This window comes from Dermacentor variabilis, chromosome 7, assembly GCF_050947875.1.
Source record: "Dermacentor variabilis isolate Ectoservices chromosome 7, ASM5094787v1, whole genome shotgun sequence".
Lineage (NCBI taxonomy): Eukaryota > Metazoa > Arthropoda > Arachnida > Ixodida > Ixodidae > Dermacentor > Dermacentor variabilis.
In genome coordinates, this window is record NC_134574.1 from 174325723 (window position 1) to 174785521 (window position 459799).

At 48.4% G+C, this 459799-nt stretch overlaps 3 protein-coding genes across 4 annotated transcripts; 2 read left to right on the forward strand and 1 right to left on the reverse strand.

Annotated features, from left to right (window-relative positions):
* Positions 1-2592: 2592 nt before the first annotated feature.
* LOC142588936 (uncharacterized) lies at positions 2593-37855 on the forward strand. The gene is made up of 7 exons (XM_075700748.1): positions 2593-2722; positions 11929-11996; positions 12093-12188; positions 13789-13839; positions 26973-27035; positions 30157-30218; positions 37730-37855. The coding sequence occupies exons 1-7, from the start codon at positions 2593-2595 to the stop codon at positions 37788-37790; spliced, it is 531 nt and encodes a 176-aa protein (XP_075556863.1). The 3' UTR covers positions 37791-37855.
* A 107546-nt stretch (positions 37856-145401) lies between these two features.
* Positions 145402-205611, forward strand: LOC142588515 (bone morphogenetic protein 2-like). The gene is made up of 2 exons (XM_075700332.1): positions 145402-145425; positions 204359-205611. The coding sequence occupies exons 1-2, from the start codon at positions 145419-145421 to the stop codon at positions 205477-205479; spliced, it is 1128 nt and encodes a 375-aa protein (XP_075556447.1). The 5' UTR covers positions 145402-145418; the 3' UTR covers positions 205480-205611.
* A 2000-nt stretch (positions 205612-207611) lies between these two features.
* On the reverse strand, positions 207612-418189 carry LOC142588514 (uncharacterized). 2 transcript variants are annotated; one of them, XM_075700330.1, is made up of 17 exons: positions 417861-418189; positions 416885-416961; positions 306582-306710; positions 255029-255091; positions 251411-251534; positions 249320-249454; positions 249136-249212; positions 247555-248892; positions 247021-247092; positions 246787-246908; positions 245962-246104; positions 229525-229628; positions 227672-227771; positions 226038-226119; positions 223441-223555; positions 222757-222873; positions 207612-207992 (listed from the first exon to the last, which is right to left on the reverse strand). In XM_075700330.1, the coding sequence occupies exons 1-17, from the start codon at positions 417952-417954 to the stop codon at positions 207720-207722; spliced, it is 3165 nt and encodes a 1054-aa protein (XP_075556445.1). In that variant the 5' UTR covers positions 417955-418189; the 3' UTR covers positions 207612-207719. The 2 variants fall into 2 exon arrangements, with proteins under 2 accessions (XP_075556445.1, XP_075556446.1); XM_075700331.1 differs by having other exon boundaries at positions 247555-248888; positions 249132-249212.
* Between the last annotated feature and the right edge of the window lie 41610 nt (positions 418190-459799).

The following is a 459799-nucleotide window of genomic DNA, read 5'->3' on the forward strand; positions in this document are numbered from 1 at the left end:
GCGTAGCGTCCGCCGCGGGCTCTGCGGGCTTTGCGGGACATTCTCGCGTGTTCTCCCGGGTCTACGAGAGCGCATTTTCTCGATATGGCTCTTGCCGAAGTTACGACTCCGGCTTTTGGTTTGACTTCGTGGCGGCTGATATTTGCTACACAGTAGCTGGCATATGGCGGCGCCGAGTAGCACACTACCTGCTTCTGCGCGTGGGAGTCGGCGATCCCTTTCGCAGCCTTTCGCGTCCGGCCAACCATTGCCGTTCTGTGCGCGCGCGCTTCGCTGCGTACGTGGGTGGTTGCGGACGCCCAACTAAGGCTCCCTAATTACCTTGCTCCTTTTGTGGACGTCATGCAGCGTGTTTCACTTAACTTGGGCCGAACTTTGATAATCTGTAGCTGAACAGAATGTTGTTTGCCGTCGCTTGGAGATCATAATATTCGTCATCAGCCTAATTTTATGTCCACTGCAGGACGAAGGCCTCCTTCCTGCGATCTCCAATTTCTCCTGTCCTGCGCCAGCTCGGTTTCAACTTGCGCCTGCGAATTTCCTAATTTCATAGCCCCACCTAGCTTTCTGCGGTCCTCGACTGCGCTTCCCTTCTCTTGGCACCCATTCTATCACTCAAATGGTCCAGCCGTTATCTATCCTACGCATTATATGCACTGCCCAGCTCTATTTTTTTACTCATAACGTCAATTAGAATATCGGCTATCACCGTTTGCTCTCTGATCCACACCGCTTTCTTCCTGTCTTTTAACGTTAATCCTAAAAGTTTTCCTTCCAGAGCTCTTCGCGCTGTCCTTAACTTGTTCTCGAGGTTCTTCGTTAACCTCCAAATTTCTGACCCATAAGTTAGCACCAGTAGTACGCAACGATTGTGCACATTCTTTTTCAACGACAGCCATAAACTCCCAGCCAAGGTTTGGTAATGCCTGCTTCATGCACTCCAAACCATTTTTATTCTTTTGTAAATTTCCTTCACATGATCAGGGTCTCCTGTGAGTAATTGACCTAGATAAACGTACTCCTTCATAAACTCTAGAGGCTGACTGGCGATCTTGAGCTCTTGTTCCGTTGCCAGGCTATTGAACATTATCTTTGTCTTTTGCATATTAATTTTCCACCCCACTCTTACACTTTCTCTGTTAAGGTCCTCAATTATTTGTTGCAATTCGTCCACACTGTTGCTGAATAGGATAATATCATCTGCAAACAGAAGGTTGTCGAGACATTCGCCGTTGATCCTCCTTCCTAATCCTTCCTAGTTTAATAGCTTGAGTGATTCTTCCAAGTGTACAATTTAGAGAAATTGTGTCTCCTTGCCGGACCATTTTCTATAGAGGTATGTTTCTACTTTTCTAGTGGACAATGAAGCTGGTTGTGGAATCTTTGCAGATATTTTCCAAGATATTCACGTATGCCTCTTCAACTCCTTGATTGCGCAATGCCTCAATGACTGCTGGTATCTCTACTTGGAGTATCTGTACTCTACTCGCTTGGAGATACTAAGATTATTATTCTTTCATTCCACCTAATTAGACCATTATAGTTATTTAATTACTCAATTTATTATTTATTATATTTAGATGAAAACTGTTGATGAGAAAGTTGCAGACCAACATGAGAAACTCCCGATTCAGCTTTATGTTCCTCAACGCGTGCTGCATAAAACTGTTTTTCTGAGCGCGAAAGACGCCCACACGCAAAATCACCGCGTGACTGGCCACTCGAGGCTTCTTTCATGCTCGGAAAAAGTCGCAACTTCGCACTTTCTCTTTTAGATGCAATACGCTTAATTAAATTCGGCGAGGTGGTTGCCGAGAGAAATGTTTTAGCTCAGGAGCCCCGACCTAAACACATGGGAATGGCGAATATGTGTGCAGTTGCCAAAATATAACTCTTTTTTATACGCAACAAACTCTATTTTGAATCAATTGCACGATGTTAAAGTGAGGATTGTTTAAATGCATTGATGACGTCTGTCACTACGCTTGAGCAATCATAAACAAGGCTGCACCTCAGTGCTCGGCAAAGTGAGACATATCTCAAGCTCGCGATACGCTTAAATGGGGAGACTAAATAATAAAGACACCGCATAAACACGGAGCAATTCGTCTTATGCTCACGTCTATAGACACAACCGAGCACAGCTGTGGAGTCAAATAAAATACTGCAGGCTACACGAGTGAAATCGGGAAATGAATGCCTTGTTTCTATAGGAAACCCAGACATAGCTGAAGCCTAATTCTACTTAGCATATGATTTACAAAAGCTTGCTTGAAGCAGCAACTCGCAGTATTTTGAAAGTGTACGAGCAAGCTGTGCTCGATTCATCTGAGAATTCGAGTTATTCATGACACTTGCCGAACCAGACGGCTGTCTTGAGGATTTGCTCCGCACGCTGACGGTACATATACTGGCTGCGCGGAGGTTAACAAGAAAGCTGAGGCGCTATAGATTATATTTTCTGTATAATTGTGCGCCTGACTTTCTTCCCGACGTTGTCGCTTGTTACGGCGCACCTGTAAAGAAATCCTTAGTGCAGCAACATCGCGCGCAGGGTCGGGACCGGTGCCGACACGGCTCCGAATAGGAATAATGCGTTCCAGCCGCAAGCAGGCGATAATCTGGAATTTAAGGGTTGCGCTACGCCTAGCGGCATGGGTGTTTTGTGCAGTTGTGCTGGCACGGAAGGAAGAGGCCCCAGCCTGTTTCGACGAACTCATCAGTAAGTATGGCATATTATATACGGAGGAATGAAAAAAGAAGAGGGGGGGGGAACCGAAGCCAAGTTTGAAACTTACATAGGCTAGACGAAGGCGACAGGTGGTGCCACCACTGGTCGATGACGTCAATTTAGCCTTGCTTGCAAAAAGTATGCCATTTCCTCTCTTTTTTCGTCTGTTTTTTTTTTTCGGAAAGCTCAGGCATGTGCTACCACCATAAAGCTTTAAACACACCCGCGTCAAAATCATCTGATCAGTTGGGCGACGCGTCGATAAGCTAGCTGCACGGACTGTTCGATCATGCTGCAAACCTGTCGAATACTTGTTGGAAAATGCTGGAATCTTGTTGAACCAGGCTGCTGATACAACACGACACACGAAGTTTCAACTGGTTTTCAAAGCGAAGCTTTCTTTGCCTCCCGACTTTCCGGACGCTTCTGCGGTCTGCTTCGGGCGCGCCGCTGGGTTTCACCACCAGGCGGTGCTCGCCACCGTGCAGCGTAACCACATAAAACTATTAGGCAGGAAGTCTGGAACACTACAACAGCATATCTTACACGAAGATGGAAACAAACTGGAAGGGTACGCGGGATTAGATTACAAACGAAAAATAACAGCCGAATCTTTCCAAAGCAATGACGAGGTTGTATTCGATGAAAAAAAGAGCACGAAGGAGAACCAGGTGGAAAGGGAGCCGGTGCTGACGAATTTCAGCTGGAAGAAAGCCCAAGAGAAAATTCAGAAGCGCACAGTCACAGGGCAAGACGAGCTTTCCGTCAGGCCGAACTAGGACCGAAAAGTAAGGAAGCTCTGGTGAAAGCAGTAGAAAAAAGTCTAGACGAGTACCAGACAGTTGGCGAAAAAGTAGAATGAATTTAATTTATAAAGGTGAGGGGAAGAAAGATCGAATTCACTCATATAGACTGTTGACCATTGCATACAGGTTAGCAATGCAGGCAATTAAATTAAAGCTGCAAGTATATATGGGCAGAGAAAAATGGAATTCTGTGAGAACTTCAGAATGGCTTCAGAATAGGTAGGCGTATGGATGATAACTTATTTGTTCTTACTCAGTGTATTGAAATATCAAGAGTAGAAAGGACACCGTTATATGTGGCCTTAGGCATTACAGGAGCGTATGACAACGTACACCGCAACATTTTGTGGTATATTCTGCAAAGGGAAGGCTTAGGCAGCGACTTTTTGAAAGAGGTTTACCTAGAAAATACCATTCGCGTTGAATAGGAAGGGATGAGGAGAGAGGAGAAAGTTGATATCAACAAGGGACTGAGGCAGGGGTGCCCTTTGTCCCCGCTGCTGTTTGTGATGTGCACAGTGAGGATGGAGAGGGCGCTAGCAGGAAGCTATACCGGCTTTAATCTTACATAAAAACAGGCGGGCACAGTAGTAGAGCAGCAGCTTCCAGGTTTATTTTATGCGGACGACATTGTGTTGCTAGCTAACAAGCAAAGTGATTTGCAGCGTCTGGTTAATATCTGTGGACAGGAAGACGATATGTTAGGTGTGAAATTTAGCGTTAAGGAATCAGGTGTTTTGGTATTAATGAAAACAGTGAACAGACAGTATACAGGGCCAGAAAATACCTCGGGTAAAACAAATATGAATATCTTGGTATATGGATAAACGAAGGCAATAGATATATGGAAGCACAGGAAAAAAACATTAACAGTAAAGGGGAAGAGAAATGCACCCATAATGAAACACAAAGCGCTATGGGGACACAATAGGTACGAGGTGCTCGGGGTATGTGGAAAGGTGCAATGGTTCCAGGACTTATGTTTGGAAATGCGGTTGCTTGCCTGAAATCAGGGGTACTGGCGATCGGCGATCAGCTCGGGTTGTGCCGGTGGCGAAGCGACGTAATAACGAACTATCGACCGATTTCCCTTACTTCATCTTGCTGCAAACTATTGGAACATATTATAGCTAACCAGATAAAAGAATTCTTAAGTGACAACTGCATTTTCACACCGGTACAGCATGGCTTTAGGAAGGGGTTTTGCGCCGTCACTCAGTTAGCTTTAGTCATCCACAGCTTTGCTAGCATTCTTGATAAACCTGGTCAGATTGGTGTTGTATTCTTGGATTACAGAAAAGCATTTGATCTTGTTTGTCACCATAAACTAATCGAGAAGCTCGAAATCATAAAACTGCCACCATACTTAATTAGCTGGATCCCTGCATACTTAACTAAGCGCACACAATTCGTCAGCATAAGCGACTGCCCTTCAGGTGAAGTGCCAGTTACTTCCGGTGTTACTCAAGGAAGCGTGCTTGGCCCCTTGTTATTTTTAATATATATTAATGATATTGTAGAAGTAATCGTTCACTCCGTTCAATTAAGAATGTTTGCTGATGATTGTGTTTTATTTATTGAAATTAAATGCCACAAAAATCAAGTCCTCTTAAATTCTACCCTTCATTCCTGCTGCCAGCAGTGGAACATGGAGCTCAACATTAATAAAACATTTTCTATGAGAATTACTAAAAAAAAGCACCTTTACCGTTTACTTATGACCTTGCATCTCAACCCTTATCCGAAGTCGAGGAATATAGGTACCTGGGGGATATCATAACGCATGATCTTTCCTGGAATAAACATATCTCTGCTACATGTGCTTCAGCTTTAAGAAAACTTGGTCTGCTCAGGCATAAATTAAAAATGGCACCTCCGGAAACCAAGCTGTTGGCTTACAACTCTATAAGGCCTACACTAGAATATGCGGCAATTGTTTGGGACCGGTACACGAAACGCAACATCGATGCATTAGAAAAAAATTCAGCGAGAAGCTGTGCGCTTTATATTTTCTAAATACCGTCCAACTGACTCGCCCTCAAACTTAATGAAAATGAATGATAAACAAACACTAAAATTGCGAAGGACAATTGAAAGGATTAAGTTCCTCTATCTGCTTCAGAATAATCGGCTATCTCTTAATCCGCAGCAATACATACAACCACTAACAGGGCGATTAACAAGGCACCGGCACGCCAAGTCATTAACTCCGTATTTTGCCAGGACTAACTCCTTTAAATATTCCTTCTTTCCTCGCACAATAACCGAATGGAATAACTTGCCCATATCGCTTCTTATTAACACTGACAGCATTGAATGCGTTGACAGCTGAACATGCGACAGTTGAAAAGTGTTGTTTGCTTCTTTTTATCTTGTTTTGTTGCAGTGTTTCTGAAATTGTTTATTTTTTATTTTCCTGCAATCATTCCAATGCAATTAATTATTGTTATTTCTGTTTTGCTACTGATGTATTCTTACACTTCCTTGTTGTTGTTTTCTGTACTTCTGCCCCTCCTGCAAGGGCCCCTACAAGGCCTGCAGTATTTTCTAAATAAATAAATAAATACAATCAGGGCTCAGTGGGAACCAAAGGTCAGCGGGACGCCTCGCATTGGGTGCGCACGGGAACAGTATGCAAATGGATGCTGCGCAGGGTGGTATATGGGCTGGACAAGTTTTGAAGCGAGGGAAGCTCGCAGTAAAATTGATTATGAAGGACGACCGAGGAATGTGGAGGAAAGTGAATGGGCTGGGAGAGTGCTCCAGGTATCTGTATAGGAAAAACATTGATTCACAGTGGAGGAAGAGAAGTAGGAAGCTTACCAGCAACTATGCGGCCTGTAGGGTGGGCAACACAGCAACAAAGAACATTAAGTGGAAACTCAGAGAGGCTGAAATAATCTCATGGGCCGCGGTAATGGAAAAGAAACCAGCCATGAATAACTACTTAAGAAGAAAAGACGAAATCAGGAAAGAAACAATTTGTGATAACTCAAAGGGAAGCTCATTACTTTTCGAAGCGAGATCGGGATGCCTTAGAACACGCACTTACAAATCGAGATATAAGAAGGAAAAAGAAGCGTGTGCTTGTTGCGGTAAAGCTAGGGAAACGATGGAGCATGCTTTATTGGAATGTGAAGATATCTGCCCAGCGGTCGATTTAGGCTCCTCTGGCCTCCTTGAAGCCCTTGGGTTCGGTGAGAGCAAGGAAAAAGTATACATGTCCGCAATAGAGATTAGTAAGCGGCGATTGGAGGATTGGTGGAAGTAGGGAAACAACAAACGGAGGCGTGCTAAAGTTCACAATAGGGGTTCAGAAAGTTTGGTTATGGGAATTCATCGTGAGTTTTCTTTCTGCTTTTTTTTTTCCTTTTTTTAAACATAGGTAGGACATTAGGCAATATAATAAAGAGAGCTCGGGGGACGCTCACAGCATCCATCCCTCCACCCGGCCGGCGGAGCCGCGTCAGCGATTCAAATTTTGTGCGTATGGCACGTGCTGTGCTCGTTGTCCTATGCGACAATAATGCAGGTGCTGGGCTGTGCAGCTCGCGCGTTGTGCTGTGTGACAGCGTAAGCGTTGCGATCGCCCGCGGCCCGAACAGAGCGCCGTGCAGAAGGGGCGCGTGAGCACGGCTCCCAAGCGTGGCGCACCCGGCGTCGCGCGGACCCCCAGTGCCGAGACTCGCGCTCTTCCTGTCGGCGTGTAGGACTGCCTTTCAGCACGTCCAACTTCCCTGCTGCCCACACGTCGATTGTCAAGCGGGCACTTTCAGTACTGATTGACTTTTGTGAAACCACGAACTTGAAAGCGCGGCTCTGAGCCCCGCATTCGCTTCTGCTACTTTACTTATTTTTTTTTATAACCTGCCACCTTCTTCCGGCCTCTTTCTCCTTCATATTTTTCTCCTCCCCTCCCCGTGCAGTGCTGTTGAGGTGTGCTCCTCTGGGAGACAGTTCCGGCCCGCTGCACTTCCCCCTCACTTTCAAAGTCACTACACACACACAGGAGCGTCTTCGCTACGCTGCGAAACTTAATGCAAATCGCTGCTGCCACGATGCAATGTGTCACGTGAGGTAATGATAATGCTCAACGCTCTCAGAGATTGTGAACAGCAACAACGCCTCAAGCAAACACGTCTCGCTGTACGCACTGTGGATCACGCACACAAACAGCAGCGGTGCAGGCATGGAAACGGTTGAAAGTAACTCACCACTCTCGTATCGGACTAAACGCTGAAGAAGTTACACATTCGCGGCCGATTATCACCGTTAATTATCTTCAGTGAAAGCAAACAGCACAGAAAGCTTCGCTAACATAGATTTCCACAGTGCGTGGCATCCGCAGATTTTTACGCTCATAAGGTTTACCCTACAAACTACACGAGCCTGCCTGTTACCGTAGTAACTGGCCGGGTAGAGTAGCGTAGCCAAGAGCTGTACGGTAGCTTGTGTCGTTTTCTTCTCAATTTTGAGACAAACACCGTCCGAGTCTTATTCTTGACTCATTGTCGAGGCAATGCGGTCCACGCGAGTTTCTCCCTTTCTTTTTGTCATGTCTTATCGTAGATTGATAAGTTCTTCGCATTAAGTGGCGCGCTGCCTTCAACAAAACTGGTATGGTTGAAAGTCAGCCGTTTGTCTTGTTTTTATGCGGAGTACCACTGCCACAAACAATGCCTCGCGTACCATCCCGCCAGCAGACATTACTGGCTATTGAAGCTGTACGAGTCTCCAAAAAAAGAAGAGAAAAGCTGCGCCTATAGCTATAGCAGCATGACTTGCGTTCGCATGCGCCGCGGTACATCAACAATTAGTGAGCAAACTACAGGAAATATTCATCCATAGGAAGATGGTATGTGTTTTAAAGAAAAATTTAGACCTGGAAAGCTGGCCGCGTGTGCTACCTGTAAAGTAGCACACGGGCAGCCTCTTGTATTTTCACCGACTATGATCACGTGTGCTACCTGCTAGCACACGTGATCATAGTCGGCGTCATAGTTGGTGAAAATATTATTCGATCCACGAGCTCCGCCCTCAAAACCAGGCCGCACACGCTCTCCGGGTTCCGAAACACAGTTCCAGATCGACACCGATATTATTTATTTATTTACTTACTTACTTAAAGAACCCTCAAGGTCAAAAGACATTGTGTGAAGAAGTGGTTATATACAAGATAGCGATAACAAAGTGCATTAAATATATAACAAAATGTCGCCATTTATTTATTTGTATTTATTTTTTATTTAGTTATATATCTATAACAATACTACAGCCTTGAAAAGTGCGCTTGCAGGAGGGGCATCAAGTAGAAGAAATGTCAATAACAATAAAAATAGACAGTCAGAATGGAAGTTCTACAAATGTAAACATGTTAACAAATACGTTATGAAAACCATAAACAAGTACTGAAATTTTATTAACACTCTATATGTTAAGAGAACAGCATCGTGGCCCGATACAAAAACGGACATTATTAATATCAATTGGCATCATTTTAGAGACAATTATTGAAGTTCACCATGACGCCACGAAAATGAAGCAACGTAATTAACAGGCTCACCTCTGGTGCCACACGAGACAGATTTGTCGGAGGCACTCGCTGTAATGCGTGAAGGGCCCCGTGTCGCGCAAGAGCTCCGGCACCAGCGGCGTTGACCGTGAGCAAAAACTTGCATTTAGGCATATGCATATGCTACGCCTTGCTATACGACATGCGGTATATGGGGGGTTATGTTGCCACACCATTCTATCCCTACAGTTGCTCATACCTTGTCTTACATTGTTGACAAAGCTATTCCTAGGAATTTCGAGAATGACAGCCCACAAACAAATGTCATAAAACACCGACAGCGCATGCCTTTGATGTTAAATGTTTTCAGACTTACATTAAAAATGCGAAACGATAAGAAAACCCCTAAATATGTATTGTTGTCGTTGTTTTGTTATGCGGCTGTGAACAATCTTCGGGGACGGCCCACGTAGGAGCCCGCGTTTCTACCATAATGTTCGCCAATCTCGCATAGCGTTCGCCGCCACCGTTTTCCGGCAAACATTACGGTTACATAAGCTGCAGTTGCCGGCTTTTTGTTGGTTGCCGAGAAGCGTGAGGAGCACTCAGGGATCTTTGAGCGCTATCGCATTCCACTCTTACAGGGACCCTGAAACGATTTTGACAATTTTCTACAAACGTACTGAGTCGTTTGAGTAGGCCCTTCTGATCATTAATTGATGCACCTAAGTGCTCCGCGCAAAGCGTGTGATTTATTATCGAGTTTTAAAAATGTACATCGCTGCCGATCGCAGCACATCGCTCAGCTGAATTTTAAGCACCCCTAATCATTTGACGTAATTTGCCTTAATGGCGCTAGTAGGGCGAGCTATCCGTTTGGCTGCCCAGGGCGCGTCATCGATCATCTCTCCAACTTTATGGTGAACAAATGTTGTTCGTAATAGTTCGAATGTTAGTTAATTTGTTTCTATAAAAAGAAAGTAACAGAAAGAGAATGCACAAGAACAATTTCTCACTACACTTGAGCCCTTCCGGCACACAGCAAGCGTCGTCTGCTAGTGCTCCGTTTTGACGAAAGTTCAGCTGCAAGTGTCGGTCTCCATCTTTCCGCTAGCACCATGATTCGCCTTTGTTGCGTAGTGGGCTGCAAACGTAGCGACTGGCAATATGTCAAGCTGCGACATCGTGTTCCTCAGCAAGGCAGCAGACGAGCGGAGTAGCATCAGCGCATCGGATTGTCGCTATCCGATCGGCGCCAGGATTTGCGCTTTTGCGGCCGTCACTTTACACCAAAAGAATACTAACGCAATAGCGTTTCGCGAGTGCGATATTCGGGTAAACGCAAGCGCAAGAGGACAGGGCCTGGCAGTTTGGCCGTGCCGTTTCACGGGATGAGCAGAAGTGCAAACGTGAATGGTCTACACGGTGCAGCCGCCTGGTGGCACAGAGCCCAACCAAACACAGTAGCAGTAACGAAGTGTATTCTTTGCTGCTGGTGTAAATTCCCCACAGGAGCGTAATCGTTCACACGTTGTTTTTGTGAATATTTAAAATGTTGTACACTTGTTTAGAGCAATATTAGCTTTTTGTTTAGCTGGTTAAGCTCTGCGCCAACAGTTGGCTGGACCGTGCAGACCGATCAGGCAGCTCACGTACATCTACGCTTAAGTTCCTTGATCAGCCTGAGTTTATGCCTCCACCAATCCGTCGAAACGACCAGCTCGCCAGCGGTTACCGGAATACCAGACACGTTCGGCGCTGCGACAGAATGCTCGCAACGAATGCTGTTTCGATAGCTGTCGCTTGGGGTCGACTGCCAAGCAGCTGGCGGAGAGTTTGGAGAGGCTTCGGAAGTAGACGATACGACGTGCCATCATGATGCAGAGCCAGTGAAGGCGGAGCTCAGCCCCGATCACTCGGCGGACGAGTTGAGGAGAAAATGCATGGCAATGGAGGAGGGTAACTTGTAATCGTCCGTAGCTCTCTTAATATGAGACGCTTCACACAAGTTGTGGTGCGAATTATTAACTTTCGCTGTACCCTGCGCGTCTACAAAATTTGTCCGAACCGTTTCAGGGGCCTTTTAAGCGTCCTCCAATGTTTTACTGAGGAAAATTGAGCTGGAGTGGCCGTCTCTGTTCTTTCGCTACGCCACTGTCTTGTCGCAGTCGCATCGCCACCTCAGTTTCAACCCCAACGCAGCCAGGCTTCGCAAGCCAACCCTCCGTGAGGCGATCCCGTTTGCCTTTTCTCGCTCAAAATGTCGCATTGACAGCGATTGCATAGTACTAGACAGCTATATACGAAATAAGGTTCACGGCCGCATCAATTGCAGTAAACATTCGCTTACTAATTAAATTAGCGAGCACGGTGTCGCGTGGGCACATGAAAACATGGACAGATCTCACTCGATGATCACGAACACTCGCCCTCAATGCGCTGGCTTGATGAACAGCGTTGCACCTCGGGGAGCCTCTCGCTTGAGCGGACATTCGAGAACACGCGACCTCCAACGCTAGGCGCGCGAGGAGACAGCGCACGTGAAGCAACCAGCCATCTAGGCTAGCCAAGCTTTGCACTTGAAGCGGATTACCTCCATACTGCTGCGGGTGGCCCTGAAGGCGCTCAGTCGCGCGGACAGCCACGGCCCTGGCAGAGGACGAGACGCGCACTCACCTACCCATCCTTGTGGCCGTTCACCTCAGCCACCCGCGTGTTTGATCGCGTGATCATGCTTCTAGGCTCAACCCAGTGTGCTTGGATTCCGGTAGGTTCTAATAGGAGTGCTGAGTTGAAGTTCGAAATGGCGAGAACCCTTTAAAACACCTCCCGTGTCAAATCGAGAAGCTCGAACTAACGTGGTGCTTTCTGCGACGCAGATGACGACGGTGTGAAGTGCTTCAACCGCATTTTGAGAGTTGGTAACCTTCGAGAAGATGCGGAATTCGTGAGTATCTGACGAAGCTTGGCCTACTTGTTCCACGTATTCACTAGTAAGATCGATCTCTTTCACTTACTGTTTTGTCATTCTTCTCTCTTTTAGAACTCGACGCTTTCGCAAGAAGGTAGCGAGCGTGTCCGGGAGTGCTTTCAGATTGCATACGGCAACTCGACCTCACACTGCCTAAATGCCAACTTCGTAAGTCTCGCATATCCGCTAGCCACCTAATTTGCGCAATTAAATCATGGGCACTGTCTGCGAGCGCATAAAGAAAACACCGTTTCCGGGGATCTCGTTAATCTGTGCACGGGCACAGTGGTCTTCCGAATGCCCGACCACTTATTCTTCGTGTAGCTGAGCTCGTTGACCTTCTACGGGAGGCCCAAAACCCCTCGCACTGAGCTGTCCGTGAGCGATGCAATGGGCAGGAAGCAAGCAACAAGAACGAACGAGTCATGTCAACAGAGATTTTTATACCGCACGCCTCTGACTTTGCAGTCACCCAGCTTTGCGCTGCTAAGCGCGAGGGATGAAATCACGGCCGCATTTCGGTGGCGCGCGGAGAAACACGCCCCGTGCGTACACCGTGCAGTGGGCGCACATTGGTGGCCGAAGTCGATCCGGAGCCGACGTGCATCGCGATATCGTATAGTTTTAGCACGTAATTGTTAACTGCATTTTAGACTTCACAATTACATTCAGGGGTTGAACGATCCAGAACCCCGATGTAATTACTAGGAACGCCGCAGTATGCGAATAATTTCGGCCAGCTGGTCTTCTTCAACGTGCACCTAAATCGAAGGGTGTTTCAGCCCGACTGAAATGCGGCCGGGGTCCAACTCACGACCTCGAGCCCAGCAGCGCAACACCACACATACAAACACTAAGCCATCACGGCGGGCAGCAATTTAGACTTGCCTAAGCAGCCTGACTCTTTCAGCACTAATTAAGAACGTGCAAATAGCCATTCTTAAAACCAAATCGAATAGTGACGACGCTGAATCGAACACGCATCCAATACTTTTCCAACAGCTTTCGAACACTACGACAACGTTTAGCTATACAGTCATAAAGTTCCGCAAAATTTTACTTCAATCATAAATAAATTTCGACCAATCACAAAACAAAGGCCAGAGCGCTATGTACTGAAACAAGTTCCTACACAGCAGAGGTTGTAGTATCCTAACCATGTCCAATAAAGATCAGGCAATAAAATTAAGGAAAACGTTATGCATCAAAATGGCAGCCTCACGAGCGAAATGAAAGTACCAGCAGCATGGTCAAGAGAACGCTCAGCGCGAATGGAAGCAATAGCCCATAGCCATGGACGGCGGGAGATCGAAATTCAAGACGATGAGCAAAACGAGAGTAAGGTGAAAGCAGGAGCCAACGTTTCGACAGGTGGACTTGTCTTCAAGGCCCCTAGCCATTTATGATACCAATGTGTCATTGGTGGGACATAAGCATGGGTGTCACGGGAACGTTAGGCATAGCTCCGACATCAATACTTTTTACACAGTGGTGTAAAAGTTGGCTACGTGTTAAATTCGGGTAGTACAAGAATGAAGCTCTCATTTTTTTTTGTTTCGAGTGGCTGAACATCGGTGCTGATTATTCGAAAAGTATTGGATAAATATTTGGTTTTACGAATACTGACTATTTGAGTCAAGCACCGAATCGGATAACAATATATTCAAATCGCTATTCGAAATTTTGCGAATATTCGCTCACACTTATAATGATGAAGATGTCTCGTTTTCTCTCCTTTTAATTTGTTATCTCTCTTTTCTTCTTGCAGTTCACATTACTGTTGTTATGCTGGTACGACAGGACGCCCGAAATGAGAGAGGTGCTGTACCCACCAAGTTCCTCCTTTTATTTTGTATCACGAAGCTTTATACAAGTTTCGTGATACACTGGTTATTACGATATTGTCATCGTACACTCGTCGTCATCCCATTGTTCTTATGCCGCTGTCATGCCATCGTCATCATTGCGTCGTCGTCATACAGTCATCACGCGCTCGTTGAGATGCAGTCGCGGTCCTTACATCGTCGTCATTGAAACTTCGACATCCGACTCTCGCCATGCCGCCGCCGTCACGCCATGGCCATCACACACGCTTCAGCTGCGGAACGCGCGAGTACCTCGTCCAGAGCCGGTGAAGGCGGCTCCCGTGCATGCAGCGCGAGGCGAGGCTAGCGCGGCCGCGGTAGCCACCACTCCCGAGATCTCTCATGGCTGGCCGGCCTAAATAAACCGTGGCCAATGCGGCTACATCTTCGCGCTGCCACCCGCGAATCGGTGAGAGCGGACGACCGAACACAGCCATGCCAGCGCTAACACACCGGCTCTACCAAGGCGAGGGTTACATGGCCTCACGAGGTCCGGCAGACGTCCCGCGGTTGTAGGGTGTCGGGGAATTCTACATGGACATGCCGGACGCCTGGTTCGTCCGGCTGGACAGCCACTTCCAGGCTCCGGATGCCAACCCCCTGAACCCAACTTCTACGAGGACTTGCGGGCAGTCGTCCGTGCTCACTACGCCTCCTCGAGAGCTCAGTCACAACCGCTTCGGTCATTTGAACCGTGGCATCATTGCACGTCTTGTCGTCCCATTTCGCCCTGCGTCCACCCGTGCCGATCGCGAGCCAGTCCCGGCATCAAAAATTTGCGGGAGGCAACAGGTAGCCGCCGTAGCCACGGTTTATCTAGGCCGGCCAGCCATGGTCCCGCGGGATCTCTGGAGCGGCCGCTCAGGTAGAGCGCACCAGCCTGTTCTATTCTCGCGCTACACGCACGTGAACCGTCTTCTTCACTGGAGGCGATAGTCGCTCCGCTACACAGCCATCACTACGCCGTTGCCGTTATACACTTGTCGCCCTCCCATTGCCCTTATGCCGCTGTCACGTCGTCGTCGTCATACAGTCATCGTCACGCGCACATTGTCATAGCGTCATCGTGATACAGTCGCGGTCGCTACATCGTCGTCATTGTAACTTCGACGCCAGGCTCGTGTCATGCCGCAGTCGTGACCTCTATCTTCGTAATGCCGCTGTCATTATGTCATCATCGTCACGGTGTCATACTTCAGCATCTTCGTCACTTCAGTAACGTCATCTCATTGTAATGCGGTCGTCGTCACACAATCTTCGTCGTTCTTTCCACGTCACTGCTTGTTCGTCTTTCTATCGTAATCGTGATGCGGTGATTCAGTTGTGATTATGACGCCGTTGTCACGCTATCGTCGTGAGACAGACGCTATATGCATCCGTTGTCAAACCGTCGCCGTCATGGTCATGCAGCCGTGGTCGTTCCGCGTCCCGCCACCTCATTCGGTTGTCGTCATACCGTCGTCGTCACGCCATGGCATGCCCATACAGTCATCTCATTGGCCTCATGTCGTCGTCGTCACGTTGTCGTCCTTATACCACCTTCATAATTTAAAGGGCTCCTGAAACGGTTCGAACCAACTTTGTAGACGCGTAGGGTACAGCTAATCATTCGCACCACAATTTCAGTGAAGCTTTTCATATTAATAGAGCTACGGGCGATTTACCCTCCTCCATAGCCATGCATTTTCTCCTCAACTCGTTCGCCGAGTGATCGGGGCCAAGCTCCGCCTTCACTGGCTCTGTGTCATGATGGCACGTCGTGTCATCGACTTCCGGTTCTATAGGAGCGAGCGCGCGAAGCCACTCCAAACTCTCCGGCAGCTGCTGGGCAGTCAACCTCAAAGTGCAGTTATCGAAGCAGCGTGCGTAGCGAGCATTCTGTCGCAGTGCAGAATGTGTCTGGTATTCCAGTAACCACAGGCGAGCTGGGCGTTTCGACGGGTGGGCGGAGGCACAAACTGAAGCTGGTAAAGCAACTTTAGCGTAGACGCACGTGAGCGGCCTGGTCGATCTGCGGTCCAGCCACCTGTTGACACAGAGCTTAATCAGCCAAACAAAGAGCCAGTATTGCTCTAAACAAGCGTAAAATATTTTAAACGTTTACAAGAACAGCATGTTAACAATTGCGTTCCTGCGAGAAATTTACACCAGCAGCAAAGAAGAATACATTTCGTTAGTGCTACTGTGTTTGGTTGAGCTCTGTGCTATCAGGTGGCCCCACCGTGCCGATCATTCATGTTTGCGCTTCTGCTCTTCTGCTCATACCGTGAAACGGTACTTTTAAGCGCCCAGGCCCTGTCCCCTCGCTTGTATTTATTTATTTATTTATTTATTTATTTATTTATTTACACAATACTGCAGGCCAGTAATTTGGCCCTAGCAGGAGGGGCTACAAAGGATACATTCAATGTAACGAAGATCAACAACAAAAGTCAACAGAACACGAAGACCGTAGCAATGTTCATCCATCGGAGTTTACAATATGAGACTCGAGTACCTTCATAAAGTCGGCGAGTACCTTCATAAAGTCGGCGGATTCGAAAATCTGTTGGGGCAAGTAATTCCATTCGGACACTGTTCGAGGGAAAAAGTGTACTGGTGTGCGTTGGTTCTAGCGAAAATTGGCGATAAAGAGTATTCACGGCTGTGTCTACTTGTCCTTGTAGTTAAAGGTTTTACGCAATTGGGAAGTATTAATTTAGTTTTCCCTGCAAGATAATTGTGAAGAAAGCCAAGACGACTAATTTTCCGGCGAACCTCGAGAGTCGGCACATTGTACTTCTGCACCAATAAGGATGGCGAATCGCGCTTTCTGTATTTATCAAAAATAAAACTTATTGCCTTTCTTTGGACTATTTCGAGTTGGATAACATCCTTTTTATAATGGGGATCCAAAACTTCAGTAGCATACTCTAGTTTTGACCGAATACATGTATTGTAAGCTAACATCTTGGTACTAATTGGAGCGCGTTTAAGTTTTCTTTTAACACAGCTTCCGCAGGGCTGATGAAGAAATGTTCAATATATGCTCCGACCAAGCAAGCTTATTAGTTAGAGTCACGCCTAAGTACTTATATTGGGAAACTTCTAATACAGGCTGGTTATGCAGCTGATAAGAAAAAGAACTAGGTCATGTTTTTCTTTATGACACGCAAAAGTAGTTTTCTCCGAATTCAGCACCATACCCCAACGCATACACCAATCATCGACTGCCGAAAGAGTGTTTTGCAACAGGAAATGATCATTTGTGGATGATATTTTCTTAAAAACAGCACAATCATCAGCAAAGATCCTTAAGGATACATCATGAGGCACTACGTCCATCAAATCATTAACATAAAGAAGAAACAGTAGCGGACCTAAAACACTCCCCTGTCGAACGCCCGAGGTAACAGACAGCGCACTAGACGGACAATGATCAATTTCCACAAACTGCTATCAACTAGGTACGAGGCAATCCACTGAATAATGTACAAAGGTAACCCTATACACTCTAATTTATACAATAATTTTCCATGAGGCACCCAATCGAAGGCTTTCGATAAGTCTAAAAACAGAATGTAAATTTGACCCGAATACCCGAATACCGGTCTCGCGAAACGCTATCGTGCTAGTAATCCTCCGGCGTAAAGTGGCGGCCGCACACGCGCAAATCATGGCGCCGATCGGATACCGATAGTCCGATGCGCTGCAGCCACTCTGCTCGTCTGCTGCCTTGCTGAGGAACACGATGGAGCAGCTTGACATATTGCTACTCGCTACGTTTGCAGCCCACACGCAACGAAGGTAAATCATGGTGCTCGAAAAAAGACTGAGACCGACACTTACCGCGGAGCTCTCGTCAAGACCGAGCACGTTGTAACACAAGCAGACGATACTTGCTGTGTGCCGGAAGTGCTTAAAGGGACACTAAAGTGAAAAATGATTTCTTCTGCATCAGTAAATTACCGTTGTATAACACCAAAAACACCACTCTTACAACGACAAGACGTTTGGAAAGCCAGAAAAAACGCAAGAACGAAATACAGGTGGCGACGCCTACTTAAGCTCCCGCGCCTGGGGGCTGTGACGTCTTGGATTTTGATGGCATCTATTAGGGCCTACTAAGTGTATATAGCAGTACAGATTGATTACATTGTGTTCTAAAGGAACCAAATAATAAACATGGCAAGTTTCGGGAACCTTTATTCAGCCAACGCGGCCCAAATGCGACAACATACTTTGGAATCCCTGACGTCACGATGACGTACCGGCGCTGAGGTTTCCGCGCGAAATTCAAATCCTGATACTTGTACCTTCATTTTCTCATCTAATAATCAAAAAAATTTTTTGAAATGACTGTCTACAGGGTTGTCAAACAATGCTTCATTAGTTTAAACTGATTTATTGTTTCGCTTTAGTGTCCCTTTAAGTGTACTGAAAAATTGCTCTTGTGCGTTCTCTTTCTGTTACCTCCGTTTTATAGAAACAAATTAAACAACATTCGAACTATTATGAAAAACATTTGTTCACCACAAAGAAAAATTATCGATGACGCGCCCTGGGCTGCCGATCGGATAGCTCGCCCTGATGTCAGTATACTGACATCAACTCCCTACAACCCCAACTCTACAACCCCAACCCTACAACTCCCCATGAGGTTCTTGATGTCATTCGCAAGCTGAAAGTAACCAGTGCCGGTCTTGATAATATTCATCCTAGTAACATAAAACTAATTGCTCATCTCATATGTGATGTTTTATGTTTTATTATCAATTTAATATTCAGGACCGGCATTTTTCCATCTGGCCTGAAACGAGCAAAGGTAATTCCAGTTTTTAAGAGAGGCGATCGTTCTTTACTAACAAATTACCGCCCAATATGTATACTTCCATTCTTTAGTAAAGTGATTGAAAAGTTGACTGTTACTCGATTAACCAATTACCTGTCTAAATTTAATATTCTTTCCAATTCTCAGTATGGTTTTCGTCCTGGCTATTCAACCGACCTTGCACTTATCTTCCTAACGGATCGCTTAAAAGAAGCTATTGATAAAGGGTTTTTTGCTGGTTCAGTTCTTATTGATTTTACGGAAGCTTTTGACACTATTAACCATCACATTTTGTTTTTAAAGTTGGAAGCTCTAGGCATAACTGGGCCAGCGCTAATGTTACTACGAGCCTACCTGCAGGATAGACATAACATAGTTAAAATTTCTAATGTTTTTTCAGAAGCCAAGGTTACTAACCCAGGGGTACCGCAGGGTTCTATTCTGGGACCTTTATTATTTTTATTTTACATTAACGATCTGCCTGACTGTCTAACATCCTCACAATGTGTGTTGTACGCCGACGACACAACCATAATTAACTACGATAAAAATATTTCGTCCTTAGTTACTAAACTAAATAATCACTTGGCTAAGGTTACAAACTGGTGTATAGATAATAATCTTGTTATTAATCCCTCGAAAACCAAGTTTATTCTATTTAATTCCCCCCAGAAACCATTTTGTTCAGTTCCATTGCTGATTCTTGGTTCCCATTTAATCCCTTCTAGCACTCATTGCTCATTCTTAGGGGTAGAACTAGATTCTAACCTCAAGTTTCATCATCATATCTCGAATATCAAAAAGAAAGTTGCTTACGGCATTCGGTTATTAATTAGAGCCCGCCAAATTTTTAACTGTTCTACACTTGTGTCACTATATTACGCTTTTATACACTCACACATTAACTACTCGTTAATATGTTGGGGAAATACATACAATACTCACCTCAGTTCACTTCAAACTTTGCAAAACCAAGCAATTAGAATAGTCACCTCTAGTCCCTATAATACTAGCGCTCTCCCATTGCTACAGCGTAATAACATTCTGTCTGTCAAAAAAACTGTGATGTATAATCTGGGTATATTTATTTTTAAGTTATTGAATAATGAAGTTCCTGCATGTATAATTCCTAAAACCTGCCTGATCAACACTAATGTCACTAGATTTGCTTTGCACAATAATCTAATTTTACCTCAAGTGCGCACCAACTATGGCAAACAATCAGTTCATTTTTCTGCCATTTCATTTTGGAATTCCATACCACTTTGTGTCAAAACTTCGCGTTCAACATCCGTATTTAAAAAACACCTCAAGAACTTTCTTCTAACAGAAAATATTTAACGTTAACTTCTTTTTTTCTTCTTTTTTTCTCTTTTTCTTCACCCTTATTACTTCAAATATTCTGCTATTCTGATACCTTTCTTTTTTATTAATAGTCATGTGTATTTCAAAGTTGTTTTGTTGTTGTTTCTACTGTTGCATTTATGGTCATGTATATTTGAAATTCTTTTTTTTTTTTGTGTGTGTCTTGCACGTTTGGGTAAAATTACCTTTACTGTTCAATTCGTTTAGCTCATTTGGTTTTACTGCATTTGCTCCTTGCTATTGTATAATTTCCTTCGTTAGATTTCTTGTAACTAACTCGTAATCTTGTTTTGCATTCTCCAGTACTTACTTTCTTCCATGTTTGCTTATATATGATTTTAATGTAGTTCAATTCGTTGCTTTAGAAAGCGCATTTTTATAAATAACAGGAGGTCCCGATACAGTCATTGACTATGGGACCTCCTTCTGTATATTATTTGTTTTTACAACCTGTAATCTATAATGAATAAAATCAATTTCAATTTCAATTTCAATCATTCGGACAATTTACGTCAAATCGGTAGGAACAGCTGAAAATTCAGCCGAGCAGTGTACTGCGATCGGCAGCGATGTATATCTTTAAAACTTTATAATAAATTACATGCTTTACGCGGAGCACTTATAGTCGCGGATACAACTCAAGTCTGCAGTGAAGCCCTGCCTACGTCCTCACAACCGCCAGCCACTGTTCCTCCGCGAGGCTGCAAACAGTTCGGACTTCAAACTTTCCCTGTTACCTAAATAACTCGGTAACCACAAGAATAAAATTATAAGCACGTAATTTTGCACGTTTTCACTTGTCTATTATAATGGAACGGTAGAATCTTAATTCTTTATTGAACTGAAATAAAACACATACTTCGCTGTAAATATTTATTGTCAAGTTCCACTTCAGTTTGCAGTGAGGTTCATGAGTAAAACGGGGTCAGCTGTAAAATTAACTGTACCGCCGACTTTTGAAAAGCGAAAAGCTCAGACTTGATACACTTCCTCCGTCTCTTGCACACCTCATCGCTTCTGCCGATGAAAAGACTCTTAAAGAACAGCAAACGCTCCCGAGGTATCAAGTACGACGCCATTTTGAAATGGTCGCATGACGACGATCTTGTTTGCTTCTGTGATTGGCTGGCGAAGTAACAATCCGGCGCGGTCCGTGTGCCTTGGTTGCGAACTGCTGTTTTTTTTAAAGTTGCATCCTACTATGGATGCGTCAATTAGTGATCAGAAGGACCTACTCTAACGACTCAGTACGTTTTCACAAAATCGTTTCAGGGTCCCTTTAAGAATCGACACCTCATTTTCATCATGCCGTCGTCGTTATACGCCTTTGTCGTTCGATCGATGTGATTCCTTCTTCATTGCATCGTCACTGCGTCAGCATCACACAGTCATCGTCATATGCCGCCATGATCATAGGCAACTTTGGCAAGCGAGTGCCATAGCAAGTTCGACGATATAGATTATATGTTCCATATAGCTGAAGCAACGAAAATCTCATATTTAACACTACACGTGTTGAATAAACGCGACCGGCGAATAGGGTGCGTCGCAAGAGTGCTATTCGCATTAGCGTCGACAGCCATCGTGAGATGAGTTTTACCTCTCGAAGCGTGACAAAACCAGCATGCATGCGGCAAAACGCTCCAACGTGTTTAAACGCTGCGTTGGACTATCGCGGTGACTGTCGTCCCCTGAGAGTGGCCTGCAAACCTTAACGCTGTCATCAGCGCGCTCAAAAGAGACAGTGGCATGCACCGCCGCTGCACTCCACGAGTGGGGCCCTGATCACTCGAAGCGGAGTGCTTTCGTGCACAAACTAAACGACCTTTTCTTTCACAGCAATGTAAGGTTCTTTTGCCTGGTCTTTTCGGTGCGTTCGTATTAAGCAATACGTCCACGTTCCGATGCCGAACTAAAGGGAATCGACTACACCAGCTCCCTCTGATTTCTCCAACTTGGAAGCATTCTTTGCGTTGAAGTAGTGCAGGTATCCTTTAACTTCGCGCTACATTCAGGTGTACGCCAACTTTCCCTTACGTCAGCCTACATCCGCATTGCATTCGTACAACTCATTTTACTCAACAGGCGGAGCATAGCGTCCGATATCCTCGCACACAACTACGTGCTACTCGATCTCGTAGCTCGGGGCGAAACAAGTGAGGCAACCCTTTTGTATCGGATAACCCCGCCCACACAGTGTGCAGTGAATGTCCAGAGTTACTCCACGAGTCCGCAATTACTGTAACAGACGGAGCCCAAGTCCACACGCCAGTGACGGTTTTCTCTGAGAAACAGACAAATGTCGAAGGCTATGCTGCTGCGGAGTGCATGCACTGGAAAGGACTGCAGAGGAGGAAACACGCATTCGCGCCACGTTTTGGACACCACCGATTGATCGGTCGTCAATTGATCAATTGAAGTGGCGAAACAAAACGTCCCAGTTTAACATGATATGATGATGATTATGATGAAGAAGATGACAGCGCGGTAGCAGCGTCCGCACTTTTATCCCGATGATTAAATCCGTTCTGCACACTATTATTTCGCGGAGCATCTTGAAGTTTCGAACATTTCATTCTGTTTACTGCGTCTACTTTATTGTTGCTGATGTGTTTTCTTATCAGCTTGCATCACTTACACTAAGCCTAACGGTTATTTATCTGTCTTTCTGTTTGCAGCTGTGAAATGCTTCTCGAGCTTTCGTATACTATCCCTGAGCAACTGTATTAGCGTAGTTGTAGCTTTTCTTTTTTTATTTCTATTCATGTTGTACAGATAGGCGCTCTCCGAGCCGAGACTTTTCTGTCACGCGCACAAGCCACAAGGCTTATGGGGCCAAAAATTTAATTTGGTATATCTTATTTGTGCCAAAATAAACCTCTTTTATTCTGTTCCATTCTATTATCTCCATCGCGCAGAGTGTAGTGGAAAAAATGCAGCCACATCAAGCGCGACATCGCATGTGACAACTCGAAACCGCGCCACTGGGCGTCGTCCCAACCACTGCTGCGCTCGCGCTGCCGACGCCTGCTTGCGGCCTGCGACACCGGCCCGGTGCACCGCTCGCGAACCTCCGTGTGCCTACTTTCGCCGCTTCTGTTGCACTCCGCAGGTTCTGGGGGTTTGGCGCAGAAACTTAAGTTATGGGCTTTTCCGTACCAAAACCACTTTCTGGTCATGAGGCACGCCGTACTGGAGGGCTCCGGAAGTTTCGACCATCTGAGGTTCTTTAACGTGCACCTAAATCTAAGTACACAGCTGTTTTCGCATTTCACCCCCATTGAAATGCGGCAGCCGTGGACGGTATTCGATACCTCGTGCTCAGCAGCCTAACACCATAGCCACTGAGCAACCACGACGGGTGGTGCAGAAGCTAAGTATATAGCATCATCAGCCTATTTTATGTCCACTAGAGGACGAAGGCCTCTCCATGCGAACGCCAATTACCCCTGTCCTGCGCCAACTGATTCCAACTAGCACCTACAAATTCCTAATTTCATCACCCCGCCTAGTCTTCTGCCGTCCTCGACTGCGCTTCCCTTTTCTTGGCACCCATTATGTAAACCTAATGGTCCACCGGTTATATAACCTACGCATTAAATGACCTACCCAGCGCCATTTCTTCCTCTTAATGTCTATTAGAATGTCGTCTATAGCCGTTTTCTCTCTCATCAAAACCGCTCTCTTTCTGTCTCCTAAAGTTATACCTAGCATTCTTAGTTCCATCACTTTTTGAGCGGTACTTAACATGTTTTCAAGCTTCTTTGTCAGTCTCCAACTCTCTGCCCCATATGTCAGCACTGGTAAAATGCACTGATCGTACACCTTCCTTTTCAATGCTTAGGGTAAGCTTCCAGTCAGGAGCTGACAATGCCTGCCCTATGCACTTCAACCCCTTTTTATTCTTCTGTGAATTTCCTTCTCATGGTCAGGGTTCCTTGTGATTAATTGACCTAGGTAAACATACTCCCTCACCGACTCTAGAGGCTGGCTGGCAATTCTGAACTCTTGTTCCCTGCCAGGCTATTCATGATTATCTTTGTCCTCTGCATATTATCTTCAACCCCACTCTTACACTTTCTCTGTTAAGGTCCTCAATCATTTGTTGTGACAACTCCAGTGCTGCTGAACAGAACAACGTCATCTGCAAACCGAAGGCTGTTGAGATATTTTCCGTCGAACCTTACTCCTAAGCCTTCCCAGTTTAATAGCTTGAATACTTCTTCCAAGCAAGCAGTGAATGGCATTGGAGAGATTGTGTCTTCTTGTCTGACCCCTTTCTTTATAGGCATCTTCCTATTTTTCTTGCGTAGAATTAAGGTAGCTGTGAAATCTCTGTAGATTTTTCGAAGATAGTTACGCAATCCTCCTGTACTCCTTGATTACGTAGTGCCTCTACGACTGGTGGTATCTCTACTGAATCAAATGCATTTTCGTAATCTATGAAAGCCATATAGAAAGTCTGATTTTATTCTGCGGATTTCTCGATTACATGATTGATGACATAGATGTGATCCATTGTGCAGTATCCCTTCCTGAAGCCAGCCTGTTCTCTTGGTTGGCTGAAGTCAAGTGTTGCCTTTTCTTTTGGAAATAATCTTGGTAAATATTTTATGCAATACTGGAAGTCAGCTAAGGGGCCTATAATTTTTCAATTCTTTAATGTCTCCCTTTATTGTGGATTAGAAAAAGGTTCGCATTCTTCCAGTTCTCTGGGACCCTTGAAGTCGATGGACAGTTCGTATAGTTAATTTTTAAGCATTATGTCTCCACCATCTTTGATTCCATCGACTGGTAGTCCATCTCCTGCTGTTCATTTTTCGCGTTTCATGTCTTTCAAGGCCCTTCTTACTCCATCACTTGTTATAGAAGGAGCCTCTGTAACCTGTTCATTACTACGTCGAATGGAGGTATCGAGGCTGCTTTGGGTACTGTATAGGTCAGTATAGAATTCTTCCGCTGATTTTACTATATCTTCGAGATAGCTGATATTACCCTACCTATCTTTCAGGGCATATATCTTGGTTTGTCCGATGCCTAGTTTCTTTCTAACTGTTTTCAGGCTGCGTCTATTTTTTACTGCTTCCTCAGTCTTTCTCACGTTATAATTTCGAATATCCCTTATTTTCTCCTTGTTGATCAGTTTTTACAATTCCGCGAATTCTATCTGATCTCTTGAGTCGGACGCTTTCATTCTTGGTCGTTCCTTTATTAGGTCCTTCGTTGCTTGGGAGAGCTTACCTATTGGTTGCCTTGGTGCGTTACCTCCCACTTCAATTTCTGCTTCTGAAGCAGTTATGGTTTCATTCATTACATATATGTCATCTTCATCTCGCTGTTCTAAGGCTGCATGTTTGTTTGCAAGTACCAGCCTAAATTGGTCTGCTTTTATCCTTACTGCGTCTAGGTTGGCCTGTTTCTTCTTGACCAATTTTACTCTTTCTCTCTTCAGACTAAAGTGAATCCTAAACCTCACTAACCTATGATCACCGCACTTTTACCTAACTTAACACTTCTACATCGTGCACGATGCTGGGATCGGCAGAAAGTATAAAACCATTTTAATTTCTTGTTTCACCATTAGGACTTCTCCTGGTCCACTCTTTGTTGCTAGGCTTCCTGAAGAAGGCGTTCATTACTCGCAGCTTATTCCTTACCGCGAATTCTACCTACATCTCTCCTCTAGTGTTTCTAGAATTGACACCGTAGTTGCCAATTGCTTGTTCACCGGCCTGCTTTTTCCCCAATTTTGCATTGAAGTCGCCCATTACTACAGTATACTGAGTCACTTCGCTCATAGCTAATTCTACATCTTCATAAGACTGATTTACTTCATCATCATGACTGGAGGTTGGAGTGTAGCCTTGTACTGCCTTTAATCTACTCCTCTTACTAAGTTTTATTGCGACTACTGCTGCTACCCTCTCATTAATGCTGTAGAATTCGTCAATGTTGTCCGCTATGTCCTCATGGATTAGGAATCTTACTCCGTACTGCTTCTTATCTGGAAGTCCTCTATAGTAGAGGACCTGGACAATATTCAGCACTGTATAAACCTCACCAGTTCTTCTAACCTCACTAAGGCCTATAATATCCCAAACAATGCCTGATAGGCTAGCATCACTAGATAGAGTTCGGGTGTTAAATGTTGCCAGGGTTAGTTTCCACTGGCGGCCTGTCCGGGTCCAGAGATTCTTAGCACCCTCTGCTGCGTTACAGGTCTGACCGCCGCCTTGGTCAGGTGCTCCGCAGCAGCTGGGGACTGAGGGCCATTGGTTGACCGAATGAGTCATTTGGGAGGGAGTGGCCGAATACTGCACCAGGGAAGCCAATTCCTGTTCTAGTGAGGGGGTGTCTTCTGTTGAAGCTTAGTGGGTCTTTCTAATTGGATTAGTAAAGCCCCACTGGCTCTCGGCATTTTTGCCGGTGTCAGGCGCCTCTCCAAGCCTGGAGACGTAGTGTACTGGAGCAGGTGAATGCGAGCAACTTCAGATTTAAAAGAAACAAAAAAAGAACCTGGAAACTTCTGGCTGTGGCAACCGAGCATCCAAGCTGGCTCAGTCAGATAACTCTGCAGGCTGTGAGGCCACCTTATGGCGGAAAATGTCAGGATCTGACACGCTTGAAAACTCGCTCGCGTACGCAGACGACCGTGAAAACGCGGCTAGGTAAACGAGAAGTCTCGACGACCTCGAACAGCGCTCAAAATGAGCGAAAGAATGGCGGCCCCTTCTCTCACCCCAAAAGCCACGAGACACGGGGTATATCCATCTTCTGCTACGTCGAAGGCCGAGCTGCCGAGCTGCCGAGAGTGGATAAGGTTATATCCAGTTTATTTCTATTTATCTGTATTATAATTATTTAGATTTTTTTACTTGTCTGTCACACCTAGCCTTGTTTTTTTTCTTTCAGGCATTCCATTCTGCTGGTGTCAACACGAGACAGAAGCTAGTGCAGATTGGCGGCCAATACAGGGTAATTGTTAATTCTTGCACTCGCACTCTTCAATGAAACGCGCCTCCTTAAACAGCGTAGGATACACCGGGTGATCATAAAGTTTTGCAGAATACTTAAAGATCGCCTGTGGCAGATGGCGTAATTCTAGTGGTTGAGTTGGATTATTCAAGTACGCGGGCACTGCTTGCTCGATAAATCGAAACACACATTCAACTAACTGACGGAAATTCACTTCTTAACTACTTTACGGCCCATATTGCAATTTACGAATTGTAGTCGGTTAGTTTGCAAGGCATAACTACTTAGAACGAATTTTGAGGACCGCATCAGTTCTTCAATCCGGCGTTGAACCGGAACTGAACCGTTTTCAGTGAATCGGAGCATTTCGGTTCGGCACTGAGTACCGGCTCTTTGGGCACGTATACCCACAGGCGGCTACATCCAGCGCGGTAATTATAAACAACGGCTTGTTGCACACAAGGTGTACATCTGAAGATACCGTTTCCGCGTCAAAAATCAGGAACTCTTAGCTGTCAATAAGAATTTGGCAACAGCATGCTCTGTTTGCACAGATGGAGGCCATAAACGACATCGCAAATGGTTGCGCCCTACGCGGGTCAACGGTGATCTGTTACGCGCGCAATGTCTGTTTTTTTTTTTTTTTGTCCCAACAGGCGAGTATCCAGAAGGCGCAATATCAGGCGTTCTAAGAGGTGTGCTCTAGTATGTGGTGAATGTGCCATAAATGTGAGACAAAAAAGATCATTCAGCGAAACATATTCATGTGTTTTTATGTTAGTCATCAAAGTGGCAGAATAATAGCACTTATGTACGCGAACAAAAAGTATGCAACAATATTTGTAACGTTGGTAATACTGCAAAAAATGCTTTCGCTACTAGGCCCACAAGGGAATGTAGTAGAGAATTATACAGAAAGTATCTAATTTACTGGAATTGGAAAAGTGGAATGGATCAGCTCAGCCTCCCCTATAGGAGGAGGAGGAGGAGGAGGAATAAACTTTATTTGTGCACAGCAGGTTTGAGACCTAGGCCTCTACCTAAATGACGGCCTCGAGCCCTTGGGCCCTGGCGGCATCTTCGGCCTGCTGGATTGCCTTGAGTTGGTCTTCCGGTGCACAGCTGAGCAACGCGGTCTCCCACTGCTCTCTGGTCTTAATTATATTATTCTGTATGGGTGTACGAGGACAAGCCCAAACCATATGTTGTAGGTCCGCCCTTTCTTCACAGAATATACATCTATCCGTGTAAAGGTCCGGGTAGTAGCGGTGGTAGGCCACCGGGTTCGGATATGTATCTGTTTGTAAGAGGCGCCATGCCGTCGCTTGCCGTCTATTTAACGAGGAGTGTGCCGGGGGGAAATGGGCCCTTCCCAATTTATAGTGTTTGGTGATCTCGTTAAAGCTGGTCATCCGGTCTCTCTCCGTTCCCAGTATTTGTTGCGTGTCACTTGCTCGGCCTGTCAGTTCTCGAGCCAGGCTGTGCGCTATTTCGTTCCCGGGAAGGGAGGAGTGTGCGGGTGCCCATATAATGTGAATGTCGCGATCTTCACAAAAGTTGTTTAAGATTCTCAGTGCTTCCGGCGAGATTCTTCCTTTTGCATAGTTCTTGACGGCTGTCTTGCAGTCGCTTACTACGATGTTAGCTTCCGTGGAGGCTATTGCCAGTGCTAAGGCAGCTTCCTCCGCCACCTCTGCCTTCCATGTTTTTACAGTCCCACTAACTCTGCAGTGACCCTCTATACTCGTAGCAACTATCGACATACTCTGTCCATTTGCGTACTCCGCCGCGTCCACATAGACCACGTCCCTGGCACTACGGAATCTTGTGGAGAGCTCTCGCTCGTGCGTTTCTTCGATCTTGGCGAAACTCCGGGTGCATGTTTCTGGGGATTGGGGGTATTGATAGATGTTCCCTCATTTTCCTTGGGATGTCTCTCCGCACTCCGTGCTGTGCTTCGTAGGTTATTCCGATGTCATCTAAGATGTGTCTCCCCGTCAAACTCTGTGTAAGCCTTTCATACTGCGCTACTCTCTGGGCCTCAATAAGTTCGTCTAATGTGTTGTGCACGCCGAGCGCCAAGAATTTCTCGTTTGACGTATTTGCCGGAAGTCCCAAGGCTTGCTTATACGCCCTTCTAATACTGCAGTCTATCTTGGCTTTCTCCGCAGCGTAGAGCTTGAGGTAAGGAACCACATATACAATACGACTGATTACGAATGTTTCTGTTAATCGGATGAGATTGTGCTCTTTCATACCATAGTGCCTGTTGGATATCCGCTTTATTAGTCTGATTGTTTGTTGAACACTATTGTCAAGTAGTCTAATGGTTTCTCCGTTATGGCCGTTTTCGGATATGCGGAGTCCCAGTATTCTCAGGCTCTCCACTATCGGTATCGTGGTGCCTTCTACTGTGACCACAATGCCCGGCCTTTCCCTAATGCTTTTTCGGCCCCGGCATGTGGGCCTATAGAGCAGAAGTTCTGATTTTTGCGAGGAGCATCTCAGTCCCTAGTCTTTGATGTAGTCTTGCACCGTGTTTACTGCTGTTTGAAGGATCTCTTCCACATGCCCATCGCTTCTACCCGCCACCCAAAGGGTGATGTCGTCCGCGTAGAGGCTGTGTCCGAGTCCTTCTATCTTTTCGAGCCTCGCAGGAAGATCGATCATTGCCACGTTGAATAGAAAGGGAGATAGGACTGAACCCTGCGGGGTACCCCTATTACCTAGCTTCAGCGCGTCCGATTTGGATTCTCCAATTGAAATCTTTGCGGTACGATCTGTCAAGAAGTCTTTGATATGTACGCGTATGTTTTACGTCCTACATCCAGCTTTTGGAGATTTTGTAGTATGGCCTTGTGCGTGACGGTGTCAAAGGCCTTAGTTAGATCGAGACCTAGTATTGCCTTAGTGTCTAGACTTTTCTCACCCGCATCTATGATCTGATGTTTCAGGAGTGAGAAATAATGTCCCAACTGTTATGATTCCGAGGAGTTAAAAGGAGTGGAATTACGGGTATCTCTATATAGCTCCACGGAATGGAATGAGAATGCCCCACTCCGTAACACTGTTCGGAATTAATATCTATAAAGTGTGAGTCATGGAATGCCGGTTCTTGCAGGACTGTCTAGCGGAAAAACCGCCCTACTATGAAAGCACGGCCAAAGAGAGCACCGGAAAAAGGTAGGACTGCCAAAAGAGTCGGAATCTCACTTTGTGGACAAAAGAAAGTTCGTACTGTAGGAGCAGTCTAGACGCTGTATATATTCATGCATTTCTTATTTGCAGTGAACTTTACTACAACGCTGTTCGAAGCACGCTGTGGGTGCAGACGTGTCCGTAAGGGATGGACTACAGGGAGCGAACTTTCACGGCGAACTTTGCGCGGCAGAAATAGACGATGCGCGCTGGCTACGCGGAGCGACAAAGGCCGCCTCGCTATCAGTGTCGCCAGAGTCGAGGAGCGTGTTTTTTTAAGACAACAGCAACAAAGAAAATGCAGGAAGAGTCTTCATTCCGTTAACTATTGTTAATGACTAAGCAATTGAAAAAAACTTTGATAGATGAGTTCACAAATGACTGAGCTGTGAGCATTTTATAGCGGGCTGGCATTGCGTCGTCAGGCTACGTTGTGCTCTCGCACGAGCTTGGTGCATGTGCAGCCTGTATAGTGCGTCTTGCTATCTGCTTCGCGTGCAAGCGACTACGTGGCATCGGTCACGGCGAATGAGAGGCCCAGCGTCGCGCAGACGTTGCAGAAGGTCTCCAACAGCGACGCCAGTTTTTCACTTTTTGCGTAAAAATACGCTGTCGTCATTCGCGCTTACATTGGTTTCAGTGCCTGAAAGCGTCCTCCGACAACAGGCGTCTGTTATATTGCAGCCGGAGAGAATAGGATTACCGAAATTTGGCGTGAGACGATGATACCGAGGTGTTCGTTGACTGTGTGCCACTTGGCTGTGTTGCCCAACCCATTTGACTATAGCAAAGTCCGGGTAAGTCTCACGCGTAACGCTGTTGCCAACTCGGGTTGGTTGTGTGCAAGGTTGTGTGCAACTCGGGGGATGTGCAAGGACAGTGCAACGGCCGTTGGGATCCCACACTTGTTCCCCTTGAGCATGGCCCTTGGGTAGTGCTAGGTGACATGAGGGCCTTGAAATCTCCATATACGAGGTGCTGCGAGCCTAGTTTGCTGAATTCGGTGAGAAGGCACTTGAAAGCGCTGTGGCGGGACCACGGTGAGCTGTATAGGTTAAGGATAAGAAATGTAGCTCCTGTGGTCGTTTGGGTGAAGGTAGAAGCTGTTGGGTGCCCCGCGGTCCAACTTACCTACCGAGGCCCGGCGGGTACCTTGCTTGGGGATTTCAGGTTTGCCGTGTCCGGTGGCGCTGGCGGGCCCGTGATCGGGACCGCCAGAGCTCCTTAGGGGTGGGCGGTGGGGCCCACCTGATGATGTGGTATTCTCAGCTTGTTCGGTTGCTGAATTGCGCGGAGCACCCAGTCCTTGTTTAGCAGGGGCTTGACGCGGGACGGGCAGTTGGCGTCCGTGATTTTTTTTTTTTTGTGTGTGTGCAAGTGCAAGTGCTTTATTTTTCTTCACATAATCATGGTTATACAGATATCTGGACCGATAGCCAGGGAAGGCTAGTTTGCGGTCCAGTGACAAATGAAAAAAAACAGGTCAGGCGCAGATTTTAACAGCACAGTATTCCGGAACACGCCATGAGTTATACAGGCAAGAAGCATTTTGAAAATACTCGCACATAATGAATTCAAGTAAGAGATTCCGGTTATCAAGAAAAAAGAATTTGCTACACTGCTTGAAATTACGTGCGGTTTTAACTTCTAGGGGTAAAATATTCCAGATTTTTGTGCCACTGAGTTCAATTAACCTTTCGCCGTATACATTGTAACACTTTGGTAAGCTGAGGTTACCTTTTAAAGCGTGTCTAGTAATGCGAGTTGGAAATGAAGACGTTTCGAGGAATAGGAAAGTTAGTGCATAAAATATTATTAACTGAAATTGAGGTCTTCTGATTACATAGTGCGTTAACGGATAACTGTTTGGAAAACATCATTAAATGTATCACTGGTATAATTTGAAGCGCTAATTATTTTCAGGGCCATTTCCTGTAGTTCTTGCAAAGGTTGTAAGTATGGCCATGTAAGTCACGCCCCATGATTCTAAACAATAACTAATATGGCTATGGCAAAACGGACAATAAAGGGATTTGAGTACTTCGCGAGGGAAATATTGCTTTGCTTTAATTAGGGAGTAACAACCATATGCGACCTTCTTGAATACATTATGAATATGTGCTTCCCAATGTATATGCTGGTCAAATATGACGCCCAGATATTTAAACTAATCAACTTCTTGGATGGGGCTTTTATTTAACGTGATATGTATTTAACTGGTGTCAACATTGTTTCTCCTCGATCGAAAAACTACATATTTTGTCTTATTGATATTTAAAATCAGCTTGTTTTCTAAGAACCACGAGGAAATTTTTAATAACTCGGACGCCAAATGCGTTTGCAGTGCAGAAAGTGTGTCTCCTGTGAATAATAAAGCTGTGTCATCTGCGTGCATTAGAACGATTGGATGGTCTCTACCATAGGATTGACACTCTGGTTTGCCAACGTGTTTCGGTGTTTGGTTGCCAGCGGCACAGGTCTCATATAGAGACGGGTTTACGGATCGGCTCGACGGCCCAGTCGTAGGGAAAGCGTGCGCTGTCGAGGTGTTCCGCTCCATAGTATCGGATGAAGTGCGAGACCCGGCAAAGGGGTTCCTGCTCGCCGTCATTAGCGCCTGAAGGATTGTGTGGCCGCAGGCGATGCCCCGACCCGGCCCGTGCAGGATTTATCGGCCGCGGTAGTGTACGCTGAGGCAGGGAAATCTTTCGGTCCAAGGATGTTCCGGATGGAGAGGGTGCACTAACCATCCCGATATTTTGGCCCGAACGGAGAGGGTGTGTTGGTCCGTCTCGGTCGGTGGCGCTCCGGCGGCTTGGCATATAGCCCCGACGAGGTAATACCCCGGCCATTTGTCTTGGCGGACACCGGATTAGGGTCGGACCTTCTAGTCATCTATGGGAAGCGGCCGCGAAAGCGCAGCGCTCCGTGGCGTCTCGCGTGGGATCGGTTGCGCGCGAGGATTGGTCGAGCAGAAAGCACCTTGTTCGGAAAGAGTCGAATCCTGTGGGCGCCGTCGATACCGTATGGTAACCCACGAGCTGTCTTCCGGATGAGACAGACAACCCGGGGTCGTGTCTTCACTTGCCGGCGGCGTTGTCACGTTGGGTGAGTGCGGTGGTGCAGCTAGTGAGCCGCTCACTATCGCTGTCGTCTCTAAAGCGGAGAGCGGAGCACGGGGAAGGAGGGGGTCTGGAATTTCGTTGCTTGGAGATCTCAGCAGCGCAAGGTATCAATGACGTCAAGCCCCGCAATCCTATATACCGCGCCTAGGCTTAGCGTGTAGGCCCAGCTCCCTTGGCGGGGGCGGTTAGGCCCTCGGTCTTCGCCATGGAGATTCGGTGCTTCATAGGTTCCACTCACGCAGTCCGGAGTAGTCTCGATCTGTGCAGTGAAACTTGCCGAGTCGGGAAAGATCGTTGATTGAGACGTGCCATGTATGGGACCACCTAATACGTGTGGATAGTGGGAGCCCATATGAAGCACGTCCGCCTGCCTCAGCGGCCGGTGGTCACATCTTTGCACGCAGATGGCCGGCCCGCTTTGACGCCGCTTTTTCGCTCCGTGTAGTCCGACCTGTGATAGAGCAGCACGCTAAACCTCACTGAAAAAGAAAATTAAGACCATCTGATTTCTGAGTCAAAGCATCGAGGTAGCCGGAAAAGCTGCGGTCACTGAGCGTCATAGGAACAGTGAAAGTAGTCCTAAAAATAGATGACATTAGAATGCGTGGTTCTGCATAGTTTGAACCCCCGCGGTCTCTGCTCCGTTTCCCGTAATAATCGCTCCTGACATTCAAGTTTGTCACGCACGCCAGTGAAGCATAAAGTGAAGTTTACCATAAGAAGCTCGCGCATGCGCTAAGGAGTCTTAATTGTAATTGGACGGGGCAAACAGCACGTAAGACGAGGACACGTGAAAGAACAACAACACATGCACTTGTGTTATTCTTTCATGTATCCTCGTCTTACGCGCAGCTTACCCCTTCCAAATATGCAACACCAACACCAAAACCCTCATGCACTTATAAAACCGAGTCCACCCGTTCGCGCGTAGCGTATGCTGTCCGAGTCAAAAGCCAATCCAAAGCAAGTACATGTCGACACGGCTTCAATTTCTTTGCAACCAAAAGGTGGCCAATGCTGCAATACGGGCTTGTTAGCATTGGCAACTCCAGAATTATCTACCTGAGCTGGCAACACTGTCCAAATAAACAAAGATAACTACGACATCCAGGCTCACTGCAGCTCTTTCGCTTGGTGCTGCGGTCATGTGCACGTTTCTCTTTTGTGGCGTCGAACCGAGGTGTTTGGGGGAAGCCGAAAGGTTCCTTACTGACGATCACCTTGTTTAGATAGGTCTCAATTAAGAATTTCAGCAACGAAATCGCAGAAATAGTTGCGCTGTGCATGAAAACTTCCGGCCTGCTAAGCGAGCCGCATCAGATTTCTTTCTCCGGCTCGCCTTTCAAGCCAGCCGGAGGTTAAAAAAGTCGCAGTTTCGCTGGAAAAACGAAAAATCGATTGCGATAGCAAATTGGCAGGCAGCCATACGAAGCAAGCATAACAATTTTATCGGCCTTATCAACTTGTAAACATTCGCTTGCCAACTAACTTAACAAGCATGGTGTCAGCGCGCACAGCAAGCCTGAACACATCACACGCTCAATGACTGCGGACACTCGCTGGCGTGAGCAAGCGTGGCAGCAGCCGGGACCGAAGCGACCTGCGTGCCGTGTATCGCCTCAACGCAAACTCAGCGCGAGAGCGCACAGCAGGCACAAAGCTACGAGCCGTCGACGCAGCTAGACTAGCTGCCCCCCCAACGCAGGTCGCTCTCAAGATACGGCCGCACGACCGCGCTCAGCCGCCACATGCGGAGTTGCAGCAGGAGTAGAACGTCGCCTCCTCCCTCTCCTCCCCCCGGTGCCTCGCAACGTTGGGTGCCTCGCGTGCGACGGAAGACGGCGCGCTTCCTCCCCGCTCTCGTCCCTTTCGCGCGGCCGACATTGAGCTGCGATCGTCGGCTCTCCCCACAAATTTTCACACGCACATACAGCGTAGGACGTTCAGCGACGGTGTTGTAGCACTTAGACTTTATGCGGAATACCACGGCGACGCCGACGGCAGCAATGCACCTGGAGTGTCCATATAATTTCAATCGCAATAAAAAAAAAGGTTTCTGGGCGTAGTGGGCCTACGAAAGGTGCCAGCACTTGTTCGCAGGGTTGCCAAACTGCTAAACGACACTCGACTGTTTTCGACCTTCGACTCCACACTGCGACTCGTGTTGCAGAATATCACATGTAGCATCTCGCAATGCATAGGCAGTAACGTCTATCGTGCTTTCAGTAGCTACACAAGGATATTATGCCCTGTTATAGTAATATATACCAGCGCATAATATTACATAATATTATATGTTGCATAATGATATATAACGAGGGTATAATAATTTTAATTTAGTTCCTAATTGACATCGATATTCCAAAATTTACCTGCTTGTTGTCTATAGCAATCCCCACATTTCCTGAAATTGTGGACTTGGGGAGCGCTTTATTTCTTTTCACAAAACTTAAACTGGTATATAACATTTTCGAGCGCTTCTCAGTAGCATTATCATAAAAAACCAACAAAGACACCAAGGGCAGCATATTGGAAATGACATGCACGTATCCAATTGAAACAAAGAAATGATAAATTAATGGAAATGAAAGTGGTTGAAAAAAAAAAAAGAAACTGGCTGCAGGTGGGGCACGAACCCACGTCTTCGCATTACGCTTCTGATGCTCTTACCAACCGAGCTACCCCGGCGCCGTTTTCCCGCCTACTTTCTGGGGTATTTATGTTTATATACTAGAAATAAACCTGGGAGTGTTAAGCCAGCGCCACCATTCACAAACCTTGGCGGCGGATGTGAAACATCCTTTCTGTCGCAGGTGCCGCGTGTACGTGATCTTTTTGGGTGAAGACGACTGGTCAATAAACCCACACATGCTATCTGAAGGCATGAATGCTGGCGGATTCGAGGCCTTGCTATGTAATGAACGAGAAGAAAGGAAACCGAGGGCCCGATTTTCATTGCTCATATCACAAGAGGCCAAGAAACGGAAAACAGCGGTGCGGTAGCTCAAGTGGTCAGAGCATCGGACGCGTAATGCGAAGTCGTGGGTTCGTGCCCCGCTTGCGGCCAGTTGTTTCTTTTTATTTACATTAAGTTACCATTTCTTTAATTAAATTAATAAGTACATGTAATTTCCCCTATGCTTTCCTTGGTGTCTGTTTATGGGCTTTTATGATACGACTAATAAAAACCGGGCCCTCGGTTTTCTTTCTTCTCGTTCTTAGTAGAATTAACGGTTCTGCTGTGAAACTTCTTAGGATGTGCTCAAAAGCTTTACATGACTCTTTACGCTATGTTTCACAGTGTCCCACTGGAACTGTTTGTATGTTACACAAAGTTTATATTTGGCAAACGTAAGACACATGGCATGGGTTATGTGTAGTCAAAACTGAAACTGTTCCGGGTGCGGCCCGTGCAATAAATTACGCATTCAAGAGCGCATACGTTTGAGTTTCAACCGCCCCCCCCCCCCCCCCCCCCAAGCAGCGCGACATTCAACACGCAGTTTCAAAACGAACCACTCACTGAGAGCAGCATTCCGGTCAAGTTGGTAATCCATTACTTAAATGATATTGCGCGACAAAAAACGACACGGACGTGAGAGAAGACGACACACCAAGCGCAAACTTTCAACTAAGTTGGGTCACTCACACACGGGCAACGGGTATATGTGATGGAAACGGGTACCAGTTGGATTATCCCGCACCGCTGGGAACCAATATAGTTCACCGCGGGGGCGCGAGACATGAGGGTGCAGCTCCATTTGAGCGCTGCGTATGCAGGAACCACGCAACACTCGAGACGAACGCCGAAGTGTCCGACTAATATATGCGCGGTGTGCGTAAGTTTGCGAGGTTCCGAACCGCAGACCCGACCGACTTGAATGATCGCGCTTGTACACGCGCCCGAGGGGTTTCACTAACGGCGCCCGTGTCTCGCACCAAGTCGGCATCGACAGTGGGGAGGGTGCAGAAAGATCGTCACCTTTTCAGAGCGCGCCATTGCTGCACAGCTGAAACGAATGGCACGGCGCAGCAACTGGTTAAGGTGGTGCCGGCGAATCGAACGGTCCATATCATTACGTTGCCCAGTAAAACGCCTTTGTTGGCCGACTTTGTTCGTGGATGAGAAAAAACAAGTAGCAGCTCAAAAAGGAATGAGACGCGAGTCCCGTCCTGTGCTCGTCTGGCCAGCTTCTCGTCTCGCCCTCGTTCCTCCTTGAGCTGCTATTTTTTTTTCCCCAGCTATAATTACACGTAACAGAAGTTATTCTTACAACTGCTCGAACGAAATAGCGTCGCTGGAAATTGGGTTGTGATTCCGTAATTTCGCACAAGTCTGCTGTCATTAAAAAAAATAATTTCTACTTTCAGTGGTCACGGTTACAGCATCAACACATTCTACGGAGGCTATCACAGCGCAGAGGCTTGGTAACGTGGATAACACTCCTCGCTAAAGTACAGGTGAAAAGAACAACGAATAAAAAATCAGCGGAACCTATCTCACCATGACTGTCGACGGTAATGCGTTTATTATTGAGTCAATATAGCTCAACGTATTGCCACCGCCGAAACGAGTTTTGTATGATGCGTATACTGCATCAGGATTCGCCTTTCGCGTTTCTATGATGGTGCAGGTGGTGATTTATTACATCCCTTTGAAACGTACACGTCTCCTTAATCTTTTCTCTCTTTCTCAAAACTTCTCTATCTACCTTGTATGCCAGTAATAGATCCGCTCGTATGAATTCCTTCCCTGCTTTTATTCCTCCAATACTCCAAATATGTCTTATCTCGAGTGCTGACGGGTTGATGTTTCCGTCCACTTCGAACCCAAGCGCTTCTGGAAGGTGTGCGCTACCTACGGGTCTCACTGGGCGAATCCCTTCGCATGCCATTGGCACGGGGTGAGCGGTTTTTGGCTGCCGCATACACATGCCTCATCTTGTTGTGAATATTTCCTCCGGTACGTTCTTGTCCGCAGGCAACTAGCTCAAGCCTCAAATAGCAAGGCACTGGCCTTCATGTTATCGTACATATTTTCCCTTCTAATTTCTTTCTTCCCATTTTTTGTAAATCTCCATAGTCTTCCTTGGTTTCGTTCTTTGCATCCAATTCACTGTCTCTGTTTCTCTCACTTTCTTTCTGATGAATTCTGGTTGTCTGTTTTCAATTACCTTGTATGGTTGTCAACATTCTCGACCTCTTCATGCATTCTGTATCTGCGCTTTTCAGGTACAGACACTTGTGCACTTCAGTCGCCCATTTACTCTGATCCATGCTTCTGAGTCTTTCTTCAAAACCAATCTTGCTCTGGGCCTCTCCGAATTCCAAAGTGGCCCAACTTATGTCACCCTGCACTGCCCATTTGTGCTTTTACCGTGGGTTCCCAAAGCCAACCGGCCTACCGATTTTTGGTTACCTTCCAATCCAGACAAGATATGCCATGTTAAGCACAGCATCGCATTTGCGAACGTCATGCGCTGGCACCGTAACTACCTTCCAGATTCCGCGCACCACCTCATATTTATTTTGGTACAGAAGCGCCCTCAGTTCCATTATTGCTGCATTCCGCTTCCCCTTTGTTTTCAGGTTATCTTCTTGGGTGTTTGAGCAAATCTTTTCTTCGTTTACGCATGCGTCGAGGTATTATATTGCTTGAATATCGGCATGACTTGCTGTTGAATTGACACCACGTAATTACTCGTCTCTTCATTAAATATCACAATTTCCTATTCCTCTGTGCTGAACTTAAGGCCTAGACTTGTCGTTGCATTGCCACACATATTGGCAAGTATCTGTAGATATTACAGATCAACAAGTTTAAGGCGTCGTCCGCGATCCTTATGAGGACGTGGGCTACTTTGTCAACCTCGGCCATTTTCTCGTCGACTTTCCGACAAAGAGTAAGCACGTCTTGTGTGTACGATACGTACGATTGAGTGGAACAATGCCCTCCGATAGCAAGCTCATTTCTTGCAGCCAGTTGGCGACTGGTCGGCTTTCCAAAGAGGTGGCGGAGCTTGTCCTTGAAGGCATCCCAGCTAGACAGCTCGTCCTTGTGAGTCCGGAAACAGACACGCGGTGTTCCGTCCAAGTAGAATATCACATTTGCGAACATTATGGTAGGGTCCCAGCCGTTGTTCTCGCTAACACGCTCATACATGCTGAGCAGGTCCTCAGTTTCAACATTATCTTGTCTGGAGAATATGCCAGAGTCGCGGGCATTGGTAACCGTGACGTACGTTGTTGGTGAAGCGGTAGGTGTAGACGAGCTGTCCTCAGCCATGGTGGAAAGCTGGACGGTGCGGCCGCTGCGGCCGCTGCGGAACTCCGTGGCAAGGGCGGCCATCAAAATGTGACACGAATAACGCTTATCAAGAAAAAGACCACATCTGGGATCTGCCGCTTCACCAAGATGACTTCCTGCGTTACATTGACCCAGAAATGAGGCCGAAAATTGCACGACCACTTCCTCGACACTTGGAGACATCGTCTTCGACTGAACGTGGCATACACGAATCTGTACCACATAGGGCTTACCACTAACCCATCCTGTGATAACTGTCGCAACATAGAGACAATGGAGCACATATTACTAGAATGCCCCGCGTACTGCGACGAGAGAAAATTTTTTGAGCAACAAAAGGACATGATTTGCCATGAACCGTTAACGTTACCGAGCATCTTAGGTCTAATGCCCCGGCCCTTCAAAACAGCGACGGGTTTTGGATTTATTGTTCAAATACCTGTCGGAAATTGGTCTAATAGGAAAGCCTTAAAGATTGCACACTTCATATACAAAAGCCTAAATTTACCCGCCATGTCACCTGTAAATATTAGTATCAGGTCCACTCGGACATTTCATATTTATTTTTATTCTCTTTTTTTCCCATTCTCTTCTGGAATCTTTTAATCCCATGGTTATAAACGCGCCGACAAAATTCTCTGTTTTTCTAAGAAAGAGCCCCCCCCCTCTCTCTCTCCCTTACACGAACGATGGATTGAATACTAAAGACTATTTCCGAAGTATATTTACTAAAACGGCTGCAGCGCTGGCCAGCTCAGCCACAGCTCGCTTGCTTGCTTGTTCCGCCCAATTCTTGACCGATCCCCACGGAGGGCACGTGCCATTTGTACAGAGAATCATCACCATCATCTTGCATTGTCTGCTAGTAGCACTATGTCTTCCGCGTACGTCGCTTCGGGGACCTTCTGTCGCTCAATCTGTCTATTTAATAATAATAATAATAATAATAATAATAATAATAATAATAATAATAATAATCCTTTATTTCACTCATGAAGTGAGGGAGTGCGGGAAGAAAAGCTAACAAGTCAGCTTGACTAGTTCCCAGCGCCCTGGAGTACAAAATGCAAGAGACAGAATACTTCTGGAATAGCAACAAAAAACCACAAACAAATAGTAATAGTAATGTACGCTAAATGTAGGATAAATAAGACCCATGTAGGTTAAATATAACCCTAATTGACTGTTTTCCAGTCGTCTTTCTATCCCCTGAACACAAAGCGTGAATATCAATGGCGACAGAGGACATCCTTGCTTCAGTCCTTGGTGAATTTCCACTACTTGATTACATTTTCGGCCTTAATTTACAATTTGTACCCGGTTGTATCTGTATACCTCCCTCAGCAGCTCCACAAGATTGCCATCGACGCCTTCGTCCCTGAGAATATCCCAAAACAATTCCCTGTCTACGTTGTCGTAGGCTCCGTTAATATCCAAGAACGCTGTCCATAAAGGTCTGCTCGGAGCTACTGAAATATCTATGCACTGAGTTAGTACAAGCATGTTATCCTCTAAGCTTCTGCCTGATCTGAAGTCATTTTGTTTGCCCCAGTACACCATTTTCTCCACCCACTTCGATAGTTCCAATATTATGGCTTGCATACAATTCTGCATATCACCGACGTTACTGCAACTGGCCTGTACGAGCTTCTCTTAACCTTCTCACATTCGCCTTTGTAGGAGAGGCTCATCTTGCGTTCGCGCCATCCAACCGAATTTTTTTTCGTTCCAATCAACTGTTCAATGGCATTAGTCAGCAGTGCCTTGGTGTTTGTGCCGAGTATTTTTATTAGAGGTATTGGTATTACATCAGGCCCTGGAGCCGTATTATTAGGGGCATTTATTCCTGCCATTTTCCAGTAAAAGCTGCATAGGCGCCGACTACGGAGGGGGGGGGGGGGGGAGGTGCCTCCAGGGCCCGAGCCCCCTCCGGAGTTTTCCATGGGGGGGCTGAGACCCCCGGGCAATGCCGAAGCCCCCTCCCTCCCCCACACACACACCTAAAGTGCCATTACCAGAGCTTTGTCACTTTGTCCTTATCTGCTGCGCCCCGGCCGAAATAGCATGTCGCGTTTGGTGCTAGTTAGAAACAAGCTGTGATAGCTGTTGTCTCAAGGTAGATAAAATTGCACGGATCTTATCTTTTCTTTTTTTTTGCCACAAAAGCGAATTGACAACGTAAATGCAAAGGCTTAAAGGTGCGTTTTGTTTCGGCCAAGTCGCCATGTCTTTCTCTAATGAGTAGAAGCTAAGCATAATCCTTGCCTTGGGATCTGCAAATGGCAACAAGAGGAAGAACGCAAATATATATATAAATATATATATATATATATATATATATATATATATATATATATATATATATATATATCAGTTACGGAAGTGTAGTGGTAGACCAAACGCATCGACTATCATCAGAAATTATGAAAACCTGAGACAAATCGCCAGCTTCAAGAAACAGCGCCGTAGGACTCCATCTTTGAGTCCTAGCCTACGCACGGATGTCCTAGCATTTATGGCCTCAAACCCTCATGCTAGCGTGCGGGACGTGGTACCAATTTCCAAGTCATCTGTTTGGAGGATTCTAAATGACGGCCTTTTACCCACACCAACTGAAAGGGAAGCTGAAACGGTTTTCAATTTCCATGAATTGCTGGGATTGGGAAGAACAGACCTAATAATTTACGGTTCCGAAATTTTTTTCTTCGTTTTGTTAATATAAGAGGCGGAAATCGCTTTCTAAATCACCCCCGCGGACACGCCCCCATCGCTTCCCGGAGCGCCGGGTGAGGTGGTTGCCAGAGGAGAGAACCGGCGAGAGTGACGTCACGTGCGGGGACCGAGCTGCCGGACCGGCGTGCTGGCACGTGTTGAGATGCCTCTTTCCGTCCTGCGCTTTACTGAACAACGCTACGAGAGATTTGCCGCCGCCGCCGCCGCCGCCGCCGCCGCTCACGTTTGTTTTCTTTTGCGCTTTTCGTAAACTGTTCTTTCCTTCGGTGCTGCGTGAGTGCCTACAGCCAAGGGCGCCCAACATGCCCTCGTTCTGTGCAGCATTCGGCTGCGCGAACACAGGCGGGCGATACGATGTGGTGTTTCACAGGTTCCCGAAGGACAAGAAGCATGCAGCGCAGTGCGGTGAGGAGAGATAAGTTCGTGCCGACGAAATCAACTGTGCTGTGCTCGGACCACTTCCGCGATAGCCGGATAGCCTTACGACAAATGCGGAAACGCGTTTCATGCATCAGGTGCAACGCTGTGGAGGCTTGAGATACTTCTTGCAGTGCCTGCGTTCGCACTTAGAAAAAGTTCGGTGTTTCTTGACCCGATATTTGAGAAAATTTTTCATATATAAGCTCAGTTCTGAATGAAAAAAAAAAAGAATTTACCCATAGAAACAATACGGCTGCTAACACGTTCTTTTAAATCAATTTTCTTTTCGGCATTTTTCAATTGCAGCCAGTCGCGGCAGCTTCACGTGCATGCTCGCGCGAGCAAACGCCGCTGGCACGCTGCGAAGCATAGACGGAAACGCGCGCAGTAATAAATTTTGGTGACCGGACTTCGTGCGTAGCTTCCACAGCGTTGCACCTGAGGTATGAAATGGAGTATCATCATCAGCAGCAGCAGCAGCAGCAGCCTGGTTACGCCCACTGCAGGGCAAAGGCCTCTCCCATACTTCTCCAACAACCCTGGTCATGTACTAATTGTGGCCATGACATGCCTGCAAACTTCTTAATCTCATCCGCCCACCTAACTTTCTGCCGCCCCCTGCTACGCTTCCCTTCCCTTGGGATCCAGTCCGTAACCCTTAATGACCATCGGTTATCTTCCCTCCTCATTACATGTCCTGCCCATGTCCATTTCTTTTTCTTGATTTCAACTAAGATGTTATTAACTCGCGTTTGTTCCCTCGCCCAATCTGCTTTCTTCTTATCCCTTAACGTTACACCAATCATTATTGTTTCCATAGCTTGTTGCGTTTTCCTCAATTTAAGTAGAACCCTTTTCGTAAGCCTCCAGGTTTCTGCCCCGTAGGTGAGTACTGGTAAGACACAGCTGCTACACACCTTTCCCTTGAGGGATAATGGCAACCTGTTGTTCATGATCTGAGAATGCCTGCCAAACGCACCCCAGCCCATTCTTATTATTCTGATTATTTCAGTCGCATGATCCGGATCCGCGGTCACCACCTGCCCTAAGTAGATGTATTCCCTTACCACTTCCAGTGCCTCGCTACCTATCGTAAACTGATGTTCTCTTCCGAGACTGTTGAACATTACTTTAGTGTCTTGCAGATTAATTTTCAGACCCACCCTTCTGCTTTGCCTATCCAGGTCAGTGAGCATGCATTGCAATTGGTCTCCTGAGTTACTAAGCAAGGCAATATCATCAGCGAATCTCAAGTTGCTAAGGTATTCTCCATCAACTTTTATCCCCAATTCTTCCCAATCCAGGTCTCTGAATATCTCCTGCAAACACGCTGTGAATAGCATTGGAGACATCGTATCTCCCTGCCCGACGCCTTTCTTTGTTGGGATTCTGTTGCTTGCTTTATGGAGGACTACGGTGGCTGCGGAGCCGCTATAGATATCTTTCAGTATTTTTACATACGGCTCGTCTACACCCTGATTCCGCAATGCCCCATGACTCCTGAGGTTTCGAGAGAATCAAATGCTTTCTCGTAATCAATGAAAGCTATATATAAGGGTTGGTTATATTTCGCACATTTCTCTATCACCTGATTGATAGTGTGAATATGATCTATTGTTGTGTAGCCTTTACGGAATCCTGCCTGGTCCTTCGCTTGACAGATGTCTAAGGTGCTCCTGATTCTATTTGCGATTACCTTAGAAATGGTAGAAATGGAGTATAGGCTTGCCTAGTGACATTCGACGTACGCTTGCAGTTATGTTTACAACACGGCGGTGCTAAAACTGCCTAATATCTTTATGTCAACACTAGCATGGAGCACGCATACCGATTCTTGATTGAGCCACGATCGCAAAGTCGTCGAACCATAGTATGAATATTGCACATATAATACCTCTGGCCATCTCTGGATGTGTATGATAAGCAACTTCCATGACTGCACCTCGCAGCACTGCATGTGCGCGCTTTGAAACGCGGCACTCATGTTCACGATCGTGAATCAACACTCAAAAAACCACCGGACTTTAGAGAAGCAGCGGCAAGGTGCTTGACATCGCGGAATTGCACCCGTGTTTACAATCTAATGAGAAGTTAGTGCTTCGGCATTCTTCCAGCAGCAAGTTCCCAGTAACACATTAGCGCATTTTTCTCCCGTCATTGGAACGTGCAGCTACATGAAAAAAAAAAAAACATACGTACCAGCTAAGATTTCCAACGCGCGACAAGGTGCACACATCGCTCTCGTTTTTGGCACACTCAACATCGTCGTTGCCGCCGTTGCCGCCATCGTTTTCCGTATCGGCTGTCGGTTCGAACATGTACGGCGAAAATACAAGCTGTCCGAGACAGCGAGAACGTTCCATAATGCTTACAACTCAGCTATGAAGCCAGAACAGAACAGCGTGCTTACGCTCTGAAACGGCGGCGCCGACCGGCAACTGCCGCGAGTGACGTCACAGCGGCCCCGACCAATCACGGGCAACAGCGGCGTTCGCGCGATACCCTGAGGCGCTGGTGCGCGTTTTCATGAAAAAACAGCCGCTTGCGCTTGTTTCCGCCCTTTTTGGACCAGATATTCGTGTTCAGGGGACTCAAAACTGTAGAATGCCGTAGAGAACTCATTTTTTTTCGAAAAGTGTTTCAGCTTCCCTTTAACAAACACCAATGCTTAGAAGACAGGGACTTGTAGAATCGTACATATTTCTCGAATTGTGTCCTCGCAAAAGTCGATGAATCACCAGACTTTTTGAGCAACATCATGTGCACAGATCAAGCCAGTTTTCGCAGAAACACCCAGGTAAATTTGCATAATGCACACTATTGTATGGACTGCAATCTACACTGGGTAAAGTGGTCGCTCACTGTGTGGCTCGGAATTTACGCCGGTGCCAAAATCGGTCCATCTTCTTCGATCACACACTGACTGGACAGCGTTACGTGAACGAAATCCTTGAAGGAGTGGTTGATCAGTTTCTTAGCGAAGTCCCGCTGTCACGTCTTTCACTTCTGTGGCATCAGCAAAATGGGGCACCAGCACACAGCAGTAGCCGAGCACGAAACTGGCTTGATGCCACTTTTCATGTGCAATAGATTGTAAGGCACGGGCCTGTAAGTTGGCCGTATAGGTCACTGAAATCGAGTAGAGAGAGGTCATGACCTCTCTCCACTCGATTTGTTTCTTTCAGGTTATGTGAAATATCGTGCTTACATGGTCGAGACTGACGTCAGATTAGTCCAAGGCAAGGATAACGAATGTCTGCCGTAGAATTCCGGTATCGGTCATCAAGAAAGCCACAGAAGATGTGATAAAACGGACACAGCACTGCGTAGCTGCAGAAAAGAAGACCTATTCGGACACGTCCCCTAGGCTGGTGTTCAACGTAGCTTCAGAATTCATAGATTTTAAGGGCCCACTGAAAGCTGACGTGTTTTTTTTTTCTTTTTTGTCCAGACATCCTGCTTGCCAATTCGGGCCATTTAGAAGTGTTATATTTACTTTCTTGAACCCATCGCTTTTGCATTTTCTCACACGTTAGCCGCTTCCCGGTCTGTTTATTTCGGTTTTATTTTTTGACACGAACAGTCTTTGCAGTACGTATACACTTTCACGAAAAATAAAACGGTCACTTTAATTTGGTTTTGGCCCGAAGCAAGTTTCTGGCGCGAAATATAGCTTCGCGCGCATTCTTTCGATGCGGTGCGAGCAAAGCCGCGATTTTTAAACATTTTATGCCTATTATATAGCTTTTCGCGTATCGTGCGTGGTCAGAGCGGCGCTTCGGCCGCGCTGTCAAGGGGCTTTCGTTATCAGTGTGATCAATCGGCCTTCAGAGACGGAGAATAAGTGTGACGTAGAAATGAGAGGAAGGAAAAGCTGCGAAGCCGCGGAACCTGCTCTTGGTGCTCCTTCCGTACCATTATCGAGGTGATGTGCTCTCTTCAGTTTCGCGAATGGCAATGCAGTTGCTTTCAATCAGCTTATCTTAGGGCGCTGCTTTATGGATGCGGGTGGGAGCGCACTCACATAGTATTTTTCACACTTCGTGAGTTTTTTTTTTTTTTTTTTTTTTTTTGCCAGTCGGAAAAAGTGTACGTAATTAGTACGTCGCTGAAAACACCGCAGTTAGATGTCATTTTGGGGTGCCTACAAATGCCTCATTGATGAAAATTAGGACAGTACTTCTTGAGTTAGATATTTAATTCCAGTTACCTAATTAAATCTCAGTAACAAAAGAATTACTGGCGGCTACTCCACTGTACTCGAAACAATATGCACTAGGTTTCCTTCGAGTAACGCAACTGCTCTTTCTTTAAGTCTTGGTTCATGAAAGTTGGGGAGCAGTGTGTAATTAGCTCAGTAACCGAAATGAGGCCAAGGTGGATTCACTCAAAATCAGAATCAACAGCAGTCATGCGCAGAAGCGCTTATAATCGGACTCACAGAACAAGAAAAAAAGAGAGACAGAGGCTGCAGTTTCGCAGGAAAGGCGCGAAGCAGTATTAGTGATAGGCAAGTACGCGATAATTACACGAAGGAAGGTTACACCAGCGAGTTTCAACGTTGTGCTGAACGCGGTACCGTTCAGTTGCATTTTCTTGTCCGTTTTCGAGCGTGAATTTCCCGATGCATTTTGAAAGGTTATCTTACCTCACTTATTAAATTTGACAGAGCAAGAGTGTAGGCTATCGTAATGAATTTGCTACGATAGCAAATTGAATAACAGCGTCGTTAATTTGTTTTCGAATATTACACGCACGTTAAGTTGCACTAGAAGGACACTAGAATTTAATTTTCTCTCTCAAATGCAACAAATTTACTTAAGAGCGATCCAATGTTACCACTGAAAAGCGTTTCTGCGTTTTACATGTATTTGAATAGGCCGCGTCGGAGTTGGGCGCGAGCTAAAGCTTCCTCTTAAAGGGGCCCTGAAACACCCTTCGGGCTTGGTGAAATAACATAGTCCGCAAGTAGCATACGCTGTTGTGAACATCTCAGACAAGTTCTGGTGTCGCGCGCGGTCCGTGGAGCTCGCAAGCGGAGCGCGAGGTCACCTTTTTCTCAAACGCTCTCGTTTCAAAAACCCCATGATCCTCGCTCTTTTCTGTGTGCTTTATTTCGCCATAAAGCACACTCCAATACGCGGCTGCTATTGGTCGCTGCACTCGGCTACACCGCGGAAGCCGCGAGATGCCGCCACGATTCCAGTGGTTAAGCGCACTACGGCTCTCTGAGGACAGCCGGGTTTGGCTTACGTTTAGAATGGCATAGGCACCAAATCGGAAATTTGAACTGCGCGCCACGGTGACCTCTCCGCCGTAGCTTTCGCAGTGCAAGGCATTGGAGGAGGAAGGGGAGCACAGCTGAGGCCGCGTTTGGTTGCCGATAACTCCGCTTCTGCTGAACGCATTGAAGTACTTTTTGCGGCAAAGTGGTTCTGAAATAGCCTATCTTCACTTCAAATGTCTTTCTCCACTTCGCTAAAAACTGGTTCTGGGCCCCTTTAAACAATTTGTCTGGGAATCAAATACATGAATAATAACTGCATTGTCTTTGCTAAAGATGCTGCAAACGAATTCTTGAACGCTACGCACTGTCAAAACAAGTAAAATTCATAAAAGAATATACTTGTATGTGCCAAAAATTGTGCCCAAAATAACCGATATCAATGCTTCCATGTTTTTTCTCTATTTAAACGTAAATAAAATATCACGCGAACTTTAGAACTATATCAGTTCGAAACCAGCAAGGCAGTGCACGCCGCTGATATGAAAAATGTAAAGGTATGAAATTAACAAGCTGAGGAGAAATATTGTAATGAAACTTTGTCATTCAAGAACCTTGTTTAGATTCTTGTACATATGCAACGGTCAGTGAAAAATCTCTATGACGCTGTCATTTGTTCCAATGTATTATGCAGGAGCAGCTGTCACCGGTCATGTATCGTGAGTAATTGCACCGAAATTATAGCCGCAACAAAGAGCACGTATAAAAAACAGGAGTTCTGCAAAATAAACGAGGGCGAGTCAAATGAAAGTAAGCCAATGCGAATATATAACAAACGGGGTACCTTGTTTAAAAGTAGTCTCCATGATCATTTAGACATTTGTCCCGTTGTCTAACGAGTCGCGTGATTCCCGTCTCATTAAGTTCCTTGGGTTGCTGCTTCAAAATGTCTGCAACTGACTCTTTGACGTCATCGTCCGACACGAATCTGGTTCTCTTGAGCTGTTTTTTTTTTGTTTTTTTTTTCAAATGCTACAAAAAGTGGAAATTGCAACGTGACAGGTTTGGGTTGTTTGGTTGATGTTGCAGCGTTTCCCACTTGAACATTGCCAGTTTTGTATTAACTACATCACCGACGTGGGGATGGCATTGTCGTGGAACAAGATGACCCCATTCGTCAATTTTCCACGTAGTTTGTTCTTGATTGTGACACGCAGCCGATCTGGCGTTTTACAATAACGAAACAAATTGATAGTCTCTCAAGATTTAGCAAATTCTATCAGTAATGGCCCCTGACGAAATGACGGCCTTTCCTTTCTTGGGGGTGGTGAATTTGAATGTTTCCAGTGTAAGTTTTGCTGTCGTTTTTTAGGCTCGTAGAAGTGGCACCATGGTTTGTCCCCGATCACAATAGGGGACAGGAAGTCGTCACCCTTATTATGATAAGGGATCAGATGAGTCAAGGCAGCGCTGAACTTCTCCGTCTTCTGGCGGTAGTTCAAAATCTTGGGCAACCATTTGCGCACACAAGAGCGGATAACCGAGATGCTCATGAATTATGCCGTGAACCGAACCGTGACTAATGTTCACACGCTCTGCCAGTTCATCGATGCTTATCCTCCGTTCTTGTCTCATCAGCTCATCAATCTTTGCAATTACGTTAGGGTTGATTGTACGATGGCTTTGACCCTGCCTTGGATTGTCTTTGCAATTTCCCCGTCCTTCTTTGAACCGTTTGCTCGAGTGCTTCACAGTGGCCAATGAAATGCAATGTTCAACGTACACGGCAGCCATACGGCGACTAATTTCTTTTTGGGAAATACTTTCAGCTGTCAAAAACCTCAGGGCACCACGCTGCTCAACTTCTAGAGCGTCCATTATGTTGAGCAAACCATGTTCAACCCAGTGTATGAGAGCATTAAACAACCTCGATACTCACACCTGCGCGTCACTTTTGTAATAGAGAGATGCCTCTGTGTCACGTGCATGCCTCGCAGATAATGGACCGAACAATTATTGCGTGGGGTGGATTGGCTCACTTTCATTTTACTCGCCTTCGTACATCAGAAATGCGAAGATACAATGGAATATACAAATGCGAAGATACAGCTTGATAAAAGGCAAAAAAGTGTCACTGGAAACAAATTTCACTGCACGTATACACAAAACACCGCAACAAAATATTTAAATATACGTTTAAGTCTCCAATAAATCTACGTATCTTAAGAAAGTCACTGTATACAATGCGTCAAACAAGGCAAATAAACATGTTGCGCAATCAGAGATTCACAGAATCCTAGATCCCATTCCACCCGTTGTATCACGCGTGACGGAAGGCGGCGCGCTTGCTCGCCGCTTTTCTCCTTTGCGCACACAAGACTGAGCCACTATCGTCGCCTCACCCATTCCAGCCCCCCATACCCCTCCCCTACGCTTTCCCTTGCACATAAAGCATGCGGCGCGCGGTCACGATATTATCGCCCTTAGACTTTATACGAAACATGAAGCCGACGGCGACGGCAGGAATGCGCCTGGAGTGTCCATATAATCGCTATCGCAATACTATATTGTCATGTGGAGTGACGTATAATAAGACTATACGGCAACTGAAGCGTCCCGTGACCCATTACTGTCCGCAAAAGAGGAAGTAATAAAATCGAACTTTCACCATACGACAATTCCCTGCGCCACAACAATGTCTTCTTTTTTTCTTTTGTGGGGCCGGGGCACCGAAATGAAAAAGCGCAAACTATGTTGGCCGCTATGGAATGCCTACTTAGGGCACCTAATGTAGCTACCGAAAGAATAGCGAAGAAAACGTGAGACGCTTGGTCCACCGAGAACCATACGCATGCTGCTCGGTATCGTATACACTGGCGAGACAAGACTTCCCGGTGAGGTTGCGCTCAAGCGAACGCGGTGCAATTCGTCGAGTCCCCACAGTGATGGCGGCGAGCGACGATAGTTTCTTTTTCTCGTTTTTCTAGCCAGAAAGTTCCCAAAACTCTGCCAGGCGAAAATCCACTCGGCCAGAGAAAAGCGAACGCGCACCGAAGTGCGCCGCGCGGTGGTCGGAGCAATACGAGAAAAACGCATGCGCTCTGGCTGCGTCTGGGAGCCCGCGGGTAGCGAGGACAAAAAAAGTGAAGAGGCTCCATCATTCCTGGCGAATAAAAGTCAAAGTAGAAGTAATAATTAAGAACGTGGTTACCTTCACTGGCTTTAGTGTCTGGACATGGATGTTTTGGCGTAGGGGAAAAAAATGTTGATATTTTTTTATGTGACATGACGGCACAAATGAACCACCACAACGCTTCGTCTGATCGGACCTCGCTGCGTGCTTTGTCAACTTGTCTGCTAGCGTGTTGATTTGGCTTCTCTCGTTGTATGTTCCCATGAAAGACTTTAGAAAAGTGAGTAGACCTTTGGCGTCAAATGTTTAAAACAACATTAAACTCACAAAGTTGCGCAATTGAAAATCTAAAGCACAACTTTGTAAATGTCAATGCACCTTTCACATCAAGAGTTTATGAGATTTATACCCATAAAATTTCGGAATTTACATTCATGTGCCCCATAGATTCCGCGGCCTCCCCGCGATGCCACGACAAGCCCGTTCGCCATCAAAACGCCCATGAAACTTTGTGCTCGGATGTGGCTGCTTGCGTTATGTGAATCCCAGTGCATGGGCGCTGCCGCGAAATCCAGCCCGAGTGCGCAAGGTTCGCGCTGAATTTCTTTTCGAGCGTGAAAAATACATTCTAGAGAAAATTCAGAATAATTTCCAGCAACGCGGATTGCTTGGGTGGGCGGTACATGAACAGCACGAAAAAATTGCGAAGGGGGGAGGGCTGAAAACCCTTAACCCCCCCCCCTGGCTACGCCCCTGCCTGCTATTTTTAGAGCCTATGCCATATTCGCCCCTGACTTGTCTCCAGCCTGCTTCTTGCCTACCCTGGCATTGAAGTCACCCAACAGTATAGTGTATTTTGTATTGACTTTACCCATCGCCGATTCCACGTCTTCATAGAAGCTTTGGACTTCCTGGTCATCATGACTGGATGTAGGGGCGTAGACCAGTACTACCTTCAATTTGTACCTCTTATTAAGTTTCACAACAAGACCTGCCACCCTCTCGTTAATGCTATATAAATCCTGTATGCTACCAGTTATATCCTTATTAATCAGGAATGCGACTCCTAGTTCTCGTATCTCCGCTAAGCCCCGGTAGCACAGGACATGCCCGTTATTTAGCACTGTATATGCTTTTGTCCTCCTAACTTCACTGAGCCCTATTATGTCCCATTTACTGCCCTCTAATAGCACTGCTAGACTCGCTTCACTAGATAAAGTTCTAACGTTAAACGTTGCCAGGTTCAGATTCCAATAGCGGCCTGTCCGGAGCCAGGTATTCTTAGCACCCTCTGCTGCGTCACAGATCTGACGACCGCCGTGGTCAGTTGCTTCACAGCTGCTGGGGACTGAGGGTCGGGGTTTGATTGTTGTATTCATATAGCAGGTTGTGGCCAAGTACTGCACCAGGGTGGCCAATCCTGCTCTGGTGAGGGAGTGCGTTGCCGGTTCTGGTCACCGGGATCAGGCCGCACTCCAGGCCTGTTTATGCAATTTTATCAACACGCGCATTTTTTTTAATCCGGTATAAGATTGCGCGGCACCGGAGTTCGAACCACGGTCCTTGTGCACGCGAGGCGGATAGGCCACCGCTGCCACCCTTACGCTTGCTTATGTAAAATCTAACACAAATCGAAAGCAGAGGGCACAATTGTAAGACAACCATATTTTGTGATAATTCGAGTGTGTAAAGATTCATTAAATCAATATGTATTGTTCAACAGCACTGCACAAATAAGCATATTCAGGTATAGCAAGTACTCTGTCAGGAAGCTAGTTCTACAGATGTATAAATGTAAAGACATGAAAGCTCATACTACGTCGCACACATAGCACAAAGAAAACCTTTTTCAAGAGTTGTCCTTTCTGGAGAGAAGTGTGGGCCATAAGCAGCAGAAACATTATTGCAGGACATTGTGTAATGCCGCCTATGAAAGAATTGAGAGAGTGAAGAGGCTTTTAACAGCAGTACCTCATGCTATTCTCATATGAGGAACTATAAGCAAAAAAAAAATTCTGGTAGAGCCCTTAAGTTAAACAGTAACTTTTGAAAGACAGAAAATTCCAGGTGAGAGTTCGAGGTGCAATCCTCAGCTAGTTTAAGACCATGACGGCAGAGCCAGCACGTGGGTGAAACAATTATGCCATGCCTGGACGCAAATTCTATGCCTGGTGAAAAGAATAATCTTGAAATCATGGGGGTGGACGAGTGGATACTATGGAAAATCGCAGATGCTGCGCTTGAGTCCAAGGTATTCTACGGTATGAATTACCAGCAGCGCACAAAAAAGACAACTCATCGAATACAGGCATCAGTTAATAACTGGTCTTTCCGACTTTATCATGCTTGGAGACCTCAATGAGAAAGAGCAAACGAACAAGCACCCAGACAGAGTAGGGTTGCAGCCTGCAGCACAAATTCCTTGCCTCAAGATCTCAGAACCTGGTTCCAAGATACTATGCCAGCTAGTATATGAGACGCAAAGACGACTAATCCTCCCTTCAAAAACAACTTCGGGAGCAGCTGAACTTGAAACACAACAAGCCCGTGCCGTGCGATATGGGGGCAAACAATTAGGCCAGTAGACTATATGCATCTGCCAAACACACAGAGGAGGTTGCTAATCATGAAGATGCAAACAAACATCGGCTACATATAGTACACTGATGTGGCAATAGCAGTGTAACAGTAGTATGACACTATATTAAACTAAACCCCATATAAGTGAGTACCATTGCAGGTCATCCTACACCTACAAAAGCTGAACTAAAAGCAATCAAAGCAATCAAAGCAGCACTTGTAGCGCAAATTACACCCTGCACAACACCTTGGACACCTACGTGAATTCACCATAAATTGCCTGGGCCTTGTTAAGGACGGCCAGTTGCAGTGCAAGTTTGCCACCCAGTTGCGACTGTGGAAGCAACATCTCGGGAGCATCGCCGCCAACCTCTAGCCACAGCGTGACTAAATCGACTTTGTGTCGGGGAGCAAGACGCGCATCCCCCACTCTCCGTCGCTTCAGCTAGGATGCGCTCGATGAAGCAGGCTTTGTGATGAAACCGCCGCCAACCTCTAGCCTCATCGCCGTTGTGACGGAATGAGTTAGGCGGGCCAACTATTGTTCCCAAACTCCCCAACGCGGACCTGATCTGCTACGGGTGAGCGAGTTGCCGCGGGAACGCCGTTTTGCGCTGCTTCCCACGCACCGGCCAAGACGCAAGACAACGCGCTACCCGGAACGGCTCCGAGTTCTACGGGGCCCCTCTGACGTCGGCTCCGGACCTTCGCACCTGTGTGTATGCGTGTGTGCTCGTGTGTGTGTAAACCGCGCCGCAGAAAGGCGGCTAGTTTGCGATGACTAAACGAACGTCCGGATCGCCTTGTATCGGGAGAGGACCGAGTGTTTAAAAACCGCTGTTGTGCAGCTGCTCAAGGCACACACTCTCCCATGCAGTCATGTTAGACTGATGTACTTTCTCAAACAGTCATGTTAGACTGATATAAATACTGTAAATAAACCCATATTCCTCGTTCTCGATGAGAAGCAGTCCTTCCCTTCATCAACGTCCACAGCGTGGATAAGTTGGACGACGGCATGGGCCAGCTACCTTCTAATTCATGTCCGACTCCAATCTTGACAACGGATCACGAGCGATGGGATTGAACCCCCAATGATAACAACTGGTGGCAGCGGTGGAATGGACTTTGCGACGTGGTGCTGTGACTGCGGTGAGTGCTTGGTTCTTGCTTTAACTCTCTAGGCTTCATTTTGTGGTTGTTCTGTTTAGAACAGTAGGGAAGCTAGATTGTTGAGTGTTAGCTAGGTTGTGTTTTCCTAACTAGGTTTAGAGAGCAGGATCAAGGCAGTAAAGCAGCAATCATGCAGTTAAGGAGACTGCAGAGAGATGAATTGTTGATTGTTGGTGAGGGACTGGGCCGAGGTGTACGCAAGAAAATCGGAATTATTGCAGCTAATTTCCGAACAGGCCAGTGAGGAAGAAATTGAAATGGGGTTGGAACTTCTGAAAAAAAGAGAAGAACGGGACAAAGAGAGAGAGGAACATGAGTTAAGAAAAATGCAACTTGAAGTTGAAAGCAAACGTTTGGAGTTGTCTCAAGGAAATGAAGGGGCTCTGGGACGATCAAGTGAGGCAGAATCATACTGCATGGACAGGCTATTAAAGCCATTTGATGTCGGGACCGACATAGGCTTGTTCCTAAGCAATTTTGAAAGGACTTGCGAGAAGATGAACTTCGGCCCGAGTACATGGCCACAGCGGTTGCTGTCTATGTTGCCGTGTGAGGCGGCGGAAGTAACCGCCAGACTGAGTGCCCAGGATGCATATGATTATGCGAAAGTTAAGGCTAGTCTCCTGAAGAAATACTGCCTTTCAGCCGAAGCTTTTCGGCAAAGGTTTAGAAGCACAGGCAAGAAAGATAGCGAGGGGTACCCGGAGTTTGCATATAGCTTAAAGGCCAACCTAGTCAAGTGGCTGAAAAGCGCGGAAGCGTACGACAGCACAGACATGATCATAGAATGCATTTGACTAGAGCAGTTTTACAAAACCATCCCCCAAGCTGTGAAACTGTGGGTGCAAGACAGAGGGAATGCAAACACTGTGGAAAGGGCGGCTGAATTAGCCGAAGAGTACGCAACCCGTAGAAAGCTGAACGCCGAGGACGGAAATTGGGACGGTCGAAATGGACCGCGGAAACCATTTCCGTTCAAAAGGGGTTCGCAGACTAGACGATCGGAGACTGTAGAGGTGGAGGAAAAGCCCGCAGAAAAGGGCGAGGAGAAACTTAACGGAGAAACTACATAAAAAGAACAGAAAAGAAAATTCGAATCTTTTAGACCAATTCGCTGTTATAAATGCCACAAACTGGGACATATAGCGGTAAACTGCGGGAAGCCTAGCGTAGTTTTTTGCTACGTAGAGGAAAAAGACGACAATATGGAACTTTTAAGCCCCTATCTTCACGACCTGCAAGTTAACGGCAAACCATGCCGAGTGCTAAGAGACAGTGCCGCCACGATGGACATTGTCCATCCGTCTTACGTGACGGTAGATGACTTCACCGGAGAAGTAGCATGGATAAAACAGGTTGTAGAAGAACACAGCGTGTGTCTGCCCATGGCCAAAGTCAAAATCAGTGGACCGTTCGGGGAGCTAGAGACTGAGGCTGCAGTTTCCAAATTTTTGTCACTGCAGTGCCCTTACATCTTTTCGAATCGTTCGAATCCGTTACTGCGTGACAAAGGGCTCAAACTGGGAGAGGGCATAGTACAGGCATTGACCCGAGGCCAAGCTCGTAAGATCGCGTCGCTTTCGGCTGAAAATGCACAAGCTCCTCCAGCGGAAGCAGAAAAGGGGATAACTTCAATACCCGAATCCGAGCTAGGCCCGAGGGAAAAAAAGAACAGTTGAGGAGAGCCTGCCAGCTGACGAGCTCAATGAGAGCGTAGCACTAGAGTGTCAAAGTTCTAGCCTGCAGGAAGAGCAAGCTGACGCACTCACAAGCGAGACAGGGTCGTTATTATCACCGGCCTCAAAGAACTTTGATCAGCTCTTACGTGTGGATAGAGAGTCATTGGCAGCCGAACAAAATAATGATTAGAGCTTAGCTAAATTACATGACACAGCTAAAGAAGGCATTGCTAGGCGCAGCGTGACGATACATGAGAGAGGAGGATTGTTGTATCGGCACTACAGAGATCGAAAGGGTAGGATTTTAGATCCTACCCTATTTTTAGTGTAGAGAGGTGGCATTCGGTGCTTAAGCGAGTTTTGCGTGCGCTCTGTTACGAGCACAAGGAGGACTGGGAGAACTGTCTGCCGGCAACTTTGTTTGCTTTGCGAATGGTTCCACATGAAGCGACAGGGTTCTCGCCAGCAGAACTAGTGTATGGGAGGACACTCCGTTCTACACTAAGAATGTTGAGAGAGATGTGGGAGGAAAGAGGGGAGAGTCCAACAGTGGTTGAATACGTGCTAAATTTGCTGGAACGGCTAAGCGCAACCCAAGAACAAGTCGGAAAGAACATGGGAGTAGCTCAAAAGAACGCCAAATTCTATTACGACAAGAATGCGAGGCTTCGTACGTTTAACGCCGGAGACCAGGTAATGATCCTCAAACCTTCAAGAAAGAATAAGCTTGAAGTTCACTGGGACGGGCCCGTTAAAGTGTTGCACAAACTTTCAGATACTAACTATGCTCTGAAAATGCCCGGTCGCAGGAAGGAAGTGAAAATATATCACTGTAATTTGATGAAGCCGTATGTAGAGCGGAGCGGAGTCGTTAACTATACCATCAAAGAGCAGGATGGCACTAGTACCAAGTTTAAGGAGTATAGGGCGACCTCCAACTCTGAAATCGGCCTAGAAGAAGTAGTAGAACACTCGGTAAGCTCGCACGCTCTACGACCCGAGCAGCTAGATGAGCTAAAAGAGGTGTTAGGGGAATATCTCGACAGATTCAGCGATCGGCGGGTAGAACCGAACTAATAACGCATGAAATTGAGCTGACATCAACCGAACCAGTAAGATCAAAGCTTTACAGGGTGTCTCCAAGACAGAGAGAGATTATGGAGGCAGAGATACAGCGCATGCTAGAGTTGGGAGTTATTGAGCCCGCTGAGAGTGACTACACGTCACCGCTAATACTGGTAGAAACCCCTAACAAGGACCCTCGTCCGTGTGTTGATTGCAGGAAGTTAAATTCCATCACTAGGGATCAGTTGTACCCGATACCCAACATTAAGGAACGAATTCAAAAGGTTAGCGCTGCTAAATACATTTCAACTATAGATCTCGAGCGGGGGTACTGGCAAGTTCCCCTTTCAGAAAGTGCCAGCCGCTAAACTATATAATTTACGCCGATGATACTAGCATATTCCTGATAAGAAAGTCGGCGGATGAATTAGTTGAGGAAGTAAACTTAATTCTTCAAAAATTGCATGAATGGACACGTAAAAATTGTCTTAAAATAAACACAAACAAAACAAAAGGAATAATTTTTCGAAGCAAAAATAAAAGCGTAATAATTAATACGCCTATATTGCTAAATTCGACGCCTATCGATATAGTTCCATGCTTTAAAACTTTAGGTGTTATCTTTCAAGAAAACTTATCTTGGGATATGCACGTAAATTCCTTGGCGACAAAATTATCTCAAATAATCGGGCTTGTTTACCGTAACCGTCATATACTGCCAACAAAAATAATGATGCTGATTTTCAACACACTGTTTGTTTCTAGTCTAAACTACTGTCACTTAGTGTGGGCTACTACCACACAGGGAAATTTGGAAAAACACTATGTACTGCAAAAAAAATTCCTACGAGTCGTAGAAAATGTTCCAATATATGTTCATACACGTGAATTTTTTTATAAAATACAATGTAATGCCAATTACCAGTATGTACGATTATCGACTCTGTAGAGCGTACAAACAAGAAATCAAAAATAGAGCCAGCTTTCTAAGAACACTAGCGCATTTAAAAATCAACATTACAGCATATGCAACAAGGTCCAGAGAGTTTTGGAAAGTAGAAACCGTCAGAACGACATACGGACAACAAACTATTCGTAACAACCTGCCAAGGTTACTGAATAAATTACACAACAAAACTACTGGATTGGAAAATAACTCTTTTTAAAGCTCTGTATAGTTATTTCTGCCTGCACTAGATTGTTTCCCTGGCGTTCGCAAACTTTTCCTTATCGAAAACAACTAGTCCCATTGTATAGCTTATATTCTTGGTTTTTCATTTGTTTAGTTTGTATGAGAAATGTTATTGTTACACCTTGCGTTATAATTATATCTTTCTCACCCTCGTGTTTCTTTTTTTTTTTGAACAGTTGCGATACCGTTGTGTCTATCATTGTTTTTTATCCTTATTGGTTAGAAATGATTTTACTATGACCTGTTAGAGCACATCTTTTTTTTCTTCATTTGCTTGGCATGGTTCGCGATGCTCAATATTGTGTAAAGGACATTTCTAAACAATGGTGTACTACCTTTGTGCTCGCTAACGCCGCGCAAACGCCTATGCGGGGGCCGGCGGCTTCGTCAAGCTCTCCATGTGGCAGCTTTTTCTGCATGCTCCTCGTGTCATGTACTGATGCAAATAAACATCATTGTCATCATCATCTATGCCGCATTCATCTCACCTGTAGGCACTTTTCGCCCTCTCGCACTCAGCTTCGTGCTGAAGAACGCGCCGTTTACCTTCTCTAAGTTAATGGATATTGTCCTAAAAGACTTGCAGGGGTTTGCCTTGCCCTATCTTGATGATGTAGCAATTTTTTCGGACAGCTGGGAACAACACGTATCGCACCTCAAACAGATGTTCTCACGGTTGAGGGAAGCCGGCTTAACGATGAAAGCGGAAAAGTGTAGCTGTGGTTGTTCGCAGGTTACTTATCTGGGCCATGTTGTCGGCCAAGGCACGAGACGGCCGGCCGAGCTGAAAATAGCTACGATTGGAGAATTTTCTCAGCCGCGCACGAAAACAGACCTTCGTTCATTTTTGGGACTTGTGGGGTACTATCAACGGTACATTCCGAATTACTCGCAAATGGCAAGTCCATTAACGGACACTCTCCGAAAGGGAGCACCGAGTAGCGTACACAGGCATAAAGACAAAGAGAACGCTTTCCAAAGTTTGAAAACGCTATTGGTTTCTCGTCCTGTGCTTCGCGCGCCAGACTACACAAAGGAAGTCATAGTTCAATGCGACGCAAGCGACAGAGGTATTGGCGTGGTACTTAGTCAGGTCAGTGACGATAACGAGGAGCATCCTATCCTCTATGCCAGCCGTAAACTAAATGTAAGAGAGGAAGCCTACAGCGCTTCAGAGAAGGAATGCGCTTGTTTAGTTTGGGCCACCCAGAAGTTGTCGTGTTACTTGTACGGAGCGAAGTTCATCTTCTAGACCGACCACTGTCCTCTGACGTGGCTCAATAAAATGTCACACAAAAATGGCCGCTTGCTCCGATGGAGCCTCACTCTCCAAGAGTACAACTTCTCCGTTAGATATAAGAAGGTAAAGTTGCATAGCGATGCGGATGGTTTGAGCAGGCTAATTTCAATTCTGCGTTTGAGGGTCCCGCCTAAATTTTAGGGTTACTAGTGTTAATGTTGTTAAGCCCAGAAGATGCCCTCATTTAGCGGGATTCCCTCCATGATTGGTGAATTTGTCAGCACGAAATTGCTTCAGAAATTGGCATAGCGAAATGCAGTATTTTTTTGTTTCTGCACTTATGTTTTCTTTTTTTTTTAAGCCTAACGGGTCTAAAGTGAGAGCCAAGGTACGTCATCTCGGCGCAGAGTCGTGTTGTGGGGTTCATTTTGCAGTTGCCTGTCCTTGTTGGATGTTTTGGGGCGGTGACATCATTGCACAAGTGGTTACTGCGAACCAAGACATCACCCCTGGCCACCAGCCGTTCTCTTCCTGCCCAGCGGTTATCTGCGCTAGACAGTCGAGATTTTCCGGGCCATGGAGGCGCTGCGCTGTTAAGAACGGCCAGCTGCAGTGCAAGTTTGCCACCCAGTTGCGACTGTGGAAGCAACATCTCGGGAGCATCGCCGCCAACCTCTAGCCACAGCGTGACTAAATCGACTTTGTGTCGGGGAACAAGACATGCATCCTCCACTCTCCGTCGCTTCAGCTAGGATGCGTTCGATGAAGCAGGCTTTGTGCTGAAACCGCCGCCAACCTCTAGCCTCATCGCCGTTGTGACGGAATGAGTTCGGCGGGCCAACTGTTGTTCCCAAACTCCCCAACGCGGACCTGATCTGCTACGGGTGCGCGAGTTGCCGCGGGAACGCCGTTTTGCGCTGCTTCCCACGCACCGGCCAAGACGCAAGACAACGCGCTACCCGGAACGGCTCCGAGTTCTACGGGGCCCCTCTGACGTCGGCTCCGGACCTTCGCACCTGTGTGTATGCGTGTGTGCTCGTGTGTGTGTAAACCGCGCCGCAGAAAGGCGGCTAGTTTGCGATGACTAAACGAACGTCCGGATCGCCTTGTATCGGGAGAGGACCGAGTGTTTAAAAACCGCTGTTGTGCGGCTGCTCAAGGCACACACTCTCCCATGCAGTCATGTTAGACTGAAGTACTTTCTCAAACAGTCATGTTAGACTGATATAAATACTGTAAATAAACCCATATTCCTCGTTCTCGATGAGAAGCAGTCCTTCCCTTCATCAACGTCCACAGCGTGGATAAGTTGGACGACGGCAAGGGCCAGCTACCTTCGAATTCATGCCGGACTCCAATCTTGACAACGGATCACGAGCGATGGGATTGAACCCCCAATCATAACAGCCTGCACATCACACAAGATTATCGGGAAAATCAGGAGGTTGACACGTGACTAGCAAGCACATGGCCAAAACTTAAATTACAGGATACATAGCCATGCAATTATTCCAGGACACAAGCGGGCTTATAAGCCCGACATAAGAACTGAAAACTTGACGAGTTGGTGTGTATTCATTATTAACTAAAGCGCAACAGATAGACAACGGACAAGAACGAAGCGCTCAGTGTGTTCATTTCGTTTTTGTCCATCGCATTTCTGTTGCACTATAGTAAATGAATTCATGAGGCTGCACAGGAGAATAATGATGCCTCCGCCCAAGGGCCCGATTTCAGATCCAAATCCATGTGTGCACACGCACACACACACAAATGTTGCAAGGGTGAATAGCATGAAGCAGTATCAACAGGATGACACTAGAGATGGCTGATGACTACCTTTTAACTAAGGTTCATTGTAAAAATGTGGCGAGTTATACAAATTATTAGAAAAAAGGAGATCTTTGAAGGCTAGATAGAAATTGCTGCTTGATGCAGCCAAACAAATAAGAATGCTACAGAAAGAAAATATAGAAAATTCTAAGTGCTGCAAAGAAATCACTACAATTGCCAATCCTGCATGACAGCACCTTTTAAGAAACGCTGTTCTTATTCCAATAGACAGACTGACAGCTTGCTTATGCAAGCACACTGTTCCAGCTCCATGCCATTGGGAAAAAAAAACGAGTTTCTTGGAAGGTAGCCACATGCGCACGTGGTGATCACAATGTTTTTTTTCCCTGGACTTGTATATTTATATGCATTTTCTCCCTTTCCAGTTTTTATTTTTGGCTTCATCATGCTCTAGTTTTTATCAGATTTTATTGCTGTACTACTTTTTGGTAACCTTTATAAATCACTGCATTTTCACAATGCACTTTTTGATTAGAAGTTAGCGTACCCTGTTCTTACTGCATCACACTATACATTATTACTACATTGGCCAAATAAAAGATTTTATAAGGTACACAGAAGCATCATAAGGGCCATTAAAGTGACTTGTTGCAGTCTAAAAAAAGTAAAGAATAGCCTGGCTGCAAACGGCACCAGAGAACACATAGGACGAACAAGAAAACCGAGATGATCTAACAACCAAAAGTTTAATGTACACACCGAGTAAATGCTGGCTGACAAGCAATAAACCGAACATACACAAAAAGGAGAAGCAAACATTAATGTGTGTTTCCTGACAGCAAATGCATCCATTTATAACGGAGGCCATGCTGACAAGATTCTCCCAGCGTTATTTAGATCTACAGCTTCCATAATTTCTCTAGGCAGCCGAGTTGCACAGAATGCTAGCTTCTTCCTCTACGATGCACGCTCATATGTCGACAGTGCATTGTAGAGGAAGAAGCTAACATTCTGTGGAGATCTTCATCCTGGAGAAATTATGAAACCTGTAGATGCAAAGACACTGGGAGAATCTTGTGTCACCATGGGCTCTGTTACATTTTCAGAGATGGATGCATTTCCTGTTGGGATCTGTATAGAAACATCAGTTTTTGCTTCTGCTTTTTGTGTAACTTCGATTTATTGTTTGTCAACCAGCATTTACTTGGCATGTTCAATAAACTTTTATTTGTTAGTACGCCTCATGATCGTCTTCGTCTCTAGCAGAAAGGTGTTCATTCTTTTTACAGCGAAGCTGTATGTGCCTAGGCGAAACACCCGTGGTCCGATCACAAAAACCCTAGTGTGAAGGTGTGAGCCATTGCATTCATCTTACATTACGGAAGCAGAAATTTCTTGTTGAGTAGACATAGAAATGCTTATGCATTTAAAACGTATACATTTATCTACGTATTATTACAGGGAAGCTTGGGATGCAGAGGGGGACGGGGTTAAGACAAGATCATGATATAATTATCTCGCAGCAAAGGTTAGGCTACACCGGTAGTGACGTCGAATTCTCTCTTGCAGCAGAGCGCCGCGTGCAGCAGTCTCTCTTAGACTTCCCAACAGGTTCAAAAATGTGTCCCTCTATTTCAATAAATGAAATGTGCAGTCCCGGCGTGTCACTTGGTACTTGGTAACTACAGTTCATAAACAAGTCATAAGTAATATGATTAACGCGTTACAAAACACAAATGCGTAATTCAGAAAGACTGATGGACCCGCTGGATTGACACAATGAACCACTCATTGCACTTTCCATGATGGTGATCTTGCGAAGCGCGATGTGTGGCATTCCAAATAAGCAATGTGATAAACCCAAGCCAAACGTGTGCGTAACCTCATTAAGAAACATACATAACCAATAATATCGAAAGACTTTAATAAACCGTTGGAATTAACCCAGCGATAAACAGCGGGGCCGCATATTTCAGCTTCGCTGGTTTACCATCTGTACAGGGTGAATGGGCATTAATTTTTTTCTGTTATTGTCTAAGTATTTTATAATGTTGTGCCAGTAAAACACGTTGGGCTAGTTGGTGCATTGTATTGGTGCTGCTTTTTTCTTAATGTTGTGCCCTTCTTCCTTTTGTAACTACTTCTTTATTCCCCTTCACCTAATACACCAACCTTGCAGCCTGCGAGTCATATAAATAAATAAGTACATAAGCACATGTCATTCATTCATCTGCATACGCCTCGCGCCATTCCTTGCTCAACAAACGTCACTGTGTTGATGTCTTGCAGTCTCCATCTATATTAACTGCCGTTTGAATTTCGGTATAATTTGTGAACAGTGTAGTGCATAAAGATTACGTGACATTAAAGTTGTGACCTATGCAGTGCATAAGCAAACCCTGCAAAAAATGACATGTTGGATTGTTGAAATTGTATATATCGCAGTTACTTTAACAGCATTTAATTGACCACTTGACAAAAACTTCACTTCGCATAGATTCCAACACGTACAGTGAATCTGCAGTTTCTTTTTTTGCTTGTTAATGTGGTCGTTACTGCATGGCCACATTGCAGACTTGAAAACAAAGCTCAATAACTTCGTTTGTTTCAATATAAGAACATGCGTAGATCACTGCGATTGCAACACCAGAAATTCATACAAACATGCACACTATAGGATGCGGACAAACGCTCAGGACAAACTCCAGAATGTTTGCATCCTGATACTTATGAAAGTGAACAGTTTCATTCCATGGCTGTCAATGAGAGGGAGAAAGAAAACTTAATTGTGTTCGTGGAACAAAAACGCATTGATAAGCTTAGACATATAGTCATTGCTTAACACTGAATAAGCTTGCTATCGACATTGAAGCAGCTTTTCGACAGCAAGAAAAGGAATCGGTTTTCCCAGCTCTGATCATGGAATTGCAGGCATAAAATTCTGTCAATATAATCTGTTTAGGAATACCAAACTGGAATAAACATTGAGACTTTCATTTGTACTTTCTCTGGCTGAGCAATCTAGTTTTATATGACTCCCATAAGCATGCCGTAACAATGTTGATCTAATACAGGTTAAATGCATGACTAGCTTAAGAAATCTGGATGATTGCTATAAATTGCAGTGAAGAAACTATAATATCTAGTAACATTAATAATATAATAATAATATTTATTTACACGAAACAGGCTAACCGTGAGCGGCGTGCGAGGCTGAGCAGAAAGCTGAAAAACCCTACGGCAAGTGCGCCTGCCCTGGGCCTACGATCCTGCATTATGGATAGCGCGTATTGATATGGTCTCCTTGTTAGAAGTTCCGAGTATACTACCAGCGCGAGACGCGGGACAAAAAAGTGGACGAGAAGCGTGTCTTTTAGAATGCTGTGTTGCAACGTACAGGTTTCTACAAAAGTGACGGTAACTGCTCAAAACATTTGATGCGCCGGCTTTTGAGCCTTTAGAAATATTTAGAGAGGACTCCCATATATATATCCACAGCACACGCACGGCGATGGGTGAACCAGGCTAACGCTAAGGTTGAATTTCACAACACAATTTTCATTCTACGTCCAGTAATCACACAGATCATTTGCGGCTTCGTTCAGGGGCACACGTTGGCTTCGGATTGATGCTTGTTGTTGTGTGTGGCGCAAGTATATGGCCAGGAGCAGGCACCGCATATGCGCAATACACGCATCATTTCTCCAGAAGCTGACGCCGAGCACGGGTAGCGCGAGGATCTTGTTGGGCTGACACGACGACTTCGTGGCAGCCGAATTCCGAATACTGCGTATGCGGCGAGGGTAGCTACATGAACTTGTAGATAGGTCATCTTGTAGATTGTAGCGCAGGCAGAACGAAACGGGCATAGAAGGCAGATGTGACAGCACACAGCGCTGAACCACCTGCGAACAGCTGTTTACGTGCGCCCTGTCGCACTGAACTTCAGAAACCGCCGTTGCGCTCTCCAAAACAAATCTTAACTAATACGTTCTTAAATTACTAAACGTGCATATTATTTGCTCCTAATCAATAAAAGTAAATAATATTACAATGTAAACGTTTTATTCATTACAATAAAAGAATTATGCAGCGTATGCAACGTAACCTGGCATGGAGCAACCCTGGGCGTCGCACCAGTCGCATTGTTGAAATCGCAATCATGTGAAATGGGTGCTATAAATATCGCATTGCGACGCGTGCGACTGCACCGATTCACGTCGTTCCAGTCGCAGCATGTGAAACAGCCTTAACGCCGTAGCAGACGCCGCGATTGTCTCCACTCGGTAGGGAGCGGCGGGCGAGGAGGAGGCACCCTAGCAGCCGTCGGAGAAGAACGCTTTCCCCCGCGCGCAACGGGGAGAGGCCACGCATCCGGGCCGCGTTCCTCGTCCGCGAGACCGAATCGCGTTCGCCGGCTGACACACTTTGACTCGTACGGAGCCGACGGAAGAAATGCGCCTCGAGTGTCCATATAATTGCTATCGCAGTAAGAATCCTTCCTGCAATCTCTTATTGATACATCGATGTTTCTACCCAATGTAACACGATTCGGATAACATATAAATTTGGCAAGCATGGTCACCGCACGGCACTAATATTTACCTGTGTCCGTTCTTGAAAGCACTGCACACTACTGAACTTACGGCCTCTGCGCGTGATTACACAGCCTGGCAAACACTGAACAATTCTCTCAGACATGAAAAGACGGCCACAACGCTGGAACTGTTCGCCACAGTGCAGCAGTGATCGTCTAATCCTTTACTTACTGTCCTGTATGTTTTGTTCACCATGTAGGTAAACATGCGAAAGCTGTAGTCGCCACTTGTAGCTAGAGTGCTTGTAAAGTGCAAGCCGAACATACGAGTGTTCCCTTTAAGGGTGGACTGCACTTTACATTAGGCAATACTCATTATTACTTTGCTTGGCCAAGGTTCAACAAATACAATAGAGAGGATTTCAGTCTACAATTAACGTTTTCAAACATACTGTGAATTAGCGCTTAACCGCGTAATAACATACAGATACCTGTACATTCTGTTGAACATTCCACTGGCGTGTCTTCAGTCGCCGTAGAGATGTCAGTCCCTCCCAGGCAGACAGGTGCTCCCTGGGTACCTTTAGTCCCTTCTGGAGACTTTAGGTACTCCCTGTTACTGGTTGTGCCTCAACTGCATCTCCCCCGTTATCAGCTGGCGACAGCCTGGTTGCGAGGCGGTGCTTGCTTGCAGTCAGTACTGCAGTCTATGAAACGGTGGCTTTCTTGAATTTCTCTGCCGCCGATGCGCAAAAATGCTGGGTACTGCCTTCCACTTGAACTTTTTTCACCATCGACTCTTGGTTTCTCAAGTTCATCAGGAATGAAATGGTCCTATATTTTGTCCATGGAGAAAACAAAGAAAGAATTAGGATGTTAATAAAGTGCCCTGGGGCACCGCATAAAATATCTAAACTGTAAACAGTCACAAGGAACCGGGCCAGAAAATTTATGGAAAACATGCTGAAGCAACATCTGTACATCCCTGGGGCTCAGTTAAAGCACCATTAATAGGAAACCAACTCCTTTTTCTCTGTGGCTGTTTGATGAGCTTGAATGAGATGACTATGTGAATGAAATGAAAACACCCGCGCCGTTTCGTTCACGTCATGTTTTTTTTTTTTTTTTTTGTCCAGTATGCAGCTATGCCAAGCAGGACTGTACTGCTGACGCGTGCATTGCTTATCGTTTCCAGGTGACCGTTTCTCACCGACTAACTATGTTGTTGCAACTAGAGTGGTTGCTTGGGCTAGTTGGTAATTCATGATCAAAAATAACGTACAGCGCGAAGGACAAGGACAGCGACAGACGACATACACAGCGCTGTTGTTGCAAGGCTATCGCTTGCGCACTACAAGGTGGAAGAAGAAGAAGCTCGAAGCGCGCAGACGTGCTTTGCATCGGCTCCGTGATTTCAAATTTTCCAAGCGCCCAAAATCTCCTGGTACCACCGGTATCAGCGGAATATCTGTAAACATGAAGGGGATTTAACGGAGCAGCCGAACTTCAGTGAGCCGCAGTTTTAAGACCAACGAGAGCCCTATCCGTTCGGCCACGCAGACGGTAGGGTTAGCCCTAACGCCGAACGCTGGCGCGCGGGAGCTCGGAGACCCGCAAGCAGCCACCGTGTCTACGGTGAGCTGTGGGGGCTACCCAGCCCGGAACGCCACGATCGTGGGAAACCCCGGCACCATTGCCCACCAACCCACCGACACCGAAACCATGGAAGTTGTATCCGAGAGTCACCCGAGACCCCTGCCTGACGAGGCCTTGCCCGGGCCGTCTCCCGTCCTCTCGGAGCAGCTCCACAATCAAGAATCCCAGTGGCAAACGGTCGTTTCCCTCCATCGGAAACGCCGTCTGCAAAAACAACAATCCACTGGTGAGCAAGACCCAGTCGGGCAAACCCCGCCATCGAAAACCACACCGTTAGGGCTAGCTCTAACCCAGGCGCCAGCTGCCGCCGCGAAAGCCACGTCGCAAGCTACCTGCGAAGAGCGCGGAGCCGGAACACCTATTTCTGAAGACGCGGCTGCAAGGAGCAGGCCTCGCCGACGCGCGCCTCCACTACCGCGCACTGACATGAAAATCATTATCCGACCGACCCCGGGCCTCATCGTTCGAAAACTACAGACCCACCAAGTGGCCAAGGCGATCGTACAAGCCACCGGAGGTGCGCCGACCTGCAAGGGGGATGACTTCATCGTCCGCCTGCGACACGGCTCGAACATCATCATCGTGAGCACCCCTCACGAGGCTACGGCGGCCACCCTCATGAAAATTATAAGCCTCACCTTTCACGGACGATCACATCGTGTGAAGGTGTATCTATAAACACCCGAGGGCCTGCTTAAAGGTGTCGTACACGGCATCGACGCAGGCACCGGCGAAGAAGAGCTTATGGCGAATCTTCGAGTCCGCACACACGGAGTCCGCATCGTGCGGGCCCGTATGCTCGGACAATCCCAGACAGCCCTACTCCACTTCGAGGGACCTCAGGTGCCTAGATTTGTATACTATTACGGAGGGGAGATGCCTTGCCGAGACTACCAGCCGACAAGGCAGTTCTGCTCCATCTGTAGAATCACCGGACACCGACCAGACGTCTGCCCCAACCCAACGGTTCGTGCGTGCAACGTGCAACTTGTGTTCCGAAGTGCGCCCTGTGCGTAGGGGCCCATCTCACGGCCGCAACAGGGTGCAACACAAGCTCAAGCGCATTCCACCCAGATGGAAGCCTGCCTCCACCACCACACCCAAAACCCAACGACAGCCCCGCCCGGTCACTCAGTCGACCAAGGCGGCTGACCTTCGCCCGCGATGGTTCAGCTCCGAGCGGGAAGACTCCGACTTCGACTACTCGGAGTCTCTGAGCATCTACGGATCCCGGTCCGGTTCCAACCCGAGGTCCAGGTCCCGCTCCTGCTTTCGCCCCCGGTCTCACTTTCGGTCGCCCAGACGGCGATCCCGGTCGACGTCCAAACAAGGACAGCAGGCAGCACCAGCGACCGCGGCACTCAAAGGCAAGGGGCCCCAGCAACACAACCGAAAGACCAAGGAGGCCTCGCTCAAGAGGACTACCACCAAAGAACACGAGGTAAGCTGGGCAGCAGTAGCCTCCCCTTCGTATGAAGAACCACAGACGCCACCATCTGTAAACTTGAAACAGGAACTCGCGGCCATGCGCGCACAGATACAAACACTCACACAAGAAAACAGACGACTCAAACAACAAGTGTTACAGCTCACACAAATACCACAAGCGATGGCTCCACACAAGGACATCATTGACCTACAAACCCATGTCGACGCCATCCGCACCCAGATGCAAACCTTCATGGACGCTACACGCACCCAATTGGAACAAATCACACAGACTGTAATACAACGCACAGATGCAGCAATAAAGCACATGGAAGCCACTGTAGACAGCAAGCTTAAGAACCAGCTTCACTCCACAAAACTACGTAAGACGCTACGACAGAACCTTTACAAGGCCACAGCTGTAGCAGCACAGAACCAAATTGTAACATCACCGACCACAACGTCCAACAATGCCTAGACCATACAGGCAAGTCAAAGAAAACTTAGAAATTTGGCAATGGAACGGCCGTGGGTACCGGAGGAAGAAAGGGCTGCTGACACAATTTATCGCTCATTCCTCGAAGCCACCTGGGGTCATAGCCCTACAAGAGCCCGGTAGCCGGCCAACACTACATGGCTAGGAAGAATACCACACAAGTCAAGACGACAAGTGGAAGGTAGCCACACTAGTAGACAGAAACATCACAACCATACAACACAAACCCATAGACGACGTGGACGTACTACATGTACTTCTCGAAATAATATACAAAGGCAACCAGAAACAGAGCGCCTTCGTTCTCAACATATATTGCCCCCCCCCCTCTAGCCAAAGGCGGGCAAACATAGGTAAACTCTTTGGGGACACCCTCCGCCTCGCTAAAGACAGTCCCCTGGTATCCATAGACGACTTCAACGCTCAGAACACGCTGTGGGGATACCAGAGGCAGGATTGGAAAGGTTTACAGCTACAAACACTAATTGAACAGTGTCACCTCACACTCATCACAGACCCGAACATACCGACGAGGGAAGGGAACAGCGTAACACGCGACACCACTCCCGACCTCGCCTTCATCACTCAGACCACGCGAGCCGAATGGCTCAACATACTCGAAAACCTAGGCAGCGATCACTACATATTAAACATAACACTACAGACTGGACGCCTACGCAGGCAGGTCGGCACAGCTAAACTCACTGACTGGCGAAAAATCAGGGAAGCCCAAGAACAGGACGCCGACACAATCACGAACCTGGAAGACTGGTGCGACAACCTCCGTCGACATAAACAACGCCACACAAAGGAAATCGCCAGAACGGAAGAGACCCCAGAGGTGGATCCCCACTTACTACACCTGTGGGATGCCAAACGGGGACTTACCCGCCGCTGGAAAAAACAGAAATATAACAGGAAACTGAAGACGCGCATAGCACAAATAACAGCGGAAGCAGAAGAATATGCCATGCAACTCGCCTCCGCGAACTGGTATAGATTCTGTGACTCCTTCGGTGGCACGCTGGACACAGCCAAGACGTGGCACATCCTCAAAGCCATCCTGGATCCCACCAAAACCAAAGGAGAAGGACACAGGGCTCTGGAACGGTTACTACACACCTACCCAGGTAGCCAACAAGACCTCATCGATGCCATCAAGACCAAGTGCTATGGAGATCCCACTCCCACACAAGCATGTGGAACACCCTACACAGGACAACCCAACCCGCTAATGGACGAACCTATCACCGAAAACGAAATGAGAGCGTTCATCGCAGCCACCACCCGTAACACAACGGCGGGCACGGACCAGATCACGAATTCGATGATCAGAAACCTGAGCGACAAGTCTATCTCCGCGCTCACGGCCTTTGTCAACCAACACTGGGAACAAGGTACGGTGCCGGCGATGTGGAAACACGCACGAATAATCATGATCCCCAAACCGGGCAAGAAATTAGCAATTGAAAACCTTAGGCCCATATTGCTCACGTCCTGCCTTGGCAAGGTGTACGAAAAAGTTATAAACGCGAGACTACAGAGACACTTGGAAGATAACAAACACCTGCCGGACACCATGTTTGGTTTCCGCGCAGGCCTGTCCACACAAGATGTGCTACTCCAAATCAAGGAAGAAGTCCTCAGTAACGTTTCCCGCAGCGGCGAACACGTCCTCCTAGCAATCGACATCAAAGGGGCTTTCGACAACGTCAGCCACCAAGGAATCCTAGAAGGGCTGGCCAACACCAACTGCGGCGAGCGAACGTACAAGTATGTTCAGAGCTTCCTGAGCCACCGCACGGCGGAGCTGAAGATGGGAGAGATCCAGACTCCAGTGTACCACCCTCCCAACAAGGGCACACCACAAGGTGCGGTCATCTCTCCCACGCTGTTCAACGTCGCCATGATCGGTCTCGCAAGCAAACTGCAGGACGTAGCAGGTCTTCGGCACGCAATCTACGCAGATAATATAACACTCTGGACCAGAACAGGGTCCCTCGTTGAAAAAGAAGAACGGCTGCAAACTGCAGCAAATCTCATCCAGGAATACGTCAGCCAACGGGGACTACAATGCTACCCCGAGAAATCTGAGCTCCTACGAGTCTGGGGAGGCCGGGGTAACCACACAGTCCCCACAGACCCAACAAGAAGACTCGAGGTACGCCTCAACGGGGGCCTCATACCAGAGAAGCCATTGCTGAGGGTGCTGGGCATGTGGCTGCAGTCCAACCAGCGGGCCACACACACCCTTACATTCCTCAAAACCAGTGTCAAGGCGATATCACGCATGATCTCCCGCGTAACATCCAAGAACAGAGGCATGAAGGAAAGCGACACGCTGCGACTGGTCAGTAGCCTGGTGGTGAGCAGAATCACATACAGCCTGCCTTACTACCACCTCACAGTCCGAGACGAAGCAGGCCGACACACTTTTAAGGATGGCTTTGAAGACCGCTCTCCGCCTGCCGATGAGTACATCGACTGAAAAATTATTGGCGCTAGGGTTGCACAACACCCTCAGCGAACTGGCAGAAGTCGATTACGTCTCGCAACAACAGAGACTTGCGCGGACTCGCACGGGCCGGCAGGTCCTACAAACCTTGGGGTTCCCAGCAATAACAACACGAACCCAAGAAACCTGTTCCATACCTCGTCACGTCCAGGACAGGTTTCACGTTGCCCCGATACCACGCAACATGGACCCTAACCTACACTCCGGCAGGAGGAGAGCAAGGGCCCAGTACATGGAGAAAGCGTTCAGATTCAATACCACGGCCCGTTTTACGGACGCTGCCATGTATGGCACGAACAACAAGGGCGCAGTTGCAGTGGCATGCGACTACCGAGGCCACGTTACCTCCGCTGCATCGACCCGCCCCTGCACGATTACGGAAGCCGAGGAGCTGGCCATCGCGTTAGCCATCCGCGAGGGCCTACACGCAAACCAACCACTGACGATCCTCACGGATTCCCAGCAGGCCTGCCGCAACTTCCTACAGGGAAGAATTGGAAGACCTGCTGCACAAGTCCTAGCCGGAATACTCAAGGAGGACCCTGAGGACTTCACCACCCAAACCATCATCTGGATACCGGGCCACACTGGCATCACGGGCAACCTGCAGGCCGACAGAGCAGCTCGAGGATTCGTACATAACCGAGCACTCAACACGCCGGCTGCAGAAGACCTGGACCCTGTCGACCTCGAGTATTCAGCCATCGTGAACTACCACAGAGGGCGTCGCTTGCAATATCCACCACCCCATTGAAATCTAAACACAGAAGATGCCGCTGCCTGGCGTAGGCTCCAGACAGGCACTTACACGAACTTACACATGTTACATAGGATACACCCCGCAGCCGACAGGGACGAATGCCCATGGTGTGGGGCCACACCAACCCTATACCACATTACGTGGGAGTGCGCACTACACAACATAGAACACCCAGACACGAACACCACGAGGGAGCAATGGGAGGCACTGCTGTCCAGCTCGGCCCTCGACGACCACCTCAAGCTGATAAAGAGAGCTGAGAAGATGGCAAGAGCCAGCCTGGCCCTGGACTAAGGGCCCCGACCATTAGCTGTTTTTTTTCATTATTATTTTAATAAAGTTTATCTATCTATCTATCTATCTATCTATCTATCTATCTATCTATCTATCTATCTATCTATCTATCTATCTATCTATCTATCTATCTATCTATCTATCTATGCGCACTACAACGTGGCAGTCTTTTTACTCGATAAAAAGTGCACATGCTAACGTCGCGATCAGTATATTATGTGCAATCTAAGCCGTATTTCAGTTACGAATATTTGGCAGATATTACCGTATCCGCCATTAAGACATCTGATGGCTAAACACTTGGTAATCCATTAAACCCTTCAACAATTTCGCTCCCACTGTGAGCATGGCACGCTCACTTATAATGTATGTACGCTATCTTCAATAGCACTAATTAAAGCGATACGCGCAATCAAGCGCTGCAGCATACTTGACAGGTGTGTACTACGTATTTTTCAACCGCGCTGCCCAGACCGAATGAAACGGTAGCTGTATAACAGAGCGAGCAGAAGGTCTCAGTCGAAACCACGTGTACTAACTCTATCGCTTTCAAAAGCTCTAAACAGAGCAAGGTGCGCGAACCAGACCTGTAAAGTTTAGTGGTCACACGCAGGTACAGGCGCTTGAAAGCAATAACTGTGCAGCAAAATGCGCGTAAAAGAACTTACCTCTTCGAGGGCGCGAAGTTACTGCGGTCAATTCTGTGCAGCCACGCAGAACGTCGATCCCGGTCGTCCTTTACGCGCGGAATGCAGAAAAAATGTGTTTCCGGGTTCCGTTTGGTTGCTACACGCGAAGGCGCAGCCACCAGGCGTAATATTACGGTAACATCCGGCGCGTGTGTTCGCCAGAGACAAAGTGCTCTCGCCAGCTACTAAGTGCACGCACTCCGTCCGCGTTGCGTCTGCTTCGTGTCCGACGTGCCTAGTGAAAGCGCTTGGAAGGGATATGGCGGCTAGAGGCCACGTGACACGAGTGGCAAAAATCACCGGCGGCCGCGTCAGGTGGCGGCGCGCGGGAAACAAATGCGATACTGTGAATTTCTTTTTCCAGTGGCTCTAGGCGCCCCCGCTGCCGAGGAGGCGAGCGCCATCTGATGATGAGGTGTCTTGCTTTGGTTTCCTCCTCGCGCTCTCTTCACTCTCGCCGTCTTTCATCCCCCGCTGCGCTCCGCGTTCGCTCTTTCATCCTTCGTTGTGCTCGTTCGCTCGGTTACGCCAAGGGACGTCGTCGCTCAAAGTAGGAACGGGCGCCTCAGAGCTATGCTCTAAAACAAGCGCGCGAATGCCTGCGCGCAGCCGACCTTTTGTTTTCTTGATTCTGTGTATTTAACTGCGTCGGTGCCATGACACTTGCTCGTAGCCACCATACTGTGCTGCGTACGCCAATGCTTGCGGCATCTCTCGCGCGCATTCTGATGCCGCTATAGTGTCGTTATCGAAGTTTCCTTTGCGTGGTGCTTTGTTACGAAGTCCGAAGAATGCAAGAATGCAGTTGTTTGCAGTTGTTTGCGTCTAGTGGCTTTCACTCACCAGCAATTTGAAGGATCTCGTGGATGTAAGTTTGAATGTTGTGAATCAAATCGTGGATAACGCTGTTTCCGGGAGACTTGTGCATAAGGCGGCTATTTTGTTTACGTGATTGTTGCACGCAAGTGCCAAAATAATTTTCTTCAACACGAAAGTGTTTTATGCCGGGGTCCACCATCAACTTCCTGTAACGGACTTAATATCGGCGCGAACGCGTAAAATACGATCTTCCTTGACAAGGATGGTGCCGCCATTTAGGAGCGGTGAAGCGAAGTAATGCACAATGACATCAACGAGCGCCGACAGTGGGCGCTTCGGTAGCCTCAGCGCAGCGGAGGCTCTAGGCTCCAACGTGTTGTAGCTTAGCGTAAGCGGTGTAGGCCGTCTGCTGAGGTGACGACGCAGTTTCTGCACATGCTTTGTCTTTCGCATCGGATTAGCGTGTGACGCCTCGTCCCCTATGGAGCGCTGCTTCAACGTGCATCATCAGTGCTTACACGCCGCCTACTACTTCGCTTGCGATGGCAGCTACTAAGAAAACTGATGCGATAAGCGGCGCAGAAAGTCAAAGACGTCGACGGGCGAATCTCGCTTTGGTACGGCCAGAGACCCCAGCGAGGAGCAGAACCCCTTTGCGCGTTCGAGGCGCACGCTGCGTACTCTGCCACTCGCTTTCCTGAAGCTGAGCGCGTCGCGTTTCAACTAGCTGCCCAAGACACTACAGGGCCGGGCCAAAATGCTCGTACTTTGGCCGAAGCGACTCGGCAATCCTGCAACACGGTCGCCGACCCGCAAATCGAGCGCATTTCGCTTTAGCGGACTGTGGGTTCACGAACCAACCATGCATGCAACAGCTTCTGTGAAGAGACGTTTCACTTTCGTGCTCTACCAAAATTCCTACGAAAGAGGGATCAACCATAGCTTTTGGACTACGCTACATGAAACGTTTTTGGGTTGCACAAGTTTTCTCGCGGAAGAAAAATCGTAAAAGGCTTGCACGTTAATAAATAGGTCGCTAACGAACGATTTACGCAAGCAGACAAGTAGAGTATGGAAGGTCACTGCAGCTTTATGTGCTCTCTGTATACACGATGCGCCACAAAAAAGAAAAATGTCGCTACCAGCGTTGTTGCTGATGTACGCCTGTCTGGTGACTCGGTATTGTGTGAACAGTTACGTTTACGGACAAACTCCACAGCGGTATTTGCGTGCAGGGGCGTCTTATTGACGTTCTCGTGATTAAGTGGCGACCCGCTGCCTGGTCGGCCAGCGACTCCCATCAGTTACAAAAGCAATAAGCGAAAACCGCTGACAGCGCAGCGTATAGAGAGATTTCGTGTTACGCAGCGGAAGCAACCCGAATAAATTGTTCCGGAGTGAAAAAACTGCACTTTGAACTAGAAATACAAAAATTTTGATGTACTATAACAGACATACATTCAAATTGAACAAGGTTGGTCGGAGTTAAGAAAACTCCAAGCAAAAATTTTTGTACATACCCGTTTGCTGCTACAGATCTATAATAAAAAAAAATTATCGAAGTACCTTAAGATATGAATGGAAAGTATCGCATCGGATACAATAATTGCGGTAGTATCTTGTATCTGCATCTCAAATACTTGTTGCCCGAGTATCTTGTATCATGATACAATTGCAAGGTATCTTTGCCCAGCCCTGGATCAGTTCACTTGTTGCTCGGCTGGCACAGTGTGCATAAAAAGAGGTCGTTTGTGTCGCGGACAAGCAAGAACCTATTCCCTAACTGACGCAAGAAAAGCTGTACGGGGGCCCCGCTTCCATCCTTCGGTTTTCTGAAAAAGTTTGTGAACCTGCACCTTTCCAACTGGGACGCCCACACAAAAACAGCCAAAACATCGCGCATCTTTCGAACGTTCATCCGCGAGCAGTATAGCAATTGCATCTGTATAACAGCTCAATAATTTAAAAAAGAATTGCAAATCGTCGCTATGCTGAAAACAGTCAAAGTGGCTCCTCTCCATCTATCCACTTTGTCACATGTTTCATGAATTTTCTGTTTCCAAAGCTTCTCCATTATTTTTATAACCGTGTCCCAGGATACATCCAAGGTGCTGTCATCCACCTATAGCTTGGGCGTCTGGGTCCAATGGTGTTGCGTTTCGCCTGCGACACGTGGTTTTGCCGGCGCGACTGCGGCGGGGCGGCGGACATTTTGGCCCGATCGTCGTCGCCGCAACACTCATCGCCAGGTGTTTCCAGGCGCGACTGCGGCGATGCGACCGCCTAGGGATCATCCTCGCATTCCAGTCATTGTGCCCGAAACAGGCGATGCCAAAGCAGGGATCTCATTCCAGTCATTGTGCCCGAAACAGGCGATGCCAAAGCAGGGATCTCGTTCCAGTCATTATGCCCGAAACAGGCGATGCCAAAGCAGGGACCATCCTCTCATTACAGTCATTGTGTCCGACCGGCAGCGCCACGACAGGGTGCTACGAGATCGTGCTCGACATGGTGCTACGGCATCGCTACGACAGTGTGCGTCACCATTAGCCCATTGTACATTCACGTGCTCGTCTTTTGAGGGGTTCCTTCTTGCCCTCAACTGCGAGAGTATAAAAACAGCTGCCCCCGGACGCCAAAAGGAGGGCTCCGATTTCTTCTGTTGAGTGAAGTGCTCTCCCGTCTCTCTACTTCGGTCAACCTGACCGCCAACTCTTTGCGATGTTAAAATAAACAAGTTGTTTTGTTGTTACCAGTCGACTCATGCTTTGCCGGGACCTTCGGATGCTTCCAGTTGTACCCCAGGCCGCCAGGCCAACGCTACCCTTGGGGCTTGCGACCCACGTACAACCACGGGCGTCAGCGCCGAGTTCCCAACAGATCGTACCAGCAGGTCGGATCAAAACATCTGGTTGGCAGCGGTGAGATCGCCTACGACTTCAAACAACTGTCTGCCAGCGGCGAGATCGCGACAACGGAGGCCAGCAGCAAAGAGATGCAGTTGACAGTATGCTGAGCAGCTCAACGACGATCCGGGAGCAGTGCAACGAGCCCTGTGTGACGACTGGTTGCCTGCAGCGGAACGACTGCGCGGAATTCCTGCCTGCGAGGTTTGGTGAGTGCGGGACTTTCTTCTTCTGAGCTTTGCCAGGCTTTTGTTAGTGTTAGAAACAGAGCTGGTAATTGTGGTTGTCGTTGCTGCCGGGTTAGTTGCGGCAAGACAATAGTAAGCAGTAGAGAAAGCAGCATTCAGAGCAGCCATGGATTTGAAGTCGTTGCGCAAACCGAAATTGTTGGAGCTTGCAAGAGAGTTGGGTCTGGATGTCTCAGACAAACTAAGAAAACCTGAACTGCTAAAGGCTATTCTTGAGTTAGAGGCTGAGGATGACGAGCTGTCGGAATGCCTTGAGACCATTGAAGAGAGAGAGACTGCAAAAAGACAGGAGCGCGAACTTAAAGAGCAAAAAGAAAAAGAAGAGCGTGAACGTAAAGAACAGAAAGAGCGAGAGCAAGAAGAGCGTGACCGTCAACACGCTTTGGAAATGAAGCGTCTTGAGGTAGAGATGGAACGCGCTCGTAATGGAAGTCAGGCACACGGTGCAGGAGAACGCGTATTGTTCAAAATGACTGACCTGATGCGGCCGTTTAAGCTTGGAGAGGACATTGGTTTGTTCCTGGTTAACTTTGAGCGAACGTGCGAGAAGCAGGGGTTCTCTCGGGAAACGTGGCCACAGCGCTTGCTCACTTTGTTACCCGGCGAGGCGGCCGACGTAGTCGCTCGCTTGGATAGAGAGGAAGCAGAGGATTTCGACAAAGTAAAATCGAGTCTGCTAAAAAAGTACCGGCTGTCTGCGGAGGCGTTCCGTCGGAAGTTTCGGGAAAATGAGAAAGGCAGAAGTGAGTCATATACAGAGTTTGCGTATAGGCTTATGTCGAACATGCAGGAGTGGCTCAAAGAAGAGAAAGCGTTTGGTGACCACGATAAAGTTCTGCAGTGCTTCGGGCTAGAACAGTTTTATAGTCGGTTACCGGAGAACGTGCGATACTGGGTCTTGGATAGGCCAGACGTTTGTACGGTGGCTAAAGCCGCTGAGCTAGCCGAGGAGTTTGTGACGCGTCGAGCTCGCGGAGCTAAGGACGGTCAAAAGGGTGAATTTGGCTCGAAGTTTGAGAGGCCGAAGTTCACACCCATGAGAGCAAAGGGGGACACGCGTAGTGCGGATGCGAGCGAAAGCAGTCCGACCAAACGTAAAGAGACGGCGGCAGCCAAACGCAGAAAGCGGTTCGAGATGAGGCGAGCGCGCTTGTGTTATACGTGCCAGAAGCCGGGTCACTTTTCGGCGCAGTGTCCGGAAACAACACCAAAAGTTGTGTTTTTTTCAATAGGCAGCACTGACGAGAACATGAAGCTTCTCGAGCCTTACATGCGAGACCTCCTCGTAAACGGGAAAGAGTGCCGAGTGCTTCGCGATTCCGCAGCTACGATGGATGTAGTTCACCCGTCTTACGTAGAACCCCATATGTTCACGGGCGAGTGCGCGTGGATCAAGCAAGCCGTGGAAGCTCATAGCGTGTGTCTGCCAGTAGCAAAGGTGCTTATTGAAGGACCTTTCGGAGCGCTTGAGACTGAGGCGGCAGTGTCATCTATGCTGCCACCCCAGTACCCGTACCTATTTTCAAACAGGTCCGATCACCTCCTGCGCGAGAAGGGGCTTTTGTTTGGTGAAGCTAGTGTTCAGGCCTTAACCAGATCGAAGGTTCGGGAGCTCGCTGCAAAGGCGGTAGTTGCGGGGCCGACGTTATCAAACAACGAAAAAGGGTCAGAGGCGCAGCAAGCTGATATTCAGAGCACGCCCGAACTGAATAAACTTGAGTCTGTAACGTTAAAGGCGCCAGATACTGGAGAGGAAACGCCCGACGCGGGAAAGTTAGAAGAGCTATCTACTGATTTGCTCATCGCGCCTACGTCAGACGGACTTGATAGGTTGCTAAAAGTCAGCCGGACGGCTTTGATAGCCGAGCAAAAAAAGGATGGCAGCCTGGAAAACGTGCGCTGCAATGTCAAAGAAGGTATCGCCAGGAAAACTGCGCGTTTTGTGGAAAGAGGTGGAGTCCTGTACCGGAAGTATCTAGACCGAAGAGGAGTGGAGTTCGATCAGCTGGTCGTGCCTCAATGCTATCGTCAGGATCTGTTGCGCTTGTCACACGGGGGTTCGTGGTCCGGACACCTAGGAGTTAAGAAAACTAAGGACCGTCTCTTGCAAGAGTACTATTGGCCAGGGTGTTTTCGGGACGCAGACCATTTCGTGAGGACATGTGACACTTGTCAGCGGGTGGGCAAACCAGGGGACAAATCGAGGGCGCCGTTGAAATTGGTACCTATCATTACGGAGCCTTTTAGACGGCTCGTTATTGATACTGTGGGACCTCTGCCGGTAACAGCCACGGGGTACAGACACATTTTGACTGTGATCTGCCCAGCGACAAAGTTCCCTGAAGCAGTGCCGCTTAAAGAACTCAGCTCAGTTGAGATAGTTAATGCACTACTGTCCATATTTGCGCGAGTTGGTTTCCCTGCGGAAATCCAATCAGATCAGGGCACAGTGTTTACTAGCGCTTTGACGACAACTTTTCTCGAAAGGTGTGGGGTAAAGCTGTTACACAGCTCAGTGTACCACCCACAGTCGAATTCCGTTGAGAAGCTCCACTCCGTCATGAAGCGCGTGTTGAGAGCGTTGTGTTTTGAACATCGAACTGACTGGGAGCTGTGTCTGCCTGGGGTGATGTTTGCTTTAAGGACCGCGCCGCATGCGGCTACGGGGTTTTCGCCAGCTGAACTGGTGTACGGTCGCTCGCTTCGATCTCCGCTTCGCATGCTTCGAGAATCGTGGGAAGGTAGGGGCGACGACCCAGTCGTGGTGGAGTACGTACTTAAGCTCCTCGAACGCTTAAGAAGGGCACAGGAGTTGTCAGGTGAAGCAATGACAAAGGCCCAGCAGAGGGCCAAGGTTTATTATGATCGGACAGCCAGGGCCCGTCGTTTTGAGGTTGGCGATGAGGTCATGATATTGCGCACATCGCTAAACAACAAACTAGACGTGCAGTGGGAGGGCCCAGCACGAATTGTTCAGAAACTGTCGGACGTTAACTACGTGGTAAGTCTGCCAGGAAAGCGGAAAGCACAGCAAGTTTACCACTGTAATCTGCTCAAACCTTATAGACAAAGGGAAGCAGTGGTGTGCATGATGGTAAACGTTCCTGAAGAGCTTCCAGTCGAGCTTCCAGGACTAGGCTCAGTGACGAACAGGGAAGACACCGGTCAAGTCATTAGTGACCTTATCAGTAAAGCACCGCTGTCGCCCGAGCAGAAAACCGAACTACACCAGCTATTACAAGAGTTTCAAGGTCTGTTCTCTGAGAGGCCTGGTAGGACTTCTGTACTTACTCATGATATAGAACTTACCTCCACAGAGCCAGTACGATCCAAGGCGTATCGGGTGTCACCCCGCCAGAGCGATATTATGGAGGCGGAGGTAAAGAAAATGCTACAGCTCGGTGTTATTGAGGCAGGTGAGAGTGATTATACCTCCCCTTTGATTTTAGTTGAGGTACCGGGCAAGGAACCTCGTCCTTGCGTCGACTACCGCAGGCTTAATTCCATCACTAAGGATCAAATTTATCCGATCCCTAACATCGAGGAGCGCCTTGAGAAAGTTAGTAGCGCTCAGTTTATTTCCACCCTAGATCTTGTCAGGGGTTATTGGCAGGTTCCACTTACAGAAGAGGCTAGTAGGTATGCGGCGTTCATTTCACCAATGGGAACATTCCGTCCTAAAGTGTTGAGTTTTGGTTTGAAGAACGCGCCATACTGTTTTTCAAGCCTCATGGATAAAGTGTTGCGGGGACAGCAAGAATTCGCTTTACCGTATCTAGACGACGTAGCGATATTCTCCGCATCCTGGTCTGAGCATATGACACACTTGCGGGCAGTGCTAACCCGCCTGCGCGAAGCGGGCTTGACAGTCAAGGCTCCTAAGTGCCAGTTAGCACAGGCCGAGGTTGTCTACCTCGGTCACGTGATTGGTCAGGGTCGTCGCCGCCCCTCAGAGATAAAAGTGGCCGCTGTGCGAGACTTTCCGCAACCGCGCACCAAGACCGATATTCGGTCGTTCTTAGGTGTCGCCGGCTACTATCAGAGGTACATCCCTAGGTACTCTGATATCGCGGCTCCCCTGACGGATGCTCTAAGAAAGACAGAGCCTCAAACAGTCGTCTGGGACGAGACCAAGGAAAAGAGCTTTTAGCGCCCTAAAGAGTGCCCTAACAAGCCAGCCTGTGCTACGATCGCCAGACTATACAAAAGGGTTCGTTGTTCAATGCGATGCTAGTGAGCGAGGCATGGGCGTTGTACTGTGCCAACGGGAAAATGGAGAAGTAGAACACCCCGTCCTGTATGCTAGTCGTAAGCTGACCAGTCGTGAGCAGGCGTATAGCGCCACCGAGAAAGAGTGTGCGTGTCTCGTGTGGGCCGTTCAGAAATTGTCATGCTATCTAGCCGGCTCGAGGTTTATCATTGAGACGGATCACTGCCCTCTCCAATGGCTGCAGACCATCTCTCCCAAAAATGGCCGCCTCCTGCGCTGGAGCCTCGCTTTACAACAATATTCCTTTGAGGTGCGTTACAAAAAGGGGAGTCTCAACGGTAACGCCGATGGCTTAAGTCGAAGCCCCTAACGTAGGAATCAGCCTCAAAATTGTTTGTTACTGATGTTTTTCTTCCTGAGGCAGGATTTTTTTTAACATATTGCTTTTGTTTAGTGTTTCAAAGTGATGATATGCTTTCTAGTGCAATTTTTCAATTTGTGGACGCGTTCTGAGTGATGCTAGACTACTGTATACAAGGAACTAGGCAGTGGTATAAAAAGGGGAAAGAGCCTGGCAGGGCTTAGTGAGGGTTGTGCCGTGCTTGCTGACTGAGCGGTTGAGTTTCAGCGTAGTTCTAACGCTTGCCGGGAACGAGAACAAAAATGTGAACTCTCCCGAAGTCACTTTGCAGTGTCCCGTGCGAACCTGAACGAGAGAACGAGGCCTTCTCTGTGCGCTGCGCTCAAGAAACGTCGAGGGACGCCCGACTTCGGTTATGAGCATCATCGAGCGACATCCCTCCGGACAGCGGATGCAGTCCCCTGTCCATCGGGATCTCCTTCCCCCGGCGGGGCGGTCTGTTGCGTTTCGCCTGCGACACGTGGTTTTGCCGGCGCGACTGCGGCGGGGCGGCGGACATTTTGGCCCGATCGTCGTCGCCGCAACACTCATCGCCAGGTGTTTCCAGGCGCGACTGCGGCGATGCGACCGCCTAGGGATCATCCTCGCATTCCAGTCATTGTGCCCGAAACAGGCGATGCCAAAGCAGGGATCTCATTCCAGTCATTGTGCCCGAAACAGGCGATGCCAAAGCAGGGATCTCGTTCCAGTCATTATGCCCGAAACAGGCGATGCCAAAGCAGGGACCATCCTCTCATTACAGTCATTGTGTCCGACCGGCAGCGCCACGACAGGGTGCTACGAGATCGTGCTCGACATGGTGCTACGGCATCGCTACGACAGTGTGCGTCACCATTAGCCCATTGTACATTCACGTGCTCGTCTTTTGAGGGGTTCCTTCTTGCCCTCAACTGCGAGAGTATAAAAACAGCTGCCCCCGGACGCCAAAAGGAGGGCTCCGATTTCTTCTGTTGAGTGAAGTGCTCTCCCGTCTCTCTACTTCGGTCAACCTGACCGCCAACTCTTTGCGATGTTAAAATAAACAAGTTGTTTTGTTGTTACCAGTCGACTCATGCTTTGCCGGGACCTTCGGATGCTTCCAGTTGTACCCCAGGCCGCCAGGCCAACGCTACCCTTGGGGCTTGCGACCCACGTACAACCACGGGCGTCAGCGCCGAGTTCCCAACAGATCGTACCAGCAGGTCGGATCCAAACAATGGCCATTCTCCACGCCAGAACACCAGATATCTTCCCCAGCTTACAGGACTGTCTGTGACTTCACCAAAACGTTTGACGATATCAACTGCCTAATTAACTCTGTGCAACACGAGGCGACATCATATGCCAACAGCTTTGCCGCTCAAGAATTTGAGTTAAAGCTAGAACAGGTTTATTTTCAATTATCTGACAGGCGCGCATACAAAACAACAAGCCCTTACGCACAGAACGTTGGACTTTAATGTTTTATGAACAATTATTTGTGTTGTGCAATTCTGGTACGCCAAGGCCGCCTCCGATATCAATGTAATCGAGAATGGCGAAAAAAACACATGGGACACAGGGACATAGTGAAATTCGCACCAAAGGACCCGATTGGGTTGCAGCACTCAAGCACGCGATGCACTTCGCAGAGGGCTTGTTGCGACGGCTGAGCTCTCTTATATCACGCGTTTGGTGGGAGGGGCAACAATGTCTCATACAACAGGCTGAACTCTTCTTGCAAGGCCATTCGTTGAAATTTTGTAGTCAACATTAGCCAGTGATATAGGCCTGTATGATATCACCTGTCTGGGTTTTGCTACGCCATGTGTCTTCGGTACGAGTGCGAGGTTCTTTAAATGTCAATGGATTATACGCCACGGACGCATGCGCCGACAGACGGAATCGAACACCCTGAAAAATTTCCTACGTGCATTCCAGCGCGTTGAGATAGTTGGCACGTTTCGATTTTGTGGTGCCTACGACAGCCTCAAGTGAATTTTGATATTCCTGGAATTACAATAAAGTCCAATCATCCATCGCCGGCTCTGAAGCAACTTACGCTCCTATTACTACACCAGACGTATCATGACCGCATACATATATATACCGATGGTTCGACCTCACGTGCCAGCTCAACTGCCGCATTCGTCGTTCCAGCCAAGAAGGTTACAGTTAAATTCGAATTGTCGCCCACGACTACATCGACATCGGCAGAAGTTGCAGCTCTCCATGCCGCTGTGATGTACGTCACCGAAGAGCCAACAGAGAAATGGGTCGTATTTTGTGACTCTAAGGCAGCCCTTCACAGCATCAAGTCTGCATTATGTCACAGAACATACGAGCAGATGTTATATCTGACATCAGGGAAGTGCACCACCATGCTCTGGAAAGAGAGCACACCATTACATTTCAATGGATTCCTGCTCACTGTGGCATTGTCGGCAACAACCTAGCAGACAAGGCTGCCCGGTCTGCCCACGAAGATACCCAGACGCGTTCAATACCTTTGGTGAGGTCGGACGCTGCCTGGGAACTGCGCCCACATGCACGCAAAAAGTCGCAAGATCTCTGGAGTTCAGGTGCCTTCAACTGCCGATTATATAAACTGGACCCCACGCTACGGCTACAAGTGCCATCTAGCCTTTCCCGCGGCGAAGCAACCTTGCTGTACCGCTTGTGGCTGGGAGTAGCGTTCACAAACTCATATTCCTTTCGTTTGGGAATGTCCGAGAGCCCGATGTGCGATTCCTGTGGGTGCGAGGAGACCATCGAGCACCTATTGTGTACCTGCCCCCGCTACGATGTACAACGCCTCTCTCTGCAGGAAACTTTGCACCGACTAGACTTACGACCTTTCACCGAGTCAAAGATACTCGGACCGTGGCCACACCCGCCACTGGCACGAAAAGCGAATCGTGCATTACTGCAATACTTGAGGTACACCGGTTTAAGAGACCGTTTATAGTGTCCCTGTGCATAGTGTCCCGCCCACACGTACTCAGTGCTCACTCTGTCCCTTTCTATTCCCCTTTCCCCCACCCCCAGTGTAGGGTAGCAAACCGGATACTCTTCTGGCTGACCTCCCTGCCTTTCCTGTCCTTGCTTTCTCTCTCTCTCTCTCTCTTTCGATTTGGCCACGAACGCATGGCTCGACAGGGGGTTAATAATTTCCCTCGTGGAAGCCACCGCGTTGGGACGCTCGTAACTCTTCCCATCACGCATACACAGCTGAGGCGCTCTCAAGAATCGATCACTCAACCAGCACAGCAGCGCACATACGCATGTGCCTGTACGTGGCAGGCACTCGACAGCTGTCGCGCACAGAGGAAGAAGCCGCGCAGATAGCAATCAATGCCTGTCGATCGGAAGATAGCGATGTGCCAAGGGTCCACCAGGTTGACCCACTGGACCTCCGCCAGCGAGGCCCCTTGTCGAAGCCGCGCACAGAGCGAAGAGATGTACAATAGGCTGAGCAGACCTGACGCGTGGGAACCAACAACACTTGTTCGCCACTTCCCAGTTTACCCGGGGTGTAAAGCTTACACGCCATTGGAGAAGGTCGGCGGTCGACGAGATCGAGTCGCAGTCAACCCGACCTTTGGGGCAGTGTGTCGACTGTGCCGGTGCCTCCCAGAGGGCCACTGCGACGACTTTGAGACGCAGCAACACGCATGAATGAGCTCCATGCACACACCTATGGAAGAAGGATACGCCCCGAGTGGCGTCACACGTTCCCGACTGACGCCGGTTGTTAAACGGCGACGACAGGTTCGTACATAGACACCCGCATACCACCGCCGGCAAGCAAAACAAGCCCAAGAAAGGTCCATCTTTATCCGGCTAACCATCTGTCTCACGATGGGGGTGTGACAAGTGCCGCCGACGAAGCGGGCGCCGCATTGTTGTGTTTGGGAGCCAAGAAAAGAGCGAGCAGACGGCGAAGAAGACGCGGCGATGCCTATCTGAAGAAGCAGGGGCTCGAGCGTCCGTCGCTGCTTGACTGCACACGTTGTTGAGAAAGGAAACGGGACCGCTTCCCCCCGTCGACGTGGCGTCGTCGATCGGTCGCCGTCTGGATCTCGCCAACGCAGACGGCACCGGAAGGCGTTCGAAAGAGAACTCCCTTTCCTTCCTGGAAAACGGCCGCGCTGCCGCTCGAAAACCGCCCAGCGGGCAGGGTCGTCGGGCTCGTGCGTCTTCGAGAGGGCCGCCGCCGCATCGCCGGTCTCTTGGCGCCGGGGCGGATGCCGAGCGAGCGAGCGGAGGAGTCCGTCGCTGCTTTTTATCTCGTCCGCCGGCGCTCTCCTTGCGAGGCGGGAAACCTGTTTGTGCAGAAGCGGCGGAGGAGAAGAGATGTGCGTGCGCGCATGCGTAGCCCCCCCCCCCACCTCATCGCGTCCTCGTCACTTTTATGTGCGTGCGTGTGGACCAAGTGGCCGCCGAGCAAGCCGCAAACCAAGCTTCGCTTCAAACGGCGAGCCCCGGGAAAAGGTGAAGGAGGTGGACTTCTCCTTCAGCGACGACCGCGAGGGACTTGCCCCGAGAAAAAGAGACCGGCCCCGAAGGACGATGATGCGCCTCCTTCGGAATGAACGCGGCTGACGACCGCGCGCCAACCGCCGCCGCGACGTTGCGACGCAACAGACGACGTTGAGAGCGGACGACGCAGGGAGCAGACGACACGTCACGGGCGGAAAGAAGAGCACAGCAGGTAACGGTCGCTTGTCTGTCTGTCGTCTGTCACACGGGAGAGCGGCTGCGGAGACGATGAGCGTCATCGCACCGAGCAGTGGTTTGTGAGTTGGCGCGAAGGCAGAGAGGAGAGGAGAGAGCACTCCGCTTTTTTTCTTTTCTTTCTACACGTAGCTTTCGGGTGGTTGCAAAGCGCCCCGCCTGGAGGATGCCGAAGACACTCATCCCTCTCTCTCTCTTCCATCTCTTTGCTGCTGCTGCTGCTCCAGTTGTGTAACGTCTTTTCTGGGAGTCGAGGCCATCAGCCGCACACGGCCCGTACGTTCGCGTGGTGCTTGTTCAACGGTGGCGTGGCTCAACCACCTACAGAAGCGAAAATGTCGAGTGTTCTTTATGGACCCATTTTGCGTCGTTTCCTGGCGGAAATTCTTTAAGTGTGCGTAAAAAGTAGGTCATCGCCATTTTTTTTTTTTCATCTTGGAGAAAGCTCGCGCGCACTTTGTGCTGCGCTGTGAAGTGCGCGCGCGAACGACGGATTGGATTACTACACTGCGCACAAGACGCCGTATTCGTCTGCCTCGCCAAGAAGAGCCTGCGACGGAGACGTTTTCGGTGCATCGCTGCGTCGTCCATAGCTGCTAAGGGCAGCGGTAAGCAAGGCTCCGATTTTTGTTTTTATTTTCCTTATTCGTTCCGGTTCTCTTTGAGGACTCTCGGCTAAGTGTTCACGTGATGAGCTTTTCGAGTTGCCCCGTGCTTGCACTGAAAGTTCAGTGACTTGGCCCACTCTTACGAAAGAGCGAGAAACCGATCCGAAGCAGCTCGGCAAAAAAGCGACGTAGGCCGCGCGATGATGCCACTCCCACAAGAACCTTGGACGGCCTGTGCTTTCTTGCGCGAAGCGGTTCGCAGCTGCGAAAAGGACGCCCGTCCAGGGTCCGTGCGAGGTTGAAGTCATCGGCGAGGTCCGCTTGCCAGGCGATATGACGCCGTAGCAACAACGGTCAGGCTGCGACACGCTAGGCCACATTGATGATGTGGCCACACGCTTATATATACACAATGTCATGCCTGCCAACTGTTGATTTATCGTACAGCTCGTTTACACCAGTGTCTTAGCGGCACCAATATTACCGATATTTTTTTTTTGTTTCCGTGCTGTTTATATGGAGGAAATGATTCCAAGATACTAATACAGACGGCCACGGAATTCGCAGCGCCTTATATCACGTACCAGTGGTGTCCGCCGCCCTTTATATACTGTGCATAATGGCAGCAGACATTTTTGCATGGACACTTGATTAAGACTACCTTCATAAATGTTTCAATTTTTGTTTGTGCCGCAGACGGCTGTTTCTCTAGAGCAGAATGCCTGTTCGCAGTGGTCCTATATGCAATGAGAATGCACATTAACAGTGAACATCTTAAGTATTCTTAAGTAATATTTAAGTGTGTCCGTGTACTCACGTGGAAGATCACGAGGCACTTAATTACAAGGCTTCGTCAGTATCACGAATCCCACAGGGCCTTTGCTTTCGTTTTTTTTACCCCTTCCCCAAAGCAGGCTAAGAAGCCATCCCTCTCTAAATAAATATATTCTATTTTTCTAGTGATGAATCTCGTTCGCGGGCTTTGTGTGAAACGATAAGTTAAACCGCGATCGCTTTGTGCAACTGAGGCCACAGTTATTTGTTCGTATTTTTTTTTTCTGCGTCTTCAGTGAGTTTGTGCGCGATGTGTGCCAACGCGCCTGTGACTTGCCATCAAGTTTAATAACTTCTAAGCACGGAGGCGTCTCGACAGGGAAGAGCTTATTTAGGCGACAAAGAAAGTCACCTGTTAAAAGACAGCTTGACGGTGGACGCGACACTTGCTCCGCATAAGCGTCACTCGCCAAGAGTCTTCGTAAAAGCAGTGAGGCTCGCTGTGCATGTGTCCGCCGTGAACTGTTCCTTTCGCGGCAAGTGTGACGGTATCTCTAGCTTATTTTCTACTGCCTCCTCGTTTATTTTCCAAATTGCCCCCGTATATCTGCACTCAGAAGTGGCGTGCTCACCGTCATGGAAGCCTATACCGGACGCGCACAGGAAAGCGACCGCACAAGCCGAGTCGCCACCGCAGTTGGCAAAATGCTGGCACGCAGAAGGCATTCGTCGCGGCTGAGGGAAATTGCGAGTTATTACGCAAAGTGAGTGTTGATGCAAAACAAGCTTGCTTGTCTCGCAAAAAGAATACGATGAAAATTGCACAGCACAAAAGGTAACGCGAAACCAGGGAGTCCCCTCTACGGAGGCAGCAGCGCGGTCTGACGATGGAAATATACGATTCGCTGTCATTTTATCTTGCTTCCATAAACCTACAGGGAATATAGGTGGCTGCCGCAGCCTGCCAGGCCATGCAATGCTCTGGTAGGCGGAAGAAAATGAAATGCGACAAGTTTTGTGTTACAATTGTGCTGGAGGAAAACAGTTGGTGTCACTGCACGCACGCTACTAAACAACAAAGAGCCAAGTTAATAATAAGCAGGAGATAGAAAATAAGGAACTTAGCGGACAAAAGAGAGAGCCAAGATTAGGCGCAAAACTCCGCTATATTTGCATGCGAAATTGCGTTAAAAAGCTGATAAAATCCACTACAAGTACACGATATGCAAAACCGGCAAGTGCGCTTCGCCACACACCTCCTTTGACGTAACCAATATGGCGGACCTTGGTCTAGAATCATTGCCGGCGTCACCCTTTCCCCGCACCGTCCAAGCTTTCAAAACGCGTGCCTCAACTTTACCGGCGCTAGTATAGGGAATGCGGCCATATTGGTTAGGGCAAGATAGCGGCTGGCATGCTTATGGACTTTCGCATATGTCCATTGCAGGAACAATGACCATCAATTAAATTAGTGATAGCGCAAGTATCATCATCGAAATTTTTGAATTACTTGCCTTTAGCAACATTGGAAGAGTGTAACAATACGATAAACAAATACCATTAATAAAATATGATGACGGGCACCTCTTCTCGCTTTGGATACAGCAAAATATGTTTTAGTTATAATAATAAACTAAGACTAGTCAGTTAAGAACGAAGCCACAGGGCCACAGGATGCCCAAGAGTAAAACAGAATAGCGGTATCCAGATGTACAAAGAGTGAGCGAATCTTTCAAATACGAACTACACAGTCATTGCCACTGGATTCCTATTAATTCCGCTCTAGAATTCGATCTTTAGATAGTCGTTAAGGCCGAATGATACCGCATCACTACTACGCACAGGAGTTACTTCGGAAGAAAATCCATTTGAGCGACAATAAAGTAATGAATAAAGCCAATAAAGCGATAATCCGCGAATAAATCTGCTACTGTTCGCCGAGACCACACGAGGTTTACAACGATTAGTGCAACCGAGAATGTTGTCAGCGTATATGAGCGCGCACACACACAGAAAGAAACGACGCCTTTTAGTTTACGCACGGCTGACGACACAGCTGCGCATGCCTCCTGCAGCGCCTCCGTTGCCCCTCGTGTACGCAGTGCGCACGTCCCGGGAGTACCGAGCTGCACGGCGCGTGTGTGGCAGCACATGGGATCGTGCTCGCGCTCCCGTTTGGCTTTTGTCGTAGCCTTTAGTCTTTTTGTTTAGTAGTGTTTCATGCTACTGTTGATGTGCATAAACCATTTCACGGCGCTGGAGTAATGCATTCACACAGTTTACTGTTTCCTTATTCGTGTATTTGGGGCTGCAGAAGTAAGGCCCCTCCATAGCGTGCATTGACCAAGTGCAGCTCGTCTTCAATACTGATACGCACCACTAGCTCCAATGAGTGTCGCCTCTATTGGCCAATAATATCAATCAATCAATCAATCGTTTATTAAGCGTCGAGAAACGGCTAGGGAGCCTGCACATAAGAAGTAACACGCTAAACAAAATGTACAATGAAGACATATGTGGTAGACAAAACAATGCGAAATGGAGAAATAAATAGGGAAACATAAAACTAAGAGGCGGGTTTAAAAGAGAGTTAATCATACAACATGATTATCTAAAATTTACACAAAACACATAATACGAATTCCGAAATACTCGCATGTCGATACAGGCAGAATACTTCTTGCATGTCTTTGGAATCGAGCCGTAGAACAGTCTTTAATGCAACAAGGTCGGCCAGAAAATGCAGAATGCTGCCTGGTATACTTTTGCGGCACGGAAAAGTGCGCGTGATGAAGAAGCTTTGGGCAATGTGTGACACCACACGGACCACCCTGAAGAGCAACAACAAAAGGTCTGACTGATTTCAGAGCGGCGAGTTGAGGCTGCACTGTGTGTGCGAGTCGCCAGAAAAAGCGGCGCTTGATAAAGCGTGGAACGTCCGTTCGCTTCGGACGCGTTCGACGAATCGGATTTGCACTTTCCGCCCAAAACTATACGGAGGCATGCAGCGCACAGCAGAATACAGTTTCAGAAAGGCAACAGCGGAGCGAAAGTCATGCAGCGCGCAAGGAGGGCGCGTCGCTTCGCGCGGCGTGTGAGCGCGCGAGGCGTTGGCCGCACTTCGCCACATCTCGGCATGCGCGTGCCGTTCTCTGCGCTCGCTTGTTTCATCGCGCACCGGTGACCCTGGGCAATGTGGAGCATGCCGAAATATGTATGGAAATTGCACATGGCGGTGTTTTACGGGTATAAGTTAATACCATTGTTTTGGAAGCGGTTAAGGGTAGCTTATTGTTTCCGCACAAGTTTGAGAGTGAAAAAAAAACGCCTCTTTGTCTATGTAGGCGCGAACACTGTATATAGAAGTCGTCGGCATATAGACGGAGTGAAGAGAGTCGAAGACGAAACATCACTTACGAACAGCGGGAGGAGATCCGCAACAGGCCGTCGGACCAAAACTAGCGTTCCAAACAACGTGCTTTATGACGGTACTGAATTAACCATTTCAATCTTCATTAACGCCCTTCTTCCTTCTCCCTCCTCGCAGTAACTTCGAGAACAACAAATGCTAGTGTTATTACCGATAGCATTCACTTCCAGCCTACCGACAAATATGAAGTGTGTGCCACATTTATTTCCTTAAAAAACAGTAAGGCTTTAGACATCAATACCCTACAATTAGGACCAGTTAAGCATTGCACAACTTTTTTCCCCTGCTCTTGCTCATGTATTCAACTTAACGCGTCAATCGGGCGTCTTCGCCCAAGCAATCAAGTATACACTTCGGCAATCTTCAAAGGCGGCACTCCTATGATGGCCCAAACAACTGTAGGCAGGAGTTGACTGTGTTTTCGAAGGGCCTCGAAAAAGTCACACACTGTCCTGCGGTCAATTTCTTTGATAATTTTGGCGCTCTAACTTACGCGCAACGTGGATTTAGGAAACATAGACCGACAGAAACAGACAGAAAAGAAAAGCATAATAAAAAGCATAGAAAGGAATATCTATACGCTTGCACTATTTATAGACTTTAGTAAGGCATCCGACTGCCTCAGCATAACATCTTATTAGATAAACTGGAGTGTTACGGAATACGTGGTAGATGTTCATATCGGTTAAATCCTACCTAAGTGACAGATTTCAGATCGTGTACGCGAACGGTCTCACGTCGTCTTTCTTAATGAACAGACTTGGCGTAGCACAAGGAAGCGTACTAGGACCGCTTTTATTTAATGTCTACAGCAATAATATTGCAACAATTCTTAGTAAAGCTGAATTCATTATATATTCTGATGACAGCACTGTCATGATGTCTGGAAATGATGTGCACAACATAACGAGAGAACTTAATGGACTGCTATAAAGGTTATCTACCTGGTCTCGACTAAACTAAATTGAAATTTAATGCGACTAAAACTAAAACAATTATTTTTTGCAACAAAAAACAGTTACTCTAGTTAAACAATACCATGACATCTGAAGTTAAAAAATAGAAATAGTTGACAGTCATAAAATTCTTGGCGTGTATTCCTCTTCACACCTGTCTTGGGACATGCACGTAAATTATCTCGGTAAGAAGCTTTCTTCCGCGACAGAGGTTGTATCACGATGTCGTTATGTGATTCCTATAATAGCCAAAGTGCAGATTTACAATGCATTATTATATTATTATATTATTGCACTTTAGTATGGTGTACAACCACCAAAACTAACATACGTATAGTTCTTATGTTACAGAAGATAATTCGCTATGTTGGAAGCATAGATTATTATTGGAGCCTCAAAGAAGCGATGCATAAGTGTAACGTTATTCCAATTGATAACCTATACACTTTTTGTTTATTACATACTGTACATCCTTTACAATGCGCTGGGAACTACATAAAACAATTAGCCTCCTTAGAGCATCGTCGTGTCAATGTAAACGCAAGAAATCCTGTGATATGGTCGGTTTCGTACCTCAGAACACTCTGTAAACATTAGTCGTTAATGCATAACCTACCATTCTTGAACAAATACAAAAATATTGAGAATTTCAGCAGGAAAGAACTCCGCTCATACTTTGATCACTTGTATCTGATGGGATTATTATTCTGCCTTTGTATATCGTTATGAGTTTATACTGAACAATCTGTTTCGTTTTCTTAGCAAATGTTAATTGTCTAAATTTCAGTCTGATGCTGCGTTGTATAGCTGGCGTTAGATTATTTTATATAGCTGGTATTGCTATAATAGTGTAGAATAAAAGAAATTGTGTTAAAACTTGTTCAAATGCTGCTAAGTCTTCGTGATGAAATAATCTTTCAGTCTTTCCGCTCGAAGTTATTCCGTTCCTGAGTAATTCCAGCTTATATGAGAACTATTGTAACAATGCACGCATTGTTTGCTGTGCCGCCTTGTCTGGCCTTTTGAGTCACGTCAAGCTACGTACGTAGCTTTTAGCCCAAGGTGACCATCCAGCATGTAAACTGGAGAATAATATTGATTACATTTGATCCTTGAGAAACTCCGCTCTCATAGTTAATAAACCTCTGTCCGTCAATGCCAACGAAGTACAATGTACTGCTTAGGTAATTAGATATTAGGGCAGTGATGAAAGAAGGTACGTCCACTTGCGTGATCTTTGCAACGAGGAGCAGTCAAACTACATCAAATGCTCGACCCGGGTCCGACGGGATCCACGCCGCGGGAAGCGCGGCTCGCATGCTTTCGGCTCGCAGCCACGCTCGTCGTTGTGGAGGAGCGCTCCGTGCAAAGCCCTGCTGCTAAATTAATAAAATTATGCTTTGGGCTTCCACGTGCCAAAAACCACGATCTGATTACGAGGCACGCCGCAGTGAGGGACTCCGGATTAACTTCGACCGCCTGGAGTTGTTTGACTTGCGCCAAATGCCCGGCACATGTCTCTCGCACCGAAATGCGGCCGCCGATACCCGCGCCCTTGGCCACTCCGCGGTTGCTAGCCCCGCTGTCGATCTGTTCCCAATGTTCTTAGCAGAAAGCAGGGAATGCCGATTCACACTTTTGGCGGGTACAGGCCGCCAGTTGGTAAATGCACTTGTAGCACCCTGTTTGTGTACGGCTCACCTTGTGCGGCAGCGCGTGGAACAAGTGCCGAACGCACTGGACACGGCGCGCCCAACCGTCACGCTCGTCGACAGATTTGTCCGTCGGGTGACGCGGTTGTTCGCGGAGTGTGCACGACGGCGCTCGACCCATCTGCGCCGAGGTCCCGTGCGGGTTGAACCGCGGCGTGTCCCGGAGAATGCCCGGATGGAAGCCACGTGCGGGCTTCCCTGCCGTTGCGTGCACGCTGTTCCTATATTTTCCTTGGAGCGCACTGCTCATCCGCAACGACGGTCTAAACTGCTGTAATTTGTCATGGTCTCGTCTTCCCTGCCTCTCCGATGGTCAACCTGGTTCGAGCTCCAAGCAGACGCCGTTGAAGGTTCACAAAAACCCCTTAACAACGGGCACTAGCCGTGCTGCTTACCGAGCGACCAGGTACGTGCCAGACTTCACGGTTGCCGAAGGCGCTCGTGAAAACGCGGGATTAAACAGTGCTGGAGCGACACCACTGGCGCCACTGAGGTCGGAGCGACTCGGAGGCAAGGTGTTCGCTGAGCGATACCGTGTGCACCGTGCCAGACTGCACGAAGGAAGGTTGCTAGAGGTAGAAGCAGCACTTACACCAAACACACTGCAAAGGCATCAGCAGTGTTCGAGACAACATCACCATTTTCATCAAGTACACATCAAGTACACTTCGGCGCTCTTTCTGGGAGAATGAGAGCGCGCGTAGCTCCAGAAATATTTTCAATTACCCGTATTGCTAAATTCAACACGTTCAGTGTGATTGTAGTGATCACCGTTATAAGAAAATTTGCAAAGACAACGACAGTGTCTGAATTCAAGTTTCCGTTTATCTACACTTTTAGGCAAAAGTACACCCTTTAGGGTGTACATCTGCCACACAACGGTAATCGTCATCTGCCTTGCTTGCGTTTCCTTTCTTGAAAACGCCGCGCCCGCTACTTTCCTGTCGGGAATGCTATGTCATGCTGACAGCGCGCATGCCGTTCGTTACTGGGAAGTGCCGGGCTCGCCGCGTTAAAGAAAGGAAATGCGGACAAGACAGACGACGTTTATCGTTGTGCGGCAAGATACAACGCAAATGGTGTAACATTGCATAGGCCTGCTCGCCCCGCTTATGCAGAAAACAATGAAGGAACATTGACTTTTTGAGCGATTTTGTAGGTATGAATATGTGCATGGCCATCTTAAATGATTTTGGTAAACAAATTAACCTGTTCATCAACATCGACTGTCCCGTCTGAGTCAGCGTTTTCAAGATAATGGTACCAGCCAACGTAGTGAAAAGTTGGGCTTTGTGTTGTTATTGTAACGGTCGCTGCATTTCTGTGCTCCCAGAGTTGAGAAACAATTAAAGGAGCGTGAAACTTATCTGGCGCAATCAGATGAACGTTGCTATAGCATGATGCAAGCAGCTAGTATCAAGACACGTAAGGCAGAGATCCATAACGTTGTCACAGCAGTCCGCAGTGAAGTTTAGCTGCTGCATGGAATTAAATGTGGCAAAGTCAAGCAAGGAGTGACATTTTTGTGAAATGTAAAACAATTTCTGGCAGAGAGTATTATCACTCTCCAGGTACATTAGAGTCACCAATAGTTAACACCTTGTGGTTATTATGCGAAATTATAGCGGCTTCTATTGATACCGGGATAAAGCCAAACGCTGCCGCAATTACGTCATGCGTTACACAGAATGCACCAAGCCGTGCACCACCCGAACACCACCAAACAGCCCCGTTGATCGACAATCCGAGCGACACATTCTACTGCGCTACAAACAGTGCCACCGCTTTTCTTCCGCATCCTGGGATGCGGAAGAAAAGCGGTGGCACTGTTTGTAGCGCAGTAGAATGTGTCGCTCGGATTGTCGATCAACGGGGCTGTTTGGTCCTGGGATGCGGAAGAAAAGACGTTAAACACGCAGTGGATGCTATTTCAGGTAAAAGCCGGGTTTCGCTTAAAACTATTACACAATATTTAAAAAGAAAATTGTTCACTTTGGTGCGTACGCCTCGAACATTTTGAAAGGGGGTGCGCATACGTCTGCTGCTCCTAGCAGAATAATAACAATAATCAATGAATCAATTATTTATTTGCCGTGCCCGGGAACAACTGTATTGCCCGAGTGCTGGCGCATACACACATTAAAAACAAGCAAGAAACTGCAGGGAAATATCAGCAAAAAAATGAACAAAAAGAAGTTTTGAAAATATGAGTGAATTCATACAACAAATTGCAAGGTGGATGTAAAAGAAGAAGGATGGGAAGTGCAATCGAATAATGCGTGAAACTATGGCGGCGCAAGTTCGGAAAACAACAATGACAGCGATTATGAAAAATATCGAGATCATGGAAATAAGCTTTATAAAGACTATTCTGCGGACGGTTGAGTGTTGGTAATGATAGGCAGGAACATGTAAAGGTCTACGTTCTCTAATGACCTTGCGCAGAATACGGGAGACGATACAATTGAGGAGTTCGGGGCAGATGAAGATACCCTGAAGGAGTTTGACAGAAAAAAAATCACCGACGCTCACGATACTCCCTGATGCGAAGCTTGAGCGCAGTTCTATACGAGTTTTCATTTCGCCATAGATTGGCTGAGAGGTAGCTTGTGGTCGACGCGTGGGCGCGATTCACAGCAGCCGCTGCAGACAGACCTCCGCTCATGCAGCGCTTTGTTTCCATATATGGTATCGTCACCTGTCTATACTCGCAGACTTTTATTGGCAATGAGTGGAAGTCTACAGGGGCGGAACTTCTGCACAGGTACTCCTACGCGAACTAGTCCGGTTTTGAGTGCATATTTATTTAAGTTTCGGTTTGTCAACCTTCCATAGCTCCTGTACATGCTTTAATGGAAAGCTGAAACGGTTTTCAAATTCCATGAATTGCTGGGGTTGGGAAGAACAGACCTATTAGTTTACGGCTCTGAAATTTGTTTATTCGCTTTGTTAATATAAGGGGCGGAAATTGCTTTCTAAATCCCCCCCGCGGACAGTACGCCCCCGTCCCTTCCCGGAGTGCCCGGTGACGAGGCAGCCGGAGGAGAGAACCGGCGAGAGTGACGTCATTCCCGGGGAGCATGCCGGCGGACCGGCGTGCTGGCATGTGCTGGCGTGTTTCTTTTCGTCCTGCGCTTTACTAAACGACGCTACGAGAGATCTGCCGCTGCTGGCGTTTGCTTTCTTTTGCGATTTTCGTGAACTGTGCTTCCTTTCTGTGCTGCGTGAGTGCCTACAGCCAAGGGTGCCCAACATGCCGTCGTTCTGTGCAGCATTCGGCTGTGCGAACACAGGTGGGCGAGACGATGTGGTGTTTCACATGTTCCCGAAGGACAAGAAGCTTGCGGCGCAGTGGGTCCGTGTGGTGAGGAGAGAGAATTTCGTGCCGACGAAATCAACTGTGCTGTGCTCGGACCATTTCCGCGACAGTGATATCATCGGAGTTTGAGCTTTAGCGTAGCCGGATGGCCTTACGACCAATGCGGAAACGCGTTGTTGCTAGCGTTGCTAAATCTAGGCTTGCCTAGCGACATTCGACGTACGGTTGCAGTTACCGTAATGTTACCATGTTTACCACACGCCAGTGCTAAAACTGCCTAATATCTGTATGTTGTTAGATACGGGACTATTTCCTGAGCCTACTTCGAGTTCCCCAGACGACATCGAATCGCACCACAGCTAATTAAGGAGCGCAGAAACACGGATGCCACATTCTTGAGGCACGGCACGTGCAAACACTTCGTGTGCAGCCGGTGGAGCTATTCACTGCCTGGCTCTTCCCGAAAGTGAAGCGAGAGCCTGGCACTGTGGCGGGTAAAGTGGGTTCCGAAGAAAGACGGCTGCAATGCGCCGTGACGACCTGACGGCGTCGCCCCCATCCCTCTATGGTGACGGCGCATTGCAAGTCAGCAAGGCAAGACCGCAGGGAGAAGAAAGCCCTCGGACAAACACCCGAGCAGCGACTCTCTTCGCCGGGTGTGACTCCATCGCACGGGCGCCTACCATTGGCCGAAAATGGCGTCACCTGAGCGGGCTCTCCCATTGGCCGAACGTGACGTGTCTGATCGGCACCGAAGGGCTTAAAAGACGCAGACCGGGAACAGCAGGAGAGCATTCCTAGAGCATTCCTAGAGCATTCCTTGATTCTTCTCTTTCGAGCTTCTTGCCACGGGCCGCAGCGTCCGAGTTGCTGCCGGCCCGTAATGACTGTACGACTGTTAATTGACCCTCACTGTAAATAATGTAAATAAACCTCCAAAGTTTTCATCACGACGTCCTCCTCAACTCCTACAATGTTAACACTAGCATGCAGCACGCATACCGATTCTTGATCGAGCCACAATCGGAAAGTAGTCGAACCATAGTCTGAATATTGCACATATAATCCCCCTGGCCATCTCGAACTGGATGTGTATGATAAGCAACTTCCTTGACTGTACCTCGCAGCGCTGTATGTGCGCGCTTTGAAACGCGGTACTTATGTTCGCGATCGTGTATCAACCAGCAAAAAACCAACCAACTTTAGACAAGCAGCGGCAAGGTGCTTGACATCGCGACATTGCACCCGTGTTTACAATCTAATGAGAAGTTATTGCTTCGGCATTCTTCCAGCAGCAAGTTCCCAGTGACACTTTAGCGTTTTTTCTCCTGTCATTGCAACGTGCAGCTACCTGAAGAAACATACGTAACAGCTAATATTTCTAATGCACGAGAAGGTACACGCATGATGATAATTATGAAGCCTCACTCAATGGCACAAACCCACTACGGGGGATAGGCCACGAATCGGGTGGTGATATGATTGAATAAATAAAAGAATTTGGTTAATAAATAACTCACACAAAAAGTAAAATAAATATATAATCCAAGATGAAAAATAAACTGTGAATACATGAGTAAAACTAGTGATCAATACTATAGTAAACCTTGCGTTGATAGGAATAGTAAAAAAAAGAAAAAGAAAGAATAATAATAAAAAAACATACTTAAACTTGGGTAAGCTAAATTTTTGAATAATAATACTAGAAGGATTTAAACTGTGCATTCGTCCTTTTACTTTTTCAATTTTCTAGACTGGAAGTAGAAGTAAATCAATTGTGGAGACTAAGAACGATTAACAAGGCATTCTTTTTGTGCCACGTAGAAAATTATAAATGGCTAGGCAAACGTTCCTGTGGCTGTATCCCAGTACTGTTGCTCCAAGGGAGAGAATAGCAGTGCTGTTTAAAGGCAATCCTAAATTTTGAAGTGGGATTTCTAGACATAGTTTTCGATGAACGGAAAATCGCCGACAGGATAATAAAAAATGATCTATAGATTCCGGTTCATTGCAGAGGTAGCACAGAGGGAATACCGTCAGACCACACCTGTGCAAGTAAAGATTAAGTGTTGGAACACGGCAACGCAGCCTAGTAAATGAAACTTGGAATTTCCGGTTAGGACACCGGTTCCAAGAATAACTTAGGTGCAAAAAACGTGTACATTTTGCTAATGACAGGGCTTTTTTGTCTTCGCTCAAAAAAAATTGCCTATACCTGGCTGCAGTGACGTGCGCCGCTGCCGGCTGCACAGGACCTGCTGAAGGAGGCCGCGCCGAGGAATCGGCTGCTTCATTCATGTCAATGTCTCGGTGGCCCGTACCACATGAACTGACCTTAAGTGAGGCGGAGCTAGTGAATAGAACGTGTTCAATGTTGTCGACTTTGTAGACGCAGTAAGAGCGCTGCATCTGTGACGATAATAACTCTTGTAGTACGAAGGGGTAATTTCCTCCAAGGCAAGAACTATTTCCAGAAGTTCGGCATGAAAAACTGATGTGTAATCTGGTAGGCGAAGTGAAAAAGACCAATCGAGGGATGGTGAGTAGATACCCACGCCTGCCTTCTCTTCACACGAAGAAGCATCAGTCGCTATTACATTTATTTTGAAACGGGCCAAATATCCTTGTAAACGGTCATTCAAATATGTTGTGGGCAGAAATTTTGCATTGTTAGGAAAAATGTCTGCAAATTCATTTTTGAGCGATCCTGTAGACCTATGAAGCGGAATTATTTCTCTAAGGCTAACATTTAAAGGTGTTAATTGTGCTTGCACAAATACAACTTGTGGGGCATGCAACCGTGACCACGTGTTCTCAAAGAATGGATTTGGTTCACTAATAAATGCATATTGTCCACGTCATAGCGAAGATTCATAAGCTCTTAAGTAGGTTTGAACCGTAAGCACGCGGAATCGCCTGTGAAGAGTAGGTAGGCGCGCTTCCTGGTATAATACATTATTAGCAAGGAATTTAGGGAGACCTAAACATAGTCGAAGAACTTCTCTTTCTAACAGAACAGGGGGTCTTAATTTATATTTTGCACTTCCGGAGTATAAAACAAAGCCAAATTCTAGAATCGGTCGTACACACATACGATAAATCATAATTAGTGTGTAACTTCGCATACAAGAACGTCGATTACTGATTCTACGTAGTAAACCTACGGCTCGTGTCGCCTTCGTTCCAATATTCTCTATGTGAGAACGCCAGTTAAGTTTTCCGTCATATATGATACCCAAGTATTTAAGTGACTCTACCTGAGGAATGATTCTTTGTTCATATACTAAGGATAACTGTAACGGCCCGGAAAGCGGAAAAACAAGGACTGCACTTTTGTTTACGTTTAGTGATAGATGCAAATTGTGATACCATGTCTGTAGCGTACAGAGGCACGTTTGCAAAAACAGGTGAAGAGATTTGATGTCTCTAGCAGTCGCGAAAAATGCAATGTCATGTGCATAGACATACATATTCACATCCTGGTGCAGCGGTACTGAACTCATCAATAGGGTAAATAGCACAGGAGACACCTTGGGGCACCCCTCTTGTCTGATCGAACTTTCTTGAAGAAAAGCCGTTTTGAAAAACAATGAAATTTTCTGTTTCTTAGAAATTCAAAAATCCGTGCCGTTATATATCTCCGAAAATTGTAGGACTGTAATCTGTCCAGCAGTAGAGAGTACTCAACGCTGTCATAAGCTTTTGCGATGTCAAGAGTCACTAAAGCACTAACTTCTCTGCTATGTTGAGCAAGTTGGATGCGGCTTTCCAAATCTACATGCGCACACCAAATGGACAGACCGGGCCGGAAACCTATTTGGCATGGGCTCAGTAACGAATTTTGATATATATTGCCACCTGGTGTTTTGAGCCAGCGCTGCGTGCCCAGCAAAAACAGTGATTGAAGACGACGAAGTCAAGGATATTGCGCCAGCTGGTGAACCGTCCTCCTTGTGTCTGACATTTTCGTGTCTGGCTGCTGATCCTGCTGCTTATTCTTGCCTTAGCGCGTGACAAACTGGTGGAGGTGCTGGGTAATCTAATCTATGCACCAAACCCCTCCGGGCAGCAGGAGCTCCAGCCCCGTACCGGTGGTTACGCCTGTACACCGCGCCAGCAGAAGGATCCGTGGACAAGCCCCTGAGTTTGGACTCCTCCCAGAGAAAATGGCAGCTCCGACCACCCCAACCGGTATGGAAGGCACAACGCCGATTCATTGTATGCTACTCAATCCGCGAACGCCGAATCCCTTCCACGGCGCCATACATGAGGACGTTGAAGATTGGCTGTTGCACTATGAACGTGTTGCCGCGTTCAACAAGTGGGATGACGCAGACAAGCTGAAAAATGTCTATTTCAGCCTTAACGATGGCGCACGTGTATGGTACGAGAACCGTGCAGATGCCTTAACTTCATGGGCAGAATTCAAAAGGCGGATTCTTGATACATATGCGAGCCCTGATCGCCGAGAGCGAGCTGAGCGTGATCTCCAGTCCCGTATCCAAATGCCGAACGAGAGTGTCGCAATGTACGTCGAGGACATGACGCGTCTCTTTCGACGAGCCGACCCCAGCATGTCGGAAGAAAAGAAGGTGCGGTACCTGATGCGCGGAGTGAAAGAGCAGCTGTTCGGCGGTCTCGTGCGCAGTCCTCCCAAGACTGTGTCAGAATTTCTTTCCGAGGCCATCACCATGGAGCAGACTCTTCGCCAGCGGACACCATCATACGAACGACAAGTGAACACTGCCTCACCTACGGACTTCTTCGGAGCTCTCGGGGGTCACGTCGATTTCTTTCGAGAGCTCATTCGTTCCGTGATCCGCGAAGAACTCCAGAAACTGTCGGTACCTTCACAGCCGACGCTCAGCTCCTTGTCCAGCGTTCTCCGTGACGAAGTTCAGCATGCGCTAAAAGAACCACCCTTCAATACAGCAGCTCGACCGCTAAGACATGACAGCCCACATATGTCATATTCGCAAGCTTTGAGGCAACCTGCCCCACCTCCCTCCCCGCTTCGCGCCGTGCACCCGGCCATGCTAGAGCCCGTCCAAGCTGCCTCGTATTACCAGGACCACCGACAGGCCCCGAGGAAATCCGACGTGTGGCGGGCACCTGATCGCCGTCCCCTTTGCTTTCACTGTGGCGAAGCTGGGCATGTCTACCGACAGTGCTCCTATCGAGAGCTCGGACTACGCGGATTCTCAGCGAACTCGCCGCGACCTAGGTTCGGCCAGCGTCCTCCTGAAATTGAAGAATACGTTGCCCAGCAGCGCGGATCTCCATCAGCTCGACACCAGTCACGCTCCCCTTCGCCGCGGCGGCTTTCTCCGACTCGCCGTACGTATGCAAGCGTGGTGCAGGGTCGGTCGCCCAGCCCACGACGGGAAAACTAACCACAGCGACCTTTGGGGGCGAGGCCGCTCAGTCTGGACGTGCTCAAGGACCCCCACTGAGGCGTATGCGGACCGACGATACATCGACGACGACAGTACCTGCTGATTCCAGAAAAAGAATTTCCTTGGACATTCCTGTACTGCTTGACGGTCGTGAATTGACTGCTTTAGTGGACACTGGAGCGGATTATTCTATCATCAGCGAAAAACTGGCCACCCTTCTGAAGAAAGTGACCACGCCTTGGAATCAAACGCCTGTTCGTACAGCTGGCGGGCACATCGTCACACCACTCGGCATGTGCACGGCACGAATACAGATTCGCGGCTCTACGTTTGTTGCCAGTTTGAGCATTCTCCCTCAGTGTTCTCGAGACCTAATCATCGGCATGGACTTTCTCAGGGAGCACGGCGCTATAATCAACATTCGACAACGCCTCGTCACTTTCTCGACAAAAAGCGCCACAGCGACGACCAACACCATCCACCCTCGAGCATCTCTTCGTGTCATCGATGACGCTGTCACGTTACCACCGCGTGCAAGTGTCGTGGTTCAAGTGGCATGTGACAAGCTCATACACGGTGAAGCAGTCGTAGAAAGCAATCGGTCTCTCCTGCTTTCTCATGGTGTTTGCGTAGCCAGAAGCCTTGTCGATCTCCACGATGGCCACTGTGAGGTTCTTGTCACCAACTTCAGCTACGAACACCGGCACCTTTTCCCCGGTACTGTCATCGCCTACGCCGACCCGATCGCCGATGTCACTGAGTGTTTTGTTTCCGAGGCAATCGGCACTGCTGAAGCACCTCTACGCAACGTCGACATTAGTCCAACGCTTCCTGAAGAGAACAGACAACCCCTGCGCGAGCTGTTGCTTGAGTTCCACTCTTGCTTTGCACGGTCGTCGAAGGTACGTCAAACGTCGATTACGAAACACCGTATCATCACCTATGACGACGTGCCCCCCATACGGCAACAGCCTTATCGTGTTTCCCCGACCGAACGACATGCTATTCAAACGCAGGTGAAGGAAATGCTTCAAGACGGCGTAATCCAGCCTTCATGCAGTCCCTGGTCATCGCCAGTCGTCCTTGTTAAAAAGAAAGATGGCACGCTTCGATTTTGTGTAGACTACCGGAAGCTAAACAACGTCACAAAGAAAGACGTGTACCCGTTGCCTCGTGTCGACGATTCTCTGGACAGGCTGAGGCACGCGAAGTATTTCTCCTCTATCGATCTGAAAAGCGGCTACTGGCAAATTGAAGTAGATGAGCGTGACCGCGAGAAAACTGCTTTCGTAACTCCGGACGGCCTTTACGAATTTAGAGTACTCCCTTTCGGGCTCTGTTCCGCTCCAGCCACATTTCAGCGAATGATGGATACCGTTCTCGCTGACCTCAAATGGAAAAGCTGCCTCGTCTATCTCGATGATGTCGTTGTCTTTTCGGAAACTTTTGACGAGCACCTTCGACGCCTTCGGAATGTACTCGAAGCCATTCGATCGGCTGACCTTACACTCAAGCCAGAGAAATGCCATTTCGGTTACGAGGAACTGAAGTTCCTTGGTCACGTCGTAAGCGCGGCAGGTGTTCGGCCTGATCCTGAGAAGACTGCTGCCGTAGCAGCTTTTCCCGCTCCAACCGATAAGAAAAGTGTGAGACGATTTTTGGGCTTGTGTGCATATTATCGACGCTTCATTGAAAATTTTTCGAAGATTGCAGATCCGCTATTTCGCCTTACGCGTGACGACACGCCATTCCTCTGGACTGATGCACAACAGACCGCCTTTGCGGAGCTACAACGTTGCTTGTCTTCTCCTCCCGTGCTCGGTCATTTTGATGAGGATGCCGACACAGAAGTACGCACTGACGCCAGCAATATCGGTCTCGGAGCTATCCTGGTACAACGACTAGACGGCACTGAACGAGTTATAGCCTACGCGAGCCGCACTCTGTCACGCGCAGAGTCCAATTATTCCACCACAGAGAAGGAGTGCCTCGCGGTTATTTGGGCTACCACAAAGTTTAGGCCGTATCTATACGGGCGGCCATTTAAAGTTGTGACCGACCATCACGCTTTGTGCTGGTTGACCAACCTCCGAGACCCTTCTGGACGATTGGCACGTTGGAGTCTGCGACTCCAGGAATTCAACATCACCATCGTGTACAAGTCAGGCAGGAAACATGAAGATGCTGACACGTTATCACGGGCACCTATTAAATCTCAGAATCCTGACGAGGAAGACGACAGCGCCTTTCTGGGAGCCCTCAGCGGGCCGGATCTGCTCGCTAAACAGCGATCGGACGCTGAGTTAAGACCCGTCATCGATCACTTAGAAGGCGGCATCGCGTCCATTCCTCGCCCACTTTCGCGACGGTTGTCCTCATTTTGCCTACGAGGGGGCATCTTATACAAAAGAAACACAGGTGCCGGCGACAAACCACATCTGCTAGTAGTACCTCAAGCCCTTCGCGACGACATCCTCTTAGCCTGCCACGACGAGCCGACATCTGGTCACTTGGGCTACTCAAGGACTCTGGACAGGGTACGGCAACTGTACTACTGGCCTAGACTGACTGCTTGCGTCAAACGCTACGTGAAAGGATGCCGTGAATGCCAGCGCCGCAAGTCACCACCCTGCAAGCCTGCAGGCCTTCTACAACCCATCGACCCTCCGCGTACGCCGTTTGATCAAGTTGGAATGGACCTTCTTGGACCATTTCCCTTGTCTTCCTCCGGCAATAAGTGGATCATTGTCGCAACTGACTACTTGACGCGTTACGCTGAGACGAAGGCACTACCACGCGGGACTGCATCTGAAGTTGCCCAGTTTTTTATGCATCACATTGTGCTTCGGCACGGCGCACCGTCATTCATCATCACTGACCGAGGGACGGCATTTACGGCGAAGCTTCTGGATGACATCTTCAAGCTGAGCTACACGAGTCATCGAAAGGCCACTGCATACCACCCTCAGACTAACGGCTTGACAGAAAGACTAAACAAAACACTGGCAGACATGCTCGCTATGTACGTGGATGTGCAGCACAAGACGTGGGACGAAATCCTCCCGTACGTAACGTTTGCGTACAACACTGCCACGCAGGAAACTACACGCTTCCCGCCATTCCGCCTCGTTTATGGTCGAGATGTCCAAACTATGCTAGACGCCATGATGCCATATGAAGATACCGACCAGCTCGACCAGTTAGCTCCTGACGTCGAGGAGTACATTCAGCGCGCCGAGGAAGCGCGTCAACTGGCCCGCGTGCACATAAGACAGCAGCAGTGTACCGATGCAATAAGGTACAATCTCCACCATAGACAAGTGACCTATGAGCCTGGTGACCAAGTTTGGGTTTGGACACCCATTAGACGGCGAGGCCTCAGCGAGAAACTCCTCAGCAAGTACTTCGGACCATACACAGTACTAAGGCGTGTAAGCGACGTGAACTATGAAGTGATCCCAGATGGAGACCTGCCATCGTCCAAGCGCCGTTTACCACGCGCAGAGACTGTACATGTGGTCCGCCTCAAGCCGTATTTTACACGGTGAAGTGTACTCGTGAAACAACCTTTTTTTTTCGCTGTCCTCGCGTCTTCCTCCAAAGAACTGTGAAGCGTTTTTTTTTTGTTCCCGACAACAGAACACATTTTTCCGTGTGCATTTCCGTATGTGTGCTAGCGCGTCCTCCCCCCCCCCCCCCCGCACTTTTTTTGTCTTACCTAATTTGCGTAGTTTCCATGTACGTTTTGTGTTTGAGCATCGAGTCGATGCTCCGTTGGGAGGGGGAATAATGCCACCTGGTGTTTTGAGCCAGCGCTGCGTGCCCAGCAAAAACAGTGATTGAAGACGACGAAGTCAAGGATATTGCGCCAGCTGGTGAACCGTCCTCCTTGTGTCTGACATTTTCGTGTCTGGCTGCTGATCCTGCTGCTTATTCTTGCCTTAGCGCGTGACAATATGATCCATCATACGATCATATAAAACTCTTTCAATTAGTTTTACCATATTTGACGTAAGAGAGATAGGCTTAATGTTGTCAAGATTGTAGCCGGCTCCTTGTTTTTTAACCAACTGAATAATTTTGGCTGTCCTCCAATTCTTGTGGAATCCAAGCATCTTGTAGAGAATAATTTACTGTGTTCAGAATGTCATCAGGAGACATTTCAAACAATAATTTTACCATGGCATTGGAAATGCCGTCAGGACCTGGAGCTGACGCAGGCAGAGATCTAAGGACATTAGACAGTTCTGACACTGTGACTTCCACAATGTCATCGGCGATGGGAGGCCTTAGTGGCCCATTCGGCAAACGTGATGTTAAGCGTTGCGCTAAGCCCTTTCCTATGAATTCTAATGAAGCAGATATCTCGCGTGGTGAAAGAATTATCGATTCAGTATTCGCTGGTTCCGGTATGAATTTTCTATATCGAAGGAATCTGAACAGAGCTTTTTTGTTGCTGGGCTTAGAGAGGAAGTCACGATGTTTTTCGTCATATTCGCATTTGGCATTCGATACTGTTCTCCTGAAAGCAGCAGCTGCGAATTTATAATCACTCCAGTTACTCGGACACTGATTGTAAAGTAATTTCTTCCACGCGGCTTTTCTTCTTCTAGGATCCCGCGTGCAATCTGAATTCCACCAAGGAGAGGTAGTACTTTTTCTTATGTTAACATTAAATTGGGACTTTTCAAAGGAACATTGTAATACAGCGCAAAGCCTCATGGCTTTGATGTCATTGGGTACCGTTTTCAAGACACTCTGAAACTTCTGGTAGTTGACAAAAGTCCGCGTCGGAGACTCCAGCGGAATAACAGGGCAGATAATATCAAACCTAATAGGTAGATGGTCACTATTTGAGGCTGCGTCGACAGTAGAGCAGGAAGTTACAGAAATTCCTGAACTGAGAAATGTAAGATCCAATGCTGATTTAGAAAGGCCCTGAATAAAGGTAGCTGAATTCGTGTTTAAGCAACAAAAATTTTGACTAATTGGCCAGTCCGACAATCGCTTTACACATGAGTCCGTTTTGAAACCCCAAGACACATAATGCGAATTAAAGTCTCCGGCTACCACAATTTCTTTCCTACAAGATTTGACAACGGTATCGAGGAAACGAGTATCATGCACGCCTGTGGAAAAATATGTATTAACTAAGGAAAATGGGGAACAACCAGGAATAGTTACATCTATTACTAGTATCTCACACTCCGTAGACATATACTGATAGTAAATTTTCACTTTGTGGCATATTTTAGTTGTTATCAAGAAAGCAAGTCCTCCGCCTCTCGATGGACGGTCCAATCGAAATAAACGATAATTTTATATGAAAATCTTGGCCATTGGAAAGCCAAGTTTCCTGCAAAAGAATAAAGTCGGGAGAAAGTTGTGAACAAAAATATATTAAATCGGTAGCTGCTGAAATAAGGGAACGGCAGTTCCACTGTAATACCTTTAAGTAACCTATGATTAATTAATGCCTACTTTAAAGACCGCGTGCTCTAAAATACTGTCTTTTAGAAAATCTTTCTTCGAGATACTGTCTTTACCGTACTTTGTGGGTTTTGATTCTGGGACAGAGCTGGAAGAGTTAGAATCTGACTTGGAAAGACTATCTTTCACAAACTTTTTGTTTTTTGAGTGCGGCACAGAGACCGACGAGTTATCGTCAGGTGATCTTGTGCGTTTGAGCGTCGGGAGGTCCATTTCTACATCCTGGTTGTTTTCCGACACTGATCCAGACAAGCAGCCGTTGTCGGTCTGCTGAGTTGAAGTTGATGGCCTCGCATTGTTTGTGTCTGCTACAGTAACTGATAAGGGATCCATTAGCTGTTGAGCATTCGATGTTAGGGTCTGTGAAAGAATCTGCGAGCTAGCATTAGAACTCGCTAAAGGACTGAACAGCTGAATCATTTGTGAAGTGAGCACTTGAGCTAGCGTCTCTGACAAGGTTAATGTTAATTGTTCCATTGCTTTTGACAACGCTTTTTCGACCGTTGTCGCAATAGAATCGGAAAGGGCTGAGTCTGCAACCATTTGCTGACGGGCTATCACTCCTGCATATCCCCTAGGTCTCCCCTGAACCTCAACAACAGCATCACGGCGTGAGCAACGTCTCCTTTCAATTACATCTATAATATGCATTTCCGGTGATCTTGCAGGGCAGTTCGAGTAGTTGGCGGGGTGACCACCACCACAGAGACAACATTTCTCTTCTGTTGACGAACAATCACTAAAATTGTGGTTGTCTCTGTTGGTATATTTTTATTGTCAATTACTCGACTACACCGGTAAATGGACATGACTCCAGCCACCGAGAACATGTCTAAAATCTCGCCAGGGGTTAAAGTGACCTCTACCCCTCGCACAATGCCTCTAGAGCATGCGAGATGTGGCGGTACGAAACAGCTCACCGGATGTAAAGCGAAGGTGGTACAACTGAGTAGTTCTTTCACACAGGTCTGGTCTGGTGAGCAACATAGTATACCCCCTTTGCCGAATTGGCGGACCTCTGTGATCTGGCGGAAGTGCGGTGTGGCCTTCTGCAATTCGCCCTGAAGCGTCTTTGGATTTTTCATATTGATCGTTCCGCCGTCGGTGGGCACCATGGCCACAGGAACATTGCCGGCTCCACTGCAAAGAAAAAACTCAGCTCCTGAGGAGCTACCGAGGCTGACCACGGGGAAGGCCCGTGGCCTGGTGATGATACAGACATCAAGCAAGGCTAACACAAAAACACGTGAAAAAGAGTAACGGAAAATTACCAAGCTGAGCAAAAAAAAAAAAAATACCACCCGATACTTGACCTAAGCCCCCAAAGCAGGAGAAGCCAGTATCGAGGAACTCGTTTCCTAATCGCAGAGCTAGATCGAACGCCGTGCCGAAACACCACGCTCGTTCTCGCTGTTGGCACACAACATCGTCGTTGTCGCCATCGTTTTCTGTATCGGCTGTCGGTTCGAACATGTAAGGCGAAAATACAAGCTGTCCGAGACAGCGAGAACGTTCCATAATGCTTACAACTCGTGTGCGAAGTCAGACCAGAACAGTGTGCTCCGCTCTGAAGCGGCGGCACCGACCGGTGATCCCCGTGAATGACGTCACAGCGGTCCTGACCAATCACAGGCCACAGCGGCGTTCACGCGATGCCCTGAGGCCCTGGTGCGCGTTTTATTGAAAAAAAAAAACAGCCGCTTGCGTTTGTTTCCGCCCTTCTTAAACTAGATATTCGTGTTCAATGGTCTAAAAACTGTAGAATGCCGCAGGGAACTCATTTTTTTCGAATAGTGTTTCAGCTTCCCTTTAAGGCAAGCAAAGATAATTTAGTAAGGATTTCTAATAGCGAATCGACGATGTTAGACTTTTTAGTTGTTTCGACCTCAGGTATATAAACTAACTTACGATGACCATTTCAGCGCTAGAAATAGTCATGTGGTAGTGAGGTTCACGATTATGTGGCGCTTGCGACAGCTTCATATTTCGTTTCCTTTCAGTAAGGATATGTCAGTTTTGTCGGAGATGAAGCTGATATACTCACGCTCTTTGAATGAAGAATTTATCAGCGGAATAATGTTTGCGAAGCTTCAATGCGCTTTTTCTTGACGCCGCCAGTCAGCAGCAGACATTTTTACGAGACACAAATGAGAACATGAATATGAACTGTAACACAAAGTTCGACAAGATAACAAATACCGACAAAATCGAGAGCTCCCCCCCCCCCTCCCCGAAGAGAGCCACCGTGAAATTCAGAAGAAAGTTCAGTTTGTAAGCGCGCTTTGCCAAATAGAACACAAGAAGACAAACAAAATATTTCTTCCCAGGCACTTGTCTCACTCACTTCCACTATAGTGGAGCGGGCGGTGAAAAATCTTTGCCGATTCGCGATGAATAAGTTCTTCACAGAAATAGACAATATGTTGTGAGCAGCGAGCTCAAAAATCTTAGACGTGGCATGGAGAAGAGAAAGTAAACGATAGTTCGAGACACCGGTTTTACAGCCAGGCTTAAATACAGGAAAAACACGAGCAGTTTTCCACAGGCGAGGGAAAGCAGAAGTATTCAAAGAGTTATTAAATATAGATCTCAATACTGGGGCAAGTACATTGCCGTAAGCAGTAGATGTAGGAACCGTTCGTGTGCTGCTGACTGACAGCAGCGTTGAAACCTGAAGCTTTATACAAGCACGAGGAATGGGCAGGAAAACGCAGCGCGACTTCTTGGACTCCGAGTCGAGCAGCAGGCGAAAACAACCTCTGCGCGTTTACCAGAGCGCGGATCCGAATTCCACCGGCCGGTCGGAGGCGCTCTTTTAAGGCACACACTTGCGGTGCGCGCGATCTGTACACTTCACGGCAGTTCAGACCAGCGGGGATATGTAGAGCGTTTAGGACTATGCTGGGGAATGTATTTGCGTGCACTGCTAAAAACAAGCTTCGTAAACTGATCTACTTGGTTATCAACGTTGGTTTTGTGTGTGACCAGACAATAATAGCCTGTATTACGAGTTGTTAGACACATATATTCCATGCCAGGTCTGCCGAAGCGAGGCACAAAACAAGTCAAGAATTTCGCATACAGACAGCGTCAGGTATCGAGGATCAGCATCAATCGTGGCACTAGTCTGCGACAGCGGAAAATAAATGAGCTAGCTCTATAGGGAAGAAAATATCACCTGTTTAGACGAGAATAGTTCTGAGAAGTGCCCAGCGCGACTTCGCCGTCGACTGCGAAGCGCTTGTGTCTTTTATTCTTGAACGGACGATACCAAGCGCTCCGCTCCGCTAGACGGCGGTGAATTCGCTGAATTTGCTAACTGGGGCAGTTTTCGCGCATCGCCGGTGGATCCTGAATACGTCGTTCGACCCAGCAGTCGCAGATTCCTCTTCTCGTCTGATCGGTGGCGACAGAGTGTTGCACCTGTTTAGACGACAGTGGTTCTGGTAAGTGTCCAGCAACACTTTGCCACCGCCTGACAATAGTCTATCTACAAATCAACCAATCAATAATTTATTTACCGTGCCCAGGAATAACCCCAAGGTCTAATAACGATGACGATGAACACGAGTCATTCGTTATCTTTAATGAGCGTTTAGATAACTTCATCCCTTAAGCTACAACCCTTTTTCGCTCTCACCAACCTGCAACGTCATTCACCACTTTTCGGGCAGTATATCGCTGGAACAGGCTATCACTTCAATCAATCAGACTTTATTTATTTATTCGTAGACAAATACAAGCACAGGTGCAGTTATTCAGAAGGAGGTCTTCCTGTTAGAAATTAAGTAGAGATAAGTACAACAAATGGCAACAAAACAACATTAACTAATTAGTTGCAACAACAGAAACACAGCATATATACGTGAATAATATACACCATATTATATACACCACCACTGTATTTTGTGCTATGTATTTTTGTTCTTTTGTTGACCTTTGTATGCGCGAGCCGAAGTAGGCTTTCATGCTGCGTTGTGCTGCGGAAACTGCGCAAGGAAATGTGCCGACCGAGCGATCTGCGATGCGCCGAAAGCGCTGCGGCCTTTCTCTTCTCTCGGTTGCCGTTGTGTGATTGCCGTCTGTTAAGAAAAAATTGTGGGGTTTTACGTGCCGAAACCACTTTCTGAGGCACGCCGTAGAGGAGGACTCCGGAAATTTTGACCACCTGGGGTTCTTTAACGTGCACCTAAATCTAAGTACACGGGTGTTTTCGCCCCCATCGAAATGCGGCCGCCGTAGCCGGGATTCGATCCCGCGACCTCGTGCTCAGCAGCTCAACACCATAGCCACTGAGCAACCACGGCGGGTTTGCCTTCTGTTGTTGTGGACTAAAACCTGCTGTATTTTTATCTTAGTTTTGTGGTTTGTAACCCCCCCCCCCCCCCTCAGTGCAATGCCTTTGTGGCGCTGTGGGTATCGAATAAATAAATAAATACGAATATACACAGTGAACGTGTGAAAAAAAAGAGAAAAAAGCTAGTATATCTTATTGATCAAGACGTTTTTGTTCGCCAGCGGAAAGTTTTTCAAAAAGCGTAACCATTTCTCTATTCCGTGAACTTTCGTTCATATTTTGTCTCTTATAGATAAGTCCATCACTACATCTTCCCCTTAATTGTTTTTTTATTATTTCAACTCACTCTTCACTCACACACCGCTATTATAGCCCAAAAGTCTTCTAGGGTACACGAAAAAAAAGAATCTAGCTATCTGTTCGCTGATGTACCAGCGAACAGTAACAAGTGATTACCGAAATTTCGCGGCTTGTTTTACGTGAAATTAATGTTTTCGCTTAAACCTTCAATGTAGACAGAGAGGAAGTGCCACGAGACGGGCTTCCTTAACAGGAAAGAAAAAAAGCACCGGTGGTGATTTTCGGACTCGTACTTGGAAGGAAAGCGTTGGAAGAATGTTAATTACGCGTTTCCCGTCTCGGTAGAATGCGATACGCAATGAATTCACGCGCGTGCGCTTCGATCCCTTGTCGTATTCAAGGGCGAACGTGACCGAGTGCTAATACAGCGGACTGACTTGAGGGGGGGGGGGGATGGAAGGAGTCGATTTCCCTGTGTTCGTGCATTCATCGATATATCGCTAAGTTCACAGCGCGTAATTGAAATGTGATCAACATTCATCCGCTTTGGCACGCACAGAAAATTTACAATCTTAAATGCCTGAAGAATAAATAGATATACATATCGCACATTTTCGTCATTTTGAAGGCGAGGATTTGTCCAAAGTATAAACACAATAGATCGACAGCACTGTGCTTGATTTATCCCCAGCTTATGCCTCGGCATCTCGCAGTCATCTGGTGGCATCGGCGCCGGCTACGCATGCTTTCGTTGGCCACTGTCTGTTCCAAGAAAAATTTCTAGAAACGTTACAACGCTTTCAGGCCACAAAATTTGCTAGTATAAACGTCTATGTGTCAACACAACACGGCTGCGTTATTAAGAAAGCCGTGTGGTTCGTAAAAAGCCGCGATAGGGTCCACCGCGACGCGCACTCTCGCCATCTACCAGAAAGCTACCAGATCTGGTCGGCGGCACGCGGAAGTGCGCAGCGAGAGAAAATTCGCCGATGCGCGCGCGCGGCATCAGGGCATTGCACGCGATTGCTTCTCAGATGAAACATTTTTTTCTCTCCAAATATTGGGCTGCCAAGTCGGGGGTGCGGCCCTTATACGAGTCTATACGGTACTTGGCGCTGCCTTGTTATTGCTAAAATTTCGCATCAAGAGCTTATTTTCTTTTTAAAATCTTCTCGTTCAGTGAAGCCTACGAAGCATTTTTGTCTATCCGGCACGTAGAGCAAAAAATAAAGAAATGGTCTTGTGCGCACATACACTACATTTCTAACGCTTTCGCCACGTCCCCATCCTCCTCCGCTCTCCTCACGCTCCCTTCGCCGTCTTTCAGCTCCAGCTGCTCTCCGCGTTCGCTTTCATCCTTCGCAGAACGCCGTCTTGGTGCCTAATCTGAGTGCACGCAGAGCAGCGGTAAACGCCAGAATATCTTGAAATTGTTAGAACGAACACGCGCGTCTGCACGCTCAACGAGCGTCCTTGCGAGACGCGCGTTCTTGCTTTTATCCCTCTTTTTTTCTTTAAATTGCAGTCCGCTGTGTGTGTGTAACTAAATAATTTCGTTTGCACTTGCCTATAGAATGATGATGATGACAAAATGTATTTATTAAAGGATGGCGCGAAGGCCTATAATGGGGAATAGGAAGAGGAGGGGGGAGGCGTATTCAGAGCCGTCCTAGGAGCTGCGCGTCCTTGGCGAAAGCCAAGAGCGAGTCCAGAATGGCCCTGTCAGAATCCATCGATCCAGTTGCCGGTCTAATCCACTCCTCGTAGGACGACACTCGCACCGCCCTCAGGTGGTGGTCCCGCTGTTGAGCGTGTCGCTGGCACTCCCAAAACAGATGGGCTGCGGATGGCCGCGTAGCCATGTCGCAGTCAGGGCACCTGTGTGGCGTATGGACCGCTTCTTGGTCCGCGGAGGCTGTGGGATGGCCGGGTTCCTGCGATGGAAGGGAGTTGGGAGACGGAGATGGAGGGCGTCTTTCCCGGCGTGGCCGGTACTGTCGCCACCGTTCCAGCACATCCGGTGTGAGGACGAAGCCGGAACGGAGCCTATGCAACAGCACCTGCCCCGACCTGGGAAGACCCGCTGGAAGTGGGTCTGGGTCTGAGGGCACACTCGCACGGAGTTCCCTCTTGCGTCGGTTGGCTGCTGCTCTCAGAGCTCTGTCGGGGTCATACGGGGCTCCATTTGTCGTGTTGCCTGTGCTGGTTGTGAGGGCTTCTGAAGGATCCCGGGAGACGACGCGGTTGGAAAGAAGGGCGCGCGCCGCCTCGTGGGCTCTCTCATTTCCCTCGATGCCCTGGTGACCAGGGATCCAATGAAGTGTTGCAGTGACCCCGTGGGCTTCCGCGCGCCTGCTTGACGAGGAGTACTTCCGATGATGATGTGTGGCGCGACTTGCAGGCATGCAGCGCATACTGAGAGTCGGTGTATATATCGATGTGTTTTGCTTGCGTGGTGCTTGAAACTCTATCTAATGCCCAGACTATTGCGCGGAGTTCAAGTTCCGTTGGGTCGTCAGCATCAGCAGTTGTAAAGGTAGAATGTGTCTCACAAGAACCCACTACGTGGTAGGCGACTGCTCCCTCGTTGGTGCGTGGGTCGAAAGCTGCGTCAGTGTACACTTGTTCATGGCTTGGCGGTGCGTCTGCCAATGTCTGCACATGACGCGCAGCGAATGCTGCCCGGCGGTGCGCATGTTGGGCACCCATGTTTCGGGGCGTTGGTGTAGTGTCGACGACAGCAATGTCATCCCACGGTGAGATGTCGGATGGCAGTTGTGGCAAAGTTGATATATCCTTTCCCATGTAGGCCAGTAGAGTCCTGCCTTGTCTGGTGTGCTTCAGGCGTTCCTCGTGTCCTGCCTTCGATGCTTCGATGGTTGCACGGAGGGTAGGCAACTTCGCATAGCGATGTAGCTCCTCGACACGTGTGTGTTTCGGGAGCCCTGTGATAACACGGAGAGCTGATCTGTGGAGTACCTCTAGCTGTGTCCAGTACCGAGCAAGCAGGTCATAACAGCGCGCTCCGTATATCGCTCGGGATGTCAGCAAAGCACTAACAAGCTTTCGGCATACGTCGGTACCAGCACCGCCCATGCGGAAACAGATTCGTTTTATGAGGTGCAGAGTGTTGTGCCATGTCCGACGAAGGTCTGCGAGCCACGCATCCGCTGTGCCTGTGCGGTCAATAGGTATCCCGAGAACGCGCACTGATTTTTCTGCTCGCTGCAGCGTTTTGCCTGCGAGAGTGGTGTAGAATCGAGCAAGAAGAGCGCGTGCCTTACACGGCCCCCGGATCCAATCGTCCCGCTGTTCTTCCTCTGTTGTAAAGTTGTTAAATCTGACGCCTTTAATTATGCCTCTTGCAATCGTTAACGTGTTATAACGCATTATTCCCCGCCTGTTTGAGGTACCGGATCCATGACTTAAACCGAATTCGTTCACCACCTTGCAATGTTGTTCAAGAGCTCACTCGACACATGAGTTAACTCGTTTTTACCAAATATCTTGTGTTTGGTAAATTAAAGACACTACCTTGGAGATTTCGCCAAATCAGCGAAATCACCAAGTTATGAGTTATAAGTACGTGAAAAATCCTACGTGAAGAATCCCCAGTGGCGAGTTTCTCCCCAATTTTTTTTCTTTGCGTCCTAACTTTTCCGTAAGGGATCTGTTGTAAAACGGAAGCTTGGGCGAGTTGGCGAGTTCAATAGCGACATTGTCGTAGTACTCTCGCATAATTTGCCCGCCGACGCTCCCGCGCGTCTTCTTCATAAGCTTCTCTGTGTTGTTGTAGGCCTGCGTTGCAAGTGAGCCTCCCAATGGCACAGTTACAGAATCGTCAAAATCGGAGTAACGTACATGCAACGGATTCAACCAGAAATTGTTATTTGCTGGCTATAAGATGCGACGCAGGCTTTGGGCGGATGTTTTTCGGCATCTGGCGGCTTTTTGATAAAATATCGCGTCGTGGGTTCGTGCGCCCACAAGTAGGCGGAGGTAAGCGTGCACAAGTTTGTGTATTCACCGAAATTCACCTACTCTAGCCTAGACGGATCTTTTGGGACGCGAAACGTAACCACCGACGGAATGGAGCCGGACATGACCTCGCGCACAGAACCACACGCATTAAAATGTCCAGCTTAAATATGACGCCAACGAGGGCTGCTGCAGGCGCAATGCACTGCGCGGGGTAGCCACAGCGGTGGCGTAATGAAACTGCTTGCGATGGGTACATCGAATATGCACTCTCAAATATTGACATTAACGTGTAGATTATTTAGTTGAGTCTTTCAATTTAAGAGAGGCATTGTAAGTGTACCGTGGTGTTCCCTTTCGTGTACCGGTTGCGCGAGGTTTTAGAGCGCAGCTCTTAGGCGCTGGTTCCCGTGTTGAGCGTCGGCGTGCCTCGGCGGCGTAACCGAGCGGACGCGCACAGCGAAAGATGGCAGAGCGAACGCGGAGCGCAGCAGGGGATGAAATACGGCGAGCGCGAGGAAGAAAACGTCCGCGCTTCCGTGGCGTGACATTTTGTGGCCGTGCTTTTCAGGGCTCCGCGGCTTCCAGCTTGCTTCTGCTTTTGATTTGCTGATTTTTTTAGCCTTTGCATATGGATTGGGTAGTTCTATTTTTTTTTCTGTCTCTTTTTTTCGTGTGCGCGGGTGTGTTTCGTGTACATTTGGTTTTGCAGGATAGTCAGAGCGTCCTTTCGTGCCACGTGCTTCAACACGTGCAACCGGGTGGAACGTTAAGTCTTTACGGCATTTAAATAGTAGCTTGGAAGTGACCACACTAATAGTTAATAGTGCTTTGGTATCGGCAATATTGCCTTTGGTAGAAAAGTGAGAGCGTGGCCACGTAGTTGAACACGTGCGAAAACGTGTCATACCTGAAATCTGTGCGGCATTGATTGCTTTTAATACATTGGTGAGAATTACTTTGCGACATTTTAATGATTTAGATCCTGTGCGTATCGGTTTTTGCTAGAAGGCACCTGCTCTCCATTACGATAGTATTATAGTACTATAGTATTTGCATTGGAAAAGAGCCGTGCAATACATGGCAAGAAAGCGGGGAAAGCCTGCAGTGTGCGGGGCGGGGGGGGGGGGGGGGGGGGTTCCTCAAGGCAGATGAGGGGACGGATGAGAATGGAGAGGGAATCGAGTCAATCGGCACACACTGTGATGTCGATGCTAGGCTGATTAAAATGGAGGCTTTCCAAGAAGTGCTTCTCAAAAAGGCTGAAGTGCTCAAAAATGAACTAAACAGGGAGCGTGATGCGCGGAAGGTGGTGGAAGGAAGACTCCAAGGAACCGAGGAAAAGCTGAACAGGGCCGCCTTTGTGAACGAGAATGGTCGTGACAATGGAACGCAGTCCTCCGACGTCACAGCAGAGGGAGTGTCAACAAAGCACGTGGAATGCGTGCAACGTTGGGAGCAGGTAGCTGAAAAGAGCGGCACGTACCTTGAGGCCACCACACACAAAAAGCAGGAGCGCGGGGGTCAGTGCCCCTTGTCGAGTCCGAATCAGGCGGAAAAAGACAAAGGGAAGCAGGGAGAGGTAGGAGAGAGTGAAATGGTGATTATCCCCGGCGACTCAAACCTGGCTAGGTGCTCACAAGCAATTATGGAGAGGGCGAAAGGCGATAAAAAAGTGGCGGTAGGGACATTTCCGCGGCGGACGCTGGGTTCTGTCATGGAGCGGGCAAAAGCAAAGCTCGCGGAAAATGCCCACGTGCGCAACCTTGTCATAGTAGCAGCTGGGCTAAATGACGTCCTAAACAGGAAAGGGACAGGGCTAGCACAGCGCTTGGCGAAGGGAGTGGATGACTTGCGCGAACTATCCCCTCAGGTGCAGACCGTGGTGTGCACGGTGCCTGTACGTGACAGTCCCGTAAAAGAGCAGTAGTAGCTGCTCATGAGGCGATATGGAAAATGAGTCGAGAGAAAGGTTTCAAGGTTCCCGAAGTGAACAGGGAGGTGAGACGATGTGGTGGTTTTGAACGAGACGGTATCCACTTCAATCACAGGCTTGCACGAGAAGTTGGCTGGCGACTTGCTGGTCGCCAGTGCTGAAATTAAGGGTTACGGGAGTGATGCCGAAATTATCCCATTAAGAGACATGAATGCCCACATACAGGATTTAGATGGCTATACCGACAAAGGCAAGTCAATGCTAGACATTTTTGAGCAACATAACCTTGTTATCGTAAATACAGGGTCTAAGTGGGAAGGGCAGATCACGTGGGAAGTGGGAAACCGACAATCGACAATTGATTACTCTCTGATGTCAGAAGGAATTCGTGATAAGTTGAGAGGAATGGTCATTGACGAGGAAGGGTATAGCACCTCAGGGAGTGACCATGACCACAAACGCATCATTTTGAAAACGGGATATGTAGTTGGGAAAGAGAGCAAGGAGTGCAAAATGGATAGTCCAAATTTGAACGATGAACAAATAACAGATATAGTCACTGGAGTCGAGGAAGAACTTGGCAAATGACCAAGTAAAGAGTGGGAATATAGTGAGCTTCTAAGTGTAATAACGACAGAAATACGGAAAGAGAAACAACATGTTCGTTGGAAAGGAAAAAAAGAAACCGAAGAGCTGGTGGAACACGGAGGTACGAGAAGCGATCGGCGAACGACAGAGAGCATCCCGAGAGCACAGGCAGGCAAAGAAGGCGGAGTTGCCGCAGGATGAAGTAGCCAGTAAATGGCAAATATACCGGGAGAAAAAGTATCTGGTTCAAATACTGTTTCAAGCCGAGATAAAAGGTGGACGTGAACGTTGGTTGTCGGAAATACGTGAGAAAAAGAAGGCCGCACTTAGAATATTTTGGGACTACATAAAATTATTAGGCAGGAAGTCAACCACAACAACATATCCTAGACGAAGATGGAAACAAAGTGGAAGGGTAAGCGGCTTTAATTTACATCCGAAAAATAACAGCCGAATCTTTCCAAGGCAATAACGAGGTTGTATTCGAAGAAAAAAAAGAGCATGAAAGATAACCAGATGGAAACGGAGCTGGTGCTGACAAATTTCAACTGGAAGAACGCCGAAGAGAAAATTCCTAAGCGCACAGCCACAGGGCTAGACGAGGTTCCCTTTAGGCTGATTAATGAACTAGGACCAGAAAGTAAGGGAGATATGGTGAAAACAGTGGCAAAAACTTTAAAGGATAGAAGAATGCCAGATAGTTGGCGACAAAGTAAAATGAATTTAATTTATAAAGGTGAGGGGGAGAAAGACAGAATTCACTCGTATAGACCGTTGACCATTACATCGGTAACCTACAGGCTAGCAATGCAGGCAATCATATTAAAGCTGCAATCATGGGCAGAGAATAATGGCATTTTGGGAGAACTTCAGAATGGCTTCAGAATAGGTAGGCGTATGGATGATAACTTATTTGTTCTTACTCAGTTTATTGAAATATCAAGAGTAGAAAGCAGACCGTTATATGTGGGCTTTTTAGATATTGCAGGAGCGTATGACAACGTAGTTCCGCAATATTTTGTGGGATATATTAGAAGGGGAAGGCCTAGGTGACGATTGTCGCGCAGCTTTTAAAAGAGATTTACTTAGAAGATACTATTCGCGTTGAATGGGAAGGGATGAGGAGAGAGGAGACAGTTGAAATCAACAAGGGACTGAGGCAGGGCTGCCCTCTATCCCCACTGCTGTTTATGATGTACTTGATGAGGATGGAAAGGGCGCTAGATGGAAGTAATATCGGGTTTAATCTCCCATACAAACAGGCGGGTACAGTAGTAGAGCAGCAGCTTCCAGGTTTATTTTATGCGGACGACATTGTGTTGCTAGCTAAGAAGCAAAGTGATTTGCAACGTCTGGCTAATATCCGTTGACAGGAAGGCGAGAATTTAGGTGTGAAATTTAGAGTTAGAAAATCAGGTGTACTGGTATTCAATAAAAACAGTGAACAGACAGTGGTAATATAGCGCCAGGAAATACCTCGCGTAGAGAAATAGATACCTTGTATATTGATAAACGAAGGCAATAGATATATGTAAACACAGGAAAAAAACAATAACGGGAAAGGGGAAGAGAAATGCAGCCATAATGAAGCACAGAACGCTATGGGAATACAATAGGTACGAGGTGCTCCGGGGTATGTGGAAAGGCGTAATGGTTCCTGGACTTACTCTCGGAAATACGGTTGTTTGCTTGAAATCAGGGATACAGTCAGGACTCGATGGCAACCAAAGCTCAGTGGGACGCCTCGCATTGGGGCTCACGAGAAGACTACAAATGAAGCTGTGCAGGGTGGTATGGGCTGGACAAGTTTTGAAGTGAGGGAAGCTCGCAGTAAAATTGATTATGGAGAACGACTGAGGAATATGGAAGAAAGTAAATGGGCTGGGAGAGTGTTGAGGTATCTGTACAGGTAAATCATTGATTCACAGTGGAGGAAAAGAACTGGGGAGCTTACCAGCAAGTATGGGACCTGTAGGGTGTGCAACACAGCAACAAAGAACGGCAAGCGGAAAGTCAGAGAAGCTGAAATAATCTCATGGGTGGCGGTAATGGAAGATAAACCTGTTATGAGTAACCGCTTGAGAGGAAAAAACGAAATCAGGAAAGAAACAATTTATGATAACTCAAAGGGAAGCTCATTACTTTTCGAAGCGAGATCAGGATGCCTTAGAACACGCACCTATAAAGCGAGATAAAGAAGGAAGAAGAAGCATGTGCTTGCTGCGGTAAAGCTAGGGAAACGATGGAGCATGTTTTATTAGAATGTGAAGACATTTTCCCAGCGGTCGATTTAGGCACCACTGTCCTCCTGAAGCCCTTGGGTTCAGCGAGAGCAGGGAAAAAATAAACATGGCCGCAATAGAGGTTAGTAATAGGCGATTGGAAGATTGCTGGAAGAAAAGTAGGGAAACGACAGAAGAACGGAGACTTGCAAAAGCAAAGTTCACAATAGGGGGTCAGAAAATTTGGTTGTGGGAGTTCATCGTGTTCTTTTTCTTCTTTTTTAAATTCTAGGTAGGACATTAGGCAGTACAATAGCAAGAGCTTGGTGGCGCAACCCACCGCCCCGTTCCAAAGGGGACGCTCATAACATCCATCCATCCATGCCGACCTAAAGTCCCTTGGTAATTTGAAAGTACCGCCAGTCTTTGAACTCTGCCGCCGCCCGGTCCCTTTCGCGGGAACCACCTTTGCCCCCGCATTTCTGCACGACGATTGGTCTCCTTGCCGTTGCCCTTGGAAACGCGCGGGTCTTGCCTTTTGCTTGTGTTTTTCGTTTGCGCCATGTTTCTCCTTACCTCGGCTGGCTCGGTGCAGCGAACGTTGGGCGCTGTTTCCTGCGGTGTTGTGCTAGCGCTATGCCGTGCTGTAGCTCATATAACCGCAGCACGAAGCCGCACGATGGTCGTGCAGTCCTTATGCTACCACAAGGAAAGGGCTCGCGCAAGAAGCTGCACAACATAGGCCGGAAGAGCTTTGTTCCGACAAACAACAGTGTTCTTTGCGAGGTAAAGCGCCTTTCCTGTTGTTCGCATCAAAGCGAGCCCTGCGTTTTTAATGCGTACGCATTCGAGCACCCCAGCGCTTCACGCGAAACGTGTAGTGCCTTGCATCTGCACCAGAATGCGTAATTTGCCAAGTTACGATATTTAGTGGTTGTAACAGTGTAAATGTAGTTTATCGGAAGCTTAATATGCGATACGGAACAACCGAAACCAAATAAAAGATAAGATTGATCAGAGAGAATTCTCATAGGGATACATAGTGCTCCATAAAAAATATAGGGGGAAGCCTACAGTACGGGTGGGCCAACTGAAATTTGGGGTTGAGCGAACTGAAATTTGGGTGTCAACTTAAATTTCGGCGTGGGCCAACTTGGTGTTTGGGGTGGTCCAACTTGAAATTTAGGGGTGGCCCAACTAATATTTGGAGGTCGGCTAACTTAAATTTAGTGATGAACCGAGTGAGATGGGAGGGTATGCTTGCGCATACTTAGACAACTCAAGTAGAGTTTCTGCGTATATTTTTTATTCTTCCCGCCTGCTCATCACCGTTTTTGCTGCACAAGTTGTACGTTGTATAGAAATGGAGCTGTCCTCAATATGCCGAATATTCTGCTGGGACGCCATCAACTCCCATGTCGTCTCCTGTTATTCAGGAGGCGATCCTGTTATCCTGTTATACGACAGTGCATGAGCGCAGTCACGCGGCTGTTTCATATTTCGGGGGCTTTCATTAAACGCCGAAGAAAAATCACCACGCAGCATGTACGTTGCCGCAAAAAAGAAAAATACATCGATCGTTTCTGAATCCCCTCTGCAACGCAGCGAAACGCACTTGGCCCTAGAGTGAGTATTAAAAATGTTGCATAAGGAGGAGGAGGAATAAACTTTTATTTTGGAAACAGTATTCCGGGGTAAGCCCGGTTGTACTCTCGGTGGGAGGTCTCCTCATTCCAGGAACCCTCTGGCCTTCGCTGCTTCCTTGGCCCTGGCGACGAGATGTCGTTGTTGTTCCAGGTCCTCGGAGACGAGCTTGGCCTCCCACGTTTCTATGAGGTCTTCGCTTTGTCTGGCGTTGCAACAGTCTCTGTCTTTGTGTAGATGCATAGGTCATCTAAATAAGCGGAATGTAAGAAATACTCTGAGGAGCGCCACATTACAGTAAACCATATGCCGTTGGCTTCATGCAGCTGCGGCTAACGACTTTTTCTGAATCCTCGGTTCCAGTTACGTTAAACACCGTGTATGTTTTAAGTAAGCGACGCCGCAAAGCGCATGATGTTGTTGCTTATCTTAACTTAAACTGACAAAACGTTAAAATAACGGTGTGTCTAGTCAAATTGCGCCACCGCTAACTTGATTAGCTCAAGCAGGCTAGGTTGCTATTTGTCGCCGTCCCGTTTCGAAGAGAATGCCAATAAATAATAATCATCATCATCGCGCCACCTCTCGTACTACCACTGCGCGACTACCGAAACCGCACATGCTACACGGGGAAGCCGGATTCCAGGACATGCGAGAGCCATGCAGGGGGCAACATCAGGGGACGCGAGAGAGTCGAGCGTCCCCCCCCCCGCAAACACACACACACACACACACACACACACACACACACACACACACACACACACACACACACACACACACACACACACACACACACACACACACGCACGCACGCACACACACACACACACACACACACACACACACACACACACACACACACGCACGCACGCGCACACACACACACACACACACACACATTCGATTTCTAACCACGACGGCCTCATTTGACAGGGCACAATGCAGAAAAGTTGTTCACTTCAAGTTAGACGCATGATAAAAAACCCCAAGCGCTTAAAGGGACACTAAAGGTTAATATTAAGTCAACGTGGACTGTTGAACTACCATCCCAAAAAGCTCGAAACGCTTGTTTCGTGCGCAGATCTCAAGAGAAAATGCGTTCTGAAGCGTCCGCGTACCTCTAGCGCAGTTCAAATCGCCCGCCCTCCGATCGAGTTGTGACGTGATGGTCTCATGGTGACGTTGGCCGTCGGTGAGTAAAACGGCGCCCGCAGACGGCGCTGCGGCTTTTCTGCGCAAAACGCAAACGCGCGGCCAGAAACAGAGCCAAGACAGAGCCGACATCAGCGCGAAAGCGGAACTATGGTGGCTATCGGAAGGGAAAGCGCGCGACGATAAGCTGGTTCTTTATTTTATGACGCCAACTTCAACGCTCGTTGCAATGGACGACCCTGACAACGACACATTGGCTCGCGATGCTAGGCTCGACTTCAGCGATTGAAGCACTGGTGAACGTGACCTGCTGCCGAGGGCTCGCGCTGCCGGCGTCGTTGCGTACTACTACGACGACGGCCTGCTTTGAAAGGCACTTCACGCGACTTCACTAAGTCGGCGTTGAACTCGTAATCCTCTGGACGAAAGTGCAGCGAGCACACTACGTGATTTTTCGGCTCTTTGCCAGCGCGCTGTGGCAGAGGTACGGCACTTAACCACTTCGAACGGAGAGGTTCGCTCGTACGTTGGCACACAGTGATAAGTAACGTTGGATTCGCCGCTGCAACTGCCCTTGGCCAAGTTCCGCGGACCGTTCGCGCATCCCACAACATCACATGGACGTGACATTCTCGCTGCTTGTTCCAAATGCAAGTTTCGCAAGTTAGCAGGACCACCACAGCACGACGCGATAACGAAACAACTGAAACTCCAAAGCGCGTGCGGCGCAAAGTCGAGCGCGCAGAAAACACGCAGCGAAAACGAAACCTTTCGATCACCCATACTACTCAAGGGCAACGTCAAAATGTCATTTTTTCTTAGAATCGAATAGAAGTAGAGAAGTAGCATTTTCTTATAGTCTTATAATCTAATTAAATGATCTTTTTAATACGAGTAGCTGAGCACTAGTGACATAAATTATGATGAGTGCCTTCGTCATCTGGCTATAGTACCGGAGTGTCGCTGGGGAGTCTCAAATCGTGCCATGCACTTACCTCAATTTCTCGGTTATAAAGCTCTGTTCGCGATTATATATATTGACGCCCTAGACGTTGTAGAGCATTGCTTTATCACTTTCACTTCACACTAACCTTTAGTGTCCCTTTAAAGTTCTTGTGGAAGCCCTTGCTTCGGCGTCTGTCATAGCCCACCGTGCAGCTCTAGCATGCTAAACACAATCATACACCAAGCTGGTTGGTTAGGCTTCATATTTCAAGGCAAATAGGCTTCATAGGTTAGGTTAGGCTTAATGGTCCACCAACTCTAATTATTCACCAGTTACCTAACCTGTGCATTACACTCAAAACAGTTGCACCCTTTGGGGTGTATATTTGCCACACAACGATAATCGTCATCCGTCTTGTCCGCATTTCCTTTCTTTAACGCGGCGAGCCAGGTACTCTCCAGTAACGAACGGCATGCGCGTTATCAGCATGACATAGCATTCCCGACAGGAAAGTAACGAGCGCAGCGTTTTCAAGAAAGGAAATGCGGGCAAGACAGATGACGATTATCGTTGTGTGGCAAATATGCACTCCAAAGGGTGTAAACTTTTCTTACACTCTAAGAAAAGTTGAAAAACGCTGCGCTCGTTACTTCGGGAATGCTATGTCATTCTGATAACGCGCATCCCGTTCGTGAAGCGTCCCGAAGCAAAACACCGATGGCGCATGCCTCTTATGTTCCTCTGCCACGTACCGACCACGTTGGCCGCAGCGGAAGGCACGCCGCGTCGCCGTTCGCGCGGCCTCCTCGGCTGTTTTCACCGCGCCACGCGTCGACGCAACCTCGCTCGAACGAAGCGGCGCACCGCCTGCTTTTTGCGGTGGCGTTGCGCGAACGCATCGACGCAATTCTTACCGGCGCCCGAGCGGGAAACTGCCGATTTCCCGATGGCGTGTCCGACAGCGGTCGGGTGAAGCAACAGCGACAGCACCCGAGCGATGGCGATCGCGTGCACACGCTGGCACAGCCGCAATTGTTCTCGCGGCAACTTTTGTAGCCCGGTGAGCGACCGGTTGAACGTGCCGCGAGTGTCTTGGAAATTGCTCGACGTGTTCGACAACGGGCGCGCACACGACTTGGCGTACAATTCACACATCGCGTAATTTGGACGCTTTGTCATACAGTTGGTTGTATTACATTATGGTGCCGTTCACTGTGTTTACTAGTAAATTGCATTTTCCCACCAAGTGATAGAAACGTGGTTAGGAGGGGTCAATCTAAATTGCCATTACTCGTCATCCCAGCGATGTCAGAATGGGCGAGCCTGCAAGTTTCGTCACTCCTTCCCCTCGGCTTATATGGTGAACGACCCGACATACTCGATGCACTTCTTCCTGTTACTCTTAACATCCACACCGCCCGCAGCTGACCTGCTCTGCCCAGCTATTGGGCGGCACTGAGCCACGTGATCGTCATATGCGGAATTTGATCCATATCCAGCGTTATCCTTACGTCTATCATTTGCGTTTTTCACGGCTCGTGGCGAGGTCCGTAGCCTCGGTCCCCATAGATGATCAGCACTGGCGGAACGACATGACTGTACACTTTTCAAGGACGTCGCTAAGTTCGTGACTCGAGAATGCCAGCCACACCCGCTTGAACAAGTTCGTCCGGAAGCTCGCGGTCCGGACACCAGTTGGGGCAGGTGCACTCGCGTTCGGTACGAGCTGCAACACCGATGCTCGCGGTCAAAGGAGAGGGCGCGGCGGCTCTCAAAAAAGAAGATGGTGTAATAAATGCCAGCAGTTATAGAACTGCGCTTAGTTCTGTAAGTTTCCGTATGCCGAGTACTGGAGTCACTTCAACCACGGGCACAGGCGTTGCAGCTCATATTGAACGCGGCTGTACTCCTGCCTCAAGAAGGACAGGGAGCTGTGAGATCCACGGTGCGGGGACTGTACAAAATGCGGAAGAAGGACGCTCTTCTTGTGTCGGTGCTCGTATAATGATAAGGGCTGTCCTTCCTCGTGACCCCCGTGTCTTGTACACACCACAATTCGAGCTCCTCGGCTCCTGACGATGCATCGACTTGCGCGTCCTCCGTCTCTCCCACCACAAGGCGCGACGCGACGAAGCGCCCTGCCACGAGTGCCTGCCCCCCCGACGAGGGAGGCTCGCTCTGGGCATCGTCTGTTGCGTGTCTGCGCGGTTCCCCTCTGAAGCCCCGACTTCCCTTCTCCTTCCTTTCTTTTACATCTTACCCTGGGAGATTAGAAATACTCAATTATGAGGTCCCCCCTTGCGCTTCTCGTGGAAACATTGAAGCCACGCTTACGAAAAAATAAAGCGCTCCGTAAGCCGGCTTCGAAAACGCAGAAACTAGGCTTCTACGCACGGCTGGAACGCCGCCAGGGGCTCGGCGCTGCGTGTACTGAAAAACGTCTTCAAGCGTGCATACGCACGAGTGCGACTTTTCCTTTGCACTTCAGAGCCGTGTAAAGAAGCCTGCCTTCGGGGTTTCGAACGCAAGTTTTAGGAGCAGGAGAGAAAAGTGGGTTGGAGCTGTAAAATCCGGTTTCATGTAACACCGACGTCACACTTGCGGCATGTCATTCAATTTTTCGCATCCTTCAATCCCCTTTCCCCATCAACGTAATTATCATCATCGATCATCATAATCATCATCGTATCATTATCGAGGTGATGTGCTCTCTTCAGGTTCGCGACAGGCAATGCAGTTGCTTTCAATCAGCTTATCTGAGGGCGCTGCTTTATGGATGCGGGTGGGAGCGCACTCACGTAGTATTTTTCACACTTCGTGAGGCTTTTCTTTTTTTGCCAGTGGGAAAAAAACGTACGCAATTAATACGTCGCTGAAAACACCGCAGTTAGATGTACTTATGGGGTTCCTACAAATGCCTCATTGGTGAAAATTAGGACAGTACTTCTTGAGTTAGATATTTCATTGCAGTTACCGAATTAAATCTCAGTAACAAAATAATTACTGGCGGCCACTCCACTCTACTGGAAACAATATGCACTAGGTTTTCTTCGAGTAACGCCACTGCTCTTTCTTTAAGTCTTGGTTCATGACAGTTGGGAAACACTGTAATTTACTCAATAACCGAAATGAGACCAAGGTGGATTCACTCAAAATCAGAATCAACAGCAGTCATGCGCAGCAGTGTTTATCCTCGGACTCGCAGAAGAAGAGAGGGGCTGCAGTTTAGACGGAAAGGCGAAGCAGTATTAGTGATAATCAAGTATGCGACAATTACGCGAACGAAGATTACACCACCGAGAGGACTGTCTCCTTGAACTGTCTTCAACTTTGAGGTCTCGTATGTGCTCATATAACACCGTCACTTGAGCGCTCAATTCTTCGAGGTCGCACTACGTTTCAAGTGCAAGAAATTATATATATATATATATATTATATATATATATATATATATATATATACCAATTACCGTAAAATTAACGAAAATTGAGCTCTCGAAAATCACTTTATCGCTGTAAACTGAGTAATTGTTTAGTGTCCATCCCGCCTCGCGGCGCACTTCGTCTTGTTCGCCCCTCTGGCGCAGCGCTATGAACCCGCCCGACGACACACACCTACATGGCTTCTCCGTTTCTTAATCTTGAGGCGCTCGGGTGAAGCAATCGCCGGCACTTATAGCAGGGCTGCATTGTTGTGGCTGCCTCAACACGAGGCTCATCACGAAGGATTGGCCGCACCAGGGGTCGTGGAGAGCAGACGCAACAAAAAGCGAGAAGAAAGAAACAAACAATAAAAAAAGGATACGTTCCACCTAAAACAACAACCTCCTCTTCCTCCTCATTTAAGCTGCCCTATACCTGAGCGAAACAGTTGCGGTGTCCCTACCGCAGCAAGTGGTCTCCTGAAAACAACCAATGTCATTATTATTATCGGCGCTCGTATTAGTGCATTTTCTTGTCTTCTGCGCGTGATTGTATCGAATGCTATGCACTTTATGATAGGTAAGAAGTGCTCGGTATTTTATGGCAGGAGAAGGAAGAAAATAAAGGAAACTTGTCAAGCTCCGAACGTTCCATGCATCTAAGTGAAATTAGTGTAAATGTATTTAGCCTCTCTTTTTGCCAGTGTTGTTGAATAAAACTAGCTCTTCGTTTTCACGGAAATAAATGCCCATTTACACTTCTTTCTGAAGTTCTGCTCTTCCGGTCTAATTTTTCTTTATTATGTGGTGGCCAGTAGACGTTGCCACCCACGTAAGCGAAGCATTCCGGGCGGATCGTCGGTCGGCCGGGCCGCACAGCGGGACGGACGAGCGCGTGCGAGCGTCGACGCGACTCGCGGCCTCCGAGATTCGCGTCCCGCGGCGCAGTGAATCTCGGGCGCCACAGCTGATGGTCGCGCTTAGTGACCGCAGCCGAAGCAAAAGTTTCAAGAAGTACGGACATTGGCCCCGAGCCAAAGGAAAGAAAAGGTCAGCTTCGCCAGAAAGGTGGAGCATTGATGGCGACAGCAAAGAGACTGCACGAAGTCAGGTTCGCAGTTTTATCGGTGTGACGCACGCTCAGGAAAAAAGAGTGTTAGAATAGGGGCCCCAAAGAAATAGCGTCGAAGCCACTGCGCAAACGCCAGACGCAAACTGTGTTTAAGTTTTGCGTCAGGCACGCTATTTCACTGATTTAACGGGAGCTCCAAAAGCTGCCCCAAAAGCTTTGCGCCAACAAACATGGCGGCACCCATCGAAGCGACGCCTCTGACGTAGCACGAAACTGCGCTCGATTCGTGGTAACGCGTCAAGTTCTTAAGCTAGGAGAAGTGACTGCGGTTAACGCTTTCTCTCAACTAACATGTGTTATGAAGATTGATTCATTAGACGACTCTGATTCTGAATTGGATTTTCCATTTCATGGCTAGTAGGCCTAACACGGCTTAACTTGCCCGTGATGGAACTTAAAGTTGGTTACTCAAAAACTGAGCGCAACACATTGCTTGCTGCAAGAGGATAGAAAGTTGGGCGAGTTGGTACGGTAACATGATCTTGGATTGATGTTGTCCTGTCTGTTTCTAGTCTGTGTCCGTGTCACTTCGCGCTACAATCCAAGATCACATTGCTTGCTGCTAATAGAATGACCTCTAAGTTGTAATTGAAGGCGAAAATAGGAAAATCATGCGAAGTTACGCTTCTCATGTTAGAAATAGCGTATTTTATTTTAACATCTATAATAGCTTTTCTTTGGCGCCGGAGTGGCGCTGCAAACGCGCCATCCGCAAACGCAAAGCCCTGTCCTCTCTCTCGACGACCACGAACAACGCGAGCAACTCGAGGAGGCCCCGCACGGCGTCGGCTGCAGCGGAATGAGTGCCGCTACTTGGTGCGCAAATAAATGCGTAAAACGACGTTTCGTCAAGAGGCTCGGGACCAACTCAGACGCGACCTATTCAAGTACATGTAAAACGCGAAAACGCTTTTCTAAATGACCCCTGGACCGATTTCAATGAAATTGGTTGCATTTGAGAGGGAAAGTTAAATTCTAGTGACTGTTGGAAGCGAAATTTTTATTAAGGGCCTAAATTTTATGAAAAAGATTTTAAAGGTTTCGCAAGTTCGAGAAAAATAGACGTACGAAGTTTATAAATTAATATAGCTCCACATCAAGAACAGATATCGCGGTTCTGTGAACGGTATCCATTAGATCATTAAAAGCTGACAAATTCGATATGTCAATTTGTTACATTGTGTACATTGGTTCTGCAAAAGTTGTAATTCCACATTACTGATTTTTTTTTTTCAGATTCGTGCGTAACACATCAATTTTGTCTGCTTTAGATGTACTATTAGATACAATTCACAGAATTGTGCTATCATTTTTTCTTGCTGAGTCACAGAGTTGTAGACTTGATAGTCCCGTTTTCTGAAAATTTTCTATTTTTGCCAATCTTCAATAAAAAATTTACGACCTAAATAAAAAATTCGAAACCAACAATCACGAGATTTAAAGTTTTCCTTTTAAATGCAACAAACCTCGTCAAATTTGGTTATCGAGAAAAACGAATTCTCCCTTCACATGCATTTAGACGGAAGCACTCGGGCTTCCTCTTGACAAAGTAGCAGTGCATTTCTCCGCAAAGTTCGGGAATTCTCTCGAAAATCTTGAAAATGTGTTGCAAGCGAGATCCCGTTGCGAACTCCATGGCTAGAATTTGTAAATTGCAGTTTGGGTCATAAGGTAATTCGTTAAAAAGTCAATTAGTGAATGTTTGTTAACTAATCAATTCCGCACTTTAATTTTTTGTGCAAGTAGTGTCGCCGCTTCGAGTAGACCACCTCATGAACTAGAAATGAGCTATCTTGCCACAGGCAACATTTAAAAAAAAAATTAAAGTGTTCGCTGAAACACCCTGCATATATCATAAACATCAGTAGACATGCGTAGTCATAAGGCATCCTCATATACAAACCCATAGGACCCTATGCATCGCGTCACGTATTACAGACAGATGCGGAAAGATTTCCGAGGTAGGCGTTAACATTCAGCATGTGCGCCGATTATTGCGCGCACTGAATAACGTAGCCTTGAGGCACGGAGTGCACAGTGTATGCTCGGCCCCGGAAAAACACGCAAAAGGAGCGAAACTGCCTCTTGCGAAGTCGAGCCAAGCACACACGTTCCTTATGACGCGGTCGTCGTGTAGCGGCTACCCTTGTCGCGCCGAAAATCTTACGCGTGGCAAGGCACGTCAACACACGCCTCCGAGAACGCCGACTGTCCCTGAAAAAACGCAGCTCCGTCGCACTGGCCGTGAGTGCACTCCAACATCTTGGAGAGCACGGACCCTCAAGAGCACGAGAGAAGCTGCGAGGTGGTGGAAACGTTTTGGACTAGAAAACTTAAAAATCCGAGGACACCTAGGCGCTTCTTATCAGTTGTGAATGCGAAAGCATTAGTGTCCAGTTATGTCCATTTATTATGCCCTCAAGGCCGGCTTTACAGAGGGGAGTGGGTTACAGGAAAATTCAAACAATAAGTCTTACAAGCGAAAAATATACAACACAAAAATACAATTTGACAAATAATTCAGTAGGAATACAACGAGCAATTACAAGAGCTATTACAAGAAATGGACAAGATATACAAGTACATTAAACAGCATTCTAGCAAGTAATGTTGGTTAAGGCATCACGAAACAAGAAATTATCGATGATGGGTACAATGTATGCGGGAAGGCGATTCCACTCGAGTGACGTCCGTGGTACGAATGACTGGGAAAATGTATTTGTGCTGCAAGTAGGGACGTGAACCTTGTAAGAATGATCGATGCGACGAGCTACGTAGTGTGGAGTATGGATGAATACGTCACGCAGTGTTATGTGGTGAAAAATTTTGTGAAATAGTGATAAACGGAAAACTTTACGTCGAACTGCAAGAGATGGAAGAGAAAGGCGAGTTTTCATAGCTGTTACGCTGGCAGTTCTGTTCTAATTCGAAAGAATAAAACGAGCAGCAATATACTGAACTAATTCTAATGCGTTAATTAAGTTTAGGTTATTACAGTCCCAGACTGATGTAGCGTATTCTAATTTCGGTCTTATTAATGTTTTATAAAGCAATAATTTCAAAGAGTGTAGAGCCTTAAAAAAGTTTCGCCTTGGTTACTTAAGTAGTGAAAACTTTATTTTCAATAAAGTTTTCACTACTTAAGTAACCAAGAGCGGTGTTAGCATTGTAGGTTGCCCAGGTAAGGTCGTATGTGATATGAATTCCTAAGCACTTGTACGAAGTTACCTGTTCTAAAGGAAGGTGATTTAAATATTATTTGAGAGACGTTAGGTGTCCTAGATACATGCATAGCTTTACACTTGTTAACATTCAATTCGATTAGCCATAAACTGCACCAGTTAGATATTATATCAAGGTCCGATTGAAGACGGTAGTATCACACTCTGTAGTTATTTCTCTAAAGATAACACAATCATCAGCGAAGAGATGAACGTTAGGAGTTACTTGTGAAGGAAGGTCGTTAATATATATTAAGAACAACAAAGGACCGAGAACCGATCCGTGGGGCACTCCGGAATAAGCAACAGAGCGCACCGGTGAATCGCAGCCGTTAGCATTGTGAGCGATGAACGAGAAAACATTCGATCCATTTTAAAATATTAGCATCAATATTCAAATGGGTTAGTTTGTGAACCAGTTGTGGAATTGAACGGCGCTGAGCGTTCCTTTGAGTTTTGCGCTGCGAATAATGCTCCAAAGTTGGTCCTCTATGAAAGGGAACACGCGAGCGCGTGGCCCGTGCTCTGCGGAGTTAAGGTAGCGACATTAAAATCCCTCAATAATTTCAAGGTATCGACAGGCTTGGATCCAGCCGACGACGCCAGCGATAGGCTGAACGCTAACATGTGACATTGCTTCGCCCCTTTGCCGCCATGAAGATTCCTGCGCGCCGGGCGAAGTGCGCGCGTTTCGCCTGTTGTGCTATGCACATTGCTGCGATAATTTCGTTCCGGGAGGGTCGAAATGCCTTGTTGCTGTGGGGCTGGGTGCCGAAACCGGACGAAGGGTGGCAAGAAGTTATTTTGCATCCCGCGCTGCAACCAGAACCTAACCAGAAGAAAAGTATGGTTGCACAGAATTTAACGGAAGGACTTTGAACCGTCGCAAGCTGCACGACTATGCGAGGCAAGTAACGTAGAGCGATACGATGGTGCGATAGAAAGTGTGTCGAGCTGTGATAGTATTTCACTCGCGTGCACGAATGTTGATGGCCGAAGTTTGTGGCGAATATTTATTTTAGTTCGTTATGAGCCCGCTGAATAGCTCAGTATGACCTAGGATGCGAAGGAGCGAAATGCCTTGTTGCTGTGCGGGTGGGTGCCGAGATCAGACGGAGGACGGCAAGAAGTTATTTTGCATCCCGCGCGGCAAACAAAGCCTAACCAGAAGATAAATGTGGTCGCACAGAATTGGACGGAAAGACTGAACCGTCGGTAACTGCACGACTATGGTAGGAAAGTAACTTACAGCGATACGAAGGTGCGAGAGAAACTATACACGTGTGTTTGCAGAGCTGCGATAGTATTTTATTCGCGCGCATGAATGTTGACGGCCTAAGTTTGTGGAGATTACTGATTTTAGTGCATTATGAGCCCGTTGACTTAGCAAGTGCAGCATGACCTAGCATGCAAGTAAATAGTGTGGCAGAAGCGCATTAACTCGCCGACAACATTGCGTTATGTGCGCAATTTCAGCAAATTTAAGCAGCGAATCCTACTTTTATACTTTCCCGTGTTTGTGCGCGCGTTATTAACTGCGCTTCACAATATGTCCAAAAAGTCATCCAACTCTGCATATCCTAATCGTATTTGGTGCATTGCATATGTGAATAAATATATTCCTAAGTGCCTGCATTACTCAGCTTTTAAAAATAAATACTGCGTAGCTACGGCTACTGGGCATCAAATAATAAGGTATAATACAATATATTAAAGTAGATTACATACAGCTGCGTGCTCGTTCCTTCCAAGCTTCCCTTACACTCGAAGATGTTTCAATAATCGGCGAAGCCATTTTACTGATGAAAAACACACAACTGCAAATTAACACAAGAAAAAACGCCAGAAGCGATACACGGATTGCCAGCAAAAAAAAGTTCAGTAATAGCTAGGCCAATCCACGTGCGTTTCGTATAACGGCCCTCTAATTCTTACGGGGCTTTAGCGGTGCACGGAGGCGAAAAGGCATAAACACAACAATGCGCGTCATGATTCGAGTTTACGCGGCGACGTCGCACGGTTCACGAGAACAGTCAACCGCATTCACACACGCGCACACACTACGCTCGATGTTGGTGTGCCGCGAGATTAGATCGCTCTGGCAGCCCGAACACGATCGGGAGACTCGCTGGCACGATACCACCGCTTCAGAATGTCACGACAGTTGCACTGCCTCATAGCATTGAACCGCAAGACACAACAGTCGTCGTGTAATCGCTACACGACAGACACACTCAGCGTCAAGAAGACTGTTGGCGCACTCGTTTCCACACACACACACAGACAGGACGTCGTTCAGTTGCCGTGAGGGTCGCACGTTTCAACGACGTTATGTCGAAAGTTTTTCGGACCAAGCGGCTGTCAGCCTTCTTTTTTACACGAATTCTTCGTTCAACGTAACCGCTATGTGTACGCAGCACACTTACAAGCAAAAGAATTCACAAAGCAAACGGGATTAAGCTCAAGCAGTAACAAAGGTTCGCGCGGTGATTCAGCGCAAACGAACGAAATGTAAACATGCAGAATCGAGGCGATCAAGCCACGGGCGTAGTCAGGATTTTATATCGAGGGATCGAGGGGGTCCTATACTTTATATGTACATTCGTGCGTGCGTTTGTATATGTGCGTGTATATATGTACACACAAACTAAACATTTCGGGGGGTTGGTACCTCTACGGCTACGTCAATCGTTCGAGCTTGGCCTGCATTAAAAAGTGTCATCTTGCTCAGCGCTTGCGTACAGTTGCCGCATGTAGCTCGCGACCAGCAGACAAAAAATTACCGACGATTACGTTACTTCCTAATGCGAAATTTGAGCGCAGCAAATAAGCTGTTTCACCTTTTCGATAGATTGAGGCAAAGAAATCGAGCAACACATGTATGCGCTATCACAGAATTTTTTTTTTTATTTTTCACACGTATTCCTTTAACAAAGACTCCACTAACAGTTCTTGACAGTCATGAAGGAAGCTTTGTGGTCGGAGAAATAGACTGATATATGTTCGACTTGGTACACCAATGCTTGATTCTCAAAGACGAGATCTATACAAGTGCCTCGCGAGGTTGTCACAGCCGTGGGACGCGTTACGAGCGAGAGGAACGGGATGTTCTCCCGCATAAGTGTTAGGAAATTGCTGTTTGTCTTTATGTCAAGCCGCCACCGATCTGGCTCTCTGATTGCCACCGCACAGGGCGAACGGCAGCGGCAATTTCGGCTCGGGCGGTGCACATATACAGATCCGCCGCCACCGATCTGGCTCTCTGATTGCCACCGCACAGGGGTTGCATTGGAGGAGGAGCGAAGAAAGGAATTAAGTTCGAGCCGGCGCTTTGACAACCGGAGACTCGCAGGAAGAGGGGGGAGGGGGGCGGCGTGTACACCCAGCGGCAAACGATGGGGGCAGAAGCGCGCGCAGCAAGCGGACAACACGATAAAGGGAGGAGGGAAGAGATAGCAGCGACTGACTGATGCCGCTGACGCCGATAGTGAGTCAACCCCAGCTGCGGAGTTGGTTTCAGGGACAACGCCGCCGATGCCGACACAAACAATATGATACCCTCGCTTCCGCAGCGCTAAGAACCAGGTGTAGCCGTGGGAAGGTGGTCACGTATTCGTCGACGTGCCGGGGCCTACGTGAAATAACCGGCGCGTCGGCAACTGAAGAGCACCCTATCCGCCACACAAGAACAGGGGGGGGGGGACCCTTTCCTCCTCTTTCTGCATGGCGGCGACGGTGTTCTATGCAGTCACGTTATCTTGACTCTCTAGCGGCGTCAGCGGCATCCAGCGGTATCAGTCGGTCGCTGCTAGCGCTGGGGGGATGAAAGGGGGGCGGAGCTGGTTACGAGGCCGACGACAACGCCGACGACGACGCGAAACCCAGGAACGGACGCCAAAGAGCTGCGCTCTAAAAAAAGCAAATGGAACACCGCGCGGCATTTGCCTCCTGCGCGCGCGAGGAGTAGCTCCACTGCAGAGCTGGATCATAAGCCGGACCTATGCGCAACTCTGCTCCCTGCGGGAGCATATGCAGGAGCACTAAACGACATTTGCCGCGCGCGCCACCTAGGAAGTTCCTGTAGCAGACGGCGCCCAGCGAAACCGCGGCGCCGCGGTATTCGTGAGGTGAAAAAATATCTGCACACGCGCGGGAATAAAACGCTACTGGTGCCTGAATGTGGTGAAAAACGAAAGAAGGGCCCGAACTGCTAAATCTAGTCCTTTAATTTCAGATAAGCGCTGAAAGAAAAACGCTCAAGAGAGCGGAATGAGGGCTTGATCGCCTCGATTCTGCATGTTTACATTTCGTTCGTTTACGCTGAATCACCGCGCGAACTTTTGTTACTGCTTGAGCTTAATCCCGTTTGCTCTGTGAATTCTTTTGCTTGTAAGTGTGCTGCGTACACATAGCGGTTACTTTGAACGAAGAATGTAAAAAAGAAGGCTGACAGTCGCTTGGTCTGAAAAACTTTCGACATAACGTCGCTGAAACGTGCGACCCTCACGGCAACTGAACGACGTCCTGTCTGTGTGTGTGTAAACGAGTGCGCAAACAATCTCCTTGACGCTGAGTGTGTCTGTCGTGTAGCGATTACACGACGACTGTTGTGTCTTGCGGTTCAATGCTATGAGGCAGTGCAACTGTCGTGACATTCTGAAGCGGTGGTATCGTGCCAGCGAGTCTCCCGATCGTGTTCGGGCTGCCAGAGCGATCTAATCTCGCGGCACACCAACATCGAGCGTAGTGTGTGCGCGTGTGTGAATGCGGTTGACTGTTCTCGTGAACCGTGCGACGTCGCCGCGTAAACTCGAATCATGACGCGCATTGTTGTGTTTATGCCTTTTCGCCTCCGTGCACCGCTAAAGCCCCGTAAGAATTAGAGGGCCGTTATACGAAACGCACGTGGATTGGCCTAGCTATTACTGAACTTTTTTTTGCTGGCAATCCGTGTATCGCTTCTGGCGTTTTTTCTTATGTTAATTTGCAGTTGTGTGTTTTTCATCAGTAAAATGGCTTCGCCGATTATTGAAACATCTTCGAGTGTAAGGGAAGCTTGGAAGGAACGAGCTCGCAGCTGTATGTAATCTACTTTAATATATTGTATTATACCTTATTATTTGATGCCCAGTAGCAGTGGCTATGCAGTATTTGTTTTTAAAAGCAGAGTAATGCACGCACTTAGCAATATATTTATTCACATATGCAATGCACAAAATACGATTAGGATATTGGAAATGGCTTTTTGGACATTTGTAAAGCGCAGTTAACAACGCGCGCACAAACACAGGAAAGTGTAAAAGTAGAATTCGCTGCTGAAATCTGGTATTTTTTATCGCATGTAACGCAATGCGGATCTTTGTCAGCGAGTTAATGCGCTTCTACCCCACCATTTACTTACATGCTAGGTCATACAGCACGTGCTAAGTCAACGGGCTCATAATGCACTAAAATCAGTAATCTCCACAAACTTCGGCCGTCAACATTCATGCGCGCGAATGAAATAGTATCGCAGCTCTGCACACACACGTGTATACTTTCACTCGCACCTTCATATCGCTTCATATCGTTACTTTCCTCGCACAGTTGTGCAGTTACTGACGGTTCAAAGTCCGTACGTCCAATTCAGTGCAACCATACTTTTCTTATGGTTAGAGTCTGGTTGCCGCGTGGGATGCAAAATAACTTCTTGACATCCTTCGTCCGGTTTCGGCACCCAACCGCACAGCAACAAGGCATTTCGGCCCTCCCTGAACGAAATTATCGCAGCAGTGTGCATAGCACAACAAGCGAAACGCGCGCACTTCGCCCGGCGCCATGGCCCGGCGCGCAGGAACTTTCATGGCGGCGGAGGGGCGGAGCAAGGTCACATGTCACCGATCAGCCTATCGCTGGCGTCGGCGGCTGGATTAAAGGGACCCTGAAACGATTTTGACGATTTTCTACAAACGTACTGAGTCGTTAGAGTAGGTCCTTCTGATCATTAATTGACACATCTAAGTGCTCCGCGTAAAGCGTGTAATTTATTATAAGGTTTTAAAGATGCACAGCGCTGCCGATCGCAGCACACTGCTCGGCGGAAATTTAAGCCGCCCTTACCCATATGATGGCAAACACCCATATGACGTCAGTGGGGTGAGCTATCCGATTGGCTGACCAGGGCGCGTGATCGATAATTTTTTCAACTTTATGGTAAACAAATTATCTTCGTAATAGTTGGAATGTTAGTTAATTTGTTTTTATAAAAAGAAAGTAACATAAACAGAATGCACGAGAACAATATTTCAGTACGCGTCTGCTTGTGTTACAACGTACTCCTTTTTGACGAGAGCTGCGCGGTCAGAGTCGGTCTCAGTTCTTTCGCGAGCACTATGATTCGACTTTGTTGCCTTGTGTACTGCAAACGTAGCGACTAGCAATAGGTCAAGCTGCGACATCGTGTCCATCTGCAAGGCAGCATACGAGCGAACTGGCTGCTGCGCATCGGACTGCCGCTATCCGATCGGCGCCAGGATTTGCGCGTTTGTGGCCGTCACTTTACACCGGAAGATTACTAAGACAATGGCGTTTCACGAGTCCGGTATAAGGGCAAATGCAAGCGCAAAGGGACAGGGTCTGGCGGCTTGACTGTGCCGTAACGGGATGAGCCATGCGATGAGCAGAAGCGCAAATGTGAATGGTCTGCACGGTGCAGCCACCTGGTGGCAGAGTTCAACCATAGACAGTAGCAGTAACGAAGTTTAGTCTTTGCTGCTGGTGTGTATTTTTCGCAGGACTGTAATCATCAACACGTTGTTTTTGTACATGTTTAAAATGCTTTACGCTTGGTTAGAGCAATATTAGCGCTTTGTTTGGCTGGTTAAGCGCTGCGCCAACAAGTGGCTGGACCGTGCATGCCGATCAGACCGCTCACGTACGTCTACGCTAACGTTCCTTCTTCAGCTTGAGTTTATGCCTCCAGTCATTTGCCGAAATGAACAGCTTGCCTGTGGTTACCGGAATACCAGACACGTTCGGCGCTACAACAGAATGCTCGCAACGCACGCTGCTTTGATAGCTCTCGCTTGGGGTCGACAGCCAAGTGGCTAGCGGAGAGGTTCCGCGCTGGCGGGGGCGGGCTCCAAAACAACCGGAAGTGGACGATGTGACGTCGCATCGTGATGCAGAACCAGTGAAGGCGGAGCTTAGCCGCGATCGCTCGGCGAACGAGTTGAGGAGGAAAAGCATGGCTAGGGAGGAGGGTAACTTGTAATCGCTTGTAGCTCCATTAATACGTAACGCTTCACTTAAATTGTGGCGCGAATGTTCTACTTAAGCTTTACCCTACGCGTCTACAAAGTTTGTCCGAACCGTTTCAGGGGCCCTTTAAAGCCTTTCGGTACTTTAAAATTATTGAGGCACTTTATGCGGAGGCTGCTTGGAGTGCCAGCAAGGGGGAGCAAGGAGAAGCACGTTAAAACCCCTTAAACTTCGTAAAGTAGTGACGCTCTCCTCCTCCGCCTTCTCTCCTCGTTTCTCCTCTCTTTCACGCTCCCTCCTCGACCGTGGCTCCACCTACACTGCTCGAACATAGCAACGGCGCCAACATGCGCTCCTCGCCACTCCCTAGACCATGGAGGAAGGAAACTGAGGAGAGGCCCTACCCCTCCGCGCGCTAGGAGAAAAATGTGGAGGAAATGACGTAGTAGGTTCTCTTCTTTTTTGCTGATTTTTTATTTCTTTGCCGTAGCGGCCACGCCTTTCGGGCCACAATGGCGGCTTTGTTTTGGTTCTGTGCGCTCAAACGTGTTGCTCCGTAGTTTTCGTAGGCGCCGTGCGGGCAGGTTTGCGTTGGTCTCCATGTTTTGTTGCGCTGCGTTATCTGGACCGTGCTCTACCGGATGTTGCTGTGGCCAGGTAGGACAGGAGGAACTAAAGTTCGTGAAATGAACGCGCATGCAACGCTGTACGCAATGTACCGCGCCACGGCAATGGCAACGGACGAAGGAATATCGGCGGGAGATTTTACCCTCTTTGGCGGAATCATGCTATTGTGTTAACGATTGTTTAGTAGTGCTGCGGAGCGCGCGCGTCTGAGCTGCCCGGTTGCGCGCAGCGCGGCGTGGTTTCGCGAGAAATGTAAACAAGAGAGAAGAACTGGCCCGATAGGCGGAGCAACGCCATGAGCAACGCCAACTTCCGGCTTCACTTTAGCTTCACAAGGAGTGACGTCAGGGCCTCTCCTGAGTTTCCTTCCTCCGTGCTAGATGCTTCTCGAGCAAAAATGGCGCTGATGCACGGCGCGGGGGTCTACGTGATACTATTAGGCCAATAGCGACGCGGACTCGGCCAGAGCGCGCGAGGGAGAGGCGGCATTCTTCAAAGCGTGAAACTACTTTACGAAGTTTAATGGGCTTTAAAAAAGCACGTCTGCTCGTGGCGTCATCTGTTGGCGACCAGAATAACCAGGCATGGCCGATAGGCAAGCGCCTGCTAGAATTAGCCGGAATTCCTCCCTTCTCGCATGACTGTTGCACAAGGAGCGGGCCTGCAGCGCAACGCCTGCTGCTAGCAAACCGTGTTGGATACGCAAGCGCACTGGAAACGTGGAAGCGCCAACATACGCCCGGTAGTTATTAGGTGCTCCTGGCGTACCTATATCAATGGGTAAGCATACTAGGGCTTCTTCTCTCGGAACACTGTCCGTCCGTCCGTCCGTCCGTCCGTCCGTTTTTCTGTCTAAAGCTTGACACGATGCACTACATGCATAGGCGTACATGAGGTCCTACGGAGGTGTATATGAGAATGCCTTATGACTAAGTATGACTAATGAGATTTTTGATTTTGACTATACACAGTGATTACTGAGAGGTATAAGTGTAAGTAAGATTAATAAAGACTGATAAGATTAGTTACGATAAGATTAGTTAAGTAAAACGGTGATTAATTGAGGATAACTAGGAATATTGAGGCTAATTAAAATCAATGTATGTTAATTTATTAGACTAATCAAAAGTTACTAAGGTTCAATTAACAGAGCCTAATCAAGAATTAAGGGTACTTTATATTAGTTAGACCTAATTAAGTAATCTTAATTAATAATACAGATATAAACGTCTTCATTATAACCTTAAATGAGGTTAACTAATTAAGTGAGTAAGCAAACGTCATCATTATATAAATAACTAAGCCTGAGTAATAAATGACGAAATTAAGTTTATTTACCTAAGCTAAAGTTTCACCTCAGTGCACTTTTCGCCTAAACCGCTCCGAATCAGGTGAGGTTTATTCATGCTATGTTGGGAGTAGGTAGGCAGGACTCCGTACTGCAAAAAAGTACGCAGAAACTGTACTGGAGTTATCAAAGTTTGCATAAGCCTACCCCCAAGTTTAAGTTGGCCCACCCCCAAGTTTCAACTTGAGCCGCTACCAAATTTGAGTCGGCCCTCGCTCATACTTCAAGTTGGCCCACCTCCAAGTTTCTCCAAATTCCAAGTTGGCCCACCCCCAAAATTTCAAGTTGTACCATCCCCAACTTTAAGCTGGCCCACCCCGAAATTTAAATTGGCCAGCCCCCAAATTTATGTTGGCCTACACCCAAATTTATGCTGGCCCACGCCCAAATTTCAACATATCCCACTACCAGATTTTAGTTGGCCCACCCTCATATTTCAAGTTGGCCCACCTCAAAATTTCACGTTTGTCCATGGCGCATCCCGAAATTTAAATTGGCCCACTCCTAGATTTATGCTGGCCTACATCCAAATTTCAAGTTGGCCCGCCCCTACTATAGGCTTCCACATGCATTATCTGAAGACACTATGTATCTATTGTTATTCTCTCTAATGAATTTTATTTTTCAATTATTGCTCATCGCTTATAAAGCTACCAATCTACATTGATACCATTATAATGATTGAATGTTGTAACGTCGCAGACTACGCATTTTTGGGCAGAGACAAGACATTACACTTCTCGCGTGGCGGACAGATCTTGCGGTACTCGCGAAAGAATGCTTTTTTTTTGCGCATTAAAATACGCTGAGTGCCTATTAACTACCGGGCATATGTTGGTCCTTCCACGTTTCTAATGTGCTAGCGTACCGAGCGCGGTTTGTAGCAGCAAACGCTGCATTGCAGACCCAGCCTGTTGCGCATCCATCTGGCGTAGGAGGCAGTGCACAGGCGCTTGCCTATCAGCCGTGTCTGGTTATTCTGACCGCCTATGAGATAGCGTTACAAGCGGACGTGCTTCCCCTTGCTTCCTGTTACTGGCGTCCTAAGCAGCCTCCACATAAAGCCCCCTACCTCCACAGAGCACAGGCCACGCGCTCGCGTCTTCCCTTTCCTAAAGAGCGAGGGTGGCATGGCGTCTCGGCGATGCCCTCACGCAACATCTGGCGCGCTATCGAAGCAGGTGTTCCCTTTCGCCCGCTCTGCCGCTATGCTCCGTCGAGGAGCGATCGTGCTACCAGCGAGGGTGACATGGCGTCTCGGCGACGCCCTCACGCAACATCAGGCGCGCTGCCGCAGCAGGTGTTCCCTTTCGCCCAGTCTGCCGCTATGCTCCGTCGAGGAGTACTCGTGCCGATAGCCAGGGTGACATGGCGTCTCGGCGATGCCCCCACACATCTGGCGCGCTATCGGGGCAGGTGTTCCCTTTCGCCCGCTCTGCCTCCATGCTCCGTCGAGGAGCTCTCGTGCCCAGAGCGAGGGTGGCATGGCGTCTCGGCGATGCCCTCCCGCAACATCTGCCGCGCTATCACAGCAGGTGTTCACTTTCGCCCGCTCAGCCGCTGCTCCCTCAGGGAGCGCTCGTACCAAGAGCGAGGGTGACATATGGCGTCTCCGCGATGCCCTCACGCAACATCTGGCGCGCTATCGCGGCCGGTGTTTCCTTTCACCCGTTATGCCGCCATGTTCCTTCGAGGAGCGCTCGTGCCCAGAGCGACGGTGACATGACGTCTCGGCGATACCCTCACGCAACATCTCGTGCGCTATCGCAGCAGGTGTTCCTTTTCGCCCGCTCTGCCGATATGCTCCTCGATGGAGCGCTCGAGCCCAGAGCGAGGGTGACATGGTTTCTCGGCGATGCCCTCACGCAGCATCTGGCGCGCTATCGCAGCAGGTATTCCCTTTCGACCGCTCAGCCGCTATGCTCCGTCAGGGAGCGCTCGTGTCGAGAACGAAGGTGACAAGGCGTCTCGGGGGTGCCCTCACGCAACATCTGGCGCGCTATTGGGGCAGGTGTTCCCTTTCAGCCGCTCTGCCGCTATGCGCCTCGTAGGAGCGCTCGTGCCTAGAGCGAGGGTAACATGACGTCTCGGCGATGCCCTCGGATGGATGGAAGGTAGGAGCATCCCCTTTGAAACGGTGTGATGGCAGTTGCCACCATGCTCAGCTTTTTATTTTGCCTTTTATTTTTATTTACCTGTGCTGTGTATTATTAAAATTCTCGATTTTCTTTAAAGACGTCTTCCTACCCTTTTAACCTTATGTCACCTCTCTGTTTTGAGCCACCAATCCTCCAATCGCCTTTTGCTAATTTCCACCGCATACTTATTTGCATGACTATTATTATCTCTGAACCCTAGGGCCTCAGTAAGCGTACTGTGGCCGCATCGACATCAGGATTGATACCATCACATTTTAGTATGAGATGTTCTACTGCTTCTACAGATTTACCGCACACAGTACATGAGTCTTCGTTAAATTTCCTTTTATAGCTCCTCGTTCTAAGACATCCTGACCTAGCTTCAAAGAGAAGAGTACTGCTTCTTGAGTTATCATAAAACGCTTCCTTCCTGATCTGCTGTTTCCAGTCTCGATATAGTTAAACACTATGCTTCTTTACCATTGAATTTATCAAATTTTTACCTTTCGCGTTTTTAACCTGCCGTTTAATGCTCTGTGTTCCTTCGTCCTCGTGTCTCGCATACTGGTTAGCTTCTTAGTTCTTTTCCGCCATTGCGAGTCAACGCTCTTTCTGTATAGATATTTAAATGCCTTAGCTGCCCACCTGTTATCGTTCAATTGCCTCAGACATTTTTCATATAGGATTTTACTCTGAGCTTCCCGTGCTTCGAACGATGCCCAGTCCATATCCCCCTGTGCTGCTTCGTTTGTGGTTCTCCCGTGGGCACCTAGTGCTAATCTTCCCACAGCTCTCTGATTTACTTCTAGTCTCGACTGAACCTCTGCCCTTAAACACAGGACCGGATTCCCGAAAGTAAGCCCCGACACCATTACTCCCTTCCAAATACCTCTCAGTACCTCATACCTGTTGTACCCCCACAATGCCCTATGCTTCTTTATCCCGGCATCTCTTCGCCACTTTGCTATGAGAGTGTTCGTGCTTTTCCATGTACAGTCGACCAAAAAAGTTTACGGACCAAGAGATCTGACGAAAAGCTGAATATCTCCTTAGTCTCAAAACACAGCCTGTTATTTCCATTTCCAGCCTTTTCTGGCATATGCGAACAACATTGTGATGCACAATTTTACTGGCTGTTTTTAAAGGCTGCTCGTATATTTTGAATTTTCTGAGATCCCGTGGTCCGTAAACTTTTTTGGTCGACTGTACATCTGCCCTTTGTTTATCCATACCTCGAGATACTTGTATTCAGCCACTCGGGGTATTTCATGGCCTTATATTGTAAGCTCCTTATCAGTTCAGACTAGGATACATAGCGCAAAAATTTTGACACAGGGACAAGCAGAACACAGGACGAGCGCTAACTTTCAACAATTGATTTATTGCAGCTGGTGAGTACATATATACTCACTGGGACGCCACTGCAATAGAACACACTGAAGGGAAGGAGGAAAAGACAGTCATGTGACCATTATGCCCAAAAATTCAAGCTATTTCCTTGATAAAAATATAGACGGCGTGCTGACGCACTCGTCACCTGCTCTGGCTATCTCGGCTGCTTCCACAATTTCCCTCGTAATCTTATTCCTGTGGCGATAGACAAGAACAGTTTGTTTTAATAGCGGGAAGCACGGTTCCTTCGCGTCACATTTTCTACAATGGGCAGCCAGATGCCCATCTATTGCGATTCTCTCCACTTTGTTACTATGCTCCGCCAGACGCACGTTTAAACATCTGCCCGTCTGGCCCACGTAGTACTTCCCACACGAGAGTGGGATCTTATACACAACATTGCGAGTGCATGTACCAAAAGGATCTTTGTGCGCGGTAGCGCAACTAGGCTTTCGTTTCCTCATGGGACAGCTCATCACACTCAACCTCAAGAGTTTGTTAGGTGCTGTAAACACAACGTTTACACCAGAACGTTGCCCAACCTTTTTTAGGTTGTGGTAAACCTTATGAAAGTAGCGAATTACCGCCACTTTTCGTTTGTCCCTTTCTTCTTTCCTTTCTCTTTCGTCATCCGCTCTCTGCTCATCGCTCATGCGTGAAGTTAGTTTCCTTTGACGATGCAGGCCTTCAGCAACCGAGATAATGATATGTCTCGGATAGTTCGCTGCTTCCAGACGAGCCACTTGCTTACTAAGGCCTTCATCTAGCAAGTGAGCACATGACTTAGATAGAGCGCATGACAGGAAAGAACGTACGACACTTCTTTTTATGAGTTTAGAGTGTGCAGAACTGTACCTCAAGGGCGGTTTATTAGCTCTGGGCTCATATACCCAACACACGTGTTCAGCTTTGAAATGCAAACGCAATTCTAAAAACCTGATATTGCCCTGCGCTGGGAATTCAGTAGTGAACGTAAGTGGCCTATAATGCTCATTGAATGAGGCAAGAATACAGCTAACAGCAGGGTTTGAACAGTCAAAACGGCAATCTACATGAGAACTGGCAGCCGGATCAAGTAGTGATCTATCTAAAAATACCAAAAAATCATCTACATATCTAAAAACCTTCACAACGCCCAAATCACCCAACCGCGCAGCAAAAGCTTTGTCACATCGAGCTAAAAACAGGTCACTTAATATGGGCGCTATGCAAGAGCCTATGCAAACACCCTGCTTTTGCAGGTAAATGTTATTGTCAAATTGAACAAAAGTGGACCTCAAATAAAATGATAAAAGCTCTAAAAACCTTGCCACACTAACACCACAAGCGTTAGAAAAAAGGGCAGCGCCGTGCTCATGTATTGCCGCCTCAACACTGCACAGCAAATCCTCATGTGGCAAAGAATAAAACAAATCTTTTATGTCCACAGAAAATGCAGTTATACACTCGCCGTCAGCTCCATTTAAAAAGTTGATCACAGCTGAAGAATCTTTGGTAAGGAACGGATCCGCCACGTTGAGGAGCCTCAGGCTATTTTGCAGGAATTCTGCGACGCACTTCTGCCACGTCCCGGATTCAGAAACAATGACACGAAAAGGACAATCATCCTTATGGGCCTTGGCGGTGAAAAACATTTCTAGGCAGTCACCGTCCGTGCCATTGATTTTCTTTGCAACGTTTGCCAAATTAAGATCTTTACACATCTGCTTAGCTCGCAACTTTACTTTCTTCAGCGAAACACGTCGAATAGGATCAAAGACAGCACATACCGCAGCACAGGCTTTATCACGGTAAACACCCTGGGAAAGCACCACGAAACACCCTTCCTTGTCCGCAGGCAGGACACATAGCCTGCGTTCCCGAAGTGAAGCCGCCACAAGAGAGCACCTTGACTCCCTGAGAAACACAGGCCTCACGTTCCTCCACTGGCGCCATCTTAGCCACATCACGGACGCAAGTCAGAAGCTCAGCGGGATCCTTCCGAGGCTGAACGGCGAATTTTAGACCGAGGCACAGAATCCGTTGAACTTCCTCAGGAACGTCGGCGTCACCTATAGTGTGGAGCCTGTCCTCATTATGCCCGACCTTGCGGGAAGCCAAGGGACGAAGGGCGTCCAGAACGCCGTGCCAGAAGGTTTCAGTGGAATATGTCAACAGCCTTGAGTGTTCCCACCATCTTTGGCGTGCTCGCCTCACGTCGTCGTCACAAAGGATGCTTGCGTACAACCAGTCACGGTAGAAACCAGCCTGTCGGCGCCACTCAGCACGGAAAATCTTGCACAACCTTCTGCCATGGTTAAAAGACGGAGGGAACCCCCCAAGCATAGCCAGAATTGCAGGAGGTAAAATCCTGGACCGAACGCAAAACGAGAGGGCACGAGCTTGAACCTCGGCATAGGCCGCACGAGTAACCAAAGAACAAAGATCAGGAGGAACAGCATAGGGAAGGCCCAAGGTACTAGAAATGCACTTTAGCAGGGAAGAAGTTTGGGCGTGTTGGTGGGATACATTCAGACTGGGATACATAGCGCAAAAATTTTGACACAGGGACAAGCAGAACACAGGACGAGCGCTAACTTTCAGCAATTGATTTATTCCAGCTGGTGAGTACATATATACTCACTGGGACGCCACTGCAATAGAACACACTGAAGGGAAGGAGGAAAAAGACAGTCATGTGACCATTATGTCCAAAAATTCAAGCTCTTGATAAAAAATATAGACGGCGTGCTAACGCACTCGTCACCTGCTCTGGCTATCTCGGCTGCTTCCACAATTTCCCTCGTAATCTTATTCCTGTGGCGATAGACAACAGTTATCAGTTGTATCAGTTGTATCGTTGAAACACATCCCACCGGACCTAGCTGTACTAAAACTGAAACCTAAACTGTCTCCTTCGTCTCCACAGTAATTAACCAGGGTTTGCAAATCTTCCTGGCTCTCTGCTAACATTACAATATCGTCCGCATACATTAAACCCGGTAGTCGTTGCTCAACAACCTTTCCGCCTAATCTGTACGACAGATTATACCCTAGATTGCTTCGTTGTAACCTTCTTTCCATACTTGTCACATAAAGCACGAACAGCAGCGGTGATACAGGACAACCTTGCCTTAATCCTTTGTGTACCTCGACAGTTGCCGTACTCTTAATTCCTTCCCATGTTATTTCAACATTATTTTCTCGATATAGTTCCTGTAGAAAATCAATTACCTCATGACCGATACCTTCATCGTTTATTATGTTCCACAGGAGTTCCCTGTTCACGTTGTCCTATGCACCGCTTATGTCCAGGAAGGCTAAATACAGAGGTCTGTTTTCCGCCTTAGCTAGTTATATGCACTGGGTAAGCACGAACAGGCTATCATCTAAGCGCCTACCACTTCTGAACCCGCTCTGAAGTGCTCCGAGTATACTATTACATTCTACCCATGACTGCATTTTTAGTTTGACCGCCTGCATCGCCAGCCTATATATAACTGATGTTATCGTAATTGGTCGGAAGGATTTTATGTTCTTCTTATCACCTTTCCCTTTATAAATCAAATTCATTTTACTCTGTTTCCAGCTGTGCGGAATTCGCTTATGACTGCCTCCAATGCTTTTATCAGCGTTTCCTTGCTTCTTGGGCCAAGTTCATTAATTAACTTCATTGCAATTTCGTCTATCCCCGCGGACGTGCATTTTGGAACATTTGCTTCCGCCTTTGTCCAGTTAAGATTGGTCAGTTCTAAACTGTTTTCTATTATGCTATCCTGTGTTGCTCCCTCATTTGGGGCGATTACCCTATCGTCTTTCCTAAGTGACTCTACTATAACTGAACCGATGTAGTTCACAGCGTCATCTCCCTCTAAACAATTTCCTTCGGCATCGTGAATCTGTTCCTGCTTTCTGTGATTCGCTTTACCCAGCCAGCTTATTTGGTTCCAGAATTTTCTTGACCCCCCTTAATTAGTTGCATCGCAAACTTCAGCCAGCCAGCGATCAGAGAACTGCTTTATTTTAGCCTAGACGAGCACCTGCACTTGTTGTTTCTTTTGTTCATAAGATTCCCATTTTTGGCCTATTTCGTCTTCAGATAACTGCGCCCTCTTTGCTTCTCTGTGTTCCCGAGATGCCAACCGTCGTTGTTCAAAGGCCTCCCTAATTTCCTTATTTCACCAACTTCGTGGCTTCCTCTTTCCTCTCCAGCGGTTTACTCATTTTACTTTTATTTTTGTACTAATGAGTAGTTCTAACTGATTATCATCATCACCATCATCATCATCAGCCTGGTTACGCCCACTGCAGGGCAAAGGCCTCTCCCATACTTCAACAACTCCGGTCATGTACTAATTCTGGCCATGCCGTGCCTGCAAACTTCTTAATCTCATCCGCCCACCTAACTTTCTGCCGCCCCCTGCTACGCTTCCCTTCCCTTGGGATCCAGTCCGTAACCCTTAATGACCATCGGTTATCTTCCCTCCTCATTACATATGTCCTGCCTATGCCCATTTCTTTTTCTTGATTTCAACTAAGATGTCATTAACTCGCATTTGTTCCCTCACCCAATCTGCTCTTTTCTTATCCCTTAACGTTACACCTATCATTCTTTCCATAGCTCGTTGCGTCGTCCTCAATTTGAGTAGAACCCTTTTCGTAAGCCTCCAGGTTTCTGCCCCGTACGAGAGTACTGGTAAGACACAGCTATTATATACTTTTCTCTTCAGGGATAATGGCAACCTGCTGTTCATGATCCGGGAATGCCTGCCAAACGCACCCCAGCCCATTCTTATTCTTCTGATTATTTCAGTCTCATGATCTGGATCCGCAACCACTACATGCCCTAAGTAGATGTATTCCCTACCACTTCCAGTGCCTCGCTACCTATCGTAATTGCTGTTCTCTTCCGAGACTGTTAAATATTACTTTAGTTTCCTGCAGATTAATTTTTAGACCCACTCTTCTGATTTGCCTCTCCAGGTCAGTGAGCATGCATTGCAATTGGTCCCCTGAGTTATCTTTCCATGCGACGTTTTTCTAGTGCTTCCTCTATGCCGGCCGCTATTCGCGCTATTTGTTCGTCATTTAATTTAGCGTACTCTTTTTGACTTCCCTGCATTTCTCTTTTGAGGAGCGCTCCCAACTGTAGACTAATACGCTTATGATCGCTTCCAATGCTGTACTTCCCCTCACGCAACATCTGGTGCGCTATCGCGGCAGGTGTTCCCTTTCGCCCGCTCTTTCGCTATGCTCCTCGACGGAGCGCTCATGCCCAGAGCGAAGGTGACATGGCGTCTCGGCGATGCCCTCACGCAACATCTGGCGCGCTATCGCAGCATGTGTTCCCTTTCGCCCGATCTGCCGCTCGGCTCCGTCGAGGAGTGCTCGTGCCGAAAGCCAGGGTGACATGGCGTCTCGGCGATGCCCTCACGCAACATCTGGCGCACTATCGCAGCAGCTGCTCCCTTTCGCACGCTCTGCCGCTATACTCCATCGAGGAGCGCTCGTGCCGAGAGCGAGGGTGACATGGCGTCTCGGCGATGCCCTCATGCAACATCTGGCGCGCTATCGCAGTAGCTGTTCCCTTTCGCCCGATCTACCACTCGGCTCCGTCGAAGAGCGCTCGTGCCGAAAGCCAGGGTGACATGGCGTCTCGGCGATGCCCTCACGCAACATCTGGCGCACTATCGCAGCAGCAGCAGCTCCCTTTCGCACGCTCTGCCGCTATTCTCCGTCGAGGAGCGCTCGTGCCTAGAGCGAGGGTGACATGACGTCTCGGCTATGCCCTCACACATCTGCCGCGCTATCGCAGCAGCTGTTCCCTTTCGCCCGCTGTGCCGCTGTGCTCCGTCGAGGAGCGCTCGTGCCGAGAGCGAGGGTGACATGGCTTATCGGCGATGCCCTCACGCAACATCTGGCGCGCTATCGTAGCAGCTGTTCCCTTTCGCACGCTCTGCAGCTATGCTCCGTCGAGGAGCGCTCGTGCCGAGAGCGAGGCTGACATGGCGTCTCGGCGATGCCCTCACGCAACATCTGGCACGCTATCGCAGCAACTGTTCCCTTTCGCACGCTTTGCCGTTATGCTCCGTCGAGGAGCGCTCGTGCCGAGAGCGAAGGTGAAATGGCGTCTCGTCGATGCCCTCACGCAACATCTCGCGCACTATCGCAGCAGCTGCTCCCTTTCGCACGCTCTGCCGCTACTCTCCGTCGAGGAGCGCTCGTGCTGAGAGCGAGGTTGACATGGCGTCTCGGCGATGCCCCCACGCAAAATCTGGCGCGCTATCGCAGCAGCTGTTCCCTTTCGTACGCTCTGTCGCTATGCTCCGTCGAGTAGCGCTCGTGCCGAGAGCGAGGGTGACATGGCGTCTCGGCGATGCCTTCACGCAACATCTAGCGGGCTATCGCAGCAGCTGTTCCCTTTCGCCCGCTCTGCCGCTATTCTCCGTAGAGGAGCGCTCGTGCCGAGAGCGAGGGTGACATGGCGTCTCGGCGATGCCCTCACGCAACATCTGGCGCGCTATCGCAGCAGCTGTGCCCTTTCGTACGCTCTGCCGCTCTGCCCCGTCGAGGAGCGCTCGTGCCGAGAGCGAGGGTGACATGGCGTCTCGGCGATGCCTTCACGCATCATCTGGCGGCCTATCGCAGCAGCTGTTCCCTTTCGCCCGCTCTGCCGCTATTCTCCGTCGAGGAGCGCTCGTGCCGAGAGCGAGAGTGACATGGCGTCTCGTTGATGCCCTCACGCAACATCTGGCGCGCTATCGCAGTAGATGTTCCCTTTCGTACGCTCTGCCGCTATGCTCCGTCGAGGAGCGCTCGTGCCGAGAGCGAGGGTGACATGGCGTCTCGTTGATGCCCTCACGCAACATCTGGCGCGCTATCGCAGTAGATGTTCCCTTTCGCCCGCTCTGCCGCTATTCTCCGTCGAGGAGCGCTCGTGCCGAGAGCGAGGGTGACATGGCGTCTCGGCGATGACCTCACACAATATCTGGCGCGCTATCGCAGCAGCTGTTCCCTTTCGCCCGCTATGCTCCGTCGCGGAGCGCTCGTGCCGAGAGCGAGGGTGACATGGCGTCTCGACGATGCCCTCACGCAACATCTGGCGGGCTATCGCAGCAGCTGTTCCCTTTCGTACGCTCTGTCGCTATGCTCCGTCGAGTAGCGCTCGTGCCGAGAGCGAGGGTGACATGGCGTCTCGGCGATGCCTTCACGCAACATCTGGCGGGCTATCGCAGCAGCTGTTCCCTTTCGCCCGCTCTGCCGCTATTCTCCGTAGAGGAGCGCTCGTGCCGAGAGCGAGGGTGACATGGCGTCTCGGCGATGCCCTCACACAATATCTGGCGCGCTATCGCAGCAGCTGTTCACTTTCGCCCGCTATGCTCCGTCGAGGAGCGCTCGTGCCCATAGCCAGGGCGACATGGCCTCTCGGCGATGCCCTCACGCAACATCTTGCGCGCTATCGCAGCAGCTGCTCCCTTTCGCACGCTCTGCCGTGCTCTGTCGAGGAGCGCTCGTGCCGAGAGCGAGGGTGACATGGCGTCTCGGCGATGCCTTCACGCAACATCTGACGGCCTATCGCAGCAGCTGTTCCCTTTCGCCCGCTCAGCCGCTATTATCCGTCGAGGAGCGCTCGTGCCGAGAGCGATGGTGACATGGCATCTCGGCGATGCCCTCACGCAACATCTGGCGCGCTATCGTAGCAGCTGTTCCCTTTCGCACGCTCTGCCGCTATGCTCCGTCGAGGAGCGCTCGTGCCCATAGCCAGGGCGACATGGCCTCTCGGCGATGCCCTCACGCAACATCTTGCGCGCTATCGCAGCAGCTGCTCCCTTTCGCACGCTCTGCCGTGCTCTGTCGAGGAGCGCTCGTGCCGAGAGCGAGGGTGACATGGCGTCTCGGCGATGCCCTCACGCAACATCTGGCGCGCTATCGCAGCAGTTGTTCCCTTTCGCACGCTCTGCCGCTATGCTCCGTCGAGGAGCGCTCGTGCCGAGAGCGAGGGTGACATGGCGTCTCGGCGATGCCCTCACGCAACATCTGGCGCGCTAGCGCGGCAGCTGTTCCCTTTCGCACGCGCTGCCGCTATGCTCCGTCGAGGAGCGCTCGTGCCGAGAGCGAGGGTGACATGGCGTCTCGGCGATTCCCTGACGCAACATCTGGCGCGCTATCGCAGCAGCTGTTCCCTTTCGCACGCACTGCCGCTATGGTCCGTGGAGGAGCGCTCGTGCCGAGAGCGAGGGCGACCTGGCGTCTCGGAGACGCCCTTACGGAACATCTGGCGCAATATCGGGGCAGGTGTTCCCCTTCACCCACTCAGCTCCGTCGAGACATAGCTCGTGACGTGGCGTCGCAGTCAATGGCAATGGAAGTTTAAGTGCTGTTTCGCTGTTACATGGGCCATGGGCCGCTCAATGGGCCATTCGACACTTTCGCATCGAAATTCTCCCTAAGTCAGCCATCAACAGACCTGACAGATGAGGAGTTTTCGTGTCTGCGTAGCACGGTGTGATGTTATTGGGGCCGGATCACTCCAGTAAGAGGCAGACGCAGCGAGCAGAAGCACAAACACACATCAGACATGTATTGACGTACATAACAGAGATAACGGCACACACACGTGACAGTTCCCCAAACCCCATAGATGTCATGCAGCTATAGCTATGTATCGGTGACTTATAATTGGCCTACAGTTCCGGCGGAGGGGTGTGTCGCCGTGTCTGAGACCTCGTGGAACCGATGCTGGTCAGCGGGGTCGGACAGCAATGTCGGCCGGCGGGTCGGACAGCCGTGTAGGACGGCCGGTTCGGACGGCTGGGTCGGACGGCTGGGTCGGACGGCCGGTTCGGACGGCTGGGTCGGACGGCCGGTTCGGACGGCCGGTTCGGACGGCCGGTTCGGACGGCTGGGTCGGACAGCCGGGTTGGACCGCCTCGCGGGGCTCAGGTAGCCGGCCGCAGTCACCGGGTCGCGTCCACAGCTGGCGGGGTAGCCCTGTGGCCGCTCACCCGAACGCTCGACCGCCCCGGTTCAGGACCGCCAGCCCTCCTGGACCAGTGCCCAGCGGAAGAGCGGGGCGAGGTAACCTCCCAGCGGGCGACAGCGTTGACTCGGGTGTGGCGTATTGGCGCGGGCGGCGATAACTCCTATGGGCCAGACGCCCAGCGAGGAAGCTGTTTTCCGTCGAACGCCGAACCTCGCGCACTGCTCACGCCACGGGCCACGGGCCACACCCCCTCGCGCCACGCTTTTTGAGGCGCCACTGCCGCCGCTCCCAAATTGGTGTCGATGATGATGATGACTCTTGCGGGTATTTGCAAAGAGTCGCTGTCCTCTTCGCCCCCGCACGGCGCACTGTCTTCGTATGTTTATGTTTCGCACTCCCGCATACCACATATTATCACACACGGTACAACGAATGCCGACACATGGAAAACATTGTTTTGTGCCGCATAGTAATATTATTGCGACTCTAGGTGCATTTCCAGGCGCCGTCGGCGTAGCACTGAGGTTCCGTATGAGTGAAAGCGTGTGAGGGTGAGCCGTCGAACGCGGTTCAATCTCGCGTGCGCGAGCGAGGAACGCGGCCCGGGTGCGTGCCCTCTCCGAAGGAGGTTCTTAATGGAAGGGTGTGAAAGTAGGATAAAGTGCAGCGCAGTGACTCTCAGCAGAGGGCACCTCAACCGCGCAGCACGGGGGGGAGAGGAAATGAAAAGGGGCAGCGAGAGAGAGAGCGCATCAGCAGCAGCTCCTCTCCGGCTCGTCCGGCGCGGCGCTGCTTGAAAGTATTGCTGTCGCCCGCTGCAGAACGATTTGGATATGTTCAGATCGTACTTTGTAAAATTTACGCAATGTCCGTTCATATAAGGTTGTTAGGGAAGCCTTTCGGCGACAGTACGCACAACTCTCTCTTGGGGGGCGCAAACATGACGCGCATTATCAGCTAGGGCGTATGTATGTGTTGTGAACTATTTTGCGTTTATCGGTTTTAATTCACCGAAGAGAACCGGCATATCTGTATTACCAGCATGAAGTGGTAATTCTGCTTACTATTTGACCGCTTGGCGTAGGGACTAAAACATAAGAGCGCATGCTCGTGTACGGCCAATCTAAAGCAACCACGAAACATCTCAGCGACAGGCGCTGTGAAATAATTGTGATACACCGGCATCGTTCTCACGCGTTTCAAGTCTCGTAGGCTTGAAATCACTACATGTCTACGCTAGCCTCCTGCATCAGGCCGATGGCGCCGCTCAGCACAGCGATCACTGCGGTTGGTGAGCCAGCATGACACACACAGGGTGTTTCGGCGAACATTTTCAAAAATTTTTAAAGGTTGCCTGTGGCAGATAGCTCAATTCTAATTTATGAGCCGGTCTACTCGAAGCGCCGCACACTATTTGCACAAAAAATTAAATACGAGATTGACTAATTAACAAGAACCCACTAATTAGCTTTAAGTTAATTATCTTATGACCCATATTGCAATTTACAAATTGTAACCGTGGAGTTCGCAAGGCGGATCCACTTGGAACGAATATTCAAGATGACAGCAGTTTGGAGATATAAATTCCCCAACTTTACGGAGAAATACATTGACCTGTATATAAGCTAAGTGCTTCGGCATTGCCTCTTTGCCCTGTAAAGCCATAATATCCGAGATGGATCGCATAAAAAGAATGCGATGGCTATTTTTGAGAACAAAATTTCCGTAATACGTGTGAGTGCGTCGTAGAGAACGGAACGAACACAACCGAAAACAAAAAATTCAGTTACCATATTCTTTCTCGAAAAAGAAAGAGAAAACGGGCTAGCGCCACAGTACGACCTCGCATAGTCACGCCGCACGTTTATAAAACTATAAACGTTGATGCTGCATGCTTGGACTACGCGCTATATGGAACAAAGATATCTGTAATCCAGCACGTATACCATTGCTTAAGATGATCGACAAGTTCGTAAACGGTCGCTTTACTGGACAAGTATAGTTCACACTTTAAGGTATGCTGTTATTACTAACCAAAACTATTTTATTCACGGGTGGAAACCTCATCCACCGAACCAAGTAGTCACGCAATATAATTTACAGCTAACAGTTTGAACGCTTGTCAGAGTATAACAGCACAGATCCTATCGTAGCAGAACGGTACCCACGCTGTTACGATCGTCGCGTATGTTTTATTGGTCATAAACCGCAGCTTATAACTAGAGGATAGTACTGCAATAAGGTCACGTTAGTGAGTGGAACTTTCATAAATACACAATTGATCTCACATGTCGATTGTAGGCTCTAACATGCGCGCCAACAGCGCGCTGCCTGCTCCGTGCGCCTCAACGCCAGCAGAAAGCACGGCCATACTGACTTAAACCACTTCAGTACGTCTCACAGAACCGTTTACCACGTAGAAGACGCCACGCCATACTAAATAGACCGCACGAGCGCGAAAACAAACGCCAGAAACTACCGCCGTTACCACATTCTTTCTTTTTCGAGAAAGAATATGGTAACTGAATTTTTTTTGTTTTCGGTTGTGTTCGTTCCGTTCTCTACGACGCACTCACACGTATTACGGAAATTTTGTCCTCAAAAATAGCTATCGCATTTTTTTTATGCGATCCATCTCGGATATATACCTACCATGCAACAAGGAGCGCTCGCCAAAGCCAGAACGCCGACTGCCCATAGATAGCGCCACTGCGTAGCTATATCGGTATGCCTTAGAACACGCAATACATCTGCCCAGCGGTCGATTTAGGCACCACTGGCCTCCTTGAAGCCCTTGGGTTCAGCGAGAGTAGTGGAAAAGTAAACATGTCCGCAATAGGGATTAGTAAGAGGCGATTGGAGGATTGGTGGAATAAAAGTATCGAAACGACAAAAAACGGAGACGTACAAAAGCAGAGTTCGCAATAGATCAGAAAATTTGATTGTGGGAGTTCATAGTGTTTTTTTATTATTGTTTAGCCTAGGTACGACATTAGGCAGTATAATAGCAAGACCTTGGTGGCGCAACCCACTGCCCCATTCCAAAGGGGACGCTCATAACATCCATCCATCCATCTATGCCACGCCCATGAAAAAACTGTCTATTAGCCCCGAGGACGAACTACAGGGGCGCTGCGAGCGCCGCTCGCGTGACGTAAGGGCACGGACTCGCGCCTGTCGTCTGCTACAGTTCGGGTACAGTGACTATAGTTCGGGCGGTGTCCGGATGGCGTGGTTTCCGCGGTGTTTTCGTTTGCTCGCCGTCTTTCTCTCTGCTTGTATACTTAGGGTGGCCGTCTCCAATATATTTTTACGACGTCTTCATTCGCGAAAATGTATTTAAAGAGCTAATTTCTTAGAAGACAATGTAGCTATCAAAGGCAACGCTTCAGTGCCAGCCGAATGAGCGCACACGAGCCCATTGCGGGTTTTTCATGCGCGGATCCACAACCACAAAAACGTAGTACATAAGAATCCAGTTATAACATACCTGCTGCGGTGCAACAAGTATGTCAACAACGACTTCTGCACTACAACTTCTACAACAGTTACTTTGATTTGCACGTCTTCACAACAGTTACACCATTTCTACAACAGTTACTTTGATTTTAATCCGCTAAAACAGGTTTGCTCACGACGAGTGGTTCATGGTGTAATATCGAATTTTCGCATTTCTTCGAAGAAACGCTCGGCAGTAACACAAGGACATAACTAACACTGCAGTTTGGATTCTACAAGCACTACTTGCTTCTTTACCTGCTTCTCAAAATTAGGCGGTTCTTCACGTGTTTATTTTAAGTGGCGGTAACTTGAAGTAAAGCTAATAAAGGCTTACAGCTATTTGCAGAATACGAAAAGGAATGTACCAATATGTATTCCTTTTTCCGTGCTACACGTTAACTCGATCACTTGAGAGAGAGAGAGAGAGAGAAGGGAAGAAGGAAAGGCAGGGAGGTTAACCAGACTGAGTCCAGTTTGCTACCCTACACGTGTGTAGGGGAATGGGGAGTGAAAGAGAGAGAGAACTTAGGTGTAGGATGTCTATAGTCGGGCACTCAAGTCTGTTGCCTTCAGGTAGTGAAAAATTGGAGGACGCTTAAGCTTCGCCTTCAAGAGTGGAACGCGACAGCGTTCCCGTCGACCCGCCAAGGGGTGTAAGACAATGCGCTACGGCGCAGCGATCACTTACGAGGCGCCCGTCGGACTTTTCACCTAACAATCATGCGGTGAGCGTCGAGCAACGCAGCGTTCGGCGCGGCAACGAAACGTGCGCCTGGGAAAGCGGAACGAGCCAAAGAACTCGGTGTCTCGGAGGGGGAAACGATGTACGCCAGCCAAACGTCGTGATCGGCACGGGCAGAGAGATAGACAGATAGTGATCTAAAGAAAGGAAGGACGCTTGATTATGCAACCCGTGAGGGAGCATGGCGAAGCGTCAGGGGAGAGGGTGTCCGGGCAGCGACGCGCCTCGCACCGGTCCCCGCACAGCCCCAATGCGCGCGTGGCGCGCCACCTGTCGGGGCAGCGCCGTACATTGAGAGGAGGGGGTCTTCTGTGTTTGCCGCAAGATGGCTCTGCGTGTGCGGAAAGCGCAGAAGAAATGTAGCGGAAACGCCCTTCGCTACTCGTGTAACTGCGACTTCTGTAAGTTACAAGGTCATAATTACCGATATACACCGCAGTATCACTTTCTACGGCTCGTTTCTAAGGCAACACCGCATTCACTAGAGGCGCTTTTGTACCGCTCTGAAGCATCGAAAAAAAACTCGTGGCTGAGTGGTAGCGTCTCCGTCTCACTCCGGAGACCCTGGTTCGATTCCCACCTCGCCCATCTTGCAAGTTGTTTTTTATTCATGAAGTGGCCTCCCGGGATTTATCGCTCACGGCCAACTCCGCCGACGACGACACCGGCTTTTCTGCGACACGAGCTCCTTAACGCTGTCGCGTTAAAACGCGATCGAACTGCTTTCTGGGCTAATGAACTGTGAGGCCAGGCTCCAACATCTTCGCTTCCGTAAATGGCCTGTAATCCAGTCTATTCAAGGCACACTGGAGAGTCTCACGTTGATTATCGAAGCGAGAACAGTGGCACAGAAGATGACTGATGGTCTCTTCACACTTGCACGTAGCGCACATTGGTGAATCCGCCATTCCAATACGATAGCTGTAGGAGTTGGTGAATGCTACCCATAGCCGACACAGCAGTGTTGCGTCACGTCGCGGAAGGTTCGCTGGTAATTTAAGTTTCAGTGATGGGTCGAGGCTGTATAAACGGCACTTGGAGTTCTGTGGTGTATGCCAGTAACTTTACGTGAGGTACGTGCGAGACTGGGAAGCTCTCTTGCGGCGTCGACTCTCGATAAAGGTATAAGGAGTGCCGGTGAGCCAGCCTGGGCACATCGGGCAGCGTCATCGGCGAGGTGATTACCAACGACGCCACAATGTCCCGGCAGCCACTGAAATATGACATCATGCCCTCGTTCAGAAGCGCAACGGCAGGTTTCGTTGATTTGTGACACTAGCTGTTCATAATTGCCACGTCGTAAACTTCGCAAGCTCTGGAGGGCTGCTTTCGAGTCACAAAATATCGCCCATTTGTTGGGCGGTTCTTTTTCAATGTATTCGACAGCAGCGGGAAGAGCGGCCAGTTCGGAACCTGTAGATGTCGTTACGTGTGAAGTCTTAAACTTGATGGCGACTTGAGAAATTTACTGGTGCTTGTTGCTTGAGGAATATACATGACGAATCTGTTTGGGGAACTGACACAGGCTGCTCGGCCCAAATTTTTTAGTGATATATGCCTTTTTGACCGTATGGTTGCAGCCAGAAAGAAGTTGAAGCGTCAATTATGCGCAGTATGGGACATATTGAAAATATCATAATTCCCCGGTGGAGGGTCAAAAATCAAGTATGTAAGGCATGTGGTGTTTTCTTTATGAACGTTTGCTAGGGTCTCTTTTATGTTCCGACGAAGAGAATATTTCTCCGTTTGTATAATTAAACAACGTTGGACCGAGACACGGTGAGGCAGAAGGTGCTTGAATTTTCCTATTCTAGGCAATCTAAGCTGCGCTTTAGTATCTCGAGAACACTTTAGGCATTCCAACTGGTGCTGTAAAAGCATGCTTTATGGTTTCAATTCGAAGTTGTAGTGAACTGATGGGTTTCGCAAATGGGTGCCTGCCATACGACAGTCGGGTGCTATCGTTGCGTGAAGGGTGTGCCATACTGTCGATAAAGGCTACTGAGGGCCACCATGAAATATTTCATCGCTTGCAATAGATTGGCTCTCGATCTTAACCACGAAACATTTCTCTCAAATGATTGCTACTGTGGTATTTGTGAACTAACTATGTAAATACTCTACATGACGCGCCGTCGTGTTAGCAGCCACGAGCAATTCGTTTTTCGGAGGCCTGTTTCAGAGACGGTTTGTGAAAGTAGCAGCAAACTTCTTCATAAGAAATAATCAAGTATGACCATTTAATAATGCGTAAAAAAGAGATAGGCGCGCAATAATGCGCGCCTATCTCTTTTTTACGCATTAATATATGGCCATACTTGATTAGAACGACTCACCAGAGTAATAAGAATCATGATGACAGCTTCGCTGCGCGGTATCTTTAACACGGATAACATGCTGACGCCAATTACAAAGATTTTTCTTCCGTGTAAAACGCAATGTCTCTCATAGCTAAATACTAAGGGAATGTTAAGCGTTTAGCGAAGCATCATACACAACTTCGCATGTTGAATCTGCAGACATTCCTCTTACACAAAATTTATGGACAGACACGGCGCATATATCCATTGTAATGCCAGTAGACTCCTTTAACGCTACATAGCTTGCGATACCCAAGCCGCAAATGTTATCAACTCGCGCGTGAGCTTTAAGTGAAGGAACCGTGGTTCAGGCATGGTAGCAGAAAGAAGCCGACACACCCTTCAATAATCACGGCTCGAGTCACCCTTACCCCAGGCATACACGAAGGGAACGAGCGCGCGAGGCAGCCGAGCAAGCCGGAGCGAGCGGCGTCCTTGCCGTGACGTCACTCGCGAGAGGGCGCCACTGCTAATTCGATCGGCAAGGCTGACGCCTTCGGCGAAGGCCAGGAGCGTGCTGTCGTGCGCGAGCCTATGTGCGCGAGGCAGGGAGGTCAGGCGAGGGAGGGGGATCAAAACTGGTCCTCGCCCGCCGCTCCGTACAGAGTGGAGACAACCGCGGCATCTGCTACGGCCACGCTAATCGCGGACGCCGTATATAGGGACGCGTTGCCGGCGCTCGTGTGTCTTGAAAGAGATCTACGACGTGGCTAAAGTGCGCGCCCGCGCGGGCCTCATCTTCTAAGCGATCTGCAATGTTTGCAGAGTGCGCGTAGTACCGGTAGTTTCGTATGCGCTGTGCTTTCGACGTTTCGTTTGCGTTGAAGCGAGAGATGCACGAAGGCCAATTCGCTTGCTGCCGCAGCGATTCCTCACTCCAGCATTTTGACAGCGAGTTTCCACGCTCATCGATCGAAATGTGTTCATGTTTACCTGTGAGCGCGTGACACCGTGCTGGTTAATTTAGTTAACACGTTGGCAGGCTAGTTGGTTTGAATCCATTATAGAACGTGTAAGCGCGACTGAACAAGGACGTAGAAACAACCAGACACACAAAGACAGCGCTGTCTCTGTGTGTCTGTTTCTTTCCACGTCCTCGTTGAGTCACGCTTACATATACTAACATTGTTAATTTAGTTAGTAAGCGAATGTTTACAATTTTACACGGCCGATAAAACTACTATACTTACTTCGTACTGCTATCTACTAATTTGCTGTCGCAATCGGTGCTTTGCCTTTCGGGCGGAACTGCGAAGTTATTTTTGTTTGCTCGTTCGGTCCGTCTTAGATATAATGACAGGATATCAGATTAAAGCAGTTGCGCGCGTGCTTCCTCCCTGCTTCGCGCACTAATAAGGCGAATGGTCAAGTGAACTGGTCCTGATCTTTCTGGGAACACACACACACACCCCTTTCGTTGAAAATGTAATAGGGCCACTTGATACCTGTATATTCATGAGACTGTGCAAGAAAGTTGAATAATGAACCGCAGACCAAAACTAGAGGCACAAAATATACCTCAACGCAACAGTCTTTCAGCAAACGCCGTAGCTAATATTGACAGAAAACATGAGAACTTGTGTAGTGGAGCAGGCTACGTCGCTCAAGTAACCACACTTTACAGGCTATACAGCGGTCATACGCGCTCTCTGAAAAGCCCTGTAGATGCGAAGAATCTGCTTGTTGGCCCCTAATTCTCCATTTGTGCTTTTAATAAGCAGCGTGCTACGCTGCTTATTAAGCAGCGTAGCACGCTGCTTAATAACGTGCTACGTAACGACGTGCTACGTAACGTAACGTACTAACATGCTACGTAACGACAGAAATTTGCAACTTGAAGAAAGAACGTGAACATCGTTTTATATTAAATCGTAATAGCGATGGTTCCCTCCCCCCCCCCCCCAGTATTTGAAAACTATTCGATTACATTCCATTCGCCTCTGGTATTATTCCATTCGTATTCGATTCGGTCTCAAAAATAACTAATCATGCACCCCTCCCATTGTCAATTGCTTTCATGTTCAGCTTGGAAGCATCATGCATAAATATTGACACGTGTGCTTGTTTATCCTTTTCGGGTGGCCGCTTTTCACCGTCTAAACGTTATCGCTCAGTGCGGGACGCGCCCGCGTGTATCGGAAGTTTCTTGAATGCTATGGATGGTTCTATCTGCAGTCCGCTGTACAAGTGCGACACGAATTGTGTAGAACTATCTGGAAGGCACGCGGGCACCAGCGATTACTCTGGAACCTTCGATGACTCGTGTACAAAAGCCGACGCGCTTGACCGGCAGATAAGATTTCGACGATCGCCGACCGTGTTCTCAGCTAACGCTGTGTTTTGTGCGTAACTTGCTTTTGTGGGCACACGTTCGCCCAATAAGGGTTGTTTCAGGAGAACATTCATCTGGGCTAGATGGTGCGTACTTGAATTAGGAAGGAACAGCGCCAACTAAGACGATCACAAGTCCTGTGTCCCCACTTGTGATCGTCCGAGTTGGCGCTGTTCCTAATAAGGGTTAGTTTCGTCATTCGCAGATTTCCCGCTGTATTATTCACCGTCAATACTACATGACAATATACTATTAGCACACCATCTGGTTCTACATACCTTCCAAAAAAACTAAAATCCATTGTCTCATAAATATATAGATGAAAAATGGACTTACAGACGAGCTAGCATATGCATGATATACTTAAACGCAAAGTGAAAGTAAAAAATGGGTCACCCAGTTCTTTAACGTGAGTTATTTACCTCACGCATGTGAACAAATTCATCTAAGGCGCATTTGTCACTAACTCATAACTCAGAAACAGAAAAGCAAGCCGATAGCCCGTAACACGCATCACAAAAGCTTTTTGTACTTATTTCCGCTCCTTATATTGGCTTGAAAAGGACATGTTCTGTCTCTGACAGATGTGTGAAGACGTCGGCGTAACTCGGCGTCAGTCAGAGATCGTACAGTATAGCGCGCAAGTAGAAGCCACTTCAAAAGACTCACTCTCAGAATTACCAACATTGCCAGCCTTCACGACTTATTTCTGCTGCAAATATTCACGACAAAATGCCCGAATATACGTCTGAAATAAACACGAACACCAACGCTGCACATACAGGGGGTGTCACTGGTAGGACATGAATGCGACTGTTCCCGCCACTTTTCGTGATTTACAATCGCGAGTAATTGCATCTCTGGAGTCTGATTCCAAATTCAGATATCCGCTAGCAATAACCAGCAACAACAAATTCACCACGTACCGCTCAAAAGGTTCCCAGAAAGCGGATAATCGCCGCGTTATGCCAGAAGCTCCTTTGTCCGTTCGACGTAATCCACAATGAGGCATTCCGGCAGTTCGCGCATAAAATAAAGGCCCGGAACACCTATATAAATGATAAAGGTCTCCCACTCGGCCTCCCGCGCTGGTGCCTCAACTGTCCCTCGCCGCCGCTGCGTGCAGGGTACCAGATTGCGAGAGTGGTTCCAACGAGGGCTGAGGCATTTTCTTATTAAAAATCCAGGTGGCGCCACTTTCTGAACGCCGCGGCCGCGCTCGAACGCAGCGTCGAGCATCGCGTTTGTTCCTTCTTAAACCTTATGTGCGTGTTTTCACTGTGTCGTGAGGCAACGAAATTCAGAGCTCATGTTGCGAAGAAATGGGGTTCGTGTGCAGGAATGGTCCGGACGAGGTACAGGAATAAACGAACTGTGTGACTTAATTAGGTGCCAAATTGGTAAACCGCCGCTTTTTGCCTTTCTCAAGGCGATATATTGAATGCTAACAAAATTTCCCCGATGCCCTAATAACGGCAGAAATTTGACATTTAGGGAGAATGTAGGCCACGTTATTCGTTACGTGCACCAAATTTTTTGTAGGTTAATTGCGTGTTTTGAAAATATTTACGGAATAGCCGCTTTTTTCCCCTCTTTTTATGCGTCATACGCCTGAGACATAGTTGGCTGTCCAGGTCCGCTGGGAGGAGATGCGGAACTGAAAAGGATCTATAAACGGTGGTTTCCACGGCAACTAAAGTCGCCGTCCCCCGTGCGCAAAATAACCGCGGTAGTCGCAGAGTCCGTCATTTGCATGTCGCGCCCGCAAGGATTGTGCGTGGACAACGTGCATAGAAGGCTTCGTACAGCACCTGCGTCAACGTTTTTAGATCTCTTTCAGTTTGCAAGCTCCCAACGAGCCGCGCACGAGAAAGCGGCCCCCTTCCGTTTCCACTCACCATGCGGCGCTGCGGTCACTGTCGGCCCGGAGAGCTCGCGCTCGGCAGCGGCTGCGGCAGCCATCTCCGCCGGATGCGCAGAGTTCAAATTTGTTGGCCTTTTTTTAGTTGTCACGTAGAAACTGAATTCAGTCTCATGGTTAAATAACTGTTTGGCCTGAGCAGTAAGGGTGAGATAAAGAGCAGGCTGAAGCAAGATCGCGAAAAACTGTGATCGTTTACTTGCTTCGCGCTTTATCTATCGCATCGTATTTGCGATGTTTATCCTGGATAGTTTAGTGCCTGTTGGCGTAACGCTATCAATAGTTCTTGTGAATAGTTCACGAACCATAAAAGACAATTTAAAATAGCCATGTTCCGTTCTGTTTCTAGAACAGTCACGAAATTCTGCGCTCTGTTACCGACGTACGGAGTACAGCACAGAGAGCAGGGTTTTTCACGTTCACTTTGAGCATTTATTTAAGTGCACACAAACAAACACTAAATGCAGACACACCTGGTGCGAAACACGGAAGGGATGCCTACAGAAGACGAGCTTTTTTATTTGCAATGGTGACTTTTTCTCTGCTTTCCAGCCGGCGATTCACATCTCTCGTGTAGAAGTGCTTGCGTGTAACTATGACAAAATTCAACACCTGGCATGTAAAAGAGGCCATATGCTCTGCACATCCAAGCCACGCAAGGTTTCTCAATTCCAACTCGTCCAACACCTCCCAAAACATATCCGCGGAAAGTGGGCCTTCTTTCAATGAAATTGAAACTGCTCTGTTTACAATATTTGTAAACTCTAACATCTTTTTGGTAAGGTGCTTCAGGCAGCCTTGCTTGAAGCTCCTGTACACCATGAGGTATGAGTGACTGCCAACAACTGGCACTGGAGAGTTGATATCCTCTATGCAGGAACGGCATGTTGTACTCTTGCTGAGTTTATGCACCACATAGCCCGAAAAGTAGTAGGAGGTGCTTTCATCTACTTCTCCCTATGAGTAAATGTGGTCACTGCCACTGTGCTGGGGCAAGTCATTAGGTTCAGAGGCTAACTCAAGAATGCTGGATTCAATCAGGTAATGCAGGTGTGCTCGTTTACAGCGGTGTGCTCCTCTCGATTTCTTCAGTGTGTCTTGAACGCCCACAAGCACAGCACTCGGTGCACCCTCCACACTTCCACGAAGACCGGTCTTTATAGGTGTGTACAGACTAAGCAGTCGGAATATTTGTGTGAAATTCACGACTGTACCACACAGCGTAAACACGCACACGTGAAAAAAACCACTGCTTGCTACTTTGACAAGGCGGCTGCAGTGGCGGCGACGATAGGGATAGACCGAGCCGGTCGGGAAAACAGGGCTTTAGGAAAACACTGTGGCGAGCGCCACCGCGCGGCTGGAAAGAGAAAGGCGACACTCCGCGCGCCGGAGCTTTCAAACTGAAAGAGATCTAAAAACGCTGACCTGCGTCACCTCGTAATCGCTGTCGTCCGAGCTCTCATCGCTAAACCCGAGCTCTGCCGCAGCACCGAACGCAGCCATCTTGCGAAGCAACAGATGTTGTGCGTACCAACCGGGTACCGATTTCGCTTGAAGACGGAAGTGAAGCGAGCTATTTCCGCCCGAATCCGCGCCTCGGCGGCGGAGCAAGTGAGAGCGATCCGGCGCGGAGCGAGTTGATCCGAAACGAACAGTGGAACGCGCGAACCCGCTCCAGATCGACCAGTGAAATTCGGATTCGTTGCCGCAGAGCGAGAAATCCTGCTCCGAATCTACCGGTGAAAAACGCCATAACTTCTGCAGTTTTTGCGGCGTCCGTTACCAGAAAAAATCATCATGCGGGCCGATCCTGGTGATGGTGCTGAAACGGTGCAAGCTCAATGGCACATACTCCTGTGGGCTTGGGAACATCTAACGCCCACTTCGCGATCTTCGGGAAGGGCCCACGTATGGGGATCGCTTAACGCCTGCTTCACCTCCGCCGGGGTCGGCCTGGTGTTGCACGATCTTCGGGATCGGCCCACGTATGGGGATTGCTTAACGCCTGCTTCACCTCCGCCGGGGTCGGCCCGGTGTTGCACGATCTTCGGGATCGGCCTACGTATGGGGATTGCTTAACGCCTGCTTCACCTCCGCCGGGGTCGGCCCGGTGTTGCACGATCTTCGGGATCGGCCCACGTATGGGGATTGCTTAACGCCTGCTTCACCTCCGCCGGGGTCGGCCCGGTGTTGCACGATCTTCGGGATCGGCCCACGTATGGGGATTGCTTAACGCCTGCTTCACCTCCGCCGGGGTCGGCCTGGTGTTGCACGATCTTCGGGATCGGCCTACGTATGGGGATTGCTTAACGCCTGCTTCACCTCCGCCGGGATCGGCCCGGTGTTTCACGATCTTCGGGATCGGCCCACGTATGGGGATTGCTTAACGCCTGCTTCACCTCCGCCGGGGTCGGCCCGGTGTTGCACGATCTTCGGGATCGGCCCACGTATGGGGATTGCTTAACGCCTGCTTCACCTCCGCCGGGGTCGGCCTGGTGTTGCACGATCTTCGGGATCGGCCTACGTATGGGGATTGCTTAACGCCTGCTTCACCTCCGCCGGGATCAGCCCGGTGTTTCACAATCTTCGGGATCGGCCCACGTATGGGGATTGCTTAACGCCTGCTTCACCTCCGCCGGGGTCGGCCTGGTGTTGCACGAACTTCGGGATCGGCCTACGTATGGGGATTGCTTAACGCCTGCTTCACCTCCGCCGGGATCGGCCCGGTGTTTCACGATCTTCGGGATCGGCCCACGTATGGGGATTGCTTAACGCCTGCTTCACCTCCGCCGGGGTCGGCCTGGTGTTGCACCATCTTCGGGATCGGCCTACGTATGGGGATTGCTTAACGCCTGCTTCACCTCCACCGGGATCGGCCCGGTGTTTCACGAACTTCGGGATCGGCCCACGTATGGGGTGTTTGGATCCGACCTGGTGGTACGATCTGTTGGGAACTCGGCGCTGACGCCCGTGGTTGTACCTGGGTCGCAAGCCCCAAGGGTAGCGTTGGCCTGGCGGCCTGGGGTACAACTGGAAGCATCCGAAGGTCCCGGCAAAGCATGAGTCGACTGGTAACAACGAAACAACTTGTTTATTTTAACATCGCAAAGAGTTGGCGGTCAGGTTTGACCGAAGTAGAGAGACGGGAGAGCACTTCACTCCACAGAAGAAATCGGAGCCCTCCTTTTGGCGTCCGGGGGCAGCTGTTTTTATACTCTCGCAGTTGAGGGCAAGAAGGAACCCCTCAAAAGACGAGCACGTGAATGTACAATGGGCTAATGGTGACGCACACTGTCGTAGCGATGCCGTAGCACCATGTCGAGCACGATCTCGTAGCACCCTGTCGTGGCGCTGCCGGTCGGACACAATGACTGTAATGAGAGGATGGTCCCTGCTTTGGCATCGCCTGTTTCGGGCACAATGACTGGAACGAGATCCCTGCTTTGGCATCGCCTGTTTCGGGCCCAATAACTGGAATGAGATCCCTGCTTTGGCCTCGCCTGTTTCGGGCACAATGACTGGAATGCGAGGATGATCCCTAGGCGGTCGCATCGCCGCAGTCGCGCCTGGAAACACCTGGCGATGAGTGTTGTGGCGACGACGATCGGGCCAAAATGTCTGCCGCCCCGCCGCAGTCGCGCCGGCAAAACCACGTGTCGCAGGCGAAACGCAACAGACCGCCCCGCCGGGGGAAGGAGATCCCGATGGACAGGGGACTGCATCCGCTGTCCGGAGGGATGTCGCTCGATGATGCTCATAACCGAAGTCGGGCGTCCCTCGACGTTTCTTGAGCGCAGCGCACAGAGAAGGCCTCGTTCTCTTGTTCAGGTTCGCACGGGACACTGCAAAGTGACTTCGGGAGAGTTCACATTTTTGTTCTCGTTCCCGGCAAGCGTTAGAACTACGCTGAAACTCAACCGCTCAGTCAGCAAGCACGGCACAACCCTCACTAAGCCCTGCCAGGCTCTTTCCCCTTTTTATACCACTGCCTAGTTCCTTACAGTAGTCTAGCATCACTCAGAACGCGTCCACAAATTGAAAAATTGCACTAGAAAGCATATCATCACTTTGAAACACTAAACAAAAGCAATATGTTAAAAAAAAATCCTGCCTCAGGAAGAAAACATCAGTAACAAACAATTTTGAGGCTGATTCCTACGTTAGGGGCTTCGACTTAAGCCATCGGCGTTACCGTTGAGACTCCCCTTTTTGTAACGCACCTCAAAGGAATATTGTTGTAAAGCGAGGCTCCAGCGCAGGAGGCGGCCATTTTTGGGAAAGATGGTCTGCAGCCATTGGAGAGGGCAGTGATCCGTCTCAATGATAAACCTTGAGCCGGCTAGATAGCATGACAATTTCTGAACGGCCCACACGAGACATGCACACTCTTTCTCGGTGGCGCTATACGCCTGCTCACGACTGGTCAGCTTACGACTAGCATACAGGACGGGGTGTTCTACTTCTCCATTTTCCCGTTGGCACAGTACAACGCCCATGCCTCGCTCACTAGCATCGCACTGAACAACGAACCCTTTTGTATAGTCTGGCGATCGTAGCACAGGCTGGCTTGTTAGGGCACTCTTTAGGGCGCTAAAAGCTCTTTCCTTGGTCTCGTCCCAGACGACTGTTTGAGGCTCTGTCTTTCTTAGAGCATCCGTCAGGGGAGCCGCGATATCAGAGTACCTAGGGATGTACCTCTGATAGTAGCCGGCGACACCCAAGAACGACCGAATATCGGTCTTGGTGCGCGGTTGCGGAAAGTCTCGCACAGCGGCCACTTTTATTTCAGAGGGGCGGCGACGACCCTGACCAATCACGTGACCGAGGTAGACAACCTCGGCCTGTGCTAACTGGCACTTAGGAGCCTTGACTGTCAAGCCCGCTTCGCGCAGGCGGGTTAGCACTGCCCGCAAGTGTGCCATATGCTCAGACCAGGATGCGGAGAATATCGCTACGTCGTCTAGATACGGTAAAGCGAATTCTTGCTGTCCCCGCAACACTTTATCCATGAGACTTGAAAAACAGTATGGCGCGTTCTTCAAACCAAAACTCAACACTTTAGGACGGAATGTTCCTATTGGTGAAATGAACGCCGCATACCTACTAGCCTCTTCTGTAAGTGGAACCTGCCAATAACCCCTGACAAGATCTAGGGTGGAAATAAGCTGAGCGCTACTAACTTTCTCAAGGCGCTCCTCGATGTTAGGGATCGGATAAATTTGATCCTTAGTGATGGAATTAAGCCTGCGGTAGTCGACGCAAGGACGAGGTTCCTTGCCCGGTACCTCAACTAAAATCAAAGGGGAGGTATAATCACTCTCACCTGCCTCAATAACACCGAGCTGTAGCATTTTCTTTACCTCAGCCTCCATAATATCGCTCTGGCGGGGTGACACCCGATACGCCTTGGATCGTACTGGCTCTGTGGAGGTAAGTTCTATATCATGAGTAAGTACAGAAGTCCTACCAGGCCTCTCAGAGAACAGACCTTGAAACTCTTGTAATAGCTGGTGTAGTTCGGTTTTCTGCTCGGGCGACAGCGGTGCTTTACTGATAAGGTCACTAATGACTTGACCGGTGTCTTCCCTGTTCGTCACTGAGCCTAGTCCTGGAAGCTCGACCGGAAGCTCTTCAGGAACGTTTACCATCATGCACACCACTGCTTCCCTTTGTCTATAAGGTTTGAGCAGATTACAGTGGTAAACTTGCTGTGCTTTCCGCTTTCCTGGCAGACTTACCACGTAGTTAACGTCCGACAGTTTCTGAACAATTCGCGCTGGGCCCTCCCACTGCACGTCTAGTTTGTTGTTTAGCGATGTGCGCAATATCATGACCTCATCGCCAACCTCAAAACGACGGGCCCTGGCTGTCCGATCATAATAAACCTTGGCCCTCTGCTGGGCCTTTGCCATTGCTTCACCTGACAACTCCTGTGCCCTTCTTAAGCGTTCGAGGAGCTTAAGCACGTACTCCACCACGACTGGGTCGTCGCCCCTACCTTCCCACGATTCTCGAAGCATGCGAAGCGGAGATCGAAGCGAGCGACCGTACACCAGTTCAGCTGGCGAAAACCCCGTAGCCGCATGCGGCGCGGTCCTTAAAGCAAACATCACCCCAGGCAGACACAGCTCCCAGTCAGTTTGATGTTCAAAACACAAGGCTCTCAACACGCGCTTCATGACGGAGTGGAGCTTCTCAACGGAATTCGACTGTGGGTGGTACACTGAGCTGTGTAACAGCTTTACCCCACACCTTTCGAGAAAAGTTGTCGTCAAAGCGCTAGTAAACACTGTGCCCTGATCTGATTGAATTTCTGCAGGAAAACCAACTCGCGCAAATATGGACAGTAGTGCATTGACTATCTCAACTGAGCTGAGTTCTTTAAGCGGCACTGCTTCAGGGAACTTTGTCGCTGGGCAGATCACAGTCAAAATGTGTCTGTACCCCGTGGCTGTTACCGGCAGAGGTCCCACAGTATCAATAACGAGCCGTCTAAAAGGCTCCGTAATGATAGGTACCAATTTCAACGGCGCCCTCGATTTGTCCCCTGGTTTGCCCACCCGCTGACAAGTGTCACATGTCCTCACGAAATGGTCTGCGTCCCGAAAACACCCTGGCCAATAGTACTCTTGCAAGAGACGGTCCTTAGTTTTCTTAACTCCTAGGTGTCCGGACCACGAACCCCCGTGTGACAAGCGCAACAGATCCTGACGATAGCATTGAGGCACGATCAGCTGATCGAACTCCACTCCTCTGCGGTCTAGATACTTCCGGTACAGGACTCCACCTCTTTCCACAAAACGCGCAGTTTTCCTGGCGATACCTTCTTTGACATTGCAGCGCACGTTTTCCAGGCTGCCATCCTTTTTTTGCTCGGCTATCAAAGCCGACCGGCTGACTTTTAGCAACCTATCAAGTCCGTCTGACGTAGGCGCGATGAGCAAATCAGTAGATAGCTCTTCTATCTTTCCCGCGTCGGGCGTTTCCTCTCCAGTATCTGGCGCCTTTAACGTTACAGACTCAAGTTTATTCAGTTCGGGCGTGCTCGGAATATCAGCTTGCTGCGCCTCTGACCCTTTTTCGTTGTTTGATAACGTCGGCCCCGCAACTACCGCCTTTGCAGCGAGCTCCCGAACCTTCGATCTGGTTAAGGCCTGAACACTAGCTTCACCAAACAAAAGCCCCTTCTCGCGCAGGAGGTGATCGGACCTGTTTGAAAATAGGTACGGGTACTGGGGTGGCAGCATAGATGACACTGCCGCCTCTGTCTCAAGCGCTCCGAAAGGTCCTTCAATAAGCACCTTTGCTACTGGCAGACACACGCTATGAGCTTCCACGGCTTGCTTGATCCACGCGCACTCGCCCGTGAACATATGGGGTTCTACGTAAGACGGGTGAACTACATCCATCGTAGCTGCGGAATCGCGAAGCACTCGGCACTCTTTCCCGTTCACGAGGAGGTCTCGCATGTAAGGCTCGAGAAGCTTCATGTTCTCGTCAGTGCTGCCTATTGAAAAAAACACAACTTTTGGTGTTGTTTCCGGACACTGCGCCGCAAAGTGACCCGGCTTCTGGCACGTATAACACAAGCGCGCTCGCCTCATCTCGAACCGCTTTCTGCGTTTGGCTGCCGCCGTCTCTTTACGTTTGGTCGGACTGCTTTCGCTCGCATCCGCACTACGCGTGTCCCCCTTTAATCTCATGGGTGTGAACTTTGGCCTCTCAAACTTCGAGCCAAATTCACCCTTTTGACCGTCCTTAGCTCCGCGAGCCCGACGCGTCACAAACTCCTCGGCTAGCTCAGCGGCTTTAGCCACCGTACAAACGTCTGGCCTATCCAAGACCCAGTATCGCACGTTCTCCGGTAACCGACTATAAAACTGTTCTAGCCCGAAACACTGCAGAACTTTATCGTGGTCACCAAACGCTTTCTCTTCTTTGAGCCACTCCTGCATGTTTGACATAAGCCTATACGCAAACTCTGTATATGACTCACTTCTGCCTTTCTCATTTTCCCGAAACTTCCGACGGAACGCCTCCGCAGACAGCCGGTACTTTTTTAGCAGACTCGATTTTACTTTGTCGAAATCCTCTGCTTCCTCTCTATCCAAGCGAGCGACTACGTCGGCCGCCTCGCCGGGTAACAAAGTGAGCAAGCGCTGTGGCCACGTTTCCCGAGAGAACCCCTGCTTCTCGCACGTTCGCTCAAAGTTAACCAGGAACAAACCAATGTCCTCTCCAAGCTTAAACGGCCGCATCAGGTCAGTCATTTTGAACAATACGCGTTCTCCTGCACCGTGTGCCTGACTTCCATTACGAGCGCGTTCCATCTCTACCTCGAGACGCTTCATTTCCAAAGCGTGTTCGCGCTCTTCTTTTTTCTCTTGTTGCTCTCGCTCTTTCTGTTCTTTACGTTCACGCTCTTCTTTTTCTTTCTGTTCTTTAAGTTCGCGCTCCTGTCTCTCTTTTTGCTCTTTAAGTTCGCGCTCCTGTCTTTTTGACCTCTCCTCAATAGTCTCAAGGCATTCCGACAGCTCGTCATCCTCAGCCTCTAACTCAAGAATAGCCTTTAGCAGTTCTGGTTTTCTTAGTTTGTCTGAGACATCCAGACCCAACTCTCTTGCAAGCTCCAACAATTTCGGTTTGCGCAACGACTTCAAATCCATGGCTGCTCTGAATGCTGCTTTCTCTACTGCTTACTATTGTCTTGCCGCAAACTAACCCGGCAGCAACGACAACCACAATTACCAGCTCTGTTTCTGACACTAACAAAAGCCTGGCAAAGCTCAGAAGAAGAAAGTCCCGCACTCACCTAACCTCGCAGGCAGGAATTCCGCGCAGTCGTTCCGCTGCAGGCAACCAGTCGTCACACAGGGCTCGTTGCACTGCTCCCGGATCGTCGTTGAGCTGCTCAGCATACAGTCAACTGCATCTCTTCGCTGCTGGCCTCCGTTGTCGCGATCTCACCGCTGGCAGACAGTTGTTTGAAGTCGGAGGCGATCTCACCGCTGCCAACCAGATGTTTGGGATCGCACCGCTTGTACGATCTGTTGGGAACTCGGCGCTGACGCCCGTGGTTGTACCTGGGTCGCAAGCCCCAAGGGTAGCGTTGGCCTGGCGGCCTGGGGTACAACTGGAAGCATCCGAAGGTCCCGGCAAAGCATGAGTCGACTGGTAACAACGAAACAACTTGTTTATTTTAACATCGCAAAGAGTTGGCGGTCAGGTTTGACCGAAGTAGAGAGACGGGAGAGCACTTCACTCCACAGAAGAAATCGGAGCCCTCCTTTTGGCGTCCGGGGGCAGCTGTTTTTATACTCTCGCAGTTGAGGGCAAGAAGGAACCCCTCAAAAGACGAGCACGTGAATGTACAATGGGCTAATGGTGACGCACACTGTCGTAGCGATGCCGTAGCACCATGTCGAGCACGATCTCGTAGCACCCTGTCGTGGCGCTGCCGGTCGGACACAATGACTGTAATGAGAGGATGGTCCCTGCTTTGGCATCGCCTGTTTCGGGCACAATGACTGGAACGAGATCCCTGCTTTGGCATCGCCTGTTTCGGGCCCAATAACTGGAATGAGATCCCTGCTTTGGCCTCGCCTGTTTCGGGCACAATGACTGGAATGCGAGGATGATCCCTAGGCGGTCGCATCGCCGCAGTCGCGCCTGGAAACACCTGGCGATGAGTGTTGTGGCGACGACGATCGGGCCAAAATGTCTGCCGCCCCGCCGCAGTCGCGCCGGCAAAACCACGTGTCGCAGGCGAAACGCAACAGGGGATTGCTTAACGCCTGCTTCACCTCCGCCGGGGTCGGCCTGGTGTTGCACGATCTTCGGGATCGGCCCGGTGTTTCACGATCTTCGGGATCGGCCCACGTATGGGGATCGCTTAACGCCTGCTTCACCTCCGCCGGGGTCGGCCCGGTATTGCACGATCTTCGGGATCGGCCCACGTATGGGGATTGCTTAACGCCTGCTTCACCTCCGCCGGGGTCCGCCTGGTGTTGCACGATCTTCGGGATCGGCCTACGTATGGGTATTGCTTAACGCCTACTTCACCTTTGCCGCGGGTTGGCCCGGCATTCCACCACCGTCGGGATCGGCCCACGTATGGGAAGTGCTTTACGCCTGCTTCACATCCGCCGGGGGTCGGCCCGATATTGCCCTATCTTCGAAATCGGCAGCCACGGGAGGCCTTGCCTGTGCAGCCGAAAAGTCCGAATTGCTTCTCGTGCACAGGCGGCGCCGCAGAACCGACGGATCCCCTAATATCTCCCTGTTTTTACATGGCAGCTCCATCCCTCAGGTAGCTAGACTCCGTATCTTGGGCCTCCACATTCAGTCTGATGGCAAAGCCTCGCACACTAGGCACCTTTTGGGTCAGCAGATAGCACAAGTCACGCATTATAAACCGCATTACTAATCGTAGAAGAGGCCTTCGCGAGAAAGACGTCCTCCACATAGTACAAGCTCTGATAATCAGCCGGCTTACCTATCACCTCCCCTACCATATCTCACCCTCATTCAAACTCAGAAGATGGACACTCTTCTGCGGAAGGCAGTGAAAGCGGCCCTTGGGCTGCCTCCACGTGCTTCCACACAACGGCTTCTTCAGCTTGGTATCCACAACACCGTAGGCGAGCTTGTCGAGGCTCATCGCAACGGTCAGCCCCAACGTCTCAGACGCAGCCGTCAGGTCTTCGCTAACTCTCTCGCCTTGGCTACCCTGTCCCTGAGACATACACACACCTCCCACAATATCGCCTCGCTTCTGCTCTTCGCGCTAGCATAGAAGTAGCTCCGATTCCCCGCTTTGTGTATCCCGAGCGACACGCTGGCCGTAAACGGCCAGCGAGTGACACCCTAGTGACGGAATCGTAGGCTGCCTGCCGGCCCTTCGCGCAAGGACTTTTGACTGCACACACACATCGAATTCTGTCCTCTGTCACCCCTCCCGCGTTACGCAGGGTGCGTATCGTCTGGACTCCTGGACACGCCTCTCTCCATGGTAATGAACGCGTTAATGCGGTATCCCGAGGTCTGATTGGCCGGGCACCACCAGAAGAGCTGTCCAACCCAGACGAAGCACCGCCAGAGCCCCTACACTACACCGAGACGCTCGAGTACTACCGACAAAGCCGCCATACCTGTCCCCCTCTTCATCCTTCGCTTAATAGGCCAGATTCCGCTGTCTGGCGGCAACTGCAGACCAATTCCTTTCCTTGTCTCCCCATGCTACATATCTTTCATCCCACACTATACTTTTCCTATTGTCCCCACTGTGGGGCCAAACCCACGGTGTACCACTCCTCGTGGGAATGCCCTAATCCTTTGGGTGTTCCTCCTATACCCAACCCTACCCTTTCCTCTCGGGAGTCTGCGCCGCTCAGCACAAGCCGGTAGGAACAGCGACGGCTGATCCAGGGGACTCGCGAAGTCACACATGGCAATGGAGCCGTGGACTGAGGACCCCACTCATCGAGGAAAGTTTCATACTTGTTTTGCCAAACAAATGTTTATTCTCTCTCGAGATCGGCCTACGTCTGGGGAATGCTTAATTCCTGCTTTGCCGCGGGTGGGCCCGGCATTTCACTATCGTCGGGATCGGCCCACTTGTGGGGAGTGCTTAACGCCTGCTTCGCCCCCGCCGGGGGTCGGCCCGGTGTTGCGATATATCTGCAGGCTGACCCGCGGCAGAGGTGAAACACCTTGCTTTTCGTCTGAGAGCTTTGACTATTGTCAGCTTTCGCTGCCCTTCTATCTTCACAGAGTGGAATGGTAGTCAATCTTTTCACTCCTTTTGGAGGGTGGTAGTTATCGACATCTCCTAGGTTGTGAAGGCCAGTTTTCTCATCGATTCGGTGCACGCGCGATTAACTCAAGATGAGTTCAGTTGTCACCATCTATTGCAGCAGGCAGGGCGTATTTTATTGTCTTAATTATATAATTTTATTTTATTTATAATGCCCAACACGATTTTTATGTCACCATCTATTCAACGATCTCGCGCATCGCTGTTGCTTCGTTAGTTCAAGCTTCTTTGTTTAGATTGATCCAGGGGCAGGAAAGGGATTCGGTTCGTAGTCAGCCGGTCTGTATGCTCGTGGAACGAGTTGTGGCCGGAGAAAACGCCAGATGCGTCTAAATTTTCCTTTTGCTTCATTATTTCCTCCAGTGACGGCTCGCCGCTACGCTGGCAGGCCCTCGGAACCATATACCCGCGAAATGGGTTAGATAAGGTGGAAAATAATGCGAGACTGCGTCCATCATCAGACCCTGCAATAACCGCTAAACCCATGAGCAATATGACTGTCACTCGTTACCTCGTCTGGCTTTTCCCTAATTGTACAGCACTTTTCATGCAAAATTGGCAACTGGACACAGGAGTCGCAAGGAGTTGAGAAATTAAGCGATCTACTGAAGGAGAGAGCCAAGGCAACAGCCAAACAGGAAGGAAAAGCGAAAATTAATCAATTTAACCGTTGTTTGTGAAAATATTTATGGATCAACATTTTTTATTTAAAAAGGTAGTCGAGAAAACGCCGCCGGAAACGCAGAATAATTCCGTGTGTTTTGAATGACGCTTCTACTGTTATCAGTCGAGCCGCCTGACGTAGCCACTTCCCTGCTGTGCTAATGTGGGTGTTTTTCTAACCTTCCGCGGTGGGCGCAGTACGTTTAGAACCGCTGCGGCCTGTGCTCTATACGCGGTTGTACGGCACTGGTAACCATGCATCGTTACGCAACTTCCCAAATAACAACACCAGCCGGTTTTGGCACTTGGTAGAGCAGTAAACGAGGGATCCAAAAGAACTGTGATTGTTCTTCCAGGGCTAATTCAAAAAACGCGACTAGAAATCTTTATTCTACACTTCCGCGTATTTACTTGTGCTTGGCAGTGTTCTTCCTGCGCATCTTTCATGCGCGACTCCCTTTGATGTAGTTTTTTGTTTGCCAAGTAAAGGATAGGTGTATCTCACAGGCGTACCTATGAGATACACGTTATTTCAATTCTCTTTTGCGGGTTTACGCGTCTTTATGGCGAGTTGCGGGCATTATTCACACTTGTACTTGTAAATGTACTTCCGCCTCCCTCATTTGCGTAGAAAAGTTACCTTGGGTTGCCCCCACCCCCTAAAAAAAAATTCTGGGTATATGCCTGCATTGTCACATGCCTCCAATGTCAATGACGGTTCAACTGATAGCGGGGGCCTTCTCTTTGATGACATGCCTTCATCTGTTGCATGTGAGGCCGTTCTATTTCCCGTGGGCTGCTCGCGTTTGGGCTGCTCGTAGAGATACTCAGGAAGATACGGCAAAAGATTGTGGGTACTGCATCAGAACGAAGCGCAGGCTTTTCACGCTGTGTAGATACTTCCTGGCCTTCAATGATATGCACATAATGCCTCAGTATGCACTCTGCAGCAAAGTGCAGCTCACAAATGGAGTCGGTGGCTCCTAAAGTGTGAAGATTGAGCTCAAACACCCGGCGCCTTTCTTCATCTTTAAGGACTCCGAAGAGCGAGGGCTTGGCCTGACCTTTCAATCTCCTGCAGCCGCTTTTGCAACCCACTGCACAAAAGTAGTTCTTTCACCGAGGTGTGCTCATCCTCTCATCCTTCGAACGCACTGCACAGTTACCAGACAAACTATAGGCATAAATGCGAGGGCCGTCTGCGCGCGTATACATCGTGCAGGCGGCATCGTTTGACGGAAGCGAGGTACCTCAATTCATGGTAAAGCAGTAATTTTATTGTATTCTTTTTTTCCGCATATACTAGGTACAAAAAGTGACGAAAAAAAATTGTCAGTGGCTTAGCTCGGCTATGCCTGAGTATACATAGCGAAAGCTAAGGCATAGCATGGTTAGCCTTGGTTAAAACTTGATTGCAAGTCCAGCTTAGTCTGTTTGTCTAGCTATGTGCGGCGTTTAGCCAGTCGTTCGGCGCGCTGTTCGTATGTTTCCTGGGCGATTCGTTTCCTCTTCATCTCGTTCCGATGTCGATTTCAGGCCTCTTCCTGCTTATCAGAATTGTCGCCGTCCATACTGCCGCCTCAACTATAGTTACGGCGACCGCGAACTCTCCTTTTCAATTCTCCGACATGTTATCAGGCATGCGACGCAGCTGGCGAAGCGAGCGGAGGCGAGCGCAACGACGAGGAACGCGGTGTGACGTCATACCAAACGGCGGAGGCGCAAAGGAGCGGCGCTGCGCAGCGGCGGAACACCTGTGGGTCGGTGCACTAGTAGCACCGCGCAATTGCTCGGTGCTACTAGTGGCGCCTGCGCAGCAGTGACTAGGGAGCGAGAGAAAGAGAAATATCCACGACGATGCGTGCGTTGTGACGTCATGTGCCTCTTCGGAGCACCATCACGGCAAAATCGTAAGTTCGCGGCAAGTAAAGCTGTCGCTTTAAGAAACACAAGCACGACGGTGCGTCGAGCAGGCGACGGCTCGGCGCTGCCGTAACCACCGCCGGTACGCGCGGTTCCGCCACGAGACGTTCATTTGAGTGATCGCCAGCCATTTGTGCGCAGGCGCGACTAAGAGCGGACGCGAGAGAGAAAATCTGGGGGCTTTTTCTCCTAGAATATATTACTCTTCCTAGACAGTACAGAGGAGGTATGTTTTAGCGCGTGTTGTAGGCGTTTGTCCCTAGGCGTGCCGGCATTGCAAGGTGGGATCGAGTTTGTTTACGCCCACTCGCTGGCTGCCGGCGTGGTAAGATAGGTGAAGCAGCGGACACTGACGCCCGATTTGGTGACCGTTGTGTCGGACAGACTGTCTCGAACCTGTGGCGCTCTTGCAGAGTCTGTCCGACCTACTTTCATACGCGAAGTTCTAACTGGTGTTGCAGAAGTTGCGAGGCGCGGTAGTGCTGAACTTAGCGTCACAAGTTGGTGGCTGGACGTAATTATATTTATTCAAACGTGTTTTTTTAGTAATTGAAACAACGTGTCATTATTTCGCATTATTGGTGGCACCTCCAGGACACCAAAGAGGCAACGGGGACATCAAAGCTGGAACCCGGACTGGTCCGTGGGTTGGGGCTCGCCGAGGCCTGCGCGTGCCAGCTTTGATACCCCGCTACCGCTTGGGCGCCCTAGAGATCCTGCGCCGCCTGCCTTAATATAACCTCAGGTGCTTTCCTGAGGCCTCCGTTTGCCGGTTACATGTGCCCTCCTGGAGCAGTGCTTGTAAAAAATGCAATCTGTCATCGCGACCAAAAAAGCGACCCGCGACGTATACAACAAAAGCCAGAACCTTGCCCCTCCAGACACAGCGATCACAAAATTGGGCGTCCGTGCTCCCTGCTTCACCGCGCGGGCAGCCGGCGTCGGAGTGTAAACAAACTCGACTCCACTCAGCAATGCCAGTATGTCTAGGGCACAAACGCATACAACACGCGCTAAGAAACCTCCTCCCTAGTGCCTAGGCAGAGCAATATTTTCAAGTTTCAAGTTTCAACTTTATTCATCAACGATGTCAGATTTACAAGAATTGTATGCAAAATGAGCACTACACAGGGAGTCCCAAAGTTACAAACTGTCAGGGGGACTCCCATACATGAAAAAATAATTTAAAAAAGTCAATACAGATCAAGCATTGGTTACAGTGGCATTACAGACTAAGTAAGGAACAGCGCGAAAAAAGAAGAATTTAAAACTGTTTAGTAAGACAGAAAATTGCGAAGAAGACTTCTGTAGTGAACAAGCAATGCAAATGTACAATACAATAAAAATATGAGTAATATAACATGTAGTATAATAGCTAAGTCAATTATGATTACATTCACAAAAGGCGGTGGTTAGAATGAAGAGAGTTGCTGCATAAAGTATTTCTTAACCTGATTCTTGAATATATGCTCTCTGGGGGATGATTTAATGCTATGTGGAATAGAATTCCATAGTTTTATTCCCGCAAATGTGGTAGTGAACTTACCATAGTTTGTGCGCACTTTAGGCAAAAGACGATTATCGAGTTCAGAGAACCTAGTAGTGTTAGTATTTACAAAAGTTTCAATAACAAAGCCATCTATGTGTACAATATTACGAAATAACTTATAGATCACGATTGCTAATTTTAACTGAAAGAGCTGATAAAGAGGATGAATGTTTAAACTGCAATAAAGTGGCGTTGCATTCGATAGGAAATGGCTGAAAGTCATTAGGCGAATCGCCTGATTCTGCATGCGTTGAAGTTGGCTGAGGTGAGCGAGGTATGTGTTTCCCCAGGCTGATATGCAGTAAGATAAATGGCTGTGAATGTGTGCATGATAAAGGGAATGGATAATGTGTGGCTGAAAATACGAGCGGGTTTTGATTATGGCGCGTATTCCAAACGATATCTTACGGACAAGTGACTGCGCATGAAGATTGAATTTCAGATGCCTGTCTAAAACTGCGCCAAGAAACTTGGTGCTAACAGATATTGGTATTAAGTTGTTTTCAAGACGCACCGATATAGAGTTCGAAATTAGTGTCGGGAAGGAATGAAAAACCATAAAAACCGTTTTTAGCGGATTGATGCACAACATGTTCTTTTGACACCAGGAAGTTATGTTATGCAGATCAACGTTAACATTTTGCTGTAGCTCGTCGACATTGTTAGCACAAGTAAAAATAGTCGTGTCGTCTGCATATAATATACAGTCCGTAGTCGTTAGAACATTAGGTAGGTCGTTGATAAATAGCAGAAACAGCAGCGGGCCAAGGATCGAGCCCTGAGGAACGCCTCGATATATGTTCTCAGCAGATGAGAGTTTGCCGTCAATCTGAACAACTTGAGTACGATTAGTTAGGTAGCTAGAAATAAGCTGAAGTGCTGGGCCAGTTATGCCGTAAGATTCAAGTTTATGTATTATAATTTTGTGATTAATGGTGTCAAAGGCTTTTGTTAAATCTATGAATACACTTCCAACCAGCAAGCCTTGGTCGATTGCCTTCTTGACTTTATCGGCGAAGGTTAGAAGCGCAAGCTCAGTTGAGCAACCCTGCCGAAAGCCATACTGTTTAGGTGATAGTAGATTAAATTTTTCTAGGTAGGATGATAAACGTGTATGAACTAGTCGCTCAATGCTTTTACTGAAAAATGAGAGAATACAAATAGGCCTGTAGTTATTCAGAAGTTCACGATTGCCTTTTTTGTAAACAGGTGTTATTTTACCAACTTTCAGAGAAGTGGAAAATATGCCTGCTTTAAACATTTTGTTAACAATATCGGCTATGATAGGAGACAGTTCATTAGAAACTAACTTGATACGTGATGGGTGAACAGAGTATAGGCCAGGGCCAGCAGACCTAAGCGAAGATATAACATGAAGAACTTCCTTTGCATTCGTAGGTCGCAAGTAGAAAGAATGAAGATGACGAGACAATGTCGGTAATGGGGGATCTGTTTGAGAATCGCAAGTACTGCTAAAATACTCGCTGAAGGCATTCGCGATATCAGCTGGGTGGCAGTATGTATGTGTCTCAGTTTTTATTTTTGTTAAATGCTCACGGCATTTATTATTTAAGAATTCGTTAATGATCTGCCAATTGCGCCTCGTATTATTGCCATTATTCAAAATCTTGTTCTGAAAGTAATCTCGTTTAGCACATTTAAGTGCTGCTGCAAGCGTGTTAGAATATTTTTTGAAACGAGATTTAAGTTCACAGTTAAATGGTTCACAAATTACCCTTTTGTGGAGCCGATTTTTCTTCAATATACATCGAAGTAGCGCTTTTGTGACCCAAGGTTTTCGAGGGGAACTGAAGAAACGAGTTGTGATAGATGTAGTAGTGCATTCATGAATGCAGCGTGTAACTTCAGCCAAGAACAACTGATAAGCCTCTTCCGCGGAAGATTCACAGAGTACTGCGGTCCAGTCATTTGACTGTATCATAGAGATAAATTTTTGAGAGTCAAAATGTACTTTCTCTTTCTTTTCAGTCTCTTTAGAATTTTCTCTACCTAAAGTCAAAATTACAGGGTAGTGGTCGGTTATGCTGTGCTCGATGACTCCTGCCGTATGATCTGTAGTAAAGTTGGTTAATATGTGATCAATTAACGTATTAGATCCTGTCATGTCACATCTAGTTGGAGAAGTAATTAAAGAAGCAAGGCCATAGCTAAGAAAACACGCAAGATAATCAGAACATGATGGACTATTAGTGTCGATAATGTTTATGTTGATGTCTCCGCAGATAATGACATTTTTGTTTTCGTTCGCAACAGTGTGCAACAACTTTTCAAACTGCAGACAAAACTCAGAGTATGACGATGATGGTGAACGATAAATGCACGCTAACACTGTGTTCCGGCCATCAATTGAAAAAACACTCTGGTCAAATTCTAACCATATAGATTCGCAGATCAAATTAGAAAAGGCAAGATCATTGCGGCGTTTGTGTGGCAATGACGATTTAATAAATGCGGCAGATCCGCCGCCACCTGGCGTAGCACGATAGCAGCGCTGTACTCTGGCAGCGCATGTAAATTTCTATCGTCCGGCGACAACCATGTCTCAGATAGACAGATAAAAGAGAAGTTGTGATTAATTATGGAAAGAAATGCTATGAGGCTGTCATAGTTTTTTCGTAGAGTACGAATATTGAAATGTATTAGCGATAACTTGGGAGTTTCATCACTGAAATGTTTTTTAAGATCCTGACAAGAAAACATTCTTGCGCAGGTTTAAGATATGCAGCCGCAAACACTAGTAAGCTAGGTGAAAACAGTAAGATCACCCGCACTAGAAATCCGGTACACACGGCTGTCATCTGTCTTTCGTGCCTTGATTACGCAGTGGTCTGTCCAGAGGTGTTTCCAGCCTCTTGCTTTTTTCAGCTCAAGAGCTTGTGCAAACAGCCGCTTTCTTTCTTGCGTAAGATGTTCATTAACGCATAAGGGCTTCTGATCCTTTTGTGGAAACCCAAGGTTCACAGTGGTCAAGCGAGCCTTGCGTGCCTTTTTCAGGAACTCAGTTTTTTTTTCCCGGGAGCAAAAGCGTGCAATAATATTTGTTTATTTTTTAGCTGGTACACGATGTGCAGTATCGACATCCTCAGGAGCGATTTTGCATCCTATAGCATCACCCATAGACTGAACAACCGCAAGACAGCTTTCACCTTTGGTTGCAGGGACACCTTTTATTTCTACGTTATTTTGTCGGGAGTACTGTTCCAGTTCAGAAACCCTGCGTGCCAAGTCGACATTTTCATCTTTCAGAGCCCTGTTTTCAACAGCAAGATCTATATTCTGCTTCTTAACCGTCTCGAAAAGTTCATTAAACATGTTCAGGCTGTCACGCATCACAGCAACCTCAGCCCGTAAAGCGTCCATTTCTTTTGCCAACTCAGCATTGGTCGGCATTGTGTAAACAGCACGCAATTTGGCAGCAGCGGCTGCGGTATACACAGAGAAAAATATGGTTGGAAAGCAAAGGAAAAATAAGACCAACCTGTGGCAAAAGTAGAAGTAGATTAGCGACTTGCTCGCGACCGCAACCGCCGCTGCCAGAAGTGAGCGACAGCGTCAGCGATGCCTGCTTATATGTGGGAGCTTGGCCGGTAGAGGGCAGACGCAGCAGACCAGTCAATGGATAAACGAAGGCAACGGATATATGAAAACACAGGAAAAGACCATAACAGTCAAGGGGAAGAGAAATGCAGCCATAATGAAGCACAGAGCGCTATGGGGATACAATAGGTACGAGGTCCTCCGAGGTATGTGGAAAGGGGTAATGGTTCCAGGACTTACTTTTTGGAAATGCGGTTGTTTGCTTTAAATCAGGGGTACAATCAGGACTCGACGGGAACCAAAGGTCAGTGGGTCGCCTCGCATTGGGCGCTCACGGGAAGACTACAAATGAAGCTGTGCAAGGGGATATGGGCTGGACTAGTTTTGAAGTGAGGGAAGCTCGCAGTAAAATTGAGTATGAAGAACGGCTGAGGAATATGGAGGAAAGTGAATGGGCTGGGAGAGCGTTCAGGTATCTGTACAGGCAAAACATTGATTCACAGTGGAGGAAAAGAACTAGGAAGCTTACCAGCAAGTACGCGGCCTGTGGGGTGGGCAACACAGCAACAAAGAAGGTCAAGCGGAAAGTCAGAGATGCTGAATTAATCTCATGGGTGGCGGCAATGGAAAAGAAACCTGCCATGAGTAACTACTTAAGGGGAAAAAACGAAATTAGGAAAGAAACCATTTATTATTTCACAGATTTACCTTCTCTCTTACATTCGAATCCGAAAAAGTTTTGGCGAGTTATGTCACCTGACCGTGACTCAAACCGGATAGCCTTACATAGCGATACAAATACTCCTCTCTCTGACAATGAATGCCCCTCTGCCTTTAATACGTTTTTTTCATCGATTTTCAGCCGCGAGGATCATACCAATGTACCTGATGTTGCTGATTATGACTGGCAATTCATGGAAGGTATTGAAATCTCGGTGGAGGGAGTTGCATGTCTTATTAATAATTTAAAGTTATCTACTTCATCTGGTATTGATAATATTAGTTCCAAGATATTAAAAAATACCATTTCTATATCCAGTAACATTCTGTACCATATATTCAAGCAGTCTTTGTCATCGGGACAGCTGCCCAATGACTGGAAGATGGCCAAAATTATACCCATATTTAAAACTGGGAATAAAAACTCCCCGGAAAATTACCGTCCAATTTCATTGACCTGCATTTGCTGCAAGATGCTCGAGCATATAATTGCTTCTCATATTTATAATCACCTAGAGTCCAATAATTTCTTTTTTCGCCATCAACATGGTTTCAGGAAAGGATTATCATGTGAGACACAGTTACTCGAATTCACGACTGACCTGCACCTTAACATGAACAATAGCCAGCAGACCGATTGCATTTTTCTTGACTTTTCCAAAGCATTTGATCGTGTAGCTCATTGTCGCCTTATTGCAAAATTAACTGCACTTCGAATTGACTCCTTCACTCTAACATGGCTTCGTAATTTTCTTTCGAATCGTCAACAGTTCACAGTAGTTAACAATATCGCTTCGTCTCCTACTTACGTTACTTCTGGTGTGCCTCAGGGCAGCGTTTTGGGCCCTTTACTCTTCCTAATTTACATAAATGATTTGCCACTTAATGTTTCTTCTCACTTACGTATTTTCGCTGACGACTGCATTATTTACAGATCAATTAACAGTACTGACGACCACCTGGCCCTTCAAAATGACCTTAGCCTAATTCATAATTGGTGTAACACCTGGTTAATGGCTTTAAATGTATCAAAATGTCAGGTAATTTCTTTTAGTCGTAAGCGTGACAACTCACATTTTTTATACAGCGTCAATAATAAACAATTGTTACATACAGTATCGTATAAATATTTGGGTGTTCACCTAACCGAAAACCTCTCCTGGACAGACCACATTGCAGCCGTTTGCGCAAAAGCTTCAAGGACTTTAGGTTACCTACGTCGTAATCTGGGTAATTCACCTTCCAACATTCGCAAATTGGCTTATCAGACATTTGTTCGTCCACAGCTCGAGTATGCATCATCCATTTGGTCCCCGCATCCTACATACTTAATCGACATGCTTGAATCAGTCCAAAACCGAGCTGCCCGTTTCATTACACGTAATTATAGCCATCACTCCAGCGTAACGCAAATGAAACTCGATCATTCCATACAGCCTTTAGTTCTTCGCCGTAATATCGCTCTGCTATCCCTGTTTCACAAATATGTTTACAATGCCGCACAATCCACATTACATATCCAGATCGCCTCGAACACGTCTCGCCGATTAAATAACCACTTTAGTTTTGCGCGCATGAACGGTACGACACATGCTTTTAACTTTTCCGCGCTCCCTAAGGCCATTCGCTTGTGGAACAATCTGCCTGATCACATTGCTTCCGAGTCAGATCAAGAAAAATTTCGTCATCTCCTACACGAGCATTTTTCATAATAGCACTTACAAATCACTTTATCTTGTTTCTTAACCTTGGCAATGTGCTTCGAACTTCTCGTGATTTTTTTCGTAAATTGATGCATTGCTATCTCGCTCCTATGAATTGCTATTTTATGCTGCGCCACGTGTTCACTTGTATGCCTTGTATATATTATAGCTTTCTTGCGTCTATTTCCCTAAATATCTCTTCAAGAATTGTACTCCCTGATATGTTCATTTTTCGTGTATTTTACTTTATAGTATTAGTACCTTACGTTGAGTTTTACTCGTGTTATTTCCTTAAGCGTACCTTTGTGGCCCTTCATTACTTCAGTTGTTCCTTTTACATGTTTTTGGTAGTAATGAGCCCTGCATTGAGGCGTATCTTTTGTATTACACTTTAGAAGGCTGTTTACTCCTTCTTTTCCCCCTTGATTTTGTACCCCCCTTACACAATGCCCGCATAGGGCCTGTAAGGTATTTTAAATAAATAAATAAATGATAACTCAAAGGGAAGCTCATTACTTTTCGAAGCGAGATCGGGATGCCTTAGAACACGCACCTATAAAGCGAGATATAAGAAGGAAGAAGAAGCATGTGCTTGCTGCGGTAAAGCTAGGGAAACGACGGAGCATATTTTATTAGAATGTGAAGACGTCTATCCAGCGGTCGATTTAGGCACCACTGGCCTCCTTGAAGCCCTTGGGTTCAGCGGGAGCAGTGGTAAAGCAAACAGGTCCGCAATAGACATCAGTAAGAGGCGATTGGAGGATTGGTGGAAGAAAAGTAGGGAAACGACAAAAGACGGAGACGTACAAAAGCACAGTTCGCAATAGGGTATCAGAAAATTTGGACGTGGTAGTTCACAGTGTGTTTTTTTTTCTCATTGGTTAACCTAGGTAGGATATTAGGCAGCATAGTAGCAAGAGCTTGGTGGCGCAAGCCACCGCCCCGTTCCAAAGGGGACGCTCATAACATCCATCCATCCATCCATCACTGTCGTGACGAGATGGTCAGCTGGGCACCGCACGTGTAGAGGTGATAGCCTTTCCTTGCTTCGGCTCGTGGATTGTTCCGCATATGCTGTCCTGTGGCAAAAGTAGAAGTAGGTTAGCGACTTGCTCGCGAACGCAACCACCGCTGCCAAAAGTGAGCGACAGCGTTAGCGATGCCTGCTTATATGTGGGAGCTTGGCCGGTAGAGGGCAGACGGTAGAGGGCAGAATTTTCAATAAGGAAAAGCCCCCAGCTTTTCTCTCTCGCGCCTGCTCACTTTCCGTAGACCCATTCTCCTATTATACGCGTAGAGTAATGCGCACCGATGGACGCGCCACTGGTGGCGGCCTTGCGCAGAACACACGGGAGAGAAGCCAGCCGCGCGCCGTAGTTTGTTGTGTCGTTGATAGTACTTCTCTGTCTTATTCACGTTTTCAGAGCAACAGAGGCACCACCCTTCGCATGTGCGGGGTGGCCAAAGGTTCAAGGAATGGTATGGTGTGGGTATGGCAAAACTTTAACGAAGACCTGTAGATCGTGAGTATTCACGAAGCGGGCCGCTCCCACGTGGAAGGCCGGGCCTCTCGGCCGCATCGCGGGCCGGCTGGACCACCTAGAGTTGGTCAGCCAGAAGAGGGCTGCGGAGAACCGCCTCCCATCTGGCCGAGCTGTTATCGATGATAGAGCGTGACCCGGCACACCGCCAGAGCATGTGGTCTAACGTGGCTTTTCTCCACCATCGGGACAGGAAGCATTGGTATCCGGATAGATTTTATGTAAGAGCGACGGATTGGAATACGTATTCGTTTGTAGTAGACGGAGCGTTAATGCTTGAGCTCTACTGAGCTGCGGATGAGGAACAAAGTAGGTTCTACGGCTGAGATAGTAGTGTTTAGTGATATCGTTGTAGGTGGAGGGCGTGTCCCTCTTCTTTCGGGAGTCGGCTTCCGATTGGTCGAGGGTAGCGCGGTGGGCAAGTTCACGCGCAGCCCCGTGAGCCGACTCGTTGAGGTTGGGAGGAGCACCTTTTATCTGACCCTGATGTGCGGGAAACCAATAAATGAAGTGGTGCGTGATTGCCTTGCCCCCGAGAAGTCTGCGGGCCTGTTTGGAAACGGTGCCTTTTTCAAATGCTCTGACTGCAGATCTTGAATCACTATAGATGACATCCCGTGAGGTATCCAGCAGGGCTAGTGCAAGGGACATTTGTTCAGCTATTTTGGAGTCCTTCGTCCGAACCGAGGCAGCATTGGTGATTCCTTTCCGACAATCGACAGTGACGATGGTGAACGCCCGACGTCCCTTACAAGAAGCGGCATTTATAAAGCTTACCTGTCGCTGATCACTGTGTATTTGCCTAAGGAGGTTGGCCGCCCTTGCCCTCCTCCTACAGCAATTATGATCGGGGTGCATGTTCCTAGGTATGGGCGCGACCGTAATGTTCTCAAGAATCGACGGAGGAACGTCAGAAAACTCCTCCGCTACTCTATCGAGGTGATATCCAAGATCCTGCAAGATGGATCACCCAGCCTTCGTTGTAGTGAGGCGAGTTAGCTGTGCGCGCTCCTGGGCCTCTGCAATCTCTTCGAGATTATTATGAATGCCAAGCTGCCTTAAGCGCTCTGTACAAATGTATACGGGTAACCGGAGAACCCGCTTAGTAATCTTCCTAAGCTGTACATTCAATTTATCCCAATCTGCCCGTTTCCATCGATGCATGGCTGCCCCGTATGTAAGGTGGCACAGAACGAAGGCATGCATTAGTCGAATGAGGTTATCCTACTTGAGTCCATGATGTCAATTTGGCACCCTACGAACTAGACGAACAGCACATTCAGTTTTAGCAATTAGCTTGCGCACAAGCTTGCCATTTGTACCCCCTGACTCAACGATCATGCCCAAGACCTTGATTGAATCGACTCTGGGTATGCGGCAACCGTTTCTTGTATATAGGTTAATCTCTCTGTCTTCTAACGATGTCCACCCCTTGGGCCTTGGACCGCGTTTCTTGGGACTATACAGTAAGAGTTCAGACTTCAAGGGGGAGCATCTGAGACCGGTGGGCTCGAGATATGTTTCGACAGTGTCCATGACCTCCTGTAAGGCTCGTTCAACCTGACCGTCATTGCCTCCTGTGCACCATATAGTTATATCATCAGCATACATAGTGTGTTTGATGCCTTCAATCTCTAGAAGCTTTCTGCTTAGGTCGACCATGGCTATATTGAATAAACAGGGGGAAATGACTGACCCCCGTGGGGTGCCCCTCTCGTCAAGTTCCAGCAGTTGTGATTCGAGACCGGCCACCCGGAGCGTACCCTTCCTATCCGAGAGGAACGATCTGACATAGTTGTAAAGCCTTTCACCCAGATTGAGCCGAGATATCGAGGCTAGGATATGCGAATGTAAAACGTTGTCGAAGGCCTTCTCAAGAGGAAGTACCAAAACGGCCCGAGTGTCGCTAGAGTAGTTGTCTATGATTTGATGCTTAATCAGTTTCATAGTATCCTGTGTGGATAGGCCTGGTCTGGATCCTATCATACTAGGGGGTAAATTTTTTTTTCAGGAACCGGGAAAGTCGATTCACGATCACATGCTCCGCTACCTTACCCACACAGGATGTAAGCGAGATGGACCTCAAGTTGTCAACGCTAGGTGTTTTGCCAGGTTTGGGGATGAGTACTGCGAGAGCAGTCTTCCAAGGTAATGGGACGGTTCCGTTTCTCCAAATTTCATTAATTCCTTCTGTGAGGAATGCGATTGATCTGTCATCCAGATTTCGCAACGCCTTGTTGGAGATGCCATCCGGCCCTGGTGCGGATCTACCATTGAGTCCATGTAGAACCCTACGAAACTCCTCAACGCCAAACTCCGTATCCAGGCAGGGATTGGCCTGGCCCTGGTAATCGAGATGTACAGGAGACTGCCCTAAGCCGACTGGGAGATATTTGTCAGCAAGCGCGCGAATTAATTCATCCTCAGAGGTCATTCGTGCGGCCTCATGTATGGTTCTACCAATGACATGCCTGTGATTAGACTCAGTATTGCTCTCGTTAAGCAGATGCTTAAGCAAGCTCCAAGTTTTACCATTGCGCGTTTGGCCGTCTATCGGATTGCAAACCTCATCCCACTGCTGTTTAGAGAGGGTTACACAATGCTCCTTAATGGGTTTGTTAATCTCAGATATCTTTTTGCGTAGCCTACGATTATGTCGTTGACACTTCCATCTGTTGAGAATGGACTGTTTGGCCTCTAATAGATGGGCTAACCTGCTGTCCATTTTCTCAACAGGAAGGTCGGTGCAGACCTTAGAGGTTGCACGCCGAACGTCCTCTTTGACCTAAACCATCCATTGCTCTATGGTAGGTCGGGAATCTGAGGGAGGCCTCTCCTCCCGAAGCTTGCGGAATTTATCCCAGTCGGTGTACGAGAATTCGCGCTGTGTTTTACCCACGATAGGAAGCTGCGCCTCACAAACATAGTGGTCACTACCAAGGTTCTCAGCCAAGTTATTCCATTTGGCCTCAGTCATGTTCTTGACAAAGATGAGATCAGGGGTAGAGTCTCTACACGTGGATGTCCCGATTCGGGTAGGAAAGTTAAGGTCAGTGATCAGCGTCAGGGCCAGATTCATGGCATTATGCCAGAGATGCTTACCCTTATTGGTATTATATCGTTACGTAGGATTAAGACGCAGACGAAAAGCTATGTACAAGTATATTTACAAGAAAATACACTGCGCTTGGCCAAGAGGCAACAGCCCGCGCTAGCTTCTAATCGTCGTCGTCGTCGTCTTCACACTGCTCGCCTTTTCGTGATCGCACATATTGTTCCGTAGCACTACCCCCGGCTGCAAAAGCGCCGTCCCGGAGCGACTAAAGATCGGACTCGGAAGCAGTGTAGTAGGCCTTGAGCCCACTGACATGCACGACATCGCTAGATGCCAGAGGAGAGCAGGAGGTTGAACCCACACGAGCAATTTCGTAAGTCACAGGCGTCACCTGGCGCAGCACGCGGTAGGGCCCTGTGTATCGCGAAAGGAGCTTCTCTGAAAGTCCGACGTGACGGGAGGGCGACCACAGGAGCACGAGCGCACCAGGTGAAAACTGTACGTCACGATGGCGGGCGTTGTGCTGACACTGCTGAGTGGTTTGTGAGGCCGTCAGTCGAGCACGGGCAAGCTGGCGTGCATGGTCGGCGCGGGCGATGGCGTCGCGCGCATACTCGCTTGTTGAGATCGCAGCAGGAGGAAGTGCCGTGTCTAGGGGCAAGGTAGGTTCGCGACCGTACAGTAGATAAAATGGAGAAAATCCGGCGGTGTCGTGCCGGGAAGAATTGTACGCAAATGTTACGTAAGAAAGGGCAATGTCCCAGTCGTGGTCGTCTTTGGAAACGTACTTGGACAGCGTATCGGTAAGAGTACGGTTTAACCGCTCTGTCAGGCCATTGGTTTGAGGATGGTATGAGGTAGTCAGTTTGTGTTGAATGGAGCAGGAACGCAATGTCAGCGATAACTTTCGAGAGGAAGTTTCGACCACGGTCAGTAAGCAGCTGTCGCAGGGCGCCATGAAGCAAGATAATGTCACGCAAGAGAAAGTCCGCGACGTCAGTGGCGCAACTGGTAGGGAGAGCCCGAGTGATAGCGTATCGGATGGCGTAATCAGTCGCGACGGCTACCCATTTGTTCCCAGAGGATGACGTGGGAAAGGGACCGAGCAGGTCTAATCCAACACGAAAGAACGGTTCCACAGGGACGGTGATCGGCTGGAGATGGCCGGCAGGTAGCACCTGAGGTGTTTTCCGACGCTGGCAGGGATCACAGGCAGCAACATAGCGTCGAACGGAGCGAGCGAGACCAGGCCAATAGAGGCGGCGGCGGACGCGGTCGTACGTGCGGGTTACCCCAAGATGTCCTGCAGTGGGTGCGTCATGCTTCTCAAAGAGCACAGTCTGTCGTAGCTGTTTTGGCACGACAAGAAGATCAGAGCCGTCAGGGAGGAAGTTCCTTCGACACAGAAGGCCGCCCTGGAGGAAATATCGGCGAACGGATGCATCGGTAGGTGTAGAGCGCAGACGCTCGATAAGTACTCGCAGCGATAGGTCTCGGTACTGCTCATCGGCGATGTTAGCGAAGGCAGACACAGAGAAAATGCCGTTGGCGCTACTACTGTCGGCGTCGTCAGGCTCGTCGACCGGGTAGCGAGACAGGCAGTCAGCGTCCTTGTGTAGTCGGCCAGATTTATAGGTGACAGTATGCGAATATTCTTGGAGGCGTAAGGCCCAGCGACCAAGTCTTCCTGTAGGATCTTTCAGTGAGCATAACCAGCAAAGCGCGTGATGGTCTGTGACAACGGAAAAGGGTCGGCCATATAAGTATGGGCGGAGTTTCGCAACCGCCCAAACTAGGGCCAGACACACACGCTCAGTGATGGAATAGTTGCGCTCCGAGGGTGAGAGGAGCCTGCTGGCGTAAGCGATAACACGGTCGTTGCCGCGCTAGCGTTGTGCCAGTACTGCGCCAATTCCGTGACCGCTGGCATCAGTACGGACTTCGGTAAGCGCAGAAGGATCGAGATGGGCCAGAACGGGAGGCGTTGTGAGAATGTCGATTAGATGTGAGAATGCAGAGGCCTCGTTATCGCCCCACTGGAAAGGGGCGTCTTTTTTCAAAAGCTCGGTTAGTGGTCGTGCTATGGCGGCGAAATTTCTCACGAAACGACGGAAGTACGAACAAAGGCCGATGGAGCTGCGCACATCCTTGACACACTTCGGAACAGGGAAGTGCGCAACAGCATGGATCTTGCCTGGGTCCGGTTGCACTCCGTTCGCGTCAACGAGATGTCCAAGGACGGTAATCTGGCGACGGCCGAATTGACACTTCGATGCGTTGAGTTGCAGACCGGTTCGATGAAAAACGTCCAGGACTGCTGAGAGGCGCTGGAGGTGCGTAGCGAACGTTAGGGAAAATACGATAACGTCGTCCAAGTAGCACAGGCACGTGGACCATTTGAAACCGTGAAGGAGGGAGTCCATCATGCGTTCAAAAGTGGCAGGGGCGTTACATAGACCGAACGGCATCACTTTGAATTGATAAACACCGTCGGGTGTTACAAAAGCAGTCTTCTCGCGGTCGAGATCGTCCACGGCAATCTGCCAGTAGCCGGAGCGAAGGTCAATAGAGGAGAAATAGCGAGCACCGTGGAGGCAGTCAAGGGCGTCAACAATCCGAGGTAGGGGATACACGTCCTTTTTGGTAACCCTGTTAAGGTGCCGATAGTCCAAGCAAAAGCGCCATGAGCCATCCTTCTTTTTGACCAGTACAACAAGTGACGCCCATGGACTACATGATCGTTCTATAATGTTCTTGGCAAGCATTTTGCGAACTTCTGCGTGAATAACTTGACGCTCAGCTGGTGACACTCGATACGGGCGGCGATTAATAGGAGGGGCATCGCCGGTATTAATGCGATGTTTGACAGCTGTAGTTTGGGCCAAAGGACGATCGTTAAAGTAAAAAATATCGTGGTAGGATAACAGAACGCGGTAGAGTTCACGAGCGTGCTCGGACGGCAAGTCGGGCGCAAACATTTTCTGTAAGTCAGCGATGGTACAATTTGCCGACTGCGATGGTAGAGGAGTATCGGATGAAGTGTGGTCTACTGCAATGGATGCTACTGAGTGATCCTCGAATGAGCAAAGCTGGGCCAGAGACATCCCGCGTGGCAGCACTTGTGTCGTCAAGCCAAAGTTGACCACTGGCAGGCAGACGCAATTCGCCGTAATAGATAAAACTGTATGCGGTACTGTGATCCCGTGTGTAAGGAGGACGTCTTGCATAGGAGCCGCGATGTAGTGACGGTCGGGGACTGGTGGGAATGACACTAGGTCAACGTAGGTCAATGCCGAAGGTGGCAAGCGAACGAAGTCGATGGAACTGAGGCGACTGGGGTGTGGTTCAGCAGGATCCAGAACAGGCAGGTCAAGGCGGAGAGTACTGGCGGAACAATCGATGAGAGCAGAATGTGTGGAGAGGAAGTCTAAGCCGAGGATGATGTCGTGGGGACAGTGGGCGATGACTGTGAATAGCACGATTGTTGAGCAATCGGCGAAGGAGACGCGGGCGGTACACATACCAATTACGGGGGCTGTTCCGCCTTCGGCGACACGGACAATAGGCGTCGTGGCGGGCGTGATAGTTTTCTTGAGCCGGTTACGAAGGTCAGCGCTCATTACGGACAAATGCGCCCCAGTGTCTATGAGTGCAGACACAGAAACACCGTGGACTTGCACGTAAAGAATGTTCAGATGAGTGGGCAACGTCAGTAGAGGATTTGGCGGCGTAGGGAGCAATGCAGCGTCACCTCGAGGCGCTGCATCGTCTAGTTTTCCGGCTGGGAGCGGCGTCCGAAGGGAGTCGGTGAATAGGAGCGACGGGGCTGGGGGGGGGAGCGAGATTGTCGTCGTTGGGGCGAAGGCGACCGAGAATAGGAGCGCTTCGGTGCAGGAGGATCAGCGGCGACGTTATCGGAGCGTGCGGCATAGGGACGAGGAGGGCCACCTGGGGGGCGAGAGTAGGCAATATAAGTAGACCGGGTCGGGGAACTCCAGCGACTGCGACAGTGCCGAGAAATGTGCCTGATTCGATGGCAGTGGAAACAAATGGGCTTGTCAGCAGTGCGCCATTCAGATGGGTTGCGGAAACGTGGTGGGTAAGAAGATGCGGGACGGGGCGGAATCGAAGAAGCCGGGCGGGTATCAGGACGATGGGCCGAGCAGATGGTGTGAAGACCCATGGTTTCGAACTCTTGGCGGACAACAGCCTGGATCAGTGAGACCGTGACTGCAGATGTGTTGGTGGGACTGGAGTCGAAGGCAGCCGGATAGGCGGCCTCGATCTCACGCCGGACTATCCTGGTAACATCGGCAGTGTTGTTGGGACGAGGAGTGTCGGCACAGGAAGATGTCGCTGGGGTGTTGGGCAGACGGGCAAACTGCTGGTCAATACGTCGGCTTTTAGCGAGTTCCAGGCGGCGGCACTCTTTTATAACAGCATCCGCCGTCGCTACGTTGTTGCAAACGAGCAAGTTGAAGGCGTCATCGGCAATGCCTTTGAGGATGTGGGCAACCTTGTCTGACTCAATCATGTGGGTGTCAATTTTGCTGCACAGAGCCAAGACGTCCTGAATGTACGTGACATAGGGCTCTGTTGACGTCTGCACACGGCCGGTTAAGCGCCTTCTGCGCGGCAAGTTGGTGACCGTAGGGGTTGCCGAACAAGTCTCGAAGCTGTGTCTTAAGTGAATCCCAACTTGTGAGCTCATCTTCGTGCGTGCGATACCAAACTCTAGCTGTGCCAACGAGGTAAAAGACTACGTTGGCGAGCATGGTAGTAGGGTCCCACCGGTTATTGCGGCTGACGTGTTCATACAGGCTGATCCAATCATTGACGTCTTCCCCATCTTTGCGAGAATACGCCAGGATCACGGGGAGCGGGGAGAGTGATGTAGGTCGTCGAAGTGGCAGCAGGTGTCGGAGCCGGCGGAGTCGGGTTGTCGTCGCCGGGAGCCATGAAGGAAGGCTCGACGTACCGTCCACTGCGAAGCTCCGTGACGAGGTACAGGGAACGTCCACCTCCACCAGATATGTTACGTAGGAAGACGCAGACTAAAAGCTATGTACAAGTATATTTACAAGAAAATACGCTGCGCTTGGCCAAGAGGCCAAGCCTGTGCTAGCTTCTAATCGTCGTCGTCGTCTTCACACTGCTCGCCTTTTCGTGATCGCACATCTTGTTCCGTAGCAATATTTATAACCCCAGACATGAAGCGGCAATAAGAGAATAAGAGGGCTGCGACAATAAGAGGGCTTGAGCCTTCCAGGTCTACGGCCTTGCGGAGCAGAGTCTTAAATCATTGCCTTTTTTGTTGGGACTACTGTAAATGTTAAGAACATAATTATATGCTGCCTCGGGTGACCCGACCAGGTATGATCTCTACCATTACATACTCAATATTACTACCAGCCAATTTGAGATCATGTGTGACATGAGTGAGTTTCTTACTAACGAGAATACATACCCCCCCTCCCCCCCCCCCCGACTGCACGGCGACCGAGCAAAAAACCCAGTCGTCGAGATGCCAGGCGAGAGAGGGTTTCCTGCAATAAGACATCCTGAGGCATCTTTTCACAACTTCGTAGATATTGCTGTAGGGGTGCCTTCTTCCTAGAGAAGCCCCCATAGTTCCACTGCCAAATTCGGAATGTCTCAAGGGGCGGAGCCATCTCTTTAGAGCTGGACACCGACCTTAGGTGGGGCTAGAATCGTGGCTACATTGTTAGCTGCTGGGTCAGAAAGACGTATCAGTGGGTTCGGTGGCGCTACCGGGCCCACAAAAACTCGAGAAAGGATTCCATTTTGGCCAACCGCTGGTTGGTGTTTGCTTCCAACGTCGTCATCTTGCTTTTCATCTCAGTGATACTATCACCTAACTGTTTCATACTTTCGCTGAGAGCGGCTAACATCTCGCGCACCTCTGATTTAGCTTCACGTGACACGTTCTCCTGATCACAAGCTATTGGGCTCTTCTTCGGTGGTCGTGACCCGTCGCTGCCCTCGGCCACCGGGACTTCCAGAATTTCCGCGTTGACGGTAGCGGTGGTTTGCGCGTCCCTAGCGCCCTTAATCTCTGTTATCTCAGCCATTAGTCTATTAATGTTCTCTCTCATGGCCGCATTCTCGCGCTCTAATCTCGTGATTTTTTCCAAACTATCATCATGCTCTGGCAGTGACGGTATTTGAGCCCCCAACCGTGCAACAATTCTTCTTCGACAGGTTCAAGGAATGTCGAAAAAGAATTGTTGCACGGTTGGGGGGGGGGGGGGGCTCAAATACTGGCGAAAACGTGCCGGCGATACGGTTCTAATGATTTCCCGCAAAGCTTCGTCAGCGGGAGCAACGGTAGCAATGGATCGCCGTTTCGGCGGGAAATTTCTCGTTCGCATCCTTTCTTTTGTCGCTTCGGTGTTCTTTTCTACTCAGTCGTAGTTAGACGCGTAAGCGACGAAGTTCGTCTGCAGTGCAGCATGCGGTTTAAAGGCATTTCGCTAAAGTTCGGAATGCCGTTTGCCGCTTATATTGTTTTCCGCTTCTCTACCGCGTTGGGCTAGCTAGGCAGCACGACTGCACGAGCGCATTGTGTTGTATATTAAAGCTACAGAAGTTTGCAAGAACTGAAATTGATAGTTTTATGTGGCTGGGTAAATCCTCGCACCAGCTGTCGCGCACTTCATGTTTTTATATCTATCTTATGCGTGGCTTCGCACCTGTTTAACTGTTACTAGTTGCTTCATGCATAACTCTTGTTGATTCTTTTGAGCTTCGAGGTTTTCACCCTGCCTCGTCGTAAAGCGTACAAATCACGCTGTGTCTTATCGGAATGATACCAAGCGTTGGGGCACGTAGGAGTGAAGAGTTTTAGAATAGGGTTTGACGTTTGCGGATAGCGTCTTGCGCTGACAGCGCCACTACGGCGTCAAAGAAAAACTATTAGAAATAATTAAATAAAATATACCATTTTATGATAGGAATAATAATTTTTACTTGCGTGTATTCGCGTTTAAGTACAATTTAGAGGTTATTCTCTGTAAGCAGCAAACAATTAGTTGCGCTTAGTTTTGAGCAAACCAACTTTACTAGCCTTCACCAGCCAAGCTTAGCCGTATTAGGCCTACGAACCATAAAATCCACAATCGAATTCAAAATCAGCGGCGTCTAATGAGTCAATCTTCATAACACACGCTAGTTGAGAGAAAGCGAAAACCGCACTCACTTCTCCTAGCTTGCGAACTTCACGCGTTACCGCGAATCGAACCCAGTTTTGTGCTAGGTTAGAGCCGTCGCTTCGATGGGTGCCGCCATGTTTGCCGACGCAAAGCTTTTGGGGCCGCTATTTGGGCTCCCGCTAAATCGGTGAAACAGCGTTCCCAACGCAAAACCCAAACGGAGTTTGCGTCTTGCGCATGCGCAGTGGCTTCGACGCTATTTCTTTGGGGCCCCAAAACGTTTGGGGCCCCTATTCTAAAACTCTCTATTCTTTTCGACCGAGGGCATCTTAGATACTGTGGTTCTTGGGGAAATGTGTTTAGAAATTAGGTAGAATTAGGGCGAGAATTGCTAATAGTTGCTGCATATTGTAGTTTTGTTCCATTTCTCGCTGAAAAGTTCGCGTCACGTTTGGGAAGGCATCACACGTCGATGTTGTCTGAGCACACTTAACACGCCTAGTGATTTGTTTGTTTCACAACGTAGGTCGCATTCTTGCATGTGAATTTTGTACTCAACTGAATTATTTCTTATGCTTACGCCGCAGAGCACATAAGCACAGCAGAGAAGTGGCTACGTCAGGCAGTTCGACTGATAACTGTAGAAGCGTCATTCAAAACACACGGAATTGTTCTCCACTTCCGTCGGTGTTTTCTCTAAGATACGTCCTCTTAAAATAAAAAGATGTTGATCCATAAATATTTTCATAAACAACGGTTAAAATTGTTAATTTTAGTTTTTCCTTCCCGTTTTGTTGTCGGCTCCCTTCCTTAGTAGATCGCTTAATTTCTCAACTACTTGCGACTCTTGTTTCCAGTTGCCAATTTTGCACGAAAAGTGCTTTACAGTTAGGGAAAAAAACCATACGAGGTAACGGGTGACAATCATATTTCTTATGGGTTTAACTGTAACTGCAGGGCTTGCTGATGGACGCTGTTTTGCATTATTTTATTTTCCACCTTGTCTAACCAATATCGCGGGTATATGGTTACGGGGATCTGCCAGCGTCGCGGCGAGCCGTCACTCGAGGAAATAATGAAGCAAAAGTAAAAGTTAAACGCAATTGGTGTTTTCTCAGGCCGCAACTCGTTCCATGAGCATACAGACCAGCTGCCAAGAACCGAATCCCTTTCCTGGTCCCTGGATCAGTCTAAACAAAAGGCGGTTGAACTAACGAAGCAACAGCGATGCGCGCGACCGTTGAATAGATGGTGACAACTGAACACATTTCGAATTAACGGCGCGGCCACCGAATCTATGAAAAATCTGGCCTTCACATCCCAAGAGATGCCCATACTACGGCCATCAAAAAGGAGTGAAAAGGGCAGCAAAATGTTGACCGCCGAGTAGCTGTAAAGTCTCAACAATGATTTGGCGGCGCTTTATGAATGTACGAGGAGTGGCGTGGGCGGGAAGTTATGCCGCTTGATTGCGCCCCCCCCCCCCTTTCTGGGTACGTGCCTGTTCCAACCATTTCTGGAGCTGTTCGTGCACATGAGCACTCAGCAGCCAACTATTTCACTGAAAACGGGAACCGCTAAACGGCCGCAGCTCCTTCCTCGCACCTGTCGCCTTGCGAAGCGAGATCCAGAATGGCGGCGGCCGTCGGCAAAAACCGGTCGATGCGGCGAGTACCACTTCGAAGGAGGAGATCCTTAATTGAAGGAGGTTGAAAATATGGGATGAAGTGCAGCTCAGAATATCCCCACCCTGCAAGGAGCGGCGGCGAGGGAGACCATTCAGGCACCCTACAGTCGGATACAACTCAAGTCTGCAGTGAAGCCCCGCCCACGCCCTTATAACCGCCAGCCACTGTTCCTCCGCGAGGCTGCAAATAGTTCGGACTTCAAGCTTTCCCTGTTACCTATATAAAGTGGTAACCCCAAAAATAAAATTATAAGTGCGTAATTTCCTACCGTTTTCACTCGTCTGTTATAGTGGAATGGTGAAAGCATAAGTCTTCATTAAACTGAAATTAAACGCTGGCTTTGCTGCAAATATTTATTGTCAGTTTCACTTCAGTTTCACCAAGTAAAACGGGGTCAGCAGTGAAATGAACTGCACTGCGGACTTTTGAAGAGTGACACGCTCGGACTCCATACTTTGTCCGTCTCTATTGCACACCTCACTTCCGCCGATGAAAAGGCTCTTCAAGAACAGCATACGCACCGGAGGTATCAAGCACGACGCCATTTCGAAAAGGCCGCATGACGACGATTTTGTTTGCTTCTGTGATTGGCTGGCGGAGTAACAACGCCGCTAGGTCAGTGCGCCTTGGTTGTCAACTGCTGCTTTTTAAAGTTGTATCTTACCATAGCTGCAACTGCCTTGTCGACCCTCTAACGGCTGTGGAGCAAGCATGACTACGCCGCGATAATAAATTTTTTTTTCTACCAAAAACACGATTTTAATAGGGTTTCGAGAAGACGAGGTTACAAATTGTATTTTTGAAAACGTTTTCTATGCGATGTTAAGAAGATATAATCTGACTAGTCCGACACGTCCTTACGACGTCGAAAGAGGTCAGCAATCTGTTTTATGGGACCTATCCCTGAAATCGACGTTTTTAAGACTGTGTGCTACCTGGGCTGCGGTTTACACATGAATTCATTCTCCTAAAAGCTTGGACTTGCTCCGTAAGAAAATTATGCCTTCTCATCAGTTCAAATTACGATCAGAAGCCTGCGGCTCGTGCGTGCGTAGTACTATCTCCTGACGCAATTTAGTTTGAAATTTCATTTCACTAAGCCATAAAGAAAATTAAAAGGGCGCAAAAAAGGACAAGGCATGACTGAACAACACAAGCTCTTAAGGTGTTCAGTCTTGTCCATGCCATATTTATCAAAGTGTGGGACGAAATACATGGGGCCTTACATCTACTTCTGTGCTACAATATATAAAATAGCGTTTCGTTTAAAAAGTCATTAGAACCACAGTGCATTTTCACGGAAATTTCGATGGCTCCTTTTTCTTGCTATTTTAATTTTCTTTATAGCATAAACCAACTTAACGAGCCAGCAACAAGTCTTACGCGGGCGCGTAACGTTTGCATCTGTTGTTGCGTGGGGGCTCTGCCGTTGACTGGCACAGCGCGTGCTGCTAAAGTAATTATATACGTTATATACTGTCAAAAGGCCCTGGCATATGACCGTAAATTGTACGCAGCATGCCCCCGTGATGTCCCTCGCAAGGGACGTCCGCAGGACATATGTCCTAGCAGTGGACGCTCAGTGGCGGACGTCATTGCAGTCACTGCGTATACCCAGTCCTGAAGTTGCCCGTCTCGCAGGGCAACGACTTGCCGCTGTCGGGTAAAATAACGTTGCCGTTGGCTGCACGCGCATGGCAACAGCTGTCGCGAAGCTTCGTCGTCGAACGCCTCCGTTTCCCGAGGCGCTTCTCCTCTGCGTCGCGCGGCGCAATGGCTGTCGCGTTCGCCTGTACGCGAGCGGCTTCTCCCCGGTGTTGCCGATACGAGAGCAGCAGCAAATACGCGCCGAAGCTGGCGTGACGCGTGCTTTATTAAGCTTATATGTTTTGCTGTGAAGAGGAGCATAGATTATTTCTGAAGGTCTCGCAGTGTATAGGTTCTTATCCTCGCACATATCGTGACTGATGTAGTACATCCAGTTCCGGCTTTGCGCCATTGGCTAGTCGCTCATAGCACTTCGGGGCGACAAAAACGAGCGATATATTCGCGCGACAGCCTTTTTCGTCGCCGTCGCGCACAAGATCGCTCTCACGGGGTTTGGGTTTTACAACACTTGGAACACGCAGCAGCAGCAGTCGTGCGCGTGTCGCGTCCACTCGGCCGCCAGAACCGCTCGCTTTTCGAGCCGCTGCCCGTAATGTAGACGGACGCAGTCGGCCTCAAAATAATCGCAACAGCGTCCAATTTCACCGAACCTAGCCGTTTTCTCTTTGGGTGAACCGACAAAACGCACGTTCATTTTGCAGGTACGGCAAGAAGCACAGCGACCATGGACCGCACTAAGTGGCTGCTGCTACTGTGGCCGCCTCTCCTATTGCCACACGGAGTGCAGGCGGGTGGCGATCCATCGCTGGAGCTGGCCAAGGCGCGCCTGCTCCAGGCCCTGGGCCTGGAGTCGGCCCCGCACAGAGGCGGCTCTCGGCTACCCGTGGTGCCGGACCACATGGCCAGGCTGTTCTCCAAGTGGCAAGACAACGAGGGGGCCTTCCTGACCACCGGCGGAGCCGCCGACACCGTCCGCAGTCACGCGCCCTGGGGCCCGGACCGCGAGGCGCAGACCGGCGGAGCCCGCTTCCGCTTCAACGTGAGCGGGGAGCCGGACGAGAGCCTGCTGGGCGCCGAGCTGCGGCTGTTCCGGCTTCCGGCCGACTCCGAGTGCCCCGGTGGGCCGGCGCCCGTCGAGCTGGTGCGAGTGTACGAGGTGCTACGGCCGGCCACGCGCAAGCTGGGCGAGGCGCACCTCAGGCTCCTGGACACGCGTGCCGCGTCGTCGCGGAACAAGAGCTGGCTGGCCCTGGACGTCCTGCCGGCGGTGCGGCGCTGGCTAGCCGGGGAGCCAAACCACGGCCTGTACGTCCAGGTCGTCGACGCCAGGACGGGTGCCTCCAACGCCAGCCGGGTGCTCCTGCGGCGCGAACGCCACAGCGAGCGCTACTGGGCCCCGAGGCGGCCCGTGCTCGTGACGTACTCGGCCGACGGCGCAGCGCCCTCCAAGCGGGTGCGCCGCGGCGCCGGGCGGCGCCGCAAGCAGCCGCCGGGCAAGCAGGGGCGCGACTCGTGCCGCCGCCACTCGCTGCGCATCGAGTTCAGTCACGTGGGCTGGAACGACTGGATTGTGGCGCCGCCCAGCTACGAGGCGTACTACTGCCACGGCACGTGCCCGTTCCCGATGCCCGACCACCTGAACAGCACCAACCACGCGATCGTGCAGTCGCTGGTCAACTCGATGCGCGCCAGCAAGGTGCCCGGCGCATGCTGTGTGCCCACTGACCTGTCGCCCGTGTCGCTGCTGTACGTGGACGCGTTTGAGCGCGTCGTGCTCAAAAACTACCAGGACATGGTCGTCGAGGGATGCGGGTGCAGGTGATATGCCAGTGCGTTCTTCTACGTGTCCCTTCTTGTGGCATTTGAAACTGAATCTCGACGGCGCTCGTAAAAAATGTGGTGCGAGGCGATCGGCTCGAGACAAGCGACCCGGCTTGCGACACGTGACTGCAGCGTGCCTTCGAGTACTGGATTAGGCGACACTGCTGCGCCATCGATCCCTCAAACTCTGAGATTTGCCAAACGGCCTCTGTAAACCAGAAACTGAAAACCTAGTCCACTACGCCTCGTGAAGACACGTCTTTCGGGACTGTGTGTGCAAGTCAAGCCTGTGCCACAGCTACTCATTAAGACTTCCCCACAAAGACAACAAGTGTCAAGTGATGCTGATGTGCCTTTGAAAGACAATTCAATGGGCTACCAACTATACCACTGTCCCTGTGAGAATAGGTTTTTGGGACCGCAAGTTGAAACCAATCGATGCTGCTGTCATATATGATGAGATGAAAAAAATGTGTATAGAAATCTGGTCAGTGACCAGACTGCTGGCTTGTATAGCAGCTGTGCTAAGCATGAGTGTATGCTTCATAGTACTTACAACTAAGGCATGCTCTGGACAGTGCTTGCCTGATTGCTTCATACAACAGATCACGATTACTTGATTGGGCATGCTTGAGCAGGTCCTCTATGTCCTTCACATTGACAAAATGGTACATAAGATAGTAATAGTAGTATCACAAATATTGCGAGGACCAAGCTTTTGAATTACATTGCCTTAGCAATGCTTTCTTGTCGACCTGAGCAACTTTAGGTGACGAGGAAGTGCTCAATGCACGAGCACTCGCAGCATAAATTCTGAATGTGACTGCATGCTCACCTGTTCAGATGTGCCATGCTTTGAACTTGTTTTGCTATGTTAGTGATGGCATATGAGACAAATGGCAGTGAAAAATGGCAGACTTTATTTTTGTATTTTCTCATTATTTCTGTTGTGCAGTGAACTGCACAGTCTGTTGGGGTGTTCAGAAGGAATCTCAAAACAGCTGGTTGCTTTGACGTAATTGTTCTACGGAAACCCGCAAGGTGGAGAGAATTAATTAAGGGAAAATCAGACATCCACCGATTCGTAGCAATTGCTACAAAGAAAACCCATACGGGTTCCTTGAAAGAAAAGCCTTGCGGTTGAAGAAAAGTTCGTCCTGGTCCAGGACTCGAATCCAGGACCACTGCCTTTCCAGGGCAGCTGCTCTATCATCTAAGCTAACCAGACGGCTAGCAGATGGCAGGGCGAAGTCGAATTTGTCAACAATTCGAAGAAAAGGCAAGAGTTTGACGTAATAGTTTTGTGGAAACCTGCAAAGTGGAGAGAAGCAATTAAGTAAGGGAAAACCAGACATCCACCCATTCGTGGCAATTGCTACAAAGGGACTCATATTCGAGTGACCCGTACAAAGGGACCCATATTCGAGATAGCCTTATGGATTCCTTTGTAGCAATTGCTACGAATGGGTGGATGTCTGATTTTTCCTTAATTAATTAGCTTGTTGCTTATTAGCAGAAATATTTTTTTTTAATTTACAAACCAGTATCAATCTAATGTTTCACTTGTGTACACTGTATTACTAGTTTACCTTGTGCCATGTGCAAATCATAGTGATGAAGCTCTTCTGTGAATTAGCTGATGCAAAACTTGTGTGTCAATAAAAGAAAAACACAAAAGTGCACATACATATTTGATTATTTCAATTATTGCTTTTGAGTGGATCGTACAATCAGCATGCTAACTCTTGCATTATTGTAAGAGACACAAAACCTCCAAGACACCAACAAGAGTCTTGACAAAACTGTGCTTGTTCTTGTAGTCATTCATAGGTACCGATGCGCAGAGAAGCCTATATGAAATGTGGTGTGCATAATTTCCACTCCAAACTTCCAAATGAGCTTAGTTTCACGTAGTGACGCAAATGGTGCGCCACATGACACAACATTTTCTTGAACAATATTAACAGCAGACATAGGCATCCAACTCGTATTTGTGCAGCAATCAGTGTTTCAACATTGGAAAGGAATTTCATTACACAGTGGCACCCCCTGTACACAAAGCCAGCCACAGAAGGCAGGTGGTTCAAGTAAAGTGTGAAAGCCACATGTTTTTGTGAGCAGTCAAAGGCTAGCTGACACAACATATAAAAATAACATATATTCTAAGAAAGAGTCATCGTGTAGTGGACTGAGACAATATTTGCAAACGAAGTGCAGAGAAAGCACCACAGTTCGCTAAGCTCAGCTCAGCATTTCTTGGAGGAACGCAGTAGAGTTGGTGGCACTGCTCTTGGAATCCTCGGGGGCCAGCGTCACTGGGGCTAAAGTTGGAAGGGACTCCGACATTGGTTGCAGCAAAAGGTGTGGTGTATTGGTGGCTGCTGCTTTGGGAGCAGCTTTGATTGCTGGCAGCCGGGAAACGGTTCCTAAAGCCATGGCCTCCACGGGCAAGCGCACCTCTTTCTGAGGCTCGGACTCCTCCTGCAGGAACTTGACAAACAGTGCCGAAAAGGACTGCAAGAAAGAAAGAATAAGTTACAATGCTTGACTAATTCGTCCATTCATAGGGTCCAAAGCAACACTTGTGCTATGAGGCATTCATTTCCACCACCCGGGGCTTTTTCATCTGCCCCTGGTAGCATACACGAGTGTCTTTACGTACATGGGGCAGCTGTAGCCAGAAATTCAGCACCAGAATCATAGGCACTGACTATAAGAGGGGGGGGTGAAAGGCTCCAGGGCCCGAGCCCCCCTCCGCCTCCCCTCTCCCACACATACACTTCAAATGTCATCACCAGAGTTTTGTCACTCACATCATTTGAGGTTTCTTTTGACTGGCCTCAACCTTCTCACTTAAAATTTTATTGCAGCTAATAGCTTACTGCATCAATGTTGACGCGGATGTGCACAGGCTTTAATTCATACTTTCACTTTATTTCTGCAAAACGTGGCAATAGGAGCATAAGCACAATAGAATCACTAGCTGCGGCTGCCTCATCCATATTTTCTCACTTCAACATTGTTTTAAACTTCCACTGTAAACATCATGCACATACACAATACATTTAAATATACACACAGGACAAAGTTTATTATACTTTTGAAAATAATTAACGAGATAGCCAATTAAAAATTACTTCTAAAAGTACGGATAGCCTATGCCTAGAGAATGCATATGTTGCTGTATGTTCACCTCGCTTCAAAATGCTTTGCGTGCTTTTTTGACCCTGAAAAGAACCTAACTTCAGTGACCCTTTGGGTAGAACCTTTTATCAACGGGGTGTGAAATGCACGTGAATGATATGTGTCTTATTACTGCTTCTTTTTCCAGTAAGCAATGCTAATTAGTCATGAAAGAAAACTCTTCTAATAATTTACATTTATTAGGAATGGATACATTGTCATTTGCAAGCAGAGGTCATAAATATATAGAGGGTGTCCCAATTAAGTCTCATGCACCAAGGTTTAAAAAGGAAGAGCAATGCGTTACTCAAAGAACACCTAGTACATATTGTTTCCGGTACAGTGGAGTAGCTGCCAGCGATTTTTTCATTACTTATAATTCATTAGGCAATTGTAATTAATTATCTAACTTGAGACGTACTATCCTAATGATCAAAGCATCAATGAGGCATTTGTAGGCACAGCCACGGGACATCTAACTGCGGTATTTTCAGCGACGTACTAATCGCGTACTAACTTTTCCCAACTGATAAATAAACCTCGTGAAATATGACAAATACCATGCGACTGCGCTGCCAGCTGCATAATAATGCAGCGTCCTCGAACAAGCTCCTTCCGAGTTAGCCAGAATGAAATAAAAGAAACAAAGAAAAACATTGTGATTGAGCTAGTCCTTTATCCGCCGCGCCCCGGCTAAAGTAACACGTCGATTTAGTGTTAGTTGGGAACAAGCTGTGATAGCTGTTGTCTCAGTGTAGATAAAGTGCACGGATGTTTTCTTTTTTTTTTTTTTTTTGCACAAGGCCTACCACCACAAAAGTGAAATGATGTCAGTAAAAAGGTTTAAAAGTGCGTTTTGTTGCATCCCAGTCGCTATGTCTTTCTCTAATGAGCAGAAAGTAAAAATTATCCTTGCCTAGGGAGCTACAAATGGCAACAAAAGGAAGGTTGCAAATGTATATCATGCAGTCATGGAAGTGTGGCGGTAGATCAAACGCATTGACTATCGTCAGAAATTGAGACAAACCAGCAGCTTCCAGAAACAGCAGCAGAGGATTCCACCCTTGAGTTCTAGCCTATGCACGGATGTTCTACCATTTATGGCCTCAAACCCTCATGCTAGCTTGCGCGATGTGGGCACCTGGGTACCAATTTCCAAGTCATCAGTTTGGAGGATTCTAAATGACTCGGCATTTCACCCGTACCACCTTACGCTGCACCAATGCTTAGAAGATAGGGACCTGCAGAATTGTCTAGATTTCTCGAATTGGGTCCGCACAAAAGCTGATGAGTCACCGGGTTTTTTGAGCAACATCATGTGCACAGATGAAGTAAATTTTCTCAGAAACGCCTAGGTAAATTTGCATAATGCACACTACTGGAGTGATTACGATGCACACTGGATAAAGCGCAAGAGCCACCAGTACCATTGGTCGTTCAATGTGGAGTGTGAAATTTACGCCGGTGCTATAATCGGTTCCATCTTCTTTGAAGACAACGCTGATTGGACAGCGTTACGTGGACGAAATCCTTGAAGGAGTGGTGAATGCGTTTCTCAGTGAAGTCCCGCTGTCACGTCTTCCACTTCTGTGGTACCAATAAGGTGGGGCACCAGCACGCAACAGTAGCTGAGCAGGAAACTGACTGGATGCCACTTTTCATGCGCAACAGACTGGAAGGCACATGCCTGTAAATTGGCCGGCTAAGTCACCTGACCTCTCTCCACTCAATTTCTTTCTTTGGGGTTATGTGAAAGATCTTGCTTACATGATCGAGACGGAAGTCAGATGAGATCAAGGCAAGAATAACAGATGTCTGCTGTAGAATTCCACTGTCATCAAGAAAGCCATAGAAGATGTGATAAAGTGGACTCAGCACTGCGTAGCTGCAGGAGGAGGCCTATTCGAACATATCCTCTAGGCAGCAGCTGGTGTTAATGGCGCTTACGAATTCGTACATAATAAGGGCACACTGAAATATGATGGCTTAAAATGCACAAGCATTTCTATCCTTACCCTGCAGAAAAACCATCCCTCTGTCCGTCCTTTAAGACGTTCGCTTTCAACATAGCACCCACGGCAGCGAGTTAATTCACCTGCGTGCCTCTCGCTTCAACGCCAACGAAGCAGCAAGAACATCATGGAGCTCTCAGCAGATGCCACACTGTGCTGCATTTGCAGATTGCTTTTAAGACATGGGCCATGGTACCGCACCAGACATAGCTGCCGCTGGGGCACAGTTGATCACGGTTCAGTGTAGCTAATAAATGTTGCATATATTTCCTTCATTTGCTACATCTCCGTGGTCATTTCATCCTGCGTCCACATCTGCTGCAGGTGATCTATAACACCAATGAACATTGCTTTTATTGCCTGTTCTGTGTCGTCTCGTGTAGGCCTCACTTCAAAGCTCGGTGTTGCAACCGCGCTTCTCCGTTTCACGGTTCTTCCACGGTTGCTCTCACAACTATACGAAACACCACTTCAGTACTATGAAATGCTTACACATCATTCAGATAAATTCCAGGGAAGACTCTGTGTGGGCTTTCTTTTTTTTTCAGACGTCCCGACTGCCAATTCCGTTCAGTTAGAAGTCGCATATTTTCTTGCTTGAACGCATCAGTATTGCCTTTTCTCTACACGTTGAACGCTTCCCGGTCTGTTTATTTCGCTTTTATTTTTTGCCACGAACTTTCTTTTTAAGCACGTATACACTCTAATGAAAAATAAAATCATCACTTTAATTTGTCTTTGGTCCGAAGAAAGTTCTGGCGCAAAGTATAGCTGCGTGCGCACTCTTTTGATGTGATGCAAGCAAAGCCGAGATTTTGAAACATTCTATGCCTATTACATTGCTTTTCACATTTCATGCGATCTCAGAGCAGCGCTTTGGCCGCATTATCAAGGGGCTTTTGTTATCAATGTGATCAGTCGGCCTCGAGAGACGGATAATAAGTGTGATGTAGAAATGAGAGGAAGGAGTAGCTGCGAAGCCGCAAGAGCTGCTGTACCATTATCAAGGTGACATGCTGTCTCTTCGGGTTTGCGACATGCAAAGCAGTTTCTTTCAATTGGCTTATTTGAGGGCACTGCATTATGATGTGGGTGGGAGTGGAGTCACGTGCTATTTTTCATTTTTTGTGGGGTTTCTTCACTAGTCGAAAAAAATTGTACGCAATTAATACATCGCTGAAAACATCGCAGTTAGCTGATTAATTATAATTACCTAATTAAATATCAGTAATGAAAAAATTACTGGCGGCTACTCAACTGTACTGGAAACTATCCATTGGTTTTTCTTTTCGAGTAATGGAACTGCTCTCTTTTTGAAGTCTTGGTGCATGGTAGTTGGGGCACCCTGTATAATCAATTCTGTAACCGAACTGAGGCCAAGCTGGATTCCCTCGAAATCAGAATCAACAGCAGTCATGTGCAGCAGCACTTGTACTCAGACTCACAGCAAAATAAAGTTTCCCTGGAAAGGTGAAGCAGTATTAGTGATAGAGAGGTATAAAACAATTTCACAAAGTAAGATTACACCACGGAGAGATTCCAGGTCCTTGGTGGTGCGAGAGGACTTGGTTTGTGAAATTGAATTGTCTCCTACTATGAAGTCTTGTATATACTTATATAAGGCTGCCAATGTTGCAAACTTCTCAAGTAATAAAATCCCCTTGAGCTGTGCACATGTTAATGCTTACCAAGTCATAGAGCTCTACAACAGTGAATAAAAGTTCACTCTTCCCCTGCCACAATTTTTTGTCGTGGTTCTGAGCACAACCTACTCACTCCCGTGTAACAGTATTCTACAATGAGAACTGAGACCACTTAATTTCCCCACATGCTCTTGGAAATACAGTAAAACCCATTTATAACAATACCAGTTTTAACGAATATTGGTTATAACAATGAGAAGCTGCTGCACGTCAACTTTTGTATGTGTTCCATGGAGACACAATCCGCTTACTACAATGCCCTGATGCTGCATTATCGGTTATAACGACAAAACCTAGCCGCTTGGTGTCCGAGCCGAAAGGTAGAGAAATGAGAAATTCTTGAAAAGAAACAAAAAAGGAAACGAGAAATTCCGAGCTGCTGGAAGATGGGCCGCTGCTCCAACAGCCCCCGCGCACTAGTTTTTCAGCCATCTCCGCGAGTCTCTCTTCTGTTGCCCTTCCACCCCTCCAAACACAAATGGGTTACACCCATAGCTCTAAGCCGCCCCACCCTCCGAAACACGAATGGACTGCGTCAACTCTCAGGTTGCTCGCATGCTGCAAGCTGGCTCCTCATTCAGAGCAGTTCTGTAAACCATCTAATTGCTCGCGTTCGTCTTTGCTGGTTGCGTCGAAATCATTCCTGGCCATGCGGCATCTCAGTCTCGTTTGACCAACAGTTGGTTTGACTTACCGCCGAAAGGGAAGATGGCTGATCCGCCTGCTAATCATCGGCAAAGAATGACGTTGCTGGTGAAAAGAAAGCAATCGGCTGTAGATTTGGAAACCAAGCGCTTCTAACCGATGAGGCGATCGTTGCGACTGTGCTTGCATCAGATTGCGACAGCGACGACGGAAGCGATGACATGGTAGGGCAGGCTGCCTCAATGTCCTCGCACGAGGCACGGCAGATGATTTGCGAGGAACCTTCTGCTGCACTACGTGGAGTACTTGGATGCCTTGGAGGATGTAGGCAAGCTTCGCGTAAAGCATGCAAGGCTGACGGACATAGGGTTTTCTCGTGCAAGCCAGTGAGAAGTGTGTGGCGAGATGCTCGTGGCGATCTCGCCTCAGCGTTTCTTCTGGATTTCTAAAGCTGACAGGCTGCTGCAGCAGCCTTCTTGCAATTTTTAAAAGGCCCCTTTTGGGGCCACCAGAGCAATGCCTCGGCGGTGCTTGCATATCGCGTGCCACCTGTGACCCCTTTTTGGAGTTGTTATGGCAGTGCCAGTCTAATGCTGACAGCTGCAGCTTGTTACACGCAATCGGAGCTCTCAGGAAGCAGTTAAACGAGTGAATACAATCAGCAGATAGATGGAGGAAGGTGCTGGGGAGGGGCACTGACTTCCCTGCTATTATAGTTTTCTCACATCAACTCTGCCATCCCCCTATTTTGATTTTTTCATGCAACCCAGTTAAAACGATGAAATTTTCATGGCACTTGAATTTTGTTATAAGTGGATTCGACAGTATTACTTTTCCCAATACTTGCAAACAGCTTCAAGAACGAAAAAACATAGCGAAAAATTTTGGCAGCAGTATGTGCCTGCAATCTGGTATCTTGCTGGCCTATCATGTCAAACTGACAAATTTAGCTGTCCTGTACAGCTTCTCTACAACATGCCGCATATCACTACGAAGCCAGGCCTACAGGCAAAATTTTTTTTACCACAGAGCTACACAAGGTAAAATTCCCATCTGAGTAAGCTCCACATTGCCTGTACCATGCCTCGACAAAAAGCATTCGCGAAAGTGACTAAACAGAGAACATAAGATCATTTCTGTTGCTTTCAATAAAGGTTGCAGTATATTCATAAGCAGTCATTTGTGCGCATGAACATGCAGGCTATCTTCCCCATTTTCTTGCAGGTTGTAATTGGGTCTTGAAACTATATGCAGGCGGTAAATGGGTGTTAAACGTGAGCTGCTACTACTGTAAAGCTTACTTATTTATTGACTAATCTTATTTATTTCACAACACTGGAGGCCATGACAGGCCCAAAAAATGGTTGCAAAATTAAGACACAATTACTATAACTTGGGATCACAAATGAATAACGCCATCAACAATCAAAAAGGATTACATCCCAACAAATATAATATGTACTTGGTAACAAGCAAACTAGAAAACTAAAGCATTTTATCCAGTGCCATTTGAAAATCAGCCTCCTCAAAAATGGATTTAGCAAGAGCGTTGCAGTCAGAAATTGCCTGTGGAAAGAAACTGCATTTAAATACATTAGTTTTAGCAAATATTGGTTTCAGTGCATGATCAGGATTCTGTCGAGCCTTTCTGGTGTCTAAGGGTTTTACATATTGTTAAGAACGGCCAGCTGCAGTACAAGTTTGCCACGCAGTTGCGACTGTGGAAGCAACATCTCAGGAGCATCGCCGCCAAACTCTAGCCACAGCGTGACTAAATCGACTTTGTGTCGGGGAACAAGATGCGCATCCCCCACTCTCCGTCGCTTCAGCTAGGATGCGTTCGATGAAGCAGGCTTTGTGCTGAAACCGCCGCCAACCTCGAGCCTCATCGCCGTTGTGACGGAATGAGTTCGGCGGGCCACCTATTGTTCCCAAACTCCCCAACGCGAACCTGATCTGCTACGGGTGCACAAGTTGCCGCAGGAACGCCGTTTTGCGCTGCTTCCCACGCACCAGCCAAGACGCAACACAACGCGCTACCCGGAATGGCTCCGAGTTCTACGGGGCCCCCCTGACATCGGCTGCGGACCTTCGCACCTGTGTGTATGCGTGTGTGTGTCTAAACCGTGCCGCAGAGAGGCGGCTAGTTTGCGATGACTAAACGAACATTCGCATCACCTTGTATCGGGAGAGGACCGAGTGATGAAAAACCGCTGTTGTGCGGCCGCTCAGCACACTCTCTTTCAAGCAGTCATGTTAGACTGAAGTACTTTCTCAAACAGTCATGTTAGACTAATATAAATACTGTAAATAAACCCATATTTCTCGTTCTCGATGAGAAGCAGTCCTTCCCTTCATCAACGTCCTCAGCGTGGATAAGTTGGACGACGACATGGGCCAGCTACCTTCTAATTCATGCCCGACTCCAATCTTGACAACGGATCACGAGCGATGGGATTGAGCCCCCAATCCTGACAATATGAACGTATGGAAATGTCAAATTTACCTATCAACATGTTATGCATGAACACTATCTGAGCATTTTTTCGATGCGCCTGTAATGCTGTAATTCCTTGTTCTTGCATAAGTTCAGTAGGGGAGTCACGCCCTTTATAGTTACAAAAATGAATATGATAGCCTTTCTTTGCAACATTTCAAGTTTATATATATCCTGCTTAGTTTCAGGATCCCAAATTTCGGAAGCATGCTCTATTTTGCACCTTATGTAAGTATTGTACGCTAGTAATTTTAGGTTTGCTGGAGCTTTTAGTTTCCTTCTTAGGAAACAAAACTTTTTAATTGCTGATGCACATATATCTGAAGCATGACCTGACCAGGATAAGTTAGAAGTGTAACGCCTAAATACTTATAGCTAGTAACCTGTGCCATTTCTTGGTTACAAAGAGTATAGGAATAAGAATTAGGTTGTAACTTATGTGTAACTATTAATAAGACTGTTTTTGCATGTTAATTTCCATATCCCAAGTTCAACGCCACTGCTCAACCTTCAACAATTGGTCCTGTAAAACAGCATGATCAGCCTGACACAATACCGCCTTACATATAGTGCAGCCACCAGGAAAAAGTTTTATACACACTGTATCAGACAAATGAATTCTAGAAGAGTTGACTGTCGGGCTAGTTGGTCATCCATATTTGAAGTAGTGGCTTAGTGCGAATAAAACCACGGAAACAAGAAAGACGGACAAGGACAAGCGCTTGTCCTTGTCCGTCTTTCTTGTTTCAGTGGTTTTATTCGCGCTAAACCACTACTTCAAATATGTATCAGACAAAAATTCAATGAGATCATTCACATAAACTAGAAAAAGCAAGGGCCCGAGTACACTGCACTGAGGCACACCAGAAGAAACAGGGAGCACATCAGACGCACACTCATCCACTACAACAAATTGTTTTCTGCTATGCAAGTATGCTACAACCCATTTCACTAAGTAGCAGGAAAGGCCGGTTAAATTCAGCTTACATATTAGTTTTGCATGCAGCACCTTGTCAAATGCCTCGCTAAAGTCTATAGAGAATGCATTTATTTGCCCCGAGTGGTCCAATGTCATTATAAAGTCATGTGCAGTGGTGAGTAGCTGAGTTGTAGTAGATCTATCTCCCCTTGGTAAATCCGTGCTCATAAGGAGACAAAACTTTACTGCATATCATACTGACCGTTAATAAAGATGGGGACAGCGGAAGAGAACTCAAAAATGACATTGTTGGCAACGTTCAACTTGAAATATCTATTTGTTCTAAACTTATCGAACACATCGTAGCTATATAAGGTCTTTCTTGTCTAACAATAAAGTTTTGCTTCAGAAAAACTTCAGTTTGGCCTAGTTGGTGTTTATTGCATATCACATTGACCGCAAATAAAGGCAGGGAACATCGGCCTATAATTTGTTATCTTAAGCTTGTCACATTTCTTAAGAATCGGCACAACCCGTGCTATCTTCCAGTCATCAGGAAGCTCACTAGTGGTTAAAGAAAGCTGGAAAAGATTTGCCAAGTAGTCTGCAATCTGCACTGCAGAGCATTTGAAGAATGCAGTAGAGATGCCCCATCTTTATCCGTGCTATTTCTCACGTTCAATTTACGTAGCATAGACAGAACCCCCTCACTAGTTATCACTGGTACCTCTGTCATGAAAAGTTTTTTGTGTATGCTGTGGTTGTCATTGGGGAAAAAACCCCAAGAAAATATACACATTAAATGCACAAGCTGTATCAGCCGCGTTTTTGATAAGCTGATCATTTACTGAAATATTTTAGTTAGACTCATTTGTCTTTCCGAAGTAATGCCAAAATTTTGGTGGATCAGCTCTAAGAAATTCTGGAAGAGAAACTGCGAATTATGCTTTGCTTGTTGCACCTTAGTTGCCAATTCATTCCTCAGTCCCATGAGAGTACTCTTACACACATTTTGTTTCTTTGTCATTCGTTTTAGTTTATGTTTACTGTGGATGATTTCATGACTAACCCACGGATTTTTGCGATTTTTAGTAACCCTTCTCATAGGTACAAAGTTCTCAATATAGAATGACACTACTTGTTTAAGATTACACCATAGGTCATGAACATCCTTAAAATGAGCATCAATAACTAGTGTTTTCTCTAAATAGTCAATAATTGAGGTATCATCACTTTGTTCAAAATCTCTACGATTTGTCGCACTAGACCGACTACATCTTGCGTCGCAGGGACACGACCAGGTGAAAATAACAATTTATGGCCTGAAATACCAGGTTCAACAGTAATAGTACATTTAGAAAAAAATTAAAAGATTCACTAACAAAAAAAAGGTCCAAAAGTGCTTGCTCTCAAGTGAAATCACATACAATTTGTTCAACATTCAAAGTAAGCTTCATAACAATAATAACATCTGCTTTAGCACACTTACCATACGCCAAATGTTTTCAGTTAATGGATGGCAGGTTGAAGTCTCCTGTTATTATGATATTGACACGTGTACTTGTCTTTATCGGGTGACATGTTTCACCGCCTAACAAGTGTTATCGCACAGCGCAGGAAGCGCCTGCATGTATCGGAAGTTTCTGGAATGTTATCGATGGTTCCATCCGCTGTCTGTGACCGAACCTTTTGTAATCTGATTGCATGTGTGCGTTACGCGAATAATGTAGAACTTTGTAGAATGCACGCGGGTCCCAGAGATTACTCTGAAACATTCGACGACTGGTGTATAAAAGTCGACGCACCTGACCCGCTCACCAGATTTTCGACAATCGCCGACTGTGTTTGCCGCTCTTATTGTGCTTTAAGAGTAGCCTGTCTTGTGGGCACAGGTTCGCCCAATAAAAGCTAGTTTTGTCTTTCACAGTATTGCTACTGTGTTCTTTAATGTCACTACCACGTGACATCTGGTAGAGGTGTTGGGTGCAGAATCCTCTCAGATTCTGCCGCATCTACCCCGACGACCGTAGTTCCCGAACCAGACTTCGACATAAATCCAAGTCTCCCCATGATTAAGCAACAACAACTCAGAAGCTTACTTCGACGATACAAAGAGTGCTTTTCGACGTCATCAAGGATTCGACAAACGCCAGTCGCAAAGCATCGCATAATAACTGAAGAGTGTGCTCGACCACTCCGCCAGAGCCCTTATCGAGTTTCTACACGAGAGTGTGAGGCTATAAGGCACCAAGTCGACGAGATGCTGCGCGACGACATCATCCCGACGTCAAAAAGCCCGTGGGCATCTCCTGTAGTCTTGGTGAAGAAAAAGGACGGAACCCTACGTTTTTGCGTCGATTATCGTCGTTTGAACGAGATCACAAAGAAGGATGTATACCCCCTCCCACGAATAGATGACGCATTGGATCGGCTCTGCAACGCTAAATACTTCTCGTCGATGGACCTCAAGTCTGGCTATTGGCAAATAGAAGTCGACGAGAGAGATCGCAAAAAGACCACCTTCATCATGCCAGACAGCCTCTACGAGTTCAAGGTCATGCCATTCGGACTGTGCTCGGCGCCTGCTACGTTTCAGCGCGTAATGGACACGGTGTTAGCAGGATTGAAGTGGCAGACGTGTCTTGTATATTTGGATGACGTCGTTGTCTTCGCCGGAAATTTCGACAATCACCTTAGGCGGCTTGCGACAGTATTAGAGGCCATCAGGGCTCACTCTGAAGCCGGAACAGTGCCGCTTCGCTTACAATGAGCTTCTATTCCTAGGCCACGTCATCAGCAAATCTGGAGTACGCCCCAACCCGCAGAAGTTCCCGCAGCCAATTGACAAGAAGGCAGTGTGCAAATTCCTTGGCATGTGTGCCTACTATAGGCGCTTTGTCAATGACTTTTCACACATTGTGGAGCCGCTAACACATCTAACCAAATGTGATGTCGAGTTCAAGTGGGAAACGCGGCAGGCGGACGCATTTCAAGAAGTCAAACAATGCATGCAGTTGCCGCCGGTACTTGCACACTTCAACGAGGACGCCGATACCAAAATCCACACTGACGCCAGTAGCCTAGGCCTCGGTGCCGTCCTAGTCCAGAGGAAAGACCGACTTGAACGGGTGATATCTTATGCTAGCCGGTCGCTGTCAAAAGTGGAAGGCAATTATTCTACGAGTGAAAAGGAATGCCTCACCATCATTTGGGCTACAGCGAAATTCCGCCCTTACCTCTATGGCAGGCCATTCAAAGTCATCAACGACCATCACGCGTTGTGTTGGCTAGCTAACTTAAAGGACCCTTCAGGACGGCTGGCACAGTGGAGCCTCAGACTGCAAGAATATGACATCACCGTAATATACAAGTCCGGAAGAAAACACTCTGACGCCGACTGCTTATCACGCGCCCCCATCGATCCCCTGCCGCAAGACGACGACCCCTTCCTTGGAATAATAAGCGTGGAAGGCTTCACTAAACAGCAGCGAGCAGACCCGGAGCTAAAAGGCCTCGTCGAGTATTTGAAACGGAACACCGACATTGTCCCTAGGGCATTTAAGCACAGGTTGTCTTCGTTCACGCTACAAAACAACCTGCTCGTGAAGAAGAACTTCTCACCAGTCCGTGCCAGCTACCTTCTTGTTGTACCATCAGCGCTGCGTTCAAAAGTACTGCACGTCCTACACGAAGATCCAACCGCTGGGCACCTCGGATTCTCCCGGATGCTGTCAAGGATACAGGAAAGGTATTACTGCCCGCGTCTGACTGCCGATGTCGCCCATTACGTCAAGACATGCCGAGACCGTCAGCGACGCAAGACACGACCGACGAGGCCAGCAGGATTACTACAGCCGATCGAACCTCCTCGCCGACCATTCCAGCAGATTGGGATGGATTTGTTGGGGCCGTTTCCGACGTCAACATCCGGGAATAAGTGGATCGTCGTGGCGACGGACTATCACACCCGCTTCGCTGAAACTAAAGCTCTACCAAAAGGCAGCACAGCCGAAGTGGCGAAATTTTTCGTCGAGAACACCCTGCTGCGACATGGTGCCCCAGAAGTCCTCATCACCGACAGAGGAACGGCTTTTACAGCAGGAATCACCCAAGCCATTCTGCAATACAGCCAGACAAGCCACAGGAGGACAACTGCCTACCATCCGCAAACGAATGGTCTCACAGAGCGCCTGAACAAGACCCTCGCCGACATGCTAGCAATGTACGTCGACGTCGAGCACAAGACGTGGAATGCGGTCCTGCCGTCTGTAACCTTCGCTTACAACACGGCAGCGCAACAAACAACACAGATCACGCTGTTCAAGTTGGTTTACGGAACCCGACGGCGACGCTCGACACCATGCTGCCGCACGTCACTGATGAGGAGAATCTTGACGTCGCTACCTATCTCCAGTGCGCCGAAGAAGCCCAACAGCTCGCCCGCCTAGGATCAAGAACCAGCAGCGTACCGACAGCCGACACTACAACCTCCGGCAACGCTTCGTCAAGTACCAGCCCGGCGACCGTGTTTGGGTATGGACCCCGATACGCCGATGAGGACTCAGTGAGAAACTATTGCGATGCTATTTCGGACCCTACAAGGTCATCTGACGTATTGGCGCACTGGACTTTGAAGTCGTGCCAGACGGCCTTTCACATTCACAGCGATGCCACGCACGATCTGAAGTGGTCCACGTGGTGCGTCTTAAACCTTTTTACGGACGCTGATGAACTTTCTTTATTTTGTTGTTTTCTTTGCTACGAGTGCTTCTTTATTACTTTCGTTTGTTTGCAGCATCAGGTCGACGCTTTTTAAGAGGAGGATATTGACACGTGTACTTGTCTTTATCGGGCGACATGTTTCACTGCCTAACAAATGTTATCACACAGTGCAGGACGCGCCTGCATGTATCGGAAGTTTCTGGAATGATATCGATGGTTCCATCCGCTGTCTGTGACCGAACCTTGTGTAATCTGATTGCATGTGTGCGCGACACGAATAATGTAGAACTTTGTGGAATGCATGCGGGTCCCAGCGACTGCTCTTTAACATTCGACGACTGATGTATAAAAGCCGACGCGCTTGACCCGCTCACCAGATTTTCGACAATCATCTCTGTTTCCGCCGCTCTCGTTGTGCTTTAAGTGTAGCCTGTTATGTGGGCACAGGTTCGCACAATAAAAGCTAGTTTTGTCTTTCACAGTATTGCTACTGTGTTCTTTAACGTCACTACCACGTGACAATATTACATTGGCAAAACACTCAACGAAATGATCACACAATCTAGGACGAAAAGACACATCAGCATCAGGTGCCCTGTAAACCACACGGAGCACAAACGACAACTAATTTGTTGTGATGTTTAGAAACAAGCTCTCATGATTTTCGATCTGTTGCATAACATGAACATTTATACCAGAACTAGCAGTCACTGCAATTCTCCCACCACGTGAACCACAATCGCATCGATAAATGCAAGAACCAGGGGGAATAATTTCACTATCACAAATATTTCCATTGAACCAGGTCTCGGTCAAAACCACTAATTGAGGGCTGTAAGTGAGTAACGAAACTTCCAAGTTTATCTGCTTTGTTGACAATGCTCCTGGCATTGAAAGAAAGGATAAGCAAAAATTTATCTGATATCTGTGATCGCTATATTTCGGGTGCCTTGCTATCAGCAGTTACAACTGGAACATGTGTGGAAGATGCATCATCCCATAAGTAAAGCATTTTTCCAATGCAAAGTTTATTATTTATGAGTGACACTTTCTCTCCTGTTCTATCATGTTTCGTAGTTTGCCTCAGCCATTTTTTTTTTCTTAGGATTTCCAAACACTAATCATTTCGGATAAAAATGTTTCGTCCGTTCTAACTTTCCAGCTATGCTGTGCATCTTCTGTTTCTCAAGACCGTCCTGAAAATAAAGAATAACCAGGCTGTTTGATGAGGATTTTCCAAGCTGGTGTATTCTAGCTTATGGGCAATAAGAAAGTGTCATTGTCAAACTGCAAGGTTGAGGAGAATAACATTCAGCAAATAGAATGCACTGGCATGGCCAACAAAATCTTGTGTCCCCACACAAACAGTGCTCCAAATTCTCTTGCAAATGAGGTGGAATGCAAGGAAAGATTAACACTGAGATTCATCATACCCTCTCAGAAAAAGAGGCACTAGCAAATGTGGAGGAGCCACATGCAGTTTCCAGTGTCCTCTCTCACACAGGCAATCTTGATATCAGAAACGATTCTGTACAGACTATATCAGGGGGTACTGATGTTCAGACATAATGACCGCAGCAAATGGCCACTTCCTTACCTCTCGGTTAAGTGGCCTGGGTATGGCACCGGCGCCAGCTCCGGTGGACTTCCGAAAGAAGCCAGAAATCCAGCCTATGTGGATCCTGCCATCTTGAGAACCCAGGCTGATGCCTGCCTGTGAGAGCATCACAGAAAAGATTTTTGTCCACAGTCTGTTTATAGAACTTCCTCAGCTGCCTGTCAAGTTATGCAAACTACACAGCTCGGTGATGGCTTTGTGAAGCAAAATTAGAGACAGAGTAAAACAATAACTGTCACTGTAAGCTGCCAAAAATCGAAATGCACAACATCCCACATAATACAGGAATATTCAGTTTATGCAAGTGGTGTAATCAATATTCTTGTAGTATTGGGTAGCTCCATAACAAAATCAAACGTTGTGTCAAAGAAATGCAGTCAAGGGCAAATTTCCAGGCAATGTTTTCCTTCAGATCACTACCATTCATTCTTTAGTGCTGGCCACTGGACCATCATATTTTGAGGGTGCCAGTGTTGATCAGCGCAAGGGTCAGAAATAATAAAAGGAGAACAGGTGTCAAGACTGTTTCGTTTTACACATTAGCCTAGCATTGCTGCACTATATGACTATCAATATTAATTAGTATAAAGTGGCGTATGATCAGCATTGCTCTAAACAATGGCAAAATTAGAAGAAGAACAAACAACACAAAGAAACGCTTGCCTTGTCCATTTCGTCCCGGCTGAAGTCCAACACACGAGCTAGTAGTCGGACCACTTCTGGGCGCTGACCCTGTGGACTGCTGAAGTAACCCAGCACTAAACTTTTCATTATTTGCCTGCACAAAGAAAGCAAATGACTTCGAGGTGATTTTTACATGCAAAAGCGTGTTTTGCTCCATTCCCAGAATGTATTTCGATAAGGGGAGCACGTGCACTTGTGATCAATTAAATTGAATTCTTCACCATGTTTTAAAAAGAAGATATCAGGAATATGTGGCACTGTGCAGAACTGAATATGCTGTGCTGGGCACTCTGGATACAATTCACGTGGGCTACATTGTGGATCAGAAGAAGCAAGCCAATGAGAAGAAAATTTGCCTGCCTGGTTTCCTGTTTCTTTTCTGTTCTAATCTTTTTTTCCCACTTCTTGCATTATGTAAGTGCATTATACAAGGTGTCCAACTGTTACAGGCACTTTCAGAAGAGACTTAATGAATGAATGAAATAGGCACGCACCATACAAAAGACATTAAATAGGACCTTTAAACAATAAAGAGCTAGTAGCTCCACAAGAAATGTGTAGAACACATGAAGAGATGCAAGAAGCAGCTTAGGGACAACAAACTGAGTAATCCATACCAGCCAAGGCAAAGGTTAGGTTTGTATACATCTCAGATTATTTCTATCATTCAAGTGTCCCGGCTTGTCTTTGCTTATTCAGAAGTCTTATCAGGCAGCATCTCAAACCCCTTCCACGGCACGAGCCCACCATAATTTAAGTCACCTGAACCACCTTAAACTGGTCGTGAAAGAGACTGTTTCACTGCATGTCAGTCATTGTTCTTCGTGCAGTTTTCAACAGATTGGAATAGCCTTCCCACAGACAGCTCTCCTTCCCTGCCAACTTAAAAAAGCCACTGAAAGCATCTTATACAAGTAACTGCACCAAACGCATCATGTGAAAATTCCTCAAACCAGCTTTTTGACGTATGAAAACTAAATAAATCTCTATATCTTGTCAAATGGTAATTAGAGGTTCCTTTTCATTTTGAATGACCATGCATTAAGTGAACTCTTTGTCAATGCTCGTGCGCAATGCCAACATGCCCAGACAACGATCCAGTATGCGAGACTACATCAACTGCAACGGAGGTGTTCAGGGATGGATTCGAGGATGGATCCGACACACGCCTTCAACCGGCACTCGTACCGTATAAAAACCTGTCAGTGTCAGCAAGGAACTTCATTAACCTCGCCTAGATGACTGTGGCAATTTTTCAATGTACCAGTTCCAAGTTATTAAATTAGAATGAGCTGCTTAACTCTTTGCCTACGATGGAGAAAATAGCTCTCTTTTGTAGGTTACACCAGTTTTCTTTCTTTCTGAAGGAACTACTGCACTCAATATTTTATGTACTAATACATACACTACATAATCTTTTCCATAAAGAATACATAAATACATAAACTTTTAGCACATAAAAGTTTTATGAAGAAGATGTTTGTCATAAAAAAGATATAAATTGTCAGAATCAAGATTGTGGGATAAAATTGAACGAAGTTTGTAATGACATGCTTGTATCTACTAAGAAAAATATGTAACAAAAATTATGAGATATATAAAATGTATTGCCAACTAACAGGCACAATCTCCGAAAAAATCAAAATATTTCATTGAACAGGTATTGGGCATGCCAGGCTGCAGCCGCTGATGTTCCGGGCTGGTTCGCGTCATCATCGCTCTCAGAGTCCAAGTCTGATGAAAAGGCAGCATCCTAAAACTTGCTGTTGCTCGATCCATCGATAAAAACAGCCTCAGGGACAGCGGAATCATGAGATCTGTATTCTTTCGAAGCACAAGTGCCGTTACCGGAGGTGGCCATTTTCACTTCCTACTTTGACGATCGCGAAACTTTGGAGCGCATTCAAAAATGACCGCCTGTTGGAAAAAAAATTTAACTGCTCCCCCCATTCCCCCATTTCCGGGACACGAACATATAGTTCTCTTTCATGTCCGATGGCAAAATGCGTCTACGAGACGCGCAGAAGGTCTCAAAAGTGGCGTTTCAAACCATTCATAGCGGGCTAATGATGTCCAATGGGTGTGGTATGGAAAGAGAGCGAAAGCCGGATTCCAACATGCATAGTAGTCAGGTCAAAATTTGTCAGCCTACACAAGATGTTCTGCACCAGGAGTTTCTAATGAAGCTGAACACTCCACAAAACTTGGGTGGCTGCATCCATTCAGACGCACAAAATCACAGTTGTCAGTTCAGCTACACTAGCTGTTTTACAGGCTGCCATAAGATGCGAGGCACTTTGTTCAAGTCATGGTGTACAATGAAAAAGAAAAACAAATATGTTCAGGTATAAAGGCATTTATTCCCACTAGGTGCGCCATCCAGCTTTCTGCAACAGATCCACAAATTCACTCTGGTGAAGCAAATGGCATCAAGCTCATTTTCAATGTGCTGACATCCCGTACAAGTACTATTCAGTGCAATTCAAATTTCTGTTTTCAGGTGAGCAAAATTCACGCAATGAAAGGTTAAGAAGCCCAATGTAATCTCAAAGAAGATCATTCAGGCAGAGACGTACTTGTCAACTTTTCCCTCCGTCGTGCTCCGGACAACGTGCACCTCTTGACGTATCCTCTCCACCTCAGCTTCCCGCTCCGAGACTGCAAGTGACAGAAAGCACTGTTGAATATGGCCTGCATACTTCCATGCAAGAGGTGTTGCAGCACACACATGTTGCCATCATGCAATGACCGCACATACACAAAGCACTGAATGGTGACACACGCAGACCTTTTCAAAACAGCCACGCACACAGTCCATGCACAGAAGGGAGGATGATGCAGCATCTGGGGCGGGGAAGTGAATATCACACAGGTACTGGTGCCACACCTGTCAGACCAGTACCTGATGTAATACTCAAGCCCAGGCCCAGTTCAGGGGGAGGTCGTCTTCTTGCAGATGATGAAAATGTTGGAACAGCGGCTGGGCAACGCCATGCTTCATGCTTTTGTACATCTCATGGAAGCAGCAATGTGCATGCGCCAGAAGTGGACAAGTCCTGCCTGCGCTATGGTGACAAACCACAAGACATCTTTCCAGTGTGTTCTGTTTTGTTAGGCACTACGATCTGTTAATTACAGGTTCAGAAAAAAATAAGCATGTTCCTGACCAACAAACCCAAATTCACATTCAATACATGCACATGTCACAGCTTCACAAAAACAGCTCTGCTTAATGCAGTACCCTTAGCAAATGATGTGGATTAACTTTCTTTTCCTGATCAATTTATAACTAACTCCTGCAGGCATTGTGCCTCCTCAGTGGAACTGCTATATTATAGGCCTAGGTGTACACAGTGTACAATGCTTGATATCTCGAGCAACAACACCTCAATGTCATAAACGTGTATCAACTTTGTTAGGTGCTTCTGCATTTAGAGATAACCTGAAGCCAAACCCCTACATAACGTTTCACTACAGCCAACATCGAAAAGCCCAAAGACTATGTATACAGGCAAACGTAACATCAAAACAGGGAAGAACATTCAGCGTTCAAATCATGCACTGTGAACCAACAATGCCTGCGAGGCGCTCTCATCATTCACCAGTTGAGCCTTGCCACTTCTAGGAAAACCCAGTAATGCAGTAAGGTCAGAAATGAAAGTTGCAGATGTCAATCGTTGGTGAGCACTCCACCGCAAGGGATAAACTGCAGGCCAAGGCATTGGGAAACAACACCACGGCCAGCAGTGCCAGTTTGAACAAAGGCTCGTAAGGCCAGGGGAAAGGGAAGAAATAGAAGCACAAGCAGTTGCGAAAATGTGAAAAGCAACAGACAAGACAAAAAGAACAAGAACGTGTGCACTGGTGGTGGTGGTGGTGCAAGTGCGCCATGCATGGGTGGGCCTCCCCGAGACAGCATCTCATCTGGTTCCCCGGGCGTCCCTCATCTCCCCAGAGATACCAAATGAGATTAGGCCTCGGCAGGGCGCCGGTGCAGTGGTGTCTCTCCCCGGGGCAGTCACCGTGCAAAAAAACCTCCCGTTGCCATGACCAAGCTGAAAACCCTCCCAGTTTCTTGGGGGGTAGTGCCAACGCTTCCGTGCTTGAGCCGTCAGTGCAAAAGAAACGAGAATAGAGGGACAGGGAGATAAAAAGAAGAATAGGTGGAGGGCACAATGCTTTGCATGCTAAACTGGGCCCGAGGACTCACGTTGTTGCTTCAGTGCCGCTATCACCTCCTCTCGGCGGTCCAGCTGCTGGCTGAGGCGCTCAGCAGCTTCGAGAGCATCTCTGCTTCCTTCTAGTTGCTCCTACAGGTTGGTTAATGGCAAATACACAGACACTGCCAAAACAGTTTGTGGATATACAAAGAGCGCAAGAAAGGACAGTCACTTTTCGTCCCTCCTGAAGCCTGTCTTGTGATAATATGATAACGCATTCCTAATGTTTAGTAAAGACTTGCTTACAAACCCAAATTATAGTGCACAAAGCACTGCACAAAAGTAGTCTTCGTCAAGAGTGCATATAACATAATGTTTGAAGAACTGCTGCCTGGCCAAGTGGCAAGATTGCCAAGGTGATCATGGCAGGCAAAAGGTGCAAAAGGTTTAGAGTCATGAGACAAACAAGGATAAGGCCGCTCTAAGTGCACAAGCATGTAACCCATCTGGCCTCCTCTGTAAGTGGCCTGTTATCTTTTGAGGAACACTACACAATCTTAATAAACCTAGCAAGCTTCTTGAATTAGTTTTGAGACAAAATATTAACAGCACAAGCTACGACAGCCAATGACAAAGCTTTCTCTGAAATTCAACAGATTGAATCCTATTAGCTAGCAGCTTTCAAAAGGTTACAGACAGATTAGACGTACTCAAGTACAGTGAAACTTCATTAAACCGTAGTTGAATGGAGCTCGGAAAAAGTGCGTACTAAACGGTAGTACTGCTTACCCGAAATAGCATGAGATCGCCCACTTACTGTCAAAAACGGAACTCGGAGAGAGTGCGGTGAAAGGGGAAAAAACATGCAGTATTTATTCACTCCGTGCGACAAAAGTGTTATTTTCGTTTGATGCCGTGGCAGCCTAGCAGCGACGACAGCGGCCTCAAACTTACTGAAGCTGCGAGCCAGCTTTTTAGCCAGCCCCCTCTTCTCAGCAAGCACTCGCAAGGCAGATTCCTCGTTGGTGTTGCATATTCTCCATGCACGCGGGCGGTAGCGCGGCAGAACTCACGGGGCGGCTTTTTCATTGCAGCGTGCTTCTCTTGTCGCGACGATTGCATTCATGAGGCTGACGTAATGTGCAGCTTCTGCCACTGTCAGGCCTGAATTGCCCGTGCTGTCACTTTCCGTGTCGTCCTCATCACCGTTGCTAGTTGACACTTCGGCAACAACAGAGGCAACGATGGCAAGAAGTCGAACCTCGTAGCCGACATCCCTTTGCGGTCGCAGCAGCGCTGCCGAGTAACTTCTTTGCATTCCAAATGCCACACACTGTAGTCAACACTAGATCCCTGTCACATGCGAGCACAGACTTCTTCGTGTCATGTTCGATAGCACGAACAATGTCTAATTTTTCTTTTATGCTGAGCACCTGGTGTATTTTTTATCCGAGCTTCAGTATGACACTAGTCCTCATTTGCATGACACCACAACTCTCTCTGGCATGGTGCCAAAATGATGCTGATGTGGCTTTATACGCAAGTGCACAGGGCGCTTGGAGGCCGTTTTTCTGATCTCTGAGGCTTGTTCTGCTGGTTCCGGGCCGCCCAATGGAGATGACGCACCGCGTTAACCGATACGTACACAATAACCTGGTACGGTTTATGCGGATACAAAACACATTATGTTCAATGGCCTCTGAGTCGGAGATCTGACTTTACTACTTTTAAAATGAAGCTACTGTTTAAGCGGGTATGGTTTAACGAGGTCTTACTGTACCAAGTTCTTCATCGCACTGCAATCCAATAACTGCTTTAGGCTACACAGCTGTGACACTGACATTGCATTTGAGTTTCTGCTCCAGCAAACTTGGGCATTTCAAAGGCCTTGATGTGGACACACCTGTTTCTGGGTCACCAGGGCAACAAGCTGCCGAGACTTCTCCCTCTCCAAGGATAGCTGGGACTCGTATGAGGAGCGCAGCAACTGAATCTCTCTGTCCTTCTCTGCAAGTGCCAGAAGACAATAAGATGTTACACACAAAGATAAAAACAAAAGGTCTCTGAAATGAAATGTGCCACGCTTCAGTGGAACTCATTCATTGAAAGTAGGGTTCTAAAAGCAGCCTACGAGTATAGGCGTCAAGAGGCCAATAGAAAAATGTAGGCTATATCAGAAAGTCCATGAAAGAAAATATATCACATTTCAATTGAAGTAGGAGCATTCCTTCATTCCTCAAGAAACTAAACTTCTAACATATAAAACCCTCGTTCGCCCCAACCTCAAATAGGGCTGCACTGTATGGAATCCATACAGATACTGTGACACCAAAAAACTAGAATCATCACAAAAAAAAAAAAAAAGGCAGTGCGTTTTATTTGCAGGAGATATGACAAGGACTTTTCGCTGTCTAACTCTCTTCCCCACTTGGTCTCACTCCTCTAGCAGAGCGTCGCGAACTGGAATGCCTGAAATTCCTTCATATGTTCAATTCTCATTGTCTCTCCTCTCTAGATACCTATTTGACGTTTTCCAAACCCTGATCTATGAGGAGTCACAATGCACTAAATATCTGAACCTTTTTGCCTGCACTGATTACTTTAAATACAGCTTATTTCCAACAACAATTGAAGTCTGGAATTCATTACCAGGCAACATCTGCTCACTACCACTGAAACAATTGATGCAAGCTTGTTCATAAATGTTTGTATGTTTGTTCTTCATCCCACTCTTGCAATAGCCTCATTGAGGCTGCAGTATGTATAAATAAACAAACAAACAAACAAACAAACAAATATAGTTCTAAGGCAGTTTTATGAGCTTAGGCATGAAAAGGCCGATACTAAAAGAATGTAAGCTGCGGCTAAGGACAACATACTGGAGCGTATATCTTGAGTAAAACTTTCTTGTAAACCACAACTTTGGTATTCCAATTCAATATATGCTTTTCATAGGCAAAATGAGATTGATTCATTGGCTGAAGTGCAAGTGCATCAGGTTTGCAGGCAAATCAAAACTCTTAAAACATGGCAGCTAGAATGAGTAAAACAGAGACGTCAAATGCTCCTGAATAAAACGTACATTGTGCACCAATTTGGACGAAAAACTAAGTGTTCCTCTCACTGTTGTTCATGAAAAATTGCGCTAAATGTGCCCTGCGCTCAAGGTCAGCTTGCACGATTCCTTGTCCTTTTGAGGACACTTGAGAGGCTAGACTTGAAATGATGCTTAACTCCTTGAGACGTGCTTGCCCTCTCGCTCATTTTATTCAGCACCCACGAGTTTAACAAAGACCAACTAGTATGAGTGGCAATGTCAGCTGAGTCAAACACATACAATATCCAAAACATGCATTTGAACTAAACCAGAGAGGAAGACACGACTGCTGACTTCACAAATCTCTTCCCAGTAATTTTGCTGCAATGGCAACGTGTCAGTTAGCGGTGTGCTTCATGGCAGAACTAGGGTGCCTCGATGCTCCCGCTCAGGTGGTGCCACTCCGTGAGTGAAAGGGGTCATGCCGCCCCCATTATTCTGCCCACTCCTCTCCACCGTGCCAGAGGAAAGCACAGAGAGCCCTTCGCAGTAGTGTGTGCCTGGAATATGCATTTTCCAGAGCAACAAGCATTCTAGAAATTAATGGCTAATGACTTCTTTTCCTAGAGACCCAAAAGGCTTGTATGGGTTGTGAAAATTAAGAGACCCAATGTCACACTACTGCCCAATTATTTGCGATTGCCGTTGTGCGTCTGTGCTTTTAGCTCATTGTTGGGGCAAAGCACTGTGCAAGGGAAATGTATGGTTTGGTTGATATGTTGTGTTTTGGCATTGACAGGGGCTTAACATGGAGCTCTATTACTTCCTGTACGCCAGCATGGTGTTGCTCATCTGATGCATCCGCTGGTGCGTTGAACACCATGCAGTGTTTGCCACTATTATGATGTACATGGAAATCATCAGTGTTTCTAGCCCACCATATCGTCTCCTAGAGCGCATACCATTCTGTAGCACATGCCAGGTGACCGAGCTTAGATACAAGGAAAATAAGAAAGGCTAATATTTAAAGTAGGCAACAAAACACGAAAATTTCTTTTTGCATGTCATTGTGCTTCTTGCAAATGAACTAATTTTATTTTCTTCAACTTTTGTTGCTTTAACAAGAGAAATAATTCATGTTTTTAATTTATTTGCAAGGTGCAGATAACAGTGAAATGTAAAAATTGCAGGCGCAGACCAGGCTTTATTCCAGTCAGCAGTGCGGCAGTTCTCACTCTCCACGTTGATGTCTGCCCACTTATATTTCTTGGCTACTTTATCTTTAAAGGGACACTACAGTGAAAAATGATTTCTTCTGCATCAGTAAATTACCGTTCTACAACACCAGAAACACCACTCTTAGAACGATACGATGTTTGGTAAGCCAGAAAAAGTGCAAGAATGAAATACGGGTGGCGGCGCCTACTTAAGTTCCCGCACCTGGGGGCTGTGACGTCTTGGATTTTGATGGCACCTTCTAGGGCCTACTAATTATATATAGCGGTACAGATTGACTACATTGTGTTCTAAAGAAACCAAATATTAAAACATGCCAAGTTTCGGGAACCTTTATTCAGCCAATGCAGCCCAAATGCGAAAACATACTTTGGAATTCATGATGTCACACTGACATACCGGCGCTGGGGTTTTGGCGCGAAATTTAAATACTGATACTTGGTCCTTCATTTTCTCATCTAATAATCAAACTATTTTTTTGAAATGACGGCCTGCAGGGTTCTCAAACAATGCTTCATTAGTCTAAACTGATTTATTGTTTCGCTTTAGTGTCCCTTTAACACTATCAAACTGACCAGCAGATGCACTTCGAAGACATCAACTTCATGGTATGGGTTGTAACAGCGCACACAAGACAGGGACAACAGATGAATAAAACGACGACACAGCGCTGACTCTCAACTGATTTTTATTGAAGATATGTCTAACATATATATATGTAGGAGCCATTTGATAAAAACCATGACATGCACAAGATACAGATATGCGTCGAGGCAACTGCGACAAACTGACACAATCAAAATTTACATAGGTAATGCAGTTCCTTGTCATAAAGAGCGATAGAAGGTTCACTGATACACGCTTTGTCCCTAATCTTTATATTGTGAGCTTCGGCGATCTCCCTTGTCATTTGGTTTGCGTGTTTAAAAATGACAGTAGTTTTCTTAAATTCCGGGCGACACCCGCACGACTTGCAATGCTCCGGGAGATGAAGTGGCGCAACCCCTTGCAGAGATAGCTCATGCTCTCGAAGTCGAACATTCACACATCGCTTCGTTTGTCCCACGTACTCTCGACCGCAAGATAATGGGATGGCATATACGACCTGCTTTGCACAATTGATGTATCTGTTCACATGTTTTACAGTGCATTTTCCCTTCCCTTGCTTTTCCTTCAGAAAATTATCAAGTAACGGGCATATGCGACCTATCTTTTGTTTCGCAGAAAAACGAACATCAATATTGTACCTTGACCCAATGTTCTTAAGCCCGTGCGCTAGCTTGTGTACATACGGTACAACTGCGTTTTTTCTTTTTTCTTCTAATTTGGCTTGAATACCTTGGTCATTTGTGCTCTTGACGCCGCGAACCATACTTTCACTCACAGATGAAATGATCGCTTTGGGGTAATCAGCGTCCAATAAACGAGTTACTTGATCAGAAAAAGCAGCCTTCGTCATATGAAAACACGACTTTTTTAAAGCAGCATTTAGGATAGACTTCGCTATAGCCCGCTTCACTAATTTGGAATGACCAGATTTATAGTTCAATATGGGCTTAACCGACCTGGGACCATATTTCCAGCACGCATGAAATTTACCAAAAATTATTCTCAGGTCAAGAAACTGCAGTTGATGGTCCTTAGGCACTTCGAAAGTAAAATCAAGGCCCATGCCGTGCTGCCTGAACTCAATATTGTACCTTGACCCAATGTTCTTAAACATTGGGTCAAGGTACAATATTGATGTTCGTTTTTCTGCGAAACAAAAGATAGGTCGCATATGCCCGTTACTTGATAATTTTCTGAAGGAAAAGCAAGGGAAGGGAAAATGCACTGTAAAACATGTGAACAGATACATCAATTGTGCAAAGCAGGTCGTATATGCCATCCCATTATCTTGCGGTCGAGAGTACGTGGGACAAACGAAGCAATGTGTGAATGTTCGACTTCGAGAGCATGAGCTATCTCTGCAAGGGGTTGCGCCACTTCATCTCCCGGAGCATTGCAAGTCGTGCGGGTGTCGCCCGGAATTTAAGAAAACTACTGTCATTTTTAAACACGCAAACCAAATGACAAGGGAGATCGCCGAAGCTCACAATATAAAGATTAGGGACAAAGCGTGTATCAGTGAACCTTCTATCGCTCTTTATGACAAGGAACTGCATTACCTATGTAAATTTTGATTGTGTCAGTTTGTCGCAGTTGCCTCGACGCATATCTGTATCTTGTGCATGTCATGGTTTTTATCAAATGGCTCCTACATATATATATGTTAGACATATCTTCAATAAAAATCAGTTGAGAGTCAGCGCTGTGTCGTCGTTTTATTCTTCTGTTGTCCCTGTCTTGTGTGCGCTGTTACAACCCATACCATGAATCCCAACCAACTGGCCCAACTTGCCGTTCTGAGACATCAACTTCAAAAAGAAACTGTGGTGACAGAAGCTAAGGCCAACAGTGTTCCTTTTCGGAGACGAGGCATACGGTTTGCTGGGCACAGCTGTATACATAAACAATGGCTAAGCTTTTGACAATGACACATATTGAGCATACTCTGATAGAGCCGATGAGTGCTAAGCAAAGTGGAGAATATAAGTATGAAGGCTGGTTTTTCAAACACTTGAACCTGCACTGAATATTTTCCATGAGGATGCACTAGTATCAACTTTGCCTATAGTTCCCATTTTTAATAGTCTATTGTGTACTTATGATTTAGGCATAAAGAAAGTTTGACCCCATGTACACGTGCTTCCATTACTGACTGCCTAGTCGTGCATCTTTTCCAACTGCTCCTCTGCATAAGAAGCAAAAGCAACAAGAAGAGGTGGTGCATGTGAAGCCTTTGATGAAAAAATGAACATATGATGCAAAGAAGAATTCTTGACTCTGCACTTGGTCGAAATGCTCCCCTGAGGTCGCTGAGTGGGCACTACACACAGTGTTTGAAGCAAACTATATGTTTGAGGTATCTGAGGAAAGTTCCCTAAAAGTGAAAACGAAGCTAGACATTCTGCTAAGAAGACACATCTAATCAATGAAGACCGTATCGGCAGCCCTTTCTAGAAAAAGAACCATAGCAAATTTTTTATTCACAAACATCATAGCAACTAAAAGTTTGCTTGTTAACCCTTAATGGACACGTGTTGCCTAAAGGCAACAACAGAATATTTCTTGTCAAGTTTCGGTACTGAGTACGAAGTTTCTGGCTAACAGTCCTCGAGCAACACTGAACAATAGGCCTCATTTGTTGGTTTAGGGCAGGAATACGGAACAAGGAAGGAGTTTGGCACGTGACTTGCTCTTGTTTGAGAGCACGGCCAGAAGAGACAGACTGATGCAAGATCTCCAGCTGTAGTGGCACCACACGTAAGATGTAAAGCAAATTAAATGTGCACCCACAGTTCACATATGGTGAGAGCTGTCTATTGAAATTCCAGTTTCTTACAGTTTTCTACCTGGCGTTTGCTCCTACTGGGCAAAAAGTTTCCGTGAAAAATACATGTATTTTCTTCTCGTTGATAGTGCTTATTCTCTATATGTTTTGCACATTCACATAAAAAATAAACATTCTTGGGGGGCATTTATACGTCTCATCCTTAAAGGGTTAAACAAGAGTACATGCGACGCTCAATAAGATGGGCTATCACCTCGAAAGAAGGCCTTATACCTGAGAGGAATGTTCATTATTTAAATAGTGGATATAGGTGTATGTGTGTACAAAGCTTTGTTTAAAAATAAAGTGCACGCCTTTGTGGGAAGTGCCCCAACACGTCTTCTATTTAATATGTGTAGGTGGGAACACAACCATTTGTGTCTATTGCCGATATCAGCTCAAAACCTTATTTTTTAAATTAAAAAAAACATTTTTTTAGCTTTACACTTATCACAAAACCCAACTGCACGGTAGCTGTGATCATGCAGTTCTGTCAGTAGACACTCGAATATTATTTCTATAATGTACATGAAATAATACTTGATTTCATGCTGCACTTGCCGAAAAGAGTGCGGCGCATGTCGCATTTGCATGTAATTAAGGCGACCATGCATATAATGCTAGAGGGGCTGTCAGTCTCTCAGAAAAAGAAGAAAGTATATATTACTATTACTATAATGCAAAGTGATGCCCAAAAGAACCAGGAAATAAAAGCACATGACCATGTGGCCTTATTCATAGAGCCCGCGCACTGCCCTTGCAATATAAAGTTAAAATACGAGTGCGTGCCCAATTTACTCGTCACTGCCAATGTCTTTAGCAAGAACGGCATTGTCCTCCGCACCACCAAAGTTATTGGGACAGCCATTCAGAAATGTCCGTGACACAACTAAACACGGCAAAGCCTTTCAAGCACTAAGCAGTGATACACCACGTGACCTTCAAAGACTGCTCATGCGATTTTGAAGACCACTCAAGCGACATGCCTGCACACCAGCACCTATCATCTTTCCGATGGTTACGAAGTATACACCATAACCACAATCATGCGGCACTAAAAGCATTGCATAGCAAGAGAAGAAAGATGGCGCGAAATGAACAGTGGCCCCTCACAGCTGGTGCACTCTTGCACAAGGTGAATGGCCCCGCTAGAGAAAAATGTATATATGGGGTAAGGAGTACTGTGACATCAGTACTCCTTACCCCAAGCAAGCGAGCGTGTATCAAGGCACCTCATTCAGAACCACTCACAAAGTGACGCATTAAAGCAGGGCTGCTCAACATATGGCCCACAAGAAGAGTTATATCGGCCGGTGGCCGCGTTTTGCCTCAAGGATGTTGACACCCTGAAGATGAGAACTGTGACCTTTAAAACACACATCTTTGTTTAGCGCTCAGTGGCAACGAAACAGTTCAGAACAGAAAACGAAGATTGTCACCGGAGGCATGTCAGTGTCGAAGGCAATGTTCATTCATTCGTGGAGTGTCTGTTTCTGCGGTTCAGCAGGTGGTGACGCTCACTAACCGACAGGCTGTGTGGGCAATGTTACAGCACTTGCAGTTTCCAGATCACCATTCTGAAAAAGTGAGTGCGCTTCCAAAGGAGCGGAAAAAATCAACCAAGAATGCCGAAAATTCAACAAGGACTGGACGAATATGTACTTCTTTGTTGAAGATGTGTCAAAGTGCATCTGTCTGGTGTATCGAGAACCCTTTTCTGCACCAGAGGAGTACAACAATAGACACCACTACGAGACAAAACACTCTCATCAATTTGGTGTTCTTTCACACACTCACAAAAAGACGAAAGATGCGGATTTAAGGCGGAAGTTGCTTGCAGAGGAAGGTAATATTACAAAAGTAAAAATACATCTGAGGCAGCTATGAGGGTGTCCTTCCAAATATCCCAGCTTATCATCCATTTTGCTGCCTGTTCACTGGTGGCGACATCTTCATGGAGTTCCTTATGATAGCCAGTGAAGAGATGTGCCTGGACAAAAGTTAACCATTCAAGATATGAGCTTGTCAAGAATGACAGTCCACAGATTTGTGCACGACATTGCAGATGACTTAAGGCACACTGCAGTAGTTTGCCTACTACTCTCCAGCTTTGGACGAGCACACAGGTACCAAGGACACAGCTCAGTTGCTTGTTTTCATTCGAAGTGTGGATGAATTTTTGTGTTACTGAGGAATTTGCAGAGCTGTGTTCCACGCATGGACGAACAACACACATAGAGAAACTCGATTTGCCGTAGGAAAAGCTTGCAGGTGTCTGAACAGGCGAGGCTCCGGCTATGGTTGGAAAGAGAAACGGAGCCGTAGTGTTGCGCGACGCATGCAGCGGCGAGGAACTTAAGAAGTACCACTGTGCGGCTGCACGAGGAAGTGCTGTGTGTTAAGGATATAAAATTTAAGCATGTGATTAGGATTGCGACATCAGTCATCAGTCATCAGATTAGGATTGAGACATCAGTCATCAACCTCACACATTCTCACAGTTTGAACCACAGATTTCAAGAGTATATGCAAGTAGTAAAAACCAACCACACAGAAATCCCCTATCACACTGAAGTCCGTAGGTAAGCTGCGGTAATGTTTTGAGTCACTTCGTGGCGCTCAAAGACAACATCATTAGTTTTTTAATACTTTTGTTACCGATAGAAATGCGGTCATTTTCAGTGCTTTTATGTCTTAAGATTTTACTTCAAGATGTAGTAGTCACAATGTACACTGCGATACGGTCACACACCCTGTGAACGAGGCACCAACACTATGCCAAATTTTTAAAGCCGACTTATCAGCCTCCGAAAATAACCTCACGAAGACATGAACAATTAGTAAGAGGCCTTCTGATACACCAGCGAACGCCGGTTGTGGCCTAAAGACTGAGTCAGAGTCCAGAGCTATCAAAACTCAACAAAATATACTCTTCAAATAAGGCAGCTACATTCATACAAGCCCGCTTTGGCTAGGCACATCACAATGCAATCCAGATGGGTATTAACAAAACTCCGAAAAATAAGGAATGACAAGCACTAAGAGTTCAACACATACAGTACAGAATGAATATGAGCACCAAGTGTCCACTCGTATTCACCCATGTTGGTCTTGAGCCAGACATCCTCGGCGTAACTCGAGGCAAATCTCAAGGAAGGAACTTCTTCCGAAAATGCAGACGCTCGAGAAACTTGTTGGCCAGCTTGTCTGGCAATCCCCTTCTTCTGCAGACGGTCGGTCTATGCGTCTAATATGTTCACCGGTGCATTCTCCTCTAAACTCCTCAGATTCCGGTCTGGCACTTATACAGCCGCCTCCGCTGGCGTTTCTCGAACTTTCTGACAGAGTCGTACTCTTATAGCATGAACAAAGCCTGGGAATTGTCTAGACATTTCTCGCGTTTTCGGCTGCGGCCACAGACTTGTCTTTGAGGAGGGTGGTGACTCATTCGTTGGTGCATGCTCTGGCTGTTGCTATCCCCTTTCGCTATGCTCGCCATGTGCCGAGGTCTGAGAGGGTGTTCTGGCGCCTGCCCTCTCTCTCCTCTCTCTGCTTCGAGTATCTTGCAGAAGTTTCTAGTCGCCATTGACCATGTCGGCTGTCTGTGGCATATTCGCCCTCGCACCTCTAGTCGAAGTTGTCCAGGGGCCGACATATTCCTTTGTTGGCTTGGGTGATACACGGCGCGCACTTTGATTATGCGCACTTTTGTGACAGATGCATCAAATTATAGCTTGATCACTTGTGTTTTGAATCGATGTATAGCAGTAATAATTTTTCAGACAATTTTTGAGAATTCTAATGTTATACTTCGAAGAAGCACCTCAAGAAACACGAATGAAAGTAATAATTTGCTATTTTTAGTATAAGCACCGAGAGTAAAAAGAACCTGAAACATACAAAATATGTACCTGGTTACTAGTTCACAACTTGTGTAAGTCAGATCATGCAAAAAAAAATTATGTAGATTTGTTGGAGTCAATATTAGTGTCACATAGAGACACCCAGGCTATCAGGAAAGCAGTAGCTTCACAAATGTGGATATGAGTAAGCTGCTATTGTACAAGGAGTATTTGTTTTTGCTAACAGCAGCAGGCACCTGGTTTGCTTTTTTTTACTGCATTCTTTAGGCTCGCGAAGTAATGGTTGCCAAGTCAGGCAGCATGCAGAAGCCTCCTCACACTTGATTATTGCATTCCATCAGCTTTTATGTGCAAGCAAGGTGGTCTAGTGTGTTCCAACTAGTGCTTGAGTCTCCGCATGCTTTGTTCAGTTCCTGTACAGTAAGGTGGAGTGTTGCCCAATATTATACACTTGCATAAGGACACTTCCATGGCCGGTGTTCCAAAATATAGCATCGGTCGAAGGTCGGTCTTAAATCGACTGCGTGTTTTCGTGGAAGTGAAAACTCCACACGGCGCGAAGGATTGTTTGTAATCATTTGTACATATGCTGTCGAAGCATTGATGGATAAAAGCAGCCCATGATGGGAAAAATAAAGCTGCAGTTCTATTAGTTGAACATAATTATCAAATTAACAAGCACTCATGAACATCTATTGCTGTTTGAGACATGGTTAAAATAGCCTATATGTTGGGTCGGAAAACTGACAACCCATGAGAAGCTACTGTGTCTTCATTCAGAAGGGTTTGGGTGTGAGCTAGTTGGTACAGATCATTCATATTTAAAACAGCGCCAAAAAACACAGACAAGGGGGGACACAGGACAAGCGGGAGGACACAGACAGCACTCATCCTGTGTCCTCCCTTGTCCTTGTTTTTTGGCGCTGTTTTAAATATGAATGTGTCTTCACCACTGCTGTCATTTTAGAATTATGTAAACAGAGTCAAACAAAGTGCAGATTTTGCATCTTTTTATTGGCGAAGTGCCAGGAGAATTGGAGCTAATTTCGATGATACCTCCAGTCAAAGTTTTACTTTGCCAGACTTCCCAATCTGCCAAAAATTGTCAAATCTGACAAATAGTTAAAGCTCAGTCATAATTTCAGACGGTACATGGTGTTGAGAGCAGAATCCCAACAGAAATTTTTAACACATAGAAAAACTTCATCGATTTCTATAGGTGTGGTAAGAAAGTAGTTAAGCGATAGAGGGAAAATAATTCCAGAGCTTGAAGACGACGAGTATTTATGAGACTTAGCATTCCTCACGGATATACAGTATTTCTGCGTGTATGACCAGCCCCAAGGTCTCAAAAATTTAGCAGTAAAGTGAAAGTGAGAATTATATGCAAATTTCACCTTGAAGTGTGGCTGCACGGCAATGTGCAACACGCTGCCGTGAAGCCACACCTCAAGGCAAGGCTCCCTGCCATTCAAAGTTTCGTTATCTCCTATGGAACCCCGCCCTTCTCTCCCCAGCTCTGCGTGTTGAAGCTCCTCCCCTCTTTGAAGGTTGCCCATTCTCCTCCTATTTATGGGCCACCATTTTGCATTTAGTAGTTGGCGAACACCGCATGTTGCGCTATCAAACTAGTATGTCACTCGCTCCCACAGCGCTCCCTTGGTCCATGCGAAGCACTTCGGAATACGGCGGTGGGCCAAATCACCATTGGGTATTTTTGGCTGGGTCGTGTTTGCTCCATCGCCATTGTCCCCTGAGAGGGCTTGTTCATCCTCGCTGTGATCCGCTTTTGTGTGAGCAGTGTGAGTGCTAGCTGCGAAGTGATCCGATTCATGTCACATATCTCATGACTCATCCATCCGCGATGACGTCTGGTGTGTGAATACAGCTTTGTCAGCATCGCATAGGGGAACCGAACCGCTGGCCGTAGATACAACGTGGACAGGTCGTGCATGGTTTATTGCAAAGATCCGAGTGTTGTTGTGTGCTGTTATTTTGGCGGACCGATCTTCATCAGGGTTTTATTGTACAGTCCACCGGTCGAAACTGTTGAATTTGAATACTTGTTCTGTTTCTAAGTTCTTTATATATATATATATATATATATATATATATATATATATATATATATATATATATATATACGGGCTATTGTAACCGAGGGTGCGGCTTAAACGTGGAAAAAAAAAACAACTGAGACAGTGAGAGCAGCATTCCGGGCAAGTTGGTAATCCATTGCTTAAATGATATTGCGAGACATAAAAACGACACGGACGTGAAAGAAGACGACACACCAAGCGCAAACTTTCAACTAAGTTTATTGTGCCACTGCGTCAGTGGCACAATAAACTTAGTTGAAAGTTTGCGCTTGGTGTGTCGTCTTCTTTCACGTCCGTGTCGTTTTTATGTCGCGCAATATCATTTAAGCAACTGAGACAGGTCACCTTAATATGCTCAACACAACCCTGCCGAGAAAAAATCATCTTATTACAGGCATGGTGAGTGTCATATTTGCATTTCAAGGGAAAGTGCACTTGTCACATGTCACAGCTCACATGTCCTACATGCTAGAAGCTGTTTCCTGTTAGCGAGAAGCACAGGCCAGTAAGCACCACCTACATGCAACATGTTGAAATCCTGGCAGTGTTCCAACAGCGGTCCAAGTCATTTGAATACAAAATCAGCCACCTGTTTTGTTACCCTTTCACAACAATGCCAGAAGACTGAGTCTACTCAGTACAGCTAAAGCTACACCTGCAGTGCTGGCCAGAGTTAAAGGCCTTGCACCATGAGTAGCCCACCTTTTAGTTTCATAAGAACGCTGATAAGAACAAATACAAAAACAGTTAACCATGCCTTGAAACAAGCGCTCTCAAGTACCTATGTCTGTAGCATACATTCTATTTGATGAGCTCGGGCCACATTCTGGAATGAAAACACCTCTCCAAAGATTCACTTATGTAATAAACATGGAGTAGTAAAGGCAAGGCGCAGAAGACCAGGACTCAAGAAGAAGAACACAAACAACAGGACCGGCGCCTGTCGTTTGTGTTCTTCTTCTTGAGTCCTGGTCTTCTGCGCCTTACCTTTACTACTTCAAGCATGAACCAACTAGCCCAAGCAAGAGTTTTACTTGAGCGTAATAATCATGTTTACTCTCTCTATTTGATAATTATTAACAAGAGATGCCTTTGGTCTTCAATCACCCATACAACATTATAAGACGCGCTGAGGACGGTAACGAGTGCGATGACGCCAAACATTGAAGGCCTTTCCGCATGTAATGTTTCCCTTATAGTGTGGCTCACAGAGAAGTCGGTTTAGGCCTCTGCTGTTATTGAGTTCTGAAGCACTGCCTTAAAGGGACACTAAGATAAACACTGAACCAGTTTAGATTTGATAAAGTATTCTTGAAGAATTCCTTAAGTGTACGGTAATAGGTTGATTATTGGAAAAGAAAATTACGGCTAAAGTTTCGTTCTTGAATTATGCATCGAAACCTCATGGCTGGTACCTCAGTGTGATGTCACAGATTACAGAGTACCGTATTTTTGCGTATATAATCCAGACACCCAATTACAACAACCGGGAAAAAAAATTATCCTCGCGTATAATCCGCGGAAGTAGCTGCATACAACACTGCTCAAATCTTTGAAAAAATATTCTCCATTCGCAGATGCACAACTTGCTACATCGCATCTTCGGCCAGCGGCTCTGTGCCCTCATTCTTCAGCGATGCTGACAAAGCTGGATTCACGCGCTGGACGTTATCGCTGACGAACCAGTCACATGATGTGACTTGCATTCGATCACTTTGCAGCTAGCACTCGCACAACAGAGGATAACAGCGTGGACAGAGAAGCCCTCGTGTTGGCAACGGAGCAAATGCAACTGAGTTGAAAATGCCAACAGTGATTCTCCAATGTCGTGCGACATTGGAGGTGAAGTTTGGTGGAGCAATGCAACATTATGGGTGGGATTTTGCGAACAGTTCAAAGATTGTGGTTGGCCGAGAACAGTGAATTTACCCAACAAGAGAAAGGGATCTTGAGCGTTGTGGGGGTGTGCTCCGACTCATACTAGTGCTCCTACTCCATTGGGTGCTCATGCTCATACTGGTGCTCATGCTCGTACTGATGTTCATGCTCATACCCGTACATGTAAGCCATAACATGTAAATTTGTAAATAAACCATTTTTCTCATCTCTTGATCACCGGCACCTGGCACATGATCAGCCACGGAACCGTAATGGCCGCTCAGGCACCGAGTCGCAACAGCTGTACGACAGCAATGGGATACGCTACCCTGGTTACCAGCAGAGGGAGTGCTGCAAGAACGGGTGATGTATGAGCATGCCAGCGCCGCATGCGCTATTCGCATACTAAATGCAATGTGGCAAAATGTGAAGTGGAGGAGAACGGGCGACCGGAAAAGAGGGAAGAAGCGTGCTTCAACACACAAGGGTGAGGAGAGGAGGGCGGGCTTCCCTCGGAGATAACGAGAAACATTGAATGGCGGAGAACCTTGCCTTGAGGTGTTTAAATAGGCCTGAGCAGACATCAAAATCTATGACGTCATGACGAGCTGGTACGAGAATTTCAATGTGCCGTCACAACAGTCGTCTGCTTTTGCGTCTTTTTTGGCTTACCAAGCATCTTCTCGCAGTAAGAGTGGCTTTCTTGTTATTGTGGAAGGGTAATTTAGTGACAATGGCCAAATCATTCCTCTGTTTAAAGGGATTCTAAACTACCCCATGGGCATGGTGAAAAAACAGTCCACAGATAGCATACGCTACTGTGAACATCTCTGCCAAACTTTTGCAGTCGTGCGCAGCGCATTGAGCTCGCAAGCAGAGCACAAAGTCACCCTTTCAAGCGAAGCTTGTATTGGCTCAGGAGTTTCGGTGGCGATGTAGTCACGCAAAAAAAAAAAAAAAAACAGTTTCTCCCAGAGTAGAGCAGCTGTGGAAAAGCGCACACAATAAGGTGGTTTGACTGGTTGCGTGCTCGTGCCAGGCGTGCAACCAATCAGAGCTGTTTTGGTTCTGCCGGAGAGGGAAAGGGTTTGACGTGCGCTGTGCAGGCTTAGTTTCTGTTCAGTTCAGTTGTGGAAAACGAAAGGGACGGCCACGTATTGTGCATTCCTCAGAGAAATGGGCAGCATTCAACAAGCTGTGGTGAGAACTCGCCTGTGAGAGGGCTCGCCATCAGCATGCCGATCCAGCCGAGGTCCTGAGCTCAGAAAGTGGGACGCTGAAGAAATCCGGCGCCGTTACCTGTGGGTTACTTAACCGTGACAAAGGTCAGGCGTACCCAGGACAAGCTTCACTTACGTCCCTTTTCCGGTAGGGGAAGGGTTGGTATTTTTATTTCTCAAACATGCTATTTTCAAATGAGGCCTTCTCCTTGCCCATTTCGAAGCTGATGGCGGCTTGCATGTGTTGTCATATGCAAGATTCCCCATAAATGGCTGCTATTGGCCAATAGCCGACAAAAATCAAGATGGATGTTTGGCTTGGCGCCCTTCTTCCTAATGTTACAGTGTATAATTATTCATGCAGTTTAATAAACAGGCTGAAGTAGAAAAAAATCTGCTTTTCAAATTTCTATAAGAATTATGTACTTCCAGAAGAAGCCAACTATTGTCTGCTCACGCTAAGCAGCAGCCAGCCAAGTAGCAATTACACTTTTGCCACACGGCTTATCAGTGTCACAGCCATTGGGCCTCACTAATTTCGATTAGTTTTGAACACTCAACTAGCAGCGAGCCACAGGTAACTTAACATCACACAACACGTACGCTTAGCAGTACGCACTCACTCTTGGCCGCTCTTAGAATTTTGCAGACATTGCTTCGTATTGATATATTGAGAGCACTTGACAGTGTGCAATTTGGGTGTGTCTATACCATCTGTCGGTAAAACTGGTGCAGGAAAAAGCTGGTCTGCACCCCTCAGCATGGCTAGACTGGAACATATGAGTGGGAGTGCACATTCGTGCTCATGCAAATAGCAAACGTGCTACAATTAGCCACAACAATTGCATATAGCAATGCGTGCTACCTAGCATAGACACCACGGCAGGCTGCAGTGAGCCTGCTTCCTGCAGCTGATTGAGAACCACCATGTTCTCCAAGTGGGTGACGTATGTGGCACAAGGCTGGCCGGCCCAAGTGCCAACAAGGAACAGGTTATGTGCCATCAAGGTCGAAGGTCTTTTCAACGCAGTGAAGAATCCATTGCTCACTCTATGTGGGCGCTGCCGACGTACTTGCACGAGCGAAGATCAAGGTGACCTCTAAGTGCAAAAATAAATGTGCTACTTGCCACTGAATGCAAGAGAGCGCATCTGCATGTAGCTATCTAGTACACTGTAGCACAGCAAATGGACGAGACACCATTAACTAAACCATAAGTCGAGGGATAGCCTATGAGTTTGACGTGACATGGACACCAAAATCAGAAGTAGTGGTGTCTATGTGAACGTTCAAAATCAAATTTGAAATGCGTGCCACAATGTCGTTCAGTGGGCAGAACATTGTGAGCATGCCCTGCTTCACCGTAGCCTTGAAGGTATTGAAGGGTCGGGAGCACCACGAAGGGGATCAAAGGCAATCTTTGATTGCTAACAACTTCACTTCTGCCAAATGCATTGGAGTACTTTTTACTGCAAAGTAGTTCTAAAGTCGTATATTTTAACTTCGAATGCATTTCCCAACTTCGATAAAAAGTGTTTCGGGGCCCCTTAACAACAAATAATAAAAGGAAAGACCTGTCTGGAAGTGGTCCAGCACCGACTGCAGGTTGGCAAGTGAGGCTTTGCTGTGGCGCAGTTCTTCAGCTAGCGCAGATTGCTGTGTCTGGGCCAGGGCCAACTGCTGCACAAGGTTGCCCACTTGCTTACTTGCCTGTTCCCTGCACAGCATGAGAGTTTCACAGAATAACTGGCAGTGAGGTTAATGTGTGATCTATGCATCTTTCACGATGGCAAAGCAGCACGAGGAAACAAATGCAAGGACCAAAGATTAGGACAACGCACCGGCTCAGGACTAAAGTTTCTTTTTTTTTCATGTTCACAAATATCAACAAACATTATTATGCTGCTGTCATTACAATACAGAAGAGATTACCTGGCTTTTCAGTGGTGGTGCCACAAATAATTTCGAGTGAGAGCTTACAGAAATACTCAAATCTCAAATGTGATAGACGCAACGTCATAAAATCTGTCATGTTCCCAATTTTGCCCTTCGTAGAACTCCAGAGTGGCTTGAGAATTCCCAAAGGTTATGGCTATTTACTATTATGGCTTTTACTATCTTGCCATCCCATATTCGGCATATGCAGAAGGAATGAATGGACACATACAAAGTTAACTACCCATTCTAATTATTATATTTGTGATGAAAGCCTTAAGTTCATACTTTTCAATTAAAAGTAGTTATGGATAAATCTGCCTTGTGAAAAAGGAAGATGGAACACATAAACAGCTTCGGAAAACATCTGCGACTAGCACAATGTTGCATAAGTGACAGGTTGCCAACATTTCTTTTTTATGCTCAGCAGCAGCAATAAAGATAGGCCAGTTTGGGACACTTACGTGGCATTTTGAGCCGCAGAGTCAGAAACTCTTGCCCACTCTTCCAGTTTCATCAACCGGGTGCGAAGGCTTTCTTCCCGAGACTCAGCCTGAAGTGCCTCTTGAGTGTAGCTTTCTTCCATCTGCACAGAACACCGAACGAGCTCAACATGCAATCGATAATGTGACAGTGTGAGAACAAAGGCCAACTTTCATAATAAAGAAACACTGAAAATTGAAAGGCCATAATCACACCTGAATAAGATGGGTCCGGAGTCGTTCGAGTTCCTTGCTCAGTTTGGCCTCTTTCAATTGCAACTCTTGAACCTGCCATGAGGAAAGTCATCAGCAAAAAACATAAAGTCACAATTGCATTAGAAAAGCAATGCTTCAAGCTCTGAATTCTGGCAAACTGAAACCAATCTAAAAAATATGGGTGACTTATTGTTTTCAACACATTTTTAGGTAGCTTATTCAAATGAGTCAGAAGAAATTTTGGTTAAATGAAATTTTTTTGGTTGCCCAGAAGCAGAAGAACGTGTCAAACACAGCTGCTGAGACAACAGCCATAAGGTGTCAACAGTCAATATGTGCCATCATTTAACACTCAGGCATATGTAACTTGATGGGTACCACTTGTCCAGCCTCCATAAAGGTGACCATGTCATAACTACAATTGCTAATATAAGCTGGTCAGGCCGATATCCTTAATAATTGATTACTCTGTTTATTTATGCTAGTTGTGATAGTTTGAACAAGAATTACTGCGACTAAGTAAACTAAACTCACCTGCTTCTGGTATTGCTCTGCTTGCATCTGCCAGTGCTGCACTAAGGCTCCGGAAGTGCCCACAGGCTCCAGACCTCCTGAACTCCTCCTCGAGAGAGACCTGTGTGAATCACCGTCTGCTTTGTCTCCTTCGTCATCTTGTGAACTCTGGCTTTCACTATGCTGTTGAGCAAGCTGGTCCCTTTGGTTCTGGAGCTCCTGCAAGCGCATTTCTAGCTCCGCTATCCGCTGTCTCAGTGCAAGGGCTTCCTCCCGCACAGCTGCAAGCATGCCCGTCTTTTCTTCCAGCTTCTGTGTCGCTGAGTCCAGCTCCAGCCGGACCAGCCCCGTGTCGAGAGTGAGCCGGTCCACCTCTGCTCGCATGTCACTCAGCTCCCCTTCCTTCTGCTGCAGCACCACCTTGAGGCGGCCCTGCTCCTCGTCGGCAAGGGCAGCTCGCTGAGCGAGAGACTCTCGCTCCTCCAGCAGTTCCTGGAGCTGGTCCTGGTCAACTGGCGAGCACTGCCGCAGGAGCTGGAGAAGTGTGCTGTTCTTCTGCTTCTCGGCTTCGACCTCCAGCTCGCGGTCTCGCACGAGCTGCGAGAGGTTGCGCAGGGCCTGCCGTGTCAGCTCGGCGTCCTCGCTCTCCCGGAAACCAGCTGAAGCCACCTGCTGCTCCTTCTCGCGACGCAGCTTGGCCGCCGCCTGCCGCTCCTGGGCAACTACACCGAGCAGGCGGTGCACCTCGGCCTTGAGCGAGCTACTCTCACGTGACTTCTCATTCATCACCGAAAGGATGCGGTCCTTGTCGGCCTGCAGGCTGCGGAGGCGTTCCTCCATGCTGGCTATGGCCGTTGTGGAGGTGTCCTGCGCCGCGGCTCCATCTCCTTCCTGGCGCTCGCCGAAGACATCATTAGTGGTGGCCACCTTGACGCTGGCCGTCAGTTCCTGTAGCTTCTTTTCCAGCTCTTCCTCTCGAGCACTGCGGCTGGCAAGCTCTTGCTCGAGCGAAATGCACTTCTCTCTGGCCTCTTCAAGATTTCTGTCACGCTCCTCCTGGGCTTGGCAATTATCCTGCAGTTCCAACCTGACACCTGCCGAGTGCTGTTTGGGGGACTCTCGGGATGTTTCTGTGATAAATTCAGTCTGGACACCTCTTGAAGACAAGGCAGTTGATGCAGTGAAGCTTTCTGTCTCAACTGAAGCAGTTCGGAGTGATGTGGAGTCTGTCTGCGAGGCTTGACATGAGACTGGCTTTTCATAGTTCACAGGCTCCTTTAGCTTCCTCAGCTCCTTGGCTAGGTGGCGGTTTTCTGCCTCGAGTTTTGTTTTTAAGTCCAGCAACTGTGAAAGGGCTTCCTGCATACAATTGCGATTTACAATTGCAAGTAAGTGTAACTGAATTTTCTTACTCAAGGCAACCGTATTTTCTTGAGACACAAACTGCTGGAGAACAGAAATGGTTGCTATTCAGTAAAACATGAGTCATCCAGTCATCCGAGAGTGGATACACTCAGAATCAACTACTTCACATACCACTAGTGATATAATGAACGGGCTGGATCCAAACTTCATGAAACACAGCATTAAAGCCAGACTTGCCTGATTCTGTTGGTCCAACTCCACAAGGCTTGTTTCCAACTGCTGCTTTTCCTGAAGCAACTGCTTGACCACACTATCTGAAATGATAGCTCAAGTAAGCCTTTCTGTAAGCAAAACATGTTCTAATGGCTTGCCAACAACGACGACATCTGAGGTACCATGAAAAACAAGAAAATGCCCTTACCAGGCACAGTGGTAGTCTGGCAGGCGCCATCTTTTGATTCTCTTTTCTTCAACAGCTCTGAACTCACGGAGGCATTTGGTTTGGGCACTTGCGGGTCAGCGCTTGACGTTTGCTGTGATGATGGCACATCAGCTTCTGAGGACAGGTTAAAAAAAAAAACTCATATTAGCTTGATACATAAAAAAGTTGCCTAGGAAGCTTTGAAACAGGATGAAATAACTGCTGCTTTCACAAAAATGAGAGAAAAATAAATTGTGCAGAAACCATTGACGATAAATGTCAATGTAAGCAAATATCCAAATGTGTTCAGAAAGCTATTCTCTTCATAAAAGGAATAACGCACTTGTAGGCATATATTTGTTACAGTGACGACATTTAGGTAGCATTTGTTGTTTCACTGCATGATTCTGTAGAGAACATAACCATTAACCAGTGCATCTGTAGCAGAGCCCTCTCTGGCAGCTGCTACAGTATGAGAGGGCAGTGGGAGAAAAGGCGGTCAATCCTTTCGGAGGGCTTCACCACAGCGACAGATCAGAACTCGCACACGACTGTGGGACACCATGTGCCAAGAGGCTGTGGAACGTGGTGTCTACACGCACAACAATGTTACCAAGGCATATCTTCAACGGAGCCAAGTTCTACCTTCACACTGTCATGCATTGCCTATCTTTGCAACCTCTGGCATAGCCCTGGATGTTAATGAAATTAGAATAAATATTTATTTTACAGTCGCAAATTCCACATTTAGAAATTATACATTTGTCAGAACTACGTTTGGATTGAAGGTTCTCTTTTTTTTTTATTCGGATGTATGTACTGCTGGCAAGGAACACACCCTGGAACTATGTCACACGAGAGCATGTGCCTTCTGTATCAGTGAGCCTCTCTGATTTTCCACACTTCTGGCTACCCGTGGGCTGCCAAAGCCAGCCAGAGAGCCTTTGTTTCTCTCAGCTTGCTCCGCCCACCATGCCACGCACTTCCTTCTGGCATTCGTTCTATTGGGCTGGATGGTTCTGGTTACCCATGGGCTGCCAGAACCAGCCAGGACGATTTTGGTCTGGCTGCTCGCTGGAAGTTCTCTCGCTAGCAGACAACTAAAAGAGGCAATGAGTGCTCGCCGCCATCTTTGTGGGGACTTACGGATTGCAACGCGGTTGCTTGAGGACTTTACCTCGCTCAGCCAACTGGCTACGGTCGTCTTCAGATCTCTATACTTCTAACACTATCTTCTTAGGTTTGAATTCACCATTCCGCATTACGAAACGGTGCGATATGAGCGGCGGTGAACCATTTGAAGCTTTGTGTGTGTGTGTGTGTGTGTGTGTGTGTGTGTGTGTGTGTGTGTGTGTGTGTGTGTGTGTGTGTGTGTGTGTGTGTGTGTGTGTGTGTGTGCGTGCGTGCGTGTGCGTGTGCGCGTGCGTGTGTGAGCGCGCGCGCGCGTCATGAAGGTTTGAAATGCCAATTCATGGCCATTGAGGCCATCAAAGCCTGCAATGCCAAAGAGGTGCTCCCCTGAGGCTAAGTAAACACCCACCTCCTGACATTTAGGAAACTCCTTGCATCATTTTCTCACACAGATCTGCTCTTCTGTTCAAGAAACCCCAACGATGATTGCTTTCATCCTCAAAGCAAATGCATGAATAACGAGATTAAACATGCAGGAAAAAAATGAAATAAGAAGAAAGTGAACAGAAGCTTTGCAGGGCCCTTCTAGTAAAAGCGCTGAGGTCGCTGAGGTTGTCTACACTGCAGGGACGTTGCCAAAGCAAGGTCTGTTGGTGTTAAAACACCCAACAAAATACAGTTCTAGCTACACTTGCATAGTCAGTGCGATGACCTGCAAACATTGCTTTCAGCTTCAATGATGGATTTCTGCAAATTCTGAAGCAAACCAGCAACTGGCACTACAGAAAAAGTGAAACATGCTATAAAGTAAAAGAAGGGAACACTCCTAGCCGAAATACTGAGGTTATCTGCACAGCAAGGGCGTAGCCAAGGGGAATGCATTTCAGTATTCGAATGGTCAACAAAATTAATTGCTCGCTACACAGCTACAATTAGGTTGATGGATCAGTGCCCACAAACCTGCGGCCATGTTCTGCTGCTGTTGAAGCCGTGCCTCGGCGAGCTGCCTTGCATGGTGACTCTGCAGGGTGGCCACTTCTTCCTGTCGCTCAACAGCAGCCTCGGAAAGCGCCCTCTCGAGCGCCTGAAAAACACACACACAGGCTACATGCTGCAAATCACTACTACATTCTTCAAGCAGGGGAACCTACACAAAGTACACCTGTAAGCACCCTTCAAACAATAAAAAAATACTGCATTCTACAGCAGACCCAAATAGAGAATTCCATGCCTCAACGGTACTAAGCAAACTAAATCAGCCAGAATGCAACCTTTGACGATGATTTTCTAATTTATTGTGATTAGCATTCAAGTGGTGGTGCATGTGTAAGTTGGTCATGGGAAATTAATTGGTAGAGATTTTAATGCATCAGTATTCCAAGGGAACTTCGCGCACTTTCCAGGAGCTATCTAGCTATCTATGTACCATGTTTGCTTCTTGTATCTATGTTTGTATCTAACCATTTTCCCGCCTTCCTAGGTCACTGGGCTGTCCATGGTTGAATGGATAGCACATCAGACTGCTGTGCTGAGGCAACAGGGTTCAGAACCAACCATCAGTCCAACTTGGGTCACTAAGTATGTGCCACTGTGTACATACGTACATGCCACTCTTTAACCAACCTTTCTTTCATGTTGACATAGGTCGCAGTAGGTGCAGCACTAGGCAGGTACCGCTCTTCGAGGAAGCTCTTTAACACCAATTTGGAGTGCTAGATATAAGCCACTCGATTTGGGTTGGTCCTTAATGAACCTAATTTATGCCAACTTGAGTCATTTGGCATGCGCCAGAAAGTGTGTGCTGGTCTTCCATGAACATTTTGACGCTAACTTGAGTAGCAGGCATGTGCCACTGTGAACGTGTGACTCTACAACGACGAAAAAGATCCTTTAAATTTCTCCAATACCAAGCCGAATGGAACCAACGTCGCAAGGGTTCCTCAAGGACAGCAACCCAATGCTTTAGCAGGCTGCACCACAAATGTACTGGGTATGTGCCACTTTTCAATAAACGTCTTTCACACCAATACTTCACCAAGCTGTGCCATGAATTCATTGGGTGTGTGCTACTATTTAACGAACCTCTCGCCAACTTTGGTCACTGAATATGTGCCACTGAGTATATGGCAAGCGAGGGAACAATTCTCAGTGCTTGCAGGCACTGGCACACCACGCTTCTCGCCTCGTAGGCTACACACGGGCTTCTCAGCAAGCCACTGGATGGTGCAGCATGTCGCATTTCGGATGCCACCCCAGGCTTCATATGAAGATGATGGCGCTAGCTGGTCTCGAATGTTCTGAGGGAAGCGCAAAAGAGGAGTCCCGCTGCAGTACATGCCACCTCATACATAACTCATTTCGACAGTGGCAATACCCTGCGTGGATATATTGATTCAATGCTACTGCATGATCATCGACAGACAATGTGAGATGTGTCCTGCCAAATTTTTTGAATGATTATGTTTATGTTATGCAATTTCGGAGTTGTCTGTTTGGTTGACCCAAGTTGCACACTAGACATCCGCCAGTGGCCGATTCGGGCACCTAACCCGTGGCCCATGTTGTCTGCTCTGCAAGACAACGCACCCAGTGGCACTAGCTAAGGGACAACTTGTGTCAAGAGTGGCATAAAGAGGGCAGATAGATGTACACAAAGTTCCTGAAGTAGGCTAAGAATGCTAATTCCTATAAAAAACTTTTTAAGAAGCTTTGTCCTAGCAAGGTGTACAACCATGCTACGGGTTAGCCTCAGTAATGACCATCTTTAAGATGCAGGTGCCATGGATGGCCATCGTCCCCCTGCTCAGCAGCAGAAGTGAGCCAGTGGTGGATCCTGCAGGGCATGCAGCAATCGTCAGAAGGCTTTCCTTTGTTTCAGGACTGCATGCATTCGCATGTGCTACGTAACAACCAGGCTGCAGCCCCGAATTAACAAAGCATAGTTCAACTTCACCCGCCGCTGCAGCAATGGTGTCCCGCTGCTGAGCGTAAGGTTGCAGGCTCGATTCTTGGCAACATTTCGACAAGGGCAGAATGCAAATAAATTTCGATGGATGTTAACAAACCTAGGAAATCAAAATTATTCCGGAGCCCTCCACAACAGCATCTCTCAGAACAAGAGTGTTGCTTTGTCGCATTAAACCTCATGAATCAATGATTCAGTCCTGATCAGTGAGAAAGATAACAACATAAAAGGGGCTTGGTTCTGAGCAACTGTAAGAATCCCACAGACAATAATGCCAAGGAAGACATAAGGGAAATTTACCTTTTTGTACAGGTAATTATAGATAAGAGTAAGTTCACAATAAACCTCATATTTGTAATAAAGGGAAATTAATGTGGAAGAATCCTTATGGAGGTTAAAACAAAATAGTACTGTGCAGCAGTGCAAATTAATAGGAATCGTATGATGTAGGCCATCTATTGCATCATTAGCAAAGCATGACAGAATCGTGCAAAAGACAAGTTGTAGGTAGACACATGTAGCCTTATCTAACATCCAGTTTTTATTGTGTTTTGACTGCATGTGCACAAAAGCAAAAGGATTAGAAAGAAACAACATGGCTGCCACACACTGGGGTAATCACAGTGTGCAGCTATAGAGAGGTCATACAGCCACGAGCCACTGTTTCCATAAATGTCAAAAGCTTTAAAAAGTAAGTGCGCTGCCAACAATCTCAGCTTAACGTCATTCGTTCATCAAGCTGATGCATTGCAGCCACACTGCTATCTTTTTTCATGGTTCAAGGCCAGACAGCTGTAAATGCTTCCGTGAGTGCACTTTAAACCTTTTGTTAGTATACATTGGCCAATTCTTCAAATGCAGCAAAATTTGCAGAAAATAGGTATCTTGCAGACTATCACATACTGATAATTAACAAGTTGTCACAAATGCCCTCTTTCAATTCTGTAGTTCTTTTCTTCTGGCCCTCTTACAAGGACTCAGTAAGCATATTGAGCGTGGCAAACATTACTCACTAATACAAATACAGTCGAGCACCTATGCAACGAACGCCTCTAAAACAAAATTACCTGTATAATGAAGGAATAATTCTGTCCCAGTTCTATTGCTAGTTGTGCGGTGCACGGCCTCTACAATCAAGTGACCTGTACAACAACATATTTCGGAGAAATCAAGCACTTCATTATCAAGGCACTGAAGTGTACTACGACAAATACTAATACTATGACCTCCTTGAGGTTGCAGGAGACCTTCCATGTTAAAGAGTTTGTTTATTTGTCTCCCTTTCTTTGTTCCATCATTTCATAGTGACCAACAATGTGCTTGTCTACTCTGAACGTCATTATGTCCTCTACACCATTCTTAAATATTTCGATTCTAGTACAATATAGAAAGAGGCAATGATGGGGTTCATTTCATATGCCATTCTTGCAATTGGTAACTAGATAATTTGTTATGCTCTGTCCACAAGTTCTTGCAGTAGCTGGAATAGAATTTTATGATAGTCCCTGGAACACAGAATGAAGCGTTGTAACAGTGACACATAAAAGCTTTCCAAAGCAAGCTAAGCCCCACCATGCCAAAGGGCAAAAAGCCTCCGTGAAAGCCCAACATACCTGGATGCGATCCCTCTGCTGCTCCAAGAGCAAAGATAGCTCGTTTCCTCCTCCATTGCTGACCTGGATGAAAAGAAGAGGGAAAAGAAAAATTAACGGTTGTCTTTACTAAGAACTTGGAGCCATAAAGACTTTAGCAATACCTACTTCGAATTTTTTATGCAACTGAGAATCGGCTGTTACGCAACACTTGCACTCATGCCTGGTGCAAAGAGATCAAAGGCTACTGTGAACACCAGTCATGACCCAGTGTGCCTTTAAATGGCAGCTAGGGCGGGGCCGCCTCATCAGAGAGAGGCTGGCCTTGCGTTGCGCATGAGGCAAGATTAGCTGAGCCTTATCGTCGTTTGATACTGCCCACGTCGTCGGCATGGCCCCACAAGGGGAGAAAGTGTACTCTGATAAAGGCCCATACCCAAGTGGCTGTCTCACTCCACGAGTGCTTGGCAAACAGACGAAAACCCCCATTTGCAGCCCTGTCGTCCCCTCCTTTCCCCGCAACTTGCTGCGGCTACAGTACACCTGTTGCAGCCACTCAACAATGACAGCTCGATTCAACGACATTCAGTTCTGCAGCAACAGCTGCACTGAATGCCCATGATGCCCACAAAAATGATGTCCATTTGCCCATGATGTAGCTGCAAAAACTGGTGAAAACATGGGATCACTGTTGCTCAGAGATCCGACTGCTCCCCTATTATGACTCACTCTGTGCAAGATCCTAGTGCAATGGCAGGTCCCAGGTGCCATTTGTTTGTCTCCATCTTAAATGTCACCTCTGTCCAACTTGTTTTAGCAAAGTAATAAACATGGAGGGGCAGTGCTTCGCATGTGAGAGGACGGCCCAATCTGCTGTGTCCTGCTCCCTTAGTCATGCCAGACAAGAACAATGATAAAAAACAATGGTGCCCACTCAACACAGCCAAAAGGCAAGGAATCAATGTGACTGTAACATATGTGGTATGTCCATTTCAATTGAACTTTCTGCCTTGTTTACCTAGATGACCTCATTTCGAGCATTGCACTCATCACTGTAGTGTTGTACTTGGAAAGCCTGATAAGCAGAATGCCCATCAAGTAACAATAAGAACAAGAACAATAAAAAAGAAGAGGCCCGCCGATGATGAACATCATGAAAATTATGAATACCAACCAGGATATAAATGTTTTCTTGCACCACTTTCCTTCTCCACACTGTTTCAGCATTAGAGGACTGCACAAGCCTGTGTTTAAGGCCCAGGCTTGGCCCTAGCTAGGCCCGAGCCAAAATGTACCATGCGTTGGCCCAACCAAGCCTGGCCCAGTGATTTTTAACCTGGCCCATGCCAGGCCTGGGCCCAAAAGATTTCGGCTCAACCTGGCCCAGTTCTGTTCCGACGCATTAGCCTTTGAGCCTATGCAAAGTTAGGTCAAGTTTCCGGTCATTGAGAAATACTATCATGTAATCAACGGGCACAGGACAATCTTCAAGCTGCATCAAAGCACCTTCTTGCCCTGTATCCCCTCTTGCTGGCTACATTAAATGTGACAAAAACAAACATTTCATTTCACTGCTAGCCGAATATGCACAGATTATTATTCGAATATTTGGTATGAAAACACACATATGCAATGGACAGTTAGGAAAATAGGGAGGGATCAGGCTGGCAACAGCCACAGGGAGTGGCACAACGTCTACTTACAATTAGGGAGGAAGAAATTGAAAAGTACATCCACTGATCGCCATGCTTGTGCTTTAAAGTGTTATATGAACGGCCGTGCTACATTTTAGTTCTGCACCAATATACTGTTGACGACAGTTTGATGACGCTTCTGAAATGATGGCGATGGTACGACAGCATTATGAGAATGACACGACTAGCACAGGATAAACTAATGTGACCACGAGGACATATGCAGTGGCTCGAGTTGGTAGATTGGGTCACATGGCACAAGAAAGAAAGAAAGGGTACCGTTTTTCTCCGTGACCAAAAGTATGTACACTAATCTATGCAGCATGCAGCTGCTGTGTCGTGGCCCGCCTGCCTCGACTTTCCCAAAAACAGACAGACACCACTGACCTAAAATTTGCATAGGGCGGCAGTTTTTAGTCTTCAGTTTCGTGGAGTTACATATAGCATGTCTAGGCCTAATCTGGGCCCAACTGAGGTCTGGGCTCGACGCAAGCCCGAAGCTCCTAGGCCCGAGCCCAGCCCAGAACTTTCAGGTCAACCCATGCCCAGTGCTCTATTTAGCAATGCCAACCCCCTCCAATAAACACTTGATCCACACTAGGCCTTTGTTTAGAGGCTGCACAGTGATAGCAAGAAAAAAGCTAGATATAAAATTATGGCGCATCAATAAAATTTCTTTTTTGTTGCAAAAACAGCAGCCTTGCAATCCATTAAGATTGCAACCAAGCCGAATGTGCGCTACATACAGCATAGTCAACCTTTAGAACAATTGGGCTACCTAGGACAGCTTAAATATGGCATGAATGCATGCAGACTATTTTTTAATGCACAGATGTCATCCTAATGCATCCTAACAGCTTTGCTTTTCCCTCAGTAAAGTAGAAGAATTCATGTTACAATGGCTTTATAAGCACCTGCATGTACCCTGTAACAGTGGACAGCACTGCACAATTAACACCACTTCAGTGATTACAAAGCTCACTCAATGCCACCAGCAGCATATTCAGTGGCATAATTACCAATCAAAACAGCCATTATGCATAATTGAAAGATGAAGCATGTTTGCAAAGCTTACATGGATGAAGGAACTGTACCAATGCAAATATGTATAAAAAGCTTGCATTTAATGAACTGGCCAGCCATCTAGCTGGCGGCAGGAGCAGAAAATCATCCCTGCACACCGTCAAACCATCAGAAGGGAGAGATGCTGTCATTCGAACAGGACTCATCAAACAGACAGAGAGCAGCACATAGACAAAGACATTGCAACTCCGTCAGCACAGAGGCACCCAGAGGTGAAAAGGTGACAATGAGACTCTGCCCTCTCAAAGCCTCCCTCATCTCCCCTCTGCCCGCACTGACATCTGTCCATTCAAGCACGGAGACTCCGTTCCACCTGAGCGCTGCACCCTGGGATGCCACTACGCCTGCTTTTCTTGTTGGCTGGCCTCCTCCTCCCTCCAGCATGCTTCACTGGACGTGGGGAGAGGAGGAGTTAAGGCGGGCAGAACACCTGCCACCCCCCATACTCCTGAGCGGCAAAAGGTACAACTGTTACCGGCCATATTGTAATATCCTTGCAGTTACTTCTTCAATGAAGCAGCCATGTGTTGTGTGACCCTCAGTGTGCAAAAGAAAGCAAAACTGTAGCATCAACAACAATGACAGACACAGCCAAAGTGATGTAAACCAGCACTGCTTGCATCTCTTTCTGACAAGGGACCCACAGGCAAAGTGACAGAAACAGCGCATCACTTGGCAATACTTTGAAATCACACACTTTGTCTGTGTCCGTCATCTTTATGAGCACTGCCAAATCAGCCAAAAATCAGTACCGAACTCCAGGAACTCAACATACATGCTTTTATGTGACAAGTACAAATTCTAGAGCACTCAGGTTGAACCTTCAGTGAACCTCATTTATATGCCAAAGCAACAGCTCAAGTGGATCTCGCTGTTATCCAGACACATTTAAGTAATGGGACATATTTCTTTAGTGCTTGAAAAAACACAAGCAGTTGAACACAGAACAGAGCTGAACCAATGGGTGCATTCACAAGCTAGCATAGAGATGAGCTCAGAGACCTGGTGTGCATGTTAGTGGAGAGAAGGTAAAGATATGCACATATGGAAGGCATATAAGGCAGAAATTAAGCATTCTTTTCGTGACACAAGTTTCTAACAGCACAGATTTACAGACTGCCAACAAACACTGTAAGTAGCTGAACAAGCTATACATAAATCCCTGTAAATCAGTTTGCATCAGGGGCATAGCCGGAGAAATTTCTGTGTACCAGGCAGGATGCCACCTGCAAAGCACCCCTCCTCCCCCTGCCCATTCTGAGGATGGGGCCGCCCCCCCAAAAATTCCTGGCTACGCCACTGGTTGGCATACAACTCCATAAGTGCCTGCAAGGCTTTATCCAGCACTGTTTGCAATCAAAGCAACCTTTTCAATAAACAATTCCTTGTTATACAGCTTAAGCAAGCTAAAAATTCTGTAATGTTTGCAAGGAAAACCATCTACATGAATAAACGTAAACTTCACATTTCAGAATTAGTCCTTCAAGCATCAAAACCAATCTTTTCTTTGCTTCACTTCCATGTGCTTAGTCTACCTGTTCACTTTTCGCAAGTACACAACTCAAGTAACGAGCGCCGTCAAGCAAACTCAAGCAGAGATGAGGCTTTTGATCAAAGAAAGAAAATCCACAGAATCTCAATTCAAGCAACTCGAATTGAGAGGTTTCAAGGAAAAAATATTACAGAATGGCTTTCGCTATCGGAGTGAATGTGTAGAGAATGCTTTTTGAGGCAACACAAAGTAAAAAAGGCAGAACAAGAGCAAGAGAGGGAGAGAGAGACGGAAAGCCAGACCTTTTTTCCCCCCCAGTTGCTTCCACTCTGGTCGAGGTCGACCAGAGGACACAGCAGCGGAGGCGGAGCCTCTCTACGGGGGGGGGGGGGGGGGGTGATCGAGGGAAAAGTCAGCAAGCAGAAAAGCATGCGAGCTCATGCACTCCACTGGGTAGAGTTGCTGCAACTAGAGCACAGGTTCAACATTTTTTGGCCGCTGCACTTGTTCATTTTTTACTTTTCATGTCCCTCTTCTTACTCCCTCCACACACGCTAATCTATCCTCCGCTCCAGCTTTGTCATGTGTCACATTGCTCACTCTTTCCGCTTGACATACAAGGCAGTCAGCAAGCTCGAAAAACAATAAACTAAGAGAAAGGCACGCATCTCTTTCCATTTGCTCTTCGTGTTTTCCAGGCAGGCTATGCAGTGATGTGGCCCATCGAGAGTCAGCCAGCCACCTGTGGATTTCGCATTGTGCCTGGCTGCTCTGTGGACCGAACTGCACGCCACATTAATGTGTGCTCTACACATCTGCTTTGGCAATGGTGGGCCCAAAAAGAAAAAAGAAAAATGAGAGCATGCAGTTTCCTGGAAGTGAAGCTAGTACGCAAGCTTGAACCGAATGGCAGCAGCAGGCAGACAGGAAATACCATAACCAAAACGTCACTCTGGAGCACAGAAATGAAAGAGAAATAGCAGGGAGAGAGGGCCCGGTTACAGCCCGAAAGCAAGAGCAAAGGTAGGAGGGACAGCCAATGAGAACGGCTAGGCCACCTGTCCCAGAATTGGAGAGAGTAGACAAAGCATTTCAAAAGCGTGTGCAAGGGACCTCTGTATCCTGTTGATGCTGTTTGGACCACTAGAGCTGCAGACCAGACAATGAACAGGAAGGTGCTGAAGTAATGCGATAGGAAGGGCCCAATCAAACGAAGTTGCGAAATCTAGGCCCAACCACCTTTATTCCAAACACTAGAGGTTCAAATGACACAACCAAGTGTAACAGGGCCTACATAAGCAAAACCATCCCTTAGAGCGAAACGGGAGCACTATTCGCACTACTGCTGGCCAAAAGCTAATTGTTGGCTATAGCGTGAACAGCCACTGCATCGGCTGATCTGCAAAAGCTAATCTGTTCTTACAAGCAATCAAGTCAACCCCACGATTACTTGTGTTCGGAGCCTACACGATGCACACAACTTGAGTGATGATAGCAAGATCCCGAAAAGACGAAACTCCGAAGCCCGCTAGACGCCGCAGGAGAGACAGGACACGCGGTCACAAGCCTTCTTTACAACCCGCTTCGAGAAAGGGGGCACCTGAGGCCTGCCTCGCTGCCCTACGCCCGCAATAAAGCGGTTTACAACGCGCCGGATGAGGATAGCTCGCGCGCGTTCCAGACGGCAGCCGCTCAGGACAGCGAGCGATAGGCGTAGTTAGGGGCGCGTGTATATAGATAAGGCAAAAATGTTCGAATGTGCTGTCCGATAGGAAAAAGAAAGAAGCGGGACTCGGAGAAGCAGCGACGGCTGCACCACCCAGGGCGTCGACGTCCTCGGCGGGCGAGTGCAAAAAATTTACGAGTTGCCTGATAAGCAGCGAGCGCTGGCTGGGGACCCACCGCTGTTCGCAAAGACTTTGAACCTCGCGGTTTCGGCGTTCCCGCTACGGCGGCAGCACCCGATCCTTTTTGTCTACACCTGCTCGTCCCACCGGGCCTTCCTTCTTTCACATCAAGCCACGTTTCCGCTGGTCGCGAATAATATCTTTATTTGCACTGCGCGCTCTACGCCGCTGAGGCACGTCCGTACACGCATCCTTCCTGCGTCGGCGGCCGACGTCAGCGCCGCACTATGGCCGCACTTTCGCTGCAGCGGAACGAAAGGCTGACGCCAGCAATGCACACCCCACGGAGACGTGCGCGGCGGCGGCCTGCTCGCCAGGCTGCGAGCTGGCCACGCGCGCGCCTCCCAAGAGCTGAAGAAGAAAAACGTCGAGATGCATTAAAACAATGTGAAAATCGCGTGCGTATCGAGAGGAAAGACAGTGATTTTAAATGGCAACTGTGTCCGGCGAATCGGCCCGCGGCAACAAAGGGAGCGCCGGCACGACGACTTCCGACAGGGGTCGTGGAGGCACGTGCGCGCCCGTCCCGTTTGCGCCGCCGACGTAGCCGCAGTACGCAACAGTGCTTGCTCAACCAACAGAAGAACAGTACGAGGCACTGATGGTCGAGGCTTCCGCCGTGCGATGCTTAAGAGAGCGGGTTCATCGTCAGCCAGTTTTATGTCCACTGCAGGACGAAGGCCTCTCCCTGCGATCTCCCAACTGCCCCTGTCCTGCGCCAACCGATTCCAACTAGCGCCCGCGAATTTCCTCATTTCATCGCTCTACCTAGTCTTCTGCCGTCCTCGACTGCGCTTCCCTTCTCTTTGTACCCATTCTGTAACCGTAATGGTCCAACGGTTATCTAATTATCTAACCGGCACATTACATGACTTGCCCAGCTCCATCTTTTTTCTCTTGATGTCAATTAGATTTTCGTCAGAACTTCAGTTTGGCCTAGTTGGTGTTTACTGCATATCACATTGACCGCAAATAAAGACGGGGACAGCGGAAGAGAACACAAGAACGACACGGGCGGAAACTCAACTGGTTTATTCACGGCAACCCGTGGGCCTATATAGACAAATAGAACATGCGCAGAATGCAGCAAACGAGAACACTCATCAGCCTTGAGGGGCAACCAATTATCAAAAGAAAGCGATCTCCGATTGAAACAACCTAATGAAAGTGTCACTAACGCAGTCTTGGCCCTTTTTTTTTTTTTTAATGTGATATGCCTCCATCAGTTTGCGTGCAGTCTGGTCCTGGCTTCTCCCTAGAATCTTTATCCCCTAGAAAAGTGGTGCACAGGGGCAGGTATTGCAGCGGGCCCAGGCGAGTGCGCCAATTCATCTTTCGTTAACTTTTGTTCATGTTCTCTGGCTCGATCATTCAGGCACCGTCCTGTCTGCCCTATGTATACAGGAGTTGCCACACGCCAGGGGGATTTCGTACACAACTCCTACATTGCATTTTGCCCACGGCTTGGTATGGTTCTTGCCACAACCTTGCCTTCCTTTAGGATCACGGGATGTGCGAGGGCAGAACCCCACCAGCTTAGAAGGCGCTGAAAAGACAAGGGGGACGCCAAACCTGCCTGCCACCTTCCTTAGGTTGTGAGTGACCCTGTGAATATACGGTACCACTTCAGCTCTTACGGTCTTGCTCCTAGATCCTTTTACCTTCTGCAGGAGGGTTTCCACCACTGGCGTTACCGTCGAGTCAGGGAACCCTGCCGTATACGGACGGGAAATCTGATTGTCAAAGGCAAGCTGGCATCCTGTGCACACACGAGTTGCGGAGAGCCGATTCTAAGCAGAGCATCACTACTCCCCATTTTACAATCTTTGACTGGGAGGAGTCATATGTTTGCTGCGTTCTGCGCATGTTCTGTTTGTCTATATGTGCCCATGGGTTGCCGTGAATAAACCAGTTGAAAGTTACCGCCCGTGTCGTTTTTTGTGTTTTCTTCCGCTGTCCCCGTCGTTATTTGCGGTCAATATCGTGTGTAGAATACCGTCTATAGGCGTTTGGTCCAAACCGCTCTCTTTCTGTCCCTTATGCCTAGCATCCTTCGTTCCATCGCTCCTTGCGCGGTCCTTAATTTCTTCTCAAGCTTCTTTGTCAGTCTCCAAGTCTCTGCCCCATATGTCAGCACTGGTAAAATGGGTAGAGGGGGAGAGAGGGAGAGCCGGGGTCAATGTATCGAATTATGTTTGGCTGATGAGTACACGAAAGCTCATGGACACGGCACCTTCCCGTGCCAAGTTCTCTTCCCATCTGACAACGGCTCTGACAGCGTGTGTCCGCTGTCATCGCGTGTGAAGTGTTCATGTTTACCTCTGCGCGCTAACACCCCACTAGGTAATTTAGATAGTAAGCGAATGTTTGGAACGCCGCGTTCTACTCTGGCAGCTGCTGCATACGGCGCGACCGCGCGATCCGTCTTGAATACGATCTGCGATGCGGACAGTGTAGGCGTCAAGGCGCACCGAGGGTCGATAGCGTCGTGTGCGCTGTAGCACCCACACGCTTGCGCCTCACCCGCGTTCACCAAGTGAAACTTTACTGCAACTTTTTTGATATTGTATAAGTTTATTGATACAGAAGAAATCAATTTTCTCTTTGGCGTCCATTTAACAAGACTAGGATTCACCGAAAGAGATAGACACGTAAATAAATGACCCGACAATAAAAGCAAAAATGTTCACCAGGACCGCCGGACCAATGAGATGCCAACCTGTGGGATAGGGGGCCCTACCGATGGACCAGAGTATAGAGTGACAGTACAGACTTACACGCGTGTTCTATTGGACCTTCTGTCCTCCAAGTGGCCACGACAGAAGTGGCGGCGGAATGCGCGGCCGCCGCGATTCGTGCGACACGTTCCTTTATGCTTTCTAACTTTAAGCGCCCGTTTTGCCAGGATGTGCTGTTGCATCTATTGTCTAGGGGCGTGCGAATATATTTGAAGCTCTCGAATAACTAATACAAGATTGCAAAATTCGATTCGATATTCGAACCAAATAGTCGTTTATTCCTGAATACAAATATTTTCCCAACAGTTATAAAGCACTACAAGCTACGTAGTGGAGCCAGATTTTTTGAAGCTAAACCGCTATCATTCACACTCGCCGTAGAGCCACGAGTATGCGAACTGCTCATTTGTTCCTAACATAGCGCCAGAAACTTGCTAACGCCGTGAGATGTTCATTAATCGAAAATCGATTCGATTCACTAGCAGATTTCGATTCGAACTTGATTTAGCCTCACTATCCGCACACCCTTCCCATTACACGAAACCATGTCCAGAATTTTTCTTGTCCAGTGTCACGTGGCTCCATCCTCTCCACACAGGAAGCCGGTACCTTGCGAAATGTTAGCGGATGGAACTCCTAAATAGTGCTTCGGCTATTTGTTAAACGCTGGCCTCATGTGCGTACTTGTTGTTCTTTCCGGGTCATTTAACTTGCAGTATGCTGCAGTTACGTGCGACTGTACACCACAGATCGGGAGTGCCCCGTCCTGTATACCGTTCGAGTGTACACTGCACCCGCCGCATGCGCGCACACTGACGGCAATGACGCAACCGGACGGGACGCGCAAGCAGAGGGCATCGACGCGCAAGCCACAGGGCCCGCAAGTACGCCGGCGGCAGGGGCCAGCGGAGCGTCGCGTCCCCTCCGCGAGCAGGACGACGGCACGCGGCCGGCGGCGATGCGTGGCGGGTGTGCTCGTCGGTCAGAGAAAGCCGTGACCCCGAAAAAACGCGGCGACTGCCGCCCTCGTGCTCAGGTGTGCCTGCGAGGGGGCAGGATGCACGGCAAGGCACGGTTCTTGTCCGAGCGGTTGGGAAAAGGAAGCCTCCGAGCGGCAGCTGCTCCGTCGTTTGCTGTCGCAGCTTGAGACCGCAAGCGACCCCGCTGCTAATCACGACGGACAACGGCTCTTTCCCTTGCGTGCATCTTTTTTTTTTTTTAGTTCATTCCGCTAAGCCCTAAAGGGTTGCTCTTTATAATAGCTCCTGCAGCCTATCGTGGTTATCGAACCCAGGTGGGGCTTTGCGCGCAGGCGCGTAATCTGATTCTGTTGGCCTGCTCCGGGGCAAAGAAAGAGACGAAGAGCGGAAACACTGGCGCTGCTTCTCTGCGGTCACTGATGGAGTCGTACTTGGCATCGTGAGGTTTTTCAGAAAGACGAGCTCTCTGGCCGTCGACCTGCACCAGGTGGTGCTGCGAGCGCGGAACCGAACAAACGAGAGTGGGAAAGACCAGAGAGAAGAGTTGCTAGCGGCATGTCGAAAGCTCCTGATGGCATCCCAATTATGTTAATAAAGGCATTGGGCCCAGAATCGAAGCAATTATTAAGAGAGGTAGTGAGCGAAACAATCATCACCATCAGCAGCAGTCTATCTTATGTCCACTGCAGGACGAAGGCCTCTCCCTGCGATCTCCAATTACACCTGTCTTGAGCCAACCGATTCCAACTAGCGCCCGCGAATTTCCTCATTTCATCGCTCCACCTAGTCTTCTGCCGTCCTCGACTGCGTTTCCCTTCTCTTGGTACCCATTCTGTAACCCTAATGGTCCAACGGTTATCTAACCGGCGCATTACATGACCTGCCCCAGCTCCATTTTTTTTTCTCTTAATATCGATTAGAATATCGGCTATACCAGTTTGCTCTCTAATCCAAACCGTTCTCTTTCTGTCTCTTAACGTTATGCATAGAATTCTTCGTTCCATCGCTCTTTGCGTGGTCCTCAACTTGTTTTTGAGCTTCTTTGTTAGTCTACAAGTCTCTGCCCCGTATGTCAGCACCGGAGCAAAACAATAGTGGACGGTAAAGCCCCCGAGACTAATGGCGTTTTTCACTGGTCGTTTCGGATCAACTCGCTCCGCGCCGGATCGCTCTCACTTGCTCCGCCACCGAGGCGCGGATTCGGGCGGAAATAGCTCGCCTCACTTCCGTCTTCAAACGAAATCGGTAACCTGTCGGCTCGCACAACATCGTATTGCTTCGCAAAATGGCTGCGTGCGTTCGGTGCTGCTGTAGAGCTCGCGTCTAGCGATGAGAGCCCGGACGACGGCGATTACGAGGTGACGTAGATGCTGCACGAAGCCTTCTATGTACGTTGTCCATGCACAATCCTTGCGGGCGGGACACTGAAATGACGGACTAGATCTGCGACTGCCGCGGTCAAATTACGCACAAGGGACGGCGACTTTCATTGCTGTGGAAACGTACAGAGCGGAAGTCGGGCATGGTTTCAGGAACCGGCTTGTGTCATGTGTACGCAGACTTCCTGTGTGATCCCCCGCGGAGCGTTATTGCGTTCTGCTGGCCCATTCGGATTTGTACAACCCGAGTGCTCGCTCGAGGATTTCGGCGGCCGCTCCGGATGGACCAATGAAAAACGCCATTAGAACGATGAGCACGATAATAAGGGAAAGAGGGACAAAGCCGACGTACACAGCTACCGTCCCATAACAGTGACGTCACTGGTTTACTGAGTGGTGATGCAGATTATAAAGGACAGACTACAGGCATGGGTGGAGAGCGAGGAGGTGTTGGGGGAACTACAAAATGGTTTCCGGAAAAAATGAGGTTGAGGACAATTTGTTCTCATTCACGCGGTGTATCAAAATAGAAAAAGGAACGCATGCCCCTATGGCTGTCCTTTCTGGATATCAAGGGAGCCTACGACAGTGCAATCCAAGAGGCTTTGTGGGACATACTGGGCACACTAGATGTGGAAGATGGAGGGGGAGGAAATAACTTTATTGCGTGTCCTGCGAGTTTGTCGGAAGAGCCAAAGGCCCCGCGTAGGTGAAGGCCAGGATTTCACGGGTCCTGGCGGCATCCTCGGCCCGCTGGACGGCCCACAGTTGATCCTCGAGGGCGGGGCTGAGTAGCGCGGCCACCCAGCGCCTGCGAAAGCTGTTGCTAGAGGCCGCGTTCTCGTTGTTCTTACTTACGCCTTCTCATAGTATATGCTCCAGAGTGGCTCTAGATTCACATTTGTTGCATTTGTCCGTTTGATATATATCCGGATATATAACGTGCGAGAGCGCAAGTACCGGATACATCCTAGTTTGTAACTGACGCCATGCGACAGACTGCTTTTTTTGTATCGAAATAAAAAAGGAACGCATGCCCCTATGGCTGTCATTTCTGGATATCAAGGGAGCCTACGGCAGTGCAATCCAAGAGGCTTTGTGGGACATACTGGGCACATTAGATGTGCAGGATGGAGCAACTAATCTTTTAAGAGATATCTATAGAAGTAGCAAGGTGCTCATAAAATGTAAAAAGAAAGAGTATCTGAGCCTATAAGGATACAACGGGAGCTTAGGCAAGGGTGCCCTCTGTCAAAGTGCTGCTTGCTAGGCCAGTTGGTTCATGCTGGTACTTGTAACCTTTGTTGTTCATGTTGTAATTGCAAGGATTCGAGACCAAATTAGAGGGGAGAGGACTCGTCTTCAACCTTTCTTTTTTCAAGCAAGGTGAATGGATTGAACAGTCATTACCAGGCCTGCTGTACGCAGATGATATAGAAATTATGGCTGACAACAAGGAAGATTTGCAGGGATTGATGGATATCTGCGGTAAAGAGGGATACAGATTACGTTTGAAGTTTAGTAACGAAAAATCGGCAGCCATGATTTTTTATGTTAATCACGCCTGAGTACCTAACGGAACATGAAAACTATGTAACACTAAATGTAGCAGCGACTAAATTTACTCCTACTAGCGACTAAAGTTAGTCCTACTAAATGTAGGACTAAATGATGTCCATCCCTCCATCCATCCATCCGAACTAACACGTAAGTAGGACTCGATGAAATCCCAATAGAGCTAATCAAAAACCTCGGTCCGAAGAGCAAGGCACTGCTGACTAATGCCATAGAGCAAGTGCTTAGAACGAAGAAAATTCCCGCTAGATGGCGGGAAAGCAAGATGAACCTCACATACAAAGGCAAAGGTGACAAGGGTAAGACGAGCTCGTACAGGCCAGTTACAGTAACGTCGGTGATATATAGAATGGCAAGGCAAGCCATAAAATTAGAACTGTCGAAGTGGGTGGAGCAAAATTATTTACTGTGCGAACTACAGAATGGGTTCAGACCGGGCAGACGCTTAGAGAACAACACTGCTGCGACGATATCGCTGACTCAGTCCGTGGTTCGCCAGGAAATCGCTAATATCAGTCTTCCCAGCGCCTGCTCCTTGAGGCGTCCTAGGTCTTGCTGCTATGCCTTGGTCATATCGCAGTCCCGTTATCCCTACACTGCCCGGAATCTATCGTACTGGCGCACACCTGACGAAAGGCCGATCTGCTTCTGCTGCGGCCGAATCGGCCACATTTCCCGTCACTGCCGGAGCCGTTGGCCGTCCCCGCCTCGGAAACACCTCCTGAAATTCAAGTTCGCCCTGAAGCTCTTCACCCCCCGTCGCTTCTACGACGCTTCCGATGCCACTACGTCGACACGCCGCAATGCTCGCTCGCCCTTAACGTCGCCAGTCACGTCCGCCTCTGCTTCAGCGCTCGCCCTCGCTGACCTATACAGGACCGTCTCAGCAGGAAAACTAGGCAATGCGGCACCTCGAAGTGGTGCTGCAATGTCGGACTCGCCGCAAGATCCTCCTTTGACGCTGTTTACGAGACATAACCTTTTTGACGTCCAAGTTGATGGTACACATGTCACAGCACTGATACCGGAGCACACCTAGCGATTATGAACAGCCGCCTTCGCCGCCATTTAAGGAAAATTGTTACGCCTGGCGTTACTCGATTCGTACGAATCGCCGACGGCAGCACGGTGACCGTAAACGGAATGTGTACTGCCCGTGTGAGCATTTCCGGCCGCCATACTGTCGTCCTTTTCACTGTGCTGGACCAATGCTCCCATGATCTCATACTACGCCTAGAATTCCTCTCTGCCCGTTCACCGCTCATCGATTGTTCCTCAAGTACTGTGCGTCTTGACACGCCTCTATTGGACGTTCCTCCGACACCACACTAAATTCACCTCAGACCGATTGGTTTTGTTCACGTTCCACCAGAGGTCTTAACACATATCGAAATGTCGCCTTCTATTCCAGTTCCCGACGGTCATTACATCTCCGCTCCTATATCTGCCATCGTTCCCACCCACAGCGTCCCGCATACTGAGGGTCACAGACAATCGCACGTATCACCCTGTGGTGAATTTCGGACTCACTAAGCCAATTCTGCCTAAAGACATCACCCTGGCTACGATCACTGCGTTAGACGTTAGCTCCGTTGAGACTTTTGCAGTCGACGCTTCCTGTGAGCCTTTCAGGTCTGCCAATTGTACTGACGACATTCGGAAAATGATCGCCCCGAATCTCTCATCTGCGGAGGCTGAACACCTCTGCAGTGTATTGCTTTAGTACAGAGGCATATTCGACCTGAACAACCGACCCTTAGGCCAGACGTCGTCAAACATCGTATACATACAGGCTATAATCCACCCATCCGTCGACGACCTTACCGAGTTTCAGCTGCGGAGCGCCACGCCATCAAAACGAAAGTGGACAAGGTGCTAGCGAAAGACATCGTTGAGCCATCGTCAAGCTCCTGAGCGCCACCTGTCGCGCTGGTCAAAAAGAAGGACGGCGCATGGAGATTCTGCGTCGATTACCGCCACCTTAACTGCATCACGAAGAAGGACCCACTACCTCGAATCGATGACGCCCTCGATTGCCTATACGGGGCACAGTATTTTTCGTCCATCGGCTTACGGTGTGGATATTGGCAAATCGCGGTGGATGATGTCGATCGTGAAAAGACCATAACGCCTGATGGTCTTTCCAAAGTTATGCCTCTTGGGTTATTCAACGCTTCGGCTACCTTAGAGCGTATGATGGACTCATTATTATTCCAAGGATTCAAGTGGTCGACTTGCCTCTGTTACCCCCATGATGTTATTGCGTTTTCACCCACATTCAACACACACATCGAGCGCCTTTCAGCTGTACTTGCTGTGCTTCGCAAGGCCGGTCTACAGCTCAACTCCAAGAAATGCAACGTCGGCCGACGTGAGCTTACTGTCCTTAATGCGACTGGCATCCGACCGGACCCGGAGAAAATTAGCGCTGTGAAAGAGTTTCCTGTTCCACAGTCCGAAAAAGATGTCCGAAGTTTCGTGGGCCTTTGCTCTCACTTCCGCCGCTTTGTTAAAGATTTTGCTACCGTAGCACGCCCTCTAACTGATATCCCGAAGAAAAGTGCGCCGTTTTCATGGGGAGCCGCTCAGGCCACCGCCTTTTCTCGCCTTACCGCCCCACCGATTCTATGACACCTCGCTCCTTCAGCCCCTACAGAGGTGCGCACCGATGCCAGTGGCCACGAAATCGGTGCCGTCTTGGCACAAGTTCAACACGGCCATGAATGTGTCATCGCGTACGCTAGCCGTCTTTTGTCACTTGCGGAGTGTAATTACTCTATTACCGAGCGCGAATGTTTGGCCCTTGTGTGGGCAGTAGCGAAATTCCGCCCCTATTTATACGCCAGACCCTTTTCTATCGCAATGGACTACCACAACCTCTGTTGACTTTCGTGCTTAAAAGATCCCACAGGGGGGCTTGGACGATGGGTTTTGCGGTTACAAGAGTATTCCTATTCTGTGGTGTATAGGTCTGGTCGCCTACACAAGGACACCGACTGCTTGTCCCGTTACCCTGTACCCACGTCCGAAGAACACCCTTCCGCAAGTGTTCTTTCCATTTCCCAGCTTTTGGATATGGCCAATGAGCAACGCCATGACGCTACTTTGAGGACCCTGATTGACCGCACAGAATCTGCTCCTACTGATCCATCGTTGCGGTGGTTCATCCTCAACGACGGGATATTGCACCGACGCAATTTCCATCCTGACGGTCTTCCTCTTCCCTTTGTCGTTCCTCAACACCTCCGCTCCGCCGTGCTTCAGGAGCTTCATGACGCCCCTACTTCCGGACACCTTAGGGTTGCGCACACATACGACCGCATGCGCCACCGCTTCTACTGGCCTGGCCTCGCACGCTCCGAACGGCGCTATGTAGCTGCTTGCAAGCCATGCCGACATCGGAAAAAGCCAGCAATGCTTCCTGCCGGGTACTTACAGCCGATCGACATTCCACCTGAGCCATTCTTCCGCGTGGGTTTGGATCTCCTTGACCCTTTCCCCGAGTCCAGCGTCGGCAACAGGTGGATCGCCGTCGCTACTAATTACGCGATGCGCTATGCCATCACTCGGCGGACATTTCCCACGAGCTGCGCAACCGACGTCGCAGATTTCCTACTCCGGGATATCATTTTAGGGCATGGCACCCCGCGACAGCTCCTCACCGACCGCACTTTCCGCTCCCAAGTCATCGCTGATATCCCACGCTCATGTCACAAACTGGCTACCTCCTATCATCCGGAAACAAACGGCCTTACTGAGGAACTTAATGGGACTATTACTGACATGCTATCGAAATAGGTTTCACCCGACCACAAGGACTGGGATGTGGCGCTGCCCTACGTCACGTTCGCCTATAATTCATCACGCCACGGCACTGCTGGGCATTCCCCCTTTTACTTGCTCTTCGGTCGTGACCCTGTATTACAATTGGACGCTTCACTCCCCTTGGTACGGGATTAGAGGACCGAGTATGCCCGCGACGCCCTTGGCCACGCTGACCATGCGCGTCAGCTTGCACGTACTCGTTTGTTGGCTTTGCAGGAGACTCAACGGCGCGCTTACAATCGCCGCCATCGTGACACATACTTTTCACCAGGCTCTCTCGTACTACTTTGGTCCCCTGGCCGCCGAGTGGGGCTCTCCGAGAAACTCCCTCCGTGCTATAAAGGCCCTTACCGCGTTCTACGTCAAGTAGCCAATGTCACGAGATAACACCCGTGACCTCCGTCATGCCAACCGGTTCCACATCATCTGACGTCGTACACGTTTCTCGGCTTAAGCCTTACAATGCCTTTACCGATGGCCCCGTCTGAAGCACCGGGACGGTGCTCTTTCCGCTGGGGGTCGTGTTACATCGGGAAAAGAGGACGATGACGACGACGGTAAAGACGACGAAGTGGCAACGGCCTCTCGGGATTCTCAGCTGCTGTTTATGTATCTCTCGTAAATACATCGTGTAAATAGTTTTATACCCGTGACAATATGAACTAACTCAGTGGATAGAAATTTCAGCTCAGAATAGACCTTTTCGGATAGTATTTCTATATATTAAAGGGGCCTACGACAACGTAGACCGGGAATTGTTATGTGATATTCTCAAGAATGAAGGCATCAATGACGATTTCGTGGAGCTGCTGAGGGAGGCATATAGAGACAATTAACCGAGTAAAAAGTGCATGGTAATTGCAATGGAGTGGTGGAAATTCACCAAGGACTGAAGCAAGGATGTCCTCTGCAACTCACTGTTGTTCGCACCTTGCGTTAAGGGCATAGAAAGAAGACTGGAAAACAGTAAATTAGTGTTTGATTGATTCTACGTGCGTAATGGACAAATGGTGCAGCACAAGCTCCTTGGACTGATGTATGCGAACGACATAGTGCTACTAGCGGACAATGAAAGGGATTCAGACGCTTGCGAATATCTGTGGCAACGCAGCGAAAAATATAGGCGTTCGGTACCGAGAAATCGGGAATGATTATCTGTAATGAAGAGACGGATAATTACGTGGATTCAATTAAACAAGTCATACCCATAGCCAAGCAATATGAATACCTTTGCGAATACATAAACGAAAGACCGATTTACTCAAGCACCCGCCAAGATAATCTGAAAATAAAGGGGAAGCGGAATGCAGCAATAATGAAACAGAGGGCACTTTGGGGCCACAACACATATGAGGTGGTGCGTGGGATCCGGACAGGAGCAATGGTACGAGCGCCAACGTTCGCAAAATCCATTCTAAGCTTAAAATCGGGTATCTTATCTGGGTTCGAACCTAACCAACGGTCGGTGCGAAAAACCAGGGCGTTTTTCGAACGAACACGTGTGTCGCGCAAATATAGCAATCAGAAAAACGGGGAAATTTTTGAAGCGTTTTGTATCTCCAATGAAAACGATTACTGTGTCAGTGCTCCTTCTGTTGTACTCGGGAAAAAAGAACTTGATTATCTCAGGGCAAACGGGCGCGTCGAATCGGCTAGGCAGGGCGGCAGATGAGCAAGATTGCACTGAAAAAGAGAGGGAAAGGCTTTTTTCTTATTTTGGTTTGATGATGACCGTTGCCTAGACCAAGGAAATATTTTCTGAGTGGTCCTGCGCACTAGCAGCCCCCCACTCCCTCCCCCTGTGTACATAAAGCTCTGTTTTCCGTGAATAAAATTCAGTTGAAGTCCGGCGTTCGTGTTGTCTTTCTCTTCTCGTCCTTGTTCAATTGTGCGCTGGAACGATGTTTCATAATGCTAATCATAACCAACTAGCCCAGCTGCCCATACGTATTGGTGTGCCGGTTAGCTTTCGGGGCCCACGGTAAAACCACAAATGAGGCAGTGTAGGGAAACATGAGTTAGGCCTCGTTTGAAGTCAGAGAAGCGCGGAGCGAAATTAGTTTTGAAGAAAGACTTAGAAACATGGATCAAAATAAATGGGCGGCTAACGTGCACAAGTATCTATACCTAGAAAGCGTGGACACAGAATGGAGGAAGAGGTCAAGAAAGTTGGCAACCAAGTATAGGTTACTGAAACTGTAGGTAGACAACCAGAAATCATCAGAAAGTGAGCGAAACAGACAGCTAATTGGATACAAGGAATAGAAAGAAAAATGACCACGGAGAATTACAAGAACGGGAAGAAAGAAATTAGAAGGGAAAATCTGTACGATAACACGACGGGCAGTGCCTTGACATTTGTGGATCGAGCTGGTTGTTTAAGGTCAAAAGCATACCGCAGCAAATATTCGCAACAAGTTGAGCCATGTGAATGCTGTAGCGAAAAATCCGGACACCGCTCAGGCCATCCTAATGGAATGCGAAGGGATTCACTACTCAGTGGAACCCGTAGGTAACGTACTCCTTGTAGAAGCGCTTGGATTTGAAGTGGACGGAAGCATTAACCACAATCAGCAGTCGAAATAAGCAAGAGACGCTCAGAGTATTGGTGGAAAGAAAGCAGGGAAGAGATTGTTACGACCAGGTCTGCTACAGGCATAGGTAGCGGTACAAGGTAGGTAGGGAAGCTTTGAGAGGAAAAAAGGTTGAGGAGATGCGTACAAAAAAAAAAAAAAAAACGCTAGAATGAAAAACATGTGCCGCATACCTGATCAAAGAAAGCAGGCTAGCGAATATTTGTCACCGCCCCGTTTCAATGGGGATGTCAATAAATCATGATCATCATCGTCGTCATCGAAAACTAAGAAACAGTGGACACGTAAAGCGCGCAACTCGCCCGCTGCGACTAACGTGACCGTCATCAAACAAACTGAACAGAATCAGCTTGAACTGATAAAGCATTCCTTCAAAACCACATTTTAGTTTATTTCGCGGTGATAGGCTGACTATTAGTAGACGAAGCAAAGGTCGAAGTTCACCAGAGCTGAAATTCAGGCTAGTTGGTTATTCATGATCGTCAAATATCAGCGCGTCAACAACAAAAAAAAAAAGTACAACAATATGCATGTAAAGAGACAGAGCATCATGTATTGTCTCTATCTTCAACCCTTGTTTTTCTTTTCTTTTTTCTTCCTTTTTTTACGCGCTGGTATTTGAAGGTCAAAGTTCAATTTTTCATATTTCGCGCCGAAACCCCAGCGCCTATACGTCAGTGTGAAGTCACGGATTCTAAGGTATATTTCTCTATACTGCGGCTCAACAGTTGGCGCTCTCAGAGAAGAACACAGCGTACGCGTAGTACGCGCGGTCACCAACATAAGAGAGAGCAGGAGACGCCGTCAAAATCCACGACGTTACGGTGAGCTGGTGCGGGAAGGTGGCGTCAGCCCCGCCCGAGTTCAGTTTTTGCGCCTCTTCTAATTTACAACGCCTTTCCTCACAACAGGAGTGGTATCCTTGAAACGTAATTTACGAACACAGCAGAAATAACATTTCTCTATTAACAACTCGCCGGGCTGCCACGTGTGTCTAACAGAGGAGGCGCCGCTTTGGAAGGTCAGTGGTGGCCAACCGAGTTCTCGAATATATGCACGGTGTCAGGTCGTATGCACACACACACATGCACTTTCATGCCCATTGCACTCAACTCGGAGGAACGCGATGGTCGGAGAAGGGCACTCAAACCGGCGACCTCGTACCTCAACGTGGCAGACACCGCGGCAGCGCGCTTAGCACCACGGCCTATCCACACGCGGTGCCTTCGCGCGGTTGCACCTCAGGCCGAGATCCACGTCACAATGAGAAAGCAACAAAAGAATGGCGTTGGCAAGGGGCGAAGGATGCGATGTACAGACATCTGGTAAGCAGACAAGCTCGTTCCTAAAACGGTGCGTTGCCGAGAAAGAGGCGGCAGTGCGCGGGAGATGGTGCTGCTCAAGAGCTGACTGGCGAGAGAGAGGTGGTAATGGAAACATTCATTGCCAACGACATGCCCCCTACGTGGCGGCACCGTGAGGGGGCGGCACAAAGCGAAGGAGAGCCCATCCTCCTCGTAGCACTGGAGATGATCCGGCGCTGGCCTTGAGCGGAAGTGCAGGTCAGGGGAGTCTCCCAGTAAGACTCCACCATGACAGGTGACGGGGGATGAGGGAAGATGGGGCACGTGAGGCGGGTGTGTAGGAAGTCTCCTGGTTCGCCGCATAGTGGCGTTATACGTTATAACTTTGGCGTTATATACGGCGCATCTCCAGTGCCTAGAACGCACGGCAGTGCTTCATGACGTCAGGCACTGAAGCGAGACTGTCCTTGCCGATCAGCAAATTGTAGACATCTTCTGCTATGCCCTTAAGTAGGTGCCTGACTTTGTCTTCCTCCGAAATTATTGCGCTGGCTTGCTAACACACTTTCAAAATCTCCTCGATGTAGGTCTCACCTGGTAGCTGTGCTCTCTGTGCCAAGGTGTGTTCTGCGCGTTCCTTTTTTGCGCCTGAATCACCGAAATATTTCTATGGCTCAACGAAGAAACGCTTCCACGTAGTGATTTTCAAACCACATCAGGGCAGTGTCAGTAAGTGCGAAGACAACGTTGGTTAGTTGGTCGGTAGTGTCCCAATCGTTGGATTTGCTTACTCGTTGGTAATGCCCAAGCCACTCGTCCACATCTTCACCTGCTTTCCCAGAGAAAAATCGAGGTTCTCGGTAGTAGCGCCACGTACCAGCAGGCATGAATCCCCGAGAAGCAGACATCGGACTGTGAACGTCTCCGTCGTTGGACATGTCAGCAGGCAAAGGTCCGGCGAGGCGACGACTCCGGTGAAGAATAGATAGCTCCGAGTCCGTCGTTACATCAATTACCCTGCAACCTATTACACTATCACCTATCAACAACCTGTCAACCTATCAACACTAGCAACCTATCAACACTATTACGTCACGAAATAACCGGGGTTTATTTCAAAGGTATCAAGGCGAGCCTGAGACGGGGCAAAACGTCCTTCTCGCGTTCTCGTCCACACTTCTTCCACTCATAGGCTACATTTGCCGTAATAACCCTTCTGAAACGGGGCGGTGGGTTGCGGCACCAAGCTCTTGCTATTATACTGCCTAATGTCCTACCTAGGTTAAAAAAGAAAACCACGATGAATTTCCACAACCAAGTTTTCCGACACCCTATTGTAGTTAGAAGTTACTCATGGCAGGTTTCTTTTCCATTGCCGACACCCATGAGATTATCTCAGCCTCTCTGACTTTCCACTTGACGTTCTTTGTTGATGCGATGCTCACCAGACAGGCCGCAGACTTGCTAGCAAGCTTCCTAGTTCTTTTCTTCCACTGTGAATTCAAATTCTTTCTGTTCAAATACCTCAACACTCTCCCAGCCCATTAATTTTCCTCCATATTCCTCAGTCGTTCTTCATAATCAATTTTACTGCGAGCTTCCCTCACTTCAAAACTAGTCCAGCCCATATCACCCTGCACAGCTCCATTTGTAGTGTTCCCGTGAGCGCCCAATGCGAGGCGTCCCACTGACCTTTGGTTCCCGTCGAGTCCTGATTATAACTCTGATTTCAAGCAAACAACCGCATTTTCAAAAGTAAGTCCTGGAAACATTACACCTTTCCACATACCCCGGAGCGCCGCGTACCTATTGTATCCCCACAGCGCTCTGGGCTTCATTATGGCTGCATTTCCCTTCCCCTTTACTGTTATTGTTTTTCCTGTGTTTCCATATATCTGTTGCCTTCGTTTATCTGTATACCAAGATATTTATATTTGTTTTACCTGAGGTATTTCCCGGCCCTGTAAAGTGTCTGTTCACTGTTTTCATTGAATACCATAACATCTGATTTTCGAACACTAAATCTCAAACCTAAATTCTCGCCTTTCTGTCCACAGATGCAAATCACTTTGCTTGTTAGCTAGCAACACAATCTCGTCAGCATAAAATAAACTTGGAAGCTGCTGCTCTACTACTGTACCCGCCTGTTTGTACGAGATTAAACCCGATATTACTTCCTTCTAGCGCCCTCTCCATCCTCACCAAGTACATAAACAGCAGTGGGGATAAAGGGCACCCCTGCCTCAGTCCCTTGTTGATATCAACTTTCTCCTGTCTCCTCATCCCTTCCCATTCAACGCAAACGGAATTTTCTAGGTAAATCTCTCTCAAAAGCTGTAGACAATCGTCGCCTAAACGTTCCCCTTCCAGAACATTCCACAAAATGTTGCAGTCTACGTTGTCATAGGCTCCTGTGATGTCTAAGAAGGCCACATATAACGGTCTGCTTTCTACTTTTGATATTTCAAAATCGATGCAGCGGAGAGGAGCGCCATCTGGAGGTGTTGCAAGGAACCGGATGCGCCGCTTTTATAGCCTTTGAGATTTGCGCGCGCTAATCTGGGAGGCCATGGCCGTTCTGTGAATGGCAGAAACGCTGGAAGAGGGGTTTCTAGCTTTTTTTTTTTTTAGTTTTCGCGTAACAAGCTTGTGTTTTCTCGTATATTCAAGTTACACTCCGACGCTATCATGTCTGTAGGTTGTATGTAAGTCGTACTTTACGATTTTTCTACGTATATTAGATGAGAAATTCAATTAGTTCAGTATAACTTCCTTGCGCCACAAGGAGGGCCTGTGTATGCGTGGTTCGAAATTCTTTTTACCCAAATCACATCGACGTTGGACGCCGGATTTTCAGTGACACGGGGCCCTTAACGTTGTCGCGTTAAAAGGGACTACACTAGCGCACGATTGTGCAGCTACCGTCACGGGTGGATTTCTTTCGCTTCGTTTATTACGTCCTGTGTAAGCAATAAATAGCCGCATGTGTGCATGATTACCGCGAATTGTTGGATTCGTATTTTGAGGAAAATGCACAAAAATCCGGAAGGAGGAAGTTTAGCCAGATGCATTCCCCCTAAAGCGCACGCTGGCTGCACCCTTGCAGCTCCCATGTACGACACTGGCGCCACATATCCATGTATAATTATTGTTTGAAACGTCATGCAGATTGGAACGTTGAGGAGGTGTTGTGGACTGGAGAGCAAACGAGGGTCTAGTTTAGAGCGCGAAAAATGGAAACTGTGCGCAGGGTCTACGAAGAACGGGAGAGGAGGAAGCGCGCAGTCGAGCGATGACAAAAGGCGGCTGTGCGGGGGGCCTCGCCGTGACGAACCCATCGGGTCGGACACGAAAACGCGCGTTGCGCTGCAGGACAAGCAAGGGGCTCACACGCGGGGCTGCCGCGCTTGTCCTTCCGCGCCATTCGCCGCCCAAACATGACGTGTGCCCTCGATCGGACGGCGTCAGCTCGAAACGTCGCAGCATGGCCTGCGGCACTGCGCGCGTTGGCAGGTTTTGCTTCCCCAATGCACGCGCGCCTCGAGCAGGCGCGTATTTTCGGGGGCTACGGTTCCATCACTCTCGGTTGGGTTTCCCGTGCTTGTCGCAAATAACACAACTATTACAGTGAGCTGACCCTTGGTCTGCCCGAAGGCGTGCACCACCCTGTACTTACTCATCTGAGGGCGTTAGAAGAATATGCGCCTTTGTTCGTAGGCGGCGTGGAAGACATAAAAGACAACGGGGCGCGGGCCGGGAAAGAAATATCAGGGGGGTTGAAGCCCAGTAGTCCCGCCCCACCCCTGGATACGCCACTGACCTCGAGATGGCGCTGTTAGCTGGGGGTCACCTTGGTGGCGCAACCCACCGGCCCGTTCCAAAGGGACGCTCATAACATCCATCCATCTATCCATATATCTGCCCAGCGGTCGATTTAGGCATCTCCGGCCTCCTTGAAGCCCTTAGTTTCAGCGAGAGCAAGGGCAAAGTAAACATGTTCGCAGTACAGATTAACAAGCGGCGATTGGAAGATTGGTGGAAATAGGGAAACGACAAACAATGGAGGCGTGCAAAAATAAAGTTCACTATAGGAGTTCAGAAAGTTTGGCTCTGGGAATTCGTCGTGGGTTTTTTTTTTCTTCCTTTTTTTTCCCCTTTTTAACATAGGTAGGACATTGGGCAATATAATAACAAGAGCTTGATTGGCCAACCCACCGCGCCGTTCCAACGGGGACGCTGACAGCATCCATCCATCAAACCATTTGGACCTTAGGGACTCTGGCGTCTGCAAAAGGCAGACCGTGCGAGCTTTCAACGTGCGCATTGCTTCTCTTTTAATGTTTTGCGGTAGATTTTCAGTGGATATATCCCCGACCATTTTCTGGCTGTGCCTAGAACATTTTGCCATTATTTTATACTGTAATTTTCTATATCGTCATGCATTTATTTTGTGGTATCTACAGTGTATAGTTACAGTATGTCTATTGCTATATTTTTCTAAACAAATCATGTGTGGGCTCACACACCATTCAGTGTTGTCTGTGAACTTGTAGGTTATGTTACGTTGGCGGAATCTAATTGTTACTTGCCTCATTTTCTTGTCTTTCTTTTAGCCGTTTGCGTTGAGCTGGTTCAGCCGTCGATGTGGCTGTTTTCCCGTTTGTACGCCAACGCTGTAGTGCAACTATCTCCGGGTGCTACTTACTAGTGTCTTCCCTGTGTACCTGTTTTCTGTTTTTAGTTTTGATTTCAATTGTTTTTCGTGTTGACTGTGTTGATGTTGCGTGCTATTGCGCTGTGCGAATAATGCTTTCTTTAAATTGATGCTTCTTTTTTTTTTTTTTGCCTCGCTGTATAACGCTTGTTTTACATTGACGAAACCGAACTTACTCCTTAGCCAATGCCTTCCCGAATGCACGTAAATTATTCGTAACATATTGTGCGTTCACGGCACATGAAGTTTCGCACCGAGATTTCGCCTCTACACACCCACGTGAGTGCAGTGGGAGCATGTGTGCGGAGGAAACAAGGAAGCGGGGAATAACTTGGCGCGAGCGCGCACTCTGTGCCTCGCAGCGCTTCAGCCACATTTACAGATCACCAAGAAACCATATTTAGCAGCGCGAAATGATTTTTCTCGCCTCCTCCAAGCCTCAGCGCCCGAGAGCGCTCGGCTGCGAGCGTCGCGGCGCTGAACGAGACAGTGCGGACACCCAACACGCCAGCGACCTCGGGTGTGTGGTGAACGTTGTTAAGAACGGCCAGCTGCAGTGCAAGTTTGCCACCCAGTTGCGACTGGGGAAGCAATATCTCGGGAGCATCGCCGCCAACCTCTAGCCACAGCATGACTAAATCGACTTTGTGTCGGGGAACAAGACGCCCATCCTCCATTCTCCGTCGCTTCAGCTAGGATGCGTTCGGTGAAGCAGGCTTTGTGCTGAAACCGCCGCCAACCTCTAGCCTCATCGCCATTGTGACGGAATGAGTTCGGCGGGCCAACTATTGTTCCCAAACTCCCCAACGCGGACCTGATCTGCTACGGGTGCGCGAGTTGCAGCGGGAACGCCGTTCTGCGCTGCTTCCCCCGCACCGGCCAAGACGCAAGACAACGCGCTACCCGGGACGGCTCCGAGGTCTACGGGGCCCCTCTGACGTCGGCTCCGGACCTTCGCACCTGTGTGTGTGCGTGTGTGTGTGTGTGTGTGTGTGTGTAAACCGTGCCGTAGAGAGGCGGCTAGTTTGCGATGACTAAACGAACGTTCGCATCACCTTGTATCGGGAGAGGACCGAGTGTTTAAAAACCGCTGTTGTGCGGCTGCTCAGGGCACACACTCTCTCAAGCAGTCATGTTAGACTAATGTACTTTCTCAAACAGTCATGTTAGACTGATTTAAATACGGTAAATAAACCCATATTGCTCGTTCTCGATGAGAAGCAGTCCTTCCCTACATCAACGTCCTCAGCGTGTATAAGTTGGACGACGGCATGGGCCAGCTACTTACTAATTCATGCCGGACTCCAATCTTGACAACGGATCACGAGCGATGGGATTGAGCCCCCAATCGCGACAACGTTCGCAGCAACTCGGCGTTCCAAGAGCGCGTTTAGGGGCTACGCGGATTATAAACGCTCGCGCGCTCAACAACGCGAATGCACGTGTATGTGGCCAGCGCGCGCTCTTTTTTTTTTCATTTACTTTAATTCATTCCGCACTGCAAGTCAAATAGGGCGCGAAACACGGCATCGCCGACCCGTGGCATCGTCCGACTCCACTACGACTGCGTCAAGGTTCGTTCACATAGATCGCGAAGGCGAGGAGGCCGAAATGTGGTGTAGAACCAATCAGTGACGTCAACATTTCAGAGGAAAACGCGGGGAAGGCGGCAAGATGGAAGTTCCCGTCACCATCAACTTTTCTTCAAGTGCGATTACAGCTCGACTACATCTCGCGGGGCAAATTAAACACGCGCTTATGAAAATGACGGAGTGATTGCGTTAACTCGTGAAAATATCTGCACAACTAGAGACATAAAGTCCCGACCCCTTTTCTTCTGTCCGCAAACGATGGACAAGTACGCCTTCAGCTTTTTGTCACGCGTGGACACTGCGCCGCAATGTGTGTCCAGGGGAGAGGAACTGGCGCTACGAAGAGTGACGATCGACCAACAAGTCCAACACTGGCACGGCTGTAAATTTAGTTGGGCATTCCGGGCGGAGAGCGGTCGCCGGCCGCAACGTCGCTTCCGTTTCTGTGCGTGGGCCTATAATTGGAAACTTCTCGCGAGTTTCATGACTTTTTTTTTTTTCTGCCTGCCAATATAGCAACATTTCTCATCCTCAAGTGAACCGCTGTCACTCGTACCACGATCTTATTGATCGAAATCAATGACAAATTTTCACTAGAACAAAAGGATGAGGTTATTTTGTGCACGCGTCTCGTTTAACCTGGGTGATATTTTGAGCACTAAAATTCACCGCGGGACGAACTGTGTTCGATGTACAGAGGGCTCTCTATTCCACTGGAAGCTCTGGTCCAGTGGACCCACTACGGGAGTCGCCATCATCATCATCAGCCTGGTCACGCCCCCTGCAGGGCAAAGCCCTTTCCCATACTTCTCCAACTACCCCGGTCATGTACTAATTGTGGCCATGTTGTCCCTACAAACTTCTTAATGTCATCCGCCCACCTAACTTTCTGCCGCCCCCTGCTACGCTTCCCTTCCCTTGGAATCCCGTCCGTAACCCTTAATGATCATCGGTTATGTTCCCTCCTCATTACATGTCCTGCCCATGCCCCCCCATTTGTTTTTCTTGATTTCAACTAAGATGTCATAAACCCGCGTTTGTTCCCTCACCCAATCTGCTCTTTTCTTATCCCTTAACGTTACACCCATCATTCTTCTTTTCATAGCTCGTTGCGTCGTCGTCAATTTAAGCAGAACTCTTCGTCAGCCTCCAGGTTTCTGCCCCATACGTGAGTACTGGTAAGACACAGCTGTTATACACTTTTCTCTTGAGGGATAGTGGGAACCTGCTGTTCATGATTTCAGAATGCCTGCTAAACGCACCCCAGCCCATTCTTATTCTTCTGGTTATTTCAGTCTCATGATCCGGATCGGTGATCACTACCTGCCCTAACTAGATGTATTCCCTTACCACTTCCAGTGCCTCGCTACCTATCGTAAACTGCCGTTCTCTTCCGCGACTGTTAAACATTACTTTAATTTTCTGCAGATTAATTTTCAGACCCACCCTTCTGCTTTGCCTCTCCAGGTCAGTGAGCATGCATTGCAATTGGTCTCCTGAGTTACTAAGCAAGGCAATATCATCAGCGAATCTCAAGTTGCTAAGGTATTCTCCATCAACTTTTATCCCCAATTCTTCCCACTCCAAGTCTCTGAATACCTCCTGTAAACACGCTGTGAATAGCATTGGAGAGATCACATCTCCCTGTCTGACGCCTTTCTTTATTGGGATTTCGTTGCTTTCTTTATGGAGGACTACGGTGGCTGTGGAGCCGCTATAGATATCTTCCAGTATTTTTACATATGGCTCATCTACACCCTGATTCCGTAACACATCCATGACTGCCGAGGTTTCGACAGAATCAAACGCTTTCTCGTAATCAATGAAAGCTATATATAAGGGTTGGTTATATTCCGCACATTTCTCTATCACCTCATTGATAGTGTGAATATGGTCTATTGTTGAGTAGCCTTTACGGAATCCTGCCTGGTCCTTTGGTTGACAGAAGTCTAAGGTGTTCCTGATTGTATTTCCGATTACCTTAGTAAATACTTTGTAGGCAACGGACAGTAAGCTGATCGGTCTATAATTTTTCAAGTCTTTGGCGTCCCCTTTCTTATAGATTAGGATTATGTTAGCGTTATTCCAAGATTCCGGCAGGCTCGAGGTTATGAGGCATTGTGTATATAGGGTGGCCAGTCTTTCTAGAACAATGTTCCCACCATCCTTCAACAAATCTGCTGTTACCTGATTCTGCCCAGCTGCCTTCCTCCTTTGCATAGCTCCCAAGGCGTTCTTTACTTCTTCTGGCGTTACTTGTGGGATTTCAAATTCCTCTAGACTATTCTCTCTCACATTATCGCCGTGGGTGCCACTGGTACTGTATAAATCTCTATAGAACTCCTCAGCCACTTGAACTATCTCATCCATATTAGTAACGATATTGCCGGCTTTGTCTCTTAACGCATACATCTGATTCTTGCCTATTCCTAGTTTCTTCTTCACTGCATTTAGGCTTCCTCCGTTCCTGAGAGCATGCTCAATTCTATCCATATTATAGCTCCTTATGTCAGCTGTCTTACGCTTGTTGATTAACTTAGAAAGTTCTGCCAGTTCTATTCTAGTCGTAGGGTTAGAGGCTTTCATACATTGGCGTTTCTTGATCAGATCTTTAGTCTCCTGCGATAGCTTACTGGTATCCTGTCTAACGGAGTTACCACCCACTTCTATTGCACACTCCTTAATGATGCCCATAAGATTGTCGTTCATTGCTTCAACACTAAGGTCCTCTTCCTGTGTTAAAGCCGAATACCTGTTCTGTAGCTTGTTCCGGAATTCCTCTAGTTTCCCTCTTACCGCTAACTCATTGATTGGCTTCTGATGTACCAGTTTCTTCCGTTCCCTCCTCAAGTCTAGGCTAATTCTAGTTCTTACCATCCTATGGTTACTGCAGCGCACCTTGCCGAGCAGGTCCACATCTTCTATAATGCCAGGGTTAGCGCAGAGTATGAAGTCTATTTCATTTCTAGTGCCGCCATTTGGGCTCCTCCACGTCCACTTTCGGCTAACCCGCTTGCGGAAGAAGGTATTCATTATCCGCATATTATTCTGTTCTGCAAATTCTACTAATAACTCTCCCCTGCTATTCCTAGAGCCTATGCCATATTCCCCCACTGACTTGCCTCCAGCCTGCTTCTTGCCTACCCTGGCATTGAAGTCGCCCATCAGTATAGTGTATTTTGTTTTGACTTTACCCATCGCCGATTGCACGTCTTTATAAAAGCTTTCGACTTCCTGGTCATCATGATTGGATGTAGACCAGTACTACCTTCAATTTGTACCTCTTATTAAGTTTCACAACAAGACCTGCCACCCTCTCGTTAATGCTATAGAAATCCTGTATGTTACAAGCTATACCCTTATTAGTCAGGAATCCGACTCCTAGTTCTCGTCTCTCCAAAAAGCCCCGGTAACACAGTACGTGCCCGCTTTTTAGGACTGAATATGCTTCTTTTGTCCTCCTAACCTCACTGAGCCCCATTATATCCCATTTACTACCCTCTAATTCCTCCAATAACGCTGCTAGACTCGCCTCACTAAATAACGTTCTAACGTTAAACGTTGCCAGGTTCAAATTGCAATGGCGGCCTGTCCAATGGCGGCTTGTCCACTACGGTCATACAGTATTATAACTGAAGAGCTAAGAGCGTGACTACAGTCACCTGTAAACGGTCTCGAGTGTTGGATAGCCTCAGTCAGGATATACTAGTATGTACACATTCATTTGGAAGCAGCTGTAGAGTAGTAGCCAAGAGAGAGACAACAAAGTCGCCTGTTGAACGGCGCTCATCAAAAGAATTCGGACCCACCGCGCGGTGGCTCGGTCCTGGCCGCATTCCGATGGGACGCTGAATGCACAAAGGTGCTCTTTTTACATTGAGGTGCACCTTAAAGAAACCCGGATCGTGGTTTTGGCACCTAATTGAAATCAAGAATTAATGAGACTATATTCATCGGTAAGCGGTCGCAGAGTGGCATACTGAATAGTTTGGATGATACTTGCAAACACGTTGTAATGGCGGTACTTTGCAGGTCGAATGAACCTGCACTGAGAAAGCGGTCAACTAAATATAGAGTTCATACGGTCTTGTCGGTATGCGTAATATTGGCACACTGTACTCCAATTTGCAGGCTTGTTGGGACGTGACTGTTGTAAGCGAGTATCCTCAACCCCGCATCCACAATGCGACGCTGGCTCATCGCTCTGCGGAGTTACTGGATCGCCGCCGCGTTCACTATGGGAAATTCCCAGCATCAGGGAGGCTCAGAAATGCGGACGTGCGAGCGACGTGCTTCCTGCGCTACCCACAGACTGAACTTCCCTCGGTACGCCAGCTCTATTTACCTTTCCATCTATGTTGTATAGGCTCTGTGCGAATATTCAGCTGCGTTCACATGCACGCGACATTACAGATCGTATCGCACTTCTTAACGCATTGCGGTAATACTACATGCGGCGCCGTTTCCGCGTGTCCCCTCGGTCCGAGACAAGCCGCAACACGTTTCTGGCGTTTCGGCAGGGAGCGGAGGCGCACCCGGTCCCTCAACGCGCCGCCGTCTACAGGCACCGCGCCCGAGTCGACCCACCGTCCACTGTTGGCCTTCCTAGCGCAATGCCGCCGTTGACACGGGTGCGATGCGCGAGAAATGCGACGCGCCACTTGTCGCATCGTCGACGTGAAACGCTGCGGCGCTCCGCGCGTGTGTTATTACGCAAAGCTCGGCTGGCGCCTTATCCCTAGCATACAGTCACGTGCAAAAGTATGAAGACCGCTTCTGCCATCACAGCTCCGCAGCGTGGAATCGCTCGAGCCGGACACGCGCACACCTCTGTGTTTGAGTCACGGCTCCGAAAGGAAAGACAAAAAAAAAAAGGGGGGGGGGAGGCCGCGTAACCGTACGTGGTCTTTCGCTCGCGAATGCACAAGGCCGGGGTTGCAAAGGCGCCGCCAGCGACGTGCTCCCATTGACTTGGATCGCCTTGCCAGCAGCTGCGGAAGGCAGCTCCCGATGCCTTTCTCCATTGTCGAACGCCTTTGTTACGTTGGAGAGAGATCTCGACAGACAGGTGGCGACCAATCATAAAAAGGCGGCTTTCCCACTGCGATGCTGCTGCGCGACAATATCGTGTGTATACGCGTAGACTGCTCGTGGGGGAGAAGAAAGGGACGACAGAAGAGTCGAGCTGGGTATAACAGAGGCTCTATTGAAGCGGAAGGCAGAACGCTGTACTGCGAGCGATGTAGCAAAACCTGATCAGACCAAGCAGGCAAGGTCACTATTTGTCGCCACCCCGTTTCAAGGGGCCGAGGAATTATCATCACCAACACACAGGAAACGCACTTGACTGTTTTCGTACCGAATTAAATCAGTCAGTCAGTCGTGACCGGTAAGTGGGTACAAAGTAATACACACTGTAAAGAGGAACAGCCGGACAAAGCATTTTTCAAGAATTTCACTCATTTGCTGAAAACCTGCAGCAACAAAGTGAAAGCCAAGCTCTCTCTCGAGTCGCACGCCGGATAGCTCGGCGCAGATGCGTCGTTAACCCTTATTTCAGTTATCCAAGTCGGGCCGCCGGTTTTTCTACCACAGCGCAACACGCGGTCAGTCACCGACAAAAGAATGCAGGGTCCATCTCAAACAGAGAGGGTTTGTCCCAGCCAATATTACGTGACGTAGTTTAACGACGAAGGCTAATCGGCGTCTCTTTCGCATCGACGACAGTGCGCTCTTGTGGGCTCGTTGAATTCCTCAGTTGGCACAGAGTCCCTGAACGGCAGGTGATGTCCACGGCGGTAACCATAGCGCGGTGCGCGTGGTCTTTCTTGTTGGGTGCGTTCCTTCCATCGTTTACGCGTTCGCACGGCCTGCTTGGCGTCGCTGCGTCCGAATGCCCCGAGAGCGTGCGCGCCAGCACCGCGGCGGCGAGCTGGCGCCGGCCTTTCTGCGTGCATCGAGAGCGCGTGACGTCAAAGGCGAGAGTAGACTTGCTTCCATCAGTGGGGCGTGCAAACCTGCCTTAGTCGCCAGTGGTGACGACGCCTTTTTTCAAGGAGAGGGAAGTTTGGGGGAAGCACGCGAGCATCACCAAAGGCCGATTCGCGGTATGCTGGCGTACCCAAAATAAGGACGACGAAGGACAACGCTTGTCCTCCCGCGTACACGCCTGCCTTTTCACACCGTGAGCCCCGAGCTCGGCATCCCGTCGTTCGAGGATGGCGACGTCGAAGAGGGCGGCCGGTCCTATCCTGCTGCCTTCTTATGCGCAGCTGCAGTGCCTTATTCCATTGTGCTTGCGTACAGAGGCGCACTACTCGGTCTTTGTATAAAAGAAAAAGTTGGCCACGTGCAATGTATACTTAACGCTCGCGGCGGTTGCGAACGTGGCTTAAAAATTAAGCCTCTCGGATTTCGCGCGATCAGCTTTATAGCGGCTTCGCTTTCCTTTTTTTAATTATCCTCGCAACATTACAGCACCGCGATAACCTGCACTTGTGGCTCCGGTGAGGTGAAGCCTAACATTTCGTGCCGCGCCTCGCAGACGTAGGAAAGGCACACACAGTGCCGCGCTGTGCCCACCGAAACATCCCGTCGAGACACGCTGGTTCAACAGCCAGGATATTTCCCCCAAGAGCGTAGCGCGAGAGAAAAGACGCACGGGAGAGGCGTTGCTTCAACTCTCTTCCTCGGAGGTCGCGTCGTACACCACGCCGCCGGCGTCGAAGGCGCGACCTTCTACAGTATCCACGGCGGCGACGAGATATTCTATATAGCAGCAATCATATTCCAACCGCCGAGAGACGCCACCCAACCAATCAATCAGCCAATCTTTCACCCGCTCTCGCGGAAGCCCGCGGGAGGAGTTGTCTCGACATTGCCGCTGCCCTTGCGGCGACGAGCAAGAAAGGACGCTCACCTGCTCGGCGGTGGACGGCCGTCGGGGCGAAGCGTGCGGCGACCACGCCGGGGCGGTGGCCGAGCGAAGCGGCGCCGTTCACGTGGTGCTTCCCGCTCGGCGTCGGCGCAGCATCTGGGCCCCGTGGCGGCGGTCGCCCTCCGGTTGTCGGCTGCCCCCCTCCCCCGCGGCGACGTCGACGTCGCTGCCGCCGCGCCGCCTGACGCCCGGCGGTTTCCGGCGCGCGATACACGCCGGCTTCCCCTCTCGCCCCGTTCGACCCCGCCCCGCACGGCTGAGCGGGCAGGGTGGCGCGCGCGTGCCTCCAACGCTGGGCTTTCGCGCACAACGCGGTGCCGCCGGGAAGGAAGTCGTTCACCCAATGATCGCGTATGTCAACCCCCAAAGCATTCACCTGAGGCTTGCTCTCAAAGTCTTGCTCTCTCGTCTCCATCGCAGAAGAATCCTGGTTTCCGCAGCCGACCATCGCAAGCAGCGCGCAAACGGGACGGCGTTCTTCCCGCCCATTCTTCGGCGGAGAAGGTCGTCGAGGTTGTCTTTTGGGGCGCTGGGATTAATCGGCCGCGTTCGGTAGCGCGCCCCCAAACCGCAAGAGCCTTCCGACACACCGTGGCACCCGCGTGCCTCGTGGGCCGCGTCGCTTACTCGGAGGCGTCGTCGTCTCCCACAACGGCCTCGCCAGTTGCACTTGTGCGGAACTCCTGCGCACGTTCCTCTCTCCGCTGACCTTTTCTCGACACGCGAGGTTTGCTCCGCGCAAGCAATTGCGGAATGGCACACGAGTCAGCCACTGGAATAGTGTACAATGCACAGGTGTGCAACACACGTGGCGCGACCGCAAGTGTATGCTTATGAAAGCGCGCGCTTGGCTGTTACCTTCCTATGCTCATGTCGCGTCGTGAACATTTAGATAGATAGATAGATAGATAGATAGATAGATAGATAGATAGATAGATAGATAGATAGATAGATAGATAGATAGATAGATAGATAGATAGATCTAGGAACCTGCATGATGCCTTCTTGCATTCATAAGGTACGTTGGTCTACTGGATCTGTGGTAACGTACCACAATAAGTTACTTATACTAAATACTAATCCCCATATATAGCGCTACGTATAGCAGCGGTCTTTATTCGCGACAGCAATTTTCAACGTTATGGTTCTATTTAATCTCACGTCACATCCTCTCTTGCCGTCACATTCGCACACGTACAGCCTTTGTCAAAAGTACAGAGGCCGCTCCACAAGTGGGCAAGAGATGGCGCCGAGCACCCTGCTGCGGTAGAGTTACTGTATATGCTACCGTAGGTAGCAGAGTTGCGCGTAGGTCCGCCATCTTGCCTGAGAAGCAACCAAGTGTATGCGGCGAAGCCGCACTCTGTTTTTGCAGGCGGCATGCCTAGCGTATCGTCGATCGACCGTGGGCGCTTTTGCATCGCTTGTGCACCGCTTTTCCGCCTAATCGCAAACAAAGCGCATCGAAACAGCTGACTGGATTAGATTGTGAAGAAAAAGGCGCTGCCCTTTTTTAGCGCGCGGCGTAAGATGCAACGCGTATATTAGTTGTTTTTTGGACTTTCATTCACCTGTGCACTTTCTCCGCCCTAATAACGTATGGGCACTCGCGTACCTAGAATAGATTGTGTATTCTATATACGCCGATCAGATGCAGCATTAGTGAACCGCGACGGTAACGATTAGATCGCACCGAATAAACTTAGGGAATATGGTGATGTTATTTTATAAATTGCGGAAATTCTACAAAAAGTTTCGTGCGAAAAAGCTACTTCACAAGGTAGTATAAGGTGCGAAATAACATAGCGTATTAAAAACTGGACAAACGTTCGTAATTGAGGTAAACAATCAGATACTTTAATAACTTTCCTTCGCTTGAATAATGCTTGGCACTCAGGTTTTGTTTCAACGGAGATAAATACGCTACTAAGAGCAGTGCAGTGCTCTTTTAGCATGTAGACAGTAACAAAAAGCACCGAGCCGCAACTACCTCTTTTTTTGGCAATAAAATCACAATGCGAATTTCAGAGAAAAAAAAACAAAAACACTAGTGTATGTGCGTGCAAATATTTTGATATAGTGAGCTTTGTCAAGTGGTGCTCTTTTACAAAGGGAACTGTGCTAAATATAATGAGGCCCATACTTGCTTATGTGCCATATCTCTCAGCATGTAGCCAGTCTAAAATATTACTGGTGAATCAATGACCAACCATTGATATTTCGACTCTGGTACCCCATTACATCTTTTGTAGGAACATATCCATCTACCTGCAAGCAATGGATATCAGCTGCACCTGCAAGTGTGATTTCATTATGTGCCTTTTCACTGCAGGGATTCCAAAAGTAGCATTCTGTGGGAGTGTAGCGAAAGTTTTTCTCACAGGATTGACAAAGCTACATTATAGGGAATAATTCAAAACACAATTAGGCCCTTACCGTATGTTAAATGACGACATTCATTCCTCTTGCATCCTGCTTCACATAAGCAGTAGTAGATTAAATATCTTTGCTTAGTAGTAACCTTTTTCATATTTAGAAACAACCCAAGCAGTGCATAATCATGAAAATGTGAGCTGGCTTTTTACGACACTTCTGTGAAAGCAGTGTGGTGCATCACATGCAGAAAACTGGTAATTCCAGCTAATTCTTCTGTATAACTCTATGTGCTTCCATTATTTCCAGCATTATTTCCATTATTTTCGAGCAAATAGTGAATTTTAGCCGTTTAGAAAATCGGCACTAGAGGTGCAGTCTTGAGTACCAATGGAATGTTGTGTCCACAATTGAGAAATATGTACTTAAAGAGACTGACAACCAATTTTCATGCCACTGATTTTTTTTAATGCAATGGCAAGCTTACTGGTCAGTCTAAGTGTGAAGTGGTAACGCGGGAAACGCTGTGGAACATCTTTATCAGAGTTTTTCAATCCGCGGTGAGGATGCAGTCGTTCAGTGGAAGCACGCAAAAGACCCTGAAAATGGCGATAGCGATTACGCGCCGCTGGCATCAGTGGGAGGCAGACGACACGCGCAGCCTTACTGTTTCATTCATCAAACTGGCGTCCTGCGATTCATGTTTTCCGAAGTGTTAAAGTATTTCAGCAACAATAGCTACGTGTTTTCGTGGTTTCCTGTCCAACTGCTTTGGTATTTAGCAAGTGCAATTTTAAGAAATAATTATGTGGCACTTAATAACAGCCAACTTACGTACAGTAATCTCATTGACTACATCTGATTACCAAGATTTCATCGCCAGGCCTCACCACTTACAGGTTTTTGAGACTTTCTTTGCATATTTCAAATTATAATTCCTACTTACATCGCGAACAGCATGCTGTATTCTATCACTATAAATCATGGTCATTTCGTTTCCATCAAGGGCTCACAACACATTCTGGCCATTTAAGTCAATGATTAAAGAAATATTCTAACAATAAATGTAGCCGCATGAGTGGAAGACGAAGAACTAAGTGTGAGTGAAGGGTACGAAGGATGAGAAAAGGGACATTTTTGGTCTTATCTGAGGCTCGCCTTGAAGCCTAACTAAACCCCATTTCTTTCACATTGTAACAGTCTCCAACTTTCCTTGGGGATTTACTGAACAACTAATGCCTGCCCAGCAGAGCTTTCCAACCTGGAAGAGTACAGTAGTGGTATCTGTAACGGAGCCATACTTAAAGAATTGCATAGATTTCCCAGAACCAGTAGCTTACATAGTCCAGCAAACTTGCACATATAAGTAGCAACTGACTGTTGAAAAGTACAAGTCATACACAAATGAAGACTAGCTCAATGACTAGGAGAAAAAAGGTAAGCAGTAGGGAACAAGCATGATAGTCATACATGAATTCAACATGATTAATCATGTCATCATTTTAAAGCATATACAAATCTGACAGACAAAAACAGTATACATAACAAAATATGAAAAGTGAGAATACAATATATATTTGTCATGCGAGTGCGAAATATTACAGTGACAGCAAAATTATGGAACATTAGTCAAATTAGGTGACTGAGACTCTAGCAACGTTTTTGTGTGCAGTAACATTGCACAGAACACTAATTTCGTGCAGTTGGGAGCAGAGCACCCGGTCATTGTATCACTCCGATGAAACTGCGATGACACTCCGACGGAACAAACATGAGATGTGCTGCGCATGTTGCGTTGTTGCTACGCAGCTACCACGCACGTGGACAGCGAACGGCAAGATCGGCCGGATTGGATTTGAATTTGAGTGGCGATAACTTGTGTCAATCCAGTTCGCGGCAGCGGCGGCGTCGGGAAATACAAAAATTCGCCCGAACATCTGCTTCTCCGCAATGCACGGTTGCTTGGCTACCACGTGATGACGCTCTGCCAATAGAGGCGCTAGCGGCGGGATAAAACAGACGCGCAACTCTGCTACCTGCGGTAGCACATACAGTAACTCTATGCTGCGGGGCATCACGAGTAACTGCAAAGAAAGTGCCGTTTCGTGTTCGAAAACTTGGCTTGGCTAAAAGGAACTTGGCTTGACTTGTACATGACCAAAGCAGTTGGACAGGAAACCACGACAGCATGTACTTATTATTGCAGAACCGATCCAACAGTTCCGGAAGCCTTAACAGCTGAACGCCTGCTTGATAAACAAAACGTTAATTTCTCACTTGTCGCTTACGCTCTTGGGAACCATACCTGGCCCTTGCGCCAGAAGCATCCCATGCACTGTCTTCATCATCTTCTTAGCACTTGTCGCCGACTTCCCACCAAAGCCAGCGTACAACGGCTATTGCGCTCACCTCTCACTGTTTCCAAAATAGGAATTTATCGCGACTTCAGATGGAGAAATACTGATTAAATGATATTCCGCGACGTTTTCCACCTTAGCACTGCTATATTGAACACACTGCGCCAGTAAGCTTTCCGTTGTACCCAGAAAACGTGTACAGCAAATATTGGTTGTTGGTCCCTATAAATGGCCCCGGAAACGTTTAGGACAAATTTTGCAGACGCGTGGGGTGCAGCCAAAGTAAAACATTTGCGCCACAATTGAAGTAAAGCGCCTCACATTAAGACAGCTACGGACCAGTTACCCTGCTCCTCAGCCAAGCTTCTCAACTCGTTCGCCGAGTGATCGGGGCTAAGTCACTGGCTCGGCGTCATGATGCGTCGTCCACTTGCCCGAGAGCCAGCACGCGAAGCCTCTGCGCCAGCCACTACTTGGCCGTCGATCCCCAGCGAAAGCTATCCAAGCAGCGTGCGCTGCGAGCGTTCTGTCGCAGTACCAAGCGTGTCCCGCATTCACGCAGGCGAGCTGGGCATTTTGACGGATGGGCGTAAGCATAAGCGAGGGACCTTAGAGCGGCCTGCACGGTGCAGCCACCATGTGACGCAGAGCTTAATCAGTCAAACACAGGGCTAATATTGCTGTAACAAAGGACAAAACATTTTAAACATTTATAAAGACAACGTGTTAACAATTACACTGCAGCCATAAATTCACTTACTTAAATCATATTGTGCGACAAAAAAAAAAACGACGCGGACGTGAGAGAAGACGACACACCAAGCGCAAACTCTGAACTAAGTTTATTGTGCCACTGCGTCGATCTTATACAGCGTATAAGGCAGCGTAGACCGCGCATGCGCTTACAAGAAAATGAAGTGCGAATTCATGTAACATAGTTACGAGTCATGTGATGCCGCCTCCAAGAAACTTAGTTCTTTTTCTTGTGAAAGCCAGAGACGGGAAGCTAACACACTTATCACCCAATTTCGCGATCATCTGCGCTTCAGATATTTCACGGATGAGCTGCGTGCTGCCACGGGAAACAATCGTGCATTGATCTTCAAGAGGTTTGCATCCATGATCGCGACAGTGGATCGCCAAGAAACCACCATAGCCGTTTTTTACATTGTTGATGTGTCCGCGGAGGCGATCATTGAGGCAACGCCCAGTTTGTCCGTTATATTTCTTCCCACATGAAAGCGGGAGGTTGTACACCACCCGGTGGACACACTCGACAAGTTTGCGCTTGGTGTGTCGTCTTCTCTCACGTCAGTGTCGTTTTTTTTTGTCGCGCAATATCATTTAAGTAATGGATTACCATCTTCCCGGAATGCTCTTCTCATTATGTTCTCGTAAATTCACACCAGTAGCAAAGTAGAATACACTTAGTTACTGCTATATAAACTCTGGATTTGTCTGGTTGAGCTTCCCGGCCACGGAGGCCGTTTCGATGCCGGCGAAATGCGAAAACACCCGTGTATTTAGATTTAGCTGCGCGTTAAAGAACCCCAGTTGGTCCAAATTTCCGGAGTCTTTCACTACGGCGTGCCTAATAATTAGATCGCAGTTTTGGCACGTAAAACTCCGTAATCTGTCTGGTTGAGCTCCGTGCCGCCAGGTGGTTGCATCCCGTAGGCTGCTTGGGCGCGCGCCCATCCGGCAAAACGCACAGTCCATCTGCGTTTACCGGAATACGGGACACACTAAAACTGTGGTAGTAATCCTCAAGTGACGTCAAGTGACCGCAATAAACGCGTACATTCTGGCGCAAATATATTGCCACATCCAATACGCGGCACGTAGAGGAAGATGAAGATCTCGTGCCTTGCGGAAGAGAAGACGCGATCGTTTTTCAATTTGCCTGCAATTAAACTGTCCTGCCCTATTTTATCAATTTCTGCTGCTTGTGAATCGTGACACTGGTGGAGGCGCTGGGTAAATGTTTGGGACGCCTGTCAACAGCCCCCCATCAAACCCAGGACGTTTTCCGCAAGTCGAAACACCCGTTCACCGCGCCAGCCGTCGCCTACTAGGCCTAAGCCCAGTATGTTGTACCCTACCAGGAAGTCTGCCTGTTGCCACGAGTGCCCAAGCCATAGCAGACCCTGGCCCTGTACAGGTGACTCTTTTGACTCTTCGATCTCCCGTGAGCTTCCACGGCAACGCCTATGGGGATGCAGAAGACTGGCTCGCGGAGTACGAGCGCGTAGCCAAGTATATAATGAGTGGCATGCTGGACAGAAGCTGTCCGATGTGTATTTCTCTCTTGAAGACGGAGCCCGCACATGGTTCGTAAATCGCGAGGGAATCTGGCCAAGCTAAGGTGAGTTCCGCCGCCAGTTCCTACACATGTTCGGGAGTACCGAAAGGCGAGACCACGCGCAGCGTCTTCTCGAATGACGGATTCAAAAGCCGAATGAAACTGTTGCCATGTTCGCTGAGGACATGGCTCGTCTGTGTCATCGTGCAGATCCCGATATGCCCGAGGCACAAAAACTCAGCCATCTCATGCGCGGCGTAAAGGAGCAGCTGTTTGCCGGTCTTGTGCGGAACCAGCCGACGAGCGTCGATTAATTTATTCAAGACTCGACTGCCATATAGCGCGCGTTACACCTACGCAGCCGCCAGTATGATCACCTGACCAGAACTGGACCGGCAAGTGCCGCAGCAGTGACGGTCACAGACGAGAGTTCCTTGCGCCGGTTGATACGCGAAATTGTTCAGGCAGAAATTCAGAAGCTCACTGCCACGTCAAATGAATGCACAGCTGCGTCGGTGGCTGAAGTTGAGCGCCAAGAAATAAAGCAAGCGTTTGCGGCTCCTGAGCCAAATTCCCAGACGTGGCAGCCCAGCTATGCAAATGTCCGTCGACTGCCACCTCCGATGCTGACGCCGCAATATCGCCATCAGTCAGCACCGGCATCACCTTGGTACCATAGGAACAACCGACGCGACCACCGCTTCGCAGAACCGACATTTGGCGCAGAATCGGGCTACATCTGCCGTCATTGCCCTTATCGTGTCGAAGGGTACCAAGCATTTCCATCCACTGCTTCTCGTCGTGCTTTTGACGGCAGCCGAGCGAACATCGACACGAATTCGATGAGCTGGCGAGCCGATTCTCCAGGTTACCGCTCACACTTCCCTTCTCCGGGACATCGTTTTCCAGCTGCAAGACGCAGTTCCACCGACGTGGCCTGAGGGCGATCTCCCAGCCTACGCTGGGGAAACTGAAGGCCGCGACCTCAGCGGGGAAGGTTGAAACAGGTCGAAGTGCCGAAAATCCCCCACTGCTGTCGAACAAGAAGCCGATACAGCCGGATGATTTGACGACAGACGATTGTTAGTGCCGATATGTTACTGTATCAATTGACGGCCACGACGTGACGGTACTAGTAGACACTGGCGCGGACCATTCGATCGCAACTGAAAAGCTGGAGGACAGACTTCGCAAAGTGAAAGTGGAATGGTCAGGACCGCGCATTAGATGTGCTGGAGGCCAGCTATTAACACCGACTGGCAAGTGTACTGCAAGGATCAACATAGGGGATTCGTCATTCGTCGCAAATTTTGTTATTCTCCCCGACTGCTGCAAAGATGTCATCTTAGGTATGAACTTCTTACGCGAGTACGGCGCCGTCATCAACATGCCAGAAGGTATACTAACAATTTCTGGGGACGAAAGTGCACAAATACAGCACAAGTCCTTGCGCATTATAGACGACGTCACCGTACCACCGTTATCTTGTCGTCTGGTTTCCTTCAGGTGCGACACAGAGTACGATGGGGAAGGTATTGCTGAGCAGATAATTACGCTTTTGCTCACTCAAGGTGTTGCCACGCCCAGAAGTCTTGTCAGAGTAATGCATGGGCAAACAGAACTACTGCTGACAAACTCGAGCAAGCAACAACGACACATTGCAAAAGGCGCAGCAGTTGCTTACCTCGACGAGATTGAGGAATTTGGCGAATGCCTTGCATTACAACAACGAGAGCAAGACGCTTCGGCACCGTTGCCTGTTCTTGACGTGAGCGCGAGCTTATCACCAGCGGAAAGGCAGCGCCTTGTGGACCTGCTTCAGCAGTTTCGCGATTGCTTCTCGTCGACATCCAGAGTTGGTCAGACGCCACTGACGAAGCACCGGATTATCACGGAGGAGACAGCGAGACCAATCCGACAAAACCCGTACCGTGTAGCACCAAAAGAACGCGAAGCGATCTGAGAGCAAGTGAAGAAAATGCTCGAACACGACATTATCCAACCATCAAAAAGCCCGTGGGCATCGCCGGTAGTGACGGTCAAAAAGAAAGACGACGTTTCTGTGTCGACTACTGTAAGCTGAACTGGGTGACAATGAAAGACGTATACCCATTACCGTGTATCGACGATTCTCTCGACAGGCTGAGGCATGCCCGCTACTTCTCGTCGATGGACCGCAAAAGTGGCTATTAGCAAATCAAGGTTGACGAGAGAGACAGAGAAAAGACTGCTTTCGTAACGCCTGATGGGCTTTAAGAATTCAAGGTCCTGGCTTTCGGTTTATGCTCAGCTCCAGCAAATTTTCAGCGACTCATGGATATGGTTCTGTCAGGCCTAGCATACCTCGAATACGTATAGTTTTTTCGGAAACGTTCGAGGAACACCTGAGACGGCTGCTGGCGGTTCTACAAACTAACCGGTCCACCGGCTTCATACTGAAAGCAGAAAAGTGTCACTTTGGTTTCGAGGAACTACAGTTCTTAGGTCATGTTGTGAGTCATCAAGGCGTTCGCCCTGTCTCCGACAAGGTCACGGCCGTCGCAAAGTTTCCAACGCCAACGGATAAGAAGGATAAGAAGGCAGTGACGCGTTTCCTAGGTCTCTGCTCGTATTATCGAAGATTTATAGCCAATTTTTCACATATAGCTTCACCGTTAACGCGCCTTACAAGAGAAGACGTTGCCTTGGTATGGGACGAAGAAGAACAAGCAGCGTTTAATAATCTCCGACAGCGCCTGCAAACACCTTCTGTACTGGCTCACTTTGACGAGGACGCTCCTACCATGATTCATACGGACGCTAGCAACGTAGGTCTAGGCGCTGTGCTCGTGCAGTGGCAAGACTCAGCCGGGAGAGTCCTTGCATACGCAAGCAGGACGCTCTCTCGTGATGAGTTTAATTACTCAACCACAACAAAGGAATGTCTTGCGGTGGTATGGGCAGTTATGAAGTTTCGCCCGTATCTCTATGGCCGTTCTTTCAGTGTTGTCAGCGATCATCCCTCACTTTGCTGGCTGACAAACTTGAAGGATCCGCCCGGTCGACTAGCGCGTTGGAGCCTAAGGCTTCAAGAATTCGATATGACAATGGTGTACAAGTCCGGACAAAAGCACTCCGACGCCAACTGCCTTTCAAGGTCACCGATTGAGCAGGAAGTCATAGAAGATGACGAAGACATGGCTTTTATAGGCGTTCTAGACAGGGACACGATTGCTCGTCAGCAGCGGGAAGACAGCGAACTGATTCCGCTTATTGAATTTTTAAAGGCTGGATTACAAGCGCGTTCAAAACATTTGCAAGAAGCTTGCCATCATTCTGCCAACGTGCCTCCGTCATGAGGTCTTGCAAGCCTGCCACGATGAACCGACATCTGGCCACCTCGGCTACACGCGAACACTGGCCCGAGTCAAAGCGAAATATTACTGGCCAAGGATTGGCACCTTTGTGAAACATTACGTGCGCGCGTGCCTCGATTGTCAGCGTCGCAAAGCACCATATATGAAACCAGCCGGGCTACTACGACCAGTCCAAGTGCCCACGACCCCATTTGCCCAAATCGGCATGGACTTTCTCGGACTATTCCCGACTTCCAATACTAGCAATAAGTGGGTAATAGTTGCCACCGATTACCTGACACGCTATGCAGAAACCAAGGCCCTTCCAAGTGGCACCGCAGTCCAAGCAGCGCGATTCTTTATTGAAAACGTGGTTCTAAGGCACGGTGCACCAACGGTGATAACAACGGACAGAGGGACTGCCTTTACGGCTACACTTCTAAAGACAGTGCCTAGCCTCAGCGGCACGGCTCACTCAAAGATCACAGCCTATCAGCCGCAAACGAACGGCGTAACAGAACGCTTGAACAAGACTATCGCCGACATGCTGAGTATGCACGTAGACGTGGAGCACGAAAATTGGGACGACATTCTACCGTACAACACATTCGCTTACAACACTCGTCAGCAGGAAACAACGCGAGAGGCACCGTTTAGCCTTCTTCGTGGCTGTGAAGTGACGACGATGCTCGATGCGATGTTGCCACATGACTGCGGTGATACAGGCACGCACGCTGAAGCTTTCGCTCAACGTGCTGAAGAAGCGAGACAACTCGCCCGCGTCAGAATCGCCCGACAACAGGACTACGATGCTCGAAATCTACGGCAACGATGCATCACATATCAGCGAAGCGAGAAAGTGTGGCTTTGGAGTTCCATCCGTCGGCGAGGGCTTTCAGAAAAGCTACTCAGGCGGTACTTTGGTCTGTACAAGGTTTTACGGCGCCTCAGCGACCTAGGTTATCCCTTACAGTCCTGCTTCCTCCACGGTGAGGCAGCGTCCACCAGAAGTCGTGCATATTGCGCGCATGAAGCCCTATTGTTCGGAATGAAGAGCCCACACCTCGCCTGACGCACCTGCCTGCCGCTAGGCGAGCGTCGGGACGACGCTCTCTCTGGAGGAGGAAGGCGAGGTCCCTGCGCGATCGCTTTTCAGTTTGCCTGCAATTAAAGTGTCCTGCCCTGTTTTATCAGTTCCTGCTGCTTGTGAATCGTGACAATATGATGCCGACAGCCTTATGTGCTGCACTCGCCTGTTGCCTTGCAGAGCGACACGATGTCGCAGTTTAAATCGCTAAGTTTGCAGCCCACAACGAAACAAGGGAGATTCATGGTCTTCGTGAAAAGAAACCTCGAGACCAACACTGACGTGCAGGTATTGCCAACACATAGCACGTTGTAACAAAAACAGACACTTAGTGTGTGCCTGAAGTGCTTGAGCGTAGTGATGAATTGTTGCGTATTCTCTGTTCCATTTCATTTCCTTAAGGACCCCACGAGGGGGTATTACATATGGAGTGGAATCAGCTAAGATAAACATGAATAACACTTCCACATGTGTTTATATACAAAAAAGGTTATTTAAATTTTCAACGAATGACGATGCACAGGTGATATCAACGATATGTTGGGGAAGGCCGTTCCAAGAAGGAAGCTGAAAAGTTCGGGCACGTGCACGAAAAACTTTAAAAAAATTAAATTATGGGGTTTTACGTGCCAAAACCACTTTCTGATTATGTGGCACGCCGTAGTGGAGGACTCCGGAAATTTTGACCCCTTGGGTTTCTTTAACGTGCACCTGAATCTAAGTACACGGGTGTTTTCGCCCCCATCGAAATGCGGCCGCCGTGGCCGGGATTCGATCTCGCCACCTCGTGCTCAGCAGCCCAACACCATAGCCACTGAGCAACCACGGCGGGTCTCACGAAAAACTTGAAGGTTGTGGTTGGTGCGGTGAGAAATGTACGATGCTGTCATGATATAAGGTGCACGATTGAGTGACGAGTAATAGAACTTGTGGTACAGCAATAAGGTGGATATGCGACAACGGACTGAGAGAGGCGACGAGGCAGATTTAGTTTTCAGAGCTGAAACACTGACGTCATACGAGTAAGAAGAATGGATGAACCTCGTAGCACGATGTTTAACTGATTCTAGATCACTCATGAGGTTAACATGATGCGGGTTCCATATGGCGGATGGATATTCTAGTTTAGGTCGAACGAGTGATTTGTAAGCAAGCAATTTCAGGTGATGTGGGACGAGGCGAATATAACGTTTGGGAAATCTCAGTGTTTTGTTGGCTGATGATATCACGTTAGTAATGTGTTCATTCCATGTTAGATCATTAGATAATGTGACGCCTAAGTACTTGAAAGACCATACAGATTCTACGGACTCGTTAGCGATTGTGTACTGAAAGGAATGAATATTGTGTCAACGGGTAATGGAAAAGAGCTTGAATTTGCTAGAATTAATGAGCCAATCTTCAAACTTCTAGTATATAAACAAATTAAGAACATCCCAACTATTACGAACAACATTTGTTCACCATAAAGTTAAAAAATTTATGAACGACAACCTGGATGGCCAACGGATAGCTCGCCCGATGATGATTTATTGGCATCCTCTTCAAAACACGTTTTTTGTACAAGACGCATAAAAAACACTTCCATGGCAGGTAACCCATTTGGAAATGTATAATGTGCCCGCTATAAGTGGACCAGCCCGGCCTTTCGCGGGTTACTTGTTGTAGCAAGCGCAGACGAAAGGAGTCGGGTTTGGGGACACTTTCGTGCTACACAGTGTGCGCTGCTCCCTGTAGCGAAGTCGCGGTTACAACGAACATCCTTCCTTACATCTCTACCTCGTCAACCTGGCGCGAGCAAGCACACCAGGCGGACTCGAGCTTATCGCACGACAACCGGCTTTATCTTTATGAGCCGGATTAAAAGGGCGCAAGCGGCGAGGAACAACTGTCTCGGCGGAACAGCGAGATTCCAGAGTCGCCAAAGCGATAAAGAGCTCGTACGGCCTCTATATTGGGCCTGTAAAGATTTACGTCTTACGCCCTCAACTTGTGTCACACGGCACATTTCGACGTGCTTTCACTACGGTAGCGCGCGCGCATGTATGTTGGTCATCCGACAATTATACAGCGAAAATTATATATAACCCCCAGCCCTGCAGCTTTCCCAAGATTGCGTCAATATTATACAGCCGAAATTTATAATTATTTAGAAACAGTGGAATTCCGTCGCAGTAGGTCTTTAACGGCCAAGAGAAATGAAATTTCACTTGGGCTAAATTGGTTATAATCCGAGTGGCACCAAAACAACCTTGGAACGGCTTGTGCGGGTCTCTGAATTACTAGCAGAGCAAGTGGTTAGCAGTAAAACTTCATTTGGGCCTAGTTGGTACACAATTCTGAAGTTAAATTTACAGCGCAAACACCCAAGAGGAACCACAACAGTGTGTGTCGTATCTTCCTTTTGTGGTTCGTCTTAGGTGTTTGCGCTGTAAGTTTAATAGGCTATATATATATATATATATATATATATATATATATATATATATATATATATATATATATATATATATATATATATATATATATATATATATATATATGGCGTGTCGCAATCGTCGCCCTCTGTGTGTCGTGGAGACTACTGTCACGAAAAAAAAAAGTATGGCGTCACATCATACAGAGTGACGTCATGACTTAACGCATGATTGGCGCCAATGTTTCTTTGGGAGTCAGCATTTCGAGACGAGAGCAGTTCTTCTTTGAGCTTCCAACTAGCGTCAGCTTACAAGTCAGCCTGTTTTTTTAAACTAAATTGTGGGGTTTTACGTGCCAAAACCACTTTCTGATTATGAGGGACGCCGTAGTGGAGTAGTAAGATCTTGATGAGGGCTAGTGGTTCATACTTAGAACTGAGGTGAAACAGCGTGAAAAAGACGAGGACACAAGGAAACAAATACCACAGACAAGCGCTGTCTGTGGTATTTGTGTCCTCGTCTTTTTCGCGCTGTTTCACCTCAGTTCTACGTAGTGGAGGACTCCGGAAATTTCGACCACACTGGGGTTCTTTAACGTGCACCTAAATCTAAGCACACGGGTGTTTTCGCATTTCGCTCCCATCGAAATGCGGCCGCCGTGGCCGGGATTCGATCCCGCGACCTCGTGCTCAGCAGCCCAACACCATAGCCACTGAGCAACCACGGCGGGCTACAGAACTAGGGGTAGCTGGCTACAGTGTACACTGTAGTGTTGGCGGCGAGCCTTTCCTCCTCTCTGGTTTGTGCGATCCGGCGCGGCGCTGCTTGAAAGCATGGCTGTCGCGTGCTGCGGAACGATTTCGATATATTTTAGATCGTACTTTGTGAAATTTGACCGTTGTTACAAGGTCGTCAGGGAAGCCTTTCGGTGCAGCGGGTGACTACAGTATACGCGGAAACATCTCTTGGGGGCGCAACATGTGGCGCGCATTGTCAGCTACGGTGTGTGGATACGTGTTGCGAACTTTTTTGCGTACATCGGTTTTAATTCAACGAAGAGAACCGGCATATCTGTATTACCAGCATGCTCGTGTGTACGGCCAACCTAAAGCAACCACGAAACATCTAAGCGGCAGGCGCTGTCAAATATTTGTGACACACCGGCATCCTTCTGACGCATTTCAAGTCTAGTAGGCTTGAAATCACTATATTTCTGCGCCAGCCTCCTGCATGAGGCCGATGGCACTGCTCAACACAGCGATCACTGTGATTGGTGAACCGGCATGATACATATATAAGCTATGTGCTTCGGCATTGGCTTTCTGCCCTGAAAAGCCATAATATCTCAGATGGATCGCATAAAATTAAGTGATGGCTATTTTCGAGGACAAAATTTCCGTAATACGTGTGAGTGCGTCGTAGAGAACGGAACGAACACAATCGGAAAAAAAAATTCAGCTATCATCCTCTTTCTCGAAAAAGAAAGAAAAACGGGCTAACGCCACAGTACGACGTCGCATAGTCACGCCGCACGTCTATAGATCTATAAACGTTGATGCCGCTTGCTTGAACCATGCGCTATATAGAACAAAAATATCTGCAATCCAGCACCTACCACTGCTTAGGTTGCTCGCACCGTTCGTAAACGGTCGCTTTGCTGGACAACTATAGTTGACACTGTAAGGTATGCTGTTATTACTAACCAAAACTATTTTATTCGTGGTTGGAAACCTCATCCACAGAACCAAATAGTCACGCAATGTAAATGTAATCTGCAGCTAACAGCTTTAACGCTTGGCAAAGTATAACAGCTGAGCTCAAGGCTATCGTAGCAGAACGGTACCCACGCTGTTACGATCGTCGCGTATGTTTCATTGCTCCTAAACTGCAGCTTAGAACTAGAGGACAATACTGCAATAAGGTCACATTAGTGAATGAAACTTTCAGAAATGCACAATTGATCTCCGAGGCTGATTTTAGACTCAAACATGCGGGTACACATCGCGCTGCGTGCTCCGTCCGCCTCAACGCCTGCAGAAAGTCCGGCCATACCAACTTAAACCACTTCAGTAAGTCTCACAGAACCACGTAGAAGACGCATTTTCCACGTAGAAGACGCCACGTCATACTAAATAGACGGCACGAGCGCGAAAACAAACGCCAGAAACTACCGCCAAGAGTATACCTGCCCTACAAAGCGGAGCGCTTGCCCAAGCCAGCATGCCGACTGCCCATAGATGGCGCCACTGCATATCAATATGGTGGCGCCCATGGGAAAACGGTATATAGACTAGAACATGATGGTCTAGAACCGGACGGGCTGAGCGCATACTCCGGAACCCAGCGACCGGCCGCTATGTTCCCTGAGCTGCCAAGACGCATTCGCGTGCATGTAGCGCGTGTGTGTTACGGGGTGTTCAATGTGTAAATATGTCTGTGCCCGCAACATCCAAGTACAGAACATCCTCGGGGCGTCACTGCGTCATATATGGATGTGCAAATAACCAGCGAAAACGAAGCAGATTGCAGAGTACCTTTTGCGACGAACACGATGTACGTCGAGAGCTGTGCCGCTGTGGCGTATTCAGCCGTGCATGTCCTTTTGTCTCTCTATGTGTGTATCTGTGCGTGTCCCTGTATGTGTATGTGTCTGTCTACGGGCCTGGATGACACAAAGGCCTGCGGTGGACTTCGTACAGCGGCTCACGCCATAGAACTCCGCGCCTGATTCACAAGTAAATGCCGCGAAAGTGTTCGCACTGCTGCAATGTTCTGACGCTCATGACAATCGCACTCATGCGTAACAGACTGAATTCCGTGCACTGGCGTTAGTGGCCACAATATTTCGCAATGCCTTTCAACAACTATTCGAAATCGTTACGTGTGAAAGCTGGTTTGTTCTGCTTATCGTAACTACTGGCCAGAGGGCAAGAACGGCGATGTTTGCAGTGGCGTAGCAACGGGGGGGGGGGGGGGGGGAGTGCACGGGGCCAGTAGGGGGGGGGTCATATACGTCTGAAAACACCCGAAAATTGTCCATATCCTCGCCTTACTCGACTACACCCGGGGGGGGGGGGGGGTGACAGAAGAGCTATCGGCCCCGGGTGCCAGACGACCTAGCTACGCCACTGGATGTTTGTTAAAGAAGTATGCATACATTGCACATTATATATGGCACGGTTGAACTAATGTTAATTCATTCTTCCACCGTCCAGAGACAAAAAAAAAACGGACAAATCTGGGCATCCGCGCTACGCTTACGTGTGCTACGCTTACTCGAACCTACGGCATGCCGCCTGTTTTCAAGGCGCGATCCGCGAGATTCTTCCAGGCACTACAACGCGGAGGTAAAGTATATTGCGTACTGCAAGGCTTTTACTAGTTCATTACGTATTGTGAGACGTGCAAATCAAAGTGGAATAGCCGCAGACCCAATGTTTCCGCATGCAAAAGGTAATGCGGACTTACCCGAACGATCCGCTCCGTCTGCGGACGTTGGGCTTGCCACAGCCATTCCGATTTGCAGCACAATCTTGCCGAGATGCCGAAGTTCACTAACTAAATTCGTTAGCTAAAATTCACCATCCCGTCCTTCGTGAGAACTTCAAAGAAATGTCAAGGCGCAAGCACTGCGTCTACCTGCGGTGGCCTCGCTTGGGAGCTCGCAGCCGTCGGAGCAGCAGGTGGCGCCACCGCGCTTTAAAATATGGCGCCACTCAATTTTTTTTCTGTGCTCTGGTGTATAGCATACGGTGCGAGATGTCATCGCACTTGCACTTTATGCGAAACCTCACAGCGATGCCTACGATGGAGTGACCATATCGCGCAGAAATAAAGATTAGAAAAACTCCCCGCGGCGGCGCCACCAGTCAGACACCGCAGCACTCACGTGGTCGTAGTCACCGCAGCTGCGCCGGCGCCCTTCCTCCGCCCTGGAGCGCCGCTCGGCGCACAGCTGCAGCTCGGTGGCGTGGCAACGGTCCTCGAGCTCGGCGTTGGCCGACCGAAGGCGCTCGACCTGCAACCGGGAGAAGACACTCAGCCACACCAGCCGCTCAACGTTCACGCTCAACGTCCACTCAGCGTCGCCCTTCGTCGCTCGCTGTCCCACGCCTGCGTGCGGAGCGAGTCGGGGTGCGAGTGTCACTGGAGGGAATGAATCGGCTTTCGGGTAGCCAAATATCTCTTACATATCAACTGACACACCTTAAAGGACAGCGCGGCGCTACAGACAGCACACAATGGTTGGAACGGATACATACAATCAATACACCAATGATGAATTATACAAAAATTACACATGCGAGAAAATCCGGGCCGACGACAAAAACAACAAAATGCAATAGAACACAGCAGAACAAAATATCTACACATAAGTAATACAAGACCGAGAAAAATCAACACGTACAGTTACCGGCCGCCAAATGACAAGCAGCAAAAGTTTTTGTACAATGAAGCAGGAGTCCCAAATACGAGTTTCTAGAATGAGCACGTTCTGATCGTCGGTACAGTCCAGCATTGTGGATCTGGTCGAACCTATCTCAAGACGAACGTAAACGTCACCGCCTTGAGGCATCGACACAACGTAATGCAACCATGTGTACGCAGCCAGGATGCTCTCCCTCTCGACCAAAATGCTCTGGACATTGTTACGGTTCACGTTGTACCGTAATGAGCGGAACGGGTGCCAAACGCCTGAGACACGAAGTGCCTAATCATAACGCTCAACATGAAAAGACTTGTCCGTCAGGTGTGTGCGACGAGATTATGCGCGGAATGCGCGAATCATACTCTCCTCTGCCCTATGTTCAACCCCTCTGCGCCAGGGAGTGGCTTCTCTCAGTATTCCTCTGTGCGAGTTGATATGACGTTACCTATGTTCAACCCCTCTACGCCAGGGAGTGGTATCTCTCCGTATTCCTCTATGTGGGTTGAGAAGACGTGACCTACGTTCAATCCCTCTACGCCAGAGAGTGGTACCTCTCCGTATTCCTGTATGTGGGTTCACCTGACGTGTCCCGATGAGGTCACCTACCAGAAAGCGAGAGAGAATGAGGTTCACATGGTTTAACCGTTAATGACCACCGGTTATCTTCCCTCCTCATTACATGCCCTGCCCATGCCCATTTCTTTTTCTTGATTTCAACTAAGATGCTATTAACTCGCGTTTGTTCCCTCGCCCAATCTGCTTTCTTCTTATCCCTTAACGTTACACCAATCATTATTGTTTCCATAGCTTGTTGCGTTTTCCTCAATTTAAGTAGAACCCTTTTCGTAAGCCTCCAGGTTTCTGCCCCGTAGGTGAGTACCGGTAAGACACAGCTGCTACACACCTTTCCCTTGAGGGATAATGGCAACCTGTTGTTCATGATCTGAGAATGCCTGCCAAACGCACCCCAGCCCATTCTTATTATTCTGATTATTTCAGTCGCATGATCCGGATCCGCGGTCACCACCTGCCCTAAGTAGATGTATTCCCTTACCACTTCCAGTGCCTCGCTACCTATCGTAAACTGATGTTCTCTTCCGAGACTGTTGAACATTACTTTAGTGTCTTGCAGATTAATTTTCAGACCCACCCTTCTGCTTTGCCTATCCAGGTCAGTGAGCATGCATTGCAATTGGTCTCCTGAGTTACTAAGCAAGGCAATATCATCAGCGAATCTCAAGTTGCTAAGGTATTCTCCATCAACTTTTATCCCCAATTCTTCCCACTCTAAGTCTCTGAATACCTCCTGTAAACACGCTGTGAATAGCATTGGAGAGATCGCATCTCCTTGTCTGACGCCCTTCTTTTTGGGGATTTTGTTGCTTTCTTTATGGAGGACTACGGTGGCTGTGGAGCCGCTATAGATATCTTTCAGTATTTTTACATACGGCTCATCTACATCCTGATCCTGTAATGTCTGCATGACTGCTGAGGTTTCGATTGAATCAAACGCTTTCTCGTAATCAATGAAAGATATATATAAGGGTTGGCTACATTCCGCACATTGTCGATCACCTGATTGGTATTGTGAATATGGTCTATTATTGAGTAGCCTTTACAGAATCCTGCCTGGTTCTTTGGTTGACAGAAGTGTAAGGTGTTCCTGACTCTATTTGCGATTACCTTAGCAAATACTTTGTAGACAACGGACATAAGCTGATCGGTCTATAATTTTTCAAGTCTTTGGCGTCCCCTTTCTTATGGATTAAGATTATGTTGGCGTTCTTCCAAGATTCCGATACGCTCGAGGTCATGAGGCATTGCGTACACAGGGTGGCCAGTTTTTCAAGAACAATCTGCCCACCATCCTTCAACAAATCTGCTGTTACCTGATACTCCCCAGCTGCGTTCCCCCTTTGCATAACTCCCAAGGCTTTCATTACTTCTTCCGGCGTTATTTGTGGGATGTCAAATTCCTCTAGACTATTCCCTCTTCCATTATCTTCGTGGGTGCCATTGGTACTGTATAAATTTCTATAGAACTCCTCAGCCCAAACGTAGCCAAAAGCGAAACTTTTGGTTAGCCCAAAAGTAGCCAAAAAGCTTTGCCTTTTTGTGAAGTCATTAAGCATATTGAATTAATTTTCGGCACGAATACCTACATGTTAGTTTTTCCACGCATGACCTCCGCGCGCATCGTCACGGAGGCCATGCGGCACGGAACACACACGCGCTGAGCGCGCGCAAGAAACGCCGGCACGCAGGCGAATTCACGGTAAGGAAAATGCGCTCTTCATTGTAAATGCACTGCTTTAGTTTTCCCAGAGCACCAAAAAATCACGAAAAGAACAACACAAAAATAGCACCGCGCAATAAACACGCTAAGCAATGGCATGAATTCAGGCGTTCAGTATTAGTACTTACAGTTCTTGATAATTTCGCTTAACACCATCCAATTCACTGAACGAAAAACTACAAAAACAAATTGGAAGACAAAGTCTAACACAATAGATGGCGGTTGGTACAAAATCTAGTACGATATATATACATAAAAAGCATGCTATGATTAAGCATCACGAGCTTACTGCAAAGTGGAAATGCTTGGTCCGTACAAAATGTCAGAGCTGAAACGGGACAAAAATTCTTGGCCTGGTTTAAAAACCGTGCAGCAGCCTCCTTTCATGGCCAGGCCAAACTTCACGTGGAGGAGCGCTACCAATGTCTCGTTCGACATTATGTTTCGAAGGTCGGTTTTAATGAGCGAGACATGGTTGAACATTCGTTCGACGGCGGCATTTGACACGGGTAGTGATAGCAAAGACAGCAGGGGGGTTTGTAGTTGTGTCGGGAATGGGTGGCTGTGGTAGCTGTGGGACAACGGAAAATATATGTTCTACGTTGGCGTTGGAGCAGGGGCAATTTGGGGAGGACTTAAGAGTCCGAGCGAATTGACACGTAGGCGCCATGCGGCAGGCAGAAAATTCGGCAAATTTCGGTTAGGTTCAGCTCGGTGTTCTCCCTCTGTTCTGGCGCCGAGATCACCAGCGGGGCACCGTCAACGGGAGCTAAAAGTATCTCATGCTTAAAACGTAGGACGCCCAAAGCTCACATGTGGAGACAGCAACAGTCTATGTTCGCTGGCGCGCGCGGGTAGCGTTAGTTCGCGGATCGAGACGTGTTTCCTGAAGCCAGCTTTCTTAATTAAAATTATCAAAAGGCCGCGATCCTTGACCTTTCGACTTGCATATGTGTTCTCTAACATATAATTTCGAAATTTTGATCTTGTAGCAGACGCGCTCAATTTCTTTAACCTGCTATCGTCCGCATTTTGATTCCAGCGTGCTTTTCATTTGTGCTTAACTATTTTTACTTTTTTTTGCACAGGAAGATGATGCAGCCCAACAATAGCCATATAGCCAAAACGAAAATTCTGACGCCAACTCGGACAAAAAGTAGGCCAATTTGGCTATTAATAGCCCAATCTGGCAACCCTGGTACAGGCGCGAGTAAGAGAGGAAAGGCGAACGGCGAAACTCGTTTTCACCCCACCGCGTCGAATGCGCACAATGCCCGGTGGAGAACTGTAGAGAGAAGAGGAGAGGGAGAAGAACGAGGCAGTTCCCATACAAGAGAGCGGGGCGAGGTGACGTGAGGAGGCAAGGAAGGGGAAACAGGATAAGCTTAAAGGGCGCCTGAAACGGTTCGGGCAGATTATGTAGACGGGTAGGGTACAGCTAAAGTTAATCCTTCGCACCACAATTTGTGTGAAACGTCTCATATTAAGAGAGCTACAGATCGTTACAGGTCACCCTCTTCCATACTCATGCATTTTCTCCTCAACTCGTTCGCCGAGTGATTGGGGCTAAACTCCGCCTTCACTGGCTCTGCGTCATGGTGGCACGTCGTGTCGTCGACTTCCGGTTCTCTAGGAGCGAGCGCGCGAAGCCTCTCCGCCGGCTGCTTGGCCGTCGACCCCAAGCGAGAGCTATCGAAGCAGAGCGTGCGCTGCGAGCATTCTGTCGCAGCGCCGAACGTTCCTGGTATTCCGGTAGCCACAGGCAAGCTGGGCATTTAGACGGAACGGTGGAGACATAAACTCAAGCTGATGAAGGAGCTTTAGCGTAGACGTACGTGAGCTGCCCCTGATCGATCTCCACGGTCCAGCCACCCGCTGACGCAGAGCTTAACCAGCCAAACAAAGAGCTAATATTGCTCTAGCCAAGTGTAAAACATATTAAACATTTACAAAAACAACGTGTTAACGATCACACTACTGCGAAAAATTTACACCAGCAGGAAAGAAGAATAAATTTAGTTACTGCTACCGTGTGTGGTTGAGCTCTATGCCACCAGGTGGCCGCACCATGCAGACCATTCACATTTGCGTTTCTGCTCATGCAGTCAAGCGGCCAGGCCCTGTCCCCTTGCTCTTGCGTTTACCCTAATACCGGACTCGCGAAACGCTATTGCGTTAGTAATCTTCCGGTGTGAAGTGACGGCCGCAAACGTGCAAATCCTGGCGCTGATCGGATAGCGGTAGTCCGGTGCACTACAGCCAGTCCGCTCGTCTGCTGCCTTGCAGAGGGACACGATGTCGCAACTTGACATATTGCCAGTCACTACGTTTGCAGCCCACCACGCAACCAAGTCGAATCATAGTGCTCGCGAAAAGACTGAGGCCGAATCTGACCGCGGAGCTCTCGTCAAAATGGAGCACGTTGTAACACAAGCAGACGACACTTGCTGTGTGCCGGAAGTGCTTAAGTGTAGTGAGAAATTATTCTTGTGCATTCTCTGTTACTTTCTTTTTATAGAAACAAATTAACTAACATTCCAACTATTACGAACATCATTTGTTCACCATAAAGGTTTAAAATTATGGCGCTCAATTACAAGCGCTCTTATGCATATCATGTACGAATGTTTTCTTGTGTGCGAGCTCCTTGTTTGCGGAGATGTTGAGTCAAATCCTGGCCCTGATATCGACAGCAAGTTAAGTGATATCGCGGCAGGCCAGAATGCAATAATTCAAGCTATTGCAGAACTGGAATCCCAGTTGAAGGCATCACAGGCTGCTTTAGTTGCAGTCAGTGCCAGGGTAGTGGAACTTGATAAACTTCTGCAAGAAGTCAAAAAGTCTACAGACCAAATTAACGACATTATTAGCGCTATTGATTCACTTCGCGGTTCTGTCACTCAGCAGTCCGAGAAGTTGGTCGACCTTGAAGACCGCAGCCGTCGTTCCAACTTGTTTACAGCGTACCTGAGGCGCCGGATGAAGCAGCAGATGAACTAAAGAATAAAATTGTAAATGAAATATTCGAACAGAAGCTTGGGGTGAAATGTTCGTCCGTTGGTAGAATTCATAGGCTTGGCCACAGTCACAACAAAAATCGACCGACTGTTTTGTACCTGCAGGATTGCAGTGAAAAGCAGCGCGTCCTTAAAAATGCTCAGAAACTGAAAGGCGCACGTATCTTCATCAAGAATCGCGCTCTGCGCCGGCTTCTGTTCGAGAGGGGAGCCTGTCTTGTCAATGATAAACTACGGATCGACACGTTTGTGTGGGACGAGTAGAAAAACACACGTGTTAGGCTCCCTGCTAGACGCGTCAACGCGGATAGCAATTGACAACCACGTGTTTCTCGGCCACAGCATTTGCGCCTCTTAAACGTAAACGTACGCAGTATAATTAACAAAACTGCAGAACTAGAAACTATACTCCTTTGTCAGGACCCTCATATAGTAGTATTAACCGAAACATGGCTCCATGAAGAAAGTAAAGACGAGAACTTGGTTCCTGGATCCTACAATATATACAGAAGGGACCGAACTTACCGTGGCGGTGGTGTGGCCGTTATTGTGAACAAAAACACGTCTGTATCGTTACTAGAACAAATTGATAATCATGAAAGTTTGTTCCTACAGATCAATTTGTACGGGTTCTTGTTTAACCTTATAGCAGTGTACCGTCCGCCGTGTGCCACGTCGGATTTCCTAACCAAACTTCATGAACATATTGTTAAATATTGCAGAAGGACCATAATAGTGGCTGGCGATTTTAAGCTTCCCAGCATAAATTGGAAGAAACTTTCGTCACCTACTCTAGCGGACCAAATTATCTTCCACACAATGTTAGCTTGCAATCTCGACCAAGCAGTTCACGTTCCAACACGGGTGCAGGGATCTGCTTCCTCTATTCTTGATCTGGTTTTTCACAGCAGATCCCTTCGAGACGTTGAAATAACCGTTGAGGAAGACATATCAGATCATCGGCTTATGCGCTTCACATGTCGAACAGATAGTTCAAACAATACCGCGCTTAAAGAATGCAAATCCGTCAAAAATTATACCAAAGCAAATGACGAGTCCGTTATCGATTACCTTGAACTAGCACTGAAAGACTTCTCTTGCAATGATGTTGACTACCTATGACTAAAGCTGAAATCCATTTGCCACTTCTGTATTCATAACTTCATCCTTAGTAAAACGAAGAAGGTGCACTGAAAAAATCCTTGGATCAATCGATATATAATCCACCTCGTTAGAAAAGTAAAAAGATTCCGAAGTCCAAAAAAATTTGGCCCAGTATTCGACGAGCTAACACAAACACTCACTAAAAAAATTAGAGCAGGTAGGCAGTTTTATTGGTCCCACACGCTCACACAATTTCTTAAGACTGACCCTGAAAAATTTTGACGACATTTGAACTATAAGAATAGGCAAGCTCTTGACCACCTAAAGATTGTTTGTCAGATAATTCAAGACAAGCAATATCAGGCATCCAAATTTAATCATTGCTTTCATTCTATCTTCTCTGAGTCTAATCAGCGCTCTCCGGTCATTGCTGAAGATGTGGAAAACGTAAACTCTGATTTTATAACATGCGAGGGTATATTTTCTATGCTCTTAAATCTAAACACAAAAAGGACATGCGGTCCTGGCCGCATTTCAAATGCTTTTCTTCGTCGCTATGCCGAGTGGCTTTCACATTTTCTTCTCGTAATTTCCCACTCGTCCATATCTTGTGGCATCGTTCTATCAGACTGGCGGGTCGCTCGTGTTGTGCTTGTACTCAAGAAAGGCGACCCTACATTACTATCAAACTATCGCCCCATATCACTGACGGTTACATCTTGCAAGCTTTTAGAGCATATTATCTCAAATTACATGACGGAATTTCTTGAAAAACAAGGTATTCTGTCCCCGTGCCAACACGGCTTTTGTAAGGGGCTGTCTACCACTATTCAGCTTCTCTCCAGCGTTTACGCTTTTGCCTCCGTTCTTGATAAAGCCGGCCAGGTTGATGTTATATCCTCAATTTCAGCAAAGCCTTCGATAGGATCTCTCATTTTGGTTTGATAACAAAACTAAGCAACTATGGGTTTCCACCTAACATTGTAAACTGGATCTGTGCATATTTGAGCATGCGCAGACAATTCGTCGATGTTGAGGGCCATTACTCTGGATGTCTCCCCGTAAATTCGGGAGCGCCGCAGGGAAGCGTGCTCGGACCGCTTTTCCTAGTACACATTAATGACATAACAGCATGCATAGACGATAGTGTATTAAATTGTTATAATAATATCTGGGGTTTTACGTGCCAAAACCACTTTCTGATTATGAGGCACGCCGTAGTGGAGGACTCCGGAAATTTTGACCACCTGGGGTTCTTTAACGTGCACCTAAATCTAAGCACACGGGTGTTTTCGCATTTCGCCCCCATCGAAATGCGGCCGCCGTGGCCGGGATTCGATCCCGCGACCTCGTGCTCAGCAGCCCAACACCATAGCCACTGAGCAACCACGGCGGGTGTATTAAATTGTTCGCGGACGACTGCTTACTTTACAAAGAGATTAAAGATGCCAATGATCAAGTGATCCTGAGTAAAAGTCTTACTGCGATTTTTGACTGGTGCGACACCTGGGAAATGAAACTTAATGAGGAAAAAACGGTTTTTATGCGCATTACCAACAAAAAACACCCTCTAGCATATCAATACACTATTAATCAATCCACGGTCTCTGAAACAGACTCCATTAAATATTTTGGTGTAACCATCAACAATCGTCTAACCTGGTCGCAACACATTGATAATGTTTGTGCGTCTGCTCGACGTAAACTCGGCCTACTGAGACACAAGCTGAAACATTCTCCTCCATCCGTGAAACAACTGGCATTCAACACACTCGTAAGGTCGCGATTAGAATATGCTTGCGTCGTCTGGGACCCATTCACGAAAAAAAAATATTTAAAAACTGGAAAACATAAACAGGCTTGCCGTCCGCTACATATATAATTGTTATGGACGTTACGACTCCCCCTCTCAATTGATTAATGAAAATAATATTGCCACCCTAGAATCCCGAAGAAAGGTAGCACGCCTAACATTGCTTTTCCGCCTTTGGAAAAAGGAACTAAAACTTGGTCATTCACCCTGTCTCCAGCCGCTACCAGCTAGAGCTACCAGAAATTATCACCCCGACAAGATAACCCCTAATTTCGCGAGTACAAATTGCTTTAAATATTCCTTCTTTCCTAGAACAATAAATGATTGGAACTCTCTACCGGCCGATGTATTCAAGTTCAATAACATAATACTGAAATACCACTGAAATACTGCACTTTAAGTAAACGTGTGACCTCGTGAGTACTTTCATGCGTGTTAGCATGAAAAAAAAAAAAACCTGTGTAAACTGATACTGTAAATATTTCTCTCCTTTCAATTCAATCCCTTGCATTGTATGCTTGTAGAATGTGTTTTCTTATCTATTTATATCATCCTTCAATGTACCTCATATGATTCAATGTATTTCATATTTCATATGCACTTCTTTTCTTTGAACGTATCTAATTGCATTACTGTATGAACGAATTCCCTCCTGCCTGGGTCACAAGTTGGCCTGCAGTATTCTGTAAATAAAATATAAAAAAATGACGTGCCCTGGGCAGCCAATCGGATAGCTCACCCACATGACGTCATATGGGTGATTTACGTCATACGGGTAGGAGCGGCTGAAAATTCCGCCGAGCAGTGTGCTGCGATCGGCAGCGATGTAGATATTTAAAACCTTATAATAAATTATACGCTTTACGCGGAGCACTTAGATGCGTCAATTAATGACCAGAAGGACCTACTCTACGTACAGTACAGTACAGTACGTTTTTAGAAAATCGCCAAATCGTGTCAGGGTCCCTTTAAGTTCAAGGTACGGTACAGTACGTTGCCGCTATTTCTGAAAAATAAACTACATGCAAATATGTCAAGCGGCCAACTTACGCAGCGCATGTAGAAGCAGAGCCACATTAATTAAAGCGCGCCGCGGGGTCCAGGCGACACTACGGAAGCGATCGACCGTCAAATCAACACTTCTGCGCCCACCGCGGTAGCTTTGCAGCTAAGACATTGTTAGAAGCCGTGGATTTGATCCCAATCGCGGCAGCCGCATCTCAACGGGGGCGAAATAGAAAACGCACGGGCACTTAGATTTCGGGACACGTTAAAGAATATCACGGCGCAGAATTAATCAGGAGTCCGCCACTACGGCGCGTCTCATAATCTGAGTATGCCTTTGGCACGTACAGCCCCATAATCCAATTCAAGTTTAATACTTCTGTCACAATGCGACGTGCCATGTGAAGCAATGACAACGCTCAACCCTCTCAGAGGTTACAAAATATGGCGCACAACAACGCTTCAAGCAAACACCTCTCCTTGTGTGCTCTGTGGTCTATGCACACAAACAGCAGTGGTGCAGGCAAGCTAACGTTTAACATCAACTCACCACTCTCGTGTTAGCCTAAACGTTGAAGAAATTAAGCTTTGGCCGCCAACATCACCGCTAATTATCGTCAATCAAAGCATCCACCACGGAAAGCTTCGCTTATATCGACTCCCAACAGTGCGTGGGATCTGCATAATTTTAACTAATTGAAACAACGTGTCATTATTTCGGATTATTGGCGGCGCCTCCAGGACACCAAAGCTAGAACCCGGACTGGTCCGTGGGTTGGGGCTCACCGAGGCCCCAACCCACGGGCCGTCCTGCTTCCAGCTTTGATCTCCCCGCTACCTCTTGGGTGCCCCGGAGATCCTGCGCCGCCTGCTTTATTATAATAATCACAGGTGCTCTCCCGAGGCCTCCGTTTGCCGATTACATGCACCCTCCTGGAGCAGTGCTGGTAAAAAATGCGAAATCTATCGTCGTGACGAAAAAAGCGAACCGCGACTTATACAACACCAGTCAGAACCTCGCCCCTTCAGACACAGCGATCTCCAAATGGGGCGTCCGTGCCGATTGCCTCACCGCGCTGGCAGCCAGCGGCGGAGCTTAAACAAAGTCGACCGCAGTCCGCAATGCCGGCATGTCTAGGGGACAAACGCATACAACACGCGCTAAGAAACCTCCTCCATAGTGCCCAGGGAGAGTCACATATTCAAGGTGCTAAAAGACGTGTTTTTTGCCGCAATTTAACACACACAAAAGGAAGACACATAAAGACAACATGGGCGGCTGTCTTTTTTCCTTTTGTGTGTGTTAAATTGCGGCAAAAAACACGTCTTTTAGCAAGCACCAACCAAGCCAACAAGCAGTTGCACCAACTAAGCCAACTCGCTCGCTGCTGCCGCACCACCTCGCTCCAGCGTTCTGACAGCGTGTTTCCGCGGTCATCGATTGAGATATGTTTGTTTGCTTGTGCGCGCGTGACACCATGCTTGTTAATTCAGTTAGTAAGCGAATGTTTACAAACATATACGGTTGATAAAACTACTATCCTTACTTAGTACAGCTGTCTACTAATTTGCTGTAGCAATTGATGTTTCGCCTTCCGACTGCGACTTTTTGTCTGTATCTTAGTTTTTTTAATGTGGTCGCCTCAGACCTTTTGGATGACGAAACTTGCAAAGGTAAACAGTTTTATTCAAATGCAGTCCATGAAGAAAGCTCATATAACAGCTTAGGGATATTTTCAATGCTTAACGCTTTCCGCCAGGACAATATGCAGTAAGCTATTGACATTCAAGCAGCTTTTCAGCAGCAAGATAATGAATCAGTCTCCCTTGTTTTGAGCACTGGATAAGTGCAGGCAATTCGATCCCGCAGGCATCAAATGTTGATAAAACAATCCATTTGGTAATACATTAGATTCTACCTTGAAGCTTTCCTTTCCCTTTCTTATTTTGGTCGAATAATATAGTTTGAAGTGGCTCCTATTAGCATGCTCTAACATTGATGCAATACAGGTAAATACATGACTAGCTTAACAGGTTGGGATATTTGTTTTAATTTACAGTGAAGCAACCATAACATCCGCTCTAGTTGCGTAGGTTCGTGGTAATCTGGGATTTTCAGGCCAACGTTAAGCAAACGTGCTCAAGCAGGTACAAGCACACGCATGTCAGTGAGATTGGCGGATAGTTCATGTAGCTTCCTATTTCACGCTTGCCACTACGAACATAAAATTCCTGCGCTCAATTTGGTCATCAAACAAACCAGCGTACTGCGCATTCCGCCGAGGGGCTGCACTGCGTACAAACTGCAGCATTTACGCTGCACACTAACAGAGCGCTAGACACAGGCAGTGAAAGTGGACGATCAAGCGGTTATTTAACAATGCCTTTCGCGATTTCACTGCGGTGTCGGCTTTCACGCCTTTCGAAGCATTCAGAGACGACTGCTGTGCACACAGATCATTTGCAGCTTCCTTCGGGGGCAGACGTGAGCTTTCGTGTTGGTGCTTGCTGTTTGGAGCAAGATTACGGCTACAAGAGTAGGCACCACTCATCCGCAATTACGAGCCACAGATTTCGCTGCAGCCGAACATGCCATATGCAGTCTCGCTGCAGCACACGACTCGTTTCGACGGTGGCAATACGTTGTGTATCTACACTGAGTCAATGGTAAACGCATTACCTTCGACAGTCACCGTGAGATGGGTTTTTGTCATTGAAGTGCGGCACATGCCCAGTTAGCCAGGTTGCAATGGCGTCAAACAGATTCATCGAAGAGCGGCACCCAGTCCTCCGAGTTGGCAGGTGTCGAACCGCAGCACCTAGCTACCCCGCGCAACATACTCGGTGATGCAAGTTGGTCCCAACGGTTGGCTTCAAACCCATCAGCAGAGCAGCCCATGGACTCCCAGGACCCAAGTTGGCAAGAAAGCGGCTAACCGACAGACCTCGGAAAGTGCACCGAGTAGCCCGGCAATGCCAGTCGCATTAGTGTAAGTAACAGACGAGCTCGATTTCATGTCCGTGCAGCGAACTCTTCCCTGTGCGGAAGCGGTGTGTGTGGTACGCGAATCCGCCGTAGTTTGTGAACCGGAAATAGAAGACGGCTGGATAGACGCTGGCCAGAGACCCTTCCGAGCCCTGTGTGCTTTGTACACACCGTCTTGGGGAGGAGCACGTAGGTCGCCCCCACGCACGTTTCCCGACTGGGGGTCGCCGCGGCGACCGAGTCGCCGACGCGGTCACACAGACTGCGTGACGCAGCAACGAGGACGCCCACTTCTCCCCAGACCGCGCATGGTCCACAGCGCACGACTAAGTGGGCGCATTAGCATCGCAAGGTGCCGCGTCACCGCCGCTGCTGACGCGCGTCCGCACGGAGCGGGACTTCGCGACGGCATAACGGGACGGCGCCGCAACTTCGACGACCGCCTCGTCACTTCAAGCAGCTCTATGATCAGGGCGAAGCAGGAAACACCATTACAGAACTGGAGCCAAGCGAAGGTAAACGCAGTCGAGGACGGCGGATGAGAAGACCAGATTTGCAGGCGTATACGATGGGGATAACTGGAGATCTCCGCTGGCAGCGGCCTTCGTCCTTGCAGCGGTAATGCAATACGTTCACGGCAACGGTGATGGTTCCGCACCAACCAGGGCAAGGTTCGATGGGATGCCACAGAAGCTCCGTAAACAAACCTCTGTCACAAAGGTGGTGGAGCTCCGCACCATCGCTTACGTGTTCACCGCACTACCGTGACACGCAAGGACGCGTATATACAAAACTGAAGTGTTCGTGGCCAAATATTTCGAGGCTTCGTTTAACTCGGATGCGGAGCTAGAAATCCTGCAATGCGCGGCAGAAGCGCTCTTTCTATGCGCCTTTTTTGTACTCTTGATTTCCCGCCAATGAGAAGCGCTACGCCTGTGTATCACGGTAACACCGAGTCACGGTGTCTTCGTAAGGAGAGGCAATATAGTTTTGCGTGTTACAAATAATGATGAAAAAGAAAAAGGAAGTCGCAGTTTCGCCGGACAGACAAAGGATCGATTGTGATAACAAATTGTTAGACAGCAATACGAAGTAAGGATAGCCCTTTTATCGGCCGTATAAAATCGTAAACATTCGCTTACTAAGTAAATTAACAGGCGCGACGCAAACGCGCGCACAGGCAAACACACACATCGCTGACAAAACGCCGGCGCGAGCAGCGAGCGAATCGACGCTTCAACGTCAACTGTGCGGCGAGAACGCAGCACACGCGAAGCCCTCGGCCCGCAGATCGCTTCCGGGCCCGCCGCGCTACACGCGCCCCGTCCAGTGCGCGGTGGAAGACGGCGCGCAATGCCGAGCCACCATTGTGGGCTCACCCTCGCAAGCTCTCACTCGCACCGACAGTGTGCATACGGCCACAGCGTTGTGGCACATGATGCAAAACACCACGACGATGACGGCGGCGGAAATGCCGCCGTTGATTGTAAGCGCAACCCTCTGCTGGCCATGAACAATGTCGTAAGTCACTTTAGCGCAGCGAATAATGCAAAAGACGCCAGGTTTAAGGAAGTTCGAGAGCTACACTCGGTATGAGCGCGGTTAACTAGTATTCTTTCTTGCACGAGAAGGCCGTCAACTATGAATAATAACCAGGGCACCTACTTGTAACGAATATTTCAGTTCTTTTCATGATATAATGCATTACCTTTAACAGGAGAGTATCCGTAATCACTTATTTTTTTTTTAATTACGAAGACTGGACCGCAGTGACTTAAACATTCAATCTGCAGTTCTCAAATTTGTGTTCTATAGTAGGATATAACTTAAAGAAACAGCAGTTGGCAACCAAGGCACGCCGACAGCGCGGAGTTGCCACTCCGCCAGCCAATCGCGAAAGCAAACGAAGTCGTCGTCACGCGACCATTTCAGAATGCCGTCGTACTTGATACCTACGGAGCATCTATTGTTCTTCAAGTGTGTTTTCATCGGCGGAAGCGACGAGGTGTGCAACAGACATGGACAAAGTGCGCGGAAACTGAGCGTTCGACTCCTCAAGAGTCCGCGATTCATTTCACTACTGGCCCGGTTTTACTTGTGAAACTTCACTGCCAACTGGACTGAAACTTGACAATAAATAGTTGCAGCGAAGCAAGTGTTTTATTTCGGTTCAATAAAGAATTAGGCTTTCACCGTTCCACTATAATAGATTAATAAACACGTATAAAATTACGCGCCTATAATTTTGTTTTCGTGGTTACCGCCTTATTTAGGCAACAGGGAAAGCTTTAAGTACGAACTATTTGCAGCCTCGCGGAGGGGCAGTGACTGGCGGTTATGAGGGCGTGGGCGGGGCTCCACTGCAGACTTGAGTTGCGTACCCGGCTGTTTGCGCTGTGTTTCCAGAAAAAAAATAAATATATAAATTTGGAGGCTTTAAAAACACAAACCTAATTCAAGACTTCCAAGAATACAAGTTTCGGGATATACGCTCCGGTGTGTGTTTGCGAGCGAGTTCAGTGCGTACACAGCAACACCTTTCGTGCCGCACACCCAGTCGGATGATTACTGACCAAGCAGGAGCGCGCCCAGTGGCCGAATGGCTAAATAAAAGAAAATAAAGTAAAACAATCCGTTGAATATATTCTACTATTATTTTTCAGGTTTTATGTACGGCATATTTAGGGGTGCGCTTGCTCACACTACTTTGTCGTTTAGCATACGACGGTTATGACCCTGCCGTGCAGGGACGAAGAAGACAGAGGGTGCGCGCTTTGCGTTGCTTAAGAACAAGCTCGCGTGCACATTCGCGGGTGCCACCTCCGCCCGCACGCTCGGGAGCGGCACGGATGGCGTCGGTGTTCTGGCCAACGCGACGCACGACTTGACCAGTCGCCCGGAACGCGGTCTACCTGTGCGCCGGACGGCAAGCGAAGAGCCTTGTGTCTCATCCAGGACGTAGAAGGGCGAAGACATGTCGGAAGCGCATCAAGTCTACCATGTACTAAAGGATGCGTGTAATCTGCTCTTACGCAAGAGTTGCACAGCAATTGAGTCCGTCCTTTAGGAGTGCCGACGCTTTGCTCAACGCTCCGATCGCCTCTGCTACTTCGTCCTGCGACGATGTCCCGAGTCAGCCGCCAAATGCGCAAAACATGACACAGATGGTCCGCCGTGAGGTCCACGGCCCCAGCCGTTCTCGGCCGCTCCACGACCAGCCGGCTACACTCAGTTCCAACCAGGCGAATACGGGCAGGGCACCTCTGGAGGCACCGGACCGTCGTCGCTCCGACGGCACCTGGTCAGAGCTCACGTGTTACCGCGGAACCCAGCTGAAACACCAGACGACCAACCCATTCGCTCAACGTGCTGTCGCGTCGGTCACATCGCTCTAAACTGCCCCATCCGCTGGTCTTCCCGACCAAACGCTTCCGCTGACCAAGACGCGGCGGTTTTACGCTCGTCCCAATCCACGCAGTACTGACCTCGCTGTTCGGACTCCAGCCGTTCGCCCTCGCCTCAAGCCCGACAGACCCGCTTACCGCAGCCACGAGTCGCCTCGGGAACAAGGCAGCTCCCGACCCACACCACTGGACGCAACCGAATCGATGTTCTCCTCATTGGTGGATTGCGAACTCTAAAGGACACGGGTGACCAGGCACGATCTCCGCCCCACAAAGGTGCTCACACCTGCCGAGTCACTCGCCGTCCGAGTAGCCAACGGCAGCACAACTGCGGCTCTCTGAGTGTGCGCTGCCCGCATCACCATTGCCGGTCTTTTCGCTGTAGTCGACCACTGCCCGCGTGCCGTTATTCTCTGAGTTAACACTGAGCTCACAAAGACTGTTCGCAAGGTGTCCTGCGCTTGGAACAGCCCCAATTCATTGCTGAAGACGCCGCAGATGATGCCCGCCTTCGGCGAGCCCAATTCATTCGCCCTGTGCTGCGACTGGCGTGCCCGTGGCGTGTTTCCTTGACGGCGACTACGTTCGGTTCTTGGCGTTCTTTTCACTACCACGTCACGCTGCCCAAAACCACAGTTGAAATACGCGTTCTCGACTTCCGGTCAGGGACGCAAGTTCTCCCGCTGGGTATTTCGGCATCTGCATATCCACAAGCATTACCGCCGACGTACCGACCGACCCAGCAGCCACGCCAAGTCTGGAGGGTCGGCAAAGGACGAATAAGAGAGGGAAGAAAGAATGCCTGTCGGTCCCATGCGCACTTTTTTGCAATTTTACGACGCCCCTAAACGCGCTAGCCTGCAATCAGACCGTGCTGCAGCAGCAGAGCGTCATGTTCCGAGTTACGACGCCGGACAAACCAGTAACCACATGCGGAACGTCTTTCGATACTGCGTCGGCACTTACGGTTGACTATGCGCGTCAACCACGGAGCACGGTCTCCGTCATGTGTAACGCGCTGATGATCTAAGAGGCCGCACAGGGAGTTTAACCGAACGCAACAGAAAACCGATTTGAGCAGGGAGGGTTGCAGCGTGGCCGTCCCGCGACGCACAATACGCTGAACAAGCAGACGTATCGCGCTACCCAACGTACAAGACACTTGTAATAAATGAGTACTACTGAAGAAATACAGCTGCACAGCCGCCGGGGCTGTTAAACGCCCGATTTTCTTATTAACAGTCTTTCAATAGCACCTTTAGGTGGCTAGCGGTTACGACGTAAATCGCAAGCCTCCGAGAATTTCGGCGAGCGGCGGGGCCTCTGACAGTTACGCATCGAAAGAGGCCACCTTTGCGAGCTCATCCACTCGCAGATGCTCCGCCCCGTCATCGAACCCGGTCCTCCGCGCGCGCTCGTCGTGGCCCGCGGCCAGGCGGTGGCGACCGAAGAGTGTCGCGCCGGCAGACAAAGCTGCGCAACGCACAGCGGTGACGCGCCTCCAGCGATGCGCGACGGATGGACGCGGTCGGGAAACGGCCCCTTTTCACACATGGCCAGGCAGCCACAATGGGCGCCAGAACAGGACGCGAAGGAACGCCGCGTGCACGTTGCGCGGCACACGCCTCGGGCGCGCCGCCGCCGCCAAAGAGGCCAATTAATTAATATGCGCTAATCAGCCAGCCATGGCTCCCTACATCGGCACGCTCGAGGTCGCCGCCAGCACTAGTGAGCGCGTGCGGCTTCCTGCGCGCGCTTCGCTACCGCGTGGCTTCGTGCACGATGCGAGCTCGGCGAACCACGAGAGGCAAATCGATTCCAGCTTTCGAACAATTCGACGCGACAGCCGGCTGACCGACAACCAGCCGCATCGCAAATCGGTGGAACCTCACGGCGGCAGACGCAGCCGGCGACCGGCAACGAGAGGCGCTGATAGATTTGCACACCGCGACAAACCCCCTTGTTTTTTTTTTTTTTGTTTTTTTTTTGAGGGCTGGCCGAAAATGGGCCTGCTGCTGCGGGCCGGGCCGACACCACCAGTGTACCTGAAGAAAGGCAGCTTAGCTTGGGCCACGATAATTCCTTCCCAACGTTAATGACCTCACCGTTCTTAACGATCTGCCAGCGACTTTCGTGCGCATTGGAATGGTGAGCTACGGGCACATCGAAACGAATGTAGACGTCACAATGTTTGGGGACGTAAACGTATCTCGTATGCAAAAACACGGCTTGGCTTCTTGCTGGGACCCGAGAGACTCGGGAACGCAAATGGAACGCTAACGGCTTGCGTCATCTAGTCTGAAACCCACTGACGATGATGAAAATGATGAGGTGTGGTTTGTATTGCAGCAAGCTTGGGCCAAGGATGGCCAAACAGGGCCAAGCAAGTTGCCATGAGTGTCAATGTTGAATGGGTAAATGCATTCCTAATGGTAGACGTATCATGGCTGTAAAGAGGCCTAAAATCAAGTCACTGTAAATTGCATAAAAATACATATCTAATCATGTCGTAGCGATGATTAGTGAGAGGTGCTATAAATACAAAACATGTACTACGAGATTATACGGTAAAATATTGTCACGGCGCATTTGGACAGGACCGTGCGCGCAGGAGAGAGAGGAAGTGGTAGACTGTCTACTGGAGCTGTGTACCAGCCTGCGCGTTTACCACAAACTTTTTTCCTATGTAAAAGGTTATACATACTTGGGTGCGTCAGCCTTCCTCGTCGTAATATTTGGTGGAAGTGCGGGGTAATGACTCAGCACGGAGCCCCGCGGTGGCTTCGCTTCTTCTCCGCCGGAGACGGTGTCGGCAGCGCCTGCGTCGACTCTCCTCCTCCCGCGTGCCTTCTGCGGCGAGGCCGGAGATGCACGAGCGGGTGAGCAGCCACAACAAATGGCATCCCACAGTGATGCTGGCGTTCTCGCTCGGCGAGAACAGCGCGAGTGTGGTTTCAAAACCGCGAAGCAGGACTCCGCGAATGGGAGACCTGCAAGCAGAAGCTGCGAGGTCTCTTCGGAAAAGCGTTGGGTCGGAAGGTCATCGCCAAGAAAGAGTTGACGAGTTCAAACGTCCACGACGGTTACGTCGCCTGCATACAAGACGTGCTGGCACTGTGCCGCAAGGCCGACGCTGAAATTCCCGAGTCTCACAAAATGCCTTCGAAGGTATCGCCGATGATGCCTTCAATCTACTGATGTGTAAGGACTTGGGTTATCACGGAGTGCAAGCGTTTTGAGCGGGTGCCGTCGGATCTACCAGTCGGCTTCCCAACACGGCTGCAACTTCGTACTGCGAAGAACCGACCGGACTCTCCTGCGCGGCGGCGGCAGCCTTCAGAGCGAAGATCGAGCTCGAAGCCACGTGCCTCGCGGCTGCCGTCAGGATCGGGGGCTCAATCCGATCGCTCGTAACCCGTTGTCAAGAGTCCGGCATGAATTAGAAGGTCCAACTTATCCACGCTGAGGATGCTGATGAAGGGAAGGACTGCTCCTCATCGAGAACGAGGAATATGGGTTTATTTACAGTATTTACATGCAGTTCATCAGTCTAGCCTGACTGCGAGAGAAAGTACGTCAGTCTAACATGACTGCTTGAGAGAGTGTGCCAGTCGAACATGACTGCTTAAGAAAGTGTGTCGAGCATCCGCACAACAGCCGCTTATAAACACTCGGTCCCCCCTTGATTCCAAGGGGACGGAAACGTTCGTCCAGTCATTGTAAACACGCCGCCTCTCCCCGGGAAGGCTTACACACGCACACGCCGACTTCACAGGGGCTTCGTAGAACTCGCAGCTGACCCGGGTTGCGCGTCCGGGTAGCCATAGTCCTGCGTCTTGGTCGGCGAGTGGGAAGGGGTCCTCGACGACGTTCCCGCAGCAACTTCCCCGCTCGCGGCCGACCCGGTTGGCGGTGTCGTGTTGCGGCACAAAGCCTGCTTCGTCGAACTCATTCAGTCCCAATCACGACGAGGCCGTTTAGTTACAATGGCGACGAGGTGACGCCGTCGCTAGACGTTTGCGGCTGCGCTCCAGGAAAAGATGACGCCCGTTGGCGCAACTGGCAAGCAAAACTTGCACGTCATCGGGCCGTTCTTAACAGCGCCCCCATGGCCCGGAAAATCTCGACTGTCCAGCACTGTCAACCGCTGGGCAGGATGAGAACGGCTGGTGGCCAGGGGGTGATGCCTTGGCTCGCAGCGACCACTTGTGCAATGATGTCACCGCCCCAAAACATCCAACAACGACAGGCAACTGCAAAACGAACCCCACAACACGGCTCTGCGCCGAAATGACGTACCTTGGCTTTCACTTTAGACCCGCTAGGCTTCAAAGAAAACATAAGTACAGAAACAAAAAATGTTGCATTTCGCGAGGCCAATTTTTGAAGCAATTTCGTGCTGACCAATTCAGCAATCATGGAAGGAATCCTGCTACATGAGAGGGGAACTTTTGGCTCGACAAAACTATCAATAATAACCCTAAAATTTAGGCGGGACCCTTAAACGCGGAATTCAAATTAGCCTGCTCAAACCATCCGCATTGCTATCCAACTTTCCCTTTTGATATATAACGGAGAAGTTGTACTCTTGGAGAGCGAGGCTCCATCGGAGCAAGCGGCCATTTTTGCGTGACATTTGATTAAGCCACGTCAGAGGACAGTGGTCGGTCTCGAAGATGAACTTCGCTCCGTACAAGTAGCACGACAACTTCTGTGCGGCCCAAACTAAACAAGCGCATTCCTTCTCTGAAGCGCTCTAGGCTTCCTCTCTTACATTTAGTTTGCGGCTGGCATAGAGGATAGGATGCTCCTCGTTATCGTCGCCGACCTAAGTACCACGCCAATACCTCTGTCGCTTGCGTTGCATTCAACTATGAATTCTTTTGTGTAGTCTGGCGCGCGAAGCACAGGACGAGAAACCAATAGCGTTTTCAAATTTTGGAAAGCGTTCTCTTTGTCCGTATTCCACTGTACGCTACTTGGTGCTCCCTTTCGGAGGGCGTCTGTTAATGGACTTGCCATTTGCGAGTAATTCGGAATGTACCGTTGATAGTACCCCACAAGTCCCAAAAATGAACGAAGGTCTGTTTTCGTGCGCAGCTGACAAAATTCTCCAATCGTAGCTATTTCCAGCTCGGCCGGCCGTCTCATGCCTTGGCCGACATCATGACCCAGATAAGTAACCTGCGAAGCAAAGCTACACTTTTCCGCTTTCTTCGTTAAGCCGGCTTCCCTCAACGTGCGAACACCTGTTTGAGGTGCGATACGTGTTGTTCCCAGCTGTCCGAAAAAATTGCTACATCATCAAGATAGGGCAAGGCGAACTCCTGCAAGTCTTTTAGGACAATATCCATTAACTTAGAGAAGCTAAACGGCGCGTTCTTCAGCCCGCAGCTGAGTGCGAGAGGGCGAAAAGTGCCTATAGGTGAGATGAATGCGGCATAGCGGCTGGCACTTTCTGAAAGGGGAACTTGCCAGTACCCCCGCACGAGATCTATAGTTGAAATGTATTTAGCAGCGCTAACTCTTCCAATTCGTTCCTCAATGTTGGGTATCGGGTACAACTGATCCCTAGTGATGGCATTTAACTTCCTGTAATCAACACACGGACGAGGGTCCTTGTTAGGGGTTTCTACCAGTATTAGCGGTGACGTGTAGTCACTCTCAGGGGCTCAATAACTCCCAACTCTAGCATGCGCTGTATCTCTGCCTTCATAATCTCTCTCTGTCTTGGAGACACCCTGTAAGGCTTTGATCTTATTGGTTCGGTTGATGTCAGCTCTATTTCATGCGTTATTAGTTCGGTTCTACCCGGCCGATCGCTGAATCCGTCGAGATATTCCCCTAACACCTCTTTTAGCTCATCTAGCTGTTCGGATCTTAGAGCGTGCGAGCTTACCGAGTGTTCTACTACTTCTTCTAGGCCGATTTCAGAGTTGGAGGTCGCCCTATACTCCTTAAACTTGGTACTAGTGCCATCCTGCTCTTTGATGGTATAGTTAGCGACTCCGCTCCGCTCTACATACGGCTTCATCAAATTACAGTGATATACCTTCACTTCCTTCCTGCGACCGGGCATTTTCAGAGCATAGTTAGTATATGAAAGTTTGTGCAACACTTTAACGGGCCCGTCCCAGTGAACTTCAAGCTTGTTCTTTCTTGAAGGTTTGATGATCATTACCTGGTCTCCGGCGTTAAACGTACGAAGCCTCGCATTCTTGTAATAGAATTTGGCGTTCTTTTGAACTACTCCCATGTTCTTTCCGACTAGTTCTTGGGTTGCGCTTAGCCGTTCCAGCAATTTTAGCACGTATTCAACCACTGTTGGATTCTCCCCTCTTTCCTCCCACATATCTCTCAACATTTAATTAGTTGAGAACGGAGTGTCCTCCCATACACTAGTTCTGCTGGCGAGAACCCTGGCGAGAACCCTTCATGTGGAACCGTTCGCAAAGCAAACAAAGTTGGCGGTAGACAGTTCTCCCAGTCCTCCTTGTGCTCGTAACAGAGCGCACGCAAAACTCGCTTAAGCACCGAATGCCACCTCTCTACACTGTTTGACTGAGGGTGATAGAGAGAACTGTGTATTAACTTTACCCCGCACTTTTGCAAGAATGTGGAAGTCAGTGCGCTCGTGAATACTGACCCTTGATCTGCCTGAATTTCGGCTGGAAACCCAACTCGTGCAAACACTGTCAAAAGCGCGTCTACTACTTCGGTGGAGCTGAGCTCTTTCAGGGGGATTATTTCTGGAAACTTGGTAGCCGGACACACCATGGTAAACAAGTACCTGTAGCCCGATTTTGTTTTTGGAAGAGGCCCTACCGTGTCTATTACAAGTCGTCTGAAAGGCTCTGTTATTAAGGGCACTACCTTCAGTGGAGCTTTCCATGTTCTGGTTCACCAGAACGCTGGCAGGCGTCGCATGATCTTACAAACTTTTCTACGTCTTTGAAACAGCCAGGCCAGTAGTATTCCATAAGCAATCTTTCCTTTGATTTGTTTATGCCGAGGTGGCCGGACCACCCATTTCCATGACACATACTCAAAAGGTCCTCCCTATACTTAGTAGGTACGACTAACTGATCTAAAATCCTACCCTTTCGATCTCTGTAGTGCCGATACAACAATCCTCCTCTCTCATGTATCGTCACGTTGCGCCTAGCAATGCCTTCTTTGGCTGTGTGATGTAATTTAGCTAAGCTCTCATCATTATTTTGCTCGGCTGCCAATGACTCTCTATCCACACGTAAAAGCTTATCAAAGTTCTTTGAGGCCGGTGACAATAACGACCCTGTCTCGCTTGTGAGTGCGTCAGCTTGCTCTTCCTGCAGACTTGAACTTGGACACTCTAGTGATACGCACTCAATGAGCTGGTCAGCTGGCAGGCTCTCCTCGACTGATTTTTCATCCCTCGAGCCTAGCTCGGATTCGGATATTGAAGTTATCCCCTTTTCTGCTTCCGCTGGAGCAGCTTGTGCATTTTCAGCCGAAAGCGACGCGATTTTACGGGCTTGGCCTCGCGTCAATGCCTGTACTATGCCCTCTCCCAGTTTAAGCCCTTTGTCACGCAGTAACTGATTCGAACGATTCGAAAAGATGTAAGGGTACTGCAGTGACAAAAATTTGGAAACTGCAGCCTCAGTCTATAGCTCCCCGAATGGTCCACTGATCTTGACTTTGGCCATGGGCAGACACACGCTGTGTTCTTCTACAACCTGTTTGATCCATGCTACTTCTCCGGTCAAGTCATCTACCGTCACGTAAGACGGATGGACAATGTCCATCGTGGCGGCACTGTCTCTTAGCACTCGGCATGGTTTGCCATTAACTTGCAGGTCGTGAAGATATTGACTTAAAAGTTCCATATTCTCGTGTTTTTCCTCCACGTAGGAGAAAACTACGCTAGGCTTCCTGCAGTTTACAGCTATACGTCCCAGTTTGTGGCATTTGTAACAGCGAATCTGTCTAAAAGATTCGAATTTTCTTTTCTGTTTTTTTTTTTTTTTGCGGTTTCCCCGATAAGTTTCTCCTCGCTCTTTTCTGCGGGCTTTTCCTCCACATCTACAGGCTTCGATCGTCTAGTCTGCGAACCCTTTTTGAACGGAAATGGTTTCTGCGGTCCATTTCGACCGTCCCAGTTTTCGACCTCGGCGTTCAACTTTCTACGCGTTGCGTACTCTTCGGCTAATTCAGCCGCCCTTTCCACAGTGTTTACATTCCCTCTGTCTTGCACCCACAGTTTCACAGCTTGGGGTATGCTTTTGTAAAACTGCTCTAGACACATGCATTCTATGATCATGTCTCTGCTGTCGTACGCTTCCGCGCTTTTCAGCCACTCGACTAGGTAAGCCGTATGCAAACTCCGGATACCCCTCGCTATCTTTCTTGCCTGTGCTCCTAAACCTTTGCCGAAAAGCTTCGGCTGAAAGGCGGTATTTCTTCAGGAGACTAGCCTTAACTTTTGCATAATCATATGCATCCTGTGCACTCAGTCTGGCGATTACTCCCACCGCCTCACGCGGCAACATAGACAGCAACCGCTGTGGTCATTGTTAGGAATGGCCGGCCGGAGTGGCAACGTGCCAGCTATTTCAGCGCGCTGCACGTGCTTCGACCGACCCGCGGTGGCGGCGCCCTTCAGAGAACGAGCGAGGACAACAACGCTAACTGACCATGCGCCGCGTTTGGAGGATCGGTGACGGCAGCAGGGCTGGCCACGTTTGGCGCCGTGCATTGTTGGTTAATTTGCCGGGTCGTCATGGTCTCTCTGCGGCAGGGGGAGCCTCCCTGGCAAAAGGGTGCTTTGCGGTACGGGGGCCCCAGGATTCGTCACAGTCTGCTGACACACGTGGCGACTACAGGAAAAAGGCAGCTCTGGAATTTAGCGGCGCCGGCTGGGATCGGGCGTGACCAGCTGACTACGGAGACGCCAGACAATTGATACCACGACGACTGCGCTGCAAAGGTCGTCTGCCCTCGAGAGAGCACTGAAACCTGTGCGGCACGTGTGTGTGAGCCATCCTCCTCCAAAAAGGCGTGTAGTCTGTGATGACGTCGAACGATATGACGTCGAACGGAGTGCTTATAAGCAGGGATTCTCGGCTGCTAGGGTGTGCTCGTCGTCGTGCTCTGTACTCGAAATGTACTCGTGAGCTGTGTGCTCGTTTGCTGTATGCTTCGTCTTGCGGGCTCCATTTGGGAGTCACGCTGGACTGTGTAAATGTATCCCATGTTTAAACTGTAAGTAGTGTAAATAAATCCTGCTCGCCTAGTCCTGTCGCCCCAAGTTCCTCCGATCGTCCTACAAGCCCGACTCCAAAATCCAATACCATGTACTCAGGCCGAAGTTCATCTTCTCGCAAGTCCTTTCAAAATTGCTTAGGAACAAGCCTATGTCGGTCCGGACCTCAAATGGCTTTAATAGCTTGTCCATGCGCTACGATTCTGCCTCACTTGATCGTCCCACAGCCCCTTGTTAGGATCGGCCTGCAGCTATTTCAGCCCGCTGCACGTGTTCTGATCCAACCGGGACGGTGGCGCACTTCAGAGAACTGCGGATAACCGGCAGCCACGTGGCGAGGGTCAGCTCAGGGGAGTTCTCGACGGGAGGTCTCGACGGGAGGTAATTGGCGCAACCTCCCCATGCGCTTTTCGAGACACCAGGCAATGTGCTACCCGGGCACGCCACCCGGGACAGCTCCGAGTTCGACGAAGCAGGCTTTGTGCGCAACACGACAACGCCGCCCTGTTCTGCTATGAGTGGGGGAGTTGCCGCGGGAACGACGACGAGGGCTCCTTCCCACGCGCCGACCAAGACGCAAGACAATGTGTTACCCGGAACAGCTCAGAGTTCTACGAAGCCACTCTGACGTCGGCTCCGGACCATTGCACCTATGTGTGTGTGTGCGTGAGCCCTCCTCTTCCTCCAAGTCGAGAGCCCGCCTCCTCCAAAAAGGCGGGTCATCTACAATGACGTCGAACTATGACGTCGAACGGAGTGCTTATAAGCAGCGCTTGTCGGCTGCTAGAGTGTGCTCGTTGTCGTGCTCGAAATGTACTCGTGAGCTGTGTGCTCGTAAGCTGTTTGCTGTATGCTCGTCTTGCGGGCTCCATTTGGGAGTCAAGCTAGACTGTCCTCTTTCTCGATGAGAAGCAGTCATTCCCTTCATCAACGACCTCAGCCTGGATAAGTTGGACGACGGCATGGGCCAGCTACCTTCTAATTCATGCAGGACTCCAATCTTGACAACGGATCACGAGCGATGGGATTGAGCCCCCAATCCTGACACACGGCAGAGTGGCGAACACCTGATGACCGGTGTATTCAGCTGTCACCACGTTGGACTGTCGAAACCGCTGGCCCTCGATGCCATTCTCGAGCAGCCCTCGGCAGACTTCGCCAGCCGGACCTGCACGCCACGGACTGCCACCATTCAGCGTCGCCGACTAGTCCCATTCGCCGCAGTCGTCCAGGCCCATCTTTCTGACTTGGGCGCGTACCTCCGGAAACCTCCGCCAAAGCCTCTCACCATGCCGACCAGACGCAATATAGTCGACGTAGAAGTTGACAGTACATTTGTCGCAGCGCTTGTTGATACTTAAAGAAGGGAATTGCGCTAAAAAAAGACACGGACGAGTAAGGACATGGACGGGCGCAAACTCGCGACTGATTTTATTCAGAAAGCACATACATATATATACCTAAATTTTCATTCAATCATTGCCTAAGCGCACATGCCAAGAACGTTTTCCCTTTCTTATACAGATTGATACTAGAATCGCTTACGCATTTATCACCTGACTTATCAATGTAGAAAGCCTCTGCGAGTTCACGTGCTACCTGGTTACGACTGCGCCTTAAGATTTTGGTTCTAGCCAGCAAAGGCTGGCATGCTTTATCAGGCGTAGCCAAAGGGCATGCGCCGCAATGTAAGGGCAAATTTGACCCTTTTTCGTTTGACCCTTTGATACTGGAGCCCATATCTCGGTGATGAGCAACCGTCTTCGCCTGAAGAAAGTCCTTACGCCTCACGCATCTCGTGCTATCTGGGTCGCTGATGGAGCAACGCCCATTACCCTAGGCATGTGCACTGCTGAATAATTGTTGCTGGTTTCAACACTTCCGTTTTATTTGCTGTTCTGGAACGGTGCTTCCATGACTTGATCTTCGGCCTCGACTTTTTATCGGACCATTCAGCACTGGTTGACTGCAGTGCGGGCCTCCTCCTCCAACTCGAGCTGCCTAATCGCTGCTGATCTCCAAAATAAGCCGAGTCTCGCTTATGTTCTGTAGACTTCGCGCGGTTGCCGCCACAAGCTGCCATGTATATACGCAGTTGCCGTGCCTCAACTCCGCTCGCTGAAATCACGGCGCGAAAGCGGGCATGTCACGTGGTATATTTCTGTATTTCACGGGCACCCGCAGTAAGCGGAAAAACCCCAATGCCTAATAGATAGAAATACAGAAACTGTTTAATGGACGTTTTGCAAAGCGCTCTACAATTTTCTAATTGGAATATTTTGCCTAACTTCGTTGCTTAAGAAGTTGGTTAATTAACCTTGACTAATTGTATAATTAAGCAAAATACAAAATATAGCGTGACACACTACGTACAAAAGTGAGCAACACGCATTTGGTCGCGTCGTCTTAGAGTGCATCGGTACATCTTTAAACTGTGGCTAAAGTTAGCTGGGACTCGACACACGTGCAGCTTCGAAAGGAATAAGTTCAGTTTCCATCTAATCCATCTACCTCGTTTCTTCCCTCGCGTTCATACTTTCGTATACTCTTTCCAACATAAAGGTGGGCCCCGATCCTGCTTCAAAATTGGGATAACAATAACTTGTTTCAACGCAGTCGGGAGGTAGCCGGCAGCTCATATTCTATTGAAAAGTGCAAGAATTTTGTATGAGTGCCTGTGTGCAGCTTCCTGATCACATCATGCATTATTCGGACAGATCCCTGAGCAGAGCTTTTATATACATTGAAAGAAGCTCTCAACTCAGCAATATTGAAAGAACGGTTATATGGTTCATTCTGAGTACATGTAGGATCAAGTGTCTTACGTTCTGCTATTTGTGTTTTAGGAATAACTTCGAATAACGGATGGCGCTAGACGCACGTTCGAAGTGCTCCCTGAAGGAGCCGGTCTGGTCTTCCAGGCTACGTCCTTTGTCATTCACCACGGGTAATGGTTGCTGTGCCTTCAGCTTTAGCATTTGTTGCTGTGCCTTCAGCCTTCTTACCCCATCGCATACTTTTTATTACGATAGCAATTATATGGACACTCCATACGCATTTACGCTATCGCCGTGATGTTTCGTATAAGGTTAAAACACGATAACATCGTCGCAGCGCGCCGTACACTGTATGTGCGAGTGAAACCTCGCGAGGGTAAGCCGGCGATCGCTACTCGGTGTCGCGCGCGCGAGGCAGCGAGGCGAGACGGGAGCGTCTTCCGACGCGCGTCTTCAGTCGCGCGCGAGACATCTACTCCGGCGGCTGCCGCTTACGGCGAGGCCGCGCGGCCGCCGCATCTTGCAAGCGATCTGCGATGTGGACAAAGTACGCGGGGTGCCGGTAGCTTCGTACGCGCTGTGCTTTCGAAGTTCGCGTTGCAGCGACAGACAGGACGAAGGTCAATTCACTCGCTGCTGCTGCCGGGCTTCTCCACTCCGGCGTTTTGACAGCGAGTTTCCGCGTCATCGAGCGAGATGTGTTCATGTTTACCTGTGCGCGCGTGACACCGTGCTTGTTAATTTAGTTAGTAAGCGAATGTTTGCAAGTTTATACGGCCGATAAACCTATAATGCAGTGATTTGGGCTTGTTAGTATGACATCCTGAGACTTATAGCTCGTGAAAAGACAAGGACGAAAGGAAGACGTGACACACACAGGCGCTAACTTGCAACAATCTATTTCGAGCAAAGGACCCACACATATATACAATTTTTTCGTTAACGTTGGCGTAATATTAGCGTTGCTGAGGGTCTGCTCAAGTCAAAGTTAACCCGCCGTGGTTGCTCAGTGGCTATGGTGTTAGGCTGCTGAGCACGAGGTCGTGGGATCGAATCCCGGCCCCGGCGGCCGCATTTCCATGGAAGCGAAATGCGAAAACACCCATGTACTTAGATTTAGGTGCACGTTAAAGAACCCCAGCTGGTCGAAATTTCCGGAGTCCTCCACTACGGCGTGGCTTTTAATCAGAAAGTGGTTTTGGCACGTAACACGGTATAATTTTTTTTAGTCGATGTTATCAAAGAATTCCGCCAGCCTGCCCTGTGTAGATAAGAGGAGCGTAGCTGTCATCCCGTATATCCACTGCTTATCGCACCGTTTAAAAAAAAATTAGGTCAACGTGCGAATGTCAGGGTTGTTTTTTCAGCTTCTACAAAATTGCAATGTCTGTGCAGACTAGCCAGACCAGGCCTGTCTGACAAGCGCATGTGCAAAAAGACACACCAGGAACCGTTTGTTGAATGTGCGGGAGCAGTTGTTTGCAGTGCGGGAAAAACTACGTGGGGCAAAGCGGAAGGTGCCTGAACGAGTATACAATGCAGCAGAAAAGCGGTTCCTTGACGCCCGCTGCAGGCACTGCATGCCGGCGGGGCGGATGACGGTGACCACTCGACGTGTGAGCCAGCATACAGAGACTGATCCATCGTGGGAAGAGCCCGAGGAACATTAACTCGCGAAATTATCGAAGCAGAAATGATTGATAGGCTCGGGGATAACTGCGTTTCAAAACCATCAATTGCCCTTTTCTCGCAAAGAGTTAGCTTACCTGCGTAATGGTGTGTAAAGTATTTTTGCAAACAGTGCATGTATGATGATGTATGCGAAAAAGTTGTATATATGTGTGGGTCCTTAGCTCGAAATAAAAATTGTTGCAAGTTAGCGCCTGTGTGTGTCACGTCTTCCTTTCGTCCTTGTCTTTTCACGCGCTATAAGCCTCACGATAAGCCTAATATTCTCACCTCTTATGACTGTCTAAAATTTGCTATCGCAATCGATGCTTCGTCTTTAGGGCCAAACTGCCACATTTTTCTCTTGTGTGCGAGAAGTGATAACCGATGGAGACTTGGCCCAGCTTTCCGTTTTTGCTTGTTGTCGTGATCGCCTCCCCTGCGATTTTATATGTTTAAATTGAATTATATTCACCACAGTTGGTGATCGACGAAGTGTGCCCCATGCTTTATGCCGTCTCTCGCCCATCTTTACAATCTTCGTTCCACCATGGGACACGTCTTCTGCATGAAGGGCCCTTTGTTTGTGGGATGCAAGCTTCCTCTGCATCAAAAATAATATCAGTAAAATGTGCCGCGGCATCACCGATATCAAGTCACGTGATAAACATGCACATTCTTTAGAACGTTTTCAGTCGGCCGCGGCCAGTCTCCAGCGAGGGACGTGCTGTGGAGTACCACACCGTGCCGCTAAATTTAGGGCAACTGGGAAGAGGTCCCTTGAATTCTTGATGACATTCCATTTCAGGTCAGGCAAAAGAGGAGCAGTGTCAATTGCTAAGCCTATCGATGAAATGTACATTGTAATAGGTCGGCTCCTTCTAATAGGCATGTACCAGATGTCAGAAGAAAATGTTCTATCAGGCGACCTCCCACGTCACAACGGGAGTCTCCCCGGAGGGTGTTGTGAGCGTTAAAAAAAATCCCTCACGAGTACGTAGGGTTCCGGAAGCTGATGTATGAGCTTATAGAAATCATGTTTTACGAGATCATAGTTTGGGGGCATATACATGGAACAAACAGTAACCAACGTATTACAAAGCTCAGCACAATGCGTTGGCGGGCTAGCTGGTGCGAATGCATAATTACTTTGTTTAGCGCAAAAAAAAGTAATTATGTATCACAAACAACTCTCCGAACTGACACTGCCTCAAGGGGTGTCCATAAGGCTGCATGATGACAAGCTACAGACTTGTCTGCAACGACTGCTACATTCGTCACGGTCTTTTGAGGAGATGGCGTGCTGACGAGGAAAGTTGGCGTGTGTTTCAGATGTTTCTCTTGAACAGACAGCAACTTTGGATTCTGTTCTTTAACGTCATCGAGATTGTGGAGAGGACCCCTGACATTCCAATATAATATTTGTGCGTCAATAGCGAAGGTGTATTGTGCTGCTGTGTGTTCAAGAGAAGAAAGCTATGTCAACCCACCGGGCCCTTTCTGGGCTCCGTGATGCGGGGTGCCATGATTGGGGGCTCAATCCCGTCGCTCGTGATCCGTTGTCAAGCTTGGAGTCGGGCATGAATTAGAAGGTAGCTGGCCCATGCGGTCGTCCAACTTATCCACGCTGAGGACGTTGATGAAGGGAAGGACCGCTTCTCACCGAGAACGAGGAATGTGGGTTTATTTGCAGTATTTATATCAGTCTAACATGACTGCTTGAGAGAGAGTCTCAGTCCAACATGACTGCTTAAGAAAAGTGTGTCGAGCATCCGCACAACAGCGGTTTTTAAACACTCGGTCCTCTCCCCATACAAGGTGATGCGAACGTTCGTTTAGTCATCGCAAACTAGCCGCCTCCCCGCGGCACGGTTTACACACACACACGCACACACACATACACACACGTGTTTACGGTCCGAAACCGACACCACACGAATTTCATAGAACTCGGAGCCGTTCCGGGTAGCGCGTTGTCTTGCGTCTCGGTCGGTGCGTGGGAAGGAGTGTCCGTCGGCGTTCCCGCGGCAGCTCCCCCGCCCGTAGGAGATCAGGTCCGCTTTGTCGTGTTGCGCACAAAGCCTGCTTCGTCGAACTCCTTCAGTCACAACGCATCCTAGCTGAACCGACGGAGAGTGAAGGATGCGCGTATTGATATCGACACAAAGTCGACTTCGTCACGCCGTGGCTAGAGGTTGGCGGCGATGCTCCCGAGATGTTGCTTCCACAGTCGCAACTGGTTGGCAAAACTTGCACTGCAGCTGGCCGTTCTTAACAGGGGTTTGTCTTTATTGACGCGCTCCTGAGAGCTGCGCCGATCCTTCGGCGTCTGAGAGGGCGATACACTTGGTCATGCATCCGTCGCCTCCGCCGAGGCGCCGTTTCGAGCTTCTCTGCGCGAGCAGCGGCCCTAGAAGTCTCAGAGCCCGCACGCCTGGAGGACAGCTGGCTCCTCTTGCTGGGTGGCGGAATAGCACTGGCCGATGCCGCAGTGGAAGCCAGTGGCGTGCTACAGTCGGTCCGCTCTGCGTGGTCCGAACGGCCACCGAGAACCATTGCGCCCCCGTGCCACTTCGGAGAAAAATTGCACCACAAATGAGAAGCGTTTGCGCGCGAGCGCGATGATTTTCCCAGCTTCCATGAAGGACAGGATCGAGGATACGCCGGGTGTTCACCCTCACAGTTTCCCCCCATGGTGTGCGCAGGTGGGTACGGCCCCATCAGCGCTGACAGCCGTGACCGAATCTTTGGCACATTAAACAGCGTCGTGGTTCTGGCACTGATCTTGATGTTTCGATGTGTTCGAAGAGCGTGCTTGTAGAAAAGGTCAGTACGGGGTGTTTTGTTAGAATTACCTTGTCCTCGCGTCGGTTCTTAATTCGCTGCACAATCGTGACGTGTTGCTCTTTCCAGCTCTCTAGGAGCTCAGCCAATTCAAGCAAGCCCTGATCTGATAATACCTCTCGTATACTATTCAGAGAACAATGAGTGCTTACAGAAATTTGGGTGTCACCAAACGAGACGAGTCTTCAGAATTTTTCATGCTGAGCTTTATATCGTGCTTCGAGGAGAATGTCACCACTGGCCATTTTCGGGCAAAGAGTGTCAATCAGACATTTTGCAACAACAAAGGGTGATGCTGTTCTTACGGTCTTGTCGGGGGTTCGCTGCAAATCACGTGGAAACGTAGGAAATTTTCGTGAAAGAATCAGGCATGAGCCCTCCTTTTGCGAGAGGTCGATCAGGAAGTTTGGGTAATGGGGAAGCCACATAAAGTGGAGCGATTTCGGCAGCGGTGCCAGCTGTCCACCACGGACGCGACAGGATTTGTAACAAGACCTGCCACTGCCAGCTGTGCACAACCAATATAACCTAATATGGTATGGCCAAAGGTTGGTTATCTCACAAAGGTTAACCCAGGCTGCCTGGAAGATCATAAATTCAGAAGTGAGAAGACAGGAAAGATTGGAAGCAAGAGCGAAATATGGAAAGGAGGATAGGAAAGGGCAACTAACGATTTCCTCCTAGGGTGCCTTCTACGTGAAGCCGAGGCCAAAGTGGCGTGCTGCCTCCGCCGATGGGCCATAAAGGTCTCAGAACTGGCTCAACCCCAGGATACCGTGTTCCCCGGACACAGCTAAGCCGCGCACGGCTACACGTGGGAGGGTCCAACCCGCATGTACTCGGCTCCATGGTGTCTCAATACGCCAAACTTCTGCTGACGCAGACGCCCCTGCGGGCTGAAACCTACTAAAGGCGTATCCAGACGACGGACCACGGACCTGTTTTGGCCCGCGTATCTGGGGACACGTCACGTTTACTTCCGGTCTGTAAGGCCCGCGCCTGGTCTGCGGACCGGCGAGAAATGCGAGCGCATTTTTTTCTGGCGGCGGCCCCCGGACTTTTTAGAGCATTTGCAGTCACCAGGTGTGGCAACAACACAACGCTGGTTGCTTTCGGCAGCCGAATCCGCAGTACCGTAGTACCGCAGCGCGGGTGACAACTTGGTTTTTCACGTGCTGCTGCGACCATGGTATCGTGGTCTTTGTGGGACAGCAGCCGTGATGACTTCTTCACATGTCCGAAAAAAAAAGCGTCTGTGGATGAACATTTGCAAGAAACTGTGGATGTGATGGGGGGGGGGGGGGGGGCCATCACATCATCCGTCACGTTAATCTCGGGGGCAGTGCCCTACAACGAGTACGCGGAGCTGCGGGGTCAAGAGTATCCCTCCCGGGCCACGCTGTGGTCTGCCCTTCGGGCCCACCGTGTGGATGCTGTTGCGGGCAGGGCCAAGCTTGGTCGACCGCACGTGAACGGCCCAGTCCGTGGTGGTCCGTGGTCCATCGTCTGGATACAGCTTAATAGTTGATCATTCTGCAGTGTCGGGCCCGTGCGGACCTTTCAAGGCCACAAAAGTGCACTTGAGTCCAGAAAAGACTTGGGCCAAGATTGTTTTCATTTCGTTCAACCGAAGGAGTGCAAAAACCACAACAGGTTTCGACCTAGTCAGTGCCACTAGTCTGTACCTGACACAAAGTTTCACAAGATGTTATTGCACTACCGCGGCTACATATATGGAGCACTGTGAACGGTTAGGGCTACAACAGAAGTAAAACCACGACAATAACAAAAGCGCCTTAACGTTCATGACAATGGAATAGAAGACGACGAGAATGTGTAATCTGAAGAATAAATCCGATTTACTGATTGTTATTTAGCAGAAGAAAAAAATATTTGGCCGTGCCGACTAGGTTAAGTCGGGATTCAAAAGTGTGGACTGTTTTGGCAACATTAGCTGCATTGCGCCCGCACCACATGACAACCCTGCTGAACAAATCAGAGAAACCGCTGCCGTCCTCCCGGAACCGCGGTGGAAACGAAACACGCCGCCATGCTCTACGAAACACGCTTGCACACCGCGACATGTAGCGCACAGGCGGTGATGACCGGGTGCAGAGAGCCTGGATCACATCCTCAATACGTGGCGCGCAGCCATGCCTTTGCTGCTTGCTTTTTTTTTTCTTTCGCAGCACGGTCGTTGCTACACTCGCAGGTGCCGCAGTTCCTGTCGCGCTACCATGGCGCCAAACGCGGAGTAGCGCTTCGGCTTGACGTGCTGGCTTTTTCACCCTCCACAGCGTGTGCCGCCGTGCCGGTTGTGACACAAACGCAGCCGGCCGTGAGTTCTGTGGCCACGGGGGCATGCACGTGCGCATAGATAAAGAAACACACGCACCGACCATGCATGTGTTTAGCATGCGGCCCTATAGCTGCATGCATATCGCGCATGCGCAATCCTTCGCGCGGAGCTCAGACAAACGATGCGCCCACTCTTTCAAAGCACGTTGATGCGCATTGTGCGAGGAAGGGCGTCGCATGGGAGCGCTGCGAACTTCACCCCACATGTGAAACGCTTCTTGGGCATCTGCGCAATACACGCTGATGATGGAGAACAGATCGTCGAGTACTCGTACGATATACACGTTCAGTGATGCGAGCTTCGATCCGATACACGCGTGCACAGCAGCGCCGATCGACTTAATTGGCATTGTGACACACCATCATAGCGAGTCTGGATGCTGAGCCCATGGTATGCACAACGACCGAGCGTGCCTTCAATCCTGGCTTCGACTTAGCGAGGCCTTCGTCAGTATGCTAATTTATTACTAAGCCATATGCTTCAGAGCATAGCACATGCGCTATATTCGTGCTATATACTTATGCTACAAACGCTGAACACTACGCTCCCAAATGTCATGCTATACGAAGTGGCTTGCACAATTAGAATATCCCCGTTCAGGCGCCAATTATTTCTCCATTGAAAATTGAGTTTGATCACATTTATTGTACCTTCGGGATCACGGATTAGTACAGGCTCAGAGCGAATTTAGAATTTTCAATTGCTTGGTGAGTCTTACCAAGTTTACAAAATGTGGACTGCACGCAAGAGCTGTTCGCAGGAGCGTGAGATTTGAGGATAATAACTATATTGCACGTCTACACATTGAGAGATATGTCTGGCGTAAAGCATTGTTAAAATAACCAAAGAAGCGAACCCGCTCAATGAAGACAAACCGAACTTGAGACTAAATATCCAGCCGTCCGCTTTCCAACTCGTTTTATTGAAACACTTTATACTTATCATCCAGACTTGCAGCACATGTTTGCGACACATGTAAAAATGACAATTTTAGCCGGTGCAGTAACTTAGCGCGCATAATTATTGTGCATAAGGGGAACACACGTTCGTTTGGCTCGGGCCGTCGCGGGCCCTCGCAATGTGGCCGCAGCCGATGCTTCATTTGTTTTAAATTATGGGGTTTTACGTGGCAGAACCACTTCCTGATTATGAGGCACGCCGTAGTGGAGGACTCCGGAAATTCGGACCACCTGGGGCTCTTTAACGTGCACCTATATCTAAGTACACGGGTGCTTTCGCATTTCGCCCCCCATCAAAATGCGGCCGCCGTGGCTGGGATTTGATCCCGCGACCTCGTGCTCAGCACCCTAACACCAGATGCTTCATTTGTAATTTTTATAAACAACGCTTCATAACGTACTATGTAAAAAAAGAAACTTGCTAACTTCAAGAACACTAAACGTGAACATCGTTTTATATTAGGCGTGATAACGGTCCGTTCGTTATTCGAAAACTATTCCAAAAGTATTTCATATTCGATTGGATCTCAAAAATCATTGTTCGCAGTAAATATGAAAAATGCCATTCGAAAGTTACATTACATTTAGACACACGCATGAAGAACAAACGCACAATTAAATTGTTACGCAGCCCAATGAAAGTTCGAAAAATAGGGCAAGCAAGGACAAGCGTCCAGATGCGAAGTCCACTCGGCACCAAAGGTTTCAACGACACAACGCAATGGGGCAGCCTCTTCTCGAGAAAGAGAGCCGTTGCCGAACAAGCTGGTTAGGTCTCGATCATGCAGCATCTCCATAACGAATAGAATCGTGTGTGCGCGCGCGCGCGCGCGTGTGTGTGTGCGTGCGTGCGTGTGCGTGTGCGTGTGTGTGTGTGTGTGTGTGTGTGTGTGTGTGTGTGCGTGTGTGTGTGCGTGTGTGTGTGTGTGTGTGTGCGTGTGTGTGTGTGTGTGTGTGTGTGTGTGTGTGTGTGTGTGTGTGTGTGTGTGTGTGTGTGTGTGTGTGTGTGTGTGTGTGTGTGTGTGTGTGTGTGTGTGTGTGTGTGTGTAAAATGTGCCAAAAATAAAATGCGTCACGGCAAATAATGCAACAATGTTCTATTGTAACACGTTGGTTGCAAAGTCTACAATTTGCATTCCAGAGTACGTATACCTTTCTCATGAAGCCATGGTTTAACAGGCAAGGAGGCAAGGTGGAAGCGTGCAGCTCAAAGAAAACCTTTTTTTCGCTGCTCTTATCATGATCGCTTTACGGACACGGCGAAGAACATCCAAACAGAGACAAATATGGCTTCTGATGGTTCAGGGAAAAGGTTACGTACAACAGCTATATTTAGCGACGTTCGATCAACGCTAAACATTTCATTTCATTTCATTTTATTTGTGCCCATTTACAAGCAAATGGAGGGGGTCAAAGTAAAAGCTGCTTACTGGCAGCTTGAGTGGTCCCTGGCCCCCTTTACATATTCACATACATGCCTTCACATACCGGTGGCAAAGAACACTTTCAGAAATGAAAAAATAAAGAACAGTGGGTTACATCAAATAAATTACATTTCTTTCATTGAATACATGTGGTTTCACGGAACCATGGCGATTTAAATCGTAGTTTTCGCCAGACAGATGAGCTCCGATGGTGTCAAGGCATGGATGCCATTGCCGGCTTCTAGATAAGAATTTAGTAGCCGTGGCAAGGTATTTGCGACCATTTGATGTTCGTAATTTGTCCTCGAAAAGGGTACGAGCCATTTTTCATGGTTGCGCGTCTTATTCGTGGGTGTATTCCTTTAAGTTTGCTATATTTGTTAAGTTGCTTCTATTTTTTACCTGAAAGTAGTAGGTGCGTAGGAGGGCTTGTTTGTAGAGATGATGACTTTTTGTTATGTTGTACTTGGTGAAAAGACTCTCAGTGTGCGAGTTGTATGGCACATTTGCGATAGCGCGTCACAATACAACTACAATAAATATTATATATATATATATATATATATATATATATATATATATATATATATATATATATATATATATATATATATATATATATATATAAATTACCATATTACTATTACTGACTATTACTATATAAATTGCTAAATACTTCACCCAAAAAGATCACGTTCTCGTGACGCGGCAAAAAGGACGTTCCACGTCCGCCGCCAAGGTCTGTGAGTGGTGGCGCTGGCTAACACTCCCAGGGTTCTACTAGTACATATAAATACCCGAGAAAGTGGATGGGGAAACCGCGCCGTGGTAGCTCAATTGGTAGAGCATCGCACGCGAAATGCGAAGGTTGTGGGTTCGGTTCTCGCCTGCGGCAAGCTGTTTTTTCATCCACTTTAATTTTCATTAATTTATCGTTTCTTTATTCCATTTATTAAGCACAAGTAATTTCCCCAATGTTGTCCTTGGTGTCAGTGTTTGTTGGCTTCTCATGATATGACAAATAAAAATCGGGCCCCTCGGTTAACCCCCTTTCTTCTCGTTAAATATTATATAAATATTATATACAACTACAAACAAATATTGTAGAGTGAATCTGGCTTTTAAGACTGGAATAGTGTCGACAAGTCCTTTTAGAATGTCCCATAACGGCGATTCTAGAGAAACGTTTGTTGTGATAAAAAGAAAAGGTAGCTGAAATCTAGGACAGTGAAGGCAGATAAAGCGTAAAAAAACAAAGCCTCATGAACGTCTGAATCTGGAAGATTAGGCATGTACTGCCCATCATTCCCGTAGTGGCTGAACGACTGCAGCGCCGGAGTTCCCTCTAGTGATTATTTTAGGAAACTCGATGCCTTAAAACTCCGGCTATTATTTTTTGCGGGTCAACGGAATTCAATGAAATTCGCCGAGTGCGTTCTTCTGCACGCTTCCGTGATTTCCTGAAAACATTAGGCTTGACAGTTGCGCAGATTATTTACAAATGGATTTCGTTCATTTCCTCGAAACACCTGCGCTGCCTACTCCTCAGCTACTGGCAACATTGCGTTATGACGTAGTAGGAGATGGTATACGCAGAGCATGCTGGGAATGAATGGCAGACGACAGGGCCTAGGAGTGACCCAGTGATCGGCGTGAGAGTTGCTGTGGCGAAAAGTCACCTTCGGACGGGCAACAGATGAGAAGCAAATGGTGCCGCCTTGTTGGCTGCGCCAGCTTCAGCTCTCGCCATCCGCACACGAAGTTTGAGCCGATGCCGATCGCGTTCAGCCGAGGATAAGCCTATATGTCACAGTCTCGGAGTTCGTGCGGACTTGGGCGACTGATCTGAAGCTAATTAAGCCATCAGGATGAAGAGTTCAGCTTTGACCATACGGATTTGAAATAAGCCATTCTTCATTTCGTGCAGTTCACGCACAAAAAGCTAGGACACGGCGCAGTATCGACATCGGCACGTTGCCGTTCTCGAAGGCGCGCCGTTGCACTCGCCGGCACTTCCCTAAATTAAATGTGACTGCGTACATGGGTGTATTTTTACGTATCGTTACGCTGACTCATTATTTAGTTTCCGAAGTGCGCCGCTTGCATCGTATCCCAAATGAGCAGCAAGCGGAGGCCCCTCCGATACAGCAGCGCAAGCAACCGTTCACAGCAGCCAACGATGTCAATACCGGCATCAGCGTTTCCGCGAGAAAACCACGCGTTCTGTAAATGAACGATCATGCGCGCAGAGTGCTAACCTAGGTCTGCTTTACGGAACACACTAATTGTGTGCACGAAGAGAATACAAGGAATGATAAGTAAGCAGCATAACAACGCTGCCGTACTACGGACACTCGCTCGCTGTGTTCGAAGGTGTGTGGTCGCTCATATCGGCACGACTCAGGGTGATGGTGCTTACATGCACAAAATGTGCCTGTTCTGACACGAATCGACGTCACCGACGAGCGGATAGCATTGTATCTTCGGCGAACGACGAGCGCTTGCTGCGTCTGCCCATTCGAGCAAGCGCACTGGCCGGTGCTTCGGACTGTCAGCGGCGTTCTTGCGGGATTCCTCCGCATCTTACAGTGAGCACGTGAAGCGCTTCTCTGAGAAGGGGTAAAACACCTAAAATAACCAGCAGCGCGCCTAAAATCAGCAGTCAGGGCTACCTTTGGTGTTCATGTTGCAGCGCGATATGATGCGCATGGGCGCTAGCTCTCGTGATGGCGGGTCGAACGGCCATTGGTGGCTACCGAATTTCACAGCTGTCGCTGTTTGACAGATCCGACGAGCTAGTGCAGCTGACATTGTCACCCGAAGGTCCGGCGCGGTCACGAATCAGCTGAGTGTCTGCTCTTCGCCAGTTTCGTTCACACCGCGGGCGAGACCGGCATGCCTTGCTCGCCTTCCCCACTATAGGATACCTCTCATGACGTCACACGAAGCGGTTCGCTCGGCTGCTCGGTCAGGTCTCGTTTTTACGCTTCCTTGCGTATTTCAAATTGTTTTCGAATTTGTGAAACAACTCTACTATCACACGCGTGACAGGGGAGTCTCGGCAACCTAAATATTCCATTACCTTGACATGGTCAAAAAATCGACGGGGTTACCCTCTGAAGATTAATTCGTAGAGAAGCATGTAAGACCTAAAAAAAACAAAGGTTACACTCAATCTGCGAGCAAAAGCCTTTTAAAAAATTGCTTTCCTCACGCGAACTATTAAAATGAAAAGTAATCCGTTCCAAATAACTAACAAATGAAAAATGCCTGGCGTACTATTACAAAAAGAAACAAGGAAAAACTTATACAAGCGCTCAAAGCACAATTACTCTTAATGCGCGCTCGATTGGGTCGCCGATTGACAGCCTTTGGGTCACGCTGAGCACAAGAGGTGGGGGACCTACATTTTTCTCTGCCGTCACCCGTCACGCCATGTACTCGCGGATTCCTGTCTCGTCCCTGAGGGGGAGGCCGTAAACGCAGGAATTGCCATTCTCGCTTCGTTCTCGCTCTCGCGACACATTCCACCTCAGTGACCGCTCGATCGACCCGGTTCCGACGCGCGTCTCAGCCCAGCTGAACCTTCCCGCCGCACCCTTGCTCGCAGAGACGTGCCCTCTCCTGTCGTTGTCAACCTCTCGCAACGCCTCCGTTTCCTGGTCATCGGCTCTCCTGGATTCCTGCTGCCAAGGCTGTCACCACCAAAGTGCGAAGAGTCCAGGGGGCAGTGAGCAGGATGCAGCAGCGTGGCCGGGGCTGCAGCGTCAGCTCCCCAAGCCTCCCGAATTGCTGCCACACTGGCTGAGGCTGGCCAATGGCCACTGTCGCTGCTCCAGCGTGCCCTCGGGCACATTGACCGTCTGCACCGTGCTCCAGATGGGGGGGGGGGGGGGGCGGCTCTGCTATGCCAACTGCGGAGCCAGCCGCTACATCGCATGGGGGGGGGGGGGGGCTCTGTCAGCTCTACGAGGAGCTGGTTGTGCAGCAACTAGTGCCCATGGTCACATCTCCGCCACACGAGCAACCTCCAGAGGTGCACCTACTCCTGAATGGACCATCAAAGCGCCGGATGCCAGCAGCAGCACTACAACAGGCTGCTACTGGCAAACTCCTGGAAGAGCTGGACGGCAGGCTGATTGTGTTCACGGATGGCTCCGTGCTCTCCAACGGCGGCCTGTACCATCCCATCTGAGGGCAGGAGCAGGCAGTGCCGACTACCTTTTCGCGCGAGCTCCGCAGCAGCTGAGCTGGCGGTACTCCAACCTGGCTGCAGACCTCCTGGCTGAGGACCCCCGAGAAAACCAGTGGCGGCGCTCCAGGCACTCACAGATCCCCATCGGCACGGAGTCACTGAGACGTTCCTGAGAACAAAAATATCGGCCCTCTCTGCAGTGGGCGTAGCTATCTCCTTCCACTGGCTGCCTTCCCAAGTAGAGATCGCCGGAAACGAGGAGGCAGATGCCCTTGACAAGGCCACCCGCCTCCTAACCGTTTCACTCACCAGAGCAGTCGCAGCACCGGACTTCTCCAGACATCGTAGCTACCAACCGAGCCCCAAAACTCCTTCCTTAGAGCGGTCTCTCGCGACGGGACCGTTCCACACTCCTGCGTTTGCGCACGGGCTCCGTGTGGACGGCGGCCGGACTTCATGCCAAGGGACGCATCGCCTCGCCGGCCTGCAGAAGGTGCGGCGACGGCGAGACCCTAGAGCACCCACTCTGCGCCTGTCCTGCATTAGCCCAGGAGCGCGCTCAAGTCTTTGCCACCTACCGACGGTGAGGACTCCCGGCTACCTCAGAAACACACGTGCTCTTCCCGGCTCGCTACCACCTTCGAGCACTGGCAAGCCCGCTTGAAATATGTGTACAAAACGGGCTCCTATAGACCGCCACTAGACTTCGGCCTCCCATGGGCTCGCCGGCCATCGCCCCATGGATGATGCTGACGTATGCTGCCTGACACCTACTACTCTCCCTTTTCCCCTCTATCCCCTCATCTTTCATCCCCCGCCTCCATCCCGAATACGCTGCGCCGTGCTCCCATATGGGCTGCAGAATTAAGCGTACTTTCGCTCTCCCAAATCACGAAGAAGAAGCTTCCTGAATCGCCACAACGAACCCTTTTCGGCGATGGCCTGTCCCTTAGTCTCACGCGCGGCGATGTGGCTTATTTCGCGAGTTTTCAATGCGCCGAATACTTCTCTACTTTGATCCTCCACCGCCTGAACCAATTTTTCGCTGCCAGGTGGTCACCGAATGTGTCACTAGAACCCTCGAGCGTCGCGTGTTCCTGCCCTGCCTCGCCCCCATGGCATTCTCTCCACTTAACGATTCCGGAACGTGCTCAAGTGCGGTGGTACGAGGAACGTTTTCAGCGCCTCCTTTACACTGTTTGGGTTAAGCCTCGTCCCCGCAAGGAAAGCCTCTCGGAATCGCCACCGTCTCTTCTTCGCTCTCTAACCTCAGCAATGCAGGAGTCACTCAAGTGCTGAGGCACGAGGAAGGTATCCAGCCCTACACTGACCCTCATTGGGTTGCTGGAACAACCCCGCAAGGAGCGCTCTCCGGGATGGCCGCTGGCTTGTTTTCGGCGTACGACTGCATTGCACAATCACCGACGTTGGAGCCCTGAGCGATCTCCGCTCCGTTCTGCCGCGTCTTCTCTTGGCTCGGCCGCCACCGTATCTGGGTCTATCTTAGACGATTAGGGAAAGTCGCCCAAGTGCTCGGTACGAGTAAAGTCTCCAGCGCATCCTTAACGTTCTCGTGGCCACTGGAACAAGCCTCGTCCTGGCAAGGGACGCCCTCCGGAATGGCCCCTCTCTGTGGACCGGCAACGGCCTCGCTCCCGACGCGCTCAGTCTCTGAGGGTTTCGCCACCTCGCACTCTGCATGCTCTTCGTTTAGTGGCGCAACCTCAGTTTCTTCCATAAGTACATTTTTTGCACTGGTCACTTTGATCTTGTCTCTCGCTCTCCACAGAAATACCGAAATGGCGCAACAATGCCTGTTTAGCCAGATCATACCTCTTGAAGTCGGCATCCGAAAGGCGAGCTAAACAACAGGACACGTCACAGGGAAGTACTCCTAACAACCCCGCCGACCATCAGTCGCGGTCCAGGTGCACATCTGCGCAAAACATTATCGAAAATTTCAAGATAACTTTCTATGCTTTTCGTCGTCCTCGAATGCGTGCAGCCTAGACCATGCCCCCGAGATCGTGGATTTCCCTTTCTATTTCCTCCATCCGCATTCTGTGCTGCCGCTTTCGCTCATCCCTTCCGCGTTCACACTGCTCTCGCTTTCTCTGGTCCTGAATATCCTCCCAAGCTTCCACGATCTCTTCGTTATCACTGCCGCTTGCCTCTATCGCATCGATGACCTCCGCCTTCTTTAGCTGCTTCCCACAATCAATCCCGAATTCCCCACATATCACGTTTAGGTCCATTCTGCTCAACTTTCTTCAATCCATGGCGACCTCTCTTGCCGACAAGTTTCTCAAGGAATTAAGTGTTGAAGCAAGGTATCTTTCAACAATGCTTCCAGGGGCGCGATCGGAGATATTTTGTTCGATACGCGTTCTGTTCAGTTGCTGCAACGTCACAGAGTTGCAGTATGCAAAATTTGTGACAGCGGGGCGGAGAGAGCAGCCAATCAGGAAGCGGTGACCTCCCCGGAAGTTTACTTGCGTCGTTTGTCGTCTGATTGCAAACAGTGTACTACAAAACCAAATGTTTCTCGTCTTCCAAGTGAATTAAATCTTTATCTAAAGAAATGTATTTTATTCTTCTCAAGCCCAAACACGTTTTCAAATAGTAGTACGTGTGACTACTGCAATTTATAACTATTAGGTTCTTTGCGTCGTCCCTAGGTGGTGTCGCGCACAGCGAGAAGGAAAAAGAAAAAAAAAAACGACGGGAAGAGTGGCGCACTTTTCAAGAGGCAGCGACAACATCCCAGTGGCTCACTGGCACCGATGATCTTGTCGATTTCTCTGTACAACCAACGAATTATTTGTTTCGAGAAACAAAAACGACGCCGGAATTCACTTTCTGCCATCTCTTCAAACGCGTTTCGCACCGCCACCCGCTCTCCTCCTTCCTCTAGAAAAGCCAGCGCAACAACCTAAGTTTCCAACGGAAGCGCCATTTTCTAGAATTAAACTATGAATTGGATTAAAACCTGCCATATCGCAGCCGAAAAGGCCGCCTGTTGGATCCAATCCAATCCACCAGACGCGCCATGCGAAGCCGTATGATCGCTCCAAACTTCTCAACTCCCGTCGCGTTCGGACGAAATGCTCGGTGGGCGGATGATTGACAGGAGCGTGTCGTCATTTTGACGTCACCAAAAACGGGGCGGCGCCCCGCGGCTGGCGACGTCGGCGCGGAGTAGGCCAATCGCGCACGCCGGTAACCGAACGAACGCGCCGAACAAGCATCTCCGATCGCACCCCAAGACGCTTGTTACCAGGAAGGACCACGTTAAGCCTGGCAACTCTCAAGGAGAAAAGCTCGTGTACTCATTATGCCGAAGTCGAAGCGCTGTGCAGACTATCGCACCGCTGCCACCAATGTTGCGATTCGGGGGTTTCGAAGACGTGGGATCCTCTTTCCTTATGGAGGGGTAAGTGACCGTACGGGTGGGTGCGAGTTCAGAACGTTTGACGAACACGTATATCTTTACATATGTACAAGAAAATTCAAAGTAAAGTGGTATTCAATGAAGTGGTATTCACCGATCACTCCCGCCGTTAGTAGCTCCTTTTATGCCTTGCGTGATCATTGTTCAGTCATTTCCCCCAATCCAGTGTCAGGAGACCGATGACATCAGGTCCCACCAATCTGGAGGTAGGTTGCCCTTTTCCATAAAGAGGAACTTGGTCCGAAACGCACGCACATCTGGGCACAAACAGGGAAAGGAGGGGAACGTACGCTGGCTACGATCGTGTTTTGACAGGCGATGGCCGTGTCATCGCACGGACCGCGTCTACGGCTTGGACATGCCAATTTGTGCGACTGAAAAGTGATGGCCGTATCATGCTAATTGCTCAAATCTCTCCTGAACGAGGTACTCCCGCGTTGTGAAATGTGAAATGTGAAACGTTTGTGAAATCATTGTGAAATCATCCGGAAATCATCCGTGAAATCACTGTGACGAGGCCGTCGGCCCCTTCCCCATAATCGTGCGAGCCGTGACCGACGGGTGTCGCAGGGCGAACGGCCGATCACAAGAGTACGAATTAATATTTAAGATTGGCAAAAAAAGTCTCGTGATGATGATGATGATTTATTGGCATACCCTTTGAAACGGGGCGGCGACAAATAGTCACCTAACCTAGCTGCTCGAATTACTCCGGTATGCTATACATGCGCTTCATTATAACATTTTTGTATACGTCTCAACATTTTTTTTTTCTTCCTTAAAACTTCTCTACCTATGTTGCACTGCTACCTATGCCTGTAACGGATCCGGTCGTATCAATCTCTTCTCTGCTGACGATGATGCTGAAGATGACGGCTTTCTGACCTACTTATGACACGTCGTAAAGCATGTTCGATTTTCTTCGCAACACCTCGTTTCAGGGTCTCGGCTTGTGAGGATATTTTTCTGCTATCATTCCGGCCAAATGGTAGCAAAAAAATATCCGCATTCTTGCCTTAGTAGGAGGGTCTAGCCACTCCCACGTAAAGAACTGATCAAAGCGCAGACAATCACCCTCAGACTTTTGCAGACGGGGATATACGCCAACCCATTTTTATTACACTCGATCTATCCAGACACGTATACTAGCAATACCTGCCCTCAGTGCGGCGATTCAGAACATATGCTCTGGCGATGTCCCTCGTTACGAGGCACAGATCAAGCAGATGTACCAGTCAAGGTGGACTACCTCACCGCGAAGCTCCGACTACGGGGATCCGGGCCGTCCAGAGAGCCCACGATGCGTCGGCCATGTTCGGCCTGCTCGTCCCAACGTGGGAGCGGCCCGCTGCGCGATAATCGCATCTCGGGACTCGCAATAAAGTTTTTTCCATCCATTCCGGGCCAACTGTATACAAGACATGGCTCTCTGACAAATACGGGATCTGCGGTTACTGTTGAAGGCGTCTTTTCAAAACTACGGGTGACCGCTGTGTTGACCAAGGAGGCTGGCGTGAAGCGCTCGCGTCTTCTACAGCGTCGCTTGCACACGCGCGTGCAGTGCAAGACGAGTGTAATAGCGCTATTGCCATTCGTGTTCCTGCCACCGAAGAAAAAAATAGCTGCTCCTATTTTTATGTGAGAACCCATACGCGTCCCATCGGCTGCCCGAGAGCCAGAGCAGACGATCCGCGCTCCTAGGTGGAAGTGGGGCTGGAATAAACATCTAGATTTGCTGCATTTGTGCAGTCATTAAGTGTACACAAATTGCTATGCATACGTATGCTGTGAAAATCGGATGGCTCACCCGAATGACGTCACGCGTCCCCGATAAAATTCAGGGGAGCGGCGCCGCTGCGATCGGTAGCAACGCACATTTTTAAAACCTTATAATAAATTACACACTTGATGCGAAGCGTTTACCAGCGTCACTTCCATGATCAAAATGACCTACCCTAACGACTCGGTACGTTTGCACAAAGTCGTCAAAATCGTGTCAGGGTCCCTTTAACGTGCGCCTGAAGCTCGGCACACCAGAGTTTACTGTTTTACGCCGGCGAGCTGGCGCTTAGCAGCAGAACACCGCACCCAATGATACATGCACGCAGGGTATGCGATTCACACGCGCCGCAAAAGGAAACCGAATGACCAAAGAAAACGCGCATCTCAAACACCGTCCCTTAAACTATAGATGAAGTCGGCCATGGCACAGCGTCATTCTAACAAGGTGGTCTCCTGTTGTCACGACGCAGTGCCTGTCGTCTGCGCCCACGACGACGGTACGAGCGCTGCGCACACAGCTCCCGACAACGTCCAGCGTCTTCGACCGAGTCAGGTGACACCCAGTAGCGCGTAAAGCGGGCGCAGCAGGACACGTCAGCTTCGTGCAATCCGTGTCTGGGAACGCGAACAGACCACGACTCCGAGTGCAGCGAGCACACGCACGTATATGCCGCAGCACGCACCGTCAGCGCCACTGCTGCCGCATGCCCGCGCACGCCCCGCAAAACATTCCTGCGGCGACACACGGCGAAACGGCTGCGTTACGACGCTATACGCAGCGGAAAGCCTCGGACTACAGTCACAAGCACTGCAACGCTTGTCGGAGGCCACTTAACGAAAAGCGTCTGCACTTCCTTTAGGGTGTCGACACTCTCTCGATCACATAAACGCATTGTGAGGTGCTCTTGTAAATGCGCTTATCAGAAGAAACGTTTCTGTTTTGTCTTACTATATCGCCGTGAAATCTCGTCCGATTTAAAAATGACGATTCCAGTACCAGTATTTGTTAATTTATTTATTGCAACCTTGGGAAAATGACCACATGGTCTGAGTTAAGCGAGGAGCCACCAACGATTAGACGTAGCTTTGAAAATGCAGGGTCCTGGATAAGAACCACAAGCCACGTAGACTTTGCCGCAAATAAACCCAATGAACAAGAGATCGAGCGGGATGCAATATCCTTCAGCCGTCGACCTTTTCTTTCCTAAAACGTTCAAGAAAGCGACAAGTTCGTCTACGAACCACGACCGAATCAGGTTTTCACCTTGAGAGAGAGTGAGCACTGCCTGAGGTGACGTATACCGGGTGTTTCACGTAACGTGAACCGATGTTTAAAAAAAAGTGGTTAACCGCGACTGAATGAAACCAGCGACATATGTTTTACGGTCATGTGGTGCTCCTTAGAGTATTTCTTCGATATTCCGCTTAATTTGTTAATGAACTAAGTTCAATTATACAATTTTTTTAAATATTCACTTTAGTGCCAAGTGCGTTTCGCTGCGTTGTGTAGGGCATTAAACGACCGATACAATTTTTTGTGGCAATGTACGTGCTGCGTGGCGATTTTTGTCGGCGTTTAAAGAAATACCGCGAAATATGAAATAAGACCACGTGACTGCGCTCGTGCGCTGTCGTATGCGTCGGGGACGACGGCGCTTCCCCTCCGCGAGCCGCCACAGGTGCTCAGAGCCGCGGCCGCTCTCTTGGCCACGGTCCGCGCGCACGGTCACGAACCGCACGAGAAAGCGCTGCAATACAGTAGCGAATGAGCGCAGTCACGCGGCTTTATTTCATATTTCGCAGGCTTTCTTTAAAGGGATCCTGAAACGATTTTGACGATTTTCTACAAACGTACTGAGTCGTTAGAGTAGGTCTTTCTGATCATTAATTGACGCATCTAAGTGCTCTGCGTGGAGCGCGTAATTTATTATAAGGCTTTAAAAATGCACATAGCTGCCGATCGCAGCACGCTGCGCGGTGGAATTTTAAGCCGCCCCTACCCATATGACGTCAGCGGAGCGAGCTATCCGATTGGCTGACCAGGGCGCGTGATCGAGTTTTCCAACTTTAAACAAATGATGTTCGTAATAGTTGAAATGTTAGTTAATTTGCTTTTATAAAAAAGAAAGTAACATAAAGGGAATGTACAAGAACAATTTTTCAGTACACTTAAGCACTTCTGGCACACAGCAGGTGTCGCCTGCTTGTGTTACAACGTGCTCCGTGTTTGACGAGAGCTCCGCCGTCAGTGTCGGTCTGTCTTTTCGCGAGCGCTATGATTCGACTTTGTTGCGTTGTGGACTGCAAACGTAGCGACTGGCAATATGTCAAGCTGCGACATTGTGCCCTTTAGCAAGTCTGTAGACGAGCGGACTGGCTGCAGCGCAGCGGACTGCCGCTATCCGATCGGCGCCAGGGTTTGCGCGATTGCGGCCGTCACTTTACACCAGAAGATTACTAACGCAATAGCGTTTCGCGAGTCCGGTATTAGGGTAAACGCAAGCGCAAAGGGGACAGGGCCTGGCCGTGTCCCCTTGCGTGTCGTTTCATGGGATGAACAGAAGCGCAAATGTGAATGGTCTGCACAGTGCAGCCACCTGGTGGCATAGAGCTCAACCAGACACAGTGGCAGTAACAAAATGTATTCTTCTTTGCTGCTGGTGTAAATTTTTCGCAGGAGTGTAATCGTTAACACGTTGTTTTTGTAAATGTTTAAAATCTTTTGCACTTGGTTAGAGCAATATTAGCTCTTTCTTTGACTGGTTAAGCTCTGCGCCAACGGGTGGCTGGACCGTGGACACCGATCAGGCAGCTAACGTACGTCTACGCTAAAGTCCCTTCATCAGCTTGAGTTTATGCTTCCACCGTTCAGTCGAAACGTTCCGCTAGTGCGCGGTTAACGGAATACCAGACACGTTCGGCGCTACGACCAAATGCTCGCAACGCACGCTGCTTCGATAGCTTTCGCTTGCGGTCGACGGCCAATCGTCTAGCGGAGACGTTTCGCGCGGGCGGGCTCCAAAACAAACGGAAGTGGACGATGTGACGTCGCATCGTGACGCAGAACCAGTGAAGGCGGAGCTTAGCCCCGCTGGCTCGGCGAACGAGTTGAGGAGGAAAAGCATGGCTAGGGAGGAGGGTAACTTGTAATCACTTGCAGCTCCATTAATACGTAACGCTTCACTTAAATCGTGGTGCGAATGTTCTACTTAAGCTGTATCCTACGCGTCTACAAAATTTGTCCGAACCGTTTCAGGGGCCCCTTAAACGCTGGAAACAATCACCACCCAGCAGGTACGTTGCCACAAAAAATTGGATCGGTCGTTTTGGTATGCCCTATACAACGTAAAGAAACGCACTTGGCCCTAAAGTCAATATTAAAATTTTGCATAATTGATCTTAGTTTGATTAACTAAGCGCAATATAAAAAAATGTCCTATAAGGAGCGCCACATGACGGCGAACCATATGTCGTTAGTTTTATTCAGTTGCGGTTGACGACTTTCTTTTTAATCTTTGGTTCATGTTACATGAAACACCCCGTATATGAACGCTCTTAGACGTAGTACTTCAGTTTCGCAAGAATAGTACGTACGAAGAAGTTCCGGCAGAGCACGCTCATTCACATGGGCTACGCCGACTATCGACGTTTTAGCCGAAAACTCGTCAACTGCACCAGACTCGACTATCCTATCGGGTTCCACTCTACAAACGCTCCGTTTCAAGACCAAGTTCAAGTCCGTGAGTGAATTTTTCGTCATTCCACGTGACTTGGAAAATTCGAAGCGGCGGAAGTCCCGTTAGGCCTCGATAGGCTTAGCGCGTGAGCGACCTCCTCACCACTTAATAACCGGATCGCTTCTGCCGAGCGTACGAGATGGCTACATCAGAGGACATGGACCTCCAAATAACACCCCCGCATCCGGTTAACAACGCGGACGAAAACGGGGACACAAGAATAATTTCCGAAGCGGGGAAAAGCCAAGAGATCGCCGCCCACAACCAGGCGATGGACGGCTGGCAGTTAGTTCTGTCGCGGCGACAGCGAGAGGCTGTCAAGCGCAACGACAGGGAAACGGCTCCCAACAACAAGAATAACATAAACGGTCAGCCATCAGCAGGCGGCGCGAAAGGAGACGGGCAAATCGGTCGTCGCAACACGCGCCCGAGGAAGGGGAAGCCTCTGCCACCATTACCGAAGAATGACATCAAGATAATACTGAAGCCCCACAAAGGACTAATGCTCAAGGAATATCTGAGAACAGAAATACCACAAGCGATTATTCGGGCTGCCGGGACGATAATCACAGGAAACGGACCGAGCCAGCGAAAAATCACTGGAGAGGATTTCATACTGCGAATCCGAGAGGGAACAAATATCATCATCGTCTCCACACATTCACTGGAAGTGGCGGACGTCATTCGTCGAATCACGTGCACGGAGCTGCGAGGCAAGCAGCACCCCTGCAACGTAGCGGATCCAGACGATAGCTACAAAGGGGTGGTGCACGGATTCTCAGCAGATCTCCAGCAAAACCTGCGAGTCAGGACCCAAGGAGTCACCATCGAAAGGGCCCGAATGCTAGGAAGCTCTAATACCGCTCTCCTCACCTTCTCGGGAGACACGCGCCCAAATGCGTGTACTACATGGGAGTAGAGATGCGGTGTACGGAGTACAGGCCAACAATCCAAATGTGCCTGGAGTGCATGCAAGAGGGACACCGCTCGGACGTTTGTCCGAACCCCAAGAACATACGCCGTAGCTGCGGACTCGAAAATCCACCCCCACAAGGACACGAATGTGAAGTGCGCCGTGTGCAGGGCTGCGGGGCACGAGACGCGTCGGCGCCCGAACAAACTGATTGCCGCCCAGCGCGTGCAGACGGCTCGCCAGCCTCGATCGCGGTCGGGGCAGAACACCAGAAAGGCGCCGGTTCGAGTCCGTGGAAGAGGAGGACTTCTACCGATCGAGATCCCCACACGGAAGCAGAGCGAAGAGCAATACCCCCTCGAGCGACGCCTCCAGCTCCAGGGCTTCGCAGCGGTCAAATTCGCCACTGCCTAAAAAACAGCAGGTGAGCTGGGCGAGGGTTGTTTCTCCCACTGCTCCAAAACAGAATACTGGTGAAAATGATAAACGTATTCAAAAATTCCAAAAGGAAAATGCGCGACTAAGAGAACAGCTCTCAGGAGAAGAACGCAAACGACAATCACTTGAGAAACAAATGTCAGAGTTAGAGGCGCGCTTCAACAGCACAATACAACAGCTGGAAACGCCGCGTCACTCTGAAGAAATAGCCAAAGCGAAAGCGGCGGCAGATATAAACTCCCTCTCCGCGCAGTCTCCGACAACCCAAATCTCAAGAAACGCGCAGATAACGGCAGCGCAGGTCCAGACAATGATCGCGGAAAACTTGAAAACATTTATGCATGAAATGATGACGTTAGTTGCCCAAAGGTTAATGGAATTTCAACAACTATGCACGAAGGACTTCGAGAAACACAAGGTATATGTGGCGGAACAGCTTAAGGCAGTCTCGAAGGCTGTTCCCACCAAAAAACGCGCAATTGCGATAGGAGCGGGTTCGGCAAAAACTAAAATAAGCCACTGCGTAACAGAATCCGACGGCTCGGACACGGAAACGTCACGGGCTTAAAATAAGAGTGGGCAACATGGCCAATCACGCTAAGAAATCACAACGAATACAAAATTCAGACCAATTAGAGATATGGCAATGGAACTGCCGCTCCTTCTCCAGGAAAGCGGCAGTGTTCCACCAGCTTATCAAAAACTCCGGAATCGCTCCGGACGTGATATGTCTGCAGGAGGTCGGGGCCAAGCCGGCCAAACTTGCAGGGACACTACACTCTGAGCGATCCTCAAAATTCGAAGGTCGCCACACTGGTGAGCAAGTCGATAAACGCTCAATTATTAACACTTCCGCAAACTGAGGGAGAGACTAATTCCATAGTTATCAGTGTGATGCCAAAGAAACGAAGTAATTAAGGCACACACACTAATAACAAATCTGTACAGTCCTCCCAAAAGCAAAGGGGACGACCTACCCCACATTCTCTCAGCAACAAAAGATTTAGCGGGCACCAGGGATAAGGCGGTGATAGTGGGTGACTTTAATGCACCCCACATATATGGGGATACGCGAAAACGTCGCCCAACGGGTTCCTACTCGAGCGCACCGCAACGGCCTTGGGCTTACGGGCAATCAATCAGATCGGCAAACCGACGCGCACGGGTAACAGCGTCAGCAGAGACACGGCGCCCGACCGTGCCTTTACAATTAACATCAGAGACGCACAATGGGCTTCCTTTGACGAATATTTGGGAAGCGATCACGACATAATCCGAGTAGCGCTCTCCACGCCCAACATACGGAGAACAATAGGAATGACTAAATTAACTGACTGGCCTCGTTATAGAGAACTGCAGAGAGCGCTGGAGGAGTCGGATACAGCCCCGACCAACATGCGAGAATGGACTGAATTCCTTCGACGAGCACACGGTGTTTGGGATCGCACCGCTGGTACGATCTGTTGAGAACTCGGCGCTGACGCCCGTGGTTGTACCTGGGTCGCAAGCCCCAAGGGTAGCGTTGGCCTGGCGGCCTGGGGTACAACTGGAAGCATCCGAAGGTCCCGGCAAAGCATGAGTCGACTGGTAACAACGAAACAACTTGTTTATTTTAACATCGCAAAGAGTTGGCGGTCAGGTTGACCGAAGTAGAGAGACGGGAGAGCACTTTACTCAACAGAAGAAATCGGAGCCCTCCTTTTGGCGTCCGGGGGCAGCTGTTTTTATACTCTCGCAGTTGAGGGCAAGAAGGAACCCCTCAAAAGACGAGCACGTGAATGTACAATGGGCTAATGGTGACGCACACTGTCGAAGCGCTGCCGTAGCACCATGTCGAGCACGATCTCGTAGCACCCTGTCGAGCACGATCTCGTAGCACCCTGTTGTAGCGCTGCCGGTCGGGCACAATGACTGTAATGAGAGGATGATCCCTGCTTTGGCATCGCCTGTTTCGGGCACAATGACTGGAATGAGAGGATGATCCCTGCTTTGGCATCGCCTGTTTCGGGCACAATGACTGGAATGAGAGGATGATCCCTGCTTTGGCATCGCCTGTTTCGGGCACAATGACTGGAATGCGAGGATGATCCCTGCTTTGGCATCGCCTGTTTCGGGCACAATGACTGGAATGCGAGGGTGATCCCTGCTTTGGCATCGCCTGTTTCGGGCACAATGACTGGAATGAGAGGGTGATCCTTTGCGGTCGCATCGCCGCAGTCGCGCCTGGAAACGCCTGCCGATGAGTGTTGCGGCGACGACGATCGGGCCAAAATGTCTGCCGCCCCGCCGCAGTCGCGCCGGCAAAACCACGTGTCGCAGGCGAAACGCAACAACGGGGACACCGCTAAAGCCATTGAGCGTACAGCGGAGGTGCCGGTGATAGACTCTCACCTGGTCAGCCTGTGGGAAGAGAGGCGGAAAAGGCAACGTCTAAACAAACGCCTGAGACAACGCATCGCTCTCTTGGCAGAGCAAGCCCGAGGCCACGCCAACGAGCTCGCTAAAAACGAGTGGGCGACGTTCTGTGGAACCCTATCAGGAACTCTTGGAACGACCAGAACGTGGCGAATACTACGAAGCATGCTAGACCTGATGAGCACGCGTACTGAGAATAACAAGAAGCTCCAAATTATAGCAGACAACTTCGAGGGTACAGACCAAGATCTTGTCCATGCGCTTCAGAAAAAGTACATAGGACCCTCACCTGCCACGGGATCGTCGTACGCGAGGAGACAATACGCGGGGGAGGCGAACCCTAAATTAGACGAAGATATAACGTACGCGGAAGTGTATGAGGCGGCACAATCCGCAGTTAAAAACTCGGCACCGGGCCCAGACTCCATCACAAATGCAATGATTCGAAACGTGGATTCGGTAGCCCTAGCGAAAATCACAAAGATTTTTAATAGCGAGTGCTGGGCCAAGGGAGACTTGCCCCAAGAGTGCATGGAAATGATCCCCAAACCAAAAAAGAATCCCTCGATTGATACACTACGGCCGGTGTCGCTCACGTCCTGCCTAGGTAAGCTCTATGAAAGGGTTATCCATAGCAGATTGCAGCGATACCTGGAAGAGCGGAGCTGGTTCCCGGACTCCATGATAGGATTTCGCACGGGTTTATCTTCCCAGGACGCGTTCGTTCCTCCTACTTAGAGACAAAATTCTAACTAATATACCGTACGGCGACGAGAGACTAGTCCTAGCACTAGACCTCAAAGGAGCCTTCGACACCGTCTCTCACGCCGCAATATTGGAGGAACTCGAACTCGCGGGTTGTGGTGAGCGCACATACAATTACTTAAGAGCGTTTCTTTCCAACCGCGAGGCGAGCATCAGTATTGGCCAAATCACTTCGGATTTATTTAAAATGCCTGACAAGGGAACACCTCAAGGAGCTATATTATCTCCTCTTCTCTTCAGCATGGCGATGTGTCGCCTCGTGCGCGATCTGGATCGGATACCCGACCTAGGTTACACGCTCTACGCAGACGACATCACGCTGTGCACGAACAGAGGTTCACTAGGGGATAAGGAATATACGCTCCAAAGCCCAGTATTAGCGGTGGAGAAATTTTCTAGATGGAGTGGCCTGAAGTGCGCACCCGAAAAATCTGAGGTTATCCCGATACACGCGAAAGGCTACAAATCCAGAGGATCGATTAACATCGTGGTTGAGGGCCAATCAGTCCGAGAGGTACCCACGATGCGAGTCCTGGGTTTGTGGCTTCAGAGCGACGGGAGAGCAGTACAGACACTCAAGACCCTCAAATCCACAGCCAACAACGTAGCCCAAATGATACGTCCCGTGACGTATCGAAAAGCGGGAATGCGAGAAGATACCCTGAGGCTCGTACAGGCCTTAGTGGTTAGTCGAATAACGTATGGCTTACCGTACCAAATCCTGAACAGGGAGGAGGAAAAGCAGGCTAACACAATAATCCGAACCGCTTTCAAAGCTGCTCTGGGCCTGCCTAAATGTACTTCAACGGAGCGCATGTTAGCTTTGGGAGTGCACAATACTTTCGACGAACTGAGGCAAGCCACCCTGACGCGACAGAGGGAGCGCCTCAGCTTCACAAGAACTGGTAGGGCAATATTGGCTAGATTCAATATCCCAGCATACCACATTTATCTCACAGAGCAGGCCGTACCTCTCCCTCCTTCGATGAGATCCAAAATTATAGTAGCCCCAATTCCAAAGAATATGCATCCCGAGTACAACAAAGAAAGGCGCAAAGCACGCGCACAACACATTCAATCAGCGTACTCTAATAACCATAGGTACAACACGTACTACACGGACGCGGCTCTGTATGCAGAGGCGACCGGGCAGCGCTACCAAAGGAGGTACGCCCTGGCAGTCGTGAACGCTATCAGCCAACAGCAAATTACCGCGTCGGCCACGGCGGGATCTCCCACCTCGGCTGAAATATTAGCAGTGGCGATCGCACTCGCTCACGCGGAGCGTTCTCAAAGGGACTCGGTCGTGGTCGCGGACTCCCAGGAGACATGTCGCATGTTTCTCAAGGGGCACGTGACTGCGGCTAGCCTCGCGATAATCCCCAAATCCTTCAGCCACCATCATCGCCTACTCTGGTGCCCGGGCCACGCGGGGGTACAGGGGAACGAAAAGGCTAACGCGTTAGCTCGAGGGTTCACTAACCGAGCGACGGCGTCCTCTTCTAACCCCAACCACCCGCACTATCCCTCACAAAATTCCACCAATTTAAATGCCAAAAGCATCCTTGCTCATCAGCGTGGAGTCCGCAGAAAATACCCGCCGCCTCACCCACAACTTGACGGGGAAGAGGCCGCCGATTGGCGTAAAATACAGACCGGGGGTGTTCCCTCATTTAAAATTGCTAAACGCCATGTATCCCACTCGTTATAGGGCCAACTGTCCTTGGTGCGGTGGCATACCTACCCTAATACACATAACCTGGGAGTGCACTAAGCACCCTCACAGGCCAAATACAAGTAGGACAACGGAGCAGTGGGAGGCACAGCTCGCCCGCTCCGACCTGGCAGGACAAAAGTCCTTAATTAGCCAGGTTAGGCAGGCGGCAGAGGCCAATGGGACCCTGGACTGAGAGGCTCCGACCACCCCTCCTTCAAATCTTTACAATTGCAATAAAGTTTATCTCTCTCTCTCTCTCTCTCTCTCTCTCTCAGTTTCGCAGCTCCCTATGCGAGCCCACTAGCCGACGTGGCCGCAGCGACTGTCACTGGAACTACCGGCGCTGCAGTCGCTTCTTTCGTCACGTGCCGCGCGTCGTCTGCTCCTGCTGCGATGCGTCGTCTGCACCGTCGGTACATGTAGTTTAAATACGCACTCTGAGTTTCGTGACAAACCTGCCGCGCTTAAGTACCAACGACTTTACTACATCGGTGTATCTGTGCCGATGTGTCTTGCAGTCGCGTCTGTCTTCACGCACGGTGCTTCGTCTATTAGGATTGCTGCGACGCGTCATTTGCCCCACCTAACCTGCCCCGCTTGCTCGTTAGTGAATGTGGTTTAGCTGCCCGCTCAAATGGTTATGCCAAGGTTAATGCGAAAGACGAAATTTTCCTGTGCAGACCTCGAAATGCACTTGTGGCTGGCGCATCGAGGCCGTAGTGTAATGGTTGGGGTCGGGCATGGTAGCTGGTAGCTGGCCCATGCCATCGTCCAATTCATCCACGCTGAGGACGTTGTTAAGGGAAGGACTTGTTCTCATAGAGAACGAGGAATAAGGGATTTATTTACAGTATCTACATGAGAACGTTACAGTTCATCAGTCTAGCATGACTGAAAGAGAATGCACACCCAGCGGCCGCGCAACAGCTGCTTATAAACACTCTGTCCTCCCTAGATCCTTAAGTGAAATAGAACGGCCGTTCGACCAAACGGAGCGTCCAAAGTCATCGTAGCCGACCCGCCTTTGAGGGGGAGGGTTTACACACTCACTTCCGCATAGGTTTCACGGAACGCACCGAGGTAAGAGGGTTTCTCGCAGACAGGGGTCTGCCCCGAGCAGGCGCCTCTTGATCCCTGGTTTGACCCTGCCGTCAGTGGCCGCCGCGTCTGCCCATTGAGGGCCGATTTACGCTCGAGCCGCCCATCGCCGCAAGCCGCACCGCACGCGTGCGGTCGCACGAAAGATTGCACGTATCAAACACTTGTGCACAAATTTCGGTTTACAATGTGTAAGGTATGCACTGTGCACACAGTGTAAATGGTAATTTGTGCACAAGTGCTGGATACGTGAAATTTTTCACGCGACCACAAGCGTGCGGTGCGGCTTGCGGCGATGGGCGGCTCGAGCGTAAATCGGCCCTAACTGTCCACTTCTGGGACCCGTGAACCCGCACCACAAAACCTCTTCTTCCCGGAGTTCCGCCGCTCCAAACGAAACCGGGACGGCGACGGCGAACCCATTAACAATACTTGGTCCGCCGACCGCGTCTAGACATGGTTCATGGTTATATTGCGCTCAGTTTTACACAGACGATATTAAGGAAGGACAGGACGTGAACGGACGTAGCGCTCACCAACTAGCCAGCCAGCCCCCGTCATTGCTTTACTAGACATGGTGGCGCGCCGAGGGGGTGTTGACGCGGCACATTGTCGTTCTTTCCGACCAATTACAATAACATCAGTTATATACAGGCTGGCGATGCAGGCGGTCAAATAAAAATGCAGTCACGGGTAGAAAGTAACAGAATACTCGGAGAACTTCAGAACGGGTTCAGAAGTGGTAGGCGCTTAGATGATAGCCTGTTCGTGCTTACCCAGTGCATAGAAATAGCTAAGGCGGAAAACAGACCTCTGTATTTAGCCTTACTGGACATAAGCGGTGCATACGACAACGTGAACAGGGAACTCCTGTGGAACATATCAAAAGATGAAGGTATCGGTCATGAGGTAATTGATTTTCTACAGGAAATATATCGAGAAAATAATGTTGAAATAACATGGGAAGGAATTAAGAGTACAACTGTCGAGGTACACAAAGGATTAAGGCAAGATTGTCCTCTATCACCGCTGCTGTTCATGCTTTATATGACAAGTATGGAAAGAAGGTTACAACGAAGAAATCTAGTGTATAATCTGTCGTACAGATTAGGCGGAATGGTTGTTGAGCAACGACTACCGGGTTTAATGTATGCGGACGATATTGTAATGTTAGCAGAGAGCCAGGAAGATTTGCAAACCCTGGTTAATTACTGTGGAGACGAAGGAGACATTTTAGGCTTCAGGTTTAGTGCAACTAAGTCCGGTGGGATGTTTTTCAACGATACAACTGATCAGGAGCTTACAGTACAAGGCCATGAAATACCCCGAGTGGCCGAATACAAGTATCTCGGGGTATGGATAAACAAAGGGCAGATATACACGGAAAAGCACGAACAGTCTCTAATAGCAAAAGGGCGAAGAGATGCCGGGATAATGAAACATAAGGCATTGTGGGGTTACAACAGGTATGAGGTACTGAGAGGCATTTGGAAGGGAGTAATGGTGCCGGGGCTTACTTTCGGGAATGCGGTCCTGTGTTTAAGGGCAGAGGTTCAGTCGAGACTAGAAGTAAATCAGAGAGCTGTGGGAAGGTTAGCACCAGGTGCCCACGGGAAAACCACAAACGAAGCAGTACAGGGGAACATGGGCTGGGCATCGTTCGAAGCACGGGAAGCTCAGAGTAAAATCCTATACGAAAAACGCCTGAGGAAATTAGACGATAACAGGTGGGCAGCTAAGGTATTTAAATACCTATACAGAAAGAACGTTGACTCACAATGGCGGAAAAGAATTAGAAAGCTAACCAGTAAGTATGCCAGACACGAGTACGAAGAAAGAGCATTAAACGACAGGTTAAAAACGCAGAAGGTAAAAATTTGATAAATTCAATGGAAAAGAAGCACAGTGTTGAACTATATCGAGACTGAAAACAGGAGATCAGGAACGAAGCGTTTTATGATAACTCAAGAGGCAGTGCCCTTCTCTTTGAAGCTAGGTCAGGATGTCTTACAACGCGGAGCTATAAAAAGAAATTTAACGAAGAAGATGACACATGTACTGTGTGTGTGGTAAATCTGTAAAAACAATAGAACACCTCATACTAAAATGTGATGGTATCAATCCCGATGTCGATGCGGCCACAGTCACGCTTCCTGAGGCCCTAGGGTTCAGAGATAGTAATAGTCATGTAAAAAAAATAGGCGGTGGAAATTAGCAAAAGGCGATTGGAGGATTGGTGGCTCAAAAGTAGAGAGTTGACATAAGGTTAAGAGGGGCACGAAGACGTATTTAAAGAAAATCGAGAATTTTAATAACACAAAGCACAGGTAGATAAAAATAAAAGGCAAAATAAAAAGCTGAGCACGGTGCCATCGCCCCGCTTCAAAGGGGACGCTCCTACCTTCCATCCCTCCATCCATCGTCTTTCCTACAAAGTCTTGCGGGTCGGCACCCTTGCAGGCCGTTCGCAACAGCAGTTGTATGCACGGCGCCAATGAGCGGCCGGGCGCGACGATGCGGTTTTTCCGAACACTGGTCCACTCAGCGCTTCTTTATAGCAGCGTATTCATACCATGTGCAATAAGGACGAGCGCCTGTATGAAATCTGCAGCGGTATTAAGAACGCATCGCGCGCAGCTCGAGATGGTAAGGTGCACCAAATGCTCGGCTGGTAAGCTAACCGCCTCTCATTATTTTAGTGCATAACCATCTTTGGGCGAGTACCCTTGGCAAACAAAATCTCTGTCACGCGTAATTCCTTGTATCGACACAAAAATGCGTCATTTGCGAAGTTAAAACGTACATTAATTTGTTAAGGTAGTGTAAATGTAGATGATTGTATAAGCTATAAAGGATAAACAAACGAAACTCCTATCTGAAAACTCAACCTGCTAGGTGCTCCGCCCGCCATCTGTTCCTTCTCTAATAAACCCAATTTGTGCACGCCTTCTTACATGTCCCTCACGCACCTAATTATGTGTGCGTTCAATGTGATCGGCCGGCAAGAACCGATTCGACAACTGAACATTCACAGGTCAAACGATTATTTTACTTTCTACGAACAAAATTGGCCACTAGCATTGTAAGAGAGAGAGAGAGAGAAATAACGTTTATTTATATAGCCGGCAGATTGGTGGGGGGGGCCAACCCCGCCTAGATGGCGGCCAGAAGCCCTTGAGCTCTAGCGGCATCCTCGGCCTGCTGGACAGCCGAAAGTTGGTCTTCGGGGGCCGAGCTGAGCAACACGGTCTCCCACTGCTTCCGATCCTGAATTTTTTGGCCCTGTCGGGGCGCCCGAGGGCAGGCCCAGATAATGTGATCCAGGTCCGCCCTTTCTTGACAAAATTTACAATTGGCCGAATATTGGTCTGGGTAATAATGATTATAAGTCACCGGATTAACATTGTAAAGTCTTTTGTTTACTTGAGCAACCTTTTTTTCAAACCAATCTTCCATTCTTTTACTGGCGGGTCACGTGCAAGTGCTCTGTAAGCGGTGTTAAGAACGGCCAGCAGCAGTGCAAGTTTTGCCGGCCAGTTGCGACTGTGGCGGCAACTTTCCTGGAGCGTCGCCGCACACCTCTAGCCACGGCGTGACTAAGTCGACTGTGTGTGAACAATACGTGCGTCCTCGATTCTCCGTCGCTGGAGCCGAGTTTGACGAAGTCGCCATTGTAACTAAACGGGCTCGGCGGACCAACTATTGTTACTGAGCCGCGGGAACGTCTACTGACATCCCTTCCCATGCGCCGACCAAGACGCCAGACAATGGGCGGCCGGCGGGCGCACTGCAGCTCGGGGAATAAATGCCCCCACCACGACCTACTGTATAAAGGGCGACCTGCGCATCCCGTGGTCGCCTACGGCAGCGCGCGGCCGAAGAAATACCACGTGATCATTGAGTGGGGACCAAGCGTGCCGGTAGAGGCCGCCAGTGCTCACCCTCACAGCAACGCCCGAAACGCTCCGGCCCTGCCTTTAGGAGTACGGCGATGACGGCAAAAATTCGCAGAGGAGCTGCAGTAAACTCGGCATTTCACATTATTGACAGGGTGCGGCTAGAAAAATCCATGTCGATACATGCGATACATGCCCCAGATATTTGGTATCTTCGCTGTGCAGTGCAATGAAATTTTAAACTACTTTGAAAGCGCGGCCGCGCGACTGCTAGGATTGTAATCCCTTAGAACTTTTTCCCCCCTCATTGTCTGCTAAAATGTTGATTAGTACTGTGGTGCCAATAATGTCTGGTGCGCACTTTCCGCGCTAGCCGAGGTTTGAGCGCGCCCGCACTTCATTCTCCCGTAGGCTTCGCTAGTCCTGAGCCGGACGCAATGAACGCACTACGTACCGCTTTGCAGGGCCTACGCGTTCCTTTGCTGCATTCGGGACGTTCACTGAAGTGACGTGCCGTTGAGAGCGCGGCAGAACGTGAGTGGTTTTAATTGCAGTGCATGCCACAATCGTAAAAAAGTGCTGTTGTTGACGTATTTATTTACGCCACTTTACCAAATGATAACGAAAGTCTAGCTTGAAAAATTCCAAGGGCGCTTTATTGTGCCATCACACAGATAGTCACTACACTTTAAGCACTTTTCTGGAGTTGGGCTTTTGAAACGAAAAGCTTCGTTCGTTAGTCGACACCACGCTTCGCGCGAGCCGGCGTATGTCGGAATTGGCTCCGTAAGCGTGTTCGGAGTCGGCGCAGGTGGCCACTGCCGCGCGCTATGCGTCGTCGTTTGACGTTCGCCGCAAGCGCGTGTTTATCGCGGAGGCCGACTATATAACCGCTTGCCAGAGAACAGGCATGCGCATTCAACATGGAAGGAGAAGAGAGTGAGACTACCGATACAGAGAGCTGTGTTTATGGCTGTACAGAAATCGCAAGACAATGTGCCCAAGAACGATGAATAAAGAAGATTAATAATCCTGCATAACTTATGGTATACATAATTCATAAGCAATTTGCATCACTACACAAGGCACACGTATAGCATAACCATAAGCTTACCAAAGCATATCCATAAGTGAAACCATAAGCATATATAACCATAGGCTAAATCATAAAGCATAAGCTAAACCGTAAGCCATATCCATAACTTAAACCATAAGCATATCCATAAGTTAAACCGTAAGCATATCCATAGGCTAAGTCATAAAGCATAGCCATAAGCTAAACCGTAAGAATAATCATAAGCTAAATCATAAAGCATAAGTATAAGCTAAGCCGTAAATAGCCATCACCGAACCTTCTCGCTTCGAGATATCCAGGCTTAACCTTAGCTAAGCCCCAGCCATTTTTTTTTTGTTCAGGTTTCAACCATTCGTTTCTAATATCGGTCACGGGGAACTCATGAAATGAAATTCGTCTTGATGCTCGGTCGCTTGACTTTCACAACGGAATGCAGAAGTAAACCATCGTGCATGAAGAAGCCGCAAACGCGAAAGCCGGCTCCCACGGGGCTGAGAATCACAGTCACTGAAATAGAATCTGGTAATCAAGATCTAGCGACACCAACAGATCACCAAGCACTCAGCTAATCGATTGTTTCGCGCGCGTGCGTTTGCGTCCTTCTGTGCTTTGCTGCCCGTGCGTGCGGCCGGCCACGGGGTTGGGGCAGGTGGGGGTAAAGTCCCTTAATAATTTGAAAGTAACGACACTCTTTGAACTCTGCCGCCGCCGCGCCACCTTCTCGCCTCCTCCTCACCCCTTGTGCGTTCTCCCCGCGGTAACCAATTTTGCCCCCGTTTTTCTGCACGCCGATTGGTCTCCCTGCCGTTGCCCTTGGAAACGCGCGGATCTTGAATTTTGCTTGTGTTTTTCTTTTTCGTTCGCGCCATTTTCTTCCTGAGCACGGCTGGCTCGGCGCTTTAGCTCGGCGTAGCGAACGTTGTACGCCGTGTTTCCTGCTCTCTGTGCTAGCGCTATGGCGGGCTGTTGCGCATATAACTGCAGCAAGAAGCCTCAAGATGGCTATGCCGTTTTTATGATGCCACAAGGAAAGCGTGACGGCTTGCGCAGGAAGCAGTGGCTGCGTGACATTGGCCGAAAGAACTTTGTTCTGACAAAGAACAGCGTTGTTTGCGAGCTGAGGTGTCTTTCTTATAGCTCGTAGCAAAGCATCCCGTAATGCTGCATTTTTTTTCATTCATCCGGCCTGCTCACCAGCGCTTTTGTTGCGGTTATCCTCAGTATGCTTAATATTCCCCTCGCACGTCGCTAACTGTTGTTATTCAGTCGGAAGTGCAGCATTATAGATTCTGCTTTGCGCCCTGAAAAAATTTTTGCAAATATACCCGTATATTGCAGGTGATAAGCGTTAGCTAGTCAACATTCAGTTTTTTTTTTTATTTTTAAGCCGAAAGCCTTTAGATCTCTGTGTTTCAAGGTCGCGTTGTAAACTGGAAGTAGCGCGTGACCCAAGGAAGGTCAGAGGTGACCCAAATCATGTCCACCCCTGCATAAGAGAATGATTACCCAAGTTAATTAATGAATCATTAGTGATTGACATAAGGTGGATTAGGGAGGATTTATGTTGATTATAGTGTATTAAAGAAGATCAAGGTGGATTAGAGTGCGTTAAGAAGGATTAAGATGCATGGATAAAGATTAAGGTGGGTGGAGGAGGATTAAGGCGGATTATGGTGGATTACGGTAAGGGTTGATGAAAGGGTATTAGGACCGATTAGGGTGGAATAGGGTGCATGAACTAGGATTAGGGAGGATTAAGGTGGATAAAGTAAGATTAAGGTCCATTAATGTGGATTAAGGTGAATTAGGGTTGATAAAGGAGGATTAAGACCGATTAGGATGGATTAGTGTAGATTAAGGTGGATTAGGGACCGTGGAGGTGGATTAGGCTTGATAGAGGTGGATTAGGGTGTATTAAGGTAGATTGGAACTATAAGGCAGGATAACATTGGATTAAGGTGTATGAATAAGGATTAAGGTGGATGGAGGATTAAGGTGGATTATGATGGATGCGGATTGAAAAAGGAGAATTAAGACCATATATGGTAGGCTAAGGTGCATTAGGGGCGATGTACGTTGATTAGGTTGTATTAAGGTGGATTGGGAGTACTAAGCTGGATTAAGGTGGATGAAGGAGCATTAAGGTGGATTAGGGTGGACTAAGGTGAATAAGGGTTCATTGAGTATTAAGACCGATAAGACTACCATAATCCTCCTAATGCACATTAATCCACCGAATCCACATTCATCGACCTTAATCCTCCTTCATTCACTTTAATCCACCATAATCCACGACAGTCTTCCTTAATGCACCCTAATCCACCTTCATCAACCTTAATCTACTCTAACCCTCTTTAATGTACTTTAATCCTCCTTTATCAACCCTACTGCTACCTCATTCACTTTAATCCACCCTGATCCACCATAATCGCCCTTAATTCACCGTAATCCACATTCATCTACCTTAGTCCACCCTAATACTCCTTAATCCACCCTTATCCTCCTTCATTCACTTTAGCCCACCATAATCCTCCTTAATGCACCTTAATCCTTCTTAATCCACCCTCATCCTCCTTCATGCACTTTAATCCACCCTAATCCACTATAATCGTCCTTAATGCACTTCAACGCACCTTCATCCACCCTAATCAACCTTCATCGACCTTAATCCAACCTTGTCCTCCTTTATGCACCTTAATCCACTTTCATCAACTTTAATCCACCTTAAAGCTCCTTAATACACCCGAATTCATCTTAATCCAATCACTAATCAATCATTACTTTGCTAATCATTAATCATCCCCTATGCACGGCTGCACATGCTTTGGTTCGCTTCCCGCCTTCCTTCGGTCAAGTGATATTTTTTGTAGCTCACAACGGGACCTTGAAACAGAGGTCTAACGAATCCATGAATACTTTGTTTAGCGCAAAAAGACAGACACAAGAAAGACGACAGGACAAGGCGGGTCGTCTCCCCTACGGTGCCTAGTCTCCCCCACGGTGCCTAGTCTCCCCTACGGTGCCTGGTCAACTGACCTACGGTGCTTGGACGGCCGTTTCCATCACCTGGGTATCGGGGGAGGACCGAGTGTTTATAAACTGCTGTTGTGCGGCTGCTCAGGACACTCTCTCAAGCAGTCATGTTAGACTGATGTACTTTCTCAAACAGTCATGTTAGACTGATATAAATACTGTAAATAAACCCATATTCCAATGCTATTCACAGCATGTTTACAGGAGGTATTCAGAGACATGGATCGGGAAGAAATGGGGATAAAAGTTAATGGAGAATACCTTAGTAACTTGCGATTCGCTGATGATATTGCCTTACTTAGTAACTCAGGGGACCAACCGCAATGCATGCTCACTGACCTGGAGAGGCAAAGCAGAAGAGTGGGTCTAAAAATTAATCTGCAGAAAACTAAAGTAATGTTTAACAGTCTCGGAAGAGAACAGCAATTTACAATAGGCAGCGAGGCACTGGAAGTCGTAAGGGAATACATCTACTTAGGGCAGGTAGTGACTGCCGATCCGGATCATGAGACGGAAATAATCAGAATAAGAATGGGCTGGGCTGCGTTTGGCAGGCATTCTCAGATCATGAACAGCATGTTGCCATTATCCCTCAAGAGAAAAGTGTATAATAGCTGTGTCTTACCAGTACTCACCTACGGGGCAGAAACATGGAGGCTTACGAAAAGGGTTCTACTCAAATTGAGGACGACGCAACGAGCTATGGAAAGAAGAATGATAGGTGTAACGTTAAGGGATAAGAAAAGAGCAGATTGGGTGAGGGAACAAACGCGAGTTAATGACATCTTAGTTGAAATCAAGAAAAAGAAATGGGCATGGGCAGGACATGTAATGAGGAGGGAAGATAACCGATGGTCATTAAGGGTTACGGACTGGATTCCAAGGGAAGGGAAGCGTAGCAGGGGGCGGCAGAAAGTTAAGTGGGCGGATGAGATTAAGAAGTTTGCAGGGACGGCATGGCCACAATTAGTACATGACCGGGGCTGTTGGAGAAATATGGGAGAGGCCTTTGCCCTGCAGTGGGCGTAACCAGGCTGATGATGATGATGATGATGATGATGGTGATGATGATGATGATGAAACCCATATTCCTCGTTCTCGATGAGAAGCAGTCCTTCCCTTCATCAACGTCCTCAGCGTGGATAAGTTGGACGATGGCATGGGCCAGCTACCTTCTAATTCATGCCTAACTCCAATCTTGACAACGGATCACGAGCGATGGGATTGAACCCCCAATAGTAACAGCGGTCCTTTTATATTGTTTTTTCTTTTCTTTTTTGTCAAGTGAATGCGCATGATCACATAAAACTTGATTATTCATGTCAACGATTACAAATCTTCACATCCAAATGCTGGCACTCGCGGATGGTTTCTCCAGCCTGACTGGGGTGTACCAAAATAAATCGCCGGAAGCAGGATTGACTAAAGTGTGATGAATTAATGTGTATCATTTTGTACGCGTTTATTAACGGTGAACATGACAGGATTGTTTTGAACGACCTCATATCTCTGCGAATAAAGAGGCTTGTGGGGGTACACGTACATTTGAAGCCACAGGTATTTTTTCTTCATCGCATATTGCCCACGCTTATGTTTCTGTAGTCGTTTGAGGGTTGTGTTTGGAGGCTTGCTCGGACAAAGTTGCCTCTACAACAAGAGATAACGTTCACAAGCTTTTGCATGCACTGCACTACACTGTTTGTGGTGCACATATGATCTTGTATGTCGCTGTTTTACTTTGGTTTCATGTCATGCTGGCCCGGTCGTGCAAGCCGTCTACTCCTCTGAGGATGATTTCAATGATGCCTTTGAGGGTAGTATAGCTACTCGAAATAGCATTTTGTGGATTTTGTTGCAGCTTTTCATGCAGCAAATTAGGTGCGATACTCTTCACGGACAACACTTTCCATAACTCAAAAGATTCCACCTACGATCCACATATCGCTGCTGCATGGCGTCATCTTCAATAAGTGCACGCTTTCAGAGTACAGAAAGCAAAATAAAGGCCGTGAGGTTGTTGATCACAGTCACTCGCGCATACTTCGAAGGCAAGCACAATGTTCCAAGTACATTTGGGTAGAAACCTGCATGAAGTGCATCCCTCCCTGCAAGCTTCCGTCGAAGTGCCTGTCAACTCTCGAGCTACTTCTGTTGTGGAACTTGGCTTTTGCATCACATTTCTTGGCTTTAAGATGTGTTCGTGAAGACCGGGAATAACTAAGTTATGGAATCGCGCCGTGAACAAGCGTCCATGTTTCCAGTGAGGAATCAATACATATTTGTTCTCAAGAATTAAAATATAGATCGTCGTCCCAACATGACGTTCGCACATGTCGGACTTATCTGTGGGGCATTCTTCCTCTCGGCGCAGCGTCTCCATACTCAGAACCCTCTGCCGTCGTCGCGGTGCGAAAGAAATAGTGACCACCAGCATCGCGTTGAATCTGGCCGCTCGAGCAGCAAAGCCGAACTGCACAGGAAACTTGTTCCTATTATGAGACGCCGAAACGTTTCAGCGCGAAACTTTTCACCGGAAGAGACCGCCGCAGATCAGGCGACACCAAAAAAGATGACCACAGTAGAGACAGACGAAGCAGCACAACCGAAATGAAAAAAGGAGCGAAACGAGAAGTGGCGAAAGACGCGATCGCAGCGCCACTAGTTCGCGTGACCACCACTTCGGCCACCTCCCGAGCGTAGCTGTGAAACTGTCTAAAGACACGTTGCTGTACGTAAAGTTCACCAGGCCTTGCCTTCATAGTACGTGGCATCGGCACGCCCTTTCTGGGTGTTTGAGAATTCAATAAATGCTCACGTGGATCAGAAAGAATAAACGCTACTCTCATGCACCACTAAATAAATAAGACGAAAGCATACGCGATAGGCAAGCAGGGAAATAAGAAAGTTAAAACAATGAATGATTCGCGTTTTAAGCTATTGCAGTCTAAACAATAAAAGGTGTTAAAGGGACACTATGAGTCTTAAGCAAGGTTACGCTGCTGCAATGGCAAAGCAGTCATCAGTTATCGGGAACGGAGGCTTGGTGAGCCAGAAATGGAAAACCCGACGCCGACGTCACGGTCATACCATCTGGCAATTACGCCATGCATTTTGACAGCGCGCACCCGAGTCTAGTTAACTGTTTGTCAGTACAGCAGTAAGATACAGTAAAACGCATAGAGACCAACGACTGAAGTCTGGAGCAAGTTTTGAGAACTTTTCCTGCACCAAGACGGCCCAAACACGAAAACATGGAGGAAGGAAAACGTTAGGAGGAAGCAACGCGCAACGCGATTGAAGCCAACCTGGTGGCCCAACAAGTGATCGCAAGCCAAAGTGCTCGCTTGGTTTTAGTGTTCCCGCTCTGCAGGCTTCTCACGGCAGGGCAGCCGAACAAGCGCGCACCGTATAAAAACAACTGGTACAACTACTGGAAACCAATCATCCCAGCAACTCTCGATTCTTGCTCCGTGATCTCGACGCAAGAGTTTACGTGTTGGACCACCACTGAGCAAATGTGTGGGCTTCACGGAGCGCCCGCTTGCCAAGGCTGGCTGTGTGACGTAATGCCCTCTCCTTCTTCCATGCACGAGATTGATAAAAAAAAAAAGAAATGATGAACTCCCACAACGAAATTTCCTGTCCCCCTATTGTGAACTTTGCTGTTGTACGTCTACGTTTTTTGACGCGAACGGCGGCACATAAATCGGCTGCAACTTGTTTTTGACACGAAATAACTTCTAGAATAAAGTGACCTCGAAAGAGTGCGAGTTATAAAACGTTGTGCGAAATAGTAAATCGGTGGCGTGATTTCTACTCGGACGCGGTAAGCTCAGACGCGCCAGCAATCGTCTGTATACGAAGCGGCTCGACTGACTGGCGTGTTTACTTGTCGCTACTAACGGCACCGGGAAAACTAACCGTATTTTCACTTAAGAGAAACAAATGTTCAGGCATTGATTGTGCTGACGAATTTAGGCGCTTTATTACGAGCTGCGGACGCATCGCAAGGACCCTCGGCCCCGGATAGACGCCGGCGAGCTAGGCCTTCATCGTCTCCCAGCGATCGCAAGCTCGCTTGGCATGCTCGTTCGCTTCTGTCGGCGCCAATGAAATCAAATGTGCTGCAATTTATGCGTGACATAACTGTGTACACGTTGTGCCGACTAACATAGGCGCTTCGCTATACGAGCTGCAAGCGATCGTGTCACAAGCGCAACCGGTGTCGGATTCGATGGCCGAGCGAGCTATGCCTGCCGGCTCCTGGCCATCGGCGGCTGTCAACGGATCCGATACTGCTAACGCGGCCTTGCGGAAACACGTCTACAGTGCTCGCATAGACGTGTTTATATTGTCATCGTTTCTTTGAAACAAGATAGCTGTGCAAATACACTCTAAGAACAGTTTACACCCTTTGGCTTGCCCCTTCTGCCACATAAAAATAATCGTCATCTGCCTTGATGCGTTTCCTTTCTTTATCGCTGCGAGCCCGGAACTTTCCAGTAACGAATGGCACGCGCGTTATCAGCATAGAACAGTTTACACCCTTTGGAGTGCCCCTTCTGATAAAGCGCGTGCCGTTCGTCACTGGAAAGTTCCGGGCTTGCAGCGATAAAGAAAGGAAACGCATCAAGGCAGATGACGATTATTTTTGTGTGGCAGAAGGGGCAAGCCAAAGGGTGTAAACTGTTCTTAGAGTGTACGGTTGCTTTCCCTTTCTGTTCGAAGTTACGCAGCATTCCGAACTTCCACGCAGGGGCGCCGGTTGTGGGCGGAGCTACCCGCCGCTCGCTCATTCGTACCATGTGTCCTGAATCGCCGCATGCGGCAAGTCGCACACGACGCGCCGTACGACAGATCGCACGGAAAATCGCACCATGTGTCTCGCGCCTTAGACACGGCCAATCACTTAGCGACTCAGGTATTGCGGCCGGCGATGGCGAGGACGAACCTCGACAAAACCCTCGCATCAGCCACGATCAATGGTAAGACAAAACAAATCGGCGTTGAACGTTGTGGCAGCGCAGTCAAGCTGATAGTGCGGGAAATATCCCGATGGATCCGACAAAAATTGCAGTTGCAGCGATACCGAGAGCGTCCCACTACAAGTACAACAGCTAGAACAAGCAACAACAGAGGAGCACATGTAAGCCGCATGGCAGCCAACGAAAATTCGTGACGTAGCCACATGACGTAACGTTTTCTTGGCTATTTACAATCCCGCTTGATGTCAATGTCGCGAGGTGCTCCGTTTTGCGGTTGGCTGAGCGCACGTACATTAAAATTGATTTTAAATATGTTCTAAGCGATATTCGCCGCTAATATTTTATGGACGATGTGTGTGTGACCAACTAAATCGATCTCACAAGTTATCTCGACTTGAAATTTTTGTGTCAGCGCTCCTTTAAAAAAACGAGGAAGCACGATCCCTGGATCTCACGCGGCGTCATTCATGCCAAACGTAAAATCAAGCGTCTGAAAAAACCAATGAAGATAGCACCTAATCCGTCATCTCGAAGTAATCTTACTCTAGCTATCCAAGACAAGAAATCTAAAATAAAGACAGCGAAGTAAAACTTCACTCAAACACATTTCAAGGATTCCTAAGAAATTCACCAAGCAAATTCTGGAACTACCTTAAACCTAAGGCATCAAGTGATCCCCAAGTGTCGCCCGAAACTAGCAAACAAAGCGCTGATTCACTAAATAACTATTTTTCTTCTATCTTCACAACCGACCATGGGAAACTACCTCAAATTGACATCACCGTTACCAGCACACTAAGCCCCCTCACCGTCACAGAGGCCGGAGTACTGAACCTTCTCCTAAACCTGGACACAAAAAAAGGACCAGGGCCGGACAAAATACACAACGCTTTCTTGAAACGATACGCAGAATGGATGACGAAGTACCTTTGTATAATATTTAACAAATCATTATCATCATCTGTTCTTCCACAGGATTGGAAATCTGCAAAAATTGTCCCAATACATAAATCAGGCTGCAAAGACGACCCGCCCAACTTTCGGCCGATTTCGCTTACGAGTACCGTGTGCAAAGTTCTAGAACACATCATACTAAAACATATAACCGTTTTCTTAGAAAAGGGGAGTATCATATCATCATATCAACATGGCTTTCGCAGAGGCCAATCACTCAACTACTGGAACTAACCCACGACATATTATTTAATATCGACCAACACAGACAAACAGACCTCATCCTACTCGATTTCTCGAAGGCATTTGACGAGTTATCACACAAAAAGCTCATAAGAAAACTTGAGATTACATTATGTACAGGTTCCATAATTGACTGGATTTGCGACTATCTTACTCGTTCAATCCTTCGCAGTTAGCCACATAACGTACGTGGCCGCCTTCCACAACTGGAGGCCGAGCGAACGTAGCAAGATAGACGCCACCATACGCAAGGCGTATAAGGCGGCACTCGGTCTCCTCGGGAGCACGAACACCAAAAAATTCATGGCGCTGGGAGTCCACAACACGCTAGACGAAATAGTCGAAGCACAGAGAACGGCGCAACTCGAGCATCTCTCTGAAACGAGAACTGGAAGACAGATACTGCGGGACCTTGGCCTCGAGCCGAGGGAAGGCAAGCAGCAGAAAGACGTACCTATACCGGATAGCGTCAACAGAAAGCCCAGGGTCTGCCCGATCCCGAGGAACGTGAACCACGAGCACAACAAGGAGCGGAGGTTGGCGAGGGCCAGGGCTCTCGTGGACCTCCACGCCAGAGAAGAAGGCGCCGTCTACGTGGACGCGGCGGAGTATCCAGGGAGCAGCGACGCATACGCGGCGGTGGCTGTCGGGGCATCGACGGGTGAAACGAAGACCGCGGTGAGCGTCCGGACTCGAGAGGCGCACCGGGCCGAGGAGGTGGTCATCGCCTTGGCCGTCTCCGACCCCGGATGCACTACAGTGTTGTGTGACTCTAGCACGGCAGTGAAGAACTACGCCAAGGGTTAAGGTATGTAGTGAGGCCGCGCGCATACTGCGCAAGGCCGAAGACATCGGACGCAAAAGTGCTGTGGTGATCAAGTGGTTTCCGGCCCACATGGGCAGTGACGTGTCGGAACGCGGGAACGTGAACCACAACGAGACGGCCAACTCGGCCGCGCGAGAACTAACCAACCGCGCAGCTGCAAGCACGGCCGACTCAGAGTGTTGGTCGCGGTGCAGTGCCAAGGACAAGATGACGACCTTCAACGAAATAGTGAAGTGGTACAGACTGAACAGACAGACTATGCCGCCACCTCACCCGGGGCTTACCCGGAAGGAGGCAGTGTTATACAGTTACAGACGGGGTCCCTGCTCACCCCGGTGCTAGCTAAGCACGTGTGTCCGAGCGTGTACGCTAGTGACGTGTGTAGACTGTGCGCGAAGGAGAGAGCCACATCGGCTCACATCCTTTGGGACTGTAGCATAAATCCGCGAGAAGCCAGCGAGAAGACGACGATCCTGCCGCAGCTAAAGCCCCTACATCCACGCGCCACCGCCGCTGTAGCGACAACCTTTGTTGTCCGCCGCCTTTTCCCATCACACCTAATCCGGTTCCGGTATTTCCGGTTCCGGCGTTTCCGCTTCCTGGAGTTGCGCTGCGGGAATTTCCGCGTTGACTGCCGTTGGACGATGGTGAGATGCCCGCGCGTGCTTAGCAGAGCTGTGGCAGTCATCGTAAGAAGAATGCAAAGGGGACAAGCTGTGTATTCCGCTGAAGTAGTAGTTCGCGGTCGCTGTTTTCCAAATGCACGAAAAACGGCAGTGGCCTCCAAGCGTCTAGGCACTACATTCCATTGTACGTTGCCGCTCGTGCCACAACCCGTTGCAGTTTGACGCGATGCAGCGAACACGAGCAGATCGCTGGTTACAGTAGGCGGTGGTTCTTGGATGGAAACGCATTCACAGTTTCAACCGCAGCTCGTGCAATTAAAGCCTTTCCAGCGACGCGAAAGTAAACAACGCTAAAAAACAAAGCGTCACTTCCACTCGTAACAGGAAGCTGCAGCTACGTAAGTTCTGCTTGCCGCCAGAAGCTAAGGGGGTGAGTGGGAGAGGAGCGTGGAGGAGGAGGGCAGGTTGGCGGTACTTAACTTGGTCGGCGGAAACGTGTATGGAGGGGTTTTAGCCGCAGCTAGAGGCTGCAACGAGGAACTATGACCAAGAGACACAACTCAAGGCCGTCCAGCAGGTCTCGGCAGCTCTAGAGACGCAGCGACCGCGCGAAACCGAGGAGAAGGGGGGCAGCACCCCCAGGAAGGGGACGGCGGCCCCCTCGGACCCGCGGAAGTAGCGAGGAACCAAGACCTCGAGGAGCACAACGCACGAGACTCACGTAGTGGCCGCGTCACGGTAAAAGCTTGTCCTCCCTGCGTGGAGGGAGCCTAACCGACTCTGCAGGCATTTTCACTAAAGTTGTTCTCTCTCTCTCTCTCTCTCTCTCTCTCTCTCTCTCTCTCTCTCTCTCTCTCTCTCTCTCTGATTTTTATTAATGACCTACCCGCAAAAAATCACAGGAAACATTAGGCTATTTGCAGACGACTGTATTCTTTATCGAACTATTAACTCACATGATGACCATATAACACTAAACAACGACTTGAAAGCTGTGTCTTAACTAGTGTGCCCACTGGCAGATGACCATCAATACTAAGAAATCTGCAGTTCTATCAATCACCAGAAAAAAAAAGTAACTCGAGCTTTATGTATACCATTAACGACGTGCCACTAATACGAATTCATGAACACAAGTACCTCGGATTAACGTTAACACATGACTTCAGATGGAACTCCCATATAAATAACGTTACAGCGACTGCAATGAAACGCCTTTTCTTTCTTGGAAGACACCTCCGACTAGCACCACCCGATACAAAACTTCTGGCTTACAAAACTTTCGTCAGGTCTGTCCTTGAGTACGCAAATGTTATCTGGTTCCCATACACTAAACAACTAATTAAAAAACTCGAAGCTGTACAAAGAAAAGCTCTACGGTATATATACAATAAACATAAATTAACAGACTCGCCCACCGAACTACTTAACAAAGCCGGAATCCTAACAGTACAAAACCGAGCTGTACTAGCCCGTTCTAAACTTATGTATCAGCCCTTACACAACAAGCTTAATATTGATACCTCTAGATACATCTCCAGAAATGAAACACGGCCAACACGGCATAAGAACACACAAACACTCAATGGGCATTCTTTTCATACCGATTGCTTTAAGAATTCATTCTTTCCTTTAGCGATAAGAGAGTGGAATAAACTGAGCGAATCCATTAGTAACAGCTCCTCATTAGATACATGTGCTAATTCAGTGGAAAAACATCTCTTTGACTTACAGCTCTGATTTACATACTCAGGTTTGTCACCGATCTTTATAGCCTAACACTTTATTCTATGAGTGTTATGTATGAGTTTTTGTATGATGCATTATACGCATGACTGCATCCTGTTTCTCATGTTCATTAGGTATCTTATATCACATGTGTTTTCAGATGTTTTTTTCCTATCTTTTTCTTGTCTGGTTTCTTCTTTTCTCATATTATTTTTTCGTTATAGTATATTGAACCCAAACATTGCATTTGTGATGAAGTACTTAATTCTATTGTTTAGCGAAACCAGAACCTTTGCAATAACACACTTATGATTATATAATGTATTTATATTCTTTGTTCGCAAATACTACCATATGTACTTGCCCTTCCTGTTCTAATCCCATGAGGGATTACAGTATGTGAAATAAATAAATTATATATATATATATATATATATATATATATATATATATATATATATATATATATATATGTCGGCACAAGCCTTACCGCGTTTCTTTAACAGAGAGGACAGTTATTGCTGAACAGGTGAAAGACATGCTGCGGAAAAGTGTTGTTCACGAGTCCTCTAGTCCGTGGGCAGCACCAGTCATCTTAGTAAAGAAGGAGGATGGATCGTGGCGGTTTTGCGTTGATTACAGGAAACTGAATGCGGCCACCAAAAAGGATGTGTATCCGCTTCCTAGAATTCATGATGTCATCGACTGCCTACATTCCGCTGCCTACTTTTCATCACTGGATTTGCGATCAGGGTATTGGCAGATACCCATGCACCCAGACGATAAGGAGAGAACGGCCTTCGTGACACCAGACAGTCTTTATGAATTTAACGTTATGCCGTTCGGCCTTTGTAACGCGCCAGCAGCATTCGAACGATTCATGGATACTATCCTCCGAGGACTTAAACGGGAAATTTGTTTGTGCTACCTCGATGATGTGGTGATTTTTGGCAGCACTTTGAGTGAGCATAACAGCCGTCTCAACCTTGTTCTGGATTGTGTCAAACAAGCCGGCTTGATCCTAAATTCCAAGAAATGTCGTTTCGGGGAAACCGAGACGTCAGTACTTGGGCATCTGGTCGACAAAAACAGTGTGAGGCCAGATCCACGGAAGATTGAGGCAGTCAGCTCCTTCGAAGCACCGAAGTCAGTGCGGAAGTTAAGGAGTTTCTTAGGCCTGTGCTCGTATTTTCGTCGCTTCGTCCCAAGATTCGCCGACGTGGTGTACCCCCTAACATGTCTTCTCCAAAAAGCCGTCCCTTTCAACTGGACATCGGCTTGCGACGACACGTTCCGCCAGCTAAAATTTCTGCTAACATCAGGGCCCATATTGCGTCACTTCGATGCATCCGCACCTACGGAAGTGCACGCTGATGCCAGTGGCATCGGCATCGGTGCTGTACTAGTACAACGTCATCAAGGAGCTGAACACGTTGTGGCTTATGCTAGTCGCTCTTTGACCAAGGCGGGACGCAATTACACTGTAATAATAATAATATTTGGGGTTTTACGTGCCAAAACCACTTTCTGATTATGAGGCACGCCGTAGTGGAGGACTCCGGAAATTTTGACCACCTGGGGTTCTTTAACGTGCACCTAAATCTAAGCACACGGGTGTTTTCGCATTTCGCCCCCATCGAAATGCGGCCGCCGTGGCCGGGATTCGATCCCGGCAATTACACTGTGACCGAGCAAGAATGCTTGGCAGCTGTTTTCGCTGTCCAGAAATTTCGGCCTTAAGGCCAGAATACATGGAGCGAACTTTCACGACGAAGTTCGGGCGGCAGAAAACCTGCCACGCCACGACGCCGTATGTTCGTCGGGCTGCGCTACATGGAGCGAAAACACGGCGGCCGCCTCCGGTGAATTGCTGCGTTGTTATCGGTGTGGCTAGGCAGTTTAATTCGCTCTAAGCCACTACTTCAAATATAGACGAGGCAAATGCGCTGTAGTGAAACACATGAAAAAAAAAGGAACTATAACGACAACTATTATCGCTTTTGAATTGCGGAACACTCTAAAAACGCGTAAAATTTTGTTTAGAAATGATTTCGAATGTTTTTTATGTGTTTGAGACATACATTCATGTGCCGATGTAGTTTAAAGAAAGCGGCGATGCTATGCGTTGTGGCAACACTGGGCGGGTAAACAACTTTCGGCTCCTCAAACTCCGCGGCTCTGTTCTGTGGCTCAACGCGCGCGCGGCCGAAGCAAGCAGACCCGAATGTAGCGCACGTGAGCTTGTCTAACCATGGCTGTTATTAACTTATTAACCGCTTTGGATGCCATGAATACGAAAAGCGGGAGACCGGCGTGAACGATAGAGCGGGATCGGGATACACGGACAAGCGGGGAAGCCTAGCCGGAAGTCGGGGCGGATAGTGAGACTTGATTGGCTCGCTTTGGGGCGCCGCTCGTTTGCCGCTTCCGGTATCGTCGCCGCCCGACGAACTTTTCTGCGCCAGCTGGATCGGCGGCGAACGACGTTTTCTTCGCCGCCGCGCGTCGCGCGTACGCCGCCGGGCGTCGAACGCCGACTATTCGTCGCATATTCGCTCCGTGTATTCTGGCCTTTATATCTACGGACGCCCGTTCACTATCGTTACTGACCACCACGCGTTATGCTGGTTGATGAATCTCCGTGACCCGAGTGGACGACTGGCACGTTGGGCTCTTCGACTGCAGGAGTACGACTTCGTTATTTCCGACAAGTCCGGGCGTCGCCACGCAGATGCGGATTGTCTCTCCCACCGTCCTCTGACGACGACGGAATGTGACGAAGACAATTTTGATGGCTGTTTTGCTCCCATTTCTTCTACATTCCCAGACTCGATGACTTTCAAAGCAGAGCAGGAAAATGATATTAGTTTGGAACCTCTATTTGCAGCCGCATCGTGTCCTGGAGCCACTGGATGATTTTGTGTCCGTGACGGCCTGCTTTACAAGACCAATTATTCGGCTAAAGGCGCACGCTTCCTTCTGGTGGTGCCGCAGATTCTGCGAACGGACATACTGAGAGCCATGCACGACGATGTGACCTCTGGCCATCTAGGATTCATCAGAACTTTGAACCGGATACAGGAGCGTTTTTACTGGCCCAGAATGCGGGACACAGTCAAGCATTACATCGCCAGTTGCGAACAATGTCAACGCTACAAGCGCCCTACGACCGCTCCGCCAGGTCTCCTCCAACCTCTGCCGCCACCTCGCCTGCCATTTGAACAAGTGGGTATCGATCTTCTGGACCCATTTCCCCGATCATCTAACGACAACCGATGGGTGATCGTATGTGTCGACCATCTGACCCGTTACGCGGAAACGGCGGCCGTACCATCTTCAACAGCTGCGTCCGTTGCAACGTTTTTGCTTCGATTCATTATTCTTCGCTTCATCATTCATTAGATCGCTTGAGTGACTTGACGTACGTGGTGGCACGCTTGACGTCCGCTGGTCGTCGGTCTAGCCGGACCCAGTTAGTACATGTTGCCCGTCTTAAGCGGTTTCACCCTACGCTTTCCGAGTGATTTGGACTTGCCCAGCGGGCTTCGTCTGGCAACCGGGGATTGCTACGGCATAAGGCGGGCGAGAAGAGGAAGAAGACGTTGGCTGGTGCAGTCTCGGGACGCCATCTTAACTTCACCATCAATCTCGTCCCTTATATATATATATATATATACATATATATATATATATATATATATATATATATATATATATATATATATATATATATATATATACATATATATATATATATACAGTAATTTACTAGAGCTTTAGAGTGTTAACTGTTACTGTTGGCTGTTTTGTACGAGACACGTACTTCGTATTATATTGTCTTTTCAATCACCGTTTTACGCATCTGCCACACACCGACCCCAGAACTCCGCGAGGAGTTCTGGGGTCCTGTGTGTGTATGATGCTATATCATAATTATGGTCAATAAAAGTTTGATTAATTCGTTCGTGCAAAGATGGATTGACTCATCACTGTTTCTTCTATTGCTCCCTTGCCGGGCTGCAAATCGCAGCAGCGCATGCGCGTTGTAATCGCGTAAAGCCGGCACACGCGACCGTGCAGCAAACAGCATTGTCTTGCTCCGCTCTGCGCGGCGCTACAGGGGCGCGATTCACGGCGGCTCCGCGACAGCGCTGTGCGACAGCTGCGCTTCGTGCACAACAAGCCGGGTGCACCTCCGGCGGACGAGGTTCGCCAGGGCCACTGCGTATCAACTTTGCAGACCCTCGCGGCGTTCGAAAATGACGAGACATGCGCCGCGCTTCTCGCGAGGCCTACAAATCGGGATGGCCACAAGAAATCTACCACGTGTCACCTCTGCCAACTTTCGCTCATCTCTTCTTGGCCAGTACGCGCATTTTGATCACCTCGATCCGCGCAGACGCTTGGCACAGTCTCGGCATATTCTCCATTAAAGGGTGCCGAGTCGTCTGTGGATTTCCTTTTCCGCAGCACACGCCCATGTCTCGCCCTGTTGCTAATATTTTCGCCCGCGTGTTTTTGTCCTTGGCCAGCCAGCTTGGGCCTTTGACAGTCTGCCCCGGCCTTTTCCACTGCTGCTGTCTAGCACGCCGCCGCGTGTTCAGAGCGCGACGGAGAGGAAAGGCGACGTCTGGACCCATCCTTCGCGTCGCCCTCTTGATTGCTGCAATGCCACCCTACAGCAGCCACGTCTGTACTAGCGCGCAGCAGTCCAGAGGGGAAATACATAGAAGAATGGTAGAGAGCAGGTAAGTAGAGGCGACGTGTAGAACTGACGCAGTCAGGAAACGAGTTGCCACTCTTCGCTCGAGGCAGCGCGAGAGGAAAAAGACGACGTAATAAGTAGACACAGCAGCACTTGCGGGCAAACTTGGTAAATTTAGATTCAAAGTAGGTGCGGTACGTCTCTAGTCGGATACAACTTTAGAAAAAAGGAGGCGTTTACTCCTCCGAGGCGGAAGCACACGAGCACCCACCAATGGGCGCGCACTCTGGACTAACGTCATCAGCCGGACGGCCGGTGAGCCCGCCCACAGAGAAGATGGCCGCCCGCGCTTTGAACTGGGCGAGGTCGCGTCATCTGTGTGCTTCAGCCCCTCGTCAGAGTGAATTCCAGAACTGTTTGTGATGGTCTATCATGCCGGAAATATTACTGCGAGCTTACGATGCGGCATTTGTGCCGCGTGCGTTTATGCTGAGCCGTGATCCGACGAAGGAACATTGCAGCGAGCATCGCTGGCGCTGCGCTACGCTTTGTCTGAAAACAGGATCCCGCGGCGACCGCTACGAACACACATCTTGCGTGTTTGTTCCATGTTGTTTTATTTTCTACCGAGTGAAGTTACGACGAGAAAAGTTTTCCAAAGTCTGGTGCCTACTGTTAGCGGCAGGTGTGTTCGTGTACAGTGTCGCTGCGTTTTTCGTCGGACGGGGTGAAGTGATGGAGCAAAACCATTCTCAGGAGAAATCAGCAAAGTGTGCGCGCATGAAACAAACTTATGAGTGTCTCAACAGAAAATGTTTGCAGAAGAAGCCTTCAACGCAAAGATTTGTGGCCGTCAACTTAGCGTGAACGATCATTGTCAGCAGTGAGATAGCCGAGCGTCTAGCGACGGTGTTCGAGCGCTGTGTAGCACCGTCGATTGCTGTCCACCAGTGCTCACTGCACGCGCAAGCTGTAGAATGCGTGCTGTGAAATTGTGAAAACACAAACCAAAAAATATAAATTTTATGCTATTTAAAACCCAGAGTATTTATTTGAAACGATGAATGAAGCATTTTTGTACCTTCCTGCATCGACCGTATTCTCGCCCCAGGTTTGTAATGGTTGCGATAAATGCATTGTTTTATATAAGTACTTTTTCAATAGCAACTGATTCATTTTAAGCTTGGAAAACGAGTAGTAGATACGCCGTGTACACGTAAACAAGCGCAAAACCCATGCAGAGCTGCTCTTTCTGCGTTTGTCACTTGCAATGAAGCTAAAGAGCAGACGACGGGCAGCGTTGTAGAAGGCACGGGGTTATTTTTAGGTCACTATCTGGCATGTGCTGTGGTACATGAGAGCTCTACTCAACCAGTCATCAAAATACAAAAGTCTTTATTTATGCCAAGAATTACGCGTTTCAGGAGCACGATTTTTCGAGCGGGACTATTTTAGTCGCGGAGGCAATCGGCTGTCGCGCTTCGGTCATCTGCGGGGCCTCCCCTTATTTTTCTAAAGTTGTATCCGACTATAGAATACAATGTCCTAGATCACTAAAGTCTATGCTGCTATATTGAGAGTATTGTGAAAAAGTCCGCGTACGGCGCCCCATCGTTAATCCTCCGCGAAGGAGAGAGAGCGAGCGACATGCGAAGTGCACGAACAACGGCGACCAACCAGCGTTTGCCGGAGAAATCTTAAAGCGAAGCTTTCTTTGCCTCTTCCTTCGACTTTCCCGCTGCTGCTGCCCCGCACACCGCGTCGGGTGACAGGCGCGAGTGAGAGAGGCGACGGAAGAAACTCGTTTTCACCCCACCGCATCGGATGTGCACAATGCCCTCGGGAGCTCCCTGGCCGTCCCACATTAGTCTCCTGACAGCTATAACTATCCGCGACTCCCCTCAGAAGCATTGCAGAAACTACAGCGCTTCCCTTTCCACTAAGGTGCGAGGCCAGGCACCCTATAGTGAACTCAAGGCCTTCTGGCTGTACCCTCTCCCCCTGAGCTACGTCACGCAAAAGAGGCCCACATATAAGTTCCGTGCAGCGTGCTACAAAGCTACGAGTGGGGCCCCTGTGTTGAAAATGAGGCGCGGAAGGCCGAGTGGACGACGACGGCGATAACAATTCGATTAGTTCCGGGAACCCTGCCGCTCCTAGGATAGCTTCGGTGTTAGAAAGGTCCTGGCATGCTGCGACATGCTCCCTAGCGCATTCTTTTCTAGACGTGAATCGTGCATGTAGTCTCCGCGCTTGTGTGTCCCGCAAGCCTTCATTGCCGCGGAATGTGGATTACGTTCATGCCCGGATATGCCTAACAAGTACTGCGTGCCCGATTGCAGGAGCAATTACTAATCGGGGCCGAAAAATCATGTGTTCATGTTTTCAGAATATTGGTTGCCAGTGCTAAGGCAAAGAAGAGAAAAACTCCAACTTTGCGGAATAAGGCAGCTGTTTCTTTGTAAATAGTTGCACGCATATGTTTTGTACCTCGATTGCTAAACTCATTTGAGAAGTTGTAAATATGTGGACGCGGTACTACATGTAATAATGCCTCGAAAGTGAAATTATTCTTTTAAAGCCTAACCTAGACTGGAATAAGTACACGTGTCCCGAACATGAAGAAGGACACACCAGTGAAGTTATCATGAGATATGTGTTATGGTGCAGTGATCTTATTGAAGAACTTTGTGGTCACATGAACGGCACACTACTCTTTGACGCCGACGGTACATCAAGGCAAAGAAGCTACTCTGAAGAAGAGGGCAGCACTGTGACTTTTCAATATAAGCTACGCTCCCTGTCATCATGTACCCGGAATTCGTTCTTATTCCTGAGGTTGAGCCACTTCATTTCTTTTATGGGCGGGCTTTTTAATAAAGCAGCGCGATAAGTCTTGCATAAATAAAATAACCGTAGAACACCCTCTATTGCTCTTCGGGCCACCTGTTCAACTATGCCTAAAAAAAAAAAAGAACTGCGCTCCGGTTAACGTTGCACGAATGTGCGCAATCCCTTCATTCAACCCATATCCCCAAGCGCGCCGCCAGCCTCTTCTCCGTGACGTCACTCGCCGAGCGCTCACGCCTTCTCTTGTCTAGGGGGTTCTGGGCCAGGGGGGACGCATATGGAACTGTAGAGAGGAGAGGGAGGAAAAGAGGCAGTTCCCATATAAGAGAGAGGGGGAGGTGACGCGAGAAGGCAAGGAAACCCCACTACTATACGACAGCGATTGCAGGGAAACAGGATAAGCTTAAGTTCAAGACACAGTACAGTACGTTGCTGCTATTTCTGGAAAATAAACGCCATGCACATATGTCAAGCGGCCAACTTACGCAGGGCGTGCAGAAGCAGAGCCGCGTTAATTAAAGCGCACCGCAGGGTCCAGAAGACACTACGGAAGCGGTCGACCGTCAAATCAACACTTCTGTGGCCGCCGCGTTAGGTTTGCGGCTATGGCATTGCCAGAGGTCGTGGATTTGATCCCAATCGCGGAAGCCGCATTTCGACGGGGGCGAAATAGAAAATGCACGGGCACTTAGATTTTGGGACATGTTAAAGAACATCACGGTGTCAAAATTAATTCGGAGTGCGCGACTACGGCTTGCCTCATAATGCAAGTGTAATTTTGGAACGTACAGGCCGATAATCCAACTCAAGTTTAGTACTTCTGCCACAATGTGATGTGCCATGTGAGGAAATGACAACGCTCAACCCTCTCAGAAGTTATAAAATATGATGGCGCACAGCAACGCCTCAAGCAAACACCTCTCCTTGTGTGTTCTGTGTGCTACGCAGACAAACAGCAGTGGTGCACGCAAGGTGACGTTTAACATCAACTCGCCACTCTCGTGTTAGACTAAACCTTGAAGAAATTAAGCTTTAACCGTCAACACCACCGCTAATTATCGTCAATCAAAGCATCCAGCACGGAAAGCTTCGCTTACATTGCTTCCCACAGTGCGTGGGATGTGCATAATTTTTATAATTCATTTTGCTCTGTGTTCTATGGCATTCTGAAAATAGCTCTAGAGCAAATATCATGGCGACACAAAACCGGCGTTGCAGGGCCTCTTCAAGGCACCGCGCAGCGTTTAGACGCGTCACCACGGAAGCCGCCGCGCAATGAATCTGCACCCCCGGCGAGGTAGCTTTGTGGCTATGGCGTTGGTCGAGGTCGCGGGTTCGAGCGCCACCACTGCAGCCGCGTTTCTACACGGACGAAATGCAAAAAAAGAAACGTGCACTTCGATCCAGGCGCACGATGAAGGGAAAAAAACCGGCTTTTCTTGACCCTATTACAATATTGCCCTTTTCAAATGACAGTCCTAGCTGTCATTGTTAGATTGGTTCAATTTGCTTAGAAACTCATCAATAATTTTAACCGATAAACGAGCTACCGAAACCAAAGCAGGCAACTGCTTCGTGTGACGTCACGATGAGCCGATAACGTCAGACTCTACGCTGCCGTAATCAAAAACACGCAGAACGCGCGCTAAACACACAGTGCACGTGGTGCTAACGCCAAACCAGCGACGATGCCTTTGACGACCACGGGGAGCTTTTCCAGTTCTTTCGAACTAGACAGCACCGCTTCCGGCGACGACACAAGCGCTGAAGGATGCCGCGCGAGGCAGCTTGCCGAGGAGCTCAACGCATCGTGCAGCGCCGGTTATCATCTGCGGAGACGGTCAGCCGCCGTCTCGCACACGGAACAAGGCCTTCCTTCTGGGCCAAGTGGCTGTGCATTGCGGGCAGGGTCATACATTCGTTGGCAAGAGTCGGGATCTTTAAAATGCATATTCAGGAAGACTACACGACTGGCAGTCCTTGGCACAGACAATCTGAGTACGAAAGAGAACGTATTGTTACGGTCTCCAAATAGGGTTAAGGTTTTTTATGATCCCCAAGGCCGTGGACATTGTCGGAGCAACGTCGTCCTCCCTCTTCTGTCGCTTCCCGCGTATTCCACTGCAGTGGCGGAGGTTGGGGCTGCCGTCTCGCAATACCGCGTCAGGTAGTCAGCAAACACAATTATCCACCTGCTGCATCTTGAAGGTCGCGCAAACGGTCCGATCAAGTCTATGCAAACTTTTTCAGACGGGAACTGGGGGGCTTTATTGGCTGCAGGTGACCGAATGGAGCTGAGCTAGGTCGCTTGCGTCTCCGACACCGTGTACAACTAGCCACGTAGGCGTCAATTGTATTGCGCATTTGAGGCCAGTAGAATCGTTCTTTGGCGGGGCTAAGTGGTAGCGCGTTCCCTAAGTGACCAGAGTCATCGCGCGTAACGCGCAGAACAGACACGTGAAAAGACTCCGGAACCATCAGTAGGAAGCGGGCGCCCGTTCTTGCTTGCTTAAAGAACGGCTTGCGTACGCTATAGATACACTCTAAAAACAGTTGCGCCCTTTGGGGTGTATATTTGCCACACAACGATAATCGTCCATCTGTCTTGTCCACATTTCCTTTCTTTAACGCGGCGAGCCCGGCACTTTCCAATAACGAACGGCATGCGGGCTATCAGCATGACATAGCATTCCCGACAGGAAAGTAGCGGGCGCGGCATTTCAAGAAAGGAGACGCAAGCAAGGCAGATGGCGATTATCGTTGAGTGGCAGATATACGCCCCAACGCGTGTACCTTTGTCTAAGAGTGTACGGCATGTTCGTCGTTGCTAGAGCGCTGAACGAGAATGGCACCGATGCCGACGCCACTATATAGCGTCTGTGTGAATTTCTGTTGGAGACGAAGTGCCGGAGTTAACAAGAACCCCAGCTGGCGAAAGGCGGCTTCACACTCGGGGTGTTCAGATTAGTCAGAACGGGAGCGACATCCGCGAAACCGGGCATGAACCGCCGGAAATATGAACAGAGCCCAATGTAGCTACGAAACTGTTTGACAGATTTAGGTTGCTCGAATGATTCAACGGCTGCCGTCTTCCGTGGGTCGGGTCTAATGCCATCTTTATCGACGAGATGTCCTAACATCACTGTTTCGCGCTTGCCAAAGCATTTTTTTTTTAAATTCAGCTCAAGACCAGCTTTTCTGATACAGTCGAGTACAATGGCGGGACGTAACCCGCCGTGGTTGCTCAGTGGCTATGGTGTTGGGCTACTGAGCACGAGGTCGCGGGATCGAATCCCGGCCACGGCGGCCGCATTTCGATGGGGGCGAAAACACCCGTGTACTTAGATTTAGGTGCACGTTAAGAACCCCGGGTGGTCAAAATTTCCGGAGCCCTCCACTACGGCGTGCCTCATAATCAGAAAGTGGTTTTGGCACGTAAAACCCCATAATTTAATTTTTTAATAGCGGGACGAGTGTTGTGCTCCTGAAATGTGCGTCCGGAAATTACGACATCATCAAGGTAGCGCATACAAATCTGCCATTTCAAACTGCGAAGAATAGTATCGATGAACATTTCGAATGTCGCCGGTGCATTGCACGATCCGAACGGCATGGCGTTGAATTTGTACAACCCGTCAGGCGTAACGAATGCCGTATTTTCCTTATCAGCTGGGTGCATAGGAATTGGCCAATGACCTGCTCTCAGATCCATGAAAGAAAAAAAAGCGGAATGCAGACAGTCGATGGCGTCATCAATATGGGGGCAATGGATAGACATCTTTCTTGGTAACAGAATTCAGTCGGCGGTAATCAAAGGAGAATCTCCACGTACCAACTTTCTCCTTCACAAGAATGACGGGAGCGGCCCAGGGACTTGCCAATTCTCGAATTGCTCCCTTTCCTAGCATCTCTCGCACTTGCTTGTTGATGATGATGTGCTCTGATGGTGCCACTCTGTAACGTTTCTGCCATATGGGAAGCGCCGAAGCGGTGCTGATCCAATGACGCATTCGAGACGCTGGAAATAAAGGCATTTTCCTGCTTTTTGAAAAGAACACTTTCGAGTGCTTGGAGTGTATGACGTTCGCCCTGATTGCCGATCGTCTGCAGGAGCTGCGAATCTTTTTAAGCCCCGAGAAGCTAGACGTCCATTCGCGGCGTGTGGCATCAACAAGCGCAACCAGCGTCGTAGAGGATTCGGGTTTGAATGCAGCAAGTTTCATGCCACACTGCAGGCTCCACTGAACTGTTAATTGTCCACACGCTTGCGCGTCCTTCAACTACGGACACAACACAACGGGGAACTAAAATGTTCTTTTTTACACAAGTCCAAAGAATTGGTTCCAGCGTGGCGTCGAACATGGCAACGTCGTTGCTATAAGAGGTCACTGGAATGGACACAGCAGAACATGCATGAACGACCATGACTTCGGAGACAGCAAACATGCATTCATCACGGGATGAATTCTCCCAGACCACAGCTGGGAAACTACCGCGGACGGAAAGGTCTCCATTTCTACTGTCAACAGTTTCCCCACACTCCCGCAAAAAAAAGAAAAAAGATCGACTCTAAAAAATAACGTCATGTGTAGATTGTGCAATTACCGCGAATCCTGTGGGAAACACTTTGCCGCACAAAGACACGTCCACAGTACAAACTCCCACAGGACACAACGCATCACCACTCACACCACGGAACGTAGCACCACGCCTTCGACAGAAGATCACTTTCAGTCCAAGAATGTTCTTAAAATTAACCCTCATCACAGAAATTGTCGCGCCTGCATTCACAAGTGTCGTGGTTAGGAACGCCATTAACAAGTACATCAACGTTGTTCTTCAACGTAAACACTGACGGGGGTACACTTTCTGCCGATAGAGGCTGGTATCTTGCGGCCTCACCCCCACTGGCCACACCGACTAGTTTTCCGGCGGCGGCGACTGCGTGCGTTGCGGCGGCGATGGGGATCGTGGAGCAGGCGGAGCTGGTGGCGGCGTTAAAGGGCTCCTCACCAGGCGCCACAGCAAATTTTTGTTATAAGCCGGAAGTTGTTACGTGTCCTCTAGGGAGCGTCCTGTCGCAATTTTTTTTTTTTTTTCAAATCGGCTCCATTAATAGCCGAGATAGAAATGTTTCAGTGCCGCGAACCCATGATTTCGGAAGGCGGGCTCCTCGGCATAGCGATACTCTCTCTACTTGCCCCGTCGGCCCTCCGCAAGCGAAATTCCTTCCCTGCGTTCTCCTACACCGGACCTCGACGATCGCGTGACACATACTTGCGGCGCTGCGCACTTTTGCTGACTGCGTTGCGCGCGAGCTGCTGTGATGTCTCGTTTCGCGCTGCGCACGATGTTGCGCGCTGTGCACACGGACACATGACTAGAGGTATAATTCAGTGCTACACGAATACTGAGGCGGAACAAGCGGATCGCAGAGCACGATCACGCGCTGGAACACGGTAAAAAATGTCATAGTTTTGGTAGCTGCGCACGTGACTGCACGACCGTGGACAAAAAACACGCAGGCATTCCGTTTGTGTGTTTTATTATTTCTTTAAACTTCAATTCGTCAATTCAAGCGACAGATCACGCAAATATCAGATGTTGCCATGAACAATTTTCGAAGTCACGTGTCACCATGAGCGACGTCACACTGCGGACATGACAACGTAGGCGCAGGGACACGACCACGTCACCGTCCGGCTTGGAGCGCGGTGGCCGCGAGGAGAAGAGAAAACCGCATTCGGATTGAAATTTCAGACCATTTCGCGGCGCTTAGCGATGTGATTCTTTGCAAACACGATTGTTGGCGCGCATTTTATGCCCTGCACTTGTCAGCTCAAAATGGCCAGACCTGGTGAGGGGCCCTTTAAGCTTCGATCAGAGGCCAGCGTGGGGTAGCGTAAACCGGTAGGTTTGCGTGGTGGCCGTACGTGGCGTAGACAACGGGTGGTCGAAAGGCTGGGAAGGCAAAGGCTCTCGCTGGTATGAAGGACGGTAGGTGCCAAATCGCGAGGTGTGCGACCCGGGACACCACAGCCGTAGCATACCGGAAGAGGTCGAGACACCTGCGGCAGCCAGGAGTAACCAGGCCTCTCAGAAGGCATTGAATGGCAGTATCGCCCTTCATGGGGACGGTAGCCATCCGACCTTCGTTGCGATAATCGAGGCGAGAAAACGTCGTTCGTAATTGGAGGGTGGTGTCACGATCCGCACAGGCGACCCCCCTCGTTCTAGTGAGGAACGAGTGACCAATGTTGCGCACCGAGCCTGGCGGGCCAACGAAGATTATGCCCGAGGGGGCGTCCCATGCTTGTCACAAGTGGCCGATATGAGTGCCCAGATCGCAGTGTTCCTTGGCATTCATCGACATCTGCTGCCTTAACTGATGGCTGCCATGAGGTCAGAGCGGCCGGCATTCGCGCGCGATCTGTATATGTTGCATAGCCATCCTGAAAGATGCTGGGGCAATGAGAGATTTGCTGACATCCACATATGCTGTGAGTCCTGGGTACAGTACGTAGACAAACACAAGTGGTGCACAGAATTAAATTAAAGACCCCTGGAGGGGGCATTACATAAGGGGGGAAGGGGACATCGAACACAACAATGTAGGTCACTGTCAAACATTGCCACAATCAGTGATCAGCAGGATATATACAGAAGAAAACAAGTACAAAAAACCCTTTAAATAAGCATTAACAAGTATAAAAACAGCAACAGTAAAGTAAACAGAGGCAAACAGAAGCAGGCAAGAATACTCCACATCATGTTTTCAAATAGGTTGTCAGCAACTGCCGGAACTTATATGGATCGCGTTCTATTACAATATAGTCTGGTAATGAATTCCCTCTTCAATTGCAAGAGGCAGGAATGACTTGTTAAATGCATTAGAGGAGCCGTGCAGACATAAAATGCTCATGGAGTTGAAGAGACGGCGTGATGTTCGGAGAGGTGGAAGCAGAAGAGAGTCCCAAAGCGAAGGAAAACAGAAGTATAGCTTATGAAATAATGACAAACGGGTGATTTTTTGTCTGTGCATCAGAGGCTCGATGTCAAGCAATAATTTTGGTAACACTGGTATTGGTACCGATATTGGTACACTGGAGTGGCTGTCGTAGTCGGATGAAATATATCGGGCTGCACGGTTTTGAAAGGCTTCTAGGCTATCGATTAGGTAAGCCTGATGTGGATTCCAAATTGGGGAGCCAAATTCTAGTTTGGTTCGGACAAAAGTTTTGTAAGCCAGACTGCAAATAGAGGGAGGGGAGAAGCTGAGGTGCCGTCTGATGAACCCAAGTGATTTCGATGCATCAGCTGCAATTTTCGTGATGTGCTCGAACCAGGTGAGTTTGCTGGTGATGTTTATTCCAAGGTAACGGTAAGATTAAACTTGAGAAAGAGTGGTTGAGTACAACGAATATGCGTAGCTGAGGTTAGTGCGCTTGCATGTTACCTGCATGTATTTGCACTTAGATACATTCAGCTTCATTAGCCATGTTGAACACCAGTCTTCAATTCTGTCTAAGTCATTTTGAAGCAACAATTGATCATTGTATGTGGTTATGCGGCGGTACAAGACGCAGTCATCTGTGAAAAGATGAATGCATGATGAAATGCTGGAAGAAAGATCGTTTATGAAGATTAAAAACAAAAGTACGCCGAGCACCGAGCCCTGCGGGACACCAGAAAGAACTTCAGTTGTGGGCGAATGATCATTACTGATAACAGTGAATTGACAACGACCGGATAGAAAACAATGAATCCATGTTAATATCAGAGGATCAAGACACAAGCATGAAAGTTTGGCTAAAAGGCACTGATGGGGTACACGATCAAAAGCTTACGAGAAGTTGAGATATATGATGTCCGTCTGAAATCAGGAATCCAAATTTAGGTGAAGATCAGTTGTGAAATGGAAAAGTTAGGTTTCGCATGAGTAACCGGATCTGAAGCTGTGCTGGTTGGGAAAAAAGAAGCTGTTGGAATCAAGGTGAGATGCAACTAGTGAATATATTATATGCTATATTATATATATTGTTACGTGTAGCTGGAGCCCAATACTATTTACAATTTATTTACAGGGAAGTAACGGAAGGCCAAAATGGCAACGCTATATCAAGCGGGGCCCACATTGTCTTCTTTCTCCTCAGTGCAGCCTCACTGTGGCAGCTGTTCCGTAACATCACTCCCGGAGGTAGAAGCACCGTCCCGGTGCTTAATCTACACATCTGCGGTGAAAGGTGTCTGGTATCGCTTTAGTCTCGTCACGTGAACGATGTCACTTACAGCCGACGATGACGCTGACAGGTCGGCAGGGATGACTTCATACGTGACATCGGTCACTTGTCGCACCACACGGTATGGGCCAGTGTAGCACGACAGCAGCTTTTCTGAAAGGCCCACATGTCGAATGGGTGACCAGAGAAGCACCAGAGAACCCGGAGTAAAGTGCATGTCGCGATGGTGGCAATCATAGAGGCGTCTCTGATGCTCCTGTGAGGCCTCGAGACGGGTGCGGGCGAGCTGGCGCGCATGGTCGGCGTGTGCAATCACGTCACGGGCGTATTCAGTGGTTGAACGTGTGGCCGAGGGCAACAAAGTGTCCAAAGGCAACGCAGGTTCTCGGCCATATAGGAGATAGAATGGTGAATAGCCGGCGGTGTCGTGACGCGATAAATTATACACGAACGTAACATATGGTAAGTGAGGATCCCAGTCGTGGTGGTCGGTCGCAACGTACTTTGAAAGCATGTCGGTGATGGTCCGGTTGAGGCGCTCTGTGAGGCCGTTGGTCTGTGGGTGGTAGGATGTGCTGAACTTGTCCTTTGTCGAGCAGGAGCGGAGGATGTCCTCGACAACTGCCGACAGAAAGTTGCGGCCACGGTCATTGAGTAATTGGCAAGGAGCACCATGCACTAAAATGATGTCATAAAGCAGAAAGTCAGCAACGTCAGTAGCACAACTTGTTGGAAGGGCTCCGGTGATTGCGTACCGCGTCGCATAATCAGTAGCGACGGCGACCCATTTATTTCTGGAGCCCGAGAGAGGAAACGGTCCAAGAAGGTCTAGACCAACACGGAAAAAGAGTTCCAGTGGGATGTCGATCGGCTGGAGACATCCAGCTGGAGGTGTGAAGGGCTTGTTCCGGCGCTGACAGGGCTCACAAGCGGCAACGTAGCACCGCACGGAGCGGGCGAGACCCGGCCAAAAGAATCGACGACGTACACGGTCGTATGTGCGCGAGACGCCCAAGTGTCCAGCCAAGGGAGCGTCGTGAAGTTGCTGGAGGACAGTCGAACGCAGATGTGATGGAATTACGAGCAGAAGGTCAAGGCCGTGTGGATCGAGATTGCGGCGGTATAATGTCCCCTCCTTAAGGAGAAACATCCGGGGAGAGGCGTCCCCAGGCGTTGACTCCAGATGGTCGATGAGGGCTCGTAATGAAGGGTCGCGGCGTTGCTCGTCGCCGATTTCAAGCAACTGGGAGACAGAGAAAACGCAAGCAATGGCGTCCGCATCGGCAGGTTCGTCGACGGGGTAGCGGGACAAACAATCGGCATCCTGGTGCAAGCGTCCCGTCTTATATACCATGGAGAAGGTATATTCTTGCAGGCGTAATGCCCAGCGAGCGAGTCGTCCTGTGGGGTCCCTCAGTGAGGATAGCCAGCCGAGCGTGTGGTGATCAGTGATGACACAGAAGGGGCATCCGTACAAGTATGGACGAAACTTCGCAACAGCCCACACAAGAGTGAGGCACTTGCGCTCTGTGATTGAATAATTGCACTCGGCGGGTGATAGAAGTCGGCTGGCATAGGCTATAACACGGTCATGTCCATGCTGACGTTGTGCTAACACTGCTCCTATGCCGTGACCACTGGCATCAGTTCGAACTTCCGTTGAGGCAGATAGGTCAAAGTGGGCCAGAATTGGAGGCGTGGTAAGGAGAGTAGTGAGCTGCGAAAAAGATGCGGCATGGTCAGGTCCCCAAGAAAATGGAGCGTCTTTCTTCAAGAGGTCGGTAAGGGGACGTGCGATAGTCGCAAAATCCTTCACAAAGCGTCGGAAATATGAGCACAGCCCTACGAAACTATGAATGTCCTTGGTAGATTTCAGAACAGGAAAGTTCGTAATGGCGCGAATTTTGTCCAGATCAGGTCGCACGCCTCTGGCGTCCACGAGGTGTCCAAGGACGGTGATTTGGCGGCGAGCGAAGTGATATTTTGACGAGTTCAACTGGAGACCGGCCCGGCGAAACACGTCAAGAATCGCTGAAAGACGGTCTAGATGCGTGTCGAATGTGGGCGAATAAACGATGACGGTCGTCCAGATAGCACAAACAGGTGGACCCCTTGAACCCCTGAAGCAAAGAGTCCATTATTCGTTCGAAGGTGGCGGGCGCGTTACAGAGACCGAAAGGCATCACCTTGAACTGATAAAGGCCGTCAGGGGTAATAAATGCAGTCTTCTCTCGGTCCATGTCGTTGATGGATATCTGCCAGTAGCCGGACCGTAAGTCGATAGAAGAAAAATATGTGGCACCGTACAAACAGTCTAGAGCGTCATCAATACGTGGCAAAGGGTACACGTCCTTTTTTGTGATTTTGTTCAGGTGGCGATAATCTACACAAAAACTCCACGTTCCATCCTTCTTTTTGACAAGTACGACGGGAGAAGCCCAGGGACTACAGGAAGGCTCGATAATTTCCTTTGCAAGCATCTTTTTGACTTCCTGTAGGATAACAGCTCGTTTGGACGCAGAAACACGATATGGACGTCGGTGAATAGGGTTCGCATCGCCAGTGTTTATGCGATGGGTCACAACGGATGTTTGACCTAAGGCTTGATTGTCAAAGTCAAAAATGTCAAGAAATAAAACACTCAGTTGTTAGTGCGCCTACGTGCTTGTCTCGTGTCTCCCTTCTTTGTGTGTTGTTTTATTCAGCGCCGTCTTTGTAACTATAATACGTATATATGTTTACTAGTACTACAGCTACTTTATCTTGATTTTATCAGCAGTCATCCAAAGGATGTTCTCGTTGATAAAGTTGCACTACTCCACAAAAAGACATAAAGCTATAGTTCCAAAGCCTTGTAAAGAGCTTCACCAAGAACAGTCTTAAAAATTTTTAAGCAACGTACGGCATCTTTAGACTGCAGGAAGACAGCATGAAAAATACAAGATATGTTCAAGTCTCCTCAGTGTGTTGAGCAAATCAAGTAGCAAAATTCATGTTTTCGTTCTTGTACATTAAATATCACTCAAGTTGCTTATTTGATTAACTCAATTAAAATTGCTAACTCAATTAAATGGCTAACTCAATTACCAAATGGCCCTCAGTCCCCAGCAGCTACGGAGCAACTCACCAAGGCGGCTGTCAGACCTGTAATGCAGCAGAGGGTGCTAAGTATCTCTGGATCCGGACAGGCCGCCAATGAAAACTGACCCTTGCAACGTTTAAAACCTGAACCCTCTCGAGTGAGGCTAGCTTAGTAGGATTCTTTGAGGAATTATCAGACATTGTTTGGGATATCATCGGCCTTAGCGAGGTTAGAAGAACTAGTGACGCTTATACATTGCTGAATAACGGACATGTCCTCTGCTATAGAGGTTTCTTAGCTAAGAAGCAATACGGGGTAGGATTCCTAATCCATAAGGACATAGCGGGCAACATTGACGAATTCTACAGCATTAATGAGAGGGTAGCTGTAGTTGTAATCAAACTTAATAAGAGGTATAGATTAAAGGTAGTACAAGCCTACGCTCCAACATCCTGTCACGATGATGAGGAGGTAGATCAATTTTATGAAGATGTTGAATTAGTTATGAGAAAAATGGAATCTTAGTATACTGTAGTAATAGGTGACTTCAATGCAAAAGTGGGAAAAAAAGCAGTCTGGTGAACAAGCAATCGGCAACTACAGCATCGATTCTAGGGATGGTAGAGGAGAGATGCTGGTGCAATGCACAGAAAGGAATAAGCTTCGAATAATGAACGCCTTTCTCAGGAAGCGTAGCAACAGAAAGTGGACCTGGAAAAGCCCTAATGGTGAAACAAGAAATTAAATTGATTTCATTCTTTCTGCCGATGCCAGCATAGTGCAGGATGTAGGAGTGATAGCTAGGGCAAATTGCAGTGGTCGTAGGATAGTGAGGGCTAGGATTCACGTCAATTTGAAGAGACAAACAGATAAATTGGTCAAGAAGAAACAGGTCAACCTAGAGGCAGTAAGGGTAAAAGCAGACATATTCAGGTTGGTACTTGCAAACAAATATGCAGCCTCAGAACAGAGAGATGAAGATGACATAGAGGTAATGAATGAAATCATAACTAGGCTGGCTTTAGAGGCAGCAACTGAAGTGGGAGGCAAGGCACCAAGGCAACCAGTAGGCAAGCTCTCCCAAGTAACAAAGGACCTAATAAAGAAACGACAAAAAATGAGTGTCCAACTCAAGAGATAAGATAGAGTTCGCGGAAGTGTCAAAACTGATCAACAAGACGAAAATAAGTTATATTCAAAACTATAACATGAGAAAGACTCAAGAAGCCATAAAAAATGGACGCAGCCTGAAATCAGTGAGAAAGAAACTTGGTATAGGACAAACCAAGATGTATGCACTAAAAGATAAGCAGGGTAATATCATCAGGAACCTCGAAGATGTAGTAAAAGCAGCAGACGAATTCTATACTGACCTGTACAGTACCCGGAGGAGTCAGGATACCTCAATTACAAACATTACTGAACAGGATACAGAAACTCCTCCTACAACTAGCGATGAGGTCAGAAGGGCCTTGCAAGACATGAAACTAGGAAGAGCAGCATGAGAAAATGGAATAACAGTCGACTTAATCAAAGATGGAGGAGACATAATGCTTGAACAGCTGGCGGCTATTTACACGAAGTGTCTATCGACTGCAAGGGTCCCAGAAAACTGGAAGAATGCAAACGTTATACTAATCCACAAAAACAGAGACATTAAAGAATTGAAAAATTATAGGCCAATTAGCTTACTCCCAGTATTATATAAAATATTTACCAAAATAATCTCCAATAGAATAAGGGCAACATTGGACTTTAGTCAACCAAGGGAACAGGCTGGCTTCAGGAAGGGATACTCTACAATGGATCACATCCATGTCATCAATCAGGTTATCGAGAAATCCGCAGAGTACAATAAGCCTTTCTATATGGCTTTCATAGACTACCAAAAGGCATTTGATTCAGTAGAGATACCAGTAGTCATAGAGGCATTACGTAATCAAGGAGTACAGAATGCTTACGTAAATACCTTGGAAAATATCTACTGAGATTCTACACCTACCTTAATTCTACACAAGGAAAGCAGGAAGATACCTATAAAGAAAGGGGTCAGACAGGGGGACACAATCTCTCCAGTGCTATTCACTGCGTGCTTGTAAGTATTCAAGCTATTAAACTGGGAAGGCTTAGGAATAAGGATCAACGGCAAATATCGCAGCAACCTTCGGTTTGCCGATGATATTGTTCTATTCAGCAACACTGCAGACGAGTTACAACAAATGATTGAGGACCTTAACAGAGAGAGTGTGAGAGTGGGGCTGAAGATTAATATGCAGAATACAAACATAATGATAAATAGCCGGGCAAGGGAACAAGAGTTCAAGATCGCCACTCAGCCTCTAGAGTCTGTGAAGGATTATGTTTACCTAGGTCAATTTATTTATTTATTATACCCTCAGGGCCATTACGGCATTATAGAGGGGAGTGGTTACAAGCAAAACGGGTAAATTCAACAAACAGGAGTTACTTGTGCAGGAAATTATATATATATATATATATATATATATATATATATATATATATATATATATATATATATATATATATATATATATATTGTAAGGAAGAAGAAGTGCGCTGTGCAGAGCTCCGCAGCCGGATCGCCAATGCTACTGAAGTGGGGCTCGGGCTAGACGCTGTTCCTGGTTTGACTGGCTAAGCCTACGCTGTTTCGTCTTGTTGTCCGTGTCCATCGTGTTGTCCACAGCTGTGTCGGACTTCTTTGCGATACTGGGTATCCTGTCATCCTGGAATTGCGCAGCCGGACTCTCCCTGCCATCATGACCACCGCAAGCGCCACGAGCTTACCACCACCTGCTCCCCTGTCCTCCGTATGCCCTGGCACACTCCGTCAGCGGGACCCTCCCATCTTCAGCGGCACTGACGACCACGACGTTGATGAGTGGCTCTGATCATACGAACGCGTCAGTCTGAACAACAAATGGGATGACATCACGAAACTGACCACCGTCCCTTTTTACCTCACCGGAATTGCCCACTTGTGGTTTCGGAACCACGAAAGTGAAGTCTCAAGATGGACGGTGTTCAAGACAAAGTTCAACGTAGTCTTCGGTCGCCCTGCTGTTCAAAAGCTTCGTGCCAAACAGTGTCTGCAGTCGCACTCTCAGCAGCCTGGTGAGACCTTTACCAGCTACATCGAAGATGTCATCGATCTCTGTAAGCGCGTCGATGCATCCATGACTGAGGGCAATAAAATCAAGCATATAATGAAGGATATTGACGAGGACGCATTTCAGATGCTCATTTCAAAGAGCCCCTCTACTGTTGCACAAGTTATTGAACTGTGCCAAAGCTATGACGAGCTCTGCCGTCAACACGTCCTCACTCGCCATCCTGTTCCCCATCACGAATCGTTGTCCGGCTTGACCTCCCCTATTCAAGATTCCACCCTTCTCTCGCAGATCAAGGCTTTCGTTCGGGAAGTAGCTCGCCAGCTCTCCCTCATCTCCAACCCGCCGGAGTCAAATTCGTCCCTTAGTCCGACCCTACGACATGTTATAGAAGAGCATGTGTCCGAGGTCCTTCCTCTGGAACGGGCGCCTCAACTCACCGCCCCATTGACTTACGCCGACGCCGTCGCACGACCACGACCGCCGACCTTCCGGGCTCCGCCTCCGATGCCTAGCCCTGTTTTTACCCCCACGCTGCCACAACCTCCAGCCCATCGAGTAATTAATCCCTGGCGCATACCGGACAATCAGCCCATTTGCTATTCGTGCGGTATTCCCGGACACGTTGCACGCCTGTGCCGCCGCCGTCCACTTCATCCATGTGACGACCCATGCATAGCCGCATACGACCATCCTTTGTCTTACACTCCAGACCGCAATTTACCCCTTCTCCGCCCAAGCCATCACCCAGTTTCCGACCGCCGTTCTCCTTCTCCTCCTCGTCGCTCACTCTCCCCGATGCGTTGACGCCCCTCTACGACTGACACGGAAAACTAAGTGGCGCAGTTCCCGAGGCAAGAACTGCGTCATCGTCACAACGCTCAAGCCCTCTTCTTTCGCCGCCCAACGTTATTGATGTCGCTGTTGAAGGTGTCTCTGTGCTTGCCCTCATTGACACAGGTGCCGCCATATCTGTAATTGCCGAAAAACTATGCCGCTCAATACAAAAAGTCACGACTCCTTTCTTCGGTCCTTTACTCCGCACGGCCACAGCACAGCACGTCCAGCCGGTGGCTGCGTGCACCGCCAGACTTGAAATTCAAGGAGTGCTCTACACAGTCGAGTTCGTCGTTCTTCCCCACTGTTCCCACGATATTATTTTAGGTTTGGACTTTCTCTCCCGTCACCAAGCTGTTATTGATTGCTCCCGTGCAGAAGTCGCCTTCTCTTCGCTTGGCAATGCCATATCTGATGACGTTTCGCTTTACTGCACAAAGTTTTCCCTCACTGACGACATCCATATACCTCCGCACGCATCCATTCTGGCCCCTGTATCCTGTTCCGTTGCCTCCGACTCTGTCGTACTCTTCACGCCTTCCCCTGCTTTCGTTCACCGCCACCTCTCACCACTCCCAACTGCGCTGCTTAGCCTTCAAGCTGGTGCTACTCACGTTCCTGTACACAACCACTTCCCATTCTCGATTGCGTTGCTTCGCGGTGAATCTCTCAGCACTGTGGAGCCTTACGACACCATTACCACGTCAGAACTTCCTGTTGGATCGTCAGAGGTCAACACCTTCTACTGTAGTCCCGTACCTGCCACATGGCCTGGAGGCGTTTTCAACCACGTCATCGACAACACCTTAAGCCCCACGCAACGCCATGACCGTCTCCGTCTCCTTGAGAAATTTCGCCCTGCTTTTGACAGTCATAGCACTTCTCTGGGCCGAACGACAACTGTATGTCGCCGTATTGACACCGGTTCTCACTCACCGCTACGGTAGCCACCCTACCGTGTCTCGTCAACAGAACGACGCGTCATTGATGAGCAAGTAGGTGACGTGCTAAAGCGTGGTGTCATTGAACCATCAGACAGCCCATGGGCACCGCCAGTTGTTTTAGTTAAAAAGAATGATGGCTCGATCCGCTTTTGCGTGGAATACCGCCGCTTAAACAAAATAACCTGAAAGGATGTTTATCCATTGCCGCGGGTCGACGATGCCCTCGACAGCTTACAAGGTGCAGAGTTCTTTTCCTCCCTCGATCTACGCTCTGGTTATTGGCAGGTGCCTATGGCTGCAGAAGATAAGCCTAAAACTGCTTTCATCACACCAGATGGCTTATACGAATTTCGTGTGGTGCCATTCGGACTTTGCAACGCGCCCGCGACTTTTGAGCGGATGATGGACACTATTCTTCGAGGCCTCAAATGGAACACGTGCTTGTGTTATTTGGATGATGTAGTAGTGTTCGCACCAAATTTTCCTACTCACCTTTATCGCTTGGAGCAGGTTTTACGCTGCCTCAGTGACGCTGGCCTCCAACTAAATCTGAAAAAATGTCACTTTGGAGCACGCAAGCTGACAATTCTCGGACATGTCGTGTCGAAGGACGGCGTTCTCCCTGATGCCGCTAAGCTCCGTGCTGTTAAAGAATTCCCGAGGCCAATGTCTCTAAAAGTCTTGAGCAGTTTCATTGCCCTCTGCTCGTACTTTCACCGCTTTATTCGAAATTTCGATTTGATTATGGCACCTCTGACAGAGCTTCTTCGGGGAGACCCCAATCTTTCCGCGTGGTCCCCGCCTTGCGATGATGCCTTCGCGATGCTATGTCACCTGCTCACAACACCGATACTGCGCCATTTAGAACCAACTGCTCCCACGGAAATCCATACGGATGCTAGCGGTGTTGGTCTTGGCGCTGTGCTCGCCCAGCGAAAGCCCGGCTGCCAAGAATATGTTGTTGCTTACGCGAGCCGCACTCTGACGAAAGCTGAAGCGAACTATTCTGTCACGGAAAAAGAATGTCTCACGATCATCTGGGCCATCACAAAATTTTGCCCATACCTGTACGGCCGGTCCTTCGATGTCGTTACCGATCACCAAGCACTTTGCTGGTTGTCGTCTCTCAAAGATCCCTGCGGCCGCCTAGCCCGGTGGGCCCTGAAGCTCCAAGAGTACGATATCCGGGTTGTCTACCGCTCAGGCAAGAAGCACGCCGATGCCGATGCTCTTTCGCGCTCGCCTGTCCACGCCAACATTGTCAGTGTGTCCGTCCTAGACGACCCACTTCCATTCGCTTCTGTCGACATCGCTTTGGAGCAGCGCAAGGACTCCTGGATTTCATCTTTGATAGATTACATCTCTAATTCACCTACACGCCCACCATCCCGAGCGTTACGCCGACAAGCTTCGCACTTCGCCATCCGCGACGGAATTGTCTATCACTGTGACTACAGCTCCAACGGCCACAAATGGCTGCTTGTAATACCTCGGCAGCTCCGCACTGATGAATGCGCCGCTTTCCACGCCGACCCTCAGTGCGCACATGCTAGTTCAAGACCTACACCAGACTATGTCATAGGTTTTATTGGCGTGGTATGTACACATTTGTGCAAAAGTACATTCGCTCTTGCACAGAATGTCAACGCTGGAAGCCTGATCCTTGCCGCCCTTCTGGACCAATGCAACCTTTGCCGTGCCCTTTGCGACCCTTTGACCGGGTTGGGATAGACCTCTACGGGCCTCCGCCATACACAGCTACTGGCAATCACTGGGTCATTGCAGCTGTAGACCATCTCACGAGGTATGCAAAAACGGCCGCTCTGACAGCCGCGACGGCTCGTGACGTTGCCTCTTTCCTCCTTCAACGCTTCGTTCTACGTTACGGCGCTCCCCGCGAACTCCTGAGCAACCGTGGCCGCGTCTTTCTCGCCGATGTCATTCAAGAACTTCTCGCTGAATGCCACATTATTCATCGCTGTACTATCGCATATCACCCGCAAACAAATGGATTGACAGAACGCTTTACCCGAACTCTTGGCGACATGCTTTCGATGTATGTCGCCTCCAACCACACCAACTGGGACCTCATCCTTCCCTATGTCACGTACGCCTACAATACGGCACCCCAGTCAACGACGGGCTTTTCTCCCTTCTTTCTTCTATATGGCCGCGAACCATCATTTCCCATTGACACTATTCTTCCTTACCGTCCCGATTTATCAGAGAGTACACCCGTTTCCAAAGCTGCCCGGTATGCAGAAGATTGTCGGCAACTAGCTCGCTCCCTTACAACACAAGAACAAGCCCTACAGAAATTTCGTCATGACGACGGGCGCCCCCACCACCAGTTTTCGCCTGACGCTCTCGTTTGGTTGTGGGTGCCTCCTACTTCGACACCAGGTGTCTCCTCCAAGTTTGTATCCCGATACCATGGGCCCTACCGGGTTCTACAACAAACTTCTCCGGTGAACTACGTCGTCGAACCTCTGACGCCCCCTATGGACCTGCGTCGCCAAGGCCGCGAAACTGTGCATGTAGATCGGCTCAAGCCGTATAACGAGCCCTTCGTCCTCACGACGCCTTAGGCCTCTTGTGCGGCTCCGTCTCCAGCAAGGGGGGAAGTTGTAAGGAAGAAGTGCGCCATGCAGAGCTCCGCAGCCGGATCACCAATGCTACTGAAGTGGGGCTCGGGCTAGATGCTGTTCCTGGTGTGACTGGCTAAGCCTACGCTGTTGCGTCTTCTTGTCCGCGTCCATCGTGCCTTCCACAGCCGTGTCGGACATCTTTGATATAATATATATATATATATATATATATATATATATATATATATATATATATATATATAACAGGCTGTCATTGGAATATGAACCTGGCAATGTTTAACGCTAGAACGTTATCTAGTGAGGCGAGTCTAGCAGTGCTATTGGAGGAATTAGAGGGCAGTAAATGGGATATAGTAGGGCTCAGTGAAGTTAGGAGGCTAAAAGAAGCATACACAGTGCTAAAAAGCAGGCACGTCCCATGCTACCGGGGTTTAGCGGAGAAACGAGAACTAGGAGTCGGATTCCTGATTAATAAGAATATAGCTGGTGACATACAGGAATTCTACAGCATTAACGAGAGGGTGGCAGGTCTTGTTGTGACATTTAATAGGAGGTACAAAATGAAGGTTGTACAGGTCTACGCCCCTACATCCAGTCATGATGACCAGGAAGTCGAAAGCTTCTATGAAGACGTGGATTCGGCAATGGGTAGAGTGAAAACAAAATACACTATACTGATGGGCGACTTCAATGCCAAGGTAGGCAAGAAGCAGGCTGGAGGCAAGGCAGTGGGGGAATATGGCATAGGCACTAGGAATAGCAGGGCAGAGTTATTAGTAGAACTTGTGGAACAGAATAATATGCGGGTAATGAATACCTTCTTCCGCAAGCGGGATAGCCGAAAGTGGACGTGGAGGAGCCCGAATGGCGAGACTAGATATGAAATAGACTTCATACGCTGCGCTAACCCTGGCATCATACAAGATGTGGACGTTCTCGGCAAGGTGCGCCGCAGTCACCATAGGATGGTAAGAACTCGAATTAGCCTAGACTTGAGAAGGGAACGAAATAAACTGGTACATATGACGCCGATCAATGAGTTAGCGGTAAGAGGGAAAATAGAGGGATTCCGGATCAAGCTACAGAACAGGTATTCAACTTTAACACAGGAAGAGGACCTTAGTGTTGAAGCAATGAACGACAATCTTGTGGGCATCATTAAGGAGTGTGCAATGGAAGTCGTTGGTAACTCCGTTAGACAGGATACCAGTAAGCTATCGCAGGAGACAAAAGAGCTCATCAAGAAATGCCAATGTATGAAAGCCTCTAACCCTACAGCGAAAATAGAACTGGCAGAACTTTCGAAGTTAATCAACAAGCAAAAGACAGCTGACATAAGGAAGTATAATATGGATAGAATTGAACATGCTCTCAGGAACTGAGGAAGCCTAAAAGCAGTGAAGAAGAAACTAGGAATTGGCAAGAATCAGATGTATGCGTTAAGAGACAAAGCCGGCAATATCATTACTAATATGGATGAGATAGTTCAAGTGGCTGAGGAGTTCTATAGAGATTTATACAGTACCAGTGGCACCCACGGCGATAATGGAAGAGAGAATAGCCTAGAGGAATTTGAAATCCCACAAGTAATGCCGGAAGAAGTGAAGAAAGCCTTGGGAGCTATGCAAAGGGTGAAGGCAGCTGGGGAGGATCAGGTAACAGCAGATTTGTTGAAGGATGGTGGGCAGATTGTTCTAGAGAAACTGGCCACCCTGTATATGCAATGCCTCATGACCTCGAGCGTACCGGAATCTTGGAAGGACGCTAACATAATCCCAATCCATAAGAAAGGGGACGCCAAGGACTTGAAAAATTATAGACCGATCAGCTTACTGTCTGTTGCCTACAAAGTATTTACTAAGGTAATTGCAAATAGAATCCGGAACACCTTAGACTTCCGTCAACCAAAGGACCAGGCAGGATTCCGTAAAGGCTACTCAACTATAGACCATATTAACACTATCAATCAGGTGATAGAGAAATGTGCGGAATATAACCAACCCTTTTATATAGCTTTCATTGATTACGAGAAAGCGTTTGATTCTGTCGAAACCTCAGCAGTCATGGAGGCATTACAGAATCAGCGTGTAGACGAGCCGTACGTGAAAATACTGAAAGATATCTATAGCGGCTCCACAGCCACCATAGTCCTCCATAAAGAAAGCAACAAAATCCCAATAAAGAAAGGTCTCAGGCCGGGAGATACGATCTCTCCAATGCTATTTACAGCATGTTTACAGGAGGTATTCAGAGATCTGGATGGGGAAGAATTGGGGATAAGAGTTAATAGAGAATACCTTAGTAACTTGCGATTCGCTGATGATATTGCCTTGCTTAGTAACTGGAGAGGCAAAGCAGAAGATTGGGCCTAAAGATAATCTGCAGAAAACTAATGTTTAACAGTCTCAGAAGAGAACAGCAATTTACAATAGGTAGCGAGGCACTGGAAGTGGTAAGGGAATACATCTACTTAGGGCAGGTAGTGACCGCGGATCCGGATCATGAGACGGAAATGATCAGAAAAATAAGAATGGGCTGGGGTGCGTTTGGCAGGCATTCTCAGATCATGAACAGCAGGTTGCCATTGTCCCTCAAGAGAAAAGGGTATAATAGCTGTGTCTTAGCAGTACTCACCTACGGAGCAGAAACCTTTAGGCTTACGAAAAGGATTCTACTTAAATTGAGGACGACGCAACGAGCTATGGAAAGAAGAATGATGGGTGTAACATTAAGGGTTAAGAAAAGAGCAGATTGGGTGAGGGAATAAACGTAAGTTAATGACATCTTAGTTGAAATCAAGAAAAAGAAATGGGCATGTGCAGGACATGCAATGAGGAGGGAAGATATCCGATGGTCATTAAGGGTTACGGACTGGATTCCAAGGGAAGGGAAGCATAGCAGGGGGCGGCAGAAAGTTAGGTGGGCGGATGAGATTAAGAAGTTTGAAGGGACGACATGGCCACAATTATTACATGACCAGGGTTGTTAGAGAAGTATGGGACAGGCCTTTGCCCTGCAGTGGGCATAACCAGGCTGATGATGATGACATATATATATACACACATATATATATATATATATATATATATATATATATATATATATATATATATATATATATATATATATATATATAGTTGAACAATGTGAAGAAAAAGGTTCCTAGTTATACAGTGCTAGCTCTGGCATTCTCGAATAATTGGTGATCTGCAATGGTGGCCATCAAAGCGGGAAGGCGATTCCACTAATTGGAAGTGCGTGGTACAAATGACTGCAAAAAAGCATTGGATCTGCATAATGAAATGCCGACCTTATGAATGTGATCTAGTCTGGGCGATACATACGGAGGCGGAGAAATAAGTTTGTTGCGTAGCAGCGGGTGATGAAATAATTTATGAAAAAAGCACAAATGGAACATTTTTCGACGTGATGACAAGGACGGTAAGTTAAGGCTAGATTTCATGGCACTTATACTCGCGGTTCTATTATAGTTAGAAAGAATGAAACGAGTAGAGTAATTCTGAACCATTTCCAGTGAGTGCGTTAGATTTATTTGATCTGGATTCCAGATTGAAGCAGCATACTCAAGTTTAGGTTGTATTAGAGTGTTATAGAGGAATAATTTTAAGGAAGAAGGTGCTTTGGAAAAGTTGTGTCGTAAGTAACCTAGCATTCGGTTAGCGTTACTTATTATATGGGTGATGTGGGTATTCCTAAAGCCCCTCCATCCACGCGCCACCGCGATTTTTTAAGTAGCGACAACTTTTGTTGTGCGCCGCCTTTTCCCCTCACACCAAATCCGGTCCCGGCATTTGCAGTTTTAAAATTTCCGGTTCCAGCGTTTCCGCTTCCTGGAGTTGCGCTGCGGGAATTTCCGCTTTGACTGCTGTTAGACGATGTTGAGACGCCCGTGGGTGCTTAGCAGAGCTATGGCAGAGCTGTGGCAGTCACCATGAGAAGAATGCAAAGGGGACAAGCTGTTGTATTCGTCTGAAGTAGTAATTCGCGGTCGCTGTTTTCAAAATGCACGAAAAACGGCAGTGGTCTCCAAGCACCCAGGCCCTACATTCCACTGTACATTGTCTCTCGTGGCACAACCCGTCGCAGGTTTACGCGAAGCGGCGAACACGGCCAGATCGCCGATTACGATAGGCGGTGGTTCTTGGATGAAATCGCATTCACAGTTTAAACTGCAGCTGGTGCAATTAAAGCCTCTCCATCGATGCGAAAGTAAGCAATGCTAAAAAACACAGCGTCACTTCCACTCGGAACAGGAAGCTGCAGCTATGTAAGTTCCGCCTGACGCCGGAAGCTAAGGGGTGAGTGGGAGAGGAGCGTGGAGGAGGAAGGTAGGTTGGTGGTACTTAACCTGGTCGGCGGTGGCACGTGGATGGAGGGGCTTTAGGTATTCCAAGTAAGATCAGAGGTGATGTGAAGGCCAAGGTACTTGTAAGTTGTTACTAATTCTAATGGAGTGTTATTAAGGGAGTACATAGGTGGTTCACTGGTAGTTCCCGAGATACGCGCATGAATTTACACTTGTTAACATTTAGTTCCATAAACCATGAATTGCACCATGCAGAAACAGCGTTAAGGTCAGCATGAAGCCTGGTTACATCCTCGTTGCGAGTTATTTCAGTGTAAATTACGCAGTCGTCAGCAAATAGGTGAATTTGAGATGAAACACAGGAAGGTAAGTCGTTAATATATATGAGAAATAGGAGGGGTCCAAGCATGGAGCCTTGTGGTACACCTGAATAAACAGGACTCAGATTAGAGGTTACTTCATCAGCTGAAACAAACTGTGAACGGTTAGTGAGGAAAACTTCAAGCCAGTACAAAATTTTAGGATTAAGGTTTAGTTGTTGCAGTTTGTAGATTAATAAGCTGTGGCACACTTTATCAAACGCTTTTGCGAAGTCCAAAAAAATTAGATCTGCAACTGAAGAGTGGTCAAGAATAGGTTCAGTTTATGCGTGAATGATACTAGTTGGGTGTCACCTGAATATGTTTTGCGGAAGCCGTGTTGAAACTCAGAAAAAAAGGAGTTTTCTTCAAAGAAGTTGGCAATATGAGAAAACAGAATATGCTCGATAATTTTGCATGGTATACTGGTTAAGGAAATATGCCGATAATTCAGTTGGGAATTTTTAGTACCTGCTTTGTATAGTGGAATCACCTTCCCCACCTTCCAATCAGCAGGCAGTGAACCTTTGTCAAATCTTTGCATGAATGGAAAAATATGTGCCAGTGTTTTTTAGAAACATTGCGTTAGGTCACAGCCAGGAGCGGATGAGAGTTTCAATGATGCAATTATTTTTTCCATGCCAACGGGTTCGATTATTAAAGGGTGCATTGCGGTGTAGTCGTAAGAGTGTAGTTGGGCGTGTTACATGAACGTGTTTAGAAAAGTTACGCGTAAAAACGTCATTTAATACAGCTGCACAATCGGCAGGGGGAATTGCGGTATCGGTGCTATCAACAAGGGTTATGGCATCGTCATGTTTTGGGTTAATAGTGCGCCAGAACTTTTCCATATCAGTAGTTAGCATGGATGGCAATGTGTTCTTTAAAAAGTTATCTTTAGCTTGTTTAAGCACTGTTATGTAGTTATATGTAGCGCGTTTGTAAGCTGCCCATCTTTCAGCGTTTGCAGATGTTTTAGCTAGTCTGTACGAATGTTTCTTTTTGTTAGAAAGGCGCTTAATGTGGGTGTTGTACCAGGGAGCATTATCATTATAGGAAAGAGTGTAGGTAGGGATAAATTTTACCGCTAATTCACTAATTTTAGTAATAAACATATTCCAGTTCAATTGCACACTGCAGTTATCGAAATCAGTCGAGAAAGTATCAAGGAATATACAGAGCATGTTGTTAATTGATTCAAAATCAGCTTTCTTATATTCTTGAATTGTCTTGATTTTTTTTCTGATTTCGGACGTGAAATGTTAATCACAGGGAACCCTGATCATGAGAAGGAAATTCACAGAAGAATAAAAGTGGGTTGGATCGCATACGGCAGACATTGACAGCTCCTGACTGGAAGCTTACCATTATCATTGAAAACGAAGGTGTACAATCAGTGCATTTTACCAGTGCTGACATGTGGGGAAGCTTGAGAACAAGAAGCTTGAGAACAAATTGAGGACCGCGCAAGGAGCGATGGAACGAAGATTGCTAGGCAGAACGTTAAGAGACAGAAAGAGAGAGGTTTGGATCAGAGAGCAAACGGGTATAGACGATATTCTAATTGACATCAAGAGGAAAAAATGGAGCTGGGCAGGTCATGTAATGCACCGGTTAGATAACCGTGGGACCATTAGGGTTACAGAATGGGTACCAAGAGAAGGAAAACACAAACGAGGACGACAAAAGACTAGGTGGAGCGATGAAATTAGGAAATTTGCGGGCGCTAGTTGGAATCGGTTGGCGCAGGACATGCGCAATTGGAGGTCGCAGGGAGTGGCCTTTGTCCTGCAGTGGACATAAAACAGGCTGATGATGATGACGATGCTTGGTTTGAATTGAATTTTATTCCGCAACAAGAAAAAGTTACGAGGACAGGTTAAAGCTGTAAGAACAGCTTGAGGAGCCCTGGGCCCCTACAGGGACACAGGGAAGCATAAAAGCATGCAGCTGAGGGAGTGCGACCTACTAAGAGGAAACACTTACAGGAGTTATAAAATGTCATTTGAAAAGGGGATTATACAGTAGTCATAAAGAAAAAGGAAATGATCGTATCCCATCATTATACAAACATTAAACACAGTTGTTTTGGTGATGTACTAGATATGTCAATATTATTTTCTTTTATTATGTGGTTTAGAAGTATAGGCAATTGAAATTTTAACATTTGATTTCCGTAATTGGTTCTACATTTGGCGACATACCACACTTCAGGATGGCGTACGTTATAAGCAAGGAAGTTTTTCTCTAGCTTTGCTAGGTTTGTCATGGCATCATTATTTTTCAGCAAACCAAGTTTATATACATGGCACAGCTTGTAATCATACATTGATGGAACCTGAATAATGTGGTGCTGCTTACACAAGTCTGCAGTGTGGTAGCGATATGGGACTTTACAGGCTAGGCGTAAAGCACTTTTTTGCAGGACAGAAAGTTTGCTAATGTTTGCAGCTGTTGTTGTTGACCATACAACAAACGTGTAATTCAATAAAGAAGAAAATAAAGAGTTATATATGAGTATGTTAACAGAGGTAGGAAAACAGTAGCAGTGGTGGCATATAATGCCAGTTGTCCTAGATAGTTTATTAATAATGTAGTTCACGTGATCATCCTATGTCACGTTTTGTGAAAGATACACGATCAGTGATTTGAAGCTTTTTACCACTTCAATTTTAGTTATTTAATGAAATGGTGGGTAACAGGACACATGTGCGGTGGGGGTGAAATAAAACAGCCTTCGTTTTATTGATGTTTACTTTTAGCGGGTTCATTTGAGCCCATGCATTAATTTCAGACAGTGCACTATTCACTCGACTACCCAAATTGGCACACGATTTGCCAGAAAAGAATAGACTCGTGTTATCAGCATAGATTATATAATAGGCTGTTTCATCAATGTGGACAATCTTATTAATATAAAGTATGAAGAGAAACGGTCTCAGGATGCTTCCCTGAAGGGCACCTGTTTCAATAGATTTTACTGAGGAATGTTTTCCTTCAATGACAACAAATTGAGTACAGTATGGTAAGTACAACTTGAATAGTTTGGGCGCAATACCTCTTATGCCATAGTGATCCAGTTGTTGAAGCAGAATATCATGAATAATGAGGTTGAAGGCTTTTGGAAAGTCTAAAAAAAGCCCAAGTATCATATTTCTGCACTCGAAATTTTCTAGAAAGAATTCCTTTTGGGCCAGTAGTGCGAGCTCTGTAGACTTGTTTCTGCGAAAGCCATACTGTGCAGAATTTATCAAGCTGAAGCGGTCAGTGAAAGAGGTCAGGCGTTTCAAAATTATTTTTTCTAAACCTTTTGAAAATACAGGCAGAGCTGATATAGGACGGTAGTTGGACATGTAATTTCTATTTCCCTTTTTATATACAGCTGTTACTTTTGCCGTCTGCATATTTCGAGGGAAAAATCCCATAGATAAACACATATTAAAGATGCAGGTAAGGCAGGGTGCTAGTATATCAATGACATATTTTACTGGTTTCATTTTAATATTGCCCGCGTCAATGGCTTTGCTATTGTTGGGAGTTAGAAATGTAGCTACAATTTCATCTGAAACTGGCTCTAGAAATATGGTTTGGTTAGTTCGATCATTCATATAAGGTCAGCGCTGCTGGTGGTAGCGCCACCAACTGATAGGAATAGGTCGTTAAATGCATTAGCTAGCTCAAGGCCTTGAATTTCTATTCCATCTTCTACAATTTTTAAGAATGACCATACACAACAGATGATCTCATGGTCAACGCTCTTTCTGACAGGCATGGCTGTCAGAAAAGCCAGAAACAAGCATCATGAAAACATTGACACAATCCTGGCTGCTAAAGACATGCGCAATTTGTGTGCGCAGTACCGCCATGCTCTGCATGCGCAGTTTACAAGTTTGGTCACATACCTCTTTACGGAGAGTGGCGCTGCAACCCTCGAGCTGCTCGAGACGGCCTTTAAGCAGCTGCAGTTGGGCTCCTTGGTCTGCAAAACATGCCGCTCGTAAAAAAGGGCATGGCTTGCAGTGCTGACTATTAAATATGAGAAGTACTGCCCCTAATGATGTTTCTTATTAGCTGAGCACTTTGTTCTCAATGTAATTGTGCAAGCCTCAAACACTTTCTTCTACGTCCGTGCTGCAGAATACATTGTCAAGTTTTGCATGACAACCCAGTAGGCAATTCATGTAAGGGCCTCCATGAAAGGTTACCGTAATCTAAAAAAAGATTCTTTTTCACGTCACATCGATACGGCTGCAACGTATCAGGTCGCTTCCTGGTGTTTCTGGAATAATACATATGTCACACGGCCCACTTTTGATGGCGATCAAGCCCGATCCAGATCGAATTTCTCGGTCGTGATTGGCTCCTTAGCACAAAGTGGGCAAGAGAGCCAATCGCAGTCGAGAATTTCGATCCGGATCGGTGCCGATCGCGATCAGAAGTGTACGTGTGACACCAGTATAATAAAATACAACCGCGCGCGAATTTGCAAGACAGTTGTCACTATCGTGGCCGGGAACAATTGGTGTCGAAACGCAATTAAATTGATGTTGCTCTCATTAACTGCCGAGCTTTCTCTAACAAATGAACTTACCACGATCAACGAGTATGGACGTAATTACTTAGCTGCACCCGGTGCACACATTCGTGAACACCTGTCACAGTGCATTAACCTATACGACGATTGCAGGTGAATTATGCTTTTACGCGTAATCAAACCGTAAAAGGTCAAGGGAACGCTCACCGAGATATTATTTTCGTAGGAACGAAACAGCAACAGCTGCGAGTATTTCTTTGTATGAAGACGAGAGCACAGCACGTAACTGCTCCACGTTTCACAGGACGCCGAAATGCTAACGCACATGCATTGACTCAACGTACCGTCCAATTCTTCTCGTCCTTCGAGCAGAACTTCGCTCGTCAGATTTGATATCTGGCTGGTGAGTGACGACAGTGTGCCGCCCAACCAAGACATATCGACATTCCAATGGGCATAGCCCTTAAAGGCTCTTTGGGTTAAGCTGTGTTTCCCACACGGTGTTTCGCCCAACAGTTACTTCGCCATCACATGTCTTCCACAAAGCGAGCCTCATACGGCACTGTTAAGGCGGTTGGTGACGGGCTAACGTCTTCGTGAACATTGCTCAGTGCCAACCATCGTGCCAACGATGCAGAGTGCAGACGACATGTTTCTTCCTTCTTTTCTTTTTTTTTTTTTCCTGATAACCTCGAACCAGATGTTCGCAGCTTCTCCGACTCGTCAAAAAGCGCTGTAATCGCCAACGATTACTAAGACGCGCGCTTTATTTCAATGACTTCCGACCAGGTCCGACTGGGTCCGACTGCCTGCCCCACTGTGAAAGAATATGAGAGGTGCATTAACCGGCTTGCAAGCGCGAGAGAAGACTCGCTAATGTTACGCAGTCTCTGACAGATGACACGGGGAAGCGGGTGCTATCGTCGCGGGCTTGGCGTATGTACATTAGAAAAGCACGCCGAAGTATAAGTAATAAAACGCATTCTGAAGCATACTTTCGGGCATTTTCTTTCTTTTGTGCTATGTGCTAGAGTGTACTAAACTATGGTCGAGTGGGACAAAACGGCGCTCTCCCGCTGAGGCGCCACATGTAAAAAAATTTTGCGAGGGCGCTGCGAGCGAACTAAATAGAGGGCTTCTTCGATTTTCCACTTCTGGCTACCCGCGGGCTGCCAGAGCCAGCCAGAGCGTCTTCGTTTTTCTCGGGTTGCTCCGCCCACCGCGCTACGCACTTCCGCCGAGCGTTCGTTTTGCTCGCGCTGGACGGTTCTGGCTACCCGCGGGCTGCCAGAACTGCAGGCCGTTGATCTAAGAATACACTGATTGCACTCGGTACATTTAGACACACGTACATTGGCTTATTGCTCTCATGATTGCGACCAATGTTGTTTCTCGTGTGAAACGTTTCGCTCGTCACAGGCGACGTGCATTTTCATGCGCCAGCCGCGTCCCCAGCTCCTTAAATGAGAAGTACCATCAGCCACAACAAACTTTACGAAATCGAAGCCCAAGCAGGTCGACGCGAAATTTTATGCGTATGAGCTAGACGTACCCGATAACCTGCTTTTTCATGTCTTGTGATGACACAACGCCAACTCATCAAATGTCGCCGGTGGTCGACGTGATCGCTGCGAGCAGGGATCCTCCAGCTATCGCTTTCGGGTATACAATCACGATTTCGCGTCTTCTCATCCGCCGCGTCGGAGGCCATCTGTTGCGCTGCGCAAGCGAGATTGGCCGAGTACGCGTCCTGCGCCGAGTCGCGCGAAATCGCGCGAAAGTGATCGTATCCCTGAATGCAACAATATATTTTCAAGCTGGCAACGCATAAATGGGCCGACTACGCCGAGCGCGCGCCGGCCTCGACGGGCGCTGCCATGCTGGTAGCATGTTTACATTTGGCCAGCTGTACCGGCGTTCGATTTTGCAAACTTCGGGCAGGTTCGGGTTGTCTTGGGGTCCCAGCCCATGTGACTTCCTGTCAGAACCGGAACTAACTGGCTGCCATCTAGCTGCCAGCGGGCTGCCAGAACTCCGAAAATCGAAGAGGCCCAGAGGTGGAGGCGCGCTTCACCGATTATTCAACGTAATTTCGCTACAGGTGCCGAGACCGATTGCACGCGTACGCTCTTATAATGCTGCTTTATTTCAACTGCAAATTTATATTGACACCTTCTTGCTCATCATCATCAGCCTGCTTTATGTCCACTGCAGGACGAACCGATTCCGACTAGCACCCGTGAATTTCCTAATTTCATCGCTCCACCTAGTCTTCTGACTTCCTCGATTGCGTTTTCCTTTTCTAGGTACCCATTCTGTAATCCTAATGGTCCAACGGTTATCTAACCGGCGCATTACCCTACCTGCCCAGCTCCATTTCTTCCACTTGCTGTCAATTAGAATATCGATACCCATTTGCTCTCTCATATCGAAACCTCTCTCTTTCTGTCTCTTAATGTTATGCCTAGCAATCTTCGTTCCATCGCTCTTTGCGCGGTCCTCAACTTGTTCTCAAGCTTCTTTGTCAGTCTCCAAGTATCTGCCCCACATGCCAGCACTGGCAAAGCGCACTCATTGTACACCTTCCTTTTCAGTGATAATGGTAAGCTTCCAGTCAGGAGCTGGCAATGTCTGCCATGTGAGAACCAACCCATTTTTACTCTTCTATGAATTTTCTTCTCATGATGAGGGTTCCCTGTGATTAATTGACCTAGGTAAACTTAGTCCTTCACAGACTCAAGAGGCTGAGTGGCGATCCTGAACTCTTGTTCCCTTGCCCCGCTATTTATCATTATCTTTGTCTTCTGCATATTAATCTTCAGCCCCACTCTCACACTCTCTCTGTTAAGGTCCTCAATCATTTGTTGTAACTCGTCTGCAGTGTTGCTGAATAGAACAATATCATCGGCAAACCGAAGGTTTCTGCGATATTCGCCGTTGATCCTTATTCCTAAGCCTTCCCAGTTTAATAGCTTGAATACTTCCAAGCACGCAGTGAATAGCACTGGCGAGATTGTGTCCCCCTGTCTGACCCCTTTCTTTATAGGTATCTTCCTGCTTTCCTTGTGTAGAATTAAGGTAGGTGTAGAACCTCAGTAGATATTTTCCAAGGTATTTACGTAAGCATTCTGTACTCCTTGATTACGTAATGCCTCTATGGCTACTGGTATCTCTACTGAATCAAATGCCTTTTCGTAGTCTATGAAAGCCATATAGAAAGGCTTATTGTACTCTGCGGATTTCTCGATAACCTGATTGATGACATGGATGTGATCCATTGTAGAGTATCCCTTCCTGAAGCCAGCCTGTTCCCTTGGTTGACTAAAGTCCAATGTTGCCCTTATTCTATTGGAGATTATTTTGGTAAATATTTTATATAATACTGGGAGTAAGCTAATTGGCCTATAATTTTTCAATTCTTTAACGTCTCCGTTTTTGTGGATTAGTATAATGTTTGCATTGTTCCAGTTTTATGGGACCCTTGCAGTCGATAGACACTTCGTGTAAATAGCCACCAGCTGTTCAAGCATTATGTCTCCTCCATCTTTGATTAAGTCGACTGTTATTCCATTTTCTCATGCTGCTCTTCCTAGTTTCATGTCTTGCAAGGCCCTTCTGACCTCATCGCTAGTTGTAGGAGGAGTTTCTGTATCCTGTTCAGTAATGTTTGTAATTGAGGTATCCTGACTCCTCCGGGTACTGTACAGGTCAGTATAGAATTCGTCCGCTGCTTTTACTATATCTTCGAGGTTCCTGATGATATTACCCTGCTTATCTTTTAGTGCATACATCTTGGTTTGTCCTATACCAAGTTTCTTTCTCACTGATTTCAGGCTGCGTCCATTTTTTATGGCTTCTTGAGTCTTTCTCATGTTATAGTTTTGAATATAACTTATTTTCGTCTTGTTGATCAGTTTTGACAGTTCCGCGAATTCTATCTTATCTCTTGAGTTGGACACTCATTTTTTGTCGTTTCTTTATTAGGTCCTTTGTTACTTGGGAGAGCTTGCCTACTGGTTGCCTTGGTGCCTTGCCTCCCACTTCAGTTGCTGCCTCTAAAGCCAGCCTAGTTATGATTTCATTCATTACCTCTATGTCATCTTCATCTCTCTGTTCTGAGGCTGCATATTTGTTTGCAAGTACCAACCTGAATATGTATGCTTTTACCCTTACTGCCTCTAGGTTGACCTGTTTCTTCTTGACCAATTTATCTCTTTGTCTCTCAAATTGACGTGAATCCTAGCCCTCACTAACCTACGACCACTGCAATTTGCCCTAGCTATCACTCCTACATCCTGCACTATGCTGGCATCGGCAGAAAGAATGAAATCAATTTAATTTCTTGTTTCACCATTAGGGCTTTTCCAGGTCCACTTTCTGTTGCTACGCTTCCTGAGAAAGGCGTTCATTATTCGAAACTTATTCCTTTCTGCGAATTCCACCAGCACCTCTCCTCTACCATCCCTAGAATCGACGCCGTAGTTGCCAATTGCTTGTTGACCAGACTGCTTTTTTTCCCACTTTTGCATTGAAGTCACCTATTACTACAGTATACTAAGATTCCATTTTTCTCATAGCTAATTCAACATCTTCATAAAATTGATCTACTTCCTCATCATCGTGACTGGATGTTGGAGCGTAGGCTTGTACTACCTTTAATCTATACCTCTTATTAAGTTTGATTACGACTACAGCTACCCTCTCATTAATGCTGTAGAATTCGTCAATGTTGCCCGCTATGTCCTTATGGATTAGGAATCCTACCCCGTATTGCTTCTTAGCTAGGAAACCTCTATAGCAGAGGACATGTCCGTTATTCAGCAATGTATAAGCGTCACTAGTTCTTCTAACCTCGCTAAGGCCGATGATATCCCAAACAATGTCTGATAATTCCTCAAAGAATCCTACTAAGCTAGCCTCACTCGAGAGGGTTCGGGTTTTGTACGTTGCAAAGGTCAGTTTCCATTGGCGGCCTCTCCGGATCCAGATATTCTTAGCACCCACTGCTGCGTTACAGGTCTGACCGCCGCCTTAGTCAGGTGCTCCGCAGCTGATGGGGACTGAGGGCCATTGGGTAATTGAGTTAGCTATTTGGCAGTGGGTGGCCGAATACTGCACCAGGGAGGCCAATTCCTGATCTGGTGAGGGAGTGTCTTGTCGAAGCTTTGTGGGCCTTCCTAATTTGGTTGTACCTGGATTAGTATAGCCGCACTCGCTCTCGACACCTTTTGCCGGTGACAGGCGTCACTCCAAGCCTGCAGAAGTTGTGCATCGCTTTAATTAATAAACGTAAATGAAACTGTCCAACTGCAGGATTAAAACAGAGAACCCCTATCACAACAGGTCCTATTTACTTAGCTTACGTTTACTTCAATTCATACTGCTATTACACGAGCTACGCGGCGGTGACGCTTGATGTATGTGGCTTTAATTGTCATGGCTGGACCATGCCGGAGGCTTGTGGCGAAGCTCTGTAACCTTCGTGTAATATTCTAACACGTTGCTATCACGTTCATTGCTTCGCCCTTGTGGAGAAACTGTTTTTTTTTTTTCAGTTTGTTTGTACGTGAATGCGCTGCATTTCACTGCAGATTTTGAGCACTTATTTTTCGCAGTTGGTTTAGGGCCACGAGGTTTCTAGCGAAATTTTATGTTCCGGCTACTGGCTGCACCTCAATTCTTTCATTACAGTAAGCCACTTAATGCCATTAGTTAGGTGTTATTTGCGGACGTGTTATATTGATAATTGTGCTGGCGTTTACTGCGTGAATTGTAATGTCCGCCCCGGCTATGTAGCTTGGTCAGCAGCGATCACTATTTCGTCTGTAATCCTCTACTCTTGACGATCAGAGACAAACGTGTTCGCGTTCTGAACTCGGTATTCTGTGTGGTGCAACTTGTACTCGCCTTATGTCTGCGTATTCCGGTATGTACACTGCAGGAATATACGTAAACTTCCTTTACTACCTTTATAGCTGTGTCCGTTGTAGAATTTCAGAGCTTGCGACGTTTGCGCTTAGTTTAAGTTGTTCTCATTATTGTTACTATTAAGTGCGAAGGAGTAGCCATCAGGATTAAAAGGTGACTAAATCATTGCTTTTATTTTGATTTCAACGATTATAAATAAATAACAGTCGTTGCAGAAACACGCGGAAACAGGATGAAGGTCGATTAACCTCTGGTATCGAGCGTTCCAACCTAACGGAGAGGGCTGTAAGAAACACGTAAGTGAACCGCTGAGGGTTAATGTTGACCCCCAAGTCACGGTGTAAGCGGGGCCAATGTCGGGCCAGTGTTGCTTCAATACAAGGTCGTCATGGTTACCCAACGTCGGCGATACATCGGTCCTGCTTCTTTCGCCGCTAGGACGACCGCTAGTGGTCGGTCAACTGAAGTTCTTGCAAGTTCTTTGAACCTGCCAGAGATACCCTCTGGAAAGACAGGGAGATAACCTCCCTGCCCTTCCTTTGATTGCACCTCCATCTCTCTTCATCTCAAATCATACTTGAGCATTGGGGTCCCAACCGCATACATTCATGTATATATCTTCCATAAAAGAATGAACAGACCTCCTCTACTTCTTTCAACGCGCATCAAAACAGCCCTGTGCACGAACGTTCTTGCCTTGCATTCATACGTTAATGCGGGCTTGCGACCGCGGGAATCAAGGCCAGGGTATCAAGCGTAGTGGCCCAATGTGCCTCAGGGTGCACCCTGCGTTCGATACAGGAAAGTTCTTGCACGTTCTTTTAACGTATTTCCGAAAGAAACGCGCGGCATTCAAGCGTTACTACACCTTTTTGCTACGTACACATATTTGAGGCATGGGTTACACAACATAACGTCTTCAATTTTGCTGTCGTTGTCAAGTGCGTCGTCTGCTAGCCGAGCGCGCGTCCGCTGCGTGGGCGCTGGCGGACGCCCAGTTTTCCTCGCAGAAAGTCTGTGCTGTGGTTTTACCTGCTTTGGTGCGCCCGCGACTTTTGTTGGCTGGTACCACTTGTAGTTTTAGCCAAGTGAACTGTTAATTTTAACACCGTTTTCTAAATGTAACACGTTTTTTACGCAGAGGCCGTTGATCTACAACATGAAGCTACGAAAGAAAATTTTATTGATATCGTGTCATTTTACACGCTCTTCTTGTTGGTCGAATATCGATGAGGGACAATGGTTAAATAAAACGATATTATGGTTAAACAAACTAGGTTTATTGACTGCGTGGCTCGTAGAGATGCAGATGCAATGCACTTCTAGGTAAATCTAAGGGTGCATAGACATATATATCAAAAACATACATGTAATAGAAAAATTATCAAATATTTTAAATGCACTGATTGAAAAAGCGGGAACTCCCAGCCGGAATAAGCGTGTTTCCTTTAAAAGCTGCACCAGCCTCAGGTGAACCAATCGACTTTCCAGGAAAAGGAATCTAGGCAATTGTTGACGTTAATATTGTTACGGGATTAAAAACAGTCAGACGTGTATTTACAGAATATTTACAATAATTATATCAGCTGACAAGATGGTAGCCAGCGCGCGAAGCCCAGAACATCGTCTTGTTCCGACGATGATTAAAACATCTTCGTCAGCGTGTCACTTGACCCCCGGTGGCTGAAGCGCCGGCTCGGTGCTGGTTAGGAGGCGGGCGAGTGATTTAAGACGCGCGGCGTGGACCACGTCGGAACGATGCGGAGCCACGGTTGGCTCTAGAGGGGCAATTTCGTACGTGACGTCAGTTACTTGACGCAATTGACACGGTAAGGGCCGGAGTAGCGTGAAAGTAACTTATCCGAGAGGCCAACGCGTCGCGACCAAAGGAGAACCCCCGGTGTGTAATGGACGTCACGATGGCGGGCGTCATATAAGCGCCGCTGATTGTCCTGCGACTCCACAAGTCGACGTCGAGCAATATGGCGTGCTTGTATCTTGTGCTTTGAGGATGGCTTCACGGGCGTAGTCGAATGTGGAATTCAGATTAGCAGGCAGAACGGTGTCGAAAGGTAACGTAGGGTCACGGCCAAACAAGAGGAAGAATGGAGAGAAGCCTGCGGTATCATGGCGAGACGAATTATAGGCGAAAGTAACGAACGGAAGTGCAACGTCCCAGTCGCGATGGTCATCGGAGACATACACGGACAGCATGTCAGTAAGGGTGCGGTTAAAGCGCTCGGTTAGACGTTTCGTTTGTGGATGGTAAGCAGTAGCAAGTTTGTGTTTAGTCGCGCACGAGTGTAGAATGCCATGGACAACTTTAGAAAGAAAGTAGCGGCCTCGGTCGGTGAGGAGCTGTCGAGGGGCGTGGTGGTGAACGATGACGTTTTCTAGGAGGAAGTCGGCGACATCTGTTGCACAGCATGTCGGAAGAGCCCGTGTGATTGCATATCGGGTGGCGTAGTCTGTTGCTACAGCAGTCCACTTGTTTCCCGAAGCTGACGTAGGGAAGGGGCCTAAAAGATCAACACCTACACGGAAGGATGGTTCGGATGGTCCGTCAAATGGTTGGAGGCGACCAGCAGGAAGTGTGGTCGGCTTTTTGCGTCGTTGACAGAGATCACACGCAGCGACATAACGGCAGACGTCACGGTATAGACCAGGCCAAAAGAAGCGCCGACGAACGCGGTCATAAGTCCGTGACACGCCTAGGTGACCTGCAGTCGGTACGTCATGAAGCTGGGCGAGAACACTCTGACGCAGATGCTCGGGCACAACGAAGAGTCGGCGTTACGTTTCGCCTACGACGCGCGGTTTAGCCGGCGCGGCTGCAACGGACGCCGGGGCTTCGTTCAAAGCGGCAGACATTTTGGCCCGTTCGGCGCCGCCGCTACGCCTCCCCGCCAAGCGCGTCCAGGCCTGTTCTAATGCCACGTGTCTTCATGTGCGTGTGTGTGTGTATGTGCATGTTGGTGCCCACGCTTGTCGAAGCGCGGCAGCCGGGGAGAGGAGCTCCCCCAACTGTGAAGCGAGGGGGTCTGACCGGCGCCGACACGACGTATGCGCCACCTTCTCTTCCCATTGTGCCCGAACGGCGCCGGCACGACGGCTGCGCCACCTTCTCATCCCATTGTTCCCGAGCGGCACAGTCACGTGCTCGTCTATAGAGGGGTTCCTTCTTGCCCTCAACTGCGAGAGTATAAAAGCAGCTGCCCCCGGACGCCAAGGAGGGCTCCGATTTCTTCTGTTGAGTAACGTGCACTCCCGTCTCTCTACTTCGGTCAACCTGACCGCCAACTCTTTGCGATGTTAGAATAAACAAGTTGTTTTGTTGTTACCAGTCGACCCGGGACCTTCGGATGCTTCCAGTTGTACCCCAGGCCGCCAGGCCAACGCTACCCTTGGGGCTTGCGACCCAGGTGCAACAACGGGCGTCAGCGCCGAGTTCCCAACATCGGGCAGGGCCGTCCGGGCGCATGTTCGAGCGGTACAATATACGATCTTGAAGTTCAAACATGCGAAGGGAAGGATCGGGCGTCGTTGAAGTGAGCCGTTGAATTAGGTGTTGCAAGGAGGGGTCCCGACGTTGTTCGGCTCCAATGTCGCGAAAAGCAGCCAGAGAGAGAACGGTGACAGGTACAGGTATGCCGGCCACAGAAACGTCAGGAGGGTCGACAGGATGGTGCGACAAGCAGACCGCATCTTGATGTAACCGGCCGGTCTTGTATACAACGGAATAGTTGTATTCTCGGAGGCGCAGAGCCCAGCGGCCAAGGCGCCCTGAAGGATCTTTGATGGACGAAAGCCAACACAGAGCGTGGTGATCAGTGATGACTGTGAATTGGCGGCCGTACAAATAGGGGCGGAATTTACCCACTGCCCAAACGAGAGCCAGACACTCGCGTTCGGTAATAGAATGATTGCTCTCTGCAGAGAAAAGAAGGCGGCTGGCGTACGCAATAACACTTTCTCGCCCTTGTTGTTTCTGTGCCAAGATAGCTCCAATACCGTGGCCACTGGCATCGGTACGGACTTCTGTTGGAGCTGACGCGTCTAAGTGAGCGAGAGTGGGCGGGGACGTAAGCAGCCCAATCAGCTCGGTGAAAGCACCAGCTTGCTCAGGGCCCCAAATGAATGCAGCGTCTTTCTTGAGGAGCTGATTGAGAGGGCGCGCAACGTTCGCAAAATTTCGGACAAACCGACGGAAGTAGGAGCAAAGGCCCAAGAAGCTGCGAACATCCTTCGCACATGTTGGCACGGGAAAGTCTTTGACTGCCCGTATTTTATCGTGATCAGGGCGTACACCAGAAGAATCAACGAGATGCCCAAGCACAGAAATTTCACGACGACCGGAGTGGCACTTGGACGAATTCAGTTGTAGCCCCGCCTGACGGAAAACAGATAGGATCGTCGACAGGCGCTCTAGGTGTGTCGCAAAAGTCGGAGAAAAAACGATCACGTCGTCCGGGCAACACAGGCAGATGGACCACTTGAAACCGTGTAGGAGTGCATCCATCATTCGTTCAAATGTGGCCGGGGCATTACATAAACCGAAAGGCATCACTTTGAACTGATACAGGCCATCGGGAGTAATAAAAGCTGTCTTCTCGCGGTCCATGTCATCCACGGCAATTTGCCAGTAGCCGGAGCGAAGGTCGATGGACGAAAAATATTGTGCTCCATGCAGTCAATCCAGGGCATTGTCAATGCGTGGTAGCGGATAGACGTCTTTCTTTGTTACCTTGTTGAGGTGTCGATACTCGACGCAACATCGCCGACTGTTGTCCTTCTTTTCAACTAGTACAAATGCCCATGGGCTGCAAGAAGGTTCGATGATGTCTCGTGAAAGCATCTTGTCAACTTCGTGTTGGATGATATGTCGCTCAGTAGGCGAGACGCGGTAGTGTCGCCGATGGATTGGGCTCGCATCACCGGTGTTTATTCGATGTTTTACAACAGATGTTTGTCCTAGAGGGCGTTCTCCAAGGTCGAATATGTCCCTGTATGAGGCAAGGAGGCAACGTAGTTCTTGAGCACGCTGGGGAGGAAGGTCGGGAGCAATCATTTTTGTTAGGGCATTCAAATCTGAAGGAACATGGGGCGAAGCAAGCGTTATACACGAGGAGCTGTCACAAGTTAGAGCCAAAATGTGGTATCTCTGACTAGCGTCATTTGCGCCAGGGATATTCCGCGCGGGAGTACTTGTGTACAGAGTCCAAAGTTCACAAGCGGAAGGCAGGATGTGTTGTCCGAAATGGTAACGATGGTGTGAGGGAAAGCGACGTTATGCGAGAGCAGGACATCCGGATTAGGAGATACGATGTAGTCACCGTCTGGGACAGGTGGAATGGGGGAGACACCTATGTAGGTAACGGCACGGTGAGGGAGGCGATATGCCCTGTGGAACATAGCCGTATCGGAGCACTATCGGGAGGATCAGTAGCAGCAGGCAGAGCGAGTTGCACAACACCAGCAGAACAGTCTATCAAAGCGGAATCCGTAGACAGAAAGTCAAGGCCCAGGATGAGGTCGTGAGGGCAGTGCTCTAGCACATAAAATAAAACAGAAGTATGATGTCCGGCGACACTCACGCGAGCCGGACACATGCCAATAACGGCTGGAGTTCCACCTCGGCGACTTGGACCACAGGTGAAGGGGCAGGAGTGAGGACTTTCTTGAGATGATTCCGAAGCTGAGCATTCATCACAGATACGTGCGCGCCAGTGTCAATCATGAGCCGTAACAGCTACACCATCCACGTTCACGTTAATGAGGTTCCGATGTGTGGGCAAGGTCAAAAGAGGATTTTTGCGTCGGGTCGGTTTGGTAGCATCACCTCCAGGTGCTGCACCCGTTAGCTTTCCGGAAGGGTGCACCGGAAGGAGCTAGGGGACGGTGATCGGCGAGATGGGGCGATCGGGAGAAGCGGCGACATGGTGAAGGAGAGCGGCTAGAGCGGGTAGGACGAGAAGTGTCGCCAGAATTTGCTGGCTGCGTTTGCGGGAAGAACCGGGGAGCAGCATGAGGGCCGTGGGATGGGTGGTAGGACCAGGGGGTCGAATTGCACGAAGACCGGCAGTGACGTGAAATATGGCCGATACGGCCACAAGTGAAGCACATAGGCCTGTCGTCTGGAGTACGCCATTCGGCCGGGTTGCGATACCGCGTTGGGGCATTCAGGCTGCGGGTGCGTATGACAGTGCTGGACGGAGTGTAGTCAGGCCAATTAACTGAGCAGACGTTGGTCAAGCCAACGTTGGCCAATTCTTGGCGCACGACGGACTGTATCAATGAGACGGTCGCCTGGCAGTTGTCGGGGCCATGGGTTGGGGTCGTAACAGGAGATTCGGCTTCTATTTCACGTCGGATGACATGGAGGATGTCATCAGAGCGATTGGGTGTGGGCGGACTGCGGAGGTCTTCGCAGGTGGACACGTAGCAGCCGTGTTGGGAAGGCGGGGAAATGGCTGGGCAATGCGGCGACTCTTGGCTTCTTCAAACCGCCGGCATTCGGTAATGATGGCTTGCACAGTGGGAAGAATTCTTGAAGTCAAGGAGATGGAAGGCATCATCTGCTATGCCCTTAATGACATGTGCAACCTTATCTGGTTCGGACATCTTCGGATCCACTTTGCGGCACAGAGCGAGCACGTCCTGGATGTAAGTGAGATAGGATTCTGTGCACGTCTGGACACGCGAAGCGAGGTCTTTTTGGGCGGCGCGCTGGCGTCCAACTGGCTTCCCAAACAAATCTTTGAGCTTCTGTTTACAAATGTCCCAGCTGGTAAGTTCCTCCTCGTGGGTCTGAAACCAGACGCGTGCCGTGCCTAAGAGGTAAAATATCAGATTCGCGAGCATGATGCTCTGATCCCAGTGGTTGCTGGCGCTCACCCGCTCATATAGTTGAAGCCAGTCTTCAACATCGGTGTCGTCGGTGCCAGAACAGGTTCCTGGGTCTCAGAGTTGTGCTAGAATGACGGTGGGCGTGAGTGCCGACGGGCCCGAAGCATCCTCGCCTTGAGCTGGCATTGTAGATGCAGCCAAGGAGCGGCCGCTGCGTAAATCCATCTTGATAATGATCCCGCAACCTTCACCAAAAATGTTACGGGGTTAAAAACAGTCAGACGTGTATTTACAGAATATTTACAATAATTACATCAGCTGACAAGATGGTAGCCAGCGCGCGAAGCCCATAACATCGTCTTCTTCCGACGATGATTAAAACATCTTCGTCAGCGTGTCACAATATGAACAGTGTTAGGGAAAATAAATTGCATATGTACTCAGACTGAATCGGGGAGACCGGGAAGTCTTTACAAATGTAATCTCCGTGGCTTGTCTGGGGATCTCCTTCAGAATGCCATCAGGCTAAACGAAGTAGAAACTGTGGGGATTCCACTTTGCGTGCGGCTAGGGCTGAAGGCGAGCTCCGGATCTAGCCCCACGCAGTCGCTTCGTGGTACTCCCAACCCGTAACGCGGGAATCGCGGCTACGCCGGGTTCGAACGAATAAGGCAACCATCGGTGTCAACGGTAATAACGTTTATTGCTATTAGCAATCACGAACACTCCCAGAGGGACGTCCTCTCAGTAATAGTAATAAATAGGCTTGCCTCGTTGCATGGGTTGGTCAGGTAAACAAGGTCACTCACGGGTTGCGGCAGGTGGTTTCGTCCAGGCGGTCCAGGTGTCCGGCGTCCCAAGAGAGAGCGTCTCCCCCGGTGGCGCGCTTTTATGCCTTTTTACCTTTTTGCGAGGGGAAGTCCTCCTCGCCCGCTGGATACGTATCCCTTTCCCGTGAGCCGCGTGGGGGAGAGGGGTACGCGCGTCACAAGAGCGACGGAGAAAGAGAGGACGTGCCTTTCTCCCTTGTCTACGCCGGCTCAACCAACACCCTTTAGAGAACTTCACGCCAAAGGCCGACTGGCCTCCCCCTCCTGCCGACGATGCGGTGATCCCAAGACACCGGAGATGTCTTGGGATCTACCTCGTTCCTAGGAGGTGTTGGCTCAACCCGTCCGCCACGTGCGAACGGGACGACGCGAGTACGCGGGAGGAAATGGGGGCGGGTGTTCCCCACGAAGCATATAGTCTAATGGAATAGTATTCGGATCCTATTCGACTTCATAATTCGCTATTAAAAATTATCGAATAGCCGTTCGAATGTAACACATAACAGCACTTTTGAAGTCTCGAAGGTGAGGGGCCAATGCAAGTGGGGAACATTAGAGGGACACTAAAGAGAAAAATGATTTCTTCTGCATCAGTAAATTACCTCTCTGGGGCACCAAAAACACCACTCTTACGACGATAAGGCGCTTGGTAAGCCAGAAAAAGTGTAACAACGAAAGACGGGTGGCGACGCCTCCTTGAAGTTCCCGCACCTGGTCGCTGTGACGTCGTGGATTCTGACGGCATCTTCTACGGCCTAATTAATTATATAGCGGTACAGATTGACTACATTGTGTTCTAAAAGAACCAAATATTAAACATGGCAAGTTTCGGGAACCTTTACTCGGTCAACGGGGCCCAAATGCGAAAACATACTTTGGGATCCCTGACGTCACACTGACGTACGGGCGTCGGGGTTTCGAATACTGATACTTCGACCTTCATTTCCTCATCTAATAATCAAACTATTATTTTGAAATGACTGCCTGCAGTGTTCTCAAACAATGCTTTATTAGACTAAACTGATTTGTTCTTTCGCTTTAGTGTCCCTTTAATCCGAATGATTGTGCTGTTGAGAGTCGTGGCTGTTGCGCAGAGGCACTTCCGTTCTTGAGGGAATTAAAACACGTGTGCTTATCGGTTATGCTGAACAAGTTCGTAGCTGTCATGCAATATAAACGCCCCTTTATGGGGCAGCCTGTAAATCTGCGAACTTGATTCAGGCAAAGAAAACTTTTTTTTTTGACAGTCACATTGTCTGCAACCCATTAAAACTGGGTGCACAATGCAAGTACCACACTTACCTTTTTCAACGAACACAGCAGATCTACAACTGCCTCTACGTGTATCTGAGGCATGCGGTTCCTTTAACTGCTTCATTATTGTCCTTATGATAGTGCACCGGATAACTGAAAGCAGCCGTTTATAATACAGAAGCTGCTTGTTGAGCGGGCGTACAGTTGGGAACGGCATTAAATGTACGTATGAAATATGAGATAAGCGTAACATGTTTTTCTCAGAAACCAGACTCGAGAATAGTTTCATTCGTTTACACCCCTAGAAAAACCCCGAAGAATGCAGCTACCTTTTTCTTTTCTTTCTTAATTAAACAAATTCGAGCGTTTTACGTCCGGCGATATGATTATGAGGTTCACTTCTCACCACCCGGGGTTCTTTAACGTGCACCTAAACAGAAGTACACGAGTGTTTTTCCATATCGTTCCCATCGAATTCCGCGACCTGGATTGAACCCGTGAGCTTGAGTTTAGCAGTGAAACGCCATATCTTCTATGTAGCCACTAATGGCTACCGCCCCCCCCCCCTTTTTTTCTTCGTTGTTGTTGTTAAGCATGGACTAGGCAAAAATTTCTCCCGGCTTACGGGCCAAAGATTAGCATGTATAATAGCTTCCTACAACTGTTTTTGGCGCCCGAGGTCCGACCGCAATAAAAGAGACCGTACCAATGAGTCCGCACTCTATTACCCGAGGAACACGGAAACATGAATGGGATGTTGCACTGCAGTTTTCTTTCTTTTTTGTAAGAATACTGCCCGTAAATCTGAGTACAGGGCACCGGATGGGGCAGATATATTTTGTTTGTTAGAAGCGACGAGGACGATGCTGAGATATGTTCTTCCGTCTGCGTTGCGCCAGACCTACTGATGGAAAACTATATGCGCAAAAATACACGCGAGAGATACAGGCTGCTTGAATAACAAGAAAAACTGTTGTTCTCCAAAGGGAACCGCGCAATAACATAGTAGAATGAAAATTGACACTGCGGCCGCAATGCACGCGCAATCACCGAGAGGCATTTTAAAAAAAGAAGATAATATGACATCAAGAAAAGAAAGAAAGGAATCTATTGCTAAGGCACATCCACATCCAATCCAATTACGTCACATCACAATCACAATACGTCACAATCCAATTATAAACACCGTGGTCTGAACGCGTATTGGCGGCGAGGAGTTACGGAGTCGCCATCTATCGGAAGCGCCTCGCTGGCGTAGTATGAGGGATCACGCGGCGCGCTCCTCATAGGTTTTGCTGTCAGCGCTCACTAAAAACACCACGCGCGAGCTCTCCCGGACATTTCTGTAAGTACTTTCGAAACGAAAGAAGTTGTTTACTGTCTAAATAATAATCTTGGGCAAACTGAAAGCACACAATCGTTTAAGACGCTATCGCTTTACCGAATACGTACAGTGAACGCCACTGCGCGCGGTCGCCGCGATGGAGTCTCCCGAACCGGCTTCTTGCGTGAAAGGTAGGTAAACGCTGAGAGCAAGCTATGTGAAATATGTTCTTATACTGTTTTTAACTGAATGAAGCGTAATAAAAAGAAGCCTCAATGCAGCGATCGCGCAGGTTCGCAGCGACCGATTGCGCGTCTGCATGCTTGTCCGCGCACTGTTTCCCTTTCGCCGCGTGCGCGTTCTCGCACAGTGCCATGAGCTTTAGGCCGCAGAATATGAGCATTTGACAGTATACAAGCAACCATTGTTGCGTGGGAGCTCTCAGAGCTGTTCAAAAATAACTTCATTGTAGAGACTTCAACGCCTACAGGGACTATGATGTGCCGTCGCGACGATTCAATCTTTTTCTTTCTTCTATATTCTTTGACCTTTCAATATTATTTTTCGAGTTGCGTCGCACTGTATGTTTATCGGTGTTCTCAGCGTGCAATTTCCCGCTGCTCCTTTTTTGTAATCCAGTGCATTATTTCATAACACAAACATGACCATATGCCATGCTTTTTTAAATGTGCTTCTTACCGCTGCCTTTCCACTCCACTGAACTTGCCAGTATCTATATCATCGACAAGTTGACAGACCAAACAATCATAACATTAGTCGTGCAGCAGACTCGGGCGAGCGTCTCAGTGCGCGTTTTCAGAACATCGCAGACCGGGCGCCGTAGCAGAAATCTTCCTCGCGTCTGTGCTTGCTGCATACCCGAGTTGTAGCAGATGACTGTTTGCCGGTTTTATGTTTCGCGAGCCAAGCTTCACGCAGCTTCTTGTCCTGCGGCTACGTGTGAATAAGGCTGACACCGGCCTCCGTTACGTGCGCCCGGCCCTGCTGCACCGAGCAGTAGCCTACCATGTTGCGCGCCTTCAAAGGCAGCCACTACCTATTGTAGTGCTTTCAAGCGTTGTAAAGGAGACACTCGAAGCGGGAAAATCTCGCCACTAAATGAGCACCGCAGCGTACGAGGGAATTTAAACTCTCGTTTTCAGCTCGCTTCGGCGCTCTCGAAGCAGCCGACGCGGCCGCTATGTCCACGTGATCCCTCCTAGCACGTCACGCCGACGGTAGCGCCAGCTTTTCCAGTGGTGGAGCTCGAGGCCAATACCAGTGCGCGAGGTAGTACGGATGACCCTTCCGAAAAGTATCGCCAGCAGCTTTCTACGGCGCGACCTTGATGCCGCCCAATGCCACGAGACGTTCATTTGAGGGATCACCGGCCGTCTGTGCGCAGGCGCGAGTAAGAGCGGGCGCGAGAGAGAAAATCCAGGGACTTTTGCTCCTTGACTCTGCCTACGGAGTTGCTGAGCACTTGTAGGCGTTTGTCCCCGTGCCGGCATCGCGGAGTGGGGTCGAGTTTGTTTACGCTCGGGCGCTGGTTGGCAGCGCTGTAATATAGGTGAAGCAGCGGGCACTGACGCCCAATTTGGCGACAGCTGTGTCGTACATACTCCCGCACATGCGGCGCTCGTGCTAAGTTAGTCCTGGCAGATCATAGCCTAGGGACAAACGCCTACAACACTTGCTCAGAAACACAACATCATAGATGTTTATGTGTGAGTAGTAGCGACGATAGTAGAGCCCGGGCCGCATATATAGTGCTAAACTGAGCGTTAGAAGTTGGCGGCTGGACGTAATTATATTTATCCAATCGCGTTTATTTACTAATTGTAACAACGTGTCATTATTTCGCATTATTGGCGGCGCCTCCAACAGGACACCATAGCGGCAATGGGGATGCCTAAGCTAAAGCCCGGACTGGTCCGTGGGTTGGGGCTCGCCGAGGCCTGCGTGTGCCAGTGTTGCGCTTTACACCCCTGGCGCGCGCAGGCCCCGGCGGCGCCAACCCATGGGCCGCGCCCTGCTTCTGGCTTTGATCCCCCCGTTACCCCTTGGGTGCCCTCGAGATCCTGCGCCGCCTGCTTTATTATAACCTCAGGTGCTCTCCTGAGGCCTCCGTTTCCTGGTTACATGTGCCCTCCTGGAGCAGTGCTCGCAGAAACACGCGCAGAAACCTCCTCCGCTGTGGCTCACGACCGCTGTTACTCGCGCCTGCGCACAAATGGCTGGCGATCCCTCAAATGAACGTCTCGTCTCGCCTCCACGCATCCCTAAAACATATTGGCCTCGAGCTCCACCACTGGAAAAGCTGGCGCCACCGTCGGCGTGACGTGCTAGGAGGGATCACGTGGACATAGCGGCCGCGTCGGCTGCTTCGGGCGCGCCGAAGCCAGCTGAAAACGAGAGCTTAAATTCCCTCGTACGCTGCGGTCCTCATTTAGTGGCGAGATTTGCCCGCTTCGAGTGTCTCCTTTACAACGCTTGAAAGCACTACAATAGGTAGTGGCTGCCTTTGAAGGCGCACAACATGGTAGGCTACTGCTCGGTGCCGCAATGCCGGACGCACGCAACGGAGCACGGTGTCAGCCTTATTCACACGTAGCCGCAGGACAAGAAGCTGTGTGAAGCTTGGCTCACGAAACATAAAACCGGCAAACAGTCATCGGCTACAACTCGGGTATGCAGCAAGCACAGACGCGAGGAAGATTTCTGCTACGGCGCCCTGTCTGCGATGTCCTGAAAACGCGCACTGAGACGCTCGCCCGAGTCCGCTGCCCGACTAATGTCATGACAGTTTGGTCTATGAACTTGTGGATGCTATAGATACTGGCAAGTTCAGTGGAGTGGAAAGGCAGCGGTAAGAAGCACATTTAAAAAAAGCATGGCATATGGTCATGTTTGTGTTATGAATTAATGCACTGGATTACAAAAAAGGAGCAGCGGGGAATTGCACACTGAGAACACCGATAAACATACAGTGCGACGCAACTCGAGAAATAGTATTGAAAGGTCAAAGAATTTAGTAGAAAAAAAAGATTGAATCGTCGCGACGGCACATCACAGTCCCCGTAGGCGTCGAAGTCTCTACAATGAAATTATTTTTGAACAGCTCTGATAGCGCCCACGCAACAATGGTTGCTTGTATACTGTCAAATACTCATATTCTGCGGCCTAAAGCTCATGGCACGGTGCGAAAACGCGCGCGCGGAGAAAGCGAAACAGTGCGCGGACAAGCATGCAGACGCGCAGTCGGTCGCTGCGAATCTGCGCGATCGCTTCATTGAGGCTTCATTCTATTACGCTCCATTTAGTTATACAAACACTATAAGAACATATTTTAGATAGTTTGCTCTCAGCGTTTACCTACCTTTCACGCAAGAAGCCGGTTCGGGAGACTCCATCGCGGCGACCGCGCGCAGTAGCGTTCACTGTACGTATTCGGTAAAGAGATAGCGTCTGTAAACGATTGTGTGCTTTCGGTTTGCCCAAGATTATTATTTAGACAGTAAGAAACTTCTCTCGTTTCGAAAGTACTTACAGAAATGTCCGGGAGAGCTCGCGCGTGGTGTTTTCAGTGAGCGCTGACAGCAAAACCTATGAGGAGCGCGCCACGTGATCCCTCATACTACGCCAGCGAGGCGCTTCCGATAGATGGCGACTCCGTAACTCCTCGCCGCCAATATATATATATATATATATATATATATATATGGTGATTATAGGCAGGAAAGAATTTTCTATTTACGCTCAAGCCCAGCGCTCGACCGCTGCGCCACCAGGCGCCGCTCGCGTGTACCACGTTTCTAGGTACTTTTTCCCCGAAGCGTCACGGCGAGCGCTCCCTAGATTCCTGTAGGTACTTGACGCGGGACTGGGGAGATGTTTTGCCTGGGCGCACAATCTGCTCACAGCTGTCACTAAGAGAAAATAGGTTTTTCAAAACGAGCCGCCTAGGCTGTTTCGAAATAAGAGTTGCGTGCGGAAGCTGACGCAACACTGGACGAAATTTTTCAGTTTGGATAAGGGGATAAAGGATGTGAGAAGAAGTTGGTCGTGGTGTGCGAGGCGCTCCGATCTACAAAAGCTGGGATAATAGTGGGGCATGGAGGGTTTCTCGCACCACCAGCCACATCATCGCTGCGCTCAAGCTTCCTTTCCTTCTTGACATCACTATCTCTCTTCCAGCAGAAACAATAGCAAGGCGCTGGCGCCATATATGCAGTACGCATAGTGAACTTCCAGGAACAAGAAAAAAAATCACGCAGAATCTCCTCTGGGAGTTAGACTATGCTTAAGCATTGTGCCACTAGCTCATCTCCGCGCAGCCCGGTGTCATTACCAATGTTATGTAACTTGATTAGGCCATTACTAACGACAGCTCAGTGGCGACACGAACTGGTGCCGACGGTGGCGCAAGGAGCATTGACGACGCAAGCAAAGTATTGCAGGTGGAGGCCCGAGGTGCGCTGATGACGGTTCCGATCATTATATAAGCCGTTATCGCTCTTCAGCGCCTTATTCATCCGCGTGAAACCATTGAAGACTTTAGCGTTTCCGCTATTCCGGAAACGGGGGTGGTTTGGGCGGATTGCCGGATGAGCCGGGACAACGTAAGCGGCCGGAGCGGTGCAGCCGCCGTGGTGGCGTAGAGCTCCACCAGACAAACACAGAGCTAAAATTGCATTAAGCGACTATCTTCTGCTTCACTGCTGGTGCAAATTTTCGGCAGTGGCGTAATTGTCCACACGAGCGCGCCGCTGTCCAAAATTTACACCAGCAGCTAAGCAGAATATATAAATTGGCTCCGTGTTTGTGTGGTTAAGCTTTGCACCAACAGCTGGCGCCACCAACCTGGCCGCTCACGTTTACGCCCCCGTTCACCCGGCAAACCGCCCGCGCTTGCCCGAATACTGGACGCACTAAAGTTCTCTGTTATTGAGCCATGAGCGTACTCAGGCGGCGGCTTCTTATGGCAATGCCGCGTGGGCCGCAGCTTGAAAGCGATTTGCGATGCCCACAAAACAGTGCCAACAGCTCATAGCTGTTGAGACGCGCGCGCGCTTTAGAGTTACTGTATGTGCTACCGCAGGTAGCACATACATACGGTAGCATATACAGTAACTCTAGCCCGCTTGACTTGAGCGCGCGCCCTGGCGCCCTGGCACAGCCAGAGGAGCAAAACCAAATCGCGGGCGTGTGTCATGGCGCTTCGGCGAAAAGCACGGAGGAAGGAAACTAAGGAGAGGCCCTGCCCTCTCCGCGCGCTAGGAGAAAAATGTGGCGGAAATGACGTAGTAGGTTCTCATTTTTTGCTGCTTTTTTTTTTTGCTGTATGGCCACGCCTTTTGGGTTACAATGGCGGCGTTGTGGTTTTGAGCACTCACACGTGTTGCTCTGGTAGGTTTCGTGCCGTGGCAAAGGCGCTGTGTGGGCGGGTTTGCGTTAGTCACCTGCACCGTGCTCTGCCGGATGTTGCGCGAAACCACGCGCAGCGCGGCGTGGTTTCGCGAAAGATGTAAACAAGAGAGGAGGGTGGCCCAAAAGGCGAAGCATCGCCATGAGCAACGCCAACTTCCGGCTTCACTTTTGCTTCACAAAGAGTGACGTCAGGGCCTCTCCTTAGTTTCCTTCCTCCGTGGCGAAAAGGTATCTAGAAATGTGGTACGTGCGGGCGGCGCATAGCGGCGCAGCGATCGAGCACTGGGCTTGGGAGCAAATAGAAACACGCCGGTGGCGTGTAGCGTCATAGGAGAGAGGAGGAGTAGGAGCAAAAGAGGAGAGATGGTAAGATGGCTCGTCCGCACATGGCTAGGGTAGGGTGGCTAGCTAGGGTGGCTAGAATTGGAAGGTGTCAAGACCGCGGCGTCGCCGCCATTGCCTAGGGAGGCCCCGCTGCGCGTTCCTCCCACTGGGGGAAAATTTGGCGCTTCCGTCGGGGGCGCGGGTAGGGTGGCTAGCGCGGGGGCGCCGTAAGCTTGTCAGTCTTGTAGGCCACGGTGCAGTACAATGTAACTCTCGTGGTCGGTGTAGTGCAGCTGCGTTTTTCTCGCGTTTCCTAAGCTTTTCTTCTAAGTAGGTGGTGTGAACTGCTGTCGCTATCCCCTGACACCCTGTGAACATGTTGCAACGACATGGAAGGTCGACAGCAGTGCCTTGACATTAGGGAGTTTTAGAATAGGGACCCCAATAGTTTGGGGCCCCAAAGAGCTTTGCGGGTGTTAGCGTTGGGACACGTAGGAGTGAAGAGTTTTAGAATAGGGTTTTACGTTTGCGAATAGCGTCTTGCGCTGACAGCGCCACTACGGCGTCAAAGAAAAGCTATTAGAAATAATTAAATAAAATATACCATTTTATGATAGGAATAATAATTTTGACTTGCATGTATTCGCGTTTAATTACAATTTAGAGGCTATTCTGTAAGCAGCAAACAGTTAGTTGCGCTTAGTTTTGAGCAAACCAACTTTACTAGCCTTCACCAGCCAAGCTTAGCCGTGTTAGGCCTACGAGCCATAAAATCCACAATCGAATTCAAAATCAGCGGCGTCTAATGAGTCAATCTTCATAACACACGCTAGTAGAGAGAAAGCGACAACCGCGGTCACTTCTAGCTTGCGAACTTCCCGTGTTACCGCGAATCGAACCCAGTTTTGTGCTAGGGTGAGCCGTGGCTTCGATGGGTGCCGCCATGTTTGCCGAAGCAAAACTTGTGGGGCCGCTATTTGGGCTCCCGCTAAATCGGTGAAATAGCGTTCCCAACGCAAAACCCAAACGCAGTTTGCCTCTTGCGCATGCGCAGTGGCTTCGACGCTATTTCTTTGGGGCCCCAAAACGTTTGGGGCCCCTATTCTAAAACTCTCTATTGAAAGTTGCACCCAAGTTGACATGTTCACACATATACCCTATGGATTTGAAAAGATGCGGGTAAATCTGGCCTTCAATATTATCAACAGTGCAGTTGTGCACGCCATGAGCTTACACAAAGAAAAAATTGAGCAACAGTGCTCAAATCTGGAGCCAACAAGGGTGTTCATTGACGTGATGGCTCAAACAATTGAAGCCATGACATCACGGTTTCTAGCTGAAGCTTTGAGGTATGCACACAGCAACTGTGCTCAATTTCGTGTGCCGGTGGTAAATGCTTTTCGTGTTGTTTCAGACGTGGCAGTGCTCAAGAAACTGCACTTAACAGCATGCTGGCGTTTCTGGATCAGTGGGAGGCCCATGCTAAAGGGATCGGCTTCTTAAGCAAGGGCAGGCACATCAGAAGGTCTGCGTGTGACCATACATTCCACTGAAGACCTCTTGACGTATCTAACTGAGAAGGCTGAGTTCAGGTTCTTGATGACTTCCCGCCTCAGTCAGGATTGCCTGGAGCGTCCATTTGGTATTGTGAGACAGTCCAGCGGAGCCAATGATCACCCCACTCCTGCGCAGTTCATCATTATGATGAAGTATGCAAGCTTATGCATTTCAGTCTGGGGGGGCTTCAGTATCCCTTAGTCTGTCTATACAACCTCATTCAGACACTCGAGGACAGGTTTACTCGGGCATTTAGCACTACGCGACTGCACGCAAAAGTTGTCAAGAATTTATTGCTTCTAGCAGCCAATGTGGCACAGATTTGCTGCAGGAAGCATTCCGCTGATCTAACAGGATCGGTGTCTAGGTTTTATTGTATAACACGTATTCACTTTTTAAAAATCAGTGTGTCATCCACAACAAAGCCAAGAAGGTTAAGCCTTGTGTTTTGTAAAAATGTGATATGCAATTATTGTGTTATTTCCAATAAACATGTATTAAGTCGCAAGCGCTTTGTACTTTCTAGAATTTCTTCACCACAATGCTGATATATTGCATGAACTTCTTCCATTTAATGTTACAATCCCAAATATGTGACTTATGTGCGGGCGACACATTCAAGGTTATTCCAATGCGCTGGCCTTGCGCGGCGGTTCCTATGAACTATACTTTCGGCGAGGCATAGGCGCGCTAATCTCGGCAAGAGGTGGTCGCAAAAACCATTGCTGTGTCCGCTGCGTAGTCGGTGCTCGCTGTTTCCATGTGGAATGAGAGCAGCGAAACATTAAATTCTCTCAGCATCTACAATGTAGAGAAAAAAGTCTGGTCAGATTCTAACACATTCAAACGCTAAAACTAAGCGCTACCAAATCATTTTCCCGCCCGGAGGTATGCAAACGCCGCGAGAAACTACGGCGCCCTAAACGGCGCCCCGGCCGGCAGCGCCGTCACGCGGCAGGAACGCGTTTTGGGGCCAGCTTCCGGAGGCCGGTCTTCACACCTCCCCATTCTAGCCACCTTAAAATGGCAGCAGAAGAGGCAGGGACCGGCAGGGGCAGGTGTGCTCAATGGTATGCTGCTAACCCACTCGCCTCCTTGAACTCCACAAGGCTGTGTAGCGCCGGTAGATGGTAGCGGGGTGGGACAGCAGGTCAGAGAGTGAGCCAACAGAGAGAGTAAAACATCTTTATTAATAATATTTGAATGGCGAGAGAAGTGTGGGAGGAACCCTCAGTCCAGGGTCCCTAAGATGATTCCGGCGATGTTTCGAGCCCGTTGTATCACAGCTCGGAGGACCTCGGGAGGTCCGTCGCGGAGGGCATCGTCCCACAGCTCTTTGTTGCGTAGGGGGTAAAGGAGAGTTGGCAAGGGAAGAAAGAGGTTTGCAGTGCACTTAATCGTGACGTGGAAGATTGTGGGCGAGCAGCCACAGCCATGGCAACGATCTGCATAACAGTGTGGGTAGAATTTATTGAGAGAGACAAGATTTGGACAAGTTGCGGTTTGTAACTGGCGTAATGCCACTGCTTCCTCCCGCGAGAAGGACGGCGGTGGTGCGGCGTGGGTGCGACGAATGCGTGTATAATGACGGAGTATGTCTTTGTAACGGAGCAAGGGATCCCCCCACTCTGAACTAGTCGCCTCACCACGCCGAGTCGCCCGGAAGGAAATTTCTCGGGCAACCGCATGTGCGCGTTCGTTACCCGGCAGCGAGGTATGACCAGGGGTCCAGAGTAAGTGGATGCGGGGAGGTGTGGTTGGTGTATTTTGCGGGATCTGTTTGAGAATTTGGTGCGCCGCTCTCGGGATGCCATGTCCTGATAGGAACGCCCGGCATGCCTGTTGCGAGTCCGTCAATATATACACTTCCTCAGGAACACGCATGGCGTATCGAATTGCAAGAGCAACACCGATAATTTCTCCGTAAGCGGCATTTGTTCCGCGCATTGCAGCAGAGTCTCTCAGGGATTCGGTGTCATCCAAAACTACCGAGGTATAGCCCTCTTGAGTGCGTGATGTATCCGTGTATAAAGTATATGTTTCCGGGATGTTTGCAAGCATGCGGCCAATGTATCGTACACGAGCTTTGCGCCGCCCTTTGTCATGCTCGGGGTGCATATTACGTGGCAATGTATGAATACTTAGTGCTTGGCGTATCGCTGACGACAAGATCGTTGGACGGGTTTCAGACTCAAGGGGTGGGACAGAGTATCCTAGCCGTGTGAGAAGATGGCGGCCAGTAGGAGTGAGTAGGAGGCGCTGGCGATGGCTGACCCAATGTGCCTCTAGCAGCTCGCCTAGTGTGTTATGTGACGATGTTATGTGTCCCTAAGTTAAGGAGACGGTGTGTGGAAGTATAGTTCGGGAGGCCATGGGCCAGCTTCGTCGCTTTGCGAATCATTGCGTCTATGCGAAGTTGTTGCGCTTGGGTCAACCGCTGAAATGGGAGATGGTACGTAAGGCGGCTGATCACGCATGCCTCCACCAAGCGCAGCAGGTCCCCTTCTCGAAGGCCCGAGCGCCTGTTGGAGACCCTCCGGATCATGGCCAGAATTTGCTCAATCTGTCTGGATAGAAGGCGAATGGCTCAGGAGCCATATCGGCGTCGGGCCCGTCGGGGCGCGTCGGAAGCCGCCGGTTTCCTTGGCTGCGCCGGTGCGCCAGACTACAGAGGGGTCGTTTTCGCCGATGTAACCTAGCGTGTGCGCGCGCGGTGGTTGCGCTACGTTACGCTAGGTCGGCTACGCCGCGTCAGGCGTAAATCCGTCCCCCTACAGTACAACGCCGCGCACCTGCCGCAGCTGGAGTTGCGCATGCGCAGAACACCGCGCCGAGCGCCGTGCCGCCTGTCGTGGAACATCGAAACAAAGCTTTTCGCGCGCTCTCTCTGTCGGTAGCGATTGCCACCGCGGACCGGACTGTTGCTCGGCGATGGCACGGACGCAGACACATTCCGCAAGACGCAGGAGACACACGGTACGATTCGGCGTCCGATCCGACGTGTGACGCCGCATGCTCCGGCATGCGGCATACGACGATTCGGGGCACACGGTGCGTGCATCCGAAAGATTGAGTGGCGCGTAAGCTCCGCCCAGGTCCAGCCCCCCAGCTCGACTTCATAGCCACGTCGAGAAACGCAATATAAACAACTCTGCACAACACTGCTTCGCTTTACACGAACACTGTCAATAAAATCATGCCCCTGCAAGTGACAGAACACTTCACGACGGCGCGTTGTCCACTGACGACTCCGCTAACAGCCAGCGATAGGGCCGGTAGGCGTATAGTAGCTAGGCAGACGGCGCTTACGATCCAACCCGAGCTCGTCGAAGAGCGCTTATGTTTGCCAAAACAATTAACACTGTACACTTAGGTCGCCCGTAATTAAATACAATTGGTTTACTCGACGCAGTCGTTGCGAAGGGCAAACGTGCAAGCGAAATAAGCAGCGTCGCTCAGACGGTCGGTGTGGGATGTCTGCCCGCGAAATGCTCTCGCGTCGCGGCTCCCGATCTCGCCAGTAGCTTAGTGCTAGTGTACTAGGCGCTGCTTTGCATAACAGGCACACGTTCGAGATAATTTCACTGAACTGGTAACTATTTCTTGTCGGAAACAAACTGCAGCAGGCAAGGAAAAAAAAACTGCGTAAAACCGGCCAGCCAGCGCCGCCTCCGTGGAGGGAACGTCGGAGAACGTCACATGCCAGCCGCGCTGTCATTGGCTGTGGCCAGACGACGGTGCGATTGCCGGTCGCGTCGGACGATGAAAATCTGCCCGGTTTGCCGCACGCCGGACGTCCGATCCGGCGCTCCGGCACGGCAAAACACCTCGATTCCGGCTGCCGTTCCGGCTCGTCGGACGCCGGATCGGACAGCGAATCGGACCGTGTGTCTCGCGCTTTAACAGGTCTCTCTCTTTACATAACACAGACACGTAGCCGCTGCCACTTCTTTTCGTCGCTTCAGTAGCTTTCAGTTCATGAGTATAGCCGTACCTCAGCCGCTTCCATAGTTTCAGGCACTCTTCGACTGAAACAGGGAAAATAAGACAAACAGGCGCTATAGGTCAAAGCAAACAGGTCCGCAATAGACATTAGTAAGAGGCGATTGGAGGATTGGTGGAAGAAAAGTAGGGAATGTTGCATTTGGAGGCGATCCCACCGCTGGTAACCAGTTGTAGGAGTTGAGGAGGACGTCGGGATGGAAACTTGGGAGGTTTATTTACATTATTTACAGTGCGGGTCAATTAACAGTCGTAGAGTCATTACGGGCCGGCAGAAACTCGACGCTGCGGCCCGCGGCAAGAAGCTCGAAAGAGATTAATCAAGGAGTGCTCTAGGAATGCTCTCCTGCTGCTCCCGGTCTGCGTCTTTTAAGCCCTTCGGTGTCTCGAAGACACGTCACGTTCGGCCAATGGGAGAGCCCGCTCAGGTGACGCCATTTTCGGCCAATCGGCGAACCCGCTCAAGTGTCGTCATTTTCGGCCAATGGTAGGCGCCCGTGTGATGGTGTCACACCCGGCGGAGAGGGTCGCTGCTCGTGTGTTTGTCCGAGGGCTTACTTCTCCCTGCGGTCTTGCCTTGCTGACTTGCAATGCGCCGTCACAATAGGCGGATGGGGGCGACGCTGCCAGATTTTCACGGCGCATTACAGCCGTCTTGCTTCGGGACCCACTTTACCCGCAACAGTGCCAGGCTCTCGCTTCACTTTCGAGAAGAGTCAAGCAGTGAATAGCTCCACCTGCGGAACACGAAGTGGGGGACGCCAACTTGTTTGCACGTGCCGCGCCTCAGGAATGTGGTATCCGTGCTTCTGCGCTCCTTAATTAGCTGTGGTGCGATTCGATGTGGTCTGGTGAACTCGAAGTAGGCTCAGGAAATGGTCCCGTATCTAATAGGAAACGACAAAAGACGGAGACGCACAAAAGCACAGTTCGCAATAGGGGATCAGAAAATTTGGACGTGGTAGTTCATAGTGTTTTTTTTTCTTTTTACATTGGTTAACCTAGGTAGGATATTAGGCAGCATACACTCTAAGAACAGTTTACACCCTTTGGCTTGCCCCTTCTGCCACACAAAAATAATCGTCATCTGCCTTGATGCATTTCCTTTCTTTATCGCTGCGAGCCCAGAACTTTCCAGTAACGAATGACACGCGCGTTATCAGCATAGAACAGTTTGCACCCTTTGGAATGCCCCTTCTGATAACGCGCGTGCCGTTCGTCACTGGAAAGTTCCGGGCTTGCAGCGATAAAGAAAGGAAACGCATCAAGGCAGATGACGATTATTTTTGTGTGCTAGAAGGGGCAAGCCAAAGGGTGTAAACTGTTCTTAGAGTGTAGTAGCAAAGCTTGGTGGCGCAACCCACCACCCCGTTCCAAAGGGGACGCTCATAACATCCATCCATCCATCCGCTACAATGTACCACACGCTGCACTTTTTGACTGCCTGTCTGCAATGGAAATCCCGGCTACATTACTATAGCGCCTGTACAGAAACAACATTGCCATTGCTAACTTTGGGGATGCACTATCTGCACCTGTCAAGGTGACGAAGGGACAACGCCAGGGATGTGCTCTATCCTCCCCACTGCTATATATCCTGTATGTGGCCAACCTAGAACCAGAGTCCTTCCATTTTTTTTTGGAAGGACTCTGCTAGAACGCAAACTTCTAAGCAGTGGTCTCGGTTTCCAGCTAAAACTTAGTACAATGGGCATGGATGAGAGGTGTAGACTACCTAGCTGGTCTCGCCTTTGCTGACGATCTTGTATTGATGGCAGAGTGCCCGCAGGACCTACAGACTCTCATTAACATCTGTCAGGCAGAGATAAATCACCTTGGGCTCTGCTTGAACTGCAAAAAATCTGCAATAGTCCCCCTCGCGGGCCCAGGCATGGATGAGGGCGATATAAGGCTGGGAGACGAGGTTCTGATGGTGTGCTCGACATACAGATACTTGGGAGTCCTAATATCAAGTGAACCGGAGCTCTGGGGCCACCAAGAGGACATCCTACGCCGGGCGCAGCGCATCCTTCGCCGCCGATGTCTGTGGGGCTGCAACCGGTTTGTGATGGTCCGCGACCTGTGGAAAATCGTCCATATGTACCGGCGCTAACGTTTGCAAATGCTGTGCTTTGCCTCTCGGCGCCCACGCGGGAGTACGCGGGAGTGGCGTGGAGCGACGCCAGCGAGAGGTTGGTCGGATAGCTATCGGCTGCCATGGTGCGGTGGCCAACGAGGCTATGGTCGAGCTTTGAGGCTCGGGAGGCGGTCAGCAAGATCGCATACCGGGGCCGCCTGCTCGACATGCCTCGAGAGCGGTGGGCGCGGCGTGTATTCGATTACTTGTCAGCGACATGTATGCGCACGTAAGTATACACGGCCTGTTTCGCTCCCTATATCAGTGCAAACTCACCGGCGGATTGCATAAAACAGGAGCGGCAACGACTACAAGATGAATAAGAAACACGTTGGATACGAAATATGGCAGCAAAGTCGACGTTGGCCGTGTACCGATACTTCCCTCGGGAGTCGGTTGCTCTTTCTGACGCGTCGTCCCGGCAGCTGCGTTCGACCTAGCGTCGACTCCGACCACTGCCCGCCGGCCAAGCGTCGGTGCGCCGCGCTGCCGACCCCTGGGGCTTAGCACGGCTGGATATTTTCGGCGAAAATGGAGGTTGTTGTTCAAGGGGAGGATATTTCTCCTGAAGAATTTTCCGAAAAGGTCGGTTGGTTCACGATCAACACAAGCCAGCAACGCGGCAGCCAAGATGGCGGCCGCGAAGGAGGAAGCCAAGGTGTCGGCTCGGATCGAGGAAAGAGACAAGATGGCGGCCACGGCCACATGAGCACCAAATCAATCAAGATGGCGGGGAGGAAATTGGCGCTGCGCTCCGTGGCGTCACAGCAACCACGCCTACCTACTGGCCTGCATAAGGTGATAATCCGACCGAGCGGAGGATTGAAAGCTCTATCTTTGGGTGGAGACGTGAAGATATATGAGATTGTTCGAGCCGCTGCGGGCGTGAATATGAAGGAGGCTAAGGAAGACATTATTCAACTTAACACCAAGCAAAACACCATTTTGGTGGGCACCATGAGTGAAGAAAGAATGTATCGCTACCTGAAGATAAAAATACTTCAGGTTGATCAGGCAAAATACGAAGTAAACGCCTACCTGTCAGCCCCCGATGGCAGTGGCAAAGGAGTTATTCATGGGATCCCGGTGGAACACACGGAAGCACAGATTCTGGACAACCTGGATTGTTCAAGGAACCCCAAAATCAGAGGGGTCAGAAGAATGGGGAAGACATCGACCTCAGTTCTAATACTCTTCGTAAACGATAATGTGCCGTTTTGGATTTATTATGGAGGCGGGCTCCTCAAGTGCTTCCTCTACAAAAAGAAGTTTGAGGTGTGCAACGCACGCGGACATCTTGGGCACCGCTCTGATGTGTGTCCGGACCCGGACGACGTCAAGTGCCGCGGCTGCGGTACCGTGAAGCCACCGGATGGACACGTGTGCGATCCCAAATGTGCTCTTTGCGGAAAGGGACATGAACTGGGCAACAAGAAGTGTCGCGAGATCTACCGAGCTCCGTACATCGTCAGGAAACGCCGGTGGGAGCGGAAGCTCCAAGAAGAGGCGAAGAAAACACCCCCGTCTGGGCGAAAAAGCCGATCAAGAAGCCGGGAGGGCTTCCGGAGCCGCTCCGGCTCCTTCCCTCGCCTCGATCACCCGGGCCGTTCCAGCTCCAGGGGCTGCTCCAGCTCCAGGGATCGTTCCGGCTCCGGGGTCCACTCCGGCTCCAGGGCAAGATCGTCGTCAAGGCCGAGGAATGAAGCCAACAAGCAAAGGGAGGTGAGCTGGGTAGATAAGGTCTCCCCAAAAAATACGGAGTCCGAGGAACTCGCCAAGATGAGAATCACGGTAGAGAAACTCATTAAAAGAGTAGATGACCTCGAAAAGGAAAACGCTATGCTAAAAAGGGAGAAGAAAGTAGCTAACGCAGTCAAAACAGCTAACACGATTGGAACCCACCCAACCGTTGAAAGCACTGTGGCGATGCAGGTAGATGACACCCGCTCCCCACCTCTGAAAAGGAAACCAGGCGCGAATGCGCCGCAAGAACCCACAATGGCAGATCTGTGCAAGAAAATGGACGACTTCCAGGCGAGCTGGGAGGCAAAGTTCGCATCAGTCATCCAAGCCATCCAGGCGCTATCGGAAGAAAGCCAGAAACACAGGGCCGCGTTGGTTAGCATTAATAACTGGCAGAGGGAAACAGAGCAGAAGGTACATGGTGGTTCTCACACGGCTGCGACCCTAATACCACTGGGTGATAATCCACAATTCAATCATGGCCAGTCACAATAAACACACGATTTGGCAGTGGAATTGCCGCGGGTACCGTCGCAAAAGAGCGGTCCTACAGCAGCTCCTTCTTGGCAAAGACAATCCGGACGTAATCGCTTTACAAGAAACTGCGGGGATGGCAAAATTATCGGGCTACATATCATTTAGTACAGATGATGGAAGATCCGGGGTAACCACCCTGGTCAGGAGAAACTTGGCAGTCGTTAAGCACGACACGGACGTTATCAACGTAGACCACGTCCTTGTTGAACTCATTCCAGCAAAAAAGAAAGAAGGCAGCCTCTTTGTTCTCAATATCTATAGCAGCCCGAAACAAAGGAAGGCCCGATTTGGAGCTCTTCTCCAAAAAACTCTGCGTATTGCCAACAGGCAAGCTTTGGTAGTGGTGGGAGACTTTAACGCCCAACACGTTGCCTGGGGGTACAGAAAAGAAGGAGTTAAGGGAAGGGAACTCTGGCTGGATGCACAGCAAGAGGGGCTCACCTTAATGACCGACCCCCAAACCCCCACTAGAACGGGGAATAGTGTCAGCATAGACACCTCACCCGACCTCACATTCGTCAAAAACGTGGGAGATGCAACCTGGGTTAATACCCAGGAAAACCTAGGTAGCGATCACTTTATTCTCGAAACAGTGGTGAGCGCAGGCCTTGCCAGGAGAAAAGGCAGAAACCAGCTAATTGTTGAATGGGATGCCTTTCGCGAAATAAGAAGCGAGACGGCAGTGAGTGAGATAAGGGATATTGATGAATGGGCTAAGAAACTGGGCCAGGACGTTAAAAACGCAACCAAGGAGATAACGGAGGACTCTGCACTGGAGATAGCGGACAGCCACCTCCTCCATATGTGGGAGGCTAAGCTCAGCATGGAAAAACGGCTCAGGAGGCAAAGGTGGAACCGCAATCTCAGGAGACGGATCGCTAGGCTCAATAAAGATATAGAAGATTACGCGCTCAAACCAACCAGGCAGAACTGGGAGTCCACCTGCGATAGGATGGACGGAAATATAGGCCTAGCAAGGACATGGAATCTACTCCGCTACCTGCTGGATCCACAGGGCTGCAAAACAGCGCAGCGACAGAACCTTCAAGAAATTCTTCACTTGTACGAAGGTACAGAGGTAGATCTAATGAAGGACATACAGGAGAGATACATAGGCGACACTAGCAAGGAACCCCTACCTAACTATGAAGGCGTAGGCAACTCCAGCCTAGACGAACCCATCAGCGAGGTGGAGGTCCGGGCGGAGATTGCCAAGCTCAAAACCAAATCAGCTTCAGGCCCGGATGGCGTTAGCAATAAAATGCTACGCAATCTAGACGATAACTCTATAACTGCATTAACTAACTTTATGCAGAAGTGCTGGGAAGAGGGTAAACTACCAAATCAGTGGAAAACCGCTAAGGTGGTGATGATCCCAAAACCAGGCAAGAAACTCCAGATAGAGAACTTAAGACCTATCTCCCTAACCTCTTGTGCAGGCAAGCTTTTGGAGCACGTTATTCAAACGCGGCTCAATAACTACATGGAGGATAATGACCTCTATCCGCATTCGATGGTGGGCTTTAGGCCCAGGCTCTCCACCCAGGACGTGATGCTGCAACTAAAACACCAAATCATCGATGCGGAAACGGGGGACGCAAAGGCCATCCTAGGGCTTGACCTAGCGAAGGCTTTTGATAACGTCACACATAAAGCCATTCTTGAGAACCTTCAGGACTTGGGAGTAGGCGTACGAACCTACAATTACATTACGGACTTCTTGTCAGACCGAGAAGCAAAAATCCAGATTGGAGAATGCCAATCGGATGACATTAAATTAGGCAGCAAAGGGACCCCACAGGGCTCTGTGCTCTCGCCCTTTCTTTTCAATGTGGCCATGATCAAACTCCCTGAAAGACTGGAGGCTATTGAAGGACTAAATCACAGCATATACGCTGATGACATTACGTTGTGCATAGCTAGGGGCAGCGATGCCCAAATAGAGGAGACCCTCCAAAGGGCTATCCAGGCAGTTGAAGGTTACGTCGGACCTAGGGGACTTAAATGTTCACCGCAAAAATCGGAACTGCTTCTATACCAGCTGAAAGGCAGGGCCAGTAAGGAGGAACCGCAAATCTCTCTCACAGCTGGGGGGATCCCCATTCCAAAAGTGGACAAAATCAGAGTTCTGGGACTTTTGATTCAGGCCAACAGCTTTAATGGCGAAACAATAAGGAAACTAGACGGCTGCGCACTGCAGACCATGAGGCTGATCCGCAGGATCGCCAACAGGCGGTCCGGGATGAGAGAAGCGAATCTAGTTAGGCTAGTCCAGGCCTTTGTGATAGGTAGAATAGCTTATGTTGCTCCCTTCCTCAATTTTAGGTCATTCGAGAAGAAGAAGATTGAGGGCATCATACGTAAAAGTTTCAAACAGGCGCTGGGGCTTCCCATCCGCACTGCAAATAAAAAGCTTTTAGCTCTAGGGCTCCACAACCCTCTTGAGGGGATTATTGAAGCAGTGAGGATCTCGCAGTATGAGAGACTTGCGGGAAGCCCTACGGGCAGGAAAATCCTAGCTAGGCTAGGCATAAACAATGAGGGGCAGGAAGGCATCAAAGTCGACCTGCCGCGAAGCGTGCGGAACCGACTAATAATCCCACCACTACCTCAAAACATGCACCCAATCCATCACAAGGAACGCAGAGAGAAACGGGCTGAGGCTCTTGAGAAGCGTTTCAAAAACTCGAAGGACGTGCTCTACGTTGATGCTGCAGACTATGGCAACGGCCGCATGGCCCTAGCTGTAGCGAGCGCTGAAACTAGACTGATAGCCAGTGGCACAGTTCCAACGGATTGCTCTCAGATTGGAGAAGAATCTGCCATAGCACTTGCAATTGCAAGTACTTCAGCCAAAATTATAGTAAGCGACTCTAAGGTTGCGGTGATGAACTTTGCCAGAGGCAGAATTTCTCCCGAGGCGAACAGAATCCTGCAGACCTGCAGAGATAGCAGGAAAATTGAAATAATCTGGGCACCTGCGCACGGTTCCCTCGCTGGGAACGAGGCGGCCCACGAATTAGCTCGAGGACTTACATTCCGAGCTGGTGGGCTAGCCGAAGGCTTCACGGGGCGAGACCGCTTAGTGTGCTACAGAGAAATCACACAACACTACAGACTAGGGCGGGTTAAATATCCTCCGGCTGATGCATCCTTAAACAAGAGCCAGGCCTCCACTTGGCGTCGCCTGCAAACCAACTCGTTTCCAAGCCCGGTGTCGTGCAGCCTCTACTACCCGGGTCAGTAATCCAGCCAGTGTAAGCTATGTAAAGCCAGGGCTAATCTTAATCACATTCTGTGGGAATGCCCACAGGCTCCCTCTGAGGGAAGAATGAAGTCTTTAGAACAATGGGAGACCTTATTACTCAGCTCCGATCCGGAGATTCAACTGAAGACCGTCCAACTGGCCGAAATCGCCGCTAGGGTCCAAGGACTCCTGGCCGTCGTCTAGGTGGGCGCCGCGCACCTCAGCCCTGGGCTTCGACCGGACTCGTGGAGAGGACGGAGCGGCCCGGAAGAGCTCGGCGACGCGGGGAGCGCGTCTTCGCAGCGAATTAACGTGGTGCAGGCCGCGCGAATGTATACGCACAGTATTAAAATAAATAATTGAAATTACCAAGGTGACTACTAGGGCGTGTTGGTAATACATGAATGCAGCTTTATGTGCATAAGACGAGGACAAAGAAGAGGCAAATACACTACAACAGAGGTCAGGTACCTCGGAATTATTTATGATAGTAATCTTGATTGGCGTCAGCATATTGAACATATATCTTCGAAAGCTTCTCGTGCAATGGGGATACTACGAAGGATAAGTAATTATCGATGGGGCATGCGCAGAGACACACTCATAATGATTTGCCGCATGTATATTCAACCTATAATAGAGTTCGGTTGTGTGTTATTCTCCGGCGCCGCGGCTTACAAGCTACGCCCACTAGTTTTGCTGGAACGGGAAGCGCTTCGCTTATGTCTGGGGCTACCAAAGTTTGTAGCCAACGCTGTGCTCTACAAGGAAGCACGATTACCTTCCCTTGAAATGAGATTTAAAATACTTACCGTCCAAACATTGATAAGGCTCTATGAATCCCCACTAAGAAGATCCCAGTCCATCTTCATCAAACAACGAGTCCAATTTTTTGGAGTCAGATGGCCACGGTTTCAGACGCCACAAGTCATTGTATCGCAATCGTTATTGAATCCGTTAGACGTAAATATAAATGACATAATCACGGAAAACAGCATCTCAAATTCACTAGTTATTACTTATGATGACCTATACCCAAATAATGCAAAGCAGCTTCCCTCGAATATTCTTAACGGCTTACTCCAGGATCACTTGAATCAACTCCACACTAACGTAATTATAGCAACGGATGCTTCGCAGAGTGAAGAAAAGGCAGGAGTTGGAATTTTCTCATCATCATTGGACTGGTCTTTTTCTATTCGGCTTCCCGACTTCACTCCAATATACCTAGCGGAATTCCTAGCTGTTGTCCTAGCTTTACGAAAGCTACAATCTTCCAGGACAACGGCGGTAATAATCACAGATTCTTTGTCGCTGTGCACCTCACTTACTGCTCCCGGCGAGTCACACATATTGAAAACTTTTTACTCACTGGCTCCTAGTCAGTTGAGAAGTTTACGATTAATATGGGTACCTGGGCACAAAGGCATATTTATGAATGAGGTGGCAGAAAGCTTGGCCAAGGCTTCTATCAGCGGCCCAGTGCTTCCCCTTCTTCCAACGATGGGTTTTATCACGTCCGCCAGGTTCAGAAGATAAATCCTTTTAACATCACAATCGAACCTTAAATCATCCTTGGAACTACGCCACTTACAATTCCCTTGGAGCAGGAAGTTTTGCAAAACAAGACAAACGGAAGTTACATTAACGAGACTACGTTGTCGAGTCCCATCTCTAAATTTTTACATGCACCGATCTGGTCTGGCAATATCCCCATTGTGCCATTTTTGCAATGCATTAGAAACGATTGAGCGCTACTTGCTGGAATGCCGGCGTTTCTCCTCCGTGAGGAAAATGACATTAGAAATTACAGTGCGACAGCTTGGCCTGCCATTGAACACTCCGGTACTACTGTCTTTCGGAGCGTCTGTGCTTGGGCACTCACACAGGAATGTGTGCTTCGCCTTAGAAAAATTTATTATTGAATCAAACCGAATTCATTGATGACCGTATTATTCTATTTATTCCTCCTCTATTGCCGCATTGATATATTATAGATAATTTTTTTTCCTCTACGTAGCATGACAGTCTACTGAACCGTTTCGATTTTCTCTCGGCTAAATTCATGTAACAAAATTTTAGGTTGTTACCTCCATTTTCTGAACACTTAAGCAAAGTCTGCCCGACTCTTGGCCAATTCCCGCGAGTCGGTAAGCGCCAAACTCATCAAGGACATCATCATCATCATGATCATGTAAGCCTGCGCTCGTGTGTCTTTGCCTCTTCTTTGTCCTCGTCTTGTGCGCATAAAGCTGCATTCATGAATTGAATTACGCACAGCCCCATTATTCAATTAAAGTTTAACACCTCTGTCACGATTCCAGGAAGCACAAGTTGGCTGCTAGCGAGCTTGACACAGCTTGAACAAGGTAGAAGCAGCTGGAGCTATATGTCAAGCTATAGTTTAGACATCTTAAATATGGCTAGCACTTGATGTTGCCAAGCCATACGCTTCTAGCCATTGTGATGCCAATTATTTAGAAAAAAGGGGTCGAAATTTCGTAGGCATTCCCACGGAGGATCCAGCGAAACTTCAACAAATTGGGGGGGGGGGGGGGGGAGACGCGGCCAATTTTGTGAGCGCCGAAGTTAATGCCGGCAGGCTTCGGAAAAGGTGAGGGGATAGCGGCGTTGACAGGGGATGTTGATAGGGCATACGAAACCCTCGTAGCGTAATCAAATGGAGCGCACGGAAACTGATATTCATTTCCTATGCGCGTTGCGCACCTTCGCCGGTTCAAATGTGAGGCCACATATTGGTAGCATGCTGCGTCTTGCTGCACGCAAAGGGGGCGCGCTATTTAAAACGTACGTAAACAGCAAGTAAAAAAGAAATAAAATATATGCTGCTCAAAAACATAGCTGTGCAGTGAAGCTGAGACCTCTTTTGTACAATGATGACAGTAAAGGGCAGAAGCTTATGATGCTGTCTCAAGGGAAGCCACAAGGAAGTTAAAATCATCAGCAGCTCATAAGCATACATGTGCAACATTTCATAAAAATTGAACTTGTAATGTGGTTTAAAAATCTGACGGGCACTGCATGCTATTTCGAGCGCAAAAAATATATTACCTTCACACATTAGCTGCACAAAACGTGCAATTTCAAAGTTAAGGAATTTAGTACTGAGGGACCCTTTTAAATGTTCCTGTGTGAATTGTAAAAAGCCTATCCACCAATCTGGTGAACCTTAAATTACTTTTGCGTCTATAGGTTGAATGAGTATAATTTGTTTAAAAAAATCTTTAAGGTACCTTGACTGTCAGTTCGCCTTTATTATGTTTTTATTGACTGGTACCTGCGCTGCACTATCCCATGTGATTGTCAAGACAGCTGTGCCACTTGCAGTGTTGCCACAGAGTAGTGTGTAGTAAATACAGTCTGCATCTTTTTTCCATCTTTTTTCTTGTTCCGAGTATATGGATTTTTTTTTTGAGCACCTGTCTTCACTCTGAGGTTGCATTTTAAGTTCTGTACAAGCTATCACTGTCCGTATGACATTCTACCTTTCTCACTGCAAGAGGAACAATAAGGCTTGGATGAAGCGATTCATAGCAGTCATGGAATGTGAGCTTGAAGTAATGTACGGTTAATTTGGCTGCAGAGAGAAAGCAGTGACAATAAATTTGAGACATGAAACAAGGCTAAAACGATACCCTGCTAGATGCTATGTTCATTTGTACGAGAAACGTTTGAGAGCGCTACAATCACAACATGCAAGCGGGCATGTCACGTGGTATTTTTCTGTATTTCGCGTGCATCGCAATAAGCAGAAAAACACTAATGCCTAATAGATAGAAAGTTACAAACTGTTTAATCGGATATGTTGCAAAGCGCTCCACAACTTTCTCATTGGAATCTTTTGCCTAGCATTGTTGCTTCAAAAGTTGGTTCATTAATCTTGACTACTAATTATGCGAATAAGGAGAATACAAAAAATAGTGACTTACTACATACAATAGTCATCAACCTGCATATGGTCTCGTCGTTTTAGAGTGCATCGGCATATTTTTAAACTCTGGCTAAAGTTAGTGGGGACACCCTGTATATCAATCATGGAAGTGTGGCGGTAGACCAAACGCATCGACTATCATCAGAAATCATGAAAACCTGAGAGCAGCTTCCAGAGACAGCGGCGGAGTACTCCATCTTTGAGTCCTAGCCTACGCATGGATGTTCTAGCATTTATGGCCTCAAATCCTCATGCTAGAATGCGGTACGTGGCTGCCCAGGTGGCAAGTTCCAAGTCGTCAGTTTGGAGGATTCTAAATGACTCGGCCTCTCACCCGTGCCACCTGCACCAATGCTCAGATGACAGGTACCTGTAGAAACGCCTAGATTTCTCGAATTAGGTCCTCACAAAAGCCGATGAGTCACTGGACTTTTTGAGCAACATTATGTGCACAAATGAAGCCAATTTTTGCAGAAATGGCCAGGTCATCATCATAAGCAGCAGCAGCAGCAGCAGCAGCAGCAGCCTATTTTATGTGCACTGCAGGACGAAGGCCGCTCCCTGCGATCTCCAATTAGCCCTCACTTGCGCCAACCGATTCCAACGAGCGCCCGCGAATTTCCTAATTTCATCGCTCCACTTAGTCTTCTGCCGTCCTCGACTGCGTTTCCCTTTTCTTGGTATTCATTCTGTAACCCTAATGGCCCAATGGTTGTCTAACCTGCGCATTAAACGACCTGCCCAGCTACATTTTTTTCTCTTAATTTCAATTAGAATATCAGCTATACCCGTTTGCTCTCTGGTCCTCTCTTTCTGTCTCTTAACGCTGTGCCTAGCATTCGTCGTTCCATCGCTCTTTGCGCGGTCCTTAACTTGTTCTCAAGCTTCTGTCAGTCTCCAAGTCTCTGCCCCATATGCCAGCACTGGTGAAATGCACTGATTGTATACCTTCCTTTTCAGTGGTACAAGCTTCCAGTCAGCAGCTGACGTCTGCCGTATGCGATCCAACCAATTTCCTTCTCATGATCGGGGTTTCCTGTAAATAATTGACCTAGGTATAAACGTTCTCCTTCACCCATCTTCCTCAATCGCGCACTGACTGGACAGCGTTACGTGGGCAGAATCCTTGAAGGAGTGGCGGATGAGTTTCTCAGCTAGTAAAGTCCCGCTGCCACGTCTGCCACTTCTGGGTTATCAACAAGACGGGGCTCCAGCACACAGCAACAGCCGAGCAAGAAACTGGATGGATGCAACTTGTAACGCGCAGTAGATTTGAAGGCCCGGGCCTGTAAATTGGCCGGCTACGTCACCTGGCCTCTCTCCACTCGATTTCTTTCTTTGGGGTTATGTGAAAGATACTGTTTACATGATCGAGACGAACGTCAGATGAGCTCAGGGCAAGGATAACGGATGTCTGACGTAAATTCCAGCGTCAGTCATCAAGAAAGCCACAGAAGATGTGATAAAGTGAGCTCAGTACTGCGTAGCTGCGGAAGGAGACCTATTCAAACACATCGATCCTCTAGGCAGCACCTGATGTTCAACGGCGCCTACGACTTCATAGATCATAATTGTGCACACTGAAATCTGATGGTTTTAAATGCGTAAGCGTTTCTGTCTTTACCCAACGGAAAAACCGGCCCTTCGTCCCTCCCGTAGACAATCGCTTACAAAGTAGTGGTTGCAGCAGCGAGCGAATTCACCTGCGCGCTGCCTCTCGCTGCAACGCCAGCGAAGCGGCGTTGCAGCGAGAGGCAGCAGCGAGAGGCACGGGATCAGCACATGCCTTTCGGGTGGCGCCGCTGCGCCAGGACCTCCGTCGCCGGATGACCGCGGTTCAGAGAGAGAGAGAGACTCTTTATTAGAAAAACAGCAGAGGTTTTTGCCGGCGCGTATACAACCGCTGGCATGCTACTCTGATGGGGAATGGGATTAAAATATTCCAGAGGAGAGTGGAAAAAAAAGAGAATAAAAATAAATATGAAATGACCAAGTGCACCTGACAGTAATATTGACAGGTGACATGGAGGGTAAATTTAGGCTAATGTTCCATCTTAAAAAAAAGGCTTCCCTATTAAACCAATTTCTGACAGGTATTTGAACAATAAATCCAAAACCAGCCGCTGTTTTGAAGGGCCGGGCATTGGACCTAATATAACGGTTCAGTGTAGCTAATAAATGATGCATATATTTTCTTCATTTGCTACACCTCCCTGGTCTTTTCATCCCACTTCCACATCCGCTGCGGGCTATCTATAACACCATGCAGTGAACATTGCTTCTACTCGCCTCTTCTACGTCGACTCGATCGTGCAGGTCTCACTTAACAGTTCGGTGTTGCAACCGCGCGCTTCTCCGTTTCACGGTTCTTTCGCGGTAGTCCTTGCAGGAACACCACGTCAGTACTACGAAATGCTTAGTACGTCGATTATTACCTCGCTGAACACACTACACATAGCTAGAGTTTCATATTAGTATATATAGTATTTATTTAGAAACTCTATGACACTACAGTTAGATGTCATTTGGAGGAGCCTACAAATGCCTCATTGACACTTTGATAATTTTGAATACTTCCAGTTAGATAATTAATTATAATTACCTAATTAAATCTCAGTAACGAAAAGTTACTGGCGGCTATGGCCGCCATTGGAATCTGAACCTGGCAACGTTTAACGTTAGAACGCTATCTAGTGAGGCGAGTCTAGCAGTGTTATTGGAGGAATTAGAGGGTAGTAAATGGGATATAATAGGGCTCAGTGAGGTTAGGAGGACAAAAGAAGCATATACAGTGCTAAAAAGCGGGCATGTACGGTGTTACCGGGGCTTAGCAGAGAGACGAGAACTAGGAGTCGGATTCCTGATTAATAAGGAAATAGCTGGTAACATACAGGAATTCTATAGCATTAACGAGAGGGTGGCAGGTCTTGTTGTGAAACTTAATAAGAGGTACAAATTGAAGGTGGTACAAGTCTATGCCCCTACATGCAGTCATGATGACCAGGAAGTCGAAAGCTTTTATGAAGACGTGGAATCGGCGATGGGTAAAGTCAAAACAAAATACACTATACTGATGGGCGACTTCAATGCCAGGGTAGGCAAGAAGCAGGCTGGAGACAAGTCAGTGGGGGAATATGGCATAGGCTCTAGGAATAGCAGAGGAGAATTATTA

Coding starts and splice junctions, on each gene's coding strand:
- LOC142588936 (XM_075700748.1), top strand. CDS start 2,593: ATGCGTTCCAGCCGCAAGCAGGCGATAATCTGGAATTTAAGGGTTGCG. Junction 2,723..11,928: donor CTGTTTCGACGAACTCATCA/GTAAGTATGGCA, acceptor TCTGCGACGCAG/ATGACGACGGTGTGAAGTGC. Junction 30,219..37,729: donor AAAGAGAGCACCGGAAAAAG/GTAGGACTGCCA, acceptor TTCTACTTTCAG/TGGTCACGGTTACAGCATCA.
- LOC142588514 (XM_075700330.1), bottom strand. CDS start 417,954: ATGTCTTGGTTGGGCGGCACACTGTCGTCACTCACCAGCCAGATATCA. Junction 249,455..251,410: donor GCAGCAGAACATGGCCGCAG/GTTTGTGGGCAC, acceptor ACCTGTCCTCAG/AAGCTGATGTGCCATCATCA. Junction 246,105..246,786: donor TCTGCGGCTCAAAATGCCAC/GTAAGTGTCCCA, acceptor CATGCTGTGCAG/GGAACAGGCAAGTAAGCAAG.